At 44.6% G+C, this 576,716-nt stretch overlaps 1 protein-coding gene across 1 annotated transcript; it reads right to left on the reverse strand.

Annotated features, from left to right (window-relative positions):
- Positions 1-4,236: 4,236 nt before the first annotated feature.
- LOC126484822 (protein dead ringer-like) lies at positions 4,237-477,819 on the reverse strand. Its single transcript, XM_050108418.1, has 9 exons — positions 477,802-477,819; positions 477,006-477,371; positions 316,089-316,259; positions 286,447-286,519; positions 67,727-67,910; positions 33,115-33,238; positions 32,850-32,976; positions 16,817-17,665; positions 4,237-8,877 (listed from the first exon to the last, which is right to left on the reverse strand). Exons 1-9 carry the CDS (start codon positions 477,817-477,819, stop codon positions 8,771-8,773), a joined length of 2,019 nt encoding a protein of 672 aa, XP_049964375.1. The 3' UTR covers positions 4,237-8,770.
- Positions 477,820-576,716: the final 98,897 nt, after the last annotated feature.

Genomic DNA, 576,716 nt, shown 5'->3' on the forward strand with positions numbered 1-576,716 from the left:
AATCATCAGAAGCGTCCAAGCTGGAGGGTGGGGCTTTAAGGTCTGGGGAATGTTTACATGGCATCCCCTGGGTAATCTCATCATTCTGGAAGGCACAACAGATCAACACAAGTATGCATTTATCCTTGGGAACCATATCCGTCCCTACTTGCATTTTTTTTTTCCTCGGCAGAATGGCAACTCAAAGCTCACAATATACAAGCATGGTTTAAAGAGCACCAGGATGAGTTTAAGTACTCCACTGGCCACCAAAATCCTCAGATTTCAAACAAATTGAGAATCCATGGGACACCTCAATCAGGCTGTTTGTGCCATAGATCCTCAGTCGAGAAACCTGGCACAGCTGACCGTGGAAATGGAGTTGGCATGTGTCCACATCCCTGTTGGTACCTTCCAGAATCTCATTGACTATCTTCCCACTTGTTTCACAGTGGTCCACACTGCAAAAGGTGGCCATTCACATTTTTTTACAGGTTGCCACATTAATGTGAATGGATGGTGTATTATTAAACACACTAATTCAGTGAAAGATGAGTTTGTCCCTTCAAGCAGGAAAACCTGAGAAGGAACAGGCAGTCTCTAGATGAACAGACAGCATCACACAAACTGTGATTTTAGAAAAAATTTAACCATCTGAAGCTTTTTCCAAATCTTATCAGACACATTACCAGTGCTGAATATTGTGGATTAGTTGTGAGTAGAGAGAACATAACTTGTCATTTTCCTGAAGACACTGGTTTCTAGGAAGTCCACAGGTGAGAAATAGCACTGCAGTATGTCCTTGGTTCTCACCACCCACCTGGCCTTCATTTATATTAATTCCTTCCATATTAGCATTTCTCCACAGTAACTACGCCTTTCTTCATTCCATTTTAATTTTCTACATCTTACATTTTCTGACCTGTCTATTTTTCACTATCCCCCCTCCCACCCCTGTTACATAAAATGTACTTAGTTTTTCATTCTTATTGACTCATGCATGATGTTTTAGCAATTATGTCTGTCTTGCATATTACCCTATCCTCCACCTTTAAGCTCTCAGGTCTTCAAATCTCATCCTATGCAGTCACCAACAGTCAGTCTTTCCTCCTCACCCCGTCCAGTAAGTCTCCCCTGGGAGCCAGGGTTCTGGGCGACTTTTCCAAACTGCACCTCTTTTCTAAACCTCTCCAGTCCTTTTACTTCACCCCCCTTCCTTCCCCTTCAACTCTTCTGCTGGAAAGTGACAGGGAATGTAAGCAACAATTTGACAAACTTTATTACCTCATTATAAATATGTTTAAGATCATTGTCTATTAAGTATTTAAGAAGGTCTGCAGGTTGTTGATATTTATGTTTATCAATGTAAATGTTTCCGTTTATCAATGTAGATGTTTCCTAACTCATTTTCCTGTAATTCTTTATGAAGAATAGGCCATTCAGTTTAATTGTTGGTAAATTTGATTTGCGATTTCCAGCCTGGTTCTTATCAAGTAACTCTATAAACTGAATATTCTAAAGACCTACAAAATGCTTTACCATTTGCACTATCATGTTATCTAAGAGCTCATAAGATAACATTTTAAAGTACTGGAAGTAACATTCTCTAACACTTATTTCACTGTGAAATTTCTTGTTACAGCTTTCAATACGAGAGGTCACAGTTTTTTCTGAACTCATATCCTTTAACAAACTGATGGTCTTCTTGACTTCAGCACTGCACATACTCATATCACATGCAATTGTGTGTGAAGAAGTGCATAGAGATGGTCAACACATACAAATCTGTTTTCATAAAGGCAAAGCAGGAAAAGGGATTGAGTTTTATTAAGAATGCTAAGGAAGCCAGAAGCACTGTTGAATGATCCTGCATCCCAATCTTCATTATCGGTGGTGATATTTTGGAAATGCCATACATCTCATAGTATTCAAGATATATTATCTGAACAGCTCATAAATTTAAATTCAAGCATGTCTGAGGCAGTATGAATCCTCTATTTTTTAAGAGTTATCTTCTCTTTGAGATCTTGTTAAAAATGAATGGAATACTACAAGACTGTAAATGAAGAGCCTACACTATTTGTAATTTTTAAAACAATGTAACAGCACTATATTAATTTTACAAGCACAACAGTGCAAAAATACAGCTCATTGACATTTTTGTATAAAAAGACTTTGGGCACCTCCATGTTTACCTACCATTACTGAGGCTCCATCATATGTGTGACACACTATTTTGTCATTAACTCCCCAGATATTAAGTGCATTGAGTACAATTTCTGATAAACTCTGAGCAGCTTTGTCATTATAAACATTTGAAAACCAATAAATCTTTCAATGGGACCATTTTCTACACAAAACTTGAGAATAATACTCATTTGTGACTTACAAGAAACTTTAGACTTTCATATGCTTGCACTCCAACAAACTCTGATGACATTTACTTTTCTTTAATGTGATCATTAATTATAATCAGTTAACTCACTTTAAATTGTGCTTGATGTTCCTTTGAATCCAGAAGTGTTTTGCAGGTGATCATGAATAAATCGTTCACGCCTAGACAAAAGTTACAGTGCTTCAGAGTAATTGCTTTTGTTGTTGGAGCTTTCATTTTCAAAGTATCCTTTGAATGCAAGCTCTTGCTTCCACAATAAATAAACAGCATTAATAAGTCTCTCAATCATGAATCTATTTTGTTTCACAATCACATTATATTTTACCATTGGAAGTTTGGCTTCTTCAAAAATTGAATGTTCAGTTTGTACCTGATCCAACAACTGAAAACACTCTTGACTCTGAAGGCGCTTTCTCAAATTCTGGTGTTTCTCTGTCAACATTTTTTGTCACACGTACTCTGAAAGAAGCTGACATCCATTCTTTTTCAATATCAGAATCATGAAACAACATACATGTCTAACAATACAATTTATTTGTTACAGAGCAACCTTTAAGAAAAGGATACTTTTTATACCAACAAAGTTGAAATTTTCTGATTTGTTCCCACCAACTATTTTAATATCTAATTGTGGTATAAATTCCGCTTTCCAGGCGGGAAGGAGCGCCTGGTCCCCAGCACGAATCCGCCCGACGGACTTGTGTCAAGGTCCGGTGATGGTTTTTAGGCAGTTTTCCATCTGCCACGGCGAATGTGGGCTGGTTCCCCTTATTCCGCCTCAGCTACACTATGTCGGCACTTGCTGCGCAAACAAGTTCTCCATGTACGCGTACACCACCATTACTCTACCACACAAACATAGGTTACACTCATCTGGTGTGAGACGTTCCGGAGGGGGGGGGGGTTGTCCACCGGGGGCCGAACTGTACAATAACCTTGGGTTTGGTGTGGGGCAGCGGAGGGGTGAAGCGGACTGCGATAGTCATCGTAGGGTTGTGGACCACTGTGGCTGCAGCAGGGATGGAGCCTTTCCGTCCTTTCTAGGCCCATGGTTAACATACAATCCAATACATACAATAGTATAAATTGCTGAACTTTATAAGAGCATATTGTTGCTTAGATTCAGCTTGAAAATGGTGTGTCATCTAATTCACAAAATAAAGACACAAGTTTTCCCTCTGCATAAGCCATAATATAATCAGTTAATCACCGGCACTCATGAATTATGCTACTAAAACAAGTTTTGTTAAACCAGGACTGCACAGCACACTAAATAACACGTAGTTTCACAGCTGAGGCAAGCCTCATTGCCATGTTCCTACAATAAAAAACTGCCTGCCACCATGTAGAAACAAGAGACTATTTCTGGAAGCTCCCAGTGAATTGCTTAACTGGATGCCATATGTAACACAGTGAACTCTCAATTCACAGATGTATCTAATGAAACTTCAGTAACATACAAAACAAACTTACACTGTTTTCAATCCATTGTTATTTTCTAACAGTAACTTTTCTTCCAATTTCTGCATAGGGCAAGCCTTGAAAGTCACTTAAGAGCTTTGAAACTGCACATTATTAACTACTGGTACATTCAGAAACTCAAATGCTTAACTGATAAGTCTCACTCAGTAAATGACACACATAGTATTTCTGTGAAAGCTACAGTCTCACACGAGCCATTGAAGACTCTGGCTAGCAGTTCTTTTGCCAGTGGCTGTGATGGAATTTCACTCACAAGTTTTGCAGAGATTTATAGAGTGTACTTCCACAGTGGGTCGTAATTCTTAAATTGACTCAACAAAAAATGAGAAACAATTGAGTACAAAAACAAAAATTTATTTAGGCATAAACTACATAAATATTGTCAGATACAATACTGCAGAGTATGAACAATGTATCAATGATTATACAACACAAGAAATTTTGTTAAAAGAGAATGATTCCAAACTGAGTGATAACAATGAAATATCACCAAGTTCCCTGAGAAATGATGGTACTATATTGCCTGATTATAGTGTTGAGACTCACAAATTTTGCTGTAAAGTAAAGGTTCTTTCATAATATTTTCCATTTTTAACATAAAATACTGAACTGAAGTGAGATTTACCACCTCATTCAGAGTAGCCACGTTACATGATTCTACATTTATGTCTTTGATGCTTCATTCTTAAAAATAATTCAGTATAGGCATTAACAACAAATATTCATTAGCTTACCTGTAAGAGCACAGCTGTGCGCTAATTTTTTATTTATGAATGCCATGGATATAGGTACAGCTTCTGCACAAGAGCTTGTGTCGTCAAAAAATTTAAGATATACTGATAACAGAAAGTAAAAAATACTTGGGAAGGGCAGATTATTTCCTTGATGAATAGTGCGACCACAAATTTCAGTATGCCACATCAACTTTGTCATCAAATGTAATAGGAAGATACTCTTTTCTTAACAGCACTTTTACCACTCTAAGGACTTTTTTTAATCTAATAATATGTATAACATCAACTGGTGACAGTGGAGATAAAATATAATTGGCATAGAAAATAAAGCATAAAAATTAGTGGTTTTGTAGTGATAAACCACAGAGAGGTACATATGCATTTATGATTTTTTGTTTTGTTTTACTGTAACCTAACACCCTTGTAGTAACTGTTGGATAACTTAAATTTGATATATTTTTTTTGTAACAATAAAACATGAGTTTAATATTACTTTACCTTACTTCTCTTTTAGTGCACTGAATTAAATATTTATATACTCTAAACAATGTCAGGAGAACATGACACCTAAAAATGAATGTATCTGATTAACAGGCATAATTCCTCATTTGTCTGGATGCTGTTATGAGAGTATTTCTGACAGAAAAGAACAAGCTACTCATATTGTTAAAAAAACTGGAGATCTAAATGAAAACAGGATTCCATTTCCTATAAATTATGAGACACTGAATGAGAAGATATTCAAATAAGAATACATGTTATGGAATGAACTCTGGAACTAAATGTCTGGTAATATGGTAAACTTGACTTGAAAATGAACACCTATATTTTCAAGAATATTATGGTAATAAGAACCTGAGCTATTCTTGTCTTCATGAGATAATACCAAAGTGGAGAAATGAGTAACTTCAGGCTGTGTCCATTTGTGATGGGTAAATAATGATGAGCTCATCTGCAAAGTTCAAAGAGAGAAATGTAGGAGCAAAAGGTAAGGATAATAGAAATTTTGTAGCATTGCTATTTTGCATATTAGGAGGAAACAGCAGTCCTGAAAGAAACCGGAGGTATAATTTCAGATACAGTACACAAAATTACTAGTGGACAGTGCTAACAATAATGAAAACAGGGTGATGTCATCTCAGAGCCAAATTAATTAGTGTAGCTTTTGGATATATAACATCGGTTGCTACAGAGAACCATTTAATCCTTTCAGGACACATGAGTTCATCACTGTGTATCAAATACACTAACATCGGAATAGGCATGTGTAAGTATTAAACCCAGAGATTTTTTTATCATCTCATCATTGGATTTTGAATCTCATTATTTATTGTCACTGTTGCATAATTATCAATGCAGGAATGTGTACGATCACAGATTACATTAATGGAGAAAAAAGTCATTTATGAAATAATTAATGAGACCTAACATCAGAATGTGGAATTGCCTTCCTTTCTGCCCTTCCTGTGTTGTGTAAACTCCATGAACAGGTCTGAGTAAAGATAAGTACACCACAGTATTATGCTTTAGAGGCAGGTATTAAATCTATATGGAGACATTATAACAAAATAAATAACATATTTTAATTGTGAAAAATGTAATTAGAAGAGAAGTAACATTATCCCCTCCAATATAAGTACCTTTTCCTAATTTTTTTTACCAGAGTCTCAAAGACTGCTATGTTTCAGTCTTCTACACAGAACACATCAACCATTTATTTATCATTGGTACAAATATATGAAATTACACTTTTCATTTGGATGAAGTGTGTTGTTAACAATACCAGAAAAGAGTCAGAATTTAACAATTGGAGTAATGAGATTTAAGACACAGTTTAGTCCTTTCTCCTATTCTCACATGTAACATGACACAAAATGGAAAGAAGCAAAGAAAGGGGGGCAGGGGTAGAGAGAGGGAATACATAGAAAGATAATGGTACACCTTCTTTACTTTTTCATTTTTTTGGAAATTTTTTATTTAATTATTGGAAATTTTTATTTAAATTTAAAAGTCAAGTAATCTAAATTACTCTGTTAAATTAAAAATGCCCTATATGTCTGACATCTGCTTTCACAACCAGTATTTCAGAGAAAATTTTATTGGGAATTATAACAAGTACAGAAAACTGTTAATGCTCAAACTTTACTGATCTCTTTTTCACTGCTGATCATTCTGCTGTCAGGTGTGTAAGCAAATTGTAGATACATTGTTACATAAGACTTGGTTGTATGATCATTTTGGTTGGGTCACACCAGTGTAAAATGCACCAGTGAGTGAACACAGACTTATTCCTCTAACAATGCAGTAATGAGGTATAGTAGCAAGAAATATTGATTATTATAATTACAATACTAAAAACAGAGAGAGAATGCCATGGTCTCAGAAACAGTTATCTCCAGTAAAAATATTTAATCTTAAAAAAATTTCATTGTGTTGCTGTCAGTTTAGGCATGCTGTTTATTTTCTTATGTGACCCATCTAATGAAAATGACAGTAAAATTCAGAAAACTTTTTACTTTTTATTTTGCTATATAATAAGTACATTTTACTGCTAAATGGTAATGTTTAACAGTTCAGTAATAGTTACACTGCTTATTATGTTAGGGGTATCTGTATATTTTTCTAAGAAACTATTTATAAACTCAGTTTAGGAGGGCTTAGAACACATGCTGAGAAAACATGTCTCTGTTGGAGATAAGAGAAGCATCCACTTACCAGATGCTGAAGCAGGCAACTTACAAAAGTGAAACAAGATTTCAAATTCTGAACTTTGAAAATATTTAAAATGCAAAAAAGGAGCAAACAGGAAATAAACCAATAAAAAAGCTAACCTAAGATGGAAAATCATCTCTGGAAAGGGAAGCTGCTCCAAACATGGGATGAGTAATCTCCCACAGAAAGGAGTAATTTTGAAAGAAATGTTGACAACAGAGTAGCCTTAAATCCAGCCTCCCAAAGTCTAAATACTATGTGCAAAAGTTGGGATTCTTCCAAAGCTAGGCAATGAAACAAAATGTTCATTATTAAAGGTGAGGTTTGAGATCACCCACAAAATGTAAGGAAACAGAAAGAAGGTAACAGAAAACTCATCTGCAGCTTTTGTCACTTCTGGTCCAGTGACTCTTGTCTCTCCACTTCTGTTTATTTCCTCTACCTATTTCTCTTTCCTGACCTACATTTTTTTCTCAATAACAGAAACAGTGTTCTTAAAGTCCTATGTTTGATGTTTAGTTTTTTCTTTCCATGTGTGTGTCACTCAGTTCTACTTTAACTAAGTCTTTTACAAATATCAAAAGATAATGCTGCTCCTTAAATCTCATACATTTTTATGCAATTACGATACAGTGTTTCCATTATACAAATTTTTTCTACGTACTCTAAAAAGAGCTCTTATAGTTAGTGCCAAAATGGTGTCACTGTTTAGTTTTTTGGTTTGAGAGTGAGGATTATTGACGAGTATTAACAGCTCAGTGTACTAGTCCTAATTTCTTTAATGTACAACAGGGCATTATCAAACTTGCACTGAATACAGTCTTCCTAATGTTTTCATTTCACTGCTCCATTCAACATATGTTTATCTCCATTCAACATATGTTTATGAATTATGTGGGAGAAAACAGTCTTCAAAAATGGCAGCTCTGGAAACTGAAATCACATTCCACTGTGATCATGTCAGTTTATATTTATTGGTATTCACTATTGTAGATCAGAAGCAAAAGTTGAAGAATTTTACTTCTTCTAGAATAAAATAATTTCAAAAGACACAAAAGACTTAAATAAATACACACAATATTTTTTATCTTTACATATACATATATATATATATATAAAAAATCCCTCACAGACTGAGAAATATTCGAAAAAGAACATTAAACTGAATACAAAAGGCAATTCTTAAGCATTACAATAATTTACTGTGAACCACTAAGTCCTCGTTTATGGTATTTTACAATCAACAACAATTTCATGGTAATATAGGCAACCATGAATAAATGTACAGTCACTTTTCCAGGCAACTATAACATTAAAGTTTTTATAAGTGATTGAATATGCTCAAAACAACATGAACTTTGGTCTCAATAACTACAACACTGGTTTAAAAATGTTCTTGGACGCGAGATTCTTTCCACTTCTTCTACAATGTACCTTCACAAATTTCCAATCGCTAATGAGGATGGTCTCACGATGTGCGTGGAGTCCGAATAGCAAATAAGATGCCTTGGTATTTCATTCCATTGAGATCCATGCTTACAATAAGAGAATTGTCGTTTCCAAGAGGACCTTCTCCTGTAAAATAAAAGCTTTTTATTAAATTTTTAGAATAATATAAAAACACAATATGTCACAAGTGTAGTTAAAACAGATAATATTATGTAATAGATTACAGGAAAATGGAAACAATAAAATTCTGATATCAATAAAATTACCACAACCCTGATATTAAAGTGACACAACAGCTTTAAAATATGCAGAAAATTATTTACTGGTCAGTTTGTTTGACTTTATAGTTGCAAGACCAGTCAGTCAGCACTTTTAAATGCACTGAGCTCTCACAATGAATTGTAATAATGGTATTTTGCCCACAATCAACAGCAGTTACTGAATGGGTGGTTAGGTAAATTCTTAAAATGTTGCAGACTGGTGGAAATACTGAGCAAGTCAGGAATATGAGAAAATTACATAAAAATATTTTATACCAAAAGCCTTAGCAGAGAGCCCCATTGTCCCTGAACATTTTTAAGAGATACATGTCATCTGCCTTCAACAGCTTTTAGCCAAGCAATGAAAGAGGGTAACCCATGCCAACACTGTCAATCTGTTCAAAATATTCACTACAGAATGGGAAAAGGGGGGGGGGGGGGTCAATCTATGCTGCTGGATATTACAATACCTGTCAGCAGTTGTAGTGATCATCTACCAAATTCACATAATTGTGAACTTCATTATCCACTGAGACCATAATTGTTTGTAAAAACTTTTTTTTTATCTTTGATGTGTTCCTACAGAGGAGATGAAAAAGGCTACAAGAGCTCTAGCTTTGTTTTTAACAGCAATGAATGTGGCATATATAAGTGTTCATTCATGAAAGTGTTTCTCACTTTTTCAATGGAGAGGGATGGAAACTGGTCTCAATTGGCAGGATTAATGGTTCAGTTTGCCACATAGCTCTCAAATGCCTTTGGACTATACAGTTTGTGCATGAAGTGAAAATGTGCTCAGTGGTTGCTTTAAGAATTAAGATGCAGTGAACCACTGAGCTGCATTTTGCTATCAAATGTTGCTCTAGTGTCAACAAATATGCTACGAAGGCTTTCCATTTGGTCCATGAGGTTTAGTACAAATGAAGTGGTCCATACATCTTAAGCGGGTTGTCTGATCAGTTTATCAGTTAATGAATTCCTAGGGTTGTAGCCCACAGTCTGTTAGTAAACTCAGAAGGGTGCAGCATTCTTGATGGGAAAGTGTCCTTTCCTGGAAGAACCCTACAACTGCCCTACAGGGGCGCTAAAATCAGTTGCCCGTTACCTGTCTAGTGGTGAAGCACAGCATGTGGTGATTTACAATGATCCTGTTCATGTGATTTTAGTTACAAGTGTTATTCACTTTACTCTGTATATTTAGTAATATAATTATATGAATATAATAGGGAAACATTCCACGCGGGAAAAATATATTTAAAAACAAAGACAATGTGACTTACCATACGAAAGCGCTGGCAGGTCGATAGAAACACAAACAGACACATACATACACATAAAATTCTAGCTTTTGCAACCAATGGTTGCTTCGTCACGAAAGACGGAAGGAGAGGGAAAGACGAAAGGATGTGGGTTTTAAGGGAGAGGGTAAGGAGTCATTCCAATCCCGCGAGTGGAAAGACTTACCTTAGGGGGAAAAAAGGACAGGTATACACTCGCGCACACACACACATATCCATTGGTGTCTGTGTATGTGCGGATGGATATGTGTGTGTGTGCGCGAGTGTATACCTGTCCTTTTTTCCCCCTAAGGTAAGTCTTTCCGCTGTCTGCTTGTGCCTGTATATGTGAGGATGGATATGTGTGTGTGTGCGCGCGCGAGTGTATACCCGTCCTTTTTTCCCCCTAAGGTAAGTCTTTCCGCTCCCAGGATTGGAATGACTCCTTACCCTCTCCCTTAAAACCCACATCCTTTCGTCTTTCCCTCTCCTTCCCTCTTTCCTGACGAAGCAACCATTGGTTGCGAAAGCTATAATTTTGTGTGTATGTATGTGTCTGTGTTTCTATCGACCTGCCAGCACTTTCGTATGAAGTCATCCTTTATGAACTTCCAGAATGCTGGAGTAGCTGTGGGTTGGCAACTTCTGTTAATCAGTACAATGAAAAACCAGTCCAAAGCTGCAAGTTTTACTCTGTTTATTCACTTGGTGACTAGTTTTGAACAAGACCCATTTTCAAATCATTGTAACATTGTCAAAAATAGTATTTCCAAAGATGTGAAAACCATGTCCAAAATGTGCAATGAACAGTTACAGTGCATACAGATAACTTATCTTGTTTTACTCATAGCAGACTTACCTAAACCAATATTTAAAATATCTAAAACTTTGATGCATTTTATACTGCTCTGATTAATTTTTTACACAAAATAAATAATTGACAATACTACATTTCTAACAGCTAACACTAAACTAAATATACAATTTGGGTAACACTGTACAGATACTTTTGAGATATATTTAGCGTGCCACTACAAATTCCCTGTTACTTTTTGAACACTCCTCATATAGTAAGAATTGTTGTGTTTCAATGCAGTCCATCAAAGAAACCTCCGCCTCTTATCAGAAACACAATGTAAGAATAATTCTACAGAAGTATTGCACTATCTGAAGATATGCATCAGTTTAGGAGAACATAGAAGATGTACACACATTTACATAAACACTCATTCTGTTCTATGTTTGAACTAGATATGTGAGTCATGACTTATGACTTCAGTTCCTACATTAATGTAATTAACATTATGATGCTGTGTTTTGGAATCAGGCACTTGTCTTCTGTGTTTCATAGTGTGTTAACCAATTTATCAAAAAATAAACACTACCCAGACTGAGTGTGTGCCACTGATTTAAGGTGTGCACCACAGAGGGACCAGTACAGTATTGTGAAACACTCTGCTGAACCACCTTTTGATGTAGTTGGATATGCAAAGAGGGGACCCGGCTGCTAGTCTTCGATATACTGACAGACTATATACAGACTGGTAAAAGGTCATATGCATAATATTTTGGAGAATGTAAACTCACTGTGCATACATCTTTAATAGATTTCTTTTTATGACTTACGAGCTTATGATTATCTGACAGACCTTGTATTTCTTGGTAATCAAGGTACTTTATATTGAAACAGAACATAAAAATCTGTACACAAACAGCCAATGAAGGAAGTTACAGAACAAAATTACTACTGAGAAGATCACTTCTCGTCTGCCTGTGGATAAGTATATGTTTGAAGGTGAGACACTCTTTGAAACTTGAAGAAGAATGGATTCAGTAGTGACAAGTATGTCACGAATTCCAAAAATATGCAGATGCTGGCTAAAATTCACGATAAAATTGTTTATTCATCCTTTAGAAAAATTCGTTTATATATCTATAGCTTTAACAGGAAAGTTTTAAATATGTATGATATTTGTGTGGTATTATTATTACACTGACTGAAAATCTGAACAACCCAGAAGTCATCTTCAGATGTCAATGTAAATGCTGAAACTTGCACTGCATCAGCAGGTATTTAAATGACTGGAACTGCAATTTTCTCTGACAGGTTCACCAAAGTGCATTAGTGTTTTTTGTGTTTGTATAGTTACCAGGCCTAGTAGGATACAAAGTAGTGTAAACAGTATCAGATGTTGAATCATCATTGTGAAGGACACAAAGATGCCATGAATCATTTTCAGCCTCCATTTGTACAGCTGGTTGAATCATGCAGTATCCAGACTTGTGGGGCATTTGGATATTACAGCAGCCTGATGTTAGACTGCATGTGAATGTGAGGGTGGGCAGGCACTCTTGCCATCAAGATTCTGGTTGACGATGTCTAGCCATTGCAAAGTAGGATCTTCATATTGTGCATCAAGCACATTAATTCCCTTCACATCTGTGCCTGCCATCTGAGAACAAGTAATGGATGCTCTGGAACATTCTGTAACATTGGGTAGCACTGGTAATGAACTAGTAGCAGCGTGACTATGGAATTACTGTCCCTTCTGTGTGATGTCATTAACTGCACAACATAAGGTACTACCTCAAATGACCATCATCGACGAGCATGTTGGCAATCTGGGGAGAGGTCCCATTCTCCAATGTTTTGTAGAGGCGCAGCAGTGTTACTCCTGGTGTCACTGTGTGGGGAGCAATTGTGGGAAGTCAGACAGAACAATGATACATCAGACATCCTGCATCCTCAACTGTTGCCTCTCAGGCAGCAGTATCATGATGCCATTTTTCAACAGGAAAATGCTTGTGCGCATAAGCATCAGTGTCTATTAACTGCCTGTATGATAGTGTGGTACTCCTGTGGCCAGCAAGATCCATAGATCTATTCCCGATAAAATGTGTGGAACCAGCTCGGATATCAACTCCGTCCTGGTGTCAGTATCCAGGATATCAAGGACTAGTTAGCACAGTTCTAGGCCTGCTTGCCTCCGGAGAGAATACAACAGTTTTATGACATACTTCTGTACTGAACCAGGCCAGAGGAGGTCAAATGCCATACTGGTAAGTATGCTCATACCACTAACTCTTTCATAAATCTGATTCAATTTTGTAATCACTGAAATAACATCCCACAACCTCTCAACCTATGAAGTTTCATTTTATTTCCTCCTATACTTCTGGGTGGTCTTCTTTTTTTGTCTGGCAGTGTATTTTAAACTGATGTTCAACTGCATAAACCAGATTTCTAAGGGGCAGGCAAAAGAAAACAAGACAGATAGAAAGAAGTAAGTAAACTTTCTTTTATTTCAAAAGTTACAGTTAATACATTTATCCTACTGTGAGACAAGACAATCAATGCCTTCACTGAAAAATGTTTGCAGTTGCATTGGGGACCATGATTTTATCCAGGTGAGCATCTCTTCATCCCAAGCAAATTGAAGGCCATGAATGTCTGACTTCAGGGCTCCAGAAATATGGACATCGCATGGAGGGAGATCAGGACTGTATGGATGACTTTCCAGAATGTAATTAATGCATAGTGGTACATGGACACTTTTCAAATATTGAAGCGTGCCATCAAGTCCAAACATCCAGGAACGTTGCAAGATAGTGCCAACGTACATGTTGTCAAAGTTGTTTTGACTAAGCTGCAGAAGTTCTGCAGGGCAGCTCTTACACGTCCTCCCTGCAATCCCAATCTCTCCCATGCTTTTTCCACATTTTTGTAGCCCTGAGAAAGATATTCACTGCCATCAATTTGCTTCAGACAAAAACGTGCTGGCCTGGGTACAATTGTGATTTCATAGACAGTCGCCAGCTATTTTCCGTGAGGGCATTGACCATCTTGTCCCACAGAGGGATAAACATATTAATAGGTATGTTGATTTCTTTTTAAATAATAAACGGTTTACTTACCTTTTCCCATCTGCCTTGTTTTAATTTGACTGCCCCTTATAAATGCAATGTAGCTAATAACCTACCTAAGTACCAGTACAACCACCTGATACATAAAAAACAATTTGGATAATGGTAGATACCTAGCCTCTGACAAGGCATGCCTTTGGCATCAGTGAAATTTTGTCTCTTCTACTAATGAGCACATATTGGTTTAAAAGACCAAAAAATTCTCTGAGGATACCATTTCATTTGACAATTGCAAGGGCCTGAATAATTTTTATGAATTATCTCTGGAAACTTGAAGAGCATCAAGAGATTGTGTTTCACATCAAGATGTGTGTTCAGATATATAAGTGTTATAACTAATTTTAATTTCTCGTGGTCGGAGTTCAGAGTCATGTAGAATTACTTGCCATTGACTGTAGAAATGATTTATTTCAGTATTGCAGTTTTGGCCTTTGTGGCATTTTCAAGTGGTACTGCAAAATATTAAGCTTCAGCTTGTGTCAAGACATTAAAATGCTCCAACATTTTTAATGATGACATGTGTACATGTTGGAGGATTTTGATGTCTGACGTATGCTGAAGCAAAATCTTTTGCAGTACCACTGGGAAATGGCCCAAAGGGAAAAATTGCAATAGCAAAATAAGTAATTTCTACAGTCAATGCTGAATATGAGGTCCTGAAAAAAAAAGTGTACTTTGACATATTGGTTTATGATGAAACAGTATATACAACAGTGCACAAATGTTTTTGTTTGACCAGAGGTCTACCACTTGACTGCTCCAGAAATTGTAGCATTTGACACTAGACCTGACAAAAGGGAGGGGGGGGGGGGGGGGGGGGGAGAGGAGGGAAGGAAAAGGGCTGGAGAGGTTTAGCTAAAGGTTAGAGTTCAGAAAAGCCACCCAGAACCTTGGGTCAGGGGAGACTTACCAGATGGGACTGCACCAGATGAGATTCGAAAACCTGAGTACTTAAAGGCGGAAGACAGGGTAATATGAAAGACAGGAAGTACTGCTAAAAGATCATGCATGAGTTAATAAGAGTGAACAGCTAAGTGCACTGTATGTAACAGAGGTGGGAGGGGGATGTAGAAAAATGCACAGGTTAGAAAATGAAAGATGTAGAAGACTAAAATGGAGTGAAGAAAGGAGTAGTTACTGTGAAGAAATGCTGGGACAGAAGAAATTAATGTAAATGAAGGACAGGTGGGTGGTAAGAATGAAAGACATGTTGTAGCACTAGTTCCCACCTGAGAAGTTCTGAGAAACTGGCATCTGGGGGATTGTTAGTACGATGATATGTTAATATGGTGTTACAATTAATTATGATATGTTAATTGTAGGTGAAATAAAATTGAGAGAAGTAATAGTGACTGGACCATTCAACACGAATATACTTTATTTTGTGAAACTACTACTTCCCAAATTTTAACATTTAATTATTTAGCAATTTTGTATTATGCACATTTTAACATGAACCATTGCTTATAAGTATAGTTTCCTCTTGTGATGAGATGTATGGGATGCAAACATTTTACTTAAAAATTTTTTTAATACTGAATACTCTATATGTTGGCCCAGTATATGAAGCTGAAGGAGTAACAGCATATACATAATATGTCAACATTTGAGAAGTAGTCCCAATTAGGGTGGGTGAAAAAGGGAAATTATGTGAATTTCAATAGGGCAATGTTGTATTAGCTCAGTTATTTTGTCAGATAAATTTTATAGATTTTAATATGGCCAAGTCACTATTAACAATATTACTGTGACGTCAAAACATATGGGAAGCACTGGTTCCAGTCACTGCTCTGGGAGACCTTAGAAATTAACTGACATTCTTAAATACTGAGAGGACTTCTGTTGCAACTGTAATAGAAGATTTGGTTACAGTATTTGTCACGAGTATAATAAATTTCTATGACTGGGCTGCTGCTCTGAAGTCACTGATCAGAAGAACAGAAAATACTGTCATTAGTCACTGGAGTAGTGGAAGGAGATTTTATGGATTAGAAGCATATCACTTTTATAGAATGGTTAAAGTTGGCAGATGCCTGGTGAACAGTATTTAATAGATTGTATGGTAGCATTGCTAAAAATGGTATTGGTCTGGGATTGTTTTTCCTGGTTTGAGCTTGGACTATTAGTTACAGTCATTGCCAAAATTGCAGGTGTCTATGAAAACATTTCAAGGATTATTATGTTTCATAAACTGTGGCAAAAGTTTGGAATTACAGCTTTTTGGTGTCCACATGACAACTTGCATGTCCACAGGACAATAATATTACAGCATGATTACACATATATCAATATTACAGCATGATTACACATATATCAGGTGTGTTTCTAGATTCATCTTCTGAAAGTATTAGCCTGAATCCCATAACATATCTTTTGGGATGAACTACAGTACAGATTGCAAGCCACATGGCTGTCATAATTGGAATGGGCACCAAAGAATGACTCTAGACTTTTGAGCATGTAGTGAGATTACCAGTTTTGTTATTGCTATTTTGAATCAACCTAAAGTGTACCACTGACACGAAGATAAAATATCATTTATACAAAAACTAAAGCTGCATCTTTGCAGCTGCAGACAGAAATTGTGACATATGCTTGCCTTACCTCTACTTGTTATAGAGATGTGAGTACATGCAGATTGGTGTAGTGTTCTCGTTGGTCCCTCTTCATCAGACACAGCATTCCCCAGGCCAGGTGCTGATGCACCTGTCGTTGTGGGATTAGAAACAGCAGTAGAAGTGGAAGGAACAGCACTGGCAGCTTCAGTAGTGGACACGGGGTTTCCAGATGTGGATGCTGCAGGTGGAGTGGTGCTGGCTGTGACCTGCCGCTTGGCTGGTGGTGGCGACATGTGGTCCTCAGACTCCCGCTTGACTATTAACTCCCGCTTGACTACTACCTGCTGCAGGGCAGGCTGCTGATGCGGTGTCAGCTCACGCTCTCTTTCTCGTTGCCGCGCCTGGTCACGTACTTCCAGATTGAGTGCCTCCTGTTGAGGTTCGGGAGCAGAACCAGCAGCTGCTGCGACGACAGCTGCCGCTGCTGCTGCCGCTGCCAGTGGTGTTGTAGGAGGGTACAGTGCTGGCCAGAGGGGCAATCGCGGAAGTTCCTCTGGAGTATGCTGCCGTGGGGGAGATCCGGAGAGTGGGGAGCCTGTCTGCTGTTGTGTCTGTGGCTGTGGTGGTGGTGCAAGCTGTTGGTGTTGCAGTATATGTTGCTGCTGCTGTTGTTGCTGTGGATGTTGTCGTGGGGATGAGTGGTGGTGATGGTGGTGGTGCGGTGCAGCACCTGGTACTGTCCCTGGTGCTCGTCCTACAGCAACACCCAGTGGAACAGCAAGGCTTCCAGGCAGAGTGGGAGGTGTGCCAGAGGTTGTGCGGAGCTCCCTGTTCAGCATCCGCAAATACTCTGCAAGGCGTGCTTCGTATTCGGGTCCTAGATGCGATAGAGACCCTGCAATGTCAGAATTAAATAATTAACTATAAGGTACTGCTGAAGAATACTATTACTTACTTGATATAACCCAATGGAGACTTCAAGTACCTCCTTAGCAGGCATCAATTCAATTAATCTACATGCATATAAAAGGCAATTTCCTGATGTGACTTACTCATCACTGCCCAGCCCAAATTGCTGAAGATAGAAATTGGAGATGGTGCTGATCTTTTACTGTAGACATCATTTAAGAAGGGATTTCTCAAAATTCCACCCCTAAGGGAAGTGAAATAAGTGATGAAAGGTTTTTTGAAAATATGTCACTATTAAGGCAGTTTTGAAGCTGGAATTACGAAAATTGGTATTTGGTTTCTCAGTCAGAAGTAAAGAAATACATGCTTTAGCATTTTTGGAAATATAAGCCCTGAGGGGATGAAATAGTGGGTGAAAGTTTTTTTAAGTAAATCATGAGTAAAGAACCACTAAATTATTTTTAAAACTACATCTACGAAAACTGATATTTGTCTTCTCGGTTGGACATAAAAAAGTATATGTTTCAGTGTTTTTGGAAATTCAAACCCGTAGAGCATTAAATGTTCATTCTTATCAGCTTTGCGGTTGGAAATAAAAAGTTCTACTCGATTTTTTTTTTTATTCAATCTCTATGGATGTGAAATACAAGGGTGAATGTTTCTGTGGAAGTATTTCATTATGAAACCTTTTTGAAACTAAATTTATAAAAATTTATGTTTGGCTTCTCTGTTACAAATAAAAAAATGCATTTCACTGTTTTTGGAAATTCAGTTCCTAACGAGGTGAAATTTTTTATAAATATTTCATTGTCAAGGTATTTTTAAACCTAAATCTTTGAAAATTGGTGTTTGGCTTCACAGTCAGAATTGAAAAAATTCGTTTCACTGTTTTTGGAAATTCAACGCCCTAAGGGGATAAAATAGGTGAAGAAAGTTTCTAAGAATATATCACGTTGCATAAAAAAATTTTGCAGGAAAATCCATGAAAATTGGTGTTTCACTTCTTGGTTAGATAATATAAAGAAATGTGTGTTACAGGATGAAAGTTTCTATGGAAATATCTCCACAAGAAAGCAAAAGGCATGATTAACAAAAACCTTGGACTCCAGCAATCAGAATAACTTTTTGGTCAGAAGTATATCCTGAAAAGATCATGCTCCTATGGTCTTCTGTAATTAGAGTGGAAATTTTGGAAGGTGTTGCAATTTGTGAACAACATAAAAATTTGATTAAAAAATCCTGTATAGATTTCACAGACTATGCAAGCAATGTAGTGGGAGCTAAGATAGTGTAATATGAATATGTTATTTAAACAGTATTTGTGGTCTTGATAATCCAGTAATTCAGACTGGCTATCATCAGTTAGGGTATCACAGCCTTGAACTCATTTTGGTGTCCACACACGAGTGATATCCTACATAAGTTAAAGCAGCAGCAGCTTGCAAGTCCCATTTTCACCTTTATGCCCTTCACCATGATACTGCAGCACTAAATGCCATAAAAATCTTATTGTACATTTAATTACTCTTCATTGTTGTTTGCTTCATCCTTGTGAAGGGGACCTTTTAATTATAAATTACTGTTATGCTGTTCTTATTGCAGCAATGTCAAAATCATGCGATGCTTCACAAATTGCATGTCCATGTCATTCTCATATCATACTGTACAAAAAATATAAATGCATGTTTCTATTCACGAGATTCTTACACATGAAAAGTGATTTGTAATACAGGTGAACTATTGCAAGACTTGTTGGTGTGATGAATTGTGGTAATAATACTTCATGCCATTTATTTCTAGATTTAGAAGACACAAAGTATTGATTAGCTGCAACTTGATGAAGAAGGGTTGTGTATTTCTTATGTTATTTCAGTTAAAAAAATGAGTACTATTAGCAAGATAGCAATTTGAGGAGTGGCCAGACACTTAGTATGCAGGGATGTTAATCCTAAGTTGAAAGAAGGCTGTCTTTGTAAGGTTTTATTAATAGTGTTTCACAGGAGGAGCTAGTGAGAGTTGCTATGGCCTTGTATAACCTATTTGTGCACAGCTGTAGCTAAACTTCTGGAGAGAGAAAACAAGATAAGGTGTGAGAGGAAACCTGGTGCGTGGAATGCACACATTGAACACTGCTTCCAATTGCTGATGATCCTAGCAGACTCTCTGCGTGCAGCACTTACCCTAATTGGTAATGCAAAGACTGCACAATCAGCAGTAGTTGCCCATCTTGTGCTGTGGTCCACATGTGAATCAGTACATACTATTACCACCATCCAGAATGAGAATAATCCCATCAGCATGTTCCTTGGACCACTGGCACCCCCACTGGAAGGTAAATTACACATTACTGCCAATGTGTTGAACAAGACTGTTTTGTGGCATGTCTGCGTTTTACAGTGCACTACGCAATGCCCTTCAGACATGCATGCATGCGTGTATGTATGAAGGAAACTGCATAGTACACCTTTAGACATGCATGCATGTCTGAAGGATACTGCATAGTACACCGTAAAACACAGACACTGCAAAATATTATTATATCGTAAGACAGGCCGCTGTGAGAGTCACACCAACTGTGTAAGCGCAGGACCTGGACACCAGGTGACATATGGAGTTTCAGGTCATGCTAGGATAACCGAAGTTAAGGCGACCGTTTGTGTAAAGCGAAAAATCTGGGTTCCAATCCCGGTCCGGCAAGAATTTTCGTATCACTAACAAATTGTTCAGCTGAAGTCTGGTCTATTTGCAATTGCGAACACATTTCTCCTTCAGATCCACACAGGCCCTACTGTCTTCCGTCTTTCTGTGTATGTACACTAGTACAGATGTTCGTTTTTCATTTTCTTCTTGTATATAATCATTCCATACATTGCATCTTGATAAATACATTGGAGCAGAATCTTCACACTGGTTTTATTGCAAACTCTGAATTACAAAGCCACGACAAAATCTGTTCGCAATGCGTCACTGTCTCCGAAGCCCTAACGCAATTAATAAGCTGCTACTTTCATTAACTTTACGGTTTTTAGGACCTATACCGCGCCATGTGCACAGCAATTGACTACTAACTCGCTTGTCTTTCGTGCAAGTGAATTGCGTGCCCCCTGACCCCTTCACATGAAAGGACTGCTTTGTAGAGGTTAATTCGATTATGAGCTTGCGCTGTGCTATCTGTAGAACAGACGATACTACGAATATCGTAGCTTAATTAGAAGTCCGAAAAGAAAGAGAGAGCAGGTCGACCAAACGTTTAATACTGTAGAAATCGGTCCTCCAACCGTTAAATATTTTTGTGCCGCAGGTCTTGTTAAGGTCATTAATCCATTGACTAATATTTTTCCCAATAGTCGACCCTATATTTGCTATTTACATTTATGAAAATCAGCATATTTAGTCTTACACTCTTTTCTCAAAATTATATAATTTATTTTTTTGAGAAGAATTTTTTATATATCCATCCGTACTACTTACTGATGTAATGAGAAGTGAAGAGTGAAGACAATACTGTTTCAGAAGTAGTAGTTGGTTGGTATACCAAAAAAAAATACACGTATGTGCAACGCTATTACACATTTCTCACTCATATCGTGTATCACTTTCCTTCTTCCTTGCTTTGCACACTACACAATTTCTGAAGGGCGTTTTCGGTTTTGGGGGAGATAAACCTAAAAAAACCTGTAAACGATTGCTTATAAATCGCAAAATATCGAAAGAAATCGAGCGTATTATACACAAGTAAATAGATCGAATTCACAGCTTCGCAATGATATATAACACGTCATTCCATCTATTAACAGAGAAGAAGAAACACTAAGAAGGAGCTTTTTCACTAACACTTGACAATGAACTTTCAGTTCCAAATTCGACAGGTTACTCTATAACTGTAATTAATGATCTGAAGATGGGCAGTTGACCCGAATCCGGTCATATGGAAGTAAAGGGAAGTGATACTGAAACTGAATTTGAACACTTTTTATAAGAAATGGTCTCGTTAACTCCATGCAGACTAATATATCTAGTCTTGATTAAAAGAATAGGTTTAGTGTCGAAGCTGTTGAAGAGATATTTTAACTAAGGCTCAATTACACAGTACTTCATGTGTTGATTTTTGTAGTATTTGTTACGATGTAAAGTCAAGCGCCGGCACGCCAGCCAGGAACGAGAGAGCAGAGAGAGCTGTGAGAAGACGTCAGCCAGTCGCACGCTGACCGACCCCTCTCCAGGACGACAACGCGACATCAAAGGCATTAGCGCCGCGCTAACTGGTCGCGGCCCAATTCTACAGAAGTCTCAGGACTAGCGCCTGAATGGAAGCATCAACTGTATTACTTCACTTGTATTAGGAATTGTATATACTGAAGAATCTTATTTGTTTTGCATGTCGCCCTTTGCTTTAACTCTCAAAGTTAAGTATTGTCATTTACTTTTCGTAATAAAGCTCATCAATACGAATTGTTTAATTGTTTGTCTAGAGATCCGAGGAAGCAGGTTTCCCAGACACCCCACAATTTGACGACGACTAGGCAGGGTTTAACAGTATTTTGTTTGAAAATATCAAACTCCTGAATGACATACATTTCCTGCAAAATCTAACAAAAAAAGATTTTTCAGAAACTACCCTCGGTAAAACTTCAATACCAATTGAATCGTCATTAATTTTGGGGTATTTTAATCCCATTACGCTTGTTTTCATTCTCCGCTGCCTGAACAAGTTGATGCTTTCGACTTTGACGTTTGCAAACATGAGTCCTAGTTTGATAGGCTGGGTGTGGTAGCGACGAGCGGGCGTGATGGCAATGGCTGGAGGCACACCCTATGCGTCAGAGGCACCTGTTCCATTAACGACGTAGCACACTCATTGAAATCTCCGTCTTGTGATGTAAATTGGGTGCGGCCTGTAGGTTTCGAAACGTAAAGGGACGCTTCTTTGGAGGGAACGTCATGAATAATAATGATTAATTTGTCAATAAAGGCGCACACTCCAGCTTGAGACTGGTGTCAACCGAATGGAGCACTAAACTTTGTTTAGAGGGCCTGTCAGTGTGAGGTAATTAAACGATGACATATATTACGCCTATGTATATCTTTCACCGCCCATTGTGATAACATGCGCTCGCACAAAACCTATTCTCAAAGATATATGGACGAAAAACTTGTCCGGCGACGCCTTGTAATGGGGCAGTTTGTTACGGGCGGAGGTGCGCTATTGCTCCAGTGCAGTTCACAAGCGAAGTCATCTTTAATTCCAAAGGAGGCACCTGCGTCCCAACGGCCATTTAATCAGACAAGCGTCAGCCAGGGCTCTGTCATCTTTATATTCTGTCTCTTGTTCATTTGTGTTGTGCAGGTAACGTAGGTGTAACGGCCCAAGTACAGTAAATTCTGAAGTGGCACGACCTTTATTAACTTATTATAAGCATATCAAAAATAGAGCTGCCGTATTTTAGCACATAATTTATCTACGCAGGCGACGATTTTTTCGCTAGCTTATTGCTAATGATTTTGCCTGGAGTACTGCTTTGCGCTGAAGCTTTCTTGTTTAAATTTAGAGCAGCGATGCTTTTGTACCATGCCAAGGTGTTTTGAGAAATGACACTGCAGTCCAGTCTACTTGTAATACAAGATGCAACCAAAATATTCGATTAACATCTTAAAACATAGAAATCAGTGTGGGACGTCCAATGAACGTATACGTTAGGAAAGAGCTGCGAAAGTTGGCGTTAAAGTGCTATGGCAGCAGAAGAACCGACGCGAGTGTCTTTGCGAATACCACGAAATCACTTGCAGCGACTCTCCTGGGCTCATGATCATATCGGTTTGACCATAGACGACTGGAAAACCCTGGCTTGGTCAGGTGAATCCTGATTTCAGTTGACAAGAGCTGATGGTAGGGTTCGAGTGTGCAGACTCCACAAAGCCACATACCCAAGCTGTGAGCAAGGCACTGTGCAAGCTGGTGGTGGCTCCATAACGGTGTGGGCTGTGTTTACATGGAATGGACTGTGTCCTCTGGTCCAACTCGACAGGTCATTGACTGGAAATGCTTATTATCGGCTACCTGCAGACCATTTGCAGCCATTCATTTTCCCAGACAACGATGCGCAATGTCACCGGTCCACAATTGATCCCGATTGGTTTGAAGAACATTCTCGACAATTCGAGAAAATGATTTGGCCTCCCCGATCGTCCGACATGAATCCCATCAGACATTTATGGGATACAATGGAAAGGACAGTCGTGAACAAAATCCTGCACCGGCAGCACTTTTGCAGTTATGGATATCTAAAGAGGCAGCACAGCTCAAAATTTCTTCTTAGGACTTCCAACGATTTGTTGAGTCTATGCCAGCCAGGTCGAGCTGCTACATTACGCCGGGCAAAAGGGGAGGTATCCCATGACTTTCTGTGTTTTAAGATGCTAATCGATTATTTTGGTTGCATCTTGTATTGCAAGTAGACTGGACTGCAGTGTCATTTCTCAAAACACCTTGGCATGCTACAAAAGCATCGTTGCTCTAAATTCAAACAACAAAGCTTCAGTGCAAAGCAATATTCCAGGGGTTATTTCACGCAGTGTTGCTTGTCTGTTAGCACTGAAAACTCCATGCAAACGCCGCTGCTCTCGGTCGTTATGTGACGGCCGTCAGCCACTACGCTGTCCGTGGAGAGAGTAAATGCCTGAAATCTGGTTTTCTAAGTACAGTCCTGACACTGTGGATCTGGGAATACTGAATTCCCTAACGATTTCCGAAACGTAATGTCCCATGCACACATCGTATTCAGAATCTGTTAATTCCCGTCGCGCGGCCATGGTCACGTCGCAAACCTTTTCACGTAAGTCACCTGAGTACAAATGATAGCTCCGTCACTGCACTGCCCTTTTATACCTTGTGTACGCGATGCTACCGCCATATCGTTATCCCATGACTTCTGTCACCTCAGTGGCCGCGCGGGGTTGCCGCGCGATCTACGCTGTCTTGTCCTTCTATTAATGTCATGAAATGTGTCCACAAACTGCGAATACGATACCGCCATAGCTATAAAATTTACTGGAAACAAATGAAATTTCAGCCGGACCACGACTCGAACCCGGATTTCCAGCTTTACGAGAGCAGCCGCCTTAACCTTTTTGGCTATCCGAGCACGCTTCACAGACAGACCCCAAACTTCCAGATGTGCAATGTGTGCTTCCTATTGTAGCGCTCGCACAAATGTGTGGTTCCCGCACTGGGAGAGACTTATTTAGTTTTCTCATGATGTTGCCTTAGCTTTGGCATGAAATACATTAGTGCAGTGGCCGTATAGTTTGATGCAATGTTCCTTCATAGATGCATGTATGTTCGAAGGAACAGACGGTACCTGTCTGGCACAAATTTTCTTTTGTTTCCAGTGGGATCCGCATCAGATGGGATTGACGAAGGAATCGAGAAAGTTCAGAGAAAGGATGCTCATTTTGTATTATTGCGGAATAGGGGAGAGATTGCAACGGATATGATACGCGAAATTGGGGTGGCAATCATTAAAACAAAGGCGTTTTCCTTCGCGGCAGGATTTTCCCAATAAATTTCGATCATCAACTTTCTTCTCCGATTGCAAAAATATTTTGTTGGCGCCCACCTGCACAGGGAGAAATGATCATCATGAAATGAAACAAGAGAAATCAGAGCCACGAAAAGATTTAAGTGCTCGTTTATCCAGCGCGCCGTCCGAGAATGGAACGGTACAGAAATGTTACGAATTAAGACCCAAAGGAATTACCTGACAGCAGGCATAGATTTAAATCTATAGGGAGAGTTGAAAATTTGTGCTGGATGGGATTTGAACCCGGGTCTCCTGCTTACTAGCAGATGTGCTGACAACTTTACCATCCAGACACAGAGGACATCGCAACTGCACGGACTATCCTACCATGGGTCCCGTCAGTCCTGCTCAACTTATCCACGCTCTACTGATGTAGCGCCTCTTGCCTATTATCCTCATTACTCGTGGCATTTGCCTATTCCTGCAAGAGTACGAGTGTGGAGCGCGTTCGCACTGGAGTGATGAATTAATCGTCCTCGCCTTAAATTATACGAAGTGTCTGTTCTTTCGGACATACCCGAATTTTATAGCTGTGGTGGTACCGTATTCGCAGTTTGCGAATACATTTCATGATTCAATAGGGCTATAAATCTTCAGCAGTGTCTCTTTGCATGGAGCTTTACAGACACTGATCTAATGTATTGCAAACTAAAGCCCAAACGAGAAAACTTAATAAGTCTTTACACGTGCGGGAAACACAGAACTGTGCGAGCACTTTGGGAAGCAGACTCTGGGACGTATGTTAGTTTGGTCTGTCCGTGAAGCGTGCTCAGATAGCCGAAACAGTTCAGGCGACCGTTCGCGTAAAGCGGGAAATCCGGTTTCGAATTTCGGTCCGGCTCAAATGTTCACTTGTTTCCAGTAAAATGGACCTCATTAATGATTAGGAAGATAGTTCCTTTCAGTAGGTCCATCTGTAGTAAAGCACAGTAGTGTAGGAAAAACTTTTGAGTAGACGATCTCTGTCCTTAAACGTAACGTCTGCTACTGTCAGCTTGGGCGAAAATCTCAGAGTGCTATCTTGGAATAGAGAATGTAAGGAGACTGACGGCAAACGCCACTTTTAAGCTTAAGACAATCAATTGTGTGCCGTGCCCTTCAGCTTAACAACAGGTCTCTGCTTCAGTACCCATGCCTTGACTCACATCCGTAGAGATTAAAATAAAACATCTCAAGTCTGCGATTACGCTAACACAATATCCTGAAGAGCGATACCCATTCGCGACAGGCATCAAACTACAGTTTTATCCCTGGAAAATAATTTTATTGCACCGTTTACAGAAAAACGAAAGCAAAAGGAGGTCGCGTGGGACAGGCAGTCGAGAGAGAAACGGGCGCGAAGCCCAGAGTCGGGAGACTGGGTGACGCATGCTGCCTCCCCCCCTGCTGTACCTGTCTCTCGTCCGTCGGCAAGTCGTTAGCGTCTCCGCAGGACAGGTGGACAATACACACACACACACACACACACACACACACACACACACACACGTACGCAAAATCCTTTCGATATTTATAATGTGTTGCAAAACTGGCCCTCACGACTGGCATAACGAGTCATCACCTTGCGCACAGAATAACCCTTAACAATGGACGGAGAGAAATTTGTCACTCACAGATAAGATCAGACTCATCTCTCTCTCTGCTGCCATCAACAGATCATTTGGAACGATAAGCTGTTAAAAGAAATTTAGCCTATTCGCTGTGGAATTGGAGCATGCGACATTGTTGACAGCGATACAGCCGTCGATGGAGGTATTAAGAGGTCTATAATTGTTAATCGTGATTGCCTGATCTGGCCCTGGTATGCGCGTTCTCCCTTCTCTCTCCTCGTCGCCAGCAACCTATATGAAGGGAGTTCAAAAAATAAGTTACGCATTACTATGCCAAGTACCTTTTATTGAATGCTGCACTACACTTCAAAGTGACACAGATATAACACACTATTTTTCAGTCTCTGTAAATAACGGTCAGAACGTTCAAATCCTCGACGACAGAAATCCGATACCTGATCACGGAGGCATTCGAGAACTGCTATTGAACGTCATCGTCATTGGAAGCCTCTTTCCCCTGCGGTTGTTGTGAATCAGTTCCTCCATTGCCTCGACATTGTTGTCTGTGGTCGATGGGCTTCCTCCCCGATCAGTGCCACGAACGTCTGTGAACCCTTGGTCAAATAGTTGGCACGTTGCGCTTTGTCCCTATACCGCCAGAATTTCACGGCGAACCTGTGGGAACTATACACGTTTTGGCCACAAGAATCGTACACTCCCCCATACTTTAACTTTCGGGTATGTTTCCAGTTGTTGCGAGGTTTCACTCGCGCACTGAGATGCACTGATGTAAGTACCGAAGCAGAACTATGTCTGCAGGAAGCCTGGAGTAGGTACTCTCTTCTGAAGATGTGTCAATAATTATTGCACACTGGTCTTAGCGTGGGACGACATTTCGAACTTAACTTTCTGCAGTCTGGACTTTCTATAATTTTCCGAAAGTTGAAATGTAGAGGCGAAAGACTGCACACCTGTATTACAGGCCTCTTATTCCGAGCACTTCGTTCTTGGTCTTCCATTCTTATTTTCCCTCTTGATATCAACCTGACTGGTTTGATGTGGCCCGCCACAATTTTTCTCTTTTCTACCATTCTCTTTATCTCGGAATAGCACTTTAGCATCTGCGTTCTACGTCTTCAGTTGTTTGCTGGATATATACCAGTCTCGATCTCACTTTTTACCTTGATGTCTTAACACGTTTCATATCATGTTTCCTTCATGTCAGTGTTTTCCATACATTACTTTCTTCGCCGATTCTGCGGAGAACCTCGTCCTACTCCCGTTATATCACGGTCTGCTGCTGTAGATATTACCCTACATTCGTTTGACCGGAAATCCTCATCTTTGATCCATTTCACTTCACTGATCACCTCTATATCTAGATTGGGCCCTTGTATTTCCCTCTTCAGATTTTCTAGCTGCCCTATCATGTTTCAACTTCTGGCAGTCCACTCTCCACACCGTAGAATGTTACCCTTACATTGGTTATGTAACCTTATCCTCATGGCAACCTTCTCCTTGGCAGTACCCTCCAGGAGGTGTGAATGGAGGACTAACCCAGAATATTCGGCACTGGAGTGACAACCCTAACACTTGTCCAACTATGGACAACGTGTTCTGTGGATACACGTTGCGTGTCTTTCCTGTAGTGGTTTCCATTATGTTCTGCACAGTCATGCCGCTGGTCATTGTCAATTCTCTCGCCTAGCCTAAAGTCTCCCTGCTCCTCCGCCCTCCTTGACGAAGCAGTTGGCAATACGAGGGTGACTGCTTATATCAGAAGTCTTCGGGTGCCATTGCTGACGATTTTGTGTTTCAAAATTTAAGCAATGATTGAGCTTGGGATTCGTGGCGTTTGATTGCTAGTCAAAGACTCTACACCTAGATTGTGAGTGCTCATTTATCCTTATAGATGCGGAAAAAAAATGACTGACACTTCTGGGCTACGCTTTGCACCTATGTTAAAGATAACAAATGATTATTTCATGTTAAAATAGTTTCTCTCTCATCGTGAATTTTCGCTTCTTATTTGGAATTTCTATCGTCTGATAGTTTTCTTCATCAGATATGAAGAACAAAAAACAGTATCTTTGGTGGTTTTGTCATCCTCTAAATGGATGCGCTTCACAGTTGTGCCCTCATGTAACAATAGCCTCACTCGAGACATTGTAGGCATTTTCGAGCATTCTATTTATCACAGGGGAATACTCGAATGCGCCTTCTACTATGAACTACTGTGCCTTTCCATGACAATACGTATATTTCCTATTAAGAGCATCTCTCATTCCATGGTGCAACGCCCAACCAACGTTTTAGGCTTCCTCCATTGGACAATATGAACAAACATAACAAGCTGATCTTCCTTCTTTTCTCTCATTTCCGAGTTGTCTGCAGTGCAATAACTGCAGAATGCGTGGTGGCAAGATGGACGCAGGACAACAATGTGGCAAGCAGAGTAGGCACGGGTGGTTTCAGAAGGAGAACACCACGAGAAGGTCGTAAGGTTGTTCGACTGGCTCTGACCAATGCGCGTATGACAAAAGCTGAAAATCGGGCATAAGTTATAGGCGGAATGTAATCTCGAACAAGCAGGAATAGATTTGGCGCAAAAATTGACTGAGTAATTCTATTTTATTATTATTTGCAGTAGCAAGGTTGTTTGTGCTTGGACGAGGCAATTTCTTGTGTATTTTAAGAAAGTTGAAACGAGACAGACAGTAACGAATCACAGATTATTTACACACAAATATCTATTCCGACGACAACTTGACAGTCGTGGGATGAATCATTCTCGACTGGCTAGAGAGAGAGGAAGGGAGAGAGAGGGGGGGAGGGGGGAAGAGAGAGAGAAGAGAGAGAGAGAGAGAGAGAGAGAGAGAGAGAGAGAGATGGGGGGGGGGGGGGAGGAGTTGTCAGCAAATTGTGGGCTTCGGCTGTGAACAAAAGCGGGGACAAAGGAATGACAGGGGCGCAGTTACTATGCATCGTTTACCGTCAACACAACGGAGAAGATGGCGTAGAACCAAAGTCAACTCTGACATTGACTGGCATTCTCTCGTTTTCAGCGATAAGTGGCGGTCAGATTGACGCCAGCGAGGTGGTAGGGTAGAAGAACTGCTGAATGTTCGCAGGATGCACGTCTCCTGGAGAACGATGCCTCTTCAGTTCCTGGAATCATGGTGTGAAGCAGGATTGATTTGATTAATTGTTAGAGGGAGACTGAGTGCTCTCCAGTATGCGGCAAGACAGGTAAACCCTGCTGTGTTACACTCCAGAACCAAGGTACCAAATGGCATTCTCGAATAGGACCACGCAGAGCTCCACACAGCAGTTTGCATCACAAACGACGTAATGGTAGCACGGTTCCTTTACTCGTTTCCCAGTCCCGTCATTTGTCACCCACAGAGCACGTCTGAGATGCGATGGAAAGAAGGATGATCACATTAGCCACCAGCTAAAAATCTACATGTGTTGACACAGCATGTATCAAGCAAGACATGAAATTCCTTAAGGTGACATTCGGAGGCTGTTTCCTTCCATGTGACAATGAATACAAGAATTTAATTGTGCCTGTGGGGGTCACACTTGATACTGATTATCATCATGGACATACGCTGGGAATGAAATGGAAGTTTATTCATATAACCCAAGCTGTACCAATGGACCGTGTGCTTTACGCTCACCTTTTATAAAAGCTATAATCTAGTCATGTAGATCATATTGTAAAATTCCGAATAAAATATTAACTGTTTTTAATGAATTCTCTTACTAGGGTCCACAATTGTTTAAATTTTTTACAATTAGACTTAATCCAAAAAATTAAGTACTTTAGTAGTAGTTGGTGCTTCTCGCAACAAACGTCGTTTTCAGTATTTTCAGGTTCTGGACTCCACTTAAACATCTGTATCTCTTTAAAAAATGTACACTATCATGGGACAGCGATATGCACATTTACAGATGGCGGTGAGTCGCGTACACAGGATTTAAAAGGGCAGTGCATTGACGGACCTGTCATTTGTACTCAGGTGATTCAAAAAAATGGCTCTGAGCACTGTGGGACTTAACATCTTAGGTCATTAGTCCCCTAGACTTAGAACTACTTAAACCTAAGGACATCACACACATCCAGCCCGAGGCAGGATTCGAACCTGCGACTGTAGCAGTCGCGCGGTTCTGGACTGAAGCGCCCAGAACCGCTCGGCCACCGCGGCCGGCGCAGGTGATTCATGTGAAAGGGTTTCCGACCTGATTATGGCTGCACGACGGTAATTAACAGACGCCGAATGCGGAATGGAAGCTGGAGCTAGATGCATGGGACATTCTATTTTTAGTATTCCGAGATACACAGCATCAGTAATGTGGCGAGGACACCACGTTTCAGGCATTACCTCTCACCACGGACAACATAGTGGCCGACGGCCTCCACGTAACGACAGAGAGTAGCGGCGCTTACGTAGAGTCATCAGTGGTATCACACAAGCAAAAAAACAGCAGAAATCAATGTGGGACTGCAGCGAACGTATCTAGGAAAGATCGGAAAAACTTGGCGTTAAAGGGCTATGGCAGCAGACGACCGGCGCGAGTGCCATTGCTAACGGCACGAAATAGCCTGCAGTGCCTCTCCTGGGCTCTTGACCATATCAGTTTGCCCCTACACGACTGAAAAACCCTGGCCTGGTCATATGAGCCTCGTTTTCAGTTGGTAAGAGCTGATAGTAGGGTCCGAGTGTGGCGCTGATCCCACGACGCCATAGACTCAAGCTGTGAATAATGTACTGTCCAAGCTGGTGGTGGCTTCATGATTGTGTGCTTTGTTTACAGGGAATGGACTGTGTCCTCTGGTCCAACTGAACCGATCACTTACTGGAAATTTTTGCCTTTGGCTACCTGGACACAATTTTCAGCCGTTCACTGTCTTAATGTATCCAAACAACTATGGAATTTTTATGGATGAGAATGCGGCTTGTCACTGGGCAACAATTGTTCGCGATTAGTTTGAAGAACATTCTGGACATGAAACTTCCTAGCAGATTAAAACTGTGTGCCGGGCTGTTTCATATCAGTGCACTCCGCTGCAGAGTGAAAATCTCATTCTGGAAACATGCCCCAGGTTGTGGCTAAGCCATGGCTCCGCAATATCCTTTCTTTCAGGAGTGCTAGTTCTGCAAGGTTCGGAGAAGAGCTTCTGTAAAGTTTGGAAGGTAGGAGGCAAGGTACTGGCAGAAGTGAAGCTGTGAGGACGGGGCGTGAGTCGTGCTTGGGTAGCTCAGTTGGTAGAGCACTTGCCCGCGAAAGACAAAGGTCCCGAGTTCGAGTCTCGGCCCGGCACACAGTTTTAATCTGCCAGGAAGTTTCATATCAGCGCACATTCCGCTGCAGAGTGAAAATCTCATTCTGGAAACATTCTGGACAGTCTGAGCCAATGATTTGACAACCTAGATCATCCGACATCAAACATCTATGGGACCGAGAGATAAATTCATCACAGAATCCTGCACCGGCAACACTTTCGCAATTACGGATGGCTGTAGAGGCAGCGCGACTCAATATTTCTAGGGGGACTGATGACCTCAGAAGTTAAGTCCCATAGTGCTCAGAGCCATTTGAACCATTTCAATATTTCTACAGAGAACTTCCAACGATTTGTTGACTCCATGCCACATCGAGTTGCCGCACTGTACTGGGCAAAAGGAGGTCCGACACAATATTAGGAAGTATCCCACTACTTTAGTCATCTCAGTATTTGTTGTGAATAGACATCAAAAACAGTTAACGAAATTTGTGTTTTTTAAAAACTTTTTCTTTTTTTGAATGGTCAAGAATATATCCCCCGCACCCTCACGCCGTTGGTAGTATACGTTGTTGGGTTAATATCCGTTATGTGATGAACATCTCCACAAAGGTTTATAAATGTCGGATCGGTACTTCATGATATAACACGTTTCATGTCCGCCAGCTTGCCTGACCTCACACATCGAGGTCAAAAAGACGCTAGGGATCAGCTGTTAGCGAAACCAGTGGAGTTGATTTAGGTGCTCACATTCGGGCAGCGTCGGCGCGTGCAGGTGCTGCGACGCCTGCTGGTGCGAGTTGCCGTTGAGGTGGGCGTGCGTGTGCGCATGCGCGTGCGCGGGCCGCGCGCCGCCGTGCGCCGTGACGAGGCTCAGCGGCGACACCTGACCCACGGCGCCCGCGCGCCCGCCCCCGCCGCCGCCCCCGCTGGCCGCAGCCACCGCCGCGGCGGCCGCCGCCGCAGCCGCCACCGGGCCGGCCGCGCTCGCCGCCGCCACCGCCGCCATGTCCGAGTAGGCGCCGCCGTAGCTGCTGCGCCGGCCCTCGCGCCGGTTGCCGTCGATGGCCGCCTGCAGCTCCTGCGGCGTGCTCAGGCCGCGCCGCTCGCACTCGTACGGGTACAGGTACTTCATGTACCTGCAACACACGCGGCGCCACTTATAGTTGCAACCAGCTCCATCCCTGGTATTGCAAGACAATGAAGGCTTTGACGACCGGATGTCATAGTTGCTAAGGAGCTTCCCCGGTTGTTGGCCCGTAGTCGATGTTTCGCTAAGAGCTGCGCTGGATATTTTCGGAGGAGCTCCTGGCGACGTTCAGTCTAGCGTCTTGCAGGGTGCCTCCGTAGGTGTCCAGCGCAGCTCTGAATCGGGAACCGTGAAGTTTCTTCGACCACAGCCCGTAAGCATCATCAGCAACCGGGAATATTAGACCCATTCAGCAAGAAACGAGCCGGAAGCTGTAAAATGAAAACCTCTGAACGGGTGAATGGCGTTGCCCAGGGAAGATGATGTGGTCCTTATAAGAGCGTCGAGCACTTTCGCCCTTCGACGTCCACTGTACTCAGTCGTGCTGAAAACAGGCAAATGGAGGCTTCAAAAAAAGAGCAAAGGGGGTGTAAGACGTTTCCTGAAAATGGGAGTAAATGGGAAACGGAAATTGACAGAAAAGCGCTCCAAGGGTCGAGGCTTGGCACAAGTGATTCAAAGAAGGACGGACGTCGTTGCCGGATGACGCTAGATGTGGAACGCCACGCCGCACTTTCGATAGAATTGTTCAAGAGATGGATGTCCTCATTATTGAAGACCGGCGAGTGACGGTGGCAACCGATGTTCCAGAGGTTGCATTGAGCGTCGGAATTGCAACGGATATCAAATTCTCTCCATACACTCGTGCCATTCGTCGATGGATTTTCGTTACCCTTACTCGAACCGCTGTAACGCGCTACACCCCTTGCTCTTCTTTTGAAGCCTCTATTTTATCCGTTTCCAGCACTACAGAATGTAGGGGGCGGCCGCCATGTTACCACGTCGGTGTTCGCTCCTCCCCCTCTAGCGGCGAGTTTGGGACCTCATTCATCGCTCTAGTAGAGCTGCACCTTCTTCAGCGGCATTACGATTCCTTCAGGTGTTGTTCTTTTTTTTCTTTCTTTTTTTCGAATGATCATAATACCTAAAGAGAGCAGAGCATCAGACCGCCAGTTAGATTTCACATTGAAGAGGGTGTGAAATTAGCTGTTGTCGCAGCCCAGATTTATTGACAGTCTCTTGCGCAGTGAATGGTCCTGGAAAAAAACACAAGTTACTCCTGTTTACAAAAAGGGCAATAGATCGGTCCACGCTGTAAATGCAAGAAAAAGAATATGACGATCACTGTGGTGGTAGTGACGATGCTGTAACTCTAACCTATAATAGAAAGAAATGCTAATTATTGTAACAAAAGCATCTGAAACTTTTATAATGTGCCCAGAACAAATAATTTTGTGTGCTACTAGATGTGTATATGTGTGTATTATGTTGGCAAATTGCACATTTTCTATTCATAAATTATTTTTGAAAAGAATAAAGAAAATGCTCAGAATTTCGCACAAATATCTCTGGCGACCATCTGTTGCACATAGTAAGCAAAACAATATGACCTTTCTGGAGGAAGATCGACTTCTGTCCCTTTTCAAGAGTCCCGTTACGTATCTTGTGCCTGTATTCCTACTAAAACCAAACTGCTCCCAAACCAGATTCCTTCCCATTACATGGTCTTTAACACACCTTTGGCTGAATGTGAAAACCAGGTTTAGTGGCTAAACGTTTATTTGATAGTTCAGTTAGTCTAGAGAGTACGGTGGCTTTTCATCCCTCAAATACATTTCATTCGAATTTTGTGTTTTCCTCCATGCCGCCTATCGGAGCAACCGTGGTGTAAAATTCCTCGTTCGCGGCTCCCTAACACAATTTCCTATCGCTCGCTGCCGATCTACTAGCTGCAGACTGAACGCTGTTGCCGAGTGTCAGCTGCCTACAGCACCCTTTGGAGCCAGACACTACAAGGTGTATGAACATGTTCCCCATAACATGTTTTCACTGAAAATATAGTCACTAAGAGCGTTTCTCTATAGTATGCCCAAGTGTGGCCACTTAATCCAGTGCATTATACACTCTACGAAGAGAAAAAAAAATATCGCACTGGGCACAGGAATTATCCGAATGAGACGGAAATCAGTAGATGTGAAGTAAATGTACAGACAAACGAATTTCAGAAAATTTATTGAAGGGGAAGATCTTCACAGATTGTGCAATCAATAACATGTTGATCCACATCTAGCCCTTATGCAAGCAGTTATCCGTCTTGTCATTGACAGGGTTGTTGAATGTCCCCCTGAGGGATATAGTGCCAAATTCTGTTCAGGTATTGCGTTAGATCGTCAAAATTTCGAGCTCGTGGGAGGGCCTTCCCCATAATGCTCCAAACTTTCTCAACCGGGAAGAGATCCGGCGACCTTTCTGGCCAAGGTAGGGATTAGCAAGCACGAAGACAAGCAGTAGGAACTTTCGCCGTGTGCGAGCGGGCGTTAGCATGCTGAAAATTTAGGCCCAGGATGGCTTGCCATGACAGGTTGAGAAAGTTTGGAGCATTATAGGGAGGGCCCTCCAAGCTCGAGATTTTGACGATCTAATGCAATAACTGGACAGAATTTGGGACTATACCCTCAGGAGAGCATCCAACAAGTGTATCAATCAATGGTAACTCGAATAAATGCTTTCTTAAAGGTCAGAGGTGGACCAACGCGTTATTGACTTTCTCTATTTGTGAAGCTTTTTCTCTTGAATAAATCATACAATTATTCTGAAATTGTAATCATTTGTTTGTCTGTACATGTACACCACATCTACTGACTTTCGTGCTATTCAGAAAATTCCTTCGTGGTGCGTCAAATGGTTCAAATGGCTCTGAGCACTATGGGACTTAACTTCTGAGGTCATCAGTCACCAAGAACTTAAAACTACTTAAACCTAACTAACCTAAGGACATCACAAACATCCATGCCCGAGGCAGGATTCGAAGCTGCGACCGTAGCGGTCGCGCGGTTCCAGACTGTAGCGCCTAGAACCCCTCGGCCACCCCGGCCGGCCGTGATGCGTCTTTTATTTGCTCTAGGGTGTACTGTATCTGTCAAATAAATTCAGATTTCAAAGCGTTTACGCTATTTTGTTCCCAGATATAATCATGGCGCAACTTACAAGGAACTACCTCTCATTTCGGTGAGAGGGCAACCTTAAATACTGTGTGGTGCGTGGCTATATAGCTTTACTTGATCAGAGACTTAATTTGAACCCAACTGAACGTGTTCTGGAATGTCGATTTTGCCCCACAATGATCCAATTCTATGGTTATTAACAGCGATGCTGCAAGGGTACGATCCTAGGAAATCTTCCACCACTTGATTGAATATATAGACGCGGCAATGGGATTCGTCCGGAAAAGAGTGGAGCATCTTTCTCTTAACCCCCAAGTTTAAGGATAGCTTGTGTACCTACTGTCCAGTTTGCAGCACAGGTATAATTTCTAGTTACTTGTTCGTATGAAATGAATGGAAGAATTTGACTACAAGAGCAAACTGTGTGATTCCTCGATCCCTTTACATTCCCAGTAAACAGAAGACCTCGTTGCACGCGGGTTCTGCGCCGTTGCCTCAGCCAAGAAAAGCGCAGCTCGCGCTGCCTCTGGCAGGGTCCTCCCTCGCCTCGCGCCCAGATGGCGAGCCACCCCAGGCGGGCGGCGAACAATAGCAGGGGCGGCACGCCACGTGTTCCCCGTTCGTGACGGAATTAGCAGCGTGTGCAGAATGCCGGGCCGGACCGCGGCCATCAGCGAGGGGCCGGCATGGAAAACAGGAAGACGCCGTCAGGGCGGCGGCGCTAGGGTTTCAGCGGCTGACATCGGCATCCGCCGGCCGCCCGCTCGCCCTAATAAATGCGATCCCACCGCCGCGCCGGTGGCCACACTCCTCGCCTCCTCTCGACTTCCTCTCTCCCATGTACGCTAGACGTGGCTCGCGACCATGTCGTCTTTTTGGACCTGAGCTATGCTACTCGTCTGATACCGTTCGCCATCTCTTCCTACTGCGCCCTTTACCTCCCAAGAAATGAAAGAAAGCCATTTCAGACATATCCGGAAATAATGTCGCTCCAAAGTAATGTCAAGAACTTACTCATATGTACAACATAAAGGAACGAAGGCATCCTTCGTCAGGACTTTCCACGTCCAGCGAATCGCCTCAGACCGCGCGGCTACCCCGGGCGGCATTGTCACTGCGACGCGATATTCAAGTCCGAGATGGTACTACACCTGTTCTTTCGGGGACTGATCTGAGAATCTTGCTGACCATGGGAGTACCACATTATCACACAGACAGTTCATAGAGACACTTGCTATTTCAAAACGAGCATTTTTCTGCTGAAAATAGACTCTACAATACCGTCGCTTGAATGGTAACACACACGAGGATGCAGGATATCCGCGACATACCAATGCGCCATCTGAGTTCCTCAGTGACTACCAGCCGTGACCTGAATCCACAACCGATGGCTCCCTACACCATGAGCCAGGAGTAACACAGCTGTGCCTCTCTAAGACATTGGAAGAACGGGACCTCTCACGACGTCGCCACGATGCAGAGCAATGGCCATCCGAGGTAGCATAGAACCAAGGTTCACTGTTCAACACAGTGCAATGCCATTCATCAGCGCTCCACGCTTCCTGGTCACGAGATCACTCGAAACGAGGCCATTTGTGTTATCGTGTTAAAGGCAGCATATGTATGGGACGGCAATTCGTTAGGATGGCTGCTGTTAATCTCCGACCAGTCGTGTCGGATGACACAGAACGTTACGGGGCGTCCAGTGATCACTCAGGATATGCTGCTCTTTGCGCCCCATACCAGGCCTGATAAATACACTATACACCGACATTGCACATGCACTATGGTTACCTTTCTACCTATCGCAGAGCATTGTAACTTTGATAATTTACATACCTTCCAAATGGTGGACCAGATTTTGTCTGTAGTCGACAATGAATAAAAGACATCCAGTATTTGCTGCCCGTCGTCAGTCTGCAGGTAGTAACGTTAGGTGCCGGCCGCAGTGGCCGTGCGGTTAAAGGCGCTGCAGTCTGGACCCGCAAGACCACTACGGTCGCAGGTTCGAATCCTGCCTCGGGCATGGATGTTTGTGATGTCCTTAGGTTAGTTAGGTTTAACTAGTTCTAAGTTCTAGGGGACTAATGACCTCAGCAGTTGAGTCCCATAGTGCTCAGAGCCATTTTTGAGTAACGTTAGGTCGACGATGAGTTAATAAGAGACAAGCACAAGCCCTGATTGGGTAAGGATGGGAAGAAAATTGGCCACGTCCTCATTTGGCTTACGCTGTTCGGCCTAGCCACGGGGAGGCTACATTAGGATGGCGGGACGTGGATCTGAATCACTGCTGCCAACTACATGTCAGCTTCAATAGTTATCAAGAACTTTTGACACTGTTTCCGCGGTTGAATCAGTAATAGAACCAGTCTCTTACGAGAACAAAATTTTTGTCTGTTTTACTAGAACACATTTCTACCCTTTTGTGACATCGACAGCGAACGTTTCATTATTTTGTCTTATTTCACATTTTAAGTACAACAGCTCGAGGTAGGCGTAACACAACAACAAAGACTTGTGGCTGTAATGTTACTTTAACGTAAGAAACTTAGAGAGAAACGCTCACTTACTATGCTATAAACCAGGTGATACATGTCCGGGATACAATCACTCGCCTATTTTAATATTTGTCTGCTTGTATAATTACGTACCTCTCCAGATCCTGTTCCCTCCATTACGAAGTTAATTAATCTTGCAGATATTTTACTAACATCTACCTTCATCTGACACAGATTCTAACGAGTAAGTCTTCAGTGGTTAATTTATCAACTAATGCATTTTTCTAAAATTCCATTTCAGTTTTTTCCAGCTTCTTCTTCGATTTTACCACAGTTTAAGTTTCGCCGTAATACAGTTCTCTGTTCCCCTATCCGGAGTCATTTCGTACCCGTCCAATTTTTTTAATGTTTGGGAAAGAAGTCAGCAACCCCTCTACCAGAATGCTGCTTATATTTCCCTTTCCTCGGTCATCTTGTGCAGTTCTGCCTGCCTGCCGGCAGAATCCTTTCACTTTTGTAACTAAGCTTCCTACAAATCTGATGTTCAGGATGTTTCTGACATGCTTTGTACAATTCTTTGTCACCTTTACTGCCCCTCTGACGTGTAAGTTAAATAACAGTCGACATAATCTGCAAACCTGCCTTACACCTCAACACAAGCATATTTTCCGCTTTTATTAGTTCGAATTGGTTTTCATAAGTATTTCAGATAACTGATTTGTTTGCAAGTTTGTCGCTCGGATTTCGTACATCGTACGGCTCTTTGTACCGTCGCAAACTGTCTCTAGGTCCATCTGATTAATTATAAACTTGGGATGTCGGTTTATGACATGAAAGAAGACTGACAGTTTCAGAAGCTGCCAGTCTACACGTATTTAAGAGAAGCAAAAGCATACACATAACAGAACGCGAGCAACGGTAACTGACAGCTGAGTGTTTGTTTCGTTTTGTTTTGTTTTAGGGCGCAAAAGCGACTGGGGTCATACGCGCCCAAGTCAAAACTATAGAACACGAAGACAGAGAGGAGTTAAAAAACGACTACACGTCAATCCCAATCGATGTAAGAGAAGACAGCTAAAAACAGGGACGTGGAGAAAGGGCTATAATATACACCACAGAAAAACGAAGGTCCAGAAGTAAAAATTAAGTGACCTTCGCACTATTGCTAAGATGGATAAAAGGTAAAACGCGATCGACAGTCCGCGCGTCGTTCGCTAAAACGGCCAATAACTCAGACGGCAAAGCCAAGCGGGAACGCAAATTGCCAAAAAATGGGTATTCCGTCAGGAAATGGCGGACAGTTAAAACTTGGGCCCAATGTGCACAAAGTTGTGGGGCAGCGCCACTTAACAAATGGCGATGGCTAAAAAGGCAGTGTCCTACATGCAACCCAATTAAAACGACCTCCTCCCGGCGGGAGGGCCGAGAGGTGGTCGTCCAAGCCGCTGGGAGAGGCTTAATAATCTGGAGCTTATTCCCATGAAAGGAGGACCAGTGGCGATGCCAAAGTGACGCCACCTCCTGACAGACGCAACACAGAGATCATCGGAGGGAATATAGGCGCTAGTGGCCTGAGGTACGAGGACTGCAGCCTTGGCAACAGCGTCGGCAGCCTCTTTTTCTGGCAGACCGACATGACCACCAACCCACATAAACATTACAGTGGTTCCATCAAGAGTGAGCAAGTGACAGTTTTCCTGGATCCGATGCACTAAAGGATGGGCGGTTTACTGCGCACAGAGACTTTGAAGGGCGCTGAGAGAGTCTGAACAAAGGACACAATTCGAAAGCCTGTGTTGCTGCATGTACTCCGTGGCTTGATACAGAGCGAACAGCTCAGCTGTAAATACTGAGCAGTGTGCCGGAAGCCGATACCGAAAAACATTGGCACCAATGGCGAAGGCACACTCGACACCACGGTCAGTCCGAGAGCCATCAGTGTACACAAAGGTACTACTGCGAAGTTCCATGAGAAGGTCGTGATACTGAAGGCGATAGAGCGAGACTGGTGGCGAGGGTTAGGTAGCGAATGAAGGTCAAGATGAACACGGGCCGCCGCACGAAGCCAAGGTGGTGAAAGGTTCACACCCACTGGGAAAGTTGCAGGTAGTGTAAAGTTAAGCTGCCGGTGCAAGTGCCGAAAGCGGACTCCAGGAGGTAACAGAGAAGAGGGACGCGCCCCATACTGGAGGTCAAAGGAGGCATCAAAGAAGGAGGCATAAGATGGGTGGCCGCGCATGGCAGACAAATGGCATGCATACCTGCTGAGGAGAAAGTCACGGCGTTAGGACAGTGGTAGTTCAGCAGCTTAGGCATACAGACACTCAACCGAGCTGAGTGTTTTGTGAGTCTTGTCTTCGTAGAAGTGACAGTCTTTTTCTTATTAAAATTAATGTAAAAATGGAACGTTACAATGTAATATTCCATCAAAAGCGAGGGAGCACAAGCTCGATGGGGAAGTACGGACAAACCAGCAATCAGTCGATTTATGATAACTACAAGGAGTCTAAGCCAGAGTGCGTCTATGGGAATTAGAAGCCCACTTTCCAGTTCTATAACTACAGTGAAAAGTAAACTAAGGACTTGTCTTACGCCGTTAACATGGCTAGCCCGATCCGAGAACTGTCAGTAGCCTGCTTTCTGAAAATGTAGACGCGAGTTTTTTGTTTTTGTTTTATTCTTAAATTTCGTTCACGTGAGTGAGAAGGGAAATTGCACCAAAGTCGAACCAATATCAGCGTAGATGGCAGACGAGAATGGATCATGTCAGGGAACATATATTGGATTTAATGTCCCGCGGACAAGTAAGTCATTAGACACGGGGCAGACGTTTCGATTAGAGAGCAACGATCCTCGCATTAAGCGATTTAGGGAAACCACGGGAAAGCAAAGTATGGATTGCCGGACGGAGATCTCAACCATGGTCTTTCCGGATGTGGGACCACCGTGCCACTTCACTCGGTCCAGTTCAAGGATCGCTAAACTATGCAGTAGACTTAAAATTCGCCAGACAAAAGTTTCAGCATTTACTGGAGAGGATCAGAGTTTGCCCGCCAATTTACTTTCCTTCTGAATCATCAGTTCTTCGGTTTCTCCGATGTAGGTGTCCATCTCTTTCGAAAATGTTGTAAATACGTGTAGTCGGTGACATCATCTTTGATCTAAAATACAGATTCAGATATTTTTATTTTTCTACACTTCTTAATTTACACAGAGGAGGACAACGAAATTACTTACTACGTTGGCAGGCCACTAACTGTGAAGATGAAACACAGGAGGCTGAATGCCAAGAGCGGTGTCGTGCTCGAGATGAGCAGGTGGGGAAGAGGGGAGCGAGGCGTCCTCCCGGATGAAAGGCGCTCGCCGCAGTTTGTTTGCACAGGAAACGGACGGACGCAACGGCAGCCAACTGCGCAGGGATCCATCCGTTCATATAAACGGGCGCGGCGGTATTTTTACGGCGCGTTAATTAAAGGTGATTGTCGCGGCGCTGAGCCGGCTATCTGTCACGCATCGTGTTGAGATTGGCGACGGCCCAGTGCAGGTGAATTAATCAGCCGGCGGCGTCCAGGGCTGGCGAGCGCCGGCCGTGATGGATGGCGCATTCATCCACTACTGTCTCGCGCGCGGCCGACGTCATCAGAAATAGAAACTCCGCCGCCTGGGACTTAATTAATGCGCGCCGGGCAGCAGCAGCCCCGAGCTGCCAGTTTGCTCGGGGTAAACGAGGTGATGCACCTTCAGACGAAAAACGTTATCTGACCGTGTTAATTTGGAAACGTGTTCATTAAGAAATAGTAATAATAATGATAATAATACTGAGCCTTCGATACTGCCGGAACGCCCAAAGGAGGCGACCATCCAGATCAGCCTCCTAGAAAGGGCGTTGATTTATATCAATTGGGCACGTTTAAAATTTTTGCCAGACCGAGATTCGAACCTGGGTGTCCTACTTACTTGGTGGATGTGCTGACCCTACACCATCCGGACGCAGTGGTCACCACAATCGCGCGGGCTACCCTAGCACGCCACCCATCAGACCTAAATTCTCAACTTACACCGCACACTACCGATGTAGTGCCCCTGCTCATTAGCCTCATCACTTGCTGCTTCTCGCCGATTCCTCTAAGAATTCGAGCCTGGTGTGCATCTGCACTGAAGGAGTCATTGGCCATAATCACCTTTGTATATATGGTAGTCCACTTAAACGTTTCAGCGCAGATTTCTCTGGAACAACAATAGATATCGAAAACCGATTTTCTCGGGTACGAATGTAAGGCAGGGGTTCATGAAAGTAAACGCTTTTGATACATTCTAAAAGTTATATTGTTTTCAACGCAAACCTATGTTTTTGAATGGACACCCCATATTATTTCTTACACAATCAATAATATGAAAAATCATAAAATACTGGCATTGGTTGCATCTTAATACGTTAATTACATCACGAGAAACAGCAAAGCGAAACTGACACTTGAAATGAACGAAACGCACCCCTATTGCACATTCCGAGATGCACGCGTGAACCCACGTAGCTTGTAATCGCGTTATGATTGACGTACTACTATGCAACTAACTCGGTCCTTATTGCAATTTACACTGTTATTAAGTGGACTGGAAAAAATTCCGACGTCCAATCATACGGAATGAAAAATAAGGAAAGGGTTTTGGTTGATTGATCTTCACTACAATACTAAAACGGGCAGAACGGTGACGAAAAACCGAATGTCACCAGCTAGGGTAAACACACCGAAGAGCCAAAGAAACTGGCAGCCCTGCCTAATATCGTGTAGGGCCCCCAAGAGTATGCAGTAGTGCTGCAACACGACGTGGCATGGACTCGACTAATGCCTGAGTTGACACCATAAATCCTGCAGTGCTGTCCATAGATCTGTAAGAGTACGAGGCGTTGGAGATCCCTTCTGAACAGCACGTTGCAAGGCATCTCAGATATACTCAATAATGTTCATGTCTGGGGAGTTTTGTGGCCAGCAGGAGTGTTTAAACTCAAGAGGAGAGCTCGTGGAGCTACTCTGTAACAATTCTGGATGTGTGGGGCTTTGCATTGTCCTGCTGTAATTGCCCAAGTCCGTCGGAATGCACGATGGACATGAATGGACGCAGGTGATCAGACAGGATGCTCACGTACGTGTCGCCTGATCTAGATGTATCAGGGGTCCCATATCATTCCTACTGCACACGCCCCACACCGTTACAGAGCCATAAGACGAACAGCAACATCTGTATTACAATATTCATTATACGCTAGTTTGAAACCATCTCTATACATTACTAGCGTCAAAACTTACACGGACCGCATTCTTGTCACAGAAAGAAGTGTTTCTTTTTATGTCCTCTAAACGTATACGCTATTTTTTACACCCTTTATAACACTTTTTAATCAATGATATCCTCAGACCTTTAACAAGTTGAAGCAGTTTCAGACTATCATGCAAGCACTTCTGTAATTCATTTTGACGACGGCGTGTTAAGTGAGAATTTCTGGAGCACAGGTACGACTGAAATGCAAGCGATTGTGATAAAGTAATGCCTTGTATTTTTTCCTGAAGTGTATAAAATATTCAGTTTAGAAATCTTATTTGGTACTGGGCTTCTCATCCGTCTTCGAAAAAAGCTTTGGACTGCGATCTTAACAGTGAATCCGTTCACTGTTGTTACCCATCGTTGTAAATTTAAGGTAAAATCATAGATACAAAATAAGAAGAATTCAAAACGTTGTGGGGTGAAGCAGAAGTTTTTAAAATTCTGTTCGTACAAAAACGTGAGCTTGTTATGGAGTACAAAAAATAAGCATTGCAATATTGACTTGCTAATTATCCTTTTTCTTACTAAACCATGAATGATACAAAGAGGAAGACACAATCCTGTTGCATTCTAAATAGTCAATTATGAATATTATCACTGATACGGGGAAAGTACTTTTGGAACGCTAAATCCTTTAACATTTTCTTTTTGCTGGCTAATGACATCATTGGAGATTATTTCCTCACTACAGAAATAGTGCAAGTTAATGCGCAATCCGTGATCCCTCCATCACGGTTCTCATTATCGGACATATTTACATGACGACCATGTCATAAGCAGAATGCGTGTCATTTGCTGCTTCTAGGAAACTTTATTGTCTCTTCTCTTTTTACGATTTGCCGCTTACATCAGCCAGCCTTGAAGCCGTCTTCATTCCGTCAAGAATCGTGTCGTTTCTAATAGTGCTCGGTACATCTCATATCTTAGTAGGCAGAATTGCCAACGCTTACGCGACATTATTAGACGATGGTGCATTTGGACACAGTTTATCACAACTCGCTGTGTTGTTCGTTTATGTCGCTATTATGTTTACTGTCACAAGGTTTTTCATTTACTTCTGCTAGGCATACGACTGTAAGTGCAGAACAAGAAATATGAAAAAATGGGAGAGCTTTTTCAACCTCTGATCGGTTGCGATATTACGAGGACGTGCTGAAAAGCATTGTCTCTGAATTTTTATGTGAAAACTCTTAAAGATTTTTAAATAAAACAGAGTTTATTAACATCCAACATTTTTATTTCTCAACATATTCACACTGACGACGAAAATGTTTCTTCCAACGAGAGACCAGTTTGTTAATGCCGTCACTGTAAAATATCTGACTTTGTTGCTGGAGCCACAACCTCACTTCTGCTTGCACCGCTTCATCACTACCAAAGTGAGATCCTCGGAGGTGTTCATTAAGTTTCGGAAACAGATGAAAATCGGATGGGGCCAAGTCGGGACGGTATGGACGACGATCGATTACAATGAACCCAAGGCATCGGATTGTTGCAGATGACACAGCGCTCGTGTGTGTTCTGGCATTGTCATGATGAAGGAGACATTACTCCATGTGCGGACGAGCTCTTCGAATTCAAAACTCGATTACCTCACGCTGTTTGTGACGCACCGATATACACTACTGGCCATTAAAATTGCTACACCACGAAGATGACGTGCTACAGACGCGAAATTTAACCGACAGGAAGAAGATGCTGTGATATCCAAATGATTAACTTTTCAGAGCATTCACACAAGGTTGGCGCCGGTGGCGACACCTACAACGTGCTGACATGAGGAAAGTTTCCAACCGATTTCTCATACACGAACAGCAGTTGACCGGCGTTGCCTGGTGGAACGTTGTTGTGATGCCTCGTGTAAGGAGGAGAAATGCGTACCATCACGTTTCCGACTTTGATAAAGGTCGGATTGTAGCCTATCGCGATTGTGGTTTATCGTATCGCGAAATTGCTGCTCGCGTTGGTCGAGATCCAATGACTGTTAGCAGAATAGGGAATCGGTGGGTTCAGGAGGGTAATACGGAACGCCGTGCTGGATCCCAACAGCCTCGTATTACTAGCAGTAGAGATGACAGGCATCTTATCCGCATGGCTGTAACGGATCGTGCAGCCACGTCTCGATCCCTGAGTCAACAGATGGGGACGTTTGCAAGACAACCACCATCTGCACGAACAGTTCGACGACGTTTGCAGCAGCATGGACTATCAGCTCGGAGACCATGGCTGTGGTTACCCTTGACGCTGCATCACAGACAGGAGCGTCTAAGATGGTGTACTCAACGACGAACCTGGGTGCACGAATGGCAAAACGTCATTTTTTCGGATGAATCCAGGACTCGAATCTCCTACGGGAGCGGCCACGCCTGGCACGAAGTCGGCGTTCCAAAACATCCCAAAGCGTTCTGTAGGATTGAGGCCAGGACTCTGTGCAGGCCAGTCAATTACAGGGATGTTATTGTCGTGTAACCTTCGCCACAGGCCGTGCATTATGAACAGGTGCTCGATCATGTTGGAAGATGCAATCGCTATCCCCGAATTGCTCTCCAACAGTGGGAAGCAAGAAGGTGCTTAAAACATTAATGGAGGTCTGTGCTGTGATAGTGTCACGCAAAACAACAAGGAGTGCATGCCCCCTCCATGAACAAAACGATCACACGATAAAACCACCGCCTCCGAATTTTGCTGTTGGTACTACACACTCTGGCAGATGATGTTCACCAGTTTATGCTCCTTACACCAAGCGAGGCGGCGTTTGGCATTTAGCGGCGTAATGTGTGGCTTATGAGCAACTGCTCGACCATGAAACCCAGATTTCCTCACCTCCCGCCTAACTGTGATAGTAATTGCAGTGGATCCTGATGCAGTTTGGAATTCTTGTGTGATGGTCTGGATAGATGTCTGCCTATTACACATTACGACCCTATTCAACTGTCGGCGGTCTCTGTCAGTCAACAGACGAGGTCGGCCTGTACGCTTTTGTTCTGTACGTGTCTCTACACGTTTCCACTTCACTATCACATCGGAAACAATGGACCTAGGGATGTTTAGGAGTGTGGAAATCTCACGTACAAACGTATGACACAAGTGATACCCAATCACCTGACCACGTTCGAAGTCCGCGAGTTTCGTGGAGGGCCTCATTCTGCTCTCTCACGATGTCTAATGACTACTGAGGTCGCTGATTTGGAGCACCTGGCAGTAGGTGGCAGCAGAATGCACCTAATATGAAAAAACTTATGTTTTTGGGGCTGTCCGGATACTTTTGATCACAGTGTGGGAGGAAGTATTATGTTGCCCGACTCTTCCCGCAACGTACTCTCTCGGAGTTTCAATAGTAAACCTCGATGTACAATGCCTTTCGTGTAATGTCTGCCAGTGAACTTGTTGAGCATATCCGTAACGCTCTCGCACCAACTGCTCGATCCGGGGACGAAGCATTCCGCTCTTCGTTCTGTCTTGTCTATCTCATCTTTTAATTCAGCCTGGAAAGGGTTCCGGAGTGATGAGCAATACTCAGGAATAGTTCGAACTAGTGTTTTGTAGGCCATTTCCTTCATGGATGAATTGTATTTCCTTAAGGGTCTTCCTATGAATTTCAGACTGGAGCTGCTTTGCCTACCATCGTATTTGTTTTGTGTGTCCGTTCCACTGAAGGTCACCCCGTGTGCATACTCATAGATACAGGGATTGGACAAAAATATGGGAACACAGAGAAATGCATGTCTGAACACAAATGCAGATGACGCCCAAGCCTGCAGGTTGTACTGTTTTATTTGATCAAGAACGTCACCTGTTCAAGTGCCCCAATATGTTGGAAGTGTTCGGAACAATGTTCTGAGTAGTAGTGAGTGCATTATGTTGGACCCAAATGAAATCGAAGTGGGTAAATTGTTGATACTCGTGTGGTGGGTGTTTCCATAAGTAAGGTAGCTGAAGTGTTTGGCGTTTCACGAAGCACTGTATCGTAGATTTATACCACTTACAGAGCAAGCGGAAAAACATGATCCGCTAAGCCACAACGCAAACGAAATTGCGTATTGAATGATCGTGATAGGCGATCACTGAAGAGGACAGTGACGAAAAATAAGATGACAACAGCTAAGAAAAATCACTGGAGAACTGAATGGTGCACTCGCGAACACTATTCAGCAAGATAACAACACGAAGAGAGCTCCAGAAGCAGCGAGTTTCAAGATGAACTGGAAATCCAGAGACAGTTATCAGCGATGCCAATGTCGAAGCCATAAAACCTGGACTAAGGAGCAAAGGAAGAAAGTCATTTGGTCGGGTGAGTCTCGTTCACGCCGTTTCTAAATTGTGGTCCCTTTTACGTTGCAAGAATGGAACATGGCGGTAGTTCTGTGATGACTTGGGCAGGTATATCGTGGTATTCCATGGGCGCCATTCCCATAGTTACTCGTCAACTTCTGCGCGGCCCCTCCCGCCGGAGGTTCGAGTCCTCCCTCGGACATGGCTGTGTGTGTTGTTCTTAGCATAAGTTAGCTTAAATTAGTTTAAGTAGTGTGTAAGTCTAGGGACCGATGATCTCAGCAGTTTGGTCCCTTAAGAATTCACACACATTTGAACATTTTTTCCCTCAACGTCGCAGTCCTGTCAACGATTATGTGACCACTTTGGCTGATCGGATCCATCCCATAGTTCAATGTTTGTTCCGCAGTGCGTTCTAAGACGACAAGGTTCCTTTTCACACAGCTTGCATCGTCGAGGACTCCTCCTGGACACCACAGTCACCAGATCTCAATGTTAGTGAGCCTTCTTGGTCTAATTCGTTGAGAAGTGTGCATGTTTACTATCCACCTTCATCATTGTTATCTGAACTTCCCACTATTCTGCAGGAAGAATGGAATGAGATTCCCTCGTAAGCCATACAGGAACTGTATTTGTCCATCCCGTGACCACTGGAAGCTCCTTCAAATTTCAGCTGTTTCCTTACGCCATATTAGGCACGTGTATGCGGTGTATCCGTATTCTTGACATACAATGCGCGTAAATCGGTAAAGAGTTACAATACTTTTCGATCAAGACTACGGTGAAAATCACTGGATGCCAACCGATTTTCCTACTCCGCATTAGGCCTAGTAATGTGTTGTCTTTTTGATGTTTCCACATTTTCATCCACGCTCTGTATTTTACGGTACTTACTATTTTCATTACTTAGAAAATAGATTAAGGAAAGGCAAACCTACGTTTCTAGCATTTGTAGACTTAGAGAAAGCTTTTGACAATGTTGACTGGAATACTCTCTTTCAAATTCTGAAGGTTGCAGGGGTAAAATACAGGGAGCGAAAGGCTATTTACAATTTGTACATAAACCAGATGGCAGTTATAAGAGTCGAGGGACATGAAAGGGAAGCAGTGGTTGGGAAGGGAGTGAGACAGGGTTGTAGCCTCTCCCCGATGTTATTCAATCTGTATATTGAGCAAGCAGTAAAGGAAACAAAAGAAAAATTCGGAGTAGGTATTAAAATCCGTGGAGAAGAAATAAAAACTTTGAGGTTTGCCAATGACATTGTAATTCTGTCAGAGACAGCAAATGACTTGGAAGTGCAGTTGAACGGAATGGACAGTGTCTTGAAAGGAGGATATGAACATTAACAAAAACATAACGAGGATAATGGAATGTAGTCGAGTTAACTCGGGTGATGCTGAGGGAATTAGATCAGGAAATGACACACTTAAAGTAGTAAAGGAGTTTTGCTATTTGGGGAGCAAAATGAATGATGATGGTCGAAGTAGAGAGGATATAAAATGTAGACTGGCAATGGCAAGGAAAGCGTTTCTGAAGAAGAGAAATTTGTTAACATCGAGTATACATTTAAGTGGCAGGAAGTCGTTTATGAAAGTATTTGTGTGGAGTGTAGTCATGTATGGAAGTGAAACATGGACGATAAATAGTTTGGACAAGAAGAGAATAGAAGCTTTCGAAATGTAGTGCTACAGAAGAATGCTGAAGATTAGATGGGTAGATCACATAACTAATGAAGAGGTATTGAATAGAATTGAGGAGAAGAGGAGCTTGTGGCACAACTTGACTAGAAGAAGGGATCGGTTGGTAGGACATGTTCTGAGGCATCAAGGGATCACCAATTTAGCATTGGAGGGCAGCGTGGAAGGTAAAAATCGTAGAGGGAGACCAAGAGATGAATACACTAAGCAGATTCAGAAGGATGTAGGTTGCAGTAGGTACTGGGAGATGAAGCAGTTTCCACAGGATAGAGTAGCATGGAGAGCTGCATCTGACCAGTCTCGGGACTGAAGACCGCAACAACAACAAACTATTTTCATCGGTATGTCGCAAATAGTTCTCGCAACAGGTGGGACTACAGTCAGTTTCGGTCACCAACAGTTTGCAAGAACAGTGGCGAACCCTCGACACCAACGGCTCTCGCTCTCTGTCCGGTGGGGCGGGGAGGGGGAGGGAGAGGAGTGGCAAGGGGGGGGGGGGAGGGGAGGGGAGGGAGCACGGCGTATCATCGGACTTGTTAGTTTGTATTTATAGCGACATGTTGTGGCGTGCGGCGGTGCTGTCGCTGTCAGATGCGAGCGACGGACCGCCGAGATCGAGCGGCGCGGCGCGGCGCGGCGCGGCGGCCACAAACAGACTGAAATAACTCTGCGCGTTGGGGCGCCCGCGGGCCCGTCTCGTTAGCCGCACCTGCCCTGCCGCACGGCCAGCTGCTAATCCGCCCGCCGAGCTCCCGCGCTTTTACTGCAATAAAACACATTGCTTTTTCGGTATCCCTCTTAATGTCGTTACTTCCTGTTTGCCCATTTCATCCACTACAAGGTGCCGCACGCACGGCACGAGCGATGTCTCCTGCGTTGCGCGGGAAACAGTACGCTTGCAGGCAGCTTGCGATGGCGCTACGGGCCGTTGCTCGGAGTGTGTGGCATTTGCCTTACCGCTTTTACCCGAGGAGTCCGGCATCTGCTCGCAGAGCTGTGCACAGATCTAAACTAAAATATGAAAAAGTAACGATTGCGCATACGCTGATCGGTTCAGACACTAAGTTCGTAGACTTCTACGGCAGGTGTCACTTTGAATAAAATAATTTTGGGTATTGGGCCGCGTCATTGTAAACTAGCAAAGCAACTAATTGTCGACGGTTCGACCAACTTGTTGCGGTCCTCTTCAGGGCGGTTCACTGTTGTATACTGGTGAATATCTTCCTTTATATACTGCCAAAAAAATGGTTCAAATGGTTCTGAGCACTATGGGACTTAACATCTGTGGTCATCAGTCCCCTAGAACTTAGAACTACTTAAACCTAACTAACCTAAGGACATCACACACATCCATGCCCGAGGCAGGATTCGAACCTGCGACCGTAGCAGTCACGCGGTTCCGGACTGCGCGCCTAGAACCGCTAGACCACCGCGGCCGGCTATATACTGCCAGTTTCGGTTATCCGACAGCTACAAAAATGGTTCAAATGGCTCTGAGCACTATGGGACTTAACTTCTGAAGTCATCAGTCCCCTAGAACTTAGAACTAGTTAAACCTAACTAACCTAAGGTCATCACACACATCCATGCCCGAGGCAGCATTAGAACCTGCGACCGTAGCGGTCGCGCGGTTCCAAACTGTAGCGCCTAGAACCGCTCGTCCACCCCGGCCGGCCCTGACAGCTACAAGACGACACGTATCTGGGCCGCGCGGGATTAGCCGAGCGGTCTAGGGCGCTGCAATCATGGACTGTGCGGCTCGTCCCGGCGGAGGTTCGAGTCCTCCCTTCGGCATGGGTGTGTGTGTTTGTCCTTAGGGTAATTTAGGTTAAGTAGTGTGTAAGCTTAGGGACTGATGACCTTAGCAGTTAAGTCCCATAAGATTTCGCACACATTTGAACCTTTTTTTTGACACGTATCTGGGATGTATTGGACAATTTGAGAAGAGGTGGCGACTGTACGGTACGCTCTTGCCTGTGCTGCCCTGTTGGCTGATTAGAAGGCAACATCTAGCAGATGACTGGTAGAAAGTAGCGTGTCGACTGGCTGTTGCCAGTGCTACTCTCGTGAGGTGATTGGTAGGCAATCTTTCATTGTTGATAGATAGGCAATAGCAAATCGGCAGCTTGTATCCAGGGGATGACGTTTTCCTGCATCGAGGCGTTAAGGCCCCACGGCTATTATGCGGCCGCTGTTTATGCTGTGAAATGCCGGTCAAGAGCTGATGTTGGCTGGCGAACACTCGCTGTCTGCAACCAGCCTGTAGTTAACTTGGAGCCGTGTCGTAAGCGCGTTTAATAATTTTAATGCAGCAACTGAAGTAATTAAACGCCTAACAACACGAATAGGGAGGATGGCTACAAGTTACGTGCGGCCTGGCTGCCAGCAATTCCAGCCCGGCGGACCGCGTGTGTTCGCCAACCAGCAGCACCGTTTGATCCGGGCCTAACAGTACAAACAGCGGTCTCACGAGAACTACCGTGCGGCCGTACCACCTCGCTGCAGGAAGACGTCATCCCCTGGATACTAGCTGCCGATTTGCTATTGCCATCCGATCACCAATGAGAGACTGCTTACGAATTACTTACCACAGCTGCACAGACAACAGCCAGCCGATGGGCTACTTCTACTACTCACCTGTTACAGTTGCCTTCCAATCAGCCACCAGAGCAGCAGACAATAGCGCACCATACAACCACCACCTCTCCTCAAATTTGTCCAATGACATCTCAAATTGACAGAATGTGAAGGAAGACATTCACCAGTATACAGCAGTCAACCACCCTGAGGAAGACCGCAGTAAGTCGGTCGAAACGTCGGCAATTAGTTTCTTTAGTAATTTACAATGACACGGCCCAATACCGTTCCGCACTGTCGCGTGATAAACAAAGTAAGAGCCTACGGAATATCAAAGCAGCTGTGTGGCTGGATTGAAGAGTTTATAGCAAACAGAACACAGCTTGTTGTTCTCAATGGAGAGACGTCTACAGACAAAGTAGGCTCTGGCGTGCCGTAGGGGAGTGTTATAGGACCATTGCTTTTCACAATATATATAAATGACATAGTAGACAGTGTCGGAGGTTCCATGCGGCTTTTCGCGGATGATGCTGTAGTATACAGAGAAGTTGCAGCACTAGACAATTGCTGCGAAATGCAGGAAGATCTGCAGCGGATAGGCACTTGGTGCAGGCAGTGGCAACTGACCCTTAACATAGACAAATGTAATGTCTTGCGAATACATAGAAAGAAGGATCCTTTATCGTATGATTATATGATAGCGGAACAAACACTGGTAGCAGTTACTTCCGTAAAATATCTGGAAGTATGTGTACGGAACGATTTGAAGTGGAATGATCATATAAAATTAATTGTTGGTAAGGCGGGTGCCAGGTTGAGATTCATTGGGAGAGTCCTTAGAAAATGTAGTCCATTAACAAAGGAGGCGGCTTACAAAACACTCGTTCGACCTATACTTGAGTATTGCTCATCAGTGTGGGATCCGTACCAGGTCGGGTTGACAGAGGAGATAGAGAAGATCCAAAGAAGAGCGGCGCGTTTCGTCACAGGGTTATTTGGTAAGCGTGATAGCGTTTACGGAGATGTTTAGCAAACTCTAGTGGCAGACTCTGCAAGAAAGGCGCTCTGCATCGCGGTGTAGCTAGCTCGCCAGGTTTCGAGAGGGTGCGTTTCTGGATGAGGTATCGAATATATTGCTTCCCCCTACTTATACCACCCGAGGAGATCACGAACGTGGATTTGCCGAATCCAAGCCACACACAATCTTTGCTGTACTGCGTTCGAATGGTGACTAAAAGACTGTTAAACAGGTGGTCATAATTTTTTGAAACATTTGTGTGTATTACCCGACAAAGTGTACTGATGACCTCGCCAGGGTAGCAGCATCATAGCATTTACGCCCGGTAAACAGTGAAGGGAGGAAGTAAACAACGCACACTCCTTTACTCTTACAAGTGGTGCACTCACACATTACATCTTTGTATGTCAGTTCCTTGCTTACAATTTAATACTAACCGGCACAGTACTTCGACAATACTTTTCTCACACTAGACATTTATTCACAATGAAATATGTAAAAATCCGCATATCGCCTGTGTAAACCACTGACCTATTTAATTGTAATGCTTTGTTTTTTTCGAAAAAATCTAATGTATTACGGTATTTCAGAAACTGTTTAGTCGCGTTTCCAAATGGTGATTCATTTACTCCAGTATTTTTTAACCAAATACTATAGGCAGAACAGTGATTCTAGGAGTTTCCTTGGCAGTCCTTAAGTCCTCTTCCTTGCGATAAAAGCTGCAAACTTTCACAAAGTTAATATTTCACTGCTGTTTATAATATCGCAGAAATTGCTCACTGGTAACACATTTATCCATATGGTCGATGGGATATTTTGTTTCCTCCTTTTTGGGGCAGGTATGTGAATCCCACTCAGCTCAGCATCGTGTTGTATATTTCTTCCCTTTTTTCTGGCAGCAACATCACTCCTTTCTCCTTTTTATCATTAATAAATTTAATGGGGTCAACAGCGAGTGAGTTACCACGAAGAAATTTCTCGGGATCAGTTTTCGTCTTGCTCTGCAAGGTAACAAAGTGCAACACTTTGAACTGGAACATAGCAGTACCTACTGTCGTGACTAAATTAGTTTCCACTGTGGGAGAGTTTCTTTTGCCAAGTAATAAAACCCAGTGATGGAGAAGAGTTCTAAAGTGGAGGCTTGTATGCACTATCTTAATGTCCAGTCTATCCATTGCGACCAACTTGCCCACCTGTACTCAGAATGTTCACTACACCCAACATGTCAAAAGTGTGCGCCCAAAGTGTCCCGCTGCTGCACCCAAAGTGCCCGCTGCACCCAAAGTGTCCCGCTGCTGCACCCAAAGTGCCCGCTGCTGCACCCAAAGTGTCCGCTGCACCCAAAGTGTCCGCTGCACCCAAAGTGTCCGCTGCACCCAAAGTGCCCGCTGCACCCAAAGTGCCCGCTGCACCCAAAGTGTCCCGCTGCTGCACCCAAAGTGTCCGCTGCACCCAAAGCGTCCCACTGCTGCACCCAAAGTGTCCGCTGCACCCAAAGTGCCCGCTGCACCCAAAGTGTCCCGCTGCTGCACCCAAAGTGTCCCGCTGCTGCACCCAAAGTGTCCCGCTGCTGCACCCAAAGTGTCCACTGCACCCAAAGTGTCCGCTGCACCCAAAGTGCCCGCTGCACCCAAAGTGTCCCGCTGCTGCACCCAAAGTGTCCCGCTGCAGCACCCAAAGTGCCCGCTGCACCCAAAGTGTCCCGCTGCTGCACCCAAAGTGCCCGCTGCTGCACCCAAAGTGTCCGCTGCACCCAAAGTGTCCGCTGCACCCAAAGTGTCCGCTGCACCCAAAGTGTCCGCTGCACCCAAAGTGCCCGCTGCACCCAAAGTGTCCCGCTGCTGCACCCAAAGCGTCCCACTGCTGCACCCAAAGCGTCCCACTGCTGCACCCAAAGTGCCCGCTGCACCCAAAGTGCCCGCTGCACCCAAAGTGTCCCGCTGCTGCACCCAAAGTGCCCGCTGCTGCACCCAAAGTGTCCGCTGCTGCACCCAAAGTGTCCGCTGCACCCAAAGTGCCCGCTGCACCCAAAGTGTCCCGCTGCTGCACCCAAAGTGTCCCGCTGCTGCACCCAAAGTGCCCGCTGCACCCAAAGTGTCCCGCTGCTGCACCCAAAGTGCCCGCTGCTGCACCCAAAGTGTCCGCTGCACCCAAAGCGTCCCACTGCTGCACCCAAAGTGCCCGCTGCACCCAAAGTGTCCCGCTGCTGCACCCAAAGTGCCCGCTGCTGCACCCAAAGTGTCCGCTGCACCCAAAGTGTCCGCTGCACCCAAAGTGTCCGCTGCACCCAAAGTGCCCGCTGCACCCAAAGTGCCCGCTGCACCCAAAGTGTCCCGCTGCTGCACCCAAAGTGTCCGCTGCACCCAAAGCGTCCCACTGCTGCACCCAAAGTGTCCGCTGCACCCAAAGTGCCCGCTGCACCCAAAGTGTCCCGCTGCTGCACCCAAAGTGTCCCGCTGCTGCACCCAAAGTGTCCCGCTGCTGCACCCAAAGTGTCCGCTGCACCCAAAGTGTCCGCTGCACCCAAAGTGCCCGCTGCACCCAAAGTGTCCCGCTGCTGCACCCAAAGTGTCCCGCTGCTGCACCCAAAGTGCCCGCTGCACCCAAAGTGTCCCGCTGCTGCACCCAAAGTGCCCGCTGCTGCACCCAAAGTGTCCGCTGCACCCAAAGTGTCCGCTGCACCCAAAGTGTCCGCTGCACCCAAAGTGTCCGCTGCACCCAAAGTGCCCGCTGCACCCAAAGTGTCCCGCTGCTGCACCCAAAGTGTCCGCTGCACCCAAAGCGTCCCACTGCTGCACCCAAAGTGTCCGCTGCACCCAAAGTGCCCGCTGCACCCAAAGTGTCCCGCTGCTGCACCCAAAGTGTCCCGCTGCTGCACCCAAAGTGCCCGCTGCTGCACCCAAAGTGTCCGCTGCACCCAAAGTGTCCGCTGCACCCAAAGTGCCCGCTGCACCCAAAGTGTCCCGCTGCTGCACCCAAAGTGTCCCGCTGCTGCACCCAAAGTGCCCGCTGCACCCAAAGTGTCCCGCTGCTGCACCCAAAGTGCCCGCTGCTGCACCCAAAGTGTCCGCTGCACCCAAAGTGTCCGCTGCACCCAAAGTGTCCGCTGCACCCAAAGTGTCCGCTGCACCCAAAGTGCCCGCTGCACCCAAAGTGTCCCGCTGCTGCACCCAAAGTGTCCGCTGCACCCAAAGCGTCCCACTGCTGCACCCAAAGTGTCCGCTGCACCCAAAGTGTCCGCTGCACCCAAAGTGCCCGCTGCACCCAAAGTGTCCCGCTGCTGCACCCAAAGTGTCCGCTGCACCCAAAGCGTCCCACTGCTGCACCCAAAGTGTCCGCTGCACCCAAAGTGCCCGCTGCACCCAAAGTGTCCCGTTGCTGCACCCAAAGTGCCCGCTGCTGCACCCAAAGTGTCCGCTGCACCCAAAGTGTCCGCTGCACCCAAAGTGTCCGCTGCACCCAAAGTGTCCGCTGCACCCAAAGTGCCCGCTGCACCCAAAGTGTCCCGCTGCTGCACCCAAAGTGTCCGCTGCACCCAAAGCGTCCCACTGCTGCACCCAAAGTGTCCGCTGCACCCAAAGTGTCCGCTGCACCCAAAGTGCCCGCTGCACCCAAAGTGTCCCGCTGCTGCACCCAAAGTGTCCCGCTGCTGCACCCAAAGTGTCCGCTGCACCCAAAGTGTCCGCTGCACCCAAAGTGCCCGCTGCACCCAAAGTGTCCCGCTGCTGCACCCAAAGTGTCCCGCTGCTGCACCCAAAGTGCCCGCTGCACCCAAAGTGTCCCGCTGCTGCACCCAAAGTGCCCGCTGCTGCACCCAAAGTGTCCGCTGCACCCAAAGTGTCCGCTGCACCCAAAGTGTCCGCTGCACCCAAAGTGTCCGCTGCACCCAAAGTGCCCGATGCACCCAAAGTGTCCCGCTGCTGCACCCAAAGTGTCCGCTGCACCCAAAGCGTCCCACTGCTGCACCCAAAGTGTCCGCTGCACCCAAAGTGTCCGCTGCACCCAAAGTGCCCGCTGCACCCAAAGTGTCCCGCTGCTGCACCCAAAGTGTCCGCTGCATCCAAAGCGTCCCACTGCTGCACCCAAAGTGTCCGCTGCACCCAAAGTGTCCGCTGCACCCAAAGTGCCCGCTGCACCCAAAGTGTCCCGCTGCTGCACCCAAAGTGTCCGCTGCACCCAAAGCGTCCCACTGCTGCACCCAAAGTGTCCGCTGCACCCAAAGTGCCCGCTGCACCCAAAGTGTCCCGTTGCTGCACCCAAAGTGCCCGCTGCTGCACCCAAAGTGTCCGCTGCACCCAAAGTGTCCGCTGCACCCAAAGTGTCCGCTGCACCCAAAGTGCCCGCTGCACCCAAAGTGTCCCGCTGCTGCACCCAAAGTGTCCGCTGCACCCAAAGCGTCCCACTGCTGCACCCAAAGTGTCCCGCTGCTGCACCCAAAGTGTCCGCTGCACCCAAAGTGCCCGCTGCACCCAAAGTGTCCCGCTGCTGCACCCAAAGTGTCCCGCTGCTGCACCCAAAGTGTCCGCTGCACCCAAAGTGTCCGCTGCACCCAAAGTGCCCGCTGCACCCAAAGTGTCCCGCTGCTGCACCCAAAGTGTCCCGCTGCTGCACCCAAAGTGCCCGCTGCACCCAAAGTGCCCGCTGCTGCACCCAAAGTGTCCGCTGCACCCAAAGTGTCCGCTGCACCCAAAGTGTCCGCTGCACCCAAAGTGTCCGCTGCACCCAAAGTGCCCGATGCACCCAAAGTGTCCCGCTGCTGCACCCAAAGTGTCCGCTGCACCCAAAGCGTCCCACTGCTGCACCCAAAGTGTCCGCTGCACCCAAAGTGTCCGCTGCACCCAAAGTGCCCGCTGCACCCAAAGTGTCCCGCTGCTGCACCCAAAGTGTCCGCTGCACCCAAAGCGTCCCACTGCTGCACCCAAAGTGTCCGCTGCACCCAAAGTGTCCGCTGCACCCAAAGTGCCCGCTGCACCCAAAGTGTCCCGCTGCTGCACCCAAAGTGTCCCGCTGCTGCACCCAAAGTGCCCGCTGCACCCAAAGTGTCCCGCTGCTGCACCCAAAGTGCCCGCTGCTGCACCCAAAGTGTCCGCTGCACCCAAAGTGTCCGCTGCACCCAAAGTGTCCGCTGCACCCAAAGTGTCCGCTGCACCCAAAGTGCCCGCTGCACCCAAAGTGTCCCGCTGCTGCACCCAAAGTGTCCGCTGCACCCAAAGCGTCCCACTGCTGCACCCAAAGTGTCCGCTGCACCCAAAGTGTCCGCTGCACCCAAAGTGCCCGCTGCACCCAAAGTGTCCCGCTGCTGCACCCAAAGTGTCCGCTGCACCCAAAGCGTCCCACTGCTGCACCCAAAGTGTCCGCTGCACCCAAAGTGCCCGCTGCACCCAAAGTGTCCCGTTGCTGCACCCAAAGTGCCCGCTGCTGCACCCAAAGTGTCCGCTGCACCCAAAGTGTCCGCTGCACCCAAAGTGTCCGCTGCACCCAAAGTGTCCGCTGCACCCAAAGTGCCCGCTGCACCCAAAGTGTCCCGCTGCTGCACCCAAAGTGTCCGCTGCACCCAAAGCGTCCCACTGCTGCACCCAAAGTGTCCGCTGCACCCAAAGTGTCCGCTGCACCCAAAGTGCCCGCTGCACCCAAAGTGTCCCGCTGCTGCACCCAAAGTGTCCCGCTGCTGCACCCAAAGTGTCCGCTGCACCCAAAGTGTCCGCTGCACCCAAAGTGCCCGCTGCACCCAAAGTGTCCCGCTGCTGCACCCAAAGTGTCCCGCTGCTGCACCCAAAGTGCCCGCTGCACCCAAAGTGTCCCGCTGCTGCACCCAAAGTGCCCGCTGCTGCACCCAAAGTGTCCGCTGCACCCAAAGTGTCCGCTGCACCCAAAGTGTCCGCTGCACCCAAAGTGCCCGCTGCACCCGAAGTGTCCCGCTGCTGCACCCAAAGTGTCCGCTGCACCCAAAGCGTCCCACTGCTGCACCCAAAGCGTCCCGCTGCTGCACCCAAAGTGTCCGCTGCACCCAAAGCGTCCCACTGCTGCACCCAAAGCGTCCCACTGCTGCACCCAAAGTGTCCGCTGCACCCAAAGTGCCCGCTGCACCCAAAGTGTCCCGCTGCTGCACCCAAAGTGTCCGCTGCACCCAAAGCGTCCCACTGCTGCACCCAAAGTGTCCGCTGCACCCAAAGTGTCCGCTGCACCCAAAGTGCCCGCTGCACCCAAAGTGTCCGCTGCACCCAAAGCGTCCCACTGCTGCACCCAAAGTGTCCGCTGCACCCAAAGTGTCCGCTGCACCCAAAGTGCCCGCTGCACCCAAAGTGTCCCGCTGCTGCACCCAAAGTGCCCGCTGCTGCACCCAAAGTGTCCGCTGCACCCAAAGTGTCCGCTGCACCCAAAGTGTCCGCTGCACCCAAAGTGTCCGCTGCACCCAAAGTGCCCGCTGCACCCAAAGTGTCCCGCTGCTGCACCCAAAGTGTCCGCTGCACCCAAAGCGTTCCACTGCTGCACCCAAAGTGTCCGCTGCACCCAAAGTGCCCGCTGCACCCAAAGTGCCCGCTGCACCCAAAGTGTCCCGCTGCTGCACCCAAAGTGTCCCGCTGCTGCACCCAAAGTGTCCGCTGCACCCAAAGTGCCCGCTGCACCCAAAGTGTCCCGCTGCTGCACCCAAAGTGTCCCGCTGCTGCACCCAAAGTGTCCGCTGCACCCAAAGTGTCCGCTGCACCCAAAGTGTCCGCTGCACCCAAAGTGCCCGCTGCACCCAAAGTGTCCCGCTGCTGCACCCAAAGTGTCCCGCTGCTGCACCCAAAGTGCCCGCTGCACCCAAAGTGTCCCGCTGCTGCACCCAAAGTGCCCGCTGCTGCACCCAAAGTGTCCGCTGCACCCAAAGTGTCCGCTGCACCCAAAGTGTCCGCTGCACCCAAAGTGTCCGCTGCACCCAAAGTGTCCGCTGCACCCAAAGTGTCCGCTGCACCCAAAGTGCCTGCTGCACCCAAAGTGTCCCGCTGCTGCACCCAAAGTGTCCGCTGCACCCAAAGCGTCCCACTGCTGCACCCAAAGTGTCCGCTGCACCCAAAGTGTCCGCTGCACCCAAAGTGCCCGCTGCACCCAAAGTGTCCCGCTGCTGCACCCAAAGTGTCCCGCTGCTGCACCCAAAGTGTCCCGCTGCTGCACCCAAAGTGTCCCGCTGCTGCACCCAAAGTGTCCGCTGCTGCACCCAAAGTGTCCGCTGCACCCAAAGCGTCCCACTGCTGCACCCAAAGTGTCCGCTGCACCCAAAGTGTCCGCTGCACCCAAAGTGCCCGCTGCACCCAAAGTGTCCCGCTGCTGCACCCAAAGTGTCCCGCTGCTGCACCCAAAGTGTCCGCTGCACCCAAAGTGTCCCGCTGCTGCACCCAAAGTGTCCGCTGCTGCACCCAAAGCGTCCCACTGCTGCACCCAAAGTGTCCGCTGCACCCAAAGTGTCCGCTGCACCCAAAGTGCCCGCTGCACCCAAAGTGTCCCGCTGCTGCACCCAAAGTGCCCGCTGCTGCACCCAAAGTGTCCGCTGCACCCAAAGTGTCCGCTGCACCCAAAGTGTCCGCTGCACCCAAAGTGTCCGCTGCACCCAAAGTGCCCGCTGCACCCAAAGTGTCCCGCTGCTGCACCCAAAGTGTCCGCTGCACCCAAAGCGTTCCACTGCTGCACCCAAAGTGTCCGCTGCACCCAAAGTGTCCGCTGCACCCAAAGTGCCCGCTGCACCCAAAGTGTCCCGCTGCTGCACCCAAAGTGTCCCGCTGCTGCACCCAAAGTGTCCGCTGGACCCAAAGTGTCCGCTGCACCCAAAGTGTCCCGCTGCTGCACCCAAAGTGTCCCGCTGCTGCACCCAAAGTGCCCGCTGCACCCAAAGTGTCCCGCTGCTGCACCCAAAGTGCCCGCTGCTGCACCCAAAGTGTCCGCTGCACCCAAAGTGTCCGCTGCACCCAAAGTGCCCGCTGCACCCAAAGTGTCCCGCTGCTGCACCCAAAGTGTCCCGCTGCTGCACCCAAAGTGTCCGCTGCACCCAAAGTGTCCGCTGCACCCAAAGTGTCCGCTGCACCCAAAGTGTCCGCTGCACCCAAAGTGCCCGCTGCACCCAAAGTGTCCCGCTGCTGCACCCAAAGTGTCCCGCTGCTGCACCCAAAGTGCCCGCTGCACCCAAAGTGTCCCGCTGCTGCACCCAAAGTGCCCGCTGCTGCACCCAAAGTGTCCGCTGCACCCAAAGTGTCCGCTGCACCCAAAGTGTCCGCTGCACCCAAAGTGTCCCGCTGCTGCACCCAAAGCGTCCGCTGCACCCAAAGCGTCCCACTGCTGCACCCAAAGTGTCCGCTGCACCCAAAGTGTCCGCTGCACCCAAAGTGCCCGCTGCACCCAAAGTGTCCCGCTGCTGCACCCAAAGTGTCCCGCTGCTGCACCCAAAGTGTCCGCTGCACCCAAAGTGTCCGCTGCACCCAAAGTGCCCGCTGCACCCAAAGTGTCCCGCTGCTGCACCCAAAGTGTCCCGCTGCTGCACCCAAAGTGCCCGCTGCACCCAAAGTGTCCCGCTGCTGCACCCAAAGTGCCCGCTGCTGCACCCAAAGTGTCCGCTGCACCCAAAGTGTCCGCTGCACCCAAAGTGTCCGCTGCACCCAAAGTGTCCGCTGCACCCAAAGTGTCCGCTGCACCCAAAGTGTCCGCTGCACCCAAAGTGTCCCGCTGCTGCACCCAAAGTGTCCGCTGCACCCAAAGCGTCCCACTGCTGCACCCAAAGCGTCCCACTGCTGCACCCAAAGTGTCCGCTGCACCCAAAGTGTCCCGCTGCTGCACCCAAAGTGTCCCGCTGCTGCACCCAAAGTGTCCCGCTGCTGCACCCAAAGTGTCCCGCTGCTGCACCCAAAGTGTCCGCTGCACCCAAAGTGCCCGCTGCTGCACCCAAAGTGTCCCGCTGCTGCACCCAAAGTGTCCCGCTGCTGCACCCAAAGTGTCCGCTGCACCCAAAGCGTCCCGCTGCTGCACCCAAAGCGTCCGCTGCACCCAAAGTGCCCGCTGCACCCAAAGTGTCCGCTGCACCCAAAGTGTCCGCTGCACCCAAAGTGTCCGCTGCACCCAAAGTGTCCGCTGCACCCAAAGTGTCCGCTGCACCCAAAGTGTCCGCTGCACCCAAAGTGTCCCGCTGCTGCACCCAAAGTGTCCCGCTGCTGCACCCAAAGTGTCCCGCTGCTGCACCCAAAGTGTCCCGCTGCTGCACCCAAAGCGTCCCACTGCTGCACCCAAAGCGTCCGCTGCACCCAAAGCGTCCGCTGCACCCAAAGCGTCCCGCTGCTGCACCCAAAGCGTCCGCTGCACCCAAAGTGCCCGCTGCACCCAAAGTGTCCGCTGCACCCAAAGTGTCCGCTGCACCCAAAGTGTCCGCTGCACCCAAAGTGTCCGCTGCACCCAAAGTGTCCGCTGCACCCAAAGTGTCCCGCTGCTGCACCCAAAGTGTCCCGCTGCTGCACCCAAAGTGTCCGCTGCTGCACCCAAAGCGTCCGCTGCTGCACCCAAAGCGTCCCGCTGCTGCACCCAAAGTGTCCGCTCCACCCAAAGCGTCCGCTGCACCCAAAGTGCCCGCTGCACCCAAAGTGCCCGCTGCACCCAAAGTGTCCGCTGCACCCAAAGTGTCCGCTGCACCCAAAGTGTCCGCTGCACCCAAAGTGTCCGCTGCACCCAAAGTGTCCGCTGCACCCAAAGTGTCCGCTGCACCCAAAGTGTCCGCTGCACCCAAAGTGTCCGCTGCACCCAAAGTGCCCGCTGCACCCAAAGTGCCCGCTGCACCCAAAGTGCCCGCTGCACCCAAAGTGCCCGCTGCACCCAAAGCGTCCGCTGCACCCAAAGCGTCCGCTGCACCCAAAGTGTCCGCTGCACCCAAAGCGTCCGCTGCACCCAAAGCGTCCGCTGCACCCAAAGCGTCCGCTGCACCCAAAGTGTCCGCTGCACCCAAAGTGTCCGCTGCACCCAAAGTGTCCGCTGCACCCAAAGTGTCCGCTGCACCCAAAGCATCCGCTGCACCCAAAGCGTCCGCTGCACCCAAAGCGTCTGCTGCACCCGAAGTGTCCGCTGCACCCAAAGTGTCTGCTGTGCCCAATGAGCCCACTGTGCCCAATGAGCCCACTGCACCGAAAGTGCCCAATGAGTCTACTCAGTCAGGAAGCGAATGATGAAGTATATAATGACTTGAGTAGGAGAAAAAGAAAGAACAGATATTGGAAAACAGTACAGGGTCAGGGGAATGACTCATCAATTCCATTTGATGCCATTCAGATCCTCAAGCAGCCTTTATGGAAGATTTCAGGAAAATAATCTGTAGTGCCCACTTGCATACCACCACTTCCTGCTGAAGGTGGTGTCATTACCTGACTGCTGCGATAGCTCCGAGGAAGCTCGAGTGATGGCTGCGGCGCGCGAAACGTGCGTTAAACGGCGATAAATATCGATGTCGTGAGACGCAAGTCCTCTGGAGTGGCACGACAATCGCGTCAGGCAAATGATTCGTCCGTACTGCAGCCCAGGCCGTACGCTTCCCACCGCCGTGGGCGAAAGGGCGCGGAACTCAGTCGCCGGCCGCGATATTATTTATAGTGCACGCGATACGGGCTGCCCGGGCCGTCGATCATAAACACGTTGTACGGCCAATAAAGAACGACAGGCGCTGGGCGGAGGGGGTCCGCCGGCCGACAGGGAGACAATGCGCTTACGACCAGTCCTGCTCGGCGTCGCTACAAACCGGAGGGAACACAATCGCCGTTTCGACCACCTGTAGATGCCCGCGTTGGTGGCTAGCAGCTGGAACCTCGCCCACGCCAACTTTCCCTACGTGCTTTGCAGATTTTTCTTCTTCTTCTTCTTATTATTATTATTCCCCCCTCCTGCCTCCTTTTTTTTCTGCGCTAGAATAATGTCAGCGGCGGAGAGGCAAACCGCCTGCAGGCTAATGGCTACTCAGCGTCCGGGCGAGGCCGCGCCTACCCTGATAGCTTCCATTCCGAAGCATTTTTATAGCGGTTCCACTATAAATCAGGGCTCCCGTGACTTTTAGTGTCCGGTATATAAATTGGTTCCCCTCCCCGCCTCCTCCGCGTCCTCATCTCCCGCGCAATCAGAATGGCTCGCTCCCCAATAACAAGGCGGATTGTCATCGTACGGCTTTTGGCGGAGGTCTCTATAAGGTCATCCCATCCGGCGAACGCTCCTGCCAACTCGTTAGCGGACGGAGATGCCAGCGCGGAGCGCCCTGTGCGCTCATAGCGAAATATTTAATAATAGCAATTCATTTCGGGAAGCGGTAGTAATGCCCCACCGGCTTCGTTAGGCCGAGTATGTATAATGGGAGAGCGCCCAATGGAGGATGCGCCGTAAAAGACGTCGGGACCTCCAGGCAGCGCTCCCAGCGATCAACTGTGTTACGTGCTTCGTTTAGTTCCCAACAGACGCAGATGTCGGGCGTTACTTGTAATCGGGGTTGCTCTCCGAAAGTCCTCACATTCTGTTGTCAAGTATTTTATAGGAACAATACGTTTCCTACATTCCCTCCCCAAATTACGCTACAAAACTGTCAGTTACGCATATGAGATGTGGAGCGGCATCTTTTATTCCCCCGTAATCGAGGATGACAGAGGAGACCAGAGACCTAAATTTTACGTTTTAAACCACCAGTTAAGCAATTGCGGAAGCCACGAGACAGATATAGTGCTCCCGAAATTCCGTTGTCTCTTTAACCTGATTTCATTTTGAAGGAAGATTAAGGTCCGGCGTTCCATCGACAAGTAGGTCATTAGAGACGTGGCACAAACTCGGATCGGGAAAGGACAGAGAAGGAAATTAGCCGGGACCTTTCGAAGGAATCATACAGGCTTTCGCCTTAGGCTACTGATGGAAATCACGTCTGGATGGCCTGGCGGGCATCTGAACCGCTGTACTCTGGAATACTACCAAGGCGCAACCTCGCGCTGTCTCATGTTAACCCTGATAGCCTGTAGAGGGTAACCGACTCTGGAAGAAAAATACAAAATTTCATTTTTTTAAAAATTTCTGCTGTCGTTTCCCCAGTCGCTAAAATCAATTGTCACTTCCTTTGTGTGTAATGTTAATCTTAGCGAATAAATAGAAAGCGTTTAAGTTTTAGCCAGTCGCTTTTCTCTACATGTTTTTTTTCGCAACGTTCCAGGTACAGGGATGAACAAAAATATGGAAAAACTACAAACACAGCACATTACCGGGTATAAAACAGCATTCAAAACAGCTTCCAGTCGTTTCTAAATGGGTTAATACAGGTAATGCATTGTTTTGAAGACAATCTCATGCCATTTTTACTGCAAAGTAAAGAAAAGGTCAGTTAACGATGATGGAAGTGAATAGCGTTCACGGCCGCTTCTCTCCACAATGGATTAGAAAGGCTCCGTAAAATTCAGGTCTGGTGACTGTGGTGGCAAGGGGGTGTGTTCACAAAAACAGTCCTCTGTGATCAGGGGCCGTGTCGTCTTGGAACACAGCATCATCACTGGGGAATGTACACTGTACCATGGGATGGACGTCATCAGCCAAAACGGTCACGTAATGCTTGGCAGCAGTGCGAGCTTGCAGAGTAACGATGGGTCCCATGGAATACCATGATATGGCTGACGATATCGTTGACGAAGCACCACCGTGTTTCACTCTCGGGACGTAAACTAGGCCAGAATTTGGAAACAGTGTGTAACCTCGATATAATGCACTACACACGATACTTTACCGACCACGACTGACGCTTGCAAGGTATTGAGGACATTACACAAGTGTCGTTCGCGGTCAAATACAACAGCGCCACTTGCAGGCTTTGCTAGCATCTGTGTTTATATTGAAGCAAGTATTTCTCACAGCGTTTCCATTTTTTTCCAACCCCTGGAAGTCTCGAGGGGCGGGTGACGGTATGTTCTGCCGTACTGCGCAACACGGAGATACTGTCGTGTCACAACGCCACCTTGCTCGGGTTCGTTTCGATGTCGATAACCTCTTTGGGGTGACCAACGCTTTGGAAAAATAATAAACCTTGTTGATGAAGGTTTCTCGGGTCACCAGCCGGGTGGTAGCGTTGATATCTCTCGACGCTTCGCCAGAAGATGGGTGGTATGATACTTCCCAAAACGTCGCGAGATATCAACGCTACCACCCGGCTGGAGACCCGAGAAACCTTCATCAACAGTTTACACCGGGAAAGCCTACAGTCACATACTAAATCTTACTTTTCATTTCTACTGTCGTTTCTTCAGTCGCTAAAACCAATTTTTACTTCCTTTGTCTGCAAAATTCTTCTTTGCAAACAAATAGAAGACTAAATTATAGCCAGTCGCTTTTCATAATATCTGTTTTTCGCAACTTTCCAATTACATAATTACACGATGAGTGTACCGTGTGCTGTGCTAATTTCCCTGATCAGTATTTTTGATGCGTTGCGGTGGGTTTCGAAATGTACTTGCACGCACATTTCACTACATATGAAGACGTAATACGTGATTATTTTAAGTTCAGCAGTGAAGCGTATCAGCAACTCAAAAAACTGGACAAGAGCGTGTAGGACTCACAATCGGAGGGTTCTGTACAAACTTAATTATATAAAAATACTCGTAGTTCCGCTGTAAGTTCTGATGAGTGAGTTTGCGAGTATCAAAGTACGTGACACAAATGGCCGTATGTTTTGATTCCATTGGCTTAGAAGCTTTAATTTTTTTTTAAAACTATGTGACCGTAGATCTTATAACCGCCTTAAAAACTATCCACACACTGGCCGGCACACCGGACCTCGAGACTAATCCGCCAGGGACCGGCACGCCTTCCCGCCCGGAAAGCAGTGCGCTGGACCGCACGGGTAACCGGGCGGGCTGGATTATTATTACAAATCTGAGGTTTTCATTTGGATGATAATCACATGGCAAGGAAAAGTGAGAACCAATAAAACGAATTTGATTGGCCTACTGAATCGAAACGACGACGTGCTTTGCGCCGAGTTGGAGTTGGTGTCCAGAGAGAACTGAAAGCCCCTAGCGGGCACTTACTGTGTGCGGAGCGTGAAGGCGGCCGACGTAATGGACGAGGGCAGCGACAGCCCCTTGATGATCTCCTGCCACAGCTTCTTATTGATGACGTCGACCAGGCCGCCGCGCGCGATCACCAAGTTGTACAGCTCGAACAGGTCCAGCACAGATTTGGCCATGATGGGCAGCCGGTTGATCGGCGTCCCTGTTGACAGAAGCAGTTATAGTTAATTAATGGGTCTCATTCGCGTAAGAGATATATCTATAGGCTGATTTAAATTAGTTGCCATTTGGTATCTAATGTCCAAAAAAAGCAATGTTGTCGCGACATATATTGTCTGCGGACGACCTTCACACCGCTTCACTCTCCTCGCAGATTGGAAATCCCTACAAAGTCTGTATTTGCTACAAAAACCATGTAAAAAAATCTGCAAATCACGTAGGTACAACTCTACAATTTATCTAAGCATGTCAAGGATATGTTTTTAATTTCAGTTAACACTGGAGCGAACGGTCCGGACACTTGAATGACATCGTCCAGGATACCGAGCAGCATACATAGCACACGCCCGTTGGGCATTTTGATCACAATAGCCATACATCAACACGATATCGACCTTTTCCACAATCGGTAAACGGTCTATTTTAACACGGGTAATGTATCACGAAGCAAATGCCGTCCGCACTGGCGGAATGTTGCGTGATACCACGTACTTATACGTTTGTGACTATTACAGCGCCATCTATCACAAAGGGAAAAATGTGGTCCAACTAAAACATTCATATTTCTTTACGTACTACACGAATATGTAATAAAAAATGGGGGCTCCTACTTCAAAAAAAAACGCAATTGATATCCTTTTTGACCTATGGCAGCGCCATCTAGCGGGCCAACCATAGCGCCATCTGGTTTCCCCCCTTTAAGCTAGACTAGTTTCGTTCTTTGTAGTTTTTTCGTTTGACGCTTATTTCGTAAGATATTTGACCCGGTCACGACCAATGGACCACCCTGTATACAACCGAAAAGTAACGGCGTCCCTTTTCGTACATCACAAGAGGTGTTCGATATCATCACCAATTTACATTAATCAATATAAGAAATGTTCTCGAAACTTTGTCAGGATCATGATTTTGAGAAAGTTGTCTACCGACACATTGTTGTGACACTGTAACTGAGCAGTTGCAACGGGAATCCTTGGAAAGGCTGACAAGATCGTTTCTCGACTCATTCACGGAGAATGCTGCGAGTTTTGTGGTCCCTGTTGTTGATTTCTTAGGCCTAAAAGAAGCAAGGGTTTAATTTACTGCTGACAATGGAACTGGCCTCGAGAAATATTTAGCGAAATATTTAAATTTATCAATATTACAAAGGATTTCGCTGACGTCTGCGGCGCCTACTAACTTAAGCTGAAAACGTGTGAAGTTTCGAAAACTTCTCTCGGAATGTTCAAACTTGTCGGTCCCTGAATTGATGACCCTTGGATTTCATTATTGTTTTTCTTTCCGTGTGGCTCACAGCCCATTACAAATATTTCTACTCGGCATCACTTCGGCGGCTTGCATGTTGAGCTGCCATGTGTGCAGACGACTGTATGGCTGACTGAACAGCGCATTGTGATGTTTGCGTTCCTCTCAGATAGTACGAGATATTCCTGAAGAGAATTTCGTCCCGCTAACACAATAAACGACAGTCAGACTAACATCAGAATCTCGCGAGTGTAGACGATTCTATTTGCCCGTAATTTACGACGAAGATACCAAAAAAGCCCCCACGCTTATCGAATCAATTTTTTACACTTCCCTCTTTGTAACTGGCAGTATTACACCCAAGAAGATAAATCCGCGGCATGGAAAATAGCATACACAGTTGATTCAACAATCATCTGAAGTAGACCTTGTTTGGGATGAGTATGAAATAAATCGAAATGATGGAACTTGGTGCTGGCATGTGGCCTATTTTTCTCGCTGTAATCTCTCTTACCCTACCCGGTCAAAAAACGATTAATATTTCTTCGACCATCTGCATATTAGAGCAATTTACAGTATTTAAGAATCGAGCGTTACTACAAAAATGGCTTTGAGCACTACGGGACTTAACATCTGAGTTCATCAGTCCTCTAGAACTTAGAACTACTTAAACCTAACTAACCTAAGGACATCACAAACATCCATGCCCGAGGCAGGATTCGAACCTGCGACCGAAGCAGTCGCGCTGTTCCGGACTGAAGCGTCTAGAACCGCTCCGCCACCGCGGCCGGCTCGAGCGTCACTACACTATAGTGTATAGTGAATTCTGATTCTGTAGGGTCTCCGTTGAGAGGATCTGGAGGAAAGCAGTTATATGGTATGGCTACTTTAGCTTGCTCTCACACATTCATGACGTTACATAGATTGCATTAAACAGTCTGATGTGACACGTTTGGCCACGTGCCGTACGACATGCTAGACTGCGTCTAAGAGATCTCAGGGTGCCAAAAAAGTAAAATGATTGGTGATAAGTGCTACTAGTCGTAACTCACCGCGACTATAGATGTCAGAGATGTGCTTGTTCAGTTCAACAGCACAGAAGACGACACTGGACAAATTTAGAAAGGAAGGAGTGAGGGAGATGGTCTTGATTAAGACAGCACTATCGTAGCGTGTCAGAATATTTAGAGTCAAGTGATTTGGGCACACATTAAGAATGGAGACAACGAGGATAGCTCGAGCAAACCAGGAGAGAGAAGCTGAAGGCAACAGGTGGTAGGAAGACGAATTATTATTGTTCGTATGGCTTACATTCTTATTTAAGGCCTTCATATATAAATGATTACATATGCATAAAACACATAACATAAACCAACACACGCACACAGACAGATAGACAGACAGACAGACAGAGTCACACACACATACACACTGAATACCTATCTCTTTAAGAGTCCACATATCCTGGCGTTACCAAATGTCGTTCGAGTCCAACAGCCAACTTTCGTAACAAAAGATCTTCGATCAGGTACTCCTTAGTTTGCACAGCAACCCCACGGTCGCACGCCGGTGTATCTTTGAATCCCCATTCATACAAACATGCACCAGACCTTCCATGTCCTTCATGGAATCGATTCATAGCTGTTCACAGTTTCCTGAGAAGACCAAATGCACTGACACATTTAGTAGGATCAGCAATAAGGTGCGAATTTGCTGGAGTGAACTACTGTCAATTCTCTTTCCATTCTCGGCACGTGTCACATACAGGACGCGCATCTCCCGTTGGCCAGAGTGGTTTTCTGGATTTTTGTAAGACGCTAGGTATATTCTGTTGCTGGTTATACAGAAGCAATTCCCGAAGAGTAGTACATTTTACGAACTCTCTTGCAGCTGCTGCATCTTGTCTGATTGATGGTGGTGTAATATTATGCTACATAACACAGGCAGTCATGACAGTGGTGTTGATTTAGTCGTACCGCTAATTATTCTCATTGCTTGATTTGGTGCAATACAACAAACATCGTAGGAAGACGAAGAACACGCTGTACGGAGGTTGCAGTAAGAGGAGGCTTGTACACAGCAACTAGGAAACTTGAACTGTTAAATCATTCGGTGTGGCCGAGCGGTTCTAGGCGCTTCAGTCTGGAGCCGCGCGACCGCTACGGTCTCTGGTACGAATCCTGCGTCGGGAATGGATGTGTGTGATGTCCTTAGGTTAGTTAGGTTTAAGTAGTTCTAAGTTTTAGGGGACTGGTGACCTCAGAAGTTAAGTCCCATAGTGCTCAGAGCCATTTGTACCAGTTTTTTAAAATGATTATGACGATGACTGTACTCCACTAATGGATGGGACTTTGTAACAGGTCTCGTTAAAAAAAAGTACGCTCTCACATTGATGATAAGCGACGTCTGTTGGCACAGCCAAGCACGCCTCCGTGTCACATCGCGCCACGGTGCGCTATACGCGCCATTAGCGAAGTACCTCTAAGCAGGCTGACGCATATCGGCGGATTCCCCAAAGCTCCTAGCCTCGATAAAGGTGCCACCGCCAGCTCTAACGGCGGGTACCGTAAGCTAAATACGAAGGTGAGTGTGCCCCGGCGCCGATCACGCCCTGCGGGGGCGGCTACGAGTCCCGCCAGGGCATCGCTCTCCGCCATTAGTCACCCTGTAGCGTGGCTCGTCCGATTGAAACGTCAGGCGTGTGCTCGGCACACATCCTTCAAACGGCGCGCGCCGCCGACGCACCATTAAAAGGACTATACACAGCGGCTGTGAAAGATACGTCGGTTACATCTACTTGTAAAACTTACAGCTCCGGCCTGAAACTCAGTAGATATCAGGATATAAAATTTTCACTTTTTGTACTGCCTACTCTTAGAACCCATTTATTAACAACACAATATGTATACGAGAAGCGTACCATACTGATTTAGCTTTTTTTCCCCCCATTACTCATGTGACATGCCATTTGACACATCGCTGCAGTTGCAAGTATACAGGGTGAGAAGTATTTAAACCGACAAACTCTGGGAGGTTGTAGGGGACATAAAAACAAATATTTTTCCCTAATGTCATTTTTTCCTATGAGGGTTATTTAAACTGGTGGAGGCCGTATTACGCTCTTCAGTTGTTAGAGGCCGTATTATGATCTTCAGTTGTTAGAGAGCGTATTACGCTCTTCTGTTGTAGGCAACTGCTGTCCACCAGTGCAGTAGTGCATTGTCTCTGTTTACTAATGGAGCGATACACCTGGAGTGAGTGCACTGATATGGTTGGTGCGTACTACGTAGCGCACCACGACGGACGAGCTGCACAGCGCATTTATCAACAACAATATCCTAATCGCCGTATCCCGCATCATACGACCGTTGCTACTGTGTACCAACGTCTGCGTGAGACCGGGTCATTTAGCAGATTTCCTGGACAGGGACGCCGTCGCACAGTAATAACGCTGCAATTTGAGGAAGCTGTCTTGCAGCATGTGGAGCGGGATCCTTCAATCAGCTCTCGTGCAATTGCACGTAACATGGGGACTAATAAGACGAATGTAAGAACAATCCTTTGGGAGCAATTGTTACGTCCATTTCACTTGCAGCGTGTCCACAACATGGAACCAGTTGATTATCCACCCAGAGCACAGATTTCGCAGTGGTACCTGGAACAGTGTGAAATGCATCCTACATTTCCATCCTCTGTGTTGTTTACCGATGAAGCAACGTTCGGGCGTGATGGAGTCTTCAACATGCACAATTCGCATGTTTGGAGTGAGGATAACCCACATGCCACAGTTACTAGCGCTCATAAAGTGCGGTTCGTCGTTAACGTGTTGGTCGGTGTTGTTGGGGACTGTTTAATTGGGCCGTATCTGCTACCTAGGCCATTAAATGGCTAGCACTATTACAATTCTCTCGCCAGAGCATTGCCAGAATTGCTGGAAGACGTCCCGCTCCCTACAAGACAACGCATGTAGTTCCAACATGACGGGGCGCCGGCACATTCCAGACATCGTGTGCGTCGATTCCTGGACCGACGGTTCCCAGAAACGTGGATTGGCAGAGGTGGTCCTGCACCATTGCCTGCTCGATCCCCAGATATGTCCCCTCTGGATTTTTTTTGTGTGGGGAGAGATGCACAACCTTGTTTACGCAACTCGTGTTGCATCAGAAGAGGAACTGGTTGCTCGGATGGTAGCAGCAGCAGGAACAATTCAGGATACTCCTGCGGTTTTTGCCCGTGTCAGACAGAACATGATCCGATGGTGTAACCTTTGTTTACGTGTCAATGGAGGCACTTTTGAAAATCTACTGTTATTGAAATTGGGTTTTATTAATGTGTTGTCTCTTGGTCATAAAAAATGGAAAAGTGTTTGTTGGGTAAATTAATTTCCCGCCAGAGAAATCTTCCTCTACTGGTTTAAATATTCCTCTTAGGAAAAAAAATGACATTAGGGAAAAATATTTCTTTTGATCTCCCCTACAACCTCCCAGAGTTTGTCGGTTTAAATACTTTTCACCCTGTGTAGTACTTTTGTCTAACCCAACGTGGCAGGACAGTCACTAGAAGTGTAATCCTTGCAAAGTACAACCCATTTTCCCAACTACTGTCATTACATGTATGCGATTGTGTGTGTTGGGGGGGGGGAGGACAACATGGGATAAGAACATCAAGGACAGCGTTAGACGCCATGGTTTCTGTGGAATGAGAATTCAAACACTGGATATTCACAGACGACTGGTGACAATGAGTGGAGAGTGTGTACCGCCACGAAGAAGTGCTCGTCCCCACAAGAATCGAAAAAGCACGACAACTGAAACGGGGTTCCAGGACTCCAACCCCCACCGTATTCTCCTAAATTGATCACTTCTGATTACCACCAATTTGGGACTATGAAGAAACCTCTGCGCGTACATCATTTAGTGGACTTTCAGAACCTGCGTGAAGTTGCCGTATGGTGGAGGTGACAGCCTCTAAAAAATGTTGCTCGAGGAGGACCCACGGAAGTTACAGGACCAAGTCGTGAGACTGCGGTTGGTGTAGCAGTAACCGGAACCGCATTTATGCGATGGTAGTAGTGATTTTTCGATTCATAGAGGGACGAACGTTGCGTTGCAAGAGAACTTTTTCGTGACCCTGCACGAACTCTACACGCTGGCACCAATCGCCCGTGAATATCCGTAGTGCTTACACCCTTCTTCTACAGTAACCACGTCGTCCAGCGACACGTGATGACAGCATCTGGAAACATAGGCTGTACTGTCCAGGGATACACTTAAGTGATTGTCCTGCCACCTGCGATTAGACGAAAGTACGACATACTTGCAGCTGGCGCACCATGACTGATAGGGAACAAAGAAAGCGCAAATCAATGTAGAATGCCTCTTAATTAAGTAAGTAAAGCTGTCCTAGATCCGAAGACTAGTTTGAACAGCACAGTGTACCTTAGGCACGGTCCTGTTAGAGATGTTATGCCTTTCCCTTCCTCCGACCTTTTAAACTGACTCACCCAGCCAGTTACGGGAAGATCCACGGTTCAACATGGAATCTGCACCGTGGTGCAACTTGGCGTTTTCCATATCAACAATTCATTACTACAGATAAAAGAAGTAGTAATTTGTAATTTATCATTTCCTAACTAGGCCTGTTTTGCTCTATCTGTGGTCATTGTCGACGACGGGAACGGTTATCTGGCTGGGGGGTGGGGGAGGGATGTTTCCTTTAGCCTGGAGGTGATGGGCCGGCGTTTTCCTCCTCAATAAGTGGAAGTAGGGGCAACGAGGTCCATCTCAAGGACAAAAAATATCTGTGACGACCTATTTTCCAACGGCCGTCGAGAAAAGCATCTAAAAGTGCTCCAGGCATCGGCACCTTACAGAAGCATGTTAGATGGGGCAAAAAATGGTCACTGTGAAGGTCTACATGCTGCTCCTGATTCGGATAAGCTGGAAGGCTTTAATGTAAAATAAATTTGATGGTGCGGTCTGGGGTTCGGCGAGTTGGCCGGCAGACCTCGTGGCGTGGAGGAGTCACTCTCTGAGGTAGATACGGTATTTTCGTTGTATACTTCCGGAACTGGAACTAGCTGATCCTTCGTGATCAACCAAGTTGCTTCTCGCAGCACGGGAGGCTAAGAAGATGCAAAATGCGTTCCTGAGTACGTGCGTGGAATTCTACTTGAGTGCTTTGTCCCATCCCAAGAGTGGGATTGTCAGGGATTGAGCGACAGGGGCTCGTGTTCAAGGCAATGCAGTGTGTTGACCTTAGTGAGAGCGACTCGCTACTGTCTGACATAAATTTCCTGAGGTGGATGCAGATGATTGTAGAATGAGGAGATTAGACACTCGAAATGTACAATTAACCTTTAAGTTTATTCTGAATTTAAATTTATAGAGTGGCTTTCCTAGTAGCTTCCACGCTAAACAAATCCTTAAACAGAAACAGTGACTGCTTATCACTGTTCTGTCTTCTAACTGAAATCTGTCAACAGAGCGATGTAGCTATCTAACTTCACCCTGTAACTCCGACTGCCCACGGAGTTCTCTTCTTATCGAATTCTGCCATCGAATCTCTTCCTGAAGCGAAGGTCCTAACATTTTGTTAGCGTTCCGCCTTCGAAGCTGCCAGGCCCTGACATGACGTAGCGTCGCAGGCTTCACGTCGCTTATTGGCCATGTAAGTTCGTCGTTCTTCAGAAATATTTCAGAAGCTGTATGGAAGGGATAAGAGGTCATTCCCTATACGGCTACCGATTATATGTCTTTTTTCACTGACACTTCGTGACATAGAGCAACCCTGCCCCCCTCCCCTCATCACAAGCCCCTAGCCCCTCTCTTTCTCTCTTATAGCTTATGCTTTCTGTCTCACAATTATTGCCCACGGCCCTTGCTTGATTAGTTGTGACATCTCACTTATAAATCTTGCCAAATAACTTATTGTTATACAGTGAGGTGACAAAAGCCATGGGATACCTCCTAATACAGTGTCGGACCTCCTTTTGACCAGTGTAGTGCAGCAAATCGACGTGATATGGACTCAAAAAGTCCCCTGCAGAAATGTTGAGCCATGCTGCCTGTGTAGGCGTCCGTAATTCCGAAAGTGTTGCCGGTGCAGCATGTTGTACCTGAACTGATCTTTCGATTGTGAGCCATAAATGTTCGATGGGATTCATGTTGGGATCCCGTACTGTACAACTACATTACTGCTGAGAAGCTGCTGGAAAAGATATCTACCTTAAAATATATAGAAGTAACCATCCAGAACGACCATAAATGGAACGACCACATAAAACAAATAGTAACCATCCCATTGTACACAGATATATGCTTACATGTATGTGCGTCAATCTGGGGTACTCATTGCAACCCATCAGGTGGAGACTGTAAAGATGCTTAATTACATTTAGGATGAGGGCTTTCATTTACCGTCCTCAAATGTTGAATGTACCTTCCACCAGGTGAATGACTAACGTCCCATACTTTTAGGAACATGGCCGGAATTACTGCATTCACTGATAACTGAAGTTCCTATGCGGCATCTCATCTCACCCAAAGCAGTTACAAGGGGAGAAAGAAAAGTGCACACAACTTGAAATCAGATTACAGTGGAGACTAATGGTGTAACGTGAGATACGTGCATGGCCATTACGGTGCTGGAGGTGCAGAGCCGCACCATCGACGAAAATCACACCGTGTGAATTGGAACGGTGAATACAAAACCGTTTTTGTTAACATCATTTAAAATCGCCTCAAATTATGTAATGAACGAGCGAAACAGTCTGCTGTACCGGCAACCATACGAAATGGCAACTGGCACCAAGGTACACTTCTAGTTTCGATGCGTAGGTTCATTCATGTATAAGATACAGTCTTGTGAAATCACTTGAATCTTTTCGAAACATTCTGTGAATTTGTTACGCTGAGGAACTTTTATTCATAAATACGGAGGATTTAGACTTTTTTATATACAGTATCACGCGCCGTGTATGGAGAGGTAGTCTAAGTTTATGACTTCAGCCGCGTAACAGTGCTTAAATGGTGTGATTCGCTGATCACGACTTTCTAAACAAAAAATTGATAATAGGATTGTCGTTATTCTGCAGATGCAAGTCTCGGTATTTCCAGGTCTCCAGTACGATTGTAAAAATACGGTGCTGCTATGAGTTCGCCCTCGAGAATGTTTGCGGGATGAGGTCAGGGGGACTATTAGGTAGCGCGGGGGCTCGTGCGTTGAAATGTCACTGCCGCCCATCGCGGAGAAGATCAAAGGCGGCTTATGAATTTAAACATACGACTCAAATTAGGTTACAACCCCCTTTCTCCAAAGAATGAATATTAATAGTGTCGGCGTGCCGGCACAGACGTCGTCTTCTCTGTCCTGGCATAGTGTATTAACATCAATACTAGGACATTTACAACGGAAAATTTTAAATGGTAACAAGTATTTAGAGCGTATTTTGTTGTTTTCTTCCTGGTATTGGAGGTTCTCAGCTTATGCAATACGCTGTGTTTGTCTGTGGGACAGAGGGAAAATTGCGATGGCAAATAATTGCAGAATACTACGGAAAAGGGGCATATGACGTGCAAATAATAGTAAACAATGTTCCGCAAAAACATTTGGAATGTACAAGTTTCTAATTTACTGCTCACAATGGTCTAACGCACAGATTACCTCTAAAACCGAAAGTATTGTAACTTTTTGTACACGCCAGTCAAACAACTCCCTCGCGTGCTTTCAGAGATACACAGGCAGCACAAATGGTGTTAGCTAGTATATTGCAAACGAAATACTGAGTAATCATTGTTGCTTTCTTTATTTGCTTGTATTTTGTATTGTATAGCATATGAGATATAATTTTTTTGGAGGCGGGGAAGAGGACGAGGTGAGGGACTTTTCGACAGCTCTATAATGACTGCTTTATCATGCTCTGTTAAGTTACACCAGTATTTGATAGGAATTTAGTAAATGCACCACTCTCCCGACTGTTGGCACTGTATTTCGAGGCCGGAGCAGCTATTCATCCTTCGAATGACATTCCATTTACTTTCAGAAGCTTTATTTCTGTCCTAGTCTTCCCACCAAAAAGAAATCCTTGCCGATACCGGCGATAGCTATCATGATCAGCCACGGAGGTGAATCAAAAGGTTTCTAAATTGAACATGTCCCTAGAACTGAAGAAAGCAAAGTACTGCTTCGGTGCTACATTTGCCGTACCAAGTCTGGACCGGACCAGGTAGGCCACTGGATTATGCTTTGGTACAATGAGAAAGTATATTTTTTCAGAATTCATTGTCGTTTTTGAATGTTATACTATTAATAAAAATATACTGGATAATAATTTAATTTGTACATAGAGGGTACAACGGGGGAATTCTCAGAAACCAACAGGAAGGAGAAGAGTTAATCAAACATTTTTTAAGCCGATCCGTTTTTTAGATGGTATTAAGTTATTGGACAGAAATGAAGACTAGCTAAAAAGAGCTCTTCACTAAATGAATAAAATGTTAATGGAGAAATGCGAGACGACCGACAGAACCAAAATAGAAACCATAAAGTGGACAAGGCATGGAAAATAGAACGTTAGGGTGAGAAATTGGGACTAGTTATTACGAGGTAGCTTAGAACTTGCATCACAGCGAGTGGTAGGGATGCAACGAATATTGAAGCTAGAATAGCCCAAACAAATGAACCAATTATGCAGGAAAGGACACTGCTCATGTCAAACAATGCCTCCTTGATTACCAAGTTCTGAGAGGACTAGAAGAGACAAGGAGCCTATTCAAAAGTCAGGGATAGGAGGAACAAAATAGTTAGCCACCTACTTCACAATTAATCCCAATTCATTACTCTGATTGATGGCATGGTGGAGCGAAGAAGACAAAGAGCACGAATGAAACAGATGTTCACGGATGAAATTAAAGCTGACCGAACATAGGAGAGTGTCAAAACGGGAGGAAATATGAGCGGATCTTCAATCTTTCGGCTTGAAGAGAAAAGAAAACTTTCTAATGAAATGAAACAAAGTTGTAAATGATGAATGAAGTAAAAAAATACTGAAATCAGCAAAACTAAGCATACAGGGTGTTCCCAGGAGTGGTGAATATTCTGGAATATGACAGCAACCCTTATCTGAAGCACAAAAGAAAAGAACTTCATAACGAAATACGCCCTATTCGGTGCGGTTTCCGAGACAAAACACATTAAATGTAAATTGTTATTTAAGGAAAAGGTGGCTTTGCACACAACTTATCTGAATTTTACTTAACAAAAATAATGCAAAACGTGGTGCTGAATAATTCAAACAATATTTGAAAGGTACAAACTTTTAGTGACTGGAGATGAAGTGTAACAGTTGATTTCGATCTTATCCGAAGTCAAATATAGAACATTCGTTTACTAAATACTGATGTCCAGATTCGATATATATATTGAATTTACTAGTAACCGTAGATGTAAACATTACCAAAAGACAATAATACAAAATAGTCAAACATGAATGAAATTCACAGTAGGGAAATATTGTGGAAATAATAACTATGTAATGACGTTCTATGTATTGAAATGTAGTGCTGACATTGGTAGCAATGAATATTACCTGGCTCTTTTGTAATTCGCAAAAACGTCATCACAGACAATGTAATTTATCAAACATTTCTACTATCGTCTTTCAATGTAATATTACCCCAAATGTATTTCTGTTGAATGTTCTTAAACTTTTCATGTGTTCAAAGCTATAGAAACAAGTTAATATGTTAAAACTGTGTAAATCGTGAAACTTTCTGATAAGCAAGCCAGATATACAGAAGTTTTGCCTATATCATGAAATTCTATATTTAATTTCATCTCTCAATATACGATAGGAACTAGTTTGGCGGTAAGTAAAGAAAGAAGTAACTGAATTGTTGTTAAAGTGAACATCTCGTATTTTACTACGAAAGCATAAAAATTATTGTGACCTTTGTATTTAAAAACATGTACCTGTAAATTAGAAGTATTTTGCCATCCGAATTGTCAACTCAGAGTAAACTTTTAATTGTAACACACTTAATGTCTGTTTATAACAATTAACCAATTGAAGTGTTTATTATAAATACTTGCAGATTCTTGTAGCCAGCAGGTGAATCTTCCGTCAGATTTTGTGGCGGATTCTGCGTGTGTCGTCGGTCCTAACAATATAATAAACAGTAGTATTTATAACAGTGTGCCTATAACCTTGATAATTAGACATACCGCAAGTAAAGTCTGCAGATCAGATGAATTCCAGATTATCAACGAAAATCAGCTGTTGAAGCAAAGAAGAAGATAAGTAACTTCCTGGTAGATTAAAACTGTGTGCCGGACCGAGACTCGAACTCGGGACCATTGCTTTTCGGGGGCAGGTGCTCTGCCATCAGAGGTACCCGTCCTCAGAGCTTCAATTCTGCCAGTATCTCGTTTCGAATTGAAGCTGGGAGGACGGGTCGTGAGTCGTGCTCGGGTAGCTCAGATGGTAGAACACTTTCCCGCGAAAGGCAAAGGTCCAGAGTTCGAGTCTCGGTCCAGTACACAGTTTTAATCTGCCATGAAGTTTCGTATCAGCGCACACTCCGCTGCAGAGTGAAAATCTCATTCTGGAAGAAGATTAGTATTTATACTTTGCTGATTTTACACCCCTGTCTATTCGCAGTATTAGCTGTTGTCACGAACAACGACAAATTAGTATACGATTCAGCAAATTCTGAAACGGCGCAACTTTATTGGAAGAAACTACGAAGGAACTCCCACAGGCTTCAATTCTGGGTCCATTCCTATTTCTATGGCAGAAAAACACCCCGTTGTAAGCAACGAACTAGGTTGGGCTAAAATAAAACGTCGAGAAGATTGTCTGAGTAGGACATATACGGGCGTGCCACTAGCCCAAAAACAAATGTACAGTAAATGTATTCTATCTCGGAAACCATTTGGAATAGGGCATATTTCCAAATGAAGTTTTTGGCTCCAGATGAAGGCTCCTGTCATATCCCTGAATCTTGAGTATTCCTCCACGCTGTACACTGGATGGCGAAACTGTTCACGTTCTCAGCTGTGGGCAGACCCGCAATTTGGCTGCGTTACACAGATTCAGTGCCTCACGTACTACGGAGGCAACCAGGTGCGATGGCAGTAGTAACCCGTTATGTCACTGGTCTAGCTGGGTGATGGTCGCCGACCAACGCCCGTCCTTCCGCTGTTACAGCGGGCGATTCTGCTGCTACCGCTCCGATAGCGAAGTGTGCGCGCGATCGTAAATACACCCGACGCATTGTGCGTGCTGCGCGAAGCAACAATACCGGCGCGCGAAACGAGGGACAGCTTTGCCGCGAGGACATAAAAATACTGCGCCACCGTCCGCGTTTCTCGAATTATAAATAACGCGCGGCGAGGCGCTCCTGCTGCTTGTCGCAGAGTCCGCAAGGCGGGCTATTAGCGAGGGAGCGGTGACGGAAAAGCGGGGAAAACTGAATGGGTGAAATTATGTGCGGCAGCCACCAACGGGCGCGTAATCATATCACCGTGCAGAACATTCGCATCCATCTCGCTTCTGTGCGACCCAACTTCCGACATGTCCTACATCGTAAATCTTACTACGGACCTCAGACAGCGGCCTTACGGCGGGCTGACACCGGCAACGTTCGACGAGAAAGAGCACAAATCTGTTTTTCCTTGCTCCTTCTCGTCGAACGTAACATTTTAACGGCTGTATTCACTCCAGGCGGAAACCGATCACACGATCTGTCTATAAAGAGTTAGGAGTGCAATATAAGACCACAAATATCATTTAGCTACTAACAGTAAATGTCTGTCAGGTAACAGCGAAAATTTAAAGTGAAATTGTTTCTTCTATCACTTTCTGTACGTTGGAATACTTAGATTCCACATCCACCAAGAATTTGCTAAACGTTAAAACTTTTGTTCCACCAGGGCTTCCGTCAGAAATAATATAAATTGTTCACTGCACATCTTTGTTGCGCCATTGTCAAGTGACACATTTACAGTCGCATCAAAGGCATTTCAATACAAGCTACCTGGAGCACTTTTCTACGTACGTACGTACCTAAACCCTGAGAAAATTGTTTCCATACAGCATGTCGACTGGTCACAGATGCGGTTTAGTAGACAACCAGAAAGAATTGTGAGAAAAAAGTCCCCATTCAGGAACCTGTTATTTCAGCTGTGCCTGGTGTGTGTTCCAGATCGCTCCACTGTACAATACACTTATAGCTTTTTTGATGAGGCATTTTTCTGTTAGTTCTTTGTTCTCGTGACGCCACAAATGCGTGTAACAGTTATGGTTCCAACGTAAACAAAATCGTGGACCAATACACGTAAAACGGAGAGCCCACAGGTAAGCCGTACATTTTACAAGAAAATTAATTTGTTATGTGAACAATTGTGCTTGTGTTGTCAAAAAGACTTAACACGAAGCTTTTCGGTTCGCGAAACCATCATTAACTGTCGCGAATACTCAAAAGAAGAGGCGGAGAACGTGTTATCGAAATCACGAACACGGATTTTGAAACGCCACCTATGACCTAACCGAATAACATATATAAAGCGGAAAATATTCGAAGAGTGGTTCATACACTCACTTATCTTATTCTCGGTAAAAGATTTCGACAACGTCGTAAAACATCAGTGCAATTTCCATTGACAGATTTTGTTTTGGCGTTTCCCAGTCCCTTCATAGAACGTTCCGCATGTGGCTATTATTACTGGGCAATACGTTCACAGAATATTTTGAGCAATGCTGCAAATCCGCAGGCAAAAAGCATTCCGGTACGGGTGGATCCCGAGGCGGCCATTTTTAATAATGGTTCAGCCGGTAACCGCCGAGCCAATAAGGGCCACAGAACTCCAGCCGTATTCGCCCAGGGCACACGTAAGGGGGTAATCAAAACAGCGCCCTCGCTTCTCCCCTCCAAACTGGACGCCGTTCCCTGCCCTGCTCCCGACTACAGAGCAATAAGAAGTGCAATGGTCACATTGCCTATTTTGCCTGTGCAACAGTTGCTATTCGCCTACAGTGAAAACCTTTACATAGTACACTAGTCAGCACGACCCCTGTAAATTTGAAGTGATGGAATCGTGTCGTGATAAAATACAGGCGACAATTTTTACCCTAATGACGCCGACGTCGAATACAGGTAATGGTATACACATGTTTGAGCTTTCTTCGTTGTTGATAAGAGCTTTTTTTGCTCGAAACTTGATAACTAGTTTGTTATTTTACTTCCCTAGCCGTGGAGAGAACTAATTTAATGCACGACCTTTTTTCATGAATGCTCGCTGTACGCATTGAAGTATCTCTTATTTCTAGATATAGTGTGTCACGATTGTATCAGCGTAATCTGGATGGCTGATTGGTTTTTATGCATGTCGTGTATTGATACGGATGATTATAGAAATGGCATGAATACAGCATAACGAGCCGCCGAGCTCACTTCCACGCCCGATGGACGAAATCACCATCACCAACGTATCATGCCCTCACTCTATGATAGATTGTGGAGAGGCTTGTCATTTAACGCAGGGCACTGGCGCTCATTAGGACGACATTTTCCCACACAGCAGCGACCTGCACCGTATAAGGAGCCCTTACTGTGTAAATTACGTGTAACAAGCCGCTTCCTATGTATTCTACAGCGTGGACCAAACTCTTGAAACTTTTTTGGGAGAGGGGAGCGTCTTCATGCCAGAGTACCACTTATTCCCAAAGTCCTTGATATTTGCTAGATATATTCCAATCCCTGTCTCCCCCTACAATTATTGTCTCATACGCCTCTCTCCAATTACTCCCTGGTGTAACACATGTCCTTTGGTTCTCATCCAGCAACCAGGACTACACCTCGAGAAAGTGTCGTAACCATTCCGTGATTCATAGCCACGTATCGAAACACCCTAGTGCTTGTTCGCGAGACGTGTCGACCGACAATGTACTCGTGGACATCCCTGTGATTCGGGTCCACTACTCTCCAGGTACCGGGTTCAATTTAATTTCATCTCTATCATACAATAAGCTGGCAAACTATTTGGGATGAACATAATCGATGTAGAAAAAGTAAAAACCATCTTTTGTTGGTGTGAAACACTGCGCAGAACAGATTTGACGTATTTTACACCATACAGCATCATCAGAATTATGACAACTAACCACTGAATTTCTTCATAACAGTTGCTGGAATTCTAGAGCCTTACTGCTAAAAATAAGTACTTGTTATGGGAAAACTTTTATCATCACTTCATACAGAGGCATTATATGACTATTCCTGAGTCACTCTGTACACGCACAAACTATGACAGAAACCTCCAGGTAGGCCATTCTCAGCCACGAGCAAGTGTGTTCGAGCGACTTCGTTTCATTCCTCTTAAAATTATGCACCGCAGCGATATCCGACGACTATAAGGCAAGGTAAAAATAAATACTATATACAATTTCCTAGTTACTTGTTGTAACTGCAAAACTTGGCGTTAAGCATAATTCTAAATTTTTTCCGTTGCTGATGTCCCACACCTGCGCTCACGTGTCTGGAGGCTATTTTGGCTCATGAACCCTGCCATTTTTTAGACAAAATTAAGTCCAAACCTGCAAACTTAGGGAATCAAACATGGGGTCGATTTAAAAATCACAAAACATATATCAAAGAACGTTACACACGGAGATAGCAGGAGGCATCACATGTGTTAAAATCATCTTACGCGGCGAAATTACGGGTAAAATTTGTAAGTGTATGTGTGCATACCGCAAATACTAGTTGATAACTTTGGTTGAATTCGTTAGCCCGCGGTGAAGATATTGGAGCCCAAGAGGAAATCATGGCGTGCCGCATCAAACCGATCAGAACCTAAAATAACGTTTGTGTGTCTACTGACCAGATTAAATGACATGTTCGAGTATACCCAGCTGCAGTCTACTCAGCAGATTCACTTTTTCGTCCGCCATCAATGATAAAGCTAACCGAGCAAAATATTAACCATCCCTACTCATTTTAAAAACTATCTTCGTCCTCCTGTCAGACTATGATGCGTAATAATTAGATATGGATTTGTAAAATGGTCTGTAACAAACGTCGAAACCGGTGAACCGAATGAAAACGTGATACAGACGGAATCAGTCTTTCCTCAGTATATTAACCTTGGACACGGTAGCCGCAGGCATTAAGTATACAATGATTTATGATCTCATATTGATGTTGAGGTCCACTCTTGTGTACGTATTTGCTTACAAAAAAAAGTTTGTGTATAAGTTCCGCCTCTGGCAAATACAAGTTTTTCTTCTTTTTTACCCAGACACGTTTCGCTGAAGTTACAGCATCATCATTATTAAATTATCTCTCTCTCTCTCTCTCTCTCTCTCTCTCTCTCAGTGATCAGCTTGGCTCTTGGCTGATTGCCATGCAGAGTGTCCGGGTTCGATTCCTGGTGCTGCCAGGGATTTTTCCTTGGTGGAAGGGCTGGTACAGGGTGCGCTGAGGAGTTACTAGACCGATTAATAGCGGTTCCAAGATCAAGAAACCCGACAACGACGGGGGAGCAGTATGTTGACCACATGCTTCTCCATGTCACATCCGATGACACCATTGGCAGATGATGACACGGCGGTCGGTAGGCATCGATTGGCCCGTCTAGGGTTAGAACGCGGGACCCGACTACCTGTGAACACATGCCGTGGTTTTGTGGCTTTCCGTATTTCGTGTAAATTTTCGACGTAAGTAGCTTTCGCCATTAAGTGCTCTGTGGCTGCAGATGACAAAATGTGAAAACATAGCGGCTAAAACTCAAAATGTAGAAAGCCACAGTAGGTATAATCAAAAATATAGCCTGTTTTCAAATTTATGAATACTTTTCTTAAAAACTGAAATTCTAGGTGTACAGAGAGTAGAGTATTTTTCCATAATTAATAGAAACAAAATAAAAAATGCACTGATGATGCTGTAACTTCAGCGAAACAGGTATACGTCTACACCTATATTCTGCAAACCACTGTGAATTGTGTGGCAGAGAGTATGCCAATTGCAGCAGTTATTGAACTTATTTCCCGTTCCATTCTTGTATGGAGTGTGCGAAAAGTGACTGTTTAGATGCCTCCATGCATGCTGTAATTAATCTAATGTTGTTCTCACGATCCCTACAGGAGCCATACATAGGGAGTAGTTGTATATTCCTCAAGTCATCATTTAAAGGCGATTCTTGAAACTTGTAGGTAGGCTTTCTTCAGATGGTTTACGTATATCTTCTAGATGTAGTATCATAGATCGATACCATTCTCACTGGCGTCTCACAGCTGGTAACGAAACACACGTTTCCGACAAGCGCCGAGTCGCGCGGGGACCCGCGGATCCAATGATGCGCGTCTGCTGAGCCATGGCTTCAGCGGTTCCTATTACGAGCGCCCTCTGCCTCCACGATAATGAATGACTGGCGGCTGCTACACGGCCCACGGTCAGTCACAGTCTTCGACAGTCTTCAGTTTTAGTCAGTCTTCGACAGTTGACTGGTGCATCCGTAACAGGAGCCTCACATTGCACCACACTCTTTTGCTTCTTGTAATAGCTGGACTTTATTGTTGTTTGTTATATTGTAAAGTTTCTTTACAACAATTGAAGAAAGCTAAAATGTACTTACAACTATTTTTTAATGTATTTGTATCTTCACTTAATCACTTCTGCTCGAGTTCAGCTTTCCTATGACAGCTGCTTTACCACTCTGAACACAGCAGTAAGGAGCAGTAGGTTACAGAGTAGTTCAGAACGAGAAGTCTGCCAGTTCGGTTTCTCCCGCATCTCTGTGACACTCTCCATAGGTCAAAGAAACCTGCGACAATTCGTGCTGCCCTTCTCTGTATACATCCCCTCTTAGTCCCATTTAGTGTGGGTCTCACACAGTGGAGCAATATTCTAAGACAGGTCGGTGATTTGTAAGCAATCTCTTTTGTAATCTGATTGCGTTTCCGCAGTATTCTAACAAGGTCTGAGCTTTTTTTTTTTTTTTTAAGAAAAATAGTGCCCGCCCCTTAGCTGAGTGGTCAGTGCCTCTGGCTGCCATCCACTGGGCCCAGGTTCGATTCCCATTTGGGATGAAAATTTTCTCCGCTCAGATACTGGGTGTTCTCTTTTCCTCGTCATCATTTCATCATCAAATGGTTCAAATGGCTCTAAGCACTATGAGACTTAACAAAATGGTTCAAATGGCTCTGAGCACTGTGGGGCTTAACATCTGAGGTCATCAGTCCCCTAGACTTTGAACTACTTAAACCTAACTAACCTAAGGACATCACACACATCCACATCCGAAATAGGATTCGAACCCGCAACCGTAGCAGCAGCGCAGTTCCGGACTGAAGTGCCCATAACCGCTCGGCCACAGTGGCAGCCATTTCATCATCATTGACATGCAAGTCGCCCAACGTAGCGTCAACAGAAAAGACTTGCAACTCGGCAGCTGAACTTCCGCAAGTGGGGACTCCCGAACACGAACGACAATTTGGGTAGAAAGAAGAGTAAGCTGTGTTCGTTCATGGTGAAACCTAACGATAAGCAAATTTATATTGTGGAAGTACTTGAAAAAGCGGGTGATATGGCTGCAACCTTGGTAGCTCTACCGGGTCTAATCTTCAACCAGTGGCTTCAGAATAATACGGCATAGTTGAAGAAACGTGAGGGCTCTTTTCGTTGTCTAATTGAGACCGTCACACGGCATTTTTGTCCGATGTGCTTATTTGCTATTTGGAAAAATACAGAAAACAGAAGCCTGAGTATTGCTACAGTGTCTATTATGCAGCGCCAAGGATCTGTCTTACTGGGTCATGTACCAACCCATTCTAACTAGGTTCAGTGACGCAGGAGGGCAAATGGTCGGCTATTGCCCCGTTCGCAGACTGCTCGTCTAACTGTAATGGCATTAGCGGGCGAGACCTCCGCCAAGCTGTCGGTGGCGACTGCGAAGGTTGCGCGCCTGGGGCGTGAGTATTTGCGGTCCGGGTCGCAGGGCGACACCGGAAGGTGGGCATCCCTTGGACAGGGCGCCTGCCCAGGGCGAAGCGGCGCGCCGCGGCCCAGGCGTGCGAGTTTTATTTCAGGCGCGACAGGAGAATGCGCCGCCGTGATGGATGCTTCCAACGTGTGTTGCATGGCCCCTCTCCAAACCACCGCCGCCGCTGCCGCCAGCTAAATCTGACTCACCTTCCCACAATGTACATAAACTCAGCCTATTTACTATCTCGCAAATTCACCGGACGGAAATTAAAGTCGCGTGCAAATCTTTTTTCCCCCCTCGCCACTCTACTTTATTGGCCCTTAAGCGTATTATATAACCCGCGGCCATTCCACGCGTAGTGTCTGATGAGATGGTATTTATATCCGATGGCGGATTTCGCGGATCGCCCCTGAGATCCCTTCTGCAGTTTATTATGCCGCCGTCTGAGGCACGCGTGAGTATACCATCTGGCAATCGTAATTTGTAGCGTCGTCGGGTGTCACCATTTAGCGCGCTTCGTCTGGAGCTCTTTAGTACCTCATCCAGAAATACTGTACATCAAGTCGCGTCATCAGCGTGTGCCACCGGCTTCTCCGTGTAGTTCGGTCGCTGAGACCGTCGACAGGAACCACATAGTCTTCGGGACCACGAGGATATTCAAGCAAGTTGACGCTAATGCTGTCCCGGAGGTGTTCCCCTTACATCGGCACAGCATTCAGGTACCGGTAAAGGGAGCACATTGCACGTGACTATGAGATTTCTCTAATCAAGAGTGCATGCAATGAATTTGCTATTTTTTTGCATAGTCACTACTGCTAATTTTGTTATAAGCCTAGATAATGAAGCACCTATGATTGTTTTTGTTAAGGAATCATGTGCTTTTTTAATGACATTTAAAAGCATTCGAAAAGAAGAGTAGGGAAATATTCTACGATTAAGAAGATGGTTGCTGATACAACGCCATTAAAGCTCCTTTACGCTTTGGTCCCGTGAGAAATTAGTTCGTTGACAGGTCGTCATTGCAACGCATTTCAGTGTAAAATTTAAACAAAGTAATAATATTTTCAAGAGATGTCATGTAGTCTGACAAAGTAACTCCATTATGAATTATTATTTGTCGAAAACTAACTTTTCATTCCCTAAATCATTCAGTCACAAATATTGGAGCTATCTACATTATTTGTGAAAGCCGTTGTATTTTATGTGAACAGAAGTATCCGCTAACTGAAACAAAAGGCAGCGCCATTCTTAATTTTAAGTCATATGGCTTCTGCAGCCACAAACTGATCGGAACAAAATTTACTACGACGATTTTGTCTTTAATCATTCTCGGTTGAAACGATATTTTACGACTGTTTTCACCCCATCGTCGCGAAATATAAATGTGTAGGTTCAATGTAATGTTCGGTTTAGATAACTCGTGAGTTTCGAGAATGTGTTTCCACCATGGCAGATTAAAACGGTGTGCGACTCGAACTCGAGACCTTTGCCTTTTGCTTGCATGGATAGCTTAGTTGGTAGAGCACTTGCCACCAAAAGGCAAGTGTCCTCGGTTCTTGTCCCGGTAAGGCATACAGTTTTAGTGTACAAGGAAGTTTCAACTGGTGGGTTGTTGTAAGATGCGGAGCTGTCAAAAGAGTAGCAGCACCTGCCGGAATATCTTGACGGAGCCGTAGAGATTACATTCCGAATCAGCTAACGAATACCATAAACAACGTGCTTTGGCGTCATCTGTAGGGGCTTGATATTAAATGTAGGACACCTACAATCTGAAAGTTATTATTTTTTATTTATTCAACTCGTGCCAGAAGCCTAACTGTCCAGCATAAACAGTTATACATAGTCTGTACCAATCTATAAAAAAAATAATCACTGATCAAATTTGAAACTCACAAGACATTTTTAGCAAATCTGAGCCACACGTAAGGGGCTATCGTTTGCATGCGTAAAGTACTGAGTTGAACAGGTAAATGGGTGAAGAGGGCTTGTGTTACACAGTTTGTTCTCTTCCAAATCCATGTCTACCATCCACCCTCCCTGCTATCTGGAAGCCCGTAGCTTGAGGGAGAGCTTGGCCCTATCAATATTTCTTAAGTGGTTAAGGGACCACCAAACAGCTCACTTCTCGTTGTGGGAGACCGGAAGATGTTCTTCTGGTTTCATCCAGTCTTGTTCTGCGGATTTCCGTGGAAGAAGTCTTGCCTTGTCTAGAGTGTTTTTCAAAAACTCTGCTGTTTGAAGGAAACGTACTCTTGGTTTTAGGCTAGGGTGAGGTAGTTCATAGTTAAACTGTGGGTGACCTTCAACGTCCTCAACCTTCAGTCGTTAATGATCGGCGGCAACTTGGGGATACGATACCGACAAGGCAGAAAATCTTTTCTAAAGGGCAGGTTTCAAGCATCCTGCAACCAGCCTGCAAGCTTCGTTCAGAGCGGGTCCACAGTTTTTGCGTGAGATGATTAATACCAAACAGGGGAGGAAACTGCTACAGAATAGCGCAGGACCAAAGCAGTGGTTGTAAGAAATTGTGGCTTAGCTCCCCAGTTTGTGCCCCTTATCTTTGTCAAGACTTTATTCGGAGTGATGGCTTCGTGTTGACGTTTGAGCATGTTGTTTAAAGGTGAGAGAGCTGTCCAGTGTTACTCCTAGGTATTTAGGAGTGAAGCAGTGTTGCAAGGGGGTGCCGCTCCAAGACATATTCAATTTCCTTGAGGCCTCCCTGTTCCTGGTTCTTTTAGAGCAGCATCAAGTGTGAGTTCTATCTCTTCAAATACACTCCTGGAAATTGAAATAAGAACACCGTGAATTCATTGTCCCAGGAAGGGGAAACTTTATTGACACATTCCTGGGGTCAGATACATCACATGATCACACTGACAGAACCACAGGCACATAGACACAGGCAACAGAGCATGCACAATGTCGGCACTAGTACAGTGTATATCCACCTTTCGCAGCAATGCAGGCTGCTATTCTCCCATGGAGACGATCGTAGAGATGCTGGATGTAGTCCTGTGGAACGGCTTGCCATACCATTTCCACCTGGCGCCTCAGTTGGACCAGCGTTCGTGCTGGACGTGCAGACCGCGTGAGACGACGCTTCATCCAGTCCCAAACATGCTCAAAGGGGGACAGATCCGGAGATCTTGCTGGCCAGGGTAGTTGACGTACACCTTCTAGAGCACGTTGGGTGGCACGGGATACATGCGGACGTGCATTGTCCTGTTGGAACAGCAAGTTCCCTTGCCGGTCTAGGAATGGTAGAACGATGGGTTCGATGACGGTTTGGATGTACCGTGCACTATTCAGTGTCCCCTCGACGATCACCAGTGGTGTACGGCCAGTGTAGGAGATCGCTCCCCACACCATGATGCCGGGTGTTGGCCCTGTGTGCCTCGGTCGTATGCAGTCCTGATTGTGGCGCTCACCTGCACGGCGCCAAACACGCATACGACCATCATTGGCACCAAGGCAGAAGCGACTCTCATCGCTGAAGACGACACGTCTCCATTCGTCCCTCCATTCACGCCTGTCGCAACACCACTGGAGGCGGGTTGCACGATGTTGGGGCGTGAGCGGAAGACGGCCTAACGGTGTGCGGGACCGTAGCCTAGCTTCATGGAGACGGTTGCGAATGGTCCTCGCCGATACCCCAGGAGCAACAGTGTCCCTAATTTGCTGGGAAGTGGCGGTGCGGTCCCCTACGGCACTGCGTAGGATCCTACGGTCTTGGCGTGCATCCGTGCGTCGCTGCGGTCCGGTCCCAGGTCGACGGACACGTGCACCTTCCGCCGACCACTGGCGACAACATCGATATACTGTGGAGACCTCACGCCCCACGTGTTGAGCAATTCGGCGGTACGTCCACCCGGCCTCCCGCATGCCCACTATACGCCCTCGCTCAAAGTCCGTCAACTGCACATACGGTTCACGTCCACGCTGTCGCGGCATGCTACCAGTGTTAAAGACTGCGATGGAGCTCCGTATGCCACGGCAAACTGGCTGACACTGACGGCGGCGGTGCACAAATGCTGCGCAGCTAGCGCCATTCGACGGCCAACACCGCGGTTCCTGGTGTGTCCGCTGTGCCGTGCGTGTGATCATTGCTTGTACAGCCCTCTCGCAGTGTCCGGAGCAAGTATGGTGGGTCTGACACACCGGTGTCAATGTGTTCTTTTTTCCATTTCCAGGAGTGTATTTCACCTGGGGAGGCACGACAAGGTCGTCGGAATAGATGAAGCTTTCTGTGTTGTAAGGAAGTGGCTGGTCATTTGTGTAAATGTTATACAGCAACGCAGCCAGTACGCATCATTGAGACTGACTGTTTTGCTACATTCTCCACTTTGTTGTCCTTGAATATCAAAAGAAATCTAGGACTCTGAAACAATGTTGATATTGGCCTGTTAAGTTTTGGACCCTCGGTGAGAGTAAATAGTTTTTGCAAGAAAATACAATTGTTAACCTTTCGTATGCAGCACTACGGGAATGTAGGTTACCACTGCGTTGTCTGTGACATAATTGTATGTCGCTTCCTATCCTCCCAGTCTGCCGAAATTATGATGTTTTAAATTTATTCCAGAAGATTCCAGCTAGGTAGCTGTCCTTTCAAAAATTTACGAGACTGATTTTATACCCGACGTACAAGCGACACCAGCGCAGTAACAACGGCGACAGCTTGAACTTTGAGCAGTCAGCTGTCAGAAGACAGTGTGAACTAGTGGAAGTGTCGCCATAGCGTGTCAGTGTTGCTTTGTAGCAAATCGCGGAGCAACATCTCTGAATCAAATATCAAAGACATTCTCCAGAACGTTTTGAAGAAGACAATGCTGTGTGCAAAGCTTGTCCTGCACTGTTTGACTCCCGAACAAAACCAACGACGCGTGGACGCTTCTCGCGACCTGACTGAAATGCAAAACGCGGACAGTTATTTTCTGGAAAAAATCACTAGTTGTGACAATACTTGATGTTATCAATCTGAACCGACCACAAAAAACGACAATGTGCACAAATTCACATGAAGGATCAACGCTCTGACGACATGATTGACATTCAGGTCTGAGTGATGCACGATTTCAACATCTCAAAGAAGGACTTCTGAGTGCTTTACATGGTTATATGAACGTTCTGTGTGTTGTACTTAAGTGGTGGAGGATATGTAGTATCCCTGAAGCATTAAAATCATCGTATTAATTTTTCTGTATTTTTTGTTACTCCAGTCCGGAAATTTTTTGGACTGACGGGACTACGTCAGCGTCAACTAGACCTCCCCTTTTGAATCTCAGTGATCTTAGACACAGGGTAAGTTCACAAAAGCGTAGCAGTATGGGATATTTCACACCACAACCATGGCCAGGAGCTGTGGCAGTGCTTTTCTATACTGAGGATGGTGAGTCAGTTGAAAGTGACTTACGTCTTACTTCATGCTTGTACTGTGTTATGAATACTTTTGAAACAGACTTCGAAACCCGCTTTCCTGTCCGATGGCGGCAACGCCATTCTCACGCACCCCACCTTCCAACCCCCCCCCCCCCCCCCAACCACCCTTCGGGCCATTGCCAACACCATCTCAACCAACAAGCCGATCCTCAAGACTCTAAGGATAAGACATCTGTAATTCAGCTTCGTACGTTAAACAATAGAACGATGATGAACAACTGCCTGAAACTACCACTTCTTGTTCTTGACGAATATCTCACTCACCTCCAGGACTCAAACCAGCTGCCTTATCACCAGGTGCAACCGTCTTAATGTGATCTGCTGAGGCTGGTTATGGAGGAAAATCTGTCAGCATTATGCATTATTATATTCTTTATATTTTCTATTTACTACGCCTGTAAGAACCACGACCGATTTAATATAATGGTATTTTTGTGTTCAGATGCTAAATTCGATGTCCGTCGCGGGTCATGGGGGGCATTGTGGTCGTTGAAAGTGGAAAAATGGTTCAAATGGCTCTGAGCACTATGGGACGTAACATCTAAGGTCATCAGATCCCTAGAATTTAGAACTACTTAAACCTAACTAACCTAAGGACATCACACACATCCATGCCAGAGGCAGGATTCGAACCTGCGACAGTAGTGGTTGCGCGGTTCCAGACTGCAGCGCCTAGAACCGCTCGGCCACGCCGGCGGCGTTGAAAGTGGACTAGTTGCTAAATTGACTATCAATAAAATAGTAAGAGGACTGACAGTTCACGTACTGTTGGGTCATGAATTTTTATTTATTTATTTATTTTCTCTCTGTCAGAGACGCTGTCAACGTATGGAAAAAACTGCCAAATCATTTTCTGGATTCCACATTAATTTTCAAATTTACAATGAAGCACACACTCCTGTGACAATCTAAACGTGGACTCAAGCGGACGATACTACGGAAGGAATGTACAATGCTATGAAATACCTGCCGGCAGGACGTGTGTGATGTCCTTAGGTTAGTTAGGATTAAGTAGTTCTAAGTTCTAGGGGACTGATGACCTCAGATGTTAAGTCTCATAGTGCTCAGTGCCATTTTTTAATGAAATATCTCGATAAATTAAAACGGTATCCGGACCAGGACTCAAATCGGGCCCCTTTGCCTTCCTATAATCCATGTGGAGTTTGTCAAGTAGGCTCGAGATACTGGCAGTGTGAGACAGTCACCGAGGACTGGCTGGATAGCTCAACCGCAAGGAACACTGTCTGTGGAAGGCATGGGTGCGGGTCCGAGTCCCCGTATCGCCACACAGCATTAATCTGTCAGGAAGTACTGTAGGCAATGATTGTCTTCTTGCTTGCAGTCTTCTGTACGTACATCAAAAGTCAAAAGAAACGTAAATATTTTTGTGCTCACTGAGATCTTAAATGAAATAAAATCGGACTGTGGCGGCTAGAACGTAGAAAAAGCTTTCAGAATCTCTTGTCACTAACCAACAATAATAATGCAACGAACTGCAATAAGCCTTGAAAGCCGAAAGCGGCAAGAACAGAGAGAGAGGGATAAAGTGTTGGACGAAGCGACGTGGTCGGAGCTATTAAAATTACGGGAAACGAGAGGAGAATCGTATTACTAGTTCCGCCCATTGGTATTATCTGTCATTAAATTTTAATAATCCGTAAACCTCTACGGAACGCATACAGGACTCATTTCAGGCACGAAACTCGTGTCAATTATAGCCTGTGGACCATAACTTCACACGGCGTCCTCTGCGCATGACTTATCATTAAGTCCTTCTACCTTAATAACACATGAAATACGGAATAAATGGAACACTCAGTTAAAAGCGTTACTTAATGATATTTAAAGGCAATGAAGGAACTCATTCGTCGTACCACCTACGTCGAAATGATGTAGTATTCCTCGGTACACCTTTCAAGTGCCGCCCGGCGAGACACGAGGCGTGAGAAAAGTATCAATTTAACCGACACCCCCACAGGCGCCGCGGGAATTTTTTATTGGGGGCAGCTGGAAGTCTCTGTGATAATATTTTTTGAAGCGCTATAACGTTTCTGGGGATTATTACACAATTAACTGACACTAGGCGATTACCTAATACATCCATATTTCGCTGTGCGTCACGACACCCCAACGTAAGACCGAATAATTTGTCTACAATTATTGTGGCAGTTAAATGCCTTCGGGTCGAAGTGCTGCTGTGCTAAGCGCGCTCGTTGCGGACGAAAATAGAACTGCCGCCTACCCATGCCATATTCTCAACCGCTTAATTCTGATTTACGTTCTGCGCAATAGCAACATCATGCAGTCATTGTATAGTTCACCTACGGAGTACAGTAGTTGCAGATATACATATTTATAAAGGAAGAACAGGAAACGAAACCGTTAGTGTTTATGGATCAGCAGGGCATTTAACAGAAGAAAGTTTGAATTTGTTTCTCGTTTCCCTGTATATTCTCCTTCCCGATTGTTGTTGTCTTCACTCCGAAGAGTGGTTTGGTGCACCTCTCCAATTGTTCAAAGGTGTGTGAATTCCTAAGGGACCAAACTGCTGAGGTCATCGGTCCCTAGACTTACATATTACTTAAACTAACTTATGCCAAGAACAACACACACACCCATGACCGAGGGAGGACTCGAACCTCCGGCGGGAGTGGCAGCACAATCCGTGACAGAGCCGGTCGCGGTGGCCGCGCGGTTCTAGGCACTTCAGTCCGGAACCGCGCGACTGATACGGTCGCAGGTTCGAATCCTGCCTCGGACATGGATGTGTGTGATGTCCTTAGGTTAGTTAGGTTTAAGTAGTTCGAAGTTCTAGGGGACTGATGATCTCAGATGTTAAGTCCCACAGTGCTCAGAGCCATTTGAACCGTGACATAGCACAGTTCTCCACTCTAGTCAATGCTGTGCAGGCTTCTTGATTTCCACAAAATTACTGCAGCCTCCATCCCTTTGCACCAGATTGCTGGAGCCTTGTACTGGTCCCCCTGCACAGTTTTTCAAACATATTGTACCGATTTACATCGTAGAACGCTTTTTCTAGGTTGACTAATCCTATGAGCATATCTTGATTGTTCTTTTATCTTGCTTCTAATATCAAGCGCAACATGGGGACTGTGTCTCTGCTGCCTTTACCTTTCCTAAAGCCAAACTGATCGTCGTCCGACACATACTCAGTTTTCTTTTCCATTCTTCTGCATATTATTCTTGTCAGCAACTTGGACGCTTGAGCTGTTAAGCTGGTCGTACGGCAATTCTCGCACTTGTCTGCCTCTGCTGTCTTCGGAACTGTGTGGATGACACTTTTCCAAAAGTCTGATGGTACGTCACTGGTATCATAGTTCTACACACCAAACTGAATAGTCAAAAATGTTCAAATGTGTGTAAAATCTTATGGGACTTAACTGCTAAGGTCATCGGTCCCTAAGCTTACACACTACTTAACCTAAATTATCCTAAGGACAAACACACACACACCCATGCCCGAGGGAGGACTCGAACCTCCGCCGGGACCAGCCGCACAGTAAACTGAATAGTCGTTTAGTTGCCACCTCCCCACAAAGATTTTAGAAATTCTGATGGAATGTTATGTATCCCTCCTGCCTTATTTCCTCTCAAGCCTTCTAGAGCTCTTTTAAATTCTGACTCTCATCCCCTACGTCTGCCAGTCTTTCATATCGATTCCAGATTCTTCTTCTATCACGTCATGGAGTAAGTCCTTTCGCCTAACGTCTGGAAAGTGAACATCCTTCCGCCAAACGCGAGTACAAGAGGACGCATGGCGCCACTGGTTATCGACATTGTGCCTCAAAGCAGCTTCTGGAATTATAGTCTCCGACCAAAAAATCCCTACTGTACATTCAACTAGTTACTAGACCAGTGTTCAAGATTAGATCAGTCCAAGTGAATTTTAAAAAACATTTCCGATCATCATCTTCACACTCAAGATATCTAATGTATATTTCATCTTAATTAATTACCGTAAATTGCTTCTTAACTTGTGTTGCCTTCAGTGTTCTTAGAGTTTTCCTTAGTCTGTTTGGCCCAGTGATGGAGCTGCATAATAGCTGTGTGCAAGCAAGCCACCTCAAGAACAGAAACCGGTTTCGATGGTACGGCGTTCTGTCTTCCTACCACATTTATGTTTGAAGCCAAAAAGTAATGCAACCCCTTTTTTTCTCTGTCTATTTCGGTTGAAAAAATATGTAATTTATTGCGGGACATCGGGCAATATTCCCGTTTCAGCCCCTATAGTTTCACGAAGTTCCGATAGGCTGCGACGCTATATCTAGCCTAGAACGGAAGTGCGTTCTAAGCAGGGAGCTGTCATTGAGTTTCTTTTGGCCGAAAACCAGAGAGTCGCAAATATTCTGCAAGCGCCTGTGAGTATCTGTAGAAATCTGGCAGTTAAAAAGCACGGCGAGTCGTTGGGCGAGGCATCTGTGAGCATCGCAAAAAGACCGCGCAAACCTATCCGCTGTCCCTCCTGCAACGTTGGAATGCGTGAACACACTCATTCGAGGTGATCGACGAATCACACTTAAACACCTCACCGCATAACTGGATGATTGGGGATGTTACTGATGCAGCAAGACGTTGGCCCCGATATCGACCTGTAGAGTGGTAAAATGCGGGCATAAAGGCCTTCCCAGTAAGATGGCGAAATTCCGTAGCGTTGAACGGAGATTAGATTGAAAAACAGAGTTTTGTAGCCAAAAGATTGGGGAATAATATGGTGTATTGAAATGCTGAAAAAAAACCGACCTGCTTTTAGGAAAAAAAAAAATTATCGCATTACTTATTGAATGCTCCTCAGAATTAATGAATATATCACCCTTCCTCAGCTTTCGAATCAGAACCTCAGAAAGATCTGCAGCAAAGTGACTCACCTCATTTCTTTTCCATCAACAATCAGTTCACCTCTCCTTGCAGTGTCTCAGAGTTTCATGATTCGTTCAAAACGCTCTGACATTTCCCTAAATTCAATTCCCGCTTCTCCAGCTTTTCCAGACAAATCGCCACTTTGATTAGTGGTCTTCGAGATTTTGGAAGGTGAACATAGGACTCATTTGGCTATTCTAGCGAAGCCGTCAGTAACGATTTTGTATAATAATGCTGGACCGAGCGACAATGTTTACTTCCGGAGGTTTGTGCCGTACCGTCTCCTCGTCCAGACTGTAGTGATGGCTGCCGGGCGTTTTTTTGTTTGGGTGCAATCTGGCGCGTGGCTGCCCCGCAGCAGGCGCCGCTACCTCTCGGGCCGCGTCCAGCGTCAGACGCATTCCAAGAAGCTGAGTCTCGCGCCGGTCGCTCAAGCGGCCCGCGGACGTGTCCGTCTGTCTAAGAGGCGGAATGTGTGCCACAGCTGGGCTGGCCTTCGCTGGCTTGGGGAGGCCATGCCGCTAGACGACGGTTATTGCGGAGGTGTGGCTACGACCTCGGTCACATTATTCGTAGATTAGAATCATCATTTACTCGTGTGTCGCGTTACAATTTCAGAATCTTCACTCTGTAATATCCGGATACCCTTAGTTTAAGCGGAAGTGACCAATATATGGCACGGAAGGCGGATCCACAGTATAAAAATGGGCGTGGAGTATTGTGTTGTCAGTAAATAACGAGTAAGAGGACGTCACTCAAAACGGGGTGTTGGGTGAAGGGTGGAACGGTCCGATGAAATCTCATCAAATCTCATTTAAAGGGAGGGGCAATTAGAATATCACTTCAGCTTCTTAATTCAGGGAATATACATTATTAAAACGGGTAAATCCTGTTTTATAAAATAAATCCCCGAACGAAGACAATATTAAAGTGACCGTCAATTTTTATGGCCTCTCTAAAGTCGATGGTACACGGGTGTGCGTGCCTGGTATTCCCTGACTGAAACAAGTGGCGCACAAGTGTCAAATTTCATTCGGGTAGTTCCCTGCCGCGCCGGTCAAAATCACTGCTTGTCAGTCACTGAGGCGTTCGTAATATTCTGCAACGCATAAAAGGCCAGTGTTGTTGTGCTCAGAATGAATTAGTACCAAAACTCTTACAATGCGTTTGTTAACCAGCAAACCGACAAGTCTAAACAAACACGCCAGCGCGGAGTTAATCATTTGTGGAAGAAAGCTAGGCCGAAGATCAACGACAAGAATTCTCTTAGTGATCATATAAATCAAGAGAGTGGAAAGCTACGTGTTCATGCAGTTCAAAGGAAAGTATGACCAATGCCGTCTTTCATCTGCAAAGTAAATAAACATTCAATAACATTTCATGGTTCAAATGACTCTGAGCACTACGGGACTTAACATCTGTGGTCATCAGTCCCCTAGAACTTAGAACTACTTAAACCTAACTAGCCTAAGGACATCACACACATCCATGCCCTAGGCAGGATTCGAACCTGCGACCGTAGCAGTAGCGCGGTTCCGGACTGAGCGCCTAGAACCGCTAGACCACCGCGGCCGGCAACATTTCATGTATATGATATATCAATAAAAGGTAAATTTTTTAGGGACCCGATAAAACGATTAACACTATTTTTGCGGGGCCTTTTTGTTCCTCTATCTGTCAGTTACTGTCTGTCCGTCCTAATATTACTCAAGATTGGCATGTTTAAAATAAAGTGTTTTTAATCACGTGTTAAGAACACTGTTTAATACACTTTCTAAAACTAGGTACTATATTTTTTCTGTGAAATTACAGGCGAGATTATAACTACGTTTAAGATGCACTGTAACGAATTTAATCAAAATAATCGACTTGAAGGCTGTCAAATGACAGAATATTCAGAGAATATCCATTATTGCAAAGGATAACATTTAGTTTTATAAAATTAATTCCGAGCAACCTAACAGGAATTTTTAGTGGTATGAAGCGAAACCGTGAAAAATAGAAATACGTTTAATTATTTAAAAATTGTAGGGTATATCTCACGTGAGAGGAGAGGGGGGGGGGGGGGGGGCGGGATTCAACCAAATCTCACAGAGCAGGAGGGGTCCAAATTAAAAAAAGAAAAACAAACACGTAAGTAATGGGAGTCCCCTAACTGAAGCACGAGTCAGTCAGGAGAGACTTTGAACATGGACTAGTCATTGGGTGTGTCTGAGTGAGAAACGCATCAGGCACATTTCAACACTTCTCAAGCTGCCGAAGTCGACTGTTGGTAACGTGACTGTGAAATTGAAACGCGAAGGAACAACAGTCACAACTAAACCAATGCCACACGACCTCACGTACCGACGGGTAAATACCGTCGAGCACAGCGGAGGGTTGTTGCAAAAAGTAGCACGAACCGGCAGGAGGAGCCACACGTGAGTTCAAAAGTGCTACCAGCAGTGCTGATTCCCTGATTTTCCTAAACCGCTTGAGGCAAATGCCGGGATGATTTCTATGACAAGGCATGGCCGATTTTCTTTTTCCTCCTTGCGCAATCAGAGATTGAGTTCCATCTATACCGACCTCGTTGTCGACGGGACGTTAAAGTCTAGTCTGTCCTCCTTCCTTCCGAATTGCACCGATAAAATTTACGAGATTGTTCAGAGATATTTTCTGGTCACAGAGCAATTATATTTCTTTTATTCCTAACCCCGTTGTAACTTTGTGTCCGCACTGCACTGAATATATCTGCCATACAGTATAACTGTCAACTACATGTGCTGTTTGCCTTATTTGGACACAAATTCTTTGCATTCTTTCACCATATTTTTTTGTTTACGACACCACAACAGCGTAGCCGACTTTACTCTTCACCTTCACGCTTGTATTCAGTACTACTGGGTATTGCCGCGCATTGGTTATTGCGACATTGTTACTCGTTTGTCAACTGTCATGCACAGCAGTAAGAATACATTTAGTGGTGAAGAGTTGACAGATATACACCTTGTGTAAGGGTTCACAGAAAGATGCGGAAGGGAGTCACAATGACGCTACGTTGGGTAAAACGTCACGGTTAACCTGTGGATTCAGAAAAACCCTTAGAAGCCAAGACCACAGATATAATTTTACTGATTACTAGTTTCGGCTATTTACAAGCCATCTCAAGTCATCTTCAGCTATAACGAAATACATTGAACACTGTACAACTGCCAAAAGACGGGACGCATCGTCAAATTGTGTGGGGAGGATCGTTTATTATACAATGCAATGGAAAAATGATGTAAATTATTCCAGAATAAAGGTTGTCATGAGTAATGCACACTGACAGACTCAGATAGTTTTCATATGTGGCCACTTAAAATCATGCTTGTCACATTACGTTGCCCTAAGGCAACGTCATAAGCAGTGACTTTTATGGACTCGCAGAACGACATGTCTTTTTCACACTAGAAACTATAAACATCTTGTGCAGCTGTCTTCTGCCTGCCGCAGAAGGGGCACTTCCTGGTCTACCGTGGCCTGTGTCATCGGCGACACATGATGTTCATGTTCACATATAGAGGTTACATAGTATTAGTGTGTACTGTGGAACAGGCTTCTCGTTCTCCTGAGTCCATAACAGACACTGCTTATGACGTTACTTCAGAATAACGAATTGTGGCAGGGATAGTCTTAGTGTCCACATATGTGCATTTCACATGAGGAGCTTTTAGTCTAGGAAAATGTAAATCGTGTTTTCCATTAGATTCTATAACAAACGATCCTGCTCTCACCAATTATGAGGACGTGTCCCGCAGTCTGCAGTTGTTCACTAATCAATGTATTTTGTTATGACCAGGACATGGATTGCAGATAAGCCGAAATTACAGTTCATTAGAATTACATTTACTATCTTGACTGTTAAGGATTTTTCTGAATCCGCTCTAAAAAATGGTTCAAATAGCTCTAAGCACTATGGGACGTAACATCTGAGGTCATCAGTCCTCTACTTAAACATAACTAACCCATGCTCGAGGCAGGATTCGAACCTGCTACCGTAGCAGCAGCGCGGTTCCAGACTCAAGAGCCTAGAACCGCTCGGCCACAGCGGCCGGCTCTGAATCTGCAACAGATCGCTTATGTCCAAATTTGACCATATCAAATAACACATCGTAGTACTTTTACTTCTGTACATAGGCGCCTACGAGAAAGTGTATCCTCCCCTACTTTGGTGACTGCAATTACAAGATTTTTCAGAATTTTAGACTATTTTTACGACGGGAATTAACAGAATTTGAACGCGGAATGGTAGTTGGAGCTAGACGCATGGAACATTCGACTTCGGAAATCGGTAGAGAATTCAATATTCCGAGATCCACAGTGTCTAGAGTGTGCCGAGAATACCAAATTTGAGGCATCACCTCTCACCATGGACAACACAGTAGCCGACGGCGTTCACGTACCGACCGAGAGAAGCGGGGCTTGCGTAGAGCTATCAATGCTGACCGACAACCAACACTGCGTCAAATAACCACAGAAATCAAGGTGGGGGGAACGACGACGAATCTGCCAGGAGAGGGCGGCGAAATTTGACGCTAATGGGCTACGGCAGCAAATGACCGACGCGAGTGCGTTTGCCAACAGCACGACCGCGCCTGCAGTGCCTCTCCTGGGCACGTGACCGTATCGGTTGGACCCTAGACGGCTGAAAAACCGTGGCCTTGTCTGTTCCGGTTGGTAAGAGCTGACAGTGGAGTTGGAGTTGGAGTTTGGAACAGACCCCACAGAGCCATGGACCCAAGTTATCAACAGGGCACTGTGCAAGCTGGTGGTGGTTCCATAATGGAGTGCGCTGTGTTTACATGGAATGGAGTGGGTCCTCTGGTCTAGCTGAACCGATCATTGGGGTACTGGTTATATTCGGCTACTTGGAATCTGTTTACAGCCACTGATGAACTTCATGTATCCCAACAACGATGGAATTCGAGTGAATGGCGTGGCCATCAAGATCGCCCGATATGAATCCCACCGAACATGTATGGGACATAATCTAGAGGCCAGCTTGCGCATAAAATCCTGCACCGGCTACACATTCGGAATTATGGATGGCTATAGAGGCACCATGGCTCAATATATCTGCAGGGGACTTGCAACGACTTGTTCACTCCACACCACGTCGAGTTGTTGCACTACATCCGAGAAGAGGAGGTCCGCATGGTATTAGAGGCATCCCGTGACTTCTCTCACTTTAGCGTATTTCTCTGTAACGAGCCTCAGAGAATTAGGGTCCCATATGCCAAAATACTCAGAAAATTTCCCTGAAAGACCTCCAAAATTATGTACTTGGAGTTCGGGTTTGCCCTGTGTTTCATTTCCTTTGACAGAAATTGTGCCTAAGTCATGGTTGACACGCTAACTTTGGAAGCGAAATGATGTCGGCACCTGAAAGCGAACTCTTCGCTGGTGAAATAGCTAAGGCGCTCGTTCTCCTGTTATACCATGTGGATGGGGAGGAGCAGCTAGTCACCGAGGTGTTCGAGTCCGCGACGCCATCGTAAAGGCTCCGGGTGGAGCGTCCTCATTTACAACTGATCCGCCGTAAAACCCGACACGCGCGAGGCGTTTAACGCTCCGGGAGTGAGTCCTCGTGTGCGCCGGAGAGGAGCTATTTATCCAGCAAGGCGGAGCCGGTAGCGGCTGGCTAGGGGGTTGCAGCAGTAACCCGACCCAGCGCCTTCCGCAGCTGCGGCGCGGCAGGTACAGGGCCCGCGGCGCGGCGGCGAGCCTCGTAAATGCGGGGCGCACATGTGTACCGACTGCGGCCGTTAAAACAACGAAACGCTGAAATACGGGACGTTTTAGTGGGACGCCGCGCAACCTTGTGCAACAGAGTTACGGCCGATTCCGCGGGTGACAAATGAGACAGCCGCTCCCCAAATAAACCCTCCCCCCCACCTCCAGCAGTCCACTGCTCTGCTCCAACTTTCTTCCACAAACTGTAACACCAAGAGAAAGAAAGAGAGAGAGAGAGAGAGAGAGAGAGAGAGAGAGAGAGAACACTCCTTCGGGCGGAAATCGGTCCGCTGTTTTCTCCCTCCCGCTCCAGCTAGCGGGCAACCAACATTATTTCCGGCCGAGACAGACGGGGCAGCTGGGAAGGAAACTTTTTGATACTCGCGGGGCAGTAAATCTGTGGCGCCGGGCGTCAGCCTGCGGAAGACTCGGCCGGCCGCCAGCCGTAAACATCCTGCCTTCCGGCGCCCCTCTGTTAATCGGTCGCAAAATCGCTAGTCACTAAACTGCGCTCCTCGCTGACAGCGCTGCCCCGTTATGCAAAACACTGGCCCCCTGTCTAAAAAGGGAAATTTCGATCTGAGCCGGCTCACTTTCTACACTTCTTACCACGTACTGTCAACGTTCCATTCAACCAGTTCATGAGACTAAGGCAGGAAATGAATACACACACAACAAAGCAACCAGTTATTCACCTGCAAGTCATCACAAATACCAAAGTTTCAATTTTAATGCTCGCCTGTCTACATAGTGACCTAGTGCAAGGGGTCATTTCCTATGCTGTCAGATTGTGATTCTCTGCTGCTGCCATTCAGGTCACGCTAAATGTATACGAAACACTGATATATCGCGACTGGTTACCGTAACCATTTAGTCATGTGGCTTTTGCTTGGCCATCTGTGCACGATGGGTAACCCGGATGCTCACTCCTGAAATGAAAGTGCACACACTTGAAATTTGCCAGGAACTCCTCTCGCTTTACGAGAATGAAGGTGACGCCTTTCTCCATTCAATTGTGAAAGGAGACGAAACGTGGGTACACCATTACGACGCGGAGACGAAACGTCAGTCTATGGAATATCGACACAAAGACTCGCCCCAGAAAAAGAAATTCAAGACGCAGCTCTCAGCTGTAAATGTCATGGCCACAGTGTTCTGGAATGCAGATAGTGTTATCATTGTTGATTTCCTTGATCGTGGAACATCAATAAGTCCAGAGAATTACATCACAACGCTGCGAAATCTGAAACGAGGGCTAACAAGGGTCCTAAAGAAAAAGGGAAATGTTTTCCTGCAGCATGACAATGCCAAACCAAACACTTCACGTGCCACTACTGTAGAACTTTAGAGACTGAATCTCACTACCGTACGGACACCTCCATACAGTCCAGATTTAGCACCGACTGACTTTCATCTGTCCCCGATAATGAAAGTCGATCTGCGGGGACATCATTATGCATCTGATGAAGACGTAGAGAACTGTGAGACTGTGGTTGCGGAAACAGAGTGTCGACTTCTTCCGTGACGGCTTCAGAAAATTTGTTCGTCATTGGCAAAAATGTATCCAACTGGCTGGTGATTATGTGGAAAAGTGAATATTGGAATTTAAGATTACATTCTAAGGATTGTTTTTACATCTAAATCTACATTTATACTGCGCAAGCCACCCAACGGTGTGTGGCGGAGGGCACTTTACGTGCCACTGTCATTATCTCCCTTTCCTGTTCCAGTCGCGTATGGTTCGCGGGAAGAACGACTGTCGGAAAGCCTCCGTGCGCGCTCGAATCTCTCTTACATTCGTGACCTCCTCGGGAGGTATAAGTAGGCGAAAGCAATATAATACCTCAACCAGAAACGCACCCTCTCGAAACCTGGACAGCAAGCTACACCGCGATGCAGAGCGCCTCTCTTGCAGAGTCTGTCACTTGAGTTTGCTAAACATTTCCGTAACGCTATCACGCTTACCAAATAAGCCTGTGACGAAACGCGCCTCTCTTCTTTGGATCTTCTCTATCTCCTCCGTCAACCCGACCTGGTACGGATCCCACACTGATGAGCAATACTCAAGTATAGGTCGAACGAGTGTTTTGTAAGCCGCCTCCTTTGTTGATGGACTACATTTTCTAAGGATTCTCCCAATGAATCTCAACCTGGCACCCGCCTTACCAACAATTAATTTTATGTGATCATTCCAGTTCAAATCGTTCCGTACACATACTCCCAGATATTTTACCCAAGTAACTGCTACCAGTGTTTGTTCCGCTATCATATAATCATACAATAAAGGATCCTTATTTCTATGTATTCGCCATACATTACGTTTGTCTGTGTTAAGTGTCAGTTGCCACTCCCTGCATCAAGTGCCTATCCGCTGCACATCTTCCTGCATTTCGCTGCAATTTTCTAATGCTGCAACTTCTCTGTATACTGCAGCATCATCCGCGAAAAGCCGCATGGAGCTTCCGACACTATCTACTAGTTTCATTTATTAAAATATTCCCATCCAGACCCAATTAACGATGGTGGAGGCATTACTTTTCATTCAACCCCCGTACTGTACAGCATGTTCCGTGTTACCCACCTCTCCCAACATCTTTTTTATTTCATTTTCACTCATTTACTGTCCGCTCCCGATATCTGAATGGTCAGCGTGACGGGTTGTCAATTCTCCGGGCCCGGGTTCGATTCCCGGCTGGGTCGGGGAATTTTCTCCGCCCAGGGACTGGATGTTGTGTTGTCGTCATCATCATCATCATCCTCCTGTCATTCTCGTCGACTGCAGGTCGCCGAAGTGGTGTCAAATTGAAATGCCGGCAGCCGGCAAACGATGTGCCCGACGGGGCGCGCTAGCCATACGATTAAATAAATAAGTCATTTACTGGCGAGCGACACGGCCGTAAGACGGAGGGCCGCCGTGGCGGTTGGCGCCCCTGCAGCTCGCGGCGACCTGCCCCACTGCGAGGGCGCACGGCTGCACGGGCACGCATTCGCACGCAGCGCGCCGGGGGCGGAGTACGCGGCTCGCAGTCGGCGGCGACGGCGGCGGCGGCGGCGCTCGCCGGGGTCGACATCAAAGGGACTCGTTAAAACCGCGTGACGAGTGTAAAAATAGCGGACGCCCGCCGCCGCCCCGCTACCAGCGCGCCGGCGCTCAGTCCGCGGACCGCCCGCCCCTCGTTCCCGCGCCTGCCGCGGCTCCTCCGGCACGGTGGAGAGACGACCAACACACACAGCACGACATACCTCAGTCACTTACAGACCTCACTTTGGTGACCGATCTCGGCGACAGTGCAGCGAGACTATCTAGAGCGCTACACTGACTACTCACAGCGACGAGAGTACAAGCGGCAACGAGCCCAGGCTACGAGTGACTCCACAGAGTACGAAGGATAGACGTGAGGTTTTAATTATGGGTGGGTTCGGATTGGCCACGAAAAAGTTTACTGTTTGCTCAACTGCACGTGAGAGGTTTCGGCATTACCTCAGAAACAGATCGAATGTGTACGATGAAATACACTACTGGCCATTAAAATTGCTACACCACGAAGATGACGTGCTACACACGCGAATTTTAACCGACAGGAAGAAGATGCTGTCATATGCAAATGATTAGCTTTTCAGAGCATTCACACAAGGCTGGCATCGGTGGCGACACCTGCAACATGACATGAGGAAAGTTTCCAACCGATTTCACATACACAAACAGCAGGTGACCGGCGTTGCCTGGGGAACATCGTTTTGATGTCTCGTGTAAGGAGGAGAAATGCGTACCATCACGTTTCCGACTTTGATAGAGGTCGGATTGTAGCCTATCGCGATTGCGGTTTATCATATCGCGGCATTGCTGCTTACGTTGGTCGAGATCCAATGACTGTTAGCAGAACATGGAATCGGTGCGTTCAGGAGGGTAATACGGAACGCCGAGCTGGATCCCAACGGCCTCGTATCACTAGCAGTCGAGATGACAGGCATCTTATCCGCATGGCTGTAACGGATCGTGCAGCCACGTCTCTATCCCTGAGTCAACAGACGGGGACGTTTGCAACACGACAACCATCTGCACGAACAGTTCGACGACGTTTGCAGCAGCAAGGACTATCAGCTCGGAGACCATGGCTGCTGTTACCCTTAACTCTGCATCACAGACAGGAGCGCCTGCGATGGTGTACTCAACGACGAACCTGGGTGCACGAATGGCAAAACGTCATTTTTTCGGATGAATCCAGGTTCCGTTTACAGCATCATGATGGTCGCATCCGTGTTTGGCGACATCGCGGTGAACGCACATTGGAAGCGTGTATTCGTCATCCCCGTACTGGCGTATCACCCGGCGTGATGGTAGGGGGTGCCATTGGTTACACGTCTCGGTCACCTCTTGTTCGTATTGACGGCACTTTGAACAGTGGACGTTACATTTCAGATGTGTTACGACCAGTGGCTCTACCCTTCATTCGATCCCTGCGAAACCCTACATTTCAGCAGGATAATGCACGACCGCGTGTTGCAGATCCTGTACGGGTCTTTCTGGATACAGAAAATGTTCGACTGCTGCCCTGGCCAGCACATTCTCCAGAGCTCTCACAAATTGAAAACGTATGGTCAATGGTGGCAGAGAAACTGGCCCTTCACAATACGCCAGTCACTACTCTTGATGAACTGTGGTATCGTGTTGAAGCTGCATGGGCAGCTGTACCTGTACACGCCATCCAAGCTGTGTTTGACTCAATGCCCAGGCTTATCATGGCCGTTATTACGGCCAGAGGTGGTTGTTCTGGGTATTGATTTCTCAGGATCTATGCACTCAAATTGCGTGAAAATGTAATCACATGTCAGTTCTAGTATAACGTATTTGTCCAATGAATACCCGTTTATCATCTGCATTTCTTCTTGGTGTAGCAATTTCAATGGCCAGTAGTGTATGTCATAAACAGGTCGACTAAGCGTGAGTGTTTCATTTGGTACTTGGAAACGTTTGCACTCAAGTGTAGCTCTGTTATCATTACTCACTTTCTCCGATTATGAACAAAAATGATACTGGTATAGGTAAATAGTTGCACTGGGTATTTGTTGGCTTTTCTCCCTACTGACGAAGTTGGGGATGCTTCTGTTCAAAACTTAATGAGCTTTGAACTGAAACTAAATACTTTACACGCTTTGCCCATTATTTGACTGCGACCTTCATAGAATGTGGGTTTCCTCCCGAAATTTGAGCTTCCAGTTCTGTAAGTTCTGGAAAAACAAACAACGCTTGTCAGGCTATTCACAGGAGTTTCAGCATTAACTTTCGGAGTGCACATCCACATATATATTATTTTGTTTACGCTATCATCGACGAGAGCTGTTCAATAAAGATTGATCATAATTTTTTTTGACAACATACCTTTCCTCATCCTCATAATTTTGATGGTCCTTCTCAAAGTAGTCTCCCACGAATGCGATGCACTTGTCCCAGCGTTTCTGCCAATCTTCAACTACATGCTGGAAACAATTTTTAAGATGTCCTTCATATCGCGTCCGCAGCCTTAACCACTGCTTCTGATGATTGATAGTGACTCCCACGAAGGCCTTTCTTTATGTTAGGGAATAGAAAAAGGCAGCGTCACGTCCTGTTCTTGTATCCTCATCCCTCAGGGCATGATTACGTCACATGAGATTTAGTAATTTTTTTAACTTCCGCGTTCTCGCTCTAGGCGGGCAATTCGAATCCGACTGGCCGCCGTGAGATCCTCCGCCAATGGTGTCACTGGGTGCAGTATGGAGGAGTATGTGGCTAGCACATCGCTCTCCCGGTCGCTTTCGGGTCTCTTGACCTTAGAACTGCTACATTTAGATCAAGAAGCTCCCGATATGGTCTCTCGAGGATCAGTGCACGGAGTTCCAGTCCTCCTCCCCACCCCCACACCCCCCTCCCAAGGAAAAACACTGGGTAGTACTCGGAATCGCACCCGGGTCCGCCGAATAGCAGTCAGCCACGCTGACGACCCAACTACGGCGGCGGACACTGCTTTAGTATTACTGTTTTCTTGGCACTAACCTTCCCTCATTATCTCTAATGGCAGATCTCTATTATCGTCGGTAAAACGGTCGATCAGGGAAAAGACCATTTTTCAACGCAACGTGTACATTTTCGCAGCACGGAAGGACGAGGTCGTTAGAGACGGTGAACAAACCTCGAATTGGGGAAGAGGCAGGGTTGAGAAAATACTGGGTATTTAAAAAGAGAGTAGGCTAAACTGGGTATTAAGACGGTTTTACTGGAGTTTTGGTATTTTTCTTTTAATATTAAAGTAGTTCAACTTAAATTCTTATGATTAATTTATTCAAAACACTAACTCTTTCTTAAAACTACTTTATTAGTGGAAAAAATGATAAATTAAACAAATAAAAATTAGTAAATTAAGCTTTCGTATGCTGAAGAAAAGAGGCGAGAAATTAGTGAAGCTGCGCGAGATTAGCCTAGCGGTCTAGGGCGCTGCAGTCATGGACTGTGCGGCTGGTCCCGGAGGAGGTTCGAGTCCTCCCTCGTGCATGGGTGTGTGTGTGTTTGTCCTTAGGATAATTTAGGTTAAGTAGTGTGTAAGCTTAGGGACTGATGACCTTAGCAGTTAAGTCCCATAAGATTTCATACACATAACACACAAATCACAAATTAGTGAAGGTCTATAAAATGTAAATGTTATTTAACTCTTTTCTTATATTGCAACAAAAGTTAAAACACACAATATTGGTAAAATAAATTCTTGTAGCAGTAAATAGTTGCTTTCAATAAATATGACATCTTTCAAATTTGAGTAAGGCTGAGTATGTAACATTTTATATGTTAATTACATTTTCGTAAGTATAATTAGGTTTTACTGAGCTTTTAGGTACTTTTAAAAAAATTGTAAACTCATCTTTTTTGTCTTGAGTTAAATTACAAGAACCCTGGACAAGGGTGTGGAAGGAAATTGGCACAGTACCTTTCGAAGGAACATTCATGACATCCGAAATAAGCGGTAAATGTAAGTTTCTGAAATCTAAATCTATTAACCAGACACGACTTCAAGTCCAGTTCCTTCTAGAAAGGTGACTTGCCTGCTACACCAGTCCGATAGTTCAGCAAATGACCATGACTATGTTATGAAAAAGCTCACATTTTTCGGTATTCATTTGTCTCGCAGCATCCAGCTGAGCATCCGTCAACACGTAGACGCTGCCTCTATTGTAACCTGTCCACCAATACTAACGTCACCATCACTGTTTAGTGACCCAAGGTGCATTCTGAATATTTTATCCTTTGACCTGGAACATTCCATGAATACGAGGAGTTCTCAAGTTGTTTTGTTTTTCTAAATCGGAATACGAGCCCAAACGGAACGAAGTTTTCACACCACGCCAATATTTGGTCTCAAATGCATGTATTACTGGAAGTAGTGAAGCACCGGTATAGACCCAATTCTATTAGCAGTCTCTTGTGAAAGTGTCCATGGCCAAGATGAACAACAGTAGAGACTATGCTAGCTTCGGAAGTGCGTGAACTATCAATGGAAAATTGTTAAATAGCCCGTGCTTCGGAATAGACACAGCTGTTGGCGTTCCTGCTCAATATGTCAAGTTGATGACGAGCGATCAGACTTGAGTGGGTTCAGATGATCGGTTGTCAAGCGGTTGGGGCATCGTAAGTCCGAATTTTTACAGATGTCGAATGTCTTCGAAAGCTGAAAGGGAAGAAAGAAACGAAGCCAAGACAGGGCGTTCTATCAGCTGCAGAGGGATACGCGAAGAAAGCACTCGCGGCGTGTCCTGCTATCCATTCCCATTCCGACATTCACCTATAACGATTTAACGAAATCACAGAATCTCTTAATCACGACGGCTAGATTGATGGCTGAACTCCACCACCTCACTAGCTAAGGATTTATTTCGCAATTTGTACGCTTTTAGTAGTCCAGGACAACATAATACGCCAGTAATAAAGGCGTACTGCTTAGACGATTTCGAAAAAATCGCAAGAGAAGTTTTATGCGTCAGTTGTGTATAGATGTGCTATTACTGTAAACACGATTCGGCGGCGGTCTTGTGGTTAGCACTCAGGCTTCACAATCTCTGGATCGAGTCCGTCTCAGACTCTTTTTTCATTTATATTTTTTTCCACATTTGTCATATTGTTTCGCACATACATTTGGAAGGTAATACGATGAGAAGACATGTGTATTTGCATGAAATTTTACTGAATTTCCTATGTTGCTTGGCTGTTACTAATTATTATTATTACAATATATATTTATTAGCTACAAGCAAACGACCAAATGCATAAAGTTTTCCTGAAAATGTATGCCAGTCGTGATCTCCGAAATTCCTTATGTCTGCAACAGGGTAAGGTACCGAGAACAGCTTTGCATCTGGATCTGCAGACAAAGCTTTCACGAACGAGGGACAAGCTTGCAAAGCCCAAACCAAATATCGTTAAATGAAGGTGCAAGCAACGTTATCAAATAATGCAAGGAGTTGCAATATACCAGAATATGGCTGCGATGTACGATTAATCTTCGGATGCGCTTTCGACTTTACAAGTTGCAGGATGCCATTTTTCGTACAGACACGGAAAACAAATTAGAACGGCATCTACCACATCAAATGAATGCAGTTTTCACGCGTGCACAAGGAATCTTCAGAGTTTTTAAGGAAAAACAAACCTCGTTGAGATTTTGAAAAATTTCTCTTTCTTCTGACAATGTGGATGTAAACTGTGAGTGACGCAACATCGGTGTCGAAAACTGGCGATGTGTGATTGAAAGTATTTTAAAAGCATCTTCACGGGAAGCAGTTTCTCGTTCGCTGTCAATCAAATATGAAAAAGTATGAATGCGCTTGACAAAGTTGTTAACATGCCTATAGAAATAAGAATTGCATAATAAGAAGTGGGTTTAGTGAAGCAGGTGATACAACCCGTCGGCTTTGACCAATGACGTCATACATTAGTCATAGATAGTAATGTCTTCACTTCGAGGTATAGATAATAAAACAGTTCTGTGTTCCGGATAAGCGCCATCATTGTACATTAAAATAATTATTCGTAATGATATTGAGGTAATTTGGAGTGTAGGACAATTTTTAGTGTCCTATTCTAGTTTATAGGAATGGATTTGTCTGTTTGTGGGTATGTAATTTTCGTTACTGTCTGTCTAGGCGAGCTTCGGTTATTCCTCGATATTTCCGTGTGGTAAGTTTACCTTTCCATTTGTTTCTTTCACTGTATTTCACTATTTTGACATATTTCAGTGTTTTATTCGGCCAATATGTGTATTTTCATGTTGTGAAGTACGTAATAGAAATTTCTCAGCTGTCGATCTTCTTTCGTTTCCCAGCACTAGTATCAGTACGACATTTTTGAATGTGTACTTGCTATATTACAGGGGAAACCCCCGACACAACTAAAATTTGTATCCCGTCCTTCACTTCGCTTTTACACTGACACTATATATGTCAATTGGCGAGCAAGATACAAATGTTGCGTATAGCTATATAGCTCAAGTAACGAGTGGGATACTATTAGCGTCCAAGGCAACAAGAAAACTGTACCCCATTGTGAAGTACGGAATACAAATTGTACATGTGTCGTCTTCTTGTCTCCGTGTAGTTCAATTGAGGTACAGGTTGTAAATGTAACGTACGTCTATTTCCACCTTTTCGTTACCAGTGTACATATATAGAGGTCAACGGAAGTCTGATATACATATATTACATACGTCCTTCTGTCATCAGTAGTACAGATATGTACGTAAGAAAAGACTGTTAGTAATAGCGGAGACGAAATAAACAACACGTCTACAATTTGTATCCCGTGTTCCACTTAGGGTTTACTGAAGAGGCAAGTGAAGAACAGGATAGTAATGCTAGTGAAAACGAAGAAATCGACTTACGACAAACTCTTATTCCGTACTGTACTTAAGCAAAACACTTCGAATGAGCTTTTAATTCGTATCCGGTATTTCATTTACGGTTTAGTGAAGCAGGGGATACATAGTTCAAGTGAACAACAGGACAGCAATGCTAGTTGAAACTACGAAATCGACGTACGCTGAACTTGTATGCCGTGCTGCACTTACGCAATACAGTTCGAAAGAGTTTCGAGATACAACTGACATACATGTAACGTGATGTATTCTTTGCTAGTAATATATTTCATTCATTTCCTACCATTGTATTTTGCGGAGAACTACTAAGATACAAACATGCGATGTCGTTAACGTGAAAATACTACTGGCCCTTATATATATGTGAAGTACAGTTTTTCTCTCTTGCATTCCTTTGTTTCTGAACATTATTCTCAGCTCTTTCATCTTCGTAATACATGCTCTCTGGCTAATTCTGACGTCATTGGTCAAAGCCGACGGGTTGTATCCCCTGATAAACTAGACCCTAAGAAGTAATACACAGCAGAAAACACTGGAAACACTATAAAAGTTCGTGTAAATAGACTTGTCTTTTCATCATATTACCTTTCAAATCTAACATGTACGCAATGATGACAGTGTTGATAAAAATATAAATTTAAAGAAAAGCCTGAGCCGGACTCGATCGAGCGATCCACGGATTACGAGGCTTGAACGCCAACCACAAGACGGCCGCCATCACTTGTTCAGTGCCGCAACGCAGCGGTACGTGACTGAAGTGTAAAACTTCTATTGCTATTCCCTCGAAATCGCCTATGAAGTACGCCTTACTACTTGCTCATTATGTTATTAAATGTGTAAAAAGTTTGAAGTAAATCGGTGGACGGAACGTCGTGGCCTCCCCTTGTCGGTATTTTCGGTACATAGAGGCGCGTGCGTAATGCTCCAGAGACAGCAATATTCAGATTTTTGCGTGAGTACGTCACGGTTCGAATGACGCCTTGTACAAACAAAGACACGGCAGTGTGATGGCGGAATAAACTTGGCCGCGGCCGTAACAGCTGTCGGACGCGTGCAGTCCCGCCGGCGCTGCAAATAGCGCCGGTTCGTTATCGGGCGTGTCGCCGCTTTACTGCTTATGAGCCGGCGGCGCGTGGCGGTAGGCAGCTGCGCCGGAGACCGCGAATGCAGCCGCAGTTGCAATCGGTGGCCAGCGCGCATGCGCCGCATTTAGCACCGTCTGCTCGCCTCGAGGTGGCACTCGGGCAGCCAGGGTCGATCCCGTCGACTTTCCGCCATGAAGTCGTAACTTCACTGCCGCTAAAAAAAACACCCTCAAGAAGTGACTCCACGGTATAATATGAGCATATCAGGGGTTGTAGTGTTGGTGATTCGTTTGTCGCGATCATATGGCGCTCAGGAGGCCTGTCTGCACCCTCTCTGCAGGTAGTAACTGTGCCGAGTTAACAGATGAACGGTGCTAGCAACATTCATGCTAGGATACAATCGCACTCCACCGACGAGCACGTACTTATGTTCAGCAGTTTGAGCCATTTGAACTGGGTTGCACTGTCGGCCTGAGCCAAGCTGGATGACCATATCAATGGAATGTTACACATATGGGCATAATGTGTCGGTGGTGTGTCGCTGCTTTCCACAGCGCTCTGTGGAACGTTTTCACACCTATACACAAGATTCTGGACGTCCGCGTAATACAGACGCACGAAAGATCGCCACATTGTGGGAGTGGCGTTGGCAGACCGATTATCGTCATCATCCAGGAATGAAAACCGGGCACATACACTCCTGGAAATGGAAAAAAGAACACATTGACACCGGTGTGTCAGACCCACCATACTTGCTCCGGACACTGCGAGAGGGCTGTACAAGCAATGATCACACGCACGGCACAGCGGACACACCAGGAACCGCGGTGTTGGCCGTCGAATGGCGCTAGCTGCGCAGCATTTGTGCACCGCCGCCGTCAGTGTCAGCCAGTTTGCCGTGGCATACGAAGCTCCATCGCAGTCTTTAACACTGGTAGCATGCCGCGACAGCGTGGACGTGAACCGTATGTGCAGTTGACGGACTTTGAGCGAGGGCGTATAGTGGGCATGCGGGAGGCCGGGTGGACGTACCGCCGAATTGCTCAACACGTAGGGCGTGAGGTCTCCACAGTACATCGATGTTGTCGCCAGTGGTCGGCGGAAGGTGCACGTGCCCGTGGACCTGGGACCGGACCGCAGCGACGCACGGATGCACGCCAAGACCGTAGGATCCTACGCAGTGCCGTAGGGGACCGCACCGCCACTTCCCAGCAAATTAGGGACACTGTTGCTCCTGGGGTATCGGCGAGGACCATTCGCAACCGTCTCCATGAAGCTGGGCTACGGTCCCGCACACCGTTAGGCCGTCTTCCGCTCACGCCCCAACATCGTGCAACCCGCCTCCAGTGGTGTTGCGACAGGCGTGAATGGAGGGACGAATGGAGACGTGTCGTCTTCAGCGATGAGAGTCGCTTCTGCCTTGGTGCCAATGATGGTCGTATGCGTGTTTGGCGCCGTGCAGGTGAGCACCACAATCAGGACTGCATACGACCGAGGCACACAGGGCCAACACCCGGCATCATGGTGTGGGGAGCGATCTCCTACACTGGCTGTACACCACTGGTGATCGTCGAGGGGGGACTGAATAGTGCACGGTACATCCAAACCGTCATCGAACCCATCGTTCTACCATTCCTAGACCGGCAAGGGAACTTGCTGTTCCAACAGGACAATGCACGCCCGCATGTATCCCGTGCCACCCAACGTGCTCTAGAAGGTGTAAGTCAAATACCCTGGCCAGCAAGATCTCCGGATCTGTCCCCCATTGAGCATGTTTGGGACTGGATGAAGCGTCGTCTCACGCGGTCTGCACGTCCAGCACGAACGCTGGTCCAACTGAGGCGCCAGTTGGAAATGGCATGGCAAGCCGTTCCACAGGACTACATCCAGCATCTCTACGATCGTCTCCATGGGAGAATAGCAGCCTGCATTGCTGCGAAAGGTGGATATACACTGTACTAGTGCCGACATTGTGCATGCTCTGTTGCCTGTGTCTATGTGCCTGTGGTTCTGTCAGTGTGATCATGTGATGTATCTGACCCCAGGAATGTGTCAATAAATTTTCCCCTTCCTGGGACAATGAATTCACGGTGTTCTTATTTCAATTTCCAGGAGTGTAATTGCTGTGTCAACGGGGACCATTGGGACCAGGCTACCAGCGTCCCCACGACACAAGTATGGCTTTCCTGGTGCTGTGAAAGTCTTAACTGGATCCTAGAATGGCACTCTGCTGTCTTCACTGATGGGAGTAGATTCTGTTTCTATGCGAGTGCTGGACGTACACGTGTATGGCGTGGAACCTGGTGAGCCTCCTATTCCGCAGCGATTTGCCCACTTCACACAGGTCCCACCCCAGGCGTCATGGTTCGAGGGGGGGGGGGCATCAGTTCCAGAGTGAGATTTTCACTCTGCAGCGGAGTGTGCGCTGATATGAAACTTCCTGGCAGATTAAAACTGTGTGCCCGACCGACACTCGAACTCGGGACCTTTGCCTTTCGCGGGCAAGTGCTCTACCAACTGAGCTACCCAAGCACGACTCACGCCCCGTCCTCACAGGAGACGAGGTAATGGCAGAAGTAAAGCTGTGAGGACGGGGCGTTTGAGTCGTGCTTGGGTAGCTCAGTTGGTAGAGCCCTTGCCCGCGAAAGACAAAGGTCCCGAGTTCGAGTCTCGGTCCGGCACACAGTTGTAATCTGCCAGGAAGTTTCAGCATCAGTTACAACTTGCGTTCACATCTGGTGCTTCTACAGGGAAATGTAACCAGTGTCCGCTACATTTGACTTGCTACTGCCATTTCTTCGACGGGAATGTGAGGTGATTATTCAGCAGGACAATGCACGACCACATATGGCTGCTGCGACGCAACGTACTCTTCGTGGTGTACAAATACTTCCCTGATCAGCAAGATCATCAGATCTCTCGCCACGTAAGAGACGTGATGAAGTGAAAACTCACTCGTCTCCACGGCCTTTAAGAACCACTGCCAAACTGCAACAAGAGGAGGAAGATACTTGGGGCAGTCTATCGCAGGATGCCATTCGGCACGTTTATGATCGTCTGCGTGCGACAATACACGCCCGCTCTGCCGCCAGAGGAGGTTACACTGTGCACTGATGCGAGTGTGTGGGCACCTTCTGCTGTGACGTGTGTTTCATTTCGTCTGATTTTCTTATCATACGCTGCTAGAGTAATAAACTTCCTGTCTCAGTTGTCCTTGAGGTTGTTGAATTTTTTACGGCACTGTAAATATTTTAGACACAGGTTCAAACCGAGCTCCATCAACAAAGTTTCTGAGGTTTTTCAGAGATATTTTCTAAGCATTTTGGTTTAAGGTCTTCGGTGGCTGCTCTTTCGCTGCTGGAGAAGTGGTTATACTTCACGTTTTACTGTTACTGCTAATGCACAAAATAAAATAATAATAGACTAATTTGGGACCGCTCTATGAAACAGAGACGTAAAAATTCGCTTTAAAAGTCATTTTGTTTGCAGCATGAAACAAACCGACGCTTTCCGTCGACATTGTCTCGCATGAAAGACGTCAGGAGCAATATTTGTCTGGACTCACTCCAGTTACACACTGCGAAAACTAAATGAAAATACCTGCCGAGACATCAGTGAAGCTGAGCGTGGCGTTTCTCATGGTGGACACCCGATATATAGAAGAAGAAAGGAAAAGGTCAAAATCGCTCTTCTTTGGGCAGAAGAGTAGCAGCCAAATTTACACAATTTAACAGTAGGTATTTATATGTATGTTAACTCCGAATGTAGAAACAATCTACTTGTTAAACGAATTCAAAATAGGCTTATTATTTTGGTGTTGGGTTTAATGGGAGGGGGGGAGTGGGGGGAAGACAAAAAAGCGAGGTTATCGGTCTCATCGGATTGGGGAAGGACGGGGAAGGACATCGGCCATGTCCTTTCAAAGGATTTTGCCTGGAGTGATTTAGGGAAATCATGGAAAACCTAAATCAGGATGGCCGGACGCGGGATTGGACCATCGTCCTCCCGAATGCGAGTGCAGTGTGATAACCACTGCGCCACCTCGCCCGGTATGCTTATTATTTCTCAGATTTCTTGTAAAGAATATCCTGTAATAGAGTCATATCATCTCATTTCATAACTTACACGGTTTGACCAAAGAAGATGGAATAATTGTCGTGTTTTCACGCTCCCTCGCCTACGCTCGAGTCACAAGCCGGCGGAAGGTACGTCGACGAAGCACGTTTACCCAGCTGCCTGCGGCCGGCGTGCCTCGCTGAAGATGCTGACGACCGAATGTCACAGCCAGTAGAAATATTTACACGCGGAGGCGCAGGTCCCGCCAATCGGCGTGCCGTTGGCTAAAATATTTGCCCCGGAGCGACGGCTCTTCGCGGAGGTTATTCCGAGCCATTTGCCGTAATCGACTCGTGACATCGAACGCCTATTAGGCTGACGCAGGTACAAGGCCGCATCCTCCCTCCGTCACGCGAGCCGGTAGCCGGGAGCCCGCAGCGCGACCGAGGAAGCGCCGACACTCAGCCAGTAGCCGGCCGCCGAGGCCTTGAACACTTCCGGCCGCGCGGAAAAGGCAGGTGATGCAGCACGGAAATTCTGGCTCGCTCGACGCTTTCATTGAACCGTAACACACGTGCCTTACCGCCTGCGTTAGCGTGCGTTGGCAAACAAAGCCACTGACCAACCACATTAGATGTGAAGAACATTCTTTTGTCCGAAGCGTCGACAGCGGTTGTATAGTGCAACGTCTGTTTTCCCCCTCATGTGCTATTCTAATTTGATCCACTTCTGAACAGATTAAAGGTTAGCAAGATGCTGCTGCTTCCTCCTTACCATTATCACCATCATTTGCCCATCTTCAATGTTAATCCAACACTGGCGTGCAAAATTTAAAGACGAAAGGATCTTTCGCACAATGTGCCATTACCGAGCAAACACATTTCGATGAAACTTGCACCACACACACAAAGAACTAATACAGTTCAGTACTGAGGGTAACTGAAAGAAATACGCAAAGCGACGAACAGAAGTGACACTTTTATTCAAAGAAAATTATTGCACGATAATCCCCAGGACAACGTAAGACCCGCCAGGTTAGCCGAGAGCGCTAATGCGCTGCTTCCTGGACTCGGGTAGGCGCGCCAGCCCCGGATCGAATCCGCCCGCCGGTTTAACGACGAGGGCCGGTGTGCCTGCCAGACTGGATGTGGTTTTTAGGCGGTTTTCCACATCCCTCTAGGTGAATACCGGGCTGGTCCCCACGTCCCGGGCCGGCCACGGTGGCCAAGCGGTTCTAGGTGTTTCAGTCCGGAACCGCGCGACCGCTAAGGTCGCAGGTTCGAATCCTGCCTCGGGCATGGATGTGTGTGATGTCCTTAGGTTAGTTAGGTTTAAGTAGTTCTAAGTTCTAGGGGACTGATGACCTCAGCAGTTGAGTCCCATAGTGCTCAGAGCCATTTTTGAGCCCACGTCCCGCCTCAGTTACACGACTCACAGACATTTGAAACACATCCGCGCTTTTCCATTATTTACACTAGACGCAGACAGATGGGGTACTCTGATTCCGTCCCGGGGGGTACGGGGTGGCGGCAGGAAGGACATCTGGCCACCCCTTCACTTTAACATGCCAAATACGATTTAAACACGCCAACCCCGCGCACAATGCGGGACAAAGGCGCAAGCGACAGAATCCCCAGGACAATGTAAAAGAAGGGACATAGTCACCACAGATGACAATGCATCTTCGGCAACGTTTTCCCATGCCGGCCACAAGATTGGTATAGAATGGTATGGTTGTTGGTGCATGAGGACGTGCTGCAATCCGTTCCCGTAGGCATTCCACACGTGCTAGATGGGACTGAAGTCGGGGGAACAGGCAGGCCATTCCATTTGCTGGATATGCTCTCCCTGCAAGAACTCATCCACTCGCATACTTCAATGCAGTCGCGCATTGTCATCCACAACAATTAAGTCTGGGCGAAATGCGCCCCTGAAAAGAATCACGCTGGCCGCTGAGTGTACCGTGTTCAGATATTTAGAGGTGAGTACGCTCATGTAATATTATGCCTCCCCATGCTGTAACACCTGGACGACCAAAACTACCAGGTTCGGCAAAGTTCTTGGGTGCATTACATGTTACCACCTCTCGCCGTTTGAGAGTTTCTCCAAAATCACTGCTCAAAGTGATATCAGGGTGCGTCCTGAATCACTACTCAGACTGAATCTCCCCTATCCGAGAAGAGCACGCGAACCCCACCTCTCTTCGCTCCAGTCCCTAAGCGCTTGATACCATCGCAAACAGTATGGTCGATGTTGGGGTGTTAGCAGAACATAGCGCAGTGATTGTCGGGCAGAGAGACCACGGCATGAAGTCACCGTGCCATTGTGGAGCGTGACATTCCGTGCCAAGCCTTTCTGTTAAATGTGGTTGCGACTGCAGCCGCTGTTTGACGTGGGTCCCTTCTTGACTGTATGAAAATGGAGCGGTCACCTACTGCAGTACCTGACCATGCTCGATCAGCTCCTCTCATTCGGACAGCAGTGGCTGTCGCTCGGAAAGCTCCCCAAGCGCGAGGAAAAATGCTGTGGGCTGTACGAAACTTCCTGGAATACACTTGTCAAATTTCTTTCGGTTCCCCGATTACTCTTTCCCGTTTGAAGCCATCTAGATATTGTATGAAGAACGCCAGTACAGTGTTCCGTAACTGGTCGCTGATTGACACACACCATCTCTTCCCATTCCTTCAACTGCTTCGCATTGCGAGGCCAGCCCATTTGGCGCTATAATCACGCACGGATCACGCCATGTGACGTCCAGCTTTCTGTGCACAACTGGGAGACATCTGTCAACACGCTCCCGCACTTCCATTCATTTCCGCCAGTTTTTAATATGTTATGTTCCTTTATGTCTGTTTGCAGAGCAGTAAGCCGCAACTCACCCACACAGGTCCCAGGGAATAAAACTTCCACTGCTACAATTTGATTATTCAATTGTTTTGTCATAACTATTTTTGAGACCAAAGTCTCATCCTCAAATTTTCATCATCATACAGCATAATCAATAACAAATAATCCACAAATTTTCTAACTTATTTGCGTCTGATAAGCGTCGCTTCTTTGCAGGTAATGAGAATTTGATAAAAAGCTTTTCGCCTCGATACTGGTTATGACTTACTACACACGGAGAAGTGATTGCTCACTTTCTCAATGGTAACTCAAAATGGTTCAAATGGCTCTGAGTAATATGGGACTTAAAATCAGAGGTCATCAGTCCCCTAGAACTTAGAACTATTTAAACCTAACTAACCTACGGACATCACACACATCCATGCCCGAGACAGGATTCGAACCTGCGACCGTAGCAGGCGCGCGGTTCCGGACTGAAGCGCCTAGAACCGCACGGCCACAGCGGGCGGCAATGGTAACTCACACCGCTCGCTTAGCAAATACTTGTCCTGTTACTTTTTAAACTAAGACACTATCAAACTGTGTCATTCTCAGTGGAACCATCGTCTTTAATATTTCGATATTTAAAAAACCACACATATTGAATTCATTAAAGGCTACGAAGTCAGTGGGATACAAATCCTACTGTTTGTATCAAAAACGACGTGTTGTGCATATGAATTTTAACATTATGCAGTATGCTGCATACGAAGTGCAGCAGATATAAACTATATGAAGGGAAATATACACACAGCATGTAATGTTGACATTTGATAAGAAGACGCCAGTAATTCTGCTGGTAATCCACCTGAGTGCTCACGATCCGTAACTGTGCCCCTGCTTTACAATCTTTCACCTAGACTCCACGACCAGCAGCGTGTTCGGTTTGAGGGATGAACCATTCTGTCCACGATTAAAATGCGCCTTCAACCTGAACTAAGGTTCCGTCATGCCAAAAGAACGTACGCAGTTACTGCAGTCTGTCTTCCTGGAACCGACTACTTTATTCGAAGGCTGCACGTCTACCAAATACACTCCTGGAAATGGAAAAAAGAACACATTGACACCGGTGTGTCAGACCCACCATACTTGCTCAGGACACTGCGAGAGGGCTGTACAAGCAATGATCACACGCACGGCACAGCGGACACACCAGGAACCGCGGTGTTGGCCGTCGAATGGCGCTAGCAGCGCAGCATTTGTGCACCGCCGCCGTCAGTGTCAGCCAGTTTGCCGTGGCATACGGAGCTCCATCGCAGTCTTTAACACTGGTAGCATGCCACGACAGCGTGGACGTGAACCGTATGTGCAGTTGACGGACTTTGAGCGAGGGCGTATAGTGGGCATGCGGGAGGCCGGGTGGACGTACCGCCGAATTGCTCAACACGTGGGGCGTGAGGTCTCCACAGTACATCGATGTTGTCGCCAGTGGTCGGCGGAAGGTGCACGTGCCCGTCGACCTGGGACCGGACCGCAGCGACGCACGGATGCACGCCAAGACCGTAGGATCCTACGCAGTGCCGTAGGGGACCGCACCGCCACTTCCCAGCAAATTAGGGACACTGTTGCTCCTGGGGTATCGGCGAGGACCATTCGCAACCGTCTCCATGAAGCTGGGCTACGGTCCCGCACACCGTTAGGCCGTCTTCCGCTCACGCCCGAACATCGTGCAGCCCGCCTCCAGTGATGTCGCGACAGGCGTGAATGGAGGGGCGAATGGAGACGTGTCGTCTTCAGCGATGAGAGTCGCTTCTGCCTTGGTGCCAATGATGGTCGTATGCGTGTTTGGCGCCGTGCAGGTGAGCGCCACAATCAGGACTGCATACGACCGAGGCACACAGGGCCAACACCCGGCATCATGGTGTGGGGAGCGATCTCCTACACTGGCTGTACACCACTGGTGATCGTCGAGGGGGGACTGAATAGTGCACGGTACATCCAAACCGTCATCGAACCCATCGTTCTACCATTCCTAGACCGGCAAGGGAACTTGCTGTTCCAACAGGACAATGCACGTCCGCATGTATCCCGTGCCACCCAACGTGCTCTAGAAGGTGTAAGTCAACTACCCTGGCCAGCAAGATCTCCGGATCTGTCCCCCATTGAGCATGTTTGGGACTGGATGAAGCGTCGTCTCACGCGGTCTCCACGTCCAGCACGAACGCTGGTCCAACTGAGGCGCTAGGTGGAAATGGCATGGCAAGCCGTTCCACAGGACTACATCCAGCATCTCTACGATCGTCTCCATGGGAGAATAGCAGCCTGCATTGCTGCGAAAGGTGGATATACACTGTACTAGTGCCGACATTGTGCATGCTCTGTTGCCTGTGTCTATGTGCCTGTGGTTCTGTCAGTGTGATCATGTGATGTATCTGACCCCAGGAATGTGTCAATAAAGTTTCCCCTTCCTGGGACAATGAATTCACGGTGTTCTTATTTCAATTTCCAGGAGTGTAGTAGGTGGGTTTTGGGGAAGAAGACCAAACAGTGAGGTCATCGGTCCCATCGGATTAGGGATTGCCCTTTCAGAGGAATCATCCAAGCATTTGCCTTAAGCAATTTACGGAAATCACGGAAAACCTAAATCAGGATGGCCGGACGCGGGTTTGAACCGTCGTCCTCCCGAATGCGAGTCCAGTGTGCTAACCACTGCTGCTCCTCGCTCGGTTTCCAAAAAGTAATGTGATATTAGTTATGAGACACACACAACGGGAAAAAACTGTGATGCCTTTTGTATCGTATGTAATAATGATATAGCTGCACAACTAAGTGTGAAATTACCAACGCAAAGATACAGTCACCCTCAAATATGTTTTCGCGGTTGGAGTGGTTTTTATGGTTCCGTACCTCAATTGGTAAAAACGGAACTCATACAGGATCACATTGTCTGTCTGTCCAACTGTTAAAAACCAATTTTCTCAGGAACGGATAGATGTATCAAGTCGAAATTGTCACATATTAAGGTCTACGGTCCCTTGGCTGTGTAAAAAAAAAAAAAAAAAAAAAAAAAAGCACCTAATCGATGCAGTCAAAAGATACTGCCATTTATGTATTTATGTCACACATTTTGATACTAGCAAACTCACCATGAGAACCTGTAGGGTGCTTTCCGCTGGCCAAGAATATTGAAATTTGACAAGAAGCAAGGTTTCACACAACAAGTAAAGGGAAAAAAAGTCTGAAAATTTTGAATCTGTAATTATAAAACAGGAAAGAATATTTCTTTCGTCATTTTTTATCAGACTGCAAAATTAAAACCTCGGAAGTTCTGGAATTCCCGGGACCTAAACTGCCAGTTTCAATGTCGATAACAAGCAATAATCGAGATTCTCGATTCACAGGATGGATGAACTGTCGATATGTATAATTAAGAGTGCACGGAACTCTCAGTGCGCAAGTCCTACTCGCGACCAGTGTTTACCTCAGACATAGGTATGGATGTGCTAAAAAATGTAAAAAATGAAGTTACATCGAGGTACGGCTTTCATGTGGTTCTCCGATACGTCTTTTCTAGCATACACACTTTTTCTGACGGTAACAACATAATAGTAAACCAATAATTACAAATAGCTCTACGTGGTACGATACTATCGTCTAAATGCAAGAAATCTCTCTTGTACAATCAAGAATAAAATATTAACGATTTATCGAGTGGATAACAACACATTTGCCATATATTTTAAAAGTAGGTGCGTAAATGCTACTTAACAGCAGGTCAACTGGGAGGCGAAACGTAACACGCGACAAGCAAAGCGTCTTGTAGTAGAAAACACAATTTCGAATAAAACAAAACTCGAGAGAGCATTCGTTACTCGGCAACGTTGCCAGACACTCCTGGAGGTGTTCGCCAGTCTCTTTGTCTCACATTCCAGAGATATCCACGGTCGCATGCGCCCCTCGCAGTCTCACTGTGCTGAACGTGAGGCCTTCAAGATGTCACCAAACACAGAGCCGGCTGCTCCTGATTTATCGTTTTATGGCCAGGCACCTGCGTTTCTCCGGTCATTGTTGTGGGAGGGATTTACTGCTCTGCCTCAGATCGTAGGGTACGAGAAAACAGGCCGGAAACCGGCGGATACTGAAGAGCACATAATAAATGGAGTTCCTGCGTTCAGAGGCGAACTGGTCGAAAGAGGTGTGAACGATCTTTGTCTTTCAAAGAACTTTTATGTAGATCGCTTCTTGCTGGTTGTAGTAGATGTATCGAGACTATTGCCTACTCCAGTAGAGGCAGCTCTAGAAAGGAAGTTCCATGTCGCGGAGTGTAATATGAAAATTGAACGAAAGTTCATCTAAATGGGGGCCCCTGGAAAACGATTTCATGTTATTCCTTAAAACAATGACTGCACCACATTGGAAAATATAATGATGATGGCTTTGTTGTTGGATGATCAATTAAAATGGATTTTCTTTAGGGACTTTTTTTAGTGATACCGTAACACTCGACGTATGAAAGTTACAGCACGCGTATACGGCGAGTGCTTGTAAAAATATGCCCTTGTCTGGTGACCGAGTAAGTATTCTCAACGGCGTGCAAACTACACAGAGGATGAAAAGGTTCTGCTTCTAGTGAGGCACCAACAATTGCCCACTGTGCGCGTCAACAAAATTATTCAGCGTAGGTAACGTAAGACATATTCACTTGCAGCAGTTCACTGCTACCTCCTTACAGGCACTCTGTCCCTTACTCATGTCTAAACTTAATGACTATGGCTTTGTTACATAATGTCATACAAGCTATTGTGTAAAGGACGTAGGCGGCTCGTTCTACTGGTGATGAAACACGGGAAAGGAAAGAAGAAAAAGAGAGGAAAGAAGAAAGGAGGAAGGAAAGGAGGAAGGAAAGAAGGAAGGAAAGAAGGAAGGGTGAAAGAGAGTAGGAAAATAAAGAAAGATAGAAAATTGGTTTGACGTACCATTGATGATAATGTCATTAGTGGCGAAACAGAAGCTCCAGTGGAACAGCGTTGAGGAAGGAAATGGGCAATATTCGTTTCTAAGAAACCACACCGGCATTTGTTAAAAGACAGTAAGGGAAACAATGCAAAACTTAACTCCGACTTATGGAAATGCTTTCCAAGGGAGATACGCTCTCCTGAAGGTGGAGGTAAAAGATCTTTGACAAAACAGATTTCAGTGATTTAAACTACACATGAGAACACACCACGTAAGTAGGGATATTTTGTCAGTATTATTGTCTTAGTGGTATGGTGGCAACAAACCGTCAGCATCGGTTCAGCCTCAATGTGTGGATGGAGATAATTGGCGACCGCCTCATGAGGCTATCCATTCTGGCACAGCGCCTCACAGACAAGGCATATCCACATTTCCTGCACGTGACGTTGTCTCCCTGCTGGAAGACGTGCCTTTGGTTCGAAGGGTAATGTGGCTACTACACGATGGTGCTCCAGTCACCTTCGCATTTCCGTGCGGAGACTACTCGGAAGCATCAAAAATGGTTCAAATGGCTCTGAGCACTATGCGACTTAACTTCTGAGGTCATCAGTCGCCTAGAACTTAGAACTAATTAAACCTAACTAATCTAAGGACATCACACACATCCATGCCCGAGGCAGGATTCGAACCTGCGACCGTAGCGGTCACGCGGTTCCAGACTGAAGCGCCTTTAACCGCACGGCCACACCGGCCGGCATCGGAAGCATCTACCCGGGCGGCTGAACAGTCGGAGATGGTTCGCTTTCACCATACCACTAAAACACTAGTACAAACAGAACATTCCCACTGTCCTGGTGTATTCTCATGCGTGCTTTCAATCACTGAAACATACGCTGTCAAAGGTCCATTTATAAAAAAGTGATCTGTTACCAGTCAGTGTTACTTTTTTATTAATGCATTACTGGTTTAAGAGGTGCGTCCATGATAAAGTACACTAACCAGGGGAACGCCACAAAACGAATGGTAGCAGCTGCTATTTGTTATAAATCTGAGATGCTGTTACATTTAGATGATTTTCACGGTAACCTTGAACGAGTGGGCCCAAGCTGAGGTACGAGGAACGTCTCCAAAACAACACATAACCGCATCTGGTCTGAACTACAGAGTGATCCGATTGAGATGTCTAAGTTAATGTGGTAGTTTATATCTCTGAACAAATATCCGTAATGTGCGTGAAAATCATGAGAGTTAATTATGAGTGACCATGTTCTGGAAGGCAAGTCAACAGCGCGCAGTTCTCAGCGCAAACACCAGATGTCAGACGCACATTGTATGGAGGTGGAACGCATTAGCATGTTCAGTGTGTCTGTATTCTAAAGTGAAAGCAGGGCACAACAACGCACTCAAAGGATAGTGTGGTATGTGAGAGTCTCGAGTACAGATCAAGCGAACTTTCAGATGTCGGTACAATGTTATCGGCCCATTCTTTGCTGAGGAGAATGTTCGTGCAATCAGTTAGCTTGAAATGATCGAGCAGTATGTGGTCCCACAATTACAGCAAGATGGTATACTGGACACTTGTCTATCGACAGGGCGGCGTTCCACCGCACTGGGCTCTCATAGTAGGGCAGCAGTTGCGACATATTCAACGATCGCTGGTGCGGCCATGGTGGGCTTATCCATAACCCCTACCTAACGCCTACGGATTTTTTATGTGGGTCTGGAGCTACGTCAGGTGCAACTTGGACGCGAGGTAAATGATGTGTGGCACATTCGCTATGACGGACATGTTGAATGCTAATGTGCTGTGACACAAACTTCAGACACAAACTCCAGACTCCCCTACATTTGTACGTACCCTTAACGAGCAATAAATTTGCATGGTTTTTTTGGATATAGCATTTCATTTTTCTGACATCTCATATGGATCAGTCTGTACTCCCTCCACGCGCAACGTATGAAGAATCTCATTAGGCCATCGGTACCCTCGACGTCTTCCATCATTGGAAGCGAGACAAAATCGTCACTCGTCTGCCTACACTACCCGCCGTCAGGTAGCTATTGATCAATTTCTGTGTTATTTGGCCCACTGAGGGTTCAAATGGGTCTGAGCACTATGGGACTTAACATCTTAGGTCATCAGTCCCCTAGAACTTACAACTACTTAAACCTAACTAACCTAAGGACATCACACACATCCATGCCCGAGGCAGGATTCGAACCTGCGACTGCAGCGCCTAGAACCGCACGGCCACTTCGGCCGTCCCCACTGAGGGGCCGCAGTTTTATGTATGGTTGTGAGTAAATGCCATTCCACGAGGGACCCGAATGCAAAGTAATGTCTGTTGCATGCTGTTCCCTTTCGGAATGTTCGTTCGGAATCTGGTTGAGATACCCTGTTTTCACTGGCAGCAGTAATTGCTGTCGGATTCGGAACAGATGGCCACTGGAATGGCGTAACATCCTTGTCTACTTCCAGTCGGTTGCGATCTTTATGGGACCGCTTCTTACGACGTGTTAAAGGCCAGCGAATTTTACAGCATTCCTTAGTGACATATTGGACTCTCCGTATTGAAACATCAAGAAATTGAGTACCTTCATTCACTATGTGACCATGGATCAAACACAACATACTGTTACACACACACACACACACACACACACACACACACACACACACACACACACACACGCACGCACAGCTTTACAGCCATAACTTACACTGAGATGAGAAAAGTCACTGAATACTTCGCAGTATCCTGTCGGACCTCCTTTTGCACGGCGTGCAGCAGTTCGACGTGGTGTACACTCAACAAGTCATTGGAAATTCCCATCACAAATATTGAGCCATGCTGGCTCAATAGCTGTCCATAATTACGAAAGTGTTGCCGGCGCAGGATTTTGTTCACCAACTGAATATGGCTCTGAGCACTATGGAACTTAACTTCTAAGGTCATAAGTCCCCTAGAACTTAGAACTACTTAAACCTAACTAACCTAAGGACATCACACACATCCATGCTCGAGGCAGGATTCGAACCTGCGACCGTAGCGGTCGCGCGGTTCCAGACTGAAGCGCCTAGAACCGCTCGGCCACGCCGGCCGGCGAAATCTTTTCACTTGAATGACCTGAGTACAAATGGCAACTTCGCCTCTGCACTGCCCTTTCTTACCTTGTGGACGCGATACCACCGCCGTCTATAAATATGCTCAGAGCCATCCCATGACTTTTGTCAGCTCAGTGTGGGACAATGGCACAGTGTCACGTGACCTTGTAGTACCAGTTCTACACCACCTACATCGCTCCACAGCGACCAGTGTGACCTGTTAAGGGCCTGGCTAACATATTGTCCATTGAGACCAATGGGACTGGATTATTCTATTACTAAATGTTACACGTCATATGGTACATTGCCAATACTTGTACATTACTACTCACTATTCCGAAACCGCGTGGGCGTGATTGAGGCAGGACCAGTGCATCATCCACTGCCATTATGTTACGTGCCGTGTGACGGCAGCGGAGGCAGCGGCGTGCGGTGCCAAAAATAACGGACAGCAGTGCGCGACAAAAAGACGGGACAGTCACAGCCGCGGCCCCATCTCGCTACAAACGAGGCCCGGCCCGCCAGGTTATTAATGAACGGATGCGTGTCGCCGGTGGCGTCCCACGTCGCCCCTCACCAGACGCCTAATTTATTACCTATCTGGTCGAGGCGCCAAGTCGATAGGCGTGTCACTCTCTCCGAATTAAAACCAGCAAGGGCGTATTTCATCCGGTGCTCGTCGCTCTCTTGTAGCGAAGGACATCTACCGTCGCCATAACTTTAGTATGGGCATTTCTCCTCAACAGGTGTTTAGTACGTGCATGGGCAATATCTTAACAGTTATAAAATCTGGCAGCTTTGAGAATAGTAAGACGAATTCGGCACGAAGTGCCCATATCTGCGATCATTTTGATAGTTTTCAAACGCTGCATAGTACGCAATACTTTTATTTTTCATACTATTTTCGATCAAACCAAAACATATTTAAATGGTTCAAATGGCTCTGGGCACTATGGGACTCAACATCTGAGGTCATCAGTCCCCTAGAACTTAGAACTACTTAAACCTAACCAACCTAAGGACATCACACACATTCATGCCCGAGGCAGGATTCGAACCTGCGACCGTAGCAGTCACGCGGTTCCGGACTGAAGTGCCTAGAACCGCACGGCCACTGCGGCCGGCATATTTACTGTAATTACTTGTGGCCGTACTGGCTACGTTTAGGTATCGTGACTGTGTGCAATAATTGCTTATTTGTATTTTATACTATTAGTTTCTGTTTAACATACTACAATGAATTTCGAGCATGTTCTGCTCATTTTCAGTCTACTATACCTACAGAAAATTGTTACTTGAAAATGTCTTAAAGTAAATCAACAAAGGACTTTTGGTTTACTGGTCGCTGTTAGTGTCGCTGTTACGGTATTTGGAGGGAGGGGGCTGTGGCTGGCCATCAATTGATGTTCAGTGATGTTTCTGCTGTTGTGGAGCTTGTCGTTTGTTATGACGGAGACCACAGGCAGTGTAGGATGCAGATAGTTTTACACGAGTTGCTACGGTGCGAAAATACTTTGCAAATTGTTTAACACTAACTACGGTACCAACGGAAGATTAATATGATATGTACATCACACGCCTAACTAAAAGCAGTTCCTACTTCTACAAAAAGTCACTGCTGGATATATCATTGATCGGCGAAGAACATGAAAAAAAGAACTTTACGAAGACATTTTTTTGAAGGATGCTGTGTATATGACAGCAGAAGCTCCAGCTACTGCTAAAATAATTGCACTAGCAATGGCGCAAGTTCCTTCCTTTAGATTAGTCCACCGCTGCAATTAAAGAGCCACCAAACACCAAATTCGTATCCGAACTGGTTGTGCAGATTCAAAAATCCTTAGAATGTGCAGAATACGGCAAGAAAAATATTTAACACTCCCCCGAACATGATTCTGATGAGCCTGGCTATAAAGTATTAATCGACCTTGAAGCGGCAAAGAAACTTACCCTCAGCTCTGAAGCGAAAACTAATTTTGATTTTTTTAAACTAAACATTACGCCTACTTTAATGTATTTTTCAAACTAGACTACGCAGTCAGTTCTTTGTGTTATTTGTAAGACGAGTGATACAAAACATATACCGTCCGCAGCTCGTGGTCGTGCGGTAGCGTTTTCGTTTCCCGCGCCCGGGTTCCCGGGTTCGATTCCCGGCGGGGTCAGGGATTTTCTCTGCCTCGTGATGACTAGGTGTTGTGTGATGTCCTTAGGTTAGTTAGGTTTAAGTAGTTCTAAGTTCTAGGGGACTGATGACCATAGATGTTAAGTCCCATAGTGCTCAGAGCCATTTGAACCATTTGAAAACATATACCGGTTTATAGTTCTGTGATTAATTCAGTGTTCCTTCACTCTATTATCCGATGACTAGACCAACGTGTTTTCGTTATTATTTTCTCTTCAAAACGCTTAACAGAACACCACCTGCCTCGTACGGTTTTCGATAATTGATGATCTACTGCAGTAGGATTTAATCTATGAAAATCAAATAATTTTTGTATCACAAAGGCAGGTTAAGTAGTAGTAGTAGTAACAGGGCGTACGGGAGTAAGAATCGACTGTGCCCATGCTGGTGGAAATTTCCCAGTATTTGCCTGAAGTACTGAGGTGGAGTCACTTGGTTGGACCAACAGTTCAACCTTGCTCATTCCATTGCTCGGTTGTTCCGCAAAGGTGGTTCCAGCGACTAAACAAGAGATGCACCTCTCTTCACAAACGAAAACCAAGTCACAATACTCTGTCACAATTGATTTTATCTGTGTACGATATATTGAAATGTCTTTCCTGTAACAACCATATACGTAGCAAATGGAGTATCTTGAACGGTGGGTAATCTGGTCGCATCCAGTGGCAAAACGATGCCAATTTTAGGCACAGACGCAGTCCAACAAACAGGTGACTTTGCGCGAGACGAGCAGATCGAGCGAGCAAGCAAGCGACGTACCTGCGGTGGGACTGCTTCTGAGGTGGTCCACGTGGAAGCAGCGAGGAGTCCAATAAACAGCCGTGGTTATGCCGGCCCGCCGCGGGGGGCGCGACGTCCTGCCCAGCAACAACAAAGGCCATTCAGCACGCATTATCAACATGCCGTTTGATATTTATTCTCGGGCGGCAGGGCCGGCCGGGGGGACGCTCACGATCTATAAAAACGGCCTCCGAATCGTCTATTCCCTCCCTCTTCCCAATGTGCGCCGCCCGCCCATTCTTCCCTCTCTTCCAGCCTTTTTCCTTCTCGGAGAAGGAGGTATCATCGCAATAAGCTATATTCTCATTCCGCGGCGCACTAACATCCCCATTAAAAGTTATATGCGTTTTAAACGCCGCGTTATAATAACGCCCGAGGTCGGTAGTGTTTTCCAGGCACTCCGGGTTTCCTGGAGGACGTAAATCTTTCTGAACGGGAGGGGGGAAGAGAGAGAGAGAGAGAGAGAGAGAGAGAGAGAGAGAGAGAGAAAGCGTAGAAGGCCGAAGAAAAGAGCGGAGGGAGTCCCGAGGTAGAGACGGATGCCAACTGGGGGCTCGACGCCATCTTGGTTATCGGAAGGGCACAGGGTGGAGTGAGAGCTTTATGATAATGGCTGATAATGATGGCGTGCGAAAATATGGCGCCGGCCGAAGGATACCGCCCGAATGTGGGGCGCGCGATAAAGCAGGTGAGGGCGGGGTGAATGAGGGGGAGGGGTAGGGAGGGGGAGGGGGGAGTTCCATTAGCAGCCAACCTCTAGGCGAGGCGGGGCAGGAAGAAGAGCGGCGATATTTACGTCTGGAGGGCCGCATCGCTTCAATTTTTACTGCAAGTGTCTTAAATTATACGGCGGGCGTTTGTTTTGTACATAATTTACTTAAGTTCATGGCCGGCTCCGGCTTCGGCTTCGGTCCAGACGGAAAACACGGCGCGCGCATAGACAATAACGGGTAGGTAAAGGGGGCGGCGGGAAGAAAAACCGGGCGGAATCGAGAAAGCACTGAAATATAATGAGATCATTAGAGATATTTACTCGCATTCTAATACCTACAATGCGCGCGCCCCGTATAATTTAATGTTATAGAAGAGGCCCAATTACATAGAACTGGTAGCTCGCAGCTCCGCCGCCTAAACGGTTAAAACTTGTAAATGCGTGTCGGGACCGGAAGATTGTTTAGCGTTACTCCCCATTAAGCAGCAGGGTAAATACGGCGACAAAAAAGTAACGAGCAGCCCGTGGAGCGGCCGCCTCCTCCGACGCCGTCCGGCGGTGGCACTTCCTGAAAACTGGCACGAGCATTAGGCGCCGGCCCGTCCTCGCCTGCGCGCCCAGACACTTGCGCAATCCAGCTGCCACGTCGGCGCCGCGTCAGCCTTCAAATCGTATGCTAGAGACAACTGAACGTGGAGAAACTCCTCTGTCGGGGCTCCGAGTACTGCCCACTATTTCCATATTACAACGAAATCGCTAACTATACAGGGTGTTACAAAAAGGTACGGCCAAACTTTCAGGAAACATTCCTCACACACAAATAAAGAAAAGATGTTATGTGGACATGTGTCCGGAAACGCTTAATTTCCATGTTAGAGCTCATTTTAGTTTCGTCAGTATGTACTGTACTTCCTCGATTCACCGCCAGTTGGCCCAATTGAAGGAAGGCAATGTTGACTTCGGTGCTTGTGTTGACATGCGACGCATTGCTCTACAGTACTAGCATCAAGCACATCAGTACGTAGCATCAACAGGTTAGTGTTCATCACCAACGTGGTTTTGCAGTCAGTGTAATGTTTACAAATGCGGAGTTGGCAGATGCCCATTTGATGTATGGATTAGCACGGGGCAATAGCCGTGGCGCGGTACGTTTGTATCGAGACAGGTTTTCAGAACGAAGGTGTCCCGACAGGAGGACGTTCAAAGCAATTGATCGGCGTCTTAGGGAGCACGGAACATTCCACCCTATGACTCGCGTCTGGGGAAGACCTAGAACGACGAGGACACCTGCAATGGACGAGGCAATTCTTCGTCAGAGAAGTTGCTGCTTTACAAGGTAACGTTGACCACGTCACTGTATGGAGAGTGCTACGGGAGAACCAGTTGTTTCCGTACCATGTACAGCGTGTGCAGGCACTATCAGCAGCTTCGATTGGCCTCCACGGGTACACATCTGCGAATGGTTCATCCAGCAATGTGTCAATCCTCATTTCAGTGCAAATGTTCTCTTTACGGATGAGGCTTCATTCCAACGTGATCAAATTGTAAATTTTCACAATCTACATGTGTGGGCTGACGAGAATCCGCGCGCAATTGTGCAATCATGTCATCAACACAGATTTTCTGTGAACGTTTGGGCAGGCATTGTTGGTGATGTCTTGATTGGGCCCTATGTTCTTCCACCTACGCTCAATGGAGCACGTTATCATGATTTCATACGGGATACTCTACCTGTGCTGCTAGAACATGTGCCTTTACAAGTACGACACAACATGTGGTTCATGCACGATGGAGCTCCTGCACATTTCAGTCGAAGTATTCATACGCTTCTCAACAACAGATTCCGTGACCGATGAATTGGTAGAGGCGGACCAATTCCATGGCCTCCACGCTCTCCTGACCTCAACCCTCTTGACTTTCATTTATGGGGGCATTTGAAAGCTCTTGTCTACGCAACCCCGGTATCAAATGTAGAGACTCTTCGTGTTCGTATTGTGGACGGCTGTGATACAATACGCCTTTCTCCAGGGCTGCATCAGCGCATCAGGGATTCCATGCGACGGAGGGTGGATGCATGTATTCTCGCTAACGGAGGACATTTTGAACATTTCCTGTAACAAAGTGTTTCAAGTCACGCTGGTACGTTCTGTTGCTGTGTGTTTCCATTCCATGATTAATGTGATTTGAAGAGAAGTAATAAAATGAGCTCTATCATGGAAAGTAAGCGTTTCCGGACACATGTCCACATAACATATTTTCTTTCTTTGTGTGTGAGGAATGTTTCCTGAAAGTTTGGCCGTATCTTTTTGCAACACCCTGTATATTCCGTACACGCGTAAGGGCGAAATGAGAAACAATGTTTCTCTCGACACTGGCGCTTTCAAATACTATGTTTAGGAAAATAATCCTATGTCGAATAAACGCAATTTCTTCTGCGTCGTTGCTGATTTTTGTTTTGTGGGCATTAGGCCGTGGTCCAAAGCACGTTTCTGTGCCTAATGGTTTCATCTCCTAATCCTAGAGACCTCATTACAGGCTACAAAGTTAATACGTATCCACGCAATCTCGGGTCGTGATATCAGACCGCTGTCTATGATCGCGTAAGTCGAGCCGACGTGTGTTTCGTGGAAGAGTTGTGGCGAATAGCTGGTCCTGTTTGCTTTATTTAGCAATGACACAACTTGTCTAATTTCAGTCCTCTTCTTTTTATGTTAAAGTTGTTTTTGTGCTTTTGAATTCCTATGGCCTCTTTGTGAATCCTACAACTATCATGCTGAATCTTGAGAAAACGGCGAAACGAATTTGGTGGTTCACTTTGCTCGGTGCAACGTCTGCTGAGTTGTTACTGGACTGCAACTGCTCAAACGTTCCTCATTTGGGTGTTGACGGTTTCTTGTATTTCCTACGTCCACTTGGCCTCATGTACTTGCATTTTATACAGGGTGAATCACCTAAGACTTGCACCGCAGGTATTGTGGGAATGGGAAGTCTATCGGTGTGTGATTTTCACAGAATGAATCGATAGCCGTGGGCTTGTATTATTAGCCAATCAACTGATTGTAACAATACTTAGAAAGGGTGTTTTTGAGCAGATATACACTTTTTTAAATGGGACAACGTCTATTGACACTGTTGTGGTCTTCAGGCCAGAGACTGGTTTGATGAAGCTCTCCATGCTACTCTATCCTGTGCAAGTTTCTTTATCTGCAACCTACATCCTACTGAATCTGCTTAGTGTATTCATCTCTTGGTCTCCCTGTACTATTTTTACCCTCCACGTTGCCCTCCAGTACTAAATTGGTGATCTCTTGATGCCTCAGAATATGCCCAACCAACCGATCCCTTCTTCTAGTCAAGTTGTGTCAAGACGATCTCTTCTCTGCAATTCTATTCAATACCTCCTCATTAGTTATGTGATCTACCCATCTAATCTTCAGCATTCTTCTGTAGCAGCAAGCTACACTCCATACAAATACTTTCAGAAACGACTTCCTGATACTTAAATCTATACTCGATGTTAACAAATTTCTTTTCTTCAGACATTAACAAACTAAAAGTAGGGTAATCCGAATGTCAGTGCTGTTTGTTGTAGGATTCCTGTTGGAGTCGTTTACGAGCTATCATATTTTCAAAAGTTCCCACACCAGCACTTGTACAATACCCGTGGTAGCACACAATAAAAAACGACACAGGTGCATACACTAGTTATGTGGATTCTCACCAGTAACGAGACAATTGACCGTCACGGATCGTGTTCAAAATCACCACCGGCAGCGACACTGGAATGACTACTGCACACGTGTTAGCATTTCAGCAGAGACGTCCGAGCAGGCTGCAGTAACATGTCGCTGAAAATCAACGACTGTAGTTGGTATGCATTTCAGCTTTCCGTATAGAGGAAAGTCTATAGGCGTAAAATTCGGGGAACGGAGCGCCAAGGTACAGGCCCTCTGAGTCCAATCCAACGATTTGAAAACAATTCGGGAAGACATGCTGTAGTACCTCGTGCGCTATGGGTTGGATAGCCACCATGATGGTACCGTAGTTTCCTCCTAGTCAGTAGAGGAACGTCTTCCAGTACACTTGAAAGATGGTCTGTTAGGAGGCTGCGAAAATGGTGCGTGTTCAGTGTTCCATGTATGAAACACGAGTCTATGAGCCGATGGTTCACTACCCCACAATACTCGTTTACACTCCATGGACGCTGATGTTCCACCTTACGAAGCCAATGGGGACTGTCAACAGAGCAATAGTGCATGTGTCTGTGGTTTACCTGGCCATGATTGGTAAATGTGGCTCCATCATCTAACAAGATACATGATACATCTGGAGTATCCAGTGTTAATGCCCATGTACAGAAGCTCTTGATGGAGAGAGAAGTGGTAGGGGTGGGACCTGTGTCGATGGAGAATGCGTAGGACGTTAGCTTGAATCATACCACTTCCTCGTGCGATTGTGCGGGACCTAACGTGCTGACCAATTGCAACAGCAGCAAGAAAATTAATTTCTCCCTCTTCTGTCTCCACGTTTTTCCTTCTGTTATATTGTCTAGGTGTTACACTAACATTCCACGCAACTGGTTGAAGAGGTTCGTAAATAAATTCCGAGATGGTTGACGTCTTTGGGATATCTTGCCGCATCCAACGTACGAGAAGGAACTGCACTTTTGCTACATTCTCCACACACCATGAGTAGTCCACTCACGACCCCAACGCTTGGACTGCCACTCATTGAGTAGCAAGTCGCAATGTACTCAAGGGACACACAAGCGAATTGTAAGTAAACATAACAACATCGTGCATAGCAACTATGCAGGTGGAATGGCACAAACAAGTGTAAGTGTGGCACCATTTCAAAATACGATACCTCGTAAACGACTCGTACTATAATGCTGCAAAAAACAGTATTATTAATTTGTTAATGTCGATAGGCATTGTTCCGTTTAAGAAAGTGTATGTATGCACCAAAAAAACCAGATTATAAGTATTATTACAATCTGGTTATTGGCTAAGAGAACGAACCCCTGACTAAGAATCCATTCAGTGAAAACCGCGCATGAATAGCACTGTCCATTTCCGCAATATTTGCGGTGCAAATTTTAGATGATATACAGGTACCTCGTATACTACCGGTGTGGCAAGCGGCGGATACAGGTATTTCGCAGCGTTCAAATATGTCGGCGCCTTTCTTGTTTGTTTAAATAGTGTGTCAATACTGTGTCTGCGTAGTGGTTTACTGATGCGATCTGTGATTGTTGTATCGATTGTGGGTGAGGAGGGAGACGGGGAGGGAACTCTCCATTTAGTTGGTTCTTTACCAGTAGAAGCACCAGATCTTTTTAGGACGTAGTATCCTATTTATCGTATTGTCAGAGTAGCAATGTCTTCTGAAAGTAATTCTTAAATAGGAAAACAGAACACCGCAACTCACTTTTTTAAAATAAAATACTTGTTTACTCCATAAACTGATTTTCGACTCGCTTTCAGATAGGGCATGTAGAAATTACATGACTACGTGTACCACTTTAAGATGTGCCCGATAAGGTTTGAAAACCGGTTTATGGTATAAACAAGTATTTCAAAAAAGTTGCCGGTAGAAGGTTTCTTTACTTATAGAGGATAAAAAGTCAGGGGTTCTTAAACTTCCGTAATGGATATGCTTGGTCTAGTTCTTAGGGGGCCAAGCTCTTCCTCCAAGTACTGTGCATCACAGGTTCTTTGGGAGCGGTCCACCATTGTTCAGCTCACTCCTCTTTTCTGCTCAGCACGGTGACTGGGATTTTTGTGAACGTATCTATCGGTGTGTGGGAGTGAGATTTCTGTGGACTTTGTGCCCTAAGGTTCCATTGGGTTTTCTAAATAGCTATACACCCAAAAAATAAATACGACCTTTTTTGTTTTCCATAGTGAACTTCATATTAGAATAAACATCGCTCAGTAAATTTACACATTCTGAGAGTTGTTTGTATTGTATGAACAGTTTTTTTTTTCATTTTCGTATGTACGTTTCGGTAGAGTTTTACTATCGATACAGGATTCATTTTATTTTCTTAATAGCACGTACTGAAGTTCGTTTATGTACTGTCATCAGTCTGCATTCACTGAAACTAATACGTGAAAAGAAAAGAAAACTATGATCCCCCAAGGCAGTATTTTTTGCAACACATATTTCCTTGAAAGCAAACACGGACAAAAGCGACCTTTAGCCTGATGCTGAGATTGCAAGTACTGTAGATGACGAAGTTTTCTGCTGTCTTCTACCAGAAAATTCCCTCATGCCAATCGTCGCCTTAAATTTGTTCATTATGGACGAATTAAAAAAAATGTATCTGATACTCATACAGGAGGCAGAGCTAGTCAAGAATAAAGGAACTCCTATAAACACAGACCCAGAAAGCAATACTTTTTGAGATCTAGGTCTTATGGGTCAGTACTCTGTGGTTTACGCTGATACCTGTTGTTCGTAGCTCACTGCCTACTGGTTGTGTTTGTGCGCTTACTTCACTGACTGTGACGCTGATGTCAGACAGCTCTTACTAATACGTGTAAACACTCCTCCTACAACAGTACCTAGCACCAACTTAACAACGAGCGGTTGGGTAGTCGTAGAGGTCCAGTATGACTTAACTCGTTCAAGTTCCTGGCTGTAGCGACGTTTAAACGCATTGGTGCAAACATCATGCATGTGAACAAACTCGAGGGAAAGCAGGCTTTCGTGACGCTTTGAGAAAGACGGCTGAAAGATGTAAAAATGATCGAAAATTACGTTGAGAAGCTCAGCAGACACGTGGCTATCACAAGACAGTGATGGCAAATCTGAAAAAGTACTTGTTTTCAGGCTGGTACTTACCTACCATTTCCTCTATCATTATGAGGATGTGCTGAAAAGTAGCTTCCGAATTTTTCATATGAAAATTCTTAAAACTTTTTAAATAAAACAAACTTTATTAACATTCTACTTCTTTATTCTTAATGTTTGCATGTTTATTTCTCAAAATAGTCACCCCTACAACAAACACATTTCTCCCTACGAGATCAATTTGTTGACACCGACACTGAAGAACGTTTGACTTTGTTGACGGAGCCACAACCCCATCTATGCTTGCGCCGCTTCATCACTATCAAAGTGAAGTCCTCGTGGGTGTTCTTGGGGTTCTGGAAACAGATGAAAATCGGATGGGGCCAGGTCGCGACTGTATGGAGGATGATCGAGGACGGTGAACCAAGGCGTCGGACTGTTGCAGATGTCGCAGAGTTCGTATGTTGTCTGGCATTGTCACGCTGAAGGAGCGGGTGTTCCATGTGTGAATGGATTCTAAACTCTATTACAGCAAACTTTTTCTCATGCACCGACATAGTTACGCTCCACACCGCTACAATTCTGAACCCTCCAGCGGCAGATGGCTATAAATATTGAGGCACTAAGAATACCGAGTAGGATGTTAATAATGTTTGTTTTATTCAAAAAGCTTTAAGAGTTTTCACATAAAAAATTTGGAGGCACTACTTTTCAGCACGTCTTCGTATATATATATGACGACAACTACTTCCGTTCGGCATAGCATAAAATACCCGTAGCTCTCAGTAAAGAGCCCTAAAGAGCTCCTCGCAATCACGTTACAGCACAATAACTCCTCCAGGACCAGTACGGCAGCTGAACGATTTATTTCCGAAGAATGTCAGTACGACGTCTTGCACAAATTCGTCATTAGACGCGAGGAAAAGCTCGCTTTAGTGATGCAGACAAAGCCAGTTTTAACTGCAATATAAAACCTTTTATTAAAATGTTCATTCTCTTTACCCTTACAATATGTCACATATACTTTTGTTATTACCACAAAGGAGAAATATTTCTCGTCCGTCGTTACTAGATCAAATTTCTTCATTTCCACAGTCACATATTTGTATACCACAATGAAAAGGTTTAGTACCTTGAAATACATCATTTTCAGCTTCACGTTATTTCCCCAACACAACTACCTACTTTCGTTGCATCTAGAAGCTTTTTCGGATTTGAGTTTGCAGTAGATACTTTTTTTTTGTTTTATGATCACCATGGAACAGCGGTCGAATCAGAGCCTTACAACGGAAACAGCCCTAGCTTCCTACTATATGCAAGTCTCGGTTTCTCGGCGGGCCTTGGTTCTTCAAAAAACTTCTTATTAGCGTCTTTATCATTAGTAAACCATTCAATACGAAGATGAATACGATATATGTACACTTTTACAATGTTAATAATAATATTGTCAAATGTTTTTTACTCCAGTCTTTGATCACAACGATGACCGGTTTCAGTCAGTAATGGCCACCTCTAGTTCTATCATAGTGGGAGTGGAGCGGCCTATTGCCCGATGAATCTCTATAAAAGGTCTGAAGCGAATGCCATGAAGGGCTTCTTTCAACTTAGGAATAAACTTGAAGTCACAAGGACTTAAGTACGAGGAGTGTGCCTCATCAATAGAACAGGTCAGTCACAAGTGATGTCATATGCGCCCGAGGATTGCCCTGCAAAATAATGGATCAGTCCTGCAGAAAGTGTCGCTGATTGTCTCTCTTAGCTGTTCACTTTGAAACATGGCCAGTGACAAGGTTAGAGAAAGAAGCTCCTGTTACTTAAAACTGATTCCTAAACTGAAGGAAGCAATTCATGGCATTAGCTTCAGAGCTGTTACAGAGATTCGTCGGGCAACAGGCAACTCGATTCGCACTGCTAAGAGTGTCCTAAGACTTCCACATCTCTGGGAATGTGTTATACACACAAAACTGGTAACTACTTTGAAGGACAGTAAACTTTTGAAAGATGTATCTATTTTGTTTACGTTGTAAATAAATAGTTACCGTTACTGAAGTTCTGACATATTAATTCCAGGTCATTTGCATACTGGATTTTCTTGCACTTAGTAGATAGGGTATTGTGGACATTAAAAAGAACGGGATCCAGGACTCTTCCTTGTGGTCGGCAGCCCATTCTTCTGGCTTTCCCTCAGCTAGCGTTTCGCTTGAGATAAACTGAAAACCACTTTTCGCTGTAGTGGGCGTGTATACACATCCCTCTACACCGTTCCCCAGGTGTCACGGACTTGCACAAGCGCGCCGGTTTCGTTTCCCTACAGTGCTACGGACGTCTGAATGCGACCTGAACCACTGACCTCTCACTGCTGCGGACGAGTTACTTCCGTATCTCGATGAATAAAGAAGTTTTCAAATATTTATCAATCAACATACGTGCCTCATTGTGTGTTGTCATTTGCAGAAGACCTCGTTTCGATTATCACGAATCGTTTATGAGATATGACTATTGTTATGACCACATGATTCACGATGCGCGACAAAGTGAATGGGCGCGTCGCGCGCGACTGTACTTCGGATACAAAATGCAGTAACTCGTGAGCGAAATTAGATATCCTTCTGCTATGAATTTAAATAAGATTTCGTTGTCTTATCTACATTCCACTCGTTGCAGCGTATGAGCTAGAAGTCAACCATACGAACAGTTTACGCAATGCCTTTTTACCTCTACGAGCTCTTTTTTTGTGTGCAGCGTTTTACTTAATTTGACGCAGCACAGTAACTATGACATGTAACGAAAAGAAATACAACACTTTATGAAGCAAAGATACCAGACTGTAATAAGCGCAAAAATCAAGTTTTTTTCACCTAATTGTTTTCCCACTGCAGCCAGCAAGCCCGCATGGACGCAACTGCGCCCGTCGCACGCGACCGTCCGTTTCATTTCTGCAGTGTATGAGCTGAGATCAACCGTATGCAAAGTTTACTCATTGTGTTTTTACCTCTGCGAACTTTTTAAAATTTCGTGCAACGTTTTACTTAAACTGATGCAGCGCAGTGAGTATGACGGATAAGGAAAAGAAATTCACTTCTTTATCGAGTGAAGGTGTGCAAATATCAATTTTTTCACCTACTAACTTCGCAGATGACATTGTAATTCTGCCAGAGACAGTAAAGGACTTGGAAGAGCAGTTGAACGGAGTGGACAGTGTCTTCAAAGGAGGATATAAGATGAACATCAAAAAAAGCAAAACGAGGATAATGGAATGTAGTCGACTTAACTTGGGCGATGCTGAGGGAATTAGATTACGGAATGAGACGCTTAAAGTAGTAAAGGAGTTTTGCTATTTGGGGAGAAAATAACTGATGATAGTCGAAGTGGAGAGGATATAAAATGTAGACTCGCAATGGCAAGGAAAGCGTTTCTGAAGAAGAGGAATTGGTTTACATCGAGTATAGATTTAAGTGTCAGGAAGTCGTTTCTGAGAGTACTTGTGTGGACGATAAATAGTTCTGACAAGCAGAGAATAGAAGCTTTCGAAATGTGGTGCTACAGAAGAATGCTGAAGATTAGATGGGTAGATCACATAACTAATGAGGAAGTATTGAATAGAATTGGAGAGAAGAGAAATTTGTGGCACAACTTGACTAGAAGAAGGGATCGGTTGGTAGGACATGTTCTGAGGCATCAAGGGATCACCAATTTAGTATTGGAGAGCAGCGTGGAGGGTAAAAATCGTAGAGGGAGACCAAGAGATGAATACACCAAGCAGATTCAGAAGGATGTAGTCTGCAGTAGGTACTGGGAGATGAAGAAGCTTGCACAGGATAGAGTAGCATGGAGAGCTGCATCAAACCAGTCTCAGGACTGAAGACCACAACAACAAATTTCGAAAAATCTGATGATAAGTAATTCATATTGGCCAGAACGCCGTCTCTCAGCACAGGAACCAGCATTTGGCGAGCAGCACAGTCATAACCAAAGCAGCTTCCGCATGGATTGCAAAGAGCACTTCTGTAGCAGTGAAAGGGATGAACAGAACGAGACCCAGGACTGATCCTTGCGGTAGGCCATTGTTACGGCTTCTCCTCTGCTTGCATTTCGATTGAGATAAACTGAAACTGTAGATCAGAGAGCACGTTACTGAGCAAAGGGCGATGTTGCGATTAGCACAGACTGATGCCTTACACGTTTCTCTGTTAACTCGTCGATACGACCGAGCGCACTGGCTCACTCGCTGCAAAGTGCCGCGAGGTGGCAGATTAAGTAGAAAGGACGAGCTGGCACAGTTCGGCGGGCGCGTGACGCGGAACAAAGCGGCCTCTGTCAGCGCGGGCGCCGGCTCGCCGCTAAACACGTGTAGCGCGGGTGGCGTTCCGCGGCAGGCGCCGCGCCGCGCCGTGCCCTGCTTTCGGCTGTCAGGCGCTCTGCCCCAGCTACTGCGAGGCCCGCGGCTAGCGCGGGAAAAATGAGGAAAGCACATGTTCGCCGCGATGAGCGCCGCGGCCGCTTATTATAGCTCGCGGCGAGATTGCGGCGGATTTGTCAACGCCACGGCGTCGCCTTTGTGGCGCCGCGATTCCCCGTGTACCTGCCGCCCGCCTCCGTCGTCGGCGTGGGCGATCGCGCGGTTACACGTCAGAGCGGGGGCGCGCATTCCGCGGCGGTCGCCGCCTCGCCACCAGTGGCCCTTCCGTGTCCATCCGTGCTGCCTCGCCGTCTCACAAGCTCGCCTTATCACCACTACGAGGAACACCATATCAGTACAACGTGTACTATATTGCTAAACAGCTAACCCGCGGCAAAGATCCAGTTTCGTGCTGCCTACCTAACCTCAGACTTCAAGAAGAATATAATAATTCCAATCCCAAAGAAAGCAGGTGTTGACAGATGTGAAAATTACCGAACTATCAGTTTAATAAGTCACAGCTGTAAAATACTAACACGAATTCTTCACAGACGAATGGAATACTGGTAGAAGCCGACCTCGGGGAAGATCAGTTTGGATTCCGTAGACATATTGGAACACGTGAGGCAATACTGACCTTCCGACTTATCTTAGAAGAAAGATTAAGGAAAGGCAAACCTACGTTTCTAGCATTTGTAGACTTAGAGAAAGCTTTTGACAATGTTGACTGGAATACTCTCTTTCAAATTCTGAAGGTGGCAGGGGGTAAAATATAGGGAGCGAAAGGCTATTTACAATTTGTACAGAAACCAGATGGCAGTTATAAGAGCCGAGGGGCATGAAAGGGAAGCAGTGGTTGGGAAGGGAGTGAGACATGGTTGTAGCCTCTCCTCGATGTTATTCAATCTGTATATTGAGCAAGCAGTAAATGAAACAAAAGAAAAAATCGGAGTAGGAATTAAAATCCGTGGAGAAGACATAAAAACTTTGAGGTTCGCCGATGACATTGTAATTCTATCAGAGACAGTAAAGGACTTGGAAGAGCTGTTGAACGGAATGGACAGTGTCTTGAAAGGAGGATATAAGATGAACAACAACAAAAGCCAAACGAGGATAATGGAATGTAGTCGAATTAAGTCGGGTGATGCTGAGGGAATTAGATTAGGAAATGAGACACTTAAAGTAGAAAAGGAGTTTTGCTATTTGGGGAGCAAAGTAACTGATGATGGTCGAAGTAGAGAGGATATAAAATGTACACTGGCAATGGGAAGGAAAGCGTTTCTGAAGAAGAAAAATTTGTTAACATCGAGTATAGATTTAAGTGTCAGGAAGTCGTTTTTTAAAGTATTTGTGTGGAGTATAGCCATGTATGGAAGTGAAACATGGACGATAAGTAGTTTGGACAAGAAGAGAATAGAAGCTTTAGAAATGTGGTGCTACAGAAGAATGCTGAAGATTAGATAGGTAGATCACATAACTAATGATGAAGTATTGAATAGAATTGGAGAGAAGAGGAGTTTGAGGCACAACTTGACAAAAAGAAGGGACCGTTCTGAGGCATCAAGGGATCACAAAATATTTAGCATTGGAGGGCAGCGTGGAGGGTAAAAAACGTAAAGGGAGACCAAGAGATGAATACATTAAGCAGATTCAGAAGGATGTAGGTTGCAGTAAGTACTGGGAGATGAAGAAGCTTGCACAGGATAGGGTAGCATGGAGACCTCCATCAAACCAGTCTCAGGACTGAAAACCACAACAACAACCTAACGACTTCCAGGGGCACCAAAAATTTGATTTTAAATTTTGCATAAAACTATTGGCCGAATTTAAAATGTTATCATAATCTGCACATTAGGGGCTACTATCTTGCGTTAAGGCTTGAGCACAATAATTCAATTACTACAGTTAGAATCTGTATGTAATGGGTTGGTGCACAAGTTCGTAGCGTTTTTCCGGAAGCTTACTCCTTCACTGTTTACAACAATTTGCCAAAGCCAGGTTAACTTTTCGATTCCGCGACTGTAGAAATCACGTGATATGGAGGCGAAAAGCTCGTCGAGTGTGTTCGGAGCACATTTTCATCCGGAAAGGAAGTTTCTTGTACGTTGTTCGATAGAGAGCGGGAAGTTGAAAATCTGAGGGCGCTTGACCGGGAGAATGAGTGTGGAATAACTTCCGTCGCGCAGAGTGACCACGTACTTTGAGGCGTCATGTCGTGGATTGCACGGGAGCCGCCGGAGGTTCGAGTCCTCCCTCGGCAATGGGTATGTGTGTGTGTGTGTGTGTGTGTGTGTGTGTGTGTGTGTGTGTGTGTGTGTTGTTCTTAGCGTAAGTTAGTTTAAGTAGTGTGTAAGTCTCGGGGCCGATGATCTCAGCAACTTGGCCCCTTATGAATTCACACATATTTGAACATTTTCTGAACGACTTCTCAGTCCAATTTCTCTACAGTGCTTTTTGTCAGTCTAGCAGAATGCGGAAGGGCGTTATCGTGGAAGAACATCACTTCATCACCTCACGCAGTTTTCCTGCTCGTTGTTCTTGAACTGCGTCTGCAAGACGTATCAGCTTTTGGCGATAAATGTCAGCAGTGAAGGTTACACTTCGGGGAAGCAATTCGTAGTACACAACAACGTCGCTATTTCATCAGATGCATAACATAATCTTTTGTCGATGGGCGCAGATCTTTGTACGGGGAGTCGTGCTTCGTTTGTACTCAACCGTTCCTTCCCTTGTTTTGGCATAAAGACAACATTTCACATTATCAGTAACGGTAGAGGACAGGAATGGTCGGTGTTGTTCTCGAGCCAATTGATGGCGAACAAGCAGAGATGAACATATGGCTACCCGCTGGTTTCTGTGATTTTGGCATAGAGCATGGGGTACCCATACACCCGATTTTTCAATCTTCCCCACTGCATGCAAATGTCGCACGATAGTGGCATGATCACAGTTCATCGCGCATGCCCGTTCTTGCGTGAACTGACGTCGATAATTAAGGATTAAACCGTTTAAACGATCTTCCTGAACGTGGAGAGTCAGTAACGTCAAATCGATCCTCCTTAAAAGGAGAAAATCTTTTCCTTGCCGTGCTCTGTACAGTGACATTATCCCCGTTCATGGATCAAATTTTTCTGTGTGCCTCTGCTGCTGTCACCCCAATGCTGAAGTCCATCAGAAGAATATGTCGGAAATGTTCCGATTTCTCCACTCTATGTTGTAGCGTCCACAGGTCCACTCACCATCTCTGAATGACAAAATGATCATACGTAAACTCAAATGTCAACAGTAACCTGCAAATAAAAGATATCGATCGATATATAAACCCACAGCAACTGGAATACCAACTTGAAAAACAAAAATGCTACTAACTTACCCACAAGCGTAACATTTCTTGACGCAGCATTAAGTAAAGGCAGGAGAATTACCCGGACTATATTGATCCAATATTAGAGAATAACACCATTAAGCGAATTCCAACAATCTCTGCTGATAATTTCAAACCTTTACTTAAATTTCGCTCTCAGCCACAAGCCCCAAAATAGGTTAGAATGCCAAAGGGTTTATCAAAAGTTCTAATGTGTGTGAAATCTTATGGGACTTAACTGCAAAGGTCATCAGTCCCTAAGCGTACACACTGCTTAACCTAAATTATCCTAAGGACAAACACACAGACACACACACACACACACACACACACACACACACACACACATGCCCGAGGGAGGACTCGAACCTCCACCGGGACCAGCCGCACAATCCATAACTGCAGCGCATAAGACCGCTCGGCTAACCCCGCGCGACCCCGTATCCATTCCGTCTTATTTTATCATCATCATCATCACCATCATCATCGCGCAAGAGCTTATCGTTTACTACTTTTCCTCTCTTCATGAAGAGAGACTTCAGTATCAGACCTGACTTTTAATTTATTACGTCTTTGCTAATAACACTATTTGCATCACATTTGGCAGACAGTATAATATACAGGATGATTCCGTGGCGATGTCACAAACTTTCAGGGATGATGGAGACGAGTAAATGAATCAGTTTTAGGGTAGGGACCCTTGTCGATCGAGTCAAAAGGTATAATCGAAAATCTCTTGAAGTTCCGCCTTACCCTCGCGCAGCACTCAACTAATGGCTCCCAACTTCAGAACCCTGATCATGAACTACGAATGTCCCGCTGAACACTTCCCAATAACTTCAGATAATTCCCCCTGTTGTTGGACTAGTAACGGCGGCCGTAACTTTATGTCAGAGAGAAACAAAGAAAATGCTACATATATACTGTATAATAATAATAAAAAATTCCATCTGCCTGCACAAGTTTCACAAGCTGCTACATTTACAACAGTTGTTCAAAGTGGTGTCCCCCAGCATTAATGCATGGCATCGTCGCACAAAGTTATGTCGTACGTGTTCTAATATCTACCGTATCGTTCGAACAGTGTCGCAGCCAGCGAGAATTCTTGCCAGGACATCCTCTTCAGTCTAAACAGGCGTCTCGTACACAAGACTTTTTCACATGGCTCCACAAGAAGAAATGAAGTCGGGTCAGATCACGTGAAGATGCTGTCCACGACACGGGACCTCCTCTTCCTATCCACTCCACGGGGAATGTCAGATCCAGGTTTTCAGGAACTCTCCAGTGGCACGATCACGTGGGACTGTAAGTTACCATGTGCGTGAATAAAATGGCGAAGGATCCCCGCAAGACCCCCAGTTCGGCAACTTCGATGAGCACGTCAGAAATATACCTTCAGAAACTTGGACAGCAAATCAGCCTGGCGGCTGCCTAGGCGTCTGAGGTTTAGGCAACCCCTTCGTCACCCTTTTGGTGCGCTTTGCCTACCATCAGCCGCCAGAGGAGCCACCAGGCTGAATTGGCGTCGAAGTTTCTGACAGGTACATTTGTAACGTGCTCGACTATGTTGCGTGGGTGGCACCAAGGGTGTTGCCGAACTCGAGTGTCTTAAACGGACTATTTGCCGTTTTCTTCACGCAAATGTTACTGGTCCACTCCAGCGTGATTATGCCTCAAGATGGCGGAAAACCAGAGGGTTGAGAAAGCATAACTACCCTTTGATACTTCGGACCACGTTAAAATTTCGTCGAATTGTTTTGAACCGTTCCTAATGGTTCCAAACTGTACACGAGAGCACGAATAGCGGTCGCGCTACACCCCGAACGGGTCAGAGCACGTTTCATGCGGATGCGGTCCCACAGTATCCTTAGACAATAGTTGATTTCTCCGGAGGTGTCAGCAGTGTCGAAGGTTGTTAAGAACATTTCCCTGTTGCACATCGCACTGCGAACTGTCGTTTAGGACTGCGAATTGTGTGCGAATCAACGCCCCAACGGAAGGAATGGTTTCATTGACGCCCCTTATGCCACCCGTTGAGGTCTTTTCGTGTGTATTTTGGACGGCGGTGTGTCTGAAACGTTTTCCTCTGCCACCCAGAACAATACGCCGTGATTTCAGCACTGGGTGTCGCGGTTCTGTCCCTCACCGCAAAGACGTCAAAAGAAGGCGTGAAATGACGGTAAGGGGAGCTATGACTAACCCCTCATCGTGTGACACGTCCACGGTGGCGTTGGGAAGAATTTTGGTGAATTTTGATGCCAATGTGTCATCATTAAACCACTTTAAGTTTACATGAACTTTTGGTCTGTGATATTATTTACGAATTACGTTTGACGTGTCGCCCAGCGCGAGACGGACGTCGCAAGGCGCCACTCTTTCGCGCCATTTCAGAGGAACGTTGTATGCACCTTTGGGCCAAAATGCGTCGGAATGGGAAACAATTACGAGGTTTCAAATATGTGATCCTTTAACTTTATTGCGCAGTGTATATTTGTATACCTTCCTGGTTCACTGCGGGATTTTTGTTGCGACTATATTGCAACTCCTGGGATGAGGCTATTCTGCGATTGCTCAGAAACAATGAAATCTGTGTGCTGACTTGTGTAAAGGAGAGCCTGTGGTCGCCCATCAGCGTTTTTCGAGTCATCAGTCATCTCACTGGTTTGATGCGTCCCGATACGAATTCCTCACCTGTGTCAGCCTCTTCATCTCAGAGTACCACCTGCAACCTACGTCCTCAGTTATTTTCTGTATGCGTTCCAGTTTCCGTTTTCCTCTACAGTTTTAACCACCATATCTCCCTCTAGTGCCACTGGACGTTCCGTGATGTCGTAACATATTTTCTACCATCCTGTCCCTTATTATTATTATTACAGTTTTCCATACATTCCTTCCCTCGCCGATTTTCTAGAGAATCTCCTCATTTCTTATCCCATCAGTCCACTTAATTTTCATTATTTTTCTCTAGCGCCACATCTCAAATGCCTCGATTCTCTTCTGTTCCGGTTTTCCCACAGTCCATGTTTCACTACCATACAATGCTGTGCTTCAAACGCAAATTCTCAGAATTTTTTTCCTCGAATTAAGGCCTATTGTCTAATACCAGCAAACTTCTCTTGGCCATAGATCGCCTTTTTGGCAGTGTTAGTCTGTTCTTTATGTCCTCCCTGCTCCGTCCATTGAGGGATTATGAGTTTGGTTTTGGGAAAGGGGTAAGATACCAGGGAGGCAATTCTGACGTTGCAGTTGATAATGGAAGGAAGACCAAAGAAAAATCTAGACGCGTTCTTAGGATTTGCCGACCTGGAAAAATTGTTCAACAATGTCAAATGGTGCAAGATGTTAGAAATTCTGAGAAAAATACTGGTAAGCTACAGGGAAAGGCGGGTAACGTACAAAAAATGGTTCAAATGGCTCTGAGCACTATGGGACTTAACATCTATGGTCATCAGTCCCCTAGAACTTAGAACTACTTAAACCTAACTAACCTAAGGACAGCACACAACACCCAGCCATCACGAGGCAGAGAAAATCCCTGACCCCGCCGGGAATCGAACCCGGGAACCCGGGCGTGGGAAGCGAGAACGCTACCGCACTACCACGAGATGCGGGCCGGTAATGTACAAAATGTACAAGAACGAGGAGGGAAAAATAAGAGCAGAACACCACCAACGAAGTGCTCGGATTAAAAAGGGTGTAAGACAGGGATGTAACCTTTAGCTCCTACTGTTCAGTCTACACATCGAAGAAGCAATAACGGAAATAAAAGTTTCAAAAGCAGAATTAAAATTCAAGATGAAAGGATATCAATGATAAATTCGCTGATGATATTGCTGTCCTCAATGAAAGTGAAGAAGAATTGCAGGATATGTTGAATGGAATGGACAGTCTACTGAGTACAGGACATGAATTAAGATTGCATCGAAGCAAGACGAACGTAGACAGAAGTAGCAGAAATGAGAACAGCAAAAAACTTAATATCAGGATCGATGGTCACGAAATTACATCGAAGCAAGACGAACGTAATGAGAAGTAGCAGAAATGAGAACAGCAAAAAACATAATATCAGGATCGATGGTCACGAAGTAGATGAAGTTAAGGAATTCTGCTACCTAGGCCGCAAAATAACCTATTAACGTTACTGAGGCGATAAAATGTGAAATGTAGCACTGATTACAAGTAACGGTCGGTGACGTCTCATCAGGCCTAATTTCACTGAATGTGTAACCGGCTTCAAGACAAGCAAAATATTTTAATATGAAGTCAGGTGTCGACGAAACATGTTTTTGTCACATTACAAATAAAACGTTATTTCAAGTGCACATGCTCAACACGCCAGCGCTGCCTTACATCAGTAGAGCGCAGTATATAGTTAAGGAATTGTTACCGATATCGGCGGCCAAACACGAGAAGTAATCAGAATTTCTAGCAGAGACTTTGTCAGCTTGCTGTACTACGCTGCCTCCAGTCTCGTCATCGAGCGCTAATATTTGCCCACAGTACGTAACTCGTATGGAGTAGTACCGTATGTTATAGTTCCCTATCTCCTGTCGTTATCTTCGTGAGTAGTGCAGGAGCCTGGACTTTTGGCCTATAGAATGCTACTGAGCAACGACGAGTATCAAAGTCTATTTTAGATTACGTACTCGGATTTCGGTTGACAAACGAGTTATATTTTCCATGAGATAATAACTTATCTCCGCAAACTGATAATGTACCAGACCTTTAGTCATATTAATGTAAATCCCATGTTACATTGTCACTAGTGGGATGGATGAAACAGATACGTACACATACAATATTCGCTAATAATAAGCAGCCTAAGCAATGTGTGCATCGTCATCTACGTTTCGGAACGCGGATCATTGTAAACTTAATGGGGCTAAAGAGGAAAGAGTGCCTGGTTGACACAAATAATACGTATCACGGTCATACACTAAATTATCCGCTTCAGCTTCACTGAACAAGATGCTGAGCAGCACAAATGATTGCATATTTCACAAAGAACGCAGACAACAGGTAGAAACGACCTCCTCTTTTAAAACAAAACGTGTTCTTTGCAACTGCACGCCGCATAAGAACGTATGGCAAAATTTGCTTTTGATTGCTAGTGAATGGCTTCAGTGCGCTTCCGCTTCTACACGTGTTTGCGTTTAATAACTCTTAGGCAACGATAAAACAGACTGGAGTAAAAGAAGTCGAAGTTGATTAAACGTGGCTCTTCGAAGATCGTTACTTCTTTCTATATCCTCGTTCACGTTAGAGGAACCAGCTGCGACCACCACCCGTGCAATTAGGCGCTGAAAATGGGCCCCTGCTTGCGTGAAATAACGGTTATCACCAGTCATATGTGCACGCTTACAAACCACTCAGAAGAATGAAAATTTACAATTGTCCAAAATGTCGTAGTTTTTATTACGAAAAATTTCAACAACGCAAATAAATACGAACAATATGTAAGTATTAACGAGTCAGTTGTAGCAATCAGTACCAAGGAAGTTTCCAAGGCACCTTGGAAAAGAAACAAGCCTCGTTGATTCGTCGGAAATATCAGAAAACGATCATAAAATTTCATTTACGCTCTCCTAATCAATTTCTGATGCTGTATAGTTGTAAGGGCACATGGTTTCGTCACCTGCAATTACACCCCTCTCAGAGAAGCATCCAAACAGTTACTATGACACATCACAATTTTTGTTAAATTTCTTCGCCGGACAATCCTCACTAAATTTACCATTATACACATATACAGTTATTAAATCGTCCTCGGGTGGTCGGGCTTTAGTTCTTTGTAAGATTATTAGCCTACCTCACAACCTCCAAGTAAAACCCGTCGCCAGACGTCGATCCTCAGCGCTGTGGACAGAATTTGTTGAGGAATGCACACGTCAACGTTGCATTGTGCACCACGTGCGCCGATGCCGACCACTTAAGGCTTAATACATTCCGGTGACGAAAGTCATGGGATAGCTTCTAATATCGTGTCGGACCTCCTCTTGCTAAGAATAGTGTAGCAACCGACGTGGCATGGACTCAACAACTAGTTGGAAGCGCCCTGCAGAAATAATGAGCCATGCTGCCAATGTAACCCTCCATAATTGCGAAAGTGTTGTCGGTGCAGGATTTTTTGCACGAACTGACCGCTCGATTATGTCCCATAAATGTTCGAAGAGGTTCATTTAGGGCGATCTAGGTGGCCAAATCATTCGCGCGAACTGTCCAGAATATTCTTAAAACCAGTCACGAACAATTGTGCCCAGGTGACATAGGGCATTGTCATCTACAATAATTCACTCATCGTTTGGGAACATTAAGTCAATGAATCGCTGCAGATGGTACCTAAGTACCCAAACGTAACCATTTCCAACGAATGATCGGTTCAGTTCCATGTAAACACAGACCACAACATTATGGAACCACCACCAGTTTGCACAGTGTCTTGTTGACACACTAGGTCCGTGGCTTCTTGGGGTCGCCGCCATACTCGAACCCTACCATCAGAACTGAAATCGGGAGTCATCTGACCACGTCACGGTCTTCTAGTCGTCTAGGGTCCAACTGACTTGGTTACGTGATACCACGTACTTATATGTTTGTGACTATTACAGCGCCATCTATCACGAAGGGAAAAAAGTGGCCCAACTAAAATATCCATATTTCTTTACGTACTACACGAATCCGTTTGACCTATGGCAGCGTCATCTAGCGGGCAAACCATAGCGCCATTTGGTTTCCCCCTTCAAGCTAGACAAGTTTTGTTCTTTGTAGTTTTTACGTTTGACGCTTATTTCGTGAGATATTTGGCCCGGTCACGGTCAATGGACCACCCAGTACATGTAGCTTACCAATCAATAATAAGGTCGGCACACACGCGCCTCCAGGTCCCGCTCCACAATATCAGTATTGGTTTGATCAAAAAATCTCACTACCACTGCTGTACAGGATTGCCGCGGCGTCCAACTCAGTCAGGTTATTTAACTCTGAGTAGCAAGTCATTGTGAAACAGCGAATGCGCAACGTTTGGTGAAGCACACCGTATCGGCGCAGGAAGTTAAGATGTTGCACGGAGAAACTCCGGCACGAGCACCCCGAGCGATTCGGTAACAAAATGTAAACGCCGAGATGGGGGACAGCTGTCAGCGGTAATGAGAGAGCCCGCGCGAGCGTTCCGCCTTTTTACGTGCAGGTCGCCCGCTTTGAAGAGCGTGGCCCGGGCGGCCGGGCGGGCCAGCCGGCGTGGCGGATGCAGATGCGGGCCAAGTGTCTCACATCCCGCAGCTCGTAAAGAGGCGGCGGCGGCCGCGATTCCCAGAAGCGCCGTCCGCGCCCAGAAACAATCGGCGAGCCCTCTGCCGCGCCAGCGCCGCTCTCACATGCCCCAACGATTTCCAGGAAAACGAATCAAAAATGGGCGCGAGGGCCAGAGGCCACGCTGGAGAGAGAGCAGTGCGAGAGAGAGAGAGAGAGAGAGAGAGAGAGAGAGAGAGGTGTAGTGGCGCGGTGAGGGAGAAGGCGGAGGAGGAGGCCCGTTCAATAGAGGAGGAGATGCGGCTCGCTCGTAAAGTGGCGGCGGGGATTATTTTGAGTGAGCCGGCCGGCATATTTCCTGCGGCCGCGGCAGCTCTTCAAGGGCTTCCGCGGTGCGACGCGCGGAGACGTGCCGCAGCTGTGCTGGGCCAGCCGGGAGGCCGTCCGTGGACGTCACACACACGCCACTGCCCATTGTCACAGCACATTAAGTTCGCTCGTACAACGCGGAATGCAGCGGTGTCCACGCCAAACATTTATCCAGTCACACTTTTCTGAGAAGCTGGTGACGCAGTTAAACTGTGTGGTTGCACGATCAGACATTAATCTGTATTCTTCAAGAGGAGTAGGAAGAGAAGGAGTGAAGAAGTTTTACACACTCTACGGCACTGGCACCTTACTTAGCTTCAATTCATGCGGATCTCTAACCCAGCGTACTCGAAAAAGGCCCAGTTGATTCCTATGTACAAGAAGAGACCCGCAGAATATCCCAATGTCCCTAACATTGGCCGACCGGAGTGGCCGAGCGGTTCTAGGCGCTACAGTCTGGGCCGCGCGGGATTAGCCTAGCGGTCTAGGGCGCTGCAGTCATGGACTGTGCGGCTGATCCCGGCGAAATTTCGAGTCCTCCCTCGGGCATGGGTGTGTGTGTGTGTGTGTTTGTCCTTAGGATAATTTAGGTTAAGTAGTGTGTAAGCTTAGGGACTGATGACCTTAGCAGTTAAGTCCCATAAGATTTCACACACATTTGAACTTTTTTTTCGCTACAGTCTGGAACCGCGCAGGTCGCAGGTTCGAATCCTGCCTCGGGCATGGATGTGTGTGATGTCCTTAGGTTAGTAAGTTTTAAGTAGTTCTAAGTTCTAGGGGAGTGATGACCTCAGAAGTTAAGTCCCATAGTGCTCAGAGCCATTTGAACCATTTTGAACCTAAAATTGCTTTCCTGTAGAATCCTTGAATATATTCTCAGTTCGAATATAACAAATTTCCTAGAGACTGAAAAGCTTCTGTCCAAGAATCAGCATGGTTTAAGAAAGCATTGTTCGTGCGAAACTCAGCCTTCCCTTTCTCGCACGACATACTGCAAACTATGGATGAAGCGCAACAGGCAGTTCCTACATTTCTAGATTTCCGAAAAGCATCTGCCACTGTGACGAACGGCCTCGCCGCAGTACTAACACCGGTTCCTGTCAGATCACCGAAGTTAAGCGCTGTAGGGGTGGGCTAGCACTTGGGTGGGTGACCGTCCGGTCTGCCGAGCGCTGTTGGCAAGCGGGGTGCACTCAGGTCTTGTGAGGCAAATTGAGGAGCTACTTGACTCAGGAGTAGCGCCTCCGGTCACGAAAACTGACAACGGCCGGGACAGTGGTTTGCTGACCGCATGCCCCTCCGTATCAGCATCCAGTGACGCACCTGGGCTGAGAGGATGACACGGCGGCCGCTCGGTACCGTTCGGCCTTCTAAGGCCTGTTCGGGCGGCGTTTAGTTTTATTTGATACTGTGCCCCACTTCAGACTGTTACCGAAGGTACGAGTATACGGAGTAGGTTCCCAGATACGTGACCGGTTCGAAGGCTTCTTAAGTAATATACAATAAGCCAGTATATTGTCCGCGAAGGCGAGTGTTCATCAGATACAAGGATGACGTCAGGAGTGTCCTGGAGAAGTGTGATACGACGGCTATTACTTTCTGCATACATAAATGATCTGGCGCACAAAGTGGGCAGCAACTTACACTTGTTCGCTGATGATGCCGTGGTGTACGTAAAGGTGTCGAAGATGAGTGACTGTAGGATGATACAAGACGAATTAGACAATATTTTTAGTTGATGTGATGAAGGGCAGCTAGCTCTAAATGTTGAAAATATAAGTTAATGATACTGAGTAGGAAAAACAAACCTGTAATACTCGGATACAGCGTTAGTAGTGTCCTGTTTGGCACAGTCACGTCGTTTAAATATCTGGACGTAACTTTGCAAAATATTGTGGTACGAAAGGCAACGGAAATCGCGTATAGGACGCTGTAGCGACTTGTTTCTGAGTACTGCTCGAGTGTTTGGGTTCCCTGCACCAGGACAGATTAAAACAAGACATCGAAGCGCCTCAGGGGCGGGCTGCTAGATTTGTTACCGGTAGGTTCGAACAACACACAGATGTTGCGGGCGTCCTTGGCTACCTCAAATGGAAATCCCTGGAGGAAAGAAGACTTTCTTTCGAGAAAACATTATTGAGAAAATTTAGAGAACTTGACTGCAGAACGATCCTTCTGTCGCCAACCTACGTTTCGTCACGAACACAAGAGAAATTAGGGCTGATACGGAGGCATATAGACTGTTGTTTTTCACTCGCTGTATCTGCGAGTGGAACAAGAAAAGAAACGACCAGTTGTGGCACAGGGTACACCCCGCCAAGCTCCGTACGTTGACTTGCGGAATATGTACGTAGATGTAACGATTTAAGTTTTGCTACAGCCACTTCGTATCAATATCGTCACATACAATATCTCATCGAAGGTATTCGGACATCCCGAAGTAATGTGGAATTGACCACTGGATGGAGGCGGACCTGCCAGTTTACAAGAAGGCAGGGAGCACTGTCTTGTCAGCAGAGGAGCATTAACAGCAGAATGGGTCGGTAAGAATAGCTCACTGACTTCGAACGTGGACTAGCCATTGGATGTCACCTCAGTAACAAATCCATCGGGAAAATTTCAATCCTTCTCGAGCTGTCCAAGTCGACTGCTGGTGACGTGAGTTTGAAGAAATGGGAAGGAACCACACAGCTAAACCGAGACCTGTACTGAAGGGCAGGGACCGTCTGTTGTTGTGAAAGGCGGTTGTCTCCAAAATACGATCCTCTTGATAGTGCACTGAAGAGCCGAAGAAACTGGTACACCTGCCTAATATCGCGTAGGGCCCCCGCGAGCACGTAGAAGTGCCACGACACGACGTGGCATGGACTCGACCAATGTCTGAAGTACTGCTGGAGGGAACTGACACAATGAATCCTGCAGGCTGTCCATAAATCCATAAGAATACGAGGGGTAGGAGATCTTTTCTGAAAAGAACGTGGATAAAGCATCCCAGATATGCTCGATAACGTCCATGTCTGGCGAGTTTGGTGATCAGCAGAAGTGTTTAAATTCAGAAGAGTGTTCCTGGAGCCACTCTGTAGCAATTCTGGACGTGTGGGGCGTCGCATTGTCCTGCTGGAATTGCCAAACTCCGTCGGAATGCACAATGGACATGAATGGATGCAGGTGACCAGACAGCATGCTTACGTACGTGTCACCTGTCACGGGTCCAACTGCATACACCCCATACCACTACAGTCTCCATAAGCTGTTAGTCCCCTGGTGACATGCAGGGTCCTGGAATTCATGAGATTGTCTCCTTATCCGTACACGTCCATCCGCTCGATAAAATTTCAAACGAGACTCGTCCGACCAGGCAACACGTTTTCGGTCATCAATATCCAATGCCAGTCATGACAGGCCCAGGTGAGGTGTAAAACTTTGTGTCGTGCAGTTAACAAGGGTACACGAGTGGACCTTAGTCACCGAAAGCCTATATCGATGATGTTTCCTTGAATGGTTCGCTCACTGACACTTGTTGTTGGCCCAGCATTGAAATCCGCAGCAATTTGCGGAAGGGTTGCAGTTCTGTCACGTTGAACGATTCTTTTCAGTCGTCGTTAGTTCCGTTCTTACAGGATCTTTTCCCGGCCGTCGCGTTGTCTGAGATTTTATGTTTTACCGGATTCCTGGTATTCACGGTACACTCATGAAATGGTCGTACGGGAAAATCCCCACTTCGTCGCTACCTCGGGGATGCTGTGTCCCATCGCTCGTGCGCCGGTTATAACACCACGTTCAAACTCACTTAAATCTTGATAACCTCCTATTGTAGCAGCAGTAACCCATCTAACAACTGCGACAGACATTCTTGTCTTACATGGGCATTTCTGACGGCAGCGCCGTATTCTGCTTGTTTACATATCTCTGTAATTGAATACGCATGCCTTTACCAGTTTCTTTGGCGCTTCAGTGTATGATGGACACAGTCGTGAAAGGGGAGCCTGTAAAAAGGATGTTGCGTTCTACAATTCGCTAGCTCAACCTGTTTGTATCGATTCACTAGCGTCAGTGATCAGACGTATCTACATCCTTGTGTATCACTTTTGATTCGGCCTCTGTAGGTGAACACACCAAAGCTTCCACCATACGTTGTGTCAGTTCTGACTGGCAGCAATGTAGTTGGCCGCACTGTGGAAAACAGCAGATTTCCATTTTTCATCTCTTTTTCATCAGTAGCTTTTGGCATGTTTGTTCTTTTGCCGTATATTACTGTTCTTGTTTTTAAGTAGTCTCTATCTTTCCCAAACAGCTCCACTAATTACAGCTTCGAATACTAAAGAAAGCTATGCATTCTTATTTATTTCGAAAGCTTGTATTGTTTCGCTGATTTGTTCCGGAAACCACAACGGTTTTCTGGAAATAACAGTTACAACATGATCCATTCAGCTGTAGTCGGCACGGGTCACTATTTTAGTCGCATCCTCGTTTCGCTAGACAAACAATCAAACAACTAGTATTAATAAGTTTTATTACAATAAGACAATTAGAATACTTAACTCTGACAGATGTGTCGCAAGCAAAGGGCGACATACAAAATGATTAGTCTTTTTCAGAATAGCCGGCCGGGATGGCCGAGCGGTTCTAGGCGCTACAGTCTGGAACCGCGCGACCGCTACGGTCGCAGGTTCGAATCCTGCATCGGGCATGGATGTGTGTGATGTCCTTAGGTTAGTTAGGTTTGTTGTTGTCTTCAGTCCTGAGACTGGTTTGATGCAGCTCTCCATGCTACTCTATCCTGTGCAAGCTGCTTCATCTCCCAGTACCTACTGCAACCTACATCCTTCTGAATCTGCTTAGTGTATTCATCTCTTGGTCTCCCTCTACGATTTTTACCCTTCACGCTGCCCTCCAATGCTAAATTGGTGATCCCTTGATGCCTCAGAACGTGTCCTACCACCCGATCCCTTCTTCTAGTCAAGTTGTGCCACAAGCTTCTCTTCTCCTCAATCCTATTTAACACCTCATTAGTTATGTGATCTACCCATCTAATCTTCAGCATTCTCCTGTAGCACCACATTTCGAAAGCTTCTATTCTCTTCTTGTCCAAACTGGTTATCGTCCATGTTTCACTTCCATACATGGCTACACTCCATACAAATACTTTCAGAAACGACTTCCTGACACTTAAATCTATACTCGATGTTAACAAATTTTTCTTCTTCAGAAACGCTTTCCTTGCCATTGCCAGTCTAAGTTAGGTTTAAGTAGTTCTAAGTTCTAGGGGACTGATGACCTCAGAAGTAAAGTCCCATAGTGCTCAGAGCCACTTGAAACATTTTTTTTCATAATAGACAATACAAGTCTGTGCTACATAGAGACTCCTAATGAAGTGGCTAACGTTGGCGCTGCTATCGAAGTGTGGTGCCACCAGTCGGGCGCTGCGCTTATGGCCTCTTGACATAGCCCCGTTACTGTCGCGTTGTCATCCTGGATGGAGGTCGGTCAGCGTACGATTGGCTGACCACTTCTCACAGCCGTCTCTTCTCTGTCTACCGGCGCTGACTTTACGGCTAACACACGGGTAGAACCAGCATACGGTAATTTCAGAATTTTGCTCAGTTTCTCTTCTTGTGGATGGAATTTATAAGGTTCCTCTGAGCAGCTTTCCTTGTTGATGCACTATCTGATCAAAAACAGCTGGACGCTCTTATATGATGCATAACTGACCACTAGATCTCACGAGAGGCGGACCCGCCAGCACACTAAGAGACGGGCAGTATTTTGTTGTTAGCAGAGCAGCAGTAACAACAGAACAGATAGATCAGGAGAGCTCAGCGACTTCGAACCTCGACTGGTGATTGGATGCCACCTGAGCAACATACCCATCACGGACATTTCAGCCATTCTAGAGCTGCCCAGGTCTGCTGCAGGGGATGACGTTGTGAGATGGCCGTGAAGGAACAACCGCAGCTAAAGCAAGATCAGACAGGCCTCACGCAGTGACAGACAGATACCATCGAGCGTTGCGAAGGGTGGTAGTAATAATGCGCACGATACCACCCTAATGAATCACTCGTGTACTCTAAAGTACTACCAACAGGCCAGCTAGCACACTGACTCTCCGTAGGAAGTTCAGAACAATCGGGACAATGGCCGAGCAGTTCCTCATCATCTAGACGGTTCTGTAGTCAGTGCTAAGCACGCTTGAGGTGGTGCGGAGAGCGACGCTACTGGACAGTGGATAACTGCAGTGATTCGGACTGAAAAATCACGCTATACCCTATGGAAAAAATGGAAATGAACATTTGGCGTCATTGGCCGGGAGGCCCCTGACGGGGCAGGTCCGGCCGCCTCGGTGCAGGTCTTATTACATTCGACGCCACATTGAGCTACCTGCGCGCCGGATAGGGATGAAATGATAAATACTTCACAAACACCCAGTCCCTGAGCGGAGAAAATCCCCGACCCAGTCGGGAATAGAACACGGGCCCCTTAGGACGGCAGTCCGTCTTGCTGACCATTCAGCTATCGGGGCGGACGCTATACCCTATAGCAGTCCGTAGGAGGGTTTGCCGAATGCCTGAAGAACATGCCATCGTGTGTACTGCCAACAGTGAAGAACTGGGGACGTGGTGTTACGGTATAGGGTTGTTTTTTGTGGTTGCGGTGCTGTCCCCTTATTGAGCTTAAGAAAGCGCTATTTGCGTAAGGATATGAACACATTTTACAACATTGTGAACTGCGTACAGTAGAGCAACAGTTCGGAGTCGATGACTGTTTGTATCACAACGACATTCCACTCTGTCATGAGTAGCATTTTGAGGCCACGGTTTGTGGAAAACACCATTTATGAAATGGATTGGCCTTGCCAAGGTCCTCACCTGAACCCAATGGAACATCTATGGGATGAGTTAGAATGTGGAATTCCAGATGCCTGGTCCAACATCACTACCTTCTCTGCTTTAGGTTTTCGAGTTCCATTCAGGAACTTCACTGAAAGTGTTCCCAGTAGAGTTCTTGCCGGCATAAAGGGAAAGTGTGGAAACATCCCATTTTAATGTCCGCTAATAAGTGCCTGGATTTTTCTGATCAGATAGCGTAAGCCTCACAACAAAAATGGTTCAAATGGCTCTGAGCACTATGAGACTTAACATCTGAGGTCATCAGCCTCCTAGAACTTAGAACTAATTAAACCTAAGTAACCTAAGGACATCACACACACCCATGCCCGAGGGAGGACTCGAACCTCCTCCGGGACCAGCCGCACAATCCATGACTGCAACGCCCTAGACCGCTCGGCTAATCCTGCGCGGCTGACCGCTACTGCCCGTAGCACTGAGCACAGGGCAAACCAACTTACTGTTGTAGAAACAGATGCAGTTCTGCTTACTCTCACAACTCTCTCAAGCCACTGTCCACTAGCCTCGCACGCCCATATCGATATCCTAGCGAGCTGTGAAAACGCTGAGCTTAAAACCCAGAGTCACTTAAGTTTCCCGTGACGGGTTCGAAGTCACTTGTAATATCACTCTTCTTCAGTTGTCCTTACGTCTTATCTGGACTGTCTAGTTACACGAAGGTGAAGGAGATGGCGACTATTGCCTCTGTTGAAATCATCCAGATATTTGCCTCAATGGACATAGGGAAACGTAGATACGTTGATGATACAGAGATTGAAATCCGCTTCTGCCAAATACTAGTTCAGTGCCTTAACCACTGCTCTAGCTCGTACGGGGCACATATAATATGGGTAATCCTAAATCACGGCCGTAATTATACAAAATGATACGCCAAACGAGAGATAGCTATACAAGTTCCAGAAACAGAAAGTAAGTTCGTAAAATATTGCAGACGTGACACAGACAGAATGATACACACTGCGTCATGTTTCCTCAAACATTACCATAACTAACAACAACGACCACACGTAGTGAGACGTAACGGCTGCGTGGCATAGATCGCGTGTTACGAGCTGTAGACTCTTTAGTTGGCTAAAAGCGTGATCTATGCTAGCGATTTCGACAAGTATACAACTAGAGGGTCAGATCTGGCAACTGCGAAACATTCTGAGAGTTTAGTTGTTACTTGATTGCTTCTACTACACAGAATCGATTAATATTCAAGAGGCCTACACCTTTTTATTAGTAATTCTGCGTGTTCCTGAGAGAAACACGTTGGTCTAGGGTGGTAATTTTTGAAATGCTGATAAACCTAAAGTGAAATAGTATCAACTCGTTGCACCAAAGGCAAACCGAGTGAGGCGGCGCAGTGGTTAGGACACTGGACTCGCATTCGGGAGGACGACGGTTCAATCCCGCGTCCTGCCATCGTGATTTAGTTTCCGTGATTTCCCTAAATCCCTCAAGGCAAATGCCGGGATGGTTCCTTTGAAAGGGCACGGCCGACCTCCTTCCTTGTCCTTTCCTATTCCGAAGAGACCGATGACCTCGCTATTTGCTCTCCTTCCCCAAAACAACCCAACCAAAATAATTTAAATGTTCACTAATCTGGTGTGTTAGCTTCATTTGCATCATTTAATCTTTACCAGAGAGATAAATATCATAGTATTTTCAATGCTTTTTTTCGTGTACCATAATGTGTTCACTTTAAAAACATCACAGCATTTTCGAGGACATACTCAGAACATACGTGGCTGTGTAAAAATATGACACAAGCATATGTCTTATTATACACGCTGTAGATAAATTTAAGACACACGTACTATAGCTGAAAGCATGTATGTAGTGAATAGGTTAGCTCATTTTACATACTGCACGAACGGCTTACGAGGATGAGGAAAGGGATGTACGACGCATAATGTTTTTCTCCTTCCACTCGATTTCTAGATGAAGCATGATGAGAGAAAGGCACTTCAGTAGCTAACAAAATATAAAGAGCAACAGACTAGTTTCTTTTCCGACCTAAATCACGAGATATCAAGGTGTAATGAGTTACCTCTATAAAAGAACCAGAAGGAACAGTACTAAAGGAGCGCGAAGCGCAGGGTGTTAGATGAACGCCGCCATCCTTCCATAGCTCGCGGTGATTCATTACCGCCATCACCACCAAGGCCATTAAAGGTGTGATGTTCATTAAAGTTTCCCGACGCGCTCATTGCGAAATGTCGTGATGGCAAAGCTTTAAATATAATTATGTGCGTAAATCAATTTGTCAAGGAAGACTGCCTCACTTTCAAAAACAAGATACCGCCCCCAAGTCATTAATGCCGTACCGTTCTCGCCCGAAAGTGCAATGCTTAGTCGGTATTTTTCAGGGCATCATTACATATGTACCGATAATTCATTACCAATAACCACTTCGCTAACGTATAAGGCGTATATAATTACCATCGACATTAGATGAGTCGCAAGGCGTTTATATCTTAAACTCTTCACAACGACTAGCACCCATGCAGTGTGAATATTACGTACACGAGCTCTCCTCGCTGTACGCGTATCAGTTTTATGTAAAAGGAACTAGAGAAAATAAATTACTTGGGATTACTCGGTGGAGATTCTTCTAATCTAAAGGACTAGGACTACAGCGACCCAACAACAAAAAATAAATAAATAAATAACAGTCTTACCAGATGACTGTGGCTTAAAGCCTTTACAACATTTCGCATACAATGTAATATCTTGGTTAAATTTTGACTTCTGTATCTCATCAAGTTAAATAACTAAACAATAACCTTCAATCGCACTCCCACATCTCCGTCACCACATCTGAGTAACCAGGTATCTATATGCACTTTAGAGTGCTGAGAAACCACAAACTGAGCTCGAATTTCTTTACTTTTACTGCTATGGCCATTTCGTGAGACGTACATGGGAGGAAGTAATACCTCGTCCGATTGTTGTCGGAATGGATGTTTTCAGAATTTTAAATCACGCCTCTCTGTGATGCACAATGTACGTATCTATAACATCTGACACTGATGTCTGATGAGGGTGTCTGTCTTGCACTAAATAAACGAATCCATGGCGAAACGCGCTGCTCTTCTTTGGAGCTTTTATATCTCGTTTGTTAATTCTGATTAGTGTAGTCGCCCGACTGACGAGCTCCGCATGGCAGCTCTCATGTGGATGGGTCACGTTTTCTGGGGTTTCGTCCACTCAGTCTCATCCTAGCACCTGCTTTTCCTCCATCAATTTTTATGTGGTCGTTGCAGTTTATATCTCTACAGATAGATAGCTCCAGATATTTCTCGAATGTTACGCTTTCCAGTGGTTTATCGCCAACAGTGTACTCGAATAGTAATAGCTCCTTCCACCTGTTAATGATTACTGCGTTACATTAATTTTATTTACGTCGAGTGTCAACTGCCCGCCATTACATCAAGATAATCCTACGCAGATCATCTTGGATTTCCTTGTTTGCGGCGTTGCAACTTTCTTATAGAAAACACCGTCAAGAGACTGACGTTATCGACCAGATCATCCTGCACGATTCCGTGAGCTCGCACCTTATTCAATGGGCGACACTGCGGAATCTTTTCTAATGCCTTCGTCAATGCGCACGGAATCCACCTGAACGCCGATATTTACTGCCATCTGGATGTCAGGTATCAACAGATCCAAGTCTGCGAAATCTATGCTGATTTCTATAAGGTGGGTGTTTTGGTGACGGAAAGGTCAGAATATACTAGCGTAATACTAAAACATAATGACTTCCACTATATATGTCTTACAACCATTCATCGAAACTGGAATTGCATTTTTTTTCTTTTCGCTTGGAATCCTTGGTTGCCTCAGCGTCTATGATAAAGTGCTGATAGAAGGGGAGCAATTTCTTCCACATAATCTTACCACCTCCAGATGCCTTTACACTGTTAAGCAAGTAGATTTTCTGTTCCGTTATTAATTTCTGCCATTATAGCATTCTGCGGATGGTTAAAATACAATTTCTTCTTTTTTTATAAAATGCATTTTAACCATCAGCTGCTTATTTGTCTCATTACTCATTAGTCTATTTCAGTTTCGGTACCAATACGATCACTTAACGATGGGATATATGATAAAGAGCCGTTCACTGACTTCATACAGTACCAGATTTTTTTAAAATTTTGTCATCTTATGTGCCTTATAAACCTATATTCGAATCTAGTGAATGCTCCCCTTACTATTCTGCTTACACTAATTTTATTTTTATTCACATTTTGTTTCTCAACAATTTTGTTTGTTTGTTAACAACTTTATAACAGAACAGTCGTGCAAATGCGCGTCATTTCTATCCCCCGCAACCGTACCAGATAAGCAGTTATATCTCTAAAGCGTATTTTACAATGCTTTTGAACTTAACCCATTGTGGTCGACATCTTCGCCCGTAGAGCTAGAATATTTGATGTTGACTGGTCAGATGTTGTGCAGTCTGTCTTCTTGCATTTACTAATCAAAATAGTTCAAATGGCTCTAAGCACTATGGGACTTAACATCTGAGGTCATCAGTCCCCTAGACTTAGAACTATTTAAACCTAACTAACCTAAGGACATTACACACATCCATGCCCCAGGCAGGATTCGAACCTGCGACCGTAGCAGCAGCGTGGTGCAGGACTCATGCGCCTAGAACCGCTCGATCACAGCGGCCGGCGTTTACTAATCTGAAATATTTCGAACCATTCTGAACATTTCCTGCAACTCCAGTACTAATGACAGCTTGGTGGCAACTGTTTCCCTCCTATACGACTGATACGATTTACTTAATGACAACATAATTTGTTAAATGCCCATTTCAGCAACAAGCCATTTTCACATAAGCAAATACAGCTACAAGGGAATGGTACTGAAATGCTTTTTTTGGGGGGGGGGGAGGGGGGAGGGTATTGCTTGCTTTCTCATTTTAACCTACAATGAATCTGTTTCGAATAGAGATTTTGCACAATTAAAGCTCTTGCATGAATATTGTTCGAAAGAAAGTAGTATGGAGTGTTCACTGTTGCGTAAATGTTCCCTCGTCTTCCAGTTCATTGCTGTACATGAATTTAAAATTATCTGTCTTATGTAATTTAATACTGCTTTTTTAATTTAATTTAACGAACAAGCGTTTAATAGCCCTTTTTTCTTCAGTGGCGTAAACAGAAACGACCCTTACAGTTCTCTTACAAGCATAATTACTGCATGTTATTTAGATATATTACATCTGATGCACACTTTCTGAGATAACTCCTTATTCCCAATGTTGTTATAAAAGTGTTTCCACAATATTCTTTGGTTGTACAGTATATATCTTCTGTCGGATGTACTCAATGCCTTTTGCTGCTATTCTGCACGCAAAATTACAACACTCCACAAAATACATAATCCGGATTGTGTAATTTTCACGATGTTCGTAACCATTTTTTCACTATTCATCACCGCTGCGGTTTTTTGCGTTTTATTTTGCTGCGTTGATCTCGATACTAGCGTCTTCTTACGTCAAAATGAGGAACTCTTGTCGGATTTTACTGCACAGTATGCCTACACAGCAGCATAGATAACGTACTGAAAAGCACATAGGAATACCGCGCTTCCCAAAAACAGTACGGAGAATACAGACAAAAGAGTTAGCATCTTTCGCAGATGGAAAGGCGACGAGAGACCTGGATTCCTATCGCGAGGGCGCTAAGGGCGATGTAGGAGGGCGAAGGGCCGGCGGTATCAGGGGGTGAGCGTGTTTCAGGGGTAGGGGAAGGGCGGGGTGAGGGAGGGGGAGGAGGAGAACACGTGTTGAGCAGCCGGCGCTGGTTCACGCCCATCATTGGCGTATCCGGTCGCTACGGCCCCAGAAATTCACAGGGATAACCTGCCCGTACCAGCACAGCAGCCACCAAACTGCCCGAGTCCCACCAAGAGGACACAGTCGGCGGGTGCGTCTTAGAATGTTGCTTGCTAGAAGCGTGGGGAGAGTTGTGAAACAAGCACCACATTACTGGCTTAATTCTATTAAAATCGTTTTATTATTCTTCCTTATTACGTATGTACAAGAGAAAAAAATCTGTCATAATTCCTGTTGCGATGTTGTGACACCACCTTCCATGAAGCGGTTGTCCCTTCTTTAAAGTAGCTTGCCTGTAAATCCCTTCAAATAATCCATTTTTTGTTTTGTTTTTCATCTTAAACTGTTGTCTAGAGTTTTCTTTTAATAAAATGGTGGTTAAAAGAACTGAAATGGACATCAGGCAATTGTTTAAAAATCAACTTAAAATTCTCTCGGTGTGGGTCCCCACCCCCGTTTCTTCCGCTTTCACACGTCAGTATTGTCATTGGACTCCTGTCCGCGAAACGTTTACTGTACAACTGTTTATCAACTTGACAGCCCTGTTAGAAGATACGCTTTGCGATGCTCTTACGTTTCCCTCGTATGTCTTTGGGTTTCGAGCATTGTTTTCGTTATAAGCTTTTCTGTAGTTTGAGATACTGCTAGTTCGTCATTCTCGAAAGTTACTACGCCTGTAATTTGTCTTAATGTAGGGCAGTTAGGAAGCCTCAAGTTCTAGAGTTGCTAGGAATATACGATTGGTTCAATATGATACAATCACTGTTGGAAATTGATTCCACGAGAGTGGCCGAAGCTGAAAAAAGGCTCCTAGAGGCAGTTAAATATGCCAGAATAACAAGAAGAAACAAGAAAACGATGGGAGAAGGTGAGAAGCATATAGCTGGAGTATATTAGGAACAAGAAAGGTAAGTCCTACATAAAATATAACTTAGAATCGAGTTTTCAGATAATTAAATTTTCTGACATATTTCTCTTGTGCACAAAAAATCTATTCGGGGTAGGTGTCTGGAATTATCTGGAATGTTTCAAGATATTGTTTTGAGGAAACTAGACTACAGGCACTCACGTACTATCAACAGGAACGAAAATACGTTCTGGTTAATTATAAAAAAGGAAGCATATCTTTGAATATCAACTGTAAATATTTCTAGAATAAAAATTTGTGGCTGAAGTGACAAGATTGTATTCTACTTTTTAGACAGACATCGTTAATGTCTACTTAAAGTTGCAAGCCTGTAAGTAAGATAGACAGTGCATAAATTCCAAATATGGACTGGCATATAAAAATGTAATTTACTTATCTTCACAGAAAAAAACTGTAATAAAGTCAACGTTAAAACTAATTTGATTAAATGTGTTACGGCCTAAATTCAAGAGCCAGCACGCTAGTCGGGAACGATAGAAAAGAGATTGCTGTGGGAAGACGTCAGCCAATTGCGCGCTATTCGACCCCTCTCCAGGAAGACAACGCGACAGCAGCGGCCCCTACGTGAAGACACAAGCGCCGCGCCCGGCTGGTCGCGGCCAAGTTCAAGACTAGGCACTTGTATAGCAGCGACTTAGGATTGTCTATACCGAAGAAAATTGCTTATGTTGCACGTCGCCCTTTGCCTGCGATACATCTGTGTAACTGTCAAAGTTAAGTATTGCCTCTTTTGTTTTTGTAATAAAACTCATTAATATGATTTCTTTGAATTGTTTGTCTAGCGAACTGAGTACGTAGGATTCCTAGACTTCTCATATTCGACGACGAGCATATAGAAAAAAAAATGTATGTCAAAATGTTCAGTAAGAAAGACTCTTATTCTACAACAGTTTCATCCTACTAAGAGGTTGCGTTTCTTAGTTAGTGCCGTGTAAACTTTGTGAAAATTGTTAATATTTTTCCAGGCGTTCACAGTCGAGTTACCTCAGACGTCTATAAACGCAATTAAAGTCCCGGGATAAGAAATAAAAACCATAAGCTCTGATGACGATATTGTAAGTATGTCAGAGACTGGAAAAGAGATTAAAGATAATTGGTACGGAACAGATGGAGTATTGAAAAGGTGTTATAAGCTGAGACAAAGTAAAGATAAAGGAGTGTGGTCAATTAGGTCAGGATACGCTCAGAAAATTAGGAAATGACACTACAAGTAATATCTGGGTTCTGTTATTTGTGGCACCAAACTGACAACAGCAGATGCAAAAAGAAACTGTTTTGTTGCCAATATCGAGAAGAGAGTTCCTGAAAATAAGAAATGTTTTAAGATGGAATATAAATTTAAGTGATACGAAATATTTTAGAGAAGTATTTTTTTTGGAGTGTAACCTTGTGTGGAAGTGAAAATCGAATGATGAGCAGCGCAGACAAGACACGGCTGAACAGCCAGAGGCTTAAAGGACTTGTGAATTCGGGAATGGAGGAAAATGAGGGATGGGAGAGGAGGTGTGGATAAAAATTGTAGAGGCAGTTCAAGGCACCACTGCGGTAAGCAGTTTCAAATGCATCTAGGGTGCAGTAATTATGCAGTTGCGAAACCTTTTCAGGGGGGGGATACGTAACTGTACTGAATTACAAGATGTACTGGAATGACAACAAAGCTACCATTTCCCGTCCTCCTGGCGGTATGCAAATTATTACATAAATACTGTTTAACTTTTAACCCCTACACATGTTACGCAATCTGTGGCGAGCTAAACGTTTCTTTCTTTCGATATGAAAGTACCCACGTTTATTGCATATTGTTGTTATGTCCCCCTTTGCGTTAAAACAACTCACTGTTTCTCTTCTGTCTCATTCCCATCCTCCTTTGATATGTATGAAGCAATTTTCATCAGTTAACTTTATGACACCTTAGCTGATTGTTCGTTTTACGACTTGTGAGAAAATGTTTCTAAATTAAGGTTTATCACCAAACAGTGAATATGCACACACTTATGCTCTGTCAGTCAGATCATGAAGTGTGCAGTTAAAATCCGGCTCAGACACAATTTTACAACTTCGCCTGAAAAGAATAAAAAAGTTTCTTGCTCAACTCGAATGGTTTATATACTGATGATGGAAGGCGAGGAAAGGATAGCGATCGCTAATGTGTAATTTGATTTAGACAATTTTAGCACTACTAAGAATGGACTTGGAGTTAATCTTTCACTGTCGAAACAAGTTTTCTGAAGAGGCTGCGTAGCTGACACACACACACACACACACACACACACACACACACACACACACACACACACACACACACATACAAACAGCGAGAGAGAGGGAGAGAGAGAGAGAGAGAGAGAGAGAGAGAGAGAGAGAGAGAAAGAGAGAGAGAGAGAAAGAGAGAGAGAGAGAGAGAGAGAGAGGGTATTGAGGAATATCACTTGAAAGAGAGATTCTCACAAGGTGGCGTTGCAAGCAAGAGTGGAGTGCTCGTCAATTTCCGGCCTCGGTACAGTACTGGTGCCTGGAGACAAGAGGGCGTGCCTCCTCCCCTTATTGATAAAGACTAATTTGTCGCTGTCACGGTGCGGGCCCAATATTTCAGCCGGCCGCGGGCTAACCAGACACTGAGTTACAAATGGCCGCGCCCGTAAGTAATAGGCCGTAGCCTACAGATTATGCCCGCGGCCGCGTTATACACATTTCATTAATCCCGGCCGCGCGAGCGGGCGAGCGCTTGAGCGGGAAGGGAAATTGACAACGAATTAAGCGGAAGAGTTATTAAAGCGCGAGCATATCGGGGCTGGCGCGAGAGCCGCGCGCCTAACGGCCAGGCAATTACAACAGCCACACCACTTTATGGGGATTCCGAAAATTAATCTTTGAGTTATTGCGCTGTATTTTATACGGGAGATAACGAAAAATCTAACGAGAAAACGGAGGAGGTGAAACAGCCATTATAAATCGCCAGCGGAAGGAACATTATTGCGACGCTCGCTGGCGGGCGTACGCACAGTCCGTACCTGTGCTCCGGTAGTGCCGTGTGAAATCTACGGCGTAAGGGCTTATTTCGGAGCACAGTGGGGGTGATCCCAATGAGGACTCGCGCATGAGGGATTGGGAGCCATCCGGGCCCACGGCACGATACGCCGTAACGCAATGGCCTCGTTCGCTGTTGCTGCCGCTGTCACGCCACTAGAAAACATTATCCTCTTGCAAGATGACCACCCGTGACGCTGACAACGTTGCTGCGCCGGGTGGGTGGTGCTCAGTAACAGCGCTTCGTAACAGCTTCGGGGCGGCGAACCTGTTTTTCTACGACTGCCATCCTCCAAATTGGTCTTGACGTCGGCTGTGCAACAAACACGTTCGCTGCTACTGCTAGTGGGACCAGTGCAGCCGGATCGCTGAGTCAGTAGTAGTCTCAGATGGAGCTTTATGGGCAAGTTAACTACGAAGCGGCCCAAAAGTACCTACTGATCAATCTATATTTACGGATGTCCAGTAAATTTCGCTTCTGATTAAAATAAAAGTTGAACAGTCGAAAGTATATAGGAATCGATCTGGAACAATAACAAGAAATGAATTCGAGGAAATTCAGTTTCCGATTTACACAGTATATGTTAAAGCTTCGTATCAACTGATGTATTTATTGCACTTTATGAACGTTCAAAACATCTTATACAAATTCTTTCGTGCAGTCACGCAACGGATTCCCGCCGGAATACTGGTATCAGTCCGCAATCAGAGTAGTCTGTAACACGCCTGCAAAACCGCGTGCTGCCTCCTGTGCATGTGTTGAGGACACAGAACCCCACAGAAATAAATACCGTGGCTTTACGTCATGTAAGTTTGGAAAATGTGAAGAAATCTGAAGAGCTGACTCAGCATATAGGGAAGTCAAAACAAGCTTTGGTGAAATTAAAAGCAAGGGTGGTGACATTAGGAGTACAACGGGAATTCCACTGTTAAGTGCGGAGGAGAGAGCGGATAGATGGGAAAAGTACACTGAAGGCCTCTAGGAAGGGGAAGATTTGTCTGGTGTGATAGAAGAAGAAACAGGAGTCGATGTAGATGAGATAGGGGATCCAGTATTAGAATTTAAAAGAGCTTTGGAGGACTTAAGATCAAATAAGGCAGAAGGGATAGATAATATTCCATCAGAATTTCTAAAATCATTGAGGGAAGTGGCAACAAAACGACTATTCACGTTGTAGAAACGTTAGTATTTTGCATTATTATTATTATTATTATTATTATTATTATTATTATTACTAATAGTAGTAGTAGTAGTAGTAGTAGTAGTAGTCGTCGTCGACGACGTCGTAGTAGTAGTAGTAGTAGTAGTAGTAGTAGCAGCAGCAGCAGCAGCAGCAACAGCAGCAGCAAATTAGGCACTACCATAATTGGCTGGCTCATAACTCTGTATTTTGCCAAAGAAAATAATGTAGTGAAAATAAACAAGCTTTAGCTTTGAAGTTTCATTAACACTGAAGACAAGAGATCAGTTTCGGTGTGAAATCCTGATGGAACAGTTCTCAGAAAATATTCGGTACGTATTCAGTCTCACTAACTTGAAACGCCCGACTTTACAGATTATTGGATCATTTTGTGAAAATAATGTCATTTTGTTGTTAGTTCTGTTTAGCAAGTGTATGTTCTGTATTTTGTAGTTTTGCGCGACTATTACCCACTATTGTGACTGTTTTAAAATGTACAGTATATTCCACGTATTTCGCAGGAAGACTTGCGTCGTTTGAGAATCAGAAGTTTTTTTGAGTAGTTTCTCACATTCTGCGGCAGGTTACTCGTGTACGTCAGATAGCGGCGGACCCACGAAAGAACCCTGTTGCACCCCTCCCCCTACCCAATACCCCAACAGGAGGAAGTAATACTCGCCAGATTAAGAATAGGACATTGCCCATTAACGCAGTTTTCTCCTCCGACGGGATATGAAGCTTTAGAATATCACTTTCCGTACACGTGCGTTTCATATGCTGACGTAAGGGCAACCTTCTGCAATTATCATAGCTGACAGCGGTAACAGTGTAACGCGTATTTTAGAATTTAAAGTGTTGGGGAGAAGAAGTCGGTGAGATCCGAGTGTACGGTTCGGCATCTATTTTCTTTTTTTTGTTTAGATGGTCAGCCACCTACATAATAGGCAGTGTATCTCTAACACATTTTGGACGTAGAATTTAATACATATGAACCACACATTTATGTAGACAAAGGCCGGCCGCTATGAAGAACTCCACTAATACGTGTTCCTATGGAATCATCGCAGCAATTTCGCTTGTACAATCAAATATTGTTCAAACCACGAGATATGTATGTTGATATTCAGTAAGAGCTGATGAATATGTTTTTCAGCGCCCTAAATCCATCATCAACATCATTGTCGTCGTCATTATCATTGTCGTCGTCGTGGTGTTTGTTACCATCTGTTGATAGCGGAATACGTCTTGCTACCCGTTTTCTACATATGTAAAGATCGACAATGTTTTCCCCCCTTATTACACCTACGTTCTAACTGATCCGTTAGTTCTGTGGATCAAACAATCAAATGTTACTGTTATGCCTAGATGCCTAGTTACACAAGCTGCTCTAAAATTCCCCTTATAAACATCTAGGACTTGTAGAGGGGACTAAGTAGACAATATTTTGAACCGGAATCCATGTCCAAAACGCATCGTTTCCGTGCTATACCCGTTTGATAACATGATTGCTAGGTAAGTATGCAACAGGGTACTCATGGTGGTGGAAAGGGGGGGGGGATGCTTATGTCGGATTGGCTGATGTCATTTGACGTTTATCCTACTCTCTGACCTGGTTACATCCTCATTCACGCGTCTTGTGGATTTTAGAGTAACATAGTTGAGTAAACGTTTGCAGAAACACCTGTATGGCGAAGCTCACGGCAATGGAAGAGCTGCACGTCACCTTTATGAAGATATTTATCCACAACGTCAAACTCCATCGCATACCCTGCTCGCCACAACTACGCAGCGGCTTCGAGAAAGGGGCATTTTCACAGCCAGCAGGCGGGACTGTAGCGCTCCGAGGGGAGGCCGCACACCCCAACTGGAAGAGGATGTACTGCATCACGTCGAAGAGAAACCGTCAACGAGCACGCGAGAAATTGCACGTGCAGTGGATGTTGCTGCCAGCACCGACTGGTATATTCTGCATTACCGAAAACTACATCCTTGCGATCTCCAAAGGATACAGTCACTAATGCTGGCCGATTTTGCTTCAACAGTTGTGTTCTGTACGCAGTTTCCGCGGCACTACATCAACGAGCCCCCAGTATTTCCACGGCGCATTCTCGAAGCTGCCATAACTGGACAGACGAAAACTAATATACTACGCGTGTCCAAGGATTCCAATACAAATGTGTGGACAGGTATTCTGGATGGTTATGTGAGTGGACTGTACATGCTTTCTCCCAAGCTCACAGGTCCTATCTACCCCATATTCCTACAAGGAAGTTATTGGTGGTGTTGTTGTCCGGTATGCCATTGAGCGTCCATAAGACATGCAATTTCAGCATGACGGCCCATACACTCACTTTTGACGTCATGTACGGGAACATTTGGACCAATGATTCGGACACGGAGGGATAGCCAAAAGTGGTCCAGTTGCATCGTTTCTGCGATTTGACTCTATTAGACTTTTTCCTGTGGGATCGAATGAAGAGTTCGGTTTATGAGACTCCTGTAGAGATAGAAAAGCTGATGGTACGAGTTCTGGTTGGTGGTAAGTTCCAATGAGACCAAACTGCTGAGGTCATCGGTCTCTAGACTTACACGTTGCCTAATCAACTTAAACTAACTTACGCTAAGGAGAACACACACACCCATGCCCGAAGGAGGACTCGAACCTCCGACCGGGGGGGGGGGGGGGGAAGGGGGGGAGCCGCGCGAACCGTGGCATGGCCCCCAGACCGCGCGGCTACCCCGTGCGGCAGTTCTGGTTCAAATGGCTCTGAGCACTATGCGACTGAACATCTGAGGTCATCAGTCCCCTAGAACTTAGAACTACTTAAACCTAGCTAACCTAAGGACATCACACACATCCATGCCCGAGGCAGGATTCGATCCTGCGACCGTAGCGGTCGCGCGGTTCCAGACTGAAGCGCCTAGAACCGCTCGGCCAGACCGACCGGCGGCAGTTCTGGTCACTGCAGGACAAATTGCAGGGATACCAAGTGTGACAGAGAGTGTGTACCACTACATTATTCGCAGGTACAATATATGCACCGAACTTGGTGGTCGTCACATCGAACCTTACTTCTAGTGGATTAGAATGCTAACCTTCCTTTGTAAAGAACAAAAATGGTTTCGGTGTAAACAACAGTGTTTGTGAAAAACGATTAAGTTTCCTTTACCTATAAAAGTGGTCGCATTACCAACATGTTTTCGAATGGTTGTAGCACGGAAACGAAACGGTTCCGAACTTGAGTTTCAATTCAAAATATTATCTACTTAGCTCCCTCTACAAGTCCTATACATTTGTAAGGGAAGTTTTAGAGCACTTTGTGTGACTACTTGTAGAATAGTCGCGGAGAGATGTGAACACAGAGAGCTGTGTCGTTAGCACGGGAAGTGCCCTTCGGATGCTAGGCTGGTCTAAGCTCGGGCACTGCAGGCTTGCACTGTTGTCGGAGGAGCCGTGAACTGGGCGTCACCGCGCGCGGGCAGAGGCAGAGCCGATGATTTCTATTGGAGCGCGATGGGCGATGCAATCTGGCGCGCGGCCATAAAGTGCGCAGCCGGACAGCGCCGGTAATCGGTATATTGGGGCGGCAATTACCGCGCCCCTAGGGGGCGCCGGCCACGCCCGCCGGACGCGCACGCAACACGGCGCAGCAAGCAAGGCACACGGCGAGCCGCTCCGCTCGCGTCATCGTCGCACTGCGCCTCCGCCTCCACGTCTGCGTCTGCCATCCCCATCCCATGAGAAACTCTTCCACTGCATGGCGAAACTTCGGTATCTCCGCTGCACAATGGCCTCGTTTAATGCAGTGACCACTGTGTCGCCGTCCGCTGGTCGTGGTCTAGTGGGTGGCGTTGCTGCCTCTGAATCGCGGGGTTCCGGGTTCCATTCCCGACCGGGCTGGGGATTTTCTCTGCCCCGGGACTAGGTGTTTGTGTTTTCTTCACCATCTCATCATCAGCAGCATCATTCGTGACAGTGGTTAGATTGAAATGTGACAAAATTGGACTGTGCGAAAATTGGGACTTCATACGGGCACTGATGACCCCACAAACCAAACATCATCATCAACTGTGTCGCCATCTGCAGGGTGGTCACTTCGCTATGTACGATTTACACGTGGTGCCATCATAAAATCTGAATGTCACCTGGAAATGATGCATTCTAAATCACTGTGACCACTCCCTAGGATTAGAGTTGGATCACGGGTTATCCTACAAACAACAAAGTGTAGACACCAGGCAGAAGGGTATTTACCAGGAACAAGCTCCTCTACAAGCTGACAGACACCACACGCGGAGCGCAGCCCAGCGTCCTCCGAACACCCATACTTGCTCCGTGTTCCTCTGCTGCCGAATACGCCGGATCAGTCTGAGGGAACTCTGCACGTGCTAACCAAGCTGACGTTGCCCTTCGTGAGACAGACCGCATTGTCAAAGGGTATCTAAGACCAACCCCAATCAACAAGATCTTTCCACTCACGTCTGTAGCACTTCCACATGTAAGAAGACAAGTAGCAGCTGAGCATGAAATGAAGAAGCCAGAAAAAAGTCCAAGCCATCCATTGTTCGCAACTCACGCCTATCCTCCACGACTGAAATTCAGGAAAAAAGTTCCTGCTTACGACAGCAAAAATTCTAAGTTCATCAGAAGCCCGTCGTGCTCACCTGTGGAGAACAAAGTCTTCCGGAGGATTATGGTCAGCAAAAGAGAAGCTACCATCTGGCAGCCGCTTCCAATGTGAGAGCTGGAAGAGATTCAACAGTTTGAGAGCAGGGATGACAAGGTGCAAGACTAACTTGGAGAAGTGGAGTATCAGTGATAACGAATTTTTCTGAATGCGGGACAAGGCAGGACGCTGAATACTTGTTGGTCTGCAGTGATCTGAGCGAACTCTGTCACGTGGTGGAAGACTTTTTTTCAGCGAATGACCGGGCCATCTTGGGTGCTGGACATTGGACTCAAAGTGTGAAATTCTTTGTAATTAATATTAGATTGTACTCGTAGTTTTTATTATATTGTGTTTCAGTGTTCTTTGGACTCGGAGAAAAGCTCAAGAAAAGCTGCGACCACCAAACTTGGTGGTCCTACACGTATTCACCCTTGACTGTGATAAATTTTTTGCTACTCGTAGATGACTCTGAGGAGACCTTGGCTGTAGAAATCTGCATTTTGGCTGTTCACGAATCGTTCCAATTCGAAAATAATCATGCTGTCATTCTGGAAATGTTTCTTCATCCGAGGAAAGAGAAAAGTCGCTGGGTGCTAATCTCTGCATCTAGAGCTGTATGACTACTCTGCAATTAACGCTTAAGCATCTGGAAGACGGTTTATCGAACCACCTTCAAGCTATTTCTCTACCGTTCCACTCTCTAACAGCTCGGGAAAGGCGAGCACTTAAATCTCTCCGTGAGAGCTCTGATTTCTGTTATTGTACTACAACGATGACTTCTTAGTAGGTAAGGTGCAACAGCATGTCTTCGTATTCGGAGGTGAATGCCGTGAAAACGACGTAAAACGTCTCGCCGCAACGAAAAAGCCTTTGTTTTAAAGATTGCCGTACCATCTCGGGTATTACATCCGTAACACTCCCTGCCCTATTTCGCGGTAGAGCAAAACGACCTGCCTTTCTTTAAAACTTTTTCGATGTCCTCCGTCACCCTCAATGGCACGCATTCCATTCCGCACAGCAATACTCTAGCAGAGGATGGACAAGCGTAGTGTAAGCAGTCTCTCTAGTGAATCTGTTGCAACATCCTAAATGTTCTGCCAATAAAACGCTGTATTTTATTCGCCTCCCCAGGACATTGTCTATGTGGGCGATACAACTTAAGTATTTCGTAATTTTAATCCCGAGGTGTTTAGTTGAATTGACAGCCTTTAGATCTGTGTGTAACCGAAATTTATTGGATACCTTTTAGTATTCATGTGGATGACCTCACACTTTTCATTATTTAGGGTCAAAAGCTAATCATTTCGCAGTTGGTTTTGATCTCCTGACCACATTACTAGACGGTAAATGACAGGATCATCTGCAAAAAATGTAAGAGGACTGTTTAGATTGTCTTCTAAATCGTTTACAAAGATTAGGGACAGCAGAGGGCCCATAAGACTTCCTTGGGAAACGCCAGATATCATTCCTGCTTTAATGGATGAATTTCGTCCATTATTACAAGCTATAACCTTGCTGACAGGAAATCACGAATCCAGTCGTACAACTGAGGCGGTGCAACATAGCGAACGTTCCAAAGTCTTACCGCAGATCGACGCCAGTAATATGAGTACATCTCAAGAGAATACGGAGGGACAGCAAATCTAATAGCCAACAGAAGCAGCATGTTTGACTGTGTGTGGAGCAAAATGAAATGGCTTGTTATCGTCGAGTAAAAACATTGGTTTGAATAGCTTTCCGTGAGACTTCGTCATGACAGTCATCCATAACGTCGTCAGGAGGCTCCGTTAGCATGTTTGTATGATGTTACGCCTCTTACGAGCATAATTTATTGGCACTAAGTCGTTCAGTCCCAAAAAACACTCAACACCTGCTTGCCCTTTTTTGGGAGTGCTGGATCCACGTGTTTCCGTTGCTTACTCTGCTTCTTCGCCCAGTGATCATAGTGATTAGGCGGCTAAAGAAATAATTTGGATTGTCCTAACAGTGCTACAACGTTTCCCCTACTGCCTCACTTCGTGACGCTTCCAGAAACGTTTCTGGGCAGCCGCGGATCCCAACAGCTGCGACCTTCGTCATGTTCAAAATGTCGTACATGATGCTGAAACATTGATCATCGACTGATTTTCACTTTTTTCCTCCTCTCCTGTCGAATGTGCTACGCCAGTCTTCGAGCACTAGGGCCACCATCTCCCTTGCGATTCCCGGTTATTTAAAGAGAGATGGCCTACCACTTCTTTCTTTGGCACTAAAAGTCGTTTGACCACGCTGGAGCTGGAAGCCTGCGCTACCTAACCACTGTGCTATATGATGGTGTATTGTTGCCGTACGTTTCCACCAACGCAACATGGATTACTGCAACCTTGCTCCTCTTCACATACAAGAGAGGAATTAACATAAGATACTCCAGTGAATCATCTCACAACATTCAGGCATTGGAAGTATTAGGTCTACAATAACGAGGCGACGAAAGCCATGAGATGTCTCCTGATATCGTGTCGGACCTCCTTGCTCCCAGCGTAGTTCAGCAATTCTACGTAGCATGGACTTAACAAGTCGTTGAAGGTCCCCTGTAGAAATATTGAGCCATGTTGAATGTATAGCCGTCCATAATTTCGAAAGTGCTGCTGGTGCTGGATTTTGTGTACGAGTAGATCTCTCGATTATGTCCCATAAATGTTCGATTGGATTCATGTCGATCGGTCTGGGCTACCAAACCATTCGCCCGAACTGTCCAGAATGCTCTTCAAACCAATAGCGAACATCTGTGGTCTGGTAACGTAGCACACTATCAACCATAAAAATTCCATCGTTGTTTGGGAAGACGAAGTCCATGAATGTTAGGAAACGATTTCTAAGTAGTCGAACATAACAATTTCCAGTCAATGATCCATGTAAACATAGCCCACACCATTATGGAACCATGACCAGCTTGCACAGTGTCTCGTTGACGACTTGGTTCCATGAGTTCGTGAGGTCTGTGTCGCACTCGAACCCTACCATCAGTTTTACCAACTGAATTCTGGACTCATCTGACCAGGCTACGTTTTCCCAGTCGTCTAGGGTACTACAATATGGAGAGGCGGTGCATGGGTTGTCGTAGTGTTAGCAAGGCACTCGCGTCGCTCGTCTGCTGCCGTAGCCCATTAACGCCACATCTCGCCGCACAGTCCTAACAAATACGTTCGTCGTACGCCCCACGCTGATTTCTACGGTTCTTTCATGCAGTGTTGCTTCTCTGTTAGCACTGACAATTCTGCGCAAACGCCACTGCCCTCGATTAAGTGAAGGCCGTCCCTCCGCCGCTGCGTTGTCGGTGGTAAGAGGTAATGCCTGAAATTTGGTATCCTTGGCACGCTCCTGAGACTGTGGATCTCGCAATATCTACCGAATTCCCCCAGCGTCTAGCTTAAACCACTATTCCGCGTTCAAAATGTTTTAATTCCCGTCGGGCGGCCACAACCACGTCGGAAACATTTTCACACGAATCACCTGAGCACAATTGAAATCTCCGCCATTGCACTGCCCTTTTACACCTTGTGTACGCGATGCTACCGACGTCTGTATATATGACTTTTGTCACCTCAGTGTATTCCGATGTACACAGCAAGAGACGTCAGTACTCACAAGGGAACCTCCCCATCGGACCCCCCTCAGATTTAGTTATAAGTTGGCACAGTGGATAGGCCTTGAAAAACTGAACACAGATCAATCGGGAAACAGGAAGAAGTTGTGTGGAACTATGAAAAAAATAAGCAAAATACACAAACTGAGTAGTCAATGCGCAAGATAGGCAACATCAACGATAATGTGATCTCAGGAGCGCCGTGGTCCCGTGGTTAGCGTGAGCAGCTGCGGAACCAGAGGTCCTTCGTTCAAGTCTTCCCTCGAGTGATAAGTTTACTTCCTTTATTTTCGCAGAGTTATGATCTATCCGTTCATTCATTGACGTCTCTGTTCAATGTAATAAGTTTAGTGTCTGTGTTTTGCGACCGCACCGCAAAACCGTGCGATTAGTAGACGAAAGGACGTGCCTCTCCAATGGGAACCGAAAACATTTGATCACAAGGTCATAGGTCAACCGATTCCTCCACAGGAAAACACGTCTGATATATTCTATACGACACTGGTGACGGAATGTGCGTCACATGACAAGAATATGTTGTCGACCCACCTAACTTGTACACTTGGCCAATGGGTAAAAAGGTTCTTCTACCTTGCCCGATTTAGGTTTTCTTGTGGATGTGATAATCACTCCCAAAAAAGTGATCCAATCGGACGGACGGACGGATAATAATTGCCAGAAAATAAAAAATTAAACTTTTCACTCGAGGGAAGATTTGAACCAAGGACCTCTTGTTCCGCAGCTGCTCACGCTAACGACGGGACCAAGCCGCTCCTGAGCTCACATTCTCCTTGATGTTGCCTGTCTTGCGCATGGACTACTCAGTTTGTATATTTTGCTTATTTTTTTCATAGTTCCACACAACTTCTTCCTGTTTTCTCGATTGATCTATGTGCAGTTTTTCAAGGCCTATCCACTGTGCCAACTTATAACTAAATCTGAGGGGGGTGCGATGGGAAGGTTCCCTTGTCAGCAACACAGTAGTAATACCATGACGCCACGTAATCTGCTCACTAGATGGAGGAGAACTGGCCTTGTCTATCGCGGGGCTGTCCTATAGCCAGTTGCAGAGGTAGCTGTAGTCGGCAGCAGCGATCGGCGCTCATCGAAATTTCCCAATGCTCTCTAACAAAGGTCGTCGGGCGGGGACTGCGGTGGTATCGATGGCAACGACGCTACAATAAAAGGCCAAAGCGAAACATGTTAGCCTTTATGAAATAATGTGACGGACACACGAATATAGGAGATGGGACGATTTCTTGGCAGTTATGTAAAAGAATCGCGTGTGTAGCGCAGGAGATGGCAGCCACTTTGCTCTTCGTATGCACAGAGGAAAGGATCATTTCAAATGGAGATAATGACGGCGATGTTCCGTGTTGACTCGCAGTTGACATGTATAGAACATCGGCTCCGCCTTGGCTGCGCCGCGACCACACCCCCCAGCAGACGCCGGGTACGGCGGGAGAGCGGCAGTGCTGCAGTTGGGCTGTGCGTAGCTGTCCCGGCGCTCGCGACCCGCCACGGGCTGTTCGCGCCCGCACCGCGCGGTAATTACAAATTTTTAAACAGACGAGAGAGCCCACCCCGGGAATAAATCAGGGTCCATCTAATAGCGTTTGTCCGGGCGTTTATCACACGGCCGGCGGCCGGCGGCCGGCGGACAGCCTGTTGGGTCCTTGTTAGGCGCTCACCCCCGCGCCGCGCCGCGCCGCACCCTAGGTAGCCAGCACGGAGATGTGCCTATTAACGGCCGCAGATGACGCTGCGAGCAGGCTCTTGCGGAAGGGGCGACGAGGGAAGCTACAGATCGTAATACCGCTTGGGTGACCTGAGGATGAAATATACGATTACAAATTACATAAAAAGAAAAATATGTTCCCATTGGATACCGTGTTCCTCTTTATCCATAGCGCATCACCATCATATATTCTACTACTGTTAGATTTCAGAGGACATGATGTTGGGGCCACGACCCCGAAGCCGCTGTAGGGTATAGCGACGTATGTCCTGTAAGACCTCGGTCAATAAAAGTATTTTATAACTGCGGCAGGTTGGTTTAGAAGGAACATTTGCAGGCCAGTTATGGGTGTACCACAAATAAAAATTTGTGCCATCACATGTGGTTCACTTAGGAGTACTGCATGCACTGTATAAACAATTTATACGCTCAGTCAGTGATATGCTATTAGCTCGATGTCAAGCACAGAATAAAGGGGGATTTAGAGTGTCTCCTGTTCTTCTTCTTCAAAAATGGTTCAAATGGCTCTGAGCACTATGGGACTTAACGTCTGAGGTCACCAGTCCCCTAGAACTTAGAACTACTTAAACCTAACGACATCACACACATCCATGCTCGGGGCAGAATTCGAACCTGGCCGACCGCGTTGGCCGAGCGGTTCTAGGCGCTTCAGTCCGGAACTGCGCGACTGCTACGGTCGCAGGTTCGAATCCTGCATCGGGCATGGATGTGTGTGATGTCCTTAGGTTAGTTAGGTTTAAGTAGTTCTAAGTTCTAGGAGACTGATGACCTCAGATGTTAAGTCCCATAGTGCTCAGAGCCATTTCAACCATTTTTTTTATTCGAACCTCTAACCGTAGCGGTCGCGCGGTTTCAGACTGAAGCGCCTAGAACCGCTCGGCCACCCCGGCCGGCTCTTGTTATTCCATCAAACGTAAGACTTCATTGTCTATTGTGGCTTCAAACACGCATCTCTTCCATCCATATTCTATTTAATTGGGTAAATATGTATTCCTCCTCGCTGCTGGCGGTAATTTTTCACTGGACAACTTCAGTACTCAAAAAGTAGTTTCACCATTCGCTTATGTGATGTACAATATTTTCCCCCCTAAATTCCAGATATCCAGTCCACATATCCACCTCTTGTGACACCCTAAACTAGAAATTCCGCCTCTCTTTTAATATTCATTATTCACGCCCGTAACGACAGCGTGTTACAGCAAGTGATTTTTTTTAGCTTTTTCGGTTCTTATCCCCTATGTCTTTAGAATATGTCATATACTGGTGGAATTTTCCACATTAGAGTATACGTGCGCAATTTGGATGTTTAATATCTAGCAGTCCGAGCAACTTTAAAGAACTGATTCAGTTTACTTCTTGAACTGCATTCGTCCAGAAGCATAACTACTTTCTTACTAGTAAGAATGCTATGAACGACTAGTGAATTAGTGTAATAATCCACCTGAAACATGCACCAAAACTGAAAGTTCGAGATAGAACGTATTCAGTTTATGTGTAATAACTTTTCCATTTATTCGTTTGGGTATTGGTTTCGATATTAATTCACTCAGCCAACTTTGACACGTGAGGTTTTAATTTAAGAAAGTGTAATCTAAATTACTTATAGGATGCATCAACAACACTTGTTCGCAACTGTAAAAGTACATTCTTCATATACGCAGGACACACATTTATGACTCACATTCATTCCCGAAGAGGGCTTGCGCCTAACAAGCCCGTGATTCGATGCCAGCATCTTATCTGAAACAAATCTGAAGTCGGTATTAGCACGGACACCAAAAAAGTGATGCTAAAAAATCTCCGAGAACCGTCGTTACAAATATGCACCGTTGATATAAAATTTTTTTGATATTCCGCTTAATAACTGAAGCTTGTAAAATTATAGGCAAAAGAAATTCGAAAATACATCAACATTACTTAGTTCCTTTCTCCATATCCAGCTGCTAAGTTGCGCTGTAATTATTTTCTCAATATAAATGAATCACTATTTGAGAAATAGGATAAAACTGTGATGAGTATCACAAAATTCACTTTTAATAACGAAAACAGTAGCTTAATTTGTCACCAGTAGGTTTCATCTCTACGTCTTTGTGCTAGGCGCAAAACTGAGTACTCCAATTTGTTACAGAGTAGTTCAGAGGCATTGTAGACGAATGATAAAACAGGACACTACTCACGCCGTAACTTCTACAACTAGTTTGCTTCGTGAGCCGCAACAAGAAAACTTTCCTTCCATGAAACTGCAGTCTTTGTAAACCGTGGAAGACAGCAAACGTATGCGCAGGTACACACCACACGCGCTGTAATAGCTTCAAAGTTTCTTCTTGAAGATAGTCCTCGAAATAAGTTTAAGATGCCAGTAGTGGTGAACAAATCGCATGATTCTGTGCAAGTAGCTGACAAGAATAAAAACCGCGGTAGGAGTTTAGTTATGTAGTGCTTGGTCGTTTAAATGAACATAAATCCATCTGAACATTCATCAAGCTAAGAATTAATTCGTGTAGTATCGAATGCGGAGAAACATGCTTTGTATAAAAATTCATCCAGATGCAGCAAAATTCAGATTTATGCTATGTCTGCGTCACAGACCAAAGCGAGCTTGGATTTCTCAGCAGGGATTCAGAATCGAGTATTGATTGATGCAGCAGTAAAGCCTGGAGAATTATTACGCTGCAGCGCGTAGTTATCATAACATAAGTTCGTCACACACACACACACACACACACACACACACACACACACACACACACACTTTAAGTCAAGGTAAATGGCGCTGAAGTTTTTATAGCTTGCAATATGACCGATGACCCTGGTTTACAGCCTCTGCTCACTAAAACGAATGAGGCATAAGCGTTTACCATGCCCTTCCAGGTAAATCGCCCGTGTATCAAACACAGGCCACAGAAACATCGCTTCGATGCTGTGGTTCCTACCAAAGAAATCGTGAATTAAGGCAAAAAAAAGGGTTAGTTCCCTCCATTATTACGAGGGCATGCAGAAAAGCTATGCCTCCGGATGTTTTATGTGAAAATTCTTCAAGATTTTTAAATAAAACAAACGTTTTTAAAATTCTACGTCTTCATTCTTCATGTCTACATATTTATTTCTCAAAGTATTTCACGCTGGAGACGAACACATTTCTCCCGACGAGACACCAGTTTCTTGATATCGTCACTGTAGAATGTTTGACTTTATTGTCGTAGCCACAACCTCACTTCTGCTTGCGCCGCTTCATCGCTATCAAAGTGAAGTCCTCGAAGTTGTTCGTTAAGTTTTGGAAACAGATGAAAATCGGTTGGGGCCAGGTCGGGACGGTATGAAAGATGATCCATGACAATAAATCCAAGGCGCCGAACTGTTGTAGGTGTCATGGCGCTCGTGTGTGCTCTGGCATTATCATGCTGAAGGAGAGGATGCTCAGTGTGTGGACAAACTCTTCGAATTCGAAACTCGATTACAGCACGCTGTTTCTCTTGCACCAACATAGTTACGTTACATACCACCATGTTATAAGTTACTATACGAGACCTGTAGCGGCAGAGGGCTGCAAATATGTAGACATGAAGAATTAAGATGCAGCATGTTAATAACATTTCTTTTGTTTAAATAGCGTTAAGAGTTTTCAAATTAAAAATTTTGGAGACATTACTTACCAGCGCGCCATCGTATATAATTAGTTACTTCAACACTGACCTGAGTTCGAAACATTAGCAGAGGCTCCTTTTTCCTGGGCTTCATCTCGTATCTTCACAGGGTCGGCATGTTCATTCTTGAATTCGCCAGTGTTATGGTAGAAGGTGGACGAATGTGCTTCATATCACCCTCCCCCCCCCCCCCCCCCCCGCCCACTTCCTGGTACAGAAATCAGTATTTGTATCCCACATTAGTGTCTACTGTTATCTCCATACCGTCTCACTATTCACTTAGTGGGATGTGGAAAACCCCCGAGAAATCAACGGCTCACCGACCCACATCGTTAAACCGCCGGGCGGATTCGCTCCGGTGACGGTGTCTCCCCGAATCCCGGAAGCAGTCTATTAATACGCGCGGCTATGCAGTCCTATGTAGCTACTCCTGATTGGTTATAACAATTATGTAGTTCCAAAACGAAAAATATTGGTACATACTTTTTTCTGGGAACTACTCGTGCATTTTAAGATACGTATCATCAAATGTATGGATACTCAAAAGCCACAATGTTGCTGTATGTACTAACAAAAACTGTAACTATCTATGGGCCTAGTTTACGATTTTCCTTAACTACAGGCCTGCGGCTGTGGCCGAGTGGTTCTAGGCGCTTCAGTCTGGAACCGAGCGACCGCTACGATCGCAGGTTCGAATCCTGCCTCGGGCACGGATGTGTGAGATGTCCTTACGTTAGTTCGGTTTAAGTAGTTCTAAGTCTAGGGGGCTGATGACCTCAGATGTTAAAAGTGCCATAGTGCTCAGAGCCATTTGAACCATTTGAACATCGATTATGAAACATCTTACACTTACCTCCTCCTCCTTGTGCAACTAAATGATAAACAGAGACAAGTGGAAGATGGGTGCGAGCAAGTATTTTATGGCGTACACTCACGACTATAGTTAACTTAGTAACATCTCATAACGCAACGGTAGGCTCTACTGAAGAGCATGAACTGCTAAATCGTTGCCAGTCTGTATCTGCACTAACGTACAGCTTTCGACTATTGCAGTGCTGTTCGGTTTCTATGTTGTAGAAAGCAAGGTATCCTATTGAATATCTGCAAAGAACACGCCATTATTTTCCCTCCTCCTCTACGTGCTAGAGTACTGGAACAACATAGAGAGGAATAAATTGGTATCGGGGAATTCCAAAGACAGAGAATCAATGTTTATAATAACCAAACAAGCCTACCTTCCTCCCTCCATCTTACTCATTTCTATATACGTAACAAGGGGCGTTCAGAACCTACAATGCGAAGCAGTCAATAAATTAGTTTTCGCCAATTGCTTGGCTGTTTTTGTTATTTGTCTGAAGATGGCTTACAACCATCAATTGCATGACACAGTAAAACCGTGTTAATTCTTGATAAGCAAAACTACCTTTAAGAGACAAGATATTATAACATTAAAATTATATAGACGATGCCTGTCTAGAACAAACACAAACCTACATTCATTTGGCTTCTAAGTATGATGTGAGCGTAAATTCGAGAAGACGTAAGTTGGTTTCTCACAACGGTAGCCCGTAATCGCATCATCACTGATACAAACAACCACATGGAGGTTCAATCTAAAAGACAATAGCTGTTCCAGCTATTTTGTATGATAGAGGAAAGGCCGACAGCAGAAGAGAAACTTGTGAGAATAATTAACTTTTAGTTGACTATATCACAGTTTCTTGAATAATTGAAAAATTTCACGAACACAGACGAAATCTAAATTAATTCCTACAAGTGGTCATTCGTTACCCCTATCGTACACCAATGTTCAGTGAACAAGAACGGGTGAAATACTCCGTAGAATTTAATTAGGCGATGAGAGCTCTGTATCCGCTTAGCAGTCTGTTTTTGAAAATTAATTGGATAGTTCTTACAGATCGATGTTTATACTTGAAAAAAGGGTCACAGTACTGACTCACGCCATGTTAGTCCAAACTCCACAGGCGGATTTTTTTAAGCAATACAGGTGGAACATCGAATACATATAACGCTGCAGTTACGAAAACTTAATTTTCTTCGTTAGAGCCTCGTGAGGTACCGCATTACGTGGTATACATTCGACTCAGCAAGCACCCAGCAAGGACAGTCTGACGACTGCTGGTAGTGGAGAGTGTCTACATCTACAACAATACTCTGCGAATCATTATTAACCAAGAGGCACAAGGTACTATTTACTGTACGGGACATCAAGGTTTCATTCTGTTCCATTCTCGTACGGAGCGATGGTAGAATCAATGTTTGTAAGCCTGTGTGCGACTTGTTGCTAATCTATTGTTATATTCTTAATCTCAGCGTGATCGATACGCAGAGACTTAAGAACATTCGCATCTTCCGCCCTGAAAGCAGGTTTTTTCGACTTTTCAACTTTTTCTGGCGAGATACATTGACAGAAAAAAACCCAATACCAAGAACTAATTAATGTAGAATAACGCAATTTCCGATATGCATTTGTGTAGGTAACATATTTATGTGATTAACGTTACGAGATCACATGTTAATGTAAGCGTGAGAAAAGCCATTGGAAGTGTGAAATGCTGGTACATTAATAACCCTTGTAACACCTAGACTGTTGGATGCAAGCATGCACACGTGCATGCATTGTGTCGCACAGGTGCCGAATGTCAGTTTGTGGAGTCGAGTTCCATGTCTGTTGCACTTGGTCGGTCAGTATAGGGATAGTGTGTTTCTGAATGACGTTGGTGCTGGACGTTCGATGATGTCCCATATGTGCTCGTTTGGAGACATATCTGGCAATCGAGCAGGCCAAGGCAACATGTCGATACCCTGTACAGCATGTTGGGTTACAACAGCGGTATGTGGGCGAGCGTTATCCTGTTGGAAAACACACCCTGGAATGCTGTTCATGGGTTGCAGCACAACAGGTCGAATCACAAGAGCGACGTACAAATTTGCAGTCAGGGTGTGTGGGACAACCACGAGAGTGCTACTGCTGTCATATGAAATCTCACCCCAGCCCAAAACTCCAGATACAGGTCCAGTGTTTTTATGCCGCTGACGAGTTTGTTGCACGCGCTCACCTGGCCTCCTCCTAACAGGCACACGGCAATCACTGACACCGAGGCAGAACCAGCTTTCGCCAGGAAGCAAAACAGACCCCCACTATACCCTCCAGTGAGCTCTCGCTTACATCACTGACGTCTCAAAAGCCGGTGGTTTAGAGTCAGTGCAATCCGCGCCTCAGGACGTCTGGGGAGGATCTGTCCTTTAAGTAACCGATTTGCAACACTTCTTTGTGTCACTGTGGTGCCAACTGCTGCTAAAATTGCTATTTCAGATGCTGTACGAGGGCCTCCCCCTTGGTAGTGCCAAGTGGCCATTCAGAGCGCAGTGTTCTTGCTTGCGACAGTATATTCTAGAGACCACCGCTGCCAGCAATCATGTACAGTGGCTACATTCCTGCCAATCCTTTCTGCAATACGCAGAAGGAACATCCAGCTTCTGTAGCCCTATCACACGACTTCGTTCAAACTTAGTGGGTTGCCGATAACGGCGTCTTCGTTGTCTTAAAAGAATTCTTGGCTAACATCACCTCACTATGTCCAGTCTCAAAGATAACTAACGCTCACTACCGTTACAGCAGTATTTAAAGAAAACCTGACTTGCATCCTCACTCTTAGGCGACAGGCGCGAAATCTGAATAGAAATCTTTGAGATGTATAAACACGTCCACTAACTTTCGTATACCTTGCACAACTCCTTCTAGGTGTTGGGAATTTCTTTCCGTCAGTGTATAAGGTTATTTTCAATTCTGTGCCATGTAAGATTTTCAATAATTCTCTTCTCTCGTGGTCAAAGATGACTGTAATCATTCGCATCGACCGTCTTTGTAAACGCTCGATTTCTCCTGTTAGTCTGATCTGAGTCATCACACTTGAGCAGAAGTCGAGCAAGTGTCGTTGAAATGTATTCTACGCCATCTCCTTTGTAGGCTGACTGCAGTTTCTCACTGTTCTACAAGTGACTGTAAGTTAATCTTTCCGACTTCTGCAGTTACCGGACGTGACAAATGCCACGGAGTGAGAGTTTCGACAGCGAGCGGTGCTACCTCCACAGCCGTGACCAGAGTTAAGGACCCACAGGCAGGAGACGTGGACAGTCGTAGTGGCTGCCAGCTGTCGACTGGGACGCCCTGGCATGGTTCCAGGCATTCAAAGCTGGCGAGGCAGCCCGGGCCCACCAATTAGCAACGCTGCTTGAGCCCAATTAGTAAACACGCCGAATTAATGACACCTATTACACGGGAATAAGACGCGCGTCCGACTTAATCAGGGGCGAGGAACGGCCGCTTTCGTCGCGCGACCCGTGTCGCTACAAAGAGAAACAAACGGACATGGCAACCGGGCGCGTAGTATCGGCGTCAAACTGATCATTGCGGCTGCCGGGGGAACTATTGATCCCTCTACACTTACTCCCGATACAGAGGCGAGACCCACATATACGAGTCTACGGAAATAGAGATGAGGTTCCGGAACGAACAGCTGGAGACGATTCAGCACTGAGGAACTCCCATCACTCTTTGCTGTACAGTCTAATGGACTACTAGAAAACGTGTGTGTAGAGAAAGGACCGCCAATAATACTTTATCGAAGACAGACGGTCAACTGATCAGGGCCATCACCCAGCTGCTCTGAATCTTCTGATCGCAAAATAAGGACGTCAGGCGACAATTTTTCTCGAACAGAAACTATTTTGATAGTAGGTGTTGCTTAATTACGTCATTCGACAAAATGAGGCAAAATTGCGACGCTTCAGCTTTTAGGCATCTACCACGTTGATTCAGTGAGAGAAATCAAATCTACGTCGTTAGGCGTAAATCGAAAAGATAAGATTCCCACTGCTAGCCCAACAAACAACTGCCTTTTCGAAAAAAAAATTATAATGAGAAAAAAAGAAGGAAGAGCAGGAGGAGGAGGAGGAGGAGGAGGGCAACGACGACGACGACGAAAATCGGCACCAGCTTCAGCCTCTCTCGTACTTCGAGGTGACAAAAGTCATGGGATAGCGACATGTACATACGCAGATGGCAGTACTATGGCGTACATAAGATACAAAAGGACCGTGCATTAGCGGAACTGTCGTCTGTACTCAGGTGATTCATGTGAAAAGGTTTCAGACGTAATTATGACCGCACTAACAGACTTTGAACGCAGAATGGTATTTGGAGCTAGACGCGTGAGACATTCCATTTCGGAAATCGTTAGGGAATTCAATATTCCGAGATGTCGAGAGCGTGCCGAGAGCAAAAAATCTCAAGCGTTACCTCTCACCGCGCTCAACACAGTGACCGATGGACTTTACTTAACGACCGGGAGCAGTTGCGTTTGTGTACAGTTGTCAGTGCTAATAGACAAGCAGCAATACGTGAAATAACTGCAGAAATCAATGTGGGACATACGACGAATGTATTCGTCAGGACAGAGCGGCAAAATTTGGCGTTGGTGGGCTACGGCAACAGACGACCGACTTGAGTGCCTTTGCTAACAGCACAAAATCGCCTGCAGCGCCTCTCCTACCCTCGTGATAATATCGGTTGGACAGCAGACGGCTGGAAAACTGTGGCCTGATCAGACGAGTCTCGATTTCAGTTGCTTAGAGCTGACAGTGGGGTTCGAGAGTGGTGCAGACCCCACGAAGCCATCGACCCTAGTTGTCAACAAGGCACTGTCCAAGCCGGTGGTGGCTCCAAAATGGTGTGGACCGTGTCTACATGGGGTTGACTCTATCCCGGTTATGTTCGGCTTCTTGGAGACCATTTGCAGCCATTCATTGATTTCATGTTCCCAAACAACGATGGAATTTTTATGGATGACAATGTGCTATGTCACCAGGTCACAACTGTTCGCCATTGGTTTGAAGAACATTCTGGACAATTCATGCGAATGATTCGACCACCCAGATCGCCCGGCATGAAACCCATCGTACATTTATGAGACATAATCGAGCGGTCAGTTCGTGCACAAAATCCTGTACTGACAACACTTCCACTTCCGCAGTTATGTTCGGCTACAGAGGCAGCAGGGGACTTCCAACGACTTGTTGAGTCCACTGCCACGTCGAGTTGCTGCACTACTCAGGGCAAAACGAAGTCTGACACGCTATTAGGGCCGGCCGCGGTCGCCGAGCGGTTCTAGCCGCTTCAATCTGTAACCACGCGACCGCTACGGTCGCAGGTTCGAATCCTGCCTCGGGCATGGATGTGTGTGATGTCCTTAGGTTAGTTAGATTTAAGTAGTTCTAAGTTCTAGTGGACTGATGACCTCAGATGTTAAGTCCCATAGTGTTCAGAGCCATTTGAAACAACGCTATTAGGAGGTATCCGATGAGTATTGCCACCTCAATGTATATTGCTTCCTCTTACGAATACATCGAAACAAAAGACCATGAAGGTAAAGTTACGGAGGTTCGAAGTTACGCGAAGGCTTATCAGCAGTCGTTCTTCCTGGGACAGGGAAAGGCAGAAGCGACAATGGTATGCAGAGTAATCTCATTCACACATCATAGGGTGGTTTGTGGAGTACAGTGTAGGTGTAGAAAATTCTGACAAATGTGATAAGCTGCAACGCTCTTTATAGCCTGTATCATTACACTAACCTCACCTGGCACGCAGCCAATATTGAGAAATGGAGGGAATAAGCACGAATTCTTTAGCCATAAAGGCAGGTTCAAGTGGAATTAGGTTGCAGCAGTTATGCAGAGATGAACAGGCTTGCACGGGATAGATTAGCGTGGAGAGCTGTATCAAACCAATCTTCGGGCTGAAGACCACAACAAATAACGCAAATATTTCAGGGAGGGGTACAGGCATTTGTGTACCACTTCCGTTTGCTACTTGAAAACCGTAGGGATACGGGCATCGTAGTTATAGTCCATACATTTCCTTGCTAGTTAAAGACGCTGGACGCATATTCGAGAGGATCAGGAATCAAATCGAGGGCTTGTCATCCGGATTCCAATCTTCCGAGGATTTCTTGAATTATTTCGGGGGACCATTGGAAAGAATTATTCGACTACGCTATGACCGAATTCTTCCTCAACATTCAAATTCAAATGGCTCAGAGTACTATGGGTCATCAGTTCCCCAGAACTACTTAAATCTAACTAACCTAAGGACATCACACACATCCACGCCCGAGGCAGGATTCGAACCTGCGACCGTAGCGGTCGCGCGGTTCCAGACTGAAGCGCCTAGAACCGCACGACCACACAGGCCGGCAAATCATCTTCAATCCTTGCCTAACGCCCGAGGTAGTTCTCCGTCTTTGGTAACAAACATTGCCACATGATATTAAACCTATTCCATTAAAGATTCTTACAAAGTATCGTGTGAAGTATGAACGAGCCATCGAGCATTTTATTGTTCAATATTACCTTTATTTGTGTAGATGGCGAGTTAATGAAATGTTATGACTAATTTCGATTATGCTAGCAGTCATCTCTAGACAATAAAATATCGTTACAGAGTGCAAACATGGCATATGTTGTACGATGAGGTACTGAGTCATTAAATATCATGTGACGCTTTACACTCTTTTAACAATGTTTTATCATCGGAACATGATTGCTAGTCCAATCGCAACAGGTGATATCATTTTATAAACATTTTATGAAAGATATAGAGAAATGAAAGTTTTATCGAAAATTAAGATAGCTTTTCCACATTCTTGACCATGTCAGTACTTGAATGTACGAAATGAGACATGTTGCACTCCGTAACGACATTTTATAACCTGAAGATGATTGTTGGACGATAGAAACCGGTCATATTTTATGAACTCGTGATACAGACAGATAGACGTTACGTTGAAATTTAAGATCTCTTTTTCACCATGTCAAGCCTTACAGCATTTCATGGTTCTTATTTGTATTGGTTACTACAAGTCGCTCCTTCGTCTCCCATGAAACCGCAATTTCAACTGTTCGCTGCGAAGGAAGCTGACAATAAAGAAATTCAGTCTCACCCTGACTTAAATTGCTTATGACTTCCATCGCTCCTCGTCCTCCTCTTTACTTTCAATTTTTATCTGAGTTTCTTTCCGTTGCTGATGCTAAATGGGTATGTATTTATAGCATCTGTAAATGTAATGCTTTATAATCAACATATCTGCAGTAATCTAATAATGACAACAGTAGACTGTGACCTGGTATGGGATGGATCGAGCTCCAGTCGCGCTGAAACACGCTGTTGTTTGCCTCGATGTCGACACCGCAGCGACGAGCTGCGGCCTTCCAGACGTTATAGCCGCACTCAGAAAGTTGCAACGGGTTCTGTGACGTAAATCAACCACAGATAAATGTCCTGTACGGCCAGCCTAAGGAACCACATAACCACAGGTGTCACAGGAAGCTTTAACGACTATTTTTCATTCCGGATTGACACAGATAACAAAAGTAATGCTTGGAACACTGTGTCATTCGCGCTTGACGAATACCGCGGAGGAATGACGTGAATGGTTACCATGCAATAAAAGCCCAGCACTGCAATATGACACCTGACACCGGCAAGTGTAATTACTTCGGGAAACCACAGGCGAAGCAAGTGACGAACAGGCAATAGGGGCAGGCGCGCAACTCCATGAGTCAGGTGTATCTCTTTTGAAGTTGCTAGATCTGATTTGAAACACACATACAAACGCGCGCTGGCTTGAGAAACTTTCAACAGATTATAAATATTACTGCTTTTAATCAAAAGAAACTACGTTTTTCTAGAGTGCACGTCTCAAACATCTATGATGCATATAACGCAGACTGAAGCGACGAATGAAAATTTATACCAAGCCAGGATTCGAGCTCGGGTCTCCTGCTAACCAGTACGCCATCCTGGCAGAGTGGCTTTGCACAACTCCACGGACTGCGTTTCGTAGGATGCTGAGGTGGTATTACAATACAATTGGTGAGCTTCTGCAATGCTGTTTGAGTTTAGGGGCAATACGGAGTGGGCTGAGGCGTGAACAGGAATTTGGACTGAAGAGGGAGGCGAGTTGGAGTATTCCATGCAGTTATACAAAGTCGCTGCACCTGGGTGGCGTAGTGGTTGGCGCACCTGCCAAGTGATCAGCAGATCCAGGTACAAATCCCGGCCTTGATACAAATTTTCGATTGTCGCTTCAGTCTACACATCTACGTCTATAAATTACAAATCGTGTTTAAAAATTTTGGTTGTGTTATGGGGAAAGCTAATCAAAAACTGCGTTTTATTGGCAGGACACTTACAAAATGTAACAGACCTACTAAGGAGACTGCCTACACTACGCTTGTCCGTCCTCTTTTAGAATACTGCTGCGCGGTGTGGGATCCTTGCCAGGTACGACTGACGGAGTGCATCGAAAAAGTTCAGAGAAAGGCAGCACGTTTTGTATTATCGCGAAATATGGGAGAGAGTGTCATTGAAATGATACAAGATTTGGTCTGGAAATCATTAAAAGAAAGGCGTTTTTCGTTGCGACGGAATCTTCTCACGAAATTCCAATCACCAACTTTCTCCTCCGAATGTGAAAATATTTTGTTCATATCGACCTACATGATCACCACGATAAAATAAGGGAAATCAGAGCTCGTACGGAAAGATATAGGTGTTCATTCTTTCCGCGCGCTATACGAGATTGGAATAATAGAGGATTGTGAAGGTGGTTCGATGAACCCTCTGCCAGGCACTTAAATGTGATTTGCAGAGTATCCATGTGGAAGCAGATGGTAAATGATATCACAAAACAGGAAAAGCAGAGGATTCAAATACGTTTATTAAGCCTAAAGTCGTCTTCTTAGGTAATAACATTTATGGTACTGTTTGTTAACCAACTGGAAATAGTAATGTTTATTAAACTACTAGAAATAGTCGGCGAAGAATCTTTTGTTCGGAGTAAGAAACGATGTCACATAAAATGAAATGCACTACGATTGTAACTATTGCTTTAGTTACCTCCGATTGAAGTAATGACGAATAATGGCAACTGATTTAACCGCTGCCCGTTATCGTGACTTGCGCAAAACAGGATCTCGATGAACGTGTTAATGGAATCACCAGTAGTTTCTATTTGTATTCTCTGCTCCAAATTGTGCATCGTCCTTCCTAACCATCCGTTCGCCCCAAGTCAACCTCAGGCACACTGGCAATTTTCACGCCATCGTTCCTTGTACTTGCACGATGTTGGATGCCACATTTGTTTACGATCGGACCTATCTTGACGCGCCTAGAAGACTATTTTGTTAAAAAAAAAGTTCAAATCTGTGTGAAATCGTATGGGACTTAACTGCTAAGGTCATCAGTCCCTAAGCTTACACACTACTTAACCTGAATTATCCTACGGACAAACACACGCACCCATGCCCGAGGGAGGACTCGAACCTCCGCCGGGACCAGCCGCACAGTCCGTGACTATTTTGTTTTGGAAGCGTAAGCCAGTGTAGACACATTTTAGTCTAACAATTTCTGCGCTGTACAATGAGATCATCATTTTATCCAATAAGTAGAAAAGAATGCTCCATCGCAACTAGACGCCTATCTTCACACAACTTTCGGAAGAAGGAAAATTAGCATTTAACGCCCCTTCGACAAAGAGGTCATTAGAGACTGAGAACAAGCTCGGGAGAATGAGGAAGGAAATCAGCTGTACCCTCTCACAGGAATCGCCTTGGCATTTGCCGTAAGCGATTTAGGAAAACACGGAAAATTTAAATGCGGATGTTAGGGAGTGAATTTGAGCTGTGGCCCTGCCAAAAGCGAATCCAGTGTGCTACCCACTGCGTCAACTCGCTCGGTACATGTTTGGCTGACTGCAGGATACAAATCTGCTTCAGCTCAGTGTTTTTGGCACTACCATCCCCTTGTCAGCCAGTATCAAAACGCGCATGCATGCACTTTTATCACACCCTGTCACTCAGATATTTGTCCAGTTATCGTGCTATTTATAAGCATCCTGCATATCAGAGTATGGGCAATGTTACATCAGCCTTTGAAAGCTAATTAAAGTTGTACTCCCGGCAATGAGCTAAGCTAGCACGCTTTTATTGGGATGGTGCGTAAGTTCGTAGCGTTTTTTCGTAAGATACACATAACAGAGACTTTAGTCATCAATAATATATTCTTCTTCACTGTTTACTGCCGACGTTGTGGTAATCCTTTGATTCTAGAACTGTAGAAATCAGGAGGTTTAAGGCGAAGAACTCACAGAGCCATGTTCGGGGCGCATTTTCATCAGCAAAATAAGTTCGTTGAAGATTATTTGGTAGAGAGTGGAAAAGGTGAAAATCAGAGGCCCGATATCGGGTGAATAAGGTGGGTGCTGAATGACTTCCTAACCCAACACCTGTACAGTGTTTTTGGTCAGTCTAGCAGAATGCGGGCGGGTGTTACCTTGGAAAAGTACACCTTTCCGCAGTCTTTCTGGTCGTTGTTCTTGGATTGCGCCCGCATGACGTCTCAGTTGTCGACAATAAACGTCAGCAGTGATGGTTACGTCTTGGGGAAGCAATTCGTAGTACCCTATACCGACACTGCTTCACCAGATGCATAACATTATCTTTTACCGATGCGCGTAGACCTTTGTACTAGGAGTTGCTGCTTTGTTTGGCCCCAATTATTTCTTTTTCTTACGTTAGCATAAGACCCCTTTTCTTGTCAGCAGTAGCGATACAAGCCAATTGAGGAAGAGCAGGCAGAAATGCACATATGGTCACCCGCAGATTTTTGTGATTTTGGCTTAGAGCATGCGGTATCCGTACACCCGGTTTTTGAACCTTCCACATTGCATACGAATTTGCACAATGGTGGAATAGTCACAGTTCATCGTATCTGCCAGTTTCGGGTACACTGACGAGTATCATTGTGGATCACGGTTTTCATCAAACCCCGAAGGTCTTCCTGAACGTGGAGTCACAAATGTCAAAACGAGAAAAACCAGTTTCTTGCCGAGCTATTCCAATCTCACTATCCCCATTCACAGCGCAAATGTTCCTGTCTGCCTCATCTGCTGTCACCCCTCCCTGAACTCAAACAGAAGTATGTGTCGGAAATGTTGAGATTTCTCCACTTGGCGTTCTATTTTCTAATTTTCATAGCTCAACTCACTGTCTCCAAATGACAATATGCAAACTTAAACAACTACAATGAACTACAAATGAAAAATTACAATCGATATATACACCCAAAGCAGCTAGAATACAATCGATATATACACCCAAAGCAGCTAGAATACGAACATGCAAAACAAGAAGGCTACGAATGTATGCATCAACCTAATATCTGAACTCTGGTCGCCACCTAAAAAGTGAAGTAGATGTTGGAACATCATACCGTTTGCGTACGCGGTTATCATAGCTTTAGCGTGAACAGCATCTATGCCGGGTGATTACTTCCAATAGAGGTAGACGGTAGAGATTCCATGGCACATGCCTAGCATTCACAAGGATGCGTTACATTTGCTAGTGAAGCTGTTCGCCAGCCCAACTTTTTGACGAAACGAAAATTGTTTGTGGCGCTAAGCTGGAAATGTAGGGTTGATTCTTCTCACTGAGTTCATTTCTAGGTCTCTAATAATAATAATAATAATAATAATAATAATAATAATAATAATAATAATAATAATAATAATAATAATAATTATTATTATTATTATTATTATTATTATTATTATACTTCAGGATGTGTGTCCTACATGGTTTAAGTTTTCGTTGTTCAAAAATGGTTCAAATGGCTTTAAGCACTATGGGATTTAACATCTGAGGTCATCAGTCCCTAGAATTAGAAGTGCCTAAACCTAACTAACCTAAGGACACCACACATATCCATGCCCGAGGCAGGATTCGAACCTGCGACCGTAGCAGCTGCACGGTTCCGGACTGAAGCCCCTACAACTACTCGGACACAGCGGCCGTCTAGTTTTAGTTGTTTAAATTACTTGTTCGCTACATTGCTTCGAGTAGAAAAGTTATTGGATTTGGCCAACAAGGTAAATTTGGTGTTGGGAAATTTGGAACAAAAAAAGTTATCGTGATTGGCAATGCCGACAGGAAGTACCTCTGGTACCAGGATCCACATCATTGACCATAAAGAAAGCAAAAGAGTAAATAAGTAGAATAGAACAAGAGGGAGAGCGGATGCGTAAGGTAACTCGTATGACATGAGTGAGAAGTTCTAGCGGTGGAAGTTTACTTTTACCTAGTAAAAGTTTATTTGTGTTATCCCCACATGTGGTGAGCACCTTATTCCGACGTAGTCCGTGATACATCCAACGACTTGGCGTCATCGGAGAAAACTGCATTGGTATTCGCTGGACAGTCCTCGATCAAGTTTCCAATCAGATTCTGAGGTAGCAATCGAATTGATTGATAAATATCAGATCTTTAAAAAAATTCTTTATCTTGGTCTCTATTGTTGTCGTCCACGACACCATTAATAAATAACTCAAGTGCAGTGCAATTTTTACCCCCTTTGGAATTCACACTCAGCCGGCCGTAGTAGCCGAGCGGTTCTAGGCGCTTCAGTCTGGAACCGCGCGACCGCTACGGTCACAGGTTCGAATCCTACCTCGAGCATGGATGTGTGTGATGTCCTTAGGTTAGTTAGGTTGAAGTAGTTCTAAGTTCTAGGGGACTGATGACCTTCGCTGTTAAGTCCCATAGTGCTCAGAGCCGTTTGAACCAACCAATTCACACTCTGTACTTACTACGTGAGTGTGGGTACGCTCCGTTATATTATGTAAAACAGGGAAGAAGGAAGTCACACGTATTGTACACTTCTCTGCTGAAAGTAGATTGCGCTGTAGGTAAATGGAAATGAGCGTTTGGCGTCATTGGCCGGGAGGCCCCTTGCAGGGCAGGTCTGGCCGCCTTGGTGCCGGTCTTATTACATTCGACGCCACATTGGGCGACCTGAGCGCCGGATAGGGATGAAATGATGATGAACACAGCACAAAACGCAGTCTCTGAGCGGAGAAACTCCCCGACCCAGACGGGAATCGAACCCGGGCCCGTAGGACGGCAATCAGTCACGCTGACCATTCAGCTATCGGGGCGGACTGCGCTATAGGTGATAGCATGGGATCGCAAAATATCTGAATTTATGTACGTGTAACATAAAATAAGTGTATTTAGTCCATGTAGGAATAAAAAAGCTGGTACGACTGGGGAAGAGACATCTGCATTCTTCTTAAGTAATTTAGGGACACCTTTATTCATTTATTTTTTAACATCTAGTGACCAATAGTATGTTTTGTATGATGCTGTTCCATTTCAAACAAAGACTATTAGGAGGTTACATAGCGTTCTTTTGTAATTTGTCTTTTGTGCCAAGTGAAGAAGGCATTACATCTGTAAGTGGTATAACCTTTTACAGTGACAGAATATGATCTAATTCTGAACATGAAGTGCTTATTACAGGCCGTGTTTGAGAGGAGACAGCACTTGAGCTGGCAGACCCACCAGCTGTGACACCCGAAGGCTGTTGATTTGCAGCCTGTTATTTGTATAACAGCCCCGTGAGTGCTAAAGCCTACGCGTATTGTTCCCGAACAAACTGTTGCTACGGACGAGCAGTGACTAATGGACTGTTGCCTCTCCGTGTGTCGTCAACGCCCACGTTTGTTCACGTAATGGCTCCTTTCCATAGATGGGAAATTTAATCAAGAATTGTCGTAAAACGGTGGATGTGATCTTTTCCTCGGTCTCTCCGACGGATAGCTGGACACTTTCGACGAAAGCAGCGCTCTGCAGTAACAGCGGAGCACGGTAATCAAATGCCTCAGTAATTCCTCCTTCCTCGTAGGCTACAATTTCGCCCCGCTCGGGCTGCGCCCTGTGAGAATGCACAGATTAGTCGACTTGTGTACAAGAGCGTCAATGGAATTATTTCACTGCAAACGCCTGTTGAGAATATATTATAACAATGCCACAAAGGAAGCGCGAGCTCATTGACCATTTGTCGATGTGCAGTCCAGTTCTAAACAACGTAGTTTTCATCATTTCTCAGAGTCCTCGTTTACAGACGATTACTGTATTTTCCCCAACTAACAAGATGGCACAATGGTTAATAAATAGCAACTGCATTCGGGGTGACCAAGGTTGAAATCCCCGTCTGAGCGTCAGATGTATTTTCTACGAGTTTCCCTAAATCGCTTAAGACACACACCGGACTGGTTCCTTTGAAAATGACACAGACGATGTTCTTCGTTACGATTTCTCAATACGAGTCTGTAATGATACCTTCGTCGACGATACGTTAAATCCTAATCTTGCTTCTTTTCGCCTTATTCACCACTGTTATTGGGATCTGTGCAACCGATCTTCGTGTAAATATGAGTCAACCTCAGCGCCAAATCAGTTTATCCACTGTCTAATTTCTTTCCTTTTATAGCTCTCATTTATGCTAACGTTTCGGTATGGAAATGTACTTATGCTTGGTGACACGTTTAGTGAATGTCCAATAATTACGATTACCTTGAGCTAGAAGCAGTCCTCTCCTCTATCAACACTGAGCTAGTCTTGTTGGAAAACTATAAAACCAAAGTAATACTAACTGTGGAAGGAGAAAATTACGATGAATGCGAAATTGAAATGGATAATTTGTAGTACAAGAACTGAAGAGGCAATCTAAATGAACTATCATTAAAGGATCGGCTTATTCATACCGTGTCATAGCTTCTGCTTTTAGTTTTCCTTGATGTTTAGACCCCGCTTCAGGAGACATTTGCGAAGGTTTCGTCCTAGCATTTGCAGAAGATAAAAATAGGAGACGACGTGAATACCGTGTTTGACAATCTTCGCGAAAGCCTCAATGTTACCTACAAAATAAACATCCTTGACATATCAACAGTTTTGATCTTCGCTGTAAAAGACCCCAGTGCGTTGTTTTCAGAGGCAGTAATAATTTGCGGTATTTGATAAGGAACAAGAACGCTAATTTATTTTGAAATTCGTCTGGCATTTGATACAGCATGAAATAAGGATGCGAGGACGTATATAATTACACATTTGATTGAGTCAATATTCAGCACCACGAAAACTGAAATTTGTGCGTCCATTAACAGCGTTCTCTTTAGAGAGAAACACCTCTCTCCTCCTCCGCGTGACTATCATTCAGAACAGCTGAGTCACACCTGCAAGGCATCTTCGCTGAATCTGACAATCATTGCTGCAGCACACGTTATTTTGTTTAGTTTCTACTACAACGATGAACGTCTCTTGGAATTTCCTGACACACTGTCTTTAGGGCTCTCACACATTCTGTCGAGAGCAATGTCATCAGTATTTGCTTGCGGTGGGAAATATTGTGCGCAAGCTCATAGGATAATATTAGATTGGTGCATATGTTCGTAGCGTTTTTGTTTTTCATGGTATTCCGATTGCTGTGGTTTATTTATCGATCGTCATTTTTTATTTGTAGTTCACTTACATATTATTCGGAGACAGTGAGTGGACCTGTGGACGCTAGAAAAAGTAGTGCCACGTGGAGGGATCGGAACGTCTCAGACATATTTTCTGTTTGGGTTCAATAGAAGAGGGACAGCACAGGAGGCGGCCACGAAGACATTTGCGCCGTGTACGGGGATAATGCAACTGGACATAACATGGCAAGAAAATGGTTTTCTTGTTTTAAGAAGGAACATTTACATTAGTGACTCTCCATGTTGAGGAAGACCTTTTGGGACTGGCGAAGATGGTTTAAACGCATTAATCCATGCTGATCCTCGTTAGTGTACTCGACAATTGGCAAAAGTGATGAACTGTGATCGTTCCACTATCGAGCGACACTTTCATGCAACGTGGAAGGTTCAAAAATCGGGTGTATGTTTACCGCATGCTCGCAAAAATCAGCGGGTGGCGAAACGTGCATCCGTGCTTGTTCGTTATCAATTGCCTCGTGAACAACACCTACCTTCCTAGCCTGCATCGTTACTAGGGACGAGAAAAGGGGGTCTCAATGCTAACATAAGAACAAGAAAGAAATAGTTGGGCCCAAACAAAGCAGCAACACCCGGAACAAAGATCTGCGCGTGCACAAAAGATAATGTTATGCATCTGGTGAAATAGCGACGGTGTGGTGCACTTCGAAATGCTTCTCCGTGATGTAACCATCACTGCCGACATTTATTGTTAACAACATCACTACTGATATTTATTGTCAACAACTGAGGCGTCTTGCGAACGCAGTCCGGGATGAACGACCAGGAAGCCTGCGTGAAGTGATGCTACTCTACAACCTATTCCCCCATTCTGCTCGACAGGCAAGAGACACTATACAGGAGTTGGGTTGGGAAGTCATTCCATGCCCATCTGGTTCGCCTGATCTTGGGCCTCAAATTTTCACCTTCGGCGCTCTCTATCGAACAACATTAAACGAATTTGCTTTCTAGATGAAAATGCGCCCCGGAAATGGCTCGACGAGTTCTTAGCTCAAAGCCACGTGGTTTCTACAGTCGCGGAATCGGAAACTTGCCCCAGCGTTGACAGATTGCTGTAAACAGTGAAGGAGACTATTGATTACTAAAGTCTCTGAAACTTATGTTTATTGAACTTATGGAAAAACTCTAACTTATGCACCAACTCAATAGTCATGTGAGATTTAGCTAAAAGGCCATTCTTCCTGATGTACACCGACAAAACGAATAATATATAAACAGTCACAATAAAATGGGAGATACTAATTATTGCACCATAGGACACACTGAAAACGGACGGATGAAATAATGGGCAAACAGTTTAGATGTGGAAAGGTCGCATGATATTGTGAGGATCGAAAAGAAAATCACAAAGATGGAACGTCCAACTAATTTGCGTTATCGCACCGCACTGTTGGATGTGTGTGTCACTATTACGCTAACAATGTCAGAACCAAGCGATAAGCCCAGAGTACGTAGTATTCCCGACATGCGCTGTAATGTGACACGCAGAATATGTATGTAGACCTGGAGTTAATTCAGTTGCTACGCGTGTGTAGAGGGCAAAACTTTTAGACGAAAACAGAGATTGGAATATATCCAGCAAATAAATGAGGACGTAGGTGGCAGGTGCTACTCTGAGATGAAGAGGTTGGCAGAGGAGAGGAATTGTTGGCGTACCGCATCAAACTGATGCCTCAAAAATCACTTGACGCGAACTCTGAGCTCGCTCCTTTCCCAGTCTTTCGACATTTCTAGCGGAATGTCTCTGATGAGCCCAATAAATATGTTAAACTACCTATTTTCTGAGCTTATTAGAACTAGAGAAGTCAGTAAACAAATGCATAGTTTCCTGTATCGGGAGAAATGAGGAGCTCGTCTGTTGCCTGATTGAGAAATTTTTTCGGAGTACACAATTGTCACGAGTCGTTTAACGTACGCTTTTCGTAAGCCACGTAGGAGTTATCCAGAGCTGCTGGCGTTAGTAAAATCGTATGTTGTCCTTCTTCAGACAACATAATAGCGCAAATGTTTTCCTCGCAGTACGGCGTGGCGGGGCTCGGTGGGCCGTACGTGTTTGTTTTACAGCCAACTGTAGCAGAATTGAGGGGACGCCAGCTCCTAGTTAAGTGCGACGCTCACGTACTTATCTCGGAGCATGCGCAAAACTTGGGAATTTTTTTCATCGTTATCTCGCTGAAACAATGGCAGCGCCTCTTACGTCTGTGCCTGCTGGCCTTTCCGTCCGTAATATTTGTTATCGGCGCAGGACAGCCGCACCGAAGAAACACACGATCGTTCGTGCCTATCCAGTAGGCCATTATAGATTGCAAGCAGAAGAGAAACTAAGAAAGTGCATTGTCTTCAAAACACAGTCCGTTTATGGCCGATTCGTTTCATCTGCTGTTCTGCAATACCTGTTCTTATCTATGAAGACGTTATTATGAAAGCCAAAAGAAATACATTTTACAGAGAAGCAATACAGCGAGAAAAATTAGCGACTGTGATACATCTCATTTGGCGCGCCATCTTATTTCATCGAAGGATGGCCAAACACTAGCGCGAATCTGCAAAATTATACTGAATAGACAACAGTGTTATAGATGTGTTGTGCAGAGTCATTGCATTAATCTCTTAGTAAATCTGTACCAAACGTTTTGTGTGTTTCCAGCTGATAGTATATGGGAAACAAAGATTGCGAAGAACAGACGATCACAGAGATCGTTTATTAGTCCATGAGCTAGGCACAATATGGCAAGAAACGCCCGACAACTTTTATGTTTATAAAAAGATGCGTAGTATCGTTAAAAAACGTAGCTATCAATAACATCCGTGGTCCATAGCAGTAGTTGATGTCCTTACATTATCCGTTAACATCTCCAAACAAGTAACCTATGGTGTTGAAACAAAATCGTAGTAGTTTTCCATACAAAAATTCTTTTGACTCTCTTCAAGTTGAAATGTTCGGCACCGAATGTTTTGAATCGTGAACGGATGTGGCCAGCATAAGAATATCGATGTGTGACAAGCATTGCGCTGGAGACCTATAGATTTTTTTTCACAGAAGAAAGAAAAGCAATCATATAATGTTCCTTACAAAATGGATAGTTGACTTAGGTAAATAAAAAATGGGTAGAGGGTGGTCAGAAACAGTTTCAAAAGCTTGTAAAAGGGTGCTACAGGGTCTGTTGCGCTGAGAAATAACTGTTAAGAAAAAAAATTGGATACGTTGCGCAGCTTCCGAGTTAACTGGCATTGAAGTTAGCCAAACAGGCCGTTGAAGGCGCAAATTCAAGCGGCCTACCATGGACTATGTCGCCAAATGCGTTCTTCGTTTACTTTCCTAGGACCGATCAAGAGAGCGATACTAAAATTGGAGATGGGAGGATCGAACCCGAGCCAAAGATCCAGCAGTCTCGTGCACTGTCACCTACGCTATGAGAACAATGGAAACTAGTTTACTGTATCTGGCGGGCCGCTTGAATCTGCACGCGCACAGTGGACTCATGGTCTAACTTCAGTGCTAATTAACTCGGAAAGGGCGCTACGTATCGAATTTTTATCTTAACAATTATTTTAAGCACAACCTACCCTCCAACAACATTGCAAGATTTTTAGACATAGTACGAAGCATTTTAGTTGATGTAGATAACTTCAGTGCAAAGGATGAATAATAGCGCTTATATGCAAATATTCATCTAGAAACTTGAGAAAAATGATTGTGAAAAAAAAAACATATGCGTTTCTTGAGGGGCTCTGAAAGCTTCAGCTGACTAACTCAAAAAGATTCTTGCGAAGTACGAGTGTCTGGTCTTAATTGTGTTTACTGATGATGGCTTTGTTGAGAACGTGTAGTGTGTTGGTATTTATTAAGCGTATGGCGCTACACACATGGTTTACACTATAAAATACATAAGTGAATACATAATACATAAAGAGAATAAAAAGTAACATCACAGCAGATATTTTGCGTTACACAAGTCTTAAAATTCTGACGTCCAAATTGGCGATCCATTCAAGGCAGGGCGGTGTGGCGTTGAAGTCAGCCCGACTACCCTGGTAGGCTCTTAATTCACAGTCCTGGGCGATGTGCTGTATTGTTTGATTAGGTGCCCCCCAGTCACAGCTAGGGCTGGGAAGCTTCCCTCACTTGCGTAGATTGTGTGCACATAGTCCACGTCCTGTTCGGATTCTGTTCAGGCATTTCCATAGCAGTCGTGGAAGCTCAAAGTCCTTAGGTTTCTCTGATCGACAGATAAGTTGACGGTTGTCAGGGGAGGCACTATCACTCCAGCTCTCGTGTCATTTAGTATCAACGCTGAAGTTGGCCGCTGACAGTTGTTGGACCAGTCTTAAAGGGGGATTTCTGGAGCGGTGTCGTGTTCTTTCCAAAGTTGGGACAACTTTATGGATAGGAAGTAGGGGGTTATTCATTATTTTTGTGTATTCCTTCATCAGAGCTTCCTATCTTCGCAGGGAGGGTGGAGCTATATGACTAAGTGTTGGAAGCCAATATAGTGGGGTAGTCTTTATGCATCCAGTTATGGTTATCATAGCAGCGTTGAGCTGGGTGTCCACCTTGTTTACATGCTTGCTGGTTAGCCACGCTGGTTCACAGTACTCGGCTGCAGAGTACACTAAGGCGAGTGCAGAGGTACGTAGTGTGTCTGCTGCTGCTCCCCAGTTAGTGCTGCAGAGTCTCTGAATGAGGCTGTTCCGTGAGCTTATTGTATTGGATACATTTTCCAGGTGTCTTTTGAAGGATAATGTCCTATCTAGAATGACCCCCAGGTACTTTGGATATGGCTGGTATCGCAGTTGACTGTTATTCACATGAACCTTCAACTCATCTCGCCATTCTGTTGTTCAAATGAAAACAGCTGACTTCAGTCTTGGTGGGATTTGGTATTAGCCTCCATTTGGTGAAATACTCATGCATTTTGTTTAGGTCTGTTGTGAGGGTGTTTTCAGTGTCTTCAAACTGGTTGCGTTGGATAGCTAGGGCCATATCATCAGCATTGCTGAACTTCCTTGAGATGGTTTCAAGGCAGGTCAGAGATATAAAGATTAAAGAGCACTGGTGCTAAAACTGATCCTTGAGGCAGTCCGTGGTTCGGTTTCCTCTGTTTGCTTATGTCATTACCCTGTATCACCTGGAAGTATTTATCCACAAACATGTTGTTGATAAGTCTCAGTATCATACGCCAGGGGATTACTTTTATCAGTTTGTGTAGAAGTCTTTCCTTCCATACAATGTCATAAGCTATGAAAGCTACCTGTCTTCGCAGGGAGGGTGGAGCTATATCAGTGAGTAATTAACGATAGCTGGCGCCAGACTTATCTTCTCTAGAGGATCTCCTGGCCTTGCGCACATGGAAGCAAAGCCTGTCAGATAATGGCTCCTGCAGGAGATGCATGACAAGAAATGTCGGACCCAGCCTCCGATTTTTCCAACTAAATATTGAAGTGTGGTGATAATGTTGTGTTAATAAGGCAGATAGTTAAGTTTGGTTCGGGCACAACAGACAGCTCGCGAAGGCTAGGTAAGATGTATGGCAGTTTCTTTTTTTTTTCTCCTTTTCTAATTCTCCGACGATAACAGCAGAAACGGGTTGACAACGGTACGTGTTAGTCTCCCTGCCACAGACTTCCAGACAATTTGAGTAGTGCAAATACAGACGGGAATGCACGTACGGGTGTAAGTAACTAATTATTTGCTCATGTGACGGGAAATGCCATTTAGTATGACAGCGCTGACAGAACTGTGCGCTCCCTCTCCTCTGCGCGTGGAAGACAACGGATCCGAGCTAGGCAGAAAATGAGATGAAGTCCTCCGTGCAGAGTCCGTGAAGAGGCGTTTAGAGGCGCGGGCAGGCAGGAGAGCGGACTGGGCCGCGCTGTCGGCCGGGTGTCGCCGTCTGCCCGGCGCGCCCCCACGGTTTTATTGCGGACCGCTTAATTGGAACACCACCGCACAGACCACAGGCGGAGGCGGAGGCGGCGGCAGCTCCGAGCTCCGTCTCACCTGCAGTTCCTGCCGGCTGCATCGGCCTCCAAACAGGAGCACAACACCCCTATAGGCGGCGCTTTATTTCTAAAATTTTGGTAGGCGGAACGTACCTCTTCAACCATACAAACGCCCCCCCCCCCCGCCTCCTCATCCAGCTATAAATGTTACAAGCTTCGAGCGTTTAAAATTTGTGATAAAACTTACAATGAGAAATCATTTTTTTTTTTTTTTTTTTTTTTACAAAATACTGTGCTGAATTTTCTTAAAAACATACACTACTGGCTATTAAAATTGCTACACCAAGAATAAATGCAGATGACAAACGGCTATTTATCGGACAAATATATTATACTAGAACTGACAATTTGGGTGCATAGATCCTCAAAAATCAGTACCCAGACCAACCACCTCTGTCCGTAAGAACCGCTACGGTCGCAGGTTCGAATCCTGCCTCGGGCATGGATGTGTGTGATGTCCTTAGGTTAGTTAGGTTTAAGTAGTTGTAAGTTCTAGGGGACTGATGACCTCAGATGTTAAGTCCCGTAGTGCTCAGAGCCATTTGAACCATTTTTTTGTCCGTAAGAACGGTCCTGATCCGCCTGGGAATTGAGTCAAACAGAGTTTGGATGGCATGTACAGGTACAGTTGCCCATGCAGCTTCAACACGATACCACAGTTCATCAAGAGTAGTGACTGGCGTGTTGTGACGAGCCAGTTGCTCGGCCACCATTGACCAGACGTTTTCAATTGGCGAGAGATCTGGAGAATGTGCTGGCCAGGGCAGCGGTCGAGCATTTTATGTATCCAGAAAGACCCGTACCGGACCTCCAACATGCGGTAGTGCATTATACTGCTGAAATGTAGGGTTTCGCAGGGATCGAATGAAGGGTAGAGCCACGGGTCGTAACACATCTCAAATGTAACGTCCACTGTTCAAAGTGCTGTCAGTGTGAACAAGAGGCGACCGAGACGCGTAACCAATGGCACCCCATACCATCACGCCGGGTGATACGCCAGTATGGCGATGACGAATACACGCGTCCAGTGTGCGTTCACCGCGATGTTGCCAATCGCGGATGCCACCATCATGATGCTGTAAACAGAACCTGGATTCATCCGGAAAAATGACGTTTTGCCATTCGCGCACCCAGGTTAGTCGTTGAGTACACCATCGCAGGCGCTGCTGTCTGTGATGCAGCGTCGAGGATAACCGCGGCCATGGTCTCCGAGCTGATAGTCCATGCTGCTGCAAACGTCGTCGAACTGTTCGTGCAGATGGTTGTCGTCTTGCAAACGTCCCCATCTGTTGACTCAGGGATCGAGACGTGGCTGCACGATCCGTTACAGCCATGCGGATAAGATGCCTGTCATCGCGACTGCTAGTGATACGAGGCCGTTGGGATCCAGCACGGCGTCCCGTATTACCCTCCTGAACCCACCGATTCCATATTCTTCTAACAGTCATTGGATCTCGACCAACGCGAGCAGCAATATCGCGATACGATAAACCGCAATCGCGATAGGCTATAATCCGACCTTTATCAAAGTCAGAAACGTGATGGTAGGCATTTCTCCTCCTTACACGAGGCATCAGGCAACGCCGGTCAACTGCTGTTTGTGTATGAGAAATCGGTTGGAAACTTTCCTCATGTCAGCACGTTGTAGGTGTCGCCACCGGCGGCAACCTTGTGTGAATGCTCTGAAAAGCTTATCATTTGCATATCACAGCATCTTCTTCTTGTCTTTTAAATTTCGCGTCTGTAGCACGCCATCTTCGTGGTGTAGCAATTTTAATGGCCAGTAGTGTAATTTCTCATAATCAAAATAATAAAACCACAAGCTTTTTACAGGGTAAGTCAAAAAGGACTTTACGATTTCATGAAACGAACTGCGTGACAACTATTAGGTTTAAATTTCGCATCGAATACGCTAGAGAAACTCCAAGCAGCCCCACAATTTACTCTTGGCACAAGAACTTTGTTGAGACGGGTTGTCCACTGGAGCACGGTAAATCACCAGGTCGCCCGCGTGTTATGTGGAACAGGTTAGAGAGAGCTTCGCCCGCAATCCATAAAAATTAACGCCCCGTGCCACAAAAAAACTGGCGAGTACTGCGTTCACGTTTACACTCGAAACCATACAATTCACAATGGTACAGCACATTAGTTATGCACGCAGGGTTACTCTTGAGGGATTCTGTGCGGAAACGTTGCATTGGATGAAGGACGAGACATTCCTGAACACAATAATCTTCAGCGACGAATTAACATTTCGTATCAGTGGCATGGTGAACAACCACAACTGCACAATATGGGGTAGCGAAAATCCACACGCAACCCTGGAACACGTTCCTGACAGCCTGAGAGTCAATGTGTTGTGCACTTAGTAAATTCAAAGTTGCTAAAGGGCTCCCTTCCCACAATCCACCTGAACTGTGTGTGCTGAAAGGCAGTCCTTTCTTCTTCATTATTCGCATAAAAACACCGTCCTCAAAAGTACCAGTTCAACAATACACAGTTGCAAAACAAGAGCGCCAAATGTAACAAATCGGTGCCAATCGCACTGTGCAGACCCAGAGCGAAGCAACAACTAACATTTCTAACTGCAGTTCCTTTGAAACCGCATCCTCTGTCGTTCTGCAACTTTGTTCTGTCCATGTGTGTTATTTACTATTTTATACATCTATCACATTCGGCTATTTCATTTTAAATCGAAATAAAAATACCGATCCAGTATTATTTTAATATAAAACCGGTGTCAGAATGTGAAACGTGATATTATCTCTGCTGAGTAGGTATGTATACTTGTGGGGCACTAACAACTCTGATCAGTCAGCAATGGGGTTTGGCTAGAGTCAATACACAATGGCTGTAGAAGTACCACTACTTGCGAGAACCGCACATTTGTCTTTAAAGTTACTACGTAATTCGAACTCCTTAGACTGAATTCTCCCAACAAACTCTGAGGCTTTTAAAAGGTGGCGTATAGATGATGTTTTATGTAGGTAACTATGTCAGGAGAATTGTTTCCGTGTAACAGAAGCAAACATGAAAGACATCCCGTCCTCTTCACCTGTTTCTGCTGGATACAGACACTGTAGTGAACTACTTAGAGTCTGATGATTATTGCGCGTCAGTCTAAAAAATTTCGAGATTCGTTTAATAAAAAATAGAGACATAAGTAAAAAATAGCTGACATTGTGAAACTTTGAAAAAAAGTCCTCCTTTGGGATGTTGTTCAACCCGCGCGTCACATTGTCTTCGATGTCTGTTCGTCAAAGCGTTGACCCTTTTTGAAATTTCTGCACTTTATCGGTTTGTGGTAGGTTCGTATTGATAAGACGGAGTTTTAGAAAAGAGCCGTCCGTGTTTTGCATTTCAATCAAGTCGCGGCTGACATCCACAGTATTTGTTTCCTACTCGGCAGTCACGATGTGCAGGACAAACGTTGCACACAATTTTCTCTTCTTCAAAACGTTCTGGAGAATGTCGAACACATGATTTAAAGATGTTGCTCCACTGCTATTTGTGACACATCAAAGCTGACGCACTACGGCTGCACGACCACTGCGTCACACTGCCTACTCAGAACTGGCTAGTCAAATGTACGTCCGTTGTTTACAGCTCCTATCGTAGCAACTGCGCTGATGTCCCATATACACCAGGAATACAATCAGTTTCGGAACTTTTTAGACGGACGGTATATGAAATAACTAAACATTTCGCCATACACAAAACATACATTAGTCATGTATTACGCACAACTGCCACCCTTCTACCACTAAGGTCCGCATTGCGTCCTACCATTACAAAAACGATTAGCAATGGCTACTGTTACAGCTTTAATTCATTGGCTAAAAATGGAATAATATTAAGACTGACCAGAGCAGATGTGAGACAGTGAAACATTTTTTGATATTTTTACATGTTACGTTTTTGGACTTGGGTTCGTTACAAAATGTCGCCTACACGCTATCTCTGAGTTTGGTTTAGAAGTAGGCTATCGGTTAGACCAAATCTGATATACTGTGTTGAATTATTTCGTGCCTGCTGTCTTAATGAATATCTTTATAAAGCATCTGGTGTGCATGAATAGAACAATTCTTCTCAATTTTTCGATTTAACCGTTCGATGGTATTTCATGCAATAATATTCACACATTTTCTTGTATTTTCTTTCTGGGAGCAGCGCTGCAGACAGGAGTTCCGTGTATGCTTTTCAAGCAGGGCTACGATTCTTATATCATTCAGTCCTTTTATGGTGACGAGCGTCATCCAGAAATTTTCAGAAGAGGTCCATTGCATTCACACGAAGACCAAACAGTTGTCGCAAGCGCCATTTCAAACCTTGTCGATTAGTCTTCCCTGAACTCGCACTCAGTCGATTACGGTGACCAAACTTCGAGGAAAGAAAACACTGATAATCACTTCATGGAACCGATACGCAAATTACACTAAAACTTGCTATGCTTGTAAGCCAACTACAGTTTATTACGCTTTGGCACGATAACGTATGACTAAATCCACTTAAAACGACCGAAAGAGAAACTGAGTTGTAAAACAACAAGACTTTATGGAGAACTCCGCTCTGTTCATCTCAATCTTTGATGACAATGCAAATGTTTGTAGGGTAGTGTGAAATTTTATACTGGTTCAGTAAAAAACGTCGAGATGATTGCGCAATGATTTGTTGGCAGCCATTTTAGCAATCGTAGCGATGTGTTTCGTAAAATAGGATAAGGAGTGGTCTCGTACAGTAAGGAAACAATTTTAAATAAAATGATAAACAGAGGCGAACATGTTTATGGGGACAGTGCACCGGTATACCAACGCAAAGGACCATTTCATCATCATCTCCACATCCGTCCCCATCACATCACATTTAGCTGGATAAAATCCATACCCAGCCTTATCATGCAATATATATATATACTCTAACACCCCATTTCTTAATTTATTCCTTTGTACATCCATTCGCTCGTCTTGGACTAATTGCCGCTAATATAAGACGTCATCCTCGGAGTCTGTAGTTTAATTTCCTTTTAGATTTACTGATTATATGTATTTTAGTGTTATTATAATTCATTTTCATGTTACTCTGAAGCCTGCGCTATTAAATTCCTGCCAATGGTGCTATTTATGAATAAACTAAATTAAATCTCTTGACTCCCGGCTTCTGAAGAAATCCTAAATAACCTCCATTATATCGTGATGGGCAGCAGTCGTATTAAGATTCTTGAGACTGTTGGTGGACGTCCCACATGGAAATATACATGTCATGGGTAAAGTAAATAAAACTGCTGAGTGTGGGATCAGTATCACGCTTTTTGAATTCAGGACGCTTGACACCTTTGCTCAGCCTGGGTGTCATGCTGTTGGGGCACATACGAAACGTAGATGTACCATTTTACTCTGAAAACCAAACTGCAAATGAAAACGTTGGGTTGAATTGATGACTGTGTTCGAAAAGATGCGAAAATGGTTTTGTAGCGAAGGAAAAATATATATGAAAGTCGCTTGCTTAATATAGGCGCATAAATATGATACTGCAGAGCATGCGTGTATGAATGAATAGGCACTGAAGCGACTACAGCTATTATGAAATATATTCGCTGTTGTGAATATTGTTATGACCAGACGAAACCACAATCGTCTGGCCATATCCGTGAGTCCTTTGATTGCTCTGGTAGATGGCTCGTGGAACCATAACATATCAAATATTAGTTCACTTTATTACATGAATGAATAAAAAGGTTTACTTAACTTGATAGAGTCCTTTGCCACAGGATTGCTTGACAATTTTAAACTGCCACTGACTATTAAAGCATAACTTGATGCACTAATTAACAAACTTGTCTTAAAGTACAGTGTTCAACACTTACTAAAGTACGTTTCAACCTGAGACTTGAACAACTCTTTAGTCCAACTTGATGATGTCGACTGGTTCAGCTGAGTTCACGAACTGGGACAGAACGCTTCCATGTTCGGCTCTATATTGACCTCTGAGAGAGGGTACTGTTGTGTTGAGTGGTTGTGTCTTCTTTAGCCTCTCCCATTCGGCGCTGCGAATTGCAGCGAGACGTCAGTGATGTCTGTGGTATCGATGTGTGTCGCTGACTGTGGCGTGGCACTGCGATCTTTGCTTGATACCACAAATATGGACAACCTTCAGTCGACGGCAGGCACGTGACTTTCAGGCAACATGTCTCCCCTGTACGGCAATGTACATAGTGAACGTACGAGTACAGGTTGTAGGAAGCGTACTCAGATAGCGGCCGCGGACGGCGGAGACAGCGGCCCGCGGGGGGAGGGGATTTAAATTGGCCGCCCGCTCTCTGGAGCTCAGTTCGTCAGCGCACCTGACGATGGCGACATGTCTGATCGCAGAAATATTGTGCCCGTTGGACACTATGAAACGGCAGGACACCCGTGGACTGTTCGAGCAACAAATACGCCGGGAGAAACTGAAGAATCACACATTTCATTTTCACATATCTGTTGTCGCCGCAGTGTCTCTTCTTTCAGACATGCATGCACTGCAATATCGAAGAGTTCATCACAATGACTGGTCTGTTTCGGCGCCTTAAGGGATAGTTTGGAAGCAAAACATTCTTGATACTGGAAACGGCAAAGTCTGAAACAAACCTACGTCTTGATTTTTCTTGATGCAATAAAGCGACTGGAATCGCGTCGGAGTGAACTCGCCGAGCTCAGTGGAGACTATATCGCGCCACCACGTGGACTGTCGCCTGCTTGTGGACGGTGGCGCAGAGCGCTCGGCGCTCCCAGAAGCGGCCAGCCGCGCCGTCCAGCGGCGGGGTGACCTCGGCGCCGGCCCAGTCTGCGTGCAGCGAGGCAGGCCGCCCGGCCAACTGGGCGCGGCCGCCGGGCGATATCCACGCTCATTATGCAGACGCCGGCCGAGCGACGCCGCTCTCACGGAGAAATGTTCTTTGCTGTGTCAATGTTAGCTCTAGCGCGAGCCGGCTGGAAAATCGCGGAGTAAATACCTCAGCGATATTTGTTCCGCGGACAAACTATATGGAGAAGGGGCGGGCGGCATCTCCTTCCTCATAAAAAATAGACGGCACTCTGTTGCAACAGTTGGCGTCGCCGTCACCGCTGACGTCGCAGCGACGTGCCGGCCCGTTTGGGGGCGGAGGAGGGGAGGGTAGAACACTTACGAGGGAACGCTTTCCTCAATGCAGCGCAGCCCGGAAGTTGCGACGAATCATCTGTGAATACCAAACGCAAATTGTAACGATCTTAGGACGTCCTACAGCCTGTCAGCTTGTTTAAATCAAGAGAGAGAAAGCCTGAGGAACACACATCTACCATTTTCTGAAAAGTTCTGTCATTCGACATATATCACGATTTTTGTTTTCTGCCTTACCGTCCGCAGATGTTTAGTTTTTGCCGTTGCTTACTGTCGGATCTTGGCTTAGATCGTCAGACAAAAAGTATATTTCCACAACTGTGTAATACACAGCAGGTGATTCAGCGATGATGTTACAAACTATCGGGGAAACTGGAGAAGGATACATGTATCAACTTTCGGTAAAGGGACCTCTGTCCGGAAGCCAACGGCCTTGCCGCAGTGGTAACACCTCTTCTCGCCAGATCACCAAGGTTTAGCGATATCGAGAGTGGCTTGCGTCTGAGTGGGTGACAGTCCGGGTCTGCCGAGCGCTGTTGGCAGGTAGGGTGCACTCGGCCCTTGCGAGATCAATTCAGAAGTTATGTGATTAAGAAATAGCGACTCCAAACACGAAAAATGACAACGGCCTAGAGAGCAGTGTGCTGACTACATGCCCCTCCATATAACCATACAGTGGCGCCTATCGTCTGAGGAAAACACGGCGGTCGGTCAGTACTGTTGGCCTTACGAGGCCTGTTCGGATGGAGAGAGTACCCTGCACCCGAAACGACCGAATCGAATCGAAAATTATAAGAGAAAATCGTTCTGACATCTCTGACACTGGAATGCATGTACCCACTTCGCAACTGTTAGTGCAAAAACAAAAAAAAGTCCAGTAAATACAGGCTCTAGAATGGATACCTTAAGACCAATGTGCACGTGTTCAGCAGAGGACACGTCGTTCACAATAGAGAATATGTCATCTGGAATAATTGCCTATGAACAGATTATTCCTGCTTCTTTTTGATTTCCTGAATGTGTCATTCCTCATTTCACCAAAGGGGGAGACCTACGAAGCTTTTGTCATGAATATTTCCTTCATTTTTTAATAATATTAACAAATATAAACGAAATATTTTGTGTGTGTCAGGAACTGCCTAGTGTAATACATAGCTGTTCATATTTTTATTTTGACTATCGATTTTCGTCACACATTTACCATTCTCAGGCTATGTGTTCCAAACACGTACAACGATACATACAGTGCATGCAGTAACGTTTTACATCGAGTGTACTGGGCGCTGATGACTGCGCAGTTGAGCGTCCCAAAAACGAAACATCATCATCATCATCATCACAGAGTGCACGGTACATGCGTTCACATAGTCTGTCACTTAATTAACGAAAGAAGATACTTACAAAAGACGTATTTAACTGTGCATTGCACAGCTGCAATGACTAATATTTCTTGAAATGCTCCATTTTGGTATAACATGTGGAATCCACAGTTAAATATGTCTTTTGTAAGTATATTCTTTGTATACTTAAGTGTCACACTGCTTAATACATACACAGGGAGAGTTTGCTAAAACGGGTCAAACTGTAAGAAACTGTCCCTGAGAAAATAAGCGGCAAAGAAGGTCATATGGACATATAGCCGGGAATGCTTTCCAAGGGAGGTACCATCCACTTTAAGTTGGAGATAAAAGATCTTTGCAGTGTACGTTTCAACGATTGAAAGCACACACGAGAACACAATAGGCACGTGGGAATATTTTGATTGTAGTAATGTTTTGGCTCCACAGTAGAACTGTCCATGACGCCTGTGTGCTCACACGTAACATAATAGGAGGCATCCACTTCACCCTCTAGTATCGGTGTGTATGCGCACCGACTTCATGCAAAACATTACTGCCCTCTTGAATGTGGAGTGACAACACCAGTTCAGACAGAGCATTCCTACTTGCCTGGTGTATTCTCATGTGTGATTTCAATCACTGAAACCGACATTGTCAGAGGTCTGTTATCTCCACCATAGAGTGGGGGTACCTCCCTTGTAAATTACAAGAGCGAGCTGAAAAGCGGTGCCTCCAAATATTTCATGAGTAAACTCTTAAAGCAATTTACATACAACAAACGTTGTTAACACTCTACATCTTTATTCTTCACGTCTGCATACTTATTTCTCAATGTAGCTACCCTTGAGATGAACATTTCTGCCAACGAGAGACCAGTTTGTTGATGAAGGCACTGTAGAATGCTTGACTTTCTTGATGCAGCCACAACCTCGCCTCTTCTTGCACCGCTCCATCACTATCAAAGTTATGTCCTTCAAGGTGTTCTTGAGGTTTTGGGAACAGAGGAGAATCGGATGTGTGCCAACTCAGGACTGTATTGACGATGATCGATGATAGTGAAACCAAGGCGTCGGATTGTTGTGTGCGGTCTAGCACTGACATGCTGAAGGAGAGAGGCTCCAGGTGCGGACGAACTCTTCGAATTCGAAACTGGATCACAGCACGCCGTTCCTGACGCACCGCCGTAGTTACGTTGCATACCGCCATGTTAAACGCTACAATTAGGAGCCCCCCCAGTGGCAGGTGGCTGTGGATATGAAGAATAAATATCCAGAATGTTAATAATGTTTGTTTTGTTTAAAAGGCTTTAAGAGTTTTCACATAAAATATTCGGAGGCATTTCTTTTCAGAACGACCTCGTTTCTGTCCGTATGTCCGAATGACCTGTATTGCTCGTTATGCTCTCAGACATTGTTACCTACAGTTTGTCTCCATTTAGCGAAATCAATGTATATAACAGATGAAAAGTGTTCTATAATGCGCTACGTAGTTTATTGTATGCACTTCATATGTAGTTGTTTTCCTCTGGTACAGATGACCCGGGGATGGTCAGAGTGTTAGTGAAATCGGCAGTAGAGGTAAAAACAAGCACAGCTATTTGTTTCATGATGCAGTTCGTAAAAACAGAACAATACTGCAAACAAATATGTATTTATCAACATAACATACTTTTTAATCTGTCAGAATAGCAATTTCATTGGTGGCTCTTTGGAGCTAGGTTATGATAGTTCAAATAGTTTTTTGTTGACAGTTCTCTTCAGTATCGCAATAGCAAGCCGAACATTTTCTGCCGTAATAAGTTTCACGGAATTGGTAGTTGATAAGCAGCAATCACCTTCCCACGGAGTCCGCAATGCAAAGCATGTGCTAGATAAAGCCCTCATGCGTCATCACGTACATTACATTAGCGCGCTTTTTTCTTCGGCTCTGTCACGTGTGATTACAATTCTCCTTATCTGCCGGTTGGGAAATGTCGTAAACGTAGGGGAATGTTTTATGTATGTCCATGTCAAATGCTTTATCGCCGCGGAGGAAAATAATAGGGCTGTAATGGACTGATAGCGCCGGGAAGCGTGACGCAGTATTCAGTTTATAGGGAAGAGCCGGAAACTAGTTCCGCAGCGGAAGAGATAAAACGGCGCCGGCTGATAGCCCGCATTGCAGGTAACCACTCCAAATGACACGGCGCGCTTGCTCAACCACTGGAATGAGCCTCGTGGCGAGAGAAATTCGAACCTACCGGCCGCCAGCCGCTGGCGTCGTTGACCTGTAATTTCGCCACGTGAAGTCACATTGTGACGCCATGTTTGAAACACAAAATATTCAGGTATTTTCTCAGGAAGTCGTCAGAAACTTCCGCTGTTTATATACCTGACAAACGCAGCGAGACCACAATCCAAAAGTTGCACTGGAAAAGATCGGTCGATGATACCACAACACAGAAAAAAGTACAAACTTAATATCTGAATTCTTAATATCTGCTGAATACCAACAAAAAATTACAGTCGGTGTGGTACCCTAGTATGACTGCACAGCATGTGACTTTCGGATCTCTGATGAGTGCGAATACACCCATTTCTGCAGACACGGGGTAAATGTACTGCTGTCAGTTTTTGAGAATAGTTACGCAATGTGTAGCAAAGCACTTGCGCATGCGTCGACGCCTCACAGCAGGCAGGCGGGATTTTCGTGTAGCGCTATCCACTTTCCAAGAACGTCTGTATTTATACTCCAAGTAATCTTGCAGTGTGTGACGGAGGGTACTTACACTACCACTACCACGTTCCCGCTTCCCTGTTGGATTCATGAATGGAATGTGAAGTCGAATGCTGGTGAGCCTTCATATAGACCAGAACTTCTCTGGAGTTTATCCAGTGTCATGCTATAGGAGAGACGCGGCAGGATGCCATAGGTTGCACGACTCTTCCAGCAACTTACATCTGAATCTTAGCTGCAAAACTTGCCAGATACAACACCACTCTGTAGCTTCGACCACTCGCATTTCATAAGCTTATTACGAATAGCATGGGTCTTCTATAGATCTCCACTGTCTCTTGTTCATATTCCTGTCAAGTATGGATTCCTGACTCAAGAGTAGATCACTCTTAGGCTGCTTTTAGTTTTAGTCTTCAGCCCGAAGACTGGTTTATGTGGATTTCCACGCTGTTCTATCCCGTGCAAATATCTTCATCTCTGCATAAGTGTCGCAAGCCACATTTACTGTAGTAAAGACATCGTCTCCCTCTCACTGTCAGATGTCTCAGAATGAATTACACTAATCGATCCCTTCTTTTAATCAAGCTTTGCTTTATACGTCTTTCTGATTCGATTCAATGCGTCCTCTTCAGTTATTCGGTCCATCTATCCAATCTTCAGCATTCTTCTGTAGCACCAAATTTCACAAGTTTCCATTCTCTTCCTAACACTACACACCAGACGAATTCCTCCAGAAAAGATACCCTTACACTTAAATTGACATTCGATGAAAATTCCTCTTTTTGAGAAATGCTTTTCTTGCTATACACAGTCTGCTTTGTATATCCACTCTTCTTCGACCATCATGAGGTACTTTGCTATCCAAATACCAAAAATCATCTGTTACTGTTAGTGCCTCTCATTTGCCACTGTAATTCCCTCAGTGCTGCCTGATTCAATATTCTTCAGTATGCCCTATAGTACTGTAGAACGTCACGTTTGTTACGATTTGACGTAGGTTATTATATTTAATGAGGAGTAACGAGTCTCAATAGAACGATTTCAAAGAGATAACCAGATTAAACGTTAAATTAAGGTAACTACTGGACCCGCTGCCGTGGCTTACTTCTTCCCCTGCCTGCAGTTAATAGCTTGCCTGAAAACATTCTGTCTCGCTGACAGTGACGGCATAGGAAATCGGACCTACAGTAGGTATTTCAGCCAGAAAACGTTGTAGAATAAGGGGCTGACGGAAGGGCACAAATACGTAACAGGAATAAAGAAAGTGTTATTCGGAACCTGTAGGAACGATCGGTCGCGAAATGGAAACCACAGTGAAAATCCGATGAAGCTTTGCATGGACCTAATGGGCGGTGTCTCTAGTGTGCGCGTAGTTAACGTCACGTCGCTCTTTCCAGTTCTCAGTGCACAGCGAGCGCGTTTAGCTGCCTAGAAAATAGGACCTCCCGCCAACTATGGGTGCCTGCCCGGAGATATCACTTTATTTCATGCAACATTACATAACATTACTGTCATGTATTTTCTTCTCCATGACAGTTTCCTCATTGCTTTTGCAGTGCTTCCCATGCGAGGTGTTTCATCACCCACCACCATACAGCCCGAGATTTGGCTCCCTCTGATTTTCACCTCTACTCAAACGAACCGCCGACTATGAAGACGTTTTGGCACAGACAACGAGCTACAGTCCAGCTTAGATATTTGCCGTAGTGTTGTACCAACTTTGCAATACCCTTTTCATAGAAGGTAGCCTCCTTTGCTTTCCGACGATTCCTTACATTCCGAATACCCCGTTTACCACAATAGAATACGAAGAAGCCTTTTCAGAATGGCATGATACAAATCCACAATTCTGGATTTTCTGTTGTACCACACAGGAAAAACAATTTATAAAAGCAATTATTAAATATGAATAAAACTTTCGTTCAGACAATAGGGAGCCCTAAATACTATAAACATGGGGAAACATCTAGAGAGGAAGACAGGAGATGTTGCCGACCTTTATAAAAACGAGACTCGAATGCAACGTGCGGTATGTGTGGTCACTCTTACTCAAGTGGCATCGGTATATGGTGTGCAGTCAGCTTGCATAGCTGATTGTGTGCGCTCCAGTATGACTCTAAACGCGACTGACGCTAACGGAATGGAAACCAGTAAATGCTCAGCAAAGATAGCTGCTAATTCTTACGAGCGTCGCTTCCCACGCCCGGGTTCCCGGGTTCGATTCCCGGCGGGGTCAGGGATTTTCTCTGCCTCGTGACGGCTGGGTGTTGTGTGCTGTCCTTAGGTTAGTTAGGTTTAAGTAGTTCTAAGTTCTAGGGGACTGATGACCACAGCTGTTAAGTCCCATAGTGCTCAGAGCCATTTGAGCCATTTTTTTTCTTACGAGCGATCTAAAAACCACACAACGCTGGATGGAACTTGCATCATACTGTGACTGGTTGGTATGTATCGATAAATATTATTCCCTCAGTGGAGTGTCTCCGTGTCTCCGCCTGTATAAAGTAGTTACTGAAGCGTACTCTACCCGGAAGGCTGCACTGACCCTTTCCTGCGGTTTTGTTGGCGGTGGGGCAGGGGCGACTCCCCAGCTGTTAAGTTGTCCATTCCGAAGCGGCACCAATAAAATAAAGTCTTCCTCCACCGCAGCGTGCCTGCGAAGCAATTTGAACGAAACGGTCTCTTTCGTCAATGATTTACGCCATCATTGGACTTTCTTAAACGATATGCTCGGCGGGTATTAAAACTATTTTGACTTCACCGCCCGATGGTCTTGTACATCAGCAACAAATTGGCGCGTCGGATATACCGAGGAAAACAAGTGTTATAATGGAAAATTGCATATCGCGTTTCTCAGCTTTTTAAATATGTGTGCAATCGACCCATGATTGCAGCCATCAAATTTGTAATTTCCTCTCCTGTATGAACCTGTGACTGGATTTTATATTAATTGGGTGATTTGGAGTCTTTCTTCCGACCGGTAAGGCCTCTCCGTGTGCGTGTGAGATATCGAGAAAAGGTATCAAGTTTATAGGAAGTTTCCAGTCTCATAGATTCTTTTCACTCAATTGAAAAAGCATTTGGTTGCCACCTCGCCCAATGATTTTAGAATTTCTCAAGAACTGTTATCTATCCCTTCTGGACGCTTTGCTCGCAAGGCTTCCACAGCTCTGTCAGTGTGTCACATACTGTAACTTCTGACTTCCATAGCCTATATACACTCAGATGACGAAAGTCACTGGGTATCTCTTAATATCTTGTCAGAACGCCTTTTGCCCGGTGTAGAGCAGCAACTAGCCTTGGCGTGGACTTAACAAGTCATTGTAGGTCCAGTGCAGAAATAGTGAGCCGTGCTGCCACTGCAGGTGCAGGATTTTGTGCACGAACTGACCACTGGACCATTTCCCATGAATGTTCGATTGGATTTGTGTTGGGCGATCTGGGGGCCAAATCATTCGCTCCAATTGTGTAGAATGTTCTTCAAACCAATCGCGAACAACTGTGACATAGCGCATTGTCATGCACAAAAATTCCGTCATTGTTTGGGAACATGAAGTCCACGAATGGCGGCAAATGGTCTCCAAGTAGACGAATCAATGATCGGTTCAGTTGCACCAGAGAACCGAGCACATTCAATGTAAACACAGCCCACAACATTATGGAACCATCGTCAGGTTGTAGAGCGCCTTGTTGACAACTTGGGTCCATGCCTTCGGGGTGGGGGGGGGGGGGGGGGCTTTATCTGACAAGGCTACGTTTTTCCAGTCGTCTAGGGTCCCGCCGATACGGTCACTAGCCCACGAGAGGTGCTGCAGGCAATGATGTGCTGTTAGTAAAGGCACTCGCGCGGTCGCCTGTTGCCATAGCCCATTAATGCCAAATTTCGTCGCACTGTCCCAGTGGATAGGTCCGTTGTACGTTCCACATTGATTTCTGCGACCACTCCAGGCAGTGTTGCTTGTCTGTTAGCAGTGACAACTTTACGCATACGCCACTGCTCTCGCTCGTTAAGTGAAGGCATTCGGTCACTGCATTGTCCATGAGGTAATAACTGAAATTTGGTATTATTGTCACACTCAAACACTGTAGAAATCCCAGTATTGAATCCCTAACGATTTCCGGAATCGAATGTCCTAAGCGTCTGGCTCTAACTACCAATGCGCGTTCAGAGTCTGTTGGTTCCCGTCGTCCTCCCATACTGACTCGGTCATATTCTCACGTGAATTGTCTGAGTGCAAATGACAGCTTCGCCAAAGCAGTGCCCCTTATTCCTTGTGTACGTGGTACTACCGCCGTCTGTGTATATGAAAATCGCTGTGCGAAGACTTTTTGTCACCTAATTGTAAAATTAATAATTACGTTTAGGCAAGCGTCCAATGGTTTAACCCTGAGATACTAGCGCAGGTGGTGAGGAGGCTGCACGTGACACGGTGTTCCCTCGGCCGCCGCCACCGCCGCAGGGTTGCGAAAAGCGTGCAGCGCCACCAGATATCAGCCGCCGCCAATTACGCGGGCCCCCGGCCGTCGCCAATTACCCAGCGCCGGCCGACCGCCAGTCGTATCATTTGAATATGCGCACGCGAAAACGCCGCTCACGAAGTATTATTATTTGATATTGAAAAGTCCTTTTTATATATATTCGACTTGCAAATGGTGCGGTTAAATTACCTTTAATAACAAACCTCCAGATTTCACAATCGTGATTGCCGGCGCGAGTTTTCGAAATAAAAGAAACTCGGAGGAGAGTGGCGGCATCGGAGTAATCTGGCGGCCAAACCGGAGAGGTAAAAAACAGGGGAGGGAGACACGACGCGCACGTTGCAATGGCAGTGTGTGTGTGTGTGTGTGTGTGTGTGTGTGTGTGTGTGTGTGTGTGTGTTTATATCGAGGCTAAGCGGCCGTGTCACTGGCTGTAGCCGCTTTCCAGGAAACACACCGCCTCGGCTGCAAGCGGGATTGCGTGAAGGATGCTGGCTGGGGCTGCAACGGAGCCTAATCGACCAGCGTGCCTCTGCCCTGGCTGGTAATTACGCCTGCTTGCTACGTGAAAAATATCTATGGATGGCGACCGAGTTCAGTGTCAACGGTAAATGTTGACTTTTGGCCGTCTGAGGTCCGGCAACCGCTATGGAGCGGAACCGTTTTGTGTGGCAACTACCACACTAAACGAGCCCGCCCGGTTGGCCGTTCTGTCTAACGCACGGTTTTCCGGGCGGGAAGGAGCGCCTGGTCCCCGGCACGAATCCGCCCGGCGGATTTGTGTCGAGGTCCGGTGAACCGGCCAGTCTGTGGATAGTTTTTAGGCGGTTTTCCATCTGCCTCGGCGAATGCGGGGTGGTTCCCCTTATTCTGCCTCAGTTACACTATGTCGGCGATTGCTGCGCGAACAAGTTCTCCACGTACGCGTACACCACCATTACTCTACCACGCAAACATAGGGGTTACACTCGTCTGGTGTGAGACGCTCCCTGGGGGCGGGGGGTCCACCGGGGGCCGAACCGCACAATAACCCTGGGTTCGGTGTGGGGCGGCGGAGGGGTGAAGTGGACTGCGGTAGTCGTCGTGGGGTTGCGGACCACTGCGGCTGCGGCAGGGACGGAGCCTCTCCGTCGTTTCTAGGTCCCCGGTTAACATAACATAAAACTAAACGAGCTCTTCGTCAGGCCGTGACGGCCCAAGGAATGTCTACCGGCTGCAGTGTCACCCTTTGCCTCACAGTGTTATGAGGCCGCTGGTGAGTGCACCCCTCTCTCGGCTGTTTTGCAAACTTTCCAGACTGTAGAGCTGCCGCTATTACTCGGTCAAGTAGCTCCTTAGATGACATCACGAGGTCGATTGCATCACGTACCAGTCCTTCTACAAATGAAAAACCTTTCGCAGCATTGGGAATCGAACCCGGATCCTCTGCATGGCAGCTACGGAGGCGGTCTAATTTCCACATGCCTCTAATCAATTTTAGCTGAGTAGTTAAAATTCAGAAGGGAAGAGTTTCCGCTACCACGATGCACCCTGTATGGAGCCAAAATGGTACCTAGATGTGGCAAATAGCGCGAGCATAAAAAAGTCTAAGAGTATACGTACGAATTGATCTTAAGCAGAATGACCACATAAAACTAATAGCGGGTAAGGCAGATGCCACACTGAGGTAGCAGAGCAGAGACTTTTCTCTGTCCCATAACAATGCGTGCAGAAGCAACGATTGCAGCCCTGTCCGGCCTCTTCACAAAGAGAGGCTAGTTAAATAAAACTAAATTTACGTTTGTGATATGGACTCGCATTCGGGAGGACGACGGTTCAAATCCGCGTACGGCCATACTGATTTAGATTTTCCATGATTTCCCTAAATCGCTTCAGGCAAATGCCGGGATGGTTCCTTTGAAAGGACACGGCCGACTTCCTGCCCCATACTTTCCTAACCCGATGGGACCGATGACCACGGTGTTTGGTCCTCTCCCCCAAATCAACGAACCAACGATTTCTGATAGCAGATTCAGGTGGTTCAAATGGCTCTGAGCACTATGGGACTTAACATCTGCCCGCATCTCGTGGTCGTGCGGTAGCGTTCTCGCTTCCCACGCCCGGGTCCCCGGGTTCGATTCCCGGCGGGGTCAGGGATTTTCTCTGCCTCGTGATGGCTGGGTGTTGTGTGCTGTCCTTAGGTTAGTTAGGTTTAAATAGTTCTAAGTTCTAGGGGACTGATGACCATAACTGATAAGTCCCATAGTGTTCAGAGCTATTTGAACCATTTTGAACTTAACATCTGAGGTCATGAGTCCCCTATAACTTAGAACTACTTAAACCTAACTAACCTAAGGACATCACACACATTAATGCTTGAGGCAGGATTCGAACCTGCGACCGTAACGGTCGCGCGGTTCCAGACTAAAGCGACTAGAGCCGCTCGGCCACACCGGCCGCGCAAACTCAGATAGCTCGAATAATCAGGAATATAATAATATAAGTCACGAGTCACTCAAATGATTAACTCAAAAGTCGATGACATTTACTGATGAATAAATCATATCGGACCAATTTTCTCCGGCAATCAGATACCACAATGGGCTTGCTTAAACAGAACACTATCGTCTCGTCGGAGTGGAGTAATTTTCCAGACGACGGATTAATAATTATTCCTAATAACTTGAAAGATAGCAATATTCTGCAAAGGCTTCCGAGCTGTTAATTTGAATTTCACGTCACGGCTAACTCGAGGCGGGCGGCGCGGGGTAGCCGCGTGGTCTCAAGCGTCTTGTCACGGTCCATGTGGCGCGACAGATCCTTCACCATCCTCGAAACAATCCGAGTTTGTGCTCAGTTTCTAATGAACTCAACGTCTACGGGAGGTTAAAATCTAACTTCCTTCCTTCCTTCGTTCCTGCAGTACATAAGCTGCATAGACTTAAGCAGCCAACGGCGTGTCCTACATGGTTTAAGTTTTGAAAAATTGTTCAAATGGCTCTAAGCACTATGGGACTTAACATCTGAGGCCATCAGTCCCTAGACTTAGAACTACTTAAACCTAACTAACCTAAGGACATCACACACATTTATGCCCTAGGCGACCGTAGCAGCCGCGTAGTTCCGGACTGAAGCGCCTAGAACAGCTCGGCCACAGAGATCGGCACAGTATGATTTCAATTTGTGAAAATTGATCATCACAGTTCACGGATGACGGACTTTCTACTGACAGAGGCAAGTGTGTCACTTGCAAACACAGACGCCAGTTAAAAAAGTAGTTATTTTATCTTTAAAACTTTCTGGTACAAAGTGGACATGGACTATCATCCTCCCTTATCGCATGCAATACTTTTGTTCATAACTACGTTCTCCAAACGTCAACAAACAATTTAAAAAAACTAAACCTCATCTTCGACTGCAGTCTTCCCGAGGAACAGTTGTTAGTTCCGGATCAAGTACAGAACGGCAGATCGTTGTGCGCTTTATAATGTGGCTGGGATCCGGTGCTTTCCGTGGCTCCAGAGGGCGTTTTACGCGGAACGTAGAAGAACGGATGAACGTACCCTTAGGACGCATTCAAGCAAACTATAAGTCACAACAATTGCTACAGAAATTTTATCTTGTCATCAAGTTTCGAAATATGCGAATGGCCTTTCGAGAAGGTGAAACTTACTGAGGATGAAATTTATGGCGTCGATTCATTTCTGAACTTTGTCTGTGTTAAAATGATCACTAATAAATGTTATGATAATGTGAAGGTAGTATAGCCGTTTGAAATTTAATTACTGTTAGCAATGATGTTGGGAATGTTGTCCGTGGAAGTCAGGAACGTGAGAATTCCTAAGCTACATTCCAAACTGAAAATTGGTCTGCATTACTCTTCACGAAAACAATTCCTACTGTAGCTACTAGGTATAAAAATAATCCTTGCTATATATTAGTGTACGAATCGTAAACACGTAGTGCCCAACGTAAGAGCTACATCAGTCAGCAACCAAGTATAAATTGCGAGTGTGTTGCCCAAACAAAGTAGTACGTAAAAGCGCGCTTCCGATGTGTGTGCGCGAACGTCTTCCTGCAATTACTTCTGATATTTAAGTTCGCAACGGTCGGCCACCCGTCTCGCTACGCAACGTTACGTAACGGCTGGCTAAGTGAGCCTGTGTCACAGGAAGAATAACCCCGGAAGTTGCATGTACCGGCGCGGAAGCCCGCAGCCTACTCAACACTCGTTTACGAGCACGTGTTCCCCCTGGCACAATACGTCGCAGGAACACGTTAGGTGCTCACGTACTCGGAGAGCGGTGATCTTCGTCTATCATGGAAGTCTCCCGGAAATTAAGTTCCGACGCGACGTAAGTAAATGAACAACCCTACAACAGCAGTAACTATGCTATTTATTGTACGTACTAGTACGTTCAGAAATTGGATAGGCAGAAAATGAAGATCGAGACTATGTTGTGGAGCCGCATGTGGCTTCAGAAGTACCTGAGTCATTCTGAGGGCAGATTCCTGTGAATTATCAACTGTCATGAATTGGCTCTGTACTATTCCTTGCAAAGAAACCGTTCCAACGTTGAGCAAGATGCTAGAGGAAGGTGAATAATATTTTAACGCTACTCAAAATACAGACCACAGTGACTCGATAAAGTGCGAGTCTGTATAGATCGGAAAAGGCGGGTTATTTTATCCTCAGGTTCATCAAACCGACCGCGGTCGTCTCCAGCCAGATCGCTACTGTAACTGTCTTGGGCGATACCGGGTTTTAGCTTGACAGCTTGCTCGACGATTGAGCGCTCCAAAATAAGTCTGAGACACAAACTTGGCAAGAAATAGAGACAAATCAAATACAAACGACAAAGTTTAGTTGTAGGAATTGCTTTTTCCAGAAAAATACTTTATCATTTACGGACACGCAAAGAAAATTCCCCTCCAAAAATAGTGAAGAAGATCAAGGAAAAGATACAGCCCCCCACTTGTCCGTAGGTTCTCCAGAAGTAGATTCATCTTGCAATGTACAAAAGTTCTATTCTTTCGAATTCACAAGAACTACAAGAGGTTGAACAATAACACCTGTATCATGAATGCTATGTTTATACGATTACCGTCTGTTTCTCAGTTTCACCGACGCTGTTTATCTAGATGACTTATGCTTAGCAATTACTTTTATGATGGTGGTCTTCTTGAAGGAAGAATGCTCTTTAGTGCCCTCCTGTGAGTACCCAGAATACACATTTCGAAATAAAGTCGACAGAATAGAACAACTTCTGGAAGTGCACAGAACACGCTGTATGACAAATCCAATTTCTTAAAAATCTCGTACGGAGTATTCTATTTGGCGAGCATATTATATGTCACTTCAAAAGTCTGATTCTAATCGAAGACGCTGAGCCTCCCTATACATCTTCCTCCAGTTCGGGACGAAAATTTCCTTTTCTGTTGGTCCCATCAGATACAACAATCTCATTAAAAAACATGCTGTCACCACAGAAAAGTATATAACGTGTGATATAGTAATTCTTAGCAAGGGAATACCAATATCCGCTTGCGTGCTGTCATGTCCCAGAAGACAGTAACCCCTTTCCTAAACACCAGCAGCGTGAAGCGAAGGGAAACTGTGGTAAGGTCGTTTTGACACCAACAGAGGCGATCGGTCCGTGTTCACCTTAACTTTTGATTTATATAAACAAACAAGTACTCTTGTGGAACAGAAATATGAATACTTAACTTTTTGTTCCTCAGTATCCTATCTGCCGCAGTTCACGTATATTTGTCCTCAACACACGAGTACAAACAATTTAACGAGAGGTAACTTGAAACACACACACACACACACACACACACACACACACACACACACACACACAAAAAAATATTCAAATGGCTCTCAGCATTATGGGACTCAACATCTATGGTCAGCAGTCCCCTAGAACTTAGAACTACTTAAACCTAACTAACCTAAGGACATCACACACATCCATGCCCGAGGCAGGATTCGAACCCGCGACCGTAGCGGTCACGCGCTTCCACACTGAAGCGCCTAGAACCGCACGGCCACACCGGCCGGCTCTTGAAACACAAGTTCTTCACGTCATGTGATTTACGGCATGATTTAAATATGGTTGTAATTGTGAGAAGTGAGCGAAAATATTGCACCAATGCGACCCAGCTTAATTTGTGCTAGAATCATGCGTGGGGTGCAAATAGGTAAGATAAGAACAAACTTTATGTGGCTCAAAATGGTTCTGAGCACTATGGGACTTGACATCTATGGTCATCAGTCCCCTACAACTTAGAACTACTTAAACCTAAGTAACCTAAGAACATCACGCAACACCCAGTCATCACGTGGCAGAGAAAATCCCTGAAACCGCCGGGAATCGAACCCGAGAACCCGGGGGTGGGAAGCGAGAACGCTACCGCACGACCACGAGCTGCGGACTTTATGTGGTTAAGCTGTGAGACACTAAAAGCAGGATTGATGAGAGCGCAGCTGGATTTCATCGTATTTACTTTGTTATGTGGAGGCGGTCGTTGATCACTGGAGAGGGAAAGACCTTGGAAGAGCAAGCACGGGTGTCACCTGTTTGAAGAGAGATTCGAGTTGCAGGACAGGAAAGCCCGTCAGAGGCTGCGGTTGGGAATCACCTCGTCCGGGTGTGTTGCGAGAATCCGCACCTCGTAAAGTACACACGACATGAATCACCGCTAGAATCTACATGTGGATCTCAGAACCCCAATACGTTCGACGTCATTAGGTGTCATGGTACGAACACACATCGGCTACGTTTCATATGACTCAGATTCATTTTAGCCTGCACTGGCTATTGGTTTAACAATTTTCTTGCGACTTTTCCTACTGCGCAGAGGATGGTAGTCTAACTTCGATTAGGTTACAGCACGAAGCATTGCTACGTGTTAGCGAAATAATTTTTAAATATTGCTATACGTATTTTGAATGAGGAACTGAAACTGTGGTCTAAAGTGGCAGTTTTTGTAGGTATAGTCTGCAACCCGTCACTTTTTAAATTTGTTACGGGTTACATTGCCATTAATTATTTTTGGGGTCAATCAGGCTCATCACAAGATAGGGGTGACACAGGAACATCATATCCTGGATTAAGTGGAGCTAGAGGCTAGGATCGTGGTGCTAGGGGAAGTAACAGAAACGTAGCTAATGAAACGTTTATGAAACAAAAAGATCGTTAGGTTAGAGGATACTTACGCTGCAGTGCCTCGTGGTATCTATGACAAATTCGTTTCGATAATGCATATTTTGCCAGCTTATAAACACGCAGACACACAAATTTAGATGCACTTGAGGATGCTAGACTTTTTGTACATGGTTTAGTGCTTATTTCCGCCAATACCACGCTAACCATGGTCCAACACATAATGTTCCAAGAACAGCTACACATGATTATGAGCCTGCAGTGACTCCAAAACTAGTTTATTGTTTAATAAATCGTATCTAACTAAAAAAAAAAGTGGTTGCGTGTTATAGCTATACAAAACTGCCCATTTCGGAAAACTCACTTTCAATTTGAATGACCAAAACAAAGAGAAAAACCCGATAGCGTCCGAATACATCAGTGGTTAATTTCAGACGCCTGTTATATCCTTTAAAAATAAAGGTACAAGAGTACCAAGCGACATGAGAGGAACGGCAAATGTAAGAGTAGGCCTTTTTTTAAGGAAAGATTTACAAGTATGAATAAACCGACATACGAACGCTTGTGCGACGTAGTCTGCCGCTGCGTTAGCAGTACTTGCCATGGAGGCATGACAGTAAGCTCTGAACGTTTTCGCAGATTCTCTGTAGCATCGTAACAGGTCTGCGTAAGCCAGACAGAAGTGTGTCAGAGATGCTGAAGTAATTTAACGCTTTACCGTACCATTTAGTTTGTCGAAATCATTGGCCAAGCGATTGGAGACGAAACTTGCGAGACGGGCAAGTGTGATGTGTGAGCACATCGCAATATAAGCCTACACGCGGATACCTGTTATGTAGCTACAAGTTCATTTGTTACATGTGATACTGCTCTTGTAGACGTTAACATTAACCACCGTCCCTTTCTATATATTTTCTGTAACGCAATATTACAAAAAATACTTCAAAATATAAATTTTTTTACATAAACAATACTTTAATAGAAATTATATTCTTCGTGAGAATCTTCAGGAGTGACTTCTTCAGAAGGAATGTAATAACACGACGCCTAAACGCATATATTGTCAACAAAAAAATGTAATTAGAAGAAGAAATGCTCCTCTGAGCGAATTTCTAATGTGAAAATTCCTACAATTCTATAAATAAGTAGTTCTGCACGGCACGGTAGTTGCGAAAGCACAGTGGTATGTGTAATGCCACCTAACACTCCGTGTATTCCCACACTTCCGACTTTGTGTGTCACTCAAACTTCGCACATCTTTGTTGGCTTTTTTAAGGAGTTGGATCGATATGATTCGGGAAACGCGCCCAACGTTGTTCTTGGCGTCTAAGAGGTGTTCCACCCAGTGATTGTTTCCCACGCTTGTCGTAGTCCGGCAACTGTCCTGTTTATCCGGTAATCAAAAAATGGTTCAGATGGCTCTGAGCACTATGGGACTTAACATCTGATGTCATCAGCCCCCTAGACTTAGAACTACTTAAACCTAACTAACCTAAGGACATCACACACATCCATGCCCGAGGTAGGATTCGAACCTGCGACCGTAGCGGTCGCGCGGTTCCGGACTGAAGCGCCTAGAACCGCTCGGCCACCGCTGCCGGCTATCCGGTAATCAACACATGTTTTCTTTCTCTGACCGAATATTATTTTTGGGATTAATGTACGTCCTGAATAGCCAAATCCAACGTACACAAACAAAATTGACCAGTCTTTCGATCCCATGACTGTGACTCGAGATTTTTACGTTAGATCCGCATTTGGTTCCCACGAGTCGAAATCGTGGAAGTACGGTAAGGTGTTAGCCCTTCAAGTGACACAGGGAACAAGAAACGCTGGGTGTAAATGAGGTAAATCGCCAGGAACACTACTTCGTTGGGTGCGATAAGCTGAGAATTTGGGCCAGGAGGAAAGCGCGCTCGGACAGCCGAAGCTGTTAAGGTGACCGCTCGATTAAAGTGGGAAATCCGGCACAAATTTTCATCTCTTGCCATTTTAGTATTTCAGTACCCCATTGGGGCTGACGTCGATACCTCCCTGAAATAACAATTTTTATCTATAACGTTAGCATATTTAAGGCCCCCAAGAATAGCAGTGAACTCCGATGTAAACACCCAAGCTTCCGGAGGGAGTTAAACTGTAGCTTAACGCGGCTGCAGTGCCATCTGGCAGCGTCGGTCCACAACACTGCTCTCACTAGTCAAACGACATCGGCGGCCGTCCGCGATTGTGCATACGCTACTTTGACACGCGCGGCAAATAATTCGTCCCGGAGGACTACAAGATGGCAACTTGTTTTCTAAACGAGCGGGAAGACAATGTAAGCCAGTGTTCCTTTGTGGCGCGGCCACGGGCGCAGAGGCACGTTCTCGGCGTGTCGTTTAGCGCGGCGCCGAGGCCTTCAGCGGGAATAAACAGCGCGCCCCGGGCCGGGGCCCCGCCCCCCGACCGGCCGAGCAGCCGCTGAATCGACGGCCGCGGATCGCAAGCGGCCAAAGTGTTTTCGCAGGCGGGCGCGTAATGGCGCATTGTGGCGGCGCGGACGTGCGCGCGCCGCAGCCGCCGCCGCCGCTGCCGGACTTATTTATTGGGCGCGCACAATGCGCGCACACCTGGCCGGGACGTGTCGGCAAGGCGCGACAGCCGGCACGCACGCCCAGATAGCGACCGTCTCAGCTCAGCTGCAGACTGCCCGTCTCCGCGGCTCAGGCTGCGCCAGCTACGTGCCGAATCGAGCCCCTGCTGCAGTAGAAATTTTTACTACTCGCGCTCTTCGGGCCTACTTCGTACGAGGCAATCACATAAAGTGGACAGACAATAATAAAGACAAAGATCACAATTGCGACGAAACCTTAGGTAACAGAAGAAAAGCATTGCATTGAGGTGATAAAAAATCACGAGATACTTCGTAATATGCTGTTGGGCCTCCTTTTGCCCGGCGTGGAACGGACTCAGCAAGTTGGTGAAGGTGTCCTGAAGAAATTTTGATCCATGCTGCCTCTGTAGCCGTCCATAATTGCAAAAGCGTTGCCGCTGCAGGATTTCGTGCACGAGGTCACCTCTGGACTACATCCCATAAATGCACTATAGGATTTGTGTCGGGCTGGAATTATTCGCTGGAAATGTCCAGAATGGGAGTAACTGTGGCCTGATAACATGGCGCACTGTCATCCATAAAAATTATATCGTTGTTTGAGAACATGAAGTCCATGAAAGGCTGCAAATAGTCTCCAAGTAGCCAAATATAATCATTTCCGTCAATGATCTGTTCAGTTGGACCGGAGGACCCACTCAGTTCCATTTAAATCAGCCCAAACCAATATAGAGCCACGTCCAACTTGGCACAGTGCCTTGTAGACAACGTGGGTCCGTGGTTTCGTGGGCTGTGTGCCACAATCGACTCTCGAACCTTAATCTCAGCTCTTACCAACTGAAATCAGGACTCATCTGATAAGGCCACGGTTTCCCAGTAGTCCAGGGTTCCATCGACAAGGTCCTGAGCCCGGGATAAGCGCTGCAGGCGATGTCGTGCTGTTAGCAAAGGCACTCGTGCCAGTAATCTGCTGCCACTGCCCATTAACGCCAGATTTCGCCGCACTGCCCTAACGGGTAAGTCCATCGGACGTCCCACATTGATTTCTGCAGTTGCATCACGCATTATTGCTTGTCTGTTAGCACTGGCAACTCTGCGCAAACGCAGTTGCTCTCAGTCGTTAAGTGAATGCTGTCCACCACTGCGTTGTCCGTGATGAGATGATATGAGTGAAATTTGGTGCTCTCGCCACACTCCTGAGACTGTGGCTCTCATATTGACTTCCCTAACGATCTCCGAATTGGAATGTCCCATGCGTCTGGCTTCAACAACCTATCCGCATTCAATTCCGCGTGCAATTCTTGCGGCCATAATCACGTCGGACACATCATCTGAGTACAAATGACAGCTGCGCCAGTACTCAGCCCTTTTTACCTTGCGTAGGCGATACTACTGCCATCTGCACACATGCACGTATCTCTATCCCATGACTAACGTCTCGTCAGTGTGATTTATAGACGAAAGAAGAAATTACAAAAATGTTCAGGAAAAGGCAAGAATAATGGAATAAAATTCACTTAATACAAGGGCTTTCTTTCCTGATCGGTTGCGAAATAAAAACCACAGTGAACATCAGATGAACCTTTGCGCTGATGAGTTTTGCCCATCGGCCTCTTCACATCACACTTTTCAGTTCTGAGTGCACAGTCAGCAGGTGAAGATGCTTAGAACAATAGTGTCTCTCCACAAGAGTGAAGTGCGTGTTGTCATCCGATTTCTTCTTGCTGGGGGGTTCCGCCTGTTTCCAGGCAGCTCACCTAACGTAACTGTCATGCGTGACAGTGAAGTACGGCAGTTTTACAGGAAATTTGAAGCAGGACGTACAGACGTTCGTGATACAGACCAGTAACTACACTACCTTGTTGTGTAGATCGGGACTGAACTTTCAGGACTCATTTCTTTCTTACTAAATTTAGAGCAAAGTAGTACTTCGCCGAGTTTCTCGCAGTATCGTGCTTCAAGTCAGCAATGAGCAGTGTGAAGAGATTCTGGTTTGAAAAACGATGCACTATTGCTGTCAAAGCCTACAACTATTATATTCAGGTGACATCAGTTCGAAGACTGTTCCTGCGATAATTTCTCAAATACACTCCTGGAAGTGGAAAAAAGAACACATTGACACCGGTGTGTCAGACCCACCATACTCGCTCCGGACACTGCGAGAGGGCTGTACAAGCAATGATCACACGCACGGCACAGCGGACACACCAGGAACCGCGGTGTTGGCCGTCGAATGGCGCTAGCTGCGCAGCATTTGTGCACCGCCGCCGTCAGTGTCAGCCAGTTTGCCGTGGCATACGGAGCTCCATCGCAGTCTTTTAACACTGGTAGCATGCCGCGACAGCGTGGACGTGAACCGCATGTGCAGTTGACGGACTTTGAGCGAGGGCGTATAGTGGGCATGCGGGAGGCCAGGTGGACGTACCGCCGAATTGCTCAACACGTGGGGCGTGAGGTCTCCACAGTACATCGATGTTGTCGCCAGTGGTCGGCGGAAGGTGCACGTGCCCGTCGACCTGAGACCGGACCGCAGCGACGCACGGATGCACGCCAAGACCGTAGGATCCTACGCAGTGCCGTAGGGGACCGCACCGCCACTTCCCAGCAAATTAGGGACACTGTTGCTCCTGGGGTATCGGCGAGGACCATTCGCAACCGTCTCCATGAAGCTGGGCTACGGTCCCGCACACCGTTAGGCCGTCTTCCGCTCACGCCCCAACATCGTGCAGCCCGCCTCCAGTGGTGTCGCGACAGGCGTGAATGGAGGGACGAATGGAGACGTGTCGTCTTCAGCGATGAGAGTCGCTTCTGCCTTGGTGCCAATGATGGTCGTATGCGTGTTTGGCGCCGTGCAGGTGAGCGCCACAATCAGGACTGCATACGACCGAGGCACACAGGGCCAACACCCGGCATCATGGTGTGGGGAGCGATCTCCTACACTGGCCGTACACCACTGGTGATCGTCGAGGGGATACTGAATAGTGCACGGTACATCCAAACCGTCATCGAACCCATCGTTCTACCATTCCTAGACCGGCAAGGGAACTTGCTGTTCCAACAGGACAATGCACGTCCGCATGTATCCCGTGCCACCCAACGTGCTCTAGAAGGTGTAAGTCAACTACCCTGGCCAGCAAGATCTCCGGATCTGTCCCCCATTGAGCATGTTTGGGACTGGATGAAGCGTCGTCTCACGCGGTCTGCACGTCCAGCACGAACGCTGGTCCAACTGAGGCGCCAGGTGGAAATGGCATGGCAAGCCGTTCCACAGGACTACATCCAGCATCTCTACGATCGTCTCCATGGGAGAATAGCAGCCTGCATTGCTGCGAAAGGTGGATATACACTGTACTAGTGCCGACATTGTGCATGCTCTGTTGCCTGTGTCTATGTGCCTGTGGTTCTGTCAGTGTGATCATGTGATGTATCTGACCCCAGGAATGTGTCAATAAAGTTTCCCCTTCCTGGGACAATGAATTCACGGTGTTCTTATTTCAATTTCCAGGAGTGTACTTGGGGTTGTCGCACAATGGCACAATGGTGAAAGGCGACAGCAACGAAAGAATGTCCAGGCGCGGCAAACAAGACTTTAGAGCTTACAGAATTGTTGATAAAACTGCAAATCATAGCTGGACTTGGAATAATCTCTAATAAGTGAAGTACGACAAATTCATTTGTGCCATGAAAACAAGTAAAGTTAAATTTGGTCTCATATCTAAAAAATATGTTCCACAGAAATTTGTAACCTAAATTTGGAAATCTCAAGATGTAACAAAGCTGTCCCCCCGTCTTTCGGCGCTATTGCTTAACACCGACCAATTCGAACCTCCTAATGATTTCCTTCCATACATATCCCCCCTTCCCTTCCAATTCCACCTTCGCACTTCCACCCTCTCCTACGTCACCCATCCTTTTCTCCTTTTCTTTCGCCCTTCACTAAACTGCGCACACCCGGATTCGGGGCGCACGATACGTGTACCTACATCGGTGCCACTGAATACAGGTGACTGCGTGCAATTCATAATTACATAGTATCTGCCTTATCCACTTCTCCAGAAACTCATCCAGTTAAAATTTGAGATAGTAAGTACAAAGATACAGACAGATGCAATCTGCAATATTCCCAACAGTGAACGATTCTCTACAACTTCCGTTTTGTTCGTAGTACGGTGCGTTCACTTGCCAGTCTGGTATCATCTTTATTATAAATCGCACCTGTTAACTTCTCTCATTTTGTTGCGCCATAGTGGCAGACATCTGCCACCGTTTTCAGTTGCTGCTGGTTTACTATGATATTGCGGTTGCCCGCAGCTCGTGGTCGTGCGGTAGTATTCTCGCTTCCCACGCCCGGGTTCCCGGGCTCGATTCCCGGCGGGGTCAGGGATTTTCTCTGCCTCGTGATGGCTGGGTGTTGTGTGATGTCCTTAGGTTAGTTAGGTTTAAGTAGTTCTAAGTTCTAGGGGACTGATGACCATAGATGTTAAGTCCCATAGTGCTCAGAGCCATTTGCGGTGCCACTAGAAACCGAAATGAGGATCCCTGACGGGGATCGCAACCTCATTCCTCCCAAATAACTGTGAAACCCCTCCGGTTACGTTGCGCTCTTGTTTTAAGATTGGATTGTGTGTGTTGTGATCACGCCAGCGTTATCACCAGCAGTCTGATACAGTCCGCCAATTTCTAGTTTTCTGTTATCCTTCAGGGTTCCACCTGCAGTATACTGTAGTTCTGTAGTTCTTATTAATGTGGCACTACGTACTTCCCCAATTCGTCTAAGACCGAGAGTCATCTGTGTCTGAAATGTTTTGGACTATTCCCGGGAAGAAACGCAAACACAATAAGATTTTCAAATTGTTCATTTTAACTAATTCTCACGTAAACTTATATACGGACTTCTATCAAACTTTGGCTGCTTTCCAGCCGTTTTATCCTATTTTGTTGTACGCCGTAGTGTAAAGATTTTGCAATGGACATCTGAGCTTTCGAAGATGCTACGTTTTTGCATGATAGGCATGTGTTTAACATTTGACTGAAATAGTCTAAGGTGATAGGGAGCGTTATTATGAAACGCAGCCCTTCACCGAGAAGGAATTTATTGAAACTGAGGCCGTGGAAAGCTAAGCACTTACATATTTAACATGTTTATATTCAAAAAGTTGATTTTAGGACCATTTGGGCGTTCTTATCGTCACTTAACGGGAAAAGAATATCACATCTTAATAGCAATGAGTTTATAAGTAATATTCTAATGAGTTTGTAAGTAAGGCCACAAGGATAAAATTCTTTGGTACTTATGCTACAGACTGAATTCCAACAGCCGCATCACATACTTCCTCGTTAACCTGCATACTTAATTATCGGTGTTGTATCTTTCCTTTGTTCGACCGGTAAGAATCCTTTTTCTATTGTTTCTCTCAGTTTGACTGTCTTTCCTAACCAACGATTACGGTATTTGGACTTTTGAAGATTGAAGAAAATATTAGTCTCTTTTGCCTAAAATATGTCTGTCCGTGAGCTTACAACGAATTATGTAGACAACGTTACCAGGAATGTTCACCAATAACGAGAGGCGCGAAAACGGCGTTATGAACAGACGCGGATAGACACGAGCAACTCGAGACGAATAGCCGAAAGGCATTTACTGTCCCAACTGCGACTCGGTGAGTAACCACGGATTTCTTTTTATTAGAGTGCTAACAGAAGTAATGGCGGACTGCAAATCGAATCCACTTTCTCACGACTGCTAGCCGCCCCGCTCGGCGCGGCAGAGACCCCGTTCCGGTGCTGTGATTAAGATCTGTGAATAGATGACGTCTGCAGTTAGAGAGATGAAGCAGAATGGCACCTAATTCTCGGCACGAAATATGTCCGAGTAATTTTATGCCGCGCGCTCTCGGCCGGAGACTTCCAAAAGCGTCTGTCCATTCGCACTGGAACACCGCGGCCGTGCGCGTCTATATTTATCGCCCGGTGTGTTGCGGCCGGCAGAGAGGAGGGGAGGGGAGAGGATGGAGGAGTAAGGGCTGATGGAGCGCTGGGGAGGTGTCGGCGGCATACCGCGGCCGGTGTAATTCATCAGGCCGGCCCAGCAGTTCCATTATGGCGCGCGGGCTTGTAGAACAAAGCGATTAGTGATCCCTGACACCGCAATAATAAATGCATTAATCACCGCCACGATAACAAGGTGAAGCTCAAATATTGTTTTCTCGGTTAAAGTCATCGGCTGGGCCGGGTCGCCGACTCGGAGCCTTTACCCTCGCCACCTCACGATAATCAACTCTAAACGGCGCCGAGCAAAAAGGAGCGCGACGCCCCCGGCGCTCATCAGGCATCCGCTACGAGACATCGTCGGCCGCGCTTATGAATATTCTAATTATCCCGAGCGTGAATGCACCACCGCCACCTCCACTGGCCGACTGGCCGAACGCCATTTCGATGCCGAAAACGTCAATGGACCGCCTGCAGCAAAATAACTTAACGGCCAACTGGCAGAGGATAGGTTTGGCCCAGTTGAAGATGTGCCGTGAATGACCCCCACATGTTGTGGCTAGGCGTGGCGTATATAGTATTTCGAACAGTCTCTTATAGACAGATGTTTAGTGAAATGTGCCTGTGCCGTTAGGGTACATCGTGGCGCGATTACATATCGACAGACCTCTCTAGCTGACAGCCTCATTGGCGGTGGTAAACACAGAGCGATTTTCCGCCGAAAGAGGGAAACGTAGTGTCGATTAGGTCGATTTAAGCGCAACCGCGGGGACGATTGCTATCTATGCGATCGGATGTCAAGCAGTTTGTGTGGGGACGGCGGGTAGTAAGCGCCGTGACGTCATGGCCGATAAGCTCCTTGGTTGGTGGGCATCAGTGGCGCCTTTGACAACGAGAAGTGGCCTTCGCTCTTCTCCTGCTTGCGGGAGAAAGAGTGTCCAGGGCAGCTATATGGGTGTCTTAGGTGCTATGTGAATCATCCCCTAGCGGAAGAATAAGTGAAACTATCACCAAGGGTTATCCACAGGGCTACGCGGATGACCTCCTCCTGCAGGTTGGTGGCCGAAGTCGTGAAGACTTAGGAACAGAAGTGGAAAGGGCCATGATCTTACTTGCTGAATGGTGCCCCAAGTCAGATATGAAGATAGGGCCAAATAAGTCGATCAGCACCAACAGAGCCCCTCTCCAGGAGTTGTTCTGTACGCCCCGACAGAAGGTAACACCATATTACGCTGCACCATCCTCACAGCCATGGCGGACATCACCCTCGTGAGCCTGTGCGCCATCACACCCGTCCTCTATCCTAAAATCTATCTACTGTTGTGATAGAGTTTAATTAAGTCGTGTGGCAGATGGAATCTTTTATACCTGATCCTGATTAGGTTATTTAAGACCTCTAATGATCGGTGGGCTACGGCGTCTATGTGGGCTCTGTAATTCCATTTCTCGTCAATGATTAACCCAAGCTACCGAGCCTCGCGGCGCCGAAGAGCTGGTGTTCTCTCTATCCTCACAGTAGGATTTCTAATTAAGCTTCCTCTGAGCAACTAACTAAGAAACATGTACCCACATGGGAAACTTAGAGGAACCTCAACAAGTAGGAACAGGTATTTCAAGGTATTTCACCAACTAAGACAAACCTATGAAGATGGGCGCTACAAGAGGACAGCAACATTTTCTATGATTGTGGTAAGGTGCAGGATATGGCACTCATATTAAGTTGTCCTTTAAGCTGAACATTTTAGAAGAGAGACAAGTAGCAAAGACCAAGGCTGAAGGCTAGTCCAGATACGAAAAAAGTAAAGTAAGTTGCAAGAAGAAAGGGTGGAGAGAGGGAGGAGCGAGAGGGAGGGGGGAAGAGAGGGGGTGAGGGAGAGAGGGGGTGAGGGAGGGAGAGAGGGGAGGGTGAGGGAGAGAGAGGGGTGAGGGAGAGAGAGACAGTGGGGTAAGGGAGAGAGAGAGTGGGGTAAGTGAGAGAGAGGGGCGAGGGAGAGAGAGAGAGGGAGATGAGGGGGGGAGAAAGAGGGGGTGAGGGAGGGAGGGAGGGAGAGGGGGCAGAGAGAGGGGGTGAGGGAGAGAGGGGGGGTTGAAGGGGATTCGTGTGCACAGTTACGGAACATCATTCAAGTGGTGGCAGATTAAGTGGTTCCCTGATGTTGCCCATAGCTTTGGTGTATTCATGGAAATAATAATAATTACTTGGTGAGTTGCTTCCTTAGCCGTACATTGGTTCCGAGATAACGAGAATACACTTAACTTACGACGAATGCACAGCAGAGACAGGGCTTAAGCGATGCAGGAGGTGATACAATGCAGATATCACTTATAACACAGAGTGAAATTAACTCCTTTGACAGTATTTCGATGGCGGCTTTCGTTTTAATTCTGCTGCTTTTTTTGTTTAAAAAGCTTCTCATCTGAGCTAAAGCAACCGCTCGGGAGTTATCCATCTACACAGATGTGGTTTAGCAACTGGGAATCGATTCTGGAAACTAAGCGTCAGCAGCCAACGACGGTTATCACCAGTAGGCGGGTGCGGTAAATCAAACGGAAAATAGTATCGCACAAATTTTAAGACAATTTTGTATTCGTGGAGAGCCCGTAGTAATTACAATAATAAAGAATAAAAGTTTTCCAGGCTTAGATACTGAAATATTCTTGCACGCATTCTTGACAGTTACTTTAGACTGTAGCTATGACAGCAGCTCCCCGGGGGAATGTATACGTTTTTCTCGTTCGCTTCTTGATCCTCGCCTCTTTCGTTGGACTCCGCTCCCTACCCGTAAACCCCTACGTTATAGCTCTATCCTACATCCGTTCGTTTCGACGTCGTTTCTCCCGACACCATAAAACCTTTTTATGATTTTACGAATTACAGGAGAACAGTATTTTTAATATCTTATATTTTTCGAGCTCATAATTAGTCCCATCAAACGCAGGTTAGATTAGCTTTTTTTCTCCGAACGGTGGAGACAAAAAAACCCACATCTGATGTTTGGTAGAATTTCTTCTCCACAGGAGTTGGGCTGCAACCAACCAAACCTAAAGTGGTATTTTTTGTTATAAGTCATGAACAGATGTATTTGTAATGTCTTCATAGAACGAATAATATAAAGTGCGATAGAATTGCACTGTACCCTATAAATAAATCACAATCTACAATAACCAGAAGAAAACATTCTTGGTTATTGTGCTTCGTTAGCCTTGTTAGAACAACATATTTGGCGACAATAATTCACATTGCAGACATTAATGGTGGCGAAATAATTATCTAACTGCAGGACATGAGTTAATTATTTCTTAGCCCGTGATAAATGTTGGTGTATGTTACAACGTAGGCACATGTGGTTCGGTTTAGGATGCCTACGATATGGCGAAAAGGCTAGGTGTCGCCTTGTGCTAGTACTTAAATACTACCGCTGAAATAGCGCATAGGTGTAGAATATATTATACTTTCTGTACTTACTGCTCAACAGAAGTAAAGGATTTTCTGTGAACCCTTGTAGCATATCAAAATGACTGCCACTATATATTTGAACGGAGCAATATTTTCCACGTTTTACTAGGCAAAGACATTGGCCTTAACATTAGAGTTAAGGATTTCATCAATTTCCTTAAAAAAAAAAAAAAAAAAAAAAAAAAGTTTAATCTTACAGTCGCGGAATAAGAGATAAGAGATGTAAGCTAAGAATTTCATAGCTTTCAAATGTCTCACCATCTCTGATAAAACACTTTTCAATTATTTCACAGTATATTTGCCTCTAAGAACTTCCTAATATTATGGACTAGAACTTGTAGACAGATACTGTGGTAGAATATAATCCGAGTTGTACCTCCATTATTTAGCAAGTGTAATAAATACGTACTGCATCTTTGGTCATAACATCGTTAAATTTTATTGTGTGTTCGATATAACGAGACGTATGTTTAATGGTACTAAACATAGTGGCGAGTGTGTTGCTTACAACTTTCTCTACAGAGACACAAAAGACAACAACAAGTTTTTCAATGTAACGATGTATATCTCAAAGACATTTGATATCTCGTGAATGGTCACAGAAAAATATCTGGAAGAAAAAAGGTAGCTGTAAGAAGTGACAAATGTTAGGCCGAAGTCTGCTGATACACAGACAGTTCAATTTACTTGTCAACGTAACAACCCTACCTTTTAGTCAAAGTGAGCCATACATTTCATTTATCTTCAGTTCGGTTCAGTACCCCTTCATTACTTATCCGACCTATCTCATAGGCAAGTTCCTACTTCTTAAATTTATACTATATGTTAAAGAATTCATCATCAGAAACACTCCATTGCTATTCCCAGTCTACATTTCATATCATCTCTATTTCTCGCTTTGTCTGTTATCTTGCAGCACAAATAATAAAACTTTCGCACACCTTTCAATTGCCTCATTCCGTAACACGATTCGCTTACACTACATTCCGCGTGCAAGGGGCGTGGACAATTTTTTTTGGAAATACGTGGTAAGGTCCTATGGGACCAAACTGCTGAGGCCATCGGTCCCTAAGCTTACACACTTCTACTTAATCTAGCTTAAACTAACTTACGCGAGGGAGGACTCGAACCTCCGACGGGGACAGCCGTGCGAACCGTGATAGGACGCCTAGACCGCGCGGCTACCACGCGTGCCAGGATCGCCGACATCGTTACATGTTGAGACACGGCATGCCACATAAAAGAGGGCAGGATTACTCGTCTTCTATTTCTGGTTGACATTGTCTGACCACAACAAGGAAGATCGTCGTATTGTGCACCAAGCACATCGTAACGCCTTCACATCTGCGCCTACCATCCGAGAACAAGTAATGGACTCTCTGCAACGTACTTCGTCATGTCGCATCATTTATCGGAGACTAGCAGCAACCGGAGCAGGGAATTACCGCCCCATGCGTAGGCTGCCGTTAACATCACATCACAAACGGCTGCGTTCGGAGTCGTGCCGCGATAGGAAAGGTGAGCTGGTGATGAATGGCGTCGCGTTGTGTTCAGCGATAAATCGCGCTTCTGCACTGTTCTGGATGACAAGAATTGGCATGGCTGTGAAGTGGGGGAGGTCACCAATTTTCCAATGTTTTGAACAGGTGCAGTATTACCCCTGGGCTAATGATGTGGGGAGCCGTCGGGTGTGACTTCAGGTCACGGCGAGCGAGCTCTGGCGGCACAACAGTACGTCATGGACATCCTGCGTCCTCTTGTGTTACCTCTCATTCGACAGTATCGGGGTGCCATTTTTCAACAGGACAACGCTCGTTCACAGATGGCACGTGCCTCTATAAACTGTTTGCGTGATGCTGAGGTACTCGCGTGGCCAACAAGATTCCCAGATCTGTCGCCGATAGAACACGCATGGGTCCAGCTCAGTCGTGAACTGAGTCCCAGGGCCATTATCCAGGATACTGAGGACCGTTTACAACAGTTGTGGATCAACTCGCCTCAGAAGAAGATACAGCGGCCTTGTGAGACATTTCCCGACCGAATTAGTACACGCATGAAGTCCAGAGGGGGTGCAACGTCACTCTGACGAGTGGGCTCATACCGTCGATTCGTCCTCCTCTTCACTTTTTCAGCACAAGTTGAAGTAACCTTTCGCTCCCTGAAACGTATTCTCGACAAGTTAGAAATTCCGAAAGATGTATTTCAATCGCCATTTTCAAAAAGTCATCATAAACTTATAAATGATTTAAATGTTAGTTTGGCTTTTTTCAACCTGTCTTTCAAGACAAGACTCAACATTGCCTCGTGTGTCCGTACACTTCTCCTGAACTGAAAGTGATCTTGCCTCAAGTAGTCTCCCATCAGTCACTCCATTCTTTTGTAGGTTTAATTCGTATTTTGCAGCCGTGGTTTGGTAAAGTGATGGTTCGGTAACATATTCGTCAGCACCTGCTGTCTTTGAGGTAACTGAAGACGTGCACTTCGACTTTCTCTACTCAATGCCCAGTTGCAAGCCAGGCCAGAGTCGCCGTGTTCAACATTCATTCACTACGCCTGCGCAGACGCAAACGGAAACCGGCTCGTCTGACTCGCGACAGCATCTCCAGAGCGCCGCGGGCGGCGGCGCCTCGGAGAGCACCATTAGCCCCCGGTGGCCGCTACCTGCTACCTGCTCCCGGATAACTCGCCGCTTGCCTCACCAAACCTGCTATTGGGGCGCAAGCTCGCCGTTTACCGGCCCGTCCGCTATAAATCAGGCGCCGGCAGCGACGGCTCTCTCCCCCACGCTGCCCGCCTCGCACGCGAACCGCATTGTGCGAGGACACGCTGTTAACAAGTGTCAACTACACAGCCGCCCACTTCTTTCTCCGTCTCCTGCCAGCAAGCAAGATTCGCTGACGCTTAAGCGCCAGTTTCATTTATCACATTCTTTCCTTTCGCAGTCATGCGAGAACTCGCAAATGTAAATTTCCAAATTCTGGGTGGTATACGTGTTTCTATAAATTACATAGCTCAGTTTCGAGTCGGAAACACCGGTTAAATAATGTGTACTCTGAAGGCGGCGCCATACAGCATGAGGCTAGGAGTGCACCGGGAATATACTGTGTGTCCCATATCGGTTAGGACTGCTTGTGTGGATTCTAAACTGCAATGCTTCTCGTGGCGAGTTGTGGCGTTACGGTCCTTGAAGTTTTAACAATAGCTGTGTAGAAGGACGAAGTGCTAGCTTAACTGCAGCAGGTGCCCGCACTGCAAATGCAACAATACGTATTTGACACTTGTCGGAAAATGGCAGTGGAGCAGCGAGGCAACAACAAGTCTTTTTGTGTCCTCCATCGTTTCAGGGCGAGAATTCATCGAATTCGACCCAAATATGAAGAGGAGGTTTCTTGGTCGCTTCTCCACTACAGTGACCCAGCCCACAAAGTGAAGATTGTGTGCTAATTTTTGACCAGAAAACGGATCACAGTCCCGCACCACTCGCCGTATTCGCCGGATTTGGTCCCAGCCGACTTCTTGTTCCCCTGAACTGAAGTTGCCATGAAAGGACACAATTACGATACAAATAAGGCCATACAAGAAAATTATACTGCAGTACTAAATGAATTTCGGAAAAAGGACTATGGTGTCTATTTCAAAACACTTTTAAAACGATTTTAGCTCTGTACTGATTCAGGGGGAGACTATTTTGAATAAATACAGTGACTTTATGAACATAATATATGACTTATTTTTCATAGCTACAGTTCTAACGGAACTGGGGACACTGAGTATTCTGTGTGAAACAGCTGGAGGCATTCTTGCCGAAATTAATAAAAGTCGGAACACTAAAAGTCGCCGGCCGCGGTGGTCTAGCGGTTCTAGGCGCTCAGTCCGGAACCGCGGGACTGCTACGGTCGCAGGTTCGAATCCTGCCTCGGGCATGGATGTGTGTGATGTCCTTAGGTTAGCTAGGTTTAAGTAGTTCTAAGTTGTAGGGGACTGATGACCACAGATGTTAAGTCCCATAGTGCTCAGAGCCATTTTTCCATTTTTCCACTAAAAGTCTTTTAGTATTTTCTTCTAACAATTGTGGAACGTTGCTCCGGTACCTGGAGGAACATAGACGTATAAGGAGCGATCAATAAGCTTCCGTTTCAGTGCCCTGCTGCAGCGTACATGCAACGTAGCGCGACTCCGCTGCGGGTGTATAAGCACCGACATGTAGGCATGGGATTAGCTTGGCATTCGTATTTCGGACGCGCGTGCGGTAGACGCGGAAACGTGGACTATGGCGACGTTATTACTAAATGCGTCCGAAAGTGCTGTTAGTCTTTTCGTGGGTGCCGACGGATAAACGTCGGTAGGAGGAGGAGGAGCAGATTAGTGTTAACGTCCCGTCGACGAGGTCACTAGACATGGAGCACCAGCTCGGATTAGGAAGGATTCAGAAGGAAAATGGCCGTGCCCTTTTCAAAGCAGGGCGGAAGGACGACGGTTCCAAACCGCGTCCGCCAATCCTGGCTTGTTTCCCGCGATTTCCCTAAATCATTCAGCGCAAACACCGATAGACATACAAAACACCGACAGACATACACTGGTGAATGTATATGGGCAGCATATGTCTTTCGGAAGCTACCGTTGTGGAATGGTGCGTCCAGGGAAACTGCCACAAGGGGTGCTGCTGCTTTATGATAACGCACGTCCCCATATCGCAAATGTTGTAACGCAGAAGTTACGCCAACTTAAGTGAGAGACACTCGAACACCCGCCCTATAGTCCCTATCCGTCGCCAAGCAATTATCACGCCTTCGATCTCTTAAAAAAGACCTTTATGGGTCGGCGATCCCTGTCGGACGAGGATGTGCAGCAGGCTTCTTCACGTTGTCTGACCAGATGGGTCTCTTCAACCTGGTACGTCGGTGGTATGATTGCCTCAGTGTTCAGGCAATGATGCCTGATTGGCATTCCGATTCGGGACTGTGCGCCCCTTTTTGATCGCCCCTTATATTATCAAACGTGCTAACGTAGGTCAATTTCGTCCGTCATATACAGTAGGTTAATTTATGTATAGCTATAAACTCTTGCTGGTGATGAGTGGACCTGTTTAGTCTTAAGATTTCTGAGGAAGGTATAGAAAGCCGTCAGCTGGTTCACAACGAACCAAAAAAATAAATGTTATCGTAGAACATCAGTGGTGTGTATTGGTTTTTAATAACTGCCCGATACTACGATCAAAAATGTAAATCCTCTTCGATGAAAGAATAAAAATGTACAAGAAGCAAATATGCCCCGTGCTTATGTACGTCAAGTAGTTCCAAAACACACAACTGTCTTAAAAAGATCACTTCGTGCTATACACTAATTTCATAAGAAAGTTTTTGCTAGCGGAATCCTGGCCATCTACTCAATGAAAATGGGTTTTAGCTAATATGAAACGAAAAAGAGTAAAGGAGATTACTATTAGTGGTGGTGGTGGTGGTGGTGGTGGTGGTGGTGGTGGTAGTAGTAGTAGTAGTAGTAGTAGTAGTAGTAGTAGCAGCAGCAGCAGCGAGTTGTTTCTGAAAGCATACACCTTACAAATTTTATCGTGTATGGGAAAACTTCATTTCCAGTAACTCGACTCTTAATTACGAATTCATTCATGTCAAAAGACACCTCGAGTCCGTTACAGAGGGATGCAAATATTGTAAAACCACAATTAATTCCGATCAACGCAATGCTGTGTTATCCTGAAGGGCAACAGAAACAAGTCAGACAGGACCAGAACCGAAAAGTGTCTGAAGGTGGTTGATTAAAACAGAACCAGTAACATTTGACTCTCAAATAATATTTCTTTAAACAGCATAAAAATTACTCGCGATGAATCTAACATCTGTGTATCTGCAGTAGAATGCGAGCTATATACTACCACAAACATCGACCGTGGCACAACGCCAGCAGTGCGACCATGAACGTGGGCGCTAGTCAGCAATGATTAGCCCTAGTCAGCAACGAATAACGAAGCGTCAAATGAGAGGACAACCAAGAAGAAAGGATTTATACGTGTGGACTTAAACAATCGAAGAAAAAGTTCGCACGCCCCCCCCCCCCTACCCAAAGTTTTAAGACACGAAGTCCCACGACTGAGTCCTACGTTGCCATAAATGTTGCATGTCTTGTAGAGACTTTCACCAGCCCAACAACTGACATGGCACCAGAGCATAACCAACTGATTCATCGCTGCATTGGTACACACTTTAGTTAACAAACGCGTTCTCCTTACACACATTCTTTTGCCAATTTTGGCTTACCGTACATTGTAAATTACCAACAACTGTAAAGTGATTACGTTGTCAATGTTTATGTGATTAAGAAAGCTATTTGAAATTATCACTGTTAACATAGTTCACCTAGAAACAATGCTATACAAAGTTATATGAGGTAATATGGCATTTCCGCATTTTCATCCCGAATTTGCTTCTCTATTGCCTATTCTTCAGACACTGGTCTGATGGGTGTCTATGTAGCACTGTGTTTCGAAAAACCGTCTGTCTCTCTTCACGCAGATCTGTTTGTGTCGCGCCCCTGTACCTGGATCGTTGTCCTCCTCCGCGAGAGACTTTTTGGCAGACTAGGAGAGTCTCTCGTATGCGATGTACCAGAGATGCACTGTTTTAACCTTAGTTATGCATCCTTCGTGGACTCACTTTTGAATAGGTACATTAAGATTGGTGTATGTCCTGGTACTGGGTAGCGCATTTTTGCTATTTAGATATAAACAATGTTTACAACAGCAGCGGATTTTTATCAAAAAAATGGTTCAAATGGCTCTGAGCACTATGCGACTTAACTTCTGAGGTCATCAGTCGCCTAGAACTAGAAGGACATCACACACATCCATGGCCGAGGCAGGATTCGAACCTGCGACCGGAGCGTTCGCTCGGCTCCAGACTGTAGCGCCTAGAACCGCACGGCCACTCCGGCCGGCGGATTTTTATCGTTGACAGGCTTGTATAAGGTCATTTCTCTGGATAAAAGGCTAACGGCAAAGGCCAATTAAATGAGTGAATAGGAAGTCCACAGTGATTGATTAAGAAAAGGTACAAAGGAGAGTGTCCAGCGTCATGCAACGTAAGCGAGCCACATTCAGGAATGAAGGCGCGGTCCGTGTTGGCAGTGAGGCAACCCGCCCGCTGAAAAGCAGGAATTATCGCCACGCTACGCTACGCCACGCCACGCCGTGGCCGGGCGGGGCTATTACGCCCCCATCCGCAGCGCACAAAGGGAACGCTGCGTGATTCGCGCGGCCCTTAGCGTCGCCGCTCACGTTTAATTTGACAAAAATATTGCAGCCGTAAGCGAGCCGGCGGCCCGGCGCGGCCAAATTTCTCGCCGTTTTAACTACCGCGCGCGCGCCCGGGCATAAAAGCCGGCCGGGCTGCGGTGGGCCGGCGAATGCGCGTGATGAATCTCGCCATTCCGCACAATGAGCGTCGCCGACGCGGACGCCGACGCCGCGCCGCGGCCGGCCGCTCGCCCGCCTCTGATTGGCCGTAAATCTGCGGGGCGTGAAGCGGCCGTAATTTGCCGGCCGGGCCCCGGGATCGACTCCTCGCGAAACGCCGAATGCAATCGACGGCCGCGCGTGATGTACGCGCATTAATGCGTGATATACACTAATGGGCGCCGTCACGGCCGCGGGCCCACCTCTTCCTCTCGCCCATTCTGCCCCCCCCCCCCCCAGCCTTTTTTCCTTTCCCTCTCCCACTCTTTCATCGGCGTCCCTGTTCCTCCGTGCCGCTGCCCCGGTGCATGAATTACGCTGCACCCCTCGGGTGGCCTGTCTGTCGTTCAGCGCCCGGACACGACCTCCGCCAGTTTTCCTCGCCTTCCTCGGTCTGCAGATGCTATCGCCGGCCGAGTTAACATCAGCCGGTGGCCCCTCGCACACACGGCAGTCTTCCAGGCTGACGTTCACCCACCCTTCCCCAAACACACACACACACACGCACAAGCACACGAGATTTGCTTTATTGTTCCAGTGATTTTTCTCGTCCTCACCGATTTTCTCTCAGTCGCCTCCACGATGACCGGTCTTCAGACTGTGCGCCGTATTTGCATACGTATGTGTGTGCCCCGCGACGGGAGGGCGAGGGTCGAAGTAGCCCTTGAAGGAGAGCAAACTGTCGAACAGTAGCTCGAGGCTCATCTGGATCGCTTCTATCCAGTCCCCCTGACACCGGCTTGTCTCACCGTTGTCATCCACCGCAGAACTACAACTGCATGAACTGCGCAATCCGAAAAATCACTTCATTCTGTCAAATTTTCTTCGAGACGTAACTTGTACTCTCTGAGAACCATCTGTTAAATTTATTTCTCATCGAAAAATTTGTAAGACATATGGAATGGAAATGTTAATAATGACGTCTTAAATAGACAAAGTCCGAAAAGAGTAAAAGCGTATTGTTCCATAGATAAAATGTTTATGATGGAGCCGGGACAGTGGTGATTCCAAATAAGACATGTTGTTGTTGGTGGTGGTTTCTTCTTCTTCTTCTTCTTCTTCTTCTTCTTCTTCTTCAGTTCGAAAACTGGTTTAAAGCACCTCTCCAGGATGATGTGTCCTCTGCAAGCCTCTGCTTTTTCGAGTAACTGCTGCAACTTACATCCATTTGAACCTGCTTACTGTAATCAAGCCTTCGCCTCTCTCTACCATCTCAACCCCCACAATGCCCCCCCTCCCCCCACGCACAATTCCTTCCATTACTGAACTGACACCTCTTTGACGCCGCATGATGTGTGCCATCAGTCGATTCTTTCTATTAGTCAAGTTGTGCCATAAATTTCAACAATACGCGACGCTATCGTATACACATTAAACGACCACGCCTAACGCTATGGTGTTCTCAATTGGCCATTGCTTATCAGCAGTTTGAAGACATATGCTGTATCACGTTACATTCCGGGATACACAAAGAGGTTACGGCAGGACCCTGGAAATTTGCGAGAAGCGAGATCCACATCTCTATCTAGTCATCCATACTTAGGCGTTCTGAAGTTCACTAAATTTTTAAAGCGAATGGTGGGATGGTTCGTTATAAAAAGACGCAACTGATTTCCTTGTCATCACTGAAAATCATTCCATCGATAAAGACCTAGGGCGCCTTGTCACGGTTCGCGCGGATGCCCCCGTCGGAGGTTCGAGTCCTCCCTCGGCCGTGGGTGTGGGTGTGGTCCTTAGCGTTAGTTAGTTTAAGTTAGATTCAGTAGTGTGTAAGCTTAGGAACCGATGACCTCGGCAGTTTGGGCCCATAGGATCTTACCACAAATTTCCAGTTTCCAGCATTAAACCCTAAACTTCCTTATTTTCGGAATAGACAGTGGAAAAGCTAGAAAAACAAACATTCGCAATGAAATTGACGCTGTGGATATAGGTGGATAGAACAGACAAGAATTAGAGCAGGTGCTGGCAGAAATTAACAGAAGACAGACAGGGTTGTGGGAGATGTGACAAACTACTAAAGTAGTTGTACTCGACGGTGGTAACAGAGGGGTTAAAATCGTAGACATAAACAAAAATAACAATGTAGCAAAGTAGCGAATTTGGAGGACGTTGGAAGGAGAAACTATTTAGAGCCAAACAAAATAGGATAAATGGACAGCATCAGAGGAAACTTGCGCGCTGTAGAGGGGGAGACGATGGGCTACTTCGCTACACCAAAGGAAATATTTTATTTCAGCTTCAAAGTGGGCATACCACACAGGAACACTGTTTGCAAGATAACGGATCGGGACAACGACTGCTTCCAAATTGATTTGAGATCTCATTTACTAGAAGAATTAGCCCTTGAAGGCTTTGTTGTGGACTTCTGATCGATTCAGATCTCCACACTGCTGTATCCTATTCAGCCTCTTCATCTCTATTCTTCTGTAAGTAACTTGTGTCAGTATTTTGCAACTCCATTATCACCACCAAACGCCGCCAAAACTTCTCAGTACGAGAGCCATCTCGATACGAAGCAGCTCACAGTTTCTGCAGCTACAATTAGGTACGCAGCCAAGAGCGCCAATTTGAGGCGCTGACACAGTTCCTTACCCGCACAATTAATGCGGTGTCTTCTCCTCCCACCGGCGTTTAGCTGCGTTACCCGCGCGGCGGAGGCTCAGCGGCGGGAAAAGCGCCGGACCTCCGCCGCCGGCAGTTCACACAGCCATTTATCTCGGCGCTGTCGCTGTAACTTAGCGGAACGAATCAGTTATTACAGTTTTTAGGAGAGTGTCTTTGCCGCAAGGCGCCTCTTACGGCGTGCACCTCTGCAACTAGCGAGCCATTTAAGCGCTTAATGCACGTGTGCTTCTCGCGGTAAATACTGTGGAAACCGTATTTATTCACCTAGCGAGGCGGCGCCGCGCCGCTGTCGCTTAATACTTCGCCGTCATTGCGAGAAACAGCCGTTGATTGTGGTTTCTCAAAGACTTCCGACCAAATTTACAGCATTTAGCAAAGCGCTCTGACAAATGGCCACACATGTTCACACGTAAATACACTCTAGATTTGGAAGTGGTAGTGTCGCTCTCGCGGAATCGTGGGCCCGAACTCCTGCCCCGTGCACGGATGTGGGTTTTAAATGCGCCATTGCGGTACGCTTCTTTCATAGGCGGAGAAAAATGACGCAAAGCCGAAAACTTGTATTCTGGATACTATAAATGCAAAACATTCCTGATCAAACTATTGTATGATATGTAGCATATTTTGGAGTTAAACGTCGCGTGCTGGAGCTGTCTAAAAAAATTAAATAATATAAGGCGAAAAACGTGTATTTTTAATGATATAAAATGGAAAAATAGCCTCAAAATAAATTACAACATAACTTGCAGAATATATTAAATTCAAACGTCGTTTAAGTTTCCATTTCTCGTCAAATGTTTGATCGGGGCGAATACAAAACTTTCTAGGAATTACGCAATGTATTTTTGTCCAAATTTTCGTAGCCAAAAGAAGAGTGGGATTGGGGTATGAAATCGACCAGCGTGTGGTTTAGTTTTCCCTGATTTCTCTTGATCTACATACTCTTAATAATAATAGAACATACTGTATTTCATCCTGTCCGAAGAAAAATTGAAAATAAAAAAACTGGAAAAAGTCAAACGTTTCGTGAAATGATTTTTATACAAGTAAGAAATAGAATAGATAACACGAATATTTCAACTACGTTTGTATGATGCTCGAAATCATGCACAGTAAATGAGTAAATCAGGTGCCAATTTAGAACTGGAAGTTCAAAGTTTAAGTTAGAATCTTAGAATTTTAAATAGTACTAGAGGATATCTGTCTGGTAGAATTTCACTCACTGTTAATGGTTTCCTTACGTCACTAACTAATAAACATTTCAAATGCTGTATATCATTCCGAGCGTCAAATGCTCCTCTCTAATCTGCGTCATTTCTTATTTTTAGGGAAATCATTTCACTGTTTTTTTTTCTTTTTTTACTTTTGCTTCTCTTTTATTGGTTTACATCCCATACCTTTAGAAACTGTTCTTTCCCACCCAGATATCAAACATTAGAATCGGAAGAGCTTACGGTCTAAAATGAACAGACTAACTTTCAGTCGAAGTATGTGGAGGCAACAACGAACACAAAATTTACAATAACAAAATAGAGAAAAGTAACGCGACTGTGTAAGCAGGGAATAGTTGAGATTTGCCCCGCAGGTTCCTAATATACGAGGATCAGTCTCAAGCTGATGTCTTTTGTCTTTTTCGGTTGACTTTGATCATCCATGCCAGATTATGAGGCCTTAATACTAACTTTTTATCTTCCCGCTGATGTCCTATTGGTTTCGTTGTCCAGCGACAGCTAGCTTCGGAAGTGGAGCGATCAAAAATGGTATCTAACTTCGAGGTGCATATAAAGCTGAGATGTGTCGTTGAATTCCTCACCGCTGAACAAATTGCACGAACCGAAATCCGTCGATGCTGGCCAACATCGCGAGGAGACGATGAGGCGGTGGGCACTGCGTTTCAGTAGTGGTTAGAAGGCCGTGCTCAATACACGCCCCTATCGTCCCCAGTCACGTGCCATCCCTCATAATGAACAGCACAGCTATCAACCCATACGCGGTTGTTGGCGAATTACGAACAAAGAATTTTGTGCACAGCTGAATGTCGGCTGTAAGGCCTCAGATAAAATGCTACGTAACCTCCATTGAACACTTTTGTGGCTGATAGGACACTCACGTCCCACCAAAGTAATACGCAGTTTTGAGCGTTGGGCCGTCTATATTCCATCTAGCGAGAAGTTTTCGGAACATGGACAAAAATACTGTGGACCATGGGGTGTGTGTATATATAGTAGGATGTGAGAGATCAATTATTGGGAGGGGGGGGGGGGGGGCATGCATTTATAGCTAGCACACTGCGTCTGTCACGAAAAAAATCAAGCCACCATCTTCTTCGTTCGGAGATGGCTACATGGATTTATTTGTTTACTTGTCTATCGTGTGGCAATACACATGCGAAGATTACAAAATTACTACATGCCAACATTTAAACACAGTTCTGCAGCATAAAACAACACGAATGGAAACGGCTGTATACGAATATCAAGATCTTTCATGAATTTTATAAAATCACTCGCTGCTATCAGGAAATATTCGAAAAGACCCTTGTAGGCACGTGCGGGAAATGTTGATGTAATATGAGCAACTGTCTGTCGTTCCGCACCACAGTCACACGATGTTCTTGAAGCTTTGCCCCACTTGTAGAGAGTATCTGTACATCTTCCATCGCCCGTTCGGAGGCGGTTCAGGTTTGTCCAAATTGGTTGAAGCTGGCCGAATACAGGTGGTTCCTTCTGAATGCAAGGCAGTTTCACGCATTGTGGAGGACAGTTTTGTTGCCAGCAGCGTTTCCATTCGTCAGTGGTATCGAATTCAGTTTCCATAAGGGTCCTGGCAGCGATAAAAGTGGGGGTGTCTTGATCTTAAGGCTTTTTCGCTCCGCAGGAAATACGTCGTTCGATATTGGAACTTCGGTGGTATCAGCATTCTTCTGGTATTCATGCAGCATCGCGCTCTTCCGTCTGATATCAGGAGATGTTCTGTGGCTCAAGACGGATAACCAGTATGTGAGAGTAGATCGTATCGACCCACTAACAATGCGCATGGCCTCATTAAGCTGTGCGTCTATCTTTTTTTACGTATGGACTATTAAGCCAGACAGGCGCGCAGTACTCTGCTGCTGAGTGCTGATACGCGGAGAGCGTCTACTGATGACCCCTAACGTGTGCCACAGAGTTTACGGACAAAGCTGTTTCTGCCTTTGAGCTTAGCAAATGTACGAGTGCAGCACACTTTAAAAGAAAGTGTCCTATTTAACGTGATCCCAACATAATTTTGATGTTTCCAGAATGAGATTTTCAGTCTGCAGCGGAGTGTGCGCTGATATGAAACTTCCTGGCAGATTAAAACTGTGTGCCGCATCGAGACTCGAACTCGGGACATTTGTCTCCCTCATAATAGACATCGAAGCTCTATGTGCCACTCTATTGGGAGATGAAAACATGAAACTACTGTTTTATTTGAGTTTGGTTGAGGCCTCCATTAACGGAAATATCAGGTTAAGATATTTAGATCAGAAGTTAGGATTTCTTCAGTTGTTTCAAAGATTTTGTGTGGCATTCCATAAGACACGCGTGTTCTCTGGGTGGCGCTAAAGCACAGTCACTTCAAGGCAGGTATCTAAAACTAAGAAGCATCCAGACGGTCTCAAAAATCTCGTGGCTAAAATGAATTTGCCACGCAAGACGTGGGCTCACAGGGCTCTTCTTATGACCTTCCAGCTGCGAACTTTGTCTAAACGAAAAATGTGACAATAAGCGATATTCTGGAATACTTAACTGTGTTATTGTGCTTTCTGCACCTGTTGCAATTTTCACGAAAATAAATGCGAGGCACCATGGTACAGAGCTGAGCGCCTGCGCGGGGCTTCGAACCGCGGCCTGCCTCGTCTTGGCCGGCGCCTACTGTTGCAGCGGCAGGTGGTAGGCGGCCGCTCTTAAAATTAGCCGCGCACTTCCGGAGGCTGGGCCAGGCCTGTTGCTGTTGGACGCGCTTGCACTAGCGCCGCGCCGCGCTGTGTAAACACGGCGATGCCGCGACCGGCTGACTAATGCGCCCGCGAGGCGGAAGGCCGGCAGCAGCGGAAGGCGAATGAAACACTGCAAGCAAGACGGCCGACCAGGAGGCCGCAAGTGAGTTCGTTCATTTGACAGCTACGAACTAACACTAGGGCGGCGATCCCTAGCTGTCGGGCGAAACTTTCACTGTTTTTTGAAAGAGAAGGAGGGAGAGAGTGGAGTTTAACTCAAGCAATACCAACGCATGTTCACAATACACTGTGCTGCTAACGGGGAAGGGGCACGTTCTCTATGACCACCAGAAAAAAAATTTAAAATTACTACAAATTTTGTTAACTATTTTTAGGATTCCGTGGAGCAATCGGTAAAGATGGAACCCTTGTAGGAGCACTTTGTTGCCCGTCTGCCTAACCGACTGTTAAAAGCCCTTTTTCTCAGAAACGGGTAGCCGCGTGCAGTTGAAATTTATGTCGCATACCAAGGTCTACAGGCCCTTCGAGTGTAACAAATGTAAGCTTCGAAGTCAATGCGAGTAAATGATACCGCTATTTTAAGTGACATATTTTAATACACTAAAACTCACTCATCAGAATGTACAGGCTGCTTCTCGTATACCTACAATAATGAGATTTGCTAAGAAGCAAGGTTTCACAGTTTAAGTAAAGCAAAAAATCCGAAAAATGTTAATTTGCAATTATATCAGGCGAAAAAATTTCTTTTGTTATTTTTTATTCGACGTCAAACTTGAAATCAAAACAATTAGTAGTTCTGCATTCAGGCTGACTGGGTCGCAATGGTAAAAGTCAAACGTTAGGCAAGGAATGACGTTATTGCTCATATGACATGTTTCGGAATGTATTCAGCATCAGATATCCAGGAGAGATTACTGCACCTAGATACGGTGTTTCAAGTTGCATGTGGAACAAACATTTGCAGACAACGCGTCATATGAACAGTAGTCAGTCCTTCCTTACCTCTTGTTTGACTTTTACCATTGCGACCCAATCAACCTGAATGCAGATTATTACAATAATAGTCGCCTGGCTCCTCCATGGTTTTATGTGACATTTATATTACTGAAATTAGAACATTCTTCGATATCTCTGAATCCTTGGGACACACAATTTGCCAGTATCAGGCAAAAATGGTCTAGACTGTCGTTTCTCAGAATGGGTGATCTGTCTATACAATAATTACGGAACGCTCATTGCATGAGTCCTACTAGGACCTAGCCATTTGCCCGCATCTCGTGGTCGTGCGGTAGCGTTCTCGCTTCCCACGCCCGGGTTCCCGGGTTCGATTCCCGGCGGGGTCAGGGATTTTCTCTGCCTCGTGATGGCTGGGTGTTGTGTGCTGTCCTTAAGTTAGTTAGGTTTAATTAGTTCTAAGTTCTAGGCGACTGATGACCTCAGCAGTTGAGTCGCATAGTGCTCAGAGCCATTTGAACCTGGCCATTTTTTTATTTACTTTCATTAAGAGCATGCTTTCTACAGAGAGAGTGATGCGATGGGGTGAATATGACAATCGTTGTGAAAATTCTGTCACTATTACTATATTTTTTGGATTTGACTGAAATGAAATGATTTAAAACAATTGCAGAACCTGGTAGAGAATTCATTGAAAAGAATACATTTTTTCTTTTTTTTCTCAAATATATGGCATCTAGTACCCCCCCCCCCCCCCTCCCCCCAAATGGTGTTGCTAGGTTTATCAGCCTGTCGATGACGAGATTGCTAGAGACCTATCACGAACTTTAAACGGATAAGAATAAGTGAAGCCTTCATAGACCTGAAAGTCGGTCTGAACACCACAGTGCTTTCCTAGGCATGCCTTCTTCCGCTTTAGAGCAGAATTATCACACCAGCCGTAGTGAGATCTGCAACTTAACGTGAATTCCGAACCACGGTGCAACTCGGAATTTTTGACATTAACAGACATTTCCTACGGTGCCAAAAGTGGTAAGTGACAGTTAAAAGTCCTAGCGTCGAGCAAGCCTCGAACCTCAGATTTTATGGAATCGCTTTCTATCAATGAGGCACATTTGGTTCATTATTTGGCCAGCAAAATAAGCGAAGATGGCCGAATGATACACGACGTAAAACGTAGACTAGAAACAACATTTCTGAAAAATCTATATTTTTTCAACATGCTAATAATAAAACTGTGAAATTGACGTTTCACTGTGTGTGTTCGACCACGATAATCTCCACAACTACGAGACGAATTTTCATGAGGTTGTCATGGGTAATTTGCGTTTAGCTGGGGCAACGTATCGGTTTTATTTTATCGAAATCGGATCACGAAAAAATATCGTGATTTAAAATTTTAGGACTCTGCTCAGCTTAGTACTTCGGTACTCCAGAGAACCAACAGATGACGCTTTTAGTTGTTTTTTGCCACAATGACAGAATTAAGCGCCACAATCTTGTCTTTAGAATAACTTAGCTGAGATATAAGGATTTACTGATTTTGCTTTGTGTATTAAAAACTTAACGAAGTTCCTCCGCTTCGTCCTGTAAGTTTCATTTCTATTTGACTTCTCTTGGCTAGGAATACGAAATTTATTGACAAAGTAATCCAATAAGGACTCAGTTTTTACCGACCGAGGTACGTACGCTAAAAAGTGATGGAATACAAAGAATCTTCTTCCATTGCGAAGCACGAATGTGTAGCTAATCCAACACAAATTTTAATGTAAGGAAGTTTTCTCAGAGGGTAATATCTTTAACTTCATCCTCAGTTGCTTCTAATATTATGTTGAGAATTATTACTTTGGATCCGTCTAATAACAACTGAATAAAACGAATTTTTCGTGCCATGTGCGTTTCGTCTTTGTTGTTTGCAGGGCCTCTTCTGCGGAAGACAACTGAAAAATCATGCTGCACTGGTACTAGAACCCTGAGTTGTTACTTATTGCGAGCCGGAGCCTTAAGCATTAGCCGATCTGATCACATTTACCGACATGATTCAAACTTTCATTGTCAGTTACGTAGTAAACTGAATAAAATGTGACTACTCATTACAAGACGTTGGAGACAACTGGTTACTTTGGTCGAAACACTCAGGTAATACAAACATCCCCGAAAATTCTTTAAAAGTATATCATCAACAATCCATATCCACCATACACGTAATCTCCCTCTGATACTCCCTATAGCAGCTTAACTTTATGTTTTGCTATCATAATAGCAATTCATTTAATTTTACGTTTTTGCGTTTCTTTTTACGGGTTTATATTCAACATCTGCGTCGTCTGGGATGAATGGGGTAGAACTGTAGTTCCTCATCCAGAGGCCAGAAATTAGTATTGGCATGAAGGGACAGCTGATTTGCTCAGCTTGTACTGCATTGCTTCATTAAGACTTACAATGAACAGAATGGCGTTCAGTCAAAGATACTTAGCCGCTTTTTAGGTTATTAGTACTTCTTGCGTTTTATGGCACCACCGTCAACCATTTATTCCTTTGCCATGAAAGGCAGATACTAACCTTCCACAATAATGTTTGATTTTTTTGTATGCACGATAGATTAAATGTTCAAATGTGTGTGAAATCTTATGGGACTTAACTGCTAAGGTCATCAGTGCCTAAGCTTACACACTACTTAACCTAAACTATCCTAAGGACAAACACACACACCCAAGCCCGAGGGAGGACTCGAACCTCCGCCGGCACGATAGATTAAAGGGCACAAGAAAGTCAGAAGATAAACTATAGAACCTATATTTTACATCCACGTCAAGTTATTTAATCTGAGCATACCACCATAAAAGGAAATCCTCTCATGAACTAATGTGTATTTCTGCAGTTTCTTCGTTTTAAACACGCAAAATGACGTTTTTGCTTTAGGTCTCAAAGCGTATTTAGTTTTTATTATTCAACTTCCCTCAAAATAAAATTTTAATTATTTCCTCTACCTCTCTTCACGATCTTATAGAATTAATCGTCAATGTGATAAAAATAAGATATTACTTAATAAGTAATCATTTTTTAGACGATTGATATGAACATCTACAAATGATTTTTAGCGGCGACAAGAATTATTAAACGGAATGCACTGGTAATCAGAAACTAAATTTTATGAAGCACAATTCCCTTCAGTTTTACTCTTTCAATATTGTCTGATGTAAGTTATGCGACAACCTTGTATTAAGAATTAATAGACTTAATACCGAAAGTCATTAAATGATCTGTTAAACAGACATCCATTCAGAAAATAATACAAAAGGTGCACCCCTCAAACCTCCCTAAAACACAAGGCCCTCACGCTTGACTCCACCCGTATCCGATACATGTGCCATCGATTAAAGCGTCGGCTCTTGTACTAAGCGCGTGCTATAAAACCATTTCCAGCGCAGCCTGTTATTACGCGTCAGCGGGTAATGTACGGTATTAGGAGGAACGCAGGGAGGCAGATGCCGTCTTGTTTACGGTTTGTTGAAGAGATAAGTTGCGGTCGTCGACGCCCCCTCGCCTCGGTCTTCTCGTTTCACTTAGGCCAAGCGGCGAGACGGGAAGAGGGTGGGAGAACCGATTATTGAGGGGAAGGAGAGGGGAGGGGGAAAGGTGGCAGAGAATCTATCTGCGAATGATTCGCGATAAGTCTACGACGTACCTTAGGCCGCACAAAAAGCTCCGCTTTTGTAAACTACTTGTTTCATTACAGTGACTAAACATTTAATCCCTCATTGTAAGGAGCGCATTCGAATGCAATTAGCCTTGAGACAATACAGTAATGTAAACGAACTTTAAGAAATGTATAATGACGAGAATTTGAGCGTCATTCTAATCTTGTTTCATCTTTCTGTCTCTGACAATGTAGGGCGTTACATGTGATCATTGTTAAGTTAGGCTTGGGAATAATCGTTAGGAATATCAACTGAAAACAAAGATCATTGCAACCAGTCAGTTCAATACCTTTCCACTTTTTGCATTTCACAGGATAAAACTCCATCACCAGGGTGAAATATGTCTATTAATATGGCATGGACGTATGATATATACGACTCTTGGGTAATTCGTGGCACTGTCTTCCAGTGGTCGCATATTGTGCAAGTCACATTTACGCCACATACTGTACACTGAACTAGCAAAAGTCGAAACCACAGTAACAGATATAAAGCCACCAGATGGTGGAGTTATAGTCCTCCGAACAGCGAAGCTGAAAGTTCAATATAAGAAAAGTGACTAGACATAAGAATTTGTATCATAAAGTAAATAAAAAATTAATAAGTAACGAGCGGTGCCATCGCAGTATCCCTGTAACGTTCTATTTCAATAGACGACAGAGATCTCACTGTCATCTCGCTTATCCAGCGTACTTTATCGCCTATGTATTTACGCATCAATCATTGTTTTAACTACCATTGGTAAAACACAAAACCAACGATTATTCCATTTAACACGTTACTCAGATTCCTGAAACTACAATAAAAGGATTGTAGTGGTCGTCTCTAATGATTACCAGGCGGATTAGTGTCCAGGTCCGGTGTGCCGGCCAGTATGCGGATGGTTTCTAAGCCGGCTTTCCATCTACCACGGCGAATGCGGGCTGTTTCCCCTTATTCCGCCTCAGTTATACTATGTCGGCGATTGCTGCGCAAACACTGTCGCCACATACGCGTACACCATAGTTACTCTACCACGCAAACATTTGGGGTTACACTCATCTGGTATGAGACGTTCCCGGGGGCAGGAAGGGGGGGGGGGGCACTGGGGACCGAACCGCACAATAACCCTGGGTTCGGTGTGGGGCGGCGGTGGAGTGGTTGGAATGGGATGGAATGAGGCGTTGATGCATTAATCTTTGACACTGTCAGTATTATACGGATGAATGGTTGGACGCAAGGTACTGTAAGTCACCAGACACTTGTTAACAAGTAAAGTGATAATACGAAAAGAACTATCGGCATGAAAATGAAATGAATGGAAATCGTCCGGATGTGATTAACTGACAACCTTACGAATATGTAGTTCAAAATCGTTCAAATGGCTCTGAGCACTATGGGACTTAACTTCTGAGGTCATCAGTCCCCTAGAACTTAGAACTACTTAAACCTAACTAACGTAAGGACATCACACACATCCATGCCCGAGGTAGGATTCGAACCTGCGACCGTAGCAGTCGCACGGTTCCAGACAGTAGCGCCTAGAACCGCTCGGCCACTCCGGCCGGCGTGGGTGGACTGCTGTGGCCTGTTGTGGGGTTGTGAACCACTGAGGACCACGGCGGGACGAAGCCTCTCCGTCGTTTCTAGGTCCCCGGATTAATACATAATACATACAATGTCACTAGGAGACTATTCATTGATAGATGACTAGCGAAGCAACCATCAGATTCTTGTTAGCATCTCTCGTAAGTAGGCCTAGCATATCTTTTAACTTCGTGGTGTCTTTCAGTGCTAGCGATTTCTGATTCATACGATTTATAAGGCGCGTAAGAGATCTTACAGAAGGCACTGACCAGTCTGTTCACCAAGAAAATAGACAGCAAGTACACTGCTCAGCATTTAGTGCAGTTACAATTTCCCTCGTACTTGGTGATATTAATGCTTAAAAATTTAACGAAAACTGAGAATGTAGCATATCCTCCTTAGAATGACGTTGGTCCAGTTAACGAAGTATTATAAATGGCAAACTTTTTTGTGGCGAAGAGAGCCAAGTGTATGTCTTCGTACCTAAAGCGCGTGTTTCCCAAACAGAGAAACTCCAGTCTGAAAAATGCTGTCGGAACGAGAGGTTTACTTTGATTTACTTAGCTCTGTTACTGTCTAACCACAAAGTGATTTGTGCCACGGACCGAGATGAGACAACCCCGTAACCGCTGCGGGGCCGTATATCAACCTGCTCGATGTTGATGACCAGTTGCACAAGTGACGTCCCGCTGTTCGAGGTCACAGATTTCACTCGTTGTCCCTCACATGGACCACAAGCCGCATTAAACGATGGCTGCGGTGCGAGCCCACATCTCCGTGCTGCAGCCCTGCACCGCAGAAGGCGGAATGAGCGCTGCGCAACAGTAAAGACGCCTCGCGCGGTTTCACCTCGAGCACAAGCCCAGTTACGAAACATCATCGAAAAACGTTGTGAAACAGGTTGAGTTAAATCATCAGCATCTTGGACATATCAGGTTGGTGGATAAGTTCGTAGCGTTTTCGTTTTGCATGTTAGTACTCGGGCTGTCATCATCGATTGTCGTTTCTTATTTGTAGTTCATTGATGCCAATCGAGTTTACGTACTGTCATTTGAACGTAATGAGTGGAGCTATGGACGAAAAAAAAATTGGAATGCCCAGTGGAGAAGTCGGAATATTTCCAACATATTTTTCTGTTTGAGGTCAGTAAAGGGGTGACAGAAACATTTGCGCCGTGTTCGGGGATAATGCCATTGGAAAGACCATGGAAAGGAAATGGTTTTCTCTTTTTAGGAAGGAAAGTTTTGACATTAGTGACTCTTTACCGTCAGGAAGACCTTCGGGGTTTGATGAAGATTGTTTAGACGCATTAACCCACAATGATCCGCGTGTGTACTCGTGAAGTGGCAAATGTGATGAACTGTGAGTCTACCACCATCGAGCGACGTTAGAATGCAGTTCGGAAGGTTCAAAAATGGGGGTAAGTGTACCGCACCCTCTAAGCCGGAAATCACAAAAATCAGAGGCTGACCGTATAAGTGCATCTCTGCTCGCTCGTCATCAATTGGCTCCTGAACAACACCATCCGTTCCTATCCTGTATCGTTACTGGTGAGAAGAAATGGGAACAAAAGGGAAAAAAAAGGAATGGTTGAGTGAATTTTATCCATGGTGGATGCTATGGAACTCCGTGACTGTTTCTTTATAGGGTGTAGAAAAATTTCCGCTAAGAGCCACAATAAAAGATTATTTATTCTTCACACGACTGGTTTCGGGCTTGTGCCAATCCTCAGGTGTTTACACATTCATGTACATGTTTATACTGATAGAGATCACTATATAAATAAAAGGAAATTAAGTGACTAAACAGATACAAGTGGAACAGTTGTAAGTGGTCTGTACTTACGCAGTGTATTTCACGACTGCACGTCGCAATAGTGAAACATGCAGCTAAATTTTATGAAACTGAAATATGGACGTGAAAATGATAGCAAATGTGCAACTAAGAGGAAAAACTGTCACCACAGCGTAGTAACTATAGTAATGATGGTTCATCTTTGTGGAAGTACAGATATATTTTCGACAAATGCTGCCTTGCCACTAGCAATTGTTCCACTTGTACCTGTTTAGTCACCAGCAAATAATTTTCTTTGTATTTATACAGTGATGTCCAGAAATATAAACATGTACATGAATGTATAAATACCTGAGAATAGGCACAAGCCCGAAACCGGCTGTGTGACGAAGAAATAATATTTTATTGTGACATGTAGCGGAAATTTTTTTACGCCGTACAAAGGAATGGTTGAGCCCAAAATAAAGCATCAACTCTCCGTACAAAGACCTCTACGCAGCCCCAAAAGCTAACGTTATTCATCTGGTGGAACAGCGACGTTGTGGTGTGGTGTACTACCATCACTGCTGACATTAATTGTCAACAACTAAGACGTCTTGCAGGCGCGGTCCAACAACAACGGCCAGGAAGATTGCGTGAAGTGATAACGCTAGCTCGCATTGTGCTAGATGGTTCAAATGGCTCTGAGCACTATGGGACTTAACAGCTGAGGTCATAAGTCCCCTGGAAAAAAAAAATGTACTTTACTTTTACTTTTTCGTGTCCGGAAACTACAATTTGTTTGCCCAATATTGGGCAATGTCCAACGCTTCTTCTTTAGCCAGTCATAGATCGTCGAGGGTGCATCTGTGCGGGCAGGCTGGGCATTGTAGGAGATGTTCCATGTCCTGTCGAGTGCCGCAGTCGCATTTGTCGTCATTTTCGTCCAACAAGCCCCATTTGATCAGATTAGATTTCACAGGAGCCACCCCAGTTCTGATGCGGTTAAGCATTCTCCAGGTTTTCCAATCACCAGAAACGCCGCTTGGTGGGTCCTCTCTTGGTGGATAGTAGATGGGGGGCTCATCTAAGGCGCAACTTAGGAAACGGCGTCTGGATTTGAGTCTGCTGGGGCCACACTCTAGGCCAAATATTGAATGACGAGCATCAAAGGTTTGTTTTAGCTTCTCGGTATGTTCATGGGCTTTCCTACGTGAGTCAGGGTTTGTGAAACCTGCGGCCCTGTAAAGATCTTCGATGGGGGTTGGTTTCATGCAGCCTGTCACTATCCTGCATGTTTCATTCAGGCTAATATCTACCTTTTTTGCGTGGGCGGATCTGCACCATACCGGGCAGGCATATTCGGCAGTTGAGAAGCACAAAGCTTGGGCTGAAGTTCTGACCACGGTAGGTTTGGCACCCCATTTGCTGTTGGACAGCTTTCTTATTAGGGAATTTCGTGCTTCTAATAAGAAAGCTGTCCAACAGCAAATGGGGTGCCAAACCTACCGTGGTCAGAACTTCAGCCCAATCTTTGTGCTTCTCAACTAACTAACCTGAGGACATCACACACATCCATGCCCGAGGCAGGATTCGAACCTCCGACCGTAGCGATCGCGCGGTTCCAGACTGTAGCGCCTAGAACCGCTCGGCCACCCCGGCCGGCCATTGTGCTAGACTGACAAGAACCACTAACGGGGGTTGGGTTGTGAAATCATTCGGCACCCACATTATTCTCATTATCTTGCACCCTCAGATTTTCACCACTTCCTCTCTCTATCGAACAACCTTCAAGGAACTTCCTTTCCGAATGTAAATGTGTATCTGTTGTGTTTATTAAGCTTCTGCAAAAATGTTACGAACTCATGCTCCAATACATTATCTCTAAGGGGAGGGAGGGGTGGGGTGGGAGGGGGGGGGGGGAGTGTGGTTCTATAGATTTTAGTCTTCATTCGTAGCACGGAAACCTTGGTAAATCTGGTACAGTTGTTAACATCTTTTACGTTCCACTAGTTGAGACGGACTGTTCACCACAGTGGTTATCTCTCATGCAACATACTCTCTGTCCAACGGCCCATGCGCGCCCTCCGAGACAGATAGACCGACCAGCTGCCGCATCATCTTCCGTCAATGGCGTCACTGGATGCGGCATGAAGCGGCCAGGAGTCAGTACACCACTTTCCCGGCCGTTGTCAGTTTTCGTGACTGGAGTCGTTACTTTCAAGTAACTCCTCAATTGTCATCACGAAAGCGAATGCACCTTGGTGCGGTCCTTCCACCAAGGAGGAATCCCTGGCAGTAGCTGAGATCGAACCCGGGACTTCTGCATGGATGTCAGCCACGCTGACCACTCAGCTACAGTGGCAGACTATCTCTTATTCAGTGAGTTGTGAAGAGTCATTGGGAGGTATTGGATGTGATGTCTGTGGTCGATTGTTGAAGTCTATTTGGTACATCATTCTCCGTGCAGTTCTGCCAGTAATACTTTCCTGACGTTCCGCATTCATACTGACGACGATCTGATTCTCAGCACCGCAACGATCGCTAAGCATCACTCTCCGGTCGTCAAACACTTATGGTATACTGCTGAGGTTTACTCGAGTGGAAACAAAAACATAATCTCTGTGACAGCGAAGATCCATTCTACACACTCGAAAACTGGTATTCTTGTGTAACCTTCAATACTCTAAAACCCATGCATCTTACATCGATCACCATCCCACGTCCAATGTCTGTTAAGTAGCGTCGTGATGCGGAGTTTGCTGCACATTTGTTTATAACAGGCAGGTCAGACATAATGTCTACGTTCTCTCGACGAGCTGCAACGTTCGTAGGTCATACATAGGACATCTTCCGTTGTGATATCCCTTCTCGTGACTTTGGCGACTCAGTTTGATTAAAGCCACACTACACTCAGTAAATACCTTTATCGAGTTGTGATTTCCCTGTTTATAATCAAGAGGGCAACACTCCCTACTGCTACCACAAGTAATACAAAGTCAGTTACGTGATAATGTCAGTAAAGTTAGATAATTTAAAACTTTCATATCTCTTTTATGTGATTGACACTTCCCAAAAAGGAACGTTATAAAAAATCCTGTCTTCGTACAGAGAACGCAACCATGACATGTCTGAATTACGACAATTTGCTGATGGCAAACACATGTTTTATTACAGTGCTATGGTCTTCGGAAGCGTACTGTCCTCTCCTTCACAGCATAAGAATACTTTCGTACTTAACACTGCTTTATATGTGGTTTGGGATACTTTAATGATGCAGAAATACATGCTAATGTATGGCAAAATATAAAATGAATGACTTATATACACAAACGTTTCTCCTTGGGCATTTCTGGGAAGATGCCCACACATATCACAAAAACAAGTATGGCACACAAACACTTCTCAGAATTCTTTACGAACCAATCCACGCAAAATCTGTTTTCATTTTTCAATAGAGCTGTCCTAGTAAAGAAATGAAGTTTTAACGAAAATTGTTTAAACTACGTGTGTTCACGCTGGTGCTCAGTGAGGGGTTTTTTCTTCCTCCTGGTGTTACAAAGCCTAAACATTTTTTCGCTTTCATGTACACCGCCTGAAAGAAAGGGAAGTGCGCAGAAGGGAAAGAAGAAACGAAATGAAACATAAAGGCGCGCGGGGGAATTTGATGTTATTTCAGTGATTACAGATTAGAGCCATATTTGAAAATTTCTTGCCAGTGTGAGCCCACTTACCAGTACGACGTTGTACCCCTCTAACCTAAGCGCATGCGCTGATGCAGTTGCGAAGGATGCCATAAGGCCAACCGTGTATTCTCCTGAGAACTTGCTTATTTTGTGAAGCTCTTGCTCTTGAATAAATAACCCTGTTGTTCTGAAACTGTAATCATTTGTTTGTGTCTGTACATGTACATCACATCTAACCATTACCGTCCCATTCGGATAATTCCTTAAGGGTGCATCGTTGTCTTGTTTTTCAAAAAATGATTCAAATGGCTCTTAGCACTATGGGACTTAACATCTGAGGTCATAAGTCCCCTAGAACTTAGAACTACTTAAACAGAACTAACCTAAGGACATCACACACATCCATGCCCGAGGCAGGATACGACCCTGCGACCGTAGCAGCAGCGCGGTTCCAGACTGAAGCGCCTAGAACCGCTCGGCCACACCGGTGTCTTGTTTTTCCGCCGGTAGAATGTATGTAGGATGAACCGATATATTGATGGGCTTTTCTAGGGGTGTACGTTTCGTTAACTTGAACAGTAAAGCACACAGTGATGCAAAACGCCTCTCAGGCAGCGCCTGCCACGAGTTGACTGAGCATTACCGTGACGCTTTCTTGCTTACTAAATGAACCTACAACGGAATGCGACGCTCTTCTTTGGACCTTCTCTATTTTTTCTACCACTCCTGTCTGGAACGGATCCCAGACTGACAAGCAATAGTCATAGACTGCTCGAACGGCAGTATTGTAAGCTACCTCCAGAAAACCCTCCCCCTCCCCAATGAATCTCAGTCTGGCACCAGTTTTATAAAGTCGTTACACTTTATTTAAAATCTCCCCGTACGCCCAGTTCTACATGTTTAATGGGGGTAACTGCTTTAAGTGAGTGTCCTCCAATCGTGTAATCAAACAGTATTGAATGTTTCTTCCTACTTAATGTGCAGTGTTTACCCTTGTTTATGTTGAGTGTCAATTGTTAATCACTACGCCTAGCATCTATCAAATGGTTCAAATGGCTCTGAGCACTATGGGACTTAACATCTATGGTCATCAGTCCCCTAGAACTTAGAACTACTTAAACCTAACTAACCTAAGGACATCACACAACACCCAGCCACCACGAGGCAGAGAAAATCCCTGACCCCGCCGGGAATCGAACCCGGGAACCCGGGCGCGGGAAACGAGAACGCTACCGCACGACCACGAGATGCGGGCTAGCATCTATCCTTTGCAGTTCTTTTACCGTTTTTAGCGTTGTGACTTCTCTGTATACAACAGCATCATCATCGAAATGTCTCGTGAAACTTCCGACGTTATCAGCTGCGTCATTTACGTACATTGTAGAAAGTAATGATCCTACAACAACTCACTTGGATTACGGCCGAAGTTACTTTTACTTCTGAAGTTCTCTCTCCGTTGACAGTGACATGCTATGTTCTGTTACGCTCGAATTTTCTTGACTAAGCGGCAGTGCGGAACTGCCGAGATCACCTTCTGGAAATCATGCTACACTCATCAACTATCACACCAGGTCTAATAAGATATTCGACGGTTCTCTCTCTTTCTTATAGGCATGAGGTTTAACTACCAAACTTGGTAACGTACACAGTAGTTAGCGGCAGCGGGATACGTGGATGGAGAATACGTCAACCGTTGCAGTGGCGTCGGAGAGCAGTGGCCCTCAGCGGACAGAACGCGGCCGCTCCGGCCACAGACGGTGTCGCACGGAGCGATAAATTCCCCGCGGTCGCCGCTGTCAGCATCGGCCCACGCGGAGGAGCCCGAGAATTTACTTTCTCCTTAATACGCGGCGTCCCCAATGAGCGTAGCCAATTACTTGTTTGACACCGGCCTGATATATCGGCCTACGAGTGCGGCCCTGCCGGCGTGCGAGCTCAGCTGGACCGAACTGTGTCAGTTTATTTCACTGGCCGAGACCATCTGGCCGAGAGCGTCAGTTAACGCTGGCTTCGCAACGAAGAGGGGAGCTCGTTAACACACTCGATATCAAAACTTAGTAACTGCAAGAACATGCAGAAATTGCCTCGTAGCAAAATTCACGGATATTTTAGTTCTACATAGACGCTTAACTAACAAATAAACGAAGCTGAGAAGACGGCCGGAGAGCCCGAGCGGTTCTAGGCGCTGATGACCTCAGAAGTTAAGTCCCATAGTGCTCAGAGCCATTTGAACCATTTTTGAAGCTGAGAACATACATTTAAAGACAGCGGTTTGATTTATAGCATTGTGTATATTTTACAGTCACATCTACAACAAACAAATGTGTGGCACAGTAATTACAGTCTAAGTTACTAGAGTGTGGCATATCCATCCTACTTAAAATGGAAATTTATTGGTAGTTCAAAAAGCGTATAAGAGTAAACTACCATTTTATCATTAACAGTTTTGATCGTTTCAATCTTACTGTTGATTATTTCTTTTTTTTTCAGTTACATTCAGCCATTGTTTCTACAGAGTGTTTCATGTGTCACTATTTGTTTTAACTTGGTTACCACTTTGAAAATGGTTCTAAGTACTATGGGACTTAACATCTGAGGTTATCAGTCCCCTAGACTTAGAACTACTCAAACCTAACTAACCTAGGGACATTACACACATCAATGCCCGAGGCAGGATTCGAACCTGCCACCGTAGCAGCAGCACGGTTCCGGAATGAACCGCATAGAACCGCTCGGTCGCAACGGCCGGCTACCACTTTGATGTGCAAGATAATCTGTCTATCCTTGTGGACAGACATACTGTGGAACGTGAATAATACGTGAATGAAACTTCAATCTTATGACACTATTGCTTCAGGGTGTTGATTTTCCGTCTCCAGTAACGAATGTTGCAGGGCCGGCACTGTGCCAGTGCAAGTCCTTAACTGCTCTTGGTTCTATTCCCCGATAGGGATTCCACTCTGCCATCTCGATGTTAAGGATTAGGATTATTCACCTAGGCGAAATATCAGTAAACATTTAAACAACTGTAGATTGACACGCTTCACCAGCACGCTAACAAGGAGAAAGACAATTAATGATCACGACAGCGTCAACAATTTAATTGCCTGCAAACCGAACTTTAACAAACATCGTTAATACAAACTATTTTTATTATTATTAAGTAGAATCAACAATGGTAGAAGAGAAGTTATTTTCCAAATTTTATTTAAAGGCGTAAATGGAACGTATATCCACGCTACGAATCGCAGGCGAAATAGTCCTTCAATGCAGTGAGCTTGCTGCTTAAGAAATTAACCATTTCATATTCGTAGCATTATCATTGAGGAAGAGAAGGCAAAAAAAAAAAAAAAAAAAGTAAATAAGAGCAAAAAGTGCTCAAAGTTGTGGATTTTAGAGACTTTATTAAAGTGAAACGTTAACAACTTGATAACAGAGGAAGAAAGTAACAGCATTTGAAATGTATGTTACGGAAGGCCGATGAAAGTAACGAAGACAGTTTAAATGCAAAATGTAGAGGGACTAAATAGAACCTATGAATTAGGTTTTCTGGGAATTCCTTACTAAAAAGATGGAGAAGGTAGTGAATGATATTTTAAAGTACCAAAATAAAACTGCCCTAGCATTATGAGACTCAGTCAAGTGGAAATTCTAGCAAGCAGAGACAACAGCTTTCAATAGAAATTATCCGGGACAGGGGAGCTGCAATAAAAAACGCAATTTTTTACGCTATATAGACGGAGATGGAGGATGTTGTCCACCCAGTAAAGTTTATGCTGAAACTATACAAAGATAAAAGGAAAAAAAAATATCAGCACTTGTCACTAACTTATGCTATCGAGCTTTGCACGATATTATTTTTCGAAAAATAAATATCTGTGTTCTCATCAATTAGTTCCACTGCGCTAAATAACCTTCACGCCACAGGTAATAAAAAAAAAGCTGTAGATTCCTCAGGTCGTACGAACGCTGTAAGACAGCCTAGGTTCAAATGACACAATTAATTACAGCCGTGATTGATGACAAATCGCGCGCATGCCCGCTCCTCGGTGCCAATCTCCCGACATCAAATTAATCTCTCAGGGTCCCTGGTAGTTAACCTCGATCGCTCGATCAGCTACAAAAAGTAAAGATAAGTATCATACGCTCCACACCTGCGTTCGAAGTCCAGTAAATCCGTCTATAGGTCTCCAGCGTACAAACATTTGAAGCCGAAAAGCAAACGCTTCCATACAGAGAAAGGGTGCTTCGTCGTGGTACTTGATATATTAAGTGTATAATTTTCAAATGAATTTTTCGTGTTCACGGCAATACCGGAAATACTTATGACTAATGACGCAATGTCATTCCACTTAACGATGTATATTCGCCACAGGGCAACGATAAAAGCCACCTGACTTAAACGCTGCGGAGATGGAAGTAATTAACGGCATCGAAGGCAACATCGTTCTTCCATTTGCTCTTCAAATTTGTACAAGCGAAAAAAAAATTACAATGAAGAAAGACCGTATGTACAGTGGGCTGCTTTTGTACAAACGTCCCACACCGAATAGCAAACACGACACATGCTATCCCTAGGTTACTCGTATTGTATTTAGGAAAAATGCATGGTGTAAGATGTAATACCATATAGTGGTGCAATACCACGTTATCGTGGAAACACCTACACCAATACTCGAACTCTATAAGCTACTGCATTTTCAGAATAGATTAAAGCAGTGTGCCAGACCGAGGTCCAAGTCCATATCTTTGGCTTTCGCTGAGATCAGTATGACATGAGCACACTTGATGTGTGTTCTCAGTGCTTCTGTCTGGCAGCACCTCTGGCAGTTTTTCAAGTGAACGGAAGCTCTCCTTACTGGTTTAGTACCTGTAAGAGACATGACCCCTTGCAGTTCAGGGCAGATTTCCGGACGAGATTTTGACTTTGGAGGTATGAGTCACAAACCACTCACTTGAATCGGAATCTTTAAAAGGCCAAATTCAGTGGGCAAACCGCTGCATCAGATATTGTACCGAGCGAAGTCCTGATGGAAAGAGAAAGAAAGAAAAAAGATAACCACGAGGACACGATAAATGTGAGCAAAGACAGAAGATAAAAATATAAATTTCTTGTATTTGGACAGCTGTAGTAATTACCTCTTCAGAAACTCCTCTATGACAGGTATGGAAAATACAACGAAAGTTGTGACTGCTGTTCTAGGAATGTAGACATTCAAAATCATTCTGTTATTTGATAGTCAGTTAAGAACTGTCCAAGTGATTAACATTCCCTCTAGGAAATATCAGCTCTTGCCAACTATATCTCCAGAAATCGTCGCAGCATACATAATAACCGTAATTTCTCAAACAAAAAAGAATAGGGACGAAGAGGTGAGGGAACTTTATAACTGAAATATGAAGTTTTTTGTTGAAACAATACACTTACTTACGAATATCGGTAGTTAGAACAGATAATGAATTGTGGGACAACAAAGCACTAGGTTAAAAGAACGGACAACCGAAAAATGCCTACCGTCCAATCAGCAAATCGGTAGGAGTCTCTCTAGGAGGTGACATTCCAAACTATAATGGGATAATCTTAGTTGGTAGTTTGTCGCATACGAGCATGATCAGCCCCCTTCTTGACGCTTACCAGCGGTGAATATACAAAAGGCATCGCTGTACTACTTACAGCTAAGATCTTCTCCACATTGGTATATACCAATTAGTCTTCGTACTCTCCAGAAGTTTCTCAATATACGCCCCCAACAGAGAAATTCAAATACGTCAACCTTTTTTCTTCTGGATCGTAATGTTTAGAAATCACCGGACATTACAAGGGAGGAATACAGTACAGTATTAAGCAACTTACATTTGTTTAACCTGTTCACGTTTTTATTCTTCTAGTATCACACAAGATCATCATATCTATCATTTATTTTTTGGGAGCATTTTTTTTTTTTTTCAAGTACCAGAGAGATGTCTTTGCTGTACATTCTTAGCCTACAAAACGTACATAAGAACTCCGCTCTTTTGCTGTTTCACTGAAGTGCCCAAATAATGGAGGAGGAGGAGGAGATTAGTGTTTAACGTCCCGTCGACAACGAGGTCATTAGAGACGGAGCGCAAGCTCGGGTGAGGGAAGGATGGGGAAGGAAATCGGCCGTGCCCTTTCAAAGGAACCATCCCGGCATTTGCCTGAAGGGATTTAGGGAAATCACGGAAAACCTAAATCAGGATGGCCGGAGACGGGGTTGAACCGTCGTCCTCCCGAATGCGAGTCCAGTGTGCTAACCACTGCGCCACCTCGCTCGGTCCCAAACAATGCCTTACCAAATGATGTAGCGACGATGTTAAGCACTTTTAGCAAATATTAAGCTCTATTCCTGGGTAGAAAACTCGACAGAATAACATTCAAATTTCTATAGTCTCCTTCAATCGAAAAAGGAAAATGACAGAACAACATTTTTATGTGCATATAAGCTGCTACACGGTCGTACTTTCGGTCGTAACTTTGATTGCAGTTATTCCATTCTGCCAGCTGCGGAAGTCATTCTCAAAGATACACTTATTTTTTTTATTCTGTACTTCTTTAGAATACTCTAAAAGACCGCTAAATGAGCAAAGGGGGTATGGAAAGGAAATCATGCTTTATTTCCCCGATGCAATATCTGAACCCAAGGTTTAATATTAACCTACTTGCAGATGAAAGATTTATATTTAAACCATTACGTCAATGCAGTCGATTGACAGTGGCCGTTAATGGAACGATTCATTCAAAGCCGTAAAGAATGAATGTCAATGCCAAGAAGGAAATGATGTCATTCAAATAACATTACCAGTTAACGTTGTGGCATAAAAGTCTATTATACGTCTCCTGAGGCTTTTCTGCAATCATATACGCCTTTCGTAATAAGCGCTCAAGTGCTTACCAGCAAAGCGTCTTGCGCAGAAGTACGTCCGACACTCAAGCAAGCAAGCACGTCTGCTTACGACGTGCAGCTGCACATATTTCCAGCCTCTCTCCAATTTGTGTGTTGCCGACCTTGATATCTTGTGGCAATGAGGTGAACCGATGTGTTCATTCAAAACGATTTCAGAGCATAGCATTGTGTAACGTACATTTGACCATAAGTTTCTCCACTACAACAGTTACGCGATTACCGACATTCTTCGGGATACACCATATTGACTGTAAAATCTCTGCGATATTTAATCGTTACCAGAAGACAGTGTCTTTATGGATAATATCGCACGAGATAAGCTTACAATTCATTCCGATCCACATATGACAGAACTGCAGGTAGACAATACTATAGTATGCTGGTGTGTGATGTTCTAGATACTCAGAAAAATCTGAGCTACTCAAAGCAGAGCAGGATGATTTCACCAGCGGAGTGTCTCAGTAACAGCAAAAATTCTCTCGTGCGATACTGAGTATGGTCAAAACTGTGTGCCATAGATTCAATGAATCCATTGATAAATTTATGTAGGGAATTTTTCGACTTCTCATGAAGAGAAATTTCCTTCCCGTTGAATTAGTCATCGATGCTGTAGTACTTAGGTCAAAACGAACACCAGACAAGCCCTACTGTGTTGCACCAGCGATGCGACCCGGTTTCGTTCGGGTAACACTAATGTAAATTTAATTTTATCCATATTTTGCAGCTGCAAACTAGACTGCATTCAGTACATTGGAAGTATGAATTAAAAACCGCCTTCAGTCACAGATTTTCGAATTTTATTAACTACTCGATGCATTTCGGACCCTGTGGGTCCCTCCTCAGCTGTAAGCGGTTTTAACGCATGATGTATTTTTCTCTTGAATGAGGTGAAATGCGTGGATCTGTCAAGAAAATCTGTTAGAACAACTAGAGACGTATCTCCATCGAATAATAATACTAAAAAAACAGAATATATGTTAAGGGAACAGACAGATTCCACAAGCTTCAGTAATTTTAAAGACCTGTTCTAAAGTTATTCCATGGACCGTATACAACATAGATCGCGCATGTCCCTATCTCTGCCGTGTTAATCCTTTAAACCAACATGTAAGTCACATGACTCGGGGCAGAAAGCCGAGTTCCTGTCATTGCGCGCTGTGTGAAGGGGAGCTGACAGTTACAGTTTCTCCCATTTATAGCTGAAATCAAGCATTGGTTTTGACAATTCAACGAACTGTAGTACTAATCTTACACTGCAGTTAACCTAGGTTCTCCGAAATTCCTGATAATAAAGCAGTGGTTATCGTTTTTACATGTGGTCAAGTTGAAATTTATCGACAGTTCTTCTAATAAGCGACAGAATGACTGTTCTTTAGTGAACACGTCACTTTTTTTTTCACTGTGAATTCTTGTAGTGCGCGGCTTTCACAGAAATGGAAGACAAAGTAACAATTTCGAACTCAGCATTAGTTTTCTAATGATTCCACAAGGAAACGTGTGAAGTGGTTTAATAAACTTCTGCAAGAAAGGAGATTCGTTTTGCTGCATAATGTCAGGTATTTACACAAAATAAACACGTATGTTTTCTAACTTTTGCTTACTCCAGTGCAGATACCGAAACGATATCAAGATAGGAAGCGTAATATATTACAAAACGTTGACTATACTGGTGTAGCGAGCTGGATATTAACGACATGGCTCAAAATGTTAGTCATTCACGAAGTTTTACATCAAAGGCCCAACATTCACACGAACTTTTAACTTATGAAAATACTTTAGCAAATATTTTAAAGTAATTCACTTACGCAAATGAGATTTTCGTCACTTTTACTAATCTGTAGTATAGAAAACAACTCTATAATCTGAGCATATGTGAAGGTCTTTATATCTGTATCTAGTAAAAAGCATAACTTTTGATCTGTAACAAAGATGTCATAAATTGTGCACTCTAAATGAGTAATGATATGCTCGGCTTCGTGCCCCTAGTCACGTGACTTAGATGTTGGTTGCAGTGAAATGATGTCATGCGCAGTCTATCTTATCTATGGTTTGTAAGTTATTCTCTGCATACGTCAGTTGTTTAATAATTAGCTCTCTGGCACTACGCATAGAGTAAATATCTCTGGAGTGAGCATTCACATGCGCAGAACAGATTTTGTGTTGTCAACATACATTGCCGGCCTGGTCACGTGATCTCGAGACGTCGTGTGTTTTTGTCCGTATAGCGCCCTGTATATTTAGAATGTCACTACATCCCTAGTACAGACGGATTCTTTTCGTACGTGTCGTGGATTATTTATATATGTTGCGCAGACATTTTAATAGTATCCATTTAATACCGGGAATAAACCAGCTACGTAACTTTTAAGGGCAAGTGATATTGCATTCTGCTTCTTTGCGATAGGTGTCATAGTTCAGATGCACTCGATTTTTGGTAGTTTTCGGTATGATACGGCACTTTACAGTATTACAGAGCCTGATGTACATTTTTGCAGTGATAGTCCCGCAAAACGACTTGGCAGTACACTAGTACTTTTGCAAGTGTCCGAAAAACACCGAATTTGCCACACATTAGCGATTGTATCCCTGCTAATTCGTCCTTTTTTCTTGTATTTCTGCGTATTTATTTTCTCGTTTTTGCGACCTAAAGCACAATTTTTCTTATTGGTGGCACTTTGAGGTATTTATTTAACGCATTTTAAGTTCTTGCTCCCAGTTTATTAAATAAATAGTAGACTGAGTAATCTATGTACATAATCGACAAGTCACTGATAAACGCATGGAGGATAGTATTTACTGAAACAACTAACCATTCCCTTTGCTGTTCCACTAGCAAATTTACGAGAGGAAGCGATTGATTATAAGCTTTTGTACGAGCCGTAATATCTGTTATATAGCCATAAAATCGTAGAAAAATAGGTCTACAGACTCAAGCCTTTATTATAAGGCGTCTCGAAATTTTTAAACATATACAGCGTCTCTTAATAATATGATAACTGTAATTAGAGCTACATGGTATGTACCCATGGAAAGTTACTATCCCTCCTTTCACATATTTTTCTTTGCATCCGTAGCAACAACAGTAATTCACCCTCGCTATTGCACTATCAACAAACGGGGAAACACAACAAAAACTCTTGATATTATAAACTTCAAACGCTGCAGAAAGCACACACGGACAGCAAAGTCCCGAAAACAGTGACAATCCTGGTTTAATGTTGACAACTTGCGCAGAACGCAATACTCACTCCAGAGATATTTACACTATGGCACTACGAATAAATTTATCTTTGATCATACGTGTACAACAACATCTGTGAAGTGTTTACAAAACTGTGTATGCAAATGTGTCTTTCGAGTGAAGTGATATGCATGAATACTATGGAGGAACCGGAAGTTAAAAACGCCGTTTTTGGATTATGTGGTAAGTTTACACTGTTCATTTTACTCAGAGTTTCGCACAATTTTTCGCATTTGACTTGCGAAATTCATAACGTAACATCAAACCTTTTCATGACAGGAACATGCATCTCATCTCATTCAAGAACAAAAATAAATCATATATTAAGACAACTTAGACCTGAGGTTGGAACCACAGGCTCCGAAATGCATCGTGTAGTTAATAAAACACGAAAATTTGTGACTGAAGGCGTTTTTCAATTCATACTTCCAGTGTACTAACAGAAGTATTTACGGTCGGTCAACTGGTAATAGGTTATATACAAAAACTTTTCTCGTGAATCAGTCTGTGTAATGAAAATCGTATCATAATTAGCCTTCACCTACAAACAGAAAAACGCAGCAGGAAACTTTGTTGTAGTGATATATATAGATTTCGGGGAGCACAGTGGTACTTCACTTCGTCGACCAACCGAAGTCTATGGCTTCAAGCACTGTCTGCCCCTCAAAACGTAAGGGCTAAGTAATACAGCCAATGCACTGTTGAACCGAAGAATGGACAGCGTTTTCTACTTACTTCTTGAGTCGCCAAAAACTTTTCGTACGGCGTGGATGTTGGTACGTCTATTAATGCTAATTCCTATTCACAGCATCGGTTCGCCGATAGGATGTTCGACAGTCTTGCGCTCGGAAAGGGAAATCTGTAGTCAAAGTCTGTAGTAAAATGGCTAGACGAAATCAAAAGAAAGCACTATTACTGTCTCCCCACCTACACTGTTCTTCGAATGCTCTTCGCTAGAAAAGCCGGTGGAAAGTTGAGTGCCTCATCGTACAATTAACTTACATCGCCACATTTTTCAGTAAATCTACATCGACAGAGTGCGGCATCCCTATTACTACTATACAACGCATTTTAAAATTTTGTCTGCCCTCTGGATACAATTTTGCTTTCCAAGCTGTCATGGTTATGGGAATAAGGATTTGAAAATGAAAACTTCCTACCACATACAATTTCCCAAAAGTAGAAGTTTTGTTATTTAAGAAAAATACATTAATTTGAAACCTTGAAAAGACAAATATTTCTCCCAAGGATTGTTTGAAACGACATTTTGGTCGTTTTGTTTTGTACTCATGTACTGCAGTGTTTCTAAAGACCAACAATATTTTGCAGTTCCATCTCCCCACAAACCGCTTTTCAATTACCACAAAGTCGTAATGAAAACATTCCCTGTGTTCATCACTTGCATCCCCCTAATTCTGAGGGAAAAAGGCGCGATGGCAATGAAGGAAATGTAAATTCAATGACATATGACAAATCACATGTGGGAAACATGTTATTCACAATCTCTTTATCGTCATCAGATTTGTGATTTCTAAGAAACTGCGTACACTTGTTGAAATCTGTATCTTGCATAACCTGTCGCATTTGGTGGCCAATAAGTAGTCCCTCTTTAATCTTTGCGCCGCTGATATTAGGAGACTTTGTCTCAGGTGTGCGAAAGTTTCCCCTTCTCTGTCCAGCGCTTTTATAGAAATCCATATTAACCCCGTTTCAATATGCGAGGGTGGGAGATGTACCTCTTGATTTTACTAACGGCTCATAAAACACAATCACTGGAAAGCAGGCATTTCGCTTAGGTCACCCTTTGCGTACGTGATGTTCTTTATTATTACGACTGTCTAAATCGCACAAAAAGCAGCAGCACATCGTGTAACCTTCTCGCATACCAGTCAATAGCCTTTCAGATCTGCAAACATTTTACAGTTATACATATCACAGTGCAAGTAACTGAACAAGTCACGCATAGTTTCATAAGCCCCTTTCTTGTTAACCGAGTCTCTGACTGTAATTTATGGATATTTATTACCGTTACGAAGGAGGAATGCCTTTAATGTTAGTTTCCAGAAATAAACGAAGAGTCTCTCTTCCTCAGGGCTGTGAACATGTCATAGCCCTCCAAACATAATATTTGTGTCACTGCAGTACACAAATTCGCCGGAGGAAGAGAAAAATGATTCATATACACTCTGGAGTTCCTACATGAAGTCACACAAAAAGCAGCAGCACATCGTGTAACCTTCTCGCATACCAGCCAATAGCCTTTCAGATCTGCAAACATTTTCCAGTTATACATATCACAGTGCAAGTAGCTGAACAAGTCACGCATAGTTTCATAAGCCCCTTTCTTGTTAACAGAGTAAAGTTTCCCCTTCTCTGTCCAGCGATTTTATAAAAATCCTTATTAACCCCGTTTCAATATGCGAGGGTGGGAGATGTACCTCTTGATTTTACTAACGGCTCATAAAACACAATCACTGGAAAGCAGGCATTTCGCTTAGGTCACCCTTTACGTACGTGATGTTCTTTATTATTACGACTGTCTAAATCGCACAAAAAGCAGCAGCACATCGTGTAACCTTCTCGCATACCAGTCAATAGCCTTTCAGATCTGAGTGAGCAAAGTTCATCTTTGAATCGCGAAGTCTGTAACTTAGATTGTGACTGCATCAGATTCAAGTCCCTACCGAGGCCGTTATGTTCTGGCTGCGTAATTCGATGAAGTGATATTGATTGTGGAGGAGCATCACGAGGAACTGGCCACATGGCTGAGGGCAGGTCTGAGTATTGAATAGCATGTTTTGGTTTTGCAGAATACCCTTACACTTAGGCAAGAATAGCAGTCGGTATCAGGATCCCTCTGTTTTAGCCACACCATTGGTGCTATGAAATGTACTTATGCTCGGGAACACAGTAGTTACTTACGCAGGTTACCTGCAATGTACCACAACAAATGTGAGGAGCAAAAGGCTTATCTTGGTCCCCAACTCTGCAGTCAAAATACAACTCCTAAGCCTTTTTAACTACGGGAGTAAGATTATGCCTTTGGCTTTCCCCTGTATATTCCCTGCATACACAACAAAATATATTGTGCCTATTTACACATTGTCTAGACTTTTGTACAGAAGTTTATGACAGAATATACTTGTATATCACGAGTTTCACACGAGGACAACACACAATACAGTAGTAACTACCATCATAGTGTTGCAACAATACACTTTCTTCGAAATTGCATGAAAACTCACCAGTAGGCAGCATAAGTCATAATTGCGTCTTCTGTTAATGATAGCTAATACTAGATGCGCAAAAAAACAATGGATACATAACAAATGAAGAGATCATCATCAAATGGCGGGATCCAGTTCATTTGTCTCTTTCTTTATGAAATTCCTGGAGTCGATAACAAGAAGCGCTCCCCTCTAGAGATGTTGAATGCTGCTGGTTTCACCAATACGAATACTGTCCACCATCAGAATTTATAAAAGTTGCGTTTTGTGAAACTGAATTCAGAGTCGTTATATTATGCGGAGTTATGAGGCCAAAGACGCTGCTGTGTTTGAGTATACTGATTATTACTACAGGCATATTTATACGTGATAGCCATCTTCAGGTTATCTGTGAAAAGTACATAGTTTGGTACAGTATTTTAAATTTTTAAGTATTAATGTAACGTATGGTAAAATTGCGTTTTGCTACCTACATCAGGTGGTGTTGATATCCATATGAAATCTATGTATCACTTGCTGTCACACTATTGTGTACGTTTGCCCCTCTGATGCTGTTGGCGAGGTAGTACATGTTAAACTTTTTTGTTGGAGCAGTTATTTTTATAGTTGTTGAATTATGAAAGTTTATTTCATAATGACGTCTTGTGGCAGCTGTGTTGACACTTGAGTCAGCGATGTTGCATGGTTACAGGCCGTTCGCTTCTTTGGTATTCTCTAGGTCATTTCTTTGTCCTTGTCAGCTGTATTGAATTGCTTATGTGATTCGTTTTTATAAGATTCTACACCCATCTGCAATTTAATCTTAGTGCTTTTTATGGCATCGTTATGCCACATAGTATTGTGGTGCGCGACGTTTGTGACATTTTATGACGTTTCCTTAAATGCATGGTTTCCTGTAGTTACTTTTAATTTCTTGGTAACATGATCCCTGGTATGCATTAAAGGAGCAAGCTTATACAATAGTGTGACAGCAACTGATTGTGAGACATAGATGTCATATGGACTCTGTATCTGATATATATGGCAAACCATAATTCTATGTATTTTTCACAGATAACCTGAAGACTGCAATCGCGCTGAAATAAGCCTAGAGTAATAAACAATATAATCAAAGACAGCAGCGTCTTTGGTCTCATAAGATAGTGTAATACTGTCCTTACGTGGCACATACGATGCTGTGGGCCCAGGTGAGAATAGAGGGTCAGTCTAGATGACCGAGAAAGAAGAAAGGAGTTCAGGAGGAAGGAAGGAAGGAAGGAAGAAAGGAAGGAAGGAAGGAAGAAAGAGAGAGGCAAAATTTAAAAATATTTAAATTCTTCGGACAAGAAGAAGTAAAAAGAGTAGGGCAGTTGAAAACAGACGATTCACGATAATATAATGTAAAAAGAAAATTAGATTAATGACAACTGTGATCATTTAACTTTGAGAGATACTCAAAAGATGAACTAAAATACTCTTCGAAAAGCTTTCCTGCAGTAATCGCGGACGTATAACTAGTCGGTGCGGAGTGAAAGGAGGGCCGAAGTAACTGGTAGAGAGCCAGGAAGTGCCCTGGCAGCGCAGCTACCTGTGCCGCGGCAGCTCGCTCCGCTCGGGCGCGGCTCGGCGGGTTTCTGTTTGCCCAAGACATTACCAACTGCCCACGGCCGCCGCCCGGATAGCCGATGTCAACATTATTTCCAACGAACGCTGACTTATTAGGTTGCGCAAACAGCCCCTGAGTGCGCACGATTCCTCTCTAAATGTGCCTCCTCACGTGATTGGCCTCGCAAGCTAACGTAAACATTTACCAATCATTCCTGCAGCCGGAGATTCAATCAGCTGCTTGTTGACGTCAGCCTGTTAACGATCTGGCGGACTTCGCACAAGAAAAAAAGGAATTAATCCACCCACAAGCTCAACTGCCCACCAGTAGAAGAGTGTTTGTTTGTTCCCCCCCCCCCCCCCCCTCCCCCCAGAGAAAGTGTGGAGATGCGTAATACAGTGACTGATAGAAGCGTGGTATGTAACTCAATAGGCGTAATAAGTCATGTCTCTCCGAAACTCATTGTGAGATTGCCCTGCGTACAATACCGTGTTGTGACACCAGAATCGAATTACACAGGGGAAAGAGCAGAGAGGTATAAAAAAATGAGGAGAATGAACAATGATGGCGCTGAATAGAAAACCGAATAGCAACGGAAGGATGCGGCAACCAGAATGCTATCTGCTGCTGCTGAACATTCAACAGTAATGATCCATTGTCCGCGCGAGCAGCAATCGATAGGCGTGATAACGTCGCTATAATTCAGGTAGTGGCAAGCCGGTAGCGCGTCCGCTGACGTCCGGTGTAGAGGTGATGGCGCCACTGCGTTCGGTAGCCGTTCATGAGGAATTGGAACTCCAGAAAATGAGTGATGTCACCTACCTCGCCTCTGCATGAAGCTGAACAAATCATCTAGGAACTCTTTTCTTCTAGGGTCGTTGTTGATCTCGTACAACTGCAACATAAAAGAGATTATTTCACAAAACTGCTCCGTAAGAAGCTTATGCGCTTTTTTGCTAACCATTGTAACTCAGCGGGAATGGAAATTTGCTGTTCGAGCGAGCGGGTTAAACGATTTTGGAAGGCGAAATGACTGAAGAGGCTGCTGACGATGGTTTAAATGTTCCTAGAACTACAGTGCAAAGGTGATTAAAATCATTGTAGAAAATCAACAGACAATAATAATACTGCAGATTGGGTTTTTCAAATCAACATTTGAAGAACGTTATGAAGAAATACTTGTAGCACTCGTGAGAGATTTAAGATTCCAGGTTAATGCCACTTGATAACATTGATTTTGAAAAGTTGGGTTACGATTTGGCAGAAAATTTATTGTTGCCTCACGGATTTAACAGAGAAAATATACTGGCACTTAAAATTTCTGCAAAAACTTTATGAAGAAGCTTCCAGATCTGTCTTACAGAAAGACGTCAGCCCCCAAGATTAATACGTTTTGTCAGGTTCAGTAGGCCACAGGTCAAAAGTTTTTTAACCAGCCGTTTTTATAATCTTCTACTTTCGACTGTTTGCGAATCACAAAAATTCAAATGGCTCTGAGCACTATGGGACTTAACTGCTGTGGTCATCAGACCCCTAGAGCTTAGGACTACTTAAACCTAACTAACCTAAGGACATCACACACATCCATGCCCGAGGCAGGATTCGAACCTGCGACCGTAGCGGTCACGCGGTTCCAGACTGTATCACCTAGAACCGCACGGCCACTCCGGCCGGCTGCGAATCAAAAAACACAATTTTTAATTTAAAAACCTACGCTACCCGACACTTTTCTCAACATCTTGAACTGTAGGCCGTAGAAAATCTCTTGCTGCATTTCGTTCTGGTTATAAATCTTTTTTTCTGCATGTAATCCAATACAGATCTTAAAGTAAAGGTTTTATGCAGTTATACCTTATTTCAAAATAACAACAGAAGGGCTTACCCTTTTATCGAAGTAAAAGTAATTTTACAGTTTCTAGTGAATGAAGTATATGGAAATCGACAGCTACCGAAAACTGACGAACACTTGCCAAAACCTACTCAGACCAGCTATTATATTTGTTGTCCGTTTTCCGCAAATGACAACACTGCTCCTTGCTTCGGAAAACCCGCACCGAGCTCGTTCGAAAGGATACTGCTGAGGTTGTGACACGACAGCTGATTTCAGTGTGGGACTTCCCATTTGTTACGGTACCATAAAGATGTCAAAAAGACAGCAATGTAATACCTTCACGTCATGCGGCTCTAGCGGTTTGCATGCACTTGCAAAGCCAATTTGCTATCCTTATCTCAAAACTCACTCCTAGATATTTCTTGAGCCAAAACGTAGCCAGAAAAGGAATGCAAAAGCGTCATATACAAATCCTTAACAAATTTCTCGTCGACTCAAAACATGAGTAATCGTCGAATAGATGGAAGAAGTTAAGTTTTGAATTTCTGGGAAAGTCTGCAGAGAGAGATCTTTCACTTTCAGACACTCGTCTGCTTCAGGGCGAACTGTTCTCTGAAACTGACAGACATAAAAAGATAAAAGCAAGCTTCGAATGTTTGTTTGACACCTTCGAACAAAACAACGAGAAGACTGTGCGACACACACACACACACACACACACACACACACACACACACACACACACACACACCGAGAGAGAGAGAGAGAGAGAGAGAGAGAGAGAGAGAGAGAGAGAGAACTGCGTTCTGGAGCCAGAGAAATAAATGTAGACAAGAAAGTGCAACTCAAAATACCTCCATATGAAATGTGATGGAAATAAATTAGATAGAATTAATTTTGAATAACACGCATCGGTATATCTGAAAACTCGGTGTTTGCTGAATGTGTGTCGTCTATACGCCTAGCCGCCGATTGTCTTTTAAGTCTTTATTTCATAAGGGGGTATTCTGCTTTGAAACTATGTGAATGAACAACAGTTGTCTACGAGGAGATTGTATCTATTTCATTTTCAAGAACTTGTCGTTCTCTATCCAGACGACTACAAGCAGGTTCAATGAGATCCGACTGATGGTAGAGAACAGTTCTTTTGAGCCAATTGCCGTAAGAGTTGCTAGTAGAACACAGAATACTTCCAGTTGTGAATACTTTAAAATGAACGTCCAGTTTCAGCACTTGGTTTATAACAGTGGGAAACCTACCGTAAACGTTAGAAGTGGGGAACTGGAGCCGTTTTCCATTTCTTTGAGACAGTACGATCCACATAAAAAAACTGAGGACCCTGCGCATGTTTGGGAGACTGTTCATATGTCTAATGCGTTCAAGATGTAGACTTGTTTGACATGTGCAAAGCTTCACAGAGTACGAATATCTATAGAGTTCACCAGTTCGACTACTTTGGCGTGGATCATTGTGGATTAATGCGTTTAAACGATCTTCATCAAACTCCGAAGGCCTTCCTGAACTTTGAGAGTCACTAATGTCAAAACGATCCTCCTTAAAACGGGAAAAACCATTATCTTGTGGTGCTTTGTCCATGGCATTATGACTGTACAGGGCGAAAATGTTTCCGGTTGTCTCCGCTGCTATCACCCCTCTACCGAACTCAAGCAGAAGAATATTGTTGGAAATCCCGATTTCTCCGCTTGGTACTCCATTTTCTAGCGTCCACAGGCTCAGTCACTATATCTGTATGACAATATGTAAACTGATATAGCAACAGTTAACTACAAATAACAAATTGCAATCGATAAGTAAACCCCTAGCAACCGTGTAAGACGTCGTGGTCTCCTGACCTTCATTGCTTACATATTCCGCCCTCACAATCATATTCCGCACATCAAGACGCTTCATTCGAACCCAAACTCGATAAGATAAAGTCAATGTTGTATGAATTCATTTAAACGATATGCAATTAACAAGTAAGCGCACTGTGGTTGAAATACTCGAGGCTGGCGTACACACATGCATTCCAGACACGACGGTCACAGAAGCTTTTAGTTTGGGAGAGAAACTGCACAACGGGATGCCGGTCCCTTCAGAGGACGACCCAGCCTATGTCGGCTGATGACCGCCTGTGTAGCAGACAGCGTGGGCCCGAGTGAATGGGGGAAAAACCCCGTGTTCGGCTTAAAAGCAAATTCCGCTACATTGTGTGGGAGCGGCCAGCCTACACATTCTTTACACACAGCACGCAGTTTCAGAGATTTTCACAGGGAGACAGTAAACGCCAATGCTACAGGTTTCTGGATTGGTCGCCTTAAACGAAACATCATTCTCCTGTTTTAGAAGAGCAATGCTGATTGGCAGATGATATTTCTGACGCCTTGAGCTGAAGGAATAATGGAAGAGACCGAAAGATATACCTCTTCACGTCTGGCATGGAGAGGCCGTTCTGTTGTTGCTCTTGGAGCGAGGAAAAAGTCTCTCCTCAGTACTTCACTGGGAGAGACCTCTGTCGAGAGCGAATCAAAGTGCTACTCTATATTGTGTCCTTGCGATTAAGCGTTGTTCACTGTGTTGGCTGACACACTTATTGTGCGGTGTGAACGGACAGAGTTATAGTTAAACGCCTGTGAGCGAATTTTGAGTGGCATCGCGGTGGACTGGTTATCTGACCGATGTACCACGCCAACAGTTAGATTAGGGGCGAATAGGAATCCTTGACTTGATCAAGGCATAGGGTGAGTTTGATTGGCGAAGGTCGATCCAGATAGAAGGAGAATTATCTTATTTGTCAGCAGCGAGCAGCGCAGACAGCAGTCATCACAGCTTACGGTATTGTGCGCTACAGCTATTGCGAGCCCCATATTTCCTCCACAACAGTACACTTCACTGCATTTCACACGCGACAGCCTCGACCGTACCTAGCAACATTCTAATGGATAATTATTCAAGTTGAGTAGGCGTGCCTTTCAGCCATTCTGCCAACTCAACAACCATCTTAAACTTCGTATAGAAATTTCATTAGCGAATCCTATCCTTGAGAGGTAACTTCACATTCCGAAAAAAACCAGGATATAACTTGTTCAATTCATTACTGAAAGTGCCATTGTGATTTCTCAGAATTTTTGCAAAATAATGACATTCGTTAGTTTCATTTTTTTCTTACACTATTACTACTCCAGTACCCAAGTATCCCACTAGTTACGTAAGAAATTTTGTGAATTTTTGTGTCATTTCCTTACAGCGGACGACTCCAGAAGATATTTATTGCTGAAAGTTTTTCAGGCATTTCTCTTTAGAACGTTAGGAGCGTCTGTCTGACTTCTGTAGTAGTGTGGGGGTGGAAATTGCATCTTGCAGGAGCCACAGAGTAAAGGATACATCTCAGATTAATCCGTTGTGCAGAATAACAGATCAACTTCACACCGCAGAACCGGAATACCAACATGCGAAACAGAGATGCTACCATCTCGTGCACCAACCCAATAAAAACAAGTACAGCTGTTTGTTACAAGACACAGTTCCTAAATTTTTTTAAAACTGTTTAACACCACGTACACAAAATATTTCTGTCAGGTTTTGCATATCAGTTTTATTCTCTCTTCCACACAAAATATTCCGTCCCTCCACCTCCTGACACTCTCCACCCCCTTTCCATCTCCCTTTCCCCCTTCCACAGACAGACGCACAACCACCGACACACAGACACGCAGCGGTGCCCGCCCGCCACGGACATGAAAGCTGATCCGATTTTTGCGCCGCCCGCTGCGCCGCGCCGCCGGTGCAGCGGACAGAAAGGCGGCCGGGGTCGCCCTCTATCACCTGTGAGGCCGGTGCGGAACCGCACATCAGAGAGCGTGTTCTACTGCGCTCGCACCGAGCGTGCCGTAATGAGTGCGCAATTCCACGGCGGGGCGAGACTTCACGGTTTGATGTGCAGGCCGCGGACATGGCGGGCACGATACGGGCGTGGAGGCGGTGCGTGGCGCGGGGGAGGCAGAGCAAGCACGGGCGATTAGCACGCGGGCGCTGACGCTGCCGTGGCACACCCGCCGGGGCGTGAAGCCGCTCCCTCTCGGCTATGTGAAGTCACTTCGAACCACCCGCGAGCAGGCCGACTCTGTGGCAAGCGGGTCGGCACGCAGTGCTACAAAATCATATCACGTCTTTTTAAATGACGTCATTTTCGACTCCAGGCCGCAACTATTTTTATTGTGCTACTGCAGTTTCCGCCTGTCACTGTCAAATATTTGAAAACGTACACTGACTTGAAAAAAAAAAAAAAATCCCAGCACCAATATACTGGGTGATCAAAAAGTCAGTATAAATTTGAAAACTGAATAAATCACGGAATAATGTAGAAAGAGAGGTACAAATTGACACACATGCTTGGAATGACATGGGGTTTTATTAGAACCAAAAAAAATACAAAAGTTCAAAAGATGTCCAACAGATGGCGCTTCATCTGATCAGAATAGCAATACTTAGCATAACAAAGTAAGACAAAGCAAAGATGATGTTCTTTACAGGAAATGCTCAATATGTCCACAATCATTCTTCAACAATAGCTGTAGTCGAGGAATAATGTTGTGAACAACATTGTAAAGCATGTCCGGAGTTATGGTGAGGCATTGGCGTCGGATGTTGTTTTTCAGCATCCCTAGAGATGTCAGTCGATCACGATACACTTGCGACTTCAGGTAACCCCGAAGCCAATAATCGCACGGACTGAGGTTTGGGGACCTGGGAGGCAAAGCATGACGACAGTGGCGGCTGAGCACGCGATCATCACCAAACTAGCAATATGCTGTGGAGCGCCATCCTGCATAAACATCGTACATTCCAGCAGGTGTTTATCAGCCAGGCTGGGGATGATGCGATTCTATAACATATCGTCGTACCTCTCACCCGTCACGGTGGCAGTTACTGACGTTTTGCTGTCCAGCGCCATCAAAAAATGGCTCTGAGCACTATGGGACTCAACTGCTGTGGTCATAAGTCCCCTAGAACTTAGAACTACTTAAACCTAACTACCCTAAGGACATCACACACATCCATGCCCGAGGCAGGATTCGAACCTGCGACCGTAGCGGTCGTGCGGTTCCAGACTGTAGCGCCTTTAACCGCTCGGCCACTCCGGCCGGCGCCAGCGCCATCTGTCGGACACTTTGTGAACTATTTTTTTGGTATTCTAATAAAACTCCAAGTCATTCCAAGCATTTGTGTCAGTTTTTACCTCTCTATCCACATTATTCCGTCGTTTATTAAGTTTTCAAAAGTATACTGACTTTTTGATCACCCGGTATAATCAGTGTCGGGTAATTAAATTTCGGGAATACCTTTATCTTGGTAACATTTAGATAACACTGCAGGACCACAGGTTAACGTAAGCTCGAGATAAAAAAAGCACTCTGTCTTCAGGCCACGAGTGGCCCACCGGGACCATCCGACCGCCGTGTCATCCTCGGTGGAGGATGCGGATAGGAGGCGCGTGGGGTCAGCACACCGCTCTACCGGTCGTTACGATGGTATTGATGACCGAAGCCGCTACTATTCGGTCGAGTAGCTCCTCAATTGGTATCACGAGGCTGAGTGCACCCCGAAAAATGGCAACAGCGCATGGCGGCCTGGATGGTCACCCATCCAAGTCCCGACTACCACTGCAAATGTGAAATGCCGCTACATTAATAACCGGTATAACCGCCAGAACACTGAACGCAAGGGCCGGCCGTTGTGGCCGAGCGGTTCTAGGCACTTCAGTCCGGAACCGCGCTGCTGCTACGTTCGCAGGTTCGAATCCTGCCTCGGACATGGATGTGTGTGATGTCCTTAGGTTAGTTAGGTTTAAGTAGTTCTAAGTGTAGGGGACTGATGACCTCAGAAGTTAAGTCCCATAGTGCTCAGAGCCATTTGAACTGAACGCAAGCATGCAAACGGGCATGCATTGTGTCGTACTGCTGTCGGATTTAAGTCTGTGGGATGCAGCTCTGCACCCTCTTGCACTTTGTCGGTCAATACAGTGACAGTTAAAGCTCGCTGTGGATGACATTAGAGTTGTCAACCGACGAAGTCTCATATGGGCGCTATTGGACAGACCTGGTGATCGTTCAGGCAAAGGCAACGTGTCGACACTCTGTAGATAATGCTGGGGTACAACAGCGTTACGTGGGCGAGCGTTGTGCTGTTGGAAAACACCCCCTCCCGAATTCTGTTGGTGAATGCCAGCACGACAGGTGGAATCACCAGGCTGAGGTATAGATGTGCAGCCAGGGTGTTTGGGATGACCACAAGAGTGCTCCTGGTGTTGTACGAAATCGCAACCCAGACCACAACTCCTGGGCTAACTCCAGTGTGTCTTAACACTGCAGACAGGTTGGTTGCAGGCGCTCACCTGACCTCCTTATAATAAACATACATCCATCACTGGCACCGAGGCAGAATTAGCTTTCATCAGAAAATACGACAGATTTCCAATCCGCCCACCAAAGAGCTCTCGCTTGACTCCACTGAAGAAGTCGGAAAAGGGCGGTGGTTTGGGGTCAGTGGAATGCACAATACGAGTACAGGGTGTCTGGCTCAGAGCTGTCCTTGAAGTAACTGGTTTGTAATTGTGTCGCTGTGGTGCCGACTACTGCTTGAATTGCTGCTGACAGATGCGGTACGGTGCGCCAGAACCGTACGCCGAACACGGTCTTTCCTACCAGTAGTGTCAAGTAGCCGTCCGGAACCCGGTCTTCTTGCGTGCCTTGTCGCGACCGCCGCTGCCAGCAATCATGCACAGTGTCTATATTACTGCCAAGACTGTCTACAATACCGCGGAAGAAATACCCAGCTTATTGTAGGCCCACTAGACGACCTGGTTCAAACTCAGTGAGGTGTTGACAATGGCACCACCTTAAAGGTATTTTTGACTAACATCAACTGACCACGTCCAGTCTCGAAGGTAAATTACTCCCACGACCGCTGCAGTGCGTATTTAAAGCAAACCTGATTTGCATCCTCATAATGCCACTACTGGCGCCAGTGTTAAGCGATTGGCATGACATTTGAACAATTGTCTTTGAGATCTTGAAACACGCCTGCCAACTTTCGTTTATCTCGCACAAACCCTTCCTGGTCTTGGGAAATAACACTCCAACAAAAATGTATTAGCAGAATAATTGCATGTTCAATAAATCTGCAGTCTGTTAAGTTTCACATTCATACAAAATCCGATGTCATATTACGACACCCAGGGTAGTCTGGAAATAAATTCTAGGCACATAGAATCATCATGCGTGTGGTGGTGGTATCCATCCCTGGCCCTCATTAAACTTCTCTGTATTTTGTGTCATAGCGACAGGCTCGCTGGCGTCCCACCAGACTCAGCGTAGCCACTCACCGATGGGATTTAACCGTACAATTATCTCTCTCTCTCTCTCTCTCTCTCTCTCTCTCTCTCTCTCTCTCTCCACCTCTCAATGTTTGTTCGTCGAGGACTGACGTCCGATTCCTAATGTTATTCCTTAATTATGAAAAGGAGGCTTACGATACTTGAAGAATTACCGCTTCCCTCGGTCGTCGTGGTCACGGACTCGTTTCTTCAGAGTCAACGTTTCCCATTTCTGATGCCTTGGTTTGTAGAATATGAATTTCCAGAATTTACTACACAGCTAAGGATCGGCATAGAAAGAAGATGGTGAGCACATTTTGTTACATGTAATTCTGTTTTGCGGAAACTCCTTGTTACAGAAATTTAATTTGGAGTCTCACGTACAACGCTGTTTGTGATTAATGGCTGTCATATTTCTGTTACTCCTCAATGTGGATCGGTATTCAATCTTATCAAAACAAGCAAGTTATTCTTAAGCAACTTCTAAACTGTTAAACTATGACAAACAATCTGTCTTACTGTGCTTTCATGATTTATGTGTAAATTGAGCATTTTAACTCGTCTATTGAATAGCGCAACATTGCTGTGAATTGTTTCTCAAACAGTGTAAGGGATTTTAAAAATTTGTATTTGCAAAATTTTAAAATGTTGTGTAAATATTTGAACGAAACTTGAAGTGATTGAAATATCACCTTCTTAGAAATTCAATTGAAGAGGGGAGGTATGGTAGCACGGAAAAAGTGACACGTCTTAAAAAAATATTGGCGCATGTTACAACATTACTCATTTATGTTAATGCAGAATTAGAGCGTAATCTTGAGTGAACAGTGTACGTCAAATCGGAGGTTTTGAAAGCTAAAAGTGTGTACCTATAGCACATTACAGCAAATGCCTAAAACAATGTAGGAAACTCTTATATCTGTGGTCAGCTTTTCCATTGAGATTTATAGCGCCTTCAAAAACCAGCCTAAAGATACATTCGGTTTTCCCCAGAGCGCCCTAAAATCTACCCTCCTCCAGTTTATGCAGTACATCCAAAGATTCCCCAGTGCTGCTAGTGTCATGATTGTTATTATGAAGATGTGTACTAAATGAGAATTCGAAATTCCCGCTTGCTTCTCTGATGGAGAAACAATTACCTGTTACCTTTCACATAAATTCCCACATTCCCCACGTAAGATTTTATAAAATCCTGATTGTGTAAATGGTTTTCTTTTGTAGGTGATTATGTGCTTTTCCCACTAACGAGGTTTCCCGTGAAACAGATAATGTACATTTCATACAACGCCCAATTTCTCCCTGAAGATGGTCATTTGCCAAAAGCAAGTAAATGTAATTTTAAAAACCCTCCCACCTGAGGCAGCAGTGGATAAGTTGTAGGTGTATTAGGCTAATCCAAACGACTGCTTCGGTCGCCTCTTCATCACGAACAAGAGCTGGGCCTATCAGCATGACACAGACAAAGGAGTAAACCAACAGTGGGTTCACCGCCGCTGAAAAAATCGAAGAATCAATCAATCATTATGAGGCAAGGTGGTGATGAGTGTTTATGGGACTGCCGCGGTCTGGTACTAACAGATTGTAAGGGGTAATCTCTCATATAGTTACGGGAAACTTTACAAGGGTATTTATGCTCCACGATAATTCCCCAGCTCATTCTGCACATGCCAGAGGCATGTAGGCTGCTTCTTTGGGCTATCGAATTTGTCTTCTCCTGGCATCGTATCCAACGTATTTCCTCGAATAAAGAAAGCATTGCGTGGCCAGCATTTCAGAATGACGCAGACATAATCTGGATGTGGAACGTTCCTGAACAGCCAAAACGCACTTCAACAACCAAATTCTCTGCCGAGTCGTCCGTTTTCGAGAAAAATGCGTCGCATTGAAGAGTGAATACGGTGAAAAGGAATATCATCATTAGTGTTGTGGTCACGCATTGACGTTTTTCAGCGACAAAACGGTATAATTACGTCTCGTATAGAACAAATAATTGAGATTTATGGGTTAAGTGCTACTCTGAAATGAAAGGAATGGCAAGGGATAATAAGTCGCGTGGGCCGCAGAAGTCTGTTGGAAAACGTCACTGCGCACAAAATTATGGCTATTTGTCAGAAGCTGATATTCATTCCAGTATTCACTTAATCGACGGCAACCTGAAAGTCAGGCTGCAATAATGTTAAGGAAGACGAACAGGAATGTAATAAAACGTATTAACAACGAAAGAAAACGGAGAGCTCAGCATCAATTATCAAACAAAATTAAATACAAAAACTAACATTGTAGCATAAAATTATCTTAGGTACCCTCTTTAGCCGGTGTCCGACGAACCAAGTTTCGCGTCGAATAAAAATCTACAGTAGCAAGGAACTGCTAAGTATTAATATAGCCACACGAATGACAGAGCAGTGTATGTATACATCACAAGTGGAGAAAGGTTCGCCCACTATTTCAGTGTCGCTCTTGTTCTGGCTCAACAAACTTCTGACTACGAGCAATGTCTCTGTCTGACGGGCAGGAAATCCGCCACAACTGCTCGCCGTGTCAGAGGCGTCTGAATTCACGGCGCTCAGAGGCGGCGGCGAATGAGCAGCTGCGCAGAAGTGTGTCAGGTGGGGTCTGTCTGCGTCTCGCGCGGAAGTTGTGGGCGTTATTAAGGCGGGCGATGGAGCTGTAAAACCCAAGGAGAGCAATCACTCAGCCGCGGGCGCAGAGGTAGACGCTCCGCGCACTTCTTCGCACACGCGCTGCACAGCAGAGAACAGCGGAGGGAACCTGGCCAGCTGCGGCCGGACGCTAACGGCGATCGCCGGCCAGAATTAATCGCGAGCCATTAACCAAAAATCCGAGAAAACTTTATTTGGCCGCGGGGGCGGGGCGCCGGCCCTGCCGTGATGGATCACCTCGCCGGCTCCATATGGCGGAGAGCGACAAAAAATTGGAACGAGAACGGCGGAGGGTAGCCGAGAGACTACAGACTACTCAGGGAGCGCGGCGTGTTCTTCTGAAGAAAAGGAGCGCGCACCTACACGCTGTAAACAAGGGGCGCGTCTGAACGGTAAGGGGGGGGGGGGGGGGGAGTGAGCCAGAGGAGACCATACAACTTGCTATGATACAAATTTCCTGCTCTTTTTCCTACATATATGCTGCGTCTAAAAAGGTCTGTCTTTTAGAGCATTCACCGGAAATATAAACAAAATACATGTTTTTGTTACCATTACTTTAATTTGCTTCTGAGTAGCTTCATATTTGAGTTAATGCTGTCTAGCTTCGCACGTGTTTATGTTCAAACAGTTAACTACGTTGTAACTATCCACAGTCAGAAAGTAAAGTACAAATATCGGAGTGTATATGCACGAATGACGAGGTCGCTAATGTACGCCTGTGCGGCGGCACTCGACTCGGAGGTAAGCCGGTTCGAATCCTGGTGGTGAATGAAATTTTTCCCTGCCAGTATTTGGCGGGCCGGGAAAGGAGAGGAGAGGTGCTGGCGTAAACGTTTCTGATCACCAGTCTTTGCACCAATGTCGTGGATTAAATTCCAAACCACTCTTCAGTGTCTCGCGAAGTGGGGACACGTGACACTGTTGACGGTGATCAGTCCCTCAGATGAGGACGTTAAGCTCGGCGGTCGCCTTGGCGCTTTTCGAGAGGAATAGACTATGTGGCAGCACCGGGCTCCATCCTCTCCCTTCCCTTCATCCATAGCAACATAAACGTAAACTCACACTGTACAAGCACTCACCACAGTCACCCACATTCGAAGCTTCATAACAGGTAAGAGGAAGTTGACGGTAAACCACCTTCAATAGGATGTTGCCACCAGTGGCGGTGCAGGATTCCTGCATATGCTCCTCCTGCACCCATTCCCCGAGTATGGGACTATTCTGTTCTATATATACGAATCTATGATTTCACAGCCATGTATTATCATAAAATTCTCTCTGGCTACCATCCGCGTTAAGTAGTCATTATATACCAGGCTACATAAGGATAGCAGCAGCAACCACGTGACAGTCACCACCACTTCATTCGGACAAAATCTCATCGGTTTTTAACCACTGTCTTCATGTACCCATCAGCATGAGTCGTTACATTGGTTGTAACAAGAGCATTGATTTTCGTGTAATCTCAACACAAACATTGCAGCCAAAAAATGGGGAAGCACCCAGAAGAGGGGGGGGGGGGGTCGAGACGGTACTTCAAGTGATTTGTAAAATACGGTCTAATTTACAGAGACTTGCCAGTGTGATTCCACTTTTCAATATGACTTTGAACCTCGCCTGGCCTAGAGGCATGCACTCAGATTCAGCTCGGAAAAGTGTCATAATGCCGTTGTATTCTCTCCTGAGCTAAGCTCGCCAATCTCGCCAACAACTGTTTTGACACGTCGTTATTAGCTTGGGTAGCGGCACATGGACGGTGTTCATGTCCGAGCTCATCTGAAACATATTATATCGCGGACAGAGCTGCGGGATAAAGCAGAATGTTGCAGTGAGTCTCACACGGCAGTCACAGATGTGAAGGTTTACGATACGTTTGATGCACGAACGGCGACGCTCCACAATGGTGGCCAGACGTGATCGACCAGAACGTTGACGACGAATGTACCTGCCCTTACGTTACCACGCAGTCCAGCATCAGGCCAGCGTCACATCCGAATGCCCCACACATATGGGTATTGCACATATACCCTACCAGGCCTGGTGATAACATTAAACATGAACAACGCTGATGCCCTCTGGTGGACGATGTGCCTGTTACAATGAATTAGAACTGTAATCATTTAAATATACCACCACGGTGCGTGTGTGTACGAAGTTACATTGACATTCGGGTACTTCACTTTTTTGTGAGTTAGTATAAAGTGCGTCTCTCCCAAGAATCATCAGGCGCATTTTCTCTCGTGTTTCAGTAGATTTTTGCAGTTGTTTTTGTATTGTGTAGCTGGCGTCAGCCCAAAAAAATACTGCTCATCAAGTCTCCAGTGCAACGCCCAGTGTCGAGAGGAATCGTCAGCTTGTTAGTCTTACAAACAAAATGATTTTCAATGCGGAATTTTACGTGCACATTCGATAGAGCTGTCTCTGTTTACACTAGTGCGATATTTGTTTGCCGATGTGTATTAGGAGGGATAGTAAAACTCTAAGAATTGCCAGTAGCGACAGCACTGCCCTGACCCGCGCTGCTATCGCCAAGCATGCGGCGCTACCGAGTCGCTGTTGGATTGCTATTTATTCTTGGTGTTTTACCGCCTCTGTTAATAAATGTAGATAAAAGAAATATCGCACTAGACTACACAGTGGCCGCACTGTCGAAAGAGAACGTAAAATTCTGATTTAAAATAATTTTGTTTGTAACCGGAAAAAAATGGCTCTGAGCACTATGCGACTTAACTTCTGAGGTCATCAGTCGCGTAACCGGAAAAAGACCGACACTTTCTGTTGGCACCAGGCGTCGCATGAAAGACGTGACGATCAGTTAATTGCTTGGGATGACGCAAGCTACACAATACAGAAACGAAATTGTAAATATCTGACGACTCTTAGGAGAGGCATCCGGCATAGTGCTCATCTCGTCAGTGTCGATGGAAAGCGTTCCGCCCATCTATGAAGACGCACATTAAATGATAAAGCTGAGTCATTACAATTTGATATTGGTTCTCCATCCGATTTAGTAATATATATCAAACCCGTTTTCCTACTCCTACACTTTTGAACATCAAAGACACCATTTATACTTCGAACATAAATTCGAGTCCACTTCTAACCTCAGACAAAAGTTTGCCCTCGGCCAGCTTTATATATGCATGTATATGTGTTGAATTACCTCTTGCGAAGGGTTCCTCTGATACACAATATTCAATAAGGTTCCAAATAGCCAACAATATATTGATAAAATGCTGTTTACCACCAACAGGGCGTGCACGGCGAGCCCGGGTCATCATCCTCGTCCGACGAAATGCATACAACCTCCTCCTCGGCCTCAACGTCCGACGTGTCCGACGCCACCTCCTCCTTCATTTGTAAACAATGAATTATGTGGCGGTCAGCATGAACAACATTCAGACGTGATATTAATGCCTCATCACCAATAGTAAATTCATTAGACACAAATAAAACCAACCCTCTGTGCTTTATAACCATTCCCGGCTTATTTTTAACATTCACAGTTACTGGACGTCCTTCGACAATACGTTTCAAAATAGACGCATACGGACGCCACCTTAGCCACTCAAATTCCTCGAACACAATTACATTATGAACACGAGGATCATAAATAATTTTAATTGTGTACAACTTCGTACACAATGGTAAGGAGAGGTGGGCTACAGATTGTTGCGGCAGCTGTCATCGTAGGAAAGCATGACAGGAGCAGAAACGATCAGTGAAGAAGTGACAACGCAAAAAGATGATTTCCTTAACTTGTATTTCTCCAAACGTAAGAAGATTCGGTACAAATAATGTTACAAGAAATCGAGTTCAGCTCACACAGTATCCCCTATGATGAGCCGCGCGGTTTGAGGCGCCATGTCACGGATTACGCAGCCTCTCCCGCCGGAGAGTCGAGTTCTCACTCTGTGCGGGTGTGTGTGTGTGTGTGTGTGTGTGTGTGTGTGTGTGTGTGTGTGTGTGTGTGTGTGGTGTTCTTAGCATAAGGCAGTTTAAGTAGTATCTAAGTCTAGGAACCGATGACCTCATCAGTTTGGCCTCTTAGTAATTCACAAACATTTGAACATTTTATGATGAGACTCGCTGTCCTAAGCACGAACTATGGAGTCGGTGCCGTGAGAGGACGGTGTCTGTGTAGAGAAATGGCTCCTTACACAAGTGGGCCGAGAGGCCGACCGTCCTACATAGCGGTGGCAGAGGGCGCTCGTAATCAAAATGGCTCTTAGCACTATGGGACTTAACTTCTGAGCTCATCAGTCCCGTAGAACTGCAGAACTAGTTAAACCTAACTAACCTAAGGACATCACACACACCCATGCCCGAGGCAGGATTCGAACCTGCGACCGTAGCGGTTGCGCGGTTCCAGACTGTAGAGCCTAGAACCGCTTGGCCACCCCGGCCGGCGCAACTCGTAATGCAGAGGCACTAGAGGCGTGTCTCAGAAGTCATGTCCCACTGCGTCTGCCGGATTGCGCGAGACCGCTATCGGCGTTCGACGGAAACTTCCAGTTCCATTGCCAACTTAACGCCCAAGGGGTGGTATCGATACAGGATATCACAGTTTTGTTTGTAACGGGAAACAAGCCGCAAACGTCTTATGAAAGACGCGATGAGCAGCGTTTGTTTGGGCTAATCCAGTTACACAAAAACGAGATTGCAAATATCTGCCGAAAGACCAGAGAAAATGGTCCTAACGGCTCTTAGGAGGGACACGCGGTAACGAAGAAGAAATGGGAAGACGACTCCAAGGAATACCCACAATAAAGACAAAGTACGGTAGCTACTTTGACTCGAATCGAAGTCCACTGCCACAGCATTAGTAGCTGCTGGTATTGTGTGACGCGCTGCCGGTTTCGCCGTCTTGTATGTAGGAGGGCGCCTCCGGTGTCAATAGACGTCCGCCGGGAGCAGACAATCGGTCCATTAGAATGACAAAGAGAGCACCGGCCGTGCCCTGCGAGGCGCCGGCGGCCTGGCGCCTGCGAGCGGAGGTGAGGGCGGCCGGCGACGGCGACGCTGTAGGTGCGTGTGGCCCGCGGTCCTCCATTTAAACGCCGTAGTTCTAAATTACGCGCGCCGCTCCCAGATGCTTATCGCTCATTACGCCCGCACTCTGAGCCGGGCCGCAGCCACGCCCTGGCACAGCCACTGCGACCAGCCCCGCTGTTTAAAGGATCGAGTGCCATGCTGTGCTGGGTCACAGACACACGCGCGCGCGCAGGGAATTAACGAGAACGCGATCGATCCGCCCACTACGATAAAACTGTGTTCAATTAATAGCCACTCGGAGATAGCGCTCCCTATAATGTAATTGGTGACAGTCAATTTGGGCGCATAAGCCTGGAAAATTATATAGATTGTATCTCAGGCAATTAAAGGGAGTCTTATAAATTGAGGAGGTGAGTAAAGGTACGCGGCTACCACTTGAAGGGGGGCGTGGCTGGGCTGCCCCGCACACGCGCCTACCGGCTCCGGCACACCGAGCAGTCTGTCCGCTACCGGGACGTCGTGATACACGCGACAGCGAATACCATGTATCGCCTTGATATGTTCAGAAAAAAGCACACATTTCTCATCGAATATTATTCACAGCATCTGCAATCTTTCATAATCTGTGCCTTCTTCATCAGATGTTTTTCCTCTGCAATATTTTTCTCGCGCGTGAATAAATTTAGCTATCGGAAAATGCTTTCCATTTGCGCAAGGATGTGTTGTGAATCACAGCAAGCGCACATACGAAACATTTAGAATAATACTGCACAGAGCATATTCGTTTACAGGCATAACGACAATATAGGAATGAAATATGGTTTCTCACTAATAGAAACATGGCTGACGATATACAGGAGTTTGTGTCTGGCCTGGAGGCGTCCTTGAGTAGCCTATAGGAAAGTCGACCGCTCGCGATAAAAGGCAAGTACGGGTTCGAGTCCCGGTCCGGTACAAACATCCCACTATACAGCTGATGGTTGTCCGTTCTCGCGACTGCGAATACATTTTTCGTGTTTCATAACGCCATTTCTGAACAACACAGGCACTACAATGTCATATGTCTTTCCCACTGTATTTGCGAACTGTTGTAAGTAGGCTGTTTAGGTTTTTATATTGGTAACGCCACGTGCTCTGTATGAAAATCACTGGCTGTGCTCTGTGCAGTCTGTGGCTGGTTTGCATTGTTGGAATTCGCCATTGTAGTGTTGGGCAGTTGGATGTGAACAGCGCGTAGCGTTGCGCAGTTGGAGGTGAGCCGCCAGCAGTGTTGGATGTGGGGAGAGAGAGGGCGGAGTTTTGAGAGCGGATGATCTGGACGTGTGTCCATTAGAAACAGTAAATTTGTATTATTGGATATCATGAACTGATACATATATATGACGACTTTTGAACATTATTAAGGTAAATACACTGTTTGTTCTCCATCAAAATCTTTCATTTGCTGACTATGTCTATCAGTAGTTAGTGCCTTCAGTACTTAGAATCTTTTACTTAGCTGGCAGTAGTGGCGCTCGCTGTATTGCAGTAGTTCGAGTAACGAAGATTTTTGTGAGGTAAGTGATTCGTGAAAGGTATAGGTTATTGGTAGTCACGGCCATTCTTTTGTAGGGATTATTGAAAGTCAGATTGCGTTGCGCTAAAAATATTGTAGGTCAGTTTATTGATGATGTGAATAAGTAAAGAGAGAAATGTCTGTGCACGTTCAGTTTTGCTCAGCTGTTTGAAAATCAAATAACGTAAGAGGATTATCAGCACAGTAATTCATTAATTTTTGTAAGGGGACGTTTCACTGTGCAATAGAAAAATGTCTTTATGGCTCTGCATGCGCCCTAATATATCTTATTCCCATGATCCGTATGCCGACCGCTGTGGCCGAGCGGTTCTAGGCGCTTCAGTCCGCAACCGCGCTGCTGCTATGGTTGCAGGTTCGAATCCTGCCGCGGGTATGGATGTGTGTCATGTTCTTAGGTTAGTTAGGGTTGGGTTGTTTTGGGGAAGGAGACCAGACAGCGAGGTCATCGGTCTCATCGGATTAGGGGAGGATGGGGAAGGAAGTCGGCCGTGCCCTTTCAGAGGAACCATCCCGGCATTTGCCTGGAGTGATTTACGGAAATCACGGAAAACCTAAATCAGGATGGCCAGACGCGGGATTGAACCGTCGCCCTCCCGAATGCGAGTCCAGTGTGGTTAGTCAGGTGTAAGTAATTCTAAGTCTAGGGGACTGATAACCTCAGGTGTTAAGTCCCATAGTGCTTATAGCCATTTGAACCATTTTTTTTTTTGAATCCGTATGCAAGATACTTATATTGTCAAGGTGGCAGTAAAATAATCGAACAGTCTTTTCCAGTTACATGATCCTGCCAAATCCTGTTCGTAAATATAGAGAACACATTTAAACAAATCTAAATTAGCCTTTCACTTATCCTAATACTAATTTTAAGTCATAGCCCCATTGCATATCGCTTATTAGTATCACTGTAAAACGTTTGTACTATGTGATGTAATCTAGATATCCGTCACTAAAATTGTAATTGGATACTGTCTGATTCTTTTCTTTTTTTTATGTGCATTATCTTACATTTATTCGTATTTAAAAGAGCTGCCACTTGGTACACCAAGTAGAAATTTTTTTCTAATCTCTCTGCATTTCTTCGTGGTAACGGGATGGCCGTTGGATCTCGTCTCGTCGACGATATCTACAACTGCAAATGAAAAGTAGTGTGATAGTTTCCGGCCATCTGTTAATTCAGTGAACATTTTTGAAATCTCCAAGTGCAGTTGGTATCTTAAATACGCAATAAGAAGAGAGATCGGCGCAGGCGAGATGCTCTCGGTTGCGGCCACGGCTGAGGTGTCCGCGCTCTGCGAGGCCGCACTTACTCACCGCTCGGCCGCGTCGCCTCATTACTCACCGCTGGGCCCTGCCGCCTCCTCCGGCCCTTCTTTAATTTCTCCGGCCGTCAGTATTACACGATAAAGGGATGATAGATTAGGCGCGGCAAGGTGTTGCAGTTTTATATCAGGGCGGCGGCGGCGCAGTGCCGCGGTGCCCCCCCTCTCGGCCAGCTCGGGTTAAGCGACTCGGCGACCTCTCCCCTACCTCCCCAGCCGGACGGAAACTGATAACCCTCATTTCTCTCAGCCAAATCACGCTGCCTCCTAACACTCCCCTCCCAACCTTCATCCATCCAAATCTTGCGCAGGTTTTTTTAATCTTCCTCCCCTCCTCTCCCCTCCCTTCCCTCAAGAAGAGACTCGATTTTTTGTTTCAATTACTCCACCTCGGTTGATGCTCTAAGCAAAAAATTAAAACAGACCGAATATGTCGGACAGCTACTAAGACCGTTTGTAAATTAGTGTATAAAATGGTAAAGTAAAAAAGCCAATCGAATTGGTAATCGTCTTTCCTGCTAGTGTCTTTTTAAATTATTTCTGGACTGCCCTAAACGATAGAGGACTTCTCATGACAATGCTTGACACTAAAATGAATGTCAGAACATAAATAATAACAGTAATTGGATGTCCAACAAGAAGGTAGAACAAAGTAGAGAGGAGGAATTTGTAGGAAAGGTTGCAATAATTAAGAGAGGGCTGCAACAGGTAGGAAAGTAGGTGAACAGGGGCAACAAGTAAGAGAAGCAGGAGGAGACAAGAGAAGTAGGCGAGGGGTGCAAGAAGTAGGCGAGGGGTGCAAGTGCAAGAAGTAGGCGAGGGGTGCAAGTGCAAGAAGTAGGCGAGGGGTGCAAATGCAAGAAGTAGGCGAGGGGTGCAAATGCAAGAAGTAGGCGAGGGGTGCAAATGCAAGAAGTAGGCGAGGGGTGCAAATGCAAGAAGTAGGCGAGGGGTGCAAGAAGTAGGCGAGGGGTGCAAGAAGTAGGGGAGGGGTGCAAGAAGTAGGGGAGGGGTGCAAGAAGTAGGGGAGGGGTGCAAGAAGTAGAAGGGCAGAAAGTAGAAGACAAATAAGTAGATCTGCAGACAGACCCAGTCGAAATACCTAATAACATGATAAAGGCAATCTCTTCGACATCACAGTGCTGACAGGGTGAAAGGTCAAGTGCAAAACAAATTACTGTAGCCCTGTGTACTAAGATTTCGAAGAGTCTGTTACTAGTAGACACTGCCACGTTTGGCGTACTGTGAGATGAAGAACTGAAATGTTAAATTTAGGCGGACACCACTGTGTTATGTTGCAGAGTTAAGAGAAAGCTGGAGAAATATTTCATCAATGGTACTGATAAGTAATTAGCTAAGATGTTCAAAATGTAAACTGAAGTGTTTGTGTGTACTGATTTGATGCTCGTACTTTTTAATTGCTGTCCTGAGACTTTCTTCTGAGGTACCTTGCACGATGCAAGGAACTAGTCTCGAAATTAAGTGGTGCATAGTTTCTGGCGAAGTAGTTCGATATGTAGTTCTACGAGTGAAATCAGAAAGCATATGGGCTTAGATATGCAGCATTAAGCTACAGCTACCGAGTTAACTTCTTCTCTTTGATCAAAGCCATGTACATTGGATCAAATGAAATTATTTTTCCTGCACAGTTGTTCATTATTGACTGCACGATTCTGTTTAATAAAAGATAACACTGCAGCAAAAATTCTTTCATTTGATACAGGAGTGTAAGCAGTTAATCTGTATCGATTTCAGTTGCGCCAATAATCAATTGCACAGTGCGGACAACATCTGCGACGAGCATGGGAGCTGCGCGGTGGAGGTAGGCAACATTTTAAAGCACTGAAGTGAACGACGCTGGAGGTAACTGTTGTGAGGAGGGTAACCACACCTCGGCAGAGACTAAGAGGTTCTGTCTGACATACAGAGGCTGCGAAGCCGCAGAAAGATTGATGGTGCCTGAAATAATACTGGATGCTTAATTACTCTGTTTTCTCATGACGAAGCCTTGTCAGATTCCGTCGTAATAATCAAACAGCTTTTAAAACACATCTCTGTAGTCGTTACGGCGTTGTTTTACAAAGGTATCGACAAGTCCGGCAGTTCAACATATCACTACAACTGCGGTGAGCATCTAGAAATTACGCCAGAGGGGATGTGTATAAATGACGCAGCCATTAGCGGAGTAATTAACAGCAGGGAACTAATGTCGTGTCCTACATGAACCAGCCACGTGCATCGGAGATATGAGATGAGGCCCAGGCTGTGCCCGATGCAAATGCTCGGCATGCATATCAGACGATTAACCTGAATTTAAATGGCATCCTGATTAGGTAGTGACTATAAATACGACGCCGCGTTTCCAAGGAAATGATGCTCTTGCCTGTATCTCGCAGGCGCCCGCGAGAAAATACAGTGGTCAAAATAAATATTGCATATTGCTTGACTGTCGTTGGACATGATCGGAAACAAAAATGATTTTGTTCTATCAGGTACAGTCATAATAAAGCAAAAATAAAGAAAACCAAAACATTTCCACTTGATAAAGACAAAAGAAACCTTACAGAAGTTTCCCCGGTAAACACTACAGTTTCTTATTACTGTCATCTTGCATAACACATTGTTTACGAAACCATTGACGCTCTTCGTAACTGGAGACACTTTTGAATGTGGATAGGCATACTTCTTACCAAATTGTCTAGAAAGCCTGTGGCAACTTGTCCCATACCTCCACAGCAGCCTCTATGATGCCTTGTAAGATCTCTGGTAGGATAGCGTGATTACAAACCGCTCGTTTTAGCATGGACCATGCATTCTCAATGCAGCTGAGATCTGGAGAATATGGAGGCGATTCCATCCGACTGATCCTACGCTCCACTTGGGAGGTGTTGACAAGATTGTGACGATAGGGCACGCATTGTCGTCCATCAACGTGAATCTTGCTCTAATATGTTCACCAAATGAAGTTACAATACTGCAAGGGTGTCGTATTCGCGATACTTCAGACCAATAATCCTCCCACGTATTGGAACAAGGGATATCTTGCAGCCTTACATGATTCCACCCAAAAATATGACTGCGTTGATAAATGTGGCGGTCTACAGTACAGTCAAGTTGTAAACGTTGTCCTCGTTGCATCCGTACACGAATGTCAGCATTGTCAGGATGGCGACTGGTGTGAGTCTCATCAGAAAAGAGCACTGTGTCCCACTGCTGTCTAGTCCACAAAGAGTGATTTCGTACCCATGACGCACGAGCCCCTCTCCGAACCTAATTTAGAGGAGGCGCCTCGAGAGATCTTCTGCCACGTAATCCCTCTTCAAGAGAACCTGTTTTGTATCATTCATTTTGACACCTGTGGCTGTTTTAAACTGTCGCCGTAGACGTGTAGCACTGAGCTGAGACTTTCTGCTTGCTGTTATACGCAGATATCTGCCCTGCGCACCTGTTGTTTTACTTCCACGGCCAGTTATGTGACGATCCTCAACTGAACCTGTCACTAGAAACTCGTTCCAGTGTCTGGAGACTGTCATTTTGATTCGCAGTGACATTTGCTGCGAAGTCAACCTGTCGCATTCCCTGCTTCATTAGTGTGACTATACGGAGCCTCTGATTCTACGTTATTGTTGTCCGAACCATCCTGAACCAGCACAACTCTCGTAATGACACACACAACCAAAGTGCTTCAACGTTTACATGTGACACAGGTGCAATACACTGCAGATATTGCCCCCACATGGTGGAAACATGTACTGTTTCAGCTGGAATTACTTTACAAAGAAACCGATGTATTGATACAACGTATTTCTGGATTACAAAGTTAAGTATTAAAATATCTGCAATATACAATATTTATTTTGACTATAGCATAACACAACACAAAAAACACAGTGCACTCAATGAGGAATATGAAGATAAGTTTTTTCTCCTTCAGGTGCCACTTTGGCTGAAATTTATGTAAAATAATCCTGTTATGGGCCGCACATAGCGATAGTAAGCCGTTTTACATTCAGTAATTGTAAACATTTGTGCTGTACAGTATAATCTTGTGTTTTATTGAAGTTCCTCAGTGCTGTAGCTATACCTGGAATTATACAGTGTAATTGTCCACTTTGCTTTACTACACCGATGAGAGAAACAATTGTGACCACTAGCCACCGCCATACTGAATGCGCCCGGTGGCGTTAGAGGCACGTCTCACAGAAGTAGAGTCCGCAGCTCGGGGTCGTGCGGTAGCGTTCTCGCTTCCCACGCCCGGGTTCCCGGGTTCGATTCCCGGCGGGGTCAGGGATTTTCTCTGCCTCGTGATGACGGGGTGTTGTGTGATGTCCTTAGGTCAGTTAGGTTTAAGTAGTTCTAAGTTCTAGGGGACTGATGACCATAGATGTTAAGTCCCATAGTGCTCAGAGCCATTTGAACCATTTTTTGAACAGAAGTAGATAAGCTGAGAAGAGACGAATGGACGATCATTCTAGCTACGATGGTGGCTGCAAGTGGGGTAATCCACTGACTTCAGCATTTTTCATAAAGAGAAGACTGTTATGGCCTGTCGCCTGTGAACGAGCACCTCGGCAAAGCTGGTAGACTGTTTGCGTGCTACTGTGAGCATCGATGAAAAGCGGTTGTGGGACGGTGAAGCCACGAGTAGGCGACAAGGTGTTCGCTGTTCACGCCTCATCGCCGAATGTGAACGCTGGGGGTTCGACTGCTCTGTAAAGAGCGATAGGCAACGATCTGCGATACATCTGACGACAGAGCACAGTACTGGAGCAGGCCTGGGTGCTTCGGATCAATCTGTTCAGTGCATAATGTTGAACGTGGGCTTTGGCATCAGTTGACCCCAACGTTTACCCAAGTTGACCCAACAACGGTGGCAGTTACGATTGCAGTGGGTAGGGGACCATCGAGATTGAACTGTGGATCAGTGTTAAGGTATGGTCTGGTAGGATGAATCACGTTTTCTCTTGTTCTAGGTCGATGGTGATGCTCGCACACGCTGTCATCCAGATCAAAGGCCGGCCGTGGTGCCGAGCGGTTCTAGGCGCTACAGTCTGGAACCGCGCGGCCGCTACGGTCGCAGGTTCGAATCCTGCCTCGGGCATGGATGTGTGTGATGTCCTTAGGTTAGTTAGGTTTAAGTAGTTCTAAGTTCTAGGGGACTGATGACCTCAGATGTTAAGTCCCATAGTGCTCAGAGCCCTTTGAAGCAGCCAACTAATTCTAGATTTGTAAAGCAGCATGCGCCTAAAACGTCTGCTACAGAAACCGCTTACAAAACAATGGAATACCCCATTTTAGAACGTTGATCAAATGTGTGGGATCCACCCAAACATTACTAACGGGGCGTATTCAACGAATACAAATAAGGCCAGCAGGAATGGTCACTGACTAGTGAAAGAGCGTCACCAGAATGGTGAAAAAGCATGACCATCGAAAAAGAGACCACAATTATCCAGCGGAAGCCTAATTATAAGGAATAATGTTAAGTGGAAAATCGGAGATCAGCCCTCAACGTATCGACTTGTATAGCCTGCGAAGACAAGAAGACATAGTGCAGCACGCACAGAAACGTGTAAGCTATCACTCCTACCGATATCCATACACGAGTTCAGTGCTCTCTCCCATGCATTGCACAATAGTTTGCAAAGTGACGATGTACTTTTAGAGGGCACCATAATAAATGAATGTTTCTGACACCGAAATGGTCCTGTTACTTTCAATATACCCTTGCCTCCTCCGAATTTACCGTGGCCTTCGTACCACGATACAACTTCGTGACATGTTTCATATTGAAAAAAACCTGTAACAATGGGTCTGAACACAGGGCCTCTACGTTCCTAGTAGTAGCCCTTGCCAAGATGCGGCAATCAGACGTGTTTGTTTAACATAAGCTAAGTATTTGCAATTATTGAATCTGGGTGGATAGAAACAGTCTGAATAGCTTGAAGGGTGGGTGCAGGGTAGGTTGTGCTCAGATAATTATTACGAAAAAAATTCGATAACTTGCGCCGTTCCGGAGTTAGCCAGTCAGTTCGTTGTAGGTATAAATTCAAGTGACCCGTCAGAGACAAATTAGAGTCGGTTATTCTCATAGAGTAGATGATAGCGCACGAGATGGCCCAGCTTTTGACTCGGCTTCGATCCTTTCTACGGTCCCATGTCCAGTTTGCGTAGCGCTCTCTTGTTCGATTTTAAGAAACCAAACGAAGAGCACGCATGGCAACACAGTCTCTGGCAGGCCACTTGAATTTGCACGCGCAAAGACTTGATTGGCTAACTTCAATGCCAGTTAACTCGGAAATGGAGCAACGTGTAGGATTTTTTTTTCTTAACAGTAATTTCTCAGAACAATTTACCCTGCAACAGCTTTACAAGCTTTTTGAACTGTTTCTGGCCACCACTTTTATGTAAATAAAGAGTATAAAGTCGGCATGTTATCACTTTCATAGAGAGAAAAGGCAGCTTCAAAAATAGCAATGAATGTACCTGTTAAAGATATAATGAACTGCTCCTTTAATTCGTCAGGTAGAATGGGTACTGCAGCCTATAGTATCCAGCACGAAATTTGAAAAACTGCTTCTGTCGTCTTCAATATAACGTGTACGTGTCATAATTATGTCACATTCGTCTCCCTTCGTGTGAAATTAGTGATACCCCTTTATCAGTGGGCTAGAACAATTTGTTTTTGCTTCTCTACCGCTTGCAACGTTACCGTGGCTACAGACATGTGCTTGCAAATAAACGAAAACTGACGATGGCGACATGTCTGATCGCCGAAATATTGTACCCGTTGGACACTATGAACCGGCAGTATACCCGTGGACATTCGAGCAACAAATACGCCAGGAGAAACTGAAGAATCACAAATGAAAACTTAATTGCGTAATGCTATTTTTTCGAGACAATTGTTAAAACTTTACGCCCATCGCTAATACAAATTATGTTTCTCTTAACACGCATTCCGTTTGCTTCCCATATAGGATACATCGACACACTACCTACATATTCTGAGCAACTTGTCGCACCAATACCCGCAGTGCCGCGACGCAGCGAGGTAATGCGCACCAGCAAACGCGAAGAAAGGAATACGGAGCCTATTTTGCCATCAGAGCCACGCGATAAGGTGCTACGACGGCGGCGGCGGCGGCGCGCCCCGGCTAATTACCATTCGCGGTGAGCCCGGCAATCGAGGGTCGCTATCCGCTGCCAGCAGGTGCGCCCAGACCGACGCAGTCACACGTCAGCTCTTTATCAAACGGCGCACTCTTTACGTGACAATAATTCAGCCAGCAGCAACGAAACGTGGGAAATTACGAACAGTTCACCTCCGTACTATGTACACAGTTCCGCGATTGGTTTATTTACGCATCACTGGGGTATTCGTAAGTCCCTTCAGGGTCTAAGAAGAAGACTTCGCAGAAACTACAAGTCGTACAGAAAAATGAAACATATCAGCGGATAGAGCATCTCTCGAAGTTTCGATTCGTAATACGCTCCGTGGTGTAGTTGCAGACAGCACCACTAGGGAGCAGGCGTGACAGAACATGTAGACAAATCAGTCATCCGCTTTTTAGTGTCGCAACCAGTTAGTTCGCGCCTACAGATAGGCAACTCAATGAACTGATTTCCAAAGCGGGCTGCGGTCGTTGCGCACGCAAGTACGAGGGTTGGAACTTTAATAGTGGCAACTATTTATTTACAGATCGTACAAAATAGATACTTGTTTCAAAGTTTTACTGGCAACGGGTTATGCACAATGCTGGTGACTACTTTGAAGGTCAATAAAACTTTGAAACACGTATCTATTTTGTACGAGCTGTAAAAAAAAGTTGCCACTATTAAAGTTCCAACCCTCGTATTAACGGTATCTCTGTCATGAACAGTGCTCATACTGAGCACGTGCAATGTGGCTTAAAAACTTGAACGGATGAGCTATCCACTAATGTGTGTATTTCCATCATGTTTCGTAGTATTCGTACTGACTTCTTTCAAAGCCGCCGGAGGAGCTTACGAGTAACTCTGCATGTGAACTTCCATAAATTCGCGTAGGGTACTCCAAAAATGTTCATTCTATTGCACAAGACTATGCCTCCTACCTAAATGAAGATAGTAACTTGTGGTAAATTTTTGACTTACACATTTCTTTTCATTTTTTCGAGTCATCGGTCTTCTAACTGTTTTGATGCGGTCCACCACGAATTCCTCTCCTCCGGTAACCTCTTTATGTCAGAGACCACTTGCACCTAACGTCTTAAAATATGTGCTGGATGTATTCCAATCTCTGTCTTCTTCTACAGTTTTTACCCTGAACAGCTCCCTATAGTAACATGTCATTCGCCGATGTCTTAACATATGTACTACCATTCTGACCCGTGTTTTTTTCAGTGTTTTCATGTGTTTCTTTCTTCGCTGATTCTGCGGACAACTTCCTCGTTTATCATCGCATCAGTCCACCTGATTTTCAACATTCTTCAGTAGCACCACATCTAAAACGCTTCGATTCTCTTATGTTCCGGTTTTCCCACTGTCCACCAATTCACTACCACATGTGTTCCAAACATACATTCTCAGAAACTGCTTCCTCATTTTAACGCCGATGTTTGATACCAGCAGACTTCTTTTGGCCAGGAATATCCTTGTTGCCAACACTAGTCTGCTTTATTTTCTCCTTGCTTAGTCCATCACGGGTTATTTTGCTTCCAAAGTAGCAGAATCCCTTAACTTCGTCTAGTTCGTGATCATCAATTGTGATGGCAAGCTTCTCGTTATTCTCATTTCTGCTGCTTCTCATTACTTCCGCCTTCCTTCGGTTTAATGGCTCTGAGCACTATGCGACTTAACTTCTGAGGTCGTCAGTCGCCTAGAACTTAGAACTAATTAAACCTAACTAACCTAAGGACATCACACACATTCATGCCCGATGCAGGATTCGAACCTGCGACCGTAGCGGTCGCTCGGTTCCAGACTGTAGCGCGTAGAACCGCACGGCCACTGCGGCCGGCACTTCTTCGGTTTACCAACAACCCATAATTCTGTAGTCATTAGACTTGTCACTCCATTCAACATATCCTGTAATTATTCTTCACTTTCACTCGTTACCAGCGAATTTTCTGATATCCTTTCACCTTGAATTTTAATGCCACTCTTGAACTTTTACGTCATTGCTTGTTCATTGTATAGACTAAACAGTAGGTGAGAAAGACTACATCGTTGACTTACAGCCTTTTTAATCCAAGCACTTCGTTGTTGGTCTTCCAGTCTTATTGTTCCTTCTTGGTTCTTGTATATATTTATACTACCCATGTTCCCCTATATTGTACCCCAATTTTTATCAGAATTTGAAAGATATTGTAACATTTTACATGCCGAGAACCTCTTCCAGGCTGACAAATCCTAAGAATGTGTCTTGATTTTTCTATAGTCTTGCTTCCATTATCAAGCGTAACGTAAGGACTGCCTCTCTGATGCCTTTACCTTTCCTAAAGCGAAACCGGTGGTCATCCAACAAATTCTCGATTCTCTTTCCCATTCTCCTGTACATTTTCCTTCTCGTCAACTTGGATGGATGGGCTGCTAAGCTGATTGTGCGATAATTCTCCACATATCTTCTCTATCTTTGGAGCTGTGTGGATGATATTTTTCTGATGGTACGCAGCCAATCTCATGGATTTTACACACCAATGTGAATAGCCGTTTGGTTGCCACCTTGCTCAGTGATTTTAGAAATACCAGCGGAATGTTATCTATTCCTTCTGCCTTATTTGAACTCTAATATTCCAGAGATGTTTTAAATTTTTTCTAATACTGGATCCCCTACGTCTTACACATAGGATCACAAATTTTTGAAGGTATAAACGACTATCCAGTTTTGTATGTATGCACATAAAACATTGGAGTGCTTTTTACTGTAACAGTACTTTTAGAATCAAAGCTTTAATTTACCTTCCACAAATATTCGTTGTAACACTTGAATCACATATAGCTTGAAACACAAACGTTGCCGCAAAACTGCACTGGACACACACACACACACACACACACACACACACACACACACACACACACACACACACTGCTGGCACCGCCAGCAGACTCTTGTAGACCACGTGCAGAAGATTGCGTCTTGAACGCTCACAAAGGAGCGACCTGTCGATTTCCCCTTAAATAAACAACCAGGGCCTTGGAACTGCCGGTCCCGTCTTCGATGCTTTGAGCTGTAAGAAGTGCAGTGCCATATACTCAATGAAAATCACGCCGCGCATTTGCAATGTATGCAATGGAGAACGCAAAACTCCTTTTGTTGCTGTATTGTCGTCATGCCGATGCCCTTTGTGTAATGCACGAGCTAGTCTGGGAGCGAGCGAGCGAACTAGGTATCTGCACCAGGCAGACACCCACCAGCAACCATATTAACTGACAGCCTACATATGGCGCCCTGGTAAAATTTTAGTTTCTGTGTGTGAGTTATTATTCATCCCAGACTTCAGTCTTCTTTCATGTAGGAGAGACAGTCTTACGAAATGTTTTGTCATCGCAATTATTGTATCCAGAAAGGAGGATGACATGTTCTTCACCGCAGTCTCAGTGTTTTTGCCAAAATGTGACCCTTCTCTGTATTTTTCCTATTCTGTTCTTTCTGATTCTACAGTACAATTAAAATAATTCCTCACTAAATTATGAGCACCACACCAAACTACAAACTGACCTGCTCGTATAGCGCACTAACTTGTGAGACAGGAAGATGTGCCAGACCCGGGATGAATCCTCGACTCGGATTAATGACCATTTGTCTGGCAAACTGGTGGGCCTGAGTGTAGTTTATAGGTGCACTCCCACCGCCAGCTACACAAATGCCGGCCTGGTTACTCGTCACCACCTCAAAAACACAACACGGAAAGAGTTACAACAGGAAGAGAGTTACAACAGGAAGAGAGTTACAACAGGAAGAGAGTTACAACAGGAAGAGAGTTACAACAGGAAGAGAGTTACAACAGGAAGAGAGTTACAACAGGAAGAGAGTTACAACAGGAAGAGAGTTACAACAGGAAGAGAGTTACAACAGGAAGAGAGTTACAACAAGAAAAGAGTTGCACCACGAACACCAAAAGAGTTAAGACACGAACACAAAAGGATTCACAACACGAATACAAAGTGTCACAATACGAATAGAGCTACAAATCAGAAAATGCAATTATATGACTTGCAGATAGAGTACATCTCTCCTAATCAGCTTACAGTTAAGTGACAATCTCGTGACAGAGCACAATAACAAAAATAATGGTAACACTCGAACGGGCAATAAAGGTTAGATGATAGAGAAACTCGTTCACGTACGCTGACGATGTTCACAATAATTTACTGCGCAGTATCCAAACACATAACAACTGCAATAATAGGAGATGAGCGGTGGGGAGTGAATCGAAAAGAAATTGTATGATTAAGGACAAATTCTGGGAAATTGGATCGCTAGCACCTCCTTCTCGTTAATGCCTGCACATCTGAAGTCGTCGATGGGTACTGTATACCATATAATAAACACAGCGTTACTTTTTTTTATCGCAAAACCTATTTTATACTTCACTGAAATAACATAGACGATCGATAATGAGACTTAGTGACGGCTTTTTATTTTCGCTCCCTCTTTTTGAATAGCACTGTGTATCGAGATTTATTTCACCGTGGAGAAACGATCTGTCTGCACTTGAGCGAAGTGTGTTGGAATGTTGACAGTAGATGAAAGCAGTGGGTATGGTGACTCGCATGTGTCAACAAACTCAGTACAGAGAACCAAGTAGCAAACAGCCTGACAGAGCAGCCGCGATCACCATTCATTGCATAACCTTTGCACTGTGTGAATTCTGATTTGAAAACGTTTTGCGTGTTGCGATAACCAGGTAAAAGGCTGATAAAGTGAAATAGAGGCGTGTATTATTTTGCTCCGTAAACGGCGGTATGCTATATTGTGTTAACGACAGGAGGTTAGAGACACATTGCGTGTGGCGTGTCGATTGTAGAGGAGTGGATGCTTGGGATGGGACATGTGTTCATCGCCGGAATGTTGACCTCTGTGGACGTACAGTAACTTTCCTTGATGTCTAGTCTCTCTGTCGTTTTTCCCTCAAACGGCTCTGGTATCTTTCAAGACGATAATGCAATCAGACGTCATTACACCATGGGTAGGAGTGGCTGCAGAACAGAAAGTGGTCCAGCGAGAACCATTGTATAACGGAGATGCTATTGTTGAACATTATGCAAAAAATGGCATGCAATTAAATGAAACTGTAAGGTTTCAGAGATTTTTTCAAGTATAAAACAAATGTGATGTATAATGCAAACTGAAGCAAAGGAAACAGGAGAGGTGCTATTCCAATACAGCTGAAGAGCCTCTGCAATGCTGTTCGAATTTGGGGAATATCAAGTTGTGGCGTGATGGTTAGCGCATCTGCCTAGGGAGCGGAACCCATGGGTTCGAATCCCGGCCCTTCTACAGATTTTCATTTGTCGCTTCAGTCTGCAGATATATGTTACCGGCATTGTGTGACATTCCAGTATGCTATAGAATGGCTAGGTAATGTATACAATGCCTCGGCAGTGTATAGAATGCCTCATGGTTTTCGGCAAACGATGAAATATAAGTGTTTTGTAAAAATCTTACGTACTTTTCCCAGGCATTCTATCCAATTCCTTAAACAGAATTCAATTATACGGAATGACCAGTACCACTTAAGCAAAATGTGAAAAGGGCACACGATAAGAAGCCTTTATTGACTAATACGCATTTGAAACTGAAAGAACAAACCTACGAAATAAAGCAGAGGACATTATTACCAGGAAACAATGAAACCAGAACTGAGATTGAAGTACTTGTTACAGTAACTACTTACTTTTCTTATTCTAAAAAAAAAAAAAAAAATCACTTTACATGTTGACAGTTTGATCTTGTACATACATTTCACGACTTAAAGAAGAATGGGGACGGGAATAGTGTTACCGGTAAAACACAAAGCAGAAGTGTCATGATGTACTTGTGCAGGGATTGATAGAATGAAATTTTGAATTTCACTTAATTTTATTTTTCACACAAAGACATATTTTGGCATTTCGTATTGCACATGCACCTGACGAATCCTTGGCCGCTTCCTGTGACTGAGAAGTAGCTGGAGATCGGAAAGGTAGGAACGCCTTCAATTCTCATAAAGTTTTTTGGAGATACGGTGAATTCTGATCTTGCATAGAGCTATTTCAAGATTCTTTCTGCACTTATAAGTCAGTAAAAGGCATATTCCGTCACGTTCATAACAACTGTCAGCAGACTGCGTGAGCCACCCTGACGTTTGTCCACGTCGGACGTCGAAATTCGCACAGAGGCATCCAAAGGGACAATTTCGGCCACACTTTTGGCACGTATGAGCACCGCGGTTTCTTTTAAGCAGACGCAGCAGATAGAAAAAGAATGATTTTCGATACCCACGGAAATGGAAGGCTCTTCGATAACTACGGCTTGATCACTGTTTTGGTTTACTCCACCATATATTGCATCCTCATCCATGTCTTCAGCAGGGAGCTGTGCCGCTTGCATTGATTCATCTCGTATTTCTTTCTGCTGTTACTTTTTCCAGTTCTTCCTCAACGTCAGACAGGGACGACGTTGAGAGACCTACTCCAGCTTTGCAGCCGAACAGTGCCTCGTATGGCGACCTGCTAATCCCGGAATGAAAAGCTCCGTTTTTCATAACCGCAGTCCGTCACTCCAGCAACTAGTTTTTTCATCTTGCTTCGAAGCACAAAACATATTTTGAATTTCCTGATTTGCTCTTCCTACGCTCCCCTGATTTGTGAGTGGTGCGGCTTACCGTGGACTATCTTCAATGTGGCCAGCACTCCTTTGGGCTGCTTACTACATTGCTTGCAGATTCCCGCGTTGTCGGATTGTAGAATCATTAAAGCACCAAGAAACGTAAATATGTCGATGAGGTTGCGCTCTTTGATTTCAGAGCCCTGATAACTATAAAATTATGAGATGATCTTGGTAGGCCATTAAAAACTTTTACTCTGTATCAGGATGGGACTGAAAATCGATGAGATCGACCTGCCAACGGGAACTGAATTCTGAAAAAAACACCTTTTTTAACACTTTTCGTCTGGCAAGGCTTACAAAGATGAATATACAGTTAAATATCATGTCGTGTACTGTTCTTATACTTGCCTGAAAGTTCTTTAAACATCCTGTCCCGCCCTCCATGACAAATGGCCAAATGGGCCTTGCGGAGTGTCTCAAATAACTCTGAGCCCGTGACGTAAAATTGAATAACAGTCGTATTTTCTTTAAAAGGATATATCAACTTAGTCTTACTCGTGACCATCATTACGTCGTAGTGTTTCAGCAGCCAATAGTCCCGTAGTGCCTTCTTCATGGTCGTCTTAGCCTTGTTCACATCGTTCATTGACTTTTGGTAATTGGTTTTGGTTAGGGAAGCACAGCTTTTAGCAACATTGGCTCTTACTTGAGATAATTCATCTCAGAACCATCATTGCATGTCAGCATGGCGTGATTCCTATCTTGGCACTACACTCCCTCCCGACATAGTGATACAAGAAAAACGGGAAAAAGTGACGGGAGGGCGTCTGTGGAACTTCAGCCGAATGCCATACACTGGAGAACTTTTACGGCTATATCCGTGATGTGATAGTTGGACGTCGTACAACAATACGCTTCCTCGCAACCTTTAAACAAAGAACCGAACGCCACCGCAAACAGTGGCGGCGGGAAAAAGAATGGGATGATTAGGCGAACATATACTTTGCCTGCAGACAATCCCGCAAAGCATACGATGCCTAGGCAATATGTAAAATACCAGTCTTTTCACACTTTGACGTTCGATTTTTATGCATTCTTTACATTGCCTAGGCATTCTATAGAGTGCCGGATTTCACACAATGCCGGTAACATATTTATCAGTGACATACAAGCTGACATTGCTGCTGCAAAGAAAGCATATTCTAGACCATTTGAAGCGCCCTGTTCACACATTTCAGTTGGTAAAATGGGCATACTATTTGGAAGAAAAGAGGTAATATGGGAGTAATAACAAGGTAACAGAGAACAAATAAGAGGGAAAGGAAAAAGGACAGAAAGAAATAAATTACACGTGCAAAAATAGTGGATAAAATAGTCTCTTCCCTGGAAAGTTTGTGATTGAATTACCAGTTAGAGAAAAAAATGAGATGGCGTTGAAGGAGAGCAACCGGTAGGGGAAGAGGACAGGAGCGCACGTTTCCAACGCTGATTAGTTTCCGTACGTTATTAATGATGTCATTTAACCCACTGCTGCCCGAGGCCGTGTTGATTCAGGTTTCTATCTCGGCCAGTCCTCCGCGGCGCAGGCATTGTAACGAAACGTTATAGGCACTGTGTATTCCCGGCGGCCTTCTTCATTTCTTACCGAGTTCACCGGCGGTGCGGTATTTTTAAGGCCTCCCCGGCGCCCGCCCATTGACGCTGTGCCGTGATAGTGATTAATGGTGGCGGCGATGCGAGCGCCTGCACGCAAGTGGCCATTAAGTGAGACGTCACCCACGCGCTTAATTACCAGAGCCACAAAGAAGCGGCCGTGCGCCTCGAGCGCAACTGTTGCCGCCGCGTGCGATTGCGCGCGGCTATCGGCGGAAGTGAAGGCGCGATAGCGGCGACCTGGCCGTTTCGCGCCCACAGGCTTTCGTGGGAAGGTGGCCGCTGGCGCGACAAACAAAGCAGCGTACTCCGTGCGTGCCTACGCCCCCACGTGTCTGTAATACTACGGGGTTATTACAAATGATTGAAGCGATTTCACAGCTCTACAATAACTTTATTATTTGAGATATTTTCACAATGCTTTGCACACACATACAAAAACTCAAAAAGTTTTTTTTGGCATTCACAAATGTTCGATATGTGCCCCTTTAGTGATTCGGCAGACATCAAGCCGATAATCAAGTTCCTTCCACACTCGGCGCAGCATGTCCCCATCAATGAGTTCGAAAGCATCGTTGATGCGAGCTCGCAGTTCTGGCACGTTTCTTGGTAGAGGAGGTTTAAACACTGAATCTTTCACATAACCCCACAGAAAGAAATCGCATGGGGTTAAGTCGGGAGAGCGTGGAGGCCATGACATGAATTGCTGATCATGATCTCCACCACGACCGATCCATCGGTTTTCCAATCTCCTGTTTAAGAAATGCCGAACATCATGATGGAAGTGCGGTGGAGCACCATCCTATGGCACGTTTAGCTCCCTGCTTGCTTTATTCGTCGACTTCCGCGGGCTACGCGTGAAACTTTCCCGCACGCGTTCAACCGTTTCTTCGCTCACTGCAGGCCGACCCATTGATTTCCCCTTACAGAGGCATCCAGAAGCTTTAAACTGCGCATACCATCGCCGAATGGAGTTAGCAGTTGGTGGATCATTGTTGAACTTCGTCCTGAAGTGTCGTTGCACTGTTATGACTGACTGATGTGAGTGCATTTCAAGCACGACATACGCTTTCTCGGCTCCTGTCGCCATTTTGTCTCACTGCGCTCTCGAGCGCTCTGGCGGCAGAAACCTGAAGTGCGGTTTCAGCCGAACAAAACTTTATGAGTTTTTCTACGTATCTGCAGTGTGTCGTGACCATATGTCAATTAATGGAGCTACAGTGAATTTATGAAATCGCTTCAATAATTTGTAATAGCCCTGTATATCAGGAAATAAAGGAACGATCAGGAAGTTTCCGTCTGAGGAGGCTGCTGCAGCGTAGATGCAACGTAGCGCCTTACCGATGCGGGTATACAAACACTGAAATATAGCTAAGGGATTAGTGTGTCCTTCGTGTCTTTCCGTCGTGCGTCTGATAAATGCGGAACGTAAACTATGACGACGTTATTATCAAATGTGTCTTAACAGGACCACAGTGCTGTTATACGTTTTTTGGCTGCCGAAGGACAATTCCCGGTAGACATCCATCGGAAAGGTGAGGGACAGCGCGCCTGTCGAAAGCCACTGTTGTGGAATGGCGCACCAAGTTCCTTGCTGGTCGCGATACGACTAAAGGCGCCGGTCGAACTGAGAGTTGCGCAGAAGTTACGCCAACTCAAGTGGGCGATACTCGAGCACCCACCTTGTACTCTTGATCTCTTTCCATGCGATTATCACGCCTTTAGTGCCTTAAAAAATGGTCTGCAAGGGTTGACGATTCCTGTCGGACGGGGATAGGCAGCAGGCACTTACGGATTTCTTAAGACAGTAAGTCACGGTGCTTCACCAAACGAGTATCTTCCTTCAACATGGTGCGTCAGTGGCATAACTGCCTCGCTGCTAACTGCAATTTTGCCTGATGGGCATACCATAACTTCCCCTGATTGACATACCAATTCTTGTCTGGACGGCTTCGTAAATAACTGGTGTGAAATTGAATTAAAGGTACAGTAACTGCTACAAAAAAAGGGAAAGTAGGGATGTATGTATGTGTGTGTGTGTGTGTGTGTGTGTGGAGAGATAAACACAGAGAGAGAGAGAGAGAGAGAGAGAGAGAGAGAGAGAGAAGCTTTGATAACTACGGTATATTGAATCTGGCCGATTTGCAGCTAGCGAAAGTGTCGGAAAGCTGTTAAGACAGCATCTCTGGCGCTACCAGCACTCTCCGGACAGCAGACAAGCGCGAAACTGAGCACGCCGCGGAGCTGGCGCTGTTTTGTTCTGGTCTCCCGCGCACATCGCGAGACAATACCGGCATGAAAGGTGGCTGGCAGTACGCAACAGTACGCGCGGCGGGCGCGCCGCCTGAAAGCGATGTCGGCAGCTGGGCAGAACAGATCGGCGGCAGGTCAGCGCGGGCGCTGCACATTATGTGCGCTCCGGCGCGGAGACATAGAGCCGCGGACAAAGGCGCCGCAGCCCGCAGAGCGGCGTGACGCCGTCAAACGCCGGCGCTGGCGCACGCGGAGGCACGCTCCAGTTTCAGTTGTCGAGAAATTCTCGTGCGCGGAAAATGGCTCCGAGCGTAAAGCTCCGCGCACCCCCTCGGCGCTATTTCCTTTACTCCGGCACGCAATTCTATCGTGAAATACAGAAACAATTACCTTACTGCCTCCTATTAAAGTCCCGCCGACACACCCTACAAAATAATACACACTGCACGCTGGTCAGCTTGTAGCTTAACCCCGGGAGGGTTAGAATCCTCGTGTTGCTAAATAACAGTAAGGAGATTAGAGTTCAATGTCATGACCACGACGCTGTCGTTAGAGATTATGATCGGCGGGGGGAAGAAAACTGGGCGTGACCTTTTCTAGCTAACGACTCTGCCATTTGCCTCAGCCGCTGTTTGGGGAGACACGATAAGCCTAAATCTGGATATCTGGAAGGCCACACCGAATGAGATTCCAGTGTGTTAACACTGCGCCAACACGCTCGTCCTCGTGGAAGGAACTACACTAACGGAAAAAAAAATATCGCGGTCTGAGGCGCCTTCTCACGATTCGTGCGGCTCCCTTCGTCGGAGGTTCGAGTTCTCCCTCGTGTATGGATGGGTGTGCTGTCCATAGCGTAAGTTAGTTTAAGTTAGACTACGTAGTGTATAGGCTTAGGGGCCGACCGTTCTGGCCGAGCGGCTTTACGCGCTTCAGTCCGGAACAGATTGAAATCCTGCCCCGGGCATGGGTGTGTGTGCTGTCGATAGGTTGTATGTTAACCGGGGACCTAGAAACGACGGAGAGGCTACGTCTCCGCCGCAGCCGCAGTGGTCCACAACCCCACGACGACTACCGCAGTCCACTTCACCCCTCCGCCGCCTCACACCGAACCCAGGGTTATTGTGCGGTTCGGCCCCCGGTGGACCCCCCGAGGGAAAGTCACATACCAGGCGAGTGTAACCCCTATGTTTGCGTGGTAGTGTAATGGTTGTGTAAGCGTACGTGAAGAACTTGTTGGCGCAGCAATCGCCGACATAGTATAGCTGAAGCGGAACAAGGGGAACGAGCGCGCATTCGCCGAGGCAGATGGAAAACCGCCTGAAAACCATCCACAGACTGGCCGGCCCACCGGACCCCGACACAAATCCTCCTGGCGGATTCGTGTCGGGGACCAGGCGCTTCTTCCCGCTCCGGAAAGCCGTGCGTTAGACTGATCGCCTAGCCGGGCGGGCGTCCTTAGGTTAGGTTTAAGTCTAGGGAACTGATGACCCCAGATGTTAAGTCCCATAGTGCTCAGACCCATTTGAACCATATGAGCTTAGGGACCGACGACCTCAGCAGTTTGGTCCCATAAGACCTTCCCACAAATTTCCAATTTGTTACCAAAAGGTAATTAATGTAGAGTAATGAAATTTCCGGAATACACTGCAAGATCATAGGTTAATACCGTGAGACAAGCCTTTGAAAATGTGCAGTACTGGTACATTAATAGCCAGCGTAACCGCCAGAATGATGAATGCAATCGTGTAAACACGAATTTTTTTTTTTTTCTTTTCTTACAGGTGCCGGATGTCAGTTTGTGGGATGGACTCCCATGCCTGTTGCAATTGGTCAGTCTTTACAAGGACGGTTGAAGCTGTTTGTTGATGACGCAGAAGCTGTCCAATGATGTTCCATATCTGCGCGATTTGAAACAGATCTGGTGATCGAGCACGCCAAGGCAACATGTCGACACCCTGTAGCGCACGTTGTGTTACAACAGCGGTGGGTGGGTGAACGTTAACCTGTTAAGAAACACCCTCTGGAATACTCTTCATGAATGGCAACACAACAGGTCGAATTACTGACGTACAAATTTGCAGTCAGGTTGCGTGGGATGACCACGAAAGTGCTCCCGCTTCGTACGAAATCACCGCCAGACCTTAACTGCAGGTGTAGGTCCTGTGTGTGCTAGCATGCAGACAGTTTGGTTCCAGGCCCTCAACTGGCTTCCTTCTAACCAACACAACAGATCTCCACTCTACCCTCCTATGACATCTCGCGTGACAACACAGAAATCGGAAATGGCGGTGGTTTGGGGTCAGTGGAGAAAGCACGCTACAGGGCATCTGAAGTAACCTGTTTGTAACTGTTTCTTGTGACACTACTGTGCCAGCTGCTGCTCAAACTACTGCTGCAGATGTGGTATGACGCGCGAGAGGCATGCGCCCAACAGGATGGTCTTTCCGTACTGCCAAGCGGCCGTCCAGAGCCCCATCTTCTTGCGACCGTGTCTTGCGTGGCCACCGCTACCAGCAGTCGTATACAGTGGCTTCATTCATGCCAGGTCTTTATGCAGTATCGCAGAAGAAATGTAGCATCGCAGAAGAAATATCCAGATTCTCGTAGCCCTATTACTCACTGAGGTCATGGCAACGGCGTCTTTCTCGCCTTGAAGGCATTCTTCACTAATGCCAACTCACCATGTCGAATGTCGAAAGCAAGTTTCTCTCACGACCGCTATATCACGTATTTAAAGCAAACCTGATGTGGATCCTCAAAGTGACGCTACAAGTGCCACTCTCAAACACCTGTGGTGGAATCTGAATAGACATCATAATCAAGATGTGAAAACACGTCTACCAACTTTCCATTATGTAGCACAGCTCCTTTTTGGTGTTGCGATTCTTTCCATCAATGTATATTCATCACATTTGGTATTATAAGCGGAAAGAGACTGTGGAGGACGCCTCCCGTTTACCGCCCTGATGACCAGTGAGGTGTGTTAAGTCTAAATATTGTCGAGAGATTCTCACGGATTCAAACCGTTCATATGAGGGCGTCGAGTTCAAGCGTTCACCTATTCCTCCTTGCGAGAAATCACAAGAATATTCTCAAGGTCGCCCAGTACCCTTTCCCTTCTTGACGTTTAGCTAATGATACAAATGGTGGTGTCAAATGAATTAGAGCTCAAAAAAAGAAACCTTGAACATGACTTCTACGAGCGTTTGTAATGCGATCTCCTCAAAATAGCTGCGGTTCCTTCAGTCTTTTCTCTGCACAGTGTACTACATCAGTAACAGATGTAATCGACGAGATGATTATTGAGCGAGTGCGTACGTTTTGATAGCAGTGTTAGAAATAAAACGGGGAAAAATATTTTGTTTACTCAACTACAACAGGGTGCAACTGATGGACGTGTAATCGTTAAAACCATCTCAGGAGGCTTCGGGTCCGAAAAGATGCTAAACATGTTCACTCACCGATGGTATTATTTTGGGAGTGTCCCGCCCTTAAGGACAATCGATGTTCCTGCAGAAATGACAGTAACAAGATTTGTGTGTGTCGTTCTCCACAAGCTTATTGTAAACATCTATTTTAGTGAATTTAGTCAACTAAAATCAGCATTACAGCACATGTACTGAAAGCTATGTTTACAATTCATTCAAACTGATGACACGAGTGGCAGACAGCAAGATAATATTAAAAGGAGAAGTCATCCACACTGCTCAACGCTAACTAAGTTTATCTCACAAAAAAATAAGGGGAAAATATTGTTAAATTGTCAGTTGTTGTAGTCTTCAGTATCAAGACTGGTTGGACGTAGCTGTCCAGGCTACTCTGTTCTGCGCAAGCCTCTTCATCTTCACCTGCATCAATTTGAACCTGCTACTGTATGCATCCCTTGGGCTCCCTCTACAATTTATACCAACCACACTTTCCTTCTTTACCAGACTGATGATTCCTTGATGACTGCGGATCAACCGGGCCCTTCTTTTAGTCATGTTGTGCCATAAATTTAGTTTTTGACCAATTTGATTTAACACGTCTGCATTAGTTTTTAGATCTATCCATCTAATCTTCACCATTTTTCTGTAGCATCACAGTTCAAACTCTTCTACTCACTTGCTGTCTGAAGGGTTATCGTCTGCCTTTCACTTCCGTACTAGGTTATACTTTAGATAAATACATTCAGTGAAACGCCGTCAGAAATAATTTCCGTGCTATAGACAGTCTCCATGTCTATCGTTTCTGCTTCGGCTATCACAGATTTATTTTGTTGCCTAAAGGACAAAAACTCATCTACTCTTTTTATTGCATACTTTCTAATTTAATCCCCTCAGAATCACTTGATTTAATTCGACTACATTTCATTACCTTTGTTTTATTTATGTTGATTTTCATCTTATACACTTTTTTTCAAGACACTACCCATTTCGTTCAGTCTCCAAGTCCATTGCTTTCTCTTACAGAAGAACAATGTCGTCAGTAAACCTCGGAGGCCTTATTTCTTCTCCCTTAACTTTAACTGTTTTGAGTTTTGCTATTTGGGCAGCAAAATAACTGATGGTCGAAATAGAGAGGATATAAAATGTAGACTAGCAATAGCAAGGAAAGCATTTCTGAAGAAGAGAAATTTATTAACATCGAATGTAGATCTAAGTGTCAGGAAGTCGTTTCTGAAAATATTTATATGGAGTGTAGCAATGTATGAAAGCGAAAAATAGACGATAAATAGTTTAGACAAGAACCGAAAATAAGCTTTCGAAATGTGGTGCTACAGAAGAATGCTCAAGATTGGATGGGTAGATCACGTAACTAATGAGGAGGAGAGAAATTTGTGGCACAACTTGACTAGAAGAAGGGATCGGTTGGTAGGACATGTTCTGATACATCAAAGGATTACCAGTTTAGTATTGGAGGGAAGCGTGGAGGGCAAAATCTCTCTCCTTTCCTGTTCTGCTTGTTCAATGCACAAACTGAATAACGTCGGGGATAGGCTGCAACACAGCCTAACTTCCTTCTCAAACCCTGCTTCTCTTTCATGCCACTGAACTCTTGTGACTGTCGTAACTGTAGAAGTCGTAAATAACCTTTAGCTACCTATATTTCATCCATGCCACATTTACAATATATACCGGAAAATTGTCAGCAAATAGCTGTATGTATATTCTCCTACGCGCATATGTCGACCAACTGGCGGGTCGCAAGTTACCACATTAAGGCTAATACTGAGTAACTAGTGTTACGCTCTACAGTACATAAATGACGTAGTAAAGTAGGATTACCGGTAGTATTAATAGGAAAAGAAACACAAATGATCGTGTGAGAGAGAGTGGGAGCCGAAGACTCTTCTTTGTTCGTTAGTTTATTTGTTTTGTACATAATTAGAACCTCACATCGTCCAGTGTTATTCCATTGTGTATTTTATACCCTTACTAAACGTATATAACATTTTATAAGCAATAAAAACTAGTTGATTGCGTAACATCTGCACTTTTATGTAAACAAAGCAATTACTTTTGATAGAGATACGGCTTACGTGACAAACACACAACGATCTGTATAATTATTGTTATTTTCTACTCAGTAGAATGTTATTCATTTGATATTTTCTTCTTTTGCGTTTTTTTTTAATTTTTCCTTTTTTTCAAGGAAATTGCGTTTTCTAGAGCTACATGATAAACCTGTATTTTCTTTATTTTTACTACAACGTCCCTCGGTTTCACGTTAAAAATCAACAATTTTCGAATTAAACTTTATCAATCTGAATTTTGTTATGAAGGCTGTTAAATTTGAAGTAACAGGCAGGAGGAAAACAATGTAGAACAAAAATGTTCCGTAGGTCATGCGGAACTTTATATATGCTTACTCAGTTTCTAGACGGTTCACCGCTTTGGGATTCATGAGGAGTATAATAAGATGCTGATCGCATAGGCCCTACGTAAACAAAGCTACTGAAATGAGGTAACGCCTGATAGATATGCAACGCACCTAATGTAAAAGTAATGCAGATACGACCTTAACTGACCAAGGCTACTCGGAAAACTACCAGGAGTGCTAGTTGTGCAAGGTTCGCAGGAGAGCTTCTGTGAAGTTTGGAAGGTAGGAGACGAGGTACTGGCGGATTTAAAGCTGTGAGAACGGGGCGTGAGTCGTGCTTGGGTACCTCAGTTGGTAGAGCACTTGCCCGCGAAAGGTAAAGGTCCCGAGTTCGAGTCTCGGTCCGGCACACAGTTTTAATCTGCCAGGAAATTTCAAACTACCGTAGCTTTACAACTCTATGAGTAACGTATAATTAATTGACATGTTAGTCACGTTACTAAATACTTTGTCTTTTAATATTACTATTTGCATATATTCAACTATTAGGCAAGCTTCGAAAGCTGTGTGATTTATTGATGCTACATACTATACACGTGGGTTCATGAGGAGCGTTGAAAGCGGTATAGATCAAGAGGAAAGTGGAGTGACGAAAGAGAAAATAAATTATTAGGCTTGCATGGGGGCTTAATTAAATAAAATGCAAATATTTTTAGTTTTTGGTAGCTGTAAGTCCGATTACGCAAGTCTCGTAAACGGTTGGCCCTGACTAGTATTATTACGCAATCTGACTGCATAGAACAACAACAACAAAGAATGAAATGAAAATTTTCGTTAACACAATTAATTAATTAAGTCCCCAGCAACTATAAACCTACGAAACCAAAGCACAAATGTAACTGTTTTGTATGTGGAAGTATGACTCAACGCACATCTGGCACGGTTCTTCTTCAACAAGACAAGAAATTTTAAATACCATTTATACTGAAGTAACTAAAAAATAGAAATACTATAATTGCGCAAGAAACCCAGAATTACACTCTAATACAAGAACACACTCCAGATGCTTTGTTGACTGAACCTGTAATGACACATTATTCAGGACACTGAAATAATGAGAGAGAAAAGAAAAATTTTTTTTTTTACCTTCGTTTATATTGATGAAAAGCACTCTAAACATTACAATCTCTCCACACCGACTCGCTAGTACCACATCTCAACAAGAACTTTTCAGTATCACATCTCAGCAAGCACTGAGTCCCACGAGTTCTCCCCAAGCACTGACACTACGAGCTCTCCCGAAGCACTCTCTGCTACGAGTTCTGCCCAAGCACTGACTACCAGGAGCTCTCCCCAAGCACTGACTACTACGAGACCTCGACAGGCACTCCGTGGAGGCGGCTGAATAATACTCTTTGGCGCAATCTCTGGCGCAGTGGCTCAGTGTAGCCACCTTTCAGGCTGAACAAACGAAATGTCGAGAAAAAGGAATAGACAATGTACGTGCATTATATGCAGGATGTGTTTGAAGAAAAACGTGTCAGAAAAAGGATTTGCAAAATCGTCAACGGAAAAGGCTTGTCAGAGAAACCGACAGTGCAGCTGAGCGCTGGTCCGGTAGGAGAAACCCAAATCGCGTCTGCGACGGCGATTTCGTCAAGGGGATCTGGGAAGAGGCGGAGGACACAATCATCGCGCGCAGAGGGGACGAGAGAATTTCCCCATTAATCGGAAGCACCGGCTTACGTCGGCCCGTAGATTGGCGGCCAGGATTACAGGCGTCCGCCCAGCGGACCCCCTTTTATCTCTGGGCAGCGCGCAATCCGGTATCGGAAATGACAAGAACCAGATCTCCACAGGGGCTGTCCACTGCGGCCCCGTCTATCGACAGGAGGCTGCGGTTCGATCACTACTCGCCTACGATCTTCACTCGAGATCGTTCTGTGAATCCCACGTGGGGCCCGTTCCGTCACTGTTTATTCCGCTGCTGCTGGATGTACGGCTTTACCAGAAAGGACCTTCAGTGAGGTACCTCGAATCCTCCTGTTGCCGCAGTACCCACGAGAATAGCTATGGTTTTCTTTTTCTTTCTTTTTGGCATCCTCATCTACATAACGCGAAATTCATTTATGTTATAAAATCGAGCTTGCTACTATAGTAGTTTAATGTTTTTATTGTGGTGGATCCATTTCGGCGAGATTGCCATCTTCAGAACATTTCTGAAAGTGACCTAATACTTTATATTTCATTATAATATTGGTTAATCGAATTTTTGGATTACAAATTTGGTATTTACGTCCTTATGCCATCAATGGTCGGTGTCACTCTTTGTTGTGTTACAATGTGGGGTAGATTTAGGACTCTTATGCTGCAAGCGGTGTTGTCGTTTGCTGGGGGTTATTAATGGTCCTTTCTGTAATTTTTTTAACTTTACGTTTCGTCGTCAGATTTGAAAGATTTACAGTTGTGACATTTGGCCAAAGATGCTGTATGGTTACAGGTGCTATAGTGTGTTGATGTTATCATTTTGGGTTATATGTATGATCTTTGTTATCGTTGTGTATGTGTACATGTTTTTGTGTATCTGTTATCTTTGCTCAGGAATTCAATAAAATTTTGTAAGAACTGTTTATGTTTTAAATCCGCTTGTTCGTTTAAAATGTCATCAGGGTGTGATATTGTGTGCATGTAGATTTCCCTCTCTTCAAGTACGTTCATCGTTAAACTTTTAGGTAACAGGTGTAAAATTTTCGTTGCTAACTACATTCGCTCTGCGTTGTGATTATCATTCTTTAAGTGGATGAAGACTTTATATAGATGGATTATTTTCGCTCGATGTCTTATAATTAAGTTACGCCCTGTATGCCTTACGTAAAATTTATTGCAATCCTGGCATCCTATTTTGTATGTACCTCGATTTGTATATACGTGTCGACTAAAAAATTCATTCTAACAATGATTTACGATGTATGATCGTCATTCGTTAGCCTTTTCACTCTGCAGATGCACATTGCGACTCAAGACAAAAAAATGGCTCTGAGCACTATGAGACTTAACATCTGTGGTCATCAGTCCCCTAGAACTTAGAACTACTTAAACCTAACAAACCTAAGGACATCACACACACTCATGCCCGAGGCAGGATTTGAACCTGCGACCGTAGCGGTTGCGCGGTTTCAGACTGAAGCGCCTAGAACTGCTCGGCCACCCCGGCCGGCGCGACTGCAATGGAGAATTGACCACTAAGTGTCATTAGAGACTGGCCCGCAAGCATAAAAGGAGGCGAGGACTATTGGTTTTCGATAGAAAAGCAGTGACAGTAGAATGGGTTGGTGAGGAGAGTAGTGAATCAGGAGCAGCGCAATGGGCACGTCAGGAGAGATCAGTGTCCTCAAACGTTCATTAGTCATTGGACATCACTTGAGTAACAGATCCGTCAGGGACGCTCCAAACCTTCTAGAGGATCCCAAGTCGACTGCAGCTGAAGTGAGTATGAAGAAGAAACACTAAGAAAGAACCGAAATCAAACCAACACCAGGCCAGACTAATGTACTGGCTGACAGGGGCCGCCAAGCATTGCGGAGGGTAAATGTAAAACGTAGCACGAAGTCAGCGGAACGAAACACTCGTGAGTTGAAACGGGCTACCAGTAGTCCGTCTAGCAGAATGAGCGTGCGTAGGAAGTTAAGAATATGGCACAGTGGTCGAGCAGATCCTCCTAAGCCGAAGTGCTAAATCACACTTGAGGTGGTGTAAAGAGCAACACCAGTAACAGTGGATGACTGTCAGCGAGTGGTTTGGAATAATGAATCATGCTGTACCTTGCGGAAATTCGGCTGAAGAGTTCAGGTTTGGTGAATTCACAGAGAACTTTACCTGCCACAACGTGAAGTACCAATAGTGAAGTAGAGAGGAGGTGGTGTTACTGCAAGTATGTGTTTTTCATGGTTGGAGTGTGGTTCCCTTATCCAGCTAAATGCGGTAGGGTATGAACACAGTTTACAGCAGTGTGCACTGCGTACAGTGCAGAGACAGCTAGGAGACGATGATTCAGTGTTTCAGCACGAGAATGCACCTTGTTATAAAGCAACATATATGATGAAATGGTCCGTGGACAACAACATTCCTTAAGTGAACTGGCCTGCCCACAGTCTTGACCTGACCCAATGAAAGACCTTCTGGATGAGTTAAAACGTGTACGGTGCTCAAAAACCCCAACGTCCAACCTTTCTGGTTTTAGCTTTCGAGGGAGAATGGGCTGCAGTTCCTCCGCAGACATTCAGACACCTCACCGAAAGAGTCCCCAACAGAGCTCAGCCTGTCACAAAGGCGGAGGGTGGACACACCCCACTTTAACGTCTACTAATAGGTATCTGGATACTTTTGATCGGATAGTTTATTTCAAAAATCACTATTCTGGTGAATGAAAAGATCTTTGGTATGTGGTCTCACATATAATCGTATTGTGACGGGTATCATTAAGTCAGACAAAAAAGTAAATATAAACAATTAGAACGTATGTTTATCTCTTGTGTAAAATCACAGAAGAATAGCAGTGAACGAAAACCAGGATAGCTTCCCTTATTTTTTTGTTTGCCTCCATATGTTACCTTGGAGATAAATTGTTCAAATGGCTCTGAGATCTATGGGACTTAACATCTCAGTCAGCAGTCCCCTATAACTTAGAACTACATAAACCTAACTAACCTAAGGACATCACACACATCCATGCCCGAGACAGGATTCGAACCTGCGACCGTAGCGGTCGCGCGGTTCCAGACTGAAGCGCCTAGAACCGCTCGGCCACCAGCGGCCGGCTTACCTTGGAGATAAACAGCGTACCACAGTACACGGTATGTGCCGTACTGATTTCGCAATGGCGTGTTTTTTTCATTGCGGTGATATAAAGCTGACTAAGCAGTTATAGAGTGTTTGGAGCGCTAATTTATGTTAAACAGACAGAACCTTCAGCGACAGCTGCCCCCAGTATGGCTGCCTGTTACTGGGGAGTGTTCTTGAGGAAACCAATTTGTCACGTGTTCGCAATTCTATCTGTGAGGGTAATGTTGCGATAGGCGTGGCGTGCGTGTCAAGAACATCAAAAACTGAACACTGGATGAATCCACGGACACAGTGTGACAATACACGTATTATTTATCTTTACAGCTTGTACGTAATGCCGTTTGTTTGCAGTCAACGTCGTGAATAAGTGACTGCATTGTGTTCTCCGCCTGTGGTAACGAAGCACAGAGTGGGATCTCTGCACCGTACGGACACATAAAAAGCAGTGAAGGCGCTAAGCTGAGACGGGAGTGGAGGGCCGTTTGGGGAGCCACCCACGCCTGGCGCTGTCGGTCACACGGCCCAAGGACGCGCAGCTGACGCTCCACAAGGGCCTTGGGCCGACGCGCCGCCAGCAGCAGAGCAATAGGGGCGTCGACAGGCAATTCCGATCCAGGTTAGCGTTCGCAACTGACGTCGGACTAGCTTGGATACGCAAATGATCAGCATGTTAGTACAACTGCACAAACAGGGGAGTAGTGCCATCTACTTTGTACGCTGCCAGATTGCATTCGTCATCGTCTTACGGGCACAGCACTTGGTTTAGTGGTATGGGGTGCCACTGGGTACACAGTACTATCAACTCTGCTTTCCATAGCTGGGAATCAGCCAGCACATGTTACGTTTATGACATACGAAGGACCTGTCTAGGAGGTTTCCGCAATACACCCAACACGATAACACAAGATCATAGGTTGCCCGTTCAATTCTGCCCTGTCTAGACACAGAGAGAGTTGCCTGGCCAGTACATTCTCTGTATGCCTCACCGTTTGAAAACATCCTGTCATGGGCTGCCGAAAGAGTGACACGGCACTTCTCTGGCACACCGGTGAAGCAGTCATGGAATAACGTACCCGTATCTGTTATCCAAGCTCAGTTCAACTCTAAGCCATATCGGGTTAGAGCCACTGCTGCAGCCAGAGTTGGCACCTAGGTGTACGACATTTGCCACCCTCTACAGACCCAAACCTCCTACAAATTTTAAGATGTGTTCTTCCTATTATGGCGAAAGAGGAATACCGACATCAGCTGCAAGAGGGCATGGAAATAATTCAGTGGCGACAAATATAAATGTTTGCCAACAGCGACTCGAACCTGAGTTAACAGCAATATCTACGCCGTGACGGCATTTCATGATACAGTACCTTCAGTGTGGATGCTTCCTAGGTCTAACATCTTACCGGTATCTTGTGAGAATGAGGCAAATGGATAGGGGGACGCTACGGAATTAGTGTGCTACAAGTCGGGAATTTGGATTGGACGGGAAGTGTTCTCAGATAGCTGAAGTGGTTAAGGTGACGGCTCACGTAAAACTGCTGACGTTGGTATTTCTCTTTTATCGTATAAGTATATGGTCGCGAAATCATGACTGTGTGGCGTCTCTTCTTTAGGACGTGTCTGAAAAGCACATACGTAATTGTCTAGAATTTCTGCTATGCTGTATACCGAATGCAGAATAAATTAACATTCGTTTTTTGCTGTCCTCCTTGGCGATGCAACTTTAAGGCCCACAAGTGTAATTTGTTGATTTTCCTAGCGCTTATCAAGACTTTCACAACTGGTAATGTTTTGCGCAAGTCAAAAATTCAAGTGTCAGTGTGTTTCTCATTTGACATCGAACTGTATGCAGCCCTTAACAAGTGCGAGCCGAAACACTCTAGTTACGGTACTCATCCGACATTTTACCGCTTCAATTTTCCTTAATGAATAAACGACACGAAAATTTTGTATCTCTGTCGGCTCTGTGATTATTACGGAAGGCGAACAGAGAGCAACAATATTTCGCTCATAATGAAACCTGTAAATCATTTTCTTGTCTTTTGAGGAATTTTAAGATTTAGCACCGACTATGGTCAACGTTAGGTACGAAAAGTCTGATTCTTCAGTACATCCATGTTGTGTGGAGGATGTTGTGCATACTTCATATTCTGGATGAGGAAGGCGCCGTCTTTTAAGCTGGTTGCACACAATGAGCAATACTATTAGATCCAGCCAGGTGATAGCGACTGCACGGGTGTGCGCTCAGCTTCGTGATACGATACTTGACTAAGAAACAGCAGCTCCAAGATCTGTAAAGTCGGTAAAGCGGCCAGGGGAGCGGTGTGCTGACCGCATGCGCCTTCACACCGCATCCGTACGTTGCCGCATGGCAGAGGACGACACAGCGGCCGGTCGAGCTCCCTTGGGCCTTCAGCGCCTGAGCAGGGAGCTCGATAGCGATTGCCACTACCCGCTGCCTTATCGGCGAAACGTCACATAATGTTCCAGTCAGACTGTGGAAATCAGTCGCTGTTTGAAGCTTTTATACGTAACTGAGAAAAACTGCATAGCCACACCGTTATGGAACAGTGGGAGCTGCAAACACGAAAACTGGCAGCTTTGGTAGCAAGAGGTCTGAAATTATGTACTACAGCAAATCTATTTCAGTCACTATGTAACCACCTACTGTGACTGAAATTGATTTGCTAAAATAAATGATTTCAAACATCTTATCATCGATGCTGCAAATATTTTTGTTTACAATACTAATATTGCAGACGTTGAGCATATGGTTCCCAATGGAATCCGACCGAAAATGGCGGGAGTTCGCACCATAATCAAGTTGGATCTCACACAACAGATGATAGTGCAACTTTTATCTTACAGCTATGCAGAATAGAAGAAATGATCGACATAGCCGGCCGCGGTGGTCTCGCGGTTCTAGGCGCGCAGTCCGGAACCGTGCGACTGCTACGGTCGCAGGTTCGAATCCTGCCTCGGGCATGGATGTGTGTGATGTCCTTAGGTTAGTTAGGTTTAAGTAGTTCTAAGTTCTAGGGGACTGATGACTACAGCTGTTAAGTCCCATAGTGCTCAGAGCCATTTGAACCATTGATCGACATATCCACATTAAAACCAAGGTAAATGTTTTTCCTCTTACAAAAGAGACTGCTCGAAAAATTTCGTTTTCAATATTTACCGCAGCTCAACAACTGTGCTCAGTTAATGAGTACGATCAAGCTCGACCTGCAAGAAACCTCGTTTTTCCCTCAAGTATGACTGCAAAACAGACATAGTAAACCACCTGCTATGCGTGCCTCTTGCGCAATACGTACTCTTCAATGAAACGCTACAGTACTGCTCGTGGAGACCGTAGCACCGGAAGTTCGAAGTTAACAACTCTGCTCAAGAGGTAAAAGACAAAAGCGACTTTTAATGCAAGGAGTGCAACCGAAAGATATGACGTGATCTTTCATTAGTATTTAACTCCAAACGACACTACCGAAAAACTTGAAAGTAAAAGCGTTTCACTGCTAAACCAAATACATCAAAACTGAAATTAGAAAGGCACTGAGCTTGAGAAGAACAGATGCGTTACTTTTTAAAAATGGTAAGATGAAGCAGTCCACTTTAATTCCTCAACGGCGCTAATTCCAACACTTCTTAGACCATTTCCTTTCTTTGCAGAAAGTTTCTGAAGCCACTTCCATAATCTACTGAAGTTATTACTTCACACTTACTTTTCTTCGATACAAGGAGTACTATGAGAACTTCTCTTCATTTTTAAATAGTAATTTACATCACCCACTCACAATTAGCCTCATTATTCTTCAAAATCTCTCATCATAATGGACGAGTCTTCTGGAACGTGGGCAAGGTATCGTCTTCAGTAAAATAATCTCTCTCTTCATTAAGACTCCACTTGTGAAAAGAAATTAAACTCATGTGAAGCAAAATCTGCGGATACAGGAAGGGGCTCTGCGGAACTTTGAGATCCATATTGTTAACACAAATTTCTGATCTATACGTCGCACCACTACTCGCATGCCGGCCGGAGCGGCCGAACGGTTCTAGGCGCTACAGTCTGGAACCACGTGACCGCTACGGTCGCAGGTTCGAATCCTGCCTCGGGCATGGATGTGTGTGATGTCCTTAGGTTATTAAGGTTTAAGTAGTTCTAAGTTCTAGGGGACTGATGACCTTAGAAGTTAAGTCCCATAGTGCTGAGAGCCATTTTTTGAACTACTCACATGGTAGAATCATCCGCCGAGTTCTGAACTTTGGAAAGTTTATTGGTCCTCTGGAACCCAGTGATCGATTTAGAGAATCGAGAGCCACGAAATGCTTCACGTGTACCATCATTTTGCAACATGCACTAAGTTGCGCAATTTATAAAACTGCTGTAATATGCAAAATCAAGTGAGATCCAATAGTATCTTTGGATTCTGTCTGAAGAACTATGGTACCGCTACTGGAAAAAGCCTTGTTACTTGAATGTTTTTTAGAGTGCTAAGGATTATGGATGGCTAAGGACGCATTGTTTATTACGTGGTATGTTGCTCAGCGTCCTTATTTAAATGTTTTAGTGTTGCAGTAACATTCTCATTACTGAGAGACACAAAGAGTTGACCTGACACCGGCAGTTAGAATGACGCATTTAGGAGAATCTTGAGCTCGTAGCTATGGTCTAAACACATACGAAAACGGGTCTTTAACTGTTTGACCCTCCCCTCTCAGCCCTATCTAAACAGCCGTAATGTTGATGCGTAGTTCCGTGACACATGTCTTACAATAAGTAAAGAATGATAAACTGGAGAAAATAGACTGATACGAAGATCCAGATAGCAACAACACACAGAACGTAACAGTTAATGAATGCTACACACCACCACCCCAAACTCTCGCCGGCCTGCAGATACGTACATATCTCCTAAACTGTAATTCTGATGCTGTCGGTTGATTACTCATGAAGAGTGAACCACTAAAGGTATCATTCAGTGCTTAGTATCTGCAGACTAAACCCTGAGTAACGAATAGCAAGCCTACTTAAGTTACACTAAATGAATCCCCACAGACAAACCACAACAATACAAATTGTATGACGTGTTATCAATGGACTGGATTAATTCTTATATTCAGGAATGTGCAACATCACATGCAAAATTTCCGCAGACAGCTGCACTGAGATGACTGGCATGATTTTTTATACTAGACACGCTGAACACTTCAACTGATACACACGTAACCGATTCGCAAAATGAGCCACAGCAATTGCACATTAAAAAAAGCATTGGACATCCATTCTCTAATACAGGAGAAGTTCGTAAGGCACTCCACAATCTCCCAAAATCTTTTACAACACATTTAATGGAGCAGTTAAAAATTTTTGTGCATTTCAAAAAGTCAGAAGAAAAATTCTCAATGACAAGCTAGATAGCGAATCTATTAACTTTTCAAATGTTTCTCTTGTGTATAGTAACTACACTACACCCATTCTTCTGTATATCTGAAATAAAATGGAATAAAAACAGAATGTAAAGCATAACTGCGAATTTAAATAGTCATTGTTGTTACTGATGGCAGCTATAAATACAAAAGGTATCCATTAAAATAAACCACCAGTATATCTAAATCCTTTGGCAAGCAGTACTATCGCCATATCTGTGAACCACGTTATAATTTTATATAAACTGTTGTAATGATTTGCTTGTTTGTGAATTTCTACGTATTGATATAGGGACAATACTAGTAAGAAGATACACAAGTAAAACTAACAAGGCGTGCAGAAACGTAATTTCTCCCGAATTTTATATGTGAAAGCTCTTAAAGCTTTTTTGAATAAGACAAACGTTATTAACATTCTACATCTTTATTCTTCATGCGTATTTATTTGCCTCCCTCTGCCGCTAGACGCTCCGAATTGTAGGGTGTAACATGGTGGTGCGTCATGTAACTATGTCCGTGCGTCAGAAACAACTGCGAGGTAATCTAATTTCGAATTCGAAGTGTTTGTCCATGCATGGACTACTGCCTCTTTCGTTATGACAATACCAGACCACACACAAACGCTGTGACACCTGCAACAATCCGATGCCTTGGTTCACTGTCATCGACCAACCCCCATACAGGCCAGAGTTCGCCGCAACCGATTTTCATCTGTTTCCAGACCTTAAAGAACACCTTTGAGGAGTCCATTTCGATAATGATGAAACGGTGCAAGCAGATGTGAGATTGTGCGTCCGTCAATAAAGTCAATCTATAGCGCTGATATAAAAAAGACTGGTCTGCCGTTGGGAGAAAAATGTTCGTTACCAGGGTGACAATTTTGAGAAATAAATATGTAGACATGAAGAATAAGGATGCAGAATGTGAATTACGTTCGGTTTATTAAAATGCTTTAATAATTTTTACATAAAATTTAGGAAGCAATGCTTTTCAGCATGTCTTCGTATATTGTAATATCAGCATCTAAAAATTCGAAAATTAAAATTCTGCAGACTTTAGGTCACATGTTGCCATATTGTGACGTCATTAGCATCTACCACGCGACCACAGACAATACTGCGAAAAGAGCTGACATCAGTGTTCCGTTGAATTCCTGCGTATCCGAGGTAGAATTCAAAATAAGTGGTCGCCCTCGAACAGGCTCCAACAAACGCACCAACGAAAGATTCGAACCGATTTTCTTGAACTTGGACAAATCATAAATATTGCGCGCTAAATCCCGACACTTTTGAAGCCCCCTCGTGCATTGCGACATAACCGCTCTGCGAGAGAGATAATCTTGCAAGAGGATAATGCGTACACTCACACTGCTCGTGTCACTACGGAGAACAGGGGACATTTGTGTTGGGGACTTTTCCACATTCTCCCTATAGGCTTGACTTGACACCCTCCGGCTACAATTTTTTCTGTTCCGTTAAGGAACAGATGCGAGGGCAACGCTAAGAGACGATGGAGGATGTTCGTCAAGCAGCTCGTCAGTGTCTTCGGAAAGCTGGAAAGTTCTATCATAGAGGTATTTTCATACTTGCGGAACAATAGGAAAAAAGTATGCAAAGAAATGGAGACTGTGTTGGAGAAGTACGTAGAGTAAAAGATGTACTTGGTTGGTTTGTCTAAAAAAATAAAGATTAATAACTATTGGTCATAACTTTCAGTATGGGCCACGAATATATCTTCAGACTGCAGTAAAAGCATAAAAAGAATACAGCACAGCAAGAGAAGCACACTGACACATATGCAGAAATCACATACTATATTAATATTAATCCTCACAGCACTTTAAAATGAGAAGGTCCTTACAGGTTTGCTGCTATGCATGAAAAAACTGTAATTGGTGTGGTGGTGCCGACCGGAGTGGCCGAGCGGTTCTAGGCCCTTTAGTCTGGAACCGCGCGACCGCTACGGTCGCAGGTTCGAATCCTGCCTCAGGCATGCATGTGTGTGATGTCCTTATGTTAGTTAGGTTTAAGTAGTTCTAAGTTCTAGAGGACCGATGACCTCAGAAGTCCCATAGTGCTCAGAGCCATTTGAACCATTTGAACTGGTGCGGTGTTTCATTATTTAAAACACTAACAAACATCTGTCTTATAAAGAGTTCGATGTTTTCTTTGGATGGCTAAACCTAGCATCTGGAAAAACTAGACCAAAGTGGTTTTCCTGTGGCATTAATCCTTTTCAAGTGTCAAACCGATGTGCGCGGTACGCGGACTCGACCAACGAACCTGTTCCCTGCTGAGCGATGACCCTAGGAAGCTCACTGGGTGCCTAGGGCGCAGCCTCAATAAGCAGGGGGGAACCCACCGAACGCCGCTGCTCGCAGGGTCAATCGGCACAGGGACGCGTAATTGCCCCTGCCCTCCGCTTCCCACCCAGCTACTGCCGTGCTCTGCCCCTGACATGCCACTTAATTGTGGGAACATTTCACACATAATATCGACCCTCCACCGCAGGCCACAGCACTTCATAAAACGCCCTGCCGCAGATGTTACACGTGTTTTCAATAGCGGGATTACGCACGATCAAAACACGTGTTCACATTACGCGGTGGAGCGTGTGCGCGCTTGCTTAGTTGTTTTCCGGGCGAAGGAATTTTGTCTGTCGTTTTCCCTTGCATTACAATCCGCATAAAGCGTTATAGCTTCCTACCTTGGGGATAGAGCAACGACCGTTTACCGCCCGAATAAACTCGCAGATGATCAGCGCTGGTTACAGGGCTGGCAGCTGAATCTTGTCATAAAAAGGTGTCGTGTGACGCACGTAAAGAACAAAAACGAACTGTATTCGTCCCTTTCTCATTCAAATCTCAATAAATCGAATTTCTCGATAAATCGAACAAACTGCTTGAAAAACCTAAATAATCGAAGAATACTGTTTGATTACACAATCGCCGAGTAATAAGAATCAGTCCTAACCGACAAGAATCCACAATTACGTGCTTGGACCGATATTTTTAGTTATTTTAATGTTACGAGAATCATCTTTAGGTCATGAGAACTATTATTAGGCATAAAAATACTATAGGCCTACTTTCTTTCAGTGATATAAAGCACAACTATAGCCTAAAACACACACACACACACACACACACACACACACACACACACACACACACACACACACTTCTATATTAAAATGCTCAATTCTGTAGCAGGAGGGGTTGAACAGAAATAGTTTCAGTACTAGATGTATTATAAGGCAGTATTTGTGTATCTAGATGTTTAAATTGCTTGCCTAGACGAAGATCTAGAATGGACGCAATATATTATCCTTACGGCACTTTTATGCACAGTGAATAGTTTCTGTAGCCCCACTGAAGTCACATCTCCTCATAACGGCGACGGAGGATGTCGTGGAAACCTCAAGACTGACCAATTTGACGCATCAAGAACTTAGTAAACATTTATTCAAGTTTCTACGTGTGGAATTCCTCAAGAAAATTACATTGCATATAACATTAATGAATGTAAGTATACGAAGTTGTCCACCTTTCCGAATCCTTCAACCATCTCAGCAATCACATGCAGAACAAATGTTCCTGAACCCAAGCGTTTTAACTCTGTAAAACTTGATTTCTAATTCAAGTTGTGATCGGTATGTACATCCATCGATTCTGAATTTTCACTTATACATCCTTTCCCCCATGCTCTGTAGTTATTGATGATATGTATTGCATTGTACAGAAATGAATGAAGTGTTTTGGCTTAATAGTGTAAGAGGCCATACATCGAGAATCAGTGAATACTTTTATCTAAATATTTCATTTCTCGTTCATGTTGACGTTGCATCTCTCTTGAGACTCCTTAAGATGCATCATCGGCAAATTTCAGTGTTACATGGAAAGTGGAGCGATAACACAGTTATAGCCGTGGAAAAAACAGCTCCCAGGTCGAGTTTATGAGAAGAATAAGTAACAAGTGGAACTCATCCACGAAGGATGTCAAACTGTGCACTGTACAATTTATCACATGTCCATCTGACGTAATGGCTACGCCGCTGAGCCTACAGCCATACCCAAGTCTTACTTCTGGGATGTAATTCGCGAATGGGCTAGGAGGGACGAAAATTATTTTGTTATAATATGCACCCTACACCATACATCGCACCGTGGCTTGCAAAGTATTTGCGTTTCTCCGTCCATTATCTTTTATTCAAGGTTAGAACTCAACATAGTGTTGCAATCGGTGAGACTACAATTTTGACACAGGAAAACAAAGAAAACAAATTAAGACCTTAATAAATTCCAAAACAAGTACTTTAGCAATGTCCCATTTGACAATAGATACAGTAATGAAGGGTTGCAATGTTCACTGCCATAATTTATCTGAATGGCATTTTCCGACAAGATAAAAACCGTATAATAGAAGACAAACGTTCTATGAGTAGAGAAATTGTTGAGATTAGTTCAAAAATGGCTCTGAGCACTATGGGACTCAACTTCTGAGGTCATTAGTCCCCTAGAACTTAGAACTAATTAAACCTAAATAACCTAAGGACATCACAAACATCCATGCCCGAGGCAGGATTCGAACCTGCGACCGTAGCGGTCTTGCGGTTTCAGACTGCAGCGCCTTTAACCGCACGGCCACTTCGGCCGGCTGTTGAGATTAGTGTTCCTGCCTGTATTGAGAATATAAGTTACGAGTAAATAGTAGTTGCTGACGAGTTGTAATTATACTATGCGTCCAATAATTGCTATCAGACAACAAATAGTTTAACTCCACGTGGTGGGACGAACGATATCTGCGTGTCACCAAGGTCTTACGGAAATGGAAGGTGTAACGCCCCGTCAATGTCAAAGCGCAAGTAAACTGTCCATGTTGTTTTTAATGTAATCATGAAACCATTTCAAATTTTACTTGCTTTAATCGAGAGTGATGCCTGGGGATTTGAGCCCCGAACGCAAGTCCAATGCCTCAACCACTGTGCTACCGTGTTCGGTGTACCCTGAAATTAAGGGTAGCATAAATTTTGACCAAGGCCCAGCCATCAAGTTGCCGACGTTAATATCGTACTCCATTTGGTTATCCTGTGCCAATGGGTTGGAATCTGTTTATCCTGCCCCGTAAGTTTCTTCCTTCTCTGTAAAACCAGAGACTAGATAAGAAACAAATTGTACGAAGATAATTAAAAGTGGTGAGAAAATGGAACCAACACTCTTTATATTTCTTATGGTGTATTCTTTCATTTCTTAATGTTCCTTTTTTTTTGCAGCATGTTGTTTTCGAACAAATTTGCACGATAATTCTAATTCCCCGACTCCCTCTTATCGATCTTTGAGTAATAGTGGTATATTACTCACCCGCCCGCCAAGTATTTTATACAAATAATGAGTCATGCATACATGTACCAAATTCGGATGAAATTGCTCCAAGCGCTTGAGTTATGCTTTTATGCCACTCCTTTCCACTCCCACAGTTAGCCATAGGGGTGCTACGAGTGCGTTACTGTCACAGTTATTAATTTTTTTTTTCAGTTTGAAAATAATCAGATTGTTTCAGGCATTAACGTACGATGTCACTCTCTTTGCAACCTCACCCCATCCCTAACGGTCAAACGTCATCTAGACTCTCACAGTGATCCCAGCAATCCAGAAAACTATGATTTACACTAATACTGGCCATTAGCGAATATTTTTACGTCATGGCTTCTTACCCCTGCAAATACTCCTAGGAGTGGTAGGTGTATATTACCACCACAGTATTATTCTGCAAATAATTACAGAAATAATGCAAATAATGACTCATGTATATACAAAAGTTCCTGTGCACACAGACGTTCCTCAGTCGTCCCCTTTTTAACTCCAACCCCCACTACTACGGGAGGCACGTCGTTCTTATGTCCACATTGCTTCTTTCCAGACAGTAACATGTGTGTACCAAGTTTCGTTGAAATCACTCAGGTGGTAGTACAGAACATCTGCAATGTCCTCAATACAAAGCAAGTTTCATTCGCTGTCAGAGTAGTGTTCTGTGTAGTTGTGAGTGCATTATGTAAGAGTGGAGTGAATTCGACCGAGGGCAAATTGCTGGTGCTCATATGGAGGATACTTCCACAAACAAGGTAGCCGAAGACCTTGGTGTTGCAAGAGGCACAGTATCGAAGCTATATACCGCAAACAGGGAAAGCTGAAAAACATCATTCACTAAGTTACAACGCGAACGAAAATGTGCTTTGAGTGGTCATGACGGAGAGTCATTGAAGAGGATTATGACGAAAAATAGGTGGACGAAAGCTGAAAAACTCACTGCGGATTTGGATGTCGCACTGGCAAATCCTGTCAGTAACAAAACCACACGAAGGGTGCTCCATACGTAGGGAATTGCAGGAGCACGACGAGCTGGAATTCCAAAACCTCTCATCAGTAATATAAACTCCTTTAACAGGAAAACGTAGTGCCGAAGCCATAAAACATGTACTCGAGCAATGGAAGGAAGTAATTTGGTCGGAGTTGTTTCACTTTGTTTCCAACTTCTGAGCGAGTTTACGTTCCAAGAGTGACATATGGCGGAGTTCGATTATTATTCTATGGGCCCCGTGGTGACTCCACACTGTTGCATTGCTGCTACGGATTATGTGACCATATTGGCAAACACGGTACATCCCATGGAACAATGTTTATTCTCCATTGGTGACGCTCTGTTCCAAGCGACAGTGATCCTGTTCACACAGCTCTAATCATCTAGGACTAATTTAGAGAGCACGGAGATGAATTGTTGCGTCTCCCGTGGCCAACACAGTAACACCAGATCTCAATACTATTGAGTCTTTGTGGTCTACTTTGGAGAAAAAGGTGTGTGGTCAATGTCCTCCTCCATCATCGTTACCTGAACTTGCCACTGTTGTGCAGGAAGAATGGTATAATATTCCCGTAAAAACCCTACACGTCCTGAATTTATTCATTCTGAAACGACTGAAAGCTGTTTTGAATGCAAACTGTTTTCCTACAGCGTATTAACCACTGTAATGCGTTGTATTTGTGGTGTTCCATAGTTTCGTCCACCCCTTCACATCTTCGTAATATACCATTGAGCCGGCCGGGGTGGCCGAGCGGTTCTAGGAGCTACAGTCTGGAACCGCACGACCACTACAGTCGCAGGTTCGAATCCTGCCTCGGGCATGGATGTGTGTGATGTCTTTAGGTTAGTTAGGTTTAAGTAGTTCTAAGTTCTAGGGGACTGATGACCTCAGAAGTTAAGTCCCGTAGTCATTCTGTCAGAGAAAGCAAAGGACTTGGAAGAGCAGTGGAACGGAATGGACAGTGTCTTGAAAGGAGGGTATAAGATGGACATCAACAAAAGCAAAACGAGGATAATGGAATGTAGTCGAATTAAGTCGGGTGATGCTGAGGGAATTAGATTAGGAAATGAGACACTTAAAGTAGTAAAGGAGTTTTGCTATTTGGGGAGCAAAATAACTGATGATGGTCGAAGTAGAGAGGATATAAAATGTAGACTGTCAATGGAAAGGAGAGCGTTTCTGAAGAAGAAAAAATTGTTAACATCGAGTATTGATTTAAGTGTCAGCAAGTCGTTTTTTAAAGTATTTGTATGGAGTATAGCCATGTATGGAAGTGAAACGTGGACGATAAATAGTTTAGACAAGAAGAGAATAGAAGCTTTCGAAATGTGGTGCTACAGAAGAATGCTGAAGATTAGGTGGGTAGATCACATAACTAATGAGGAGGTATTGAATAGAACTGGGGAGAAGAGGAGCTTGTGGCACAACTTGACTAGAAGAAGGGATCGGTTGGTAGGACATGTTCTGAGACATCGAGGGATCACCAATTTAGTATTGGAGCGCAGCGTGGAGGGTAAAATTCGTAGAGGGAGACCAAGAGATGAATACACTAAGCAGATTCAGAAGGATGTAGGCTGCAGTAGGTACTGGGAGATGAAGAAGCTTTGCACAGGATAGAGTAGCATGGAGTGCTGCATCAAACCAGTCTCAGGACTGAAGACCACAACAACAACAACAACAACTTAAAACTTTATTGCTACCCCTCGCACTTCAAATAATTCCGAATACCCCTCGCCATTATGAAAGCTCCACCAAGACATTCACGGTTTGCTATGCGAAGACGCGGTTGAGTAGTCCCTCTAGTATAGCCCTGGTTCCAACTACGTCGACAGTCGATACGCGACAGTTCAGTATCGATGCTTTCCAACTGCGTCGGTAAACGCTATGACAAGCACGTCGGGAAGGGAACGGAGGGCGGGAAGGCTGCACGGCGGCAGGGCGGCGAGCGCACACCAGTAAATCACGGCGGGGCACAGCCCGCGTCCGGTAGCCGGCGGCGGCCCGTCGGCCGGGCACCTGATTGGCTGCTCGGTGCCGATAGCCGCAGCCATCGCCCGCTGCACCAGCGAGGGCGTAAATCACTCGCGGTTTATAGCCGACCTGCTCTCACCGTGGCATCGCATCGCTATCCACTTTCCTGGCGGCCGCTACAATCTGGTACTCTGTAAGGGACCGCCAGCGTGTCCCTCACAGTTTCAGGTAGTAGCCGTTGTGTGTTACTCGCGCTGAAAACCGCCAATACAATCAATGAGATGTACAGTCTGTGACGACACAAACGTATTATTGAGTTTCCAGAATGAGCGCTTTTGATAAGCAAGAGGGGAGGTACCGGGGGAGTGAAGGCCGATACACACGGGACTTCACTCGAAATGAACAATACTGTCACAGATGGTAGCTAGAGAGAACGATAATTTAACATTTTGTATATCAGTCCCGCATTGGACAGAAATTAATGCAGTACAATCTATAATGTATTATAAAAATTTACGTACACTAGAAGACAAAACAAAAGCGACGCTCACGAAGGAATTGTCCGATGGGACGCAAATCGGTATGTGTGATGTACACGTACAGACAAACAAATGTTTACAATGAAACTTCCTGGCAGATTAAAACTGTGTGCCAGACCGAGACTCGAACTCGGGAGCTTTGCCTTTCGCCGCGTCCTCACAGCTTTACTTCCGCGAGTACCTCGTCTCCTACCTTCCAAAGCCATGTCTCCGCAATATCCTTTCTCTCAGGAGTGCAAGTCCTGCAAGGTTCGCATGAGAGCTTCTGTGAAATTTGGGTAGGAGACGAGGTACTGGCGGAAGTAAAGCTGTGAGGATGGGGCGTAAGTCGTGCTTGGGTAGCTCAGATGGTAGAGCACTTGCCCGCGAATTGCAAAGGTCCCGAGTTCGAGTCTCGCGGCACACAGTTTTAATCTGCCAGGAAGTTTAATATCAGCGCACAATCCGCTGCAGAGTGAAAATCTCATCTGGAAATGATTACAATTTCAGAAAAATGGGTGATTTATTCAACATAAGGAGTTCACAAATTGAGCGAGTCAATAGCTCGTTGTTCGACCTCTTGCCCTTATGTAAGCAGTTATTCGACTTGGCAATGATTCACAGAGTTGTTAGATGTCCTCCTGGGGGATATCGTGCCAAATTATGTCCAATTGGCGCGTTAGACCGTCAAAATTCCAAGAAGCTCGTCGGAGGGACGTCCCCATAATGCTACTAAGGTTTCGAATGGGAAGAGATCCGGTGACCTTTCTGGCGAAGGCAGGGTTCGGTAAGCACAACAAGCGCTAGAAACTCTCACCATGTGCGGAGTGGCATTATCGTGCTGAAATGTTAAGTCCAGAATTGCCCTCCATGAAGGGCAACAGAAAGGCACATACAATTTGATCAACTAACCGCTGGGCTGCAAGGGTGTTGCGGATTGCAACCAATGGCGTCCTGCTATGAAATGAAATGGCACCCCATATCGTCGTTCCTCGTTCTCGGACTGTACGACGGGCGACAGTTACTTGGGGATCCCACCGCTGTCCAGCTGTGCACGGCGTCCCCAGACACGTTTTCGGTCTACAATGCCATTGACTGGAGTAGAACTGTCTTCTCTGATGAGTGACGCCAACCTGACTGTCACCCGCCATACCGCCCGACACTGAGGAGTGATGGTTCAAATTGTTCAAATGGCTCTGAGCACTATGGGACTTAACTTCTGAGGTCATCAGTTCCCTAGAACTTAGAACTACTTAAACCTAACTAACCTAAGGACATCACACACATCCATGCCCGAGGCAGGATTGGAGCCTGCGCCACAGCGGTCGCGCGGTTCCAGATTGTAGCGCCTAGAACCGCTCGGCCATCCCGGCCGGCCAGGAGTGATGGCCTGGGGGGGTGGGGTGGGGGGGGGGTGCATTTCATTTCATAGCAAGACCCCTTTGGCTATCATCTGCGGCGCGCATACAGCTCGGCGGTAAGTATCGATGTTTCCCATCCCAGTTTGTTGCTCTTCATAGCAAACCTCCTGTGCTTGCATTTCAGTAACATAATGCCCTTCCATAGATGACGAGAATTTCTACTGCTTGCCAAGCCCTAAGTTGGCCATCAGGGTCACTCGATCTCTTCCAAACTGAGAACGTTTCAAGTATTATGGGCACGGCCCTCCAACCAGCTCGGGATTTTGACCATCTAACGGGCCAACTGGACAGAATATGGCGCGCTATCCCTCAGGAGGACATCCAAAAACTCTCTCAGTCAATGTCAAGCCGAATGACTGCCTGCATAAGGGCCAGAGGTGGACCAACGCCTTACTGACTTGGTCAATTCGTTAACCTCTTTTTGTTCTGAATTTCTAATGATTTGTTTGCCCGACATCTGCTGCAGACAAGAAGAATACAGTGAAGAGTATTGCTGCTACTGCACTTGTCGCTGGACCATGTGTTTTCTGTGGATGTAGACTTAATTTTAGCATTGACATTAACGATTCTTTTACTCATGGTAATGGTTGGCTTACTGTAGCCATTGTACGAGGTGGTACTGGAGTACCGTCTGTTGGTGGCCTTGAAAGTTTTGTAGACAGAGACATTATTGCTTACCGTACCTATCACATTGGAGAACTTGCAGATGCCAGACTGAGATTCATTGGAAGAATCCTAAGGAAATGCAATCCGAAAACAAAGGAAGTAGGTTACAGTACGCTTGTTCGCCCACTGCTTGAATACTGCTCAGCAGTGTGGGATCCGTACCAGATAGGGTTGATAGAAGATATAGGGAAGATCCAACGGAGAGCAGCGCGCTTCGTTACAGGATCATTTAGTAATCGCGAAAGCGTTACGGCGATGATAGATAAACTCCAGTGGAAGACTCTGCAGGAGAGACGCTCATAGCTCGGTACGGGCTTTTGTCAAAGTTTCGAGAACATACCTTCACCGAAGAGTCAAGCAGTATATTGCTCCCTCCTACGTATATCTCGCGAAGAGACCATGAGGATAAAATCAGAGAGATTAGAGCCCACACAGAGGCATACCGACAATCCTTCTTTCCACGAACAATACGAGACTGGAATAGAAGGGAGAACCGATAGAGGTACTCAAGGTACCCTCCGCCACACACCGTCAGGTGGCTTGCGGAGTATGGATGTAGATGTAGATGTAGAAGATCTGGTACAGTATAGCACAGAAGGGAACTGAAAGAAGTACGCAAAGAGACGAAGAGAAATTACACTTTTATTCAAAGACAATAATGACACTGAAACCACCGCTGTTCATGAAGACCTCCGAAACAGTACAGAAGGCCGGACATGGCTTGCAATCGAGCGTCTGATCACAGGGGCAGAAGATGCATGCCCTGCCATGTGCTCCCACGGTGGCCAGAAAGAGTTCTTTTGGTAGGGCGTTGGACGGCCGATGTGGCCGAGCTGTTCTAGGCGCTTCAGTCCGGAACCGCGCTGCTGCTACTGTCGCAGATTCGAATCCTGCCTCGGGCATGGATGTGTGCGATGTCGTTAGGTTAGTTAGGTTTAAGTAGTTCTCAATTCTAGGGGGCTGATGACCTCAGATGTTAAGTCCCATAGCAGTATTATTATTTTTTGTAGGGCGTTGGCGCATGTGAACGTGATGCAGCACGTCTCACCAATGTATCACATACGTGCTGCGTCGGATTTAAGTCGGGGGAAGAAGCAGGCCATTCAATTACCCTATGATTATCTTCTCGTTCTAAGAGCTGCTCCATCTCAGCTGTTCGATGGAGTCGCACTTTGTCATCCATAAAAACGAAAATCGTTTAAAAGACACACATAGGGAGGGAGTATAGCGTCACAATAGCGTTGACCAGTGACTGTACTGTATACAAAGATTTGGAGGTCAGAAAGTCCAAGCAATATTGTCCTTCCTCACAATCGTGTTCGACAGTGTTAGATATACCTTCATATGACGAGGGGTGTGATTACACAATGCACCTGGGAGTTGTTACACTCAGTTCTCAGATTTTTTTAATTTTTTTTTTTTTTTTTTTTTTTTTTTTTTTTTTTTTTTTTTGGTGGTAAAGCCTACTCGCTGAACGGTCATTCATTAAGATGCATTCTGTCTTACGCCACTCGTAACAGACTCTGTTGATAAATAAGTTAACTCTATAGTCTCTTTGCTACAGCGCGACATTTATCAGAATTTCAGATGCACTGCAGCACAGCACAGGGTCAGAATCTTCTCCACCATCTCCAGGTCTCAAAACGTGCACGGATTTTGTTTAAATTCACTTCCAATATCAAATTTACAATAGGAATCTTTTGATTACATGTGTAATTTATCCGAGCTCTAAGGTAGTTTCGTAGCTTCCCTGTAAAGACGATGAATAACGTCACACCAAAAACATTAGAATAATATCTGGATAGTAAGAGCAATCACAGCCCCAGGATCATCTACTACGTGATGTTTGATGACACTGGGAGGCTCACTTCAGCACAACAGAGATATGAGACCACTCGGGACAGCAGCGCTGAGTGCAGGAGAGGCCTCGTGGCCGCTTTCTGCTGCATTCCTGTCACCCGCTAATTGCTTTTCCAAACCCCTGGTCCCGTTCAGAGACGGGATATCGGAGAATTCCTCGTAGCTCAATCTCGCTATCTGCCGACGTTTTTTGTGCCATACTGTGCGCGATGGTACAATAAGCTTGTCTGAAGGATAAATGTCGAGGAGACGTCTAATAACCCGTAGAATATGACACTTCAGATACTCTCTGACCTCCCTCAAATGGCGCTGTCGTCAGTTTTTTAATTACTCAGTTTCTTACGAGGAAAGAATGACCACAGTTCGTGCGTGAACTTACATGTCAATTAATCTCTGACGTCAACAACAGGTTAGAGAACTTATTACGTTAGGCGTTACATCTTTTTGTTTCTGCAACTATACCACACCTTATCGAACAAATAAAAAAAGAGACATTAATATCCACGTACAATATTCGACGGTGGAGCGCATACGCGTACGCGCATGCGCATACGCACACTCCTGTAAGAAATAATAAGGGGTCCTCCGGCAAATACTTAGAATACGTAAAAACTAAAACAGCCTTTGATCACAACGTTCTTCAATTACGATTTTGTTAATTACGTTCATCACCCTTAAACTTAGTTCTAGAAAGCCCTGGAATGCTTAGACATGACTGGCATAATCACAGAATATAAAAACATTATAATACTGCGCTGAAAATTCATGGGCTAAGATGCAGGAGTGCCGTTAGCGCACTCGTCCGTGGCCCTGCATCACAGGTCATGCGTTTTCATTATAGTACTATGTTTTATATTTCGTGACGATGCCAGTCACAAAAAAAAAAAAAAAAAAAAAAAAAAAAAAAATCGCTCTGAGCACTATGGGACTTAACATCTGAGGTCATCAGTCCCCTAGAACTTAGAACTACTTAAACCTAACTCACCTAAGGACATCACACACATCCATGCCCGAGACAGGATTCGAACCTGCGACCGCAGCAGTCGCGGGGTTCCTGACCGAAGCGCCTAGAACCGCACGGCCACTCTGGCCGGCGATGCCAGTCATAGCCAACAATTTCACTGCCTTCTTTTAGTAAGTTCAAGGAAGCAGATGAGTCTGATGACGATCGTAATAATCGAAAACGTTAATTGGATTAAACAAAAAAAAACTTGCTATCAAGGACGGTTTTAGTTCTAGGAATTTTTGAACACTGGATCGCTGCTATCTTCAAGGCGATCAAGACACCCGTCGTGACGGTCGAATAGTTGATGGTATCTTTGATATGCGAAGCGAAATATTGGAAACGCAGAAACAATGCTCTGTAAAACAAATAGGTCTCTCGATGAAAAATAAAGTCGTATGGAAGTCGTGTGTATGTTTACAACGAACATAACCACCACGACTTGGGGCTACAGAGAAGTAAAGGAGTTAGTGGGATTGATTTGAGAGCAACTTGGAAAAAAAGAAAGGAAAGTGCGACTTCAACGCCCCGTCGACGAGGAGGTGTTCAGATACGGAAACCTTGCTCAGTTAGGACAAGCACAGAGGAAGATTAGTCAGTGCCTGTTTGTAGGGACCATCCTATTACGGACCGGTAGTGGCTCAGGGAAAACAATTGTAATCTAGAACTGGATGGCAAGAAGAGAATTTTGAACTCATTGCCCCCGAATACCAGTCCAGATCAGGGCTACACTTGGCTCGAATGTGTGATTCGATTTTCACAGTAAGACCCTAAGTTCAGATCAAAGACTTTATCGAAAGTTGTCCTGGCTTATAAAATTGCACAAATAAAAGGAAATCAACGAAACGATGGAAGAGAAAGTCGTCATTTAACAAGGAGGAAAACAGAGTACGGAGTGTTTAGAAATTAGTTATACAAAAGTAACCTTTATTTGTGAAAAGGTAAATAACTCACAGAAATGTTTGATACAGCACTGAATGCAGTATATCTTCAAGTTTTATTTACAAATGTTCAATTTGGCTGCCTTTTGTAACACGACAGATTTTACATCTAAAATTCATTTCCTGCGAAGTCATATGAAGCAAGACTTTACGAGTATGTACGATGGCAACTGCCCACGTTATCCATTGCCGCAGCTTGTCGTCTTCTCCGTGAAGCGGAGAAACAAACACTGTGTCTTTGATATAGCCCCATATACAGACGTTCATTGGATTTAAATGAGGTAGTGGTGATGACGAGGGTATTGCTCCACGATGTCCAATCCAAGTCATCACATTCCTACGGAAATTTGCGACAACTTCCCAATGACAATGTAGTGGCGCGACATCTTGCTGGAAAATAAATTCTGTGCCTCTGTCCTGTTGTAATTGAGGCATTAAATAATGTTCAACCATGTCCGGGTACGATACGCCGGTTACAGCTGACTCGGCAAAAAGAAAGGACAGTAAATCTTCCTACAATGTTTAGCGCAAAAAGTATTTAACTTAGGCGAGTCCCGCACACGTTCGATTACGTGACGTGGGTCGCGCTCACCCCCGATCGGAATATTATGCCGATTCTCTTTATCGCAATACGGATGTTGGCTTCCTCTCTGAACTGTGGCACAGGATTTGGATTCATAAAATCATAAGCAACGTCGCGCAGATGTGCACCGTTGCGCGGCTCCACGATGACTGCTAGAAAAGCTCTTAAAAGCTCTTTCGCGCATGCCACTTAGCGGGAGAGTCGGGATCTAAGAGCGTTGGGGGAGAATAAAACTTTAAGATACACTGGATGCAATGCTGTACCAAACATTTCTGTAAGTTATTTACCTTTTCACAACTGAAGGTTACTTTTGCATAACCAATTTGAAGACACGTTGTACATAGTGATGTCTCTAGTCAAAACAAGCACGATGCCAGTTTCATTAACCTATCAACAAGGAGCAGGAACATTTTTTTTCTACCTGCGGCGTGTGTGTGTGTGTGTGTGTGTGTGTGTGTGTGTGTGAGAGAGAGAGAGAGAGAGAGAGAGAGAGAGAGAGAGAGAGAGAGAGAGAGAGAGAGAGAGAGAGGGGGGGGGGGGGAGGGAGGGCAGGATATGGTGTTACTTGGTAAGGTCTGCCATCCTGTTTTCTAAATTAACTTCTTAAGGTAATTATCAGAACTCATCAGCATTAAATTAAAACACGAATGAAATCGGAATCTGAAACAGGGAGGCAACGAGCGGACTAATAAAATCCGTCGGGCGCCGGCGGCGCAGATTGTCCGCCGAGAGGTCGGGTCGTGTGAAGAGCAGGCTTCCCTTGGCATTCGTTTCATAATCATCGAAAAAAATAATGAGGAAACTCTAAACAGGCGGCGGTCGGGCGGCCTCCGCCAGACCGTTACCGTTGTGCTTGTAATAATAAAGACTCGATTCTGAAAAAAGGTAATAAAAAGCGAAAACGCGCGATAATAAATCAGCCTGCGCCGGGGTCAGCATCAAGAGGCTCAGGTATAAATCCGGGCGATAATGAAATCCTCGATCCCGCGTCCCGCGGCCCATAACTCAGCGGCTTTATACGCGGCGGCCCCGTGCCTTCCTTAATTAAATCCCGCGGCCCGGTAATAAAGTACGCATCTTTAGCGCAAACCCGGCCGCCGAGGCCGCACTGGCCCTCGCTGCAAGCGGCGAGCACCATCGACACATCGCGGGCTGCGTCTCCACAACCGACCACTTCCAGTTTTTACCCTCGCAGTACGATCTCTACGCAAAGTGCAGGCGGAATCTTACAGTCACCTACGGGCGCGACGCATGCGGAACCGACAAACACTAAGTACACGTCTTATTTTTTAAAACTTCTCGGGAGATCAGAACCATGTGTCAGACCAGGAACCGAACCTGGAAAACCGGGTCCCAGGATCGAGCCTCGGTCCGGTACACAGTTTTAATCTACCAGGAAGTTTCAAACCAGCTCACACTCCGCTGGCTGGAGAGTGAAATATTTTTGCCGGCCGCAGTGGCCGAGCGGTTGGCTCTGAGCACTATGGGACTAAACAGCTGAGGTCATCAGTCGCCTAGAACTTAGAACTATTTAAACCTAACTAACCTAAGGACATCACACACATCCATGCCCGAGGCAGGATTCGAAACTGCGACCGTAGCAGTCGCGCGGTTCCGGACTGAAGCGCCTAGGACCGCTCGGCAACCGAAGGGCAACAAACTGGGATGGGAAACATCGATACTTACCGCCGAGCTGTATGCGCGCCGCAGATGATAGCCAAAGGGGTCTTGCTATGAAATGAAATGCATCCCCCCCCCACCCCACCCCCCCAGGCCATCACTCCTGGCCGGCCGGGATGGCCGAGCGGTTCTAGGCGCTTCAGTCCGGAACCGAGCGACCACAACGGTCGCAGTTTCGAATCCTGCCTCGGGCATGGATGTGTGTGATGTCCTTAGGTTAGCTAGGTTTAAATAGTTCTAAGTTCTAGGGGACTGATGACCTTAGCTGTTAAGTCCCATAGTGCTCAGAGCCATTTTTTGAAATATTTTTCTAGAGACGTATATTTATTTTACGCTGAAGTGAAAAAAGTCATAGGATAGCGATGTGCACATATACAGACGGCTGTAGTATCACGTCCGCGAGGTGTGAAAGGGCAGTGCATTGGAGGTGGCAACATTCTTCCTCAGGTGATTTACGTCAATTGGGTTTCCTAGTTACATCGGGAATCAACAGACTTTCAACGCGGAATGGTAACTGGAGTTAGACGCATCGGATATTCCATTTCAGAAATCGCTAGAGAAATCAATATTACGAGATTCATAATGTCATGAGTGTGCCCAGAATACAAAATTCCAAGCATTACCTCTCACCACGGACAACGCAGTGGACATCGGCCTTCATTTAAAGACTGAGAGCAGCGATATTTGCGTTGTCAGTACCAATAGACAAGCAACACTGCGCGAAATAACCGCAGAAATCAATGTGGGGCGTACCACGAACGTATACGTTATGACAGTACGAAATTAATATAATATGATCTTCCAGGTTGTTGGATACCTGTCAGCCCACGAAGCCGACTCCTTTCTATACTAATGTTATCCCAAGTCACTGTACAGGTCGTTTCTGGTGTTATGCTTTTCACACATTTCATGTGTTTTGCTTTCTGTATGCTTTAGGCTCTCTCCTATTAATCAAAATTGACTCTGAGCACTATGGGACTTCAGCTGTGGTCATCAGTCCCCTAGAACTTAGAACTACTTAAACCTAACTAATCTAAGGACACCACACACATCCATGCACGAAGCAGGATTCGAACCTGCGACCGTAGCGGTCACGCGGTTTCAGACTGAAGCGCCTAGAACCGCTCGGCCACCCAGGCCGGCTCCTATCAATCGATCCATTTCTTTGCTCTAGTAGTGTCATAAAATAGTTCGATTCATTACATCCTCTTTCTTTACGCGAGCTACCCATCTAATTACATGCATTTTCCTGCAACAACAAATTTCAAATGCTTCTCTTGTTTTCTTGTCTAAAACATTTTTCATCCACGTTTCAATTCCGTACAAGGCTGCGCTCTAGACAACATTTTTCACGAAAGACAACACAAAATTATATTCCGTGTTAGCAATGCACTATTTTTCAAATATGCGTTTCTTGATATTTCCCAGTCTCCATTTAATATAATCCCTACGTCTCTCCTAATCAGTTATTTTACAGCCCAAATAGCAAAATTCATCTTCTACATTTGATGTCCCTTTGCATCAGCACCGCCTGATTTAATCTGACTTTATTCGACTAGCCGTGTTTTGCTGGTTTCCTTCTTATAACTATCCATTCCATTCAACTGCACTTGGAAGACCTTTGCCGTCTCTGAGGTTTTCCGATGATATTGTAGTTCTGTCAAAGTCTTTATTTTTTCTTCTCAACTTTAATCCCTTATCCAAATTTCTACACGATTGCTTCCACAACTTGCTCAACGTACTGACTCAGCAACTTTGGAGACACGCTGCAACCTGTCTCACTATCATCTCTACTACTTTCATGTTCTTCGACTCTTATAGCTGTATTTTGGCTTCTGCAGAAGTTGTAGATAAGCTTTCGCAAACATAAGGCAAAGGGGAAAAAAGGAAGTTTTCCTGTTTTCTTTCTATGTTAGGTAATATCAGAAATGCAATGGGAGAAACTACTGACAGCAATTATAAACTGCAAAAATTCACTTGACACAGTCACATAAAATGACGAGCTGTAGCCGCATGAAGTTGCTGTGACATTTAAATCGCAAATGCATTTGCAGTAAAAAATGCATGGAATTCACTTTCAAGTTACTAGATGGCTCTTAAATATTTTCTAAAACAAAGCAGTTGACATGTGTATCACGTGGTAGCTGATCTTACTAAACAACCAACATGGCAAAGAGAGTAGTTCGTGGTGAAGAAGAGAAGGGTTTGTAACAACTGCTAGAGAGTGTACAGTTAACGAAGTACTCTTCATGGCGACCGTCGAGAACGATCACTGTGAGACTTTGGAGCAATTCCCGAACCACATAATCTCAATTGTCCGCCTCTGTAGCTGCGTCGTCAGCGTGGCTGACCCCCGCGGGGGGACTCGTGTTCGATTCCCGGGACTGATACGGTTTTTTTTTTTTTTTTCTTGGCACTCGGCCTCGCGAGGCCAACTGAGGAGCTGCTCGACAGATTAGTGGCGCTTCCAAGGGCAAGAAGCCCGACAGCGAGGGATCGTCAAGGCCAGAACTTTGAAGTTTACCTACACCTCAGATAAATAATGTCACAGGAAAATGTGTTACGTGCAACTAAGGAGGAAAAAGAAGTGAAAGTACATGTCAGTGTAGAAAGTTTGATGTTTAGAAGATTGTTTTGAGGTCTACAGTACCCAACAATCGTACTACCTTATATGTAAATATATTAAATGCACTGTCACAGTAACCAGTACGGTATGTAAATACGATGTCACTGGGGTAATGACACAGTAAGCCACAGAATGAATGAACGTGATAAAATCCAAGCTGGACTCTGTTTACTTCGCCAGATTGGATTGCCAACGCAGTTTCAAATTGTTAGCGAGACTACAGACCAACTGATTACGTCACATCGACATCTATATTATTAGGAACAAGGAACGAACTTAGTGGGGTAGAATTTGGAGGTCATGTTTCTGTAGGAATTTCCAAGTGGCTGTGTAATGTGTCATTCGCGAACAGCAGAAGGAGGCGGGACCGGGTTTTGAACACCACATCTCACGAATACAATCGAGCATGGATGGATGGTTGGATGGATGGACTGAAAATTGTTGGGCACTTAACAATGTTGTCATCAGCGCCCTTCCTCAAGATCGTGTGGGAGTCGTTCAGAAGGAACACTCTCGAGAAAACTAAAAACAAAGATCATAAACTACAGTCAGTCATAAAAAATTTCACATCCAATAGCTATTCATACCATCGTCATATGTTAATACGAGGGACGTTCAATAAGTAATGTAACACTTTTTTCTGATAGGAGGTTGGTTTTGTTCAGGATTCTAACACGTAATTACTCTCCACTCTTTTGGCCGTAAACCCCTATTTTTTAAGATAATCTCCTCGCAGTGTGAAGGCCTTACGCCACCTTACTGGGACGGCATGTATGCCCAAATGGTACCATTCTACTTGTCGCTGTCGGAGGCAACGTCTTGTTGCATGAATGACCTTCCCATCATCCATGTACTGATTCTCGTGCAGTGCGTCCTTCACTGGACCAAACAGATGGATGTCGGAAGGTGCGAGATCAGAGCTGCAGAGGGGATGAGGAAGAACACTCCAATGAAGTTTTGTGAGCTCCTCTCGGGTGTGCAGAATTGTCTGAAGCCTTGCGTTGTCATGCACAAGGAGAAGTTCGTTTACTTTTTCGTGACGATGAACAAGATTAAGTCAATTCTTTAATTTCCTGAGGGTAGCACAACACACTTCTGAGTTGATCGTTACACCTCGAGGGAGGACATCAAACAGAGTAACCCCTTCAGAGTCCCAAAAGACCGTCGCTATGACTTTACCGGCTGAAAGTGCGGCTTTGAAGTTTTTCTTAGGAGAAGAGGTGGTGTGACTGGACCCAGTTGATTGCCGTCCGGTTCTCGGTTCGAAATGACGAACTCATGTTTCATTGCCTGTGATGATATTAGACAAAAATTTGTGACGATCAGCCTCGTATCGCGGAAGCAATTCCGCACAGATGGTACTTCGTTGCTCTTTGTAGTCTTTTGTTAGGCGGGTACGTACATTTCAGTACCGCAGCTGGTGGATGAGTGCGTCGGCACTACCAACAGAGACGTCCAGTTGAGCATCGAGCTGTTCGACTGTGATCCGTCGCTCACCCCGAATGACAGTGTCTGCACGTTCCAATACTGCAGGAGTCCTAGCTATATGCGGCCGTCCGGGAGGCGACATATCGGACAGGTTCGCGCGACCTTGGTTCGGTGACGGAAGACGGCTCGCCCGAAGATTCACTTTGCCTTTTTCCGCTTTCAGGTCTCCGTAGATATTTTCCGCCCCAAGAAATTCAATGATAGCTCTTTGCTTGGGACACACCTCCGTTACAGAAGCCATTTTTAAGGTTACGTACAGAGCCACCACCTATCGTAACTTCATGAAACTATAGGGACTCAAAAAGTTTTCGATGGTACTGAGACACGTCAGTCACTATTTTTTTAAAGAATAAATGGCCATTTGTCTGTGTATTACTGTATTTTTCTTTTTTTCTGTACTATCTGGATTTCGGTTTTTAAGCCATTATCTAGTACAATGTTAAAAGTTCTTAGACCATTAACACGTCGTATCTGGTGAAGTCCTGCTTTGTGCTGACTTTACCAGATATGAGGTGTTAATGGTCTAAGAACTTTTAGCATGATACACGATAATGGCTAAAAACCGAAATCTAGATCTATGGTGATATGCAGTCAAACGGTGGTTTACTTTTTCAGTAAATATAGGAGCTGAAGCGAGAATATTCCAGGATGTCTCTCAACAAATTCTACAGTTTTAACCCAAAATAGGTCTAGGAAAAAGTGTTCCATTACTTGTTTAACGCCCCTCGTAGTATTAATAGGACAGCGGAACCTTCGTCCTGTTTAGTTGAGCAGCAGTCCTGATACCACGCAAAATACGAGGCGTGTTTTTGTAAAGAAGTACCGTTTTGAAATTAAAAAAAGACGTGCCAAGATATCTCAATTTTGTTTTTACATGAAAGCCTGTACCTTAATCTACTTCTCTACATAATTTCCGTCAATATTGAAGCACATGTCATAACATAGTACCAGTTTTTGAATACCCTCCTCATAGAAGTCTGCCGCCTGACTTGTTATCCACTGCATCACCACTGTTTTGACTTCGTCATCGTCTTGAAGACGCTCACCGCCAAGGTGTTTCTTCGAGTGCAAGAACAGATGGTTGTCACTGGGCGCAAGATGGGGGCTGTACGGAGGATGATCTAGAGTTTCCCATCGAAAAGATATGATGAGATCTTTGGTCTGATTCGCCACATGCGGACGGGCATTGTCTTGCAGCAAAACAATGCCCTTGCTCAACTTCCATGGACTCTGGTGTGACGTAGGCCACCCATGTTTCATTGCCCGTAACGATTTGGCTTAAGAAATCATCACCGTCGTTGCGGTACAGCTCAAGGAAAGTCAATGCACTGTCTAAACTTTTGGTTCTGTGCACATCTGTCAACATTTTCGGTACCCAACATGCGTACAATTTTCGGTAATTCAAGTGCTCGGTCACAATGCCATACGAAACACTACGAGAAACATTAGGAAAGTCATCCCGCAAGGAGGAAATCGTAAAGCGTCTGTTTTCTCTCACCTTATTGTCCACTTCCTGCACCAAACTTTCATTAACGACCGAAGGACGCCCACTCGGTTGTTCATCATGCACATTTTTGCGGCCATCTTTAAATGCTCTCAGCCACTTTCTTACCATTCCATCACTCACACTGCTTTCTCCGTAAACTGCACGGATCTCACGATGAACATCGATCGCTTTTAGGCCTTTAGCACTAAGAAATCTTATAACAGCCCGTAGTTCACAGTCGGCGGGACTCACGATTATCGGAGGCATCTTAAACACTCAGTACACAACGTAAACAAGAAAAAAATCAGACTGTAATGGCGTCAGTGCGTAGAGAAGGTTCAAAATGGTTTAAATGGCTCTGAGCACTATGGGACTTAACTTCTGAGGTCATCAGTCCCCTAGAACTTAGAACTACTTAAACCTAACTAACTTAAGGACATCACACACATCCATGCCCGAGGCAGGATTCGAACCTGCGACCGAAGCGGTCGCGCGGCTCCATACTGTAGCGCCTAGAACCACTCGGCCACTCTGGCCGGCCGTAGAGTAAGGTACAGGCTTTCATGTAAAAATAAAATTATTGAAATATCTTAGCATGTCTTTTTTTAATTTGAAAACGGTACTTACTTAAAAAACACGCCTCTTATCAACAACTTTCCTGCTGTCGTTTTGTCATTGCCTGAAATTAAGGTCAATTCCCTGGGCAGAAAATTTTTTTACCTCCTATCAGCATAGAAATCACACGATGTTAAAAGTAGTGCACCGTGAGTGTGACTCAGCGAACAGTGCATTCCGGTGAGTCAGGTGTTGCACTACTGGGCAGTGTCCAATACGAGGACGAGTAAGGTCTGCTAAGTCCCTTCTTGGAGTTCGAAAGGAAATGCGTCATGACGGAGTAGTCGGTATGACCGGCCGCAGTTTGTTTGTTTCCCATCTCCCTAATACGAATGCAGTGCCTTTCCTAATGTGGTCGTTAACGGAAAGCGCAGGCAGCCACCGTTGACCGAACAAGACTATTAATTACCGTAGCACAATCCGAGTATTCAATATTCGATAAGCCAGGACCCGTGTACAGGAAACGTTTATGTATCCTTTGCATCTAACGAGCACGCTAATTACCCGTACGTCGCCGTTCAAGCTGACCGATGCGCGTTTTGCAAATGGCATTCCTCAATAACGAGACGCGGCAGCCGATGCGGGCGTATTTCTTCCGCGTTGAGCAAATAATGCTCGCGACCCTATACGGAAAAACAATAAAGCGCTGTCTGTCGAGGGAGCGTAGGGATGAGGGGGAGCAAAGGCAAAGCAGCGACTCTCGCTCGGAATCGTCAATGTAAATGCAAATTCCCGATGATAATTTCAGTTTTAATTATAACTCTAATAATTTGTCTCAGCGGCGGCGCAATCCCGCGTCGCGCAGTAAACGGCGCACCTGCGCGATTTTAAGTGCCGCGCCGGTCATGCATAACGAATCGGTGGCCGGAGGCCAGCAGCGGCGGCGCTGGTGGCAGTGTGCGGCGGGGCGGCCGCGACAGCCCGCCGCCCACGCGCACCCACGGCCCGCCGGATCATCATCGCCTGCTGGCCCGCCTCAATTACAGAAATAAATTACCTCTCGGCGGCATCCGTCATGTGTTTTGGAGCTAATTTCAGAAGCGCATAAATCAAAGCGCTATCCCGGGACGGAGCCGCGGTTGGGTCAGGCGCCACAGGGAAGGCCCCAGCCTCCCCACTTCGTGTACTGCTCCCTTAGCACGTTATCATCTGCAATACGCTCTTTACAATTTTGAAGGTGTAAGGGTAGGACACGGATGTTGTCTTTCGCCCATGGCGTTCAGGAGTGGGATTGAAATTCTAGGTGAAAGCGTACCAATAATAAGATTAACTCATGTCGTGGCTGTTTGCAGTGCGAGTGAAGAGTTGCATGATTTGCTGATTGGAACGAACAGCTAACAAGTACATAATAATGGATTGAGAGTAAGTTGAAGAAAAACAAAAGTAAAAGAAAGACAAAAGTAAAGTAAAAGAAAGACAAAGACAAAAGTAAAGTAAAAGAAAGACAAAGACAAAAGTAAAGTAAAAGAAAGACAAAGACAAAAGTAAAGTAAAAGAAAGACAAAGACAAAAGTAAAGTAAAAGAAAGACAAAGACAAAAGTAAAGTAAAAGAAAGACAAAGACAAAAGTAAAGTAAAAGAAAGACAAAGACAAAAGTAAAGTAAAAGAAAGACAAAGACAAAAGTAAAGTAAAAGAAAGACAAAGACAAAAGTAAAGTAAAAGAAAGACAAAGACAAAAGTAAAGTAAAAGAAAGACAAAGACAAAAGTAAAGTAAAAGAAAGACAAAGACAAAAGTAAAGTAAAAGAAAGACAAAGACAAAAGTAAAGTAAAAGAAAGACAAAAGTAAAGTAAAAGAAAGACAAAAGTAAAGTAAAAGAAAGACAAAAGTAAAGTAAAAGAAAGACAAAAGTAAAGTAAAAGAAAGACAAAAGTAAAGTAAAAGAAAGACAAAAGTAAAGTAAAAGAAAGACAAAAGTAAAGTAAAAGAAAGACAAAAGTAAAGTAAAAGAAAGACAAAAGTAAAGTAAAAGAAAGACAAAAGTAAAGTAAAAGAAAGACAAAAGTAAAGTAAAAGAAAGACAAAAGTAAAGTAAAAGAAAGACAAAAGTAAAGTAAAAGAAAGACAAAAGTAAGACAAAGACAAAAGTAAGACAAAGACAAAAGTAAGACAAAGACAAAAGTAAGACAAAGACAAAAGTAAGACAAAGACAAAAGAAAGACAAAGGTAAAAGAAAGACAAAGGTAAAAGAAAGACAAAGGTAAAAGAAAGACAAAGGTAAAAGAAAGACAAAGGTAAAAGAAAGACAAAGGTAAAAGAAAGACAAAGGTAAAAGAAAGACAAAGGTAAAAGAAAGACAAAAGTAAAAGAAACACAAAAGTAAAAGAAACACAAAAGTAAAAGAAACACAAAAGTAAAAGAAACACAAAAGTAAAAGAAACACAAAAGTATCGAGAAGTAGTAGAAATGAGGACAGAAAGAAACTTATCATAATTGGTAATCACGAAGTAGATAAAATTAACGAATTATACTTCGTAGGTAGCAAAATAGCCCATGACGGAAGGTGCAAGGGGGACATAAAAAGCAGACTAGCACTGGCAAAAAGGGCATTCCTGACCAAGAGAAGTTTACTGGTACCAAACGTAGGCATTAATTCGAGGAAGAAATTTCAGAGTATGTACGTTTGGATCACAACATTGTATGGTAGTGAAACATGGAATGTGGGAAAAGCGGAACAGAAGTGAGTCGAGGCGTTTCAGATTTGTCACTGTGTAAAGTCAAGCGCCGGCACGTCAGTGGGGCAACGACAGGGAAGGGGCTGTGAGAAGAAGTCAGCCAATCTTTCATCCAATCCTCGTCGCCAGTCTCTTAGTGTCTTGGAAGCCTGCATACTCGGTACGCTAGACAATCAAACAAGTCGTATTAATGAGTTTTATTACAATTAATCAAATACAATACTCAACTTTAGGAACCACACAGATGTGTCACAAGCAAAGGGCGACATACGAAATAATCAGTTTTTGCAGTGACTGCTGATCTCTAACTGACAAGTCTTTCCTGAACTGCTATCGAAGTCCCTTGATCTCTGTAGTCCGTAAACTCAAGAGCGAGCAGCGCTTTTGGTGGGGGAAGTGGCCTTTCCCGGAAGAACGCTGCCACCGGCCTACAGGGGCAACCAAAATCTGTTGCCCGTTATCTGTCTAGCGATGTAGATCGGCGTGCAGTGATATACGTCCTTTCTGTTCGTGGGATCTTAGTTGCCAGTGTCAATGAGTTAACTTTGTATACTTACTGATGTACTTCGACATCTGGAAGTCATGGATAATCGTCTAGCATTGCAAGAAAATGTGCAGAAAACTAGGAAGAGGAGGCATTTGCGGAGTAACGAGCGTCTCTAATGTTATTACAGCGTGTATTAAAGAGGCGACCCAAAAAGAACTGTTGGCTAATATTACCAGTCCCAATCAAAGAGCTGCGATTTATGCAAACGTCAGCCTTACCTAATAGGACGCAGAAGTAAGGAATGGAAAAATTAGCCGCATGGTTTACTGGAATCGCCACGAAGGAAAACTAATAATTTTGGGAGGAAACCCATCGTTATAGACAGTTTCCAAATCACGTAAAACCTTTGATGCTTATGGAACACTAGATCACTATCTCGGCCACTAGTCACCTGATTCTAAGCCATATTGCTTTAAAACATCTGCGCAATAGCTATTCTAAATACTGCTGAAATTTCCTTCGAAACATGTACACCGATTCTGGACTTCTAAGCAAAAAGCTTGACATACGAGATGCGTTGACATATTAATTTTTATTTTTTGGTAAGAACTTTATTTGTTAATCTACAGCAATGTTATCTTCTTCAAAATATTCCCCATTACACACTTACGCCAATGCTTTTTCCAATTCCCGAAACACTTTAGGAACTGTTTCTTCGGGATAGTTTATAGGTCTCTCAACTGTGCATATTTAACGTCATCCGTGCTTGTAAAACCGCTGTCCTTGAACGCCTGGCCGGCCGAAGTGGCCGTGCGGTTAAAGGCGCTGCAGTCTGGAACCGCAAGACCGCTACGGTCGCAGGTTCGAATCCTGCTTCGGGCATGGATGTTTGTGATGTCCTTAGGTTAGTTAGGTTTAACTAGTTCTAAGTTCTAGGGGACTAATGACCTCAGCAGTTGAGTCCCATAGTGCTCAGAGGCATTTGAACCATTTGAACGCCTGCTTTGAAATGTTTATACCACTTGTCTGCCCTTGGTTTACCCATAACAGGCTCACCAAAAGCAATATTTACCATTTCTAAAAATTTCATACAATTTATTCCATTCTTACAACAAAATTTAACGCAGATTCTCTAATTTATTTTTATACAAAACAAATAATCGTTGATGCTACCAAAACACATGTAACCTTTCTGACAGCTGACAACAGAGTAAATACCCAATATGCATAACATTGAACACATACTTTCGAGGCATGTTTACGAAGACAGTGACAAAAAAGTAGTGCAAATCGTACTAATACAACACACAAAATTATAAATTTCTGCTTACTTTTTAAACACTCTTTGTGTTGTAAGAATTGTTAAGTTTCAATGCAATTCTTCAAAGAAAAGAAACCTTTTAGTAGAAACACAAAATAAGAACAATTTTTAAATTGTACAGACTGATTGCATTATATTGGGTTCGTTTTACGAATAGCAATTGAGAAACATACATTCACATGAACAGGCATTTGGCTCTATGTTTGTAGTACATTCCTGACCGTTCTTATGTTAATATTATTTACTCTATAATATTGTGTTTCGGAAGAAGCTATAGTTTTTTTGTATTCCTTATGGTCTTAATGCATTTGTCTAAAAACAAACTCAGCCGAGACGTATCTGAACACGGCTTCGCCGCAGATTTGAAGCGAGCGCCGCGGCAGGGCCGGTACTGAGTTGTGAAACTGCCTGTAGAAGCGCCTTGTGACGTAGCTAGGTTGACAGAGAGAGGACTCGCTCGCTCGCTCTTCAGTTTACCGACAGACTATAACTGACAAGTCTTTCCAGAATTGCTATCGAAGTGCCTAAGGATGACGCTGCTATCCAAGTCGCTAATCTTGGAGCTGCTATTGAACTGGGCCGTCACCAGTCGGTCGCGGCTGTCGCGTTGTCGTCCTGGAGGGAGGCTGACTTCCTCGCACAGCCTTTTCTTCCCTGTCGTTCCCGACTGGCGTGTCGGAGCTTGACTTTACGCCGTAACAAGAAGAATGTTGAAGGTTAGGTGGACTGATAAGTCATGAGGAGGGTCTCCGCAGAATCGGCGAGGAAAGGAATATACGGGAAACACTGATAAGAAGATGAGACAGGATATTAGATCACGTGTTAGGACATCAGGGAATAATTTCCGCAGTAGTAGAGGCTTCCTTGGTACTAGAGGGACCTATAGACGGCAAAAACTGTAGAGGAAGACAGGGATTGCAATACATCCAGCAAATAATTGAGGACGTAAGTTGTAAGGGTTACTCTGAGATGGAAAGGTCAGCGCAGGACAACAGTTGGTGGCGGACTGCGTCAAAACTCTCAGAAGACTGATTACTGAAAAGCACGGAGCGAAAGATTATTCACAACTTGTACAGAAATTAGACTGCAGCATTTAAAGTCGAAGGACCTCGAACACAAGCATTGTTTGAAAAGAAAGTGAGAGAGCCGTAGCATATCCCTAAACAGCGAAGACATTTACAAAGGGAATTGAAGGTCAGGGAGAAGAAATAGTAACTGCGATGTTTACTGATCACGCTACATAATTGCTAGTGACAGTAGACATGGAAGGTCAGTTAAACAGTGTTTTGGAGATGAGTTGTAAGATGAATATTAACCCATTTCTTCCCAAAGTTACGTACACGCATTACGAAGTTTTTCAATATTTTTTCCCCTTGAAATTTTATACTGATTGTGAAATATAAAAAATATAGGCAGAGAAGTTGTTAATTCTTTGTAACACAAGCATCGTCAGTTTTATATAGTAAGTTCATTTTCAGTGCATTTTGTGAAGTTAAAAAAAAAGGAAAAGAAGGTAAAGGAATGTAGTCTAATTAAATCAGACGATGATGGGCCACTAAAAGTAGATGATGAATTTCGCTGTTCGGGCAACAAAGTAACCGACGTTTGCGTTAATAGAGAGAGGATATAAAATGAAGACTAGCAATAGCAAGAAAACCGTTGCTGAAAAAGAGAAATTTGTTAGCATCGTATATACATATAGATGTTAGGAGGTGTTTCCGAAATGTATTTACCTACACTGTATCCGTGTAAGGAAGCGAAACGTAAACGATGAACATTATACGCCAGAAGAGCATAGAACCTTTTGAAATGTAATATGTTACAGAAGAAAGCTGAAGATTAGATGGGTAGATCGGGCAAGTAATGAATAGTTGCTGAATGTAATTGAGGGGAAAATAAATTTATCGCAACTTGACTAAAGGAAATGATGAAGTGATAGGACACATTCCGAGGCTTCACAAGGAGAAGTCAATTTGGTAATAGAGGTTCAAGTGGTTGTAGGTAACAGTAGCCAGTGTTGTAGAGGTTTGTACAGGATAGCCTAGTGTGGAGAGTTGCGTCAAACCAGTTATCAGATTGAAAACAACAACTAAACATAATATTTTGATGTCCACCGCAGCTAAGATTTCACAATTACCTTGAAACACTTTCATGTGTTTGTGATTACAGTGGAAAACAGGAGATAACCAAATCGAACAATTACTGAAATATGGGCAAACCAATGGGGCTATAATGAAAACGATAAACTAATAAAAATAATACTGGGTTATCTGCCGACTAAATCCGTCATGTTGACGCACGATTTCGTCATTTTAACAGCGATTCATCTTTCATACACTGGGTGTCAAGGGAGCACATCAGATGGAAGCTAATGTACCAGCTACTGCTGGGGGGTGTGCTGATGAGGTAACCGGCGTTAGTATTAAGTGTTGCCAGTCCACAGAATCCCACATCTGTTCAGATCTAAGGCGGGACCTATTTGCTTTCTACTCTCTAGAGAAATTAGCCTCGCATAAATTTTGAATTTCTGCAAAAACGAAAAAAACAAAATAGTTTCGCTCATGTAACCTTACTTCTGAACGCAGAAGCCCACTGGTAGGTCAGTTTTGTGATTCTTAAGATTACATTCTTTCTGTCACTTTAGGAGACACTCTGAATGGTAACCGAAACAAAGCTGTGACCGATTTATTTTGCGCATATCTTTTAAGCTATTATTTTAGACCAATGAACACTGTGCTGATAGGTCATAATGTAATCTCGTCTCTGATGTCCATAACCAAGCAGTACGCCAAACTAGGATAAAATAGTAAATGATTACTGCATTGGGAATCCTGAGATACAGTAGTTCGGCAAATGTTGCCTCACTGGGAGTTTAATTTTGTCAGTGATGCAGGTCCTACCTTTGTCCATATTTGCGAAGTAAATGTAGTTTTTAGACACGATTTTCCTGAAAATGATCTTTCTCATATAGCTTCTAGTTATGACCCACACATTCGTTGAAATATGCTGAGAGACTCATACCTTACTCCTGTGTGAGATATTCACAAAACTGAATGTCATAGAAATAACTAAATTCCGTTTGGGTGGTGCCATTTGCTGTAAGCTATTTAGACAAACAATATAATATCCCAATCTGGATTTTGAACTACTGTCTTCCCATATGCTAGTGTCGTCTCTTGGCACTACTTAAGCTCACTTTCTGGAAGGTAGGGGAATGGGAGGGAAAGTAGCAGAATTGGGGGAAAGTGAGAGAAGCAGGGGGAGAGGAGAAACTGGAAGAAATAGAGAGTGAGTTGGGAGAAACAGAGGAGGGGAAGTTGGGAAAGCTGTAGAGGAAGTTGAGTGAGTCAGGGGGGGGGGGGGGGGGGAGATGACAGTTATAAAAGAAAGGTAAAAGCAGTAAAGGGGAAGTAAGAATAATAATGAAAAGGAAAGAGCAACTGGAGGGATGAAAAATATTGATGACGGGGGAGGGAGGACTAATCACCCTGCCATTCCATTAATCTAGAGCAACCATTTGAATGAAAAAATAAATATAAGTAGCTACATCGTCCAATCGACCACACACCACAAGCAACTACAAATGCGGAGATGGGCCGAATAAGCTTGGTAATTTCGACTATAAAAAGACTGCCATTTCCAGTGGGAGTCCTTTACAGTCCTTGGCATTTCTCGTTTCGTGCGAGCCGCATTTGAAATATCTCGCCACCCCAAAATAGCTGGATGGGCCCGGGGCGGTCGCGGGCGGCGTGATTCACGGAACATGTGTCCCATGTGCGGGGCTGTCGTGATACCGCCGCGGGTGCAGCGCTCCGTGAAGGCCCTCCTTCACCACACACGCGCACCGCGCTGTTGAAACACCGCCCAGTGTTTGGGAATGCGGCAACACGAGACAGTAAATACGCCGCCGGTACATTCTAAATACTGTCCGTCCACACAAAATTCCCACGTCAAACATAAAATTGTACTTCTCCGATCCGACGCTTATAAAAAGATAAACGGTTTCCTCGCTGTAGCAAACATTTTCCCCCCGGTGACGTTCCGTCCAGAAATGTAGCTCCATCCACACAAACTGTGCTTCTGACCCGGGCCGCGCCGTCCGACGCTGTTTAGCTTGAGGGATTGATTTCAGACAGGTGCACGTGGTTAGCAATAGTGTTTGTGTCATCCGCGTCAAAGAGTGAAGCGTGAGGCGCACACACTGTTTCACCATCTGCGTAAATAATTACCATCCGGTAACACGTATGGCTAATTGTTTACTACCTCGCTGCAAGGCATCAGGTGGTACGTAGTCACAGTTTACTCCCTACTATTATATCTGCTGGATTCGGATTGCATCAAAAGGGTCACTCGCAAGGAGAGATTATACAGTACAATCGTACTGCGCGCGCGTGCAGGTGTGTGTGTGTGTGTGTGTGTGTGTGTGTGTGTGTGTGTGTGTGTGTGATCCACTTGGGAGCCATATACGGTATAGCTACATACGTTATATTGCTCCATATGTTGCTGCCAGAGACAATTGTAAGATTGCCGCAATGACTTCTTATTTTAGGACGTTACATGTTGTTTGAGTCCGTGTTTGTAGGCAGTCTTATTTAAATATATGTTAGGGATGGGTGGGTGGGGGGGAGGGGGGGTATTCACGTGAGACGTATTGCTTTATTAATTGTGCATAAGAACAGGGTTCACCAGAGACCTGTACTATACTTTGTAATTATGTTGTTGTACATCTGCATTTACCAATCTAAATCTAACTTAGTTTGTATTGTTCCGTGTATGTCCTAAGCACGCCATGAGACGTTTCAGTCTTTAGCCAGCCAAGATTAGCGTACGATTACCTTGGTTCAAAAATGGCTCTGAGCACTATGGGACTTAACTTCTGAGGTCATCAGTCCCCTAGAACTTAGAACTACTTAAACCTAACTAACCTAAGGACATCACACACATCCATGCCCGAGGCAGGATTCGAACCTGCGACCGTAGCGGTCGCGCGGTTCCAGACTGTAGCGCCTAGAACCGCTCGGCCACTTCTTACCTTGGTCGCCGAGCTATTCACAGCGTGATTTACTCATGATTGCATATACTTTCAGTATGCGTTCCTGTCGAAGTACCTGGAAACTTTATATATATATAGTCACGTAGATGGCTGTCTACAGGTTTATGGTCTACTGTGATTCAACTGACTGCTAGTAGGGTCCTACTTAATGTGATACCACTCGGTTTCGGGCCTTGATCCAAATGTAGAGTCTTACTTGCCACACTTAACACGTGGTGGATGTTTGTACTGGTCATTGACTAGTACAATGAGTGGAACTTCATAGACAGGTAGTGTACATTTGTATTAACATATGAGCAACGTACCTATTGTGGTAGCCGTTTGGGGTTCGACAGTAAATATATTATTATGGAATAGAATTATAGTTATCTCATGTTTTCATGATCTCGCTGGTAACGTTAATAGATATAAGTGCTTTGTTTTGTATGCTGTTTATTAACATAAATTTGTTTTGGGAACAGTTACATCTGACATTATGATCTTGTATTTCTTGGACAACTAACGCTATTGTCATCAGCACATAAGGTGCTTGATGATGGTAGAGTGGACCGCCGAAATCGGTCCCATTTAAATAGATAGAGACATGCGGCTGAAGGTGCTAAAATTTCTGTTGATATATTTATCAGCTGTAGTTCCACAATTCATCTAAGGTTGCGGACGCATGTAAAAAAAAAAAAAAAAACTGGCTAATCAGTGTTTCCGCGAGGTGCACTTAGCGCAAATTCTCCTTAAATATAGACGTATACACGAGATATAGCATAGTGAAGAGAAATAGACCAACACGATTACAAATCGAAGATACTCGTGATATCAGTTCAAAAAAATGGCTCTGAGCACTATGGGACTCAACTGCTGAGGTCATTAGTCCCCTAGAACTTAGAACTAGTTAAACCTAACTAACCTAAGGACATCACAAACATCCATGCCCGAGGCAGGATTCGAACCTGCGACCGTAGCGGTCTTGCGGTTCCAGACTGCAGCGCCTTTAACCGCACGGCCACTTCGGCCGGCGTGATATCAGTAGTAAGAATGGCAAATTTAATTTGTTGGGTGAATGGATTTTGCGACAAATATTCCGTACGAAGAAAAATAGCTCTAGATTATAAGCATACTGAGCAAATTTCTGAGTTCCAGTTCCTTGGCTGTGGCAGAACTTATGACCACACACGGAAGAATCCGATGCACATTATCGAGGGAGAAAAGGAATGAAATTTTATTAAGTAATGACTGTGCCAGTTTTACTTTATGGCTCAGATATATGGACGATCAGTGCTAAACATTGTAGTAAGAAACAGGGGTTCGAAATGAGATTTCTGAGACCCGTGAAAGGTTGCACGAGAGTGGATATATTTAATGAAGACTGTGTACGAACTGTATATCTGAAAAATAAAATAATTGAAAATAAAATAAGATGGCTCTCATACATGAACACAATGCAGAAGGGGGAATGTTATCATAAAAGCTGAATGGAAAAAGAGACATTGGAATACCAAGAGAATGTTGGCAACAACTACCACTGTGACCGGAACAAGTGAGTTGCCTCCGTCTTGGAGGAGGAAGAAGAAAAAGAATTTTGGGAGAGTGTAATGCACCTGTTTCAACAACCACACAAACGAGGCTAGTGCGACCTTGTCTACGACAGTGCTCTAATGTGAATCGAAGGAATGGTAAAAGGGGTGAACACTGGGCTAACTGAAGACGTTGAAATTTTTTTAGAATTGCTGCTAGGGTAGTATTGACAGTGATAGGAAGTTCATTCGCCTGTGCACTAGGTTAGCTTGGAAATATTCGAGAACTGTTCATGATGGTTTACAGAAAACTTGCTTGATGCCAAGACCAAACCGATTGCAAAACGTGTTCAGAAAAATACACTGAACTTAATTCTTCAAATAATTACTACTGGTGAGTTATTTTGTTCACAATCTTTATTTTCCCTTTATGTACGTTTCAAACTTGATGAACCTTTTTGTTACATGGTAACACCTAATAACACACTAGAAATTGTGCAAAAGTCGTTCACAAATATTTCGGCGAAATTACCGTTAATTACGCAAGGAAATTTTTTAATGGAGTACTCAATATTTCGTACGAGATATAAAAATTAAAATTATGATGAATGCATGTATAAATATGCAGCAAATTCACATGAAGTAGCACAAGTAACGTTTACTGTATCTTTCTCAAAACTCTGATAACAGCCTGATGGAATTTGAAATCTATTAACGGACAAGGAAAAATTTTGTGATAAAAATTATGACTGGCAACACATTCATCAAGAAATAGGTTCAATGTCAACCACAGTAGTTCTGATCAATGTGATGCTTTTTTTACCGTAATAATTATGGTGTAACACACACCGCTACGACCAAACTCAAATCGGGAACGATTTTCCATTTCCGGTGATCAAGAAGTATTGGTTACCGTATTTAGACAGGATTGTTGCCTCTAAGTGAATATCGCTAGCGTCAACGAAATATGGATTGAATTGTTACGCTGGTAAGAAATAATAAATACTGTGGCATATATGCGATTAACAATCGTTCGCTCTCCATTAATAGTTAGTTCTAATATCTGCTGAACTCTCCACCCGGTAAAGTGATAAAGTAAAACTTTTTATCTGGCGTTACTCATTTTTTCATATATTTTGATCGGCATCTGGTTCATAATCGCCCATTTTGGATTGGTAAAGTGTTTTATTTCTGTATGAGGATGTCATTCTTGTCTCCTTATCGTCACTGAGTGTAAGATGGAAGGGATAATCCTGTACGAGAATTGCTTGGTATAGTGTAGCCTTTTTTCTATATATTTTAGTATTTTAAGCTCTGTTCTGTTAAGTTGAGCTCCTGAGACATACACGGCAGACCATTACGGTAGTTTCCTAGATCGCCTTATAAGTAAACTCAGACTGATTGGTACGGAACATAAAACGTTACTTTATCAGGGGCGTGGATTCGAACTGGCTTTAGCTTATTTCCCTATCTGGCACGGTAGCGCGTTATGTCCGAGTGGAAAATGTGTCAGTTGGATATCTGTGACGTCTTTTCAAATAGCTATGAAGAGAATTATCTTACGACAGAGACGGAGACCTAACGATATTCCGTAACTGCGCACTCTCGAGCCACGGGTCACATTATGTTAAGAGAGGCAACCCTCAACTGCTTTAAGATCATCAGTTTACATGAATAAGAGATGAAAGGCTGAAGGTTGCCGTCGTGAAAGGGCAGTAGAGAAGCATTCTGTAAGGCAAGAAGACGTAAAAATACTCTTGCTGGAGGGCGGAATGCAATACGCATAGTACTGCGCCTTTACTCCCCCCTCCCCCCCCCCCCCCCCCCCCCACACGTGTTTACGTGCATGTTTTATGACATCACGCAAAGACTACTGCATGAGAAATGCTTCACTATTGCAACTTGCATTTGGGGTGGTGGTTGTGATTGTCAGCCACCGCTGTCGCTTAGTGAAATATTGACAGTTAGTGAGGAACGGAAGAGAACGGTGAGTGTGGTGGGAATCAGCCTGGAGATAGAAGGGAACGCATTAGTGATACAGCGTGAAACACTTGTGATGACATCAGCGTGCGAGCAGCAGATAATTTACATTACTGTATAACTACCAGCATGGGAAGGCTTCGCACCACACTAGCGTGCTTCGTTCATTACAGCTCCGACAGTAATTAGATTCTCTCCTCTGGAGCTGAGGGGAAAGTGTAAGTAGTGCTGAAGAGACTTATAATGCTCCTGCAGCAAACAGCCAGCACTACCGACAGATAGATCCATATTACGCTGTGAAAGATTTTTGAAAATCTCGTTTAAGACAGATGTTGTACACAATCTTTGACGGTGTACTGGGTACTTTTAACATATACTTTCTGAGTAAAAGTATCCAGACACCTATTAGTGGACATAAATATGGGGTGTATCACACTACTTTCAGTGAGATGTCTCAATATCTGTGGAGGAATAGGAGCCCACTCTTCCTCGAGAGACGAAGTAAGAGATGGTGGTGATGTTGGACGCTGGGCTCTCAAGCGAAGTCTACATTCTAACTCACGCTAAAGGTGTACCACAGGGTTCACGATGGTACTCTGGCCAGGTCACTCCATTTCAGGAATGTTATTGCCCACAAACGATTGCCTCGCGGATGCTGCTTTATGACATTTATGACATAGTGCATTGTCACGCTGGTACAGTCATCCTCTCCAGAATGTTCCCCTGCTATGCAGTACACAGTTCTCCAAAATATGTTCATATTATTCCGCATATAGCGTTTTCTTAAGCGTAAGAAAGGGACCAAGCCATAGCCACAAAAGAACGCCCCCACATTGTAACAGCAACTCATCAGTACCTCACTTTTTCAGCATTACACATGATTCCAGGTAACGTTCTCCAGGCAATCACCGAACCCAAAGCCGTCCATAGGAATGCCATATAGTATAGCGAGATTCATCACTCCAAATCACTCTTTTCCAATTATCCACTCACCGACCAGTAGCGTTTCACATTACACCACCTCAAGCGTCGCTTAACACTGTCGCAGATGCACTACTGGCCATTAAAATTGCTACACCACGAAGATGACGCGCTACAGGAGCGAAATTTTACAGACAGGAAGAAGATGCTGTGATATGCAAATGATTACCTTTTCCGAGCATTCACACAAGGTTGGAGCCGGTGGCAACGCCGACAACGTGCTGACATGAGCAAAGTTTCCAACCCATTTCTCATACACAAACAGCAGTTGACCGGCGTTGCCTGGTGAAACGTTGTTGTGATGCCTCGTTTAAGGAGGAGAAATGCGTACCATCACGTTTCCGACTTTGATAAAGGTCGTATTGTAGGCTATCGCGATTGCGGTTTATCGTATCGCGACATTGCTGCTCGCGTTAGTCGAGATGCAATGACTGTTAGCAGAATATGGAATCGGTGGGTTCAGGAGGGTAATACGGAACGCCGTGCTGGATCTCAACGGCCTCGTATCACTAGCAGTCGAGATGACAGGCATCTTATCCGCATGGCTGTAACGGATCGTGTAGCCACGTTTCGATGCATGAGTCAACAGATGAGGACGTTTGCAAGACAACAACCATCTGCATGAACAGTTCGACGACGTTTGCAGCAGCATGGATTATCAGCTCGTAGACCATGGCTGCGGTTACCCTTGACGCTGCATCACACACAGGAGCGCCTGCGATGGTGTACTCAACGACGAACCTGGGTGCACGAATGGCAAAGCGTCATTTTTTCGGATGAATCCAGGTTCTGTTTACAGCATCATGATGGTCGCATCCGTGTTTGGCGACATCGGGGTGGACGCACATTGGAAATGTGTATTCGTCATCGCCATACTGGCGTATCACCCGGCTTGATGGTATGGGGTGCCATTGGTTACACGTCTCGGTCACCTCTTGTTCGCATTGACAGCACTTTGAACAGTGGACGTTACATTTCGGATGTGTTACGACCCATGGCTCTACCCTACATTCGATCCCTGCAAAACCCTACATTTCAGTAGGATAATGCACGACCGCATATTGCAGGTTCTGTGCGGGCCTTTATGGATACAGAAAATGTTCGAGTGCTGCCCTGGCCAGCACATTCTCCAGATCTGTCACCAATTGAAAACGTCTGGTCAAGGGTGGCCGAGCAACTGGCTCGTCACAATACGCCAGTCACTACTCTTGATGAATTGTGGTATCATGTTGAAGCTGCATGAGCAGCTGTACCTGTACATGCCAACCAAGCTCTGTTTGACTCAATGCCCAGGTGTATCAAGGCCGTTACTACGGCCAGAGGTGATTGTTCTTGGTACTGATTTCTCAGGATCTATGCACCCAAATTGCGTGAAAATGTAATCACATGTCACTTCTAGTGTAATATATTTGTCCAATGAATACCCGTTTATCAGTTGCATTTCTTCTTGGAGTAGCAATTTTAATGGCCAGTAGTGTATAAGTTTTGCTACCTCTTGCGCATGATTACTCCATATGCGGTGCAACAGAGAACTTTAACAGCCGCATCAACAAAGCCAAAGGCGCTTCTACACCTCTCGGCTCTATCTGGAGAACGAAGGAAATAACGTCAAGGGCCAAATATGCAGATATTTGAAACTAATGCCAAATCTGTGCTTCTATATGGATATGAAACATGGAAAGTGCAAAGCAGTTTATCCATAAGCTGCAGGCATTCAGCAGCAGGTGTCTACATCTACATCAACATCAACATCTACGTGATTACGCTACTACTCACAATAAAGTGCCTGGCAGAGGATTCAATGAAACACCTTCAAGCTGTCTCTCTACCGTTTCGTTCTCGAACGGCACGCGGGAAAACCATCACTTCAATTTTTCTGTGCGAGCCCTGACTTGTCTTATCGTGATGATCATTTCCTCCTATGTAGGTGGGTGCCAACCGAATGTTTTCGCAATCGAAGAAGAAAACTGGTGAATGAAATTTTATGAGAAGATCCCGTCGCAACGAAAAACGTCTTTGTTTTAATGATTGCCACTCCAATTCAAGTATAATGTCTGTGACACTATCTCTCCTATTTCGCGGTAATACAAAACGAGTTGCCCTTCTTTGTACTATTTCGATGTCATCCGTTAGTCCCACCTGATGCGGATCCCACACCGCATAGCAATACTCCAGAATAGGGCGTACAAGCGTAGTGTAAGCAGTCTCTTTTGTAGACCTGTTGCACCTTCTAAGTGTTCTGCCAATGAATTGCAGTCTTTGGTTTTCTCTATCCTCAACATTATCTATGAGATCATTCCAGTTCAGGTTATTTGTAATTGTAATCCCTAAGTATTTAGTTGAATGTACAGCCTTCGGATTTATGCGATATCTGAGGAACATCCTGGGGGTAGGGTGGCCAAATGTCATCTCTAAGGAAACACTATGGGGAAGAACCAGCCAGAAGCCAGTTGAGCTGCAAATAAGAAGCAGTAAGTAGAGATCGTTAGGACATACACTTAGAAGACCGAATGAACATACTGCGACGGAAGCACTTTATTGAATCCCGCAGGGACAACGGAGACGAGGCGCCCCATAACGACGTGGAGACGATCAGTTGAAGCAGAAGGCCAGCCAGTAGCAGGTAACAGGATGGGAAGAAGTGAAAATAGTAGCAGAAGATAGAACAAGATGGCGATCCTTCTTAGCAGGTCCATGCTCCACATAATGAGTTAAAGAAATTAATATTAAATAAAAATATCTCTGGACTTTGTGTAGCTGTGTTTGTTGCTCCGCTTTTCCGCTTCACAATTACATCACTAGCATCGACCTGGGCAGGCTTAGAAGGGTTAAATGTCCCTAATGGATTAGTTACTCAAGAGACAGCAATGACTACTCAATTCTCGAAATTACTTAGTTTATGACGATTTTGGATGTGGGGCGCTCGATATTACGGCCATCAGCACCCTGACGAAAAGTTTGCATTCCATGCTCGTGCGATGCGGGGGGATGGGGGGGGGGGGGGGGACAGGGGATGAAGGCTGTCCCCACATGCGAAGCAGTTTATTGTGCAATAACGTCCACCTCCCCTCCCCAGTACTTTAGGGATGAGGCCCAACAGTTCACAGAATTTCATATCCCGTGCAACATTGGCTAACTTCCCCCACCGCCACGCTGTCTCCACGTGAAGAGGGGAGAGGAGGAAAATTCGAAAGCGTCGCATTTAAATGGCAATGCAGTCATACTGCATACGACTTTATTCTATATTTGATATTCCTCAACAAAAAAAAAAAGTTCATATGTAAAACAAATTTTCAGCGTTATTTAAATATTTTTGGTGCGCCGAAGTCATACTTTTTATTTGGTACGAACTGTCGGTATATGGACAGACGCTCATAGTTTCACAGTTTTCGTACTCAGCTTGCCACGTAATCGGAAAAAAACCTTTCACACACATACACTGACAGAAACATTGAGACTACATTTGCATCCTCATTATGGAGAGGTGAAGTTCTTCCCCAAGAAAAACATCATACAACTCCCGGAGGGGAATAACATTTCAGATCGACCAGTTCCATCTGCAGACGCACAGGGGTGCTTTCAACTGAAATAGCAGTCTGGAAAACAGACGTACGATTGGCAGTATTCTCAAATGTTTACAAAGCTTCTCCCGTAATTCTTTCATGGCAATAAACCTCGCGATTTCTTAAACCCAGTGAGCTTAGAGAAATAGAAGTTTTTTTCCTTGTTAGAAGTTGTCCCATCAGAAGCGTAATTTTGAAATGCATTTCAATCAAATCAGAAATAACGTGTTTCTCATCTTGTAGTGTCTCACTGTGGGCTGTGCACAATCAAGTCTACTTAAAATGCGAATTCTGTGATCCATTCCGGTCGTTATAACTTTCGTTCTTCCTCCCTTTTTTCCTTCATAAATTCGACAATAGTTGGTTTTAAATCGAAAAGTTTTTTCCAGGGTCGCCTCTTGACTTAATCAGTGTACTTTTCAGTAATAGTGGTGTATGAAGTAACCATGTTCTTTGTTCAATCCCATCGAAAACTCCCTGTAGCAACTGACACTGGAATAATGTGCGTGACTTCAGAAAATGTGCTATTCGTACAATCGGTTTCATTACTTGGTCTTGCCTCGAATTTAGCACCAAGTACTTCCTTATATGCAGAACAATGAATCTCGTCTATCGATCGTTGTAATTTTTTCGTCTTCCACGGTCACCTAAATCTTTTTTCTGTGTGGTATTGTAATACTGTTCCATTGTTATTTTGTTATATCTGTCTATTATGATGGCAAGATTGCGTGCGAACGGCCACTGGACCTGTGATCTTGTTTTACACCACAAACATGTCGCGAAGAGCATATAGCGCTGACACGACTCTGCCGAAACGAAAGACGTCGTACCGACCGCAGTGCTAAATGAAATATCGCCCTGTACCGAGTAGTCTCGAGAAGTACCGAGCAATGCCGGGACCGGAGAGCCTCGTTCCACACGCGGCCAACCGTTGCTTAACAACATCGTAGTTCTCCCAGTAGTCACGGTCCTCGTTTTCTGCACAGATAGACATCGTTTTGCACTGTAACATACTTAAAGGCCGGGCTGCAATGTATGTACACGGTATTGTGCCTAGCAATGAATGAAACATAGTGAAGGAAAATACAGTAGATTACAAGTGACTGAGAGACGTCACTTCGACCGGACAATGGCGGAGGAAGAAATCGGGCATGCTTGATGCAAAAACTGTCATTCGCCTGGATGTGATTTAGGAATATCCAGATCTGTTTGACCTGATGGGGATCTGATCCTCACTCCTATGGCAGAGAAGTCCAGTGTCTTAACTATTCTGCCCATCTGATATGGTGGCGCCTTAGAGCTGTGTTGTACTTTGGAGATCAACTTTATGAATAGTGTGCCTACTCGGAGTAGATATTAAAGCAGAAACGTTAATATTATTTTCCTCTGTGGAGAAAGCATAAAATATAATACTTTTAACGAAAGTAAATTAACACCGTCGGTTTCAACAGCATACCACATCATCAGTCATAGTGGTTTGATGTGGTATGCCTTTACATTACTCTGACCTATGAATTTACTTATCTAACCAGTTATTGGAGGCACAGGGTTTAACATTGACTCTGAACGATGATGTTAGTTGGTATTGTGTGCGTGTGTGTTTGTGTCCATGATCTCATCCCAAACCTGTTGATCGATTTCAATCAAATTTGGCACACAAACAGCAGGCCCTAGAGGACCAGAGATATTGGCAAAAGCATGTTTGTTCCCAGCCCCTGGGGTATAGCCTGCCCTTCTTGACAGACTTATGTCGGATCAGTAACGTCCTGACAAATCAACTTGCTTTGCAGGACAGCTTACATGTCAGGGAGATGAAGTCATTCCCTTGGCCCAGACATCTAGGCTCCTCTTCGTGATTGGCCTGCTTTGCGTGGAAGCCTGCACATCACGGGCAAATAAATGTTTTTTTCAAGCCGCTGATGTGTAGCCAGCCATTCATGACAGGAATATTGTGGTACTAATATCGGCCTGCTTTACTGAATAGTATTGCATGGGACTACTTGTGCCAGTGAGTATGGCTGTGTACTGGCGCAATGTATAGAGGGAAGGTGTAGAGGGGTAGTGGGGAGGTGAGGAAGGAAGGGGGAAAGGTGGAGACAAAGAGAGAGCGAACAAGGATATGGATGAAGGGAGAGGAGAGGCAGTTATGGTCGGAGAGAGGGGGTAGACAAAGAGGAGAGAGGAAGAGATGAAGAGATACAGAGGAGTAAGGATATTGACAGACAGAGGTGGGAGTATGAAGGGAACAGACAGAGGGAGGAAGAGCTGCACACAGAGAAGCGGAGGAGGTGTGTTCAGACGCATACATGGGCGAAATGGTGGGGAAAACGCTAGTTATCAAGTAAATTGGCAGATGTGAAAGAACTGGTAAATGACAAAAATGGTTCAAATGGCTCTGAGCACTATGGGACTTAACATCTGTGGTCATCAGTCCCCTAGAACTTAGAACTACTTAAACCTAACTAACCTAAGGACATCACACACATCCATGCCCGAGGCAGGATTCGAACTTGCGACCGTAGCAGTCGCGCGCTTCCGGACTGAGCGCCTAGAACCGGGTAAATGACAGAAGAAAAAACTCTTAGGACTGCATAGGGATTAAACCGAGATCATCTGAAATAGTAAAGTCTGAGTGACTCAACAAATACTCCCTTGAGCTACTAAACGTCAGTGAGATCCAAAGAAGAGCGTTGTTGCTTTATGTACACCGTGTTTTATTATTAGCCACTGAGGTATAGCCGGCCGTTGTGGCCGAGCGGTTCTAGGCGCTTCAGTCCGCAACCGCGCTGTTGCTACGGTCGCGGGTTCGAATTCTGCCTCGGGCATGGATGTGTGTGATGTCCTTAGATTAGTTAGGTTTAAGTAGTTCTAAGTTCTAGGGGACTGATGACCTCAGAAGTTAAGTCCCATAGTGCTCAGAGCCATTTGAACCATTTTGAACTGAGGCATAAATGAGCAAGTGTACTTTCTGTGTAATACGTCGCAGCTCTTTTCGCAACCATAAATGCGCGACAACGTTATATTCATTCCAAAGGATTGTTACCAAAAGTTATAGAAATCGTACTGAACAATATAGACCAAGCGAAGTGAATGGGTAGTGGACTTTCATTCGGGGTGACTGCGGTTCAAACCTCCGTCTGGCCATTTTTAAATTTTAATGTGTTCCGAGGTTTTCCTAAACTGCAAAAGGTACCCTTCCCCAAACTGCGCTTGTGCATCCGTAATGACTTGGTCATCCACCGGACGTTAAACCCTAAACGTTGTGTTAACAAAATAGCTGCCTCAAAGCAAGCTTGTCCGGTGCGACTATGAAAGGAACACCAGCTTTTTGCTCTTTGCTACACTATAGACCACACGATGTCACGCTGCTGAAAGAAGAAAGCGTTAGTTCATCTCATCTCCCCCTCCAACGCTCGGACCAGCTACGCCACTAACAGAAATATGACTTTACCACGCCGCAAGCTGGTAGTCTATACATCACAGTCGCGTTAAACGCATATTTATGGCAAGTAGGTGTGAAGAGAGCGGAAAGAAAGAAAGAAAGAAAACAAGGCGGAAGGAGAAATACGGAGGAGAGCGGAGGAGAGCAAAGGCCGGATAAAAATAACAAAATGCAGACGGACGTGTGCCCACAAAAGCCGCGATGGAGGCTGTCGGAGGCGGAGGGCCAGGTGTAATTATGTAGGCGGATACCAGGGCGCATGCGCGGCCGCTCTAATTGGTTACAAAAAGGGTGCGCTTAGCGGCCCGGCCGCGAGATTAGGCTGGCCGACGTTAACAGATGCGCGGGCGCCACCCATCCATCCATCAGTCAGCGCCGCTCGCCGGTTCGAGTCCTGCTGCCTGTACCTGATCCCCCACGACTCGCTTGTGTATATGTACGCCTATGTCGCCGCCGAACCTATACTGTAAGGTAAGAGTCTGCGGACTGTCATTGTTGTCCGTCCCATGGACATAGCCACGTCTCTAAGAACGTGTGGAGAGTGCAGTGACAACCATTTATACAGTGACGGAGAAAAGTCGCAACGCCAAGGAGGAGTTGTGCGACATAAACGAAAGTTGGTAAACGTGTTTGTGCATCCGAAATATGACGTCTGTTCAAATTTCGCGCCAGTCCTGTATTACAGACGCTAGTACCGCCACTATGAGGATGCAAATCAGGTTTGCTTTAAATACACACTGTAACGGTCGTGAGCGTTAGTTACGTTTAACAGTGGACATTGTGAGTTGATGTCAGTCAAGAATGCCTTTGAGGCGACGGCAATAATCAACACCTCAATGATTTTGAACGAGGTCGTGTAAGAGGGCTACGAGAACCTGGGTGTTCCTTCTGCGATACTGCGGTAAGACATGGCAGGAATGTGGCCACTGTACATGGTTGCTGGCAGCGGTTGTCACGAGAATGTATAATCGCAAGGAGACAAGGCTCCGAACGACCACGTGTAACCACCGAAAGGGAAGACCACCTTGTTCGGTGTACGGTTCTGGCGCCTCGTACTGCGTCTGCGACAACATTTTGAGCAGCAATTGGCATCACGGTGACGCAACGAACTGTTACAAATCGGTTACTTCAAGGCCAGCTCCGAGCCAGGCGTCCTGTGGCGTGAATTCCATTGATCCACAACCACCGTCATTTGATCCTTCAGTGGTGACAAGCGAGATGGTTGGTTGGTTTAAAGGCGGGTGAAGGGACCAAACTACGAGATCATCGGTCCCTTGTTCCTAATAAAACAGTGCCACAATTCTGAGAATAAAACGAACGAGACATATAACACAAAATAGAAAGAAAGGAAAATCCACAAGAACTAAGGGAAGGCAGCGAACACTAAAAGGAACAAAAGAGGACAAGAAAACAGAGAGACGCGAGAAACAGAAGAGAGTAAAAAATGAAAGCAGATTACAGTGGCTGGCCAAGCAAGAGAATAAAAAGGGAAAGCAAGCCACTCTGCAACACATTAAAACCTCCACCCTAAAAGCACTAGGGTGGAAGACACAAGAGGGACAAAGGACATGCGCTAAAACCTATATAGAAATATAAAACCCACTCTCACGGATAAAACGTAAAACTAAAGTTGCTGAGGAGACATTGTCGCCCAACACCGAAGGCAGGGTGCTGGGAAAGTTAAAAGTCTGCCGCAGAGCGGCTAAAAGTGGGCAGTTCACCAAGAGGTGGACAACTGTCATGTGGGAGCCACAGCGACACACGAGTTGGGTCCTCGCGACGGAGTAGGTATCCATGCGTTAGCCACGTATGGCCAATGCGGAGCCGGCAGAGGACAACTGATTCCCTGCGAGAGGACCGCATGGAAGACTTCCACACATTCACAGTCTCCTTAATGACACGCAGTTCGTTATGCGTGCTGTTATGCCATTCCGTCTCCCAAAGACGGAAAACCCTGCGGTGTAGGACAGAACGCAGGTCAGCTTATCTCCAGATGCGGTTTCCGCGTCGCCTGTTTGTCCAGCCTGTCGGCAAGTTTGTTGCCGGGGATTCCGACGTGTCCTGGGGTCCACACAAACACCACGGAGCGGCGGGACTTTTTCAGGTCATAGATGGACGCTGCGAGGGGGTGGCGACGGTAGCTCATTGGAGGACAGGGTAGAGGCTGTTGTATTTTCTGATGAAAGCTAGTTCTGACTCGGGGCCAGTGACAGCCGTGTTTTGGTTAGAAGGAGACCAGCTAAGGGCCTACATCTAACTCGTCTGCGTGCTAGGCGCACTGGACTTACACCTAGAGTTATGGTCCGGTGTGCGATTTCATATGACAGCAGGAGCTCTCTCGTGGTTATCTCACGCACCCTGACTGCAAATTTGTACGTCAGTCTCCTGATTCTACGTGCTATGCTGCCATTCATGAACATTATTCCAGGGGTGTTTTCCAACAGGATGACACTCGTCCACATACTGCTGCTGTAACCTAGCATGATCTACAGAGCGTCGACATGTTGCCTTGGACAACTCGATCACCAGATTTGTCTCCAAACGAGCACATATGGAATATGATCGGACGCAACAGGTGTGGAACTCCATTCCAGAAACTGACATCCAGCACCTGTACAAACAATGCATGCACGATCGCATGCTTGCACTCAACATTCTGGCGGTCACACCGGTTATTAATGCGCCGGCATTCCACATTTGCAATGGCTTATTTCGCGCTTAGATTACCCTGTGATATTTCAATGTTAATCGCTATGTTACCTAGACAAATAAATTCCCGAAAATTTCATTGCTCTGTATCAATTATATTTTTTGTGTCCGCGTGTAAATAAGCCATATCACGTTGAAAATGAAACTCGTGCATTCGAAGCTCATCACATTGTCCTTATGATCACTAGAAAAAGAATTCAGACATAAAAGAAGCTTTTGATAGTTACGACTTGAATGTACTTTTGAAATTATGAGATTACAATGGTTAAAATGGAGCGTGCGAAAGGTTACCTACAAACTGTACGGAGTACCAGGCTGCACAATCGAAGGACATGAAACGGAGAAGATAACTAAGAATGGAGAGAGGTCACATGTTGGCTGTTATTCGATCTATACACAGAGCAATCGTTACAGGAAACCAAAGAGAAATTTGGAAAGGGAACTACAGTTCAGTTTCTGTCACAGACGACAAAGGTCTCTGAAGACCAGTTTGAAACGTTCCTTCTCGTCTTGTCCAAGGAGCTTCTGCAGGGTCTGGTGAAGTCCTGCTTGGGATAGTGGATAGAGTATGTATCTACCGGTGTATTGTAGGCGAAAGAAATCACGCCACTTTTTGCTCTGTAGATTTCCTCCGAAACGCTTGTTGGCCGGCCGTGATTAGTTCTATAGCCTGCTAAACACGCAGGGATGGACCAAAATCTGAAAATACCGCAAACTCAACAAATCATCGTACCTAATATGGTGTAGGAAACTCATAGACAATCAACTTCTATCCGCCTGGGAATGTATAAATAAATGTTCTCCTAGATTTCCAAGGGAATCTTATACCATTCTTCCCGTAAAACGTGGGAAGTTCAGGTAACAATGATGGGGCTGGCTAGCTATCGCGCACTTTTCCCTCCAAAACAGTAATAATATTGCGATCTAGTGACTGTAGTGGTCAAGGGAGATGCTACAATTCATCTGTCACTCACAAAAGTACTGGCGATGTGTGCTGTGTGAAAAAGGGCGCTGCCCTCTTGGAACACAGCATCACCATTGGGGAACAGATACCGTAACAGTCCTTGCCAGTATGCGACATTACAGAGTTACTAAGGGGCTCATGGAATACCATGACATGGCTGCCCAAATCATTAATGAACCCCCGCTAAGTTTCATTTTTGGGACGTGAAGTTGGCCAAAAGTTGGAAACAGTGTCAAACAAGATTTACCCCGACCAAATGACGTTCTTCCACTGCACCACAGTACAGGTTTTATGGCTTTGACACCATGTTTTCTGTTACGCACATTTGTATCACTGATGAGTGGTTTTGGAATTCCAACTCGTCCTGCAATACCCTACTTATGGAGACCCCTCTGCGTTGTTTTGGTGCTGACAGTGTTCGCGAGTGTGGCATCCAGTTCTGCAGCGACTTTTGTAGGTATCGTCCCTTTATTTTTCCTCACAATCCTCTTGAATGACCGCCCGTCACGATCACTCACCACACAGTTGCGTCCGCGTTGCGACTTAGCGGATGATGTTTCTCCCGCTTTCCCTGTATGCGGTAGAAATCTTCGGTAAGGTGCCCGTTGCGACACCAAACAGTTGGAGTACCTTTGTTACATAAGCACCCACCATTCAAGCACCAAAATTTTCGGACGTCCGAATTCCTACAGAGAGTAGCCTAATGTGGTAAGCTGCATCAAACCTTCGAACATAAAACAACAACCACCATACAACTTTATCAGCCGGCCGCGGTGGCCGTGCGGTTCTAGGCGCTGCAGTCCGGAACCGCGGGACTGCTACGGTCGCAGGTTTGAATCCTGCCTCGGGCATGGATGTGTGTGATGTCCTTAGGTTGGTTAGGTTTAAGTAGTACTAAGTTCTAGGGGACTGATGACCTAAGATGTTAACTCCCATAGTGCTCAGAGCCAGCCAACTTTATCATCGAATGCAAAATACTATTCGAGGACGTTAGATGAAACAACGAGTGGCGAATCTTTAATTTTAATGCACCGTCTTTACGCTTTCTCATGTATTACTCTGTTTATTACCGCGTATTTCATGTTTCATTATTAAATCAGATAACGATATTTGTTTATGTGTTTTTAGCATACACATATTTTCTAAACGCCAAGAGAAGTTTGTGTCAGTAGGTGCAAACTATAGTGCAGTAAATGGACAAAGAAGTGATGAGCTTTCTGTAACTGAGTGCAAATATTCCAGTTTCCTTGAATCTGAAGCAAAACCACAATATTGTATCAGTACTCACACACAGAGTCTTGTCAGTTTGTCAAGTTTTACCAGCTCTCGTCGTGTCAGATTCCGATAAAATAATAATAAAAGGAAATAATACTTACACCAATAACTTAGAGGGATTTCTATCCCTCCTGTGAATCACAGAATTCTTTCGAACAGTTACAAAACAGACGGGGAAGCCAACTGCATCAGCAGTAAGGAGAGTATCAACAAGTGGGTAGGAGGAGGAGAATCCTACATGGAACAAATTTTAAATATGAAGTTTATAATCAGATATAGAAGAACGAGAACCAAAAGCGGTCATATAACTTTTTACACCTCAAAAAACATATGATTCGATTGACAGGGAAACATTATTCAGCACCTTCAAAGAGTGTAGGAGATAATAAATCATTGGCATCATATAAAAGACACACTAACAAATACGAAACGCAAAATCAAATTTTTAGGTGAAAGCTCCAAAGCTTTTTAGATCAAAACTGGTGTAAAACAAGGAGATGGACTGTCCTCACTGCTGCTGAGCTGTGTACTAGAATAGGTAATCAGGGAATGGAGAAAAATAACATAAGAAGGATTTTCTAAAAAAAATCATAATTCGTAGAAAAGGTATAATAAAACTGTCGATTGTTTGGCTTTCGCAGACGATGTTGTTAATCTAACTGAATCCTTAGAACATACAACAATGCAGGTAAATCACCTACAGAAGACAGTTTCAAAAGTAGGCCTGTACATGTCTTTTGAAAAAGGAAGGCGTATTGCAGATGCGAAGGAGGCACCGAAATACGTGGACACTGTTCATGGAAGAATAAAAAGTGGTTACAAAATTTTGCTATATTACAGTTCTTTGACAAAGAAGCTAACTTAGCAAGGATAAGGAAAACGGAAGTGTCTTTTCATTTAACATCTCTCTAAGAATAAATCTATTTCCTTAAATGCAAAACTCTGGGCTACGACAGTGGCATTAGGTTAAAACTCCTTACATTAAATGCAAGCAGCTAGGTCAGAGAGGAAAGGAAAACAGTCAGGAAAATCATGGAACCAAAATACAACAGTGGATAATAGGAAATAAGAAGTATTAAACGAGTTTATCAAAAAACTAGAACGAATATTAGACACAATGAGGCAGAGAAGAATTGTATTCTATGGACACACAAAAAGGATAGATGAGAAAAGGATAACGAAACGAACTTTTGACTTTTTTGGCAGAAACTCAGAAACATCAGTGACGTTGATCAACGAAGTTAAAATTGACAGGAGGAGAATGGAAATAACGGAGGAAGAAATAGATAGGTAAAAGTTTAGAGCAAAAGTAAAATGTTTCAAGGGCTTCCGGGAGAGGTGAAAGAAAAACAGGGGTGCTGTATGGATAGAAGGAACAAGAGAAAACATAGGGAAAGAATTAGAAACTATTGGAAAGAAAGAAAGGAGAGAGAAAAGAAAGACATAAGTTACCTTTTTTTGTAGAAATAAGAAATGCCAAAAGCCGTTGGTTGTTCTTCGCAGTTATTAGACAGATGGAGTGCACACATCCTATAATCGTGTAAGCAGAAACCCATGAGTCCAATCAACATATATATGGTATCCATACCAAAGCACCGAGGGGTGAATATCACCAATCTGTTTGCTTAGGGGCCTGAAGATAACAGTAATTTAGTGACGAAACTGGTCGCGTAATTAATATATCTTACACAAAGTACGGCTGTTCATATTTATGTTTCTACAAGTTTACGACCAGCCGCAGTCCCAAGTCCACTTCAGTGATGGGTCATCTATAAATTATTTCATGTGATGCTTAGTAGGCCAAACCAATAAAATAATAATAATAAGAAGAATAATAAAATAATAATAATAATTTTTTCACATTAGATAAAGAACTTCCATGTTGTCATCCTTTTCCTCTGCGTTTAAACAACTGATGAAAACAATTCACTGAATTCTGCAATTCATTTAGTTTGTTGTATTGGAGAAAACGACTCTAAAATAGTTAGTTCGTTTGAACTGTGTAATACTCGTATTACACTAGCGCTATCTGATTTTTCATGTGCGTGTTAATGGACCGTGCGAATTAGAACGTAAATTTCGTTGCTGTTCACAGTCTTGGTTTCTTAACTTTTAGTAATGCGTAGTAGATGTTACGTCTTGTGCTGTATACTGTTGTCATCTGTGTGTTTGAAATTTGTGTAATACATATGAACTTTTGTCAGGTGCTGATGTTCTGGTGGAGCACTACATGGACTTTAATTACTTTCGTGTACGTTATGAATGCAGTTTGTACTTGATACTTTACTGATAGCCGAGGGAGAAACCGGCCGTTGTCCACATATTGGTATGTAGCAGTGCGTCCACGTTAGCACCATGCAGCGTCTGGCCATGTGCTTACTGTTTATGACGTCATACTTCTGAACAGTGTGTCGTACAATGATATAATTTTGCACTTACATTGGAAGATACATAGGCATACGGTGTATAAAATGTATCGCGAAAATAGTTAGTAGTAAAGAAGTAACAAACTATAAAGTTATGCCTCATGTGGTACTTTTACTGCGTGAACAGCGGAGAGGTAGAAAGTGATAAACATTTTTCATTTAATCATTTTGTAGGGGTTGTCGACGAGGACAAAATGTCGTAAAGGCTTGAAACTACGTGTTAAGTTTTTTTGCAAGTCGCTAGCTAAGTGCTCTCGTTCTCATATACTGGATGAATGAAATCTGGGAATTCACAGATCGCGGGGTACGCTTCTTCCTCACTCCCACCACCACCACCACCACCACCACCACCACCACCCCTTTGATAGTTAAGTGGTTCTTACCCCCACAGCGAGGCATACGTGTACCAAGTTTGGTTGACATAGGTCCAGTGGTTTGAAAATGAAATGAAATAATTGTATGGCATTGACGACCGGCAGTCGCCACCAGGGTGTTGCAAGTCTTTCAGTTGACCCTGTATTGGGCGACTTGCATGTCGATGATGAAATGATGATTAAGGTAACACGACGTCCAGTCCCCGAGTGGAGAAACCCACGCATTCTATGGCAGTGATGGCCGGAAGTCCCCACCAGGGAAAGTTTGGCCGCCGAGTTGCTAGCCTTTTTAACTGACGCTACGTTGGGCGACTTGAGTGTCGATGTTGATGATGAGGAGAACACAACACTCAGTCTCCAAGCGGAGAAAATTCCCGAGCCCGCTGCATGGCAGTCAGAATCGCTGACAAATCAGCTAAGGGGCCGGACACTGGTCAGGGAGCGTCAAGTTGAATGAAAGCGCCTACCCGAAAGCAAGATCGACAGATATTAATTGTTCACTCCGAGAAGAATCCCAGTTCGGTGGATGACGGGTGTAGTTGTTTCTGGTCGATGCCAATCTTGCATGGAGACCACACTACAATCGGGTTTTTGTATTTTTTTATGTTTATGGTACGTGAAATTCAGAATTCAAATATTAATCTCTCAAAACAGCCGAAGCATATTTAAAAAATTCTATGTAAAATTGACTTTGAAGTTTTCCGAGCGCCTTTAATACACTAGAGCAAGGTGATTTCCTCAAAAGGCTGTGTGGCTCTATGCTATCGTGGGTTGGACTCTTGACTATGCTAAATCTGTAAACGAAGTTGCATGTTCAAAGAGTATTGCCGTGAATCGTAAAACACATAAAAATGAAAAAAAATATTTGTTACGTCTTTTTCTTCTAAACAATCTTTATTATAAATCTCTATACTCTTATACTTAAAAGGAAATGTCCTGACTGACTCGTCATCGGCCAACCCAAACCACTAACGAAAGAAACTTGAAATTTGGGAGCGTTTTGACCTTATATTGTAGGCAAAGTTTAAGAAGGGATTTCTCGAAATTTCACCATTACGAGGGTGAAACAGGGAATGAAAAGTTTTACGTAAATATTTCGTCATATTTCGTCATATTACCATCGTTTCAAAGCTACATTTACGATAACTGGAATTTGACTTTCCGGTCACAAATAAATAAATATCTGTTAGGAGATGAAAGTTTCCATGTCCTTTGGACGGAAGTACTTTCGGAACCGAGGATGTTTCTATGTCCTGAATTAGCATGAAAATGTTTAGAAGGTGGTGTGGTGTAGTTTGTTAATCAAATCACAGGAAACTATTCAACAGTCACCACGACAAATCGGCTTTGAGTAGGAATTGCATAGAAAGAGAAACGGAATTTGAATACATTTTTCAGTAGACCTAATATATGTTCGGAAAATTATTTCGTTGTAATTACTTCGGAAACTAATCATTATTGGTTACGAAATAGCTACCGCAGCACGTTTAAATACGATTACATGTACAGGAATATGTGATTTAGAAGTGAGATTTCAGTACCGATAGTAAGACTGGCGCTAATAACCATAGAATCACTTATCTGATTATCCGATCTGTCTCTTTTTTTTAACACGCTATATGAAATTGAATTAAACTCGCTTGGTTATGCAGACCGTAGAGTCCACGCGCTAAACTAGTCTTTTATAAAAGACAGGTAATTAAGAATTTATATTTGCAATGAAGAATTGATTTTTGTGTGTATTTAATTAGAAATAAGAAGACGCGCATTTTTCATAAAAAATGACAAATATACATGTGTTGATAAGCATATATTTGATGTATTTTGTATTTAAATGACGTAGGTATTCGAAATGAACGAATAAAAAGAAGCAAAAAGACCAAAACGATACTTGATACACCGATTACAGTCATGGGCGTTACCCAGTCTCTTTCCTTCTCTGGTATTTTACGCTTATTGGAAATTCTCGTAGAACATGCACCTGTGTTCAAAAATTTGTATCCGCCAGGAAACGAACCCATGTCCCAAATGCCCAAATACAGCAAGCACAGAGCCACACTTCTAATCGAAAAATCGACCTTAGTTCAACATATTAAACGTGCTCGGAAAACTTCAGAGTCGATTTTTTCGAGTATTTTTGAGAGTGGCATCGGACGAAGTACTTTGGAAAACTCATATTTGACTTCTGAACTTCACGTACCATAAACATAAAAAATTACAAAAATCCGAATGCGGTATGGACTGTTTGTTACCCCCCAGTGCCGTATAGTAGTGTGTTGACGTTGTTGTAGCCATACTATTTCCGTGTTACCTTCGTCGTGTCGAGTTGTGACTTTATGGATTTAATTGTTACGATTAGTATATCTTGTAACAGAGAGATCTGCTTCTGCATTCGTTAAAGAGCACATAGACGCATTTGAACACAGTGTAATCTGCTAGCCAGAGCTGACTAGGTCGACTGCGCCGAGAAAGCGGTCACAAACCGACCGTGGCCATTCGACTTCTATCGAAACAGCTTCTACCGTCAAACAACACGCCGTGAGTCTACTTAAGTGAACAGTTAGTATATGTGCTTCGCAGTCTTCATTAAATTAGATACGCATGAAGCGGTAACTGTTCGCACTAGCCCGGAACTTCATATGAGTTAAATAGTAATACGCAGCGATGCATAATTAAGTAGAGAAGGACCATTGCGCTATAGCGCCTCGCACTATTACGTTTCAGTGGTAAAAGGTTGCAGTGATCTGTCGGTGTTCTGGTAATGTTAACGTAGCGCAGGAGAGAGGTGGTATAAACAAGACAGTGAGACTCTTTTGCATCCCGCCGTAGAGGCTACTGACCCCGAGACGCCCGCATCCACTGCTGGCCTTTGCTGCAGTGGAGTCTTCGTTTGTATGCGTTTACGATTGGCTACTGGAGTGCAGCTGGCAACGGTAGCGATGGCTTAGGTGGAGGCAGTGAACGTTTCGGAGCACAACCTGGCAATCAAAATTATATCTCCGGAGGAAGAGGACAGTGGTTAAGTTTGAAAGCCGATTCTATACCAGAAATTTCACGTAATCCTTTTTTGCCAATCGTTTGCTTCTCTGCTGCTATTTACGTTGGTTGGGGAATACAATTAGCGGATAAAAGGAAATATCGTACACGGGAGGAATCCCTTAAGAATTTGGTTCGGTTTGGTCAGTCATCATTACAGCTGCCACCTAGTTCCGCCATAAAATTCAGAACCATTTTCAGTACTACGTCGAAAAAGACAGTGCAGTGTTTTTTTTTATTTGATGAAGCGCCTCTCGAGAAGTGCCACACTGAATGAAGTTTTGTTACTGAAGTCGTTTTCTTTATTACCTCTACTGCATTACCATTTGTTGTGGTCACAGTACCACTAATAAGTCGTCCTTAGAAAACTGGTGGAAATGTGATTACATTGTTAACCGAGGTCTTTGAGGAAGCGTGACTCCCTGTTGACACTACTACCATCACAATAAACCTATTTTCATGTAAAAATCTGTGAATTATCGTCACTTTCTTCTTCTTCGCTAACTTCACAGCTACGTTAAGAGGGGGCTTGGTTATATTACTGCATAGAGGAAGAGATTCTCCTTACCCTCATCAGATAAAGCTTCTCGATCTTCAGTATCCTCCAGAAGCCACCTCGCAATATCATCATCAACATGCCTTCTATCTGCCATTTTCATATAAGAAAAATCCGCACCAAATGCGGACCTTGTACGCTTATAAGCACACAGTCTAGACCATGGGTTCCGGGATTCGATTCCAGGCCGAGTCGGAGATTTCTTTCTCTCGGGGACTGGATGTTTATCATTTCGCCTCATCTGCATCACAAAGATGAGCAAGTCGCCGAAGTCGCGTTAAATAGGAAGATTTGCACCAGACGACCGGGGTCTGCCGGCCAATGATGCCATACGACCATTTCCACTATAATATAGACCAGACAACTTGTGCTATCGAATGGTCCGAGTCATTAGCTAATGACAAATTCTACTGCACTGCTTGCATTAACAGATATCCATGAAAAAATAGCGGAAACATCATGCCTCACGTTAAAGACTTAATAGGATATAAGAATGTTTGCTAGTACTGTATTATTGCATTTAAACTTCGATGAGTCTTACCAAATATTTTACAAGACGGAAAGAGGAATTTCGTTTCATTCTTTCTGATGCGCGGTGAAAAGTCTTGCTTTTTTCTGACTTTTCCAACAAGGCTTGCAGTCCACTCGAATCAGTTTCCTATGTATTCAGGTTCAGGGCTTCGACGAGGCTCATTTTAATCGACGCACCATGGTTATTGCATTGTGCACTTGTAAACTGTCGCGCAGAAATAGAGACGTTTGTAACTGTCCACATGTCTCGGGTGGCGGTATGGTATCAAAATTTTTAAACATCTGCGATCATTCTGCTACAGAATCAAACTTTTTCCAACTCCAAAACAGAACAAAGCAGACCCAGACTGTCATTACGCCTACATTGGATTTCACTGTAGCCAAAACTCACTAAAGTCTATGCTGCTCTCGTGGTTCACACATGCCCAGTTAGATTATGTACCGTGTCGCATAGTTCCGAGAGACTTCCTTATGCTGCACCAGAGACTGTGTTTTTTTTTTCACATCAATAATTGTACTGCGCTTCGACAGATAAATTCGCCGGCCGAAGTGGCCGCGCGGTTCTGGCGCTGCAGTCTGGAACCGCGAGACCGCTACGGTCGCAGGTTCGAATCCTGCCTCGGGCATGGATGTGTGTGATGTCCTTAGGTCAGTTGGGTTTAAGTAGTTCTAAGTTCTAGGGGACTAATGACCTCAGCAGTTGAGTCCCATAGTGCTCAGAGCCATTTGAACCATTTTTTGACAGATAAATTCTGTCTCTACAAACAGGATGAAACAGAACTCCACTGCTGTAGCTATTGACAGAGACGTCGGCAGTCAAGTGCTCTGGCACCAAACACGACTCGCACTTTTACCAATTTGTAAACTGATCTTCCTGACCACATGTCTTTTCAGATGAGCGTCGGAACGCAGCTCTTTGTGTTGTATAAATCCTGTGAGAAAATCACAACTTAAGGTTTTACGTAGTGGTAATGCTATCCATGCGTACTAGTTTATAATATCAGATAAAAAACTGTTCGGTTGTCAGCCGACTGGAAACTTCAACGTTTCTTTGTTGAACACCCATTACTAACGACATACAGGAACTATCCTTCTCTCGAAAGCATTGTGGAAATTATCCACTAGGCACGTACAACGTTTAATTTACGTCACTAAAAGAGGCAACGTAAAAAGGAAAGGACAATACCCACGCATTAGGAACATAAGACGCTATTCTGTCTACACGCCCTAGTGCTGCGGCACCAGGCAGTTGTTTTGAAACTTCCACAGAAATGTTTTCGGACTTCCCGCTGTGAACAATCGCGTCTGAGCCAGTAAGGCAGTGCCATAAAGAAAATGCAATGTAATCGTTCACAATTGTTAATGGACTAAGAAGACGAAGTTCTTTTACCACACGATAATTTCAGTGACGTAAAGTCGTGTCCCGCTGATGACCTAGTTCGTAACGACAGTCATAAGTGGAAACTGTCACACCCTTATCTTCTTATTACATATGACAAATGGGTGCTAAGAAGTTGTGAAATCTAATACCATGGAATACGTGGCCCCTCGAACCAATCCGCGCTTCAGCGAGAATGGTGAACTCTGTCGATATGAACGTAGAAAACAAATTTGTATCTAAATTACTCAGCGAGGAAAAATGACATCAAAATATGTTTCTCCATCGTAGTAGATGGTGAGAAGGCAACCGTGAGATGATATAAAATTGTAAATATGTCAGCCTCTGGCTACAATGTGTGTTTTTAATTTCCTTAACACATAGTATTTTCAGGAATGCTAGTTCCATCTTCAGATGCATCTGTTCAAATCGCCAAATTCTCTTGAGCTATACATCTAATCCACATTAGGCATTACTTTTTCGGGATCACAGCTGGCAGTCATCGTCGAAGGGGAAAACGTTCAAGTCACGCATTCATAAACCGAACAACATGATACCTGTAACAGTCGACAGCATTAAAGTAGTTAAAAGCTGTCCTTGTAGCCAGAGATTAATTTATTTACAATTGCTTAACACCAATATATTTTGAATATCAAATAATGACAAGGGAAGAGAACGGACGCTTAGATGCGACGACAGTAAAATAATAAAAGCTGTTGGCCAAAGCTACAAAAAAAGATGAGAGAGCACTGCAGAAGCAGTACCATTTGTTAAAGCATTTATTTTGAGCCAATTCGTTGTACGTAGAGATGTGAAACTCGTATCCTTTCGCAAGCAACTAAAATCAGATCAGTTATATAGTAAGTGAAATTCCGAAGCACCGAAGTTACAGAATTTGTAGGTCGGAGCTCACACTTTCCATGTTTTTTTTTTCTTTTTCTCGAACTTGTGAGAGCAGAGCCGACGTTGTAGAACTTCATTATTTACAGCTACGCCAACAGCCTCGGAATGGGGCCGAGGGAACGCAACTGAAAGTGTTTTGGGAGGAGATTTACGGTTCCAGCATTCTTGTGATGACCAAAGTAAATTTCCCGGAACCCTTCGTCATACCATTATAATATTATTTAATTAACTATATTTTATTTAACTATTAATTTATAACAAGTTGTTCATGGTCCCACTGAAAAATTAATAGTGACCGTAACAACAAATAAGATCACAGAGCAAGTAGATAGATTTAAATTTGTAGGGTCCATACTCACGAACGCAGGAGACTAAATCAAAAAGACAAAACCGACGAGTTTAATAGAAAAATAGAAAAAAATGCATATCGCATCTGTTGCGAATGGAGGAGTCAAGTCAGCAAAAAGATGCAAGGACCAAATGCAGCTGCGACAGGCGAGCAAGACGAAACGCATGACAAAATAAGAAGAAGAAAAAGAAGGACACGCAAAGGCTTCACAGAAAATCAAAAGCAATCTTGAAATTTTTTGGAACATTGTTCCAGAGAAACAGCAATCTGTTAATATATTTACTGAATTAGTAAACACAGTCGAGGTCGCCTATAGGTTGCTACTTTTTATTTTTTGATGACCGATTTCGTTCTTTTAAGGGATCATCATCATCAGATCTACATTTCTTGGTGACAGTAGGAATTGCTTGCGTAGAGCAGACCTGTCCGTGCTGGAGTGGAGAACACTGTGGGCCTGCTCCACGCTGAAGATTCCTACTGTCATCAACGACTGTTGATTTGATAATGAACTTCTTAGAAGATCGAAACTGGTCATCTACAAATAAAAATTAAAAACTTATATGCGAACACGATTATGTTTACTACATAAGCGATCTTGAAGCTAGGGTACTACCGCCGCAGAGTTTCTATAATATCTACAGTTATTGTTCTGGAACAAGAAATCATCTGCTAGTTTCTGCTTGTTGTCTATAGCTTTTTGTTCTCTCACAATCTGTTCTTAGATCGGATTATAAAGTGTGAATTACTTGATTGCACCGTTCAAAAAGCCATCGTACATGCTGTTAGAACCTATTCTACCTCATTTCGTTGCAACATAACGATTTCAGCTTTATCCTTTACCTGTTCACCTTCTCGAGAGCACATCCATTTCACTCTACGACACACACGAAAAATTTTTCCAAGCTGCACATGTTCTTGACAATATACATTTAATTTTGGGTATTAAAAAACAATGAACATATAATTTCGCCGAAAATTCCCGCGTTTAATGCGACGAAAATCCTTTAATGTCAGTCAGCAATTTTTCAAATTTTCTGTTTGAGCAACATTTACTAGCACCCGATATTGAGGAGTTAGGAGGGCATTTTGATGAGTCAAAAAAATGGTTCATATAGCTCTGAGCACTATGCGACTTAACTTCTGAGGTCATTAGTCGCCTAGAACTTAGAACTAATTAAACCTAACTAACCTAAGGACATCACACACATCCATGCCCGAGGCAGGATTCGAACCTGCGACCGTAGCGGTCACGCGGTTCCAGACTGAAGCGCCTAGAACCGCACGGCCACACCGGCCAGCTGATGAGTCAAATTTTCTGTCTGAGCAACTCTTAAGAACACCTGTTATTGAGGATTTAGGACGTTTTGATGAGACATATTTACGTTACTTTCATAGTCTTCCCAAAACTATTTACTACCGGAGAAATTATTCCTTGAGCTGTGAGGCATTCAACAAATTTTGATGGGTCGAAATAATATTTGAATATCAGAGGACAGGCAAATTTTTTTGATAACAGTTTTGGGGAAGAGCGATCTTGTAAGCTATATAACATTAATGAGAAAACAGTCTAGATCTCGATGGTTATTTTACTAAAAATAACCAGTTTCGGCCTAGTCTTAGACCATCTTCAGAATAGCACCATCAACTGAAGTTTGCGATGACCAATACAGACATTAGACCTCAGTCGCTGAAACAGTTCCAGTGACTGAGGTCTATGACTGTTCTGGACATCGTCAAATTCAGCTGATGGTGCTATTCTGAAGATGGTCTAACACTACGCCGAAACCGGTTATTGTAAGTAAAATAATCATCGCGATCTAGACTGTTCATTAATTTTACTAGAGAACGGCACTGGAAATCCACGCCTTTCGGATCAGTGTTGCGAATTTTCTTTCGATATCGCATGCATTTATTCACCGTAGATCGACCGCAAATCTAAGCTAACAAAGACTTACAACTGTGCGAATCAATGGCGCAAACCACCACCCAAAGACTCATCCTTTAATGTACCAGACTGAACCAGTCATGCCGACAAATGCGCCACCCAAGCAGAATGCATAACGCTCAAAAATCCAAATACGGCCAGTAGTTTAAGAGCGGTGTGAAAGACGATATACTCTGGAAATGAAAAGCCTTATCTCTTTTTAGTGAGTAGGACGGAGAATTGCACTGAACTAATTGGCTCCCTGTAGTCCTCGTGGAGAGAAAACACTCACGCAATCAGGGATAAGTAGTTGTTCTTCCTTAAGTGATAGTTACCTATAGTGATAATTATCTACAGTTCAATGCTAAAAACGGTGTTAAACAAGACCTTTATATTTCTAGAATAAGTTATTTACAAAGCCTTTTTTCTGTAGTTCATTTTTGCGTTTCTTTTCATTTGTAGTGCCAGGTCTAATTTGAGTTGTTGGGTTGGAACGTGGAAGTAATTGTATATGTAGGATCCATTATCGCGATTGGTATTCTAACAGGGGTGACATCCGTTTCTCTCTAAGCCTACGCTATTGGAAAGAGCTGCATCAACCGCATTTCTAATACTTTGCATTTGACTGAAACCGACCGTGTCCAATCAGCTGTAGTCAACATGTTTTCTTCAAATCTTAGCAATTGTGAAGAACTATACTATCCATCGTGCCCAAAATTGTACCTGTACTGGTTCTGTAAGAAGGTGTCCAGGCAAATTAAGTAGGTATTTTTATATATACCACCTCAAAGCTGCTAAAATGTTTTTTTGCTGCAACTCATTTCGATAATCTATATTGTCCGGCACATTTTAGAATATAAAATCGTGTGTATGGCGTGTGTATTGTTTTAAAAGTGTTACGTATCTAGTTAATGATCACATTTTGATGGACATTTGGTACACATTTTAAAATCTAAAGTCTGGGAGACGATAAATTGTCGAAACCAATTGGAGTAAAACGAAGATTTTAACAGCTTTCTGCCGACATAAATTAAATATCTTTTGTAAAATCTGTGGAGCACACACTACGTAAGAACAATGGATATATTTGAAACAAAGTAACTTTTTCGCTGTTTAACTTATGAAAACGATATTTTAGGTGAACAGCGTGTAACTGTATTCTCCTTACGCAAATCTGTCAAGGGTTGGCAAATATTGTGGGCTAGAATACAATTCAGTATAAACTCGAAAATGATGATTGGAATAGTTCGGCGCATTAGACGACTGTTATCCTGCCACGCATCGCACTGACGGTCGGAGTGGAAAGAATGGGCAAGGAGCGCATCGTTGGTGCACGTGATCGGAAGCAGATTGTCAGCTCGCGGCGTGAAACAATCTCCGGGTCATAAAGGCACTGGGCGCGAAACCGTGTCGCTGGAAAAGAAATTGCCGACAGGGTCAACCGCCGTATACCACCACGAATTGCGTGAGCGGATTGACGGGCCACAAAGCACCAAATCACTTTCCAAGTAACTGCTAGACGACGACTACAACAACGACATCAACAACGATAACAACAGACGAGAAGCCACATCATCCAGTATCACCTTCTTGCTATCGGTCATGGAAGCCGCTGCCCTACAAGTATACCATCGCTCACCGTACGTCACTCGTCAAGGAGATTAGAATGTGCGCAGGAACACAGTTACGAGTATTTCACGCCCGACGCATGGAAACAAGTCCCTGAACTGATAACTGGCAGTAAACTTTTGTACACGCCGATAGTAGCAGGTGCCTTTGCTTGCTTCCAGTGCCCTCTCTGTGAAGCTGGTGGTGGTCTAATGTGTGTTTGTGTTGTGTGTGTGTTTGGGGGGGGGGGAGGGAGGGGGAGAGAGAGGGGGAGAGAGAGAGGGGGAGAGAGAGAGAGAGAGAGAGAGGGAGAGAGAGAGAAAGGGGGGTAGAAGGGGGGTTGGCGCAGGGACTCTACAATAGATGAAATAGACCTAGGCAATGTCTATCATCGCTAAAAATGATATGGGAATCTAGAGTCCAATCATCTGCATCCATTTGATTGCCTACAACAAGGCGCAGGAGACCATGTACTACGACATCGCTCTGGAAATATGAAAGAATAATTAGAGAAACACTCCTTAGAGACATGTAGGGGCTCTTAGAACTGAACTCTGGAAAGCCCATAGTGTAAAAGTCTGATTTTACCTCCCACTTATTCCAGTGATGGATGGTATGCGGGAAGAAAGACGGAGAATACTCCTCCGTAACGACCTGAAATTTAATTGTGCCATCTTTAGGCGAAATGAACGAGTATGTTGAGGGAAGTTGTCTCCCAATTTAGTTTGTTGAGGATTTCCGTGTCTTCCTCACGCGGGCTGAACAAGACAGCACCGCTTTGGATAGCTCTTCTTTATGTGTTTTCTTTCGTCAATCGAACTTGGGAAGGGTCCCACACTGACAAATTTTGCGTGTAATAAATTTCGTTGAGAAAAAAGCTAAATTTCGTTGAGAAAAAAGCTTCCGTCCGCAAATTAACACGGACTTTTACAGCATCGCTTGTACGAAACTCAGCTTGTCCTTTCCACACATTGTATTTTGCGAACCGTGGATGAAGAGCAACGGGCAGATTCCCTGTTGATAAAGTTCTGGTAAGCGTCTGACACGGTACCCCTCTGCATAATGTTAACGAAGATCTGTACACTCGTAGTAAGTTCTCAAATATTTGAGTGGCTCGAAGGCTTCTTATGCAATAGAACCTTGAGCGTTGTACTAGACGGCGAGTGTTCACTATAGAGAAGGATATCGTCAGGAGTGACCCAGGTAAGTGTGACAGCCCCGCCGTTGTTCTCTAGATACTTAAACGATCTGACGGATAGGGTAAGCAGCAGTTTGCTGAAAATGATTTAGCGTACGGGAAGACTTTGACAATATTTCAGTTTGTATGATGAATGACGGCCAATGCAGATGAGCCATGTAATGTTCGAATATAGTGCAACTGGTGGGCCGCTTGACACAGTCACATCTATTAAACATCTAGGCGAGACGTTGTAAAGCGGTATGAAACAGAATGAGCACTCAGGGCAATTTTCGAGACGGCGAATGGTCGACTTCAGTTGACTTGGACAATTCCAACGAAGTGTGGTGAATCTCGTTTAAAGGTGACCGCCTACAGAATCCCCACGAGGTCAGATTAAAAGAAGACGTCGCAGCAATTCAGACGTGAGTCGCCAGATTTGTTGCCTGTAGGTTCGATCGACACGCAAATATTGTGGAGATGCTTCGTGAACTCAAATGGAAATCCCTGAAGGGAAGACGACGTTCTCTTCCCAGAACACGACACAGAAAATTTAGAGACTCGGCATTTGAAGCTGACTGCAGAATGATTCTACTGCAACCTAAGAAAGCGTCATACAGCGACCGCGAAGACAGGAATCAGGACTCGTACAGAAGCATATAGATAGTAGTTGTTCCCTCGCTCTATTTGCAACTGGTACAGAAAAGGGCGTGACAAGCATTGGTAAAAGGTACCCTCTGCTGTGCACCGTATGCCGGATGGAACAGTACTCAAGAATCATTAGAAAAAGGGTCTTGCAAGCTACGTCTTTCGTTGTTAATTACACTTCCTCAGCATTCTCCCAATAAATCTACGCTACCTATGGAGGAAGCAGACGTTAGATTCATTGTTGTCGTTCCACCTTACATCGCTCCGAACATCTATACATTTAAAGTAGTGTGTCCATTTATTTGTTTGTCCTTCAACCAAATCTACAATTTTATTCTGATCTAGGTGAAATTTTGCAGACTTTACCTTCTAGACAAGAGGAAGATCACTGTCTACATAAGATTTCCTAATTTGACTTTAAACGTATATAAGAATGCAATACATAAAGAGGAAATGATGTTGCCAAAAATCTTTAATTTCTACTCGATCCCCTAACGAACATCTGGGCGAACACAAACAAAAGAAATATATCGTAATTTCTGACGCGAGAATAAATTACAGCGGCAATACCCGTCTTGGATTAGTACCATCAGACATCACTAGAAAGCGAGACGATCGAAAGACCGAAAATTTGACACAAACATGATTGCAATCTCTTATTTATTGGTTAGTTGCCGTCGTTACATATAACAGAAGGTATTTTTGTCCGTGTTTCACAGTTAATTTTCTTATTAAAATCCTCCGTGCTATATAAACGCTAATGTAGATCGTGCATATAGCTCGTACCTACAAAAGTCACTTGACAGCGATCTGATGAAAAGATCCAAAAGATCCGCGATGTTCCGAACGGTGACGTAAAGTGTTCGAACAGATTGAGTCGTGCTCAAACACAACCCTACGCGCAACAGTGAAAAACTGAGCTGAAACAATAGTTAGAGAAATTATCCAAAAATGCAATGAGATACTTACCACAAAATATAAAACAGGTGGCGCAACTAATCATCTTTTCATATAGGTGAAGACGTATTCATTCGTCGCATTCCATGGGCACTCAGTGATTCAAATATGCTCTTCGATTCGAAGCTACGTCAACAAGGCACAAAGCCAATCACTTTGTGTTGCATGTATTTAAACATTTCGATCAACGCCGGGCACTACAGCTAGGGTTCTACAAACATAAAATATGTAATCCACCTCTTAGAACAATCGGCACCAAGGCAGCCTCCAGAAAAGAAGTGGGAGTGTTATGGGACCATTGCTTTTCACTATATGTATAATTGACCTAGTAGATAGTGTCGGAAATTCCATGCGCCTTTCTTCGGATGATGCTGTAGTGTACAGAGAAGTTGCAGCATTAGAAAATTGCAGCGAGATGCAGGAAGATCTGCAGCGGATAGGCACTTGGTGCAGGGAGTGGCAACTGACCCTTAACATAGACAAATGTGATGTCTTGCGAATACATAGAAAGAAGGATCCTTTATCGTATGATTATATGATAGCGGAACAAACACTGGTAGCAGTTACTTCTGTAAAATATCTGGGAGTATGTGTACGGAACGATTTGAAGTGGAATGATCATATAAAATTAATTGTTGGCAGGACGGGTGCCAGGTTGAGATTCATTGGGAGAGTCCTCAGAAAATGTAGTCCATCAATAAAGGAGGTGGCTTACAAAACACGCGTTTGACCTATACTTGAGTATTGCTCATCAGTGTGGGATCCGTACCAGGTCGGGTTGATAGAGAAGATCCAAAGAAGAGCGGAGCGTTTCGCCACAGGGTTATTTGGCAAGCGTGAAAGCGTTACGGAAATGTTTAGCAAACTCAAGTGGCAGATTCTGCAAGAGAGGTTCCCTGCATCGCGGTGTAGCTTGCTGTCCAGGTTTCGAGAGGGTGCGTTTCTGGATGAGGTATCGAATATTTTGCTTCCCCCTACTTGTACCTACCGAGGAGATCGCGAATGTAAAATTATAGAGATTCGAGAGCGCACTGAGGCTTTCCGGCAGTCGTTCTTCCTGCGAACCATACGCGACTGGAACACGAATGGAAGGTAATGACAGTGACACGTAAAGTGCCCTCCGCCACACACCGTTGGGTGGCTTGCGGAGTATAAATGTAGATGTAGATGTGTTGGGAGCACAAGTTGGAGAACACCACGGATGTGAAAGCAGGAAAAGAGGTTGTGGAGACAGACTGATTTGTAGCTTAGCCCTAGGTCTGTGTTAGGTCGGAAGGTGGCGGCGTTCGGTTGTGAGATGGCGAAGCGTGAAAGCGAAAAGCAACCTGAAACATGTAAGGTTCCGCAGAAACGCCAATACATTCCTCGTCCGCCCAAGTGTCACAAACCCGCCGGCTGGTTTTATTTCCGGGTTTAGGCAGGGGCGCCAGCGCACCGCCTCGCAGGCAGTAAAGTGGGAGCCCATCAGCGCGATCTGCCGCGGTCGGCGACGCGTGGTATTGCCGGCCGGCGCGGCCCACACACCACGCCCGCCGCACACGGACCGCGTCTGCACTGGCCAACCGTCAGCTTCTTCATCAGCACTTGTCAGGTGTCTCCCAGGCTGGGCAATTGTGGGGCGTTTGAACACGACTGTCCTTAGTGAAAAGGAAGGTAGGAGACGAGGTACTGGCTGAATTAAAGCTGTGGGGACGGGGCGTGAGTAGTGCATGGGTAGCTCAGTTGGTAGAGGGCCGAATAATGCCGCAGAGCGCCGCCAACCAACAGTTACGTGAGCAGTGGTATGGAGTACAGTGCACCACCCACACCTTGATACGGGAACGCGCGCACTGTGGTATCAGGTGGTAAATGGGAAATACGTGACTCGTTCCAGGTTGCATACAATTCATATGGCGGACGACCCACTGTGTCCGCAGTGCAATGTTATAGACACAGAGGAACATCGCCTGATATGCGGGTCTTCGGCGGACGTATGGTGTTTGTCCCAAATAATAGTCGCCTTCCTCCTTCGGCTGGGGCCGCAAGCAATAGAACCACGGATACTACTTCTCCCAGATATGACCTATTATTCCCGAAGAAAGACAAACGCAGTGACTTGGATTCGAGGTTTGACTGTGCGTTATCTTTTCCGAGACGGCAGTAAGAATGTGCTCGACTTTTGGGCCTTACTACAAGAACATCACTCACAGCTTATGAGACATGCGAGATATCGAACATATTACGCTAATTTTTTAGGGAGTGCCTTGCTTGATCCCCCACCCAGTTGGGGTGTCCCGGGTGGGAGAATGTAATTATTGCCTATAAGTATCAGAACACGAAAGGACCAGGACAGTGGAGAGAATCCACCACCACACGTGAATACGTACCGGTCACCAACGCGAGGTGTAACGGGATTAGCGAGGTACGCGTCCAAGAAGAGGAACATGGTCCGTTATTGTTTTGTACTGACAGAAGCAGGATATTTTTTCACAATTATGTGAAAAAAGTCCACTCATTTACGTTTCCCAGAAATATTTTATTTTATAAAGGTCATCGTCTTAAATATTAAAAAAAATTCTAGAAAAAAGTTGGTAGAACACTTACCCGTGAAAGGCAAAGGTCCCGCGTTCGAGTCTCGGTCCGGCACACAGTTTTAATCTACCAGGAAGTTTCACGACTGTTCTTTTTTTCCATAGAGGCACAGAAAGCTGTTATCGTACGATTCCGAGGGGCACCAACGAATGGCTAGATTTCAGATGAAACGGAATTTGATAGAAGTCTTCAGCCGCGCCGCGAATGGACCGGTCGCGTCACGCTCTCAATAATATTGATTTTTTTGGCCAGAGTGCGTGACTGGCGCCCTGACAAGTCACTCCGGGAGTGGCTTCGCTCGCTTTGAAGTTCGGTGGTGGAACTGTGAAGCTGGCCGAGAAGCAGACCGGGGATTGGGGTCGCAATTGCGCTCGATGTTGCCTCGAGTGGTCTCAGCTTCCGAATCCGCCGATTGTTGCCTTCATGGTGCTGGCTGTGGCGATGTGGACGGATCGGAGAGCGACCGTCTGTAAGGAGTAGAGTTCCTTTAACGCTATCGACTTTGTCTCAGTTGGATATTCGAGACGAGAGAGTCTACTGCAGCGGCCGTAGCGTTTTATTCTAGTACTGAGTCTCCTCTGTCTCTAGTGGTCGCTTTTGCTTACACGTCAGCGCAAAAAGAAAAAAATGAGGCTTAAATGGCTGTGAGCACTATGGGACTTAACATCTGAGGTCATCAGTCCCCTAGAACTTAGAACTAGTTAAACCTAACCAACCTAAGGACATCACACACATCCATGCCCGAGGCAGGATTCGAACCTGCGACCGTAGCAGTCGCGCGGTTCCGGACTGAAGCGCCTAGAACCGCTCTGCCACCGCGGCCGGCCTCAGCGCCGAAACTGCGTGTGTTGTGAGAACTGTATGCTGTGCGTTTGGCAAAACGAGGTTATGCGGCCTGCAGTTTTTATGAAAAAATCAAAATATAGAAACAAAATGTAGGGACAAGCAGTGATAACGGAGTTTATTGATGACCAAACCAAAATTCCTAATGGAAGTTCTTGTCAAATATCGTACGGTAAATTCTCTAAACTCCTGAGGACTGAGATATAGGAAAAATGTCGTCCAAACATATACATTTATTTTACCAAGACGGTTTATATTTGCAAACACATCAAAGAATGCCTAGAAGGCAGTAAAACACAACTTTTTTATTTCATTCTTTGTACTCTTTTCTTGTTTCCTTTCTAAGCGCAAATAACATCGAAAATTATTTTTCTGGTCGAAGTACTTCTGCCTTTTTCAATGAAGAAATAATTTTCATAAAAACACTTTTACGTATCTAGGTTCTTACATATGTATAGTGAACGATCCTTTCTGTAAAACATTTTTCCTTTCAGATATATCGTCTCTCGTGCACGTCAACAGTAGGAATAATATCAGCCCCACGTCCAACATTTTTCATGTTGTCACGAAAACAATGCAAACAAGACAATAAAGATTAACATCACACAAAAGCACAAAATCCATTTGCGTAATAGAAGTGAGCTCGTCCAGGACAGGTCAACTTCTGACGTTAGCAGACGGTGACGCAACCCCCTGTTCTGCGCATGCACAGTCTGTAGCATACTCGAAAATTTAGAACTCCGCACTCGACACCATCTATAGACCATTGACGTTACGGACACAATAGCAATGCGATTGGCTGCTGATTCACACGCAGAGGCGCGAAAGGCGCACACACTTCGAGTAATCGATTCTAACCGGGAAGTCACTCGTGTAAAACGGCCTCAAGCACCCTGCCGTTTATCGCCGTAGCAGCGTTCTTGGAAAATTGTGTTAAGTTCCTATGGGACCAAACTGCTGAGGTTCAAAATGGTTCAAATGGCTCTGAGCACTATGCGACTTAACTTCTGAGGTCATCAGTCGCCTAGAACTTAGAACTAATTAAACCTAACTAACCTGCCGAGGCAGGATTCGAACCTGCGACCGTAGCGGTTCGAACCGTGGCAAGACGCCCTAGACCGAGAGGCTAACCAGCGCGGCTTGAGGACAGAGGCTAGTGAAGACGGAATCCTACCATTGACGTCAAGCTGAGTTTTCTAGCAGGTTGCCGGATTTTACTACGCGTAAACACGTTCTGGAACTTTCCCGGTGATTAACTTCGTTGTGTCGCACGTAGTCGTCTTCGCACAAGAAAGTTTGCTGTGCGACCATTTGTTTCAGTCTCTTCAGTAGTTTTAACCGACGATGCTGTGCATTCTCGTATTACCGACTGGTGTGGCGCGGATTGAGGCGCCATGTCACGGACTGCGCGGCCACCCCTGCCGGAGGTTCGTCCTCCCTCGGGCATGGGTGTGTGTGTGTGTGTTGTTCTTAGCATAAGTTAGTTTAAGTAGTGTGTAAGACTAGGGACCGATGACCTCAGCAGTTCGGCCCCTTAGGAATTTACACACATTTGAATATTTTATGGTTGGTGTCGATCTGATTTTCTGGGATCGGACAAGCATGTTTTAGATAGTTACCTTGTCTGTGATGCAAAGCAGCCTCCCTTACTATTTCTGATCTTTGTAATTATGTTTTTAAGAACTGTTTTGTTTTAGATTTTGTGTTCCACAAAACTGTTTTGCAATGCATTGCCCGCTTCTGCTTAGTTTGAAAGGGCTGGCTGAGCAGAGTAATTTGTAAAAGAAATTTGTAACTTAATTCTGCTCCCTGTGTGTTGACTGGCGCTTCCTGTGCAGGAACCCCTAAGTTGTTTATACGGCGATGTGGGTGCGCGTGCAACCGGTGTTGACGTCACCTCACTTGATTATTATTTATCTGTCAATTTGGATGTTTCTGCACGCCTGTTCGCTCGTTATTTAACTGTTAATGACACTAATTAAGTCTCTGTCGTCTACGTCAAGTGCCAGTCAAATTTCATCTATTTAAATCACTTGGGATCTAAATCAAGTTTAAGTACCTTTTTAAAATATCTTGTCAAGTCTTGAAACCTGCCAGGAAATCTAAAGGGATTCTGTTCGTATGTAAAGTATGCTATTGGCAAGGCACAATCAATGCCTTCTCTGCGCGATAGCAATGGAAATACTATTGATGACAGTGTTGCTAAAGCAGAGTTACTAAACACAGCCTTCCGAAATTTCTTCACCAAAGAAGAAGAAGCAAATATTCCGTGATTCGAATCAATAACGGCTGTCAACATGAGTAAGTAGATATTCTCGGAGTAATGAAGCAACACAAATCTTTTAATAAAAGCAAATCTTCCGGTCCAGAATGTATACCAATTAGGTTCCTTTCAGCAAATGCTGATTTAATAGCTCTATACTTGACAATCAGATACAACCACTCGCTCGACGAAAGATCCGTACCCAAAGACTGCAAAGTTGTACAAGTCACAGCAATAGTCAAGAAAGGTGGTAGGAGTAATCCACTAAATTGCAGGCCCATATATTTAACGTCTATATTAAGCAGGATTTTGTAACATATTGTATTCGAACATTATACGTTAGCTCCAAGAGAACGGTCTACTGACACACAGTCAACACGGATTTAGAAACAACTAGCTCTTTACTCACACGAAGTGTTGAGTGCAATTGACGAGGAATTTCAAAGTGATCTGTATTTCTAGATTTCCAGAAGGCTTATGACACTGTACCACACAAGCGGCTTGTAGTGAAATTGGGTGCTTATGGAATATCTTCTCAGTTATGTGACTGGATTCTTGATTTTCTGTCAGAGAGGTTACAGTTCTTAGTAACTGACGGAAAGTCATCGAATAAAATCGAAATTATTTCTGGAGTTCCTCAAGATAATGTTACAGGTCATTTGGTGTTCCTTTCCTGTATAAGAGATTTGAGAGACAATCTGAGTAGCCGTCTTAGGTTCTTTGCAGGTGATGCTGTCGTTTATCGTCTAGCAGAGTCATCAGAACATCTAAACAAATTGCAAAACGATTTAGAAAAAATCGTCTGTGTGGTGCGAAAATTGGCAATTGACCCTCAATAATTAGACGTGAAAGGTCATTCACGTTAGTGATAAAGAAATCCGTTTAACTTCGGTTACATGATAAGTCAGTCAAATCTAAAGGCCATAAATTCAACTAAATAACTAGGAATTACCATTATGAACAATTTAAATTGGGAAGTACACATAGAAAATGTTGTGGAGAAGGTAAACCAGAGACTGCGTTTTATTGGCAGAATACTTAGAAGATGCAACAGATCTACTAAACAGACTGCCTACACTACGCTTGTCCGTACTCTCTTGGAGCTCTGCTACGCAGTGTGGGATCCTTATTAGATAGAATTAACGGAGGACTTCGATAAAGTTCGAAGAAGAGCAGCACGTTTTGTATTATCGAGAAACTGGGGAGAGGGTGTCATGATACAATATTTGTGGTTGACATTTAAAAAAAGGCGTTTATCGTTGCGGCGGTATCCTCTCACGAAATTTCAATCCTCCACTTTCTCCTCCGAATGCGAAAATATTTTTTTGGCGCCCATCTACATAGGGAAAAACGATCTCATAAAAAAATTAGGGAAATCATAGCTCGTATAGGTATAGGCGTTTGTTTTTTCCGCGTGCTTTTCGAGATTGGAATAATAGAGAATTATTGTGAATGTGAACTCTCGATGAACCCTCTATCAGGCACTTAAGTGTGATTTGCAACGTATCGATATAGATATAGCTGTAGATGCGGCTGTGTATGCGCACGATCGTACCTTACACAGAGATCAATGCCTATCTCCGTGTCAAATCGCACAGCGTTTCAGCAGTTATTCTTCGAAAAGCTTCCTTCGCCCTTTCTTCATTAGTCTTGTACGGATGTTCAACTCCATTAGAACTTGGTTTTGTCTCATAACAAGTTGCCCAGCGCGGTAAGCTGGTGGCCATTTCAATGGGCTGTAGATGATGTGCCACACCCAATTCAGCGGCCTCGAAATTGTTCATCAGGACACTCACGCACCTGAATAACGAAGTATGCTGGAGCTACTTGCTCCTTTAACCACGCGTGATCCATGATTTCTCTCGTCTTCTAGCCGCAAATTTTAAAAATGTCTTAATATTCCGTCCATGTAACCTTTCGTGGTGATGTAAGACGTGAGGCGCAAAGTCATTATCCTTCTCAAATTTTACTCAACAGCTTCAAAGCAAGAATACCAACAGCATGCACGATAACTCGGCAGGCATCAGATATTGCGCTAATGAAACAAATGTCGTCCTGTTCACCTAACTCATCTCGACAAATCAAGAAAATAGCAACCAGTCCGCTAGTGGGGACCACGTGTTCAACCAATGTTCTATGGTGCGTGTTACTGCAGTTACTTCGTATCAAGCGATCACGGGGAAAATCAGACGCTGCATATGTGAAGCTAATGCAGTTGTGTTCACCTAAATCTAAGAAATCAACAAAGTAAGAATCATCTCAAAACAACGATAGGGTGGAAAATAAATCAGTGTTTTAACGTCCAGTCGAAGCCTAGGTGAGAGAATGCACACAAGTAGGAATTACGTGGAGAAGGAAATTGGCAGCGCACTTGTGAAGGAAGACTATCTGGTATTCGATTCAACCCATTAAGGGAAACGGAGAGAGAAATAAATCGGGCTGCGTGACCGCGGATTTGAACCCTGCTTTTCCCGATTGGCAGTCCAGTGTCACAAACGCTGTGTCACCTCGCTCGTTGATCTAAAAGTAGCGAGTCTGTGTTAAAAAAAAAGACAACTGATTTGAGTCTCTCTCTCTGACGTCACAAAGCTATTTAATGGCCATACAGAGGTCGCGCGTGTCTTCCGGATTTGTATAAACATGTAAACATCGATAACCCTATCATTAAAATCCGACCATGGCAAAAAAATTAAATTGCGAATTTTCAAAACAAGTACCATGGGTTTCACAACAATTAGTAAAAATCGGGAGAAATAATGGAAGAATTGGGAGGCGGGAAAGAAATGGAAAATCGAGAGATCTCGACTAAGTAGGGAGAAACTTCCTGGCAGATTAAAACTGTGTGCCCGACCGAGACTCGAACTCGGGACCGAGTTCGAATCTCGGTCGGACACACAGTTTTAATCTGCCAGGAAGTTTCATATCAGCGCACACTCCGCTGCAGAGTGAAAATCTCATTCTGGTAAGTAGGGAGAGTTAGCAGGTATGCATTATCATGGTATAGGCAAGAATCTGATATATTATTTACTGATCGGGAGAGGCTGGTAACAAAATAGATTAGCCTATTTAAACTCGCAATAATCGTCACCGAAAAAAGCAGTGGCGTAGCCCTCCTGCAGTATCTAGCCTAGAGAAGTTTTGAAACTTCTACCACTCAAAGGTAAGTACTAAAGAATGTCTATAAAGTCCCGCTATCATTTCAAAAACCGTAACTTGGAAATTATTAGAGATAAATGGTAGTGGTTTGTTGTAATACGGTTACCAGTTCTCGAAGTTTTTTCCTTCTTTGTCTTTTCTTGTAGATTTGACTAGGGGAACAGAAAATAGCAACAGTCCAGGAGAAAGCGCAGTGTGCCGTCCGGGAGGCAAAGTCCTGATCTGCGACAAGGGTATCGATGGGATTATCGATGCCAGTAAGGGAGGCACCAACTGAAAATACTAGCATATTAAGAAGGTTCAAAAACTTGAAACATATAGGCAGTGCCGATAACCTTCCTCGAAGTGGACGTCTCCTTCTTCGTCAAGTGTTGACAGAGCGCGAGCTGCATTTCAGCGCATCCCCAGGAGTCAATTCGTCGTGAACCACACAAGCTGCAGGAAGCAACATCAAAATTTGTGGAGTGATGGATGGGTCTTTATGGTCCCATCGCATAACACCCGGGCTGTCAGACCATTCGACCTGCTTTTGTGGGGTTACGTCAAGGATCGCATGCACGCACAGAGCCAAGCATGTACGAAAGACAAGTTAATAAAATGGCAACCCTTCGTGCATGAAAGGGTGAAGCAGTCATTGGTGGTACGTTGCAATGCTGACTCGTACAGGGACAGAACTTGAATATCGCCGTGACAGTCTATGGGCGACGAGTGAGGCACACACAAATTCATAACAGAAAAAAAAAAAAACTTTGAAAGCTGCTAAACGTTATACAACAAATTACAATGTTCTACCTTTCATAGTTTACAAGTTATGATTTTTTGAAATGTTGGCGAGACTTCGTGGATATTCTGAATGTTAAGTGAAAACGAGGTTCGCCAAAACTCAGAAGTGACGATATTTCCAAACGCTCCAGTTAATTTACACTTAAACACTGAAATCAAGTGCTCCATGCTGAGAATACAATGGAGCATGAAGACCTTTATAATATCTAGGCTGTACTTACGCCGAGGAACCTCAGGAAGCGAAGTATGTCAGGAATAGACGTACCTGTAAACAGAAGCGAAAGTTCGGTCTGTTATACATTCCACAGCGGCAACTAAAAGGATTCAAGCCAGAAACAAGATTACAGATTAAAGAACGAGGTTATATTGATCTGCGGACAGAAACCACAAAAAGCAGATATTGGTTCGAAGAAACGCGTGAGGAGGCCGTATAGGTCCCACAGGAGATACAATCAGCAGGGCAATAGTAAACGTGACAAAGAGAACGGTGTTCCTGGATTTATAACTGCATTTTGTTGTAGCCATTCCTACTGAGACGACGCCGAGTGAACAGCATACGCAGTGAGAGTATGCCACAACGGCCAGTAAATGTTCTGGGCTCTTATGCAGTGTTCGAATGAATTTCGTCCCCATCTACGGAGGACATCTTCAGGTGAGCGTTGTAGCCTGTCTTAATGTCCAGCGCACACTCTGGTTTGCCACTGAGTGTTACAATAAGTGTGACAGTTCGTGAGTGCAAGTTTGAGTTGCGCTCTTACAGAGTTGTTCCTACTGAATGTAACTTGGACCAATGCAGCATTTTCATTCTTCTTTCAGAAGCGTAAGTTAAAGTAATTGTGCCGGATTACTCTGTGATTAAGAAGAAAATGATATATTGCCTGCTATCGGTGCACGTACGCCCTGAGGGAAATACCGTACAAAACAAAACACAGCGCCTTCTCCATTCGTTGAAAAACAAATTACGTTTCCGCTTTCGATTCCGTACGGCCGTAATAATAGAGCCGCGAGAGAGGTCGCGTGTGAGCCTCGATCACGCACGCGACAACAAGTCGACTTGAAATTAACGACCAGAGGCTGCAATTAATACGGCTATCGCGCTCCCGGCTGCCGGGCCGGAAGGCGATGCTTTGCTCGCTCGTTTCCACGGGATGTCGCTACCGCGACAAGGCGTGGCAAAAAGATTACCTCTCCGTATGAAAATCCCAACGTGTTATTACTCCTTTTCCTAAGTGGGGAACAGATTTCTAGCCATAGGCGAACGGGTCATTCCTTACAACACGACGAAAAATATGAAGAAACAGGACGCTGCTTCAGGTGGCGTCCCGCCTAGCATACTCAGGGGCCAGAGTTGAGGTAGTCAACAAATCGCAGATATGCGTGTTAAAAAAGAGCAAATGAATAAACACAATCTTCCACTTAATAAAGCGCGCGCGAGTGAGTGAGACGAGGAGAGGAGTGGAAAGTGAGTGAGTGAGTGAGAGAGAGAGAGAGAGAGAGAGAGAGAGAGAGAGAGAGAGAGAGAGAGAGAGAGAGAGAGCGGAGATTTGGGGGGGGGGGGGGGGATGGGCAGATATGGTGTTTCTTCTCTAAATTAAAATGTGTTACCTTGACGTATTCTGAAATTAAGTAACGTAAAATTAGGTGAAATGAAATTACATACTTCGACCGAATTTCTTTGGTAAGTGGAAACAGCATTTACAACACACATGTTTATTGATGTCCTTTGTTATTGCCAATATTTCTATTCAATATTTCAGTGAAAAAGCAAAGAACTGAAAGGGTCAATATTACTACAGACAGGCGTCAGATGCATGGATAAATGTATATTCAACAAGCTACCGGAGCAAATTAATTGCCATGTAAGTGATGTGGTGGATCTTCAGACTGATTTACATAACTTTCTGTTGGGGAATTGCTCCTACTCCACTGAAGATTATCTTAACCGAAATTTTTAAATTTAATATTTTAGTTTATAATTAACACTGTAATACAGTAATGTAAAGTCATTTCAGTGCATTGCGCTTAAGTAGAATGTGCGTATTTCCACACACCAGACATCATTCTCTGTGGTATCCTCGAGATACAGTTATTGTAATGCAACGTAGTGTAACAAGTAAACCAGATTAGGTGCACCAAGACTGACAGTCAAATGTCGGTCGGACAAGAGGGTGTCTCTTATTTCCTTTCACTTCGACGCATGTTGAACTCTTATAACCCATGATAATTATATTCATGACAGTATTTTCTACACTCTGATCAAGACTCCATTATGGTTTTTCTTTCCTTTATCGAAATTTCATCCCCCTCGCCTCACATGGGCGGGAGGGAGTGAGGAGTGGGGGGCTGTCAGTGTTACAATATTCCACTCTTCAGCCAAGCCAATCAAAGAAAACTTAATAATGAGAATTAGAAACCACATGTGGAGCTGTGTTTCAAATATGGAGCTGTTTTTTTTTTTAAATTTTAAATTAAAAATCAAAGACAGAAAGTTAAGAAAAAGAAAATTTATACATTTTAAAACCACATCCCAGGAAGGTGAAATTCATCTGACACAAAAAAAAACCACTGAAACATTGCGCTTTCACTTAAAAATCTTGATCTGCTTAGGGTGAGAAGTATTCTCAGAGGAGAGACTATGTTCCATAGGGTTTAGGGGTGTGCGTAAAAAGATGGGGATCCGTTAGGTAGGAAAGCAATAGAGGTGACAGGTAGAGGGGTTGAGGTGGATAGTGGGAAATATGGTTGGTGGGAATGACAGAAGGTGAGGAAAAGTATGGTGTGTGGGTAGGGTAGTGGTTGTAAGAGGAAAGAAATGGGGATGTATGAAGAGGGAAAACGAGAGAGGAGCCCTAATGTGGAGTGGGTTATGGACAGGTGGGGGATGAGTTAGAGTTGGTAGGAGGGATAAATATCAGGGTAGATCTCACTGATTCGTTGAGCTGCGTTGGGATATGATATGAAGTGTTTAGGTGTTGGGATGGAGGAATGTGTGCATGAAGGCGTCGCACATACCAGTGTTGGTGATCAGAGGGGAGACAAGAAGGTTGTCGAAATCTAGTTAGCGGAGAGCATAGGACCGCGGAGGTGTTCGATGTGTGTGAGGAAGGGTGGGAATTAATGAGATGGTAGAGGATCCATGTGGGGGAGCTAAACGGATGTGCACAGCGAGACTGAGGGCATGGCGTTGGAACGACTTACAAAACTTTGGAGAGGCGCTCCAGAGTCTCGAGTTAACCGCTGAGATGACGCCAATTTTCCCCGTGGTATTTCTGTACTTCACGCTTTAACAGCAACCTTGTAAATGAAAAGACTTACCTTTAAATAATTAATTTACAGTCCGTAACAGAACGCGTCAGGGCATGATTGTGCTACGACGTGAGCTGGAAGAAGGAAGGGAGGGTAAGGGTTAGAGTGACTTTGGGATGGACCACTAGAGACGGGGCACTTGTGTAGTCGACTATTATTGGAAAGGTCAGATTGTGCACAGTCTAAAGGAGGGACACTCCCTGCAATAGGAGAAACATGGAAAACTTTAATGGGGATGACGGCACAGGGTCTTACCCCTTTGTGGTGTTATCAAGGCTGAAGCACAATATGAAATCTCCGATACTGGTTATGTCGAACGTTTCATTAGTAAAACAAGAAACTCATACAGAACTATTTATATCAAAATGTAATATTTCACCCATTGTTGCTTACATTATGTATTTTAGGGTAATTTTGAATTTATTTGACTCGAAACTATGCAAATCTTATTACCATTAAATTTTGGTACTTTAATAAAGATAACTTATCAGTACATTTAAATGTTGTATTTTCCAGATGTGTAAACAGATTCTTTGTCATCAACTGCTATCTCTCAGGTCTCTGTCGCAGTTGATGGAAAGGGTAGTTGTAAGAGAGATTCATGGGAAGCCGATATTTTAGAGAGCACACACTGCAATTTGTAGCTCGTGGGGCCCAACAGAAGTTTTTTTTTTTTTTCAACCAGTTGCTTCAGGTGTTTAATAATACAAAAGTTGAAAGTGTCAGCATTATTATTTTCTGTTAGTTATCCATCGGACTTTTACAATTCTGGAATGTTTCATAGTTGTTCGCACAGGAAAATCCGCAGGTAATAATCATACTCTACAGACAACAATGGCAACTTACAGAAACAGTTTAGGTACCACATGCAAGAACTATTCAGTGTGAACACGTACTTTCTTAATATTCTGCGGATACACGTATATGTGCAGTCACATTTGTCAGTGGTGGTTTGATTTTTTGTCGAAAGCTGCATGTTACAGTCTAATTCCCAAAAACGAATCCAATTTTTTTTAACCACTACGCCTCCTCACTCGGTAAAAGAGGAAACTGTACATTCAAAACTCTGCTCTTAATTAAAGACTTGAAATAAAAAAAGCTCTAAGTGCCATAATAAAGAATTCTAGAGTTTTGTGCGAAACAAGATTACATGTCATGCCCAATTAGTTACAGAAAGCTCAAGCTGCCACGAATGCAAATGTAATACCAAATGCAGCCAACAAAAGGCATGCAGTTTTACAGCCACTACCGTTAACGTATGAAAGACTATGTTCCGAGCGTTTGCTCCACATTGTGTTAGATAAAATGGCGGAGGCAGCAGATGTTTTTAACAATCTGAGTGGACAGAAACGATGGAATTGAAGAGGAAGGTACTGTGGTAGTAAAGAGGAAAAATGTGAACGGTGAAGTGAATAAATACATAAGTAATAAATAAATTAGTTTACATTTTAAGCTCGTCCAGTACAGGAGGTAATCCTCATTACTGATCGCTAATCTGCACCGTAATTGGGGAGGAAGTTTATTCTTGACTTACTAAATGTATTATTCCAGAAGATGTTAAGGATATAATACAGGACTCAACACAAATAAAACCATTTATCGTCAGTAACATGAATCCTTCTGACTTCTTTTATTTCAAGAAAGCAGTCGATTGTAATAAAATCACAGCAAATATAAATGTGTCCACAGTACAGTGGCTGTGTTTAGACAAATATAAGCCGGCCGCTGTGGCCGAGCGGTTCTAGGTGCTTCAGTCTGGAACCGCGCGACCGCTACGGTCGCAGGTTCGAATCCTGCCTCGGGCATGGATGTGTGTGGTGTCCTTAGGTTAGTTAGGTTGAAGTAGTTCTAAGTTCTAGGGGACTGATGACCTTAGAAATTAAGTCCCATAGTGCTCAGAGCTATTTGAACCATTTTTCATCAGTCCCTAAGCTTACAGTTCTAGGGGACTGATGAACTCAGATGTTAAGTCCCATAGTGCTCAGAGCCATTTAGACAAATATAAGACTCACGGAGTTAAGACCAGGATGAGCTTAAATGAAACTGAGGCTTGGGAAAATATCCCTGTTTTGAGAAAAGGTGTACGAGTACAGGACATCAAGAAAATGCAACTACATTCCTTGGATGTTACAAGCCGCATCTGTGAAGTAAAGAAGAAACGTTTGATAGAAGTGATGCAGTATTTGAGAAAAAAGCAAGATGAACTTTTAGTATCTTTTTGCTGAATAGTGAACTGTGGCACTTGCAGCTTTTCACTGCATTTCCACTTCCAGTAAGTTTTCGTACTATTATACGACAATGTTTGTGATTTTCTTTGGAAACTAGATCAATAGTATGCTTAACTTTCAACTAAAACACTTAACAGGGCAATTATGACCATTAATTACCTAGTATACTCGAAAGTCATTCACCTCATATTCATGATCTTAGCGTTTTTTATTTCAAGTATTCGATTGTTCGGACTACTGGCGCACGAAGGCTGCTAAAACAGATAGGACAAAATACAGGCAATCAGGACAACCTCCGAGACGGTAGTGTTTTCCCGCTGTACCTCCTACGGCCCGGTGTCGATTGCGCTTTTAAATGATGTTGTTGTTGTTGTTGTTGTTGTCTTCAGTCCTGAAACTGGTTTGATGCAGCTCTCCATGCTACTCTATCCTGTGCAAGCCGCTTCGTCTCCCAGTACCTACTGCAACCTACATCCTTCTGAATCTGCTTAGTGTATTCATCTCTTGGTCTCCCTCCACGCTGCCCTGAAGTACTAAATTGGTGTTCCCTTGATGCCTCAGAACATGTCCTACCATCCGATCCCTTCTTCTAGTCAAGTTGTGCCATAAACTCCTATTCTTCCCAATTCTATTCAATACCTCCTCATTCGTTATGTGATCTACCCATCTAATCTTCAGCATTCTTCTGTAGCACCACATTTCGAAAGCTTCTATTCTCTTCTTGTCCAAACTATTTATCGTCCACGTTTCACTTCCATACATGGCTATACTCCATACAAATACTTTAAAAAACGACTTCCTGACACTTAAATCAATACTCCATGTTAATTTTTTCTTCTTCTGAAACGCTTTTCTTTCCATTGACAGTCTACATTTTATATCCTCTCTACTTCGACCATCATCAGTTATTTTGCTCCCCAAATAGAAAAAATCCTTTGCTACTTTAACTATCTCATTTCCTAATCTAATTCCCTCAGCATCACCCGACTTAATTCGACTACATTCCATTATCCTCGTTTTGCTTTTGTTGATGTTTATCTTATAACCTCCTTTCAAGACACTGTCAATTCCGTTCAACTGCTATTCCAAGTCCTTTGCAGTCTCTGATATAATTACAATGTCATCGGCGAACCTCAAACTTTTTATTTCTTCTCCATGAAGTTTAGTACCTACTCCAAATTTTTGTTTTGTTTCCTTTACTGGAACTTAATAATCGGCCAGCGGTTTCGATGCCGAGAGACGAGCGGCAGATTAAATGATGTCCAATCTGTCCGGCCGCCCCTGCTGCAGGTAGCTAGCTGTTCCTCCATTGTGGCGGCACGGCAGAGGGGAGCCGGGGGACGGCAAAGGCCTTCCGCGTGGACCTAAATCGATTTTAATCATCCGTGTGGGCGCAGGCGGGAGAGCGGCGCAGCGCAACGATAGCTTAATGTGGCGGTTTGCGGCCGCCCGTCCAATCGCCGCCGGCCACATCAACGCCGCCGCATCGCGGGAGGGGCGCCGGCCCTCGCCCCAACATGGCAGCCTCCGACGCCGACGCCGGGGACGGCCGCACGCGAACCGCGCTGCGCAAGTGGAACTGCGCGTTCCGTCAACCGCTGCGCCGGCCACGCGGGCAGCAGTAGCCGCTTCACAACGTTGTTTACGAACCACACGGTAGTGCGTGCGTGTGTGTGTGTGTGTGTGTGTGTGTGTGTGTGTGTGTGTCAGGAGGAGGGCAAACTGCTCAGTTCCCAGTACATCCGAATTCCGGCGCTTACCGATAACGCTGCACATATGATACGTGTAGATCAAGCCACTAACTGAACGTGACATCATTCCCGAAGCATTTTTTTTTAACATGGAGTTGACAATGACGTTCACTTAACATAGATCTGGAAACTGCGAGGGTAACTAAAAAATTATCCACTATGTTGACATAACCCTTCTTACGTTGTTCATACTGACCTCTGTCCTCGTTTATTCTATTATTATGCTGTTGTGGTTCTGGGCCTCTCCGTTAGAAGCTTGCACCAAAGAGGAGTAACTAGCGGTGATTCAGTTTTTCTGGTCGGAAGGCATTTCGGCGGCGGCAGTCAGACATTTTCGGCACAATACGGAAACAGTGTCTTGCCGGAACGGAGTGGGAATTGACTGCAAAATTCTAACGTGGTTGCACAAGTGTTACACTTGAGGAAGGGGCCGGACGAAAATCCATGGCCATAAATGATGGCAATATTGAACGTGCAAGTTACATTGTTCTGGTAGACAGACGAGCGACTATGAAAGCTTATGGGACTTAACTGCTAAGGTCATCAGTCCCTGCCGGCCGGAGTGGCCTAGCAGTTCTAGGCGCTACAGTCTGGAACCGCGCGACCGCTACGGTCGCAGGTTCGAATGCTGCCTCCGGCATGGATGTATGTGATGTCCTTACGTTAGTTAGGTTTAAGTAGTTCTAAGTTCTAGGGGACTTATGACCTTAGAAATTAAGTCCCATAGTGCTCAGAGCTATTTGAACCATTTTTCATCAGTCCCTAAGCTTACACACTACTTAACCTAAATTATCCTAAGGACAAACAGACACACGCCCATTTCCGAGGGAGGACTCGAACCTCCGCCGGGACCAGCCACGCAGTCCATGACTGCAGCGCCTTAGTCCGCTCGGCTAATACCGCGTGGCACATCGTCAACGGATTAGTCGTGATTCTACTACGTAATTATCCACGACAGACTTGGGTTTCAAAAAGTCTGCGCAAAATTAGTTCCGTAACAAATCGCAGTGCTACATAAAAGAAAGCGCTTTGGCATCTGTCTTAAACATTTGGATCGCTACGGTTACGAACGTGACGGCTACTTAGACGGAGCCGGCCGCGGTGGTCTCGCGGTTCTAGGCGCGCAGTCCGTAACCGTGCGACTGCTACGGTTGCAGGTTCGAATCCTGCCTCGGGCATGGATGTGTGTGATGTCCTTAGGTTAGTTAGGTTTAAGTAGTTCTAAGTTCTAGGGGACTGATGACCACAGCAGTTGAGTCCCATAGTGCTCAGAGCCAGCTACTTAGACGGAATTACCACTGGTGACGAACCGTGGATACACCATTACGAGCCGGAGAGTAAACGGTAGAGTATGTAATGCAAACACCCGTAATCGCACAATAGAAGAAAGTTAAAAGCCTAACCATCCGCAAGAAAACTGATGCTTCCCCTTTTTTGGGACGCACAAGACTTCAAATTCGAGTTTTCGGAGCGTTTCAGCAGTGTGGGAGTAGTATGTGAATGGGCATTGTGCAACAACACTTCACCTTTCGACAATAGTCCTCAGCGTTTGCTTCGAATTGCAGGCTTTAACCTGTCAGTAAGCATCTCATTAATGCTGTGCCTCTATCCGTATATTGTTCCACTCTAGACATTCCGTTCTGTGAAGCCGCGCCCTGGTCCCGGCAGAGGTTCGAGTCCTCCCTCGGGCATGGGTGTGTGTGAGTTTGTCCTTAAGATAATTTAGGTTAAATAGTGTGTAGGCTTAGGGACTGATCACCTTAGCAGTTAAGTCCCACAAGATTTCACACACATTTGAACATTTTTTGAAGCCGTGTCAGAGGTAGACACACGGCAGGTCCCCGAGAACAGAGGTACTTTGCCGAAGCCTTCTGCACACCATGTCTCTCGATGCAACGTCCAGTGGATGCTGAGAGCTCCCATGTCAGTTGCCTTGCAGTACTAAGGCGGTACTGTCGTGCCCTTATAGTCATAATAACAGTCCTCTCATCTGAAGTCACACGTGCTCGGCCATGCCCATATCTTCGGGATACAATTTTGATCTCTATAAACTGTCGCGCATCCGAGAAACAACAGAACGACTCACATTAAGCCATCGGGACAATCAGATTGCGACTGTCCTGCTTCCTTTCTTTCTATGGTTCTCCACCGCAGTGTGTCTGGTAGGCAACTTCTCTGTGCCATACTGTACCTTCTGTGACGGAGTACACAGCAGTTGCGGATGTGAAGCTACCCGACAAACACTATCCCGTTTCATATTCGCCCCGACGTCGTCGTTGGCATCGTTGTCCGTTGACTGGAATGCCATCTTCCGTGCAGAACACGATCGTACGGACATATAGTTGACAGTTTGTGTGGATATATCGGAATTAGACACAGGATGGGGAAATAGCGGTTATTTGCTTTAATTTTGGACACCAGTGTAATTTCTCAATCTAATTTCCAACGTTCTTCTGTAGCGCCACATTGCAAGCGTTTCTAATTTATTCATGTATCTATAATAAATTTTTAGCGCTTCACTTTCATACAAGGCTACATCCCAGACAAATACCCTCAGAAAACACTTTCTAACGCTTAAGAAACCAAAATTACCTTCACCCAGTCGGCTTCTTACAGTGGCTCATTACTGTAGGCTACAGCAGAAACAAAGGGGCAAATGCTGTCGTCAAACAATAATCCATCGATGCTCGGAAACTAACTTTCCTACACAACTAGACAAAAAATAAATAAATAAAATAAATAAATAAAAATTTCATCGTGAATATTGTAAGTACATATTATACAGGGTGGGTCGCGTAAGACGTAACACCCCCATTATTCCGGGGGCGATTGCACGTATCGACAAGCGGTGTTCGGCGAATCATAGCTGACTATGGGGAACATACGTTGGTACATGCACAATAATCACAAGGTTTATATTGACCCAGATAATGAGGCAAGTACAGGTTTTTTAAATGAGACGCTGGACTTTTTTTACCATCATTCGAACGCTCTGGAAAATACGCGTATAGTGATGTAACGCATGTTGCTATTGTGATTCAAACTTCGCTTAAAAGACGCTGGGAAATATTGTACGACTGAAGGTCGGGGCGGTCGGAAGCGGCTGCAGACTGTAAACACGCCTCGCGCGACCCGCAGGCCGAGTTGCCGTGCTCTATGCAGCATGCACGGCCTACGCTACGAAGGTAAATCCTCATCCGACCTCTTTTAAGCAAAGTTTGAATCACAATAACAACATGCGTTACATCACTATACGTGTCTTTTCCAGAGCGTTCGAATGATGGTAAAACAAGTATAGCGTCCCATTTAAAAAACATGTACTTGCCTCATTATCTCGGTCAATATAAACGTTGTGATTATTGTGCATGTACCAACGTACGTACCCAACAGTCCGCTATTATTCGCCGAAAACCGCATGCCGATACGTGCAATCACCCCCGGAATAAAGGGGGTGTTACGTCTTACGCGACTCACCCTGTATATGGTGAAATAGGAGTGAATAGATACTCACACGCACTTGTTTCAGTACCTATTATTTTATAGAGAAGCAATGTGCTGCCCTTGGGCTGTCTTATAAAAAAGAAAAAAAAAGAAAAAAAAGGCCAAACCGTTTGTGTCGTGTAAAATTCTTCAGCAGCAGAGTTACGAACATGGGGATTAGTCATAGACAGCAACGTTTCTATATTTACATCTACATCTACATTTATACTCCGCAAGCCACCCAAAGGTGTGTGGCGGAGGGCATTTTACGTGCCACTGTCATTACCTCCCTTTCCTGTTCCAGTCGCGTATGGTTCGCGGGAAGAACGACTGTCTGAAAGCCTTCGTGCGCGCTCTAATCTCTCTAATTTTACATTCGTGATCTCCTCGGGAGGTGTAAGTAGGGGGAAGCAATATATTCGATACCTCATCCAGAAACGCACCCTCTCGAAACCTGGCGAGCAATCTACACCGCGATGCAGAGCGCCTCTCTTGCAGAGTCTGCCACTTGAGTTTATTAAACATCTCCGTAACGCTATCACGGTTACCAAATAACCCTGTGACGAAACGCGCCGCTCTTCTTTGGATCTTCTCTATCTCCTCCGTCAAACCGATCTGGTACGGATCCCACACTGATGAGCAATACTCAAGTATAGGTCGAACGAGAGTTTTGTAAGCCACCTCCTTTGTTGATGGACTACATTTTCTAAGCACTTTGCCAATGAATCTCAACCTGGTACCCGCCTCACCAACAATTAATTTTATATGATCATTCCACTTCAAATCGTTCCGCACGCATACTCCCAGATATTTTACAGAAGTAACTGCTACCAGTGTTTGTTCCGCTATCATATAATCAAACAATAAAGGATCTTTCTTTCTATGTATTCGCAATACATTACATTTGTCTATGTTAAGGGACAGTTGCCACTCCCTGCACCAAGTGCGTATCCGCTGCAGATCTTCCTGCATTTCGCTACAATTTTCTAATGCTGCAACTTCTCTGTATACTACAGCATCATCCGCGAAAAGCCGCATGGAACTTCCGACACTATGTACTAGCTCATTTATATATATTGTGAAAAGCAATGGTCCCATAACACTCCCCTGTGGCACGCCAGAGATTACTTTAACGTCTGTAGACGTCTCTCCATTGATAACAACATGCTGTGTTCTGTTTGCTAAAAACTCTTCAATCCAGCCACACAGCTGGTCTGATATTCCGTAGGCTCTTACTTTGTTTATCAGGCGACAGTGCGGAACTGTATCGAACGCCTTCCGGAAGTCAAGAAAAGTATCATCTACCTGGGAGCCTGTATCTAATATTTTCTGGGTCTCATGAACAAATAAAGCGAGTTGGGTCTCACACGATCGCTGTTTCCGGAATCCATGTTGATTCCTACATAGTAGATTCTGGGTTTCCAGAAACGACATGATACTTGGTATGGTGAGTTCTACTGTCGACCGCCTACCGCCGATGAATCGTGAAGTGAACCTCTGTGCATCCTCAGAGACCTTACCACTTATATCATGACGCTGCACAGACAAGTGTCCCCGATGGCAAACTGCTCGCATCAGGCGTTTATATGTGTTACTGCAGAATTTTCGAATACGAATGATTACTCGCTGGCCTGCCCCCTCGCCACGCACCCGGACTTCCTCCACGCGCCCTTTCCAAGGCGTCCACTGTGCCACGGTTCCCGACAAAGGCGAGGCAGATAGGGTTGGGGGAATCCCCCGAGTGGACGACCGGGGCAGCGAGCGCTTCATTTGCTGCGCGAGAGGGCGTTAGAGCGCACACACGTGGAACACCGCGGCCGCGCTAGCCTTTAAACGTTTCCCCGCGCCATCGTCCCACTGCTAACACACTTTGCAAAAAGGAAAATAGTTTCAATACAGGAGGAACGGCGGCATCGGTCGCAAACTTTTAATCTGTTTATTGCAGCTCTATTTCCGGTTAATGTGTAAAGATCTTCATGAACTGTTTTCTGTAATGTGAATGTCGTACCATGCGTGGTTTTATTTACGACGAGTCATCGTGACTACACAGTAGCTGAAACCGATCTGCAACAAACAGATTAAAAATTTATGATCGGTGCTGCCCTTTCTCCTGACTAGGGTCTCATTAACACAGTCTTGGAACACGCTCTTCCTAATGGAAATAAATCTCAAAATAATATATAGGGTGGTCCACTTAAACGTTTCAACGTAAATGTCTCTGGAACAGCAATAGACATTGAAAAACGACTTTCACGGGCATGACTGTAAGGAAGACGCTCACGAAAATAAATACTAAATTTCACGGGATGTAATTGACGTGTTGCGATGCAACCAACTTCCTTTTTGTGATTTTTCACGTTATTATTTGCGTAAGAAATAATACAGAGTGTTCATATAAAAACATAAGTTTGTGTTGAAAATAATAATTGCTTACTTTTTAGAATATCTCACAGTATTTACTTTGAGCAGTCCCTATCTTACTTTCATACCTGTGAAAGTCTGTTTTCAATATCTATAGTTGTTCTAGAGATATTTGCACTGAAACGTTTTGTCCGCAGCTCGTGGTCGTGCGGTAGCGTTCTCGCGGGGTCAGGGATTTTCTCTGCCTCGTGATGACTGGGTGTTGTGTGCTGTCCTTAGGTTAGTTAGGTTTAAGTAGTTCTAAGTTCCAGGGGACTGATGGCCGTAGATGTTGAGTCCCATAGAGCTCAGAGCCATTTGAACCACTGAAACGTTTAGGTGAGCCACCGTGTGCATCGAAATAATCAGCAAAATTTTCGGGCACTTAGTGCCCTTCTTCAGAAGGTTGTACCTATCGCATTATTTGCGAGTGTCAGCAATAACATGCTTCCAGCAAAATGCCGTGGTCATGTGATTCTTAGAGCACGACGACGGAGTTTTGCTGTATGCATCTTATTGCTGACACTCGCAAATAATGCGATAGGTACAACCTTCTGAAGAAGGGCACTAAGCGCTTGAAACAGGTAAAAAAAAAATTACTTTTCTGCAACTGGTTGATGATTATTTTGATGTATACAACTATAGTTGCTGAGGATGGATAAAATACTGAAAATAATAGCTTACCACGGCTTTACAGAAACAAGATCCATGACACGGTCGTGTCAGTCTTTCTAGAGTTAGACAATGAATTCCTCTTTTCCATCCACTTTACTTCTACGGACAGCTAGCGTGTGCTTAGAGAAGCTCGGAGTATCATTTGCAACAAAGCAGGTGCAACTGGCGATTAGTTTACTTCGTATTTCCTAACTTACTGGAAGCAGGCCCTTTTAGCACCGAACAACCATGGAACCTTATTACTAGTAGTCACTATGGAAATTGCGTTTCGCTCAGCATAATGTTAATCAGCAGATTAGTTAAAGAAGTCCCGGACGATATTCTCGGAGTCAGAAAATAATCCGAATTATTCTGGATATGCATGAAGTAGTTGATAATGGGTAAGGAAAATTATGCGCTCCAACGCAGCGACAGATAGTGTACTTTCTACAATGACAACTATAAGTTATCATTTGGAAACAGGGACGTTCTTTTGGCTCTCACTCCAACTAGTTGATAATTTTTTGTGACGATGACACGTTCGCTGTGCAGTGGCATAAAAAGATAAGTAGCTGTAGGGGAAACCGACGATGTTTACTTGTGACGTTCCAAGATCTGTAATGAAGAATATTACCATGAAGTGACAACGTATACAGCTTAACACTGCACGACCTAGAAGAGTACAGTGCGACTACTATTTCTATTTTCATCAATTCAGTGAGAGTATTTAAATTACTAAGCTACAACAAAGTAAACAATTGCGACAAACAGTAACATAACAACAAAGATTTCAACCAAGTCGTATAGAAAGTGAGACGTCAGTGTAAAAAGTTAAGATAGCCATTTCCCAAGTCAGTGTACGACCCTGCACAGCTGAACGAACAAAATGTCTTCTCGGACACTACTCCGAATTACAGAGTGTGATTGGGCTGAACGGCTAATCATTTACATATCCAAGCATTTAACCCATGTCACGATTGACATAGAATCATGATTTACGATACCAAACAACTGCAGAGAGCAATTCAGCCAACCGTAATGTTTATTTATTTCATCTGCCCAGATTATGGCCTTCGGGCCCTCTCTTACATACAACTTGACATCCATAGCAAGTTAACATTACACTATGTGCTATACGTAAGCAGTAAATACTACTACTACTACCACTACTACAATAATAATAATAATAATAATAATAATAATAATAATAATAATTTTTGGGAAAATTTCAAAATTGTTATGTTTTATTAATTTGCATGAAAGGCCACAGGAGCACTAACAGGTTATTAGTATTACGTCCGTGGTCGGTATTTCGTAATGTTACAATGAAGGAAGGAAGGAAGGAAGATCACAAGAGTTTAACGCGCTGTCGACAACGATGACAACTTTCTCGGTCTGAGATATTAGCCAGACAAATATTTTTCTCGATGACAACGGCTAGCTATAGTTCGTCAGGTTAAAGCGGTGCTATTATAAAGAAATATACAATGTGCTGCTTCTACTAAACCAATATAAAATCTGCATAATTCTGATTTATGTTGAAGGATTAATTTCAATTCGAAGTGTGATGTAATCAAGGTTGATGCTTATCATGAACCCTTCGGTACCAACGAGCATCGATAACTGAAAAACGACTTTTATGTAAGCAATATACTTGGCGAACTACTTCTTTTATTTGACATGAACTGAACAATTCTACAATTAATTAACAGAAAATATAAATGTGAATCTAATAAAATTATTTGCACTAACGTTTTTCAAGAAGTTTTGTATATTTGTGCAAAGTAAATTTAAATTCTTTCGTCGCCAGCTATGTAAATGCTTAGATACCTTACTTACGGGTGTAGTATTTGTCCTCTTTACCTTGAGCGTAGTTGGAAGGGTGTACTAGTGAGTTTTATAGTCGCAATAAAAAGACATTTTTGGTCTGTTGTAAGAGATAAACGTGTTTACGCAGTTCCTGGGAGCCGTATTTCTGTGAAAGAGCTACCTTGATAATCCAAACTGAACACTGTTGGTAATTTCTTCAGACTGAGAAAGCCTGAGCCAACAGTCTGAAGCAAACGACGAAGGCAACATAAAATCAGCTAAGTACCAGATTTCATAATTTATCAATGTAAGCAGGACTACTTTCAGTTTTAAGAAAAATGAGATAAGTCTGTAAAGCTGATACGTCATTGAAAATATAATCCCTACTGAAAGTGCATATCGTAAGTCCCTAACGACTGGCGTTAACAACCTGCTTTAGACTGCGCATGTAAATCCACATTTGTAGCCACATCAGTTTCAGAGACAGTTCTACGATTTTCATAAATCGCTTCTTCAAGCACAGGCAAACTTTATACCCTAGTAGCTGCATCTCTACTAGACGTTTCACCCACTGGTCCACTTCACACTGTGTTACCCACTATACACATCAGTTATTATAATTGTTTTTGTAACTAGAATAGTAGCTACATCATCTACATCAGAGGCCCCTCCAAATTCTGATCCTTCTAAGGGCTCTTCAGTAATCTCCTCCCAGCGGTTCAATACACGATGTGCCAGAACTTCATCTGTCGTGGAACTACGCCACGTTCATGAAGTCACTCTTATAGATTTAAGAGAAATAGTCACGAACGTCAGCATGATCCCTCTAACAAAAAAAACAACAACAACAAAAAATGAGTAAATAATATACCTGTTACATTAAGGTCCATACGAACTTTTTTCGTTGTGATGCATATTTTCAGTAATCATCTACATGTGCTCTCTCAGCGGAAGTAATTTATATTATCTGAGTGGCTAACAATTTCGAGGTTATCCGTGAAACAATGTTATCAGTCATGTTCATTCTATGTTAGAAGAATAATTTCACAGCATGATATCAGTAAAATTGGATGTAAGTAGGAAGTGAATTCATGACAATCTGTTTCCTTTCAAATACGACGAGGAAGAAAACTAGCTGTATATGTGCTTACAAAAGACTTCCGTATTGATTTTATATTTCATAATGTAGAAAATGCTACTGTGAACTGAACTTTCAGTCGTTTACATCGGAAGATATCAGAATCGTAAATCCACAGGTGACAAACGCTAGTTGAACAAAAACCAGCTCAGAGGACGGGAGCCTCAAACGCCACTGGTAAATATTCATATTTTTTCGCTGGTATTTCACACCTACCAACTTAGAACCCTTAAAATGGTATTTATATTTATCAGAGAAACTACTGTGAATATATTAATACGATGAAATCAATAGTCTGTAGTAAATGAAGTAAAACACAGCATTAAACGTCAGTAAAACAAACAAACACACACACACACACACACACACACACACACACACACACACACACACACACACACACAGGGAGGTAAGGAACAGTCTGGAAAGGGGTGTTAGCAGTGTTCGCTGTCCTGTAAAATAATTTCTAAGGAAAAGTGCGTTGCGCCATTTCCGACTTAATTGGCATTGAAGTTAGCCAATCCAGCCGTTACTTGCGCAGATTTAAGCGGTCCGCCGGATACGTATTCTTCGTTTGGCTTCCTAAAACTGAACAAGAGAGCGACACAAGAACTGGACATGTGACGGTACTAAGGATCGAACCCGAGGCAAAGGCTGAACAGTCTCATGCGCTGTCTATACTATGAGAGGAACGGACACACTGTATTGGCTGGATCGCTTGCGTTTTCTCGCACAACGACCTGGTTGGCTAAATTCAATGCTCGGAAACGACGCAACCTACCGAACTGTTTTCTTAACAATTCTTTCTCAGAAAAACATATCTTGCAACACCCTTACAAGCTTTTTATACTGTCTCTGGCCACGTTGTGTGTTTACCAATGTCTTTTTTTAAGGGTTGATCGCATTGCATTAAGCAAACTATTTACAGTTTGTTCAAATAAATACAATAGAAATGTAACTGTATTGTTCAGTTCTTACAAACCACTTGTATGAATGAATAATTGTGAATGTTTATATAGAAAAGTCGTCTATGCAGCTGGTACCGAAGATAATGTACATAATTGTAGCTAAAGATACGAGTACATAGTGGTGAAATACGAAGCAACTGCGACGATATATTTGATGTTTTCTGAGAATAAATTTGTATCGGTTTATGCAGCAGGTCGGATCTGATGACCTGAGGTGCTGCATTCTCCGAGAAATAGCAAACAGAGCAGAAAACCTGAACGAAGTGTGTATGTAGATACTAAACGAAATGCAGCCCTTAAGTTTTACTATCTCGGACTTGAGTCTATGTCATTCTTAATGAAGGAAAGATTTTGATGTGAGAAATAATGGAATTAACTACATTAGAGAAGAATTGAAATTTAAAAGCTGTTTGTTTTCGCAGGTATATAGGAGCACTGAACTCCGAATTGTAAGATATGCAAGGCCCACTTTATGATGCGGAAACAGAGGAGTGCAGTAGCGCTCCTAGTGGCCTGGCAATTATCTTTGAATACGGGAAAATATGATGCCAAAATCCGTATTCTTGCTTTGCGAAATACGAGTTTTATTTGTTGATATATTTCGTTTTTATAGGCCTGGTGGTCTGGTTTTAGTGTGTACCTGGAAACGCTTTTGTTACCTTGCGAAGTCAAATACTCGCAAACTCTCAATCAAAAACTAAAAATTAATTTCTAGCAACTTGGTTCACAGTTACGTAAAATTTTTTAAACGACATCGTGGTCACCTTTGGACTGTAAAATTAGACCTATTTATTTGTAAAACTCAATATTACCATTTCGACCGCGGGACTATTGTCAAGTGGAAATAATTGCATTTTAGCAATATTGAAACCTAAAAATCATCTGGCATGGCATGGCATGACATGACACCGAAGCTATTTTCGTCCTATTGTGTCCTTGATTACGACTTTCTTGTCTATATTGTGCTCTTTCAACTGTACAGTCAACATGCTGCTCATATTATATTTTTGATTATCTGTTTTTGTTACATACAAAACAGAAGCTGGTTTCGTCCCACGGTATTTTGTGGAATTATGTATTTTGTTACTGCTTGCGAATCCGTATGTGAACTGCTCAATTTAAATGCAATGCAAGCATACTGTTCGTATTCTGCGTTACATTTGTATCATTTTTTCATACTTTCTCGCATTTTATTGACACTGAAGAAAATGATTCTAGTACACTGATTTCTGCTGAAATATATAGGGTGTAGTACATCTTAATAACACGTGAACACATTTCGTAACACTATTTGCAATTTACAGCGAAGAATGCTCTAGTCACTAAGACTACAAAGCACACCCACCTACAATCACATCCATACTATGCAAACCTCTGTCAAATGCATGGGATTCAGTGGCAAAATGCAACACCATTCAAACCAGAATTAGAAATTCTTTCCGTGACAAGATGAATACCAATTCTTTCAAAAGCTGCTAATGAAGTTCTCCATTAAATGCGTCGAAATACGGAAATCAAATGCAAACAAAAAATAAAATATAATAAAAGCAGTTTACTTGAAATGGGTTTAAATCCAGCAGTTCACAGGCGGATTTGTAAGCAGTAACAAATATACTTAAGTCCACAGAACACAATACGACGAGACCTGCTTCGTTTTATATGAAACAAAAACAATATTGAATCATTTACTCCTCCAAATATTACAGATACGAACAGAAATCAAGCAGTGTACGACCAATGTATTTACAACCCAATGCAATGACTGTAATACACACAGGACACCGCGTTCAGAAACACAATGCGATGAAATCAGCTTCTGTTTTGAACGAAACGAAAACAAATACGGAAGACTCAATCACCTAATAAGAAACCGAAATGGATCGATTAATTTACAGCGCTCCAAGTAGCCTGCCGGTGAACTAAGTTCGTTTTATATGAGATTTTCCCCCGTGGACTGAAACCTAGAAGACCAAACGGTTAAACGAATCTGTCTTCTGATGCAAAGAGTAAGTGCACTATTTATATGGAACTGCGCAGCTTAAAGCACTGGGTCAACTAAGAAAGAACTCTATATTCACAACAGTTTCTGCGTCTATGTGAAAAGCGTGGAATCTGAGAATTCTGTGAAAACGCGAAAACCGGGTGAGCGTAAGCGGATGGGTACGGACATCTGCTGCGACGCACACAAAGCCCGGGGTGGGGCGCTGCTGAAACAATGACCTACGCCACCCATTGACGTCGCTCTTCCCACATTATGACCACATTTTAAAATACATGAACGCGGCTGCATTGTCGCTAAAGACGGAAACCCGTGTTAATTGTATGTAAATCCCTGATCACAATACTGCTGCACCACAATACGGACGCACTACCGTCCAGGAGGACCGGAGGCAAGGAGACCTGGCCGGTGGGGGATAAGCTGCCTCCTTCACAGGGGCTCTCCAGATGGTCGATTTACTGAGCTGTGGCCTGCATGGTTTCCCGGCATAGCGTTGCTTCGAAGTGGAACTGTTTGCAGTCCCTGGCGCTGACGTGTAAAGCAAAATTTCAGGCCGGTTCGTGGGTCAGCATGCCGTTCGTGATACTGACCGAGAAGTAACTACACCAGTAGAGGTCCTCCAGATTGCAGTCTTTGTATGTTGCGTGTGTTATACTATACCGTACTCTGGCGTGCTGAGCAAAAGTCTAATCCTTACAAGCAGCGAAATTCCAAATCATAGATTGGATACAATTCTGGTGATCAATATTTTGGTGGTGCTTGGATAAGTTCACACACCAGGGAAGCAATGCACTACGTTAATATTTCGTCTTTAACTGACTGTAAGAGCTCTGGACTGATAAATAAAACTAACTTTCACGTCAGTCCCACGTTTATTCCAACCAATAAGCGTTTGCTGGAAGATGTGTTAGCTACTTAGTATTTCAGATTTTGAATGGCTTTTGTGGCGTGACTAAATTAGAACAGTTTTATCTGTGTACTATGTGAGAATTATGGAGCACGGTAAACAAAAAAGTGTGGCCAATATATCGTTCTACAGTAGCTCTACAGGAAACGATGTTAAAATGTTAAAAGCTGTCTGAAATAAGATAAGAAAGACAGGAATTGTTCCCTAATGATCGGAAACTGAAATTATACGCGCTAGAAAAGTATAACATACGCTTCAATAAACAAATTGATAAAAACTCGCAAAATGAAGAATCTCTTGATTAGTTATTTCTAAAAAAAGATTGTGGGAGACAGCTATTATTATGTAATATGTTACCAAACAAGTTAATTATGCCGCAATATAAATGTCTTACTTATTTCTATCAGTCTTCTGACGGGCTTGATTCAGGTCCCCCCCCCCCTTCCCCACTCCTCCCATACCACCTTCTTTTTAAATTCCAAACTCTGTCTTCCTTTACAGTTTTTGCCCTCTAAGGTTCTCTCTCTCTCTGTCTCTCTCTCTCTCTCTCTCTCCCTCCCTCTCTCTCTCTCTCTCTCTCTCCTCATATTATGATATAAGAAGTCATTACCTGATGTCTTATCACTCGTAGTCCTGTTCCTTGTCCTATGTGTCATTGCATTCTAGGTAATTGCTACAGAGTGTGCTATGCAGTTGTTCTAATCATCATGTTCAACACCTTCATCGCCACTACATACTTTTATCTTCCTATATCAATATTCAGATAGACTAGGGAACACAAGCTGCTGCTTGTAGTGCTTTTTCTTTTTTTGTAATTTGGTGTGAATGAATCCTTTAGCTGAATTTAAAGGCTTCGTTTTATCAAACTATAAACCTACCTTCCTTACTTGTTCCCTTTCTTAGTGATGACGGTTTGATCCGCGAGATGAAACGTACTTAAAGAAGCGATGTGTCAGACAGAGTTATAGTATGTCACTCTTTTTAACATATATATTGAAGACTTTGCAAGAAACTGAAAGAAGGAAGTCTAAGAAGGTACACAGCTGAAAAAGAATTACCATGTAAATGCTGTGCTGTATGCACATGGTGTAACTGTATTACAAAATACAAAGGCAGAGTTACAACTCACCGTGTATAAAGTAAATTAGTTGGGAAGATAATCCTACAATCTAAAAATATCTGTTAGTAAACAAAAGTTATGGCCCATTACGGAAACTTGTCAGTTCTATATAAGCTTGTTGTCGAAAATGAAGTACATGAGCAAGTCTCCATTTTCAGTTATTTAGGCAGTGACCTAAATCTGGACACAGGAAAGGACATAGAAAGGAAAAACAATAAATTTCGAAATGTATGTGGAACTACGAAGAAACTTGTTTTTTAAAGTTAGCAAATCCATGAAACAAACTGATAAAACAATGTCAGTGTCTGTGCTACTTTATATCAGCTAATCCTGGATTGTGAGAAAATAACATAAAGTCAGCACAAATAAGATTTTTTAAAAACTGTGAAAGGTTGTTCTACGAGGGACAAAATCACGTCCAGGTGGAACTTGGAACTCATAATTTAAATGAGAATACAAAATAATAATAATAAGAATAATAATAACAACAATACAGGGAAGAATGGAGACACCACCACAAGCAGATGGACAAAAAAAAACAAAAAAACAAAAAAAAAGAGGAAGAAATTCGTCTTCTCCTTCTTTCTCCTTCTACTTCTTTCGGAATTCTATGTTCAGTGCTTCACACGATGGGCATAAAACAGATGGATACGCAGATCACGTACTTGGATGCTGGTGTTATTAATAGTACAGCCGTAGAATACTAATGGCTAAAACCAGAACAAAATCAAGAAGCTATGCCAGTGCCGTGACATTTGTTGAGCGTATTATTAACGCAAATAAAATGTGAGTTTAAGACGTTATAGCCTTTTGTCTTGATGCACAAAGTGAAGGAGGAGAATCACATATGACGAAGCATACTGCGCAACAACTCAGAAGAGTTATTTTGTCAGTGCACCCGGAAATTTGTAGACGTAACGAAATAAGTATTGATAATTTGAAGCCGGCCGCGGTGGTCTAGCGGTTCTAGGCGCTCAGTCAGGAACTGCGCGACTGCTACGGTCGCAGGTTCGAATCCTGCCTCGGGCATGGATGAGTGTGATGTCTTAGCTTAGTTAGGTTTAAGTAGTTCTAAGTTCTAGGGGACTTATGACCACCGATGTTGAGTCCCATAGTGCTCAGAGCCATTTTTTTTTTGATAATTTGAAGTGAAAAATTTCTCTATCTGGGATCTCACCGTAAGATAAAACTGGCTTTTTATTGCGAGTGGCCAAAGAGTGACCAGGTATGTTTTGTCAAATATGGAATAGTGACAGTACATGGGTATCACGATATTAGTGCAACGAATTTACACTCAGGGAGAAAGGAAGAGGAAATTAGGGAAGTAAGTTATTACGGTGATAACCACAAAAGGCTCCCATTTAATCGCTCTCAGGTGTGGCCAGCAAAATGAGGAGGAGATAAAAATTGTCACTGAATCGAGGGTCATAACAGTTTCGGAAGGTTTTCATGAGCTATAAAAGCGGAATGCAAAGCCCTCTTATTTATTGGTACTTAGATGCGCCTATATTTCTCTGCTTTTTTTAGTGGAGAGGGGCTAGTCTCGAAATAAAAATTGAATGTACGATTATTATACCGCCTATAAAACAACGCTGCCCTACCACAACAGCGGGGCGAGAATAGTTACCCGCAGCGCGAAATCCGGGCGCCGGAGTGAGATAATGAGACGATGATCGCCACTGAGAGAAACGACCTGCTGCTCCAGAGGAAAACAAAATCCGACGAGACGAGAGGCGGTTGTATCCAGCACGTGTTGCGTGCAGCCGGAATTATTTAAGAGCGCGGCTCGGCGCCCACAAAGAACCTGCGGCTGTCAGCGCCGCGGGCCACGTGCAGGCGCTATCGCTGCTACCAACACGACAAATATTATTCTTGAATCGATCTCAAGTCCTCGTGTGTCCCGACACACGGCTGAGCCGGCGGTCATTAAACGTCCCATTTATTTAAGTCGCCGCCAAGCTGTTCTGCAGGTCCCCCCCCCCCCTTTCCCTTCACCACCCTCGTCACTCTGGCCACAGTCACCTTCGCATCAAAGATAGCGACAACCGAAGGACGACTTGGCCGCTGCTTGAGGCTGTGGCAACTGTTTCTCTGCTCGAAAGGAGGGAATGTCTCGTAAATGGCGACATGGTTTGCAAATTCTACTGTGTGGTCCAGGAGGAAGTGTGCTGCAGTAGAATTCAACGCGTCTTTTCGAGTTGTAAGCAAATTTAGTGAGAGTGGAGACGTAGGTGACCAAAACTGAGACATACCCTTGCAGATATTTCGCTTAGGTCCCGTCCCGGTAATGGCCCTGATTGCGTTTTAATTTTGGGCGTTTGTATTTGTGGATATTACACCATATGCGAAAGCTATTCGGAAAGTCAGGTTAGGTAGGGCGAGAAATGGAAACCACAGTGAAAATCCGATGAAGCTTTGCACAGATGTGTTGGACAGTGACTCTAGTATGCCCTTCTATCGCGTCACGTCTCGCCATTCAGTTCTAAGTGGACAGTGAGCACGTAAAACACATACAACAATAGTGTCTCCCGCCAAGTCTGAAGTGCTTGTTGAGGGGTTTGCTGATTTCATGGAGTCCACATAATGGAACTTTGATGCGTTTCCTTCTTCATGACAGTTCTCGGCCGCAGTCTGCAAGGACAATAGAGATGCTCCAGCAGCGTTTTCCATGAGAAGTGTTTGAACACTCAAAATACAGTCCGTAATCGGCTCCCCCAGAGTTTCATACCTGCTCATATGAATCGCTGGCTATAAAGACAGCATTTTGGCACAGGCAAAGAGCTGCAGACCAGCTTAAGGAATTGACGGAAAGCACAGCTAGCCTCCTCTCTTGACGAGGGTATTGCAAGGTTTTTACAATGGTACGACAAATGTCTAAGTCGGGGTGGCGACTATGTAGTGAAGCAGATGTAAGACGTAGCTAACTGTTGGAAATAAAACATTTTGTAATTTCACAGTAGTTACCATTTCGCGACCGATCGGACCTTACTTTTATTTAAAATGCATTTTAACGAACAGCTGTTTATTTTTCCAGTTAGTCATCTACCGGTTTCGGTTATTAACCATCCTCCAGGATGTAGGGTGCAACAGATTAGTTAAAAGCACCCCATATTCCTTTGAAGCCGAACAATATTTAAATTATCCAGTGAAATAGTATAAACACCCTTTACAATTTGTGTTAAGACAATTTCACTGGATAACTTCGAAGTTGTTCAGCTTATAAAGAATGTGCGATGCTTTGAACTAATCTGTTGTACCCTACACCCTGGAGGATAGTTAATGACCGAAACGGGTAGATGTAATTGCACAAATAAATAGCTGATGGTTAAAATGTATTTTACAAAATACTTTACGGTTGTTGAACCTGATCTTATGGAACATTACTTTTCGAATAGCTCTCGTAAATGACATTCAGAAAAGCTATAGTAGTTTTCTCGATAAATCAGCAAAGTCAGGACAATAGTGACATGGTAAAAATTTCATTAAGGATCAGTAAGCTATAGTATAACATGCAAAAACCCGTATTTTTTTGTCTTGGGATGCATGCTTTGTAGATGAGAATTCCTTGGATGAAGTGCAAAGTAGAATGTCGATATCACTTAGTCTTTCTAATTTCTTGTCCATCAGAGCTTATCATACATGGACGGAAAAGAAACATCCGTCTTCACCTACATTCCGGGGACGTTATGATTCGCATGGACCAGATCCGTACGTAGTCAGTCTGATTATCTTTTGTATCTTCGGCAGCGAAAATATGTTTAGCATATGTGGTTGACGTCCTGAATCTCACTGTAGTCTTATTATGGTGATATTATGAGGTATGTTCTCTGGGTATTGTCGGTAATAAACGTGGTTGAACTGAGTTATCTTCCTCAAGTCACCTTTCACAGTACCGTTGGGCCTTCGGTAAATGTAGCCAGATTTGTTTGCTACCAGGTACCCTAGTGCATATCTCCTGTCTCCATTGCCTTGTTCCATTCGCTTTCGCTCATATCTGATCACAGCAATTAGATCAACCGCTTAAATGCATCACGCTTTTAATCCATTATTTGGCCGTCTTTCTCGTTCCCCAAAATTCCATCATGCCTTTTGGTTTAAATAAATGATACTTGTGCCGTTTCTTTGTTGCTCTGATACAGTAGCTGGTATTTGGTGTGGTAAATAGCAACTCCCGTTGCATTTAGCAATTGTTGGTGGTACTTGCACAACGATAGGGTTAGCTGTGATGGTCCTACTGTATTGAAGTGTCCTTTCAATGGCTAGCAGTTCACCCGCGTAAATTGACGCCTCTTTCAATAGGCGAAATAGTCCACTCTTTTTTTTTTTTAATAGCTATATTGACACAGATGGAGTAGACATCGTATTTGGACCCCTCGGCACACAGAGTTGGCCATTGTTGCCGACAGTTTTCTAAATTGTGTTATTAATTACCGGACTCTCGAAACGGAGGTTATACTCTCAAGGGCGCACGGATGCGAGCAACTGATACGAAGCGTTTTCAAATAAATAAAACAAAAAGGTAAATCTTAACGGCATAGGCGATGCCAGGGGTTGTCTAGGTTCCCCATCAGCCCCTCAGTCGCGGCCAGGGGGAGAGGGCTTACTGCCTCATTGTCGAGTTCTTGCGTTTGCGCATGAGAATGCCACCCTCCAGGTGACGTCATTTCGCCGAAAGAATTGAGAAAAGCGACGACACTCGACCAATGACAGGCTTGGACCCCCATTATAAAGAAGGCAGAGTTTTCTCCCGGGGAGAATCGTCTCCTGACGAAGAACGTGGGGATCGGTCTCAGATCTGAAGCTGTACACGAGAAGTTTTTACAATAATTAGGAGGGGAATCGAGATTACGCCCAGGCTCCAGCGTTGTGGAGTTGCCTTACGGCAGTCGATGGACGCACGCTGAACTGAAGGTCTGGCCACGCCGACGGCGGCGTTTGCTGGCACCGCGCCTAATTATTCGCTGGTGGGCACGCTCCAGACATCGCTCTCGACCACACACACCTCCAACCACACACGCTCAGACAAAAGGGTTGCCGGCTCTCCGCAGGGTTGACGTCAAAGCGGCGGCAACGATAACACAGGCTGAGCGCGCGGGATCTGGCCGCACATAAAACGGCCCGCGGCGACTGTAAATGCCATTTTCTGTGATTAATAAATTTTCCCGCGGCCAAAGCTTTGGCGGCGGTGGCCTGCAACGAGGGGGGTTGTAGGGGCCGTGCCTCTCGTCTCCACCGCCGCGTGTAGAGCAGACGGCCTCTTTGTTCGCCATCCCTAATTTTAGCCGGCCGTGTGTATGCGGCGTGGAGCGGCGCAGCCCGGCGTTATACGACTTGCGGCGTGGCGGGGCTGCGCTGCGGCGTGGCGTGGCGTGCCGCGCGGTGCCGGGTTGTCTCTCGGCGACCGCCTCGCCTCGCCTCGCCTCGCCTTGCGGTACAGAGGCTCGATTCTGCCGGCGCGGCGCTGAAACCGGCTTCCTGCAGGCTCGCTTCCGGCCGGTAAACAGCCGACCCCACCCCCCAAACACCTCGCTCCAGCAGTGCTGACGCTTCATCCTCCTACTATCAATGGAGAAGGAATTCCACGGGCGAAAGAAAAAAACGGACCGTACTACTTTTGAACTCCCAACGTGGAGGAACAGCGTTTCTTCTGAAGATTTTTCCTCCGTAAACCGGATACCTCCTATGCTGGTTCTTCACTTTTTTAATTAATTATATTTCATTTTTATTTGCTGTGATATACATTTCACGTACCACCTATTTACACTACTGGCCATTAAAATTGCTACACCACGAAGGTGACGTGCTACAGACGCGAAATTTAACCGACACGAAGAAGATGCTGTGATACGTAAATGATTAGCTTTTCAGAGCGACACCTGCAACATGACATGAGGAAACTTTCTAACAGATTTCTCATACACAAACAGCAGTTGACCGGCGTTCCCTGGTGAAACGTTGTTGTGATGCCTCGTGTAAGGAGGAGAAATGCGTACCATCACGTTTCCGACTTTGAAAAAGGTCGGATTGTAGCCTATGCGGTTGCGGTTTATCGTATCGCGACATTGTTGCTCGTGTTGGTCGAGATCCAATGACTGTTAGAAGAATATGGAATCAGTTGGTTCGGGAGGGTAATACGGAACGCCGTGCTGGATCCCAACTGCCTCGTATCACTAGCAGTCGAGATGACAGGCATCTTATCTGCATGGTTGTAACGGATCGTGCAGCCACGTCTCGATCCCTGAGTCAACAGATGGGGACGTTTGCAAGACAACAAACATCTGCACGAACAGTTCGACGACGTTTGCAGCAGCATGGACTATCAGCTCGCAGACCATGACTGCAGTTACCCTTGAAGCTGCATCACAGACAGGAGCGTCTGCGATGGTGTACTCAATGACGAACCTGGGTGCACGAATGGCAAAACCTCATTTTTTTCGGATGAATCGAGGTTCTGTTTACAGCATCGTGATGGTCGCATCCGTGTTTGGCGACATCGCGGTGAACGCAAATTGGAAGCTTGTATTCGTCATCGCCATACTGGCGCATCACCCGGCGTGGTGGTATGGGGTGCTATTGGTTACACGTCTCGGTCACCTCTTGTTCCCACTGACGGCACTTTGAACAGTGGACGTTACAATTCAGATGTGTTACGACCCGTGGCTCTACCCTTCATTCGGTTCCTGCGAAATGCTACATTTCAGCAGGATAATGCACGACCGCATATTGCAGGTCCTGTACGGGCCTTTCGGGATACAGAAAATGTTCGACTGCTGTCCTGGCCAGCACATTCTCCAGATCTCTCACCAATTGAAAACGTCTGGTCAATGGTGGTCGAGCAACTGGCTCGTTACAATACGCCAGTCACTACTCTTGATGAACTGTGGTATCGTGTTGAAGGTGCATGGGCAGCTGTACCTGTACACGCCATCCAAGCTCTGTTTGACTCAATGCCCAGGCGTATCAAGGCCGTTACTACCGCCAGAGGTCGTTGTTCTGCGTATCGATTTCTCAGGATCTATGCACCCAAATTACGTGAAAATGTAATCAAATGTCAGTTCGAGTATAATTTATTTGTCCAACGAATACCCTTTTATTATCTGCATTTCTTCTTGGTGTAGCAATTTTAATGGTCAGTATCGTACTAAGACATGCTGCGTTTTCACGTATTAACTTGTACATGAACATAAAAAGAAACTTATTTTGTTTCTTAGTGTTTTAGCAAAGTTGCAGCTATATACAGGGTGTCCCAGAAATGTTGCCATAAACTTCGAGGGGTTGTACAGGGCGTCTTCACGACCAAGTCGAGGATAGGAACCCTTGTCCGGAGACATCATCCAACAACGCTACAGAGCTTCGAAATTACAGGCACCCCTTCGGCAGCAAACGTGACTTTGTTCGCTGAAGGAGCCCAGGTGGAACTTCTCGCAATAATCTTTGTTATTCAGTGATTGCGTCTAATTGCTACAATAGCTAGTGAAGAAGGTGGAGCTAGTTGCTAAAGATGACGGTTTTGGATACAGGGTTTCATTATTACTTTATTTTCTTCTGGAATCCTCCAGAATCTGCAACGTTTTTCGGCAGACAGAAGAAAAATGAAACGCAGACGGAAACTTGTGCCCGAAACTATCATCAGCCAAGACAACACGGCAGTCGTAGGAGATAAGGCATGTCTATGCAGCAGTTCTCCACCTTCTCCACTAGCGATCATAGATCGTGGCCATAACTCGCCATCACTGTACGCAGACGGACCGTAGGCGGAACGTCTCGCAAAGTCACGTTTGCTGCTGGAGGGGTGACATGGTGGCGGGCGCCCGTGCCTTTAACTTCGACGCTCTGCAGTGTCGTTGCATGAAGTTTCTAGACACGAATTCCTGTCCTCGATTCGTTCCTCAAGTCACCCTCTACAATACCTCCAAGCTTGTTGCAACATTTCTGGGAACCCCATGTAGTTGGAAATGTATAAAACTAATTAGGAAATGTTTAAAATTAACATGTTGTGTATTAAGAAGATAGGGAGACAAGAAAGGCTTCTACTTTCCATCTATTCTACACGGCAGCGAATGCTGTTCTCCTGTCTTACATTGGTCTTACAAAGTGGTATTTCTGCCTAATGAACACTATGTATTTATTTTTATTTCGTGGCACTATGGTGACAGTCACGACTGACGTCTAATTATTATAAGGTTTATGATTTTACTATTCTTGGTTTTTTAGACCTCTATCATGTTTTTATGTCCATGTTGTTGTGTTCTGTATAATGTAATGGTCAGTATTGTTCCATGCCTATGATGCAACATTCACCTGCGTTAAAGTGAAGCAGTCATCAATTATAAGATTGAACACCACAGTGCTTTCTTAGGCACAGCCCTGTTGGATGTGGTAAGTCGTTCCCTTCCCCTGACCTATGAACTGACTTACCCAGCCAGTTACGGGAGACCCTACAGCTTAAAGTGGATACCAAACCACGGCACAACTCGGACATTGTCACACCAACGAACATGGTCAAGGGTGAAGAAGTGAAAAGCGTCATAGTAAAATCCTAGGATTTTTAAGACCAAGACTTTAGTATTTGTGGTCTGTCGCTTTAACTATTAAACAACCGAGGCATATACACCTGTGTTAGGAGTTACCAGTTCAGAGTATCGCCTAATGTATGTCAGTACTTTTCATCATCACCAACATTACCATCCACATCAATAGATCAGATTCGAAGAACCTGTTCAGGTTTCAGCGTCAAGTAGTTTACATTTACGCCTCACTCTACGCCTGTGCCGCTCTCTGATCTGCAAGCGCCACTTCTGTTGAGTGCTTCCCTAGTATTGGATATCTAGTTCCACGCCGCCTGTGCTCATTGCCGCCTGTACTGCCGTTGCTGGGAGTACTCTTAGCGCTCTAGATATTCTGTGTGCACAGACGTTGACATCAGTAAAAGGTCTGGTCTTTATGTGGTTTGTGTTACGCCGCCTTTCCTGAGCCACAGGATGAAAGTATATGTTCTCTGGTCCCTCTCTTTCCACAGGAACGATCAAGCTCCTAAAGGAAGTCCACTCGCAGCAAACGCCAGGGGTACGGCCCGTTGCCGTGTCAAGAAATAATGCATGCTCCGTCTGGGATCTACATGTTTGACCCTCAATCGTTGCCCAATTTTAGGGAAGAACACATACATCCTACGAGCCTTTGCGCAGTTGTCCCACTCACTGTAGCACGATTTCACCCCCCAGTTTTGAGCTCCCTCAAGGTCTGTATTTACTTCCCTAGGACATCCGTCTCTGTGTTGTCGCGCGATACATAATAGCTGTGAGTATCGGGTATCCACCGAGCCCCACTCTGACACACACTGCCTCCACGAGATATTTTTATGTCTAATATACACAAAAAATTTTAAGTTTCATTTTGCAATCCCAATATAACTCTGAAACCTTGTGAACTTGAACTATAATTTTCTTAAAACTACATTATTTTATAGTAAATTTGTAGCTGCGGTGCCAGATATGAAAAAGAAAAAGAAAAACAGGAAAATCCACTAGATCTTAGTTTGATGAGTTAAGATACTGTCCAAATCCTGTGGTACCATCATGTGATAGTCGGTCTGTGCACCAAGGAGTACGAGTGACAGTACAGGAAGATTTTAACTAACAAATTTTGACTACCAGCAGACAGAAATGAGTTAACTATCTGTCGATACACTCTCTTTTATACTCTAATTTTACTCCAAAACGTTTGGAACGTTCAACCTAAACAAGTGTTTTAGAGCTCAAGCAAGACTTTTGAAACAGATATAAACCGGGGGCAGTAGTTGTGACAAGGCAATTTTAGAGTCAAGGACGCCATCACCGCCTTTGAATCATACGATTCCATTCTTTTTGACACCCAAGACAATAGTTTATGTTTTAATGCAGCTTCCTAGCTGTGCTTACGTGTTCACAAGTAGCGCCACTCGGGTAAGACACGCAGTTGATTCGGAAGGCGACGTGCCTTTCAGAATTGAAGTGGAAACGTCGGCTACAACGTAAACACAAACTCGGCGTTTGGCGAAGCGTCAAGCCGCCGATGACGAAATCGATACGGTTGGCGAGTCGGGTGCGGCGCCTGGCGGCGCGATCGAAGCGAAGCCACTGCCAAGCGCGGGAGGGCGGCCGGCCGCGAGCAGCCGTGTTTGTTGACTCGCCTCGGCCGCTACTTACTTATCGCTTTAATCTGGTGTCGAAGCTAGGAAACACATGGCGCCGTTCGCCGCCTTTTATTGGGCACTTAGATTAAATTTAGCGGCTAACTCTGATCTCGCGCGTGATGTTTGTGATTGTAGCGAAGCGGCGGTGCCGTCCTGCTGATACAGACTGTAGAATCGCCGGCCAAGAGAAACCAGAACACGAATCCGGGCCGAGGCGAGTCGACGCTGTCGGAAAAGTACAGGCCAGTCACAATGTGTACACAATGAAATTAATCAAACGTAATGGCATTTAACGAATTGATCGATGGGGATGAATCAAATGAAGTAGCTACGATATGAAATGACACTGGTGCAAAACGTTCAGACATGCTGAATCTGCAATGTAATGAATACGTCACGCAATGGAACAACTTGCTTTAAAAGCTGGACAGAACAGAAATCGAAAAAGGTGCGCGTTCTGACTTTACTCCCGCGAAACTTGTGTAGGTGCGCTGGTGGCATAGTTGTCCAGTATTGCGGTGGCATTCCAGTAAGAAGTCGATATAATACGTGTTGTGAAACTTGCCGGTACACAATGAGTCGCGTGGAGTGGCCGCGACGTTAGAGACGCCATGTCACGGATTGCGCGGCATCTCCCAGCTCCCGCCGGAGATGCGAGTCCTCCCTCGGGCATCGGCGTGTGTATATATATATATATATATATATATATATATATATATATATATATATATATATATATATATATATGTGTGTGTGTGTGTGTGTGTGTGTGTGTGTGTGTGTGTTGTTCTTGGCATAAGTTAGTTTTAGTAGAGTGTATGCCTATGGGACAAAACTGCTGAGGTCATCGGTTCCTAGACTCTTACCGAAATTGGCCAAATAGTGTTGTGAATAGAGTTAGTAGTAAAGAAGTAATAAATTAAAAGGTCATGTATGATGCGGCAGTTTCTCGCGCATACCTCCTGAACTGTGTGTCGTACAACGATATATTTTTGTAGGTACATTCAACGGCGTGTGTGGATACTGTCTGCATAATGTGTAATACATACATTTAGTAGAAAAGAAGAAATAAATTACAATGTCATAGTTCCTGCGACAGTTTAACTGCACGAATAGCGAAACTGTAGTAACCGACAAACTTTCCTCCTTTCGTCATTTTGTGGTTGGTTGGTTGGTTTGGGGGATTAAAGGGACCAGACATTTTGTGGGGAATCGTCCGCGAGGAAAAGTTTCGTAAAGGTTTGGAACTGTGTGTAAACTTCGTTAAAAGTCTCTAATTGCTGTTACTCTCAAATACGGATAACTTAAGTACAGGTAGTATCGCATCGTGGGCTACATTGCTGTTTCAACCCCACCCCCTTTTTAGGTGGGTGGTTCTTGCCCCACATTCTTTACAGACGGTAAATGATGTGTACGAAATCTAGTTGAAATCGGTCCAATGGTTTAGGAGGATTTAGGGAACATACATACACACATACGTATGTACATACAGTTTTAATGTGTATGAATTATACCAAACCAATCATGGCCTAACATTGTATATGTCACTTGACAATCCTTGGTTACTTGTGATTTAAAATGGAATGATAATATAAAGTTGATCGTCGGTAAAGCAGATGCCAGACAGATTCGTTGGAAGAATCCTAAGGCAATGCAATCCGAAAACAAAGGAAGTAGGTTACAGTACACTTGTTCGCCCACTGCTTGAATACTGCTCACCAATGTGAGATCCGTACCAGATAGGGTTGATAGAAGAGATAGAGAAGATACAAAGGAGAGCAGCGCGCTTCGTTACAGGATCATTTAGTAATCGCAAAAGCGTTACGGAGATGATAGATAAACTCCAGTGGAAGACTCTGCAGGAGAGACGCTCAGTAGCTCGGTACGGGCTTTTGTTGAAGTTTCGAGAACATACCTTCACCGAGGAATCAAGCAGTATATTGCTCCCTCCTACGTATATCTCGCGAAGAGACCATGAGGATAAAATCAGAGAGATTAGAGCCCACACAGAGGCATACCGACAATCGTTCTTTCCACTAACAATACGAGACTGGAATAGAAGGGAGAACCGATAGAGGTACTCAAAGTACCCCCCGCCACACACCGTTAGGTGACTTGCGGAGTATGGATTTAGATGTAGATACTCGAAACCGGCCTGTTTTAATAAATGTTTTTCAATGTTGGCTGTTGACTAAATTAATCATATGAGCTCCGAAAATAAACCAGCCACGCACCCCTCTCCACCCTTCACCACGACGAGCAAATCTTCGCCGATGGGACAGCAACAGACTCCCATCCGCAGGGGCAACGTGTCTGCCTGGACGGACACACTGCTCTGCGCACTGGAGGACGCACCACACTTATCCTCCCCCTGCTGCGGACGGGCTTCACGCCGCCGGTGCTCGCCCGCGTTGGGGCCGCACGCAGTTCGCGTCCGGCTAGTCACAGGGAGAGATTAATACCCATGAATTATCGGCCTTCTAGAAATCCGCAGACAGGGAAGCGAGAGCGCGCGCAGGGCCACGCACGATGAATCAATTACCGGCCGCAGCTCGCCGTAGCGAAATGGCTTAATCAGCGGTGCCGGAGGGGTGGACTCCGGACGGCGGAGGGTGGGTGTTAATTTTAACCGTGGGCGCCGCCAGCTGCCGGCCATGCGGTGGCCGTCCCCGCTGCCACGCCGGCCAGCGACCCGTGCCCCTACAGTGCGCGGCGCACGGCGTAACACGTTGTGCTGTCTGTTATATGGGCTTCAGAGACAGTACTTGCTTGCTACCCGGGATGGAAAGGCTGTTCTGGGAATAGTCTTAGTATTTTGCGGAAAATATAGACAATGTACATGAAAATAACGCAACAGCGAATTTCATTACGTTTTCTTCGCACAGAGGTAATGAAGACTCTTCTCTCAAGTTTTCTACTCCTCTTTTAATTCTACCTTGCAAGGTTGAAATGTGTTCTGTAAAAATATTTTTTTGTGGATCACTCACATATTGTTACGATCGTTCCAATGAGTGTTAGACTGGCATTGGCTGTAGATACAAGTACACAACTGGCCATTAAAATTGCTACACCACATAGATGACTTGCTACAGACGCGAAATTTAATCGACAGGAAGAAGATGCTGTGATATGCAAATGATTAGCTTTTCAGTGCATTCACACAAGGCTGACGCCGGTGGCGACACCTAAAACGTGCTGACATGAGAAAAACTTTCAAACCGATTTGTCATACACAAACAGCAGTTGACCGGCGTTGCCTGGTGAAACGTTATTGTGATGCCTCGTGTAAGGAGGAAAAATGCGTACCATCACGTTTCCGACTTTGATAAAGGTCGGATTGTAGCTTGTCGCGATTGCAGTTTATCGTATCGCCACATTGCTGCTCGCGTTAGTCGAGATCCAATGACTGTAAGCAGAATATGCAATCGGTGGGTTCAGGAGGGTAATACGGAACGCCGTGCTGGATCCCAACGGCCTCGTATCACTAGCAGTCGAGAGACAGGCATCTTACCCGCATGGCTGTAACGGATCGTGCAGCCACGTCTCGACCCCTGAGTCAACAGATGGGGACGTTTGCAAAACAACAACCATCTGCACGAACAGTTCGATGACGTTTGCAGGGCCGGCCGGTGTGGCCGTGCGGTTAAAGGCGCTTCAGTCTGGAACTGCGTGACCGCTACGGTCGCAGGTTCGAATCCTGCCTCGGGCATGGATGTGTGTGATGTCCTTAGGTTAGTTAGGTTTAATTGGTTCTAAGTTCTAGGGGACTGATGACCACAGATGCTAAGTCCCATAGTGCTCAGAGCCATTTGAACCATTTTTGACATTTGCAGCAGCATGGACTATCAGCTCGGAGACCATGGCTGCGGTTACCCTTGACGCTGCATCACAGACAGGAGCGCCTGCGATGGTGTACTCAACGACGAACCTGGGTGCACGAATGGCAAAACGTCATTTTTTCGGATGAATCCAGGTTCTGTTTACAGCATCAGGATGGTCGCATCCGTGTTTGAAGACATCGCTGCCAACGCACATTGGAAGCGTGTATTCGTCATCGCCATATTGGCGTATCACCAGGCGTGATGGTATGGGGTGCCATTGGTTACACGTCTCGGTCAGCCCTTGTTCGGATTGACGGCACTTTGAACAGTGGACGTTACGCTTCAGATGTGTTACGACCCGTGCCTGTACCCTTCATTCGATCCCTGTGAAACGCTACATTTCAGCAGGATAGTGCACGACCGCATGTTGCAGGTCCTGTACGGGCCTTTCTGGATACAGGAAATGTTCGACTGCCATATCAGCGCACATTTCGCTGCAGAGTGAAAATCTCATACTGGCTTACGATTTGCTTGGCACAAAATTCGGCGATCCTCCCTTGTGGTGGTCAGACGTGGTTGATGGTGACCTTCACGAAGAGTATGTCAGCCCTCAAGTCCGAATGCAGTCCACCATCGGAAGACTGTCACTTCTTTGTGCCCCACAAATGTGGATATTGGACAAATCAACAATTTGGCCAGATGGAGAACCACAGTGAGACCCCTTTCAAACTCTGTTAGGTGCTGATAATGCTGTGTCACAGGAGTACGTGACATCTGCGTGTTCTTCGTAGCGTTCAGTCAACATCTTACACTTTTCATACACCTGAAATACCCTATCAGTCGCGGCAACAACACTAAACCGAATAACAGAAATGCACTGTTGTGGCCATTATACTCATCAATGAGAATTGCAGCTCTAATAATTTATGTATGCGCAGATGATGCGAGGAAATCTTCACAAATCCCTCAAGATAACATTTGGAGGCAGTTTGGTTCAATGGTACACGGAATACAAGCGTGCAGCTTATTTATGTTCAAGGGGTCACGGCTTATACTGATGGCCTTCAGTTCCGAACAGAATGAAAATTTAATAATTTAATATGGGTTATGCTATGGAAACATTCAGAGAGTGTGATATACAGGGTGAAAAGTATTTAAACTGACAAACTCTGGGAGATTGTAGGGGACATGAAAACAAATATTTTTCCGTAATGTCATTTTTTTCCTATGAGGAGTATTTAAACCGGTAGAGGAAGATTTCTCTGGTGGCAAATTAATTAAACCAACAAACACTTCTCCATTTTTTTATGACCAAGAGACAACACATTAACAAAACCCAATTTCAATTACAGTAGATTTTCAAAAATGCCTCCATTGACACGTAAACAAAGGTTACACCGTCGGATCATGTTCTGTCTGACACGGGCAAAAACCCCAGGAGTACCCTGAGTTGTTCCTGCTGCTGCTGCTGCTGCTGCTACTATCCTGGCAACCAGATCCTCTTCTGATGCAACAGGAGTTGCGTAAACAAGATTGCGAATCTCTCCCCACACAGAAAGTCCAGAGGGGACATGTCTGGGGTCGAACAGGCCATAGTACAGGACCATCTCTGCCACTCCACGTTTCTGGGAACCGTCGGTCCAGGAATTGACGCACACGACGACTGAAATGTACCGGCGCCCAGTCATGTTGGAACCACATGCGTTGTCGTTTAGGGAGCGGGACGTCTTCCAGCAATTCTGGCGATGCTCTGGCGAGAAAATTGTAATAGTGCCTGCCATTTAATGGCCTAGGTAGCACATACGGCCCAATTAAACAGTCCCCAACAACACCGACCCACACATTAACGAAGACCCGCACTTGATGAGCGCTAGTAACTGTGGCATGTGGGTTATCCTCACCCCAAACATGCGAATTGTGCACGTCGAAGACTCCATCACGCCCGAACGTTGCGTCATCGGTAAACAACACAGAGGATGGAAATGTAGGATGCATTTAACACTGTTCCAGGTACCACTGCTAAACGACCCGGTCTTACGCAGACGTTGGTACACAGCAGCAATGATACGGGATACGGCGATTAGAATATTGTTGTTGACAAACCCGCTGTGCAGCTCGTTCGTTGTGGTGCGCTACGTAGTACGCACCAACCATATCAGTGTACTCACTCCAGGTGTGTCACTCCATTAGTAATCAGAGACAGTGCACTACTACACTGGTGGACAGCAGTTGCCTACAACTGAAGATCTTCATAGGAAAAAATTACATTGGAGAAAAATATTTGTTTTGAGGTCCCCTACAACCTCCCAGAGTTTGTCGGTTTAAATACTTTTCACCCTGTATATCGCTCTGGTTCTTTATGGTGTAACACTTTCCCTCTTCAGTCAATTCACATTGAGGGGTTCAGCAGTGGTTGGACCCCTGCTCCTGAACAACAAGTGTGTTGTATGATCTCTGTAGATGAATACGTGAGGTGCTCTGTCTCTCTCTGTCTGTCTGTCTGTCTGTCTGTCTCTCTCTCTCTCTCTCTCTCTCTCTCTCTCTCTCGCGCCCTGCATTGATACGCAGAGATGCGGGGTCGTGACTTTTATTCTATCGCCGGCGCCGTGCCTTGTCGCGTAGCGGCCGACAGCGCCGGCGCGGCCGTGTGATGTGTGGCGCGCCTTGTAAGCCGTCAGCGCGCGGGATGGGGCGCGCCGAGGTATTAATCTGCGCCGTGATACCGGCCTCGTACAAGGCCCGCGATGCGTCACGGCTGCCCGCGACGCGACCGTCTCTGTCCTTCAAAGACACAGCCCTCACGATTTAAATACGAATGGACGGAGGGCGAACTGGCAGAGGAGAGGGCGGGCGGCGTGGGTCTTCTCAGAAAAGCGGCCTCCCGCTTTTGTTCTCGTTTATGCATCACTGCGTTACCAGTTGCTTCAGCGGCTGCTCGCACTCAAAGCGTCGCCGAGTAACGCTCGCTGTTTTAGAACGAGGATGCCGAAGGCACGCAGTCCGACAGTTTTCCAATGTTGCTGACATGAACCACTCATTTCACGATCCGAACGATGGCACATTGTTTGAAGTAACTCTGCAAACTAAATGGTTCACATGGCTCTGAGCACTATGGGACTTCACATCTGAGGTCATGAGTCCCCTAGAACTTAGAACTACTTAAACCTAACTAACCTAAGGACATCACACACATCCATGCCCAAGGCAGGATTCGAACCTGCGACCGTAGCAGTCGCGCGGTTCCGGACTGGAGCGCCTGGAACAACTTGTCCACCGCGGCCGGCCTCTGCAAACTACTCCAACGTTTTTCTTATTTGTGGAAAGAAGTACTTTTAAAGTGATGCACCTACTTTAGAATGAGTATGGAAAATTAATAGCAATAAAAAGACTTTAGTACAGTACCACGACCAGTTTAATATGAATCAACCTCGATACATGCTGCAAGGGCAAAACCGAGAAGCTTATAAATTCTCTCTTACGTAATAATTAACGTATTTCTAGAATGAATATTAACTCTGTAGGCAAGAGTACGCTGTTTTGTAATTTTCTGACAGAGTGAAACTGTTTCAGGCCAGAACAGAACAATGGTATTTGCACAACTGCCGCAATGACCTTAGCCGAATGTGGATTGTAGGCATGCAAAAGGCCATCTTCAGTGTTTGGGCGTACTGCAAGCTTTTGTGGGAGGGGCGGAGGAGGAGAGAGGAGGGAGTTGGGAGATGAGTGTTAATGGTGCATGGTGCCTGGATACGTCAGGAGATTGACCCTGAAAGCCTGGGGTTCGGTATCGAGTATCTGTCCAGCTTGTAGTTTCAATCTGTCACAGAGTTTTACAATAATGGCTACATTACAAAAAGAAGTCAGTTGCGCCCACAGGTTCCCTGTGCAAAGAAACTGCCGTAAGGATGAAATGCTCTCAGAACTCGAGATGAGTAACAGTGCCAGTCTCAATTGGACGACTCGTCTGGTTACCGTGGGTTCATCCTACGATTCGCGTGTAACTGTTCGATCCACCACAATTACATATACGCGGTGCCTCCCAAGCCTCGAAATGTCTGTTATTTGTGATTTTCTCTGGATACAGACCACGAGTCACAGTTGTAAGGCACAAATTTGATATTTGATACATTCCAGAACTTGCTGTCGAATGTTACGTCTTACTAACATACATTTCCTGGTGTTTTACAAGTAGTGGAAAAACAACTACGTAATGAACATCCTGTTATATAACAACGTATAAGGCCTTTAGAAGTTTCTAAGCACGCTCTACTTCATCATGTGGTCAGAAGAACGACGTTTCAACAGTCCTTTTGCTCATTTTGTATGAATTTTTTGTTGTTGTTTTCTTCAGTCCAAAGACTTGTTTGGTGCAGATCTCCACCCTGCTCTATCCTGTGCAAGCCTCATAATCTCCGACAAACTACAGCAACTCGCATCTTTCTCAGCCTGCTTACTGCATTCATACTCACGTCTTCCTCTACAATTTATACCCCCCCCCCCCCCCCACACACACACTTCCCTCACTTCTAAACTGGTGATGCTTTGTTGTCTGAGAATGTTTCCTATTTAACCGAGCTCTTCTTTTAGTCAGCTTGTGTCACAAATTTCTTTTCTCCCGAATTCTGTTCAGTACCTCGTTAGTTACTTGATCCATCGACCTAATTTTCAGCATTCTTCTGTATCAACATTGCCGGCCGCGGTGGTCTAGCGGTTCTAGGCGCTCAGTCCGGAACCGCGCGACTGCTACGGTCGCAGGTTCGAATCCTGCCTCGGGGATGGATGTGTGTGTTGTCCTTAGGTTAGTTAGGTTTAAGTAGTTCTAAGTTCTAGGGGACTGATGACCACAGATGTTAAGTCCCATAGTGCTCAGATCCATTTGAACCATTTTTTGTAGCACCATTTTTCGAAAGTTTCTATTCTCTTCTCGTCCCAACTGTCCATGTTTCACTTCCACATATAGCTACACTCCATACAGATATTTCGCAGAAAATACTTCCTAACACTTAAATCTATAATACGATTTTATGCTGCAAATAAAACAACCAACTTCTTACAGCTCACACTTCGGAAAGGAGTTAACAACTAAATATCTTGTTAACTGAATCTATTAGCAACACTAAAATGTTAACACGTTTGTTTCAATCGAGACTGATCTACTTTCAATAGGAGGATGACGTCGAACTATATGTATTCTGCGCACTTACTTTCATGATAATTTTAAGCCAATTCTACATAGGATGAGCGCACCTAAGGAAAGGGTGAAACGCTGCAGAATATAGTCAATGTGGGAAGCTGGTAACAAAACATAGTGTGCCCATTTATTTTATGACGTAATATTCACTGCAAGAGAATATACTGTATTTCTGTATCCCTTTTGACACTTAACTAATAGATGCAAGCACGCCTCCAGGCCTGACTCAATCTTTTCTCCTAGCTGCTTCTGTCGATGTGATGTTTAACAGATCTTTTGGAAGAAGATGGTCTTTCGACATATTGTAAATGGTTGTTAGGCGTGGCAAGTTGTCACGTCCGCCATTCTTTCAAATTAAATGCTCGAGTCTCAGACATGGTACGAAGTGAAGGCAAAAGCGGGAAAAACTGAGCAGTTCCTGCTTCTTTGTGAAATGAGCTTCCATTAAGAAGTGGAGAGAGAGAGAGAGAGAGAGAGAGAGAGAGAGAGACAGCGGTTTACACGAGTGTTTCCTACTCCCTACTACGTTAATTCAGCAGCGAGAGCAGCACAGAGCAGAAGGTGAGGCACCAGACGCCGTGCCAATACGTGGCTCCGCAGATGATGAAAACAGACGACGCCGTCACTGCAGCATAAACCCGACATATTTACCGCGGTAGGTTCAGTTATTCCCGTTTGTATCTTTTGTTGTCTGGCGGGAACGAATTTTGTATTCAAGGAAGTCTCGCACACAAAGCTCTTTCTAAATGTTATGATAATATGCACATGTAGATCCATTAGAATCAACATGAATACACGTACACATACACGCACACACATTCGTGCGCGCCTGTTTGTTCTGCTTATGCATGCGTGTCCCCACGTGCGTAGGTGTGTAGATATGTAAATGAGCTGCCCGAGGTCAATAAGATCTCCGTGGGGCAGATATGTTTGTGCTGGGAGTGCCCTCGGCCGGAGATGGTGGCAGCAGATAGCCGCCGGCCACTGTGTCCTTCGGCGTTCGCCTCCTTAGCCAACCGTCAAACACGACCGTCGCCAACTGCCTCGGCCCCTTACCTCTTGCTGACAACTTAAAAAACAATTTATCAGTTCTTGCGTCAGCGTCGTTACAGTAGCACGATCTTCAAAAGGTATGTCTCTCTCTCTCTCTCTCTCTCTCTCTCTCTCTCTCTCTCTCTCTCTAGCGGCTGCATCTGGAACAGCAATAGTACAACATCTTCTGGCTGTTAGCCGTACAACCAACTTCAAGGCGAGTCGGTGACCGGAGTAGAACCACTTGACACAATGATGTACTGTGTAAAAACGCGCATACATCGGAGATAATGCAATCAGCGCAACAGCACTAGGCAGAGAGAAAAATATGTGTTACGTCCAAGAAATAAAACCTTGCAAGCGCCGAGTCGGCAAATCTACAGTGCTTGGAAATTGAGTGGTTATTTATTAAAACGAAGGGTGTGTGTTAGAATTCCAGGCAGCAACACAGAACAATGATTCCTCCGAGAAAGCAGACATGAAAAGAATGGTATCCATGAGTTTTCGAGCTGGAAGTCATCTTCTCGCTTGGACAAGTTGTTTGACAATTATATTTCGACAGCTTCCTTGACTACTGATTCAAAATAGCCTGGGGATATCATCAGTATCTCGAATTTGCCGTAATCGATGGAGTGGTGACTGGACTGGCGAATGTGTCGCCGGTGTTGGATGCACCGTCCCTGTACAGTGCATTTTGTTCGTCCTATAAAAAATGGAATTTCATGTACCGTAATTGTACGTTAAAAGAAAGCAAACTTATAAGGACTTTTACAAAAAAATAAAAATAAATAAATAAAATAAAAAAAATAAGAAAAATGGTTCAAATGGCTCTGAGCACTATGGGACTTAAACATCTATGGTCATCAGTCCCCTAGAACTTAGAACTACTTAAATAAGGACAGCACACAACACCCAGTCATCACGAGGCAGAGAAAATCCCTGACCCCGCCGGGAATCGAACCCGGGAACCCGAGCGCGGGAAGCGAGAACGCTACCGCACGACCACGAACTGCGGACAGGACTTTTCCAAATGCAATACTTAAATAATAAAAGATTTTACCGTGAATCACAGTCTGAACAGTTCGAATAGAGTCGCCCCTCTGACAACGAGTTATTACTACACAGCCTTCGTACAAATACAAGAAACGGTGATGTAAATTTTGTCTGTCTCCTAAGGTTCCTTCATAACTTCGGTTCACTTGAACTGCATTCCTCTCTATGTTGATTTGACGATTACGTAGTTAACAAAGTGTGACGCTCCTTAATGTAGTCTCCCTGTGGCTCGCTTGCCACTAATTTTCTCTAGCCTGTGATGGAGTATCCAGTGTAAAAATACATCGTGTGCAGGACTGGCGAATTCTTGCTCAGTTGTGCTTGTGTTGTTAAGGTAGGTTATGGAAGGAAGTGAGTGTTCCTATTAACAGCACAGCTTACTCTTCCCGAATAGATTGTAGGAATTTCCAAGCAGAAATTTAATATCCGGTGAACGCGTGCACCCACTGTATTAATAAGTATCCCAAAACGAACGGTAAAATAAGAACAAGAACGATGTTAAAGATGCGGAGATGGGTCCATTCTATCAACCATCAAGCTCGTTTGTCTGTTGAAGCTTGCATTTGCGAACAATCAGTGTTTGAAGGTTACCGAATTGAAACCCTACGGAACTAGAGATCGCCGACGAAACAATCAATTTAACAGACAAATGGCTCTGAGCACTATGCGACTTAACTTCTGAGGTCATCAGTCGCCTAGAACTTACAACTAATTAAACCTAACTAACCTAAGGACATCACACACATCCATGCCCGAGGCAGGATTCGAACCTGCGACCGTAGCGGTCGCTCGGTTCCAGACTGTAGCGCCTAGAACCGCACGGCCACTCCGGCAGGCTGACAGACAAGTATGACCAGCAGATACAGGAGAGTCAAACTGAGCTATTTTTGGCACACTTTAATTTTGCCTGAAACTATACATGTTAATCCATTGTAAACAAATACAGAGTTTTACGAATAAATTACCCTGATGGGAGGTGAGATTGATCTGCGTATTCTAAAATGATTTTCATTTGGTTGTAGCCATTAGAGTCGTAGGCCAAAGGCCTTGCCGCAGTGGTAACGCTGGTTCTCATCAGGTCACCGAAGTTAAGCGCTGTCGGGCTGGACTAGCACTTGGATGGGTGTCCATGCGTTCTGGCCGAGCGCTGTTGGCAAGCGGGGTGCACTCAGCTCTTGTGAGGCTAATTGAGGAGCTACTTGATTGAGAAGCAGGGGCTCCAAACTCGCAAACTGACATACAGCCGGGAGAGCGGTGTGCTGACCACATATCCCTCCCATCTCCGCATCCATTGACGACAGTGGGTTGAGAATGACACGGCGGCCGGTGGGTACCATTGTGTCTTTATGTCCTGTTTCGGGCGGAGTTTTAGTTTTATTAGAGGTGTATACTTCCCTTGAGAGACAGCGGAGAGTTTAGCGATTAGTCCACAACATTGTCGCAAGATCCGATGGTGATAAATTTTACGTACATATACGAGCTGTTCAGTTGTTAACAATAGTAACGAAAATTTTCAACGCAACACGTCGCGCCCAAGCGCTTCCGGATTCAGTACTGGTCGGTTCTATGGCGATTTCGTGTCTTCTGCAATGTTGCTTCTACTGTAATACCAAAACACGGGAATATGAATAGGTTTATTGATGAAGACTTGACCGACATGCATCTCGTGCCTGGGTTTACTGACTGCAATGGAAGAACGGCAAAATGACGCTATTCTATGAATGCGTGGTGTCTGTTCTTTCGGACATGTCCAAAAGAACAGACCTACGCATTCATATAAGTGATTCGCCTCGACGGGCAATGAATGCACAACTGTCAGTGCGGACACGCGTTTATGCTCGACCTCCAGTGGGAATCTAAAATTAGCGAACACGGAGGACACGGACGGAGACTGCGAATAAGTGGTGCTGGGTCGAAGTGTAGGTCGAACGGGGAGCGTGTCGAGACATCCACGCATTGGCGATAAACGCTGCGTCCGGGTAGCGCAACTGCCTAGTAAGCAGGGGATGCCAGGTTCGAATCCCTGTCCGGAACACATTTTCGCTCGTCGCCGCTGATTCCGCATGAAGTCCTGATGAAGCTGATATCATTCTTCTTGTATTGTCTTTTCTTTCCTCTCCTTTCTTTCCTATCATTTCTCCACCCTCTACCTTTAATTTACGTAATATATATCACTGTGCAGAAGAACCAACAACACGCATTCACATAAAAGTGTCCTACACTGAGACTACATTTACTATACATAATCACAGCACGATTGTTATCACGCGCCTATGTAGCATAATACTCTTTACCATTTTAGCTTACACTCATAAAATATGGTTCGTTTGTATCCCTGTGCTGTGAAGTTCATTCCAAGGGCACGCAAGACAGAATCGAAGAGAGGAATATTGCTCCTACACAACGGTGAGACTCTTAGTAAGAACAAAGAGCAGGAATGATATGCCATTTATGTACATTCAGGCGAGCAGTACATTGCTATTAACATTGGCGGTTGGTTGAAACTGTGTGTACGATTGTAATACAAACTAGAATCGTTGCGGTAGCTCTGCAACTGTGTGTTCGGTTTTGCAGCTTCTGTTCAGTACTGCTCTCAGGCAATAGCGGTAACGGAAGGTTCTAATTGTAACCTAGTGTTATTGTTAAGAGCTACTTCAGAATTTACAATGTGGTTAACAAATATTGTTTACTCCCTTATTACTTTTACAACAACTATATTTATTGCTTTCTACTTAAACTGCAACAGATTTTGAAGCCACGAGACTCCAGTCACAAAATACGGTAATCGATGGAAAATATATCTGCACGTATACCATTTGAATACGAGGCAGCTCGTACATTCATCAACAGGTGTGAAGACCTACCACCGACAGTTTCCTCATGTTTCCTCACGCGATGTAATAACCTGGTACAAATCTTTCATTTGGACGCCACCTCGGCGACGAGTGTCTCCCTAACTTACCCCAGCTTTCCAACCGGGGAAAGGGATGAACAGTTTAACGTGGAATCCAAACCACGTATCATTATCGTTGAGAGATGAAGGGTTGGTGGAAACGGCAGACTGAAAAATCCGTTGTCTGGCAGGGATTCGATACGATGATTTTTCGGTTCCACACAGACGTGTGGCATTAGACCACCAGCCGTGAAAATTCTGTAACGGATGTTCATTACCTTAACAGGTATATTGTGTGAATATGTATGCTCATGGTTTTCAAATAAGAGTAGAAAAAATACGTTTTCACAATAAATATAGCAACACGGATAAAGAAAAGAGTGAAAATGTTAGCAGTTGATTTCCGTATCTCATCCATTATGGAAGTTACAAAGCTTTTACAGAAATCACTACACACGCTTCCTGATCGATCTGGTTAGCTGGGACAGAAGGGGAATTCCTGGAAACTTAGTAGCGACTGCTGCGCTTTTTCTTGTGGGCGTTCATTTCTCGAAATTCTGTCACTAATTTGTTTGACAACGGTGTCGTCATTATACCGTAAGTGGTTCTGTATCAAGCAAATCCGATGACAATAACTTGGTGTTTGGATTGCAGCCGGATAAAAGTTAGAAAATTGAAGATAATTTAGCCGATTACGGCTACGTAAGACAATAGTAGTGCGGGAGCTCAGTCAGTGTCATGAATTATTAAACAGATGGCTTTCTCCAGCAAAGGCCAGGAGAGTTTTCCAGTTACTACCGGCAACCTCGAATGCAGAACATCGAGGCGAGAAGCACGCCGAAACGAGACCTCGCGGGAAGACAGAGGCAATGAAGCTAACGAAACGCCGGACGCTGTGGAGCAGCTTGAAGCCACTAGCAGTTGTGGCTCAGCTGCTGGGCGCCTTACCCCTGTCGGGTGTGCTGAGCGGTGCAACGGACGTCGACGTGAAGTTCCGGTGGCTGTCGTGGCCAGTGGCCTATTGTGTAGGGCTGCACACGCTGTGCACCACGGTCAACCACCTGTCCACCGAGGACCCGTGGTACGTATTCATCCAGCCCTACTTCCACTGCCGCAACGCCGTTTACGTGCTGAGCTTCGTGGCCATGGCGAAGGGGCTGCCGCCGCTGCTGTCCTCCGTGGAGGAGGTGGACGCGCGGCTGGGGGCGGCGCGGGCGCTGGAGCGCTGGCTGGGCCGGCTGTGCGCGGCCGGCAACGCGGCCCTGGCCGTCGCGACGGCCGGGCTGCTGGGGCTGGGCATGCCGCGGCCCAGCGTGCGGCTCTTCGTGACGTCGCCGCTGGTGGGCAACGCGCCCGTGGCGGCGCGCGTCGCCGCCGCCAGCCTCTTCCTGCTGCTCAGCGACGCGCTGCGCCGCCGCCTGGTCGCGCTAGCCGCGCTCGGCCGCTCCCACCTGCTGGCGGCCCCCTTGCGCGGCTCGGCCGCCGAACTCGAGCGCTGCCGGCTGCTGCACGCTCTGCTCTCGACCGCAGCCTCCCGCGGACTCACCGCCGCCTTCGGTCCCCTACTCGCGGCCACCATCTCCAGCGTCACCATCGAGATCATGCTAGACCTCTACCAGGTCGTGTACGGCAACAAGGGTCACGTCCTCACTTTCAATATCGTCAACATCATTATGGTGTGCTCCGTCGCCGATTTTGGTCAAAGGCTTTCTACGGTTGTAAGTATTACATACACGAAGTAATTACTCGAATGGAACGCAAATCAGCAGAAGCTATGTACATGTACGAAAATGGTTCAAATGGCTCTGAGCAGTATCGGACTTAACATCTGAGGTCTTCAATCCCCTAGAACTTAGAACTACATAAACCTAACTAACCTAAGGACATCACACACATCCATGCCCTAGGCAGGATTCGAACCTGCGACTGTAGCGGTCGCGCGGTTCCAGACTGAAGCGCCTAGAACCGCTTGGCCACTCCGGCCGGCGTACATGTACAGACAAATAGATATTCAAGAACGATATAAAACGATCGTATGGCATCGATAGCCAGGAATCCCTCCTGTGGTAGTTCGGCCGCCAGGTTGCAAGTCTTCCCAGCACACGCCGCACTGTGCGACTTGCGTGTCGTTGATGATGAGATGAAGATGAGGACAACACAACACCCAGTCTCCGAGCGGAGAAAATCTCCAACCCGACCGGACCCGGGACCGCGGCGTGGTAGTCAGACCACTCAGTAAAGGGGGCTTCACTATTTTAGCTCGTCAATAACGTCTTGGTCTGCCTCTGGCTCTTATGCAAGGAGTTATTCGGCGTGGCCCTGATTGATAAGGTTGTTGGATGTCCTCCTCGGAGATACCGTGCAAAATTCTGTCCAATTGGCGCGTTAGATTGTCAAAATCCCAATCTCGTTGGAGAGCCCTGCACATAATGCTCCAGACGTTCTCAACAGGGGAGAGATCCTGCTGTCTTGTTGGCCTCGGTATGGTTTAATAAGGACGAAGGCAGGCGAGCAACAAATGGAGCCTAGAATATCGTTGACGTACCACTTTGCCGTACGACGTACCGCTTTGGCTTGAGGGTGCTGCGGGCGACAATCAAAGGGTCCTGCTATGAAATGGCTTCCCAGACCATCACTACAGATAGATCAGCTGTATGGCGGACAACAGTCAAGCTGGCATCCCATCACTGCCTGGACAAGTCTTCACTGGTCACCGACGCTCAGTTCGAAGTGGGACTCATAACTGAAGACAGTTCTACTCCAGTCCGAATGTGCCCACTACTACTCTTCTGTGTATGACTTCGTACACAAAGGTCAGGAGATATGAATCACAGCGTGGTGATGCAACTGTCATTCTAGGAAAGCTGCGTGCAGGACCAGATACGATTAGTGAACAAGTAACATAGCAAACAAAAAAAAAAAAAACAAAAAGCAAAAGCACTCCGTCTTCAGGCCACAAGTGGCCCATCGGGACCATCCGACCGTAGTGTCACCCTCAGTTGAGGATGCGGATAGGAGGGGCATGTGGTCAGCACACCGTTCTCCCGGTCGTTATGATGGTTTTCATTGACCTGAGACGCTACTATTCGGTCGAGTAGCTCCACGTTTGGCATCACGAGGCTGAGTGCACCCCGAAAAATGGCAACAGTGCATGGCGGCTGGATGGTCACCCATCCAAGTACCGGCCACAGCGCTTTAACTTCGGTGATCTCACGGGAACCGGTGTACCCACTGCGCAAGGCCGTTGCCCTATAGCAGACAAAAGGTTTACTAGTATTTCTCCAAACGTATGAACAGTCAGTACAAAGAGCGCAGCATGAAACAAGAATCCAGCTATTACAACAGCAACAACGATGGTAATGGAGCCACAACTACGCGGATTCTGCATAGTTTCCTGTAGCGATGTGTCTCCCAGAGCCAGTGGGGTGAGTCGCTGCCGCCAGCCCTCCTATACTGCAGCAGCAGAAGGGACTCTAAGTACAGACCTACTGGAGCTGTGGCACAGCGGGTGCGTACAGTTTGGTCCACCAGATACAGCGCGACCACTATCAGTGTCAGATAAAATCTTGCAACTCTCTTGCTATGACGCCTTTAGCGTGGTATCGGTACCTGATCCGCACACAGTAAACAGTTGTGTTGGTATTCAGAGGTCAGCGGTTGTCGGTTCAAGAGGCGTCGTGAGCTCAGTCCCCAATCTGTAAGTCGCCTATTAATGGTCCTTGTGGTCACTGAAGCACCAGCTGCACGTCGGATCGATGATAATCATGAATCCAAGGCTCTGAGTGACACACTGACGATTGCTCGGTCCTCTCGTCTCATTGTCTCTCTAGGTAGAGGCTACCTTCTTGACGCTATATTTTGCTATGGTTCTTCCACTCTCACCAACATTGTGGCATCATTCCTATTCGAACGTCGAGCTTTTCGCCAGTTACTCCAGCCGCCTATACGTCCTCTTCAAATGCTGTCATCTGCGTATGTTCTTCACCCACCTGCCTGCGAGGCATAGTTAGTGTCCAACTAAGAACACGGAATGATATTCGCAAAGATCTCATGCCCTGGTATCGACATGTCCTCTACTGTTGTTGCCAGCTGCGCAGTGGAATGGTGCTGCAACGTCACACTCATCCATCGGCCGCCTAAGTGTACAATTTTGCATAGCTCCTTCGTCGTATGTCGTTTTCTCTTAGAGTGTACACCTTTGATAATGATTTCCAACTCACATTTCAACTTCCATCGTTTTACGTAGTGCACACAGCCATTGCACATTGGAGTTACAATACCCGACAAAAAAGGTCAGGCACCTTGATGGAATAGTCTAATGAACATGTTATTTTGTATCTCCAACAGACATTGGGTAAAAATATGGAAAAATCGGAAGAGATGCAAACTTGAACATAAATGCAGATGCTAGCAAAGCCTGCATGTTGCACTGTTGTATTTCACCACAAACGTGCCTTTGAAACGTCCTCAGTATACCTTTAAGCGTCAGTCGTGATCGCAACAGTATGCTGTGTAGTTGTAAGTGTATTATGTCGGAGCTAAGTGAATTATTAGTTGAGCAACTTATAGGTATTGTATGGTGAGTGCTTCCGTAACCATGGTGTTTCAAGAAATTTATATTGCATACAGGGCGATCGGAGAAGCCTTATCCACTAAATGACAACAAGGGCGGAAGTGTGTGTTGAGCGATCCTGACACACGGTGATTCAAGAGGATTGTTGAGGAAAATAAGAGATAACTGCAAAAGTCACTGTACTCGCGAACACCGCCAGCACAAAACAACACAAAGGAAGCTGCATAATCAGGGAATTGCAGAGCGAGCTGGAATTCCAGAACCACTCTTGGTGATGTTAATGCCAGTAACAGGAAAACGTGGTGCTGAAGTTATGAAACCTGGACTATGGAGCAATGCAAGAATGTCAGTTGGTCGGATGAGTCTTGTTTCACACTTCTGGCCGAGTTTACGTGCCAAGAGTGAAACATGGCTGAGGTTCGGTGATAATTTGGGCAGACATGTCGTTTGTGGTATTCCATGGGCCTCATGATTACTCTGCAAGCACGCGTTACTGTCAAGGATTATGTGAACATATTGGCTTATCAGGTAGAACGTTCGTTCCCCAATGGTGATATTGATGACCAGCCCGTACAGCTAACCGCAAAGCCTTACATTTCCGCTTATCGGAAGATTTTTAAGGGTTTGCTGTACTCCACACCAGTAGGTAACCACCACGCGGTCTAGGGCGTCTTGCCACGGTCCGGACTGCTCCACCCGTCGGAGGTTCGAGTTCTCCCTCGGGCATGTGTGTGTGTGTGTGTGTGTGTGTGTGTGTGTGTGTGTGTGTGTGTGTGTGTGTGTGTGTGTCTGTGTCGTCCTAAGCGTAAGTTAGATAAGTAGTGTGTCAGCTTACGGACCGATGAACTCATCATTTTGGTCCCATAAGACCTTACCACAAATATCCAAAAATTTCCAAAAGTAGACAACCTGAACATGTAGCAGAAACGCGCGTGTTCCATGTATGTAAAGAAATTAAGAGAGCAGCCATGAGTGATCACACGAGAGCGCGATACTTACAGGAAGACAGGGGGGGACGCGGGACGCTAGGCTGAAGATGTATCAGAATAAGTGCGAAGCAGAATGAATATGGGCTGGGTTGAAACTTCCTGGCAGATTAAAATTGTGTACCGGACCCGGACTCGAACACGGGACCTGGGACTTTTGTCATATATACACACACTCAAAGAGAGCAGCACGTTTTATATTATCGACAAATAGGATTTAGGGTGGACATCACTCAAAAAAAGGCGTTTTTCGTTGCGGCGAAATCTCCTCACCAAATTTCCATCACCAAATTTCTCCGCCGAATGCAAGAATATTTTGTTGACGCCGACCTACCTAGGGAGAAACGATGATCATTATAAAATAAGGGGAACAAAAGCTCCAACAGAAACATATAGGTGTTCGTTTTTTCCGCGCGCTATTCAAGATTGGAATACTTGAGAATTATTGTGAAGGTGCCAGACAAGTAAGCACGTAAGTGTAATCTGCAGAGTAGCCATGTAGATGTAAATGTAAGTGATCTATGACAGAGCTGTACAAGTAAAGGACCAAGGTTTTAATCTGCCAGCATGTTTCAAGTGGGAAGCACATTGAGCCCAACCTGTAGTGACAATATGCTGGTGACTTATCGCTGTTTGAATGGCCCAAATCTCAACAAGTCTGTTTATGCGATTTATTTTGTTCAAATGGTTCAAATGGCTCTGAGCACTATGGGACTTAACATCTACAGTCATGTGGGTCCCCTAGAACTTAGAACTACTTAAACCTAACTAACCTAAGGACATCACACACATCCATGCCCGAGGCAGGATTCGAACCTGTGACCGTGGCGGTCACACGGTTCAAGACTTTATTTTGTTAATTTGACTTGTAATTATATGGGAATGTGGAACTTGAGTTTCTCCCAGTGTACAAAATGTTCAAACCTCACAAGCAATGCAGTCGAGTGACGTCTGTAACAGTCGCCAGATGCATATACCGTCATTTTCAAAGCATGAATGCAACAGTTTAGCGCTGTCCAAGGAAATCTTAAACACCCAGCAGGCGGGGCCACGCCGGCCAAGGACCTTAATACGGAGTATCGAGAAAAACACACACACACACACACACACACACACACACACACACACACACACACACACAACCACACACACACAACCAAAAGTCAGAAGTTGTCGATGGTAAATATTAATTAACATCGGGTGAGCAAGAAGCATTAACTCTGATCCTTTGTTGTTTGACCTGCAAGGGAGCAGGATTTCAAGTAGAATTAAATAATATACACTATGAGATCAAAAGTGTCCGAACACGTCCAAAAACATACGCTTTTCATATTAGGTGCATTGTTTGGCCACCTACTGCCAGGTATTCCATTTCAGCGACCTCAGTAGTCATTAGACATCGTGAGAGAGCAGAATGGGGCACTCCGCGGAACTGACGGACTTCGAACGTGGTCAGGTGATTGAGTGTCACGTATGTCATACGTCTGTACACGAGATTTCCACACTCCTAAACATCCCTATCTCCACTGTTTCCGATGTGACAATGACGTGGAAACGTGAAGGGACACGTAGAGACCAAAATCGCACAGGCCCACCTCGTCTGTTGACTGACAGACCGTCAGCAGTTGAAGAGGGTGGTAATGTGTAACAGCCAGATAGCTATCCAGACCATCACACAGGAATTCCAAACTGCATCAGAATCCAATGAAAGTACTATGACAGGTAGGCGGGAGGTGAGAAAACTTTGATTTCACTGTCGAGCGGCTGCTCATAAGCCACACGTCATGCTGGTAAATGCCAAACGACGCCTCGCTTGATGTAAGGAGGGTAAACATTGGATGACTGAACAGTGGAAACACGTTGTGTGAAGTGACTAATCACGGTACACGAGATGGCGATCCGATGTCAGGGTGTGGGTATGGCGAATGCCCGGTGAACGCCATCTCCCAGCGCATGTAGTGCCAACAGTAAAATTCAGAGACGCTGGTGTTATGGTGTGGTTGTGTTTTTCGTGGAGGGGGCTTGCACCTCTTGTTGTTTTGCGTGGCACTATCACAGCACAGGCCTACATTGATGTTTTAAGCAACTTCTTGCTTCGCACTTTTGAAAAGCAATACGGGGATGGTGATTGCACCTTACAATACGACCGATCACCTGTTCGTAATGCACGGCCTGTGAGGGAGTGGTTACACGACAATATTATCCCTGTAATGAACTGGCCTTCACAGAGTCCTGACCTGAATCCTACAGAACACCTTTGGGATGTTTTGGAAAAACCGATTTCGTGCAAGCCCTCACCGACCGACGACGACACCTGTCCTCAGTTGAGCATTCCGTGAAGAATGAGCTGCCATTCCCCAAGAAACCTTCCAGCACCTGATTGAACGTGTGCCTGCGAGAGTGGAAGCTGTCAATCGAGGCTAGGGGTGGGGCAACATCATATTGAATTCTAGCATTTCCGATGGAGGACGCCACGAACTTTATGCCATTTTCAGCCAGGTGTCCGGATACTTTTGATCACGTAGTGAATCTCAGTCTCTGTTTGTAAGGTCACTTACTGATCTACTTTCGACGTCTCTCTTTGAACACTAAACCCACCTGCTGGAATTGCACGCCAGTATCTCTGTGTTATAATATATCATAGAATGACCTGTGCCAAGGCAATGTTCTGAAATAGCAAATTTGTTCGGTTGCTGAATCTGTTTAGGACTGAATGCTTATTACATTAGATTGCTAACAGGTGTTTCTATAATTATTTGGCACAAGCGTGTTTGATAGAAGATGAAACTAACAGAAGTTTCATTTAACTTCACCTTTTAGTGCATAACATTTTTCTGTCGCTGAGTGTGATTTTCACGTCAAGCTGGAAATTATCTATGGTTGATGTTCAAAACTTTTCTTACTTCAGCAGCATTCATTCAAATAGTTTTATTTCTGTCTTTCAGGCACAAGAAATTGTTGATGACTTGAAACGTATACGTCTCAGCCAGTTGGATGTGGAGTCTCAGAAACAGGTAAGTTCGCAGCTCGTGGTCGTGCGGTAGCGTTCTCGCTTCCCGCGCCCGGGTTCCCGGGTTCGATTCCCGGCGGGGTCAGGAATTTTCTCTGCCTCGTGAGGACTAGGTGTTGTGTGCTGTCCTTAGGTTAGTTAGGTTTAAGTAGTTCTAAGTTCTAAGGGACTGATGACCATAGATGTTAAGTCCCATAGTGCTCAGAGCCATTTGAACCATTTGAAGAAACAGGTAAACAAGTATTCGGAACTAAAAATAGAGTTTCGTCTGAACCAAGTTGTTGGTCAGTGTGCTGTTTACACGTTTCATAATACATTGCACTACTCTAAAGCCGTGTCTGCACAATACATCAGGTACGCGTCGTATTCTGTGTAGAAAGAGAAAATTATGCCGTAGCGGCCTGTCCCACACCACACATTCTAAATGTTCTCTCCATAACTTCGTATAAAGTGCTTGTTGACGTAAAATGAGTGTGCTTGCTTTGTACCTACAGAGAGCGCTACAGTGCAACATAATAGGCACATTACTACGAAAAACATGCAGTTGAATAAACACGGGACTGATGCTGTTGTCTACGTTGTCGTGTTCTACACATTTGCGTTGCTGCGCATCTCCACCAGCGGCCACCATAATCCCATGAAATTTCAGGACTGTGGGGAATTTAATAAAGTCACTTATTTTATATTTGATTTGATAACCTTCGAAACAGTGCGGCTCAAATGGCTCTGAGCACTATGGGACTCAACTGCTGTGGTCATAAAGTCCCCTAGAACTTAGAACTACTTAAACCTAACTAACCTAAGGACATCACACACATCCATGCCCGAGGCAGGATTCGAACCTGCGACCGTAGCGGTCGTGCGGTTCGAGACTGTAGCGCCTTTAACCGCTCGGCCACTGCGGCCGGCGAAACAGTGCGGCCAAAGAATCTCACTGCCACACGGGAGAATTGGGTTCAGCTACCGGTATGGGTAGGTCCTCTATGCAGTGACTTATTCTTCCTCCACATCTATAGCTTTTCACGCAAAAATGTCAGTACACTACACTTTTAAACATGTGCGCCCATTTCCTTAATGAGGTGGCAAACCACAATTGAGCTACGTACTTAATCTCTGTTTTGGGTGAAAACAAGATATGTATCCTCTCACTTTCGTGTACTGTCTTGTCTTGTTCCAAACACACTAGTTTTGATCCAAAACTCTCATTTACGAGATTTATTTAGTTCTTCTACGACCTTCTTCAATATACTAGAGCCTGAAGTATCAATACCGTATATTATTTCCTCTGTACGTTGTTTGACTCCATCCGTATTCTGTGCCTTTCATTTCGTCAACCAAAAGTATTCCAATTACTTTGTATCGTCATGGATGTATACTTTGTAGGACTGGAACAGGAACTATTCTTGTTCATGAGCTAAATTTGAAGAACTGGTGGCTAGGATTTCGAAAGCAGGCGTTAATGGCCGAGATAACGGTGCGCTAATCAAAGGCTCCTTCATTCTGACGTCAAAGTCGTAGGCACAGGATGACACAGGAGTCGACGGAAAACTGCTTTGAGAACTACTTTAAGTCTTCTTGAAAGTTCGTGCAATCAGAGACCGACTAAATAGTCCAGATCTCGAATGCATTTAAGTCGCATGTACCAGTAACTGCCCTTACTTGCCAATAGGTAAGATTTTACGTGTAGACCAGGCTTCTTGTCGACTGAAATCACTACACGAGCGTATGCTTCTGTGGCCTTTGCCATCTTCAATAAAACATTTCTGGATACTGAGACCGCACCCTCATGTTGTCACGTAACCATAGTTTCGGCATCTCGTTTCAAGTCGATAGAAACTTTGGCAAATGTTAGTAAATACACCACTCTGATGAAGGTCATTTACAACAGTGGCAAAAACGTTTGTCTATACAGTAAAACAACCTGATGATGCGGCCACATACCTGGAACTGTTTTACTGTAGAATTTAAATAATTTATTGGCGAAAGTGATGCTAAGGTGAATAATATTTTTCGAAGAGTGTAGCGACAGTCGACAAACCACTGACACTACCCATGACTTCATCTTCCATACCAATCTTTCTATCTCGGAGAATCATATACATTCAACGTCCTTAAGCCTTTGTTGTATATATTTCACGACACTTTTTAACACTTTTCGGTTCCTTGAAGTCGTAACACAGATTCTATCATCCACAGATCACTTTCGCAGTCGATTCTCAAAAGAACACCCACATTTCTTGTCTTATCGGTCCACGAAATCTTCAACATCCTACTACAACATATGACGAAAGCTTCTCTTCTGGTTTTCCCATAGGCCACGATTCACTACCATGTAATACTGTGTGTCCGACGTATATTTCCAGAAATGTCTTTCAAGTTAAAGCCTCTGTTTGAGACAACAATAAAATGCTTTTCACGGAGGGATGCTTTCTTTGTCATTGCTACTGGGCTTCTGACGTCCTGTTTGCTTCACCAGTAGTGCGATATTTTACTTACAATTAGCAGAATTTCTTTATTCATTTAACAGTATGCACTGCAAAACAGACGTGAACGTAGCAGTCTGAAGATGTAGTTAATTGCAAGAAACAAGTTAAGCACAGGAAAAAAGTGTCTCCAGTTTTACTTTCTCATCTCATCATGCTTAGTACGTTTTTATAGTACTCGATACACAAAATGAACTCGTGTTACAGGTGGTGATGTTCATGGCACAGCTAAGCGCCAATCCGGTCCACGTGTCTGCATCTGGCTTCTGCGTCGTCAACCGAGGCATGCTTGTGTCGGTAAGTTCGACCTTGTAGAAAGCTCCTTTTTGAACCATCTTCCGGAATTATTTTTTATTTTCTTGATGCCTACGGCTGGCACAGTAGAGTAAATTAGAAGAAGACTGCCCCAAAAAATCTACGACAGAAACGGGTTGTTCAGTACGAGTTGGCACAGAGGCTATGCCTCCCTCACACAGCTTACGCAGTTGCGCCCGAGAAGTTCAATAAATATCATAAAAGGCAAAAAGACCAAAATACCTCTATTAGATTTTATAATAATTTCTGTTGGCCACATAGTGCAGTTTGTCATAGTTCATAAAGGGTATCTGAACAAAGAGAACATTGTTGGGACAGAACTTAGCATTGATGTTACATTTACCCGGATATCTGCACAATTGTCTCTATGACATTTCAATAATGTTTACGTTAGTCTGTCGTTAATGCTTTGACCTACTTCAGCTTGTATTTTCTCTTGAGTACGCAATCGTTTTTCAACACAAGATTCCACATAGATATCAGTCCATTCAGCCCACTTTTAAACTTAATTTGTACAGTATTAACATGTAGGCACAAATATTTCTGCTTGTGAAAGTTGGAGGACGAAAGTCAGCGGAAAACATGCCAAATGAAATAAAAGAATGAGTCAATAGACATGTCAATTGTCGTTCCTACCACGCAACCCCATGCTAAATTGGTGATGAATAGCCTCCTGCCTTTTCTGAATTTCAGTAAGATTTTTCGTAGTTCCATCGCATAGCAGTTCCGTTATGTAAATACATAAGTGATCGCACATATGTTTAGACTTCTTATACGAATCTGTTGTCATAACCTGGCATCGGAATATGTAAACTCTACAGTGATAAGCCAAGGCATTATGACCAGTGCTCTCCGCAACGTTGGATGCCGCTTGGCGGCTTTGCGGGCACATGACGTGGTAACAAAAGAATGTGAGCGGACGAGGTATCACCCTAGCGAAGATATGTGCCGCAAATGGGGAAATTCATTGAGACAAGAGACTTTGACAAACGGCAGATTGTTATTACGCAGAGCATGTGAATGAGTATCTCTAAAACGGCGAAGCTGGTCGTATGTTCACGTGCTAATGTCGTATCTACGGAAAGAGGTAGGATGACAATGAAACTACCACTAGACGCTAAATGGCTGGACGTCCACGACTCTTCACAGAACGTGGGGTTCGGAGGCTCGTCTTCTAAGCAAAGTAGGAGTCTGGTGCACGCGTAAGTGTTTCGGAGCGCACAGTTCATCGTACATTGTTGAGCCGCTACGTGTTCACATGTTGACCCAACGACATTGACAGAGTTGTGACTGTAGAGGGCACAGCACTATCCGGATTCGACCGTCGACCAACGCAAACGTGTCAGTTTTTCAGGTCAATCACATTTTTGCTACACTAGGTCGATGACCGTTTCCACAAACGCCGTCATCGAGGTGTAAGGCGGCTCGAAACGCGCAGCGCGCCACGGGCGCAGGCTGGCGGGAGCAGTATTGTGCCATGGGGGATATTCTCCTGCGCTTGCATTACTAACTGTGATAGTAATCGAAGACACGGTGACAGCTGCGGACCACCTGCATCCCTTTATACTTGACGTCTTCCCCGAAAGCGATGTCATCTTTCAGCAGATTAACTGTCCGTGTCTCTGGGTCACAAAGGTGCTACAGTGGCTTGAGGAGCGTTATAGTGAACTCATGTTGATATGTCGGCGACCAGATTCGCCTGCAGTAAATCCTATGGAACCGATCTGGACGTCATTACGACGTACGCAAATCAACGACCCGTTATTTATGGGAAGTACATGACCTGTGCGTATACATCTAATGCCACATACCTTCTCAAACCTACCAACAAATTGTGGGATCCCTAATACGCAGAATCAGTGGTGTATCTCGTTCCAAAGACGGAAAAACAAGCCATTAAGCAGATGGTCATAATGTTTTGGCTCATCAGTGTATATAGATGTAATAACAGAGAAGCGGTGAATTTGTGCTTTCTTTTCAACATATTTCTCAGCACAGACTCAAAATGTTCAGTGTTCGGTGATTCATAGTGGCCATTCTATTCTACTAAATAATCTGAATCAGGATAGGATGAATTTTTGTTATGTGGATTGTTTAAACAGTAGAAGTGCCAGTGTAAAAATTATCCATCGTAGATTGACAACGCTCATTATTCCACATCCAGCAACTACAAATAAATCAACGACCGTACCGACTACATTCTTCGTAATTTGAAACGGTGCAAACGCTGTGAGAATAGAAGTAGTTCAGGTGGATAAACTTTTAACACACCTATACAATGATCAGCACATGCCTTACTGATGTGCTGCCTCGGGCATGGTTGTGTGTGATGTCCTTAGGTTAGTTAGGTTTAAGTGGTTCTAAGTTCTCGGGGACTGATGAACTCAGAAGTTAGGTCCCATAGTGCTCAGAGCCATTTGAACCATTTTTTGAACCTGTCTGATGACGATAAACAAAATGTGTGAACGATTATTTGTAAAGTAAATGCACTGTGGTTTAATAAGCGTGGTACAGGACGTAGTTAGTAAGCACGTATTCGTAAACCAAAAACTTCTGAAAAACCGGAACAAAAATACAAAGGTTTTTGTGTCATGTCTAGCTGGAGACATACATTTTATTTTTAAATACCAAATTATTAGCACCAATAGCTACTTTGAAATACTGGACGTGGTTCGGGTTCAGCAAATTTCAATACAATATAAGATGATCCACCCTTACTACTACAGATTTAGAACTTTAGGTAAATGATGCAATTAAGTGGACGCTATTTTATGGATCTTGTATTTTAAACGTGCTAAGCATCGAATTGGTTGGCAGGTAAATTATTGTGCGGCTGTTGGTTCTTACAAGATGGCCTCCCATTACCCTGATATCTGTCACTATTCAGAAAATTGGAGTGACTAGTCGACAAAAGATATTTGTAAATATAAGCGTCTAAGTAGCCTTCATAGGTTTTCTAATTCGCAAACTTTGTAGTAATACAATTTTTTTTTTCAGATTTTGATGGCAATGACGACATACTTCATAGCAATGGTGCAAAGTGCCGAAGATCTGAAGAAATATACCGGCATCTTCTTGAATCAGAGAGTCGCAAATGAAACCAACAGCTAGCTATATTTTACATCAAAGGCACTACAACTTTTCTATTTAATTCGCTTACATAATATGAAACTAAGAAAGACAAGCAACCATTTTTAAATATATATCTATGTAATGTATATGTAACCTATAGTCGTCAGGTTACCGGCATTTAATAGTCTGTGATATGAATGTATTCCTAATGTATTGAGTGTGTCCTGTAGTTTTTCTGAAAAAAAAAAATCTTTGAAACTAACAATTCCTTCTGAAACATTATCCACATCATAGGACTTCATATATTCATTTTAGGTATAATACCAGGTGGCAACAGTGATCAACTTCGAAGGAATTCTGTTAACAATCGTATTACAGCTATTTTACTAATTTGTAGGCCGGAAGAGGTTAGGTAAAGCGGCCTCTTAGAAAAAGTTACTTCACACACTCACAAACAGACAGACAGACAGACAGACAGACAAGAGATAGGAGGGGGAGGGTGCTGGGAATCATGTCGATAAACACCAAGGTGCATTCAAGCTAACATTACATGCAATGGGCAATGATTGAACAGTATCAGATAATAAAGTATCACATGCTTCACTCCACAAGACACTGCTTTGTTGACAACTAGGTGCTGTACATCTACGTTGCTTCCATTGGTAGATGTAAGCTGCATCTGTGACGCTTTTTAACGTTTCTTTTGTGCACGGTTGACATCTTCTGTTTTAGAGCGGTGGCGCAACTCTTCTCAAGACAACTGATTAATCCTTTTAATCACTCGTCATCTGCCATGTACTATTCCCACTGGTTACGACCAGAGATTTGTGTAAAACAGTGGAGAGTAGTATATATTTATTTGGTATGATTTCGTAGTCAATTCCATCTGATATTTCACAATCTATAAAATTGCACCCAAGGAAGGTACATACAGTAGATTTGTTTGTGTATTTGCTGCAATTTCTACTATTTGAAACTGACCCAGGGTCATTGCACTGGGACTTGATTCAACAAGATTTATGTTAAGAAAACACAGTGGGAACATTATTACTGTGTGTAAACTGATGTTTCAGCGCAACCGGACTTTCATCACGCCAGCGCTACTGGCAAGTGTTGCGTTTCGTCGATATGGACCCTACAAGTTCAGTGACCGCTCTACAGTTTTTGTGTGTAACACGTTAGCAATTTCGTTTAAAACAATTCCAAGCGTCAACTTACTTCTGATTTCGTCCGATTTCATCTACATTGTATGTGGGCTAATCTTTTTTTGCCAAGGTTCGATCGGTTGCGGAATTAAAACCACAGTGCATAGCGATGCAACTTTGTGCAGATGTGTTGCGCAGTGTCTCTTGTACGCCCGTCGACCGCGCTACGTCGCACTTTTCAGTTCTGAGCGCACAGTGAGCCGTGCAGAAGCCTGGAATAACAGATTTTTCCCGAAAAGTGTAAAGTGCGTCTGTCATTAGATTTCTCTATGAAGATGGGATCAGCCTGATTTACATGCAGTCCACTTATTACAACTGTCATGAGTGGCCACAAAGTGCCGCAAAGGTGAAGGAACTTTGAAGGAGGACGTACAGACATTCATGATGCAGCCGGACAGGAATGGAAGCTAGTGTCAACCGATGATTGTTTTCGGTGACTGGATCAGGTGATTTGAGAAAATAGTTTACGAAGGGCAATTCAGAACAAGTGAAAGGGAATATCGTCATCAGATATTGCCGTTCCTCATGACAATATTCGGCAGCAAGCTACAACTGCAACAAAGACGGGCCTGCAGCGTTTTCGATGGGAAGTGTTTCATCACGCGTCATGTAAGCCGGATTTTGTTTCCTCTGATCTTCATCTCTTTGCTCACATCAAGCGCTGGCTACGAGGACAGCTTTTGAAAGCATAGACAACTAGTTGCAGACTAGAGAGGAAACCCGGCGGAAAGCACGGGCGGGTGTCTTCCGTGAGGAGGGTATCAAAAAGTTGGTGCTGCTCTACGACAAATGCCATTAAATAGGAGCTAGAAGGTGTAAATAAATGTTGCAAATAAAATTCTTTATTTTCACTGCGTTTTCCAGTTCGCGACCGATCAGACCTTAGATAAAATGAATAGGCCTCTTACAATGACATACTTACAACCCCCCTTTTTCAGTACTTTCCCTGTTCCTGACAATTGAACAATATTTGCTGCTTTCACGCAAATGTCCCAGTAGGCTTGCAGTGGGCAGAGAGGTGCGAGTCTGCGATCTTGTCCGTACGTTTGAGGTACAGACAACATCGCACACTTATATCCTGTGATAGCCTCGATCTAAATAACTAACCAATGCAGAGGTGGCAGTAGATCTTGTATGGTGGTCTCCATGGTAGTGCGAGCGTGGAGGAACTCAACTCTTTTTGAGGGTTCCCCGAACCGGAACGTGTGGAAGGTGATTTCTAGTTCCAGCATTAGCCTGACAGCACATCTGTGAAATGGTCACAGCGGGGAGTTAGCATTCTCCAGTGCGTGTAGGTTGTTTCCGCCCTTTCTCTACGTGGGGCACGCCTGACGAGACTTTAATCATTTCGCGAGGTTTGCTCGTATAGTGTAATTGGTAGTGCACTGTTCGCGAAAGAAAAAGTTCCGATTTCCACTCTCTGTCCAGCAAACAACGGTCACATAGAATCAAAGCAGCACATATTTTGTGTGGATGAAGGTAAGGTCACTTGTCTCCCTTTGAAGCACAAGATGTAAAAAATACAAAAAATAAAGAAGTCTAGGTTCCTAAATATTGCAGTATAGGTCAGAGAATACCAGAACAATCATTGTTTCACAGCCATTGTACTGAAGAAAGCGACACCTACCTGTTTGAACTGCTCCTCGAAGCTCCACGTCTGCTGGGAACTCGTCGACGACTCTGACGAATGCGAGGAGGCAGACGAGGGGTTGTTGTGACTGTTGTTGGTGGCAGGAGCGCCGCCTGCGGCGTTGGCGGGGGCGGCGGAAGGCGCCACGGCGTTCTGGAAGGACGAGGAGGTGGCCACCGACGAGGAGACGCACGCGGGGGCGGCGGTGGGAGCGGGCGCCGAGATGGGCGGTATGAAGTTAGCGGGCGGCGGGAAGAACGACAGCGGCAGGTACGGCTGCACCGCCTGTGGGGCAGGCCCCGACCCGGACCCCGACACCGGCGCCGGGGGAGGTGGGGGCGGCGTCGGCGTCGGATTGCGCTCCTGCTAAAGCGACAACCTGCGTTACGCCGAGAGTACGGCGCAAGCTGCTACATTCAGCGCGTTCTGCTTATCCTATCTCAAAAACAAAGGACCAGGCAGCACAGGATGAAGACTTGCGACGGAGATCCTGACGAAGACAAGCAGTCCTTCGGCGGCGTTTCTTAATATAATTTCTTTTTATTTTTATACTCCTGGACGGCGACAAACAATATTAAGTATAGAAAGAGACAGTGATAGTTGCAAACTGATTTTGTTATTACAAATTAAGATTTTCGCCTGATTAAGGTTTCATCAGATTTTCTAGAAGGAGAGCGATAGTGAGGATGTAATTCCACAAAATTGCAAGTTAAGGGGCGTGGTTCTAAGCTATGCTAAACTTTTAAAAATTGTTTTTAAAAATGTAAAGAACAAATTAACACTCGCCAAAGACTATCGAAGCATTACACATCATCGGCTGTAGAGCAAACAGTCAGAACGATGGTAACAAATCATCTTAGGCTGCGTTCACAATGACATCGACAACGGTCGTGAGACGCCGTCGTCAGAAGTCGCCCAATAACATACGCTGACAGCTTGGTCACAACGGATCCGATCCCCTTCGTCAGTTTTTGGTGGAGTCAAGGAAGTTAGCTTAGGATAGGACACGATAGGGTAGAATCTATTCCGTGTACAAGTAGTTTACATTTTAACTTCCCAGGGTAGGATGGATAGAACTCCTCTGTGCTTGACGACAAGTGCTACAATACGGCTTTTGCTATTAAAAAAATACCCAATGCATGTAAATGAGCTACACTATGTGATCAAAAGTATCCGGAGACCCCGAAAAACTTACGTTTTTCATATTAGGTGCATTGTACTGCCACCTACTGCCAGGTACCCCATATCAGCGACCTCAGTGGTCATTAGTCATTGTGAGAGAGAAGAATGGGGCGCTGTGCAAAACTCACGGACATCTAACGTGGTCAGGTGATTGGGTGTCAATTGTGTCATTTGTCTGTACGCGAGATTTCCACACTCTTTAAACATCCTTAGGTCCACTGTTTCCGATGTGATGAAGTGAAGTGAAAACGTGGAGGGATGCGTACAGCACAAAAGCGTACAGCCGACCTCACCCGTTGGCTGACAGAGACCGGCGACAGTTGAAGAGGGTCGTAATATGTAATAGGCAGATATCTATTCAAACCATTACAAGAATTCCATACTCCATCAGGATCCACTGCAAGTACTATGACAGTTACGCGGGAGGTGAGAAAACTTGGATTTCGTGGTCGAGCGGCTGCTCATAAGCCACACAACACGCCGGTAAATGCCAAACGACGGCTCGCTTGGTATAAGGAGCGTAAACAAGGTTGAACATTGGACGACTGAACAGTGGAAAAACGTTGTGTGGAGTGACTAATCACGGTACAAAATGTGGCGATCCGATTGCAGCGTGTGATTATGGCGAATGCCCGGTGAATGTCATCTGCCAGCGTGCAGTGCCAACAGTAAAATGCGGAGGCGGTGGTGTTATGGTGTGGTCGTGTTTTTCATGGAGGAGGCTTGCACCCCTTTTCTGTTTTGCGTAGCACTATCACAGCACAGCGTACATTGATGTTTTAAGCACCTTCTTGCTTCCCCACTGTTAAAGAGCAATTCGGGGATGGCGACTGTATATTTTTACACATTCGAGACTGTGGCGGAGTGGTTGCACGACAGTAACATCCCTGTAATGTATTGGCCTGCACAGAGTCTTGACCTGAATCCTATAGAACACCTCTGGGATGTTTTGGAACATGGGCTTCGTGCCAGACCTCACCGACCGACATCGATACCTCTCCTCAATGCAGCACTCCGCGAAGAATGGGCTGGCGTTCCCCAAGAAACCTTCTAGCACCTGATGGAATGTATGCCTGCGAGAGTGGAAGCTGTCATCAAGGCTAAGGGTGCATAATGGATGCAGGGCGCCACGAACTTTTAAGTCATTTTCAGCCAGCTGTCCGGATACTTTTGATCACATATGTATATCTGTCCAGAATAGAACGTGCAGAGTACCGAACACTCTACCCGAGTTATTGGAAATACCAGGCAAGTTTTACGAATATTTTAGATGAAGGGAGAAACGTGTGTTACATACTCGAGATATTTCGTAGTGATCTTGAAGTTGTGAAGACATACGTTTACTAACCTTCTTCGACTGCCATTCAGCGTACTTTGTGGAAAGCCAGACAAAATTTACAAAAAGACACTCTGATCACCCAAAGCACTGAAAATTGTAAACATATACACCACATTTGCAAACAACTTCATTTAACATAATCACCACCCTGCCGGCCGAAGTGGCCGTGCGGTTAAAGGCGCTGCAGTCTGGAACCGCAAGACCGCTACGGTCGCAGGTTCGAATCCTGCCTCGGGCATGGATGTTTGTGATGTCCTTAGGTTAGTTAGGTTTAAGTAGTTCTAAGTTCTAGGGGACTAATGACCTCAGCAGTTGAGTCCCATAGTGCTCAGAGCCATTTGAACCATTTTTGAATCACCACCCTACCGGCATATAAACGCCAGTAAGCAGCAATAATAATTTGTAAACAGCTATAGTCCACTTAGCACCCGCTACCCAATAAGGATCACTACGACATAGTAACTTTAGAAGCTACACCATCATTCGCACTTTAACAAATTATTTTTTGAGATTATAATTTACGCCTAAAGCATCTGCGTACTTGTGGTCTCCAATAAACACGGTAGTTTACGAAATACACATATTTTTCATCCTCAGATTTCCACAAACTTCTCCTTCGACAAAGCGTATCAGTTTCTCAGTCCGCGTTTCATGTCGTGTCTGCCAATTTGATGGAAGAAAACAATCCAATCTAAATTTCACCGATTGTCATCCAAATTCTGAACGTTCGGGTGGTGACATCGGTTATATTGTGACCCCATAAATAGTGACGAACTGGTTTGAAAAGGTCAGACGCCTTCGGCCGATGTTGGTCGCCGGCGAAACCCACCGATACCAGCGCCAGTGAGACAGCAGCGTAAGGAACGTCGAACAAAATACGGTGCAACAAAACTAACTGCATAAACTTAAAAAGGATAAAAACCGGGGATAAATGTATGAAGGCAGGCGCAAAGGGGAGGAAGGAGCACAGACAAATGAAGTAACTGGAAGTACGTTAAACTAGTCAGAACCGCCTGGTGAAGCGCAGCGTAGAGCCACAAGTGCGTCGAATGACCTGGATATTAGGAATCTAAACGATCTAACACATGGCCATATTAAAACTCGAGTGAAGAGAAAAACCATATTGCCCTCGCTAGTAGGGCGGTACACCAACAGAAATCGTTAGTGTCAGTAAAACTTAAACTCACTTTGGTGTAGGACTATAAGAAGAAGCGGCCGCAGATAAGTAGAAGTGATCGGATAGCACCTTGACTAATATATGTGATAGCGCCTTGGATGAAAGTACAAAACTTACGAAAATTGGAAGAAACTGAGATTAAGAAATATAATAAAACCAATGATGCGATAAAAACAAAGGAGCCCAATAGGTTACAGATAAATGTACATCAAATATGAAATATAATATAAAATCAGAAAAACTAAAAGCATGAAAGTATTCGAGGACTAAATTTTGCGACTTCATGATAGCTGTTATAAAATCTTTATGATTTTATCCCATTTTTTTCCTTATTTTGTAGAGTGAGCTATTACGATTTTCGTACTCTCATTACTTTCATGACCAAGGTCTGAATTGCTTCAGCTTATGATACTTATCAATTTATTCAGTAATAAAGTATAAAAATTAATGTATGATTCAGTACAATATAAAATTAATTTTGTTGTCGCCTTATTGCAGCACATAAACAATACAAAGGATAACGTTTTTATTATCACACTTTCACGTAAATTATAGTAAGAGACACAGTTTAAAAATGTTTGCTTGCTTAAATAATTATTCACATTTTTAAGCATATTTGCATGCAGGCACTTATTCAGAATCTTTTTCTGAGTCGTGGTTACCCATATCACTCTCGGATTTGTTCGAATCGTCTCCAAAACACATTTTCTTGGCACATACACCACACGAGTTACGACAAGAGCCAACCACGTTTCTGCCACTTACCTGTGTTTATAAGTACACATCCTGATAAAGTTGCCATTAGTGAGAATCTGAAATTAGAGATGGAACTGCCATTTCTCCGTTTAATGTTAAAGTACCACCTTTATACGAATAAGTCACGTTATATCTACGTTTTAGGTGGAATAAGGCTGTTTCTGGTTGACTTTCCTTTACCACTGTTTACAGTTGAGGTCTGAAATTATCCCATATGTGTCCTATACGGGACGCTAAATTCCAGTGTTTAATATTTTTCCTCTAATTTAACTTATTCGTGATCTCGTTTGTGGAAATTACATCAACGTCAGACTTGTACATGATATTTCAAAATTCATTATATATGCTCCTTGGCGTTATGGAGAGGACTTAGCACATAAAGTTTTGATAAGGAAACCATGTCTCGAAATGTAATTTTTGGATATAAATTAAGTTTGAAGAGTGATCTCCCGTGTCACGGTGCGCACACACCGGACACATTGACCTCTTCCCTGTGCGCTCTACAGGAGCCAGTGGCATGACAACTTCACTTCCCTGACGACTTAAACAGCTGCGTGTTTGTCTAGAAAGATGCGAAAAGAAATATCCATGGTTTGCATGCGTAGATAAGAGCTCATTCAACGTGAAATGTGCGATCTGTAACTTGTAGCTACATTTGTCGGTGAAATTTTTGAAATTGTTAAGAACGACAAGAAACTGTGGAGTAAAGCAGAGTAAATATGTAAATACAGTTTTGTCAAAAATTACTCTCAATGCTCAATGCCTAATATTTTTTGTTTTTAAGTCTGCAAACAATGTGATATTTACATCTAGAGTCTTTAATGCAGTATTTTACGCTAAACTGATCACCATAATCTTTCTGACTACAACACAGCGAATGTCCTCCCCTTAATAAAGTAACAGTTGATCGGCGCTATCACTGGTGTCGTGTTCAAATGGTTCAAAGGGCTCTGAGCACTATGGGACTCAACTGCTGTGGTCATAAGTCCCCTACAACTTAGAACTACTTAAACCTAACTAACCTAACTAACCTAAGGACATCACACACATCCATGACCGAGGCAGGATTCGAACCTCCGACCATAGCGGTCGTGCGGTTCCAGACTGTAGCGCCTTTAACCGCTCGGCCACTCCGGCCGGCCTGGTGTCATGTATTTGGGTGTTGAATATGTTGGTAACCCTGAAACTAAACGTTGGTGGTAAGGACACTAGAGGTCGCGCAGAATGTGAAGTCCATCAACAAAATGGAAAGAAATGCAGCCCTTACGTGAGTTTTATTTCTGTGCCAGCACATAAACAACCTCAAAATACTTTAACGTAACCATGGAAGTGAAATTACACGCCCTACAATCAAATGGGGTGCATGTCAAAGAACTTAGCAACCCAACACTGAGAAACGTACCTTTCCTATTACACATAGTATGTGGTCAAAAGTATCCCGACACCCCAAAAACAGATGTTTTTCATATTAAGTGCATCGTGCTGCCACCTACTGCCAGGTACTCCGTATCAGCGACCTCAGTAGTCATTAGACATCTTGAGAGAACAGAATGGGGCGCTCCGCGGAACTCACGGAATTCGAACGTGGTCAGGTGATTGGGTGTCACTTGTGTCATGCGTCTTTACGCGGGATTTCCACACTCCTAAACATCCTTAAATCCACTGTTTCCAATGTGATAGTGAAGTGGAACTGTGAATGGGCAAGTACAACACAAAAGCGTACAGGCCGACCTCATCTGTTGACTGAGACGACGAACAGTGGTGGTTGTGCGAAACTACTTATGGACGCCATCAGATTTTACTTTTCCCTCCCAAACTAATGTATGGAAGATGACTTGCTTCTCACAACTTTTGTGCTTTAGAATGATAATGCTCAATGGGACAAAAGTAGTAGTAGTAGTAGTAGTAGTAGTAGTAGTAGTTGTTGTTGTTGTTGTTGTGGTCTTCAGTCCTGAGACTGGTTTGATGCAGCTCTCCATGCTACTCTATCCTGTGCAAGCTTCTTCATCTCCCAGTACCTACTGCAACCTACATCCTTCTGAATCTGCTTAGTGTATTGATCTCTTGGTCTCCCTCTACGATTTTTACCCTCCACGCTGCCCTCCAATACTAAATTGGTGATCCCTTGATGCCTCAAAACATGTCCTACCAACCGATCCCTTCTTCTAGTCAAGTTGTGCCACAAGCTCCTCTTCTCCCCAATCCTAATCAGTACCTCCTCAGTAGTCACGTGATCTACCCACCTTATCTTCAGCATTCTTCTGTAGCACCACATTTCGAAAGCTTCTATTCTCTTCTTGTCCAAACTGGTTATCGTCCATGTTTCACTTCCATAAATGGCTACACTCCATACAAATACTTTCAGAAACGACTTCCTGACACTTAAATCTATACTCGATGTTAACAAATTTCTCTTCTTCAGAAACGATTTCCTTGCCATTGCCAGTCTACATTTTATATCCTCTCTACTTCGATCATCATGTTATTTTACTCCCTAAATAGCAAAACTTCTTTACTACTTTAAGTGTCTCATTTCCTAATCTAATCCCCTCAGCATCACCCGATTTAATTTGACTACATTCCATTATCCTCGTTTTGCTTTTGTTGATGTTCATCTTATATCCTCCTTTCAAGACACTGTCCATTCCATTCAACTGCTCTTACAAGTCCTTTGCTGTCTCTGACAGAATTACAATGTCATGGGCGAACCTCAAAGTTTTTATTTCTTCTCCATGGATTTTAATACCTACTCCGAATTTTTCTTTTGTTTCCTTTACAGCTTGCTCAATATACAGATTGAATAACATCGGCGAGAGGCTACAATCCAGTCTCACTCCTTTCCCAACCACTGCTTCCCTTTCATGCCTCTCGACTCATAACTGCCATCTGCTTTCTGTACAAATTGTAAATAGCCTTTCGCTCCCTGTATTTTACCCCTGCCACCTTCAGAATTTGAAAGAGAGAATTCCAGTTAACGTTGTCAAAAGCTTTCTCTAAGTCTACAAATGCTAGAAACGTAGGTTTGCCTTTTCTTAATCTTTCTTCTAAGATAAGTCGTAAGGTTAGTATTGCCTCACATGTTCCAACATTTCTACGGAATCCAAACTGATCTTCCCCGAGGTCCGCTTCTACCAGTTTTTCCATTCGTCTGTAAAGAATTCGTGTTAGTATTTTGCAGCTGTGACTTATTAAACTGATAGTTCGGTAATTTTCACATCTGTCAACACCTGCTTTCTTTGGGATTGGAATTATTATATTCTTCTTGAAGTCTGTGGGTATTTCGCCTGTCTCATACATCTTGCTCACCAGATGGTAGAGTTTTGTCAGGACTGGCTCTCCCAAGGCCATCAGTAGCTCTAATGGAATGTTGTCTACTCCCGGGGCCTTGTTTCGACTCAGGTCTTTCAGTGCTCTGTCAGATTCTTCACGCAGTATCTTATCTCCCATTTCATCTTCATCTACATCCTCTTCCATTTCCATAATATTGTCCTCAAGTACATCGCCCTTGTATAAACCCTCTATATACTCCTTCCACCTTTCTGCCTTCCCTTCTTTGCTTAGAACTGGGTTGCCATCTGAGCTCTTGATATTCATACAAGTGGTTCTCTTCTCTCCAAAGGTCTCTTTAATTTTCCTGTAGGCAGTATCTATCTTACCCCTAGTGAGACAAGCCTCTACATCCTTACATTTGTCCTCTAGCCATCCCTGCTTAGCCATTTTGCACTTCCTGTCGATCTCATTTTTGAGACGTTTGTATTCCTTTTTGCCTGCTTCATTTACTGAATTTTTATATTTTCTCCTTTCATCAATTAAATTCAATATTTCTTCTGTTACCCAAGGATTTCTATTAGCTCTCGTCTTTTTACCTACTTGATCCTCTGCTGCCTTCACTACTTCATCCCCAGGGCTACCCATTCTTCTTCTACTGTATTTCTTTCCCCCATTCCTGTCAATTGTTCCCTTATGCTTTCCCTGAAACTCTGTACAACCTCTGGTTCTTTCAGTTTATCCAGGCCCCATCTCCTTAAATTCCCACCTTTTTGCAGTTTCTTCAGTTTCAATCTGCAGTTCATAACCAATAGATTGTGGTCAGAATCCACATCTGCCCCTGGAAATGTCTTACAATTTAAAACCTGGTTCCTAAATCTCTGTCGTTCCATTATGTAATCTATCTGACACCTTTTAGTATCTCCAGGATTCTTCCAGGTATACAACCTTCTTTCATGATTCTTGAACCAAGTGTTACCTATGATTAAGTTATGCTCTGTGCAAAATTCTACCAGGCGGCTTCCTCTTTCATTTCTTCCCCCCAATCCATATTCACCTACTATGTTTCCTTCTCTCCCTTTTCCTACTGACGAATTCCAGTCACCCATGACTATTAAATTTTCGTCTCCCTTCACTACCTGAATAATTTCTTTTATCTCGTCATACATTTCATCAATTTCTTCATCATCTGCAGAGCTAGTTGGCATATAAACTTGTACTACTGTAGTAGGCATGGGCTTTGTGTCTATCTTGGCCACAATAATGCGTTCACTATGCTGTTTGTAGTAGCTAACCCGCACTCCTATTTTTTTATTCATTATTAAACCTACTCCTGCATTACCCCTATTTGATTTTGTATTTATAACCCTGTAATCACCTGACCAAAAGTCTTGTTCCTCCTGCCACCGAACTTCACTAATTCCCACTATATCTAACTTTAACCTATACATTTCCCTTTTTAAATTTTCTAACCTACCTGCCCGATTAAGGGATCTGACATTCCACGCTCCGATCCGTAGAATGCCAGTTTTCTTTCTCCTGATAACGACGTCCTCTTGAGTAGTCCCCGCCCGGAGATCCGAATGGGGGACTATTTTACCTCCGGAATATTTTACCCAAGAGGACGCCATCATCATTTAATCATACAGTAAAGCTGCATGTCCTCGGGAAAAATTACGGCTGTAGTTTCCCCTTGCTTTCAGCCGTTCGCAGTACCAGCACAGCAAGGCCGTTTTGGTTAATGTTACAAGGCTAGATCAGTCAATCATCCAGACTGTTGCCCCTGCAACTACTGAAAAGGCTGCTGCCCCTCTTCAGGAACCACATGTTTGTCTGGCCTCTCAACAGATACCCCTCCGTTGTGGTTGCACCTACGGTACGGCCATCTGTATCGCTGAGGCACGCAAGCCTCCCCACCAACGGCAAGGTCCATGGTTCATGGTTCAAAAGTAGATTATTGCTAAATAATGAAATGAGGTGTTCACTTCAGAATAATATAAAAAAGTATGTAGAGACTAATTTTCATTGAGTGATTTACAGCGGCTGTGAACCCAAGAGAAAAAAAGACTAAAGTCAGGATTTGCAAAAGGAAGAAAGAGACATTAATAAAAGCAAACTACAGAAGAAAGCGAACTGTGTCAAAAAAGAAAAAAGCCAGACACTACAGGCAACAGTGAGGTATGTGCGGAGCCGATAACACTAGATAGCTTCTGAACAATGAAACAGGATACGGCAGATTGTAGTGAAGGTCAAAGGGACGTACTAGAACACAGTGTGAGATATAATTAGAACAAAATTAGCGACTGTGCGGACAGAATGGACATGGGTGATTTGATCAGGAGGTTTCAGGAGCTTAAGTGGGTAACGAACTGTGATAGGTGGGAGGGGGGGGGGGGTGGCGGGGAGGAGAGGAAAAACTGATAAATAAATACGCTTCTGCCAATATACTACAGCTCACTTACAACAATAGAACCATGAACAGTGAGAAGAGTCACCAGATAACGAGGATATGTCTTATAAGAAGACCTAGAGAACCGGAAGGAAATGATTTAGTGGTTCTGGGAGGAGGAGCAAAAAGAACTAACAGTGTTTAAGGGATACCATTGGTTCTTTACAGTCTGTGACAAAATGCTTACCAGCAACCTATTAAAAGTTGAACGCTTCAGATAGCGATTTGTGGCTGAAGTGGAGCACTTGGCATAGAATTTCTCTCTTCATTTTCTTTCATGTTTTTGATATAAATACGTTGCTTACCTTTAAGTTGTTTTATCAAACAGGCCATAACTATTAACAAAGCATCTCTGAATCTTCTCGAATTGAGCATTTTCAGACTAATTGAAGATAAATAAAAAATTGGAACTGCTAATGTTTCAGTACCAGCACAGTAAATGAGCAACGATGAGGAGGAGTTACCACGTTACGCGACAAACTCCATTTTTAACTGAGTTTGCTCCATTATGGACAGGAAGTTGTCCGCTCCGTGTGATATCACTGTATGAACAGTTCTTCTTACAGCTGTATTCAACATTTTTGTGTCAAGACGTACTGCTACGGAATAGAACCTATAAATTTACAAGTGAATTGTTTAAAGAGTGTAACCCCCAGAATTGCTGTAAATGACAGTGCAAGCCTGATAATATTTTGTGCTCTTAGACAACAGTACGAATTATAAAGATAATGACATCATCAATCACCATATCAAAGTGAGAATTTACTGTCTGTAATTTTTCGGTGCTCCTCCTAATTTCTCGTTTGGTGCTCGACAACACAATCCACTGTGACCTTTGCACTGAAATTTTCAACATTTAATTATGTTCCCTGGCGGTAACACTCCGTTATTTCGCGTATGGTCCTCCAAGCAACATTTTTGACAGCCTCTGCAAATTAAGAAGGAAAATATTTGGATAACTATTTTATATGACGGAAAGTTTGTGATCAAACACAGCATCCCCCGAGAGGGACACAGTGACTGTTATGAAGCAATGTTCAGGTAAACAGTCTCATGTGGCGTATTACTTGCTGTATTAATTATTCATCAGATGCAACCATCTTTAGATATTCATTGCCCTAACGAATTCGCCAGCTCTGTACTTCAACTGTAAACATCTTAACAATCATATACAGTGACGATGAAACAGCAGGATAAACGATTAAAGACTGTCTTACGGTGGTTATGGGAGCACTGAATGACCCATTACTGCTACAAGTGTGGTGGGAGATTTCCGTGATCTTGAACGTACACAGGCAACATTTTTAGGCTTACAAAGAGGTGAAAAGATGAGACATCTACAATGCTGGTAAGGGCATGCCGACTAACATAATTTGTTCTTACTAGTCTGCTGAAAGCGACTTGCTGAAAGAATACCAATTTTACATTTGCAGATGTTGTAAGTTATATGGCGCCATGATGATTCTGCACGAGGAACGTAAATTGAATTTTCATAGCCGGACATTTGCACATAGCTAACAAAAAACAGTGATAGATGCTAGTTGCTGCACCACAATTCTGGTTGCCATAGTGGCTTGGGACGGTGGAAATAAGTTCTATGTGCAAATTTACGGCACAAATAGTGGCGATCGACGTAAGTGATATATGCCCATAGATTAACTGGTCGACCACTGCACAGTTTCTTTAGTGTCTATGGCGTAGAGCGTATTTTGAGATGAGGAAAGAGTATGACAAGAGAAGAGGAGAGGAGAGGAGAGCAAGTAGAGGAGAGAACACCGGTGGTCATATAGGATACAATGACTTCATGTCATCGACAAAAGTGCTCAACAATAACGTAGTGAGGGAATAAGGAGATAAGGTAGGTGATGGGCAGAGGGGAGAACAAGGAGGAAAGGCATAAAAATGCTGTGAGGGTTGTGGGAAGCATCAGAGGACCATGGGAATTCAGAGTGGATAGTGGGATGGTGAAAGAAGAATAAGGGAAGAGATGACTGGTGGGGAACTTTCGACGTCGGACTCAAGACTGATATTCATTCAGTTCTGCGAGGGTAGAGACTCAACAGCTATGTTAAAGGGACCACACGAGCTGCAAGACTAAAGAAAAGGACAGTAACTAAAATTGGAGTGTTGAGAAATGTGTAGAATTAGAGCAGGGAGTATATTGAGGGCGAGAAGCTTGTTACTGAAAATGGAGTAGATGCACGAAATGTAAATTGGGCAGGGATGTAAAACGGGGCAGAGATGAAAAAATTTGGTGACTGGAGGTGGTTATGTAACTGGTGGCAATTACATAAACAGGGACCGTTATATAACTGGGTAGGGGTGGGGCGGATTGAAGCTGGGGGCCCGAGCATGTAACTAGGAGGCAAGTATGTAACTGAGTGGAATGGTGCAGGTGTGTAGCTGGAGGGCATGGGTGTGAAACTTATGGGTGGGTGTATAACAGGTGGGTGGGTGAGTAATTGGGGGGGGGGGGGCACGTGTGTAACAGGGGGGCACATGTGTAACAGGGGGGGCACATGTGTAACAGGGGGGTGCATGTGTAACAGGGGGGGTGCATGTGTAACAGGGGGGGTGCATGTGTAACAGGGGGGGGGTGCATGTGTAACAGGGGGGGGTGCATGTGTAACAGGGGGGGTGCATGTGTAACAGGGGGGGGTGCATGTGTAACAGGGGGGGGTGCATGTGTAACAGGGGGGGTGCATGTGTAACAGGGGGGGTGCATTTGTAACAGGGGGGTGCATTTGTAACAGGGGGGGTGCATTTGTAACAGGGGGGGTGCATGTGTAATATAGTGGTGGGTGGTGTGTAAAAGGGATATGTGTGTGTGTGTGTGTGTGTGTGTGTGTGTGTGTGTGTGTGTGTGTGTGTGTGTGTGTGTAACAGGGGCGGTGTAACAGGGTGTGAATGTAACAGGAGTCGTGTAACTGTGTGTGTGTGTGTGTGTGTGTGTGTGTGTGTGTGTGTGTGTGTGTAACAGGGTGGTGCATGTGTAACAGGGTGGTGCATGTGTAACAGGGGATGGCGCATGTGTAATGAATGGGCAGGTATTATCGGGTGCGGGTGTTATAGGGGGGCGGGTGTTGTAGGGGGTGAAGATGTAGAGTTTGTAGACGAGGTGCAGGGAGAGGGACTGTGAAACTGGAGACTATCACTTTGCAGACTAACCTGCGCGTTGATAAGTAAAGAAGACCAAATTACGCATCGGCTCTCGATGAGAGCCCGGTCCTACCTGAGTGCTAGGCGGTCGCTCATCCCAGAAGTGGTCGACGAAGTGCCTGATAGGTGCGAAAGACTGGGTGACGGGCGGGCTGCTGACCTGCGCTATTTCCGACTGCAGCGCCGGCTGGCGGTCGGGCAGGGCGAGCGCGCGCGCCCACACGGTGCCGGCCACGGAGGCCACGGGCCCCACGGAGCCGCTGGGGCCGGCGCCCGGGTCGTGCGGCGACGCCGAGAAGGGCCGGCCGCCGGCGCCGCCGCCGCCCCCGCCGCCCGCGCCGTTGTTCAGGTGCAGGATGGCTCCCCCCGGGTCGGCCGAGCCCAGGGGGCCCTCCTCTTCCGGGTCGCTCGCGTCCTCGTCGTTGTTTGACTGCAACAGAAGGGAGCATTAGTAAGCGTCTTGCATTCTCGTTCAGCCACAAGTGCTGAAAACGGACAAAATATAACAAGTATGTTGATCGACTGCCAAAGATGTGCACTTCTCCAGTAACGCTATAGTTTGAATGTGATATTCAATAAGTAATACAAAAACGCTATAAATAATAATACGAAAGGTTAATTAACATATCACTGAGCGTAAAAGCCCCTCTTCCAAGTCTGGAAGTAGGCCCACTAGAGCAGCAAGTGTCAAAGTTGACGTATGCGCACATTTTTGACGCTACGCATGCTTTTCTTATGCGACATTTTAGCACAGACATATAGTTTCAGGATACACATTTTTGCTGATGGCAGGCTTCATTTATTACTGATCTCTGGTGAAATGTAATGTGTAATTAAGGTCTAACACATGGAAGCCTAATGGAAAAAATAGTGATAACCTAATGTCAACCGATTCAAAACTCATACAAAATTCTGCCATTCTAATTTTTGACCGCATTTACGAATACTGCTTCATGTCTCAACTGTGGAGAAATATGTTTGGCTGTCGACAAATATATGACAGTGGCGTACCCAACTGATAACATTTGTCACTTTTTGTCTGACTGGACACTCATACTTTTCATCGCCTACATGACAGTGTTCAAGTGCTTTAATGGTCTAGAAGAAGAAAAAGAAGAAGCAGCAAGAAGAGAGAAGGAGGAGAGAAGATGAAGAAAAAGAAGAGGAAGAGAGAAAAATGAGGAGGAGGAGAGGGAATAAGAAGAGGGACGAAGGGGACGAAGAGGGACGAAGGGGACGAAGAGGGACGAAGGGGACGAAGAGGGACGAAGGGGACGAAGAGGGACGAAGGGGACGAAGAGGGACGAAGGAGACGAAGAGGGACGAAGGGGACGAAGAGGGACGAAGGGGACGAAGAGGGACGAAGGGGACGAAGAGGGACGAAGGAGACGAAGAGGGACGAAGGAGACGAAGAGGGACGAAGGGGACGAAGAGGGACGAAGGGGACGAAGAGGGACGAAGGGGACGAAGAGGGACGAAGGAGACGAAGAGGGACGAAGAGGGACGAAGGGGACGAAGAGGGACGAAGGGGACGAAGAGGGACGAAGGGGACGAAGAGGGACGAAGGGGACGAAGAGGGACGAAGGGGACGAAGGGGACGAAGGGGGACGAAGGGGGACGAAGGGGGACGAAGGGGACGAAGGGGACGAAGGGGACGAAGGGGACGAAGGGGGACGAAGGGGACGAAGGGGACGAAGGGGGACGAAGGGGACGAAGAGGGACGAAGGGGACGAAGAGGGACGAAGGGGACGAAGAGGGACGAAGGGGACGAAGAGGGACGAAGGGGACGAAGAGGGACGAAGAGGGACGAAGAGGGACGAAGGAGACGAAGAGGGACGAAGGAGACGAAGAGGGACGAAGGAGACGAAGAGGGACGAAGGAGACGAAGAGGGACGAAGGAGACGAAGAGGGACGAAGGAGACGAAGAGGGACGAAGGAGACGAAGAGGGACGAAGGAGACGAAGAGGGACGAAGGAGACGAAGAGGGACGAAGGAGACGAAGAGGGACGAAGGAGACGAAGAGGGACGAAGGAGACGAAGAGGGACGAAGGAGACGAAGAGGGACGAAGGAGACGAAGAGGGACGAAGGAGACGAAGAGGGACGAAGGAGACGAAGAGGGACGAAGGAGACGAAGAGGGACGAAGGAGACGAAGAGGGACGAAGGAGACGAAGAGGGACGAAGGAGACGAAGAGGGACGAAGGAGACGAAGAGGGACGAAGGAGACGAAGAGGGACGAAGGAGACGAAGAGGGACGAAGGAGACGAAGAGGGACGAAGGAGACGAAGAGGGACGAAGGAGACGAAGAGGGACGAAGGAGACGAAGAGGGACGAAGGAGACGAAGAGGGACGAAGGAGACGAAGAGGGACGAAGGAGACGAAGAGGGACGAAGGAGACGAAGAGGGACGAAGGAGACGAAGAGGGACGAAGGAGACGAAGAGGGACGAAGGAGACGAAGAGGGACGAAGGAGACGAAGAGGGACGAAGGAGACGAAGAGGGACGAAGGAGACGAAGAGGGACGAAGGAGACGAAGAGGGACGAAGGAGACGAAGAGGGACGAAGGAGACGAGGCGGAAAGAAGGAGACGAGGCGGAAAGAAGGAGACGAGGCGGAAAGAAGGAGACGAGGCGGAAAGAAGGAGACGAGGCGGAAAGAAGGAGACGAGGCGGAAAGAAGGAGACGAGGCGGAAAGAAGGAGACGAGGCGGAAAGAAGGAGACGAGGCGGAAAGAAGGAGACGAGGCGGAAAGAAGGAGACGAGGCGGAAAGAAGGAGACGAGGCGGAAAGAAGGAGACGAGGCGGAAAGAAGGAGACGAGGCGGAAAGAAGGAGACGAGGCGGAAAGAAGGAGACGAGGCGGAAAGAAGGAGACGAGGCGGAAAGAAGGAGACGAGGCGGAAAGAAGGAGACGAGGCGGAAAGAAGGAGACGAGGCGGAAAGAAGGAGACGAGGCGGAAAGAAGGAGACGAGGCGGAAAGAAGGAGACGAGGCGGAAAGAAGGAGACGAGGCGGAAAGAAGGAGACGAGGCGGAAAGAAGGAGACGAGGCGGAAAGAAGGAGACGAGGCGGAAAGAAGGAGACGAGGCGGAAAGAAGGAGACGAGGCGGAAAGAAGGAGACGAGGCGGAAAGAAGGAGACGAGGCGGAAAGAAGGAGAAGAGGCGGAAAGAAGGAGAAGAGGCGGAAAGAAGGAGAAGAGGCGGAAAGAAGTAGAAGAGGCGGAAAGAAGTAGAAGAGGCGGAAAGAAGTAGAAGATGCGGAAAGAAGTAGAAGATGCGGAAAGAAGGAGACGAAGCGGAAAGAAGGAGACGAAGCGGAAAGAAGGAGACGAAGCGGAAAGAAGGAGACGAAGCGGAAAGAAGGAGACGAAGCGGAAAGAAGGAGACGAAGCGGAAAGAAGGAGACGAAGCGGAAAGAAGGAGACGAAGCGGAAAGAAGGAGACGAAGCGGAAAGAAGGAGACGAAGCGGAAAGAAGGAGACGAAGCGGAAAGAAGGAGACGAAGCGGAAAGAAGGAGACGAAGCGGAAAGAAGGAGACGAAGCGGAAAGAAGGAGACGAAGCGGAAAGAAGGAGACGAAGCGGAAAGAAGGAGACGAAGCGGAAAGAAGGAGACGAAGCGGAAAGAAGGAGACGAAGCGGAAAGAAGGAGACGAAGCGGAAAGAAGGAGACGAAGCGGAAAGAAGGAGACGAAGCGGAAAGAAGGAGACGAAGCGGAAAGAAAGAGACGAAGCGGAAAGAAGGAGACGAAGCGGAAAGAAGGAGACGAAGCGGAAAGAAGGAGACGAAGCGGAAAGAAGGAGACGAAGCGGAAAGAAGGAGACGAAGCGGAAAGAAGGAGACGAAGCGGAAAGAAGGAGACGAAGCGGAAAGAAGGAGACGAAGCGGAAAGAAGGAGACGAAGCGGAAAGAAGGAGACGAAGCGGAAAGAAGGAGACGAAGCGGAAAGAAGGAGACGAAGCGGAAAGAAGGAGACGAAGCGGAAAGAAGGAGACGAAGCGGAAAGAAGGAGACGAAGCGGAAAGAAGGAGACGAAGCGGAAAGAAGGAGACGAAGCGGAAAGAAGGAGACGAAGCGGAAAGAAGGAGACGAAGCGGAAAGAAGGAGACGAAAGGAAAGAAGAAGACGAAAGGAAAGAAGAAGACGAAAGGAAAGAAGAAGACGAAAGGAAAGAAGAAGACGAAAGGAAAGAAGAAGACGAAAGGAAAGAAGAAGACGAAAGGAAAGAAGAAGACGAAAGGAAAGAAGAAGACGAAAGGAAAGAAGAAGACGAAAGGAAAGAAGAAGTCGAAAGGAAAGAAGAAGTCGAAAGGAAAGAAGAAGTCGAAAGGAAAGAAGAAGTCGAAAGGAAAGAAGAAGTCGAAAGGAAAGAAGAAGACGAAAGGAAAGAAGAAGACGAAAGGAAAGAAGAAGATGAAGAGGGTAGAAGACGAAGAGAAAGGGAAGAGAAACAGATGAAAATTATATTCTGCTCTTACTCTCAATTTAAATAATATTATTGAACAATTACGAAGAAATCGAGACAATACTTGCAATAAGCGTTTCCTTATAGTACTGTTGTAAGGACAGCAGCCGGTGAATATACGTAACACTGCAAGTACGGCGATGATAAAACGGAGTATTTTCTGCCCGACACGTTGGATGAATACTTGTCCGCAGGTCCGGCAGCTTATAAAATTTTTTTTCGTACGGAAGCGACAAATATAGTAGCGCATGCCTGTACATACTACAGACCTATGTAAAACGCAGAGATTATGTTTTCTCCCCCCCCCCCCCCCAAAAAAAAAATGGCTTTTAACGTTTCGTTGACGGCGATGACGACATTACAAAGGGAATGAAAACTCGATAAGGACACGTTACGAAATCTGCACTGACCTTTTCACAATAGCCGTTCAGACTTTTACATGTGTGGACTTAGGGAAACTTTGGAGAACAAAAATTTCAAAGTTCGGAACGGGAAGGGAGCCCGGAACGGGTGGGGGACAACGAATCTAGTGACTAGAAGTCAACAGCGAACATGGAGTCGCATGCTGTAGCAGAGAATGCCATCAATTTGACGCCTCATCTTGCTACAGTTACGTTTATAATTCACAATACCCACTGAGACAAATGACGCAAAGTTCTAACATTCCCAGTAAAAGAATTACTTATATAGCTGTTGTACGTACGATATCTACCCCATTTCAAAGCAGCTGAGCGATTCCATGAATTCACATAACACTTGTAACTGTATCAACACCGGATACGACAAGCCTCTATAGGGTGCTATAGACTAGTTACTGAAGTACCACACACGAAAGCCAGTTACATGAGTGCTGCTGAATCAGTCATTCCTCCAGGAACAATTATTTCATACTCTACAGTTGTGTTCATTAAGAAGTAATCTTATCCAGCGGAATAGTGCATATTCTAAACAAATACCACACACCAATCTCGGAGGTATGTATAAAAAGGATTTATATTACTCTGACGTAATACCTGGTGCTTCCACAATTATAAATTATATCGCATATTAAGTTTACCTACCGAGAAGGCCTCATGAAATATGCATAAAGGGGAAACAAACGTGTGGTATTGTCATGCAGATACAGTTGTCCTATTCTTATTAATGATTAATCACGGCCTGGGCGTCGTTTGCATAATATAATCACGGACACTGGAGAGAACACCACCCAACTAAAGATGATGTTTCTTAATCCTTACGTAAATGAGAACCCTAAAAATAATTGTCAGTTCTGTCGCAGCCACGATTAAAACGATCGTACAAGCTCCCCAAGTACACGATACTTAAATGGCTCACCTCATTCATGCCGCTGTAAATTACAATGCGCATATTGTTACGTCAGGACAATATTGACACTCTGTAATATGTGTGCTTACGTTTAATGCTTCCTAATCTACAATTTTCTTCAGCTGCTGAATGTCAGAATGGTCAAATACGCATACGGGGAAAAAAATGGCATGAGACAAATCTTGTCAGCATGCAAAACAGCGTGGTAGTGCTTCGGCTCTCAAATAAATCAGTGGATGTTATTCATCATAAGTACTAAAATTTCTTGTACGAGAAAAATCGCACTTTCTTGGACAAAGGACAAGTCGATGGAAGATATTGGGCTCACATTAGAGGAGATTAGAATTTCATTTCCCGTTTCCTTCTGTCATCCCAATGAAGGCTTTCCGAACTTCTCCCTGATAATTGAGGCTAATGCTGGGCTGGCTGTTTCGAAAGGAAAAGAACACGACCGATTTCCTTCCTCATTCTGATCATATCGTAGTTTGTGCTCCGTCTCTAATGAATCCGACTGGACGTTAAAATCTCTTACAGGTCGCAATGTGAAAGCAAGTGCCTGCATTACATGGCAGCGGCGTACACGGACTCAGGGCAGAGAACACTAAGGCTGCGGCGATATCCGGTAATGCCTGCAGTTCTATGGCATTGTTGGGGGTTTGATGATATCGTCTGAAGTGACCGCCCTCGCATTCCATCTCAAGACCGTGCAGCAAATACCGCCATCACCGTTCCTAACTACAGCAAAAATTTACTTCACGATTGTCTGACAGAGACTCCTTTGAGAAATTTGGCACAATACCTCGCTGTCAGTGAAAATTACCTCTACAGAAGAAGGTGCAGATGTTAAAACAACGTCATATACCACCCACCACCTCGAGTATTTTGCTGTGAGGCCAGTGTTCTTCAATTCATATACCTACCCATATAACGAACAGCTATTTGGATTGTGTTGTAATGATTACCTTCTTTAACGGCGTTCTAGTATTCCTTAAAATTAGTGTACAATGATAAAAAAGATCCTAAGCATTTGCACTAAGACTTTCCACAAATAGAAAGGTGGGTAATGAGCTAATTACGGAGCTTCACATTGTTGGCGCGCAGTTTCACCCACTTTGTCAAGTAACCGTCGGGTATCGTGAGAATACTGAAGGCATTGGTGTAATAACTATGTATGTCAGATTTGCGTAATTTCGAATAAAATACGAAATACTCTACATAAATTGGAAACAAAATTTTAATCGGTCTTGCTTTTTCTTAATCTTTCTTTAAGCCACCATTACACCGTAACTGCGTATTACGTAACCAAGCGAAAGATTTATTACGATATTTACTGAACCTTAAAAAAATGGTCTTGTCTCGTTCTTGCACCGAACAACTTCGTTTTACGAATTTTTTAAGACTAGAATACCCTAGTAGCGTCATAGATGTGGAAGGTTAATAAGAAGTTCATTGTACTACTCCTTGTGATGAACTGGATATAGCACTCGTAACAGTTATATCACACACCAACTTCTAAAATTCCATGCCTGAGGCTGGCACACACTTCCTTACCAAGCTTCGTAACCTCTTTACGTTTCTCATATTTAAGTGGCAGAAGAACTTGATCATATTAATTTTTCCTGGGAAAACCTTTATCGAGTGTTTCTGAATGACGAAATTATGATTGATAAGTTACGATAAAGACGCCCTGCAGCGAATTGCAAGCTTGTATTCGGTGGAGTATTCAAAGAATCTCTGCTTTGAAACAGTGAACACTTCATGATCAGCATCCTTAATGTTAGACTGAAACAGTTCTTCAGGTGGGACGAGAAGTCAGTAAATTATGGACACAGAGATGACACTGAGTTATTTTCTACTCCTTTCATATGGCAGAATCTGACTACTGTTTGGTGCAATAGAATGCAAGTTACATACTTTCCCCATACAGGCAATGTCGACAAGTCCATTCCCTATGTTATTCTGAGTTGGTCACTTGGACACATTTCTTTCTTGTACATTTAATGGTAGTAGAATCTCATTTTCGACCAAAGTGGACATATCCGGTTCTGTACCAATGCTTGGATTACGAGCCTCTTGTTGGCATATTTTGGTAGTCATGTTTAGTATATTCCCATTATTTTTATTAACTGCGAACCAAGGTATGTGGCATATCGCAGTTTGTTTGGAAGGGCCGTCTAATACTCGTATGGTTAAAAAAAATGCAATGCATAAGGATGCACTGTACGGACGAGCTCCTAATCCTTTGTTTGTTGGTATTTTGATTTTTCAGTTGCCGAAACTCTTTTTGGAATTAGAAGTAAAAACTTCAAAACAGCGCAAGACCGCTATAGTACACCGATTATTTTGATTTCAGCAAACTGTGTCGCCATCTTCGGATCTCATGCAATACAATTCAGTGAACCTCGACCATATGCATACTATATTGTGCCACTTCATAAAAACAGATTTCAAGAACATGAGATCTATGGTATACCGGCATGTCAAGTGCAAAATAATCTTTACATGAATTGCCATGCTTATTGCATTGACTATACATGCTCATTTTCGTACAATTACTGAAGGAAGATTTCAGTTAAAAGTTACAGGGATGTACGCACATATTCACTCATCTCACGGGTCACCAAACTGTGCTCATGGGCACAAACGGAATTTGGTTTTTAAATCTGATAACGGACGTGAAAGATTTCTAAAATAAGTAAAGGAACAGAAAAACAGGAGAGGAGAGAGGGAGGGAGAGAAGAAGGAATGGGAGAATAGGTATAAATGCTAGAACCATCTTTTCTGATGCTCGTGCTACTTAACAATACACTATAGGTCCAAACTAACTTTTGAATAGTGCTGGCCGCTGTGGCCGAACGGGTCTAGGCGCTTCAGTCCGGAACCGCGCTGGTGCTACGGTCGCAGGTTCGAATGCTACCGCGGGCATGGATGTGTGTGATTTCCTCAAGTTAGTTAGGTTTAAGTAGTTCCAAGTCTAGGGGACTGATGATCTCTGATGTTAAGTCCCATAGTGCTTAGAGCCATTTGAACCATTGTTTTTAACTTTCGAATAGCTTCACTGAGGTGTGTGCCACGCACATTGCAATTGATGTAGTGAGAATAAGTAGAGAAATAGATGCAATATTCAAGAACTTCATTTGAAACAGTAAACGAGGAATCTTCATCTGGCTATCCCGTTATAGGTTTTTTGATGCTTTTCCTAAATAGCTTCAGCAGAGTGTCAGAACGTTACTTTCCCTCCCGTCCCCAAGCTACGGGGCTCGTTCGTGGTGACCTCAGCGTCAAAAACTGAGATAAAACAGCACAGTATCAGATCATTATCAGAAGAACTAGTCATAGAAGTTCTCGGCCTATTTTCAATAGATCAGCGCTGTGTGACAAAATGGCTCCACAAAGGAAATCTGAACAAAGGAGATAACACGGTACGTAGAGTAGAGAACGGACGTGTACCAAGTAACTGGCTAGAGATTTAATGACAGTAGACCAGAGACATTTTGAAAATTCTACAGATTAGATCTTTTTAACACCAGTAGTGTAAGATACTCTGAAGCAAAGATTGGCACAATTACATTTATTTTTCCATACTGACAAATAAGAGTAATCTATTTGGTCAATAAATGAAAGTGGTATATTTTTACAATTTTTTGCTGGTATCTCCTACTGGCTCTTAGTTGCATTTTTGTTCAACAGTAACGTATGATATCATTTTTACTCGCCTGTTTGTCACTTCACTGCAGTTGCAGTAGACTACTCCAGAAAAAGTCGTTTTCAAATGACACCTATAGGACTACAATAGGATATACATTTCGCCCGATGCGCATACAGAAAGTGATTTCTGAAATTACGCAGCTCTGTAATTCTATATATTTTTAATTCAGTGACCTGCGGCTTCACGCCATTCCACTGTGTATTTTTAATTAAAACATTGTAGATTATTTTCGAAACCTCAGGGCAACTTACGATACCGTATGCGATCGAACCAGTATAGTGTGTGAAAATATTCTGGCCATAATCACATTTTTTTTTTTAAATTTCTTCCTCTGACTGAAGGCAGACAGAGCGTTACGGTCGTACGACAAAAAGAATTCGGTTACACTGAACTATCGCTCTAGCTTGTCAAGTGTGTTCCATTAGAAGAACCTCTTCACTTCCTGCACAGTAGAGGAAAAGAAAAGGAAATTATGTAGAATTTTCGATGGCGAGACACCGAAAGGGAGATGCAACTTGGAAACATTTCTTTTCACATGCACATTTTCTGGCGAAGTACGAGTTTTGTTTGATATATGTAAGTGTTAAGAAAAGGTGAAGGTAATTAGTGCTTACAGAATATGGTGGTGTTTTTTTCTGACTGCGATGGACGGTTACAGCCGGGCTGGAAGTTGGAGCTGTATTCGCCTGCCACGGCGAGCCACCCACTCATCCGAGCTGTGTTGCGGGTTTCGTTCACAGGCGTCCCAACAGGAATTATTGCGTACTTTCAAGATGACTACCTGCATCAAGATGACTACCTGCATAACTCAAAATCTGCGAACTGTTAACGAGTACACACTGTTGAAGAAATGGTTGATTTTTTGCGCTTAATAAAAATGACAGAAATATTTGCGCTACCGAGATGCTAGTGTATTAACAGAAGATAAAACACTGCCCGCCATTACAAGAAAAATCCAACTCAGTTCCAAACTGGAGTATTACCAGCCATTGAGGTTCGTACGTTTGCACCATCTTATTCTCCCGTTATTCTGTCTCCCATTTCTTCCCCAAGTACAGCATTCTAATCCACCATAGTTATCAGATTTTCATCTCCATTTACCAAATGAGTTACTCGTCTGGTGTTGTCAGATGTGCTCTCCGTTTCTTCTTCTTCTGATCGAGACAGTGTGTATACATGGAGTACATGGGAGAGTTCTTGCAAAATACTTGAACCTTTTATTTTCTAATATTGTTCAAATGTGTGAGGAGCCTCTCCATATACAAGTATATTGAACATATACGAAGGAGGATAGCACAGATGTCACAGGTCTGTTTGACACGCAGGAGAGCGTCACGGAAAAGCCGAAAAATCTGGAAGGGGGTTTTAAACCTCGTGTCAAGAACAGATTTCAAGAACCAGGTTAAGATGAAGAATCTATGAACATACTTCTACTCATTAGATACCACTCTCTCAGTGAGCGTAAACACATTATACTGGTTACAGCATGTACAGAAGCGTTTAAGAAGACATTCTGGCCGTGATGCGTTAAGTGAATGGAACGGGGATAAACTCTAGCGTCAAGTAGAATGCCAAGTACCCTTTGTCACGCACTTCACAGTATCTTAAAAGGATGTAGAGTGACTTTCCTGGCTTTTTTTGTAAATATAATACTATCATATAGCTGAGTCGATAACGATCGCTTAAGCGCTGTTTTATTACGACGAAATTTGGGTACAGTAATATTCGGTGTTTTGGTAGCTCACGTCATGAAGTGCTTGGTTATGTATCCGAATGACTGTATTTACACGCAGCAACACCTGATACGGTGGAACTCATACAGCCAATTCAACTTTAGGGTTGCATGATGTTCAAAAAATGGTTCAAATGGCTCTGAGCACTATGGGACTTAACAGCTGTGGTCATCAGTCCCCTAGAACTTAGAACTACTTAAACCTAACTAACCTAAGGACATCACACACATCCATGCCCGAGGCAGGATTCGAACCTGCGACCGTAGCAGTCGCGCGGTTCCGGACTGCGCGCCTAGAACGGTTGCATGATGTATTGCTGTAAAAATTGCATTCACATAGCTACGACAGTAACTGAAAAACATACTGTAGCGATACAGTAGTGCTAACCAGAATATCAGACAAAAACTAACCTGAGGCTCAAGTGATATCCCGACTGCTTGGACTGTTCAGGTAGTCGGTAACTCATGGGTACAACTTTATTTCGGAATTGAACGGCACAGTGTCTGGAGTTTTTCAGATAACTAGTAGTAATGTGGAAATGAGAGAGGTGGGACACAGATCTGAGAGAACCGGAGATCAGGTCCCTTTGTGTCTATTCAGGCTTGCGATTTCTACAATATCTATAAATCACTTTAAGGGAATACCACGGTAGAGTTCCTTTTCCACCCGGCCCATCAAAGCTAGTGCTCCTTCTGTAAGGATCTGTTCGTCTACAGATCGTTTACCACTTGTCTTTCTGTCTTCTCTACCTCGTAACGGGGAGTATGCAAACACGCGTTTGACCTCCAACATGTTTACAAGGTAACGTAATACTTCCTTCCCTGGCTGCATGGTTGTATCTCTTCTGGTTACGATAATTTGGCTGTTGTAAGACACTGAACCTAATTCTCACATGACCATAAAAGAATGAAAGAAATAATGACGAAGTTATGCAGACGTAGTCGACATATCCCACATTTTTTCCTATTGTTTCCGATACGGAGAGGAATCTTTAGACCTGAATGCATGCAGAGGGTCATCGACCAGTTGCTGCCTTACTGATGGTGGCACCTACGGTTACTGCAGAAGTGACTTCTGAAACTGGTAGGCAACATGTCATTACGATGGGACACGAAATCTTCGCAATATACGCGCCACTTTAAAGAAGCTTGTCTTTGGTGTGCACCTGTTTACCCACGGTTTTCACATTAACTCTCTTCTTTCAAGCCGGAAACTGACGATATTAGTAACGTGATAGCATCACAGTCTTTAGAGCGAAATGAAACGCCCATACTGCTGCTAAAGTCAGAATTAGTTGCACTAGAGGGAGGATTGTTCATTGTTTCTGTAGGCTTAGGTGGAAGAGAGGCCGATCTGTCAGCCCATTGTCGCTCTGCTAAGTGATTTCGCTCGATCAGTGCAGCCAAAAGTAGACTACCTAATGCTTATATTGGCTCGTCTATAAGTGAAACAGCATATGCATCTGACTGCTGAAGATCGTTATAAGTTTATACAATTAGTTATGGTACTTTTATGGAGACCACAAATACAGGAGTTTTGTTTTGTCAGTAACTCAATCTATTTCATACTATTACGATACTTAGACAGTCACTAATAAATGTCCAATACAGCGCCAGTCATTTATACCGTCATTATGTGCATGTATTCATAGAACCGACATTTAGAGCGTGGCATAGAAAGGGGGAGAGAGAGAGAGAGAGAGAGAGAGAGAGAGAGAGAGAGAGAGAGAGAGAGAAATTTTTTTCTTCTCTCTCTCTCTCTCTCTCTCCAGAGAACAATATCAGCAATAAGATATAGGACACCTATTGCGAATCTTGAGTACTGTGTGTACAGTATTTCCTGACATGACAATTACTCCGCGAGAAGACGTACTCCTTAGAGGCTGGCGGGGACCATGTGAGTTGTTACAGTAGTTAAGGTATGACATTCTCATTCGAGAGGACAGCCATTCCGATACCCAGCCGGCACTCCAGATTTCAGACTTTCCGTGGTTGCACTAAATGGCTAAAGGAGCAATGAGTATTCCATAAAAAAGACTACTGATTTATTTCCTACATTTCCTCAAAGGAGCTTACGCTCCGTCTCGAATGCCCTCAACATCAGTCATCCTCCTTGGAGTTGTATCCCGTGTCTGACCGGTCCTTAGAAAGATTACTTTCACCTCTGATTCACTGCGTATTCTCTGTTGCTGTGTAGCAGTTGTTATGGATGTTCAGTTCAGCGTTCTTTCCACTTCTCAGAGTCACAGACGTTTTCGATGTCACCGAGAAGTGCAAAGAACGCTGGAATGAAGATGCACCTCATGACGTTAGCCTGATTCAGTAGTCAACCAAGTAACTTGCAGGGTTTGATCATCCTCTTCGCGACTAGCCGACACTCAACTGCATCCGAGAGAGACAAAGGAGATGTGGCCACTTCTTGAAGAAGTGAGGTTATGGTGAAATAGTGTGAGTGGTGTGGAGGAACGGAAAAAATGACTTTCTGGAAAAATGTCGGCTCGCTTATTAATGTGGTCCGAGATATCCTGAAGTAACAATGAGTGCTGCGTACTGGTTTTCAAATTTAAACATTAACCTGTGAACTCATTGTGTATGTATGCATATATATCCTGTAACATCATAGGATAACAATACTAATCCATCATTGAATGCCACAACCTTTCACGAAGTGCTTCAATTTTTAGCAAACTATGCCGTCTCTCCCAAGGTACTGTGAAGCCAACAGTTTCGACAGTGAGAGTATACCAGCGCATTTGATTTAAACACTTGGCGCTGATGTGAACTCAAGCTTTTTCAAAAGAGCAAATGGGTACCCACTATCTGAAAACGTTCGTGACGACAAGTGGATCAACGGCGTATTTCGAGCGACAGGGAAAATTCATATTGTCGGAAGTAACTGAGATTTTTTTTCTTTTATTTGTAATTACATGGGCCATACATTTATCCAGCCATTTTCAGCTTTTGTTTACCCTTCATTTTCATTCACGTTTCTCGATTCAAAATTGCTTATGCTGTACAGTATCATAGCACAGTAAACACTAGACAACTGGTTAAAAATCGTAATGCAAAGAAATTCTGAAAATATGTAGTTGGTAGCTGTTATAAAACGTATTTTAGCATACGACCACGGAAACCTCACGATGGCATCTATTGACAGAATAATTCAATTCTTTTCGTCTAAGCAGCGTATGTGGTATAAGGTACGAACTGGGATCCGAGCGCTGATCCCTGACCTCGGTTCGTGAGGCCTGCCTGAAAGGCGGAATTGGTAGCACAATGTTCACGGGAGACAAGAATCAGAAATCCAATCAGCCACATAGACATTACCGTTTTCTCCTTCCCTTAATATTTGCCATATCTACAAATTGTTTTTCGTGACCTGCGTGCAGATAGCATTACATGAAACCTTTGACGGTTATCCTATTCGATGCCACGACTAAGAATTTGTGGAATTATCATCCGACCACTCTCAAAACAAAATAATCAAGCAATATATAATTCTATTTCTCTCTCTCTCTCTCTCTCTCTCTCTCTCTCTCTCTCTCTCTCTCTCTCCCCGCTACCGTTTACCCTCCTGTCCCAGTCCCTTCCTGTCAGAGTACCAAATCTACATAAGTCTTGAAGTATATGTATTCAAGTCTAAAGCTTCTCCTCCAACGTTTGGCCACTATGATTCCTCCTGGTAGCAAAGAAGTTATTCTCCGATGTCATGTCATCTTGTCCCTTCTGCTAGTTTTTGTTTACCTCACATTCCTTTCCTCGACGAGTCTGCGGAGAATCTCATTTCTGATCAGTCCAATTAACGTTCAGCACTCTTCTGTAACACCAAATCTAGAAAGTCTTCGAGTCCATTCTTTTCCAACTGGATGTTGCAATTAATTATCATTTGCCGATCTACCTACGAAGGTAGAAGGTTATAACTTACCTGCAGTGACATCACTCCTACAAATAGGAGTTTATTACTCGAAACTCCTTATCAAAACTAGCTACGAGAAAATTGGAAAAACATCTGTCAGTTTGACCAGTGGTTTGTTTATGAGAGAGGCAGAGACGTGCGCTGGCGATAGGCGAAAGCCGCAGCACTGGCAGCGGCGGCACTCTTCGCATATCTTGGCCACGCCCGTGACGAGCGGGTTACGCACCTAGCGGTACCGCCACCGCTGCCTGCATGATCTGCATACGATTTCACTGACGAGTCGGAACGCGTAAACACGACCAGGATGTCGGGCGTACAGCGCTGGAAATACACGGCCCAATCGCTTTATTGCTTCATGCAGGGACTGCGGTGTCTGGATCGAACGTCCTAGTCGCTTGCTGCACAGTTCTCCTCCCTAACCAAAATAAAACCTCTGCTGTTTTTCACCTTTGACAATTCAACATTGAACCTTCAACTTATAAAAAAAATAATTAAAAACTTTGGTTCTTGTTTTGTAGAATATTTACTAGCGAAAGTCATCGTGCATAACAAACACTCTTTCGTCGATAGTCTCTTACTGTGGTGCTGGTTTCGCCATCTGTAACATCAGATAAATTAAATCTTTGAAAGTTTTGGATTCAGTTCGGTAACAATACACTCTACCGTGGCGACCATTTTATTTGAATTACTGACGCTCTTCTTGTTTCTTACTCACTCCATGCTAAGTAACAAAGAAATATGCGAGCACTATTCTCCCTCAATTTAATCTGATTAATTCGAGCTACAAAAGCCTCTTTTACTGGCGCCTAGTAACTCCGCTCTATGATATTCGACACTCTCGTTCCTGAATAAAAGGTAACTAGCATTTGACAAATTTATTTTTATTAGTCTTGACTGGATTCCATATTCCTAGATTTCCGCAAAGCATATATCACGGTGTCACACTGCCGAGTTTTAACGAAGGTACAAGCCTACGGAATAGGTTTCCACGATGCTCAAAGACTTCTTTAGTAACAGAGCCCAATATGTTTACCTCGACGGGGAGTGGTTGTCAAAGAGTATCGTCAGGAGTGCCCCACGGAAGTGTGATAGGGCCGCTGTTATTTTCTGTGTACATAAATGAACTGGCGGACATGGTAAGCAGCGGTCTGCTATTGTTTGCTGAAGATGCTGTGGTGATTGGGAAGGTGTCATTTAGCGACTTCTGTAGGAGGATGCAAGGTGACCTAGAAAAAATTCCTAGGTGGTGTGATGAATAGCAGCTAGCATTAAAGGTAGAAAAATGTAAGTTAATGCAGATGAATAGGAAAAACAAAACCATAAGGTTCGAGTACAGCATCAGCAGTATGCTGATTGACTCAGTCATGTCGATTAAATATCCAGGCATAAAGTTTGCAAATTAATATGAAATTGAATGGGTATGTAAGGATTGTAGTAGGGAAGGTGAATGGTAGACATCGGTTTATTGGGAGAATTTTACGCGAGTGTGTTTATCTGTAAAGGAGTCCGCACATAAGACGCTAATGCTATTTACTCTTGAGTACTGTTCGAGTGTTTGGGATTGGAACCGGACAGAATTATAGGAAGACATCGCAGCAGTTCAGAGGCGGGCTGCTAGATTTGCGACCGGTAGGTTCGAACAACATGCAAATATTAATCAGATTATTCGGTAACTCTAATGGGAACCGCTTGAGGGAAGGCAACGTTGTTTTCGAGGAGCGCTATTGAGAAAATATGTAGAGAATTGGCATTAGAGGCTAACTGCAGAACAATTATTCTAGTATCGCCAACGTACATTTCGCATAAGGACAATGAACATAAGATTCAAGAGGTTAGGGCTCGTACGGAGGTACATAGACATTCCTTATTCCCTCGCTCTAACTGCAAATGGAACAGTAAAGGAAATGACTAGTTGTGGTACAGGGTACCCTCCACCACGCACCATACGGTGACTTGAGGCGTATGTATATAGCTACACATGTGGATTCCCTTCAGACGTCACTAATTTTCCCTTTTTCTCAGAATTTAGTTTTCAAGGTCTTAGCAAGGGCAATTGTAATGTAATTTCTGTGGTGTATTGCTGCATTAAAAACCAATTTTTTGACATAACTATTTGAGCGTCGCTGATTTCACCAATTTTGTTTACAAATATGCATTTACGCTCGAAATTAATCAGAGATTATCGTCTCAGTTTATTACTTGACTAATATTTCTCGTGGATATTTTAACCTCTCAGATACCTACACACCATACAAACTATTGCGTTAACTACTGAAGAGCCAAAGAAACTGATAAACCTGCCTAATATCGTGTAGGGCCCCTGCCGCAACACGACGTGGCATGGACTCGACTAATGTCTGAAGCAATGACGGAGGGAACACACAACACGAATCCTGCAGGGCTGTCCATAAATCCGTAAGAGTACGAGGGGGTGAAGATCTCTTTTGAACAGCATGTTGCAAGGCATCCCAAATATTCTCAATACTGTTCATTTCTGGGGAGTTTGGTAGCCAGCGGAAGTCTTTAAACTCGGAAGAGTGTTCCTGGAGACACTCTGTAGCAATTCTGGACGGTGGGGTGTCGCATTGTCCTGCTGGAATTGCCCAAGACGGCGGAATGCACCGTGGACATGAATGGAAGCAAGTGATCAAACAGGATGCTTACATAAGTGTCGTACCTAGACATATCAGAGGTCCCATATCACTCCAATTGCAAACTCCACACACCATTACAGAGCATGCAGCAGTTTGAACAGTCCCCTGCTGACATGCAGGGTCCATGGATTCATGAGGTTATCTCCACACCCGTACACGTCCATCCGCTCGATGCAATTTGAAACGAGACTTATCTGACCAGTCAATATGTTTCCCGTCATCAACTGTTCAATGTCAGTATTGACAGGCCCAAGCGAGGCTTAAATCTTCGTGTCGTGCAGTCATCAGGGGTACACAAGTGCGCCTTCGGCTCCCAAAGCCCATATGTACGATGTTTCGTTGAATGGTTCGCACGCTGCCACTCAGTTACCATGAGAGAGAGAGAGAGAGAGAGAGAGAGAGAGAGAGAGAGAGAGAGAGAGAGAGAGAGAGAGAGAGAGAGAGAGACTGCGGGCTTCTGTGTGCTTGGAGAAGACCGAATGACTTGTTAATCGTTGTTGTGTTCGAATTTACTGCTGAGGACACGTTTCAGTTACAATGTCAACCGTATTATGTTACTACTTTGTTTATAGCAATGGAGAACAGGAAAACGAAATTTAACTTCTGCAACAGAACGTAAATGATCTAATGGCGCTGTAGTGTTCAAAACTTAGGTCATCACATCATTTACTATGCAGAAACATATCTTTTGAACCATGTATCAAAAAATGTTCAAATGTGTGTGAAATCTTATGGGACTGAACTGCTAAGATCATCAGTTCCTAAGCCTACACACTACTTAACCTAAATTATCCTAAGAACAAACACACACACCCATGCCCGAGGAAGGACTCGAACCTCCGCCGGGATCAGTCGCACAGAATCATGTATCAATGTCACCATTCACGTAATACGTCAATAAGGGTAGTGATATTGACATTAACATACATGAAACCGAAATGAAGATTCTACAAACTGTGTAATGTAGTCACTGCTACTCATACAAGATTTAGAGGTGACAACGCTTATCTTTTGTCGTTTGTATGTGAGCATACATTGAAGAAAATGATTTTTTAGTCCTGTCATTCACCATTTTTATTCTGACTACGTTTATAATCATTACGCCTTTCGAATACATATGCTCTTTGCATACTCAAGCTCTATTAAGGTCTCAGCTACTTCTGCAGCTGTGCATCGAACAGATACCTGCAACATGCACACAAGCACTGCTGAACTCATGAGACAATGTCTCAAGCAAGCCATAAACGAGAACACGTTGTGTTTTCGAACTGCCTGGTGTCTTTTAAACCAGATCAAATAGGTAGAGCGACATGGTAAAAAATTTAATTTATTTGGGAAAAGAGCTGAAATTCATTGTCGACAGAAGATATCTTAAATCCAGACCCCTCCGTGCGCGAGACTTGTCCCACGTCTATACAATATCGCTCGCTCGCTGGGAGATTGGTTTCAAGAACTTCGATCTCCAATACTATAACCGGACGAGGTGGCGCAGTGGTTAGCACACTGGACTCGCATTCGGGAGGACGACGGTTCAATCCCGTCTCCAGCCATCCTGATTTAGGTTTTCCGTGATTTCCCTAAATCGTTTCAGGCAAATGCCGGGATGGTTCCTTTGAAAGAGCACGCCGATTTCCTTCCCAATCCTTCCCTAACCCAAGCTTGCGCTCCGACTCTAATGACCTCGTTGTCGACGGGACGTTAAACACTAACCACCACCACCTCCAATACTATAGTGGGTGATCAAAAAGTTCCAGTTCGAGGGCTGTACAGTCCGGAATCGGTATGCAAACCAGGCAATACCGTAGTGAGCGCTGAGGCAATCATCTCACCGACGCAACAGGTTGAAAATAGACGTTGGTAAAACGTCAGGCCGTACTGCGCGAAAAAGTCCGTAATTGTCTGCTGCACACACTCTTCCGGTAGGAATCGCCGACTCTTCAAGGCCTTTTTTAATGGATCGAAGGTGACTATAAGGGGGGAGGGGGGATGGGAGGGGTGCACGAGTTCCTCTCACTTGAGTTGGTGCAACTTCCATGTTATCACACTTGCCATATGAGGACGTGCGTTCCAGCACGGAACTTGGCGCACCATTACACAATGGTGGTTTTCGATACACACGCTGCCCCACACACACTCTTCGTTCTCCGATAGCTGTCTACTGGTGCTTGTTCTTCGTCGGCCAAGAAAACAAGCACGTTGGCCCCGTTTGGATGCATTTGGTAATAATGTCGCCATAGTTTACCGCACCGCTTTCATGTCGGACAGATCCGAATTCCACACTAATCCCTTGTCTGCATGTTGGTGCTTACAAACCCGCATCGGAAGTGCGCTACGTTGCATAAACGCTGCAACAATGCCCTCAGACTGTAAACTGTTGATGGACCCTTATACCTCACCGCTGCGACTGGCGTCCCATTCATGATCATGTCAAAATTGGTGAACACCTGTTGATATAAATTTCTGTAATGAGAGTTAATCCAGTGAAAGTAAAAGATGTATGGGACCTATATGATATTCCTAGATTGTACATGAAGTTGAAAATAAATATAAAATGTCGAAGCATGTTCCAAATCCACTGTCGATCCAGTTACATGTACATTTCTTTCCAAGACGTAATAACAGATAACTCTGCTCTCTTCTATTCGGAAATGAGATATACGACACAAATACGTTACGGAAGATTTCTGATAAGCGGTGCTCTACAGCGGTCATGAACTGCAGGTATAACATTGTGGCGGACACCTCCAGCTGCTGAATTAAGCTTTACGACCAACTCAGGTACTACATATCCGTTTGTCAGTAGTATATCACTATCAAAGACTTATTACTTTTGTACTTAACGTGGTCACGCAGACTGAATTCGACAGCGAATTAAGTTGTTTAGCTGAGCAGGTGTTGGTTTTAGCTACTATGTCATTCCTACAAATACGGTACGCTGTACCCGTTTATCTCAAGACTGACAGTAAATAATCAGTCGTCCTGTGCGCCCTAATTTTATTTTTACATGGAGCGACGATGTATTGGGAACGTTCATCTGAACTGTATCTTTAATTGTTACTTCATGTACGATCAAGTAATAGCATATGTATGAACATTTATGCATGGGAACTTGAACATGACTGTTAGTTTGAAACTGGTCAATATTGGTGAATATTCTTTGGTATATCTGTCTTTCTACAAAGGAACCGAATCTGCCACCTGTTTACCTTCGACCGAGCCTATGTGAGCGTTACATTTCATATCCCTGCGAATCGTTATATCCAGGTATTTTTATCACTTGATCAGCTCCTATTGTGAATCAGTGATATTATAGTCATAGATTACTGCTGTGAGAAGCAAAATTTTAAATTTATTAACATTAAAAGCAAGTTTCCAATCTATGCACTACTTTGAAACATTATCAAGATCTGGCTGAATATTTCTGCAGCATATTTCAACCAGTAATTCGCTACAGGTAACGCCGTCATCTGCGAAAAAGACTGAGGTTCATAGTGCCTGCCAAGTCATTAATGCACGATCCAACAGCAGGAGTGTCAGCACGCTTACCTGGGACGCTCCTGAAGCTGCTCCTCTATCTGTTGATTCTCAGTAGTGAGCAAACTCTAATTAACATTACTGCTACTTGTCCCCACTCTGTAGGACCCGAGATGAATCTGCGGAGCAATGAACCAGGCCACAGCGACAAACAGCCTTGCGCAACAGTTTGTGAGGCAGGCCTCGCGTAGCGTAAACCTGGTCTCCGCCGGAAAACTAGTGATGCGAGGCCGTTTAGCGGTGAGCCAGATCCCTGTCGGTTTTTCTGTCCGAAACAAAACTGTCTCGCTTCTCTTGTTTCGCACAGTGTAAACGTCGCCCCTTGTTTCATGTGAGACAGTGAAACAGGAAGTTCAACTTTACAAAATATTTTCGCTTTTGTAGGCTCCCAAAGATAAATTACAATCGTGCGGAAAGGGAGAATGTTTGGGAGGAAATGAGCGTGATCCTACTGTTTCTACTTAGAAATCAAAAATGAGAAGCCTGTTGGGGTTATTAAGAATACAAATGACGAAAAATAGAAATATGAGTAGTAAGTCCAACACTGACATATTCCTAATATCGTACCCTCTGAAATTTTAATCAAACTGTAAATTTGTGTATCAATAACCTATCGCAAGGAATCACAGTGTCACAATCAGCCATTCTCGAACAGTTACTGCTTCTCTCAACATCGTATCCATCTTTTCGATTTTCGAACAGACCAGTGATAGAAGATAGTCAATATCTTCTCCAGCCATACGAATGACATTCTTGAATGTATCTTCGATGGGCTCTTTTGTATCCCGTCAGGGAGGTGGCGCGTGGGTAGAAACGGGAAAAAGGTAATACAAGTCGGTACTGCAAGAAAATGGTTTATTGGTGCAAAAACAAGGTGATAAACGATTACATAACTTTGTACGTAGGTGCGATGCTTAAGCAAAGTGTCCTGGCTGGCTGGACCTGACCTAATGGGTTGAAGCAGTCGCTGAGCTCGTAGACCTCGACAGCACAGGCTAGAGGGCGCTATCGTCGGTGTCTCTCGTAGTGGCAACTTAGCAGAGCGGACCTACGTTGTGGCATCGTAGCTATCGATACCACAGGCTCCATTGCCATTTCCCCCATAAGCTGTTTCTCATATTGGAATCGGCAACGGATTAATACCTTGATCCATCCGCAGTGATCTCGTTTAGTTTTCTTTTTCAAATACTGCATCGCCTGATGTCGAATGCAATTGTAGCATCCTGAGATAGGACACAGCGCAGCGACAAGGTTGTTTGGACCAATCAGATGACTCACCCATTTCGCTCCTTGTAAATGCAAGGACGAGACAGCTGTATCGAGCGACAGTTTCGCGTGGCGAGTCTCGGGTAGCGTAAACGCACCTTCAAAGGCGAAGAGCGCGGGAAGCTGTGAGCACGGTGGCAGTGCCGGTGTGCCACCCGGCGAGCTGCTCCAGACCCAGACCCAGCCTCAGCCTCAGCCTTAGCCGGGAGAGAGCACGGCTAGGCGCGCCCTGACAAATCGCCCCAGCCACCCCCGACGCGGCGGGCGCGGCGGCGCCCCTCCCGGCTCCATTCCATCCAGCGCTCACAAAAACTGTTTGCTTTTCACTCGCACAAAAAAATCTAATAGATAAACGATCTGCGGCGCAGGTCCGCCACCGGCCGCTTTTGGCTTCTCATCCTCAACAGAACAGGCGCCGGTGGAGATGCGACAGCGCTCTGGCTCAGTATGGCCAACATCTCGAGATCAGTAAATTCAGCACGTGCGTGTCACGTGGGAGAGCAATGACTATAGGCAATGTAATCTACCTGGTCAATACATACACTAATGGCCATTACAATTGCTACACCAAGAAGAAATGCGGATGATAAACGGGTATTCATTGGACAAATATATTATACTAGAACTGACATGTGTTTACATTTTCACGCAATTTGGGTGCATAGATTCTGCGAAATCAGTACCCAGAACAACCACCTCTAGCCGTAACAACGGCCTTGATACGCCTGGGCATTGGTTCAAACAGAGCTTGGACGGGGTGTACAGGTACAGGTGCCCATGCAGCTTCAACACGATAACACAGTTCATCAGGAGCAGTGACTGGCGTATTGTGACTAGCCAGATGCTCGGCCACCATTGACCAGACGTTTTCAGTTGGTGAGAGATCTGGAGAATGTGCTGGCAAAGGCAGCAGTCGAACATTTTCTGTATCCAGAAAGGCCCGTACAAGACCTGCAACATGCTGTCGTGCATTATCCTGCTGAAATGTACGGTTTCGCAGTGATCGAATGAAGGGTAGAGCCACGGGTCGTAACACATCTGAAAAGTAGCGTCCACTGTTCAAAGTGCCGTCAATACGAACAAGAGATGACCGAGACGTGTAACCCCATACCATCAAGATGGGTGATACGCCAGTATGGCGAGGACGAATACACGCTTCCAATGTGCGTCCACCGCGATGTCGCCAAACACGGATGCGACCATCAGGATGCTGTAAACAGAACCTGGATTCATCTGAAAAAATGACGTTTTGCAATTGGTGCACCCAGGTTCGTCGTTGAGTACACCATCGCAGGCGCTCCTGTCTGTGATGCAGCGCCAAGGGTAGCTGCAGCCATGGTCTCCGAGCTGATAGTCCATGCTGCTGCAAACGTCGTTGAACTGTTCTTGTTGAACTGTTCTTGCAGATGGTTGTTGTCTTGCAAACGTCCTCATGTGTTGAGACAGGCATCGAGACGTGGCTACACGATCCGTTACAGCCGTGCGGATAAGATGCCTGTCATCTCGACTGCTAGGGATACGAGGCCGTTGGGATCCAGCTTGACGTTCCGTATTAACCCTCCTGAACCCACCGATTCCATATTGTGCTAACACTCATTGGATCTCGAGCAACGCAAGCAGCAATGTCGCGATACGATAAACCGCAATCGCGATAGCCTACAATACGACCTTTATCAAAGTCGGAAACGTGATGGTACGCATTTCTCCTCCTTACACGAGGAATCACAACAACGTTTCACCAGGCAACGCCGGTCAACTGCTGCTTCTGTACGAGAAATCGATTGGAAACTTTCCTCATGTCAGCACGTTGTATGTGTCGCCACCGGCGCCAACCTTTTGTGAATGCTCTGAAAAGGTAATCATTTGCATATCACAGCATCTTCTTCCCGTCAGTTAAATTTCGCGTCTGTAGCACGTCATCTTCGTAGTGTAGCAATTTTAATGGCCAGTAGTGTAATAATAATAATAATAATAATAATAATAATAATAATAATACTTTTAAAAGATAGTTCACTTATTTGTACACAAAATTAGGCAGTGTCTACATGTTCAGCTCATGTACCGTCATTTTATTAGTTTTAGTCCTATTTAAAAACTGAATGAAAGAAATCATATTGGATTTCATAGACAGGGATAAATGGCTGCTTCGTATCATAATTTTTTTGACAACTCTCTGAAATAGCCTAGGGAGACAGCCTTCTGAGAGAAGACGAAGGTTGGCAATTAACTACTAGTATCACATGATAACCTAACTATCGTCCTGAGGAATGGCTTTTCCTTTACAATATGTCAAACAAACGGCATTTGAATGTTGCTGCGATCTCTGTACACAATGTGATGGAGTGCAGCGAATCAATCTCATCTGCGTATCTAAATCTGTGCCAAAATTTCTTGTCTGCAATCGTATTGCACCTACCTAAACCTGTCAGTTTTGCCGTCTGCGCCTGAATCCTCTTAAAATCCCGTTTTAACTATTTATCTCATTTCCGTATTTTACGATAAAAAACTAACAGAACATGCCATATACTTTGTCACAGCATTATTTCATCAGCTCGCAAGCTTCTCAGGAAAATTAAGAGTCCCATCAAGAGTATTAGTCTTAAACTGGCGAATTGACTTGTGACTGATTACTCAGATAACTAAATTTCTTACTTGATAAAGCTAACGTAAACAAAATGTCGACCGCAAATTTAAAGGAATCCTGGCAACACGCGGAAACGCATAGTCTATCTCTACTTTGAGTACGGACAAAACATATACGCTACATCACATGCCCTACTATACCTTTAAATTACACGGTGTGTAGTTTTCAGAGAACCCAGCTAAAGGAAGAAATCTGGCCTGAGAATCCAATGGAATATTGGTGATACTGCGATACGAAGCTGCAGGTTCGAGAATGTAGCAGACAGCAGTTAACACTATCCTTATCTCTGACACAAATTCCCTCATATAAGTGGAAAGCTCCTGTCGCGATCAAAACAACGTTATTTTTCTCTAGAGGATGGGAGGACGTATTATTTCGATGGCTGACAGTCGATATCGTGATGACTTCATGAGCAAATATCAAATATGTCTCAAAACGTAGACATCCGGGACGGTGTCCAGAGACTGAACATCAAGGGTTAGTTGATAGCTATTCATAACACACAGCGTTCCACAGCACCTTGTAAATATGAAAGCGTACATAGGGCGAGGCAGTTTATACTATGCTCTGTGAAATTCCTAGTATAGGTGGTAGATTTATCGAGGAGGTTAAACAAGATTGACAACTTGATCCTTAGTATATTACTGCGACGAAAATAGACCAATAACTTAAAAGGCATACGCTTTATAAAGTCACAAAGACGGAACTAACTACTATGAAGAGAAAATCTCAACGGTAAATGGTCTTCCATGTGAAAGTAAAAAGTACACGTTTAGTACATGATGTAACTCACTCACAAACATTCTAGACTGCTAAGAGAAAAGAAGAACGAATATTCTGTTAACGTCAAAAGGATATATTACTTACGGGGGAAGGTGGGGTTAACGTGGCGAGCAGGTAAAAAGACCATCGCATATTTTTTGCCCTGAACAGTGCAGCTGCCTACCGAGTGGTCGTCAAACTAGTTCTAATATAGACCATCATTCTCGGTGACACAAGAATTAAAAGCAGAGCAATACATTTTTACAATATCAATGTTTAAAAACTTCTTTCGCTACTCGGTGACACAAGAATTAAAAGCAGAGCAATACATTTTTACAATATCAATGTTTAAAAACTTCTTTCGGCTTATAAATATAGTTCCTTCTTCGTTCTTGATCGTTTCATCTGGGTACAATTAATGCCGACTTTGCGTCCGATCTCGATAAGTAACTCATCTACTCGTCGGGAAAAGTGGCCAAGAAGGCCTCGTTTCCCAACAGTTCTCTCTTAATCAGTTTATCCCAATGAGTTAGTTGCCTGCTTATGTCACATATAGTGCTACAGACTTACTTCTCAGTTCACCCGTCATTCTACCCTTTTGTGATCTTTTGAGTTAACTAATTAGTGTTAAGTAAAACAATTTCTTTTCTATTATAGTTGGCTTAACAAAAAAATGCCTCTGAGCACTATGGGACTTAACATCTGGGGTCATCAGTCCCCTAGAACTTAGAACTGCTTAAACCTAACTAACCTAAGGACATCACACACGTCCATGCCCCAGGCAGGATACGAACCTGCGACCGTAGCGGTCGTGCTGTTCCAGACTGAAGCGCCTAGAACCGCACGGCCACTGAGACCGGCTGCCCTAACACAAAAAAAAAAAAACTGATTGAAAACCATCTGCTGCATCCGCTTGGTTTTCTTTCAGGCACTAGGGCATCAAGATGCCTAGAAAATATGTCCGGAAATCAAACTTGCGTGCCTTTTGCACTGGAAAATGCAGTTGAGAAGAATGTGGTGCATTCTTCTACAGCATCAAACCAATTTCATGGTCAACATAACATGCTGAAAAGGAAATTCATAAGAAAAAATAGAGATGTAGTAGTTGTAAAAAGTTTTAACGGAAGCTTATAGTGTGTGTTCAATAAAGAACAAGAAATTCTTGACAATGTTTTTGAAATGGGAAAGCGATTTTATAGATTTACAGTCAACGATCTATGGCGATTAGCTTTCCAGTCGGCAGAGTGGAATAAAATACCGCAATTTTAAACAAACAATCGCACATGACACGTAAAGACATAAACCTAATATTAGTCTGAGGAAACCTACCTTAACGTTCAGAGGACAAGCTTTTGACAAGGTCAACGTAGACAAGTTTTTGATACCCTTAAAACAGTACAATTAAAACTATTTAATTCCACTCGTCATATTTATAATACGGATGAAACCGTTGACACTTAATCCCAGCAACCGTAAACTGTTTGCATTTAAATAACACCTCGAAGCTGCTGACATTACTTGAGTCAAAATAGGTGTGCTGCCCGCTTTCGGAGTATCATGTCCGCACTCGTCAGTTTGCCCCATTCGGTTGGAGAAAGTGACCGCAATGAAAGGCTTCAGGAAAGTGCACGTAGGTCCTATTAATTATACTTTTTCTGCTTCTAAATACTCAGAGTGACTCTTTCTAATAATTACGTAGAACCAAAATATGTAAGTGGCCAGCTTCTGACAGTAATTATGGTTTGGTGAAAATTAGATTTTCCTCGGAGTGCTCGCTGTACCCACCTTCCCTTAATTCAGTTAGTTTCGCTGTACAATTTGTTCTGCCATATTTCAGTATCTACACATATCAAATAAATGTTAATGGTTAAATCACTGAAAAAGACTAGGGCAGCGATGCAGATTCACTGTTAGTAGGAAAAAAAAACCATAACAGTACGAAGGAGCACCAAAAATGAAAGAAAAGAAACAAAACTAATTACATAACAAATATATAATCTCAGTTCTATTTAGAATAAGCTGTCACTGTCCTTCACGAAATCACATCAAAACAAATTTATCATGAGTAGAGACCGAATGTTGATGTACAATCAAATCTTAAGACGTGAATGCATTCATGCAGTATCCTATGATTAAACATGAACTATGAAGTATAATATGCGGTATCTAAATTCAGTTCCATATTTATTTCTTTACTTTTAAAACATGTTACAAGAACCAGTTCCCCATAATTTCTTCACTTCTTCTGATGCTGTCGTCAGTCTAAATATTTTTGTACTTGGAAAATGACTTTTCTAGGTCACATGAAGCGACAGGTGCATACTTAAGTGGCGAAATTTCAGAAGAAGTCAGAGCAAGCTGAAAGTCTTTTATATTTTCGCTACAATTTTTTGTTGTTAACTTCACGAACTCAGAATCAGAATTTAAAGGATAACTTTGTTCGTGTTCGCTCCTGCCGCATCATCCTGTTCTCCATACCATGATAGTACAGATTTTTCAAACTCTCAAGCAGCTATCAAAGATTCCACTGTTTCTTGTGGCTTTCAACTTCTTTATTGCCTCTGACAAAAGCGCAAAGTTTGATTTGATGTAAACCACGGCTTGCTTCAAATATCTCTTCTTAGACAGCACCTCCGCGTCTTTAACGCAAGCTGCATCAGTAGCTTCGGAAGTGTCTACGCCCAAAACTGTCAAAAAACAAGTATGGGGTAGTGACTTATGACTTTTCGTTAGAATGAATCAAACAGGTATTAACTTCAATAAATTTGCGCGAATTTCCGGTCTCCTAGCGACTCAACTACAACAAAATCATCACAGTAAAAGGCGGCAGCGTTTGTGCTGGTACCCCATCTAGTTAAAAGAGAGTGTGGCGGCGAAGCTGAACCTGGCAGTCTGCGTCTAAACGCAGAACACGGACAGGCAAGATCAGGAATACCTTAAATAGGAATCAAAGACAGCACAGAAGTTATTTAATGCCGTCAGAATTATTAATCCTTTTCATTTTGTGCGTCTATTTTTCTTGTTTGAGCGGGATTGAGAGTATTCGAATTTTCCTGTTTTAGAAGTACTGTTTCAGCTACACGCAACCTGAACATGTAAGGTCTTCATCGTTTATGGGACATCGTCGCTTAACAATAGTACAAACTTTTTTGTTTACATTTATTGGCACTTTCTATATCGACTTCTACCAACACCTACCAAGAGGAACTAAGACGCTTGGACTCAGCATTAAACTTACGGACTGTAACAAAATTCATGAAATTTCTCGTATTTTGGACTCTTTCGCGCAATTCCTACGAAAAAATCAATAATTAGTGTAATCACGCAAGCTGTAGCAATAAATGCATTGAGGCCAGAAAAATAGTATCATATGCATTATAAACACCAAAAATCATGCTGAAATCTTCGGAATATGCATTTGTTCCCGGATTGGCCAAAACATCCAAACATGCATGCAACATTTTGTAACACCCCACCCGTCACTTATCTGGTTTAGGCCTGTGTTCACCCCAGGTAATTGACTAATAGATAAACAGAGAGTGCAAAACTGCCGCAATGCCAGATAATGCAAAGAAAGTAATAAGGGCTATGACTCCTGATTGAACTGCGGTGGCAATGTTGACATTAACTGATTCAGAATTGATCGCTTTTAATTAAAAAGGGGTGCACATTGATGTTATATTCAGCATTGAACACCAGATGCAAATGTTGAACATAAAATTAATTAAGAAAGTGACTTGGGATTTCAACTACTTGACTGAAAACAGATGCAGTCGATTAGCACAAATTTATTTTAACTCACAACCTTCAGTCATCACATTACATGACTCTCCTAACAGGCAGTGGGAATAAATTGCGTTTACATGGGGCTATAAATCAAAATTAATTCCTATCGACTGACCCAGGCGTAATGCGAATTGTGAGAAGAATTCTACAATACATGGCCCATAATACAAACCCTCGTGGCAACTTTGCTGATGTGATCCAACAAATTAATCAGTGGCCTTACTCAAGCCGGAGTGGGTGCAGTATCACCGAATTCAGCGTCATGGGGCTGTGTCGTTGTGCGGACGTCGACTGGCCTCGTGGTGCTGCAAGGCTGTGCTCGTCTATTCACTGCTAGCTATCTTGCTCAGTACGTAGCTGAACCAAAACTTTCTATCGCCAATCTCAATCGTTCCGTTTGCTAAGTCCTAAACTGCAGAGATGCTCACTCTCTCTCAGGAAAGCTGAGTAAAGAGTGCTACGTCCACACTCTAGGCAAGCTGGGAATGGAAAAACCTATATGGAGACTTCTGCCAGTCCACTCTTTGCCTCGGTTTCCCCTCCAGCAAAATCACCTATGCCAATTGCAGCACAAGTTGCATTAATTATGCATCGCTTCCCAGCGCCAACCAATGCCTGCTCTGGGGCACAAGTGAACAAATTCCCACAAAATTTCACTTCCTCTCAACTTCTGCTATTTACCTCCTCCCAGGCCATCCATCAAGGTTAGCACCAATTTTTCCGAAATTCTGACTCCCAGGAGAGTACTTCAAATTCCTTGGTCCTACGTTCCCATCGGAGGCTGGCGTATTTCATTCTGTCGCTCTTCACGTGATTTACTTCAGACTCTGCGGACCGTGAATTCAGCGTGAAGTTGCTATAGTCACGAACACGCATATTTTGGCCTCTGTTGACCCCTCCACCGTAGCTTTGCGCGGCTTTCCCTGACGTTTCACTGGAAACGGGACGATGGACTATTTCAACAGGCATACAAGTTCTCCATCTGCTTCCCGGTACACAAGTATGGGGTCAACTACCGCCTCACTGTCACTCGTCTTAAGGCAGCTGGAGGCCGCACCCCATTACCGCTTTCTCAGAGTTTGAGCCGCCCTAAGCTACCTATTGTCGCTTCTCTTCACTGTTCCCCAGCCGCGCTCTGCCACCCGGCCGCGGTCAACTCTGAATACTTCCCTGGGATAAACTAGCCTCCAGTAAATCGACGTGCTTCCACAAAGTTTTCAAGTCACGTGAATTACTTTAAAACCATCACCCAACATTAATTATTCCAATACGTCCGTACTGTACCCTCTACAAGATGCGTTGTGCCTTGTCAGTCATTTTTGTTCAGCCTTACTGTTCGCTCAACGTGAGTTCGGTGATCTTTAATGACTTCATGTAAGGGGCATAGTTCTTGCCATCTTACAATGTATTTGTATGGAAATACGGGCTCATATACAGTAGTAACTAGTCACTTGACGGGCAAGTTGCAGCCAGGTCCGACCGCAGTCGCCTGGCCGCCGCTGAGGCGCGGAGGAGGCTGATAAATATGGCGACGATCAGGGGCGCGGGCCGCCCCCTAAAAATACCGCGATACCAATCCGATGTGTCGTGGCCAGACGCAGGTGAGAATGACGCTAATGGGCTTTTAATGACGGCGCCGGGTGACACGCCGCGTGCCTCGCCTCACCTCTGCTCTGCCCGGCTCACAAATAATAATAAAACAAGGTGGCCGTGCCAAGCGAGCCACGGGACCACAGCGTCCGGCACCGCCGACGGCCGCGACAGACGGACAGCATTCTAATTTGAGGCGCGCTGCGACTCACCGCCCCCCTCCGCCTCCAGAATACGGCAGGCGGCCGCGACACCGCATCGCATTGCATCGCGCCGTCTGCTACCCACGACAGGCACAGAGGACGGCGGCTTGACGGGGGTTCTGCGCCGACGCCATCTCGCCTCGCCTGGGTTTGTTATCTCTGGCGTCTGTGCCTTTATGTTTCATCAGAGGTCGCTACGCCTTCAGACGACGCTGACGGAATTCGTTGGAAAAGGGTGGCTATGGTAGTCTCTCACGCACTAGGGGCCCCACGGGGCGAAGACACTAACGATCTGGTATCTCGTGGTCAACCAAAAACATGCACTGAAGCGCCAATGAAGCTGGCATAGGAACACGTATTCAAATATAGAGATATGTAAACAGGCAGAATACGGCGCTGCGGGTCGGCGACGCCTATATAGGACAACAAGTGTCGGGCGCAGTTGTTACTGCTGCTACAATGCCATGTTATCAAGATTTCAGTGAGTGAACGTTGTGTTATAATCGGGACACGAGCGATGGGACACAGCGTCTCCGAGTTAGCGATGAAGTGTGGATTTTCCCGTACATCCATTTCACGAGTGTGCCGCGAATATCATGAATCCCATAAAACATTAAATCAACATCGCCGGAAAAAGATCCTTCAAGAACGACGACTGAAGAGAATCGTCCAACGTGACAGAAGTGCAATCCTTCCGCAAATTGCTGCAGATTTCAGTGCTGGGCTATCAATAAGTGTCAGCGTGCGAATCATTCAACGAAACATCATCGAGATGTGCTTCCGGAGCCGAAGGCGCACTCGTGTATCCTTGATGACTGCATGACACAAAGCTTTACGCCTCGCCTGGGCCCGTCAACACCGACATTGGACTATTACTGACTGGAAACATGTTGCCTCGTCGGACGAGTATCGTTTCAAACTGTATCGAGCAGATGGAGACAACCTCATGAATCCATGGACCCTGCATGTCAGGAGGGGACTGTTGAAACTGGTGGAGGCTCTGTTATGATGTGGCCGTTTGTAGTTGAGGTGATATCGAATCCCTGATGCGTCTTGATACGACTCTGCCAGGTGACACGTACGTAAGCATCCTGTCTGGTCACCTGCATCCATTCATGTCCACAGTGCATTCCGACGGACGTGGACAATTCCAGCAGGACAATGCGACACCCCACACGTTCAGAATGGCTACAGAGTGTCTCCACGAACACTCTTCTGAGTTTAAACACTTCCGGTGGCCACCAGACCCCATAGAGATGAACATGTTGAGCATATCTGATAAGCCTTGCAACGTGCTGTTCAGAAGAGCTCTCCACCCTCTCATACTGTTACGGATTTATGGACGGCCCTGCAGCATTCGTGGTGTCAATTCCCTCCAGCACTACTTCAGACATTAGTCAAGTCCATGCCACATCGTGTTTCGGCACTTCTGCGTGCTCGCGGGGGCTCTACACGATATTAGGCATATGCACCAGTTTCTTTGGCTCTTCAGTGTATAACACGGCCACGACTCCGTGCCATTAATGTTACCGACTCTCCAATTTGCCGACAGTGTTCTCTGCCAGCCACGGACGCACATCGCGTGGAATGCGGATCCTCTGAGAGGTGTGTCAGTTGATTAGAGGAATGCTTGCCATTCTTCTTCGCGCGGCAACACACGAACCTTATGCTCGTGAAAGAGACGTTTTTCCCTTGCCCTATGGCTAATGGAGTGAAATAGATCAACGGAATGTCGATATCCCATCTGTTTCAAGGCAGAAACAAGAACATTCTCGAGTTTTGGGCTTTTCTACACGAACGTGTCCCTCGTCTTCAGTACTACACGCACTATCGGCAGTACTATGCCAATATTTTGTGTGGTGTGTTCTTGCACGCTCCCCGCACCTGGGATGTGCTGTGCTTGAGGAGGTAACTTCATAGTGGATGTGTGGTTCTCAGCACAGGAACAGTGACAGTGAGAGGGACAGACGGCGTGTCAACAGCAAAGAGAAATATGGGAAACTGAAGAACATGATCTGGCCAAGTCAGCCAGCTGACTTGAATTCCATTGATCTCTTGTGGGATGAACTTTATAGGGAGGTCAGGAAACTGAATTCACCTAGTGCTGAAGATATATGGAGTAATTTACGGCCGTGTTGGACTGCAATATCTGCAAAACATTAAAAAAATCTTATCCTCAGAATGATAAGAGTTCGTGCAGCTATTTTGAGGGGAAAGGTTGGATACTTTGAAGAGGCTAAAATTTAAACCATATAGTATTATAATTGTAGACAGAGAAAGTATTTACTTTGCTGGTCTATTTAATTTGTACGGTATGTTTCTACATTGAAATAAAGTATATATTTACCGACAGTGTACGTATGTCATATGCAATGTTTTTTATTCGAGTTTGGCTTCACTACCAATTCCTAACATGTTTACTATACCTTCTGGAACACCTTACATAGATATAGATGTAAGGATACATTTGTATAGCAACAATATGCACGGAAATGGCTAGTGTTGTGATATTTATAACAGGTGCTAAGAAGTTAATAGTTCTCTCTCTCTCTTTCTCTTATGAAGTCAAAAATATTCCCCGTCTCTCTCTTTCTGTCTCTCTCTCCCATAAAATCAATAATTCTCCGCCAACCCCCTCCCCCTCCTCTCTCTATCTCTATCTCTATCTCTATCTCTCTCTCTCACACACACACTCACACACTCACACACAGTGTTGTAGCTGTGCGGTACGGAATAGCACGACAGCGGATAATTTGGCCGAGATGTGAGGCGTGTTGGGGCGCGCCATCCGCCACGATTAATGATGCCGCCGTCATGCCCGGAGAGGCCAGGGGGTGGAAAGTGAAGCGCGGCCTCAATTACAAGTTAGCGGAATAACAAACGATGCCCGTCATTAGCATCGAGAATCCGGGCGCCGTCGGCAGTGCCACAATGCAGCCACGACTACTGGTCGATGCGCTTGGCAGCCCGCCAGCGAAGTGAATGTCTGCCGCTACACCCCTGTGTGACCGGCCGCCGATAAATACCTCCGTCCCAATAACGATACTTACACCAGTCGCGCGTCCCGTAAATCGCTGTGACTAACCGCTCGTATCGTAGTTATCACAAGTCGCAGAAATGAGATTATCGAGAAACTGCACATCAAAGATCGGGAACTCGCAGCAGAGGATATGAAGGAGCTCCACTTCCTCAAAGCAATGACGTATCGAGAAGGAAATAAGTAGATCAGCACAGGCAAAGAAAGCACTCCACGCCAACACGACTCTACCGATATCAAATATATGCTTCAACTTCAGAAAGAAATATCTGGGGATGAATAGGCGGAGTCAAAAAGTACTTTACAACTTTGTAAAGATACAGAAATTTATTGAGGTAACTTACAGAATGGGCTGACGTCTCATTTTGCAGTAAAAACATCAGAACTTTCACATAAAAGTGTCAAGGGTTATTTGGTTCGATTTGATCACCGTTTATGATGCGACAGATAGCCCACCGGTAACCAATTTTTTCTCTCACTCGTCGTAGCAAAGCTGCGGAACTTGTGCAATAGCAGCGTAGATTCTATTTTAAGGTCGGCTAAATTGTGCGGTAGGGAAGGAACAAACGCACAATCTCCAATGAAATCCCAGAGAAAGAAATCCATTGGTTTCAAGTCTGAGGAGCGAGGTGGCCATGCGATTGTCCCTTCACGGCCAATCCACAGACCTTGGAAGTGATTTTCGAGGAAACATTGAACTTCCGTGTGTAAATCAGATGGTGCACCGTCTTGCTGTTCGTAAACCATCCCATCTCTGTCACCTCCATCGATATGTGAAATCAAAAATTTTTCAAGCAAATCCATACACATAATACCAGTGACAATTTACTCCATGAAGAAGAGAAGGCCAAACGTTTTCAACTTGCTAAGGGCACAAAACATTAACTTTTGGTACTGATACACTTCATGAATCAAACTTGAGGTTTTTTGCTACAAAATGACATCTACTAATTCTGTAAGTTATCGCTATAAATTGTATCATTCCTAAGTTGTAAAGTCATTTTTTACTCACACTGAACGTCTGGAACAAGCTATTGTATTACATAGTCCAGTCCCATTAATGTGACCACCGCCTATGCTCGACGTCAAAAATGGCTCTGAGCACTATGGGACTTAACATCTATGGTCATCAGTCGCCTAGAACTTAGAACTACTTAAACCTAACTAACCTAAGGACATCACACAACACCCAGTCATCATGAGGCAGAGAAAATCCCTGACCCCGCCAGGAATCGAACCCGGGCGCGGGAAGCGAGAACGCTACCGCACGACAACGAGCTGCGGTCGACGTCAACGTAGAGTAACTACTCATAAAGACAAGTTGCTGCACCACCAGTGACGGGTATATAAAGCATGTCGGGGACCTTCGGAAAACAGTGCAGTCGTCGTCATGCGGAAACGAAGCGATTTACCTGACACCCAAAAGGGCATGACCAATGGCTTTCAGGTCAAGGGTGGAAGCATATCCGAAACGGATATCTTTGTGAACTATTCGCGTGCAGACGTGGCTAAAGTATACCACGGGTGGAAAAATGGCGATACCCAAAACCGTCAGCGAGGCAACGGGTGGTGCACTAACGGCCACAGGTGACAGGGGCGATGGACGACTGCAGAGATGTGTAAGGGCGAATAGACGTGCAACAGCTGAGCAACTCACCGCCCAAATGAACCAAGGGTCTACCAACAGCGTCTCCCCTACGACCGTTCATCGAACTTTGCTGCGTATTGGCCTCCGCAGCAGGTGTCTGGCTTTCTGAACCATGACAACTGCTGTTCATTGACAACGAAGGCTGGAATTTGCACATCAGTACCGCAAATGGGCATCCACCGAATGACGACAGGTGGCCTTTCCAGATGAATCACGTTTTATGCTCCATCGGACAGACGCCACTGGCGCTTATGAGCCTACAGCAATCGTTGGAATCGTCCACACCGGAGGAGGGTTCAAATGGTTCAAATGGCTCTGAGCACTATGGGACTCAACTGCTGTGGTCATCAGTCCCCTAGAACTTAGAACTACTTAAACCTAACTAACCTAAGGACATCACACACATCCATGCCCGAGGCAGGATTCGAACCTGCGACCGTAGCAGTCGCACGGTTCCGGACCGGAAGAGGGAGCGTTATGGACTTGGGAATATGTACGTGGCATTCCTTGGGTGACCTCGTCATTCTGGAGGGCAGAATGGACCATGTCCACTCCTACAAGCAGTCTGTTTTTTCCTCGGCGCGGTACCATCTATCAACAGCACAATGCAACGTGTTGCAGTGTAAGTGCGTAATTCGAAGAAACCAAGCATACAGCCTCTGCCGATTGTAAGATTACCCTACTCCGCTGGCCACCAAACTCCCCAGATCAAAACCCAACCTTGAATCTTTGAGACCAACTCGATCGGGCTGTTCGTGATGAGAAACCCAGTGCAGCTGGCTACAGCACTGGGGTCCTCATGGCTCCACATCCTATCGGTACCTTGGAGGACCTCAGTGACATTCTCCTACTCGTACGCACTGGATAAGGTGGTTACTCAGGCTTTCGACTGATGAGCACATTAATGTGACTAAACCGTGTATGTGAGTCATGGACTTTTGGAAAAGCGGATAAGAACAGAATCGAAACTATTAGGAGAAAGTGTTACAAACGAATATTAAAAAATTAAGTGAGCAAGTAAGATATGAGATCCACAGGAATGGCAAGGAAAGGAATGCGCGGAAAACGCTAACTAAAAGAGGTCGTTATGTGAGTACGTACAGTATCTGGCACGGGCCTGATACAAAGATAAAATTGTACCATCACTACCAGAAAAATGAAATTAATGGTAGACTAAAACTGTGTGCCGGACCGAGACACGAACTCGAGACCTTTTAGTTTTAATCTGCCAGGAAGTGTCATATTAGCGCAAACTCAGCTGCAGAGTGAAAATCTCATTCAGGAAATTAATGGTGTTATTGGCAGATACACACTACACAAAATAACATCACAAGGCCATTACACGTAATTTTTCAAGGACTTCTTGTTGCCTATTGTTACTATTGACTGCATATTATTTTTTATGACGAAGACAGCTCAAAGGTTTCCTCATCTACATAGCTGCGGTCTTTCATATCTGTAACTAGATTTGCAAAATGCTTACAGATCACATAGGGAAATAGTTTGTGCTCGATTCTAACCACCGTTTTCCTGCACATCTTTGCAATCTACGTAATGGGAACACTAAATTAGAAGCGCCGTTTGGAACTAATTGAGGATTAAGTCTGTGAAGATACTCTTAACGTGCTGCAGGTGTATCATTATTATCAACGTGTCCTTAAGCTAAACATTTTTCTCGCAACACAATTGTTAACGAGGTACCAGAACAAAATATGGGTCCTCAACTTACTACTCTTACGAGAGGTTGAAACTACTGAATATTTTGTACATCAGTGGTAGATCACTGATAGTCTTCAATTGCCAAAGACGTAAGATAAATGAAAGTTTTCTTAGTACAGGTAAATATGTTGAACTCTTGAAATCTGGTGTTTCATATGCAGCAACAGGAAATGAGAAAAGACGAAACTGAAAGAATTTTTACATCATTAAATAGTACAGACTTTCATGGATATGATGAAACTTCAAGTAGATTAATGAAGCCTGTCAAATTTCTTTGCTACCAGTGTTTTCAAAAGTTTTTGAGAAAGCAATGTGTAGGCGAGTCGTGGCACAACTCAGTACACACAATTTTCTGTGAGACTTTCATTTTAGCTTTAGGAATGTAGTATCCCTAGAAAATGCTATTTACTTTGTGTGCGTGTGTGTGTGTGTGTGTGTGTGTGTGTGTGTGTGTGTGTGTGTGTGTGTGTGTGTGGCTTTAATGGAATTAGACGATTCATTGAGGAGATCAGATATTTTGTTTAATTTAACAAAAGGATACCATACAATACTTTTGCGTAATTTGGAACATTATAGCATTACGGAAAATGCTCAACAGTGGTTCTCTTTATATCAGGAAAGTAGGAAGCAGACGGTTGCGCACAAGCAGGGAACAGGTATGAATCTGATTGGAATCGTGTAAAGTGTGGTGGGTGGGGAAAGGCGTGGGGGGGGGGGGGGGGGGGGGAAGGTAGGGGGGCTGTCTGACCAGCGCCACAGGGTTCTGATGTGGGTCCATTGCTTTTCCTTATATTATCAACGAGCTGCCACAAAACATGACGCAAGACAAAGATTCTTCCCTTTATAGATTACAAAAGCATTTTTGTTAAAGACGTGGCTTATAACATAAAATCCGAAGATAATACCGTAGTCAGTTACATCACTATATGGCTTTCTGAAAACAGATTAATGCTCAAGTACGACAAAAAGCAACACATAATGTTTCACACACATTAAGTCTTGCAAAAAATACAGTTTATTATCCGGAAATGGTCAAACAGACAGCAAAGTCGACCATTTCAAATTCTTACGACTGAGGGTAGCTGGAAGGCTTTCTTGGATGTATCACGTTCAAGATTTTGTGCACGAACTGTCTCTGGCACTGAAACTCGGTGGTTTGTAGTCTGCTCTTTCACACCGATGTCGCCTACTGTGTTACGTTTTGGGGTAATTCGGCACACTCATCAGGAATATTCTCTGCCCAGAAACGGGCGGTAATTTCGCGACTTCGTGTGGGCCATTGTTCAAATACAAGTTGAAAGGTTTCCTTGTGGCACACGCCTGTACAGGAGTTCTTTGCATAATTGAGAACTTGTCTCTGTAGTACATTATATGTTCCTACATTCCCTTTCCTCCGTAATTGATAGATTAATTAATTAGTTCTTCGTATGTACAGTTTCTAATCATCATTCTGCGAACTATGTACTGATACCTTCCATGAAAAAGTAGCTTGACTCACATGGGCCCTTGGTACTTCATACGTAAATAAAATAAAGAAGTCCCTCTGATGAGTAGAAACTACTGTAGATGAGAGAGTGACAATTGTGTGTGGTGTGTGTGTGTGTGTGTGTGTGTGTGTGTGTGTGTGTGTGTGTGTGGTTTTACACACGTTTCCAAGGCCGCTCAACTGCGGAGGTACTGGTATTCTGTGACAATATGGAGAAAAGAAATATCATTGGAGGCCGTAAAGCTAGTCACACGCTCTTAATTCTTACCACACGAACATTCAAGGTGAATACGCTCAGAGGTACTTGAAGTAATTAAACGGAGATAAGTCAACTGCATTAGTCTAAATTTAGAAAACAAGAACTTCCTGCATCATTTACGAAAAACCGGAGAGAAATCAGCAGGTCAATTTCTTCTTGACACTAAGTTTCTCGCTGCAGATGGAAACATCCTGTATTGTCGGAACAACTTTCACTGGCTTAACGTACGAATTTCTCAAATGCAACAAAAGTTTATAAGTCGCGTATCAACAAAAATGGGCTATAAAAACTGTTGAATTGTTTCTACAAACAAATCTCCGAGGCGATTCTTTTTTACGTCTCGAAACATATTGGTGGTCGTCATTGGAAGACTGGAATACGTTCGACAGCATTCCAGGGAGTTCCAATTTCCCCAGCCCACACTATAGAGCAGGCATTTCCGTTGCCTAATGTTCGGGTATCCAATGGTAGAACATTTGTGTAAGTAGCTTCGTAGTGAAAGAAGGCACGTACACGGTAGTTCCATCATTTTCACAATGATTTTCGCGATAGGGCTACCCATATTATACCGTTTTGAGAGAACTGTCTTGGTAATTAAGAGGAGTATCTTTGATATCGTAAGCGTTTAACAGCACATTTTGGTATCTAGGTAATTTTCATTTGACTGCTCTCCACTAATAATTCCAGCAAAGTTCGTAGGTGGGAGTAAATATCTGTGACAGCCTATGAGACCGCTCGTCAGAATATGGAATGGAAAATTGTAGGCCGAGAGAATTCATAATAAATATTGTCCACTTGATAGATTTATTTACGAGCCATGTAAGATTTTAAGTATTTCGTTTATCGTCAATGGACAGAATCAAAATGTATACAATAAAGTTACCACGCCAAGAAATGCACAACTCTGCACCATCACTAGGTGTAAACTCATTTTTTAATGGTACGGAGGGGTACTACTCATGACTTAATGATCTACTTTCATATTAATTTTGATGATGGCGGCAACCAAACATGCGAAGTTGGATAAAGTGTTTAAAAATTACCTGGTGTACGCAGTTTCTTTTCTATTAACTCCAGTTTGTTCTCTCGAACTCAGAATATCTCACACATACAATACAAAAATTCTACAATTTGTGGTGTCACATAATGATTACTTAAATCGTTTCTTCCACATTGTACAATGTTAATAACACAACCACATACCGTGCAAAAGGCAAATTTTTCTTCCTTTCTTGACTTTAGTATGCACGGAAATTCAACACAATATGATTTTTAAAATTTTTGAGAGTACTGTTTCTTGTTGCATTTATTCATGAATAATACAACAGGAATATAGCGTAAGAAAATTTCCGAGAACAAACGTCTACACATGCACGGAAACATCGAAAGGAACCTGGATCACTGAACGTCACATAAAATTATAAGCACTCAAGGCCACTATCACCTCGTTGAAACATTTCCAAGCACACGAATTCTTAAACCATTAAATGAAAACGATGCCAATCTCATGAACGAAGGATATGAATACGGTAACCACCCCCCCCCCCCCCACACACACACACTTGGAACGAATGTAATTAGTCCACACGTGGCCAAAGATTATGGCTCAAATTACATCAAGCGGAATAAAGAACTTACGGAGCAGACCTGTCGACACGTGACATTCAGATGGAAGAACTGTTATCTCGGCTTTAAATTCCATTCCAACGACAACACAAAATCACACGAGGTTAAAAGTACCAATCACATCAAAGAACGAATTAACGACTATCGTAAACTTGCCTTCGACCCACGCAAACAATCGATTGTACAGAAGTGGAGTGATTATTTAATGGTAAGGTTTCACATTTTTATTCGCGAAGTCGTAAAATGACACCGTCCAACCGTAAAACCGTATAATGCTGCAATTTCCGTAAATTTTACGGATAAACCGTAAAAGTTGGCTAGTTTTGACTTTGCATCATGATTACCCACCTCTCAGACTGATATGGCAATCTAGTCGTAACTGCAGGTGTAAAGTTTTTAGCTAGAGAGTGCAGAGACACGGCGATCTCACAGCACACCGCCTCCCAGCGAGTTGCCACTATTTGTGACACTGTAGAAGTCACCAGTACAGTCTGAACGAATGCCTGTTGCCCAACTGACGGAGGAAGCACGTACGAAGCTAACAGTTTTCTGTAGAGAAAGGCGTGACGTGGCTGTAGATGAACAATCGGGTCATAAGAATATCACGGAGAGCGCCGCGCACTTGCGTACTAAGCAGCCTGAGTTGTACATCCTTTTTAGCACAGTTAGCATTATTAGTGACAGTGCGCGTGCATTCTAGCGGTCTAGACAACCTCCTGGAAGTCACGGAAGAGAAGCTCGTCATTATTTTGACAGCGCACCAGCATGTGATGTGAATGATGCAAGAAATTGCCCATGATCACGGCTTCTTATTCTAAATAAGCAAGTCTGTAGTGCTGAATACTGTCTACCGAAATCTACGCAACAGGACTGTTGCATGCATCCTCTGTTTACGTAAGACGATTCAAAAGAAAAAAAAAGACACATCCAGCACGTTGACAACCATCTGTTCTTCAGTAACAGTAGCTGGTAAAACTAGGGGCATCACCGTCACGGTATTTTATCATTATTAAAACACGCCATAAAGTGCTTACGGCGGTAAGACAGAAAAAGGAGAAAAGATACGGCAAACCCATGTGTTATCTTATGGAGTTGTTTCATTCACTCAAACTGAAGCATGGTACTAAGATCTGCTACTACACTTTTCACTTACAATTATTATTATTATTATGCTACATGCGATGTGAATTGTATCAGGGACATCAATAAATTTTCTCTGCAAGCTACACTATTAAATGCTAAGGAAATCAGAGGACATCTGTACAACAACTGTGTGCGATCACTTATTACAATAGTAGTACATTTAATCTTACATCTAAGTACCAATATCTGATGGTCAACCTTCATCCTTTTCAATTTATAATTGCTATATATACTATATAAATATTTGGTGTTGGAGGAGTCGACAATATGAACCAAGTTCTCCCGGGTTCTATTCCCGGCGGGGTGAGGGATTTTCTCTGCCTCGTGATGACTGGGTGTTGTGTGCTGTCCTTAGGTTAGTTAGGTTTAAATAGTTCTAAGTTCTAGGGGACTGATGACCATAGATGTTATGTCCCATAGTGCTCAGAGCCATTTTTTTGACCCAAGTTCCCCAAATTACAACTATTTTCTATCCACCTAAAAGTAATTCAGTTACTCACAATTAGTGAAAACAACGTCTTTTGAGCTCACAGTCTAACTCTGTTTTCATAGCTAAAATTCAAATGAAATTCTGCATAGTCTTTAGCATGATTCGTGACGTACACTAGACCATAAGAAGGTAATGTTATACAAACTGACCGCTGAGACAGGTGTCAGCATATGACGCCAGTGTATTTCATGAACATTACTAACTGCCCCTGTCATCAAGTAGATCGTTGGCACCACACACACACACACACACACACACACACACACACACACACACACACGCAAACCGAAGTGCCCCAGTGTTATACTTTAAGCCAATTGTGTCTAATGTCAAAGGTGATAAAAATATAAAAGTCCAATGGCACTGATCGCCTGTAAACTCCACAGAATGGGACCACTGCCCCCTTTGCTTGTCTACATGCGATACACTGACAGCTGTTAACGCAGTACTCAAGGGCTCAAAAGGAAAATACAGCAGCAGTGAGAAACACCTGATCGAATCTACGAGATGCTGATGGAGTTTACCTGTCTGCAGGTTAGTTATCAAACGAACTCAACCTTGGGAGACATTATTATTTTATATTATATATTATAAGGAAAATTAAGATTAACATCCCGTCGACGACGACGTCATTACAGTCGGAGCACAAATTTGTAGCGGAGAAAATATCGACCTTGACATTTTAAAAGGAACCATTTGCTTTAATCGATTTAGGGGACTGTCAAGACACGTAGTCCTAATCGACACGCTCCCGCATGCAAGCCTAGCGTATCACCACGTCGGCACCTGGCGAGTAACGATAACATCTGTCTGGAGCCGTTCGATTGATCAGCGACAGAACTTCCAGACTGAGGAGCGAGTGAGGCTCAGTTAGAGAGCGAGCGGGGTCACTGGCCCCTCTCTTTAGCGCGGTAGGCACGTTTCTGCCAGTCACGTTCCGTGTGGAAACAGGAAGGTCGCTGCTACCTCTGCCGTCGTACCAATCGAGTACTGCTCAAATGGCTGCGGTACGCAACACTTACTCCTCGCACCAGTTTCACAAAAGGTAAAACAAAGAAAAACAACCAAACAAATATACGACGCCTTAATGTAATTATTAGAGGTTGCAGTGCAGTGCTGTTGAGTTGCCGCTTGGAAACGAACCTGTGCTTTTCGACGGAATTTTCCTGTTATCCGTTTGAAGTAATTTAGGGAAACGCAGATGCTAGTCAAACCTGCGAGTTGCACTTTTGTGTTTACCACCAACGGCCCCTGTGCAATGTCCTCAATACGTTCCAAATGACAGTAGTGGGCAGGATACTGTTCTGCGTAGCTTTCAGGTCATCACGTCGGACCTAAGTGAATTCGAATCCGTGCAAATTGTTGGTACTACTACCTTGTGCTACTTTTCTCAGCATATAGCGTCGTCTCACTAGCAACTGCATGAATGGCAACTTATCGCGAATATCTGCAAAGTAGTCGTTTACGATCAGAATTAGGGAATAACTGCCATGCTCAGATGTTCTGGCTCAGGGGGAATAATATTCGATAATGAATAAACAAATAAATGGTGGCCAATGGTGTCCAATATTGATGCATCTGATTTCGCGGAACATTACTTATTAAACAAAATGAATTTAACACATATAATCAACCAAGGTTCGCCCGGCCGTTGTGACCAAGCGGTTCTAGGCGCTTCAGTCTGGAATCGCACGACCGCTACGGTCGCAGGTTCGAATCCTGCCTTGGGCGAGGACATGTGTGATGTCCTTACGTTAGTTAGGTTTAAAAAGTTCTAAGTTATATGGTACTGATGACCTCAGATGTTAAGTCTCATAGTGCTCAGAGGCATTTTAACCATTTTGAACCAGGGTTCGTAATAACAAAATTAATTTTCGAATTTTGTTTTCTCTGTCCACTTTGCGAAATGTTAATCGATTATTTTAAGTTGCACCTCTCACTCCACGACCAGTTCAAGAAACAGTGGCCTGACCGCAGACAAGAATATGAACGTCGTTGAAATGGAATTTCTGTTCATTCACTTCAGGTGAAGACGTCTTACTTGTCCAAGTCTGGAGGGACCGCTATGAAACCCACACAAAACAGAACATTACATTCTTCAAACTTACGTCACGGCGTGTTTAAAGCTATCTGCTTACGAAAGCTTTCTTATAGTTTTGGACACCAGGAGGTAGGTCCAGAGGTTCGAAATTTGTGGTTCGTTTATAGAGCGCCATTTTTCTGAACATTTATTTTCCCAGGTGAATGAAGGTTTCATCTCTCCGGTAAACTCCCATAATGTTAAAACTTAAGGCTACAAATTCTAAAAGACGTGGTAGCCGCTCTATGTAGCAGGTAAGATGTCTACGTTATTTTTACGTGCAACGTTTCCATTTCACGAGAAAACTGTCATGTACAAAGTACCTACATGTGCCGGAAAGTTATCCGTTTTACGGTTTCAATATCACTCGAATTAGTTCGTACAAGTGGGAACTTGCTTCATTTTCACAACAAAGTCCCAAGTTACTTCAACATCATTTCATGACGTTGGATTGGAAAAGTCGGGATAAGAGTACATTTATTGTCAGTTGGCTCGTGGATCACCAGACAACACGCAGTAATTGTTATACACTATGTGATCAAAATTATCCGGACTCTTGGCTGAAAATGACTGACTTACAAGTTTGTGGTGCCCTCCATCGGTAATGCTAGAATTCAGGATGGTGTTGGGCCACCCTTAGTCTTGATGACAGCTTTCACTCTCGCAGGCACACGTTCAGTCAGGCGCTGGATGATTTCTGGGGGAATGGCAGCTCATTCTTCACGGAGTGCTGCACTGCGGAGAGGTATCGATGTATGTCGGTGAGGCCTGACAGGAAGTCAGGGTTCCAAAACATCCCAAAGGTGTTCTATAAGATTCAGGTCAGGACTCTGTGCAGGCCAGTCCACTACAGGGATGTTATTGTAGTGTAACAACGAAGCCACACGCCGTGCAGTATGAACAGGTGCTCGATCGTGTTGAAAGATGCAATCGCCATCCCCGAATTGCTCTTTAACACTGGGAAGCAAGAAGGTGTTTAGTATCAATGTAGGCCTGTGCTCTGATAGAGCCACGCAAAACAACAAGGAGTGCATGCCCTCTCCATGAAAAGGACGAACACACCATAACACAACCGCCTCCGAATTGTGTACCGTGATTCGTCACTCCACACAACTGTTTCCGCTGTTCAATCGTCCAATGTTTACGCTCCTTACACCAAGCGAGGCGTCGTTTGGCATTTACCGGCGTGATGTGTGGCTTACGAGCAGCCGCTCGACCATGAAATACAAGTTTTCTCACCTCCCACTTGTCATAGTACTTGCAGTGGATCCTGATGCAGTTTCGAATTCCTGTGTGATGCAATTGGAAGAAAACAGCCATCGGTCACTATTTTTGGCGAATTAACCGGGTTTCAACACTGCTAGGAGTGTCTTCCTCAGAATTCCTGTGTGTTGGTCTGGATGCATGTCTGCCCTTTTCAACCGCTGTCGGTCTGTGTTAGTCAACAGACGAGGTCGGTCTGTACGCTTTTATGCTGTACGTGTTCCTTCACGTTACCACTACACCATCACATCGGAAACAGTGGACCTAGGGATGTTAGGAATCCCGCGTACAGACGTATGACACAAGTGACATCCAATCACCTGACCACGTTCGAGGTCCGTGAGTTCTCCGGAGCGCCCCATTTTGCTCTCTAACGATGTCTAATGAGTAATGAGGTCGCTGATGCGGAGTACCTGTCAGTAGGTGGCAGCACAATGCACTTAATATGAAAAACTTATGTTTTTGAGGGTGTCGGGATACTTTCGATCATATAGTGTATGTGTGGGCTGTATGCAGGACAGACGGAGACGCAGCTATACTTGAAGGAATGAGCTACCGTTTAACTTGATTCGTATCACACATGCTGTTCATATTGAGTGTATTTCTCTGTTGAGTTGTATTTTCATCTGTTGTAGTTACTAAGGGATATACCAATCCGTATAGCCGTGCGAGTTAGCACGCTGCTTCTGGGATTCGGGAAGGCGGCCCGGCCTCGGATTGAATGCGACCGGCACGGCGAGGACGGGTGTGCCTGCCAGCCTTGATGCGGTTTTTAGGCAGTTTCCCACATCAGAGTAGGTGAATAATTGATTGTTATCCACGTCTCTCCTCAGTTACTCGATGCGCAAAAACTTATAAAACGTTCGCATATTTGGGGGCATACACTTTGAAACAGTGAAAATAGCCCGACAAGAGAGGAGCATCGAATCGAAACGAAATTTATTAGACGTAATGATACAGATCCCAATAAAAAGACAAGTCAACAAACGCAGTGAGTACAGTTAGAGAAACAGTGTGCAAAATCAATAACGCGGTGGAGCACATTTTACTGCAATACCTGTCGCAACACGGTCCAGCATCTAGTTGATTGTTAGTCTGCCCTACAAATTTTGAAGAGCTTCCTCCATATCATGTTCAGAGTGACACGGCGGCGTCTGATATTTCAGCTGGTCCCAAACATGCTCTATAGAGAACAGGTCGTGGGAGCATACCAGCCATGGAAGAGCCGGAGCATGACGGATGGCGCCCTGAGCAGCTCTGTGCGGACGAGCATTGTATTGCTGGAAAAATGCCCCTGTAGGCTATACAAGAAAGGTCTCAAATGGGGTTTAAGAACATTAGTCTAATCCTGGTCCATAATGGTCCCATGTACCACAGTAAGAGGGAATCGGCTACCCTAAACTGAAGTCCTCAGACCATTACGACTGCTATGCGGGCGGTGTGGCGAGCGACAGCGTGGGTGGGAGTGTACCGTTCATCAGACTGCGTCTGCATCCGTATGCGGTTATCCTAAGTCCCCCCCCCCCCAAAAAAAAAATATTTCAGGATTCATCAAATACCACGTTTTCCCTATCTATGGTAGTCCACGTCGTTCTGACTTGGCAGCACCCGTAGACGGAGTCGCCGATGTCTCGGTAGTAACGGTAATACGCGACAAGGGCTCCTGGATTACAAATTCGCATCTTCAAGGCGTCTTGGTACCCGTAAATCTGCTTGCACTTTGGAGGAAGTACATGTAGAACCCTTGAGTGCTTGCCGCACGGCCCTTGCATACTTTCGCCATCATCGTCTGACTGAATACTCCGAACGGTGGACCTGGCGAGCCACACGGTGTGTCGACCAGCCTGCTATTTTCGTGCAGATGGTTGGGACCCTCTCAAACTGTATTAGCTGTGAGAAATGTCGTCTAACACGTTTATCCGGCATTCTGAGTCTGCTAAAATCCACCTCGAGCCGAGACGTGATCAATTGTACGACTCGTCCACTATCCGCTTCTGAGATGGGGCCCCCTGCCTGGTTGTAGCGCCACTGAGGGGCTGTAAGCATGTGCATTGGCACCAAACATTCCTCATTAGCATACCGGATTTCACTGTACTTATCTGCGAAATTTCTCGTTTGTGCCTTTCTTCCATTTGATTGCGCTATTTTCAATGTTCCAAGAGCATAAATTCCTCACCGGGGGGATGGCGTCAGCGAGGGGATCCGACCACCCTCTGTCTACCATTAACATTTCCCATAGGCTAGAAAAATGAGGAGGAGGAGGAGGAGAAGAAGAAGTTATTAAAGAGCAAAAGTTTGAAATCTGCTCCTTCTCATTGAACAACTATGAAAACTTTACCAACTGGACGCTGCCTTGCGAGAAACTGGAATGCTACACTGGCATAACACAACTGGTAAACATTTTCGGAGATGTTAGAGGTCTCGGGAAGACAGCGTCACGATCTACGGCCTGCAGCCCTCAGAGCACACACACACACACACACACACACACACACACACACACACACACACACACACACACACACGCCCTCCAAACCGAGAGCATCCGACCCTCGATGTCTCCCGCGATGAGCCGACCGCGATAAAAACTCTTATAGCTGGGCGCGCTGCCGTCTTTATTTTTAATCATCTCTCGTAAAGCCGATGGCAGCAATAAAAATCCAGCTCCCGTGGACCCGATCGTTAAGCACCGAGAACTGAAATATAATTGTAAAACGAAAATGTCCCGCTTACTGCGCGCCCGTGCCCGGATAGCCGTGTAATCACGGGGTTCGCCTTTCCCGTTTTTTCGTGCCACGTTTCATGTGCCTTCGCGTACCGCTGCCTCCCACGTAGATGGCACGCCGGCATGACCACTGTGCATACGAACGCTTATTGGATCCTTTTAATGCCCCAAGGAAGTTTCATTACGGGCCTTTAGTTGCCACAAAATGAGCCCTGGGAGCATAAACATGCATGCTAAGATAAGAGTAATGGGCACGGGAATGAATGGCGCAATGGAGAAGATAAGTTGACAAACCACGAGTGCGCGGCGATATCGCAACAAGAACAGGTTAGTCGTTTGTTAAGGCCGCGTGAGACGGCAGTAACGGTCGGATAATTGGATTTAAATAGCGACCTGGGAGGCAGTAGTCGTAGTTCGTTTTTCAATGAGGCAAACAATGCTGATATTGCTCCTCTACAGCGTTTAATTGGCAATGCGATGTCACACTCGTTGCGGCTAGCATTTAGCGTTTCATGACCTCTGCCTGCAATGGCCGAGGAAAATGTAATGAAAAGCCAGGAATATGAGACACGCTTTTCTTTACTCTGCATTGGATACTCTTCGACTTTCTTTAAGAAATTAATGACGTATGCCGCACCAGACTGCAACAGCCGCCGTGACCGTGTAGCATTTGTGGAAAGTTTGCATATCTTCTAAAACTGTCTTTATCGTTTGTAACCAATTTGCGTTAAAGATACTGTATAACGACTCAATGCAATGTTGTCCCGGTTGGTGAATATTGAGGAAAGGTGGAAATATTTTGCACGAGACAGACAGAAAGATGAGATAGGGAGAGAGAGAGAGAGAGAGAGAGAGAGAGAGAGAGAGAGAGAGAGAGAGAGTGGAAAGGAGAATAAAAGAAAGAAGTGAATAAGACATGTAATCTCAATCACAGTGACATGCTGTATATACTGTTAAAAACCTTAACAAACCATTGTGAATTGTGTGAATTGACAAACTAGCGGTTTCAAGAACCAACAAATGTGAACCACGTGGATATTCATAGCGGCCGGGCCGGCCGCGGTGGTCTCGCGGTTCTAGGCGCGCAGTCCGGAACCGCGCGACTGCTACGGTCGCAGGTTCGAATCCTGCCTCGGGCATGGATGTGTGTGATGTCCTTAGGTTAGTTAGGTTTAAGTAGTTCTAAGTTCTAGGGGACTGATGACCACAGTAGTTAAGTCCCATAGTGCTCAGAGCCATTTGAACCATCATAGCGGCCGGAGATAATACTGAGGCATCTCATCTTCGCCATACTACAGAAGACACATGCTAAAATTTGGCAAGGACCAATAACTTGTATAAGAGGACCTTCGTTGACAGACTAATTTGAAAAGTGACTTTTTCTACCCTTCTCTAACAGAAGGATTAGTTACACTTGCGGTCAATATTTTACGCTAACCTCCATTTGAGGGAATGTTACGAGATATATTTTTTTTATTGGTACTGCTATTACTCGCTATTAATAACTGGAAAGTGCTCAAAAGATTTACAAATTCTTTACCCACTAAAACTATGTGTTAAATATGTCAACACAAAGGGATGATGATACTGGTTTCAGGGTGTTCAACGGCATGGTTATGAGCTACTTTGCAGAATGTGAACTAAATGATTAGCGAGAGTAAAGCTTGTACTTGTCGGTTATTTTCCTGGGGAAAATGGCCCAGAGGCTCAAAATAGAGAATCGATCAACTGTCTGGCAATCAAAACACAGACAACGGTGGCTTAATAGTATCTTAAAGTGGGTAACAGACGTGGGCATGGAAGCGTGCATGCTCACACTGAAGTAACAAGAAATGTTACTGCTCGACATCCAACGAGAGAGCGAAGAACCTGCACGGCGTTAGAAACCTCTCGAGGACCAAAATCAGTTCAAAAGCAAGTTGGAATATTTTTGCACTATAAATTTTGTGTGTTCAAACGTTTAAGCAGAAGCTTTTGAAGTATTTTTTCTGTGCCTTATCACGGCATCTTTCGACGTTTCGATTCAGGCAGGGACATCTACGGGAGCTTCCTATTTGTTCCTTGTAACAACAGCATTTGTGGTCGATAACAGAAGTCAATAACAGAGTAGCTGGTGATATACGCATTTGCTGGAGAAAGAAGTCTTAGTGCTTCTTGCACGCCGATATTAGCACCGATTTACACCGTTGTAGAGCAAAATTCTTCACTCTTCTGGTAATACCAGATTTGTTAAAACCACAAAAACCCTTTATTACATTTAACAGAGCTCTGTTACTTCATCCGACTGCTCAATGGCTTTCTGCCTATTGTTTTCTTTGGCGTCGAATGTAACTACGATGAGATATTCGTGTTAAGACACTGGGCATAATATACAATTAGAAGCAGTGAGCTATCATTCGTGCAGAGAAAGTGCATGAAAAATCGGGGTTCGAGCGAAGTCACTGTGCAAGTGTCTGCCCAGTCTCAATACAGTCGTCAGTTCTAAAGGCCAAGCACTTCAGTGCAACAGTTTTCTTGGACCCCAAATTTAACTTTTTTTCAACTGATATTTAAAGTTCTCTTAAACAAAATTGTTTTGTAAACGACTTTTTTTTTTTTTCAGGAGAGTTATCAGATCGTTTCACTTAGACAGAAATTTTCCAGTCAATTTTTATAACCTAAAACATATCGTTGCAGTTTTGTCATATTTAGGAGTTTCTAGTTATCCTATAAATGATGAGACATGAAACGTGGTGGCGTAATAGAATTTGGAGGAAGCGTAAAATCCAAAACAAAAATTATAAAAATAGTTTACGAAATAAAGAAGTTGCAGCCGTCTTACTATCTCCCTCTCTGTTTCTCTCTCAATAGATACTGAAGTTGCTACAGTAATTCTGAAGAGTGTGCGGGTATTGCAAAAACAGAAATAGTTTACTATAAGAAGAAATCGGTAATTGTCGTGTTTGACGGAACCGTTTGTGACTGGTTGAATTCCCTGTGTTAAGCTCCGTGCTACTGCATTTTTCCGATTAACGTGGTCCGTTGGTAACAGCCAGTACTTACACAACTGACTTTTATTGATATTCGTATGTAATATGAAGTACTTCGTAGGCAGACCTTCGTGATAGCAAGTGTGGTAATAGGAAGGCTGTTCAAAAAGTATCAGACCTTACTTTTTGTTACTGAAACCAACAATAATATCTAAGCTCGTGCGCTCCCTATGTTTGTAGGCACACTTCGAACGCTTCCCGGATTTTTTTTTTTTTTCACGACTACGGAACCAGTCGCTGGCTGTCCGTTGACAAGTGAACACATGTACGTGGTAGTCGTCGGGTTTCGTGTTGTGGACAAAGTGAAAGAAAAAGTAGAACAACGTTAGCGCATAAAATTGTGTTTTAAGCTATGCGACTGGCAAGTTGAAACAATCTGCAAGATTCGACAAGTTTTTGGGGACTAAGCAATGGGTACCAAACATACAAAGGAGGGGTACAATCGCTTCAAAGATTACCTCTCATCAGTGGAGAGTGAAACGTGTTCAAGTAGGCTCTGAACATCCGCAACTGAGATTATTATTGATCACCTATGGGTCTGGTCATGCATGAGAGACGAATCACGAACTTGCTGAAGGGGTTAAAATTGGTATTGGTTCCATTCATTCCATTGTGACACAATATTTGGACATCAGGAGGATCCCAGTAAAATTTGTGCCAAAGTTGCCAACAGCTGTGCAGAACAAACTTCGTTCGAATACCGCACAGGGTATAATGGATACTGTGAACAGTAATCTCAACTTTGTTAACACGGTGACCACTGGTCATGAGTCCTGTGTTTATGGGTAAGACCCAGAAACAAACTTCCATCATCCATCATTTTCGAGATCCAAGAAAGCGAGGCAGATTTGGAGCAACGTGGAAGTCATTCTGCCAGTCTTTTTTTTTTCTCCTCCAGCGGTGTGGTCCACGACGAGTACGCCCCAGAAGACACTAGCGCCACAAAGTAATACTGCCACCCCCCTCTCCCCTTCGCCATCGTGAAGCAGTGAAACGCTAACTGCCGGACTTTTAGACGGCGGGCAGTTGGCACCTTCACCACGATAACGCACGCGCTCATCGCTCTCAATAAATTCAGAATTTTTTGGACAAACACAACGCGACTGTGCCTTGTTGACCACCCTATTCCCCTGACCTAGCAGCAACTAACACATGGCTTTTGCCTAAACTGAAAAGCCGGCCGAGGTGGCCGAGCGGTTCTAGGCGCTACAGTGTGGAACAGCGCGACCGCTGCGGTCGCAGGTTCGAATCCTGCCTCGGGCATGGATGTGTGTGATGTCTTCGGTTAGTTAGGTTTAAATCCTTCTAAGGTCTAGGGGACTAATGACCTCCGAAGTTAAGTCCCATAGTGCTCAGAGCCATTTGAACCATTTTTTAAACTGAAAAAGGACGCTGAAAGGGACCAGATTTCATAACAGGGAAGACATTATGCAGAACTTGACGGAGCAACTGCACACCATATCAAAAGGGGCTTTCCAGCAATGGCGGTACCAGTGTTTGATGAGGTGCGTAGAAGCTGAAAGTTACAGTTTTGTAGGTGACTAACGTCGAGCAAATGTGTCTTAATAAAGACTGATTTTATAAATAAAAGTCGGATCTTTATGAACAGCCCTCGTATAGCATAATGACGCTGTCAGTTATTAAGAAATAATACAAGCAAGCTGTCGATTCTGTGTCAGATTTTAGGAGGAGGAGGAGAGACAGACGAAAAAAAAAAAAGAAAAAACCAACGAAGAACACAGAAGCTCTTCTACAGTATATCACGGCGCTAACAGCCGGCAGGCTCAGGGAGTTCAATAAAAGGAAAAGCGAGCAGCTTAATGCCCCCCCGGTTGTAATCTAAATGCACGGACCGTCTTCTCCACTCAGCCTAGGCTGCCGATGCGGGACCCGGGCGGAGGCGTACAACACCATTTTATTGGGGGGGGATGCGATAGCGCGGTGGCCCCAGAATACACGAGCCCCCGCCTGGCATTCTGTCGGGACGAGAAGGGATGGAGTGTTATTTCGGGCGGGTTTTATTTATATCTGGTGATACACAGGCGGGGGTGGCGGCCCGACGGGCGGGTGGGCGGGCGGGCGGGCGAGCAGGCAGGCAGCTAACCTAACCTAACCCAACAGCATCCCCAGAAGCGCGGCCGCTGTCGTGTCGGGCCTGCGCGGGGGGTGGCGGCCGTCTGACAAGCCTACGCTGCCTCGCCACGCTTAGCCTTCCTCCCTACAGCCGGTTGACTCAATCTGCTGCCCGCTACAAGTACGCAGCAGACGCGAACAAGGGAGTCACGTTTCACACCCCGCTGCACCTCTGCCAATTCTAACAGCGACTGTTCATAAAACAATGGCAAATTCGCGCTCATTAGATCTGGCGGTGGACACACATGCTAACCTGAGGAGAAAACTATTGTTGTCAGCGTGAAAAGTTCGTTTCGTCCGTCGTTCGTACGTCATCACTTTCACCATGGCGTCGCGCGAACTGTCAGTCGCAGTGGCTACAATCCACACACTTCAGGCGTCCTCACACGGGGCGTGTTTTTCTTCTTGAAGTTCGCCAGACGTGGTTTTCGTCGTGCTTAGTGCACGCTTAGAAAAGAACTGTTGCATCAACGCAGCGTGCTCCTCATCGTGATTTGCGACTACAGCACTCTCCAGCGGCAGCTGCCGGCAGTATCTGGCTTACAAATCACACAGTTTGTTGACGAAATTTAACGCGCGCTTAAACCGTTACGTTAGCTCTATGAAGTCGCACGTTTCCTCCTTGTCCATAGTCTAGCCAGGTTTTGTTTATGGTACACATAGATAAAAACTTGTATAATCTATGGCAAAAAGGAGAGTTCGATGTCCATTCAATAATGACGTCAGCTTTTAAAACTTTCGTTACTACTAGTGCGATACAGTTTTACCACAGCCTACTACATAAAACACAAATTGTTTCATGGTCACGTTTCAGTAAAACTGTGGAGTAATGGCATTCTGGTCTGACCACGTTCACTGCACTTGTAACGATAGTATTGATGTTCATTATGTGTGTCAATTGTTGTATGGTTGGAACACGTCTTCTACCTATCTGCCATACGTTTTTATGGTTTTGTACTTGTCAGCATATTGAAACACCCGGTTCGATAGATCTTCACCGAACAGTGCTGTACTTGATGATGGCTTAAGGCCTAAATCACGATAGTAGTATAAAATAAAGGAGTTTGCACAGCCATATGGCGAAAATATCATTCAAACCACCGTTAGTGTTGGGTGTTTACGGCAGGATACACACGGGACGGTACTTCCCAAGTCAGTCTGCTGCATGCCTCCGATAAGTGGTGTGGGATGACAAGGGGCGTTGCAGGAAGTCCATCACTTGTTCTCGGACGGCAGGCGCGGATGTGGAGCGGTTGCGATGTGCCTGGTGCACAAAATGGCAATCCTTTGTGGTGTTCAGGCGTGGTCGACCGGAACGTTGGCTAACAAAAATGATTATGCCTGCCCTCTCGCTTCCACGTCCCGCAGATCTGCATATTGCACTATTCGACCAATTGACCAAATGGCGACCCACAATGAGCCCCCATTTCAAACTCTGTCGTGTATTGACAACCCTGTCCCACTCGAGTATGCGGCATCTCCGTGTCCTTGCCAAAGACACCCAAAATCTGATGCTGCTCACGCCCTTTATATACACTAGCAGGACTGATAGCAACACTGAACAGGAACAATACACTCTGGGGGCCGTTCTACCTGCAAGACAACTGAAACTCTAAACTTTACGTGCACACTGATTGTGTGTAATACATGTTCGAAGTTAAAATGACGTCCGACCATGTCCTATGGACGCTTTGTCTGGCAGCGTACTTCTTTCCTCAATTTGTCTTTATAGTTTTTCTTTATTTAGTGCTTTACCTGTCCTTTAAATATTTGTTATCCTTCCACAACATCACATTTCAAAAGCTTCTAGTCCTCTCTTCTACGAGTTTCACTTCTACATGGCGCTGTGCTCTAGTTGCCTAATACTTACTCAGTTCCATACCAATATCTGTCACCAGCAGAGTACTCTTATTAGTGCCAAACAGCTTGTGATGTTTTCTTTTCTATGGCCTGTCGTGTGTCACCTTTAATCAGGAGCCTTGTCCCGGTCCGCGCGGCTCCCCCCGTCGGAGGTTCGAATCCTCCCTCGGGCATGGATGTGTGAGTTGTCCTTAGCGTAAGTCAGTTTAAGTTAGATTAAGTGCGTAAGCTTAGGTACCGATGACCACAGCAGTTTGGTCCCGTAACACATCACCACAAATATCCAAATTTTTTTTCCTAATTAGGAGAATTATTTCACCTCTTCCAGTACTTTGTCGTTCTGAATCTCAATGTTAAGCAAGTCTTTCTACTCTTAATCTTCGTAAGTTTCATCTTTACTATGTTTATTCTTAAGCCCTATACCGTAGTAAATATAATGTCCAGTCCATTACTAATCTTACCGCCGTCCGGGAGGGTTATATCGTCTGCAATTAGGATTAGTATCTGTTCCCCTAGTACCTTAATAGTACAACAATGAGTTGGAACAAGCCAAAAGGCCAAAGTCTTGCTGTTTTTGTTGACGATTGTGATGCTGATGGCTTTAAATATTAACTTCATCCGTAGGTTTGTGCGGGAGACCTTTACTTATGTATTCACTCATGCCCTCTCACTAACTAACTTGTTACATTGGCAAACTCTTGTTGCTCTAATTCACTAAACAAACTGTTACTGTATCTTCACATTTTAGAACGTCATTTTCGCCTTTTTAAACGGAACTGTAATTTCCACCGGAGGCTCGATTATCACTAATTCAGCCGTTAGCTACAATTCAGAAATTACGAGGTGACATCAGTACATTACATCTCTTCATCTCTGTGCGCTCCCCACACTGCCGCACTTTTTTCTAAATAGGGTTCCCTCTCTTCGACGGCCCTTTGGTGAATATTCAACGATTCCACTGACTGCCCAATTTGTGACTCAGAGCCGCGGAGAACAATGGAGGGAATTATGAAAATTATCGTGAAGCTGCGCGGTGACTAAGACGGGCCCGCGTCGGTCCTCCTACATTTACCTGCTGGATGCGTGGGCCGAACGGGAGACAAGTCCCCCGACACAGATACAGAAACTCCACCGCCGGTGGTGCCGACTCTCAAAAACGGGAATTGTATACCCCGCCGAGTCAGGTATTGTCTAGTTTGTTGCTGTCGGATCTAACTGGTCCGATGTACAGTGGATTCCATCTCACGTTGCCCGCCTTATCTTTCGTCAATAAAGTTATTAATTCACCTTAAAATGTTCTATGTGTAGAGCTGTATATGTGCTTAAGATTTTTGTATCTCATGCCGATTTGTCGAAAGTTGCAACATAGAAGAAAGAAAGATTAAGGTTTAACATCCCGTTGACATCGACGTCATCAGGGACTGAGCAAACGCTTGAAATGTTTCAAGGGTGGGGAAGGAAATCGGCCGTGCCCTTTCAGAGGCACCATCGCAGGATTTTCATGAAGTGACTTAGGGGAATCAGGACCGGCCGGAGAAACAGTCTTGAATCTGGTACTCTGCGGTTAGGAAATCGTGTACCGTTTGCCGCTCTCCAAGCTAGTTTGAGGTGCATGGCAGGCTGCACTACCTATTTTACTGCTTATTAGGGCTTCTTCCCGTTCCATCCACGTACAGAGAGCGGGAAGAATGATTGTTGATATGTCCCTGTGCACTCTGTAATTAATCTAATCTTGTCCTTGCGATCCCTACGAGAACGAAACGTAAAGCGTTACAGTGTATTCCTAGAGTTATCTTTTAAAGCTGGTTCTTGAAACTCTGTAAATAGGCTTTCTCGGAATAATCTACGTCTATTTCGAAGTATCCACGAGTGCAGTTTCTTCAACTCTCCAAGGGTCAGACAAATGTGTGACCGTTCGTGCCGGCTTTCTTCGTATACAATATCCCTTGTCGGTTCTATTTCTTACACGTCCCACACACTTGAAAAATACTCTAGGATGGGTCACACGAATGATTGTAAGCAACCTCCTTTGTAGACTGATTGTACTTCCTTATCATGTTACCAATAAACGAAAGAATGCCACCTAGAAGGAATAGCTGCATGTCCATTTCAAATCGCGTACGCATATACCACATCGGCGCAATCAGCATTTATAAGTACATGTGGCACGCTTAACTGATACAATAGAACTGGCCAAAATATCAAAATCACAGTTAAAAATTTCAATTATGTGAACTCAAGTACGCTTCACAAGTTTCACCTCAAAGTAAAAATAACAGTCAATAAATAAACACGCAGCATGTGGAGTACAAACAAGCAAAATAAAAACGTACCTCTGTAACCACGTGTATCTCTGGAAGGAATAAAAATTTGACGTATCTTACACTGAACATTTTATTGCAATTAACTGTGACACAACTTCCTGAAATATTTAGAATTCTTCCTGAAATATCCTGCCTAGGGTTTGGACAAAAATATGAAATCACCAAAAACAGAACAGATTAGCATACACAGTGTGGTTTAAGAAACCGGTTGGCATTTGAAACGGCTTGCAGTTGTCTAGGTATGAATAAATACAGGTCGTGCGTGCATCGCTTTCAAGGGAACCTTTCAACACTCAGCATGCGAGATGGTGTGAAGTGCAGGCAACTTCGATGGAGGTAGATTCTTTCCTACGATGTAGACCAACAGACTGTGACGGCAAGAAGATGCGATAGTTTAGGTAGTGCTCACAAAACCAGTCCTGGAAGGTGCGAGCTGTGTGAATAGGAGCCCTGTCTTCTTGGAGCACCAGCGTCACCAGTAAGGAACGAACATTTTACCTTGCGATGGACCTGACCGGCCAAAATGACCGCATAATCCTTGGCAGTAATGAGGTCCTGCAGAGTAACCATGAGGCCTATGAAATACCACGATATGGTTGCCCAAATCATAACGGAAGCCCCGCCATGTTTCAGTTTTGGCGTAACATCGGTCTGAAATTGTAAACAGTGCGAAACAAGACTCATCAGACCAAATGACTCTTATACTGCTCCGCAGTCCAGGCACAATCTTTTCCTGTTCTGTGCATTTGTGTCACTGATATGTGGGTTTGGAATTCCAACTCGCCCTCACATTCCCTGCTTAAAGGGTTCCCTTCGCGTTGTTTTGGTGCCGACAGGGTTCGCGATTGCGACTTTCTGTTCTGCAGTGACATTTGAAGCAGTCTTCTTTTTATTTTTCGCCACAATCCTCTTTCGTCCGTGTTGTCACTTAGTGATAATGGTTCTCCGGTTGCCCTGACTGTGGCATAAATCTTCGACACGGTGTCTCTTGAAACACCAAACACTTTGGCTACTTTGCTTACGGAAGCATATACAATACGGGCACCAATAGTTTGGCCATGTTTGAATTCAGTTAGCTCCGACATCATGCACTCATAACTGAATGGATCACTGTTCTGACCGCGACTCCCACATGCAACATTTTGAGGACATTGTACAAGAGCCAATAGTTGTCAAAAGCAACAGCTCAATCTGCACGCGTGGCTAACATCTGCGTTTATGATGAACCACGCATTTCTCGCGATGTTTCCATGATATCTATTACCAAAAAATGGTTCAAATGGCTCTGAGCACTATGCGGCTTAACTTCTGAGGTCATCAGTCGCCTAGAACTTAGAACTAATTAAACCTAACTAACCTAAGGACATCACACACATCCATGCCCGAGGCAGGATTCGAACCTGCGACCGGAGCGGTGGCTCGGCTCCAGACTGTAGCGCCTAGAACCGCACGGCCACTTCAGCCGGCTATCTATTACCAGTAAGTTTCGAGCTACCGGTATGTCGAATGCCGAAGGTTGTTCTCCACGATAGTGTTGACGACAGTACTGTAAGGAGATGGAGGCGGAGGCGGAGGCAGACTGCACGACAATGTGTTGAGCCAGTGGAGGCGGAGGCCCTCGGCCGGGTCTCTACTTGTGCCGGCAGGCTGGCTGCAGAGGCTAGCGTGACGTGGGCGACGCGCCGGCGGAAGGGCGTCCCCCGGCAGAGAACAGCAGAGGAGACCACGGCACGGCCCACAGCGGGACACGGCGAGCAATCTTGCCCCAGGTCGGGCGCCGGCGGCCCGGCAAAGAAAGCTCGGTCGACCGTGCGCGCCCTGCCGCATACGGTAGCCGACGCGCCCCGGATCCTTTCCTCAGACCCTTCTTGGGCCGATCGATAAGCCACAGACGAACGGGCACGGTGCGCGGCAAAGACCTACTACTGGTTCAATTATACCTCACGTATTACACGACATTGCAAGTTGTACATGAAATGTATTCCCAGCTGCGAATATTAACAACCATCCGCTATATAAGGAAATGACAACAATGAAATTTTGTGACGGACCGGGATTTGACCCCGGATTTTCCCCTTTCGCGAGCGGTCGTATTAACCGCTTTGGCTGTATGTGCACGGCCCACGGCCAGAATAAACTTCCATGTGTTGTGGTTCCTGTGTCACGACCTGTACTCGTGCACACATTATGTAATAATGTACATTGAAGTTGGAGTGGGGAGAAAGGAAAGGGAAGGAACTGTTCAAGTCCGCTGCATGGGAATTTTAGGCAAAATCAGCAACGACGGGTGGAAAATTTGTGCCAGTCTGGGATTCGAACCCGGAATCTCCTGCTTACTAGACAGTTGTGTTAAGCACTGCGTCATCCCGGGCAACATGTTTACCGCAAATGCGTGGACTATCTCGGCACGCTCCCTGGCCGACTCTCACTCCCACCAAGCGCCCCCTGTCCGCAGTCCCTGTCCAATTCCTCCACGCTCACTAATTTTAGATTCCCGCATTAAATCTAACGTAATTGTGTATACGCTCTTTCCTTTCTTCTAACACCCCCCCCCCTTCCACCTTCAATTTAAGTAATATGCGTCACAGTTGCGGATTCCGCGTGGTGTCTCTTCTGGATGCAAACTGAGGATAGTTGGCCCCAGGCAGGACTGTGGATCGGCCGGAAGGCGTACCGAGATAATCTGCGCAACTGTCATAAACGCCTTCACAAAAGAAGACGAAGTAAATATTCCAGAATGGGAATCGAGAACAGCTGCCAACATGAGTACACCGTGCGGTTCTAGGCGCTGCAGTCTGGAACCGCGAGACCGCTACGGTCGCAGGTTCGAATCCTGCCTCGGGCATGGATGTGTGTGATCACCTTAGGTTAGTTAGGTTTAACTAGTTCTAAGTTCTACGGGACTAATGACCTCAGACGTTGAGTCCCATAGTGCTCAGAGTCATTTGAATCAACATGAGTAGTGTAGAAGTAAATATCCTCGGAGTAGTGAAGCAACTCAAATTTTAGTTGCAATAGAACGTTGGGTCAGAGATAAATCGCACTTTTGTGACTGAAGTGTTCTTCAAACGTGGAGATAGTGTGGCAGTTACGCAGCGGAAGTTTCGACTTTCATTTCAGCGTTGGGAGACAAGGGAGAGTACCACAACTGCACATAATTCGGAAGTGAGTTGACCAGTTTCGTGCTACCGCAAGAGCCACGAGTAAGAAACCGTCAGGAAAGCAGAGGACAGTGCTGATGCCATAAAACATTGAGAGGTTATGGAATACTATGGACAGGAATACAAGGCGTTTAGTCAACAAACATGCTGCAGTTTTATCCTCGTCGGATAGAAGTGTGAGCCGCTTTCTCCTTAGCGATTTAACTTGACGTCTGTGGAAAATGCAGGTGACACACAAGTTACCTAGATGCGATTATGCCTTCCGGAACAATTCAGTTCAGACCTTGTATTGGACGAGAGTGTGGACGTGCTTCCCAGTATGATTATGTCGGATGAGCACACTTTCAACTGACAGGCCATGTCAACAAACAAAACGAACTAATGACTAATGAGAATCCGTATGAACTTCACGAAAAACCACTCCATAGTGAAAAGGTCACGGTTTCGTGCGGTACTTCGGCTTCCAGGATTATTAGACCTACTTTCATGGCGGAAACGCAGTCACAGTCAATTCGAAACTTTACAGAGACCTATTATCGACTTTCCTGATTCCTGAACCATGGACGTAGTACGTACATTGAACATCAATTTATTTCCAACAAGGAGGGTTAACTGCGCAAACCGTTACAGTATTCGCAGAATCATCTCATGTTCCGAGGACATACCGTGACCAGCTAGATGGCTCGATCTGAGTGCTTACTATTTCTTTCTGTTGTGGGTACCTCAGAGCGAAGTGTCTGCATCACGTGTTCCCAGCTTAGAGGTTGTGAGGCGGCGCGTCAGTGAACAGGTGTACGCAGTTCCCGTTGATATACTGGTAAAAATAATGGACAGCTTCTTTCGTCGACTCCGTCAGTGCTTCGCGAGGAACAGAGCTTATTTAAAAGATGTGACTTTCAAAACTAAATAAATAAATAAATAGAAATTGACTTGTGTTATTGTATTACAAAATGGCTTATGTTACCAATCAGTTACCACTCTCGTTCCTTACATTCTGTACGAGGTGTTACTGTCGAGCCTATAATAAAATGTTAGAGCGTTCTTGCCGGACCCTGAACTACACGAGGAGATACATACAGTGGGGTAAGTAGGGCATGACAACTGGGACGCATGACCGGGTGCCGAATCCGTCGCGGGTGCTGTTTTGTGTTAGGCGACAAGAAGGGGGGAATGATAAAAGAAAAGGGCAGCACGGAGGGGATGAAGAAGAAAGAAATGTATTGGAGAGTACTAAGAAGGTATGAGGGTGGAAATGTATGAAAGGAAATAACGAAGAAACAATTACCTTTCCTTATACGGAGACACATGGACGTACCCAGTGTCTAATATATCATTTCCAGACCGCGCCTGTTTGCACCTTTCTGCGACTACTGAGTGCTCCAGGGAAAGGTTTTCTGCGCACTCCATGAATGACGGTCGGTGTTTTCCAAAAAGACCTCGCAGGAAGCAGAGCCTCATAGAAGCGCTTTGACTGGAAAATGGTCAATGAAAGTGCCTACATTCTATTCCTGGTTTTAATAGGCTGGAAGTCAAATAAATAACTGTGTGGAGCAGTGCAGCCGTAGCGGCTATATGCTCTCTGGGGGCGAAGATGGTGTTCTAAAGCGAGTAGTCCGTGATCCTGAACGATCAGCCGAGCAAATTTTTTCAACATGTAAAATCTACAAGCACTTCGTAAGTCCGTTTCGGTGCGCCAGCGCGGAATTCTGCTTGAACTCTTTCCGGTTTTCTAGGCCAGTGTTGCCTCTGATTCTTCTACGACGTACACACTAGTCAGACCGCGGAGCCAGATTCTCACTGAACGTAGTGTTTCAGTGAACGAGACAGACTTGGCTCTGTTCAGTTGAGGCCAAAAATTGGTATGTTTCCGTGGAAATTTGGTATTCTTGTAACATTTTCCCCAATTTTCTTGTATTATTATGTGACTATTATCTGCACAAGTTGTTAGGAACCAGTCGGAGGAGGTGTGCAGCCGGCCCTGAAACTCGCTGGAAGTAGTTGGATTGTTCCTGGTATGAAGCAGTTACACTACTGCCTCTTGGATCAAAGTAAAGCTGGCAGCCCTTATTTAGACTGCTCTGATTGTATAGAAGCGCAGAGAATCAATCCAGGTGAGACAAAAAACTTTTCCAATTAATTCGCTGAGAGCGCACGGATTCTGATCGCTGTCGCGACTGATTTCGGGCAACGCAACCGTAGTTTCCAGACACTGACGTACGGAACGTTTCAAGTCTATCAGTTCAGTGCCCGTTTGAAGAACGGAAGAATAAGTAATAGATACTGACTAGTAGCAAACATACCCAGAAGAAAGCGACGATAAGTCTCAAAACTATTTCGCCTCTTATCTTGGAACTCCTTAACAGTTTCTGTGTTTGACTTATCGAAGACTAACAGTTTCGTGTGTCTCTGTCAACAAAAGCCTTCTACATGGTTCCCCATTCCAAACGTCCACTGCATGCACCTGCTTTCGCAATATTCGCTCAGGGACTGTTTTGAGACGGACCTGTATTCAGTAACAGCAACAATTCCTTTTGGTTTTGGGAACTGTTACCATTTACAAGCAGTGATCTAGTTTTCGGTCCCCGTGGGTTAGGACCTATCTCACGATCACTGTTCTTACACCTTGTTACATGGTTGCGAGTACGTTGGGCAATCTGCGCAGGCACAGCAACAAATCGAGCAACTTAATTCATGGAGAGATCATGGTCACGTCCAAACACGGTAGTTCTTTTCTGCTCTTCTGTCACGTCTCCTACTCGACGCGCCTCATCGCGCTGATTCCATAAAACGTACTGGCCCATCGATACCACTTCACTGCCATGGCCTAACCAGATGTAGCGGTTCACATGATAGCTTGGCGACTGTTCTATAACAAATACTGTGCACCAAGGCAGTCTGTTTTTACGGAGAAGGACGTTCACTTAAAAGTAATCTGAAACTACTGGCGGTTTGAGAAAACGCTGATTTTCAGAGTGTTCACCGAATTTGTCACCCAACCTTTCATGACCCACGTCGCGAACGGAAATAATAGTCGCTATTTGGAATCTTCTTTCTTGTCCCTTCAAACCACTTTTCGGCCAATACCTAACTATACTTACTGCTTATTTCCTATGTTCTTTCACATTTAACTTCAGCAGCCTTCCTTCTGTTGATTTCTTTCATCTAATCTGTTTTCACGAGGTCATTATAAAGTCATGAGGCTTGTTGAAAAAGGAAACAGTCTTGGCACACGACTAAGGTGAATTCAGGAAATAATGAGAAATCTAGTTAGGATGTCCAGGAAGGAATGTGTGGCCCATTTGCCTGACGAGTTAATTAGTCGGGCACCATACTTTGCTGAAAGGGAGAAATACGCACTTTAGAGGGAGAGTGAGCAAGAGGACAATTAAATTAAACCAGGAAGAACTAAAATAGCTTGGACTCAAAAAAATTATGGTTTTTTCGCTGAAGAAATCTTCCAGAACATACTTTGCAATAAAACAAAATATCCCTTTGTGATAGACAAAAATTATGTGATTAAATTTGTGTGCCAGTCTGGCGTTCCGACTTGGTGTTTGACTTCATACCCTGAAACTAAATCTATGAATATGCTTCTAAACATGTGAAGATGTGCATCATTGGGTATAGAGTCGAAAAAAGAAAAAGATAAGCAAAAATGCTGGAAGTTGGGCATTGAGTCGTCCATAGATAGAACAGTGCATTAAGATCAGTTGGGAAATAGTAGAGATAAGGCTTCTAAACGCACGTCCCCTGCTCTTTTGTTTTTTTTTTATAAATATACCAACAAAAATAGAGATCATCATACCGACTGAAAAGCAATGAAGTCCATAAGTGGCAAAGTGGTGTAATGGTTCGTAAGTACGGGCATTAAATACAGCTACTCTGTCAAACGTAATTATGTAGTGTGAATTTACCAGCAAAAAAGTACGACGATGAATCGCCCGTCGGAAAAGGAAGCCACATACCACGTGATATGCGAAATAAGAGTTGTGTCGCTTGAAACTGAAATGCTCACGGAGTCATGTTTTGCGTCTTTTTGGTTTTTGCATTGAAGTTCAAATGTGGGTCAATTCCTAAGGGACCAAACTACTGAGGTCATCGGTCCATATACTTACTACTGAAACTAACTTATGCTAAGAACAACTCACACGCCCAAGCCCGAGGAAGGACTCGAACCTCCGGCGGGAGGTAGATGTGTGCATATTCCCAGTATTATTTTGTGGTGGAATTTCAGGTACAAATAGAGTACTTGTGGTTTGTAACCAGTTAGGTGATTGACCACAAGTGCAAACATTACTCTATTCATATTTACTTTGTGATACATTGTCTGACACTACATTTTGTTGTTCGATTTCTTGAGAGGATTGTCAGCTATTGGCTGAAAATTAGTTGTTACCTGGTGGGAAAAAAAGGATAACTTTCGGAATGTGAAATCTGCAACCGAGACAATGATTCTCAAGCTCGTCTTCAAATAACCGTTGAAGTCCTCTTATTAACCTTCCCATTTGCTGGCACAAATTTAATCACGGGGAAAGTCATTTGGAAACCCGGTAGTTTTCCTTGATGACGCCAACGGGTATAATTAGTAGTGGTAGTAGTTAATGGAAGTAATGGCTTAGGGGATTTTGTGAAACAGCAGAAATAATGTTTCCTTACCAAGTTACCTCCACACTCTGAATCACATCACAGTCATTCGTGCGTCTATTATTAAGACTTTGATAAGAAACGAGTGAACTCAGGTACAAATAATATACACATGTTCAGCAGACGATGTCTTATCGAAATATACGGAGAGAATTCGTGAGAAGTGGGACAAAAAATCATAAGCTTCACAGGTAAGTAGACGAAAACAACACTCACAAACGACGTCAGTAATACCAATTAGGCGTTGGTATCGGCCGGACTCACGCGTACACAGAAATTTCCGTTTATCATAGAGCGGTTCATGGCCATCCACTGCCGCTTTGCAAGAGCACCTCTTGAGTAGACTAACACCATTTCCGCTTTTTACTGGTGAAGTTGAAGACAGAAATATATTTTTTAGGTACAACTCGCGATATCTTGATATCAAATCTGCTAAGGAATGTTGTAAATAAGAAATACCAGTTACCGGCAGTTCTGCTCACATTTCCCTCATGCAAGACTTCGAAATATACTGTATAAAGTAAAAAAGAAGCGATCTCGTGTTATCACTATGTGTTAATTGAGTTTGTTTCGTCACTGTCTGTATCATCAGCATATCCGTAAGCGTGTCCACCACAAAGCCAGACGTATCAGTTTCATTAAAGGTAGAATGTACAATGGATATTAACAAGTAGCAAATGCATTGATAACCACTTGTGAAATCTCAAGTCTGCTTGCCACTCACCATAAAAATTACATGTTTGCTCGCACCACCTCCTCATCCCGCTCAAATCCCGGATATGCTCGAACAATGTGCATCTTCAGTATATCCATTATGGATGACGAACTTCAAATGTGAATTAAATTGGAGGTTTGTTGGGTGTAAATATGTGAACAGCTGCTTTTTTGAATTTTTGATACGATTTACTGTATCGTTAACTTGTTTTAGAGCCACTGGAGGCTCATCATCGGATGGAGGTCTTACAGGAACATTATATTGCGGGCGGAGCGCAAGACTATGGTAATGGTGCTGGTAAAAATGCCGGAAATTTAGTAATCGGTAACGAAAACTTTGCGAAACGGTTAAGTTATGTCTACGATACCTACAGTGCACGGCATCGTGATATCAATATCAAAACCCTTCTCATGGTGTACAATATCAAGTAATAAACACAAATGTGCACAGTATTTAACGGCACTTGCTTTTACACTTATTCACCGAAGGTAAACACTGGATGTAATTACAAAGAATATGAGTATGATAAATATTACACTTTGCTATATCATCTTTGGCAGGAGGAGCGTTGTTTTACAGAATAAATGTTTACAAATATAGATATTTACGTGAATCTTGCTAGCTGAGGGTCGTTTTATTTTGGCAATTGACGTCTAATATGTATTAATAAAGTTACATAAATGATAAACAAAATTGTGAAATGTTTAGTATGTAGTTGAAGAGTGAATGAATTACAGAATGCCATGTTTGTTGCATGACTAAGAGAATATAATTTATGCAGGAGGATGAATATATCTCATTATGGTCATTTTTGGTGGTTTGGAGCCAGGAAGTCCTGGGAATTCTGGAAGAAAAAGTTCTGCATTGACTCAGTTCGTTCATTAACGTGAATTTTTGTTTTCTTTTTGAGGTGATTTTAGTTTGTGAATGTAATTCTGTAATAGCTCAAGGAGATCCATCTGTCACCCTTTGTAGGCAGTGTTTAGCACAGAAAGATTGTCACTGATATCACCAACAGAATGTTCATGATTAGCAACATGTGATGCAAAGCTGGAGTTATTTGAGTTTTTGAGTATAAGGGCACCCTATATTCTTTGCAGCAGGTTGCAAAATTTCTCCCCGTCTGTTCCATATATTAGAAAGAACAGGAGCATGTGAGTTCATATATACCGCACTTTGGACACCACCCTCCAATGGCTTTTTTATTGTGAATAATTTCATTCCGCAGTTTATTGAGTGTGTGAAAGGATATTTTATGTTATGTAGCCTGAAAAGATTTGCTAGCTTGTATGCTACTTTGCTGAGGAGTAGAAGACTGACATATTTTGGCATTTCTTTCATAGTTTGTTATGATGATGGTGGCTGCTTAAGTTTACTTTGGATTTTTTTCAACTTGGGTGTTTACAGGGGAGGCGTTATGTGCATTATTTTGAGCTATGGATTTTAGTATGTTCATTTCTTTACATACATCTGCTTCGCTATTTGGGTTGCAAAGCATACGGTATAAGAATAACTGAAGAAAGCAGTTTTGTGTTGCTTCGGGTGGATGATTTGTGAAACAAGTACGTACACGCACGAAGTTTGTCAGTTTAACGAACTTTGAAGACACGCTGTTCGTGTTCGTGAGTACTTCGGCAGTAGTGAGATTGGCTACAAATGCAGACAAAGCAGTTTTTCCACTGACTTTGGCACCGTGTTTAAGGGAGGAGGAGAAAATAAGACGGTGCTCTGGGAATGACTTAAGAGAGAGAGAGAGAGAGAGAGAGAAAGATTTGCCCACGGAAATGTGCTAAAGGAAACATTACTCTCAGAATCCGATAATTACATCAACTTTCTACGAATAGTCAAACACTTTTTTTAATTTGCCAAGGACCTCGTTAAAGCGCAAACTTAACTGTCGAATTCGCTCTTATCTAGCCTCGAATGTGGCAAACGAGCCCGTACAAGTACCAACGAAGCTTGTCATTTTAACCCTACTTTTGAAGAAGACAGTTTTCGTGTGTGCTGTATTTTAACACTACATTGCTACAAACGCAGATATAGTGTCTCTGATAGGGAATGGTTTTATAGTGAGAGAGAAATATACACATGAAAACCTGTTAATGGAAATGTTACACTCACAACCTGATGATTACATCAGCTTTCTGCGGGTTACTAAACTGATGGTGGCTCCATAATGGTGTGGGCTATGTTTACATGGAACGGACTGTTTCCTCTGGTCAACTGAATCAATCATTGTCTGAAAATGTTTATGTTCGGCTACTTGGAGACCATTTTCAGCCGACCGGAGTGGCCGAGCGGTTCTAGGCGCTACAGTCTGGAACCGCGTGACCGTTAGGGTCGCAGGTTCGAATCCTGCCTCGGGTATGGATGTGTGTGACGTCCTTAGGTTAGTTAGATTTAAGTACGGGACATAACCTAGAGGTCAGTTCGTGCACAAAATCCTGCACCGCCAACACTTTCGCAATTATGGACGTCGAGTTGCTGCATTAGGCAGGGCAAACGAAGTTCAGACACGATATAGGAGGTATCCTATGACTTGTGGCAGCTCATTGTGTATATATATTAATTTGCTTTTTAAAAAATACTCCTTGCATGTCCTTCAGATTAAGTGTGAGTGTGTGTGTGTGTGTGTGTGTGTGTGTGTGTGTGTGTGTGTGTGTGTGTGTGTGTGTGTGTGTGCGCGCGCGTGCGAGCAGCCGCCCACCGCAGCCCGCACATTTTGCTGGCCTGGATCTCTACTTACTACCTGCGGCCTGTCTGTTCCGGTTAACAGACTGCGTGAAATAACCGCAGAAATCAATGTGGGACTACGAAGAACGTATCCGTTAGGACAGTGCGGCGAGATTTGGCGGTAATGGGTTATGGCAGTAGGACGACCTATGCTCGCTTGCATGCGCGAGAGAGGGCGGGGACCCGGGTTCCCGGGTTCGATTCCCGGCAGGGTCAGGGATTTTTTCTGCCTCGTGATGACTGGGTGTTGTGTCATGTCCTTAGGTTAGTTAGGTTTAAGTAGTTCTAAGTTCTAGGGGACTGATGACCATAGATGTTAAGTCCCATAATGCTCAGAACCATTTGAACCATTTGAACCATTTTTTTGAGGGCGGGGAGGGGGAGATAAAGAATTTCTTTATATTTGCAGATTGTCAAATAATAAAAATTCTAAGGACTCCCATGCTAAGGTTAACAGAATAAACAGTCGAGTTCTTGAGCCGACGTTTTCCATATACTCAAAATACCAACAGCCGTTATTATTGTTTTGTTTATTAGGCAATCAGTTTCGGCATTACATTGTGCCATCTTCAGGCCAATGAGCGCACATGGCCGTGGGGAAAAAAATATCTATATGCAGGCCTGAAGATGGCATAATGTAATGCCGAAAGTAACTGCCTAACAAATAAAACCAAAATGACAGCTGTTGGTATTTTATTTTTGGAAATCGACCAGCCTAAGTCCTGCACTCCGGACACAGGATGGAGCTAAATTTATTTTTCATATGCAGTTAGCAACCCGCTGCGACTCAAAGCAGAGGAGCAGCAGGCAGCAAGCAGCAGGTAGAGATTCTGGCCAGCAAAACGCACGGGCTGACCAGCGTCCTGCGGTGGGCGGCTGCTTTGCCGCAGACCCTTCCATCCGCCGAGCCGCCAAATCCGCTACAGCAAAAAAGTGAGAGACAAGGGGCACGTGCGCTCGAATGGCAACACAGGCGGCCGGGGATCCAGCGGGATTCCCGACTCGCAGGTCCGCTCCCCACTGGACATCTAGCGGACAGCCCACAATTCGTCCCTGCACTCCACTTTCTGGCCCAGACTTTTATTATCGTAATAATAGTGCTGTTCTCTAAATTTATTCACCTTGCTAATCTTTTCGCACTTGAATTGTGTGTCTTCGAGAAGTTCGGCGATGCTAGAAAGATCGTCAAGCCAAGCTTCTTTCTCGGGTCGCTCTCTACCAACCAAACAGTGTCGCCATTCCACTCTTACGTTACCGCCAGTCTTCCAAATGTTTACAATCATATGTCAAAATCCTCCCTGTGACACTTGCAGAAGTATTTGAAATTATGCATGAGGAGGTTCGCGAGTGCGTGCGCTAGGGCAGGCTTGGAATGTAAGCCCACGCCACAGTCTATAGCCTATCGAGCTGAGTCTGCTTAGTGCGGCATTAGCAGAGCAACCCTGGAGCAATTTACGTACTCGCCCACCCTTTCCTCGAAACTGTGGGGACTGCAAGCAACGCTTTTGAGAACGTACTGAATCATCGCACGAGTGGCATGGTCCGCGTTTACTACTCGTAAAACAAAGTAATTAGGGTTCTCGTCAGATATACAACGACGTCGATGGAGCTTCGTTTCCTCGGAAAAGTTTCAAGGTAGAAAACATCATCATTAAATTGGAAATTCTATAGTTTCATACTAATGAACTTTGATCTTGCGAAACTAGGCTACACAGGATAACCTCTTTCAGTCCATACATGTTCGAAGTACTGCACAAGTCCACAGTCACATTGTCCGTCAGATGCTTCAAACTTTAGCACATTCAGTTGAAGACTGTCCACGCTAGTGTATCCCGTGCAAGTTTCTACATCTACGCTCCCATAGATAAATACTGCAATCTACATCCATTTGTCTGGAACCGCGCGACCGCTACGGTCGCAGGTTCGAATCCTGCCTCGGGCATGGATGTGTGCGATGTCCTTAGGTTAGTTAGGTTTAAGTAGTTCTAAGTTCTAGGGGACTGATGACCTCAGATGTTAAGTGCCATAGTGCTCAGAGCCATTTGAACCATTTTTTTATTATTTTCGGCGACAAATGCGAACCGAATCGCTAACAGTCTGCAGCCCTGGCCGCCTCCCAAGACACGGGCAACACTCGCCGTCAAAAACAACACAGTGTCTCGCCGCTGTCACCAGCCGGATTCCGGACCTCCTCGCGGCGCGGCGGGCCAGAATTTACACACGAATTCCCGCTGGCCGACGCCGGCACACTTTAACTGCACCGGCGGCGCAGCTGTCTGGCATCGCGGCAGACGTTTATGCACTCGGGGCGGCGGAGAATAAGAAGTCGTCGCACGTGAGCTGGGCAGCGCAGCGCAGGACGAAATGCAGTAAAGCTCGCCGAATTGTTTATATGTTCCATTAATGCCCATATTTATGGGCTATGGAAGGTGGCCAACGACCCCTTTTTAGCTTTACGAGCGCGGTGCCCGCGGTGACCGTGCGAATCATTCGACATAAGTGCGGCACGTGGACGGCGCACTCCGAAATAAACCCGCCTCCACGTGCGCCAAAAGGTACAGCAAGGCCGGCTCGGGTGGGACCCCGCTTTTACTGCGCCCGGACACCCGTCATCAAAAGAAGCGACCCGCGGAGGCCGCGCGGCAATAGCGGCAATATTCCGCGTTTTACAAACCTTAATCACATACAGTAATACGCAGGCTGGGAGGCAACATCTTTACCTGGCAATTAAAATTGTGACAAGGCGCTTATTTTTCTGTCCGAGGGACCCGGCGTCTAAAAAAGTGTATTTGTCCCCAGTCCGTTATAACGACCACTGAAAAAAATAGTTGCTGCCCTCTGCGGTGTTTCCTGCCACGACAGATCTCTAATTTAATCCATTAAGAATGGCATCACGAACATCCTTCTCCGACGTTGCGATCGTCCCCGTGAAGCGGTGGTTATCACCACCCGCTGTCGGCTCGAAGTTCTGCGGCCGAGAAGGAAAGCACAGTGGTTAATGCAAATGACTCGTCTTCGGAAGGAGCAGGGTTCATATCTCTGTCCGGGCATCGAGAGTTCAGCTTTTCGTGCGTCCCTCGCGAGTGTCGTGATGGTTGTTTAGAAAAGAACACGGTCGGTCTCTACCAGTCACACTCGAGATTTTGCTCCCTCTGCAATGAGCTCGTCAACGGAACTTAAAACCTTGTCTATGCTCCCTTTTTTGAAAGAAACTGTCAATTTCCAAGACGCCAATTTCGGTATTAAACCCCTAGCAAGAAGTGGCCAAAATAAATGTCATTTCCACAATGTTTCGGGGATTAGGGAGGGCATCTGTGAGAGAGAAAGAGAGGTGACAATGATTAATGCATCCGAAACAAAATGATATCATAAGGTTGCAGTCATGTGTACCTACGAAATCACAGTGAACCCGTACGTTCGACTCAAGATGACAAAATATTTCAATGGTGTAGTTTTCTCAGTGTGAATCAACTAAGCCCCTTCACGTCACTTCATCACTGACAACTCAATTTATGTTTAGGTACACCAACAGCCGTCTATGACGCTTCTGTGTTACAGATTCTCAGATGGTAAATGGTTTGGCGCAGGCATACTAAAAAACTGACACTGGCAGAGAAGTTAAACAGGAAGTTCCAGCGTCAGAGCAAAGTTGCCTATCTAATAAGAACTGTTACGTATGCCAAAAAGCATCATATTCGTTTTAGAGTACCATTTAAAACTTTAGGTTTTTTGGCAAAGAGTACCAAACCCAGTCGTCTTTCGTTCCCAAGAAGTATCAAACCCCGACAGCCATCGTTGCTCTTCATGGTAATGACGCAACACACAACATAGCCCACATTTATTTATGTGACACTATTTTGTAAGGACGTGTCTGTCCTTTTGATGTTTATTTTAAGTTTTAATGTATCAGATGAGTATTATGGGTCACCAACAGAAACTCCAGAACAACACAAACTCCAGAACAGCAACCAAACTTAACACAATTTTATCCCAAAGGCACCAAACCAATTGTTATTTATGCAATAACAAACATTTAACTGATATACTTGACGTAATGTGCCTCGACATCTGTCTGAATATAAAAGCAAAGCTACAAAACATATTGTAATGTTACTGTCCTGTTAAATTAGGTTTTACGGATTTGATACCTTTTGGGAATGATCTTCTCACTCGTGATCTGTCAAGCCGGGAAGCAGCCTACAAAAGGCACCTACGTTACGGTGCATGTGCGTCGCGCCATGTTTTGGAATATCCTCTCGCCCTGTCACGTCACCGGTTCAGACGTGCAGTTACAAATTGTGAAACTGGCGTAAATTTTGTGAATTTTATGAGTGTAAAATTAACTGTTATCGTTTTGTTTCTCTGGCCGTCTTACTACGATGCTAATGCGCTTCTAAGGATTAAGTTTATATCGAATTGGAAACGTAATTAGTTTTTGCGTAACTTGTTCAGAAGTCTTTACTGTTTCATTACCCTGACACAAAAGGTTAACTAACTAATCTCAACGAAAACGGGTGGCATAAGAGGGCACGAGGAAATTCTGTATTTAACATGGCGCGCGGCGTGCGTGCTTTGTAGTTAATGTGTGTTTTGTACGCCATGTTTGTGGTTGTTTTTCGGTGTGATAGATCGCAAGTGTCTTGGGTCAATTGATGCTTCTAGACTTCCCCTACAGCACTGTCGCAAACCGCTATCATTTAGATCGTGTATTTGAGAAGTACTTCGGGTGAATGTCCTTCAGGGTAAGTACCGCCACGATTGGATTCAATCTGCTATCGTAAAGCTGTTGAAAATTAAGATGCGCGCTCCCCGTAAGCTTCACCGACTTTCGATTAATTCCCATTGTGGACGAACCTTGGCAAAGGAAGAATTTTATGTCTACGAATTATTTCAGTTTATCTAGTTGAACGAAAGAAGCAGCACGAGAACTCTAAAAATCTATATGAATAAATGTACCACAGATCAAGCTGATACTTGCCTTGTGTAATTTTACATCTTGTAGCAACACCACAAGAAAAACAAAACTTCATCGATACGACCAACGTCTGAGTCACGCCAAAAGCATTCACCCAGTCCTTGGATATGGCAGCGTGCTGCCAAAACGCGACGCGCCATATAATTTTAGGGAGGGAAGAGCCGGGCAAAATCGCCATGGCGGGCATAGTGGCTTTTGGGGTCCTGGGGGCTATGAGGTGCTGGTATAACACGGGGGACAAGGCTTAACTGGAGGGCCTAGTCACCCCATGAGGTATATTTTTGCTGTTTCGCTAATAATAAGTTATAATAATTTTTATGGACTTTACTTGTGAGGTAACGGGTGAGTTTGTGTATTTATTGCAGAGGGGGAAAGCGACTTTGGTCTTTTTGATGAAATTTATGTCGCAATTGTCTTTCTTGGCTCTATAATCCTAATTTAGTTGTGGAAGTTCATTCATGCTATAAGAGGGCATACAAATTTTGTGTGAAAGCGTAAATGCGAGCAACGTGTACATCTCGTCGGTGCCTTCCGACCACTTTGTGTAAGGGGAAAATGTAAATCAGGAAAAGGACCTCTCCGCGCTGATACTTAAAGCCTTACAAGGGTAACCTAGATGCGGCAAATAAAGGGAAAGGGAAAGAAACTAAAAAGGAGGAAACACAGAAAGCAGCCGAAGAGAAAAAAAATAATGCTCAAATATGTGTGAAATCTCGTGGGACTTAACTGCTAAGGTCATCAGTCCCTCAGCTTACACCCTACTTAACCTAAATTATCCTAAGGTCAAACACACACACCGAGGGACGACTCGAATCTCCTCCGGGACCAGCCGCACAGTCCATGACTGCAGCGCCTTAGACCGCGAAGAGAAAAGAGGCAGCAAAAAGAACAGTGCATAAAGCAGGGAATCCAACCATTGAAGACCTCTTTTTGACGACAACGGTGAAGACACATACTGCATGTACAGCGAAGAAAAATTTTCAAATTCAAGGCCAGAAGAGTAGTGGACAGGAGTTCAGGAACACAGTTTTACTTTTATTTGTGAAAAGTGCACATAATTTGAGTCATGTTCCACAATGGAATGTTTAGTTCTTTGTTAAAATACTTTTTATCGATTATTTTTGAATTTGCAACTAAGCGGCCACCTTGCCCGGTTATCCCCTAATACTGTAACTGTTTGATGCAGGAAACGAGAGCTATTTGGTGGCAGTTCCAACGCAAAAAGAATAAGCGCAGGAGATTATTTTTTTTTTAATAGTTAGGAGCGCGCCGCAGTTGCCGGAGTGTGGAGCGAGCGCGGGCGCGGGCGCGCCGGGCCTTGGTCGGCAGTAAATCAGCGCGCCTTGGCCCGGACCTACCGCACTGCTGGCGCGGCACCCCCTGCCGCTACCCCACCACCGCCACCGCCTGCAGCGACGCGGGCACCGTGTCTCGCCTCACGCCTCTGTCCAGCGCCAATAACCACACAAATTCTGTCAACTTAAGGTGCTTACACATCTCACTGCATCCTCGACGAGCAGGCTTGCACGAGCGTGTAGGATAAATCGTCGCAAGAATCAAGGCTGTATGAAGAGCAGCGTTCAAGGGTGTGCATGCTTGAGCATGTATATCAAGATTAGGAAGGTCTGTGAAAGCATTCGTCAGTAATTTGATTTGATTTTTATTCGGTGCTGTTAAATTACATTCTTTAAAGTATGTAGAACAAGTCAAAGAGGGTAGTATTATAGGCAGGAAAAGAGAATAAGAAACAGCAACATTGTGAGACAGTTCCCATAGCGCGAATAGTTAATAACGGAATCATATTTTACTTGCTTTGACTACTCTTTGCTCCACAATTATGTTTCCTCTTTTTTTTCTCATAACGCAAGCAAAACGCCTGAAAAAGCCATTCAATCGTCGTCTGAAATCGAAATTTTCTGGTAAACAGCGTGATGCTTGGGCAAGCATGCTCGAACCGTATGGTGGCGCGAAAATTTGTGCATACCTGCGCAGGCATGCTAGCGCATGCGTGCTTGTCTACCATTTAGTTATGTGTGTGTGGCCGCCTTTATTCGGGTACTGTGGGCAATTCAAACTATAAAGTACCTTAAGGTCAACACCTTAATCAAAATTTCGAATTCTTGTATGTAGCAAAGAGACGGAGAAACTAGTTTTACTTCTGTAATACCGTAACCACGAGGCGTCAGGTAATAAAGAACAGCTTCTTGCTGTGCACCATCGTTCCCTATCTGTGACTGACGTCTTTTGACCTTTACAGCACAAGACTATAGCTGTAAGAGTCGAAGGACAAGACAGGGAAGCCACACTTGAGGAAGCCAAGAGTCAGATTGGTAGCCTATCCCGATTGCTATTCAAATTGCAGTAAGGTCATTTGGTTAGTTGGTTTGTTGTTTAAAGGAACTAGACTACTTAGTCATCAGTCGCTGTAGGAAAGGAAACAAAGGAAAATTCTTGAAAGGGAATTATAGTTGCGGGAGGGTAAGTTAAAACTTTGAGGTCAGCTGATTACATAATTCCGTTGGAGACCAAAGAATTTGGAGGAACAGTTGAAAGGAATGGATAGTGTCTTGAAAACAAATTGTAATATGAACATTAGGGAAAGTAAAACTAAGGTAACTGAATGGTCGCATGCTGCTGCTGGGCGAATAGACTACAAAAATCAAACACTGAAAGTAGTACATGACTTTTCATATTTTATCAGCAGAATAATTGATGAGGTCTAAATTGTAGAGGATTTAAATTCAATAAAATCAGTTCTGGAAACGAGAAATTTCTTGTCAACGAATATAAACTTCATTGTTTGGAAGTTTTTTCTGGAAGTATTTTTGGAGCGTAGCCTCGTATAGAAGAGGAAAGTGGAAGGTAAACAGTTCACTCACGAAGCGAACGGAAGTTATATAAAACTGGGTGTTGCAGAACAATGTCAAAGATAAAGTGGATATACTAAAAGGAATTAATAAGAAGGTACTGACGTTGCTCAATGACGGGATCGGACGACAGGACACAACTTGAAGCATCGTGCAGTCGTCAAATCAAATAACTGACGGAAGGATGGGGATGGTAAAAATTGTGGAGGAAGACCAAAGGTTGGCTACAGTATCCAGATTCAAATGGATGTAGTTCGCAGTAGTTGTATAGGGATGAAGAGGCTTGCTAGTGTGGAGAACTGTATCAAACTAGTCTTCGAACTGAAGATAACGCAGCCTATCGTATTCCGTCAATGGATAAGACTGCAAAAGAACTAACGTGATTACATTCTGTTGGATATACCTGTGTAAAGTTCGTTGGATTTATTTTTCATGGGCCTGGTGTGTGTAACTGAAACCGGCAGTCAATCACGGTTCGTGCGGACGTGCTACGTTGCAACACCACCACCACCACCACCACCACCACCACCAGCAGCAGCAGCAACAACAACAACTAGAGAGACGACGGGCTTCAGAGCTACTGTTCTGCTGTTAACAATAGAGCGCACGTGCGCCCAGTTGTACTTGACAGTTGCTAGTCTGAGTCACACAGAAGCTTACCTCGGCCGGAATGTGAGCGCCTTTCAGTTGTACCGCAGACAGTTGGAAGGCCTCGGCAGCCATCGCACCGGTCAAGCGCAGTTCCAGCTGGGGACTGAGTCAGCGGCGGCCACACACCGTTACGCCCGCGGCGAGCTCTTTGCGCGAGGGTAATAATGCGTTGTGGCGACACCGGCAACTGTCTGTCCCGTTACGGTGGCCGAGACAACTCGGGCAGCATCTGGCGTCCCCAGATTAATATTCAGGATATGGTTCTACTGCACTGTATAGCTTTATTATTAACTAGGATATGCTGCAGACCACAGGAAGATCCTGCTGCTCCAAGGACCAAATCACATTGAGCTCGAGAGGACAAAAAAAGGGAGATAAGGGCTCGTGCAGAAGCATGCAGGCAGTCGGTTTTTCCCTTGCTCCTTAGCCAGAGGAACAGATAACTGATCAGCGATTGGTACAAATTGCTTGTGGTGTGTGTGTGTGTGTGTGTGTGTGTGTGTGTGTGTCGGCCATCACTGCTTACGCCTGAAAGAGGTGTGTGTTGCGGTGTCAGTGCTTCCCACATGTGCAGGATGGTTGGCGGAGTATTCACTCTATGAACAGCAAGTTGGAGGTAATGGCACACAAGGTATATAGGATTCCCCTCCACGTTAAGCCCGGTAACGAAAGTACTTAGGAGTATTTCGACGTTGTCGACTTCAGTCGAATGAGTAATTTGGTCTTCACACTAGTCCATCCTCCATTGTGTGCAAAATTACTGCGACTTATATCATTTGCAACTGTCGTGTTTCAAGCCCTGATTTTTCTCTACGGTTTCGACCCCCTTTGTCCTAGAAGTCTTTCCATTACAAAATCAACTAGTTCTTTAAAGCTCAGTATACCTCATATCGACCTCTCCTTTTTATCAAACTGTGCCATAAAACTTTCCCCCTCTTTCGATTCAGTAACTCTTCCTTAGGTACCCGGTCTACCCATCTATAATCTCCAATATTCTAATGCAAAACACATTTAGAAAACTATTTTCTTCTCGTCTGTACTGTTCACAGTCTTCCTCACTTCACAATGACGCTGCACTCTAGACAAATACTTTCAGTAATGACTTCCTAACGCTTAATTTTATTGGTAGGCAACACCTATGATCACATGCATATGTACGGGATATCACACAATGCAACAATGACAGCGCATTCCGTACTGGTCAATACCCTTATATAAAGCGTAGAGAAAAGTCCCCATACCATATCACCTCCCGTTACACACTGGCATATTGCTGAACAGTACGTGAACTAATATCGAGAATCTGTGCAGATTTTAACAGCGCACTACTGTGGCGAATGTAGAGGGTACATTTTTAAAAGTGCGTTTACGATGTTAGTGTATTTCTTAGCGCTACGATTCTCTCGATCAGCAGAATACGGGACGAGCTGGTGGACAGTGTATGCACATCTGGACAGTGAGAAGTGGCCTTGTGGGAAGATTTCCGGGCAAACTGGTTCCTGTCCGGTACCCGACCGCTCCTTGGGGAAACCCGGAGGGATAAAGAGGGTGGCGACGGCTGCGGCGAATACCTGAGATCCACACAAGTGGACGGGGCAGTTTGGCGGCAGTGGTGGAGGAATTGGAGGGGGAGGGGGGGGGGGGGGAGTGTGTCGCGCCGATGCTATCAGTCGCAGACTCGGCTACCTCGGTCCTGGCACAATGTGCCCGCCGTCTGCCGACACGCCCCTACACCTTTCCTCCGGGATTAGGGAGCGCTGTGGCCACAACCATCTCTTTCTTCCCTATCACTACAGGACTAAATAAAACGTAGTTTCAGCAACAGGGGAACGTTGACTTCAAAACACAGAAGCGGTTGAAATTAGCGTCAGCCGTAAACCTCTTGCTGAGTACAACTGCCCTCAATATAGGCAGATGCGATGATTCGTGTTTCCTTCAGGCACGGCAAATATTCGTGTCTCCTTATTAGTATGCACTACCAGTACCATTCAGTCCACCCATGTGGACGAATTGTCGTAGCTAAAGGCGACGGGAAAAAATCCTTGCCGCGCGGGATTAGCCGAGCGGTCTTAGGCGCATCAGTCATGGACTGTGGGGCTGGTCCCGGGGGAGGTTCGAGTCCTCCCTCGGGCATGGCTGTGTGTGTTTGTCCTTAGGATAATTTAGGTTAAGTAGTGTGTAAGCTTAGGGACTGATGACCTTAGCAGTTAAGTCCCATAAGATTTCACGTACATTGAACATCTGAAAAAGTCCGAACTGAAGGGCCGGCCGAAGTGGCCGAGCGGTTAAAGGCGCTACAGTCTGGAACCGCACGACCGCTACGGTCGCAGGTTCGAATCCTGCCTGGGGAATGGATGTGTGTGATGTCCTTAGGTTAGTTAGGTTTAAGTAGTTCTAAGTTCTAGGGGACTTATGACCACAGCAGTTGAGTCCCATAGTGCTCAGAGCCATTTGAACCTAACTGAAGGAAAAATGTTAACAACATAATATCAGACCAGGTAATCCATTTCATGTACCTTGGTAATGAAGCGCCATGTTACTATAATAACTACGCAGGTGTGCATAACTTAAGGCCTAACGTAACTCTCCGATGGTGTGTCATTGCCAACCAACATAGCTCGATGAAAGTTGAACCACACATACACAGAATTGCTGCAGCATAGCACGGGAGGTAACTGAAGGAAATACGCAATTAGACAAACACAAATGATACTTTTGTTCAAAGACAATAAATACACAGAAGTGGTCGCGATACGTGATGGCACCCTTGACATTACAAAAGGCGAGAATTGGCTCTTAGTAGCGTTTGTGATCACCACAGACGGCAGTTGTCTAGAAGGCTGGTGGTGAGTTCTGGTGGTAGGGCGTTCCACTGGTGCACCAGCGCTCTCGACAACTGGTGGATGGTGGTTTGCGTATGCGGGTATGCTGCAGTACGTTGTCGGTGAGATTTACGTCGGGGGAACAGGTAGGCAAGTCCGAATAGACTCTCGTTTCATGAACTCCTCCATCTGCGCTGTTCTACGCGATCGCGCACTGTCATCCATGAAATTGAAAAGAGACGCACGTGGGTAACGAGTAGAATGTCACAACAACGTTGACCGGTGGGTGTATCGATTCAGAGAGTCGCAGGTCAGTACGCCCACGCACCACCTTGCCTTCCCACAGCATAGCACTCTTTGTACACGCTACACTCACCGGTCAAGTTATTGTGACACTGCACATCTTCGCCATTTGCGTATTTTCTGGCGTGCATTGACCTCTGATTTCATTTTTTAGGATGACATTGCACTATCACATCGAACAGCGCGGGTGGAGGAGCTGTTAGAACGAGAAGATATTCGGTGAATGGACTGGTCGGTCTGTTGCCCCGACTTAAATCTCATCGACCTTGTACAGCATGCTTTGGAGAGACATTCTGCACCACGTCCACATGCACAAAGGACAATCTAGTAGTTTTGCACACCAGTGTACATATAAAGTGAACTGAAGAATATCAGTACGGTACTATATGTACATGAATTAACGTGCACCTACTAAAAAACGGATAAAATGTAATAAGATGGGAGCGAGTAAGAATTTTAAATAAGGAGGAAGTAGCTTATATGCATAAACGATTACGTTAAAAGCTACGAAAGCGTGTAAGAGTACAGAAATAATCAGGAATAGCATTAGAAAATAATTTGGAAGGGGTCGTGCATAAGAATAAGGGCGATGAGAATGCTTCCAGAAAGACTGCCAACAAACCGCACACTCCGCTGTAGAGTGAAAATTTCATTCTAGAAACATCCCCCAGGCTGTGGCTAAGCCATGTCTCCGCAATATCCTTTCTTCCAGGAGTGCTAGTTCTGCAAGGTTCGCAGGAGAGCTTCTATGAAGTTTGGAAGGTAGGAGACGAGGTACTGGCGAAATTAAAGCTGAGACTCGTGCTTGGGTAGCTCAGTTGGTAGAGCACTTGCCCGCGAAAGGCAAAGGTCCTGAGTTCGAGTCTCTGTCCGGCACACAGTTTTAATCTGCCAGGAAGTTTCACTGCCCAACAAAAGTGAAACTTTTCAAGCAAGTAGGGGGCAAGAACACGTGGCCAACGAGAAAGTAGAGACCATCGAACGCAATAAATGGAAGAGACGGTGACAAGAAAAATCTCCATAACTGATGCGAAAACAATGGCGCAAAGAACCCTATATCAGCAACCATCATAACTTTCGTATATCCTTTTCCTACAGACTATATTTGTCGCTTTGAAAACAGTCCCTCGAACAGTTCTGTAACATCCCGCTGGTTACATATGACACTACATCCACTGCTTATGCAGCAGTGACTGACTGCCTTATGTCATACATGTACTAGTATCAGCATACAAAGTAAACAGATTGTCTGCCGACAGTTTAAAGATAGGTAGCGGGGTGATTATGAATGTAGGTCTCCAGCAGACAACTCATGCGTTTTTAAGGTGCTAAACAACAACAACAACGGGATATTCCGCCGGCGATCTATAGCAGCTTCCCCTGTTATATGTCAAGCCATTGATGGGAGTCAGTGACACGAAGAACTATAGTGAACCAAAGAAATCTGTGTCAGACTATTATGAAGGCAAGCTCATTGGAAAAGGGAGGAAGCAGAGAAACACTGGATTAAGGGAATGAACCGGTTCTGCTCTGTAGATAAGCGACACGTTTGCGTACCTTGAAAAGTTGCGATCAGTTTCCATTACATCCCAGATGACAACTGTGGCGTAATGCCCTATAATTTTTTGCCGGCCGCGGTGGCCGTGCGGTTCTAGGCGCTTCAGTCCGGAACCGCGAGACTGCTACGGTCACAGGTTCGAATCCTGCCTCGGGCAAGGATGAGTGTGTTGTTCTTAGGTTAGTTAAGTTTAAGTAGTTCTAAGTTCTAGGGGACTGATGACGTCAGATGTTAAGTCCCATAGTGCTCAGAGCCATTTGAACCATTTTGAACGCTATAATTTTGACAACACATCCGAAATTCTGAATTATATCTCGTGGTTATCTTTCTGAAATCCTGCACACCAAAGGGGGATAATATTTCGCTATTATGCTGCCTTAAAACGCAACGAATATACTAAAACACGGTGAAACTTTTAGCGTTTTTGAAGTGTATGTAGAACCGTGCCGGTACACATATTTTGCTGCAAGTGTCACTAATATGACAGGACATTCAATATGTCTAAGGAAAAACTTTGCCTTTACAGCTATGTAGGGTGAACATCACTGAAACCGACAAACTGCACGTTCCTGACTGAAAATACAGGAATAAACGTCCTATGAATGTGTGTCCAGAAATGATCGTTGCAATGGCAGATGGCGCTGATGAATGACAGTACCTCTAACCACACGTCGTGTGTCCCTTGTATGTTGCAGACTGTCTGACGCAGTGTACTGTAAGCAGAAGAATGATCGGAAATTCATGTCGGGAACAAGCCGAGATGGGGTTTGTGTACGGCCAGGCAAGTGGAAGCGGTCGAGAGGCAGCACGGCTATATCAAAACTGGCACACTCACATACACCAACCACATCACACAATATTTCAAACCGTTTTTGGGAGTTTGTGTGATCACCGATCCTACCAGACAGAGGAAAATGCGCGGAGGCGGCGGACCGTGAAAACACCAAATCTGGAAGACCGGGTTCTACAGGATATTGAAATGAACCCTAGTACAAGCTCCAGGAAATTGGACCGCCAACATGGTTTAAGACAGAATATGGTAACGTGCACCCTGCATGACATCTCTGCTATCCTTATTACCTGCAATCCCATGGAGGCCGCTCGCAATGTCTGTAGTGATATGGATGCGAAGCAACTACCTTTTTTCCTCCATTTCCAGACTGGAATCAGTACCTCAAGTTTATCGGTTCTATTAATGTTCACCCTGTTCATGGCTCGTGGTGAAGGGCGTTTAGTCGTGGTGGCGCTTTCTCTATCAATCCATGGCATATCTTCGAACATTGAGGAACATCAGTATAGCTGCGGTACTCATGTAAGCAGCTGATCCTAGCAAATGGTACAGCTCCACCGCCGGCCGGAGTGACCGAGCGGTTCTAGGCGCTACAGTCTGGAACCACGCTATCGCTACGGTCGCAGGTTCGAATCCTGCCTCGGCCATGGATGTGTGTGTTGTTCTTAGGTTAGTTAAGTTTCAGTAGTTCTAAGTTCTAGGGGACTGATGACCTCAGAAGTTAAGTCCCATAGTGCTCAGAGCCATTTGAACCATTTGAACAGCTCCTCCAGAAAACAATGGAACACTAATTGCCGTCGTGGGGCAACGAGAAATAATTCTCTAGTGAAGAGCTTATCGAGGATAAGTGCACAGTAAAATGTAACAGGGCATAACGGTTAATAGCAAATACTCATCTTCATTTCTCGGCGATCTCCGATGCTGTAGTGGCTTAGAAGAATATGCGAGTATCTGCTAATTCAGGTTGATACGATGTTTCTCTTTCATAATTTCATGTTTACTGCGTAGTACGGTTTTAGAACTGTAAGAAAACTGCCGAAAACATGAGACATTGACGGCTAATTCACCACTGCTTGTAAATAATTCTAACAGTTATATGGTAAAACATCCATTATTAAATTTAAAGGTTACAGTCAAAAAATTGTTGACATATATAGACTAACATTGGTTCAAATGGCTCTGAGCACTAAGCGACTTAACTTCTGAGGTCATCAGTCGCCTAGAACTTAGAACTAATTAAACCTAACTAACCTAAGGACATCACACACATCCATGGCCGAGGCAGGATTCGAACCTGCGACCGTAGCGGTCGCGCGCTTCCAGACTGAAGGGCCTAGAACCGCTCGGCCACACCAGCCGGCAGTTACGTTGTTAGGCGGTGCCCTCTGTGTATGTCCGTAACACTCAAATTCTGGATAATCCGTTGTCGATCCAAAAAAATTTGAGACGCGATCCAAAAAATTTGAGACGCCCTTGGAGGAGAAAAAAAAAGGGCATGGAGCTAAAATTAGAAAGATTCGAGCCGACCCGGAGGTTTCTCAGCGAAGAGTTCGCGACTGGAACAGGAAAAGGGAGAAGAGAGAAGAGACAGTAACTGCTCTCCACCACGCAGCGTAATGGGGCTTGCTGAGGACGTAGATTTCGAAGTGTGGCGCAATCGTCCTAATTGTTAGGATCGTCTATGGTAGTAGGCGTCACCTCCTGATATTTCATACGAAATGGTGCAACCAATGTTCAAAAGTCAATCACAGGAGTGGTGCAGGAGTGGGCAGAGGAGGAAACCGCTAGCCCGGCAGGAAGTGCGAGGGTGAAGGCGCCGCGTGTAACGGCGCTGCGGCAGACAATGGCGGGAGGCGTGGGCGGCGGGACGCCGCCAGCCAAGCCCGGGGGCCGCCGCCCACCTGCTGCCGCCGCCGCCGCCGCCGCCGCCGCCGCCGCCTGCGGGCCCACAATGGAGCACGCGCCCTCGCGCCACCCTACCTCCTCTCAATGGGACCTGCGACCTCCCTTCGGCAGCCGCCGGGACTACCTCAGTGTTGTCGCTGCTTTATTGGATTGCAGTGACACGGCTGTTTCATGGCCTGACGTGAAAACTGTCTACAGTTACGTCCTCACCGAGTGTCGCTCGACGAAAGCAGTACTATTCGGTCTGCGTGTCCGCACTGTAATGTAGATAGCATGATACCTTAGTTATGTCACGCAGACAGTTCGTGGAGACAAGTGGCACGTGTGGACGAGCATTGTTCTGTAGAAAACTGGCACCACGACACTGCCGCATGATATCCGTGACATACTGTGGTAGCGTTATTGTTACCTCAAACACTATCAGCTGTGACCTGATGGTCACAGCCGATGTCTCCCCTCACCATTACGTCAGGAGTGATACCGCTGTCTCGCCAAAACGTTAGAAGAATGGGACCTCTCCCCAGGTTGCAGTGACACACCATTCTGGTTAGTGCTGAATCACAATGAATCAGTGAACACAGTACGACGACATTCATCAGTAGTCCGCGAATCCTGGTAACAGCACAACTGCAAACGCACCCGTTTTTGTCGTGGTATTACCGGCAGCCCACGCACGGGACAGGGCCGGCCAGAGAGACCGAGCGGTTCTAGGCGCTACAGTCTGGAACCACGCGACCGCTATGGTCGCAGGTTCGAATTCTGCCTTGGGCGTAGATGTGTGTGGTGTCCTTAAGTTAGTTAGGTTTAAATAGTTCTAAGTTCTAGGGGACTGATGACCTCAGAAGATA

The sequence above is a fragment of the Schistocerca serialis genome, chromosome 6 (genome assembly GCF_023864345.2).
Source record: "Schistocerca serialis cubense isolate TAMUIC-IGC-003099 chromosome 6, iqSchSeri2.2, whole genome shotgun sequence".
Classification (NCBI taxonomy): Eukaryota; Metazoa; Arthropoda; class Insecta; order Orthoptera; family Acrididae; genus Schistocerca; species Schistocerca serialis.

Coding starts and splice junctions, on each gene's coding strand:
- LOC126484822 (XM_050108418.1), bottom strand. Junction 67,911..286,446: donor CAGCTTCATGCAGAGGCGAG/GTAGGTGACATC, acceptor TTCTGTCAACAG/GGACGCCGATCAACCGGCTG. Junction 8,878..16,816: donor CATCTCTATAACAAGTAGAG/GTAAGGCAAGCA, acceptor TTTATTTTACAG/GAGAAGGTCCTCTTGGAAAC.